This window comes from Gobio gobio (genome assembly GCF_949357685.1).
Source record: "Gobio gobio genome assembly, chromosome: 16".
Classification (NCBI taxonomy): Eukaryota; Metazoa; Chordata; class Actinopteri; order Cypriniformes; family Gobionidae; genus Gobio; species Gobio gobio.
Window position 1 is genome coordinate 38,565,980 of NC_137109.1, and position 576,716 is coordinate 39,142,695.

At 38.7% G+C, this 576,716-nt stretch overlaps 2 protein-coding genes across 5 annotated transcripts; one reads left to right on the forward strand and one right to left on the reverse strand.

The window, feature by feature from the left end:
* Positions 1–72,858: 72,858 nt before the first annotated feature.
* Positions 72,859–453,730, forward strand: lingo2 (leucine rich repeat and Ig domain containing 2). Of its 4 annotated transcripts, XM_079838709.1 has the most exons (6): positions 72,859–73,451; positions 147,291–147,355; positions 230,285–230,379; positions 304,558–304,636; positions 384,845–384,900; positions 450,846–453,730. In XM_079838709.1, exon 6 carries the CDS (start codon positions 450,858–450,860, stop codon positions 452,703–452,705), a length of 1,848 nt encoding a protein of 615 aa, XP_079694835.1. In that variant the 5' UTR covers positions 72,859–73,451; positions 147,291–147,355; positions 230,285–230,379; positions 304,558–304,636; positions 384,845–384,900; positions 450,846–450,857; the 3' UTR covers positions 452,706–453,730. The 4 variants fall into 4 exon arrangements, with proteins under 4 accessions (XP_079694835.1, XP_079694836.1, XP_079694833.1 ...); XM_079838710.1 differs by lacking the exon at positions 384,845–384,900; XM_079838707.1 differs by lacking the exons at positions 72,859–73,451; positions 147,291–147,355; positions 230,285–230,379; positions 304,558–304,636; positions 384,845–384,900 and adding an exon at positions 406,980–407,208.
* LOC307139506 (uncharacterized protein) lies at positions 428,920–444,304 on the reverse strand (the record flags this gene model as incomplete). Its single annotated transcript, XM_079838505.1, has 5 exons — positions 428,920–428,928; positions 443,528–443,706; positions 443,790–443,888; positions 443,978–444,072; positions 444,177–444,304. 5 exons carry the CDS (start codon positions 444,302–444,304, stop codon positions 428,920–428,922), a joined length of 510 nt encoding a protein of 169 aa, XP_079694631.1.
* Positions 453,731–576,716: the final 122,986 nt, after the last annotated feature.

Below are 576,716 nucleotides of genomic sequence, written 5' to 3' on the forward strand. Positions count from 1 at the left end.
TAGGCCTTAGAAAGCTCATTGAGTTTCTTTTCTGCTTCACCAAGAGAGTACGGAAGCCTCTGTGTGCATAAACATCTATCTAAAAAATGCATGTTAGAGACCTTGAACGCTCCCAATGAGGCCCACACATCGTCTTCCTCATATTAAATCACACTATCAGTCCATTCCCATAAACCCAGATGCATGGATATTAACCTGCTATATGAATACACATCTCCGCCATGTCAAAATATATTACGCCAACACAAAGCGAAAGTTAAAATGGATCTCAGCAAGCCTTTGTTTTGTGAAATTTATGAGTGCCATTATAAAAAAACATCAGCCTGCTAAGATAAGTTCTGATTGAACAGAAGAAAATAATGCTAGCGCGGTGGAATGAGCTCACGGAAACATGCATTTCATCTTGTGCCATGCAAATCAATGGGGCCCAGCAGGGACCTGTACGCAAGAGCCTTTATTCACTCTACCTGAACTTGCATCACAGCCACAAGTGAGCCAACTCCTTAATTCAGTGTGTTAGCCATGCTGGTGCATTTCAGCTAAAATTACTGTAGTTGTCCATTCCAAAAAATAAATAAATAAAATGTGTGCTTGTAGTCAGTTTCATTATGATATGTGAGTCAGAAGGGAGAAAGGAAGAATAACGGAGCACATTGTGCGAGGTGCATTCATCTGCGACACGTCACAGCCTTCCACAAAACAACTCTGCCTACACTGATTGAAACAGCGGCATCAATGTAATGCTAGGTTTTCACAGCAGCACAGATCGCAAACCGATGTCGAAAAGCATCAAGTTAACACGTGATCTAAACACTTACTATCACAACGCATTAGAGAGAGTGAGAAAACAGTTTTGTTGAGTATGTGTTTCTCAAGAGAATTTTTCTGACTGAAATGTAATTTGTTACTCAAGCTGAACCGTTTGTTCAAGGTGCGATCTTATTTGATATCTGGTACTGAGTGTTAAAATGGAAGAGGAACTGAAAACCGTATCGACTGAGGTTGATTAATTGGGTCAAAGTTTGTGCTATTGACTGAATTGGCTTATGCAGAGATGCAGAAAGTGATCACCAATGCGGTAGTATTATTTAATTATACCTGCCAAGAGGAATTATTGATCTTTAATTATTTCCTAGAGAGGAAGGTTCTAAGACACCCTCCGCAAAACAAAGTGATCATCATCATAATTAATATATGCCATCCAGATTAAACCAAAAATGCTGCTAGCTTAGAGCTTTATTGTGGCTCTGATATCCTCATTTCCTTTTCTTTTGGTCCCACTTTATATTAGATGGCCTTAACTACCATGTACTTACATCAAAAAATAAGTACAATATACTTATTGTGTTCATAATGTATGGAAAAACACTTTTGCTGATTTTGAGGTGGTATACGGGTAAGGTTATTGACAGGTGTGGTGGTACGGGTAAGTTTAAGGGTAGGGTTAGGTGTAAGGGAAGTGTCAACAGTGTAATTATAAATGTAACTACATACATTAATTGCAGATGTAAATGTATTAAAATGTAAAAGCATGTATGTACACAATAAGTACATTGTATCAAATGATTAATTAATTAAATGTTAGTACATAGTAGTTAAGGCCACCTAATATAAAGTGGGTCCTTTCTTTGATATATTTATATAATTTAGCTCATATTTGAAAGAAAATCCTTCTGTTCTTTTGTTCCATTTTACCCATTACATTAACCTTGAGAAATCTGAAGCACCTAGCTGACGCACCTTAAAGGGAAATAGATAAAGAGGAGCAAATGATTAAAACCTTTAGAGCAACATTACAATAATTGTTCCCATGGTCTCTTGAAAAAATAGATAAAAGGTTCAAATTTTAAATGTAAAATGCACAGTGATAATCTTTTCTCTTTCTGTTCTACATGGCTGTATCCTTCTGTCATGTGTGTGTGTGTGTGTGTGTGTGTGTGTGTGTGTGTGTGTGTGTGTGTTGGGGGGGGATTATTAAAGACAAACCCCAATTCCCATGAGTGTGCGTGCTCACCTCATATACCTTCTGCTGTACCTTCTCAAAAGGGTTGTAAAATGTAGGGCACAGATTCAGGCTCTGCTTGAAGAAACCGTTATATATTTCTACTGAGAATTGCTCCACAGAGGGGAGAGGAGGCTGAGGAGCAGCAAATGGAGGTTATACACCTTTTAGTGACATCCACTCTGTGGAATTTCAAAGGAATCGCCTGCGTGGCTATGTAACGCTGTTGCTGATCAGGAAAGGTCTGACGAAGCATATCTGAAAATTAGAGCAATCCACTTCTGTCAGCATAAACTGCAAACCTCAGTCAACTGTTTGAATAATTCCACTGCACATCTTTCTCACAGATTTTAACTTCCTCTTAGGAAAGGTCAGCCTGTGCTCCTCACTAGATAAAGAATTGTGAACCTGACTCCATATTCAAGACCCGTGATTCCTTATATCCACATTATTGCCTGATTGGAGGCAATAAGGCTAAGTAGAGTTAATCATTTATCTAAAAAATTGTTTTTGTGTGAGTATGTTTTTATATATATATATATATATATATATATATATATATATATATATATATATATATATATATATATATATATATATATATATATATATATATATATATATATATATATATATATATATATATATATATATATATATACACAATGAAAGTCAGATCCTTCTTCCTTGCCACAGTTGCCTTTGGCTTGCTTAGTAAGGGACACTTTGTATTCAGCAATATAACACTATCAGTTGAGAACTGAACTGAGCTGGATTTGACATCACTGTTTTCTCCAAAGCTGCTTTATAGCTGAATTGAACTCATTTCACAATTGATGAATTTACACAGTTATTGAATTGAACTGAATCAACGCTGAACAATGACACTATTGAATCCTGTTTGCATCATTGATCATTTTCCTATTTATTTGAAAAAATCTGTATTGTATAAAGCGTTATATAAATAAACGTGACTTGACTTAAAGGGGTCCTATAATGCTTTTTGAACTTTTGAACTTTTGTTGGTGTGTAGGCTAATGTTGCTGTTTGAGCATAAAAAAGATCTGCAAGGTTACGAAGCTCAAAGTTCACTCCAAAGGGAGATATTTTATTTGACAGAATTCACTTTCTGAGAACTACAACGAATGGCTCGTTTGGACTACAACGTGTTTTTTCTGGGCTTTGTGAAGTCATAATGTTATTAATTTAAACATTCCATGCCCACGGAAAACGCAACGAGGCCTGGTTGAGCTGCATTAGAGAAGACAGTGTTGTCGCTATGTCAAAGAGATGTCGTTTTTTCCACCTCGTTTCTAAAACTCATTTGTTTGACCTTCCTAAGGCAGATGAACTTAGAAGTGGTTAAAATTTATATTAAACACTATTCTTGAACATTATAACCCCAATGTTTATCTGTGTGCTGCACATTTTACGGAGAAGAGCTTCCAGAACCTAAGAGAGTACAATGCAGGCTACGCAAAAAAGCTTCTCCTGAAATGGAGCAGTTCCCACTTTGGCGGGACAATCTGTTGTTTGTGGATCACTGTTTGTATTTCTTATTATTTCTAGTTGTGTTTTATATTTACAGTTCCTATTATAAGTTTTATGTTGTTGCTACACTATTGTAAACAAAGGGCAAAGCTTTGCCTTTGCTCGCCTGCTAACATTAGTGTTGATATAACGTTTACTGTCACTTTTGTAAGGCTGTTACAAAACCATGGTTTTATGATTGATTACTGTTTATATTACCATAGTTTTCAGACAAATATCATGGTTAAATGGTGTTTAACATCATATCTAAAATGTATAAGAAAAAAAAAAACATACCACTCTGAAACTTCCTGTGAAATCTGTGCTTGCAAAGTCTGTGCATGAAATCTGTATCTGGACGATTCTCTTGTTTGTTAATATTCTTAAGTCTGACTGATTTGAATTGACGCTATCCTTAATATTTACATCTGAGAGGAGCTCGCAGTTATGGTAAGGGGTGTGACATTTCCCGAACACACGCTAAGTAGTGCCAATCACAACACACTGGGCTAGCTAATCAATCACAGCAAATTTCGTATTTCGGAAGGAAGGGCTTCATCGAAACCGGAACTAAACGACGCGTTCGGGACAGACTGGAGAGAGAGGTGCTGTAATTGTAATGTAAAAAAAATATGTGTTTTTGAACAACAAAGCATGAATATTCTAGTATACCCCAAAAACAAAATCAAGACTTCGTAAAAAAAAAAAGGTACAATGGGACTCCTTTAACTTCAAAAAGTCATACAGGTTTCAGATAACAGGAGGCTGAGTAAATGATGACTGAACTTAAATTTACGTGAGCTATTCCTTTAAATATAGCTTTTTCTGTATGTAACATTGCATCTTTGTACAAAATCTGATATGCAGCATTGTTTCAGAGCTGAACTCGCCGATGTAAAGCAGTCTATTCTCATTTATTGTGTGCAGTAGGGTTCTTGACTTTTCTACTTTTAAACGAGTTTGACTATTGATCTGCAAGCGAAATCCACTGCTGCTAAGTGCAAATTTACTTTTTTTTAAATCATGCCACAGAAGCAGGATACAAAATCACTTAGTAAATGAATATTTCCTCTTTTCTTTCATCTTCTTGTTGTGATCACATTAGAGGATATTTGAGGTGATGTATTGTAAATTTCTATTGTAGATACACCAGCTTTAGATTTTCTTCCTTCCTTCCAAAAGTTCATAGTGATTAAGTGATAACGTGAGAGGCTAAGACATGCTTGATAGTTTATAGTACTTTTGATCAAACTGTTTTCTAGTTGAATTGATCTAGCAGCTCATGTTTGGCAGCCTACAATGAATGCTTGTCCTTTACAACCCTTGTTCCTGTCTTGTCCTCTTTTGGAAGTGAAAAAAATTGGATGTTTTTAGCACCAGAAATGAAACTCTCTTGCTGAATGTACAGTAAAACTGAAGTCTCCCATGGAGTTTCACAGTGCTTTAGTGTGCACAGCACAACATCTTTCACTGGCAGACTGACCACACAATTGGTAAAGAAGAACAGCAGGAATATTGCAGAGGCAGGGTCAACAATAAACAAGTGTAACACAATACATTAATTTGCTTTCTCTGAATTTAACCTTTCAGTTGTTGTTTTTATGCATGTAATGCATGCATGTTTTAGACTATAATGTTTTATCTCAGCACCTTATTAAATGTGATTTATCATTAAAAATGATTGCTTCATTTGGCAACAGCTGACTGATTATTACTTCAATGACATTGCTGATACTTTCCATCTGGTCTGCCACAACCTGCAGGTAGAGTTTTACTAGTGTCCTTGAGTGAAAGTTTGAAGATCCAATGTATTGAGATACATTATAACATTACTTTCAGACATTGAGATGTTATTTCTGTACTTCAGAGAGGCACTTTAAAGGGATGTCCATATCATGTGATTTTTTTTTTTGGTGAATGTTGGGAGTGAAACAGGGAACATGTTGAGAGATCAAGCCTCTGTTGTTACTATTTTTATCTACATGTTTTTGTAGGTATGCAAGCAGCAGGTTTATTGGCAACATGTGGTACAGAGGAACTAGATGCGTTTAAGAGCCACTGGATTTAATAACAATATACAACCATTGCCTCGAGAGCATATGCAAGAGTGTATCTATCTTTGGCTTGTCCGTTTCGGAAATTTATGAGCCCATCTGCAGCCAGTAAACTTCTTTTGTAAAATAGGTCACATAACAGATGATACCATTTGTGAGAGAGACACACTTATCTTCCTCCTTCTGCCTAGAAGTCATCTATTCTACAGTAAGTTTGGATGTAAAATGTTCAATTATATATTTTTGTTTGCAATATTTTTTCTTCTCCTTTTATTGTCTCCTTTTTTTTTTTTTTTTTTTTTTTTCGTGATCGAGACAATGTCCAAAATCTCTACCGGTTGACAAATTTCTACCAGTTAATCGCGTCTTCCGGTATATCACCCACCCCAGTTTGATCGGTGGTCTAAATTTTTTTTTTACTGCTAAAATTGCTTCACTTCATTTACCAGTCTGGCAGTTCTACCTGGGGTCTGAAAAGGACAATACTTTTGCAACGTCTTTGTGGAGAGCAGAGAAATTGCAATGAAATTAACCCTACAGCAATGACAGCAAGAAACTGGGCTTTACATTATTTGGGAAATTACATTTTGAATATTAAATCAGTTAGGTCTGATTCTATTGCAGAATGGAATAAAGAATTATATATAATTATTATTATTTTTTTTTTCTGTCGAATTTTGTGTTACTTCCAATAAAAGTGTGGTTATTTTATTTTTTGGCTTGTACTATTTTTAATTCAGTATGATTAAAATTATTGAATTTTATAAAAAAGTCTAATAATAATAAAAGTATGCATAAAAAGCTCATTTAAAATATGCGTTTTTGGCTTCAGTTTTCGGCCTAGTGCATCCAGAATTTTCAGTTTCAGCCCAGAATTTTCATTTCGGTGCATTTTTTTCCTTCACAGTGGGGCACTTTTGTTCCTCCCTATAAAGCCCAAACTTAATGTCCAAATCAGCTAGATCACTCAGTATGCTGTTGCTAAACTGCAGGAGGTGCTCAATATTTTTTTTTTTTTAAACAGTTATACAAACTGCATTAAGCAGCAAAAGTGATACTGTTCCTTATGTGACTTTCTGTGCGCTTTGAGCTTCAGGTTCACTCCTAAATGGTTAAAAACACACCTAAATATGTCAAAAGGCTTCGCTTGGTGAGTATTCGCTTAAACACAGTCACTTATATCTTAAGTGAACATAAACAGTTGGGAAACAAGTCTCATGTGTAACAGTATATTGGATCCGTGCTTTTGGTCTTAAAGTGACAGCAGCCTAATTTACCTGCTGCCGCCTGTGATCAATGACTGCTGTGTGCTGTGTGTTAATCAAACAAGACAAAGAGAAAATCACTTACTGCTCGTTAGTAGATTTAGTAGGATTAATCTATTTTATACAGTGCTGTTTTACATGTGATTACTTGATAATGTTTTTTTTTTAAATGTATTATTTCACAAGCATGAATGCTATATTTGTTAAGCTCTTAGTTGTTCCTAATCAGCTGTAAGAAAGGGAATGGAATGTTGCTCATGTTGCTTGCCAATAAATAATTAGTTTTCAAGTCATGCTACTTGCCCCAAAAATCCTGATCGGAGCACCCTTACTCACCACTGAAGATACAAAGAAAAGATTAAATGGCACATAATGAATAGTATTTCAATTATTTAACGCATTTACAAATAGTCTTTTTATATTATTATTTTGAATATTTCTACATATGTATTTTCTAGCCACAAAAATTCAGACCTTGCTGTTATAGTGAAAAAAAATTTTTTTTTGCTTGTTTGCCACCCACCTGTGAAAGTCAGTCGCCAGTGACCTGTGATTGACTGCATGGAATAGAATAATACAGCACTTGTTCCAAAACGGCAAGAGGCTTAACTGCAAAATATGATCTGATGATATTTCTCAAGCTTTACACTGCAGTCGAAACACACTCAGTAAGACTAGTATGACCTTGACTGAGGGCTTAAAACATATTAGAGTGGCTATCTCCCTGGATATGAACACTAAATGCCAAGGGCAGGTTGAGACTTGAGCCAGGCGAATACTTGGGAATTTTAAAAGATCTTATGGACAGTAAATTTTATTCGGGTCACACGGACAGGGTTTGGTGACATTCAGAATTGAATTGGTGTAGCAAGCATATAATCAAATAACTGATTATTTTTTAATACATTTTAATTATTTAGACACACACACGACCATTCAAAAAGTTTGGAGACTTTTTGGAGACCAAGATTTTTTAATGTTTTTGAAAGTAGTCTCAAAAATGAAAATTAGCCCATAATTTACTCACCCTCAAGTCATCCTAGGTGTATATGACATTCTTCTTTCAGACGAATAAAATCTGAGTTATATTACAAAAGTCCAGGCTAATCCAAGTATTAGAATTGGATTCAAAGTTGCTCTGTTTTTGAAGTCCATAAAAAGTGCCTTTGCCCATCAAATAACTGCTCCACATGGCTCTGGGGTGTTAATAAAGGCCTTCTGAAGCGAATCGACGCGTTTGTGTAAGAAAATATCCATATTTAAAACTTTATCAAGTAAACTTTCAACCGACCGCCTTCCGTTCAAATTATGGAAAAATTGTTGAAAGTTCCCCTGCCGATCGAAAGACTAAGGCGACCAGGTACGCTCGTCATGACGTCACGTACACATCTTGAGTTTCACTTTCAACATTCAACACTTTTCCATGGAATGCGGTCGGTCGCAAGTTTACTCGATAAAGTTATAAATATGAATATTTTTCTTACACAAACGCGCCGATTCGCTTCAGAAGGTCTTATTAACACCCCGGAGCCGCGTGGAGCACGTTATTTGACGGACAGATGTACTTTTTATGGACTTCAAAAACAGAGCAACTATGAATCATTGTTCTAATGCTTGGATTAGCCTGGACTTTATAACTCCAATTTTATTCCTCTGAAAGAAGAATGTCACATAAACCTAGGATGACTTGGGGGTGAGTAAATTATGGGATAATTTTCATTTATGGGTGAACTAGCTACAAAAACTGCATTTATTTTATGATTTTTTTTTTATGGAAATATTATTAGAATAATTTTTTTTTTTTTTTTTATTGTAATACATTTTAAACTGTTATTTATTTTAGTGATGGCAACAGACTATTCAAGTAGCCAGTCTTCAGTGTCACAAATCATTCTAATATGCTGATTTTCTGCTCAATAATTATCATCATCAATGTTGAAAACTGTTGTGCTGCTTAATATTTTTGTGGAAACCTGATACATTTAAAGTGGTACTTTATAAATGTTTTTACTGTCAGTTTTGATCAATTTAACGCAATCTTGCTGAATAAAAGTTTGAATTCCTTTAGAACCCAAAAGGCTCGATTTGCCCTATATGGCACAGCAATCGATTAGAGAATTTGCATTGTTTTTAAGACCTTTTTTATCCACTACAGCAGATGCAGTGAGTACCTACATCTGTGCAACTGACAGCTTGGCTGTTAACGTCCTCTCCCACCAGCTACTGAGGAAACAATGGGGAATAAATAAAGCCTCAGTGGAGCTCTCACAAAACAAGATGAAACCTAAAAAGTAAATTTTGTGTTTGCTCTAGCTTATGCACTCTTAGAAGGAATGTGTTGAAAAATTACACAAATAATGTGTAACACTCCAATTTACACATTTTGTGTCAATATTAACTCAAAATGTGTAGAAAAAAATAACCTCTATTACACATATCAATGTGTAGTTTAAAATTAACACAACTTGGGAATTTACTCACAGCATTTAACACAATATGTGTAGACAGATTGCTAACACACTTCATGTGTCATTTTTATATGCGACCGTTATTTAAATGAGCTAACTGAACCAATAGGGACTAGGGGGGACTTTGACTGAATAGAATCCAGTCAGCCAGCCCATAATCTGTTAAGGACAGCGACCATTACGTTTTTACTTCTATATTGTTGAAAATAAGATATTTATCATATCATCATATCACTTCATTGAGTTAATCGGCTGATTACCCGTCGCGTCAAAACTGCTTCTGAACTTGAAAACGCTTCGGTTACCAGCGAGGGAGGATGTGATTCGCGCCGAATCGTGGCGGTGACTGCTAGCAAGATTCTTAAGGTAAGCTCTACCTGCAATCATATTTTTACTCATATTAATTACAAAAACAATTTTTTCTGCTGCTGTTATTTTAATACTGGTTTGAAAGCGCCGTCACGACGAAGTTTTGCGGGCAATAAACGTCCATTGTCAGCAGTGTATGTTATTAGCTGAAGCTAAACCAAGCAAACTCGTCACGTTGACTAATATAAAGCTTCTATGTTGGTCAACGCAGCGAATTTGCGTGGAAAACCTGATTCAAACTTCATGTTTTCCATTTTCACATGAAATTCCCGATACTGAAGATACCTTTAATGGATTTTGCACGTAAAATGTTGCCAAGCAATGGTAACGTCAGGTGTGACCGCGCCTTTAGACTGTGGATTGTAAGTTCAGTTAATGTTAGCCGATTTACACGAAATGTTACCTGTAATGGCGTATTAAAATAATGTACTTGGTTATGTCTAAAATAGTTGTAGTGGATTTGAAAGTTTGCTGAATGATAAAAAATAGTTATAAGTGCTTTGAAGCTAACTTAACTGGTGGAGTGCAGGCTAGGTAGGATGAGAAAATTTGCTAACTTATCAAATAAGTGACTTTTGCATTATGTCTAACATTATATTTATTACACAGCAAATATGAACCAATCAGAAGATGGAGCATTTTCTATGTTCAGTCTCACCAGATTGGATTTATTCAGGTAAGCATTGCAGTAAAAGTCACTAAATCATTCATTCATACCAAATCAAGCATTCCAAACAACTTTAGTTTTTATTTTTGTATTATTTTGATCTTTTATTAGGTAGAACAGTCCCTCCTGGCCAGGAAGATGCCTAATATCATTCCAGCATATCAGCGCACAGGTGGGTTAAGTTAACTACTGATGGGAAGAAAAAGATCATCACATGGTGATTTCTTGCATGTGTCTTACTGTGTATTTGTCTCAAACAGATATCCCTTCGCTCCTGACAAGCTGGAATTGCCTAAAACCTTGATTGCATTCTTGGCGTCTATGCATCACAGCATTTTTGGAGAAATAAGTATATGTAAGTATTAAAATTTGAGTCTTGCATAATTAAGTTTGCAGTTCAGCTGAAGTGTTTGAATATGCTGACAAAAGGTTGTTACTTACAAATATATATTCCAAATTATATTATGTTGTTGGAGATTAAAAACAATTTGACACTCATGTGTAACTTTTTCCTCTCTCTCTTTCTTGCTTCTATAGTGTTGGAACCGCTATCTGAGAAGACATGGGCACATTTATGTTTGTGGACACGCATGCATCCTGGGAACGTTCTGATGTCAGTCAAGTTCTGAACAGGAACCAATCTTTGGAGAAGTTAATTTATCCCCAAAGGTGGACAAGAACATTGTGTTGGCTTTTTACAGACTTTTTATTTTTATGATCACTTTTACTTCTATGCTGTGGAAAAGATGTACATAGTACAGACATTGATAATAATCAGAAATTATATTAGATTAGAATGATTTCTGAAGGACAATGCGTCACTGAAGACTGGAGTAATGATGCTAAAGATTCAGCTTTGATCACTGGAAAAAATTACACTTTACTATATATATTCATAGAAAAAACGGTTATTTTAAATTGTAATATTTCACAATATTGCTTTTATATTCCAAATTAATTCTTTGGTGAGACATTAAAATGCTTAATGTGTCATGTTACCCAATGAGATTGTGTAAAAACTGTTTTGTCCTGTGTTAGACATGTCCTTTTTGACTGCTTAATTCTATTGTTATATTCTGCATTGAATTTAACTGCTGATATTTCATTATAATATATATTTTTACAATAAAATTAACAACAAGTGACTTGAGATTCATAATTTTCAAATTCTAACGTTTTGTGTAGGATTTTAGGTACCTTTTTTAGTGTAGCCAAGGATAGCACAAAATATGATAGTTACACAAGTTTACACATCTTTGTGTTCAAATTCTCTGACACATTTACTGTGTTAAATTCATTAACACAGTGCTTGAGTTAACATTAACACAAAACTAGTGGTCCTGGAGCTCACCCACAGATGTGTTAAAATTTAACACGGGTTGTGTCATTTTTAACACATCCTTTCTAAGAGTGTGTGTATGACATTATCTCCAGATTGGACTTGTCTCTTAGCTTTAGTCTCAAACAGACTTGGACCAATCAAATTGGCATCCCCGATTCCAAGTGCCAGATTTCTAGAAAGTAACCTACCCTGCATGACTTTTAATGAGGAATATGTCAAGATGGTGTTTACAAAAAAACACAAAAACTAAAAAAAGATTAAATTGAGAGGAACGCTGTATAGTAATCTTCCTTTTCTACATGTGCAGAGATCCTCAGATTCAAAAGTTAACAAGGAGAAGGAAGTAATTTTAATTGCCCTCTGCCTCTATAAGAGCTTAAAAGACATAAGAGTTATTAGAATCATAATCATTTCTTAATGATGAAACACTGCTAGTGGGCCCAGTTGGAAACTAGACCTCTCTATTTGTTTAAATGACCAGTGGCTTGAAGGGAATTAATGCGGAGAGGCTCTTAAAATGTCAGTAACAAAAGAGCCTGCTCACAATCAATTTAAAGCTGAAGTGTCATTTTTTTTATGTAAAAATTCTTTCTCCTATGCCAGCTTAATAAGTAGAGACTCCCTAAAGTAAGACATTCGTAAGCCATTTGAGTCCGCTGAGTACTTTTATATTGCTATTTTTGTTTGAGCATCATGACCAGACCATCTTGACCACACAAGCCCACACCTATACATAGCAGTGTTTCCCCTAGGATTTTTTTCAGGGGGGGTGGTAGACCTCCCGAAACTACTAGTGTTGCGCAGCGGGAGTTTTACGGATGCGTGGTGTTATCATAGACGCGGCATGCAGTATAGACGGTAAGTTTGGTAAATAAATATAAACAACATTTATTTATACATCACACAACTATTTAAAACACAAAAGAGGTTGGCTTTGCTTGAGTTGTTTCTCCGGATTTTGTTGCTTTTAAGAAAGAAAAAAAAAAAACTTTTTGCCTGTTTAGGGTCGTCATCTTTCTCCATTCTTCTTCGACATTTTTACCACTAAAGTTACTACATGGAGCTGGCAAATCCGTTTTTTTTTTTTTTTTTTGTTATCTCAATATTCATATAGCCAATGAAAGACGATATTTTCCATCTTTCCGTATTTTCACTATTATATGGTAGGGGGCGCTATTACGCATCTCCTGGACGAGTACAGAATCTCCTGATCAAAACACAGACGAAGAAGCAGCAACGTGCGATATCATATGTAAGCAGATGCATATGTAAAATAACGCGATCATTAACATTAAACAGCATAAATCACAACTGCCTAATGTTATTGAATGAAATGTCAACCCAGCTTTATGCTCAAAATGTTGCTTTTTCATGAAACTTGCAACATTAAAAGTGTTGATTAAAAAAGAATGCATGAAGCAAGAATAAAACAGAGGGTCTGTTCTTTCTTTTGATATTTAGCATGTTTAGATATTGATACAAGATTCTATGGGCCATGAAACTTGTGAAAATGACCATGAATGCTAGCGGTGACTGGCAAATTTCAATCGACTATGTTTACGATGATACTCAACAAGACAGGCATTTTGATATAATTTTGTGTGAATATTCACGTGCTGTGAGACACGTGGCCATGCTGTGCTGTTGCTGCGCTTCGCGAGTAGCAATCTGAGAGACACACTTTCTCGTCTATGTGCACTTTTTTAAATTGGCAAGGCTTAAAAATGCGCAAATGATCAGTTTCCGTGAAGATGCAGCATTGGCCCGAGTGTCTTTCACACTGGCACTGGACCATCGGGCAATTCTTATTGTCCACCGTAATGACAAATCATTTTTGTCATTCATTACAGGGGGGGCGGGGGGGCGTTTTGGTAGGGGAAACACTGCATAGGATCCTGACAAAAAATGCTAATTTAAAAGAAAAATGTCAGACGGACTTAGAGGCTTTTGCATCTTCATATATATACAGGTATATATATACAGGTATATATATATATATATATATACACTGTAAAAAATTTCAAGTGCTTTCAACGAATTATTATTTAGTAACTAGTTCCACAGATTTTTTACGTTCACTCAATTTCATGCTACAAATTGTTACCTGAATTAATAATTTTTAAATGGCTCAAACTTGACTTCAACTTTAAAATGTATGTTTACTCAATTAGTTTTAAAGTTACTTGAATTAATTTTTTTTAGTTGGCTTAAACTTGACTTCAACATTAAAATGTACGTTTATTCAAATTGTTTCATAATTAATTCAACTAAAACGTTTTAATTAGGGGTTTAGTCATTTTTAAATTGTTTTAATCTTTACTAGAAATTGCTGTGGAACTAGTTACAAAATGTTATAGCGAGGGCAACAAAAACAATTGAAAACACATTGTATCATCTGCATTTATAACATTTATCATACAAACAATTCATTTTCATTACAACAACAAAATTCATCTCTAAACATTTACCAATATTTCATAAACTGAGAACAATAAATAAAATAGTAAAATGGTAGAATGTTAGTTTGATATTGCAATACATATTAAAAAAATGTTATAGCGAGGGCAACAAAAACAAATGAAAACACATTGTATCATCTGCATTTATAACATTTATCATACAAACAATTAATTTTCATTACAACAATTAAATTAATCTCTAAACATTTACTAATATTTCATGAACTGAGAACAATAAATAAAATATTAAATAATAAACTCTAGTAAAATGGTAGAAAGTTAGTTTGATATTGCAATACATTAAAAAACATGAAATAAAAAAAAAAAAACATGTCGACTATTTTATCAAAAGTAATCAAAAACAACATTAAACAAACAACTGAATATTATTTGGCATTATAACAATCCATAAACTTCCTATGCCTTCTAAACATGTTATAATTATAAATATTCGAATTATTTTTTTTACATCTGGAGCAATCTGGTTCTCAGTGACTGCACCCGAGCAGAACACTTCACAATCAAGGCCCAGAAAGACTTTCTGCACAGCTTCAAACAGGTACTTCCACTGTTTGGGATAGTCAATGTACTGGGCACACATCAATCCAAAAAGAACACCAAAGGCAGTCGGAATATCCGCCAGGTTGTTCAGGATCACTTTTTCCTCCACCACTACAGCCACATCCAACGCTGAATCTAGGCCTCCAGCTTCAATCACTGTCTCAAGGAGACCAATTTGCATCCCTCTGGTCAGTGTTTCAATATCATGGCCTCTCTGGTTTGAAGCATGTTAGATAAAAGAAATAGAAATACACAGGTTAACTCAAATGTAACTAGTTGTGGTCAAGTGTTCACAAGCACCTTGAAGAATCAGCAAAATGGTCATTTTACCCATATAAAATATAATATAAAATGCAGGTTTTTGTTTATTAAGCACTCTCGTGAATAAGGTACTTTACATAAATTATGCACCGCAGGAACCAGGGTCTAAATGAAGTTCCGGGTAAATATTTCCCCCTCCGAACGGCCCTGCTCCCGGGGTAGTAGGCTACTTTTTCAAAGCTAGGGAACTTTCGGTGGTGAGACTTGAGCCGCGTTTCCACCGAAATTACCCGGAACAATTTGTACCAGGAACATTTTTTACAGGAACTTTTCCCCCCCAGACCTGCTACTGTCTGCGTTTCCACTGCGGTCTAAAGTACCGGGAAGATTAAACAAATTAGTCCGGTGATGTAGGACTGCGCGCGGCTGCTGGTGGAAACGCGGCTTAAATAACGTTCGCTCTCATTGACATGGGACATATCGTTAACGTTACCTCATAAAACGCTGATAAATACGAAAACATTGAATATGTTCAACTTTGTACGTTTTACATAAAATAATTAACGTTAACGTTAGTTTTATATGAGCATTTATTCGGTGACGAGTGAACTTGACATAGACATCACTAAAATATCCCCATTTCCCTTGGATATATAACTTACAAAACACTTCTAACGTTAAATATCCACACAAATAACATTAAATATAGTTTACGCTTTTATCAACACATTATGTCTGCAATTGAATCATTACCACTTACCTGACGCGTGAACTGCACCCTCAAAATTGCTGCTGATATGCTGTCTCCTGGTGAAAGAAACCAGCGAACTGCGCGAAGTCCTTTGATCTGTAACAATCCTTCCGCGAAGTCAAACGAGCAATACAGATCCTTCCAAGAAGTCAAATGAGCTCTTGTACGTATTTATTCATTAAAATTAGGCAGATTAAATTAAAAAATTAACTACATATGTTAATTAACTATATATTTATATTAAATATGTATATAGAAGTGTAAAGTGTTATCCATCTTCTCATCATAATGCAGATAAGCCTACCATCATAAACAAAACATCAAAAATGCATCTAATTTCACAAATGTTGTTTTGATATATTATCAAATATTTCTAACAGCCCATTTCAACAGAACAAACAAAAATATATTTTCCATAGTAAAATATTGTGTTGGCCTTAATAGCCTACTTTTATAAAATATTGACTGGATTTGCGTTTTTTAGTCCAGTCAACATTTGCAATTCTAAATGTTAACTGGATTTGAAAATATCAATTAATTGAATGTTTTTCAAATATATTTCTGCAGACTTAATATAATATGTCTTCTTAACTAAGCACAAGAAAGAAAATTAGTTCAACATATATTTTTTTGCTCTTCCAACATTTTATTAATTGGCGTTTTTAGAGTGTATATATATATATATATATATATATATATATATATATATATATATATATATATATATATATATATATATATATATATATATATATATATATATATATATATATATATATTTATATATATATATATATATATAATATTTGTTCGTTTTAGGGGTGTAACCGTACACGTATTTGTACCAAACCGTTTCGGTATTGGGCTTTTCGGTCTTAGACTTGTTTTAAGCGTGGAACATACTTCAATCCGAGTTCCCACACGAATACATATTAAGTATTCAGTCCATTTTATCATGAAATTCAAACAATAAAGGCCGTTTTGACGTTCTTTAATATGGAGTGACTGATCATTGTAGGTGTGTCAGTTCAAGTGGCGGTGCGGAACATGAGTGAACGCGATCATCTCTTCCTAAAGAATAAACATGAATTCATATCTTAATGTATGTTGAGGATACTTTACAACTTACTGAAACATATCATATGTTGTGTAATCATTCAACCAGTGTTTCAACTGCGGAAAGACGTCAATAAAACAGCTTGTAAACAATGTCACGTAGCATATGTACCAAACACACACGCAGAGGTTAGCAGTAAGGAACACATCAAACTCAGTACATGCAGTAAAATATGTTATATAATATAATAAAACACTTACTTGTCAAGAGTGTTGGCCCCTCCATCCGAAACATCCTCTGCTAACAAGTCAATGGCTCAAAACATTGCTCCTATTCAGAAATGTGCTCCTCCAACACATCAGTCACGCCGAGTACATTGCTCAACAGCTTCTTCAAGTTAGAAGCTTGCTTTTCCCTGTTATATTTGGCATTTAACCCGGATAAAACCCCAGTGGACTCTCTCCAAGCGCACGTTGCGCACAGGTCTGCCACAGAGCGCATGAGTACTGTTGCCAACAGATTTTCAGGGGAAGTTGCTAAAGGGAGATTGAGTTGTTGCTAAAAGTTGCTAAATGACGTTGTGACATCATTGCGCTATGACGTCATTACGTAATCGCAAGGCAAAACTACGCCATTATGTAACACGTAGATATTATTTGAAATGCTAATTTAGATTTGTTTGTAAAATAAATTAAAGCAATGTGTTAGTTAATATGTACGGAGCCCCACACATGACGTGCAAGAAAAAAAAAGAAGTAAATCGTGCTCAAAATGTACTAATTTGTTCCCTCGATTTGCTAAATCGTCCACACGATTTACTCATTTGTTCCCTCGATTTATAAATCGTGTGCATGATTTAGCCTAATAGTTTTTTCCTGCATGTCATATGCAGGGCTCTGTAAATTTGCTACCTAAATGATCTTCCGGTTTTTATATTTCCACAGCGATCTTAAGGAATTATGAATGAACCGCTCTGCCTATTTAGCTAGCATGTACGTGTGTTGTTTGGATTAGAGTCACTTTCCAGAAGCTGCTAAAAGTAGCCAAATAAAAATAAAAAAATTGCTAAATGTTTTGCTAGGTGCTTTTAGAAAAAAAAGTTGATAAGGTAGTTTGAAAAGTTGCTAAATCTAGCGACAAAATTGCTAAGTTGGCAACACTGCGCATTAGGGAGTGACTGCTTACACACACACCTAAGCGTTACAAAGGTTGAATCCTCCCACTAAAAATACATATTAATCTTTTCAGAAGTTTCTTGGCTATCAGTTGAGTCAGTCATTCTCATAATATCGATCGATCAATTGGATCGATACACTGTCAATCAAAGATAGTGACGCGCTCCGGGCACTAGTATCCTCTCTGAGTGGTTCTCCCAGCCTGTAAACACCTCATAACATGCCCCAATTGGTTGAAATGAGGTGTCAGTCAAGAGTGCAGAGGTCAGCGGCCAATTTAACATCAATGAATCGGCAGTGTTTACCTTTTCTCTTAGCTTTTATATACATTGCATATTCTGCTTACAGAAGATTTGATTGCTGAGGTAACGTTAAGCGCCAGTCTGGCACGTTTTCAGATTGCATTTGGAAGCTAAACTATCACAGGAATTCATTGAAAAGTTGAAACACTCACTTTACTCTGCACCGCGCTCCGTTATGATTGTCCGTGCGACCGTCTGTGTCTTACATTCTGTGCGTGAGATCTCTCCCCTATGGGTGGGTTGATAACATGTGGAACAGCTCCATCTAGTGGCTGTAGTCTTTAGCCTCTGGCCAAAAAATACTCTGATGACGCAAAATGACGATATTTGCGTCATCAGAGGATTTCTTCCAGAAATAAAATGCATATTTCTCTAATCTCAGGGGGATATGAGGGGGGAAAGTACCATAATTTGAATATACTACCGGGTTTCTACTGATACAAAGCTTAATGCTAAATCATTGAAGTTACCCTTTAAGAAACTTTTAGTTATAATTGAATTAATTGACCATTTTTTTTCAGTAAACCACAATTTTGTAAAACTGCTTTAACAAACCTGTACCGAACCGTGACTTCAAAACCGAGGTACATACTGAACCGTCAGCTTTGTGTACGTAAATATCCATTTGTAATGAAAATATATTCAAAAGTGGGTTTAAGTCTATAGCAATTATAATTAGCCTTTATAATTTATAATTTAATCTATGTATGTCCCCAATGCTAAATGTAAAGAAGTGTGCGTGTTTATCTGTATTTGCAACATTCATATACTTCTGCAATCTGAATTAATATTAGTCTAATAGGACATTTTTTGTATTTTAAGAATTATTGAAAATCCATACAAAATACTGGTAAAGAAAATTATTTGTTTCCTTCAGTGTAAACAGCCTGTTATAGCTGCTCGAAAAACAAGCTCATCTTGATCTCAGCTTTGCCAGTATTAATGAACTTGTCAGGGTTGGGTGAAGGGATGAAGCGACTCAAGCGAGGACAGAAGAGGACTTTTTATTAGCTATAAAAATAAAACAAAAACAAACGAAAACTACCCCGAGGAGGAACACAGGATTGGCAGCAAGTATGACTTGACTTACTACAGGCAGGGAAGCACACGAGAGCAAACATTCAACCAGTAAACATACAACGATGATCTAGCCCAGGACTGCAAACACAAGGAGAATAAATAGGGAGCAAAAGCCGTTTCTCAATATGCATTCTTGTGAAACATCATCAGTTTCCATTCAAAGTTCACATCTAGCCAAGCACAGTTCAAATCTCCGGATGTGTTCTTCGCCGCTTTTATTGAGGATGCATCGAGAGGTGACTTGTGTGGACTTAATATCCAGGTATCCCAGAATGCATCTCGCACCAACCAGCAAGCGTCAATAGCAATGAGAAAACCTACGTAATTTAAAAAATACTACTGTAAATGTGTCACAAAATTTAGTTTTAAGAGTTTTCAGGCGAGAATGTAGTTGTTTAACTCTTTCCCGCCAGCGTTTAAAAAAAAAAAAAGTTTCCAGCCACCACCAAGGATTTTGATCATTTTCAAAAAAATGTAATGGCCCATAGAATATTTTGTTGTATGAATATCTGAACATGCAATATATCAAACGAAAGAAGAGACCCTCTGCTTTTAAACAACAACAAAAAAAGTGTTATTCTAGCTTCATGCATTCCTTTTTTCATCAACACTTAAATATGGGTAAGTTTCATTTAAAAAAAAGCAATTGTCAACTTTGGTGAAAATATCTTATTTCGTTTTGGAGCTATAGACATTTATATAAAAAAAACATGTAAAAAATGTCTGACACCTGAGTTTGATTGGATTTTACTACCCCTTACCAGTGTTGGGGAAAGTTACTTTGAAAAGTAACGCATTACAATATTGCGTTACTCCCTTAAAAAGTAACTAATTGAGTTACTTAGTAACTTTTTATGAAAAGTAATGCGTTATGTTACTTTTGCGTAACTTTTTCTCACCTGGGCTGAGCTTGTTTTTGTTTTGTTTTTATAACAAAAAAGTAATATTTTTGTAAAGACCTCTTCATACCAATTTCGTGAAAATTGGAGCAACAGCCAAGGAGGAGTTTGAAAAAGTAGGTTTTTTGGAAAATTCAAAATGGCGGGAAAATGTTCAAAACGGAAAATTATGTCATAGGGTGCAATCGAATTGCCATGAGCCAAGGAATCAAAGGAAAGAAGAATTTTGTTTTGTCCTCTATGAGTGTGCCAAATTTCACAACTTTTTACCATACGGTTCTATGGGCTGCCATAGACTCCCATGGCGGAAAAAGAAGAAGAATAGGAACGCTAACGGTTTTGATAGGTGCCTACTTTGGAACAGTCTTCCTAGCATTGTCCGGGAAGCAGACACTCTGTCAGTTTAAATCTAGACAAAAAACACATCTCTTTACTATGGCATACACATAGAACATTATCAATTTATATTATTTAAATCAGTTAATCGATTGTTAGGCTGCATTAATTAGGTCTGCTGGGACTGGGAACACTTCCCATAACACTCGATGTACCTGTTACATCATAAAAAGAATCTACGCTAATGTTAGTCTCTCTGTTTATCCCGAGGTATACTGTGGTCTGCCGGATCCAGATCAGATGGTAGACTTGCTCCTAGACATGACCACAACGCAGCCCTGAAGTGTCTACAGAGACCCTTCCCTTCCCCTCAGTACAGATAAAAATACATATGCACACATACATGGTCATACACACTTACCTATAGGCTGAACATGTAATGCTTGCGTACATGCCGTAACCGTTTTCACGGACTCGCCTTATTTGAGGTTCGCGCGGGGATGATGATGGTATAATTTCAAAACTATTTCAAACCTATTTCATGGTTTGGGTCCTTGGGCCACCAAGTGCTGTTTCCGTGCGGATGGGGTCTGAAACGCATTGGGGGTTTTCTGTTTTAGTTGAGGATGGTGTTGTTTAACCTGTTAGCCTGCACCCCCGCTTTTGATAATAGCATTGCATTATAAATATAATCTACAACCCCAAATCAGAAAAAGTTGGGACAGTATGGAAAACGCAAATAAAAAAAAGAAGTGATTTCTAAATTTACTTTGACTTGTATTTCATTGCAGACAATATGAACACAAAATATTTCATGTTTTGTCTGGTCAACTTCATGTCATTTGTAAATATGCATCCTTTCCTGTCATTCAGACCTGCAACACATTTAAAAAAAAGTTGGGACAGGAGCAATTTAGGGCTAGTAATGAGGTAAAATGGTTAAATAATGATGTGATTTGAAACAGATGATGTCAACAGGTGATTGTAATTATGATTTGGTACAAAAGCAGCATCCAAGAAAGGTCTAATCCTTTAGGAGCAAAGATGGGCCGAGGATCGCCAGTTTGCCAACAAATACGTGAGAAAATTATTGAAATGTTTAAAAACAATGTTCCTCAAAGAAAGATAGGAAGAGATTTGGATATTTCACATTCAACAGTGCATAACATAATTAAAAGATTCAAGGAATCTGGAGGAATTTCAGTGCGTAAAGGACGAGGGCTTAAGCCTAAGCTGAACAACCGTGATCTCCGATCCCTCAGGCGGCACTGCATCAAGAATCTTCATTCATCTATAAGCGATATCACCACATGGGCTCAGGACTACTTTGGCAAACCTTTGTCAAGTACCACAGTACGTAGTTACATCCACAAATGCCAGTTACAACTGTACTGTGCCAAAAGGAAGCCCTATGTTAACAGTGTCCAGAAGCGCCGTCGACTTCTCTGGGCTCGGAGGCATCTGAGATGGACCATCACACAGTGGAAACGTGTACTGTGGTCAGATGAATCAGTATTTCAGGTATTTTTTGGGAGGAATGGACGCCGTGTGCTCCGGACCAAAGAAGAAAAGGATCATCCAGACTGTTACCAGCAACAAGTCCAAAAGCCAGGGTCTGTCATGGTATGGGGTTGTGTCAGTGCCCTTGGCAAAGGTAACTTGCACTTCTGTGAAGGCACCATTAATGCTGAAAAGTACATAGAGATTTTGGAGCATAATATGCTGCCTTCAAGAAGACTTCATTTTCCAGGGACGTCCATGCATATTTCAACAAGACAATGCAAAACCACATTCTGCACACATTACAAAGTCCTGGCTGCGGAGGAAGAGGGTATGGGTACTTGACTGTCTCCAATAGAGAATGTGTGGCGCATTTTGAAGCGCAAAATGCGACAACGAAGACCCAGGAAGAATGGGACAAAATTACACCTGAAACACTTCATCACTTGGTGTCTTCAGTCCCTAAACGTTTTTTAAGTGTTGTGAAAAGGAATGGCAACATTACAAAGTGGTAAATGCTTTACTGTCCCAACTTTTTTTTAAATGTGTTGCAGGTCTGAATGACAGGAAATGATGCATATTTACAAATGACATGAAGTTGACCAGACAAAACATGAAATATTTTGTGTTCATATTGTCTGCAATGAAATACAAGTCAAAGTAAATTTAGAAATCACTTCTTTTTTTTTTTTTTGCGTTTTCCATACTGTCCCAACTTTTTCTGATTTGGGGTTGTATTATGAATACACCCAACATGGTATAAAGAACACAGACACACCATACATCAATTGTGTGTTTATTGTCTTCAAATGTCTCTATTTGCATCTTTAGCGATCTCAGGAAGCTTTTATAATGGACTTCTATTATGGCACATGGTATCTTCTTCATCTGTCTGTACCATATATGGACTACATGTGCACAGAGCGCCCTCCGGCTGCCAGTATGAACTGAAAACAACACATAAGAGTCTCAATCGCTCATGATTAGGCTACATCTGCGCATTTTGAGGAAGTATTGAATAAAAAATACTCCTGTTTAGAAATTTGACACAGACATATGAGAATCTATCAATATTTCTCCTCATCTGCACACTTTTGAACTAAAAGCCCTGAGGGATGTTGATTTGTCGTGAGTCTTCGTGACGGGAGTGACGGGAGTTTTTTATGAATGAGAGCAGGTGAGGCTCATATTACAATCAAAGGTACCGATGCGGTTTTCATTTTCATAATTCCTGACACATATTAACAAATTACTGTCACTATAAGACTTTGAGAATAAAACAGAGGTAAAAAAAAATGGAAGCTTGACTCTTAGATCTTTTAAATGATGTATAGTTTGTCACGGTAATTACTTACATCTGACAGTCATTTGAGCTAATTTAAACAAATAAAGCTTAAGGACGAATGCGCCCTCAATCCGGTTAAGAGGTTAAGTGGTGCCAAATTAAATAACTAATCAGTTTTTACAACGGAAATTAATCAATCAAAAACGTACTTTAGCTTTTCTTCTAAAACAAAGTAAATTTCCTGTTATCACTGTAAAGCTGCTTTGAAGCAATCTGTGTTGCGAAAAGCGCTATATAAATGAAGGTGACTTGACTTGATAGACTATTTACTCGTCCTCATGTTGTTCCAACCCCATATGGTTTTCTTTCTTTTGGGAAGCAAAAACTTAATCAGATTACTGGTAGAATACAAATAAAAAAAAAATCCATATATGGAGGAAGCATATTTAAGGCTGCAATAATGTTAACTTGAAGTTAGATAAGCTCCAATAAATAACAATAAATAAAATTACATTGGGAAAATATAAAAATAAGAACAAATAAAAACAAATATTTTAAATATAGCTGAATTGCACTGCAATAGTGGTATATGTAATAAGTAATATATGTTTTGAGCATTGGACTACACTAATCAGGTTATATGTGTTTGTGATTTTTGCATGCCTATGAGTACTTCTGTTGTTATTGCTCTCTAGTCTGTTTCTAATATGCGAGTCACAGTTTGTTCTTAAGAAAACAACAAAATGCGCAGTTCTGAAATGATCTATTTTTAAAAACTGACATTCATGAAGAATTTTTGCCTTGTTTTTCAGCGTTTTTCAGTTTACAGAGAATGGCAAGCATACTGTACACACTCTCACTAAAAATCTTTATATAAATTGGAACATATTGGAATTGGTGCCTCCTTATCAAGTCCCTAAAAATTCTAATTCATGTGATTATAGCAAATATACTGATAAGAGCCAAAGATTAAGTTGACTCTCGAATGTTCCGTCTGTGCTGCTCATAACTGTAGACGTGCCTTCAAACCCCTCTTCTCTGACCTTTCTTGTTGGTATTGAAAGACAGCTAACAAATAAAGATGCTCCCACACAAAGGTCATGTTTTTCTGCCTCTAAAGGACATCACAGAGACAGATCTGACAGTGGTCATAGACTGAGCGACTGGGGGCCACCGCTGGAATAAGAAAAGTCTTCTCTGATTGTGCTGCACCACTGGGTAAAGATAAACACATTTTGCTGCACTGCTTGGGCCTCACAAAGGACAAATGCATGAATGGATGAGAGCTGCCGTGATCACAATCAAGCAAATCGAGTATGGATTTTCAGCCTAATGGCCTTACAGCTCAAACTAACATTCGCTGATAAGTGGGAGTTGCCAACATGATCAAAAACACATATGCATCACAGTAAGTGTAGTGTGTATTTGACTTCCTGAGCTTGAACAAAAGAAAAACCTACTGTAAAACCAGACAGTCTCTCTGTGATTATGCTTTTAAGGACAGTGTTATTGAAATTAATTGGGCTTTATCTCTGCTTATTGGAGTCCACTTGGCAGACACCATTGGGTAGTTCTTCTGTGTGACAGACAGGAGCTTGACTCCAGGGGTTATTGAAGCCAATGGGGCTCTGACATTCTTTCTGGCTGGGCTTATCGCGTGTCCGAGGTTGAACAGAGTCAGGAACCTGTCTTGTCGGCTTTTATTATGAGCTCTCCCCAAATGCCTTCCGCTGTATGTATGTGTGAGTTTAGTGGCTTATTGAAAGAGACTTCCATCAGAACTTACTATATCAGTACCAAACACAATTTTTATTTATGAGCATTTGGATTTGGTTGTATATTCATCCCAAGTGTATACTTCCTCAGTTTGTTCTCATAAGCAGTTTGGAATCTATACAAATCCATTTTGTTGCGTTAACTGTGTCTGAATATGGGAAGACATGATGCTACATAATCCTTAAGGTTTTCAAATTTTATATGCAAAATTTAGAAATGTTTGGAAGGCTGCTCTTTCTTATAGTGAAAAAAGTGAATTGTGACTTTATACCTCACAATATTAGCCTGACAAGCCAGACCCACATCAAGACAGGGCTCAACCCAAGGGGGCGGGACAAACGGTTGTCTTTCAAATTCCCTCTGCACGCAATTGGATAGCGCTACAACCAACCAGAGAGCAACGTGAAGTGGAGCTAGTTGATGGATTAAACTTTCGCCATATCCGGTCGCCAAAACTCCGAACACGTCTTCAGTGCCGTTCTTTTCTTAAAAAAAAGCTTAACTCAAAGTCTTCCAGAGTCGCGGCCAAAGCCGTTTCGAAAGGCCGCTGTTCGCCAGCTTCTTTGTTTACGAGTAGCACGCGGAATCGCCGCAACTCTGCCGTGACGTGCCGTCATTATGTTAAGCCAGCCCACCGACTCTATACACGATGTGATTGGCCTGACCAGAGTTTGGTTTTTCCAGCTCGCATGTCTACCGAGAGTTGCTAGACTACACTCGCGGCAAATTAGATTTGCTGCCGCTAGGGTGTCACAATGTGACACTTTTTAAAAACTTTCTCACAGTGACCTTTTAAAAAAATACTCTGGGGATTTAATTAATTGTTACTTAAAATTTCTCCACATTTTTTTGCACATATTTGGCTGAATATTAATTAAATTCTGCATTAGTCTATCCACATTAAATAATGTTTCTCTCTCATTAACCATTTCAGTCACATATGACTCTTAATGATTCTATGGCTATCTCTTGACATATGCGAGATACTGACCATGAATTTTCTTGGCAATGATTTTTCCGGGGTAGGTTGCCAGATCTTTCCCCAACCCTCCCCATCACATAGCTTGGTACTCACACACACGCATTCACACCTACAGACCATTTTAGCATCTTCAATTCACCTACATGTTTTTGGATTGTGTGAAAAAAGAGATGCATTTTGTCTATATTATTATGCATTTTAAAAGTGTTGCTCTATAAAACCATATGATTACTTACGATCGATTTTTTTTATTTGAACCAAATATTATTGCCTTGTTATTATATATGTATTTTAAGTCATTTTTAAAGGCTATTGTTTGCTCGGGTCTATTTTTATTATCACAAAAAATATCAGATTACTCGATTAATCATCAAAATTATAGACTTGAATAGACGTAATCGATTACTCGATTACCAAAATATTTGTTAATGACAGCCTTAGTTACAATACATCAGAAGGTTCAAGATACCACCATTTTCTACAGACTTCTCTTAGATCGACTGTAGAGGCCCTTGTTGACATTAATTAACAATTACATAAAGTGATTAAAAAGATGCTTTCAAGGTCATTTTAATATGTAGGCCTTGTGTGGAAACTCAGCACCATTTTTACAAAAAAAGAAATTAATTATCCCATCTTTTTATAGAGTGAGAAAGAGATAGAGGAAAGAGAGAAAATAAAGTTTGGAGTGTGATCGAGAGGTAGGGAGTGTACTCTCTGTAGTGATGAATGATGAATTGCACGGCTCCTCTCTTTCTCTCATTACTTGCTGTTGCTCATAACCTTGTCAGACTGCATTGTGCTTTTTCATCTTTTATCATCTGGCTGCAAGTATTGAGTGTGGGGGAGAGAAATATTGTGTATGTATTCAAAAATAGGATGAGCAGAATTAAAGAAATCAGTAAAGAGTCTTTAATTTCTCCTGAAACGATTTAATTTTTCTCTCTGTCTCTCTCAAATTTATGTTTGCCTCTCTGTCCTGACAGACAGGAGGGAAAATTACTTATTATATGAACACAGTGAGCAACGAGTCCTCAGGGTTAATCAACCAATTAATCATCTCGCAGCCAGTGACAACAGTGACACAACTTCGGAAAAAGCGCAAGGGAAGAGCGACCACTTCTGATTGGCTGTCACAAATGATGCATTGTTGGTATGCCGGCTTAGGGGACCAAAGAGACACTTGTTTTCTTTGGCCTTTGATGTGAGTGTTGTTACTTCAATTGGGTCCAAAGCTTTAAATCTAAGTTCCAGAGGTCCAACGCTTCTCAACTCAGGTGGCACAATACAATTGGCTCACTGAGTGACCGCTTATTCGCCATGGCATCTTATGAAGTCTGTCGCTGCCACTCTGTAATTATAATTTGTTTAGGGACACGTCCTGGGAGTTACAAGCACACTGCTTAGCTCGTAAACTCAGGCCCTGAGCACCTAGCCGCGTCTGTTTGCTCCATAATAAAAAAGACAACATGGCTGCCTGAAGGTATCCAGCAGCCTCAGCCAAAATTAATCTTCGAAGGGTGATAAAAGGCTTTGCTTTGATAGTTTGTCAGGGGCGAGTGTCTCTGAACAGAGCACAGAACGGAGACTTTTGGGACGTAGCAGATTCCTCTGTTAAAGGGGTCATGACGGATATTTTTTTTTATTTATTTTTTTTATGTTCCTGCACAAAAGAAAAAAACCGAATATATATGCCGAAAAAATGTTTGCCCCTCTGTATGAAATTATACATTTTTAAGCAGCGCCTACTTTAGACCAGTAAAATTAATTGCAAATATCCATGTAAAACCATAATTTACAGGCAAAGCATTATTAAATAATTTACTTACAGTTTGCGAGGTAGCTGCTAGGGCTAGGTATTGAAACAAATTTCATGATTCGATTCGATGTGGATTCACAAGCTTGTGATTCGATTGGATTTCAATTTGATTCAATGTTGATTAATTGGGCACTGTCAGGCACAGTCAATGGCAAATCTCCTCAAGGGAAAAAAAAAAATCTCTGAAATTTGTCGATGTCTTGATCTGCATGCAGTCATATGGAAAAGCTTTGCCTGAGTGACATTACAGATCCCCCAATATCCAAATTAGCCATTTTTCAGCTTGGTTATTTATTAATTAATTTATTTAATAAATGAGGACGATGTTTTTAGCTTTGAAACTTGCAGGATGTTGGTTAAATTACCTGTTATATGTCAAAAGATCAAGGAAAATCTGGTTTCTCATGTCATGACCCTTTCAAAGTCATCATGAAACTGAAGTTGAGACAATCTGTTCTTCATTTTGAATTAGAAAAAATGTAGGGAAGGACTTGATTTTGTCTATTTGGAATTGATTGGATTGTTGTGGTTTGTTATTACTATGATCTCATGTAAGTGACAGGTTGTCCCGCCCTCACAGCAGTCATCATCACAGGGTTCGTACAGATACTGTAAAATTAAATTCCAGGACTTTCAAGGACTTTAAGCACTATTTTTTTGGTTTTCAAGCACTACAATCAGAGATCTCACTTATCAAACTATTTCTTTATTGTCTTTCAAAAAAGGTAAATAGAAAAATAAAAATAAGCACACAATAAGCACAATGACTAGTAACTTTGACTATTGAAATATACTATGACAAAGATTTCTTATTCAAACAGTTTTTTTTTCTATCATGAATATATGATTCCCCTGAAGAATGAAAGCTGTGTCATATACCTTCATATATATTTATATGAGCAATACCACGCTCATAGTCATGCAAAATGGCTCTATATCTATATCAGTTTGGCTGCAGCATTAATTTCACATGGAAATATTGTTTTATCAATAAAATTGAACACTGACAAACAGGATATAACAGGCAGATATGACTGCAGGCACAATTTATTCAAAAAGTACAAATATTCCAAGTGTTCCGAGGCCAAACGATTGAAACGATTGAAACAATTGGCCCCAAAAGCGATCAGCAGCGCCGAGTCTATATGCCGAAGATCATAAACACATTTCAAAAATTGCCGCCGGAAGAAACGTTACGTCAGATTTGATATGTTCTAGTAACCAATTGCATCATTATGTCAGTTTTGATTGTAAAATGCCATTGGCTCTCGTGTGTCTCGTGACCGATCACGTCATGCTCAAGAGTCATGTGTATCATTTGAATGAATATAACTGAGAGGAGTGTGTATGTTCACGGAGCGGCGGATTGGATCGTCATTTCAGCGATTAAAAAATTAAGATCAACTCTGTTCTTCACATAAAGATATCGTATGACTTGTTACGTCCCTGGTCTAGGTCAGGGAAGCAGCATAAAGAAAATGTTCTGGAGAAATCAGTTTAAACAATAATTTCGTTTTATTGTTTCTCTTTCTTTTTTTTTTTCGTTTAAGTTTCGTCACAACGGATAATTGAAGCAATTGTTCAGGGCCGGGCAAGGCCAACACAATAAACAAAACGGCCACTGACTAAACCCCAATTTGTTGCTAACTAAACCCTGTAAAAGAAAGAAAAAGAAAATACAGTGATCTTAACCTAACTTCCTGGCTAGCTCAACACAGGAGAAAAGATGTACACAAAATAAAAGGCACCCAACCCCTACCGCTTCAGTAATCCAGAAAAGTTATATATACAATATTTACAGAGGGATGGCAACACAACTGCCACGGGAAAGAAACAAAGAAAATAATAATAAACAAGTGAAAACAGTATGGACAAGGTAAAAGTCAAAATGAGAGGGCTTTAGAGAAGTAAATCAGAATTAGTGACAACCAGACACGATTTAGCTGATCACAAGCCAACAACAACAGTTACTCTCTCGATACTAGCTACAACGCCGCCAGCAATAACACTCTCCCCTCTGCCACGTCCACATCCCGGGCGTTCTTTCAAAGGATCGTTCCATTCCAGTCCACCAATCACTGGGTACGTCTCCACTACGTCCAATCAAGGCGGAGCTACCTGAGAGAGCGAGAGAGAGAAAGAGAGAGAGAGACGCGCACACGCACGTCTCTACAGACAGGGAGGGGAAGGAAAAACAACAATACGTCCCCTGACGTAACAGACTTCAGAAGACTTGGAATGCAAAATTTTTTTGGTCAGTTTTTGCAATAAATTCCTGTGACTGTACTTTTATTTGCCTGTTATGTGTTTTATATGGTTGAGAGTGGGTAGGTTTAGGGTAGGAGTGGAGTTAGTTGCTCCAAAATATAAAAGTAGCTCATAAATATTCATAAAATCATGTCTACTTTCTACTGTCATTGACTTACATAGGCATCACTTCCGTGGACCCATCACGGAATTTTCAGCGATTCCGTGAAACTGCAGGTCTTAAATTTCAAAAAGTCAAATTCAAGTACTTCAAGCTAAAAAAAATATTTAATGTTGACTTTAGGGTTCAGCCGCCGAAGCGACCCCTAATGGCCACATGAATAAACTGAGTCTGCTGTGTGGGAGGGAGCAAGATGGTGAAGGGTAAAATGAAATGGAGAAGTTTGTGGGCAGGCACGCCTAGACGAGAGGCAGCAGGCTTGCAGACACAAATCTGGCAGGGGATGTGAGGAAGGCAGGCCTCCTCTCCACCCGCACACCAGTCAGTGTGTGAACAGCAGCCAGGCGTTCTCTACACTGACACAGAGTGTCTGTGCCGCAGCTATGGTTTTATTTACAGATTTAGACCGTTAGTCACACAAGCACATTTCCAGTTATGTGTAAAAACAGCCTTGGTGCCACAAACAAGATCCCTTCATTCCTTCTTTCCTTCCTAGAAAGTCTACATGTGGAAAATTCTTGATCAATGATTTTGTAAGTGTTAAGTAATAATAACTTAATAGAGAGCAAATGGTGAAATATAATTTGAAAGCATTAATTTCCAGAGACATTATTAATCCGTTTTATTGTGTTCTGTTCTGTTTTGTTTGCTCTTTTATACTGCAACAGAAATGGAAAAAAAGTTAATTCGCTTGGTTATGCCACAGATTTAAAGTATAAAGATATACAAACATTTATGTGTTGATCAACTAATGTGTATTGTGGCTTGAGTCAAGGTTCAGTCCAGGTCCTCAAGTAACCCAGTACTGCATATATTGGGCATCACACCAATCTGAAAGGTGCTGAAAGTTTCACACGCAGTAAACAAAACAAAAAAAAAAGAAATGAATCAAGACATGTCCGGATTCAGTGTTTGCAAAACTTCTTGTCTACTGAGATGTCTTCATCTGGCTGGTTTTTGAAGGCAACATTGTATCCTTCACTGCCCATGATATCCCACAATTTTGTGTGTTTGGTTCAGTGGTTGCTGGGACGAATACAAATGCTGTTTTGAAGAAGTAGTTGAAAGTAAAATGCACATGTCTTTTTCAACCTATGACTCAATTTGTACTGAGAAATAAACGCTGTAGTGACTAAATAGTACCAACATTTTATTGTTGACTCTAATGAGAAATTACTCCTGATCTTCCTCATGTGTAAGTCACTTTAGAAAAGCATCTGCAAAATTAATACATGTAAATATTGGCTTGTTTATAACTAAAGCAAGTTTCAGTATCTTAAGGAACTGGCATTAGACTTCCAAGGCACTATAAAGACACATCTCATCTAATGATCTAGAACAAATTCAAGTGAGCTTTAGTCATAACCAAGCAACTATTAATTGCTTGGTTATGGTTAAAGCAACTTATTTGTGGCTATAATTTGAATTATAAGTCAATTAAAGTACAAATTATACATTGAGATACATTAACTGAAATGTATGCATTTGGCAGACGGTTTTATCTAAAGTGACTTAGACATTCAAGGTGTTTCATCATATTTTCATATATTGCATCCCCTGGGAACCAAAACCATGATCAGAACCATTATTAAGCAAATATCAAAAATTATGTTCTTGAATTGATTTACTCAGTCATTTTTATTATTTCCACCAACAGCTGAACTGCAAGCACAAGATAATTGAATATCAAAGGCAGCGTAGGATACATCAATGCTGCTTTTCAAAACGCACCAGATTAAATTACAAGACTGGATTAGACTTGACGTTTAGCAAATATTGGATTCGGACATGCTTTCATGCTTTGTCTAAACAGCTCTTAAGGCAGCATTTTCACTATTAGGATGCAGCCAGGAAGGTGTAGTTATAGCATCTACCAGCAGTACCGTCGCAAAGGCTGTGCCAAGTGTGTGACCGCACAGGGCCTCACGCCTCACCAGGGCCACGCGCAAAGTAAAGTGACAGCTGACCGCTTAAAATCATGTTTTTGTCCTTCAAAATACTATAATAGTTAAAAGACATAGCTAAAAATGTGTACCGTGATGCTGTATTATTCTGCTTGTTGAAAATGTAGCTATTATGCAGTAACTTTAAATATTTCTCTGCGTGAGACTGTGCGTGTGACAGTGATTCATGCCATACATTTAAGTCAGCGCGGCATCGCACGTCAAGTTCGTATAGAGAGATTTATTCAGTCCATTCAAATTCTGATTCTGGCCGCCTCTGAAATGGGTCAAATGCGGCAACTTTACACTGTAATTTATCCACATTTTAGGGGGAGGGATTACACAGCAGAGGAGGAGACAATCTAAACAAAAGAATGCAAATTGTATATGTAAAGAGTCCTGCCCCAGAGTCCAATCCTAATCCAATCAGCCTAACAATTACAGGGGCTCCAAGAGCCGTTAAAGGGGTACTTCAGCGCTGGGAAGATGAATGTGTATTTAAACTGGGTAATTTATGTAGTAGAAATGTGAATGTATTTTTGAATTTGGTGCCTTCTAGACTGAGAAAAGACAGCAAATATATTTTTGTCTCATGTGGATGAAAGACAACAACTCCCAGAATGCACTTGCTTCGCTGCCCTACGAGGCCACTCCATACTACCGTCGTTTTGATCTTCATAATAATACAATAATTTAATTCAGTTAGAGAATAAACACTACAATTAAAAACTGAACGTGTCTTTTCCCGTTGTGAGTGAGCCGAACGAAAGTCACGGCACAGACGCAGCAGGAGTCAGATTTCATTCATCACAAGAGCGAAGAGCTGAGCAGAGCTGAGGTAAGCGCGGCAGTCATTCTCGGTGTGTGTCCAGTCTGGCGCGTTTTCAGATCGCATATGGAAGCTAAACTTTCATAGGAATTCATTGAAAAGTTGAAACACTCACTTTGCTCCACACCGCTCCGTTATTAATGCCCGATCTGAGCGGACGTGCGCATTTACATTCTGTGAGTGAGATCCCTCCGCTGTTGGCGGGTTGATAACATGCAGAACTAGCTCCTTCTTCTGGCTGTAGTTTTTAGTCTCTGGCCAAAAAATCCTCAGATGACTCAAAATGACGATATTTGCGTCATCAGAGGATTTTTTCCAGAAATAAAATGCATAATTCTCTCGTCTCAGGGGGATATGAGGAGGGAAAGTACCATCATTTGAATATACTACCGGGTTTCTACTGATACAAAGCTTAATGCTAAATCGTTGAAGTAACCCTTTAAAGACAAAAGGTGAGAATCTCAGTAATCTGGCTCATATGACTTACAATGAAGAGAACAGGAACTGGCAGGCATATCTTGCTGGACACTTTGCATAACAGACTAGTGTCATCATCTTTACCTTAATTGCTAAATACAATGTACTTTAAACATATTCTTAAATTTGTAATCCTACAGCACAAAAGGTTTTCATTTAACACTATAAAGTTAAATAAGCATAGTACGCACCTTTCGGAGTGAGAGCAACGGTGCCGCAGAACGAGTGTAGCCTATATCTCAAGACGTTTTAAACGTTTTTACATCTGAAAACTGCAAAAATTGTCAGACATCCATTTAGCGCATGTTCACAGAGGAAAACTACTGAAAATCAGGGCTGGTTGTTTTGTCAATACTGTCTGTTTGTTTTACTGACTGAGAAATCTCTTCAGATGATTCAATGAGAGAGCAGTCCAAATCAATTCAAGTGGATGCAGGCCGTTTTTGCAAACGCGTTTTACCCATTCATAATTTAGAACATAATTTGAGCATCAAAATGTGCGCATTGTGCAGTTCAGTTACAAAGTTTAACTTCTTAAACCTATTGCTGTTAAATATTAAAAAAAAATGTCTTAAACATCCACATAAACAAAAATAATTTGCTACTATAGCAACAGTAGATCCCCGTTAATATACCCCCGGACCTCGCACATCACATTCGCACAGGGCCTCGCACCCCCCTTGTGATGGGCCTGTCTACCAGCAGGTGTTAACTAGAAAATCCTGACTCCCAAGCTCATTAAAAGTGGCAAAAGCCCAAAAGATATAATAATAATAATAATAAACATTAACAAATATTAATAAATTATATAAAACACAAATTGTTCACTAGATTATGTTTTAGCTAACATGAAGTAACAATGTTAACAAATGAGACCATTGTGACGTTACCAATAATCTTGATTGAGCTTTCACTCTGGTATAGTCTTATATAGTTGGCATGATTTTCAGTGTAATTCATTAACTATCATTCTCCCTGCTTCTCATGCAGAATGTGATTTAATTTCCAATCATTTACTTCCCACTCTAAACCATAGAAATACAAGTTCCTGGACAGATTACTCAATGACTGCTCTTCAAGGACACAATGGAAAACTAATTTTGACGACCGTACTCATAGCTCTGATAATGTTCTGTTTCTTTGTCTATTATTCAGTATGACCAGTCCCTCTTATGGAGGAGACATGAATACCTCATTCTAACCGAGACCCTTGAGTGGGTGCTGCCTCATATTTGCATTCAGTTTCTGTCCGGGGTCCGTTAGCATTCAAAACATGCATATTTAGCATTTCATTTTCACTCTATCATCACATCCCACTTAATATCACAATGCTTCTCCCACCTGCTGAGTCCATCACTGGTACAATGAGAAATTAATGAGACATTCCCAGTAAATGCTAGTTTGCAGCCCACGGCGAGTGTTGTCCTCCAGTGGTAGGAGATTCACACAACATGGAAGCCACCTTTATCATCAATGGGACGTTCCTTGTCAATAGCACTACTTCAAAGGCTAACCTTCTCTTTTCTACTCCACACGACTAACTTAGAGAGGGAACACGAATGGAGCCATGGGTAAATGAAAGTCATTACAGACTCCAGACAGCGAGTGCTATTCTAAAAAAATGTCAAAAGCATTTTGATTTTAGGCGGGTTACGACTCTGAAACTGCTGCATTACCTTCCATTGGCAACCAGGAATAGCATTAAACACACCGTAAAGTACACAGAAACAGAAAAAAGTGCTAACTTCAGGGGATTGTGTTTGAACAGAAAGACGGAAAAAGAGATATGTGCCATCAACCCTTGAGGTTTGCAATGGCAATGACCAGTGGGTGATCTAATTATAAGGTTCTGTGTGGGTGTGCTACACATAGTGTACGCATGTCCTGAACGGAAATAGCTGTATTGTCTGAATGCAGTCAGTGGCGTTACTTGTGAAAGAAAGGGATGCATTTGTGAAAAGGAAAATCTAATTTACGTAATTTTAACATCGGATTGACGAACAAATCCTGTTCCTCAGCGATCCTCCATTAGAAATGACAGTTGCATCTTAAGTAATTGACAAAGAATGATCTGTGAAGTCATGTCTTCCCAAGGAATAGTTAGAATTTTCGGCCCCACTTTATATTAGGTGGCCTTAACTACGATGTACTTACATCAAAAAAATAAGTACAATGAACTTACTGTGTTCAAATTGTATTGCAAAACACCTTTGGTGATATTGAGGTGGGATACAGGTAGGGTTAGGGACAGGTGTGGTGGTATGGGTAAGTTTAAGGGTAGGGTTAGGTGTAAGGGAAGTGTCAACTGTGTAATTACAAATGTAACTACAGAAATTAATTACAGATGTAATTACATGCAGGTATTTTTAAAAAAATGTAAGTACAATGTAAAAACATGTATGTACACAATAAGTGCATTGTATCAAATTATTAATTAAAATGTTAGTACATAGTAGTTAAGGCCACCTAATATAAAGTGGGTCCGAATTTTCTCAAAGGAACAGTATGTGGCTGAGAGTTTGCATGTGCGCGTATGTGTGAATATCTGAGCGTGTGATGCTTTGTAGTTAAAAAGCATTCTTGGCTGAAAAACACCCACTCGGCATCTCAGCGGAGGCTTATAATAACCTGCAATTCTGCGTCCTCTCAGCTGGCTCATCAGAATTCTGCTCCTCTTCAGGGAAGCTTTAGATATTCCATATTAACAACCTAGACAGCTACCATTTGCATTTTTTGTCATATACCTTCTTGTAATATAGAAAAATATCAAAGGAGGATCACTGTAATGTATTTATCTAATTGGTCCTTTAGCACTTAAGCTATTATTTTTGTGTATTGGATCAATTTAACTGGGACAAGCAACGTTATGGTAGATGAGAGGCAATTTAAAAAAGAGAAATTAATCAATGCACTTCCATTTGATCAAATAAATGAAGCCTCGTTAAACATCTTTTAAAGTCATTTAAACAAGTCTTAAATAATACAAACTTTTGACCAGGAGTGTATATCACCTTTTATGGGTGGAAGAACACCTCCAGAAATGTCATGAATATATAATGCCTCTTCCTGTCATTCCAGTTCAAATTTCAATTCAACTTCCTGTGCAGTGTGACCAATTCAAATTCAGCCAGTTTTTCCAGTTTTGAATTTTGCACAGCCCTTTTACATTATAATGTCAATAGTCTCATGAAGATCTCCAACTATACTCATAGCGCCAAAGGGGCCAGGCATCTTCACCTACGCCTCAGCCAATTAGAACTCTCATGGCGCTTAAGTCAGAGCACATAAAAATGAAGTTAATGCAGACTCCCTTTCAGCCTGCGCACCTTCACCTCACTCCATATTCAAGACATCGCTGTGCAAGTCTAATCCAAATCTGACTGTTGCTGAATGATCCATAGGCTTCCACCGCAAGCGGCTTGGCATGTCATTATAACAACGCTGTTACCTAGGAAGTCTCAATCGTTTGAATGCAAAATCATATATTACAGTCAAAAACCCCAGTGCATGTAACTGGTTAAACAAAAATGTGTCCTGCATGATTCCCCAATGAGAGATTAGTAGTACGACAGGTCAATTAACAAACATCTCACGTGATACTACATTCATCTCAAATAATAACTGTTTATTATCTTCAATCATTCAGTCACTCAGCTATTGTGCCTCTGTTTCAATAATAAAGGGGATGCCATTCATTATTGGATTTGACTATTCAGCTTGACACGCAGACAAAGGGATTCGTCAAGCCTTGCTATTATCAAATCTAACAAAAGCTCATTGGCCTGAACAGGCAGTCCATTTTCAGGTTATTATGGCAGCTATTAGCAGTATGGACACTAACAGTATCCTCTCTTTGTACCGTTTCATCAAAAACATTTGATCATTTAAAGAGCTTTCTACTTTCTCTTCCCTTTTTCTAAAACATTTCAGCAGTTTTTGTATTTCCAGGCACATGGATACTGTGTTCCTTTAACTTGTTGGGATAACACCAGGTGTTTTTTTAGGGTTTTTTTGTAGCAGTGAAAATAAGAGTAGGAAGTGTGATTTTTCACATGAAGTAAACACTGTACACAGTAGGGCTGTGTTCGATACATTGGTACAACACTGTATTGTCAAACTTGTACAATATTCAAAACAATCCAAATGTTGTACCGGAGGGGAGTGCCCAATGTTAACATGAAACCTACACCATTACCTATGTTGTTATGCAGTGCTACAGAGGCCCTTCATAATGAAGAAGTCAACTGCCTGCTAGGCCTGTAGTTAGCAATGGCTCGATATAGTCTGAAGTGTTTAAAAACAGCTGTTATACTAAATTCTGCTCAGGTGAAATTTTGTACAGACCTGTATCGTGATATATGACGTATTGTGGCCTCTATATCATAATACGTATCTTATTGTGACTTTGTTGCTGATACACAGCCCTAGTACACGGGGTGGAAAATGAACTTGTTTTGCCAACAGTCACAGTGGCTAGTGATGTGGGACTTGTAGCCTACGCTTAAATTTAGGAGGATTTTACACTGGCCACATTTTCTGCGGTCCAAGTGCAATTGTTCCCTTTGCGGCAAGTGCTCACCTGAGTCCCAGTTGCTTTCAAATTCACGCGAATCGTGGCACGGTTCCATTGCCCTGGGTCCGCATGACAGCTTTCACATTACCATTATCAAAATGTTACTTAAACAAGCATGTTGTTGCTACTAAGCATTTCGTGTCAGGCTAATCTAAGATATTTCACAGCTTGCTGGTGGATAAGGCAAAATCGGTCACTACAGAGCAAAAAAATTCATAAATAAATAAAAAAGACAAACGGGCTGCTGGTGGATGTTCATTTTCCACAGAACAGTGAACATATTGTAAATAATATGCCGGCTGTTGCATGTTTGCTTAATAATAGTGCTGGGCTGGTAATTTTAGCAGATTTTTCAAACTGATTTCTGATACTGTTGACAACACGTATCTTGTGTTTTGATCAAAAAACATTAAGGACATTATCATCATTAGCTTGCATAGCCGTTGGTCATGAAAGAATGAAATAATGCCGCTTTAATCCCAGCAAATGTTCATGATACATTAGCACATATTGGACTAAACTGCAAATAGGACTATTTCTGTGATCACAAGCTAATGCTGCTAGCCGTCCTTAATGCAAGGATTAGGAGAGGCTAAACCTATTATTAAGGCTAAACCTATTAGCTTTACACCTATCGTATGTTGTGCAGAAATTGCTTGTGCTTATTTCATATCTTCAATTACCACACAATATGAGCCGCAACTTAAAATACTTTTACTTTCTGTGTCCGTTTCTCAAGGCTCTGCTTATTTATTATCTTCCCTCCACTGCGCTGTATCTCTAGTTACGGCTTCGAATATAGGTGACATTAATTCTTCAGGGGCCGCTTGCCTTCATTTCTGTCTCTACATCAACAGGGAATTGCTAGGAAGCCACGGATTAGGGGCTGTTCACACCAAAACATGATGTTAAGATAAGCTGCTTTGCAGCAGCATGAAATGGAGGGTGTCCTTTTGTTGCTGGGCAACCGGAGGAAACAAGCTTTTTTTTTTCTTTCCCCTAGAATCTTGTGTGATCTTGTCCTATAATCTCCCACTAGTGATATTTTAATGAAAATCTTGACTGCAGAGTTCACTTGCAAAAGTACTTGCACTTGCAAAAGTTTAGCCTTGAGGTTGATTTTAATTTATTTTAATTCACATTTATTTGTATAGCGCTTTTCACAATACTTAACTTTTTTTTACTGTTCCCAGGAACCTCAGTGACATAAATATATTTTTGCAATTTATTTCTGATTTTCCTTTCAATATCTTTTAATTTGTTCCTCTGACCTAATTGAATCCCAGAAGGTAGATGTTATTGTAGCATTATTCTTCCATTTTACCACTTTCTTTACAATAGTTAGTTTTATTCTTGCTCTCTTGTATAGAACTTTTGATTCATTTATTTTTCTTATCTACTTTTTAAATACACATTGTAGATAATACAGTGAAACAAATAATTAAAAAAATGACTGCCTGGAGTTTGACATTTGAAGCTTCATTGAATTTGATTTCTGTTTTATATCTGCTTTTTCTGAGACGTCAAAAGAGTAATATACATGTTTTTCATAAAGGAGAGTTGTGTAGCTTATCAGCTTGTAAACAATTGCAGCCTTGAAGTCTCCCAGACCCCAAACAGAAAAAAAGGATTCACTGTTTTTTGGACACTTATTGAAAAAAGGCCATTATTTTTTAAACTAAATTGCACATGAGCCAAAGTCAGAATGAAAATGCACTTTATTTAAACATGACTGAATCCAGAGCACTTATTACTAAGCATCAAATTTAGGCATGAACAGCCAAAATTTAAAAGCATACTTCATGTGAAAGTGTTGTGTGTTGAATACTGAGTATTTCATGACTGTCCTTTTTTTTTTTTTTTTTTTACAAAAAGATCCATTAAAATGTAAAAAAAAGAAATTTGTGTATTCTTGTCTGTCCCAAAGTAGCAATTAAGACAAATATAGCCTATAAAGACCCACAAAATTACCCATTTTGGTTGGTTCTTACATCATGCTGTTATCCAGTTCTAGTCATCAATGAATATGTCATGCAATAGTACTTTACAGAACATTACACTTTTATTCAGTCATCTTGCATGTTTCTGCCAAAAAGAGTGGCACTGAAAGATGTTATAAATTGAGGCTATGTATTTAGCTAATGGCTTTTGATAGCATGGGGAGGAGTTTGTTTTTGTTTTTGGCTGACTGCTTTGACATCGCTGTTATCTGAAGTAATTTATTAGCTGTTCTGGATTTTGCTGCTGGCCACCAGATCCTCTCAATCAAAGTCATTTGAGGATGGATAGTTGAAAGTGTGATGGCTTGGCAGACTTTCCATCAGAGCTTTTCTCTCCAACTGAGCATTGATTAGAAATACTTAACACTCTCTGCTTGTCATTCTTGATATGTTTCTTTCCAAATTATTTGACAGTGAGGGCCAAAATACATGTTAAGACGTAGATCAGGCAAATCTAGTTTATTATCCATTAGCAAAAGAGAAGAAAAGAAGAGAGGAATCTTTTGAGATTCTACTGTTAGAGATGATATTCTATATTGATATCTAAAATGATATAGAATTTATATTGACTTCAATATTAAACTGATTGCAAAGGTTATTAGTTAAAGCATGTTTACCAATGCTTTGATTCCAGAAGACCAAGAAATACCACAGTATTATAAAATGTATAATCTTTAAATGGGGAAAGATCACCTTAAGATGTCATTACCTCACCCTTATGCTGTTTTAAATATTACTTTTTAAATTATACTTTCTTCTGTGGAACACAAAGTAAGATACAAAAATAAAATAAAAAATGTTTTTATATTAAAAGCCAATGGGGTCCAGTATAGTTTTGGACTCCATAGACTTTCATTCTGTTGACAAAAAAAGTTCTTGAAAATCTAATTTTGTTCTGCAGAAGAAAAAGTCATACAGGTTTGAAATGACACAAAGACGATGAAATGCTGGCAGTTTTTATTTTCTGGTAATCTTTCCCTTTAAATTTCCTTTTTTAACTGTGCCTCTCTGAGTCTGTACACAAGTCACTATCTCTTTAATTAATCCGTTCCACTGTGCTCTAGGCGTTATGACAAAAAGTTGCCAGTCAGAGAGATATGTTGTAAGCAAGGCCGACATAAATTGAAATGTTGCTCCTCTGACATTGTTATGATGATACAACTCTGTGGGAAATGGAGGGTGGATATGCCACTGCCCTTCTAGTGAATCTCTGATGTCTGATATCGGCCCGTGACTGATGTTATGCCACGAAAGTTTTGATAATCCTGGTAATAGCTAAAGACGGCCAATTAAGGCGACCCCAGTGCTGTTGCATTTACTGTATTTCCTGTAAGAAGTTTGCATAAATCATTCCCTAGTCAGTGAACATTAAATACAAAGCCAACTGGCATATGCATCGTTATATTAAATGTGAATGCTTTTGCTGAGTCAACATGTATATGGTTAATTATATAACAAATTTTCAGCAAAGCTAGTATGTAATATGGAGATGAGGCGAGTCAGCATTACAGAGCCAGCAATCTTGACAGAAGAGCGAGTCCGCTGCAGGTGAATCTGCTGACGTGCTATAGATAAGAGTAATGAAACGATTGCTGTCGGGTGGAGAGTTCATTGCTTCGATTTCCTGAAGCATATGAGGCGTGTGTTCCTTCGTATAATCATACAATATAACATACTGATCCACTACTTTTCCGTCACAGTATTAATATGTGTGTCAAATTAAGTAATATGTGTGGGTCTAGTTGGTCCTGCCAGCTGTTTAGACACAACATAAACCAATTTCATGCAGTAATTATTGAAAACGTTAGACTATATTGAAGGGTGCACACTTCTTACAATTGCTTGGATGTTTTACCACTGTTAACAATAATTGTGATTTTAAAGGTAAAAGACTAAAAATGCTACAGTGAAAAATAGTTAAATGGTTAACAAAAATTGTCTTTACTATATATGGTGAATAACTGTAATAGATCAAACCTTACATTTCAAGTAATTTTACAGTAAAATACATTTACAGTTTAAAATAATACAGTTTTTGGAAGTGAAAGAGAACAAGTCATTGTGTAATATACAGTGAGAAAACGTAAAGTTGACATTCCCAGAATTCCTTGCATGACACTTCACATTTTATGTATTTTCGCTAAAATAACTGTTTCTTCTTAGTTTTTGTTTTGTTTTTTCTAATCAGTGATGTACATTAGAGTTTTATGTTACATGTAATGTTGGTAAATTAATGTTTATTGCATTTTTTTTATTTCATGTGTGTTACCATGATGGTTTGTGTAAATGACACTGTGCACCTTCTATATATTAGTATTGTCCTTCTCAGCTTGTGGAAAAGCTGCTTATGATGAGCTTTGATTCTTCATGTGACTTTCATCACCACTGTGTCAGTATACCAAAGGTATAACAGATATTAGTACTTCATTAGGTTGGTAATTTAACATTAATTCTGTTAATGAAATACATTTTTACTGTAAGTTTAACCTAAATCTGTAAAACCTAAAATGTTGCTACTGTATTTTTTTACGGTAAATTTCTGGCATCTACTGCTGCCAGTTCTTACCCATAAATGTAACTGAATTTTTTTTTTTTTTTTTACAGTGTTAACAATCTTGCAGCTCTTGAGACAAGCGAGTGACTGATTACCAGTTTATTAAAAATGTAAATCTTATTTTCACATTTCTGGATTCTTTAAGAATAATTTTTTTTTTTTTTTTTCAAACAGAGATTACGTTTCTCCCACGATTCTGAATAGGCAACTAAACAAAATAGTATGTAATTTACTAGAGGTTCTGACAAAATTTATTTCTGAACTCTATTTAAAATGTTTAATTAATCGGAATGAATCATTTTTAAAAATAATTTTAAATTAATGATTCAATGCCTCATAAATACTTCACTTGTTAAATTACTGAAAAAAAAAATCAGCATTTTTGAACAAAACTCTTGAATGAATGATTCAATGACCAATACATGCTATTCAATGGCAATACATGCGCCACCTGGTGTTATAACATTCGATATTTGAAGTACCATTCCGTAGAAATCAAAGCTTTTATCCGAACTATAAACTTTATTTCAGTACTTCTGTGATAATTTGAATATTTGTAATGCAGAAATAATGATACAGTGTGGTTGAAAAGACTGCTTGTGAAGCTGTTTCATAACGGCTTTCTCTGGGTCAACCCATATATGAATGGTCTGGTGTGATTTTGTAAAAGGTTTAATAGACAGCTCTAATATAAACAGAATATATTCATTAGAGCCTGTATTTAGTTGTTCACGGACTGATACAGTTTCTACCTCTCTACTTTTATGCTACTGACATGTATAACGTCAGTGGTGCTTTAGTGAATCAACTGAACTGTTATTCCTACAAACAGTCTTTGTGGATTCAATTCAGCTATAATAATTTTGTATATTTGAAATCATAAGGCAGATGTAATCAACATATTTTATCAAACTTATTAAACATACAAAGGTTATGCCAGTCTTTTGCATCAATGACTAAGCAGGTTTGATTGCAAAACGAAGGTGAGTGAGAGAAAATCGGGGAGGAGACATCATACACATTCTCTGTTTTGTTCTCTCTTACATAAGAAACAATTTGCTATGCCTAATTACCCCCACTTGCATAAAGAGGGGGGAAATTTGCATAGCTGTCTGGTACCCTCCCATCACATGAGGATTTAGCCCAACTCCTTTTCTCGGGGTATTGTGAAGAGGTCTCCGGGGATGTTGAACAAGGCAGTCAGTTAACACCTGGATGCTGGATTTGATGTTTCAATCTGTGTTTTGTTACAGTACATTACAGCCAGCAGCTAAATTGACTGTATTTTCTCCCAAATAATTGAATCAGCTGTTTCAATGACTTTTACTAATGATTTGTGTTTATGACTGTATAAAAGTTTATATTAAGAAAGGTTAGGTTATTTTACCTGTCATGTAAACCTTTCACTCAACCGATACAAATATTCTAGGGTCCTGATTATTCTGATGGTTTATTTCATGTTAGCTGACTGTACATTGTACCACTGCTACTTCCTAAATAAATGAAAGCGATAGTTCACCCAAAAATGAAAATTACCCCATGATTTACTCACTCTCAAGCCATACTAGGTGTATAATTGTTCTTTCAGAATACACTCCAAATACAATTGAAGTTATATTAATAAATGTCCTGGCTCTTTCAAGCTTTATAATGAGAGTAAATGGCAGCCATAAATTTGAAGCCCAAAAAAGTGTATCCATCCATTATTAAAGTAATCCACACGGCTCTGGGGATTAATAAAGACCTTCTGAAGCGAATCGATGGGTTTTTGTAAGAAAAATATCCATATTTAACACGTTATAAAGTAAAATATCTAGCTTTCGGACCACCTTCCGTATTCCACTTATGAAAAAAGCGTAACTGGCACAACGATGATGTTGGATGTAGATTAAGAGCATAGACCATAAAAAAATATGGACGACTCGACTTCATTCGCGTCCGCTGAAGTTAGTGAAGTCTCCGGAGGTCCGAATATGGTGCTGACATCTTGCGCAGATTTGGGACCGAGGCTGCTCAGTAGTGATCTCGGGACCGGAGTCTGCGCAGTTGAGAGCAGGAAGTATAGCCGCGATATCAAAAGCCCGCCCACACTCTCACAGATGCAGAACGATTCATTATGTTTGTGTGAAATAAACAGTTAAGGTAGAAATTAAAGCTAAAGCTCCACTATCCTCCCGAAAATCCAGAAAAAAGTCTGTTGGTGCCTCAGTGACAACTTCACTCAGAGAAGCCGTCAATCTCAGCTGTCAATCATGACGTCACACCCCCCGTTTTATAGCGACAAATAACTAACTAAAACTAAACTTATTTAAAAAACGAACACTTGAAATGAAATCATTGTGATAAAAACTGCCTAAAATGACAGAAACCAACTTCGTGAAAAAATTATATGAAGTGTAATTTTATTGTTTAGTTTATTTCGCATCCATTTGAAAACACGGAGGGGCGGGGTTATGACCTATACTGGGACCAACCACCTGGGCACGAATGAGGTGCGTAGGCTTCAATTATTTACAGGAGTGCTGCAGGCTTCCGTAAGAGTTTTGAACAATGAGAGGCGTTACACTTTCTTCTTAAGTTGAATATGGAAGGCGGTCCACCCGAAGCTAGATATTTTACTTTATAAAGTTTATAAAGTTATTTCCGATTTTATTCGTCTGAAAGAAGAATGTCATATAAACCTAGGATGGCTTGAGGGTGAGTAGATTATGAGGCAATTTTCATTTTTGGGTGAACTATTCCTTTAATGGACATGAAATTAAAACGCTGACACAGTGTAGGTAATTGGCTGCCAGGAATTGTGATTTTGATCCAGCCTGTTGCATTTTCTGGGTTGATTTTTGACAAACCACCAAACAACCTGATATTAAAGGTTATTAATTTTAAATAATAATATTAATACTAAAATATATTAAAGCGGACCTATTATGCAAAAATCACTTTTACATGGTGTTTGAACATAAATGTGTGCCTGCAGTGTGTAAACAACCACCCTATAATGGTAAAAATCCACCCACTCCGTTTTTTAACCCCTATTAATAATAAGCATTGTCTCAGAATAAGCTGTTTGCAATTTCTATGCAATGTGACATCACATTGCACAGGCCCCGCCCATGACTGCTGACGGACTCCGCCCTATTTGCATAGACCCCGTCCTGAGTGAGCTGTACACCTGGCATGTTTATCTCCTCGCCAGAGCATTTAACAAGAAAATGTATTCTTATTAAAGTTACTAAAGTTATTCAGTCAAGAGCAATGAGTGATTTTCTGTTTTTCTTTTGTTGTTTGATTCATATTAACAGCATATTTACCAGTAGGTCCTGTATATTACGCTGCTTTCACTTTAATACTACACACATGCGATTTCTTTACTTGCTATTTACGTTCATAGACATAACCGACTGTGTTTATGTTTAACTTTGTGTGTTTTGATATAACCTTGTGTGTATTTGACAGTTTAAGCGCAATAAGACATGGAAGAGTACTTAGTTTAATACTCACAGGACACACCTTCTGACATCCAGCTTTCTGTGCATATGCTTCGGATGTGTGCACTCAGAAAAGCATATTTCAGAAAATTAGACTGATATGGCTTTAAAACGATGGCAGATAATAAACTTTCATGATGATGAAGAACTGCAATGTCATGTGAATGTGACCGTGATAGAGATGTTAATCAAAACCAAACAGATGTTTTAGTTTTTGGCAGAGTATCTGAGCACAAAAAGAGCATATTTTTCCTTCCACTCAAAAATGAGTGAAACTTCACAGACACATTTTCACCTGAGATATTATATCTAGTAAAAGAGACATAATAGGTCCACTTTAAGGATAGGGGCAGTTAATATGAAATAAAATCTATTCAGTATTAAGTACATTTTATTGGCAGGAGGTGAAATTTCACAAAGTGGTGCGATACAGTATATATGCTGCATTTGTAGAAGCATTTGTATGCTGCAAAAGAAGGTATAATGTGAAACTACAGAAGTTGTCCTGTTTCTACAATAATTTTATAGGAAAACAATGTAATACAAACCTTATTTATTTATTTTTTTATCACCATTTTATGTATTTATTTATTTTTTGAGTGTATATCAATATGAAGTCCTAGACCACTATCTAATTAGTACTTAATCAGTATGCAAACATGTACTTGTTGTCTATTTAAGAGATGTTTTAAAATGAAAAATTGTCTGAATGTCCAGGAAATGCACAGCACTTGATCGAAAGATTCAATCAGAGATGGAAATCTTGCTCAATTTTGACATTTCCAAACAAATCTACTCTGCGTTGATTGATGTTTTGCATTAGCTTTAATTGTGAGGCTCATGTCACATACATTAAGTCATTCCATTACCACAGCCGACATCAATCAAGTGGTGAGCTGCTTCGTGGATGCAGCCATGAAAAGTACTCATGTACATTTGCCTTCCAGAGAGATACATTGCCTGTCCAATTAACCTCTCTGGCACAACATGTGTATCATTCTCAGTGATGTTACTTTAAACTCATCTGAGAATCGTTGCTCAAGTACTCTCAGAATTCAACCATATTTTTTAGAAGGGAAACTCATGCACCATATAATGAAGCTTGTTACTTCTAATAGAAATATGTGAGGGAGTATTTTCCACAAAAAAAAAAAAAAAAGATTAGGCAATCAGAATTTGGTGACTGATATTATTCCATGCAAACTATTTATTATTTATTTAATCAATTTTTAATAAATAAAATACATCTTGTGTGTTTGTGATGCTGTAGAATGAATGAAATCCAGATTTCTAGTAATTCATTGCATAAATAAATATTTTAGCCAGAAAACTGTCATTTAGGCCGAGAGGATATCTCCCTCCCATTCTCCCCAGGGATATTATTTGCCATTGGTATTTTTTGCTTTGAAAAATGCCTTGGACAACCTTGTGACCAAATTACAATATGAAGATAATGACACTTAAATCCCTCCCTTCTTGCTTTTTAGAGATTCATTACTGTATGCAAATGACCACACACACAGGCAAGGTGTGCGGCGGCTTGATGGACTCCAGTTCTATTAGTCATTTCACTGGTTAATTATGATGAAATAAGGTCCACAGCCCAAGTTGAACAGTGGAGTCTTGGTCCCTCCTACTTGTTCACAGCATGACTGATTTTTTCACTCTCTTCAGCGATCACATCATAATTATCAGTTACAAAGAGTTAGATGGCATCTGTAACACAGACTGCGTTTTTGTCTGCAGCATTTAAGTGTCATAAGGGATATAGTGGAGAATTTGCTTAAATTAAATTCCGATATTAATTGCAACAAGTTTTGAGGATAAGATGATATTTGTAATGAGATTAATTTACATGAAGAGGTGTGATTTAATTTAAATACAATGAGGGCTTTTAGTGTCAGGCTTAAAATGCAGGTTTTTGAGCTGCAATGCTCCACGCAAAAGTAGTGCAACTCTTATATGAAATTGGCCCAGTGACCCTCGAGGCCTTTATCAGAATTGTGATACATTACGATTTGGGCCTCTGTCCCATTTTAAGTCTTTTGTGTCATTGCCTTGATACATTAGTCCAGTTGAATGTGCCAGCACAAATTACTTTAGGCCCTGAATGGGACATGTGCATGGAATGTGATAAATATTACAGCGCTAGCCGTAGTCAAGCCTGTGAGCGGATAGGGGGAAGAACGGGGAGTGGGTGGAATTCGCATTATATTGATTTAAAGATTAAGGCTTTATGTTTCCGTGGTGTGTAAGTGCCTTGGTCTGGTCATTTCACTGGGTTTATTGTAAGTGTCAGTTGAGTGTGTTCTTTCCCTACAGGTAACCTTTAAGATATTTTCTCCAGTTAATGGTTGTCATTTAGGTTCAGTGAAAGGTCAACATGATACAGATGATGACTTAATTTTGTTGACCTTTGAAAATGGTCAGATTTGGTCAGATATGTGTGTGTAAGGGGAGAGAGACCATGTTATAGCATTCCATGAATGCCAAGAGCTCTTTGAATGTGACAGGAGATTTATTGGAGTAATATCACTGGCCCATTAGCACCAGCACACCACGAAATAAATGGCCAGATCATTACTCCTAAAGTTTAAAAACTACAATAAATTGATGAATTAATGTAGGCCACAGGTTGCTAAACCACCAAAATTGTGTTCTAATCCCCTTTTATCCTCCAGTTGAAAAAAAAAATCCAAAATGACAAACTAGAACATCTACAATAGAAACTAATCTCTGCTGGAAATGAAATTAATATTCAGAACAGATATAGAGATATTCTGTATTTTTGAACCGTCTAAAGCTGTTTGACTGTAGGAACATTACAAAGTTCCTTTGAAAACACACTGACGAAATAAACCGTGAAATTGACTTGAGCAATATCATAATGCTTTGTGTTTTCAATAGAAAATGAATCGACTGTCAGGCGCTGTCAGATCCAACAAGATCCGCCTCTGACACTCCAGAGTGTAAAGCGCCACTTTCACACTCTATGATCAAGTTGTCTGACATTTGCCTGCATAAATCAAGTCTCTTTTCTTTGACTTCCTGTCACATACACTCATGTATTTGTCCCTTGTGTGTCATCCTGACCTTTTGTTTCCTGAAGGTGGGCGGCAAGAGTCATAACTATTACGTAGTGAGTTGTCACTCAGTATGTGTAGACGTGGGAATGAATGGCGCAGAGGTCTAACCCGTAAACATCCAGGATCTTATTATGGCAGATACGCATTAAGGGGATAATCGTTGAGTTGCTATAGTATTATAGTATTTTTTTTTTACCCAAAGCCATTCTGCTGTGGCACTCTGCAATCGGAAATGCCCATTGTGCTCGATAAATGAGCATCTGTATCCATGACAGTCATCAAAGCAACAAAAATAGGAAATTTTGAAAAAAAAAGACCATGATATGTCATTAGCTTAGTTCAATTTCCTGCCTATTCATAAGGTCTTCCTGTCTTCAAACAGATGAAAATGCTGTGTACTTATGTTTATTGCGTGTGTGTGTGTGTGTGTGTGTGTGTATATATTTATATATATATATATATATATATATATTAGTGGTGGGCATAGATTTTTTTTTTTTATCTAGATTAATCTCACTGAAATCTTGGAATTAATCTAGATTAAAATGGCTCATTTAAATTCTGCCGAAGGCATTCAGAATATGTGTGCTCGTAAGTGATCGTTTATCTTTTTGTAGTTTGAATAATAAATAATTTCTGTCCCTTTAAGACCTGATGCACGCATGGATCCCAAACACTGTTCCTGTGAGCTGGTTACGACTGTGTTTACGTTAAAACTCACCAAGATGGGCATTGAGACATTTTTGAGTGTATTTGCCCATTCATAAACTGGAAAAAGGAGCTAATTTTTGCACTTGTATGTCAGAGGCGGCTTTATTGCGGTATGTGTATGTGCGCTTCAGATGCGAGCGCAAAATCTGCGGGAATTAGTAGAATTAACGTTATGTGCAACCCCGCACGAAATTCAGACCGGTCACACCAATACTAACACGCTGTCATGAGGAAAAAATGTTCAGAGGATTAAACGGACTGAATGAGAGGAGGCGGGCTAAAATATCAAGGTGAAAATCATCATAGCTTGCGTAGTATAGACCCAGCTCCCAACCCAACTTTGAGAATAGATTAACGGCGATATTTTTTTTATCGCCCGATAAGAGTCTCACGTTAACGCAGCATGTTAACGCCGATGACGGCCCACCACTAATATAGATATATACACACACACACAAAATGGATGTGAAACGGTTTTGCAGTTGAATGAATGATTCAGTGATTCACTCACAATGATTTAATGATTGGGTGACCACCGATGTGTTGTCTGTGCTGACGAGCACATGATGGCCACTGAGGTCTGTGAGGAAGCTCTTTAGAGCAAGAAATACAGCAAACATCTCCAGGCGGTTGATGTGCCATTAGAGATGATGGTCCCTCCACAGACCCTTGAGTTGAGTGTCCATCTAGGATCGCTCCCCAGCCTGTGAGTTAGGCGTCTGTGATTAGCATCTTGCGATGACGAGAAATCCCCAACACGGGACCCTGGGATAGGAACCAAGGTTTCTTCCACATTACCAGGGCACGTAAGCACTGCCGCATAACCCTGATCATGCAAAAGGGTTGCCCCTCGGGGAAAACCCTTTGGTTTTGAGCCACTACTGCAGGGGTCTCATGTACAACAGTCCAAAAGGTATCACGTTGGATGCTGCTGCCATCAGAACCAATAGTATCTGAAACTTGACAGTGAGTAACTGGCCTAGCTTTATTCTCTTCACCACCGAAAGGATCTATGTGTGCCGGTGAAAGGTGTGCCTGCATCGACATTGAGTCCCAAACCAAGCCTAGAAAAGTGGTCCTCTGTAGTGGAGAAAGTACACTCTGTTTGGCCTTTAGCCATAACCCCAACTCTTTCATGTGGGCGAGAATGACATCTTGATGCCGAACCGCCAACTGATGCGACTGAGCTAGAATCAACCAATCGTCGATGTAGTTCATGATGCGAATACCCTTAAGGCGCAGAGGTGCCAGAGCTGCATCCATGCATTTTGTGAAAGTGTGGAGTGATAGTGCTAAGCCGAATGGAAAAACTCGATATTGGAATGCTGTGCCCCCAAAAGCAAACCTTAGGAACTTCCTGTGATATGGAAGGATGGATATTTGGAAGTATGCATCCTTGAGATCTATCATGACAAACCAGTCATCGGATCAGATGATCTGAAACACTCGAGGTGACAGAGTTGGCAGAATGGTCCCCTGAGGGCACAGAAGGGAGGCGGGCACCGTATAATGAGGTGTTGACCACTCCACTTTGCGGGGGACTGCCCTCATTGGCCTGACCCCTCGGGCATCAGGACCTTTTCCCCGAAGGAAATAATGACGGTCCTCAGATCCGTCTTACCCCTCGAAGGCTGCGGTTGAGCGTGCTTCCCCTGTCCCCAATCTCTCTGAGGGGGAGCACGGGAAGCTACATTTTGTTTTGGCATGGTGTGAGGAGCCAGCTTTGGATGTTTGGGGCTGCTCCTGCTCAGCAGCCCCGGAGATATGAGAGGTGCAGGGGAGGGGTTTTGCTTGGCTGCCACCTGGAACTTCTCGACGACTGAATTAATAGCGTCGCCGAAGAGGCCAGAAGGTGATAGGGGTGCATCCATGAGGAAGTTCTTATCTTTTTCCATAATATTACTCCTATTGAGCCAAAGATGCCTCTCAGTGGCCACCAAGGCTGCCATAGAGCGGCCAATAGATTTAGCCGTGTCCTTGGTTCGCAAACTAAGTCAGGGCAAATACCCCCACCCTCATCCATATCTCCTAACAACTCAGCCTAATAGGTCTGCAGCAGCAGCATGGTGTGAAGGCATGCTGCAGCCAGACCAGCAGATGAGTAAGCTTTACCCACTAGCGATGATGTAGCTCTGACTGGCTTAGTGGGTAATGCCGGGGCCTTTAGGGAAGATACCGACTATAGCTTGCGAGTGTTTCTTCTACTTTTGGCATCTCCCCATAACCGCACTCTTTATAATTTAATATAGAGGAATAGTTGGTTGTTTGTGCACTATATATTTCATACCGGTTACTCGACACCTCGGTGTGGAGATCAGGGAAAAATGGTAGGCCCCGGCGCTGAGGTTGTGACCATAATGACAGGAAGTGTTTGCCCAGTTTACTTTTAGAGCGAACGTCATATCTGCTGGCCAGTCAATGCTCAGCTTTTCAACTGCCCTGGTCACAACCTCAACCAGCTCCTCAAATGCATGAGACTGAGGTGGCGAGTCCTCAGTATCTCTTATTTTGTCACTGACAACCTCCAGTTCCTCAGAACTAGATAGTTGTAGTGACGGTGCCTCAATCAGGGCAGAAGAAACCGCAGTGTGTGCTTCCAAACCCTGAGAGAAGGTACTGGACCCCCTTTGGTTCCCCTTTTAGTGATTACTATAACCCCTTAATCTTGTCACATTTGATATATGAATTACTTGGACTATCATGTTAATTAGGAAGTTGTTCATGAAAACAATGTTTGTTTTTGGAGTGGAGGAGCTAGATAACAATTAGACATTCAACCTGAATTATCATAGTAACAGACATTGCTTTGACTTATTGAGGACAACATACCCTCAGGCAGTAGGCACAGCAGAATCCGCCATAGTCGATGCCTGTGTTGCATAACGTGAATACACTTGAATGTGGGGGTGCAACAAGATAGGGGTGTGATTATTTTGGGTAGGGGCGTGTTTGCTTTGATAAATTTAAATATCAACAGCATTTACCAGAAATTGCTAACTGCATCTTCAAGCAACAATTTATTGTGAACGCATATTGTTTGAATTTTGTGATAAAATTGACAGTTTGAAAGCTGAGACCATTTTATCAAAATAACACAACCAAATATTTTTGGTCTAAAATCAACAATTTATATGAGCATTTGTGTACAAAATGATAATGTTTAAATTTAACCTTAAAACGTCTGGGTTCAGAAACTTTCTGATTGTTTGAAGTTATGAACTGAAAGCTTTTTTTTTTTGTGGCAAACATCTCACATCTGTGGTGAATATCCTATGATCTATTGTATAAAGAATACAAATCTGAGAATACAAATTTGTTCAGTCAACAGTGATGTAACAGTGTGTGGAAAGGCTATTGTGATTGCAGGCAGGCCAATATGAGTTTTAGATGGCACCAACTGCTCAAATATCCTTCAAAGCTGCTCTTTGAACTTTCAGCACTATGGTGCATTGGCACCCAGAGACTGCAACTGTGTTTTGCTACCAAACCTTACAGACAACTGCTCAAAAAGACCCCCTTTGAATAAAACAATCTGCTTACCAGACATACATGGGAAAAGCTGAACTCCCCTGAGGAATTTCATTCAAATTTCTGATTCTGATTCTTAAGTAGACCTTCATTAGCTTGAGAATGAGATGAGAAGGAAATGGCATGCTTGCAAGATCGCCTTGGCATAGCAAAAATAACCATTTTAAATTACTCTTCAGAATGGCAGGATGACACACAGCTTAGTATGAGAAAGTAATTCAGAATGTAATTTTAACTCATGTTGCTCAGTCACTCAGTTCTTGTGAAGATCAATAAGCTATGAATGTTTATTTCTATTACCATCATGTCTATGCAAAGATCACCCATGCTTGTATTATAAAACCTAATTTGTTCTTACTTTCTTTTAGATTTAGAGGTCTTTGGGAGACGTTTGGCAGACCTTGTGCATCTAATGCAGTGTGCATGCCCCGGACATTGATTGACTATAAGATCTGGAGGGATGTGTACTGTAGGAAACTGATGGATTTTGCTGGCCATAGAATGGAAAATAACATTCTGAAGTTGTTACTTGTCATTGATGCCCTGCCGGCAGTCCTGGTTACTGGGGCTGGTTGCTGAACCCTCTACGGCTGCTCCATGGGTGGGCTCAGCGGTAGCATATGGTCAGCAGGCTGTCATACCCACACACAGGTTCATCTTTACGGCTCTGGCCTGTACATCCAAAAGCTTTTATATGCATCTCCTTAATTAGTCCTAAAAGATATAGCTGACCTGAGGGATATTTTCAGTTATTCATTATTTAATGGATATTTTTCTGTGCTTGTGAACAGACCGCTCTGTTCTATTCAGTTCATTAACACTTTATACATTGAGCAAAAATTGTCCTTCATCAATGTCTATGGCTCTTTTCCAAAACCTAGTGAGTTATCTTGCTGTGTCCTGGCCTCATAGGCAGCCGTATATTAAGACATTAAACACATATCTGAAATGGAACCTTATAAAATGGCCCATCTGACCGCTGTACAATACATGCTTTTATACCAATTCTAATATCAATATTATTGTGGAAATTTGTGCATATTCAAAACAAATGCAACCTTGGTTAGCAAATGAGAATTCTTAAAGGTGCCAGTAAGCAATTAATAAAAAAAATGCTGTTTAACAGTTGGTCGGACCGAGCACCACAACAAACGTGTAGATATTGGAGGAAAGAGCGTGAGCAAGAGGGAGATTTGAAGAAAGACTGTTGAAAGAGAGATTAGAGACAATACAAAAGAGAAAATCTCAGAGGAATATTACTGGAATAAGAAGGGTTATGATCAGGCAAGAGCTGTAGGAACCGTGCTAATATTAGAAAAGCTTTCCAGCGATAGAGAGACCTGGAAGAGGTTGCGTTGTTTTGGCTTCATACTTGAGTAACATTTGGTTTTGCGGTTTCACAGAACCAAGAAATGCAGTTGTTGTAATGTTAGCCATAGTTACAGGACAGTGTTGAGTGTCATTGTTTGTCTGAAGCTGTTGTGCTGCTGGTGACTAACAACCCACTCTTGCTTGTATTTACTTATGTATACTGTATGTTAATTTTTTGTGCGTCCTTGTTGTTTGTTCATCATCTTTGCTTTATTTTTCGTGAATAATTATTTGTGCTTCGCTTCTGCTATGATGAATAGACATCTACTCTTGCATTGTGTGTGTAACGCAATTGTAATTGAGTGTAGGTCAGCTAGTGATGCTAGACTAGAGAATGCAGTGTTTAGAGTGCTTGTTAGCGAGCTGGGCTCACATGCCGGCATTCGGGTTTTGAGCAAGGCATTTAGATAAGGGCTGTAAAGTGTTTGTGAATTTTGGAGGCGGAGCAATGAAGAGAGGTTTTTTTGGGTTTATTTGAAATATCAACAGTGTTCAAGAACAATTTTGGGAGATCACATACTGCACCTGTAAAAAAAATCATATTTTAGTTTTTTTTTTTGCTCACAAAAAGTGTTCTTGTGGCTTCATAACATCAAGGTAGAACCACTGTAGTCACATGGACTATTTTAATGATGCCTTTCCTACCTTTCTACCTTTCTTGGCCTTAAATGTGGTAATTACATTGCTGTCTATGGAGGGGTCAAAGAGCTCTCGGATTTCATCAGAAATATCTTAATTTGTGTCCCGAAGATGAACAAAGGTTTTACGGGTTTGGAACAACATGAGGGTGAGTAATTAATGACATAATTTTCATTTTTGGGTGAACTAACCCTTTAAAATCCTGTCTGTGTAAGCAGTTTTCTTTAAATAGTTAGTTTAACATAACTGAAGATGTTGTTACATTCATTAATGTATGCTGAATTGCATCAAAGGGGATTTGAATTGCTTAATTTTACTGTTTAAATGTAATTTATATTACACATATTCCAGCCAACATACCTAGTCATTTACACTGAGCTTACAGTACAGCCTTTTAGGGTAGTCCTGTCACCACTCTAGATTTAATTAGGACTAATGAGTCATATTATACTAATTAGATATGCTTAGACATGCTATAAGAATTCCTTTGTTGATCAATGGGCTAGTGAAGTCATTATAAGAACCTTGAGGCACAAGTGTCCAACATATTTTTTTAAAGGATACTTATGGGACTAATCAGTAGTTATAAATCTGTGATTAAAGTGTGATAAAGCCCGTCCAACAAATCAAAACATTACATTGAACCAACAGTGACCAGAACATGTTAGTCTCTAGCAGCTTCTCTGAGTTCCCTATATTTTTTTTAAGACCAGCTCTGTGTTTAAAGCGTCTATTTTTGTATTATCTTCTAATAAACATATAACTCAACCAATTGTGAATATTACAGTTAGAGTTATTTTCATCATCAGTTATTATGAGCATGTTACAATACAAGCATGATAAATACATGTTTTGTATTTCTTTACAAATGAAAGCTCAGGTTCACGTCTGTACCTCTCCTCCACCCACTTCACCTTTCTCAGGTCGACCTCAATTATTATATTTCTCGATGAAATTATTCCTTCAGGTAATCAAAACGATAATGCAATTTTATTGAGAGCTAAAAGCAGTAAATGGAGTGGAGAAAAAAAAACATTGGCCAATGTAAATGGCAAATGTGTATGTTTAACCTTTCAGTTAAGGTCAAAATTGTGATTGAAAGTTGAAGGGGATTTGTTTAGTTGTATTATATTAGATTTTTGTTGTAATGATTGCTGAAAGAAAGGGAGCAACTATGTTGGAAGAGTAACTTCCTCAGTGTTCATATTGGTTAGCATGCATTGTCATAATTTTATAAATTGTGACCCTGTCTGTGAAAACCCAGCTAAAGTCATTTTTTTGTCATTCGCTGTTTTATACATAAAATCATCCTACATAATGTAAAGAACATTCTGTGAAAATATAACCTTGATATCTTTAATATTGACTGAGTAAGATCATGTCAAAAGTTAGCTGAAATTCGGCCTCAGAAAATCATGATTTTGAGAAATTCCAATTTTAAAATCAAGCTTATTTTTGAAATTGTAAAACATTTTAACCATTATTATTCTGATAATGTGCCATATACCACATTAAAGCTAAGATTCTCCCATTTTCAGTGATATAGGACACATTTATGGGAAAATTCTTAGTTTTGTAAAACAAGTCTATTTATTATGATATGCATGTCCAAAAAGCGTGAAATATTGAAACGAATGGGGGCACCACAAGAGCTTGATTTACCAAGTCAGTTCACTCTAATGATTTGTAGGCTATACCTTTATTAGTAAAATGAAATCTCAGTAGAAAATGTCATTAATAGGCCTATATATATCCATTAATATATAAAACATCCATAGAAAATCTCACTGTGTAACATGTGGAGTAAATCCAGGACTAGGCCTAATGCCCTAACAAGTTAACAGGTCAGTCTCAAACTTTGTGCAGATAGTTAGTCATAACTGTGAATCTTCACTTGTCTCACAATTCGATTAGATTATGATTCAATAGGATTTTTTCATGGCTCATTTGTGCTTAACAACTCTTTAAGCCTACATAAAGCACGTCCTGCACTTTATGTTCTCATTCATGCATGTTCTATTCGTATGGGTTTACAAACCGAAACCAAAACATCAGACGCAAGAGCTTTGCTTCCGAAGGACACACGCAACTTTTTTATATTAATATATAATACGGGTTCTTTATTTAGCCTACAAAAAACAGTAGGCCTATATTAATTATTATTGATTAAACTATCAGCTGTTCTGTTCCTTGCACTTCGCTTGCCGCGGCCGCCCTGTCAGAGAGCGAATTCATAAACTCAGCGCCTCAGCATCCAAAAACCAAACTATTTAGACACTTAGCAGCCATTAAATGTCTTTAAAATAAGATGGACGTATAGGCAGAAGGTGGAGTTAGGAAACAAATAAACTGTTCCTGAAATGTCGGTAATGACACAAAGAAATCCACACAGAAATCGGAACCCGGCTTAAGTCGCCGTTTTCTTGCCTTTCCCGACACTGATCTGATCCTTGGTCGTGCGGATTGATATTATGGTCTGTTTGCACTTTGTAATTGTAAAAAATACGTTTCTGAACCGAATGATATAAGAAGCAGCAGTTGTTTCTGCGTCGAAAGTAAACATTAAATCAATATTTAAGAAGCCCACATCCGGTATTTTTTGGTGCAAAATAATAAAACGTAGCGTCAATAAAATCATTAATTTCAGTATTTATAATATTATAAATGAAAAATTGAGTACTGCATCTCAAAGCCCTTGGTAAAATCTATCATTTACAGCAATAAACACAAATTGCCTGTTTTGGTCATTTTTATGGCTATGACTACTTTGACGCTCGATATCTCCTAATTAGATTATGCGACTTTAGCCGGGGTTTCACAGACGGGGTCACAATTTAGGTATAAATAAAGGTATAACACAGCTAGCATTTAGAACAACAATGTTTGTGATGTCCTTGGTGTTAGGGGTGACAATTACCACAGTTCTACCAGAAAGACTTGGGAGGCCAGATGAAGTACAATAAAATAGCATGTTTATTAGCAGACCAGCAAGTATTATAATTAGAGGTTCTTTGGGGTATGCTCTATCCGTAGCTCTCGTCTCGAGGGTAACAGACTCTGCATTTCCTTCCTGAAGATGAAGGCAAGGGCGCAGCTGACCCCCTGGGAGGTATAGGCGGGGATCAACCTGGTGGTGGGGGTGAGGATGGAGGTAATGTTGGTGTCAGCATCTGCAAACTCAGACATGTGTGAATACCGATCTTTTATAGAATTAGGACATAATTGGTTGTGAAAGTGATAAGTGACGTAACATTGAATCTTCCTGGCAAAACTAAGCCTGTAGCACTCCGCCTCGATCGCCCCCAGGTGGTTGGTCCCAGTATAGCTCATAACACCCGCCCCTCCGTGTTTTCTAATGGACGCGAGTCAAACTAAACAATCAAATTACACTTCAAATAATTTTTTCTAAAAGTTGGTTTCTGTCATTGTAGTCAGTTTTTATCACGATGATTTAATTTCAAGTGTTCGTTTTTTAAAATACATTTAGATTTAGTTAGTTATTTGATGCTATAAATGATGCTATACTTCCTGCTCTCTACTGCGCAGACTCCGGTCCTGTAATCACTATTGCGCAGACTCGGTCCCAAGATGTCAGCGCCATATTCGGACCTCTGGAGGCTTCAGTTACTTCAGCGGAAGCCAATGAAGTTGTGTCGTCCATATTTTTTTATGGTCTATGGGCAGAACTTACACTAGAACTTAATTTATTTATGCCCTATTTGTTATGCATACACACATCTGCTTTAAAAGACATGTTTTGTGTCAATTTCAAATTAGCCGTGTCTCCTCAAAACAACACTAGAGTTCTTAAACTAACTCTGAGCTCACATACAAGGCCAACATATTCCACATAGGATCAGAAGCTCTCTTATGAGACTCGACATGAAGCACATCATACTTCTAGAAATAGCTTTGAACTGGTAATACATGTGACCACATTTGCATATTTAGGAGCGCAAACATATGCTGCTGCTGCTGCTAATAATAATAATAATAATATATTTAAGTCTCTCCCCTTGCAATCTGATCACAATCACAGGGGACACATTTTAGATTTTAGAAGTCTAAACGGTAATGTGCCTCGGCTGACCACTTCTGATCACTTGAGATGGAGGTTAATACCAGTTTTTCTGTGGAGCATGTGCACTACCCACTGTAACCCAACTCTGAGAAATCCTGTAATTGTTCAACAAACTAAGCAAGCAACTTGACTTTTTACACTTATTTATTTGACCTTATGTTTAGTGACACCAGGTCACTCAGCCATCATGTCCGTCCATCATGTGGGTTAGGAACCCACAGGTTACTACACTGTACAACACTGAAGACCGTGACAATGTCCTTGGTGTACTCTCACCTAAAGGATTATTAGGAACACCATACTAATACTGTGTTTGACCCCCTTTCGCCTTCAGAACTGCCTTAATTCCACGTGGCACTGATTCAACAAAGTGCTGAAAGCATTCTTTAGAAATGTTGGCCCATATTGATAGGATAGCATCATGCATTTGATGGAGATTTGTGGGATGCACATCCAGGGCACGAAGCTCCCGTTCCACCACATACCAAAGATGCATTATTGGGTTGAGATCTGGTGACTTTGGGGGCCATTTTAGTACAGTGAACTCATTGTCATGTTCAAGAAACCAATTTGAAATGATTCGAGCTTTGTGACATGGTGCATTATCCTGCTGGAAGTAGCCATCAGAGGATGGGTACATGGTGGTCATAAAGGGATGGACATGGTCAGTAACAATGCTCAGGTAGGCCGTGGCATTTAAATGATGCCCAATTGGCACCAAGGGGCCTAAAGTGTGCCAAGAAAACATCCCCCACACCATTACACCACCACCACCAGCCTGCACAGTGCTAACAAGGCATGATGGATCCATGTTCTCATTCTGTTTACGCCAAATTCTGACTCTACCATCCGAATGTCTCAATAGAAATCGAGACTCATCAGACCAGGCAACATTTTTCCAGTCTTCAACTGTCCAATTTTGGCGAGCTTGTGCAAATTGTAGCCTCTTTTTCCTATTTGTAGTGGAGATGAGTGGTACCCGGTGGGGTCTTCTGCTGTTGTAGCCCATCCGCCTCAAGGTTGTGCGTGTTGTGGCTTCACAAATGCTTTGTGCATACCTCGGTTGTAACGAGTGGTTATTTCAGTCAAAGTTGCTCTTCTATCAGCTTGAATCAGTTGGCCCATTCTCCTCTGACCTCTAGCATCAACAAGGCATTTTCGCCCACAGGACTGCCGCATACTGGATGTTTTTCCCTTTTCACACCATTCTTTGTAAACCCTAGAAATGGTTTTGCGTGAAAATCCCAGTAACTGAGCAGATTGTGAAATACCGGCCTGTCTGGCACCAACAACCATGCCACGCTCAAAATTGCTTAAATCACCTTTCTTTCCCATTCTGACATTCAGTTTGGAGTTCAGGAGATTGTCTTGACCAGGACCACACCCCTAAATGCCTTGAAGCAACTGCCATGTGATTGATTGATTAGATAATTGCATTAATGAGAAACTGAACAGGTGTTCCTAATAATCCTTTAGGTGAGTGTATAGTGGCACCTGGAAAATGGGATTCTGTACTGGTCGTGCCATGGTATCTGCTAGAAGGCTTAGCCTTGCTTATCTACAGGCTGCAATGCATACAGAGAACACAGTGTGAGTTGCACATTCTAGTCTTCTCACCTCACTTGCTCCTTTTAGAACTAGAACACTGCATGAAACAAGGTAGGGACACGACACCTGTAGTGCCATGTGACTGGATAAAAGGATTTAGTGATAATCTTAAACCCAGCTAGAGAGCAAATGCTAAATGAGAACTTTGAGTATGAAGAAATAAGTTATGATGAATGTGAATGTGCAAGAATATTTCCACCAACATTTCCTTTGGTTATTAAAGGAATAGTTCAAAGTAAGCAATGATTTCTGTTATAACCTAACCTAACCTAACCTATCCTAACCTAACCTGACATGATATGTAATATATTGTGTCCCTATAGTGTTCAAAATGTTGAGGTGGGTAAGTAAGTATAAAAAAGTCCTAAAAAAAGTATCAAAATTTCAATAAAAAAAAGAAATATATATATATATATATATATATATATATATATATATATATATATATATATATATATATATATATATATATATATATATATATATATATATATATATATATATATATATATATATAATTCTGCTTTGCCATCACAGGAATACATTGAATTGTAAAATATATTAAAATAGAAAAAACATTTAAATTATATTTCACAAGATTTCTGTTTTTACTGTCTTTTTAATTAAATGAAGGCACCCTTGGTGAGTATTAGAAAACTTTTTCACAAACTTTAACAAATCATAACTACTCCAAACTTTAGAATGGTACAGTATATTATTTTTGAAGCTTAGTGGTAAACATAAGAAAAGTGCAGAAGAAAGAAAACAAGATGGGGATGCGTATGTGATGAAAACACAACTTTTGGGTGAACTATTCCTTTAATGCTTGGTTAATAACTTTTTTAAAAGAAGGAGTCACTACTTCCTGGCCGATGCTTTGACATTACTTTTATCTGAAGTAATTTTTTGGCCTCTCTGCATCTTGCTCCTGGCCACCAGATCCTCTCAATCAAAGTAATTTGTGGATGGATGCTTAATGGCTTGGCACAGTTTGAGGTTTTCTCTCCTATTCAGCATTGATTAGAAATACTAAACTCTCTCTGCTTGCTCTTGTTGGAATGTTTTCTGTACTAAAATGTTTGATTGGAAGACTAAAACAACACTTGTGGATCAAGCCAAATCTGTCTTCTCCTCCATTATCAGCACAACATGAGGGGGGAAATCAGGCCTTTAATATTATTCTGTTAGAGATAAAGTCCTGTTGATGATGTTAATCATTAATATTGCACAGTTTAGCAGTTCATTATTAGTTCATACAGAAAAGAGTGTTTTAGTGGACTCAGAGAACAGAGTACAGTATGTGACAGACTCTCTTTTAATGATTGAGTCTAAGAACATATGTGTATACATGTGTATAATTCTCAAACACTATGTGCTTGACTGTAAAATTTCAGTATCACTTTGATTAATTTAGAATAAATTAGAACGGTTAAGATACATTGTAGTTCTTTTGGATTTGATGTTAATCAGCATGCCTAACCAGCACAAAATATGACTAGAACATAGTTATTTATTGTGCAATTGAGATTGTTGTTAGATCTTTGTGCTATGACATTGTGGGAATGGTTGGATTTCTGGTGAGTTATTAATGACTGGTGCCAGATGGCCAATAATTAAAACAGCGAACTTGGAGGGTTTGGTGATTATGTGCATTTTCCCATAGGACATGAAGAGTTTTAATACAAATCACCATGCTATGAAATATTGACACTTTGTTTTTAATTTTGACACTTGCTCATCTATAGAAGAAAACATATGCTAGTGGTCACATTATCACATTGAGTTTCCTCTTGCTCTTCTTATCTCTACTTAATTTGAGTTATTTTCAGTTAAGTAGACAACATTATAGCAGTACAGTACAACTTATTTGATCGTAATGAAATTGTAAGGAAATTCATATTATTGGTTTTCATCTGTATAAGTGCGTTTCTGTGAAAAGTACAACAGATCGTCTCGGTAACGACTGTAACCTTAGTTCCCTGAATAGGGAATGAGATGCTGCGTCACCGCTTTGGGAACGCCTCTGCGTGATTGCGTCGTGAAGCACGTATGTCATCAGTCCAATAGAGAGACGGAACGTCATAGGCGGGTGACGTCATAGACCCGGAAACTATAAAGCACACCGGCAAACACAAGCAGTCAGCTTCTGAAGAAGGCCTGAAACAAGGAGCTTGCGGGCATGCGAGGAGTATGGCAGGGTGACGCAGCGTCTCGTTCCCTATTCAGGGAACTAAGGTTACAGTTGTAACCGAGACATTCCCTTTCAAGGGAACTCGCGCTACGTCACCGCTTTGGGAACGAGAATACCCACGTCCCCATGCGAGTCTGGATGCCCGCCTGTGGCATGAGCTAAGAGGCGAGCACCCGAGACCCCGGAGTAGCGTTCACATCCAGTTTGTAGAATCTGATGAAAGTATGAGGCGAGGCCCACCCCGCCGCATCACAAACGTCCTGCAAGGAGGCCCCTGCTAAAATAGCTTGAGAGGCAGCAATACTCCTAGTGAAGTGGGACCGAACAGCTAAAGGGGAGGGCTGCCCGGCCGACACATAAGCAAGTGAGATAGCCTCGACCACCAACTTGCTCATTCTCTACTTTGAGACTGGACCCCCTCTCGAGGGAGGTCCGTGACAAACAAACAACTGATCAGTTTTCCTCCACAGGGCAGCTCTGTGGACATAGGCGTCTAGTGCGCGAACGGGACAAAGCAGATTAAATTTTTCCTGGTCTGACGTCGTAAAAGGAGGAGGACAGAAGGCCTGGAGAACAATAGGTCTCACAGGATTAGTGAGGACCTTAGGAATATACCCGGGCCTCGGAGAGAGAAAGGCCTTAGCCATACTCCAAGCACGAGGGTGCAACAGAGAGGGCTTGCTAGTCCCCTATTCTTTTAAGGGAAGATATAGCAAGAAGAAATATAGTTTTCAGAGTGAGAAACTTCTCAGAGACTTCCTTGAGCGGCTCGAAGGGAGCCTCGGAAAGGCCTTGAAGGACGATGGATAAGTCCCAGGCCGGCACCCAGGTCTCAGTCTCAAGGTTCCACGGAGGAAACGGGTTACTAGCGGGTGTCGCCCTAAAGAAACTCCACTCAAAGGAGTGTGGTAAGCTGCTATGGCCGCCACGTACACCTTTAGTGTGGAGGGGGCTAACCCAGCAGAGAATCTCTCCTGCAGGAACTCCAGCACCACGTTTGCTGGGCAGTTAACTGGAAACCCCGCAGGCGATCTCGACACCATAAGGTGAAGAGTCTCCACTTTAGGTAGTAAAGTTTCCTCGTAGAGGGAGTGTATAATGGTCTCAACAACCTCGGTTGAGAGACCCGAACTTATGAGCTGGGCCCCCTCAGAGGCCAAGCCCACAGTTTCCACAGCTCCGGGCGGGGGTGTACGAAGACTCCGCCCGCTTGAGAGAGAAGGTCCCTCCTGATCGGAATCTCCAGGGGAGAGCCGTCGAGGAGAGACACCAGGTCTGAGAACCATACCCGGCCCGGCCAGAACGGGGCTACTAGTAGAAGACGGGCCCCATCCCGACGCACTCTCTCTAGAACTCCCGGAAGCAGAGTAATCGGGGGAAAAGCATACAGGGGCAGCCTCGGCCACTCCTGTACCATCGCGTCCAGTCTGAGAGGAGCTGGAGGCGACAGGAATAACCACAGACGACAATGCGCATTCTCCTGAGTGGCGAACAGGTCCACTTGGGCCCTGCCAAACTTCTCCCAAAGGAGCTCCACCACCTCGGTGTGGAGTCTCCACTCCCCGGGCCTCGGCCTCTGCCTCGACAGGATGTCTGCTTCCACATTCTGGCTCCCTGGGATGTACATTGCCCTGACTGACAGCAATTTTCCCTGAGCCCAGAGGAGGATAAGGCGCACCAACTTGTATAAGCAACGAGACCTCAAACCCGATGGTTGATGTAGGAGACCACCAATTTGCTGACTGTGCGTACAAGCACATGATGGCCCCTGACATGTGGCAGGAAGTGTTTCAGGGCCTGAAACACCGCCAACATTTCCAGGCAATTTATGTGCCATGAACGCTTGTGTTCCTGCCACAGACCCTGGTGCCACTCATGGTCGCCCCCAAGCCCGTCAGGGAGGCATCCGTGGTCAGAGACGCACGCTGACACTGTGCCCCCAGGGACGGGCCTTGGGTCAGGAACCAAGGGTCCTTCCACATAACCATGGTGCGGAGACACCGCCACGTTGCCTTGATTATGCGGAAAGGGTTTCCCCTCGGGCAAAAGCCCCTGGTCTTGAGCCACCACTGTAACAGCCTCATGAACAGCAGGCCCGAAGGAATCACGTTGGACTCGGCTGCCATCAGACCTAACAGTCTCTGAAACTGTTTTACAGTGAGCGGCTGGTCTAGCTTCACCCCTTTCACGGCTGAGAGGATCGACCCTATGCGAGGCTCTGACAGACGGGCCTGCATAGAGACCGAATCCCAACTCACACCGAGATAAGTGATCTTTTGCACAGGAAAAAGAACACTCTTCTTGGAGTTGAGCCTCAGCCCCAACCTCCTCATGTGCGAGAGAACAACATCTCGATGCTGAACCGCGAGACACGCTGACTGCTCTAGTATCAGCCAGTCGTCGATGTAATTGAGTATGCGGATCCCCTGCATACCCAGAGGCGTCAGGACTTCTTGGACGCAGCCTTCCTCGCCACAATGATTGTCCTCAGATCAGCCCTGGGTTTAGAAGGCTGCGCTTGTGAGAGCCGCGCACCCGACGACCCTTTCTGAGGGGGTGTACGAGTGGCGACACTCACTTTTTGCTGCGCCCTATGGGAGGAGCTTGTACTCTGCGTCTGCTGCTCCCGCCCAGCAGCAGACAAGACCTGGGGCTTACGGGGAAGGAACTGCTTAAGCGCCGCCGCCTGTTTCTTTGCCTCCAGGAACCTGTCGGTAACAGTGGTGACGGCGTCACCGAACAGGCCTTCCGGAGACAGCGGCGCATCAAGCAAAAAGCTTTTGTCCCGTTCCTTTATCTCCGTATAAGCTCCTCACCCGCAGGGGAAGGAAGTAGCGAGTCCTCACCCCCTGCATTGATGCTACAGACATCAACCTCCTCGGAGGAAGATAGCTGTAACACCACGGCCGCTTCCCGGGTGGGAGAATCCGCAGAGTGCCGACTGCGCGTGCTGCTCACCCAGACAAACAACACACATCGCATGTCTATCCCCGCTCGTGATGTAGCGTGAGCAGGGAGGAACACATTGTCTGTAGTGCTGTTTGCTCGCCATAATCTCTCTTTTTTATATATGTGAGTGTGAGTGCAAACTTTAGAAAAAAAAAAAAGTCTGAACTCAGACACAACACAGAATGACAGGAACAATGACACAGAGCGCTTGTTGAAGGCAACAGAAGCTGACGGCGTGTGTTTGCCGGTGTGCTTTATAGTTTCCGGGTCTATGACGTCACCCGCCTATGACGTTCCGTCTCTCTATTGGACTGATAACATATGTGCTTCACGACACAATCACGCAGAGGCGTTCCCAAAGCGGTGACGCAGCGCGAGTTCGCTTGAAAGGGAACAATTATTTTTATTATTATTTATGTCTCTTCAATCCAGAAAATTAGTAATGTGGCATATGTATATATGTATTCATTTTACCTAATGTTGACTAATTGAACTTTATTGTTAAGAGTTACAATATACCTTTTTGACATTTCCGGGGTTCTCATAAGCAGAAGTCATTGTAGTTGGGTAAACATCTATAGTGTTGAATGGGAGACGACGGCAAATATAATTTTTGCATTCCTGTTTGCTCTAATAGCAAAAGAACAAATCTGTGATAGCGTTTTACCCGACTGGTAACACTTTATAATAACGTTTAGTTATAAGTCACTTATAAGTAATTAGTTAATGATTAACTAATCATTTTCAAAACATGACTATACGTTCATTAATGATTAATAAGTGTCATGCTAACAATTTAAAAATGTTTTGTTAATTCAGTTATAAGTCATATGTAAATTATTAATGGTGAACTAATCATTTACAAAACATGTCTATATTTTTGTATAACTTATTAATAAGCGGTATGCTAATGATTTACAAATGTGCTGTAAGTTATCTTAACAAAATTGTAAATCATGAAATAAATCAAAACAGATCAATAGTAAATGTATGAAGAGTTCCCTTTCAGTCGGTCACGTTCGGCGTACGTCAGAATGTGAACTGACGAATTGAGATATCACATGAGAGTACAAGTGTGTTCTAACCGGCCAATGAACAATGACGTGCAGAATTTGCATGCAGCACTCCGCCCCGCAGCGCGGGTATAAATAGGAAGTGCCAGCAAATGCTCGTGTCTCTGCGCTGATTCATCAGCTGTTGCGAGTTGCTGGGTGAGAGAGTGAGAGCGCGCTGTCTCCTGCAGCAGCGCAGCGGCTGTCCCTGTGTGCTTCAGCACATTTAAAAGAGCAAATTTTCCATCCTAAAAGAGCAAATTACGAGTAGACACTGTGTCTTTTTCAAGATGTCATTCCGCCCGTGCGTTTCTGGATGCAGTCGTTCCCTGTCGTCGACTGACAAGCGCTGTGTCACGTGTTTGGCCGTTCAGCACGTTGAAGCAACATTCGTGGATAGTTCATGTTCTCACTGCGGGAACATGACTATCTCAGTGTTACTGTCCAGGCTTGTTTACCTCTGTTCTCGAGGCCAAGCACCCACCCCTATGCCCCAATCTAGCGCTCCCTCTGGTTAAAACCGGGCGAGTGCTACTTCGGCAGATAGACCGGGGGACCTGAGGATTACGTTTAGGGCTTCCCCGTCGAGGCAACCTCTGCAGGCCCCTATTCCCTCCACACTGAACCCCGTGGTGTTGCCGGAACAGCATGGTGGTCCCTCTACTGAGCGACCAACCATCTCTTCCGGTGTACTGGCCGACGATCAGATGCCGATCGCGGCATCGGGAGATGACGACTCGGCTGCATTGCCTCCTTCTGGGAGAGTGCCATTGCCCGAGCCAGATCCCGAATTGGCAAAGATCCCTGGCTTTCCCAGGCCGCCAGGCGTGTTGGGCTCGGGCTTTAGTGGAACCCTCCACAGTGTCCCGTTTGGAAGATTGGTTTCTCAGGGCGGCCCACACTGGTTCTCAGTAACCGTGGCTTCTCCTCCACCTTCACCACCCTGGATGGCGGGGAGGCCAAGGGGTATGTGGGCATCTCGCCAGTTGAACGTGCCGTCGCGATGCAACTGTGTCCGGCGGCCACCAATTGGAGGGGTAGTCTGCGTCACCCATCCCGTGAAGTTCTCATCCAATCTAACGGACAAGGCTTACAGAGCATTTGGACAGGCCGCCGCTGCCTTCCATGCCATGGCGTTGCTGCAAGTCTACCAGGCCAAGAGCTGTGAACCGCCACTGACCTCGCCCTCCGTGTGACGAAGGTGACGGTGCGCTTGGTTAGTCAGGAGAGGGCCACACTTGTGGTCCAGGAGCGCCACCTATGGCTCAACCTGGCCGACATGAGGGAAACCGACAAGTATCGGTTCCTGGACTCCCCCGTGTCGCCGGTGGGCTTATTCGGCGGTGCTGTCAACAGTTTTCGGCCGCACAGAAGCAGACGGAGGCGATCTGGCACACCCTGCCCCAGCAATCTGCTGCTGCCTCCACCCAGCTGATGGCCACAGCTCCTCCGCCTGCTCGTTGCCGAGGGCGCCCACCCGCCTCGTCTTCCGCCCCTGCCAAGCTTGCAAAGCAGCAGCCGCCACCTAGCAGGCAGCAGGGAGCCGGGCGCGGACGCTGGCCCTGAGACGGGCAACCTGAAGAATTGGACGTCTGCTCTTCGGGAGACAGTGAAGGCATCGCTCCCTTCCCCGGAGGAGGGCCGGGTGGAGAATTTTCTGTTTCCTTTTGTTTCTGTTCCGCCTGGCTACCCGGAGTCCAGCGGTACCCATATTCTCACCAAAAGAGCAGTTTCCCATTCCTTCGGGTCCCAAGAGGGCGCGGCTGGCAACCTGCGACGCTATGCCTCGCCACCTCAGCCCCCTCTCATATCGGCAGTTGGCAGGCTGCACTAAACACGCCGTCTCTCACACCACCTGCCTCTATGTGGAACCAGGGTGCTCCCAGCACGCAGACCTCACTTCGGGCCGCACCCCCATCTGAATCGGGTCCTTGTGTTCCACCTCGCTGCCCCACTGGGGGTACCTCTTTTGTGCCATTGGTCCCACTGGTGCGGAGTTTGGAAGCCTGGCTAGCGCTTCCCAGCCCGTCCCGCTCGGCTGAGGCTATATATATATATATATATATATATATATAAATTCCACCAAATGTATCAATATATTTGTAAAATGGCATAGCTTTTTAAATATCGGAACGTACACGCTTAACGTCAGTCAATCAAGCATTAGACTATGTTATGATATTATGATAATCAAGCACTATTTAATGATTTACTGAACTTTAGTAATTAGAACTATAACTGTTGGTAACCATGTATGAATGCATATTTGTCATTCTTTGAAATTTGGACTGGTGGTGGTGAACTTTGGACTTGTTTTGGTGCTTAAGATATTGTTGGTGTTTCTGTAAAATAAATAGATAATAGTAATTATATTATATTATTAAAATATAATAATAACATTACTAATTCTACTACTAATAACAATATACAACACACTAAGGATTGATGAGCTGCTGGGTTCATGAATATTAATCACGTTGACAGCATTCGCTCAAACTGATTTGCTGAAATCAAAACAGGGACAGGAAAAGATGAGCGCTCTGCCCACTACTGGAAAAAAATGGCATATCTTCTGCTTGATCTTAAAAACTGAATAATTCCAAATGAACGCCGTTATTTTTACAGGAAAATACAACAAAGAATATTGTTAACATGTAAGACTCAATGGCGTGTGTGTGAGTGAGAGAGAGAGAGAAACGTACTCAGCAAAGCGACAGAGTTCTTCACACTAGAGTTTACGGTACGTAAGATGAACTGATTTGAAATCGTATAGATCGCTTGACGAGAGCGGAACTCTCAAGCGCTTATTCAGAGTGTTCAGCGAGTAAAAATATATTTATGCTTAACTTATTCTTAGCATCTAACACACACACTGGCAAGTAAAATCTGAGAATTTATTAGCCAATGGCTAATGATAGATATTATTTAATCGCCCAGAGTGACGATTTACTCGCATATGCAAGTGTTTTACTCGCATTGTAGAGGGTTGGGAGATATAAGCATTCAAAAAAATTTCAAATTATTCAGACAGTGTAAATATGCTTTCAGTTGAGGCAAATCAAGTCTGGTTTCACGTTAATTTCACGCGCATCGCTGCAGCACACACACACACACACACACAGTCTGCTCAGGTCCAGAGACGCGAGAGCAAGGGTATCATATGCGCAAGTCGGCGCAGGCCACAAAACATATCGGACCTGTTTGAATTTTGCACAGAATGCTTTATTTCAAAGTGACAGATTGGAGGAGGAGATGAGGAAACTGCGGCTTTACCGAGCTGAAATGCTGTAGTCCAGGGGTGGCGAACTCCAGTTGTCAAACTGTGATATAAACAAAATGCTATTGGCTGTTTTAAAAAAGGGGAGGGGCTGCCTGATATGTCCCGCACTGTCTTCCTGTTTTAGGGGAAATTACGTCAACACATTGATGCTGTGCGTTTCAAGGCACTTCAGTGGGCCTTTAAGTTGTCAGCTGGTCTGTGTTCAAAAGCACAAACATGCAGGGTGCTAAAATTATTTTTAAGAGTAATTTATTTGTTTTCAAGGGGATAAACATGAATAAATAACTTACTGTCAGGGGATTGCATTGGGTCATGATAAAACCTTTCACTCATCACCACAGACTTTCAGACTGTTCTGTGTGGGATCTGTGATAATGTGAACCAGTTTTACCTTCCACTGAGGCTCACATCAGGTGCTTCACAGCGGTTAAAGACTCCATGTGTGTCAGAGAAGACAGCGGTCAATACCCTCACCAGTCATCACTTACACTACAGTACACACAAGAATAAATAATTTGCAAATCTTTCTGCATTCCCTAATCAAAAGTGTAAACAATTCATCAAATGTTACACATCATTTGTAGATCTTTCTTACTTTTCTTGCATGTACATGTGTACAAGTCATTTACAACACCTTCTGCATCTCCTAATCTAAAGTGTAAACTATGCATCACTTTTATATATATGGTATAGCATACCACTTATTAATAATTTATGAATGTATTAACAAATAATTTATAAATGATTTATGACTGATTTATACCCCCGTGAATGTATAGTTACATTTTTTTATTATTAGATCACCATTAACTAATAATTTAGTGTCTTATAACTAAACATTATTATTATTTAAGTGACTTATAACTAAACATTATAAAATGTTACCGAAAAATATGTCAAATTTGCCATTACTTCCTCAGCCTTTGTATTACAAACACCCTCGCAGAAGAATTTTTGTAATTTACTGCCAAGGCAAAATATAGTTTAAAAAAATATAGACAAATATTTTGTGAAAAGGGTCTAATATACTTCAATCTAAAGGGTGTAATTTCTGTGCCAGTCCTACTGCCAGCATATTTTTCTCAAAATAATGACTGTTTTCAAACAAGTTTCCTGAACACTTACCCTCTCCCATTTGTTGGCCAAATAGATGGTCCCGCCCCCAAACTCGTGTCAATGACTTTATCAGGCTGTTTGGGATGCTGAAACGAACCAAGCAATTTTTTGATAGCTATAGTCAGTGCTCTCCTGGGAAATCAACCTACATATTAAGCTGGCTCCATTTAACACTGAAAAAAATGCATCTTTAATGCAAACACTAGTACAACAATGCAGCTAATCAGAAATACATGCTACCTACACCTCAAAATGTCAGCGTCTGCAGTTCATTAAAAGATGTTTCAAATAACTTAGTAGGTCAAATATGCCATATCCGTTCATTTTGTTTGTTTGTGTGTGTGTGTGTGCCAGTTAGGCCCAGCATGGCTCTTTCGCTTCATACCATTGTTCAGGCCAATCTTCTTTTTGTTTTTTATTAGTTCTGCCACTGCCTCTCATTCAGTATCCCCCGGAGGCTCTTCTCCGTGCATATGTGTGTTGAGGCGATAAGGGAATTGGCAATTTTGTTTCTGCCGCTAATTATATGATTCCACGGTTGCTGTTCGATGCGTATTGTCCTTGCTTCCTGGTAGCGCTCTGATCTGCTTGCTTCATCTGCTTCTATTTTCATCTACCTCCTCAATCACTCTTGACAGCTGGCCAACACTGAATGGTGACCCTTCCACCGGTGCTGCTAGAGTTGTCTCCTTGGAGGGGTAGGTGGTGTGCTTGCTCAGGAGATAGGAACAGCTATGAAGAGCTTTCCCTTCTTTATCACTCATTCCTTTTTTTGCCGTTATTTGCACATTCTCTTTTGCATATGGAGCCACTTTTTATTGCTACTTAAGGACAGTAGGAAGCAATCCTTTATCTTTGAAAACTCTGAACACAAATGCAGTAATTGTCAGACTCTCATGCAGCGAGAGAGTGAGGAAGAGGGAGGGAGAGATGGATGAATGGAGGGGGTGGAAAGAACTGCGAGAGGGAGGGCGAGCGTGTGTGTGCATATGTGCTAGCGTGTGAGAGAGAGAGAGAGCGCAATGTTCAATACTCCGAGCATCTAGACATTGTGCCGGGCGGGAGAAGAGACAATTAAATCCACAATTCAGAAAAAGAACTGACACATGGATTAAACACAGAAGGTTTGTGCTCCTTTCAGTCTCAATGCGGAGTGTGGATTGTGAGTGCAAGTCTGAAAGTTCTCTGGGATGCAAGCGCTTGTGGAGGATGAGCTAAGTGGAGCGGTACACGGCAGGATTCTTCGAGGTTGGAGCGCAGCTGCTGCCTCCAGCCACTGACGGGAGGACCTTGCGCACGAGGAGGAGAGCTGCCTCCGTTCCTGTCTCTCTCTCTCTCTCTTTTTCCTCTCTCAGTCTTGCAGAGATAGGCAGCATCCTCTTAACACTGAGAACTGAAGACGTTCAAGGAAAATCAAAAAGGAAAAGGACGGGATTATAAAAGCAGGGAGTAATAAAGGGAAATCTGAAGCAAGGACAAAAAAAAGAATTTGTCAGGAAGGCTCCTGTTTTTGTTGCGTTGCGAGGGCTAAACTGAAGAGATTTGGGTCGTGCATTGCTTTGCTTCAGCCAGCCTGTGGAGTATAGGATCACAAATAGCATTTCAAGGTAAGATGTTAGTCAAGTTCGATGTCTTGCATGTGCAACCAAGTGCAAGTCAGGTTTGAGAGAGATGAGATTACTGTTCCGCAACGACTGCTGAAGAGGAAATGAGGGGTAAATGTAAGTCAGAGTTGTTGTTTTTTGTGTGAATTATTTACATAAATCATTCAGTTAAATGAAAGTTGAAGGCTTTGTGAATGTTATTCAGAATGGTGCCGTGCATTTTAATTGGTGCTTAGGTCTAGCGTTAAAAACGTGATTTATTCATTTGCACCTTGGTGGATATTAATGGGGTGTTGGGGGACAAAGGGCATAATTACAGTGCGAGACAGTCCTCATTTTGACAGGATCCCCCATTCGTCGGAAATAGAGGTGAGGGGTTGGGAGGATGGGGTTAACGGCAGCTATATGTAATTTTAAGGGGAATATTTAAATCTACACCTTAAGATTCTCTCGCAACTTTTAGAGTTGCAACCAACTGATTGTTGTCATTTTTTTTCCCCCTTGCACCGGACGCAATTACTTTTGCTGTCACTTCTCCCACGAGTTCAGCCGCAGCTCCCTCGCACGAAGCAATTTGGTGGCCGTCTTCTGACCATGTTTAAGAAAGGAGGGGTGCAAAAATGCAAACATAGATTGAGGGCGTGATGGAGGGGGTTTGACAGCCTCATATCTGTGCTGCTGCGTTACGCAACTGAGGCCAGATGGAGAGAGGGCAGAATATAAAAAAAATTATTTTGATTTTTTTTCTTGCAAACTGAAGGACAGGCAGGTTTGGGCGTGAATGTCCCAGAGCTTCGTCGAGGAGCGTGTGTGCGCTCCCCTGGCGGTAGTGGACAAGTGGCCCCCCTCCTTTGTCGGATGAGCTGAAATATTTATGATCGCATGCACATCCTGTCTGCCCTGAAATATTTAAAATAATTGAATAATAAATAACCCTGGCTGTTGAAATTGGCCCCTCTGTTATCCTGTCCATAGTGATGATTCTGTCCACTCATGTTACCGGTACGCCCATGACTTTGCCTGCAGATAAAAAAGCGGTGTTAATGTGAGTTTACAGAGGAAGTATCTGAATGTGACAGAATGATTCTCATTATATCCATGTGAATATTGGAGCAGAGGAAGGCTTAGGTTTTCACAGTAATCTGAATGCTTCGGAAATGTGATGAACAATCTTGACAGTTATACATGACTGAATTCAATCGGATTGAGAGAGAAAAAGAAAAGCGAGATGGTGATGATGTCTGTGTGTTCTATGTCTTTGATGTTTTATTGAGAGCTAACTGGGCAGAGCCGCACAGTCCTTGGATCTGCTGGTTTGTGTTTGAAGAGGCAGCTCTGAATTTTAGACAGTTGCATTTCTTAGATTTTTTTTTTTGTACACTCACAATCATTGGCATGTAGAGCCTAGATTGGGAAATATAGAATTAACTTTTCCATATATTGCTTTTTCCATTCAAACAATCATTAATTGTGATTTTGCATGTATAAATAGAGTAATTGCTATGCGACAGCAGTAGCGTAGTCTGCCTGCCTGCTGTTATGAAACAGGCCTTCAAGGGTCTTGGATGGAAATGAGAATGCACCGGCAGATGTAGTCACAGAAAAAGCCTTTCGCTGCATTGCCAGGACCGCTTGTTCCCAGTGTATAGCCAGATGCATCAACACATGTGCCATTGTGAGGAGGTTTGCCACTGTGTGAAGCAGCCATGCCTGAAGGTGCTCTCATGGCCATCTCGATAACTTTGTATGTTAAATGTGCTGTTTGATGATGGAAAAGATTGGGTCAGGGGATGACAAATGTCCTGTGAACCTGAATGTAGTAGGCAAGGTCACTGCAATGCACTCCGAATGCACAAAGATGGTTTGATTGTGTGCTTAATTTTCTTTCAATATTATTTTAAGTCTATGTTGCTTCACTGTCTAGATACAGAGAATTACACTGATGAAAATGTTTTTTTTTTCAGTGCACTCATAAACAAGCTTTGACACTGACTGCCATTACAAACATGATGTCTTAATTGCACTCCTGAGAGACCAGATTTATTCTTCATGCAAGTACACAAACACAGCAAAAAGAAGCTAAATCCAGCCTAAGGTGGTTTGCTGGTCTTATCCTGTTTAAGCTGGTTTACCTGGTCTCCCTGCATCGCCAAACTGGTATTTAGCTGGTTGACAGGTCTGTCAGGTACCTAAAACCACTCTAAAACCACCAAAACAGACCATTTTATGCTGGTTTGATTTAATTTTGGCAGGATGGACAACACAATTCAAATTTCACATTTATTTTGTGCTAAAAACCTTAGTACTCGAGGGCTTTTCACACTTGAAGCAGTTAACACAGGGTCATTCTAAATCCTGGGTAAACAGAATCCTGGGTTATCTTTATTCATATTTCACACTGCTCACTCTATACCCAGGATTAACCCTTTCACACGTAAATTTTAAATATTCTGGCTAACCCCCCAGCGTGAGTTTTTCAAGGCGATCATTATTTAGAACTTTGTTTCCATGACCCTTTCACACGTAAATTAAAAATATTCTGGCTGACCCCCCAGCGTGAGTTTTTCAAGGCGATCATTATTTAGAACGTATCGCTTTGTTTCCATGGTGACACGTCATTGCTTTTCACATAACGCACCGCAGTCACAATAGTGTTTTTATTTAATTTGTCCTTCTTATTAAAAATATTGTTAAATGTGTGACTTATTGCATGAAATATCTGATATTCAAATATGGGCAAGTGGATGTGTTTTGTTGTTTAAACACCTTTACAACGATCGTGTTAGTTGAGCTATATGCACGATGGGCGCCCCCAGTTTAGTTTGCCGCAGTTCAGAGAATCGGATCTATTGGATTACAGCACGTGAATTCATCCACTTCTCCTGGAATACATGAAAGTAATTGGAGGGTGAACTGGGAGAAGAATAGAGAAAACTTTAAAGTTACTTGCACAATGTGTATCTGACCTGAATAAAACTTGTTGCCTAATTATAATAAAAAAGGATTATTATTGTCACTTCCATAGACATCAGTGTGTATTTTAAAAAATGCATGGTTTTGCTGGTACTTATGTATATTTAAATGTCTGAAACCTAAAATAAACATGTGGTTGAAAACACTGAATAGTTGTTGTATATGACAAGTGCTGAGTGTGTCTGCCCCTGGCTCAGTGCCAGCCAAAGCGCGAAAGCACGTTTGAATTTAGCAATTGTTAATCGTAATGCACTGAACGTTCTAATCACACTGGTGTGATCGTACTTGCAAAGGGTTAAAAGTTAGTCTTTGGTATTCATAAGCTGCTGTTTCTCACTGCACATTCCTAAACCCCTGGCTAGTCCTTATTTTCAAAAGCAGCAATAACCCTGCTCTGGAGGGCTAACTCCACATTTAAATTACAAGTGTGAAACTTTCCTTTATCCGGGGTTAAAAGCGATGTTTAGAACGATGATAACCCGGGGTTAAGCACAGTGTGAAAGAGTGGGGAATAGAGTTATCATCAAATGTCTGGGTCATTAAACCCAATGTTTTTGTTTTGTAAAATTAGTTTTACATGCTTACATTATAGTTTGTTGGATGTTTTAATTTAGGGCGATTAATAATGTATTCATAGTGTAATTTTGTTTTTTTGTTTCATAGGAATCAAACCATGTACAAATTGGACCAAAAGCTACAGAAACCAATTGCAATATCTAGAATGTATGTTTAAAATATGTATTTCAAGATTCTTTTCAAATGTGTTTTCAAATGTGCCATTAGTGGTTGACAGTAGGCGACACTATTGTATGCCTCTGAAAGCTGATCGACAGAAAAGGATGGAAATATTCGACCACCTAAGACGCATAGCCAAAATCCGTTGGTCTGACTTCATCTCAAATAAACAGGTCCGTGAACAGGTCTATGAATGTTGCGGACTAAAGGAACCCCTGACCTCAGTGCTTATGCAACGTAGCTGGAAATGTATTGGACATGTCTTACGTATGCAAAATAATCGCCTACCATTACAAACTTTTTCGTATGACAACGAAAAGATACTTTCACAAGGCTGCCAAATCCTTTATCATGGTACCCTTTGGATTGAGTAGAAAGAAATATGACAGAGAATGGCAAGAACATATTCAAACCTTGGCAAGGGACCGAGTACAATGGAGGTGCATTACACAGGATGCCGTCCAAACCCTGCAGGGGTGTAAAGGACGCTAAGCAAGTAAGCAAGTGGTTGACCTGAAATCAAAAACGAATCGTAGAAGCAGATATTTTTAGACAGCTATAGTGGCCATTGCGGCAACTCTGAGACGGCATTGTTACAAATTGCGTTGACACATTTCAGAATGCAACAATGTATGGTAGAATTTGCATAGTTGTTGCATTTTAAAAAGTTAAATCAAAGTTGTAATAAAACAAAGATGAGTGTGTTTTACAAGAAAATACGGTTTCACTTTATTTTGATGGTCCCTTTAACATATTCTGTTGACTATAAGTAATGTTGCATCAACATGTCTACTAACTCTCATTAGCGGTTTAGTAGAGTATTAGTAGACTGGTAGGGTTAGGGTTAGAATAAGTTGACATGTAGTTGCAAAGTTACTTATAGTCAGTAGAATGTCTGTTGGAGGACCATCACAATAAAGAGTTGGCAGATATTAAGTAGACAGTCTACTAATACTCTAATGAGAGCTAGTTGACATGTAGTTGCAAAGTTACTTGTAGTCAACAGAATGTTCAAAAGGGACCATCAAAATAAAGTGTTACCGAAAATACTGTTTCAGGTATTTTACTTCAGGTATTTACATTTTCTAGCGTTTTCTGAATGAACATTGTTTTGAAAAAATTTTTTTTTTGTGTTGTGCCTTTTTTGTTAAATGTTAAATGAAGACCAACGTTGTTAAATATACAAACCTTCAGTAGTACAAGAGCTCTTGCTACCTGAAAGGGATGATTCAGCCTTTGTAACTATATTTATAGGGAGTCCATTAAGAGAAGGAGAAAAAAAAAAAAATCAATGCTCATTGTTCTGTCAACATTTGTTTTCTGTATTTTGGAGACCATGACCTTTAGCGGAGTGACTCTACCTTCTCACAAGAGAGCTTGGATGATTCTGTCACAGGGCTTCAGATCTTTAGTGCACATCAGGGTGATGTTATTTTGGCATAGGCACCACAGAAACAGTCGTGCCTCCTCATTGCCGCCAGTCTAAATAACAGGAAAAAAAGCTCTAAATTTGGCACTGGCCCCATCTGCTATCTTTCAGTGTTGTTGATTTGATCTCTAAGGCAAGTGTTGACCATTGAATGACCGGAGAGATGTGTCGCACATAGACACATTTTAGCAGGGATCTGTCACTGGTGCTTCTCCTTTGATTGTTACACTTACATCCCTCTGCTTTCTGTCAACATAAACATATTTATCAATGTATTTATATAACACATCTGGATGGTATATACAGACAGATGGTGGCACTAATCCTCAAGGGTCCCTAAAGTCTGCTGGAAAACAAGCTGGCACTGTGCTCATGACGTTAGTAAAGTTCTGCCAAATTTTGCAAAGCGTTTAAAAATACTTTAGATGATCTTCTTAAGGACTTTCATGACATCCTGGCTAAACAGTGGTGAAACTGCATTCATTTCAGAATTTAAAATTTAAATGTGTGTATATAGAAATGTGTTAATATAGACTTTTTCTATTTTAAATATATGTAATGTATTTAATATTGCCAAATTTTGCTATTGCTCCAGTCTTCAGTGTCACGTGATCCTTCAAAAATCATTCGGATCATTTAGTGCTCAAGAAACATTTATTATTGTCATCAATATAGAAAACGACATAGGTCACTAGGTGGAAATATTTTCATAATGCCGCCCAAATGCATGCGCAAAGAAAAAAGGCGTGGCTTCAGATGTCGTATTTGTGTTGCCGCCGCCATGTCGTGAGACGCTGTGTGTTTCTATGCGGAACCAAAAGCACTTTATTTGGCCTTCCGAAAGTGGAAGCAAGTGGGAATCAGTGGTTAAGATTTATTTACAACACTGTTCCAGAACAGTAGGCTACAATCCAAATGTTCCCTGTTTGTGTGCAGCATATTTTGCGGAGGACAGTTTGCTGAACCTGGGAGAATACAAGGCAAGCTGTGCACAAAGGCTATTTCTAAAAAAATGGGGCAATTCCATATTCTTGCTTCTAAATCAGAGCCTGTAAGTATGTTGTCTCTATGTATCTATTGACTGTTCAAATGTGGAGTTTTGTGCAGTGTAGAGTAACGCATATTGTTTGGCGTTTTTACGATCAAAAGTGCAGAGATGGATGTATGTTTAACATAGTATCCTCTGTTCTCTGCTTATAACTTGTGGTGAAAATATGACAAACATAGACACTAGATTTTCTGTTTCACACTGGCCACTCAAGCAGAGCTGTGCTTTCACACTGGCGACGTTTGTCACGTGCAGCTGAACCGCGGCATGTGTAAACTGCAAATACATACAAGCTTAGCTCAAACTGATATGGCAAAACTGACAGCATTATTAGCTGTCCTTATAATTGCTTTGGAAGCTGAAACTTGTGATTATGTTAAGGGGCGTTACATTTCCGACACACTTGGTCAGCTGGCCTTTTCGGAAGGATGGGGCTTTGTAGGAATCGACACGTTTTAGAAAGACTGGGCCTAGAAGAACTACAATAAATATGTGAAAAAACATTTATTTTCCCTTACATTTAGTTTTTTCCATTTTATTTTATTTTTGGGATCGGGATTTGATATTTTATAATTTGTAAATTCAAAACATGGATGAAAAAAAATATATTGGTTGTATGATATCCCTTAGAAATAGTAATATTATTGTTGTTACTTTGTGAAGTACTTTTTAGAATAATATTTATACTAGAAATATCTTTCTGTCATAATTTCTTGAAAAATAAACCAAACCTTTGTTTTGTCGTGAAGATCTTTCAGTTTTAGTTTCAGTTTCATTTTGTATTTGACTGTAGTTTTTCTCAACTGAAAACTTGTGAAGTGGCTCTCAAAGCAGCTCTGGATATGAAGGTAATGTTCATCAGGGGCAGTTCTAGGATTTTCATTTTAGGGGGGCTTAGCCCCCAGTGAGGGTATTTTAGGGTCCAAATTGCGCTATTAACTAGTAGCTTACTAACATGCATATCCATAGGATGGCTGTTTATTAATACTTATAAAGCAATACTTATAAAGCTCCACCGAGAAAATGTTTATTTCTCTGATCTACATATCTGCATTTTAAGATGTTCTGAAGCCCCAAAAATTAGATAACAATAGCTTGAAAACCTTGTCACATGGGCAGTAGATTATTTTTCTTTCTTATCTCCACATCTCTCTTTTTCTCTGTTTTTATCTTGCCCAGTGTCTTCCCCTCCTAACGCTGAGCTTTGACTGATATAGTTTTTCCATTTTCGTCAGTGGAAAAAGTAAACATATGGTTTACATATTAACATACTGATATTTATATGTTTTATGAATACTTTTCTTAGACATGTTAATTTACTGTTTAATAAAGTTTTAAGTTATTAAATTAATTCACAATATAAACACATTCAGTACTAATCGTATGCCCAGTACAGGCTGAAATAGCTGAGCTTTTTGTAATTTACTGAAGGCTACAAATGGAATAATATTAATTTACAATATGTACACATTCATTATTAATTGTATGCCTAATCTGAAGAAAACGGCTTTGTTAATATTTCTTGTTTGTTAATTACATTATGAATCACATTACATGGGCCTATTGTCAATTCAAAATGGCGAAATTAGACAAAGTTTATTCATTGGCCTGAATATTTTTGTCTTTGTTTAACATTTCTGTCTTAGCTTACATTTCTCTCACTTGACGTCGAGTTGCGCAGCTAAAATTCGCGCTTAGCCTCAGCAGATTCTGTGTGAACATAAAGCCCGCCTACTCTGATTTGATTGGTTTTCTCAAATATTTTGACATTGACGGAGCGGTGACAGACCAATGAGGCTCAGATTAACCCAAACACCTCTGCTTTTGATGTGCGCTCTGCTCGGCACCACTGACTAAAAGACGGGACGAAGCCGAAGCCTCCCGCCAGTTTCATATGTTATATAGGTTAATCACATATTTTTTATACAGTATAGCTGAAGCCCGCCTAAAAAGGGTCTAGAACCGCCCCTGGCTTTCATGTCCTCATTTATTGAGATGGAAGATGCTGAAAACGCCTGTGACACCAAACTGTTCATTCACGCAGAGACACACAGAAATCACTTAGCAGTGACATGCACTGGCTCTTGTCACGTTTATTTTTGCTGTGTGATAGGCTGTAAGATTAATTCATTTGGAATAAAAATGTCCAGAGCTTATCATCATCAACGTAAATGTTATCGCAATCTTGATAACATTTATCGCCCAGCCCTAGTTCATGGTAATATTTTTACATTTTAATGTTTTATTATGCTAACCAATTCTGGTAAAGTGTTGGGTCTTCCCTCGATGTCTAAAATCTAAATCTAAAATTTGGATTCTAAAGCAAAACATTAAGAATTGCTGTTTTAAACTAAGCTAATGCATTGTGAATCATTTGTATCTCTCATGGATAAATTGCGCACTTCCCTTCTTTTTCGTTTCTGCATTTCTCTTTGTTAGACCTGCATTGCCTCATGCTGTGTAATGAAGACCTTAAGAAGTCAAAAAGTTTAAATTAAATGACACATACAGAGTCTGCCAAGTCTTCCAAGCGTTCCAAACTGAAACATGTTGCCCGTAGCAATGCTAACTTAAGAGGACATCTTCCATCCTGTTTCAGCCCCAGCCCTGTGATGTGAGGGGTGCTTAGGGGAACGGATGGTGTGGCATGACAGGGCTTCTCACAGCCTAAGAAGAGTGTAGAAAAGGGTGGAGGGCAATGTCAGCAGGTGCTCAGGGGAATGAATGGACGCCACTGGCTCTAGAGGGGTGGATTAGGACCGATGACCCCGACATCCATCTCGCCTTTGCAGTCAAACTGCCATGGAACTGGTGGAAGTGGGACACCTCGAGCTAAAGTGTACTGAGCTTTTGCGTCTGAATTGACACCAAGCATTAGCAAGGGTTCATATGGGTGACACACTGGAGAAGGATGCGAGGGTATTTTAGCTGTAGGTGAGGAGAGGAGGGGAGAGAATCTAAGGAGGTCAGCCTGCCTCAGGTTCTGCTGCATAGAGAGGGCTCTGGCCTTGTCTGACCTTCACCTAAGGTCCTTTGTCTTCTGTATCATTCTGAATCAATGTTTCAGAGTTTCTGTACTGTTAGGCGACACTACACTGAAAACAATGTGTCATTTATTTGAAGTGCGTTTTTACATTGCTCTAATTGGAAATCACAGTCTCAGTTTGAAACCTTTTTGTTCGTTTTTTTGGGGTTTGTCAAAAAGCAAATAACACTTACCATAGAAAAGAAAGAAACAATTTTGTTTAAATAATCATACTGTCAAGCTTTGTGCTTTGCAGAAATTATTGTTGGTGTTATTCATTTTTCTGTTTCATATTTTAAAGTTGTTTTTATTTATTTAGTAAGTAAACTAAATGTAACATTGACTAGCATAATGAAAATTCTATCAAAGCTAATTTAGCCTTTGTTCATGGTGAAAATGAGTTGTAAAAAGCAAACAATATTTTGATCTACATTTAAGTAACATTTTGGCGTATGTCTAAAAAGATTAAATGTAGGGTTATGAAGAAGAGGAGGCGCAGGTGTAGTTCAGTTCTTCCAAAAACAAACAAATAAATAAGTAAATAAATGCACAAATAGACTAAGATTGAAATATTGGAAGTTGATAGGTCTGATTTTTGGAGATTTTAAAAGCAGAAGCTTATTTGAAAGCACTTCATTTATAATTTGAGCTAAAGTCATTCTCAACATATTTACATTTTAAAGCTTTACGTAGTAATTGTACATTTTGACAAGTTTATACTTACTATTTTTGTCTTGTAGCTATACTGTTGAAAGGATAATTAAAATGTTGTCATCATTTACTCACCCTTATGCAGTTCCAAACCTATATCCATTTATTTCTTCTGCTTAACACAAGGATATTTTGAAGAATGTTGACAACCAAACAGTTTCTGTATTTTTTACCATACTATGGAAGTCAATGAGAACCAACATGCCACAGAAGAAAGTCATATAGGTTTGCAATGACTACATGCATTTTATTTTGGGGTGTACTATACATTTACAGATTGGCCTCATTCACTTCCATTGAAAGTATCTCACTGTAAACCAGATTATTCTTCCCCAAAATAAATGATTGTGGTAATCAATGTTATGCGATAAATGCTGTCCATTCGAACCTGGACTATTCCTTTAAAAATACACGTTTTGCTTTAACATAGGTCTTTTCATGCTCTAAATATCTAAACCCATTTCCAAGCAGATAATCAGAACATGGTTTGAGAACGCTATGTTGCACGGTTAGCGAGAATGCAAACAGACACGGCTGTCTACGCCTTCACTGGCTTGATAATTACATTTCTACCATACATTGATCCAGAGAGAGAGTCTCATGGCAGATGCACATTCATGATGCTTGTAACAAGGGCCCAAAATGCAATTAGTTGAAAATGGACCATAAAGCAGCACCCCTCCATGCTCAGATGTAATATTGGCTAATATGCCTAAACTCATCCAATTAACCAATCCATAATGATGTTGTTTGTGATAGTAGATGCATTTCATTAATAGGGAAGTAATTATTGACACTAATCATTTGAAACAAATGATGGCAATCGGGGTGCTGACACGGTCATTCTCCTGTTGGGCTGAAAGCATAGTACCATAGGCATGTGAAATTGACAAATTGAACACATTTTTGGCACAAGCATGAATATGATACAAAGTTCTTCCACATAAAATGCCTATTATTAAACATATCTTAAATTACATTAAATGTATTTTTTAATCATTATTATAAATATTTGTATAGCCTTTATCGCTTTACATAATTTAATCAATTATAAAAGACATATTTGTGAAAATAATACATTTTAAATGCAATAGGAAAATTGGACATTCAATGGAGTTACCTTACAGTTATCTTAGTTTGGATCACTTCTATTCAGTTACAGATAATTGTGTTTGAAGTACACCATTGAAGTTCTGAAGTTCCTTCAGATTTGCTCAAGAAACATTTCTTATTATTATCAATGTTGAAAACTGCTAAGCTACACGTTTTGCTGCTTAACATTTTTGTGGAAACAACCATTCAAACATGTGTGGTAAGATAAAAAAAATATTTATTTTTATTCATTAAGAATGCACTAAATTGATTAAAAGTGACAGTGAAGATATTTATAATGTAACAAAATATTTATATTTAATAAATGCTTTAATACATTTAGTAACATACATTTAATAAATGCAAATAAATGCTGTTCATTGAACTTTCTATTCATTAAAGAATCCTGAAAAATGTATCACAATTTCTACAAAAAAACATCAAGTATCACAACTGTTTTCAATATTGATAATAATAAATGTTTCTTGAGCAGCATATTAGAAGGATTTCTGAAGGATCATGTGATACTGAAGACTGGAGTAATGATGCTGAAAATTCAGCTTTGCCATCACAGGAATAAATTACATTTTTTAATATACATGTTATATTAAATAAATACAGCCTTGGTGAGTATTAGTCTTTCAAAAACATATACATTTAAAGGTACTGTATATCTATATATTATGTTATCATTAACATTATTTAAATATACTGTAGTAAAAAAATGTGGTCACCTCCAGTCATATTTTCTGTTCTCGTTTTTATGGATAATCTGCATTTGAACATGGAAAAACTTTGTTGAACAGAGCTCATGAGTATTACAATTCTTATTAGTAGCTAAAGGCATAATTAAATTTGCCAGAATATTTAATAATCAAACATGCAGGGGGCAAAGATGCGTACAACTTTATGAATGGTGGGCGTTTTAATTCTGTAGAAATCAGCCAAGCTTTCTGTAGAGCTCTGTGTGTGTAGATTCAGCGTGGGCTTGGTCAGTGGATTTGTTAGTATCAGCTGTTCTGGAGTAGTTTGATGAATGTTCTCGGTGAGCCTTTTATTTAGGTTATTGGCCGGCTTGTTCTTCGGAGGCCAGAAAAGTGCTGTATGTGTTCTATTAGGGCACAAGGCTCATCCATACACTTAATATTTTAAGCTGAGACATGGCATAGACCAATTGACTAGCCTGGGGATATTAAGTCTTACTCAGCAGAGAGGATAAAGCGAGGTTACAATTACTGGGTATTGGTGCTAATGCAATAAGGAAATAATGGAGTTTATACTGAACATGAAAACAACAGTTTTATTGGTTTGATGCCTCATAAAAATAGAGTCTAGCTTTTTAAATTTAATCAAACTCAATTGAATCTGTTCAATCAACAAGTCACTCCCTTATCTATTCAGTTATGCACAGCATAGAGTTCGCGTAGGCACTTCAGACGACATGCTCTGCTGAGAGATGTTTAACTAGGGACAAGAGTGGTGTGTTAAATCTGAAAAATGGCTTCTTGTTTAGAGAAAGCTTTCCTGAGGGAGGTCATGAAGATGTTATTCAAGCACCTTTCGAAACACTTAGGCTAATGTTTGCCAACCTTGGATTTGACTGCGTATTTGTTGTCATTCGTGCCAAAAGGCGTTTCAGATGTTTCAGTTTTGGATGAATGGACCAAAATTGAGGACTGGCAAACCCACATTAGTCCATACAGAACATACAAACCTGCAGAGATCCGTGGTATGGAACAGAGTACTGCATTATCAAAGTGCACTGGCTTTTCACGATAGAGCATTCTTGCTGTGTTTTAACTTGCTGGATTAGATGCGCTCTGGATGTTAATACCCCGTTTGAGAGGCTTGGGAACAAAGCCACAGCATCTAAATGATGACCTTTACCTCGGCTCGAACAAGCAGTGCTCCCATTATCAACATGTGTAATTTCTACCCTTGGATGTCAGCACAGCACGGAATTATAAATCAATGAAGGCTGCGCATTACAGAGGATCCCCATGCAGGTCCCTGGGTTTAGCCGAGGATAGAGTCATAGGCGGTGGGGGTCGGACGGAAGAGGATGTGGGGGAATGTGGCAGGGAAAGACTTCCTGGGGATGCCGCACAAAGCTGCGGTCCACCACTGGCAGGCATCCAGAGGGGAGCCAGGGGAGAAAGAGGCTCTTATCGAGCTCTTACAAAAAGAGAACAGCAATTTAGTGTGTTTATGGGCATAAGTGTGTGTGTGTGTGTGTGTGTGTGTTTCCAATCTGCTAAATTTTAATTATATATCAGTTTCTTGTCCTTCAAATTATCCCAACCAGCCATAGCTACTTTTTTTTTTTTTGGTTACACTTCATAATAACTGCACGCTATGAATCATTAATTAAGCATTATAATAATTCATCATTTTTAAAGCATTAATATACATTAATAAGCAGTTTATAAATAAAGCTATAAATGCTTTGTTCTTGATTTATAAGCATATATTTTATGTGTTTAAAAATTGTATTTTCAAACTTTATTAATGATCAATTAATCATTTCTAAATTAAATATTACATTATTTACAAACCAGCTATTTAGGAGTTGTCATACGATCATTTAGTATGTGTAAGTACATTATTAATAAACTATATAAATGTACATTTATACACATTATTATTTAGACATATAGTAATAGTTACTCAGTCTGTTAATAAATGCTTTATTAACATGTATTCCAACTGTAATTCATGATTAATTCAGGTAGTTATAAAACATTTAGTAGTTGTCAGTTAACTATTTTTTGAGCTCATCTAAATTGAGGAGTATTTATGCCTCGTAAAGCTTTTACAAAGAAGATTTAAAGGCTCAGTTATCTCCTAAACAGATAAAAGGAAACAAACACAACACAACAGAGTGATACAGAAAATAGAAATATTCATTTAAAAATGCAAAAAAATAAACTGTACAACTGTACCCTTTATAATGAAGAATAAACATCTGCTATGTCATAGATCATAAAAAAATCCTTTACACCTCCAGAAAACATAACTGTGCAGTAAAATGAAACTAAGTCTCAAGTGTACAGTTGTAGTTAATTTTTTTGCATCTGTCAACCACTGACAACTCATAAATAACTGGTTTGTAAATAATGTAAAAAACTTAATTTAGAAATTAAATTGATTATTAATTTATCTAAATTGATCATTAATAAAGTATAAAAAAATAAAATTATTAAATACAGTATTGATGTGCTTATAAATCAAGAATAAAGCATTTATAGCTGTATTTATAAAACTGCTTACTAAGGTGTATTAATGCTTTATAAATAATGAATTGACTATTTACTAATGCTAAACTAATGATTCATCGAATGAGTTATTATAAAGTGTTGCCCAACTTTCTACAAAGGCAGAGACATTGTCCCTTTAGGCGCCAGAGTTTTTTTCCTAAAACGTTCGATTTTGACATCTTAATTTCAAAAGGCTATATCTTAAAAGTGATAAAAGATAGAGACTTTCTGTAAATTAGAGAAATATTAAGGATGACCCAAAGTTTATGTAGGATTTTCCCATCGAATTAGCATATCATGACGTCATATGGTGGTGGTCACCTCGGATTATAGAATTTTCATGAAAAGTCGCATGTTTAAATGATAAAGTGCAGCACTTCTTTCCCCCCAAAATGTCCCTCACCTTCTGTATGCTATATTGCACAATACTGAATGCTCAGGTAAATAGTAAATAGTAAACAAACTGTGTAAATCTTTACTAATAAATGGTAGAAACAAACCGAATGCATGTAACGGTTGGCCTTTTGCTCTAGAGACTTTCCATTTACTACATACAGTAGGCACTCTGATTCCATGTATGGGGCACATGTATATTATTCATATGACACACAAACACAAGTAGACAAGACCTGTTTAGTTCAAAAGCTCACTCGCCACGGCAAGGCAGAGATCATGAGTGAGATGACGAGAGACAGATGCGCGCGCATGCGCGCCCGCCGAGTATGCACAGTTCGGACTACTGTCATTGTCATTGCGACTCCCCACCCTGCCTCCACGTTGCCCCCTAACTGTATTTGCAATACACGAGCCGCGGTTCAGCTGCGCGAGACAAACGCTGCCAGTGTGAATGCACAACGCGTGGCTCCCGCTCTCCATACGCACCACTCCTGCCCTGCCAACGCACTGCTTGGGCGTGCGGTGTGAAGCCGGCGTAACACGCCTGCTAACTTTGCGATGAACACTCCGACCCTGAGAAACACCACTGTGTTCCCACCATTGACATTGGGCAAAGGACCATCTACATTGGGCAAAGGACACACCGTTTGTGCTTGGTGTAGGGCTAAACTTTCACTTTCAGAATCATGTCATCTTCTGAAGGCAGATATTCCCCTTCAGAATTAGGGTCCGCGAATAGAAGACCCAACACTTAATTGCGGGTAAGCTTTATTGATGCCATTAGAAAATAATAATAATCTAATGCAAATACTCGCTGACGTTGACAATATTGCTCTGATAAAATGGCTCACTTGCACACTAGCTCCGCGTTTGTTCGCACTGATTCAATACGCTCTTGCTCGAAGATTTTGTATAGAAGCATGACGTTTTTTTGAGTCGGGGATGAAGTATGACATGTCTGACATCTAGTGGAGGGGAGGTCGAACGAAATTTGACACCCTATTTGACAAAATCGGCCGTTTTATTCAGTGCCGCATCTTGTTGAGTAAACTCGACCGTGGCGCCAAGAGGGTTAAGATAAATATGGATACTAATGGATAGGCATCTCCAATAATTATACGGTCAACCTCCTTGTTCCTAACAAATAGCAATGGATATTATGTCCCTTTTCCACCAGCATGAACCGGGTGCTAGTAGCCAAGAGCTAGTGCTATTGCCGGTTTGGAGTTGGTTTGACTGACGAGCCTTCATTATGTCAGTGTATCCGTTTCATCTTTCCCAGCAAAGCTAGCAGGAAAACACCAGGCTTGTTCGAGACGCATCTGTGCTGCACAGGCCGATTGGCGCATTACATCAAAGTACCGCAAGAGCGTTTTAAAAGCATGAGGAGTCATATGCTCACCAAACGCTCTCGCGGTACTTTGATGTCATACACAGATCAGTCTGCGCAGCCTAGATGCATCTCGAACAAGCCTTCCATCAACAATGACAGACGTTACATTACTATTGATGCACATGGCTTTGTGAACCTACATGGGCATCGGCTGCTTTAGGTGTCGAAAGACAAATAACTGATTTGAAACTTGGCTCTGGCTCTTAACCAGCACTCAAACTGTCTTGGTGGAAAAGGGGTATTAGAGAACCAAGAAACATCCATCTTATCATAAACACCTTGAAGGACATACAATAAAAGACATCTATTTAATCTGTATGCTATTTCTTGTGTATATAAACTACTACAGAAACGTTCAGCTATACCCTCTCTGCAAATGACAGCAGGAGAACATCTTAGACCAGGTGGTTCGACACTTCAAACAGGGCTGGATCTTAATGCATGTGGTGTTCAATCAAAGCTGCTCAAAGTTTAAAGTGAAGAACCATCAGATTTCCCCTTTTTTCCCCTCAGATTTCCCTCCATTGCTTGGAGCCAGATTTATCGAATTTGGTGATATTTGCAACTTTTAGTCTTGTGATCTCCAAACATCGCTATTGTTCAGCATTACAGGGTGAAGTATTCAAATATTTGCTTTAACCGAACCAGAAAAGCATGAATTGTATGTATTCAGATATATTTAGAAAGACTTAACGTGCTCAGTGAAATTTTGCAGGTGAAATTCATTCAGAGATTCGCAGGAAGGCCATTAAAATCCCCCACAGAGATTTCACTCATGTTCAAGTTGGTCACGCAAATTTGCTGGGTCTACCGACGGAAAGCTTACCAATATATCTTGCATTCTTCATTTGCCAGTGAAACTAGCTCAGCAGCTTACTAAATTAGGTTTGTTAGTCTCTTAGATAAATAGAAACCATAATTATTTGATAATCATTGCTTTTTACCTAAGTATTATCTTTTTCCTCTATTAAAATTGTGTTGTTTTCTTTTTTTTTGCCACAGCTTTTTACCTACCACCTTTTTTCTACCTTTCCACCAGAATTGTTTTCCATTTTAGAACCATTTAATGTACTCATGTACTTTTCAAAGGATATTTGCTAACACTTATTTTGGATATTTTAAGTGCAAAGTCTTTCTTGTCCTTGAATATTTATCTCACCAACTGCAGCCAAATTCTGAGTCACTCTGACTCATAGCATCAGTGCACATACTTACTGGCTGTGCTCCAGTACTGCAGACGCTGTGCAGAGCACGTTCCTTACTGTACCTGTAAGAACGGAGCTGATAATATCAAAATCTTTCACCTGGGATAGCAAAGTGCATTAAGCTGCATTTGGCAGCTGCTGGAATGCTCCTATACAGGTCCCAAAGGCACCTGTCACTGATTTATGTGACAATATGGCGCTATCAGTACATAGTGAAATATGACTAAATAAAGTGAGGCTCTATCCATCACTCTGAGAGGGTCCTGCATGTTGCATATTTGATGGAAATATATTGTCTTTAAATAGCATCCATTCCTCAGCAGGAATTAGCCCTGGCAATTCTCAGAAGATTATGAGGACTACCTCAGTTCTGGCAGTCATATTCCCACTGAGACTCCGCTGTCGGCCTTTCTCAATTCTGAAAATCCCTACCCACCAAAAAAAGCCCATAAATTATTCAGTCCTTCAATGTGCCCACCCTCAGATCAATGGGAACTCAAAAACCATCTACAAAGGCATTTGGCTTTAGGCCATATTTGATCACTTCCTAGCCACACTCTCTCTCTCTCCTTTTTGTCCCAGCCCAAGGAGACTTCATTATCTCCAACTGTTTGTATGCTATTGTTGAAAGAACAAGAGTGAGGCATTCGGAAAGTGGGGAAAAGGTGGAAAAATCTTTGATGAGACATGACTCTAGACAGATGTTGGTACAAGCTTGTTAGGAGGACAGGAGAGCTATAGAGAGGAATGAAAACAGAGAGAGAGCGCTTCGGATTAAGTATTCGTCTTCTCTGTGGGAGCTTCCTAGAAAGTCATGCATGACAATACGAGCAGCCTGCACCCTGATCATATTAGATGGGGCTTAAAAGATACAGTGAAGTGATCAAGCTTTTTTCCACTGCTGCATTTGGCACATTGACTGGAGGCATCACATCTGTTATGACTCACCTCACCACCAGGCTAGAATTAACTGGGTAAATCTCACAAAAACAAGGCCAGGTCACCCCTAACCGAAAAACAAAAGACATTTGAATGTGTATGAGGGAAAATAAAGTCTATTTATTGCACCTTTAAGATGCTGTCGTTCTGTTTCATTTTGCAGATTGAATGCAAGAATGTGTCCTTTGTGAATTAAATATACTTGAATTAAAGATACTATCTTGATATATAGATAGTATGTTATTGCAAGGATGTTGAGAATTTGTTGGTAAGATATTTTTCTATTGTCATCAAAGCAGTGCAAACACATTTGATTGTCCTAAAAACAGGGTCTATATTCAGTGAAATATTCATATTTCATATTTCTGTCATTTGATCTGAAATGTGATTGAGTGATGCTCTTGACATGTTCCGTGAAATTCACCCAAGTGTGAACTTTGATACTCTTTCTCCAGGCATAATTTGGGAGCTTTTAAGTTCTTAAAAGTCAGTTAGTCAGCATTCTCTGTAAGCCCAAAATATCATGTTTTGTATTCAGCTGCAGCATTTGAGATTGACTCAGAAATAAGAACCTTGCCACCCCACACTGTTCCCTTACAAGTGAAAAGTGGGGAAATATACGTTTCAGATGTCATTTGGGAAAACACGGTGCATTTTGGCCCTGGTAAGCTCAAGCTAACAGCAGGGCCGTTCTTCGCAGTGAAAGATTTCTGTTCTCCCTCACAGTCTTTGGCTTTTTCCTCATTCTTTGTAGCCCCAGATGGCCAGGGCACACACCCAAGACTCACCCAGGAAAAGAAGTCACATCCTCCTCTAACACTGCTGCTTTTTTAGAAGGTGCCAAGCAGACCTTCTCTCATTTGCCAAAGCGAGGAGGCGCTGCTGATTGTCATGGCCAAGTCCAACTGAGACTGGAATTGATGGGTGTGGTTGAAGGGCAAGATGGTGCAGCTAAATTTAGATAAAAAGATTCTCTGTCACCACATGCGGCAAAGAGACGAGTCAGCTAGAGTGTCTTTCTGCAGAATTAGCATAATTAGACAATGGATCTGGCAGAATCCTCATAAAGAAGGTGAATGTGTCATTATTTACTTTAAAGCTTTCAGATTTGTATGCAACATGCATTAGGCGTCGCCATTTAAGGTTATTTGCAACAAAATATTCAATTGAGATATTTAAATATTATACTTGTGGAAAGCTCGTCAACAAAGGTTCAGACTTTCAGTCCAAATCCAATTTTTGCACATATCCGATTGGAATCTGATCATAATTAGCAGCAAAAACAGCAAAACAATCACAAGAAATGCTAATTATTATTATTATTATTATTATTATTATTATTATATTTTTACAAATCCATTTTGAGCATTCATGTGTAACAATGGCCATCTTATCAATATTTGAGACAAATCGCATTTCTGGAAATCCGTTTCAGTCTGACTGCTCTATTCGGATTGTATGTGATTTATGTAATTTTCTCACATCACGTAAAACATAAACATCAGACGATGTTATAGGAAACATGCTTAAAGACGCTGCAGGAACACATGTTTTTAGCAAGTGCCAAATGAGCAGAAATTTACAATAGCCTTATTTACCTATAAACAGAGACATGTTTTCATATATATAAAATGTTACATCCAACAATCTGTGAATGGACAACTGATTGAAGTAGGATCTTTCAGATTAGTCCCAATGAGCAGTCACCCAGGGAGGTGAATTAGGAGGAAAAGAAGGCTATATTTGCTGCCTCATTAGGAGGGGAAGGAATGGGGCGTTCGCCATGGTTAATTGAAGCATCAGGCTCTTGGCACGTGTCTCTCCCCGTCTGTCATTCAGCAGGATTCGGATAAAAAAACCCTAGTGTTATCGATTGAGCTTCCATTGAAAAAGTCTGGCAGACTTTTAGCCTGACTTCAGTCAGGCCAAGAGAAATCACCTCCTCTGTCATGACAGGAAAGATTTATGACAGAAGCTTCATTTATCCCAACATTACTGTGAATGAATGCCCATGTTTTAGGCCAGCCTAGTTTTCCACAGCCCTGGCCCCAGGTTTTTTGTTTCTTGTTTGAAATGTGTTCTCCTTGGTTGGCAGTGGCCCAAGCACCACCAACATATGCTAAGGTCAGGTAACCTTGCACGTACCCATGTGATGGCGGAGGAAAGGGGAAAAAATGCTTTCATTAGCTGCGAACTAGGTCACTTCGAGAGCCGAGCTGAGATGGAGAGGAAGATATTGCTGGAAGAAGACAGGAGAATTCTTTGTGCAAAAACAGCATCATAATGACCTTTGTGTTTGTATCATCTTTTGGAAGAAAGTCATACAGGTTTGAAATGACTGAATGTTGATATTTGGTTAAAATATACATTTAACTATCAGAGACCCGAGTAAATGAAAATTAACGAATTCAGAAATTTTGCACATTGCATATGCATCGCAACATAAATTATGAAAAAACTACCCACAATCTTATTTGACCCTTCAGAATTTGACACATTCCAAAACATCTGATTTTAAATGTATTTAAAATAAAATTGTTAAAGCTCCCTTTAGACTGCTAACAACTCAAGAGATTTGTTAGATACTCCACTCCAAAAAGATTTTTGTGTTGAGTGTTTTTGAGAAGCCTATAGGCACAAATACCCTTGAAAAAATCATTGAAAATGATTGATTTAAAGGTCTGCTTAGACAAAAACAACAACAACAAAAGTTTGAGTAAATCTTTCTAAACTAATTTATCATGAAGCAAAATGGCTGAAATCAAAAAGAGTGGTGGATAATACTCAAAGCCTGTGTTCACACTGCACACAAATCCAATTTGGTTTAAAAATCAGATCTGTCGTACTGACTGACCGCACTCTCATTTTGCAAGAGGAAATCAGACCTATTTGCTCAGACAGTGTCAATATCTGGTGTGTCTAAATCTGTTGCTATAATAATGATGTAAGTGTCAGCAAGTGACTTTCTCATACAACCACTGAGAGCTGTCAGTGTGGAAATTTTGCCTCTACTCATGTCTATCATTTCTGCTGTTCTGATTCTGAGGCACATGACTGAGGAATTTTTTACCCATTTATGCATACTGCGTCCAAAACCACTGACACATTCACTTATTATTTACTACATAGTAAATGTCACCATGAGCTATGACTAAGCGAAAATGTGTGTCTTCAGATATTTTGCACACTTTGTATGGCATTGCATACACATCACAATTGAACCTGAATGATGAAAACAAACTACATGCAATCTGATTTGACCCAGATTTTAAATGCATTTCAATAGCAATATGATTGTTAAACCGAGATACTACACTTACAGAAATTAATTTATTTGTTGGTCTTTCTGATAAGTCACTTACACATTATTTGTATTGCATTCACTTGCATTCAATGCAGCCATTGTATTTGGAAATGTACTTTAGGCAATGCTTACTTTTCTGATACTTTTAGTGTATAAACAGTCTGGTAGTTTAAAGTTATAAACCAAAGTGGTTTGTCATTCTTTTTTGTGTAGGATACAGAAGAGGTGATCCATAATCACCAAACCTGTTCTGATATATTTGATCTGCGAGTGCTTCAGCTTAAATTGGAGAGTAACCTTGACTCACAGATATAGTGGAAGCCGTCAGGAGTGGATGTTCAACGCTTAGCTTTATCTGCGGCTAAGGCGCACACCTTAGAAGGTAGGCCATGCTGTCCACCGAATCCTGCTCCTTATCTCTCTTTCTGCAGATAAGACTTACGGTTACCCTGGCTCCCTCACAGGTATATATTCCTCAGATGGAGCTTTTATTGAACAAAGACATTCATTACAATAGAGAAACCAAAATCACATTTTTTTCAGGCTATCTTTGTGCTGCTGGGACCCTTTTGTTTTGCATCTTTTGTGCACAATAGGGCTGTAACAAGCCTACTGGAGTGTGCCGTTGGATGGGTGACCTTCTTGTTTTGTGCATATTTGCACAAAAGCGACATCAGCAACAAAAGCAATTGTTGTTGTTGTTGTTGTTACCATGTTTTCAGGGCAAAGTTATGTTTTAACAGTCTATAGAAGGTGCCATGAATAGCCATTGCTCAGCTAAAACAATACAATAGCCTTTCACAGAGCAAATGTGAGTGAAAGTGCACATATTGACAAAGAAAATTGATACTGTACTTGCATCCTGCAGTAAGTCACTTCAGCTTCTCTGGAGGATTTGGGGTTAAGTGCCTTACTCAAGGGCAGAATGTTACAACTGGCAAAACCGGATTAAAAATGGATCCCAGGGTTTTCAGAAATGAAAACAAGTCTCCCTTCCATCCATCCATCCATCCATCCATCCATCCATCCATCCATCCATCCATCCATCCATCCTTCCATCCATCCTTCCATCTATCTTCTTTTTGTCTGGCTGTCTGGTGCTCTATACCATTCTATTGTTCTCTACACTGTAAAAAAAAAATATATTGTTGGTTTAACTTATAAGTAAGTTACCTGGTTTCCTTAATGTTGAGTTCATTAAAATAAAATAAAAATTGAGTTAATACAATAGATATTGGTTTAATAAATATAAACTCAAAATATTATGTTATCTGAATCTCATTAATTATCCAAGTTAATTTGACAAAAGATAAAAAGTTGCGATATCAAATCAATATTTTTTTACAGTGTATATCTATTGGTTAGATATTAATTCATTTGAATTTCAATTCACTTTATTTTTAAATCAATTTAATTTGTAATTATACTGTTTGCTTGAATTCAAGTTCAGAAAATACATTTGAATTTGAAAAGGGTTGTCCATTCAATTCTGAATGGCACACAATTGTTCTGCTGTTCTTTTTGATAGAGTATATACTCTACAGTAGGAGCCAGAAGCACAGATGCAAAAGGCTGTCGAACACACAGTAGCAGTAAAATTTATTGTGGTATCTATATAAAAAACTCCACATTCTCATGGATGGATTGGGAAAAAGTGGCAAGTCCACATTAAATGCTAATGGCCTCATTCACTGTTGAAAAAATAACTGTGCCAGCATCTCTTCCCCATGTTTGAGGAGAACACTGGCACCTTGCCTGTCACAGGAAGACAAATAGACTCTCAGTACAGGAACAACATATCAGCCATCACACAGTCCTCTGACAGTGCTAGGTCACTAAGTGAACAGAAAGAGATTCGCTAAAGTGGGCAGCTGCCTCTTGCAGCATCCCAGCCAACTGTTTGGAACAGGTTTTTGCCCAGACCGGTGGACATTCAGCAAATCTGTTAACCACATGGGCTCATTACAGAAAGAATTACTGTCTCAGCCAGACAGGAGGTATCCTGCACATATAACAGCACAGTAAAGGTTAAAGTGATGTGAATAAATGCACATGCAAGCACACACACACACACACACACACACACACATAGATCCAGTATTTTTACACCAGTATGAAGCACTTGCAGTCAGAACACGGCCGTAAGCTTGTGTAGGCGTGTACTTGTAAATTTTATGACTCACTTGGGCAAATGACACTGTAATCTCCAGTCTCTAGTTTTGTACATTTTGTTCATCTAAATCCTGTAGTCTATTTATAACATCTACCTATTATTTTAATGTATGATTAACCAGTTAGCTTGGCGTTTTCTGTCAGGATTACAACCCCTGGCAAAATATTATGGAATCACCACTTAGAGGATGTTCATGAAACAAATCCACTTCATTTTTTTATTATAATGGCATGTCTTTGCCCAGATCAAGTAAAAGGGAAAATGTATATGGAATCACTCAATGATGAAAAAAAAAGGGAATCATCTTTTAATTTCCATTTTAAAACAAATACTGGGACAAGTCTAAAAATGTTAATTAGTCAGCAGTGTACTTACACTCCTTAACAGGTTGTTTGACAAAGAAAATATGGCCTCAACGAGATTTGTCAGTTGAAACAATGGAAAGACAAAAAAAAAAATTATGATTCCTTAATGAATGGATTTCAACATGGAATGTGGCCAAAGAAGTTGGTCGTTCCCTGCAGTCACCTTTGTCTACAATTTGGTGTAATATAAACTAAATGGGAAGGTTATAAAGGAAAACACATGGGCAGACCAAAGAAGACATCAAAGCATCAGGAAATCTCAAATCAATATGCCTTTAAAAATGGAAAATGCACAACAAAACAAATGGACAGAAACAGGGGCCAACGTTTTGACACAACTGTAAGAATCAACCTGGTCTCACAGAATTCCGTGAAATAAACACGGCCCCTTAACTCAAAATCTGTGGCAGTTGTTCATTTTCGGAATCGCCGAAAATTCTGTGATGGGTCCACGGAAGTGATGCCTATGTAAGTCAATGACAGTAAAAAGTAGACATGATTTTATAAATATGTATAGGCTACTTTTATATTTTGGAGCAACTAACGCCACTCCTACCCTAAACCTACCCACTCTCAACAATATAAAACACATAACAGACAAATAAAAGTACAGTCAAAAGTATTTATTGGAAAAACTGACCAAAAACAGTATAAAAGTATTACCTCATGTTGCATTCCAAGTCTTCTGAAGTCATACGATATCTTTATGTGAAGAACAGAGTTGATCTTAATGTTTTAATCGCTGAAATGATGATCCAATCCGCTGCTCCGTGAACACACACACTCCACTCAGTTCCCTTTCGAAAGGGAACTCTCGCTGCGTCTAGCTGACGCTATGGGGAACGCCCTCGGCGTGACTGGTGTCTGAAGCTACTATCGAATCACGGCAAAGTCTTTGACCGACGTCAGCCCATGACGTCATCATCGTGCGACCCGGAAGTATAAAAGGGCGCCGTGCCAACACATACACATCTTTCTCGTCTGAAGGGACTGTCTGTTTGAACTGCTATACGAGTTAAGGTAAAACAAATTCAATTATTAAATACACACGAGTGTGTATTTACTGCCTGGGATCAAGAGCATGCACAGTCAAGTTCATTTGAAGTTGTTTGTGTGTGAGTGTGAGCGGTTTTCAATCTGAGATCGCTCCACTCTAGTCTGGCTTTTTTCCTGAGGGAAGAGAGTTTGGCATCTGGGACTGGATGATGCTGTCCCGCTCAAGCTGAGGCTGAGCGTTGGCATACATCATGGGTTCTCAGATGCAGCTCGCCGATCGTCGCAACGATCTGGCGGTTAACGAGACTAAACAGCAAGTGCTCTTAGGGATGGCTGGTGAGAGTGGTATGAATCCTCTCAGCCACCTTGACCTTGTGTGCTGAGCTGATGAATGTTATGGAACGTACTGCAGGCAGGCTGCGGCTGCCATGTTGGTGCGTTAGAGGAGAGATCACTCGTGATAGATTGCACGATCGATTTCTCCTTGGCCATAAACCATCAGCTCAGATGAGCCTTCCATTCCTTCTTGATCTTCTTACAGAGATCGAGAGGGCATGGAAGAATCCATATTCGACCCAATGTTCATCAACATCAGCGTTTCAACTTCGCTGATGTCGAGGGAATAGGGGAATATGGATATGTGTTGAGGCTACCGACTGGCGAGGAAAGTTTGCGAACTTTTCTCGCATTTCGTGGGCATCAACACTGAAGAGCTCAAACTCTGCCTCTCTAAATCACGTTGTGCTTTAATGGCAGGGGCATACACGGTAGCAGGTCAGGCTGGTGCTGCTTTTCACACCATGGCGGTGTTTCAGGCGTACCAGGCGGACCTGCTGGAGGATCTCGACCAGGGGGCCGGGCTGTCCCCTGAGGCGGTTGCTGAGCTGCGCCGCACCACAGATCTTTTTCTCCGGGCCACCAAGCAGACTGCTGCTGCTATCGGCCGCTCTATGGCGGCTATGGTGGTCATGGAGAGGCATCTGTGGCTGAGCCTGGCTGATATAGGGGAGAAAGAGAAGGGCTTTCTCCTCGATTCGCCGGTTTCGCCTACTGAACTTTTCGGCACCTCCGTTGAGGCGGTGGTTGGAAAGTTCAGGGAGGCGAAGGCGCGCTCAGCGGCATTTAAGAGCATGCATGACGCTGAGATGCGCGCCCCCACCCAGGCAGGCGGGACCTGGTCCTTCACGGTCTGAGGACCGTAGGCAGGACCAGAGGGCTAGCGTCTCCTCTCGTGCACCCCCCCCCCCCCCCCCCTCCATGGAGGGGCGGGGCACAGAGGAGACGGGATTCCCGCGGGGGAAAAAGGATCTGAGGGAGGTGATCCAGGACAAACGCTCTCAAAGAGGGCGTTGGTGGTGGATCACTTCCCTTGAGGGCGGTTACATCCTAGCCCTCTCCTTTTTCCTTTTTAAATGTCTTTTTATGATTTTTTACCCAGGCGCTTCTTACATCAGGCCTGAGGCGGGCCCATGATAGTAGAACTATGTTCTGATGGCCCGCCCGGACTTGCTCAGTGAGAACGCCCCTTTCAGGCATTCAAGGGCAGTAGAACATGGTGGTGAGAACTGCACAATGAGTCTTCGCTCAGCATGCCGCAGATGAGAGTGGTAATTTTTGTGTGTTACACTAAAAATATGTATTTCTTACAGACCCCAGGTTCCTGTATAGAGTTGGGTATTCATCAGAGAGTCAAGTCAAGTCAACTTTATTTATATAGCGCTTTTAACAATGTAGATTGTTTCAAAGCAGCTTTACAGTGTTAAACAGGAAAATAATGCAGCATAATTTTATTCAGCTGTATAGCCATTCTGGAAAAATTTCAAGTATCATACAGTGACAGTGTGGGCTTTAGATCAATAATTTGATCAGTAATTTAGTTTAAATGGTTAATTTAGTTTATTATTTAGATGTATTTCGATGTTTAGTTGAAAAATTTAGTGTCCCCAACTGAGCACGCCAAGCCAGAGGCAACAGTGGCAAGGAAACCAAAACCCCATTAGGTGACCTAATGGAGAAAAATAAACCTTGGGAGAAACCAGGCTCAGTCGGGGTGCCAGTTCTCCTCTGGCCAATTAACAAACAGCGTATTATTATTATTATTCTGGCAGTTTTACAGCTCGGAGGTCATAATAGATCAGAATATTCGAGGGACCGGGGGCAACATGCTGGAGACGGGTTTATTGAGGATGATGTTGATTAAATAATTATTAAAGTGCAATATTCGAATGATCGGAGGCAACACGCAGGAGACGGGTTTATTGAGATGCCGTGTCGATGAGGCAGTTTCAGGGGGAGTCTAATCACGGTCTCCCAGACACTTCGGGGTCCTGTGTTGGTCTTCTCTGGGCGCAGGTCCACCATCTGATCTGGATACGGCCCGGATCCAGCTGACTGCAGTAAACCTCGGGATAAAACAGAGAGACTAACATTAGCGTAGATGCCATTCTTCTGATGATGTAACGAGTACATCAGGTGTTATGGGAAGTGTTCCCGGTTCCGGCTGACCTAGTTAATGCAGCCTAACAATCATTTCATTGAAAAAGTGTTTTATGTGTATGCCACAGTAAAGAGATGTGTTTTTAGTCTAGATTTAAACTGACAGAGTGTGTCTGCTTCCCGAACAATGTTAGGAAGACTGTTCCAGAGTTTAGGTGCTAAATAGGAAAAGGATCGACCGCCTGCAGTTGATTTGGATATTCTCGGTATGATCAACTGGCCAGAATTTTGAGACCGCAGTAGACGTGATGGAGTATAATATGTTAAGAGCTCGCTCAAGTATTGGGGAGCTAAACCATTTAGTGCTTTGTAAGTAATAAGTAAGATTTTAAAGAGAGAACTGTCTTTCCCCGGCTTAGTTAGGCTTAACACAGCACCAGTCTCTGGGCTGTGTATGTGAGCGTGTGTTGGCTTTCCCTGGTTGGTCAAGATGGCGCCAGATAGGCCACCGCGTATGGTTATCAGAAGATGGGCCTCCTCTCATTTTGAGAGTAGTGTTTAGGCCGCCGCTCTTTTCTTTGAAATGTTTGCGGATTACTAGGCGGTAGCACACTTTTCTGATAGAATGTAGTGTTTGTCTACCGCTTCGGGTTACTATGTGTCTTCGGTTCCCTAAGCCACTGCAGGTTGGATTAGTTTGTCTCTGTTACGACTGAGCGCTGAGGCGTCAGTTGGTATGTGGATGAAGGAGGCGCGTTGCTGAGGCACCGTCACCTTTGGTTGTGCACCACTTAGATCGGAGGCCTCCTCTCATTGAGAGTCGTTGGTTTAAATAGTAGTCAGTTTGTTTGTCTGGCAGTTATTTCTCGTTTTTGCGAAACTCGTACAGCTTGTAGGCTTTTACAAGCCTCCCTGGAACGGGTCCCCATAGTAATGGGTAGCTATCATGTGTTAGGCCTCAGCAGGCCTCCATGAAGACGAGCCGTAGGGTCTAATATTACTACAACCCACATTTTGCAAATATGTCTGTCCCAGTTAGCAGGAAGGATTGCACTGTTTTCAAGAGTACGGTGACAGTGGTAGGCCTTATCAGGCCTCTAGTAAGGCAGGTGCCAATGCTTAAGCATCAAGGTACTACTAGCCTAGCTGGCTATCAGGTTAAAAAGGGGTAAATATGCTCTCCTGAAGGTCGGCTGTCAATTGTAGGCCTCAGTAGGCCTCTTGAACAAGGCGCTTTTCAGTTGGAAGGCCTCAACCAGGCCTCACTGGAGGTATGTACCGATGTGCGCATCAGGACAGCTAGCCTGGAGGCTATCAGGTTGTAGGCCTCATCAGGCCTCCCCGAAGGCCCGCTGTTAGTTGTAAGGCCTTACTAGGCCTCCCTGAGGGTGAGCTCTCAGGTTGTGATCACAGGTTGTAGGTTGTAGGCCTCATCAGGCCTCCCTGAAGGCCTGCTGTTAATTCTAGGCCTTAATAGGCCTCCCTGACTTGAACAAGGTAGTAGGCCCCATCAGGCCTCCCTAAGGTGTTCCTGGGATACAGTCATCTGAAACAGTTAGCACGCATTGCAAACAGGTAGCAGGCCTCTCCAGGCCTCCCTAAAGGCTGGTTATCAGGTAGTAGGCCTCAATAGGCCTCCCTTGAGGGCGAGTTCCTTAAATCAGGATGCTCGAATAGCCTGCGTAGCTTGACTGTCGAGTAGTAGGCCTCATTAGGCCTTCCGGAGGGTGAGCTCCCAGATTGTGGTCACTCGAACAAGGTAGTAGGTCCCATCAGGCCTCCCTAAGTCGTTCCTGGGACCCAGTCATTTGAAACAGTTAGCACGAATTGCAAACAGGTAGCAGGCCTCTCCAGGCCTCCCTAAAGGCTGGTTATCAGGTAGTAGGCCTTAATAGGCCTCCCTTGAGGGCGAGTTCCTTAATCAGGATGCTCGAAAAGCCTGCGTAGCTTGACTGTCGAGTAGTAGGCCTCAATAGGCCTCCCGGAGGGTGAGCTCCCAGATTGTGGTCACTCGAACGAGGTAGTAGGCCCCATCAGGCCTCCCTAAGGCGTTCCTGGGACCCAGTCATTTGAAACAGTTAGCACGTATTGCAAACAGGTAGTAGGCCTCTCCAGGCCTCCCTAAAGGCTGGTTATCAGGTAGTAGGCCTTAATAGGCCTCCCTTGAGGACGGGTTCCTTAAACAGGATGCTCGACTAGCCTGCGTAGCTTGACTGTCAAGTAGTAGGCCTCCATCAGGCCTCCTTGAGAAAACAAGGGTAACCTCAGCAGGACCATGCTTCGCTGGCAGGTGGTAGGCCTCCCTAGGCCTCCCTGGAAGTGAGCTTGAACGCTCTGAAAATTGGCGGTATTGCTGTCAGGTAGTAGGCCTCACTAGGCCTCCCTGAGGACGGAGTCCCGAGCCAGGATGCTTGGGTTTCCAGCATGGCTTGCGGTTAGGTAGTAGGCCTCTATAGGCCTCCCTGGAATACCCGCTATCAAGTAGTAGGCCCACAGGGCCTCCTTGAAGGTGAAGTTCCTGAGCTAGGTACTTTGATTACCAGTTCTCTGTGAGAACTTGTGGTAGTTGGGCCTACAGCTGGAGGTTACTCGCCAGGCAGGCTCAGCTGCTCCCCTCAAAGAGGGTCGTCTATGAGTGCTCAGCCGCCTGAGCCTGGTCAGACGGTCGTAGGCCTCTTATGAGGCCTCCCTGTTAGATCAGTCATTAGGCCCTTTCGGCCTCCCTACTGCTTTGAAACACAAGCACCTGGTAGATCCTTGATTTGAGCAGGCAGACTCCCCTCGATAGCAAGGGTTGAAAAGCACTACGCTGAGTATTGCTCTCTTGGATAACCCGTCTCTGAGTTCCGGGCTAAGTAGGACTGCCAGTGTTTCAGTCCCTTAGCTTGGATGCCCCCTGGGCACCATCCAGAGGCTCTGTTTTGAACAGACAGGGTTGGCTAAACCGAAGTGTCCATAACACTTAGGGCACCAGGTCAGGCCTCCCTGGTGGCACTCGGGAGAACTGGTTTCCCGAGTAGTGACTGGCTGGGGTTCCTTCGGGTCCCCTAGCCACATTCCCTTAAAGGGACCCCTTCGGTGGAAGTTGTGGTCCCGGGCCTTCGAGCTGTCTGGATGGAACCCCACGCAGTGCGTTAGGGTTCCGTTTAGTTGCATAGCTTGGGCTATGACCGTAGGGAGTGCTGTCACTGTCAGCCCAGTGACCTGAGGGGGAATCGCTCAGGTTTTTCTATGTATTACTTGTGTTGACAGTTGTCACTGCCAATGGGCAGACACTCCCCTCAGCATGGCGGCGTTGGTATATCGTTCCCCATAGCGTCAGCTAGACGCAGCGAGAGTTCCCTTTCGAAAGGGAACGTCTAAGGTTACGTATGTAACCTCTGTTCCCTGAGAACAGGGAACGAGCGCTGCGTCGCGTTGCCATGCTTCAGGGCCTATCTGCCATACAGTCCCTTCAGACGAGAAGATGTGTATGTGTTGGCACGGCGCCCTTTTATACTTCCGGGTCGCACGATGATGACGTCATGGGCTGACGTCGGTCAAAGACTTTGCCGTGATTCGATAGTAGCTTCAGACACCAGTCACGCCGAGGGCGTTCCCCATAGCGTCAGCTAGACGCAGCGAGAGTTCCCTGTTCTCAGGGAACAGAGGTTACATACGTAACCTTAGACGTTATATTCATTCAAATGATACACCCGACTCTTGAGCATGACGCGATCGGTCACGAGACACACGAGAGCCAATGGCATTTTACAATCAAAGCTGACGTAATGACGCAATTGGTCATGAGACTTACAACAGCCAATGCTGGCAAAGCTGATGTAACATTTCTTCAGGCGGCAATTTTTGAAATGTGTTTATGATCTTCGGCGGATGGACTCGGCGCTGCTGATCGCTTTTGGGGATTTTCTTCACACAAATCAATCGTTTGGCCTCGGAACACTTGGAATATTTGTACTTTTTGAATAAACTGCCTGTTATATCCTGTTTTTTATAATACACAAATGGGTAGGTTTAGGGAAGGGATTGGGTTAGGTGTTCAAAACGTGTTTGCATACCGTTAATAAAACAAGAAAATAAATAAAATTATGCTGGCTGATTAAATCGAGAATCACACTCCATGTCATAATGGACTGCATTTATAATGGCAAAATCATAGTTTCAATCATAGTCCAATATATAGTTTCATCATGATGATAACAATGCCAAACGCATCTGTATACTGTCTTTGACTTACATAGGCATCACTTCCGTGGCACCATCACAGAATTTTCGGCGATAAGGGGCCGTGTTCATTTCACGGAATTCTGTGAGACCAGGTTGGTAAGAATCCAGCTGAATTAAATGGGATTTACATATAGGAAAGCCAAAATGAGTACTAACACTTAAACAGCAAGAAAAAAAGACAAGGTTACAGTGGGCTAAAGAGAAGCAATCATGTAGTGTGAATGATTGGATATAGTATATAATTTTATTATCACCATGCTGTTTTTTTTAAAGTTTTCTTTTGTGTATTTATGACTCATAGTTTCACCCTGTGTTTTTGATGTATAAGGCTTCAGGTTGCATCTGGTTCCCAAAATGTCAAAATAACAGCACTGCAATGTGAACATGCAAAGCTGTGGTTCAATCGTATTTTGATCTCGAGTTATTTTCTTGTGTGCTTTATTCTTCCCAAAGTCAGTTGATGCATCAATGCATTTGCTTGTAAAACACCAGAAGTGTCTGGAGATTTGTGCTGTCTCAAAGGAACACAACACCTAAGTACCCTCTGAGATGCAACTAATTACTCTCATTACATGCAAATAAGCATGACTGGAAAAACGCAACCTATTTTGGTGTGAGAATGAGCTGTTTTAATTGTGCACATACAGCTAGCTCATATTGTGACACTGCCCATCCAGTAAGGTCCAGAAGTCTTGTATGTGATGCAATGTCCCATCATCACCTTAGCAAGTAACTTTCCACCTGAGCAAATTAGACATACCGGGTGCTGTGCTAGTTGCAAGACAAGAATAGCATAATCACACCTGAGAAACAGCTTCTGTGCTGTATATAGACATTTTCTGTCTGACAGACATAACAAAACGTTGCATCACATCCCCCTACCAAATTTTTAATCCGTTGCAGTCACCGTCTGTTTATTTGTACTGTATTTTAGGGCGGGTACTGTTATGAAATGTCTTCAGCGGGAGTATAAGTGGCAAGATGGCTCCTTTTCAATAGCCAGCTGGATTCTTACATTTAACATGCAAAGCAGAACTAAAGAAGTTGCAACATGATCAGACATTAAGATATCTGCCGTTTAAACTGACACTTAACCAGCAAAGATTAAGAAAGTTTGTGAGCTTGACATGTAAGGAAACCATTATGGTTTGCAAACAAATTGGGGCACCTTAAAATGTAAGTGGCAGTTTCATACATTATTAAAATAGCTCTGAGAGGAATATATGGAGGACGGCTGCTTTTGCTTTCCTCTTTATGGCTTATTTTGTCTTTCGTGATGAAAAAAAGAAGTGTTTTTAATTGGTGAATGAATATAATCTCATCAGGATATGACTGAGCTCAACATAGCTTCCTCATTTGTAGCCATGCTACAGGCATACATGTTTAAAGAATGTAAAATTTGGTTTATTATTCAGCTTCTGGAGCAGTGTCCACACAGAAACAGCCGGAAACAATCCCTTTAAGAAATTATTTCCGTCCTAGGTTTGAAAAAAGCGGGCCTACCATGTATCTTGATGAAAGGTCCAGTGCAAGCAGGCACGGAACCTGTTATGGAGAGTGCTAAATAATTAGCCTATCATAATGAGGGCTTTAAGTACCAGGGGCCAGGAATGATAAATGAGGCCTTTTCATATTCCAGATAATTTAAATCCTTAGAGTGGATAGCTTTTATTGTGCCCTATAGTGAATAACTATGAGAGCGTGTTTTCTTTTTCTATCTGTCGTTTTTCAATTATTCTTTTTCTGTGGACCTGACTTGTCTCTCCTGTTCCTGAAGCCTGAATTTATATTAAAATTTAACTTTAAATAGGCCAGTAAAATCAATCGCAGTAGGATATGTTTCAGAGTAAATTCCTGTATAAGAATACCCCTGACCTCTCTCATAAAACATGGGTGCAACGAAACTGGGATTTCCACTTCTTTAATTTCCTTTTCTTTTTTTTTTTGTCTTGCCTCTAAAATGTTGCATTAAGAAGTCCTCTAAATCTCATGAATTTATAAGACAAAATTGACCCAGCAGAGTCATGTATAACCATTCCTCATTATTTTTCAGATGAAACTGTTCTGTCCATATCTCGTCCAATCTGCAGATGTCCGCTACATAATATATCATAATATTCATAATATGCTTGATGGGTGCTAATGAATTTTCATGAAGATATCATTGCAGTGTTTAAGAGTTGAAGGAATAGTTCACCAAAAACAATTAAAATTCATCCTCATGTCATTTCAACTTACTTTCCACAGAAAACAAAATAAGAAATGTGGACTGGTTGTTCTTTCCAGTTAAGTTGGGGAATGGATGAGTGGAGGAACCAAAAGCAACAATAAAGCAGTCCATATGTGCTATAATCCCTATCTTCTGAAGCGTTACACTCTTAAAAATAAAGGTAATTTGGCAGGGTGTATGGTTCCATGAAGAACCTTTAATATCCAAAGAACCTTTCCATTGCACAAATGGTTCTTTGTAGTGCAGAAAGCTTATTTAGACTATAAAATGGTTAGAAAAGAATGGTTCTTTAAAGAACCTTTCACAAAATGGTTCTTCAGGGAACCAAAAATGGTTCTTCTATGGCATCGCTGTGAAACCCCTTTTTGGTTCTTCCTGGCACCTTTATTTTTAAGGGTGTATAATAGTGTTGAATGAAATGGAAAACAAACTTTATCTCATTTTATTTAATTTAATATTTAAGTTGACAGTCACTGTTAACCATATTCACACCGGACCAAATTATTCAGACTGGTTTTGTGAATCAGATCAACTGATTCATTCAATATGGTTCTCATGAACATTTCTAGGCAAGCAAAGACTGCAAATGTATCGTATGGCTTAAATAGACTTTGGAATGAGGCGTATGAACGACTTTTATAATAATTTTTCAACATTCTTAAAACTCTGATGGGCAAAGTTTTATCCAATTTTATTGCATGTTAAATGCACCAGTATTTTTTAATGCATTTTATTAAGCTAAATAATATGGATTTGAAACATCAGGGTGAGTGAATAATGACGCAAGTATTTACTGTTGCATCTTTTTATTAAGTCTTCACTAATTAGGTGAAAGAACGTTTATAAACTTACGTTATGTCAACACATGTATTCTAAATCCATCATGTCTACACATTCTGCTGCTACAACCGCTCTAATTACAAGTATGATGGTTGTGATTTTCTCATGATAAACCTCTCTCATTGTAATATTGAGAATGAACTTAATGATGCATGTAGCAGATGGTCGGTTTTCACTCAGACTACGCACATTTATGCAAACGATCAGTGAAAATTACTTTACAAAGCCAGAGAAAACTCACCATATGGCTGTCCGACCACACCTGGTTAGAAATGTAGAAAGTTAAGAGACAAGTTTTTTTTTCCTTAGGAGTCCTGTAAGGATCTAATTGTGTGTGTGTGTGTGTGTGTGTGTGTGTGTGTGTGTGTGTGTGTGTGTGTGTGTGTGTGGGCATGTTTTCGTGAAATATCAGGACACAAATGTGTATAATGACATGGGTATGACATAGGTATTACAAAAAGAGGGTGAAATATGAGGACGTTCCCCATGTCCTCACTTTTCAAAATGCTTATAAATCACACAGAATTAGTTTTTTTTCACAGAAAGTGAACTGCACAGTCTCCTATGAGGGTTAGGTTTAGGGACAGGGGCAGTGTAAGGGGATAGAAAATACGGTTTGTACGGTATAAAAACCATTACGCCTATGGATTGTCCTCACATTTCACAAAAACAAACGTGTGTGTGTGTGTGTGTGAGTTTTTTAATCTCTTATAGATGCACATTTTTGAAGATTAAATGACTCAGCTCAGTGATCATTACTTGGGTCCTTGCGGACATGTTGTTAAAAATCACCAGCATGGTCCAAATGGCAAAAGGCAAGGAACAGCGCTTTTGATGACGCTGTTTTCAGTTAGTTTGTGTCTCGGCAGCGGTACATGGCCTTTCTAATGAGCGTCTGGCTTGGAGATGAGTGGAGCCCTCAAACCTGATTAGTTTCACTCAGCCGCTCAAATAATGCAATTGCTCGTGCAAGATTACCCCCTCGCTGCCTTGGATATCCAATCTCCGTGTCATGTCACATGCCCATTGAAAGGTTTATGATGCTCCCTACCATTTGGCAATGACAATAATTCATCATACCTTGTCCTAATGCTGTATTCATGAGACCAATGACATATGGAAATCCAGCGCATGTGCATACGGTTAACACCCGATTTAGAGGTTATTCGCCACCTTGCGCGACACTCCTATCTCTCGGGCTTGCAGTTTCACTGGTGATCTCCGACAAGGACATCTTTTGTGCTGTACCACATCAGATGTGCGTCCCTGAGGTTTCTTACCGACAAAGGTCTTCTGAATACCGCCTTTGTGCTGTGGCATGTAGAGCGTTGCTGGCATATGTGCTCTGAACGCTGCTGCAGTGTGTTGGAGCCCCAGGAGCCAGAACTTGAATTACAGTGGCTACTGTACAGGGACATTTTGGTTCCTGTGGTTGATAACATCTGGGCCTAAAAATATAAGACTTAATGGGGCATTTTGCAGGATTAGTTAATGTATGAAGACAAAATATGTGTTAATGGAAAGAATAGTTTGGTCAATTAGCACACATATTGATAATTACTCAGTATTTATGTTGGTTTCAAAGGGTTTTGAAAAACCATTTTCAAGTGAAAGTGTCCATTTAATGACTAAAAATGGTGTAGCCATCCAATAAAAAGTAATACATTTTCCATACACCTTACATGCGAGTGTATACATCTTCATTATTACACAAACTTTTAAAAATATATTTACAAGTGAGTCACCCCACATGGCATTTTACTGCCCGAACTAGCATGTCCTTGTCATAAAAGATCATATTATCTGAGACTTTTTAGAGACTTACTGACCCAATTGGACACACTCATGAGGGTCTGGTCTTGTCTTTGATATAATTTCCTGTTTTATTTTTTGCTGTGTGATGGTGGTTGGACCATATAACTAAATTTGTGGGCAAAAGTTTTTGTTTATTTATGATGCATGTTTTAAATATAGATTCGAAGACAATGGCAAACTACTTAAGTTTTTTTTTTTTGTGTTAGGGAATAATCAATTTTATGATCAATAATGAATTTTGGTAACATTTTATTTCAGGGTTCAAGCAACTAGTTGCTTATTAGCATGCATATTACTAGGATATTGGCTGTTTATTAGTATAGTATAAAGCATATATATATATATATATATATATATATATATATGTATGCCTTATTCTGCAACCTTATTCTACATCCCTTATACTTAAACGCTAGAAAAACTACCTTACTAACTATTAATAAGCAGTAAATTAGGAGTTTATTGAGGCAAAAGTCATAGTTAATAGTGAATGTGTGTTCCCCCACGCTACCTGAATTTTAATACAGAAATTCATGCACCTGCATTTTTGCAATGATGCATGATTAAATTGCTTTATTTTATTAATTTATTTATTTATTATTTTCCGTTGCATTATTTGCATGTATTTTTAAATAAATGAACAAGGCATAAAGAATGACCCAGTTACCAGTTTATAATGATAACTAATCAGGTAATCTCCAGCTCATTTCATTGAAGTCTTTGACAGTTCCTGGGGCTGAGAGTGGGTGCGAAGACATCAACCTTGTAAAAGGAAGAATAGGGAATGAGCTCAATCTTATAAACCACCTACTCCAAAGCAGCAAGGAGGAACAACAGCGGCGATCCAATTAGCTAGAAATCAGGGCAGCAGCTCAATAAGGGGCTTTGTGTAGGATTGCGGGCCTGTAACACAGAGTCACCCTAATGGGTCATTGAGAATGACTGATCACTTGATGCCTCATCTTTGGCAGGTGGAGCCTTACAGAGGACTTTTTATGGATTAGAGAGAGACCATCCATTCCTCTGTCCTCTCATCCCCTCCCGGAATGAATATTAAACCAGTCTGAGCTTTCCGACTTGTTTGTAGCTCCTCCTGCTTGGCCTCTATAGCTTCTCCGGACAGAGAGTTTATTTATATCGCCAGGAATGCCTAGCTAATCTCTCTCAGGACAGTGTCAGTAGAGGAAAAAAAGAGAGAAAAAATCAGAACACAGAACCAGATTTGCAGGTGTAATGTGTCCTAAAGCTGACTCACAGACACTCCAGGTCTCTATGAGAGGGGCTGAGAGAATAAGGGCAGCCATAGAGGCCAGGAAGAAATGAGAGAGTGGTTAGTAATGCCCTAGGAAATCAACATCTGTGTTCTTTTAGAGGTGAATCAGGGAACAGGGCCCAGAGTTGCAGGAGGGAGCCAACGTTGGCAGCCCAGACGGCTAACTAATACTGGTTTGCTTTTTATACCATCTGGTAATATGTATGCCAGTCAGGGAAAATTCACACTGGATCCATTGTTGGGGAGAAAAAAAGCATAATGTATTTTTCTTTCTTTTTTATGCAAAAACTAAAATCAGCATTTAGCAATCTGAAGTTTAGCAGTTTTAGCAATCTGAAGATTTAAAAAAATATAAAAAATATTTCTCCACAGTTTTTCAAAAAATAATGATCACAGTTTTTCAGTACTTTCAAAACAGCCCTCTTGAAAAAAAGAAGTAAAATTTAGATTACTTTAAAAAAGAGCACTTATTACAGGAATACTATACTTACAAGTGCAAATTGAATGAAAAAATTGCATGTTATAAATGATAACATAAAATAAATGAATACAAATTAAATAACATATTATAAAAATGTATTAATGCAATTAGACTTCTTTTTTCACAGGGGAGTTAACCATCTCGAGTCGGCGGTCGCGCCGGCGCGATCGGCTCCCTTTTTTTTTTATCAGTGCCAAAGAGACTCAAATAACTCTGTTGTTTTTTTATCATTCAGGCAAGTGTTATACATCATTATAATCTGTTAAGTTTGTACATACATGTTGCTCACATATTATGGTAGCCCAGTTTGTGCTGAATACAGTGTAATTACACTTTTGCCATTAATGTGTTTATAAGCAACTGTAAAAAACACAAATGTCAGAGCATGTCAAAACTTCTAAAGGGCCCCAAAAGAGCTCAGACTCCAGAGGGTTAAAGGTGCCAATTTCCAAGCTACATTCACAAAACCTCAGGCTCTTCTTTCACCTCAAAACAGTTCAATCTGTGCTCAAAACTGAACTATGTTGTCAAATCGTGCCCCGCGTCAATCAAAATTAAAAACACTACTGAACAGTCACTAAACACTACGTAGAAAAATAGAAAACACAATGCTCAGGACATGAAGCTGGAGAAATAAATGTTTATTGTTCACTGTAGGCTAAATGCATGTTGCAAAACAAAAAAAACCCTGTTCATTTAGCACTTGTACAAAAAGACAAAACAGAAATCTTATGCATTTGCCACTTGTGTACAGTAAGCCCATGTGAAAATAAAGTACAAAAATATACATGGAATACTTGGCCTACGAACAGTTAGACCAACCCTCCAATACAATACTACAATGTATTGGTACAGTGATGTACTGAAACATATATTTACTTACAGTATACTGTGGTACAGTATATAATATGTCATACAATAATTGCTGTCAACATTTACATACTGTACTATAATGTCAAAAAAAGGTAATTACCTGTTCTCTTCTCTAAATCTTCGGATTATGGTGGACACAGTGAATCAATCTACTGATGTTTGGTTGTACCCTTTGTCCAGCCTCCCTCATGCTCATACCATGGACAAGAACATGGTCAATTACAGTAGCTCTGATTTCATCAGGAATTACTGTTCTTTGTCTTCGCTGATCACCTCGACCACCTTGACCTCCTCTCACACGAATTCTTCCTCTCAGATTTCTATCCATTGTAGGGCCTCACAAACCAGTGCTCACTGAACTGGCTTACTGTATATGTTCCCTCACATCATTAGCCACAAGTGTGATCAATTTTGAGTTGTTGTGTTCAAGTGGTGACATCTGTGCTTTAATTGTGTTTGACTTTTGTCACCTGTGCTCACCATTTTGCAGCACGGGTGCATCACAATGAAAATGTGTTGGCAAGTTGTGTCTAAACAGGTGAAAAGTGCTTATGGTTTTGCCAAAAGAGTGATTGATTCAATCAGTGGGTTCAGGCAACTGAGCATTTGGTTCAGACAATAGGGTTTAGTGTTTTAGCAATTGAGAAAAACTGTAACTTGAAATTGTGGTGTTGACACTTAAATGGCAAAGTGCTTGTGATATAAGTCAATAAAAATGTCTGCTAAATGAATAAATGTTAAATGTAAATGCACATAACTTTTTAACATATGACATTACATTGACATCTGCTATGTCATTAATACACATGGTGCCGGAAGTGGCATGATTCAAATGAATGAATTTAATAGGAAAATATGAAGAAGTTGAGGAGTAGGACTGAGATGAGGTGATGTTGATAGATGGAGAGGTGAAGAGAAGAGTGGAGAAGGTACAATGATTAAGGGAGAGATATGAGATGTCTGAAGAAGAGAGGGAGAGAGTGAAAGTATAAGGCAATAAAAGAGTTGAGAGAAAAGCCAGAGGAGATTATATAATTGGAGGTGAGAACTCTAACTGGCAGTGTTATGAATCATGGTCTGTATATGAGAGAGGCTGGGCAGAGAGTTTAGCCTAATGTGAGCTAATCTACAGTGGCTTCAGTCTTTAAACAAAAAAAAGGAAAAGAGACAATGTCATTGGTCAGTGTGCCACAGTCAATGTCATTGCTCTGCTGTGCTGTTTTGTCTTAGGGCTGTACTATATGTGTGCCAAGTGTGGATTCAACATTTACATTGTCTGCTCACTCTAAAAGATATGTGCCTGGTTTCACAGACAGGGATTAGGCCTTAGTTTAATTAGGACATTTAAGTAGCTTTTATAAACATGCCTTAGGAAAACATTACTGATGTGCATCTTGAGACAAAACAATGGCACTGACATGTTTTAACATATTGTAACATATGTCAGTGCACGGTGCTTTCAGTTAAAACAGTTCAAACATGCATTTTAGTCCAAGACTTGGCTTAAACTTTGTCTGGGGATTGTTTGATGTGACAAATTCTCTCGGCTTGCAGAAATGAGGCTTTATTAATATGTGCATGTTTGTGTTTACTTTAAAGTTGCAATATTTTCCATATAGACAAACAGTAGTTTAAAGAAAATTATGGATGAAAATATCTTCATTTAAGTTTTTTAATTATGCAGTATGTCTGTGAAGGTTTGTAATCACCATTGAACACACATGCTAGTATTGTTGTTTAGTTTGGATGTTTAAAATATATACAGTTTATATGTCTAAAATATATCTATTTTATATCTTTCCCTTTCTCTCTTTCCTTATATTTCTTCTCATTGTAGAAACTGGTGTTAGCAAGTCGTACTGCTCTCTCTTTGTTAAATATTATGAGCTAGAGGTCCCTGAAGGAACAGCAGATGAGAATAGCTGAGATATTCTTTCATAGGGCTCTGGTATCCTCTTCTGGGCCCCTGACCTTGAGAGGATGGAGAGGTAGCAGAGTACTCTTCATTGCCTGGTTATTCTACACCTTGAGGGAATCAATAGACAGCAACTGGCATGGTGAACTCAAACATCAGCTGTCTTTGCTTATACTGCAGAGTACATGTGTGGGTTACATACTAAGAGAGTGACAGTTTGACAGTTGTTTGTATTCAACTGTCTGGACTCAAAATTGTCTTTTTCTTGGTTCTCGCTTATGATAATCCGAAAGTGCAAATTTGTCATATAAGCAGCCTGAAGAAGTAATAGCTTGCTTTACTGTAACAATCAATGTGAAACACTGTGGTTGGTCTAGCAACCAAGTGTTCTTGATTCGTATTGGAATTGTTGGGGGAATTCGAAAATAATGAGAACCAGAACCATTTAGTAGAGGCTAATCTTTTAACGTAATTCCTTAATGGTTATTTAATCACTAAGGTAGATCCAGAATAACAATCAGACCTCGCCACAACAGTTCCTGTAACAAGTACACTTATATAAAAACAAAACAAAATCAAGGTTACTGCAAGGCACTTATTATGGATTTGAAATTGGGCAAGTTTTAAAGCAGAAATGTGAAGCATAATACAAATCAAATTGAAATATAATAAATAATAATTAAATGTTTGGTCACATTTTAGATAGAGTCCAATTCTCACTTTTAACTTTTAACTACGACTTTTGCCTCAAACTCCTAATTACTATGGTTATGCATAATAAGGCATTAATATGTGCTTTATGAGTAGTTATAAACAGCCAATATACTAGTAATATGCATGTATTAACCAACTAGTTAACCCTTAAAGACAGAGACAGCTGCCCGCGGCTAAAAATAACTATATTTCTAAAATGTTTAATAACTTTTAAAATGCTAATCCAATTTCAGAATCCAAGCTTTCAGAAGTATTTCTCGCAATTGATCATTTATAGACTGTTTCTCAAAACCAAGTACGCAAACTTCAGACTTGCGTCCGTGTTAGTTCAGACTTGCCAAGTTCAACTCAGGAGAACGAACTCCAAAGGAAGTCTGGTAATTCTACAAACGGAACAGCAGCGTTCTTGATAGCGTCACTCAGCTTGCTCTGGCTACTCCAGTTATCTCTGTATGTATATTTAAGGCTACAATAAAACTAAATATATTATTAAAAAAAATCACTCTGCCTCTTTTCATTTTCATTGAAAAAAATCTTAAACATATTAATAGCCACACAAATGTAGTTCAGGCAATGCGTACATTGATTATCTTCACTGCATATATTTATAACACAACGAAATATAAAACACAACCCTGCCTCTTTTCATTTACATAAAAAAAAAAACATATTAATATGTGGTTCACACAATAAGTGTGCTTATATGATTATATTCACTGTAATAAAATTAAATATGACATAAAACACAACCCAGACTCTTTTTGTTAAATGTCAGTTTTAATGATCAAGGAAATAAATGAAACTTCCCTTTGCCCTCAGCCAAAACGAATAGCCAGGAAAAAAATTTTAGATTCATGAGACCAAAGATCGGCCATTAGATATACACAAGACGAACTATATCTCATGTTTAACCACTAAAGAGACATCAGAGTCAACGGCAAACGTCAGAAGGTCTATCCGAGGAAAGGCTGCTCTGCTCCACTGAGCGCCCGGTGGTCGACTGGATCTCACAACTCCGAAAACAGTACTTGGCTAGATGTGAACTTTGAATTGGAACAGTACTTGGGCAGTGACTGATGATTCACAAGTCCATGAGAACACAAGTACAGACAAGAATGCATATTAAGAAATGGGCAGAGTCCCCGTAGTGAGCATGGATGCGTCATCAAAATATGTAGCATTGATTCATCAATTAAACGCATTTGGGTTGTTCCCCTGATCCACACAGAAACAATTGTTGATCATTGGTCCCCAACCACCTATAGTATATTCTATAGTAGAATAATATTAAAATAAATGGCTATAACTTGCTGAGGGATTGTTACATGTAGGCAAAATTTCATCTGGAAGTCTAAAACAACTTTTTAATTTTAACTTTCTAAATGAAAAAATCCAAACTTCATGAAGTTCTGTTTGAGTTCACAGTAAAAACACCATATTTTTGCTGCCGTTTTCTTAAAATTCTATCAATTTAATCCATTCTCAGACAAAATAAATGTAAAATTGGGACTTCAAATTAGCTAGATGGAAACTTCAGCTTCTCTTGTTTAAAATGATATATTGCACTTGATGCACTTGCTAGAATGGGTGAGAAAAACAAAGAAAAGTAGAGGCAAGTCAGGCGACCCCAAAAATGTTCTAGGTCTGTAAGGGTTAATAGTAAGAAAGTGTTACCAAATCATTTTAGCTGTAATGCTGTCTAAATCTGTTTTTACAGTCGTTAGGTAGGTCTATACTGTTACGTTGTAAAGGCGAAGTTTTAAAATTGGATATAGTTTTACACCAACATTTTTTTTTTCCTATTTATTTAAATAAACTTTCATATTGTTTGTGTCTTGTTGCTGTACTATTGAGTATATATTTACGGATTGGCCTCAATCCCTCACTATAACCGGAAATAACTTAAGTAATGACATTATGCCACAAATGCTGTCGATTAAGAATACCTTGTAATGTACCTTGAACATTCCAAGTAAATCCTAATAAAGTCACCAGCTTGTGGTGTGTAATTTTATTTTATTTACCAGCACCAAATTTAGCACTTGGCAAGTGTTAATTGTTGACTCTTCTAGAGAGACATACTGACTCAACATATGCACAGTATGCATGGGATGTATGGGTACAGTTGCTGACAGTAAATTTAGAACATAATGTTTTCTTGGCAAAAGTGACAGGAACGGCCCATGTGTTTTAGCAGCGGGTTATTGGGTTCTGCCCCTGCAGTTCTGAAGAACCGTAAATAACAGGCAGCAGACGGCCATCGGGCAATGGGAAACTGGAGACAATGGGTTGGGGAAGAGGCTGAGAGTTTCAATAAGAAAGACAATTTTGCTGTCGCTAAGACAAAAAGAGGCGAGCGGCCATTTGTTGTTAGAGAACAGAGGGGGGATTGTGGAAGAATTGTAGCATGACATTGGGAGAACAAAAAAGGCAAATACTGCAGAAAGGAGATAAGCCGCAACTGTGGAAAAGGTGTGAAAGAAAATATTTTTAAAAATTAGATGCTTTTTTTATTCTCTAGGGGAAAGGAGCTTAGGGAAATATGTTCCCTATTTCCCTTGCTATTTCTGTGAAAGATCAACCGAGCTCTTCGTAAATGAGCGGCCAATGATGAGCATCAGATCACAATTAAATGAGCAAACTCAGCACAAAAAACATTGCAGTCCACAGCCTGTATAAGCCTTTGTTAAAAAAAAATGTATTGCGATAACCTGAAAGCTTGGACCTTATCCTGCTTTGTCTTCCCAAAATTAATCATCCTCTTTTCTCTTTCTATTTCGGCAGTAACCCATTCTCTGTGTTTTCTGGAGTAAACAAGACAAACCCGAATGTTCTTCTCAAATCCTTAAAAAAAATTAAGCTCAGTTGTCTCATTCAGGGAAGAGGAATAGTGCAAGGGTGGCTTGTCCTCCCTGTGGGGAGAAATTGAATTAGTATGTTTTGTACTGCCCTACACAAAGACCTCTGATTCAGCTCACAAGGGGTCTCTGGATAATTCAAAAGATCCAACCAGGTGTTTTAGACAGTAGCAGAGACATGTTCTTAGGGAGCCAGTATGTTTTGAAATTAGTCTGTGAATCTTTTCTTTCTAACTGACTCAGTCACATAATTCTCACATAAGCTGCACCCAAATGATTCATGGGAATGCTCAAGCAAGCAGTAATTGAAATAGCCTTTTGACTACGAATGAATAAACATTGATTATAAACGAGAATGTGAAGTACAATCTTAAAAAAAAACAAAAAAAATGTGTGAAGCATGCTGGCTCAGAACAGATTAACAAAAACATTTTGTTTGATGTCTTTACAAGGATCTAAGCTTGAAACATCCCTGGAAGATCTTAAAAGGATCAAAATATATTGGTTATTCATTTTATTCGCATGATAGATGTGCTACATTAAAGTGATATTTCACCCAAAAATCCAAATTCTGTCTTAATTTACTCACTCTCATGTCGTTCCAAACCTGTATGACCTTTTTAACTCTACAGAACACAAAAGATGATGTTTTGAAAGGTAATGAGATCCAAAAACATCTGCCCCTTTAATTTTTATGAAGAAAGAAAGTCATACAACTTTGGAACAAAATGAGGGTGAGTAAATGAAGACAACATTTTGGTTTTCGGGTGAACTATCTCTTTTAAAGTGAGCCATTGACAAGGGGTTTGTCTTTGATACAGGGCTGCTACCGCTGATTAGGGAGCCAACAATTCTGTGACTTCAAGCATAAGTTGGAAAGATGCAGAATTTAAGCAGTCTCTGATCCTTTTGTACAGGGTTGTGTGGTTTCTGTAAGGGAAACTAAAAATTAACCAGGTCTAACATAAACATCCTTCTAAACCCCTTGTTGAGAAGAATCTGTTAGCATTTATATACTGTACTTTGGTGCATTTATCAGTGCAATCTACACAATTAGCATAAGGAGTAAATTATATAGTATTTGTACAAGCATAGAGACACACATCATAATCTGAAGACCACGCCCACCGGGGGGGAAAACATTCAAAACGTCTCCATTGACTTTGCATTGCGGGAGGCTGCCTCCTTGTCATTTCGGACTTATAACAAAAAACTGAACAATGTATTAAAGCTGATATGTGACAAAGTGTACAGCAAACAAGCTAAACAAAACCCAGAAGCAAAAACCCAGACGTTTTGATAAGCTGTTGACCCAAAAAACGAGCGTTTAAGGACAAAAAAGTGGATTCAGGCCATTGAGACAGCACGCGACGGGTCATATTACACTGAGAACTACGGCGACTAGAGGGGAACGTAATCAGCGACAGTAAATATAATATATAAAATGGACATTTGGATATTTGACTTAACAGTGACAACATATTTACTGCACACAGACATATTGAGGCATACTGAGTGTCAGGATCCCAAAATTTACCCATTCTTCCTGCTGAAGCTTCACTTCGTATTGCCTGTATCCACTTTTATCTTCTTAAATGCTCATTGGGTCGACAGCTTATAAAAACTTATTTCTGTGTTTTTTAGCTTGTTTGCTGTACACCTTGTCACATATCAGCTTTTAGACATTGTTCTGTTTTTTGTTATAAGTCCGAAAAGACAATGAGGCAGCCTCACGCAATGCAAAGTCAATGGAGAGCGTTGGATTGTTTTCCCCCCCGGTGTGGGCGTGGCCTAAATACGCTCTGTCTCTATGAGATTAGTCAATAACAATGAACAAAATTAAAGTGGATAATTTTTGCTGTGATTCGTCTAAAGGAGCACAAGCATTTAGTCTTTCATTTATCTTTTTAATTTTTCTTGTTGACAAGAATATTTTTGCATTCTAGAGCTTAACATGCCAGGAAGCTTTATATAGTGAATAATTCTGTGGGGAAAAAAAGAAGATACAAAAATATATTTTGAAAAATGTTTCAGTGTTTTTTTGACCATACAATGAAGTCAGTTGGGTACACTGTTGTTTAAACCCCAACATTACATGAACATTAAAACGAATCAAGTGTTATCTGTGGATCCATGCACTCAAAAAAAAAAAAGGGTTCTATATGGCACCAAAAATGGTTCTTCGTCTTAATCATAGAGGAACCACTTTTGGTGCTATATGGCACCATATCTTAAAATGTATATGGTAGTGGTGCTATATAGCGTCTTAGTTAGCAGTGCTATATAGCACCTTAGTCAAAGAACCGGTGAAGAACCTCTGAAGAACCTCTGAAGAACCACTGAAGCACCAAAATTGGTGCTATATAGTACTTAAAAAGGTTCCCCTGTGATTACGAGCCAAGAACCATTTTTGGTGCCGTAAAGAACCTTTTTTTTTTAGAGTGTGGATTCAGGACATTTTGGTTGTATAGTATCACATATAGACTAAGTTCCACAAGGAAGATTATTTATTTTTCTATATGCAGAGTTTTAATTGTTGTCATAGTCTTTCAAAATAACTATTCTTTACATTTAGACAATATTTCCTCATATATTCATTCATTTTAAATTTGGAACGACGTGAGTATGAGTAAATTATATGTTCTTAAAATGCAATGGCATTGCATTATCTGCACAAAGTCATCATGTTTAAGCAATTACAATGCACAGTAATAAACCGTAATCAATTCATAGCTAATGTTGTAGCACAGACACATGCATGTTAGTGGACTGAACCTTAGTCAAAATGGCAGAAACCTTCCTGCGCTTTTTCGTTTGTCCTTCAGAAAGCTTTAAGACCCCATCATGCCATTGCACAGGATGAGGCTTTTATCTGGCAGGAATTGCAGTGGCACTCTGCAGAATCAGAGGAGCATGAATGTACATATGAAGTTGTGTGTGCAAGCTTATGAGGAACAGCAGGTAAGCAGCTGTAGAGCCGCTGAATTGTAACACTGGGCTCAAGCTCATGTTTAATTCAGGAACCCCTATAAGGGTACACAGGAGGGCCTAAGTGCACAAATGTATATCATCACTTGCATTTTGTTGCTTGTGCTCTGCTTGTTTTTGGGTCACTGACTAGAACAAGTCCAAACATGATAGCGGGGGCTGGAGTGTCATGCTATGATTGCAGGTGGCCAGCTAAAAATGCTGTTATTTTCCCTATGGGACAGGTGATAATGTTTTCTGTATAATGCAGAAATGTGGGTATGATTCACGGTAGCGCCTTGGGTTTAGCGCCTTATGGCACCGGTGAATTCCAGTGAGCCCTTTTGACGATGAATGAAGATCGGAAATAAGGATGATGGGTAGGAGAAAAGGCGAGTAGGAGAGAGAGCTGATGGCTTATCAGCTCACCTGTGTCTTATCAGCACCCCTTTTACAGCTTCCCGCATTTCATGCAGAACTCGTTGTGAGGCAAATCACATCTTTCCACTTTCCGGACGTGATTGGCATTCATGTTGCCTGTCTTCCTCTGCCTGGATTGGGTCTGGGAATGTGTAATCCTGAAACGTGAATGCCTCTGGGTAGAACAGATTAACCTATGACTGAGAGCCAAAACTATCAGGCTATGCTTCATTCCTAATTTCTTGAAGAATTAACATGCAAATATCTTATCCTTTGAAACAGAATGGGCCTAGAGTAAATAGGCATGTGTCACCACAGGACTGTGCCATATCGTGATTACTGATACAGGTTTTCTCAACTAATTTTACATATTATGTCAAACTAAGGTCAGCGGCATCCAAAATGCAGATTCAAAATTGACTGCATAGAAATATTGTAGGCCTATTTTTTATAGGGCTGGTCCGAATACCATTTTTTGAGCTTCGAAGCTTCGGTAGTAATCAACATCGAATTTTCGAAGCTTCGGTGGGAAGGGGCTGAACATATTCTTCTCTCTAATAAAAGCAGGAATCTCGAGAAGTGGCGCGCCTCACGCGGGCAGGGCTTATGCTCCGAGAACGGACATCCCAGTTTTGATATATTATAGTAGAAAAAATCATTTTGTTCAGTTAGAGAACTGATTAACTACAATTAAAAAACTGAACATGCCGTGAGAGCAGAGCGAGCGTCTCAGCACATCAGCAGCAGGAGTCAGATCTCATTTATTCAAAATAATTGTAAAAAAAAGAGTATTGTATTTCGCCAGATTTTATAGTGTAAACATTAGGGATGGCACGGTTCACAAAACCCACGGTTCGGTTTTTATCACGGTTTACGGTTCTTGTTGTTTTTTTCTTTTAATCATTAACACTCCAGAAATTTACTTCAGCATATCATATATAGCTTAATTATCCACAATTTAGGATACAGTATTAAAACAATTGTAACATCATGTAGAAGCTAACTGGCTGTCTCCGGCTTACACTGTCTACCAAGTCTGACACATTGGCGTAACATTTTTCATGCTAATCATGTCAATTTTGATCAGAACAATGCACTGTGACTTTAATTCAGCGTGAGCAGCTGACCTGATTAACATGAAAAATAACAAATTTCACCATGAAATCATGTAGTGAAGTTTTATCCTACCATTTTATCATATTACCGTGTCTCTCACAATCACCATATGACATCCAGTACTGTGAAATTTTTTGTTTCTGACAGAACACTGACAGAAGTTTTTGCCCAAACTTCAAAGGCCTGTTTAAATTATTAAAACTAGAAACATATTTGAATCCCAAATTTGAAAATCGAATACCAACCCATCGAACGAATATTGGAATATTCTGGTACAGCCCTAATTTTTTAACATTCAGGACATTTCAGTTTTAGACAAATACAAATAGACTCCACAAGTTCCACATTGAAGATCCAATGTATTAATATTATTATTTTAATTCTTTGTTTGTCAGTTTTTGTTCTTTCACTTTAAACAATATTTCCTTGCACATTCATTCATTTTAGCCAGTTTGTCAATTTGAATAATGTAATCTCATTCATTTGGAACAATTGCATTTTAGTTGATAAGAGCCAAATATTTTAATTAATTAATTTAATTTAAATTTAAACATGTCTCACTTATATTAAGAACACACACACACACACACACACACACACACACACTCAAGCGGGTCAATCCTCAACATTATGATTGGATTATTTAAAACAGTCATATTCTTTACATTTTGTTCACATAGGCTTTTGTCTCTCTGTGAGTCTCTTTGATTGTTTTGTGTACAGTCACTTTGTCAAAGATTGCAGTCGAACATTTTCCATCTTCAAATGGATTAAAAAATGGGGTGTATGGTGGAAAGTGATTATACAATAAACCACTCACGCACCAGGACAGAGTGGTGAAATTGGACATTGTCCTAAACCACAAGAAACCCTTTGCTTCAGATTGTTCCTGTGGAAAGAGGAAGATATTAGTTTTGCTATATTGTAAAGTTCCTTGACAGCACAGATGGTGATGCTGGATCATTGTTGACCATGTTTAGTCGCACTTAATAGAAACCATTAGTCATTAAAGAGTCAATTAGAGTGACTCTCATCTTTTTTTGAGACTCACCGCTTCTTCCTACTGCTCATTTCTTCTTGTAAACAATCTCCTCTTGCTCTTTCATCAACTTCTTGAATGCCTTCTGCTCCTCGTCCTACATTCTCTTTCTTTCCTATAATCTTTTTCTTTCCTTCCTCACTTCTCTTCATCACTTCCTCCTATTCCTTCTCCTCTCTCTCTCTCTATCTCTCCCACTCCACCTCTTCTCAGTCCTACACCTCTTCTTCTCCTCACTCTACCTCCAGGGTCCTCATTATTTCTTTGCTCTGAGTTTTCTCCAATTTTATACATGGCAGAGTCATGACAGTTGTGTGAACTTTTTTTGGGTTAAATTCCACTTTATTTTCTGTGAGTACTAACACTGCAGATGTGAATTTAATGACATTTGACAACATGCAACATGCATTTGGCTTAAAGGGATAGTCCCAGAAATGAAAATTCGGTCATCATTTATGCACCCCGCATGTCGAACCAAATCTAAGCTACCGTTCAAAAGTTTGGGGTCAGTAAGACTGTTTTTAATAAATTACTATGATTACTAGATTACTAATATTAAATAGTAACAAAGTATTTTATGCTCACAAACACTGAATTGATTTGATTAAAAATACAGTAAAAACTAAAATATTGTGAAATGCTATTGCAATTATTGAAGTAGCTGTTTTCTATTTTATTATACACTCACCTAAAGGATTATTAGGAACATCATACTAATACTGTGTTTGACCCCCTTTCGCCTTCAGAACTGCCTTAATTCTACGTGGCATTGATTCAACAAGGTGCTGAAAGCATTCTTTAGAAATGCTGGCCCAAATTGATAGGATAGCATCTTGCAGTTGATGGAGATTTGTGGGATGCACATCCAGGGCACGAAGCTCCCGTTCCACCACATCCCAAAGATGCTCTATTGGGTTGAGATCTGGTGACTGTGGGGGCCATTTTAGAACAATGAACTCATTGTCATGTTCAAGAAACCAATTTGAAATGATTTCTCGACATGGTGCATTATCCTGCTGGAAGTAGCCATCAGAGGATGGGTACATGGTGGTCATAAAGGGATGGGCATGGTCAGAAACAATGCTCAGGTAGGCCGTGGCATTTAAACGATGCCCAAATGGCACTAAGGGGCCTAAAGTGTGCCAAGAAAACATCCCCCAAACCATTACACCACCACCACCAGCCTGCACAGTGGTAACAAGGCATGATGGATCCATGTTCTCATTCTGTTTACGCCAAATTCTGACTCTACCATCCGAATGTCTCAACAGAAATCGAGACTCATCAGACCAGGCAACATTTTTCCAGTCTTCAACTATCCAATTTTGGTGAGCTTGTGCAAATTGTAGCCTCTTTTTCCTATGTGTAGTGGAGATGAGTGGTACCCGGTGGGGTCTTCTGCTGTTGTAGCCCATCCGCCTCAAGGTTGTGCGTGTTGTGGCTTCACAAATGCTTTGCTGCATACCTCGGTTGTAACGAGTGGTTATTTCAGTCAAAGTTGCTCTTCTATCAGCTTGAATCAGTCGGCCCATTCTCCTCTGACCTCTAGAATCAACAAGGCATTTTCGCCCACAGGACTGCCGCATACTGGATGTTTTTCCCTTTTCACACCATTCTTTGTAAACCCTAGAAATGGTTGTGCGTGAAAATCCCAGTAACTGAGCAGATTGTGAAATACTCAGACCAGCCCGTCTGGCACCAACAACCATCACTGCATGAAAAGTGGGATTTTCAACCCCGTAAACGCCTGTATACTCCCGGAAATCTCATATGCATATAAGGTTTGAGAAAGAAAGAATATGCATACAACAAAATATATTTTTTCATAGCAGCTTCAGTAACAAGTTCAAAACAAATTCTGCTGTAAACCGGCTCTAACAAGCCAATATAATGTCAATATTCAGCTCAAGTGACTTCAGTGTTGATATAGTTCAGTTGATTTCAGTTCAACTGTAAATTCTTCAGTTGTGCATATTTGTGTGTAGTTAGATATATGCAAAAACAACATTTTTGGAAGAGTTAAAATAGTTTTGTACAAAGTGTTGCTTTTGCAAGAGATGTCTGATGTTTTGTGTGTTTTGTGTGTAGAGTTACAAGAAATGGAGCCATATTTGCAGAAATTGTGTGTAAGCAATTAGATAAAACTGTAAATGAATCCAGTTTATTTTAGTTCAGGACTCATAGTCCAGGTGTTAGTAATCTGTGCTTAATCTTTGTTCCAGGCAACAATTTTTTAACTCACGATTAACTAGATTAAGGCCTACTCTTGGCATAATTTAAACCCTGTCCAGGAAACCACCTCTTGAAAATCTGCATTGATAATTCATAAAATGTGGTGTGAGCTCAATTTAAATGACAATTACAGAAAAACACAATCTGACTTAACTATTAACACACAAACTTGTACTTTTCACATTTATGATTAATAGCCATTTAAAAAATCATTCACAGTGCAGGGTGGAAAATTTTATTTTGGTATGTAAACTGTATGCTTTACTTGATTTATTTGTGTGCTTTGGTTCATTGTCTTGCTGTCTTCACTGCTGTCCTGTATTATTATTTTTTTTTTTACATAACATTGGTTATTGCTAATGACATATAGAGTAATTAATCTACACTGTGAGCCCGGACAAGTTGAATCTACTTAAAAAATTGGAGCAAACTGGTTGCCCTAAAAATTTAGTAATGTGAACTAAAACGAGTACATTTAACTTAAACTTTAAACTTATTTTAGTCAAAAAAATTCAGAACCTAGATAAAACTCCCCCTGCTGCTACTCTGATTTGCATTTGTGTAGCTCACAGCATGTTCATTTACATGATAAAGCCTCCCCTAGAATTAAGGGGAGGGGGGGTCATGGGGGGACAACTGCCAAGCAAGGCCCACGTCAATTTACGACAATTTACGGCAGTTTTCGGTGTTGCCTGCAAATTGCCGTGCACAGTCGTAAACCTGAAGTTTCACGGCAATCTACAGTGTCACATACTGACGAAAATCCCACTTTTCATGCAGTGCATGCCACGCTCAAAATTGCTTAAATCACCTTTCTTTCCCATTCTGACATTGAGTTTGGAGTTCAGGAGATTGTCTTGACCAGGACCACACTAGGGCTGCAACTAACGATTATTTTAATAATCGATTAATCTGTCGATTATTTCTTCGATTAATCGATGAATCGGATATAAAAAAAAACATTAATTTCCAATCCTTTATTCAAGAAAAGAACTGACAGTGCAAATTCACAGTGCAAAAAATCTTCAGAACATGCACAGGTTGCTACAATAAATCTATAAATCGTTTTTTTTTCTAACAAAATGTTAGAACTTGTTCTCTACACTACACTTAGACGCACACACTTAAAAACAAATTTAATGGGTTTAGTTAAATTGTAATGCATTAAGAATTTCTCTAAAATGTCCAAACCCATTATATACTCCTGGAGAAAACATCTACTGTATTAACCTATTAATATGAATGATATTAAATCCAGACACAGATTTAACTGCTGTGACATATTAAAAAGTATTATGTAACAGTTAAATAAAACTACTCCTCCTAAAGAAGAACACGTCTTATTTTCAATGAATGATATGCATTCTTTATAACAACTTGCATACAACATTCCTTATAGATTAAATATGGATTAAATAATTAATGTATAATAAATATGATGAATCCTTATTAAAACTAAAGAGGTGATTTTCTCTGTCTTTTGTTGTTTGATTAATATTAAGAGCACAAATGGAAGCAAACTGCTGTCACTTTAAGACCGAATGTTGACCGAAAATGACAATAGATATTAGTCATAGTTTTTGTCATTCAAAGCTGGTTTTGATTTTCGTCTCGTTTTTGTCTGTGAAAAATGTTGTTGATTAAAATACTGACAAATTATTTGTCAACGAAATTAACATAGCAACAGATTGAAAAATGAATGGGCCAAAAAAGGCAAATGAATAAAAACGTGTCTTTAGTCTTGCAAACTATACCACCCCAGCTTTACTACTGTTATTAACAAGCTAACGCTAACTTGTCATGCTTGTCAAGCTGGATAACGAGTAAACAAGCACCAGAAGAGCTACTGGAGGGACGTCACGCTCCTCACTTCGAAACGGAACAAAAGTGGGATTTTGTAGTGACTAATGCTGCCTTCACGTGCTATCGGAAATATGATGATTCCGACTTCTGAAGTCATGATTACGAGCGCATTGCATTCAAGTTTCAAAATGTGAGGGCGTTCATGTGCAATGTTTACCTAGGAAACTCGTATTTATGATAATTCCGAGAGCACGTGAAGGCAGCATTAACGTTCCCCAGCTGTTGAACTCCCTTCCTCCTCATCAAGGACTCCAAGATGTTTTCGTTTTAGGTGCTAAATCACCACCGTGGTGCTCCCATGCCATGTCGCGTCACTTTTGCTGCAATTAACACACTTTTTCGATGGCGCTTTTCGACTGGTATGCTTTTCAGTCTGCTTTTCCGCTGCGTGGTACGACGTGTACAGCTCGGCTCGCCCGCTTCCACTCTGCTTTGCGCTCAACCGTGCTTTCTTTATACTCAAACATCTCTGCGTCTTATTGACGGTCATAATAGTCGCGCGACACAACGAATCGATAATGAAATTCGTTGCCAACTCTTTTAATAATCGATTTTTATCGATTTTATCGATTCGTTGTTGCAGCCCTAGACCACACCCCTAAATGCATTGAAGCAACTGCCATGTGATTGGTTGATTAGATAATTGCATTAATGAGAAATTGAACAGGTGTTCCTAATAATCCTTTAGGTGAGTGTATTTTAAAATGTCATATATTCCTGTGATGGCAGCCATTACAGCAATACATTTTCAGCAGCCATTACACCAGAATTCAGTGTCACATGATTAGAGTTGGGAATCGAAAATCGATTACAATTCTCGAATCGGACACTCAAGGTCAGGAATCGGATACTTGTTAAAAGAAAGAAAGAAACAAAAATTCCATTTAGGAATTCATCTGCGCACATTTTAATGTGGTTTTAAACCAATCAAGCCCAAGAAGACATGAAAGAGAAGTCAAATCGGCATGTGTGCGCTGTTTTCTGTGCTGGGCACATTCAGTGCACACACAAAAAGCCGCCTCTCATTTAATTCTTGCTCTTAAACGAATAAATACATACAAAATAATGCCACAATATCCACAGTTGATTTTGTCTTAAGTGAGCGTAGACAGTTGCAAAAGAAAACATGTAGTGGTTAATTGGATCCATGCATTGGGCCTCATTTATGAAACACGAGCATAACAATTTTTTGTGTGAATCATTTGTAAAGCCGTTCTGACGTAAATTTTCAGATTTATAAAAAAAATTATATTTTCAAAATGTTAATTGGTAATAGAGAAATTTACACCTGCCTCCCTACCACATGTGAATGGCGCATACAATTTTTGAAAGTTCTGTGTTCTTTTAGGCAAACCGATGAGACTGCATTTTGATAATATTTCACAAGTTAGTTTGCCATGTCTTTTAAAAAAAATGTATAGCTGAGAGATTAAAACTGTTTAGCTTTGGGTAAAACACAGTGCTCGTCACTGTCACTTTTTATCCAGCCATCCAATCACTGTGGAGGAGGGGCGGGACAAATACCACACTGACCAACTAGCCTACTTGACAATGACTGTACAATGACTGAACAAAAATGGAGAAGTTAATATTGCTGGTTACTGCATTTTTATATTCAGTAATATTCTTAAAAAGGAGTTTGGCACATTACTGCCTGGCATACTCCATATAATCATAGCAACCAAACCATCTCACCACCAGTAGCTGGCCATTTTCAGAAGAGCGCCTGGCATTTTTAATTTTTTTTTTGCTGGCTAAAAATGCTTTGGCGGACCCATGTTAATTGAATATTTATTGTTAGGCATATGGCCAATAAGTCTCTTTAGCATGTATGCAATATACTGGAGCCAAACATGAGATGGGAGTCCAGAAGATTCCACAGCATTCCAGGACACATAATTTACGTTGTTTTATGAAACGGTAAGTTCTGTCATAACAACTCTCGAGTGTTTGACATGGTAACGGGTATGACAATGTTAATATATTTATTGCTGCTGCTGTAGGTTATTTCTGCTGCTGCTGCAGAGTAAGTAAGGGACTTGCCAATACATACACGGCAAGCTGCTGCTGTACAATAGAGCGTACATGAATTACCCGTAGCAGATCTATACAGGTGGAGCTGGGGAAGGTGGAGGGTTTCTGAAAGTGTGCTGCACTGTTAAGGCAAATGCTACCCGAATATTTGAAGGTTGAGCACACAAGCTCATTATGAATTGAAGCTTGTATTATTGTGAGAGAGAGTGAGTGACCGAGTGTATTACCTGCATTCAGATTTACCATATTCCTTAAGGTCAGTCCTACGTTCATTATACACAAAATCTGTTGAATGTCTACTGTGATATCTTGTCCTTTTAACATTAAAGGGGTTTCCTCGTGTCCTGACAGTGACAGCGCTCATTTGTCAGTTGCATCTATTTCCCGTGTTCACACAACAAGTTTTAGTCCTTTCAATATAAAAGTCTTCGCTATTGAGTGACTCATTAAGACTTTGCGACCATCTAATGCAATAATAATGTAACTTCTGTTACAGATCTATATAGAGAACATTTATATAGATCAGTAGTTTCTGTTCACGGTCAGGAACAATTTCTTTCTGGCGGAAGGAAGGCTTTTAGTGATTTTACTTCATGAAAGTTGCATTGATATTTTGGCATTTGTATTGTGTTGGTTTTCGGAAAGGTCCGTTTTACCTGCAAATTACTCAGAATTTACTCATATACTGTATGTACGAAAGTTTAATTAATGAGGCCCATTATGTGTTAAAGTGACAGCAGGCTAATAAACCAGTTGCCCTGTGTCATTAATCAAAGAACAAAATAAAACTTGACTGAATAACTTTTGAAACTTTAATAAGGATTAATCTATATTTAATTCATAAAAATAAAATGTGCAGTGCTATTTTACATTTGATTCCAATTTCTGAACTTTTGTTCAGTGAAAATATATATATTTTTATATATACTAATATTTTGGACCCCACTGATGTTGATCATAAGGACAAAAACATTCTTCCAAATATATTTTGTGTTCCAAAGGAATTTGGAGCAACATGAGGGTCCATCTTTTTCGACTGAGCTGTTTCTTTAACAGTTTTGAAAGAACCTTGGACTTGATAAATTTGCTGACCTTGGCTAGGAGAAATGTGCAAAATCGGTTGAGGAAAAACTATAAATGTGTATCTGTCACACTGAATCCAGAGAATCGTTGCTCTTAACACCCTGTGTTAAAACGAATGTAATTGTCGTGTATCGCATTTCGGTCTGTGGTTTCCAGAGGACAAACTGAAGTACGGGAGCAAAAGAAGCTAACCAAAGTAATTGAAACTGTGCAAAAAAAGGTGATGAACAGAAAATGTGAAACTTGAAGCTGTAATTTGTCCAAATGAGCTATCTGAGACTACAGTAAAAGCACTTAGCATTTGCAGGACGTGGGAGGTAATATGCATTTGTGTGTGTCTGTTAGGAAAGACTCTGTAAAAGTCGATTTTATTGCTCAAATAAATAAAAAAACGAAAAAAAAAAGCAGAGCAATCCAGTAGTGTTGACAGTGACTGCACATTAATGTGCTTATGCAGGCAGATTGTCTGGTTGCTGTGGGTGCATTTCATTCCAGGAAACAGCCCAGAAGCTTCCTTTCTGGCTCCACTTCCTCCACAGAAAAAAAAGAAAACAAAACAACTCAGGTTCTTTAATAATTCATTAATGCTCATCCGGTAAAAAATGCCTCATCAAACTCACACAAACATGAGCAATGTAAAGACACTCTGGATCGGATATTCTTAGCAATAAATTATTAATTAGCTTGACTATATCAAACAAGGATTGTATGACAAAAGAAAAATGGGCTCTGGATGAAATAGTTTCAGATCTGTGGATAATTGCGGCATGGCAGATTAATCCATATTGCATATAGGCTGGCTGTGTGTAAATATGGACTAGTGATATGCTAGTATGGTGTCTGTGCTCGAAAAAGATCATTGCGGGGTCTTCAGGATGATTCATGAGTTTGTTTCTTGTATTTTGTTGCTGTTGCAGTGATTTATTGCCTGTTTAAAACCCCATATCTTGTGATGCCATATCGAGACACAGCTTCGTCCTCTGCTTGACAGATTATGTCTGTGACGACCGCGCTTTCAGACACAGATGATGGCGTGTTGGTCCTTCGGAACTGTAGAAATTAAATGCTTATAGTGCTATTGCATGCAAATCATCACAACGGAAATACTGAGCTTTTATGAGTGTTTGTAGTGGACTTCTGTTCATTGTTAGCAGCTAATCTCTTGCCTTTACAAATACTTATTTGTAATTATTAGCCTGCTGCTAACTGAATAGTTGGGGTGGCTCTAGTCGGTTTTGTGTAGATTGTACTGATAAATGCTGAACATTTGGCTTATACCAATCTATGATGTTTTCTGCTCTCCTAGCGTTACCAGGCTGGTCTGATTTACTTGTTTTAGAGAGGTTTTTCTCTGTTTTAGCTAACTGATAAAACAGGGAGACCCTATGGAGTCTGGGCTGTTTTGGGGGCCTTTAGAAGTTTTGACATGCTCTGACATTTGTGTTTTTTCAGTTGCTTATAAACACATTGATGGCAAACGTGTAATTACACTGTATTCAGCACAAACTGGGCTACCATAATATCTGAGCAACATGTATGTACATGCTTGTATTTTTGAGAGAATAATGTTTATGCGTGTCTTTTTATTTGAATTAAAGGGGTGGGGAAACACTCAGTTTCAGTCAGTCTCATGTCAATCTTGAGTACCTATAGAGTAGTATTGCATCCTGCATATCTCCGAAAAGTCTTTATTTTTATTATAATTATAAAAGGAAGATGCGCTGTTCCGAGTCTTTCCGAAAAAAGCCGTGCGGCTGGGGGCGTATCGTGTGGGCGGAGCTAAAGAATGTCGAGCGCGCGCCGCTGTTTACTGTGTTGAGTGCGTCTGAAAGCTGCGTCATCCCTAAAAGCGTGAAAAAACTTTATTCAACATAAAAAATGGCTTTTAATCAGATACAGCCATACATCTATGATCCGGAATCAGACCCAGAGGCTGAAGTTGAACAGGAGCAGCAGCAAAAACGGCTAGAGCAGGACATCTCTATGTGGTATAAGTTACACTAACTATATAATATGCTTAGCGGCTTGTGTTATTTACACATTTATACTTTAATTATATCGTGTGTGTGTGTGTGTGTTTACGCGTGGTTTGTGTAGACATGATTTGTAGTAAGCGGACTGGTTTTGCGCGTCAGGCTAGTGTTTACATAGAAAGACATGGAATAGTAGCGCATTTGAATGAAGAAGCGCGCTTATTTAGTTCAACATATTTCCCCATTCTTTGTGTATTGTTGTTTGGAGTTCTTTTACAATACACAAACATACACATATAGTGGCCAGCTAAACAAATGTACACACTATACATCGCATGCTCCATTGATCAATACGTGGTCATGTTTGGGCTACTTGATGGGCATAGGCAAAAACAGACATTTAAAGCAGTCTTACTCACTGCCTGCGGTTCCAACGTTGGGACCTTTATCGTTGGGACCGCTCCATCCTTCAGTATTAGGCGATTTGAAAATCCGGAAAAGCAAATTCCATCCACTTTTGCCTTAACGCGGGGTTATTTGGCTACGAGCCAGCGCTTTGATGGGCGTAGCCTATTGCTTTCACGCGCTCTCTCTCTCTCTCTCTCTCGCGCCCGCGCTCTTCCGGTAGAATTGTCCGTACAGCCCATACAAGGAAATTCCGCCCTGTTGACGTCAAGCGGACCCATGATCGAAAAAAACTTTCCGAAACTTATGACTAACAGGAAGTACTAATTTTGGCAAAGAAATACTCCCATCAAACGTCCACCTTAGCTTTTGAAACTGTGTCCATGTTTAGCATGGGAATCCAAGTCTTTAACAGTGCAAAAAGATCAGCATGCATGAAACAGCATTTCACCCCCCCTTTAAGTCCTCAAAACACACAATAGATATGTGTCCACAAGACTTTTGACTAATGGGTGTTATTGCCTTGAGTTTTTGATTCAAACTGATGTGAGAATAATTGTGCCTGCTCATTCACATAACACAATATATTGATTTACATTTTGTAAGACATATTTTCTTTACAAAGGCAGTATGCGAGGAGGCGTGAACATTAATGAATAATGCTGGGTATCACAAATGAGAGAACAAAAAATGCATAATGAGCCACATAATGAGCTGCATAATAAATGAGCTTCAGGTATGTGACTGAGAGAGCAACAGGACAAAGGAAATATGTTTTGTTGTAGTTTATTTAGAATGTAGTCAACAAAGACACACTACAATGGCCTATTATATTTTAAATGATCAAAAGATTTGACTACACTGCAAAAAAGTATCTTCTTATTTAGTATTTGTTCTTGTGTCCAGTCCAAATATCAAAACATTCTTAAATCAAGATTCATTTACTAGATACTGTAAGTAAAATTTTCTGGGGGAAAAGTTTTTGCTTAAAACAAGCTAAATTATCTGCCAATGGGGTAAGAAAAGTAATCGTATTTCTGTTTGGGACAGAAACAAGACTTCAATCAGAAACAAGATTTTTCTTACCTCATTGGCATATAATTTAGCTTGTTTTAAGCAAAAACTCACTTCTTTTTTATTTCATTTTCAACAAAACAAGAAAAATATCTTTTGTAATTTTACTTATCTAGTAAATGCATCTTGATTTAAGAATTTTTAGATATTTAGACTAGCTTAGAAAACTAGACGCACCCTAGCGGTAGCAAATTTAATTTGCCGCGAGTGTAGTCTAGCAACTATCGGTAGACCTGCGAGCTGGAAAAAACAAATTCTGGTCAGGCCAATCACATCGTGTATAGAATCGGTGGGCGGGCTTAACATAATGACACGCACGTCACGGCAGAGTTGCGGCGGTTCCGCGTGCTACTCGTAAACAAAGAAGCTGGCAAACGGTGGTCTTTCAAATCGGCTTTGGCCGCGACTCTGGAAGACTTTGAGTTAAGCTTTTCTTTGAGAAAAGAACAAAGAACGGCACTGAAGTCACTCTTAAGAAAGGAAGATGTGTTCGGAGTTTTGCCGACCGGATACGGCAAAAGATTAATCCATCAACTAGCTCCACTTCACGTTGCTCTCTGGTTGGTTTTAGCACTATCCAATTGCGTGCAGAGGGAATTTGAAAGACAACCGTTTGTCCCGCCCCTCGGATTGAGTTCCCAGACCCAACATCTTGATGTGGGTCTGGCTTGTCAGGCTATATTTAGACTAGAAACAGGACAAAAATACTAAGAAGAGCATTTTTTGCAGTCTACTATTTTTAATGTTTTTGAAAGAAGTCTCATGCTAAAAAAACAGTAATATTGTGACACTGAACCCAATTCAGTATTCAGTAAATACAAATAAATGAATAATTGGTAATGATGAATGATATAAGTAAAATATATGGGATTTAAAACAACTTAATGCAATGCAATTATGATTTCAAAGAGTATAGGGTGAATTCAGGTTGATTGTTGATTTTGTAAATGATCAGATACACACAATACTCAAATATGATTTGCATGATCATGCAGCGCTGAGGCTATTGTCTGCTATATTTGATTATTATTAAATAAGAACCAAATATATTAAAAAGTTTGATTAAAATTAAGATACAATTTATACAAAATGAAATTAACTTTAAAGAAAGGCTTTCTACAAAACAAAACTTTATGAAGTCAAAATCATTTCTGACAAACTCCATGTCTTCTGATATATTGCACATCAAATTATGCATCCTTTTTTATTTGTGCTGTTCACTTTTCATTTTAATATGGCAAAATATATTATTTCATTGTTTAGGTACAGTATTGTGTTCATTAAAATTTTAGAGACAAGTGTTTCAAAGACTCATTTGCAAGATATTAGCATATTCAAACTCTTTTCCCCGACACTTTATACTGTTACCAGAAGATCAAAGATTGTGAGTGAAATTGAAATCTACAGTAGCTGTAGTGTTTTCCAATATCTTAAAAAATGCTATTGCTACTTTTCAGTTTCACTTATGATGCATTCATTGTCCTTTATTTGGGTCCATGACACGTTAAAGCTTGCACAGTGTGTTATGACAAGAGTGTTCTCAGCATTTTTCATAATCTGCTGTTTGCATGTTTGCAGATCATTAGTGACACTTCGGTCATCACCAGAATGATCTTAATGACTAAGCTCAGCGGTGATCCGCCAAACATACAGAGCGCATCAGGAGAATTAATAGAACGCTGTTCATATTTTCTTATTAACACTCACCAGTGACAGTATATTGCATATCTCATTATAATCTTGCCTGTCAAGCTTTAGTTAGACAGCAACTCGATTGCAGAGTATGTGAGTGAAATGAAGCGGAAGTGATTTCCACTTTCCACTTTAATCACTACACTACACTGCACTAGTACTACACTCACTATATATAAGTTTTGAGGTAAAAAAAAGAAGAAGAAAAAATTATTCAGAAAGAATGCATTAAATTGATCAGAAGTGACAGTAAAGACATTTATAATCTTACAAAATATTTTAAATAAATGTTGTTGAAATGTATTAATCCTTAAATAAATGTATCATGATTTATGCAAAAAAAAAAATATTAAGCAGGACACAACTGTTTTCCGCAGTGAAAATAATGAAAAAAATATTGAGCACCAAATAAGAATATTAGAATGTGACTCTGAAGACTGGAGTAATGGCTGCTAAAAATCTGCTTTGCCATTACAAAAATAGATAACATTTGTTTAATAAATAACAGTTATTTTAAATTGTAAAAATGTTTCAGAATATTTTTACTGGGGTTTGATCAAATAAAGGCAGCCTTGGTGAGCAAGAAAGACAATTCTTTAAAAATCTATTATATATATATATATATACATATATATATATATATATATATATATATATATATATATATATATATATATATATATATATATATATATATATATATATATATATATATATATATATATATATTGTATAAATGTTTGCAAGTGTTGCAGTTTCAGCCTGACGCAGTTATCATTTTCACGTCCAATGCCATGTTGTTTAAATAGCAAATGCACTCTCGCCCATCTGTTCACCGTGCTGATCCGAAAACAGCGTGTGTTGAAATAGCATTTTTTTTGTGTTATTTAAATGGTGCGTTAGTAATATGCGCCTAAAGGCGGGTGCAAAACGCGCGTACACTCTGCTTATAACACACAGAGGAATGCGCAGCAGCACAAACACTTTTTTAAATATTAAAAATAAAAGGATTCCTCTCTGAAGAAGCGTTCAGTCTTTCCGCTCGCAAATTCCGGCATATAAAAACTGCTTTTAAAGGGAATGGGAGATGAGACTCTGATTGTTTTTTTGCACGTTACGCCTGGCGTAAAACACATCCATGGCTCATTAAGAGACTGGTTTTTCTGTCGTTAAACTTGCAAAAGTGGATTCGGACACGCCCTAAGTGCACCTGCGCCATGCGATTCAGACCATGCACTCAGATCGTTAAAATAGGGCCCATAGACTTTCTGATCATATTTTATAAAATTCCATCTTTGTTCCATTTGGAGTGGTAATAGTCATTTAACACAGTGTTTAACGTGGTGAATTCTTTCGACGTGCATTGCATTGCGTGTTGATGTGTTGTCATGATGAGCGGTATGGGAGGGAGATCTAAAACCTGTTTCTGCACTTCAGTGCTCACATATTCCAATCCACTGGGGGAAAAAAGTGTTTGAAGAGAATGTAATGAATGAAAGTAAGAAAGACATGGCTAGATGAAGGGAATTTTGCATGGGTTTTATGTTGTCATATTCCTTCATAAGTAAAGATGTACTTAATTAGAATGACTGTACTTTATTCTACAAAGAAAAATGCCATGTACCTTCCAGAACTTCTGTTTTAGGAAAGTGCTGATAGGACTTGGATGAAAGCATCTGGCATACATTAATTTCTGTTCACTTTTTTTGACAATGTTTCTGTTCATTTGTCTGGAGATTTCTCCCACTTTGAGTGCCATCATAGGCTCTCAACCAGTGGATAGAGAGGAGAGAATAAAACACCTGGCAGAAGTGAAAGAGAACTGGGAGAATCATTTTAATTGCAAAAAAAAACAAAAAAACAAATGGTTTTCCTTGTCGGTCTGGTGCTTGCTGCATTAGCATGTAAAGTGAAAAGCCAATGAGTCCCATCTGAATTGGAGTCTCCTCCCCCAACCTGTCTCAATCATACCCACTTTAATTGCGTCAATGCTATTATTATCAGCGTTATTATTTTTCTGACAGTGATCGTGATCTCCCCTTTCCTGCTCTCGAGAGGATGCCAGAATGGGTTGTACTGCAGGTTCTGAATCACTTTACAGGTTTAGTGTGATAATATCACATTAAATTAGATGTTTGACACCAAAGTCGCACGTACAGTGACACAGAACTGATTAAGATGGATTTGAGTGGCATTGTTTTACTCTGAAATGGAGCATGCTTTTAATAACGGCACACTTAAGCAGACGGTAACACATTAGAGTTCTTTGACTTTATGTAATTGACAGTTTTGTTCGCAAAAAAGAAATAGTATGAGCATGCAGTTATATAAATCAGTGTTATATTTTAAAAAGTAGGTACTATTTCAGAACTGGAGATGTTGCTTACAAGAAGTATTATGTACAGAAGGAAAATAAATAAAAACATTTGATATTTTCCATCCATCTATTAGTTAGTACGTTAGATTGTTTATTTTAAAATAAAAGGTTTTGATAGCTATATTTTTAGTAAAGCTTCAATAATAGTTTTTTTTTATATATAAAAATGTCAGTTAAGACATTAAGAGGTTTGAAATTGCACAATTATGTTGCTTTTCTCCTGCCAAACAATGAAATATGTGCAAATATGACCAATGAGTTTGTTCTTCTAGCTAACTGCTACTTCCACAACGTTACCTCACCATAAATTACTAATGATGTTTGCTGGTATGAATTATGGAACATTACTGATTCCACCGGAGCTACTTAGTCTTCTTTTGTTACAGTTAAATCTTCATGCTTTTTTTCATGAAACAAAGACAACTCAAAATACAATGTTTTAAATTATTGCACTTCAAAATCTTGAACTCATTTTGTTCCAAAGCCATATGACTTTGTGAATAATGTGCCGGTCTCTCTTCTGAATCCGAAATTAATGTAAAAACACCAAAGTATCTGCAGTGTTCCTTGCAACTCGAATATTATATTGCATTTTTTCTTTTTGTGACAAACAGACTATAATTTAAATCTCCAGTTGGCCTTGATGGAATCAGTGGAATCATTGGTCATATTTGCACATATTATGTTTGGCAGGGGAAAACAACGTTGAACTTAAGAACCGGATCAGTACCATTTGTACACAAATCATTCAGACCAGTTTTGTGAACTAGATTAAAGGATTCATTGAAAAGATCGGATGCAAAAGAATGATTCATTCATGAATATGATATTTATTTCTCACATGAGTTCTCTTAAATCTTTTCCCCGCCATTGACGACATTTTCTGGCAATCCATGTTTTTACTGTTATACAGGAAGGGGTGCTAATATGTATCTTCTGAAATCTCCGGATCCAAAAACAAGTGAAGAAGAAGCAGAAACTAGTGGTAGAAGCATTGATTACACATATGTAAGCTAATGCGGTCATCAAATATTAAACAACATACACTCTAAAAAATGCTTGGTTAAAAACAACCCAAGTTGGGTTGAAAATGGACAAACCCAGCGATTGGGTTGTTTTTAACTAATATTTAACCCAACCGCTGGGTTAAAATAACCCATTAACTGGGTTAAAACAAACCAATTGCTGGGTTTGTCCATTTTCAACCCAACTTGGGTTGTTTTTAACCCAGCATTTTTTAGAGTGTATAAATCAAAACTGCTGAATGAAATGTCGACCCAGGACGAGCAAGCTTTGGGGGTGTTTTGAATCCGATCCAGATGTAGTCTTTGAACCAAACGTGATTTGAATAAGCTTTTAGTTCAAAAAGTAGCTTTAAAAAAATAAATAATAAAAAAATAGTTAATATACAACAACACATTTTGCTCTCTCTATAAAACCTATTCTTTCTTGGAACATTTGTTTTATACTATTTATGGGATTATTTTGTAGCTTATTTTATAATTTGCGTTTTGTGTTCCACAGAAGAAAGTAAGCCAGTTTTGGAGTGAATGATGACAGACTTTCATTTTTGGGTGAACTTTAATTCCTTTTATGTCCTAAAACCCACTGCAAAACATGTACTGTACCTTTCTAAACAGCCTCCACAGGCTCAGTTACACTCTTATTAGTTTTCTTCATCTTCTTCTTTGTACAAAAGTAGCCTGTGAAAGTATTGTGTATTGCTTTAAGCAACGTGTGTTTTACTACTGCTTTGTGCAATGTTCTCATCTACATGAAGAGGGGGAATAAAGCAAAAAGTAGATTAGGTATTTTTAAGTGGTGGGAAAGTCGGTGGTGATTTGCATTCAGTGGCCTATATTTCACACAAGCTAATATGTGTCAGCTACATCCGCTGGGAAAATATGACACTGTTTACTAAAGCACACAAGATGGTTTATTAGGAACTAGCAGACAACTCAATTAAAGTTCCCCTCTCACCATGTGAATTGAGGCCTCTGGTTTAAAGCGTTTATTCTGAAATTATTCCAGCAAACATTGAGGAGGGAATTCAGCAACAATGAATTGTGTCCATTGATAGTACTGTTTATTTGCTCACGCTGTTGTTTCAGCACCCAAGTCACTAAAAGAATTATGCAAATCAACAAGGGCACAAATTGCACAACTTGCACAAATGTCATTGGGGATGAGCGTGATGTATTAAATGTATTAAATGCTGTATTAAAATCTTGTTCTGCCAAAGCTCCCATTTTGATTGGCAGTGTTCTGTATTTGAGACCACAGCAGGTTCAGGTGCTCACTGAACCACAAGTGAGAAAAGAATGCAAGCGGAAGTGCATTGGCGTTAATGCTGATTTGATGGCTCCTGTTGTTTTTCAGACTAAGCCAATGACGCTCAATCACACGTCATCTTCATCAGCAGTCTGGTACGAATGGTGCATTGAGCACTGCTTTGATGTCGACTGCTCCCGAGGTTTAACTGGAAATTTGCATCCTGATTTGCGTCTCCGGAACTGATCGTTGGCAGTTGGTAGCGCTTAATGCTAATGCTATCTGTCTCCTCATGGTGCCTTGTGTTTACTTACTGCTGCTTCACCATAAGTGCCGTTCTCTAGCGAGCTGATCTGAGGCTTCGAGACAGCATGCGAGACTTTTATGAGGATAAATATCATAAATCATTCTGCTTTATAGCTCCAAAGACCTGAGGTGAAGAGCGTGCTGGGACACTGCCACTGTGTCCATCTCAGATTTCCCAGGCAAAGCTTGATAGAGTATTGACTTTTTCTGATTAGCAACTAAAGGGATGTGAGCAGGGTGACAAAAGCCAAACAGAGAATCAGGTTTATTTTTGGACCCTGTGGATACATGATTCTGTTTTGGAGACATGAAGTCTGGCTTCAGAGGGACACTGTGAAACATGACTATCTCTGGCAAGAGACAAAAGAGACAAATTCTAGCTTCAAGTTTCCCCTAGGTTTTTGTAAGGCTTTAAAAGCTTTGTAAATTTCCAAACTTCAAAATGTACTGAAATTTCCAAATTACACACTGTATATATATATACTGTATATATATATATATATATATATATATATATATATATATATATATATATATATATATATATATATATATATATATATATATATATATATATATATATATATATATATATATATATATATATATACACTCACCTAAAGGATTATTAGGAACACCTGTTCAATTTCTCATTAATGCAATTATCTAATCAACCAATCACATGGCAGTTGCTTCAATGTATTTAGGGGTGAGGTCCTAGTGAAGACAATCTCCTGAACTCCAAACTGAATGTCAGAATGGGAAAGAAAGGTGATTTAAGCAATTTTGAGCGTGGCATGGTTGTTGGTGCCAGACGGGCCGGTCTGAGTATTTCACAATCTGCTCAGTTACTGGGATTTTCACGCACAACCATTTCTAGGGTTTACAAAGAATGGTGTGAAAAGGGAAAAACATCCAGTATGCGGCAGTCCTGTGGGCGAAAATGCCTTGTTGATGCTAGAGGTCAGAGGAGAATGGGCCGACTGATTCAAGCTGATAGAAGAGCAACTTTGACTGAAATAACCACTCGTTACAACCGAGGTATGCAGCAAAGCATTTGTGAAGCCACAACACGCACAACCTTGAGGCGGATGGGCTACAACAGCAGAAGACCCCACCGGGTACCACTCATCTCCACTACAAATAGGAAAAAGAGGCTACAATTTGCACAAGCTCACCAAAATTGGACAGTTGAAGACTGGAAAAATGTTGCCTGGTCTGATCAGTCTCGATTTCTGTTGAGACATTCAGATGGTAGAGTCAGAATTTGGCGTAAACAGAATGAGAACATGGATCCATCATGCCTTGTTACCACTGTGCAGGCTGGTGGTGGTGGTGTAATGGTGTGGGGGATGTTTTCTTAGCAGACTTTAGGCCCCTTAGTGCCAATTGGGCATCGTTTAAATGCCAAAATTATCTGCCCGAGATTAAAAAAAAGTATCCTCACCACTACTGTTGCAGCTATTAAAATAGTATCAGTAATTATATTTCGTTTCATTTCGTTATTAAGTTAATTTTGAAAATTTTTTGGAGCATGTTTTGTTTTTTAAATTAAAGTTTTTGTTTTTTAAAGTGATGACCAAACGGCCACTGGTCAACAGTGAGTTAACCCAACACTTTAGCCTCTCAAATCAACACTTGACTTGTCTTGCCTATAATAAAACCCATTGATTTAAAACACTCCAAGCATATCACAATGTTAGTTTAAACGTTTACTATCACCACCACAGTAAAAAGGCATTTTTGACAAGCTGAGGCTGCTCGCAATCTAGACTAATAAACAAAATGAAAATTTAAAAAAACATGCAGTTTGTCTTACCTTACACCTCTCCGCAAAATTATTATACACAACCCGTTCTCACTCTCAAGGCGTCAAATTCCGACGCATGGTCAAGTGCTTTCCGCGTCACAATAAAGACGCTAAAGGTACCCCTAGGCATCACTATATCGACGCGCTGAGTGCTCCATTCATTTCAATGAGAGACCTTTGGCGTCAGACACAGACGCGTTGGGCATGGGAAAGTTATCATCATGATGATCATATATTGGGTTATGATTTTGCCATTATGACATGTTGGACTGTGATTCTCAATTTAATCAGCCAGCATCATTTTATTTACGCTATCTAGACACGTTTTAACATGTAACCCAACCCCATTCCATCCCTAAACCTACCCATTTGTGTGGTATAAAACGCAGATATAACAGGCAGAGTCGACTGCATGCACAATTTATTAAAAATATACAAATATTCCGAGGCCAAGCGATTGATTTGTGTGAAGGAAATCCCCAAAAGCGATCAGCGTCTCCATCCGCAGAAGATCACGAACACATTCAATTTCAAATATTGCCGCCCGTTATGTCAGTTTTCATAGTGAAATTGCATTGGCTCTCGTATGTCTCGTGACCAATTGCGTCATTACGTCAGCTTTGATTGTAAAATATAATTGGTTCTCGTGTGTCTTGTGACCAATTGCGTCATGCTAAAGAGGCGTGTGTATTATTTGAATGAGATATGAATGAGTGTGTTAACGGAGCGGCGGGAACATCATCTCAGCGATTAAAACCTTAAGATCAACTCTGTTCTTTACATAAAGACATCGTGTGACTTCAGAAGACTTGGAATGCAACATGAGTTAATACTTTTATACTGTTTTTGGTCAGTTTTTGCAATAAATATATGTGATTGTCCATGTACTTGCCTGTTATGTGTTTCTATATTGTTTAGGAGTGGGTAGGTTTAGGGTAAGAGTTGGGTTAGCTGCTCCAAAATATAAAAGTAACCTTTAAATATTAATAAAATCATGTATGCTTTTACAAATGCAAAGAAGAAAATGTGTCTTGATCTGACGCATTGGGTAAACAACTGAAATGAATGGAGCACTCAGCGCGTCAATGTAGTGACGCCTAGGGGTGACTTTAGCGTCTTTGTTGTGACGCGGAAGGCACTTGACCATGCTTCGAAATTTGACGCCTTGGGAGTGAGAATGGGTTGATATTCATCATATATATATATATATACAATATATAAATAAATAAATAAATAAATAAATAAATATATATATATATATATGACCTGGTGACCTCCGCTGCCTTTATTCACAAGGATATGAACAGAGGAGTTGAGAGAGTGGAATGGGCACATAAAATTTGCAAAGAGTTCAGTCCTGCAGGGTTGCTGTTCTAGTGAAGGTTGAATTGAGGGACTTGGGGAGCAACTGGACATATAGAGCAATCCCCTCACTAGAGAAAACCATCATTTCATTTATATGAAGCCTGGTTTAAGGGCATTACCATCTGTACACATGCAGCATATACCTAGCAGACAGATATGGACGAATACCTGTAAAAAAAATACTATATATATTTGCTTTCAGGGTGTGCAAGTTTCATAATCATAATTAGAATTTCTAACAATGTTGTATCAAAGTATAGAGAAAGGGTGGGCGAGATGTTATTCACTTGAACACAACTAACCTATTTTGGTGCCACTTAACTAAGATATAGTGGTTTCATTTGGTGTGTGTGTGTGTGTGTGGGTGGGTGGAAATAAGGAAAGGACAGAGGAGGCGAAAGAGAGAAATCACATATGGAATGAAGCCATTAATGACTTGCAACTGTGTACAGGTCGTGTAAACGAGAGAAAGACATGGCAACTAATATTACTGTACATAATGGCAAACTTTTTACTCCTGTTAACTGATAGCAGAAAAGCTTACATATACACTCAAGCACAGATATGGTTCATTAGTCTAATGTAGGTTTGGCTCCATACCAGTGTTTTCTGCTTCTGTACAGTAACTGCTATTATTATTTGCTATTGAGATTGTGATAAAGAACAGATGGTTCAGTACTGATTATGTGTGGGATGCAGGGTTATAGAAATACCAAGTTTTTAATATATTTAATAGCATATAAAACTGAACATAACATCATCATGTTGCATGTGCTTCAGCATATTGTCCAAATATACTCTCCATATATTACAGGACATAAACATTTTCATGATGAACACAATATTTTTTTTTATTTTTTATTTATTATATAGTATTTATATCTCAGGAATGAAACCAGAGATGTGCTGAATGAATCACTGTGTTTGAACGAATCACTTCAGTGAATTCAGTAACTCACGCATGGCATCTGAAATTGTGTACTTCCCTTCTATAAGCATGCACAGTTCTTATAAAAGAGTAGGCAGAAAGTACCTGGATCACCTTCTACTTCCAACGAGATGCTGGTGTGCATACACTGGACAATTTACTATCCCATGATGCAATGGGAGAGGATTTTTCAATGGCAGTGAAAGCGTCACGACTGACGCTGGTAGGTCACATGATAATGACAACATGGCGAATGTAGTACGTCTGGATTGTATTCATACTACACAAACTGATATACTTTTTTGGCGGTCATGAAGTAATTACTTATTTAAAATAAATAACTACTCAAGAGAGCAAGCGGTTTCAGACGCAGCCCATTAATCTGTATTATGAGTGAGTCATTGAATCATTCACTGAATAAATCCGTGATTTTGAATGATTCAGTTTAATGAATGAGTAAATGACCCATTAAGAGTTATTTTAGTTAATTATCGATGTAAACTGCAGAAAGAGTCAAAACATAATTATGTATGAACAGTCTTTATACAAAGTGCACTTTCTTTTTTCTGTTCCATAACCACTTTAAATCTGTAGTGCTGCAATATTATTTTTTTTTAATATTGCACAACAGTAGTCTCATCACTCAACATGCTCTCACAAACTTTGCCTCTGTTGCTGTCCTTCAACTTTCTATGCCCTCTCCCTTTTAACACTCTGAGGAACCTACTCACAAATTCCATGTGTTCAAATATCCAAATCTTTCCTATATTGCAGTCACTCACCAGCTTCAGACGGACTCAAAAGTGAAGATCTGTTCAGTGTCAAAAAGATTCCTCTGGAATGAAACACAAGGCATCACTCCCTTCTGTTTTTGGTGCACTTAACAAATGCTTTGTATAGAGCGAATAGTCTGCTTCTTTTTTCACTTCTACCTACAGCTTACTTTATTGGTTTATTTCAAATATAACAATGAGATCAAAGAGACATGCTTTTGTCTAGGTAGTGCATATAAAGAACACGCCTGCCATCCACTATCACTGAAAAGAAGCTCAATAGGCTGGATCTGTCAGATGCTTTAAACAGTTTACCTTTAATGAGAGAGGGGAATTTCATTTCTGATATATGCCTGTGGAACATGTACCTGGTGTAGCAATGTTGACAATATAAAACTAGGGCATATGCAGTGTGGAGATATTGTTTCTGGTTATTTTTATGTGAAATGGATTGCGGTGGCTGACAGGAAACTGTTCCTGCCAATAGTTGGCAAATAGAGTTGAGGCATTATTACAGAGGCTTTACAAATCCTTTAATCTACACTTAAAGATCCGCAGTTGCTACTGACATTATGAATATTTGAAACGATAAATGGTTATTTAATTTTTTTCTGAATGGAACATAGCGACTCATCTCTTCTGCATTATTGCATGATTTCTTCTATAAGATGTTTCTACCAATAGTTAATAGATGCCCATGAACAGAGAATTGTTCACCTGAGGAGGTAACCATAGCAACAGTGAGCTGCTTGAGTACTTTTTGTTCATTTGGGATCGTTATTAAAAAGAAAACATTGACAAAATAAATAAATGCTGTCATTATGTATGTCTTAATTATAGATTTTACTAGTTTATTACAAAACAGCTTTACTGTTTGATTCAAAATCTCGAAGCTAGTTTACCTTAGGCTAATTGTTTGGAGTCACTGATTGAATTCCATTGTTTAGTTTTATTGATCCCAAGTAAACACATGGACCATTTTTCACCCTGTAAGATGTACAGGGTATACAGGAATGCTGCAAGATATGGGAAGACTTCCTCTTTAATGCGGTTCATGGAAGATTTATTATTATATATTATTTTATATATTCTTCTTTTGTCCCTCTTATGGCACTTTTAAATAGAGTAGCAAATGTTTGTTTCCCCTCCTTTTTTCCCTATAACACTTTACTCTCCATTGTTCTCGCGCTCTGGTTCTGTGCTGAAATATTCCACGTCATAGTCTACGTCATCTAATAAGTGAAGCACAGCTCACCGAGCATCACTCTCCATCTTTGGCTTTACCACATTGAAGTGACAAGATTGTTAATAATGCATTTCCCCACTTCTAGTGCTAATGAAGTTCATTCTAACGCAGTTTATCTCTGAATGTTTTCCTCTTCTTTATTCTCTTTTTTCTGTTTTCTTGTAGGTCATGGACATTGCCTGTTCTCCTGCCTCTAGGCTGACCATGACAAACTGTTCTGTTTTAGTGTGGTAAGTTACCCTATTATGTCTATGGGAACTAAGGCTGATATGGCCTGTGGGGACAAGAGGTGAAATACATATTATTGGAGTGTCTTATTACTTTTTTATTTTATTTTGATTGCTACTGCTATCCATCCTGTGAAATAAAAGGATGACACACACTGGAATTAGGCTCTTTTTAGAATATAAGTAGGATTAGTTGGAGGGCGGATGTAACCGTACTCGACCCACTCAGAGCGGGATTCGAACCGGGGTCTCCAGTGTGGGAGGCACGCTTAAGCCCAAAGTATACTTCGGCCGTCCGTGTCTTCACACCGTCTGCATGACGTACTTTTCGTCATAAGGAGGGTTCGCGGATGTCCGCACACCCTGTCCGTGTGCAGCCCAATTTTTGAGACTGTGCGGAAAGTGCGCGTACAACAGTGCATGCACAATAAAGACAGAGGAGTCCACTAGGTGGCAATATGCACAGTACTGTGTGCAGTCATCGAAGAAGAGTGAGCAGAGTGAAAGATTCAAAAACAACTTACTTGAAACAGGAGGAGGAAAACACTTGGGGTTACTTGACTGTAACCCTGTTCCCTGATAAAGCGGAACGAGATGCTGCATAAGCTTATGCAAATGGGAATGTCTTTGACATAACCAGCTGTGAAAATAGTGTGAAAACACGTCAATGAAATTGACCCGGAGGTATTTATAGCCTCGGCCGGTGACGTCATAGGCGCACATGCTGCACGAGGCTATAAATAGATGAGCTTCAGCTGGAGCAAACCAGATCTTCTTTGTTTGAAGACCAGTCCTGAAGCATCATCAGCACGGCCTAGCAATGCAGCATCTCGTTCCGCTTTATCAGGGAACAGGGTTACAGTCAAGTAACCCCAAGTGTTCCCTTTCAAAAGCTACACTCAATGCTGCATAAGCTTATGCAAATGGGAACGAGAATACCCACGCCGCCGTGCTTGATGGTGCCTGGACCCCTTACGGTTGTGTAGGTGTGCACAAGAACGCAAGAAGCCTCAGGCATTAGCCTGTGATGTCGACTCAAGGACATGAGAGCCCAGAGTGGCATGAGCATCCAAGCTATAAAGTCTTAAGAATGTGTGCGGAGAGGACCAACCTGCCGCATCACAAACACTTTGTAAGGGAGCACCCCTTGCTAACGCAGTAGAAGAGGCGACTCCCCTGGTGGAGTGAGCCCTTAATCCTATAGGCGAAGCTTGACCGCGCACCTCATAGGCAAGAGCAGTAGCATCCCTGACCCAATGTGACATTGTTTGATGGTGGCAGAACCTCTGTTACGGCCCCCATGGCAAACAAACAGTTGCTCTGACTTACGCCACTGGCTAGTGCGGTGGACGTAGGCCTGAAGAGCATGGACTGGACACAGTCTATGAAGTTTCTCCTGATCCGGCGTTGTGAACGGCAGAGGGCAGAAGGTTTCAAGAGTGACAGGATGTACAGTCGATAAAGGAACCTTAGGCAGGTAATCAGGGCGGGGATGCAAAATCACTTTCACCAAACCTGGGGCAAAGTCTAAGCAGGATGGCGATATTGACAGAGCCTGCATGTCCCCAATTCTTTTCAGAGAAGTTATAGCCATAAGAAAAACCATCTTTAGAGTCAGAAGTTCGTCATACGCTGATTCTAGAGGTTCAAATGGGGTCTCAACCAGACCCTCGAGGGCTAAAACTAAGTCCCATGAAGGGATCTTGGCTCTTAATGGAGGCCACAACTGCCTGGCACAACAAAGTGAGCAGGCAGAAGATGCCTCCCAAGCGGCACCCCATCCACCAGGGCGTGGCAAGCCAAAAGAGCGGCCACATAAACCCTGAGAGTGGAGGGGCAAGCTAATGTTTCAAAGGGGGTCTCAACCAGACCCTCGAAGACTAAAGCTAAGTCCCATGAAGGGATCTTGGTTCTAACAGGTGGCCTCAACCGCCTACCCCACGAATGAAGCGAGCGAGTAGAGGATGTCTCCCGAGCGGCACCCCATCCACCAAGGCGTGGCAAGCCGAAAGAGCGGTCACATGAACCCTGAGAGTGGAGGGGCAGGTGCCTGATGACAACTTTTCTTGCAGAAAATCCAGAACTGAAGTTACCTGGCAGTTGACTGAATCTACATTGTGTCGTACACCACCTTTCAAAGACACCCTATTTATTAGCATAAACTTCCGAGTGGAGGAAGCTCTAGCACTTAGAATGGTCTCAATAACTGCAGGCGAAAGCCCCGTGTCCCTCAGTTGGTGCCCTTCAGGGGCCAAACATGAAGGTTCCACAGGTCGGGCCTGGAATGGAATATCGTGCCCTCTGCCTGAGACAGAAGGTCCCTCCTCGCCGGAATCGCCCAAGGCGAGCCGTTGAGGAGAGACACTATCTCCGAGAACCAAACCCTGTTCGACCAACGCAGCGCTATCGATAAGAAGCAAGACCCTTGTTGGCGAACCCCGGCTAGAACTCCCAGGAGCAGAGCGACTGGAAGGAGGGCATACAGACACATTTTGGGCCATGTATGAACCATCACATCCAGACCCAGCGGGGCTGGGTGACAGAGAGAAGCAGGGACATTGCGCTGTCTGAGAAGAGGCGAAGAGGTCCACTCCCTGTGGTCAGCTCTGTAAAATCTGATCCAGATCTGCTTGACTACTTCTGGGTGGAGTTTCCACCCCCCCATCTGTAACTCTGTCTGGACAGTAAATCTGCTCCCGCCCTTGAATGTACACTGCTCGAGTGACAGGAACTTGTTCTGAGCCCAGAGAAAAATCTGTCTCGCTATTCTGATAGCGTGAGCACAGACCCCCCTGGTGATTATATACAAGATATTTAGCTGTACTGTCCACCCGCACTAGGACATGACAGCCCCTCAATTGGGGGAGAAAGTATTTCAGGGCCAGAAATACAGCCGTCAACTCGAGGCAGTTGATGTGCCAACTGAGTTGATGACCCTCCCATTCCCGTTGGGCTGGACGACCACTTAAGGCCGCACCCCAGCCCGTCAGGGAAGCGTCCGTCGTTAGCAACTTGCGACGACAAGATACGCCTAGAGTGGGACCCAAGGCAAAAACCGGGGTCTGAACCACATAGTTAGTGTACGAAGCCACATGGCGCGCCACTTTATTTGCCTGAGGATTGGCCCTAAGTCCTCTGGCTTTGAGCCACAACTGAAACGGTCTTATGTGCAACAACCCAAAGGGAAACCCGTGGATGCTGATGCCATTAGACCTAACACTCTGGTGCTGATGATCAGTAAGATCTTGGTCTAGCCTGACTTTGCTCAGGGAATACTGAATGGTCTTGATTCAAGCGGGAAACCATTGTGCCCACCTTGTGACCAATGATTGTGCTAATTTTAGCAATCGCCTTTGTAATTCAAAATTTGAATGCCCCGGAATCCCAATGGAGCCGGTAATACATCCATACATTTTGTTTATGTGCGGTTACAAGGCTAGCCAAATGGAAGACCCGAAATTGGTAAGCTTTTGCCCCCAAGAGCGAACCTCAGGAACTTCCTGTGTTGTGGCAGACTTTATATGCGAATACATGCGTCCTTCGGATCAATCGTGCCGAATCCAATCACAATGTTGAATATGCGACACGACCGCCTTCACTGTAACATCTTGACCTTGAGTACTTTAACTGCTTCACGGTTTAAGACTCGAAGATCTGAGATTAGACACCCCCCCACCCTACTGGGGACCAGGAAGTAACTGCTGTCACTTGTGACAGTACGAACGCCAACTCCGCCTTCACGGAAGTGGAGACCACGCCGTTCAAACAAGGAGGATGACAAATAAATTAGTTTACAAATTTTTACTGTGCTTAACACCCATGCAGAAACGCCTGGCAGAAGTTCACACGCTGCCTGAGACTCTGAGAGTGACAATTTTAACACTTCCTGTTGAGGGGATGTTAGACGTTCTATGTCCTGGATGATAGCAGGATTTAAACACTGAACGTCTAACAATTCACTGGAAACCACTGCCCCCCCGAATCACCAGAGGCGGCGGGGATGGAGTAGTTTTGAGGATAACGGGGTGGGGCGAGCAAATGTTTGACACGCCCTGTCCCGTGGGGGCAGACTGGGCACCAGACCACCGGACTTCTTATATTGATGACAGTCCCGAAGTCTGCCCTGGGAGGTTGTTGAGGATGACGAGCCGGTCTCCAGTCTTTATGAGGGAGAGCGCGACTCGCCACACTCTGCTTATTACCCCCCTAAATCTTGAAGGACTGAAGAGAGGTTGTGTGGCTGATAGCCCCTCCCCTTGAGTGCATTGAGGAAGAAACTGAGTGAACACTTCATGTTTCTTCCACTCCTTTAAATCTGGCCACTACAGAGTTAACGGAGTCACCAAATGAACCACTCAAATCCTTCAGAAGGTCAGCCTGATATGCTTGCAAGACAGCCATAGTGTGCAGCGCAGCACCAGCCTGTCCCTTTATATTTATTATTCTTATATAAATCATATACAATATATATTCCATATAAAATAATATATTATATATATATATATATATATATATATATTCCATATAAAATAATATACAATATATAATTCATATATATATATGCTTTGCCCATGACAGCCGACGTTTATTTTCTACATGGCTTTATGGGGAGGTATGTCTCTTTAATGAAAATGCAGACCCAGGCGAGAGATAGCTCGTGAGCGTCTCCCACCTGGGGTATTCTCACATATCCACGCGATTTCGCACCCATGATAGTCGAAAATGTCGACGTCAAGGGTACAAAAACACGTGAAGTAAATGTTTTTTTTTTTTTCTAGACAGAAACCTCAAGCTCACTGCGTTCGGGGATCTCTCATTCACGGTACCAGACAAACTGCCCTGGCCACCGCGCCACCTCGATAAATTCCTCGAATGGATTCACCATCATGTGAGGAACGATCGCAGGCGGCTGCTCGAGGTCCGCGGACCCAGAGATTCATCATCATTCCCCGCGCGAGCCGAAGAAACGCCGGAGCGCGCTTCGGGATCACGCGGGGAAACATGCATTTGTTGAGCGAGCAAGCGAAAGGGACGGACCCGTCTCTTGCTCGTCAACAAACCCATTCGAGAGCTCCGAAAACTGGTGCGGACTGAAAGTAGCCCAGACGAGCATAAAGCATTCTAACTGTAAAGGCTTGCAATGCTCGCACTCGTCCGACTCAATGCAGAGACCGCATGCTCTTCCCCAAACACACACAGCAATACACGTGTGCATCCAGTTCTGTTATTTGAAAGAGAACATGGATATACAGCGTTTTACTCTGCTGACTTGTTTCCAACTGATCAGATTTAACTAGAACTCTTTCCACTTGTTTCTTTGTAACAGAGATGAGAAAGAGAGAGAAATCTGCACACTGCCATGTTGAAAACTAACTCCTAACAAAGATCTCGAGTTGAGTCTTGAAAGAGAGAGAGAAATTTTTTTTTTTTTTGTAACACACCATAACACAGAGTTGGTCTGAAAACAAAAAGACCTGGTTTGCTCAAGCTGAAGCTCATCTATTTATAGCCTCGTGCAGCAGGTGCGCCTATGACGTCACCGGCCGAGGCTATAAATACCTCCGGGTCAATTTCATTGACGTGTTTTCACACTATTTTCACAGCTGGTTATGTCAAAGACATTCCCATTTGCATAAGCTTATGCAGCATTGAGTGTAGCTTTTGAAAGGGAACACTAAGGCGAACTTTGTGAGCGTTTGTGCGTTGTTGTTTCTTCTGAACTATGTTGCAAAAATTGATCCACTACTTTTCTTCTTTGATCCTGCCGAGCAAATGTCCTGTTTATAACCCTCCGATGTCTGGCAGAGTATAAACAAATTGTACTGCGCATGTGTCAAACTTGGTCATCCGCACCCATCATTGAAGCATTCTTTGTAAGCTGTGCGGACACGACTGTGTCCGGACACCGAAATTAAAGGAGGCTAAAGACAACTCTATATAGCGTCAGTCACTAGAGCACTTATTGAGGCCAGGGAAGTGAGGTTAACACGCACAGCTCTTACTGGCCTATGTGCATTACACTCACCCCCCTAAACCTCACTCCCATCCGGGTCAATGGCACCAAATATAGCCGGTCCGAGTGGGATTCGAACCAGCGTGGGAGGCAGGTATGCTAACAAGGACGCTAGCGTACCTCTTGAGGCCAGGGGAGTGAGCCTACGTCCGTTACACTGAGATTGAACACTTTTTAAGAAAATGTGTCTCCTGTTTGGAAAATTAACAAGAGGACATACAAACTCTCAAGTTTTCTTAAAGTCATCATTCAAAATAATTAAATGTAGCACTTTATTTTAATAGTCCACTTTAGACATTACTAGCTATAAGTAACTTTCCAACAACATCTCAACTAGCAGTCATCAGAGTATTAGTAGATTATCTGCTTAGTATCTAACACTTTATTTTGATGCTCTCCCAACAGACATTCTACTAACTATAGGTAACTTTGCAAGTACATGCAAGTCAAGTCACCTTTGTTTAGATAGCGCTTTACAGATACAGATTGTTTCAAAGCATATTTACAGTGATAACGGGAAAATGATTCAATGATGCAAACAGAGTTCATTTCAGCTCTTAAAGGAAATAGTGTCATTGTTCAGCTGAGGCCAGTTCAGTGTTAATTCAGTTCTGTTGTAAATATCATCAATTATTGAATTGTAATGATGTTATTCTGCAGAAAACAGTAATGGCATCATCCAGCTCAGTTCAGTGGATTGGTAGCATTCAAATAATTTCATTCAGTTCCTTTTGCTTGATGTATGGAGACAAAGCTGATCATAGGTCAACTCTTTCTACTAGCCCTAGCCCTAACCCTAACATAACAGCCTACTAATACTGTAGTCTAATGAGAGTTAGTTGACATGTAGTTGCAAATTAATGAGAGCTAGTTGACATTTAGTTGCTTATATAAGTTACTAATAGTTGGTAAAATGTCTAGAGTGAATTCTCAAAACGCGTAACCCAATTAATATACACCCTATGTATTTTCTCAATGCACATTCCTGGTCTTATTATTGAGTGATTCATCATTTTGCATTTTTTCAATTATTTTTCCAATCCCATTATTTTTTTTATTGGTAATCATTTGCCAAAATGTGTTCATCTGAAACTATTTTCCTTTTCCTCTGATGCCACTTTTGGACTATTGGACCGTGTTAAACAAAAGCCAAATAGTTATTTAGGCATTTATTTTGCAAACTCACATTCCGTCTGGCTCAATGTTGTCTTTTTAAAAAAAAAATTATATTCAATCAGTTTCCAATTGATTAAAAACAATCTTTTTTCTTGATCTTCTTGTATCGCTTTGAAATAAAACCTCTAGAATTCACTTTGGTTGTTGTTGTCCTCATCTCCTTATACTATTACAAATTAAACAAAGTCATTTTTTGTGGCAATCTGACGTTTTTTTCGAAGTGTTCCGTAAAAACAGAGGTCGGCTGGTTATATAATTTGGTTGTGCAGAGCAATGCGACACTATTTTATTTTACAGAGATCTGAAATGCACTTCCGCTGTCTTATGAAGTCTATGACAAGCTGACAAAAAAAGCGTACAGGTCTGTTTATATATGTCATGTATTCTTTGTGTTAGCTCAAGACTCAAACTATATTGGACTCCATGACAAAGTAAGAAATTCTTCAATTTCTTTCTTACTTGTTTGCCTATGTCAATTTTTAAACGGTGTATTGTTTGCTAGTGTGATATGTTTTCTCTGAGTCTTTGTGAAAAAGACAAGCAGATGTGACTTCATGGACACACATACACATTCACACGCGCACACACACACACACACACACAATTAGACTTCAATAAGATATCAGATGAAAAATGCACAGACGTTTGCTCAAAGGCAAAACACAAATGAATTTCACTCTCACCGCCATCTCGCTCCTTATTTACGTCAGAAAATGAAGATGAATTATGCCACTGGGCCAAAGGTTATTTATTTAAGCGCAATAAAGCAAATGCGCATTCACAGCAACTCCAAATCACATTCTCTGTTCTCATCGGCCTTGGGCTCTCTCATGTTCCCAAACACAAGGGGTCATAAAATGACACAATGAGACAAGAACGCACATGTTTGTAATGCATCACACCGAGACAATGATTATCCACAGAATCTATGTTATCATTTCATACTGACACTTAATATTTCCGTGCCCCACCTCACAAGAAACATCTCCTGCCTGCCACCTGAGCTGTGTTTGGCTTCACTGAGCATGTTACATCATGTTCTGACATGCAGGGCTCGTAGGATTGATAGGAAAAACCTGAAGCTGATGGCTGACAGACATTGGAGAAAGTCAACCCTGAGACTAATCCAAGCCATTGTGCTTCGGCTGATAAGGAAAAATAGAGGAAATGCCGCTAGTGCTCTGTTAGGGAGGATGCTGGGATATCAGCTACGGTACTTGTGAACAAGGCCCCAACTGTAGCCCAGGATTATTTATTTATCGTTTTTTCCCACAAGAGAAGAAATGCTATACATGTATATAAATATAATTTATAATATATAATATTGTAAACTATATTTAAATATATTTGGATTTGGGTTTCACACACATTATCTGTCTCTTTTTCTCTGGAAATCTTTCGATTCCGGCGAGGACGATTCATTGCTATTGATAGTTCTTAGAATGCACACGTAGATGACTACGGAGACCAAAATCTGAGAGTCAGGTTATATGTATATACACTATATTTTCAAAAGTTCTGGGACGCCTGCCTTTGCATGCACAAGAACTTTAATGACATCCCATTCTTAGTCCATAGGGTTTAATATGAAGTTGGCCCACTCTTTGCATCTATAACAGCTTCAACTCTTCCGGAAAGGCTTTGCACAAGGTTTAGGAGTGTGTTTATGGGAATTTTTTACCATACTTATAGAAGCGCATTTATGAGGTCAGACACTGATATTGGACGAGAAGGTCTGGCACGCAGTCTTCGCTCTAATTCCCCCCAAAGTTGTTCTATCGGGTTGAGGCCAGTCAAGTTCCTCCACACCAAACTCACTCATGCATGTTCTTATTGACCTTGTTCAAAAGGTCTTGGTATGCTGAGGTATTAAGAGTTCCTTTCACTGGAACTAAGGGGCCAAGCCCAACCCCTGAAAAACAACCCCACACCATAATCCCCCCTCCACAAAACTTTACACTTGGCACAATGCAGTCAGGCAAGTACTGTTCTCCTGGCAACCGCCAAACCCAGATTGTCCATCAGATTGCCAGTGAATTCCAGATTCCTGTGGCGACGTGCTTTACACCACTGCATCTTACGCTTTGCATTGCACTGGTGATGTCAAGCTTGGATGCAGCTGCTCGGCCATGGAAACCCATTTCATGAAGCTCTCTACACACTGTTCTTGAGCTAATCTGAAGGCCATACAAAGTTTGGAGGTCTGTAGCTATTGACTCTGCAGAAAGTTTTGTGACTTCTGCGCACTGTGCGCCTCAGCATGCGCTGACCCCGCTCTGTGATTTTACGTGGTCTACCACTACATGGCTGACTTGCTGTTGTTCCCAATTGCTTCCACTTTGTTATAATACCAATAACAGTTGACCGGGGAATATTTACTAGTGAGGAAATTTCATGAATGGATTTATTGCACAGGTGGCAACCTATCACTTTACCACGCTTGAATTCACTGAGCTACCGAGAGCAACCCATTCTTTCACAAATGTTTGTAGAAGCAGTCTGCATGATTTTATACACCTTTGGCCATGGAAGTGACTGGAACATCTGAATTAAATGATTTGGAGGGGTGTCCCAATACTTTTGGCAATATAGTGTATATTGTCTATGTGTATTAAAACAATATTTTTGCAGGCCAGCAAGATTTAATATATTTTATTAAAAAAATGTATACACACTCACTGCCTATATATACACTCACATGATCCTTCAGAAATCATTCTAATATACAGATTTGGTGCTTAAGAAACATTACTTATTATTACCAATGCTGAAAACAGTTGTATATATATTTTTTTCAGGATTAATCTGTGAATAGAAAGTTCAAAAGTTCCTCACTTATCTGAAAAAAGCTTTTGTAAGATTATACACTACCATTCAAAAGTTTGTGGTAAGTTTTTTTTTTTTTTGGAAGTAAATTAATACTTTTATTCAGCAAGTATGCATTAAATTGATGGCAGTGAAGTGAGAGTAAAGACATTTATAATGATACACAAGTTTTCTATTCCTCAAACAATCCTTAATTTTTTTTCACATAACTGTTTTCAAGATTAATAATAAGAATAAATGTTTCTTGAGCAGCAAATCAGCATATTACAATGATTTCTGAAGGATCGTGTGACTGAAGTAATGATGCTGAAAATGCAGTTTTAACAAACCACAGGAATAAATTAATTTTATATAATTATACAATTAATAATATATAAATTAATAAGGCACAGCCTAAATATTAAAGTGGATGCATATTTGTGAATGTTTGTGTGCATATTATAAAGAGAAACATAAAACTGTATGTTTGTTCTGATATTAAACCTTTAAATGCCCCAAAATCCATGGTATTACCTGTTTTTTCAAATGTTTGTTGCTAGAATAATGCATTTGCTTATGCAGACTATGCAATGTGGCCTTAACTTATATAGTAATTGTTAAAAATGGATGCAAACCCTTCACCATAATACATTCACATTCTTTAATATCAGTGTCAGCACCTGTATTTTGGTCTGTTCTATTTAAATGTATTCACAGCTGGAACATTGTTTTAAACAAGAATGTTTTCTCTTATCCTCTTATTAACCAAGGGACGTAGACCATTACTAAAACTCAAGTGTTACTGTGTTTGCGTTAAAAGCTCTTAATCCCATATGCTGGTTTGTTCTCAAATTGACTGTTATTATTGTAAATTTCATCATAGATAATAAATTCATGCTGAGATAATCCCTCTTACAACGAGACACTAATCAGGTAGTTCAGCCTCCCTAATCAAATAGGGTTTTATTTTTCGCTCCTTGTACCAGCATCTATTTCACAGGGGAATACATGGATTTACCTATTATTATTATTATTATTATGTTCTCTACAAGCCCTATTGCGCCAACCCTGGCCCTTCAGGTTACCCACAATGCTCTGAGGCATCTTAAAGGGGAAGGACCAGGCTCTGATCAGATGCCATGAGGTCAACAGCATGTCACAGTGAAAATATCCCCCTGGCGTTTTATGTAATTCTCTCCAAGCGACTTTCCTTTGTGCTGACAGGGCAGGAGAGCTGGAGGAAAGCCTCTTAGCTTTTCACAGATCCACACAAACCCAGACAGATAATGTGTCTTTTTGGCGAGAAGCAACAAAAGGTCTTGGCACTTATTTATTATTTCATTCTACTGTCGGTCTACTCAACTCTTCATGCCTTATTTCATGGTGAGAAGACATCACTATTGTCCAGGATTTCTCAGACGATAAATAAGGACAGCGTTGCAAACTTTTGTGGTTGATGTCAGGACAAGTGGTCAAAAGTATTACAACTACTGTATGTCTGGAGAGATAAAGTATTGAAGAAAATATATTAATTTAATAAGTAATATGTATTTATTTAGCTAATAAGTATTAGCCCTTCTATTTATTTTTGTTATTGAGAATGTCAAAAAATAAAAGCCAGCAGGAAGGGTTTATGTTCTGTTTGATGAATACATATTTCTCCACACTGTATGCGATTATCATATTTCTACAGGCAGATAGCATAAATATATAGAATTCATTTTGCAGACTCTCATTAGCCGCAACTTAGATGGCTGTTGTTAACATGGATCTGTGTGAAGATTGGATACTGTGTACAATTTAATTCTTGTTTATCCTACTGTGCACATTTTCCTTTTTTTATAGTTCTAATTCACCCATATTGCAGACATTCTCTGCGTTAGCATGGACTACGTTTGTTTCATTGGTTTTTCATGCATTACCTATGTATAAGCAGATGATGAAAATCTTTTCAAACAAATCTGCTGGAGCTCTCCCCAGCAAAGCCATCTGTAGCGCCAAAAGTTATTTTTATCTTATCAGCCATTAACGCCACATGGAACCCATTTTTAAGTTGCTGTGAAATGATATCTGTCAGTGTTTTGGAGTCTCACTTTCCAATTTTGTTTTTTTGTTTTTTTGAGTGTGACCAGAGATCTGACTTTAGTGTGAATTCACACAGAACACATTTTTCATTCCAATGCGCTACTTGTTTTCCTATGTAAACATGCTAGACGGACGTGTATAACCGTTGAGCTTGCGTCTTTTGCAGCATCTCGCATGACACTAAAAACCTTAACTCGTTCGAGTTAAAATCACTTTAGTTTTTTTTGCCATTCCACTGCCCACATCTCACGTTTTGGCAAAGCAAAAACAAGTTCTGTGTGAATGATACTAATACTTTGTTTATTTATTTATATTATTTTGCCATATCTGATTTAATGTTTTTGTTATGTGAACAAGAAATCCTGTGTTCACAAATCGGATGCATCTCAGTTTGAATGGATTTTTATTTATTTTTTATTTGTATTTTTTATGCAATGCATTTGTCAAGTCAACCTTTATTTCTATAGTACATTTAAAGCTGACCCATAGGGCTTTACAGATCAAGCAAGACAAATAATAATAATTAACTATTAAATAAAAAACATAATAGTGCAAACAATAAATCAGAACACTTAAATACAACTTCAAATATTTTTTATCAGCTTTATTTGAAAGCCACAGAAAAAAACATGTTTTTAATGAATATTTTAAAATGGCTAGCGATGAAGATGACCATGGAAAGGAAGAATTATTCCATAATTTAGGATTATCACAGGACTATCACAGAAACGGCACGGTCACCCTAAAATCTATAACAGCAACGAGGATCCATCAAAAGTAGTCCTTCAATAGAAGAAGACCTGAGTGCTCTGGTTGGACAGTAAGAATGTGAAAGGTAACTTATATATTGGGGTGCGAGACCAAATAATGCCTTGTAAACAAAAATGAGAATTTTAAAATCAACTCTGAATTTCACCGGGAGCCAGTGTAGGGATGCTAAAGCTGGGGAAATGTGATCCTTCTTTCCTAACCCTGTTAACAGCCTGGCTGCTGCTTTTTGGACAAGCTGTAGACAGGATAACGCAGTTTAGGGCAGACCCATATACAATGAATTGCAATAGTCTAACCTTGATGAAATAAGTGAGTGGATCACAATTTCCAAGTCAGTATGAGAAATAAAATGCTTTATTTTAGCATTCGATCTCAGGTGGTAAAAATAATAAATAAACTACTCTCCTGACAATAGCACTGATCTGCTTATTGAAAAGTAGAGATGAGTCAAACTTCACTCCAAGATTCCTCACATGGGACCAGATTTACTAAACAGGGCGAATTAGCATGAGGGTTCAATTCCAAAAAAGCGCAGATGGGAGTGGAAAGTTCTGTTCGTGATCTTAATTAAAGAACACAGACACAGCTAGATCATTAGCGCAAATTAGCGTCTTGTTTAAGGCATGTTTTTTGGGGGGTGGTAAATGGCGCAAATACCAGTAAATTGACAAGCGCAAACCTTAGTAAATCACCTTGAATAATTTATTTAAATACTCTCCTCCCATAAATGTTGTGTCTAAAAGGGAAACTCTCTTCAAATGCATATGCAATAAGGCCAGCTGCAAAAATAACCCTGTCCACACCTAAGATCAAGACATTAGTTGCAATAGTAATGATGTAAGCATCAGCTGTAAGACATTTGTGATGTCATACAAAGTGTGAAATTGTCTGGTACTTTCTCAAAGCTATTTTTGTGCATTCTTTCATCATATGGAGAGCTATGTGGCATTTATTGTACAGCACCATGGCAATATGTCATGTTATACATGAACAGAGGAAATTTCATTTTTTTCACTCTTTCCACACTGATAGCGACACACTCAATTGTTGTATGAGAAAGTCTCTTGCCATTTTGCTGTTGCTTACATCATTACTATAACAAGTAATGTAGATAGTATACCCAGGATATTGACTACAATACGGGGAAGTAATGTCCTAATGGTTTAAAAGTCTGACTGGAAACCCGAAGGTTGTGGATTTGATTCTTAATACCGGCAGGAAATGAGGTGCCATTGAGCAAGGCTGCCCTCCACCGGTTGTGTGTCCGTCCATGCTTTGCAGTGTGTGTGATCATTACTTACTATTCCTATTGTGTGTGCACTAACATGGATGAGTTAAATGCAGAGGACAAATTCCAAGTGAGGGTTACCATACTTGGCCTGTCACTTTCACTTTTTCTTAAAGGATTAGTTCACTTTAAAATAAAAATTATTTAAAAAAAAATTCCTCACCCTCAAGCCATCCTAGTTGTACAGTGGGGAGAACAAGTATTTGATACACAGCCGATTTTGCAGGTTTGCACTTACAAAGCCTGTAGAAGTCTGTAATTTGTTTCATAGGTACTCTTCAACGGTAAGTGACGGAATCTAAAACAAAAATCCAGAAAATCACTGTATGATTTTTAAGTAGTTAATTTGCATTTTATTGCATGACATAAGTATTTGATACATTAGAACAGCAGAACTTAATATTTGGTACAGAAACCTTTGTTTGCAATTACAGATATTATATGTTTCCTGTAGTTCTTGACCAGGTTTGCACACACTGCAGCAGGAAATTTGGCCCACTCCTCCATACAGACTTTCTCCAGATCCTTCAGGTTTCGGGGCTGTTGCTGGGCAATACAGACTTTCAGCTCCCTCCAAAGATTTTCTATTGGGTTCAGGTCTGGAGACTGACTTGGCCACTCCAGGACCTTGAGATGCTTCTTACGGAGCCACTCCTTAGTTGCCCTGGCTGTGTGCTTCGGGTCGTTGTCATGCTGGAAGACCCAGCCACGACCCATCTTCAATGCTCTTACTGAGAGAAGGAGGTTGTTGGCCAAGATCTCGCGATACATGGCCCTATCCATCCTCCCCTCAATACGGTGCAGTCGTCCTGTCCCCTTTGCAGAAAAGCATCTCCAAAGAATGATCTTTCCACCTCCATGCTTCACGGTTGGGATGATGTTCTTGGGGTTGTACTCATCCTTCTTCTTCCTCCAAACACGGCGAGTGGAGTTTAGACCAAAAAGCTCTATTTTTGTCTCATCAGACCACATGACCTTCTCCCATTCCTCCTCTGGATCATCCAGATGGTCATTGGCAAACTTCAGACGGGCCTGGACATGTGCTGGCTTGAGCAGGGGGACCTTGCGGTCGCTGCAGGATTTTAATCCATGACGGCGTAGTGTGTTACTAATGGTTTTCTTTGAGACTATGGTCCCAGCTCTCTTCAGGTCATTGACCAGGTCCTGCCGTGTAGTTCTGGGCTGATCCCTCACCTTCCTCATGATCATCATTGATGCCCCAGGAGGTGAGATCTTGCATGGTGCCCCAGACTGAGGGAGATTGACCGTCATCTTGAACTTCTTCCATTTTCTAATAACTGCGCCAACAGTTGTTGCCTTCTCACCAAGCTGCTTGCCTATTGTCCTGTAGCCCATCCCAGCCTTGTGCAGGTCTACAATTCTATCCCTGATGTCCTTACACAGCTCTCTGGTCTTGGCCATTGTGGAGAGGTTGGAGTCTGTTTGATTGAGTGTGTGGACAGGTGTCGTTTATACAGGTAACGAGTTCAAACAGGTGCAGTTAATACAGGTAATGAGTGGTGAAGAGTTAAAGAAAAACAGGTCTGTGAGAGCCAGAATTCTTACTGGTTGGTAGGTGATCAAATACTTGTCATGCAATACAATGCAAATTAATTATTTAAAAATCATACAATGTGATTTTCTGGATTTTTGTTTTAGATTCCATCACTCACAGTTGAAGTGTACCTATGATAACAATTACAGACCTCTACATGCTTTGTAAGGAGGAAAACCTGCAAAATCAGCAGTGTATCAAATACTTGTTCTCCCTGTATATGACTTTCTTCTTTATGATGAACACAATCAGAGCTATATTAATAAATATCCTGTCTCTTCCAAGCTTTATAAGGGCAGTGAACTCTGTTTGAAGCTCAAAAAAGTGAAAATAAAGTAAAATATCTATCTTCCGCCAGACTGCCTTCCATATTCAGCGTAACTGACACGACGTATGACGTTGGACGTAGCATGAGCGTTTTGAACTGCGAGAGGCGTTACACTTTCTGCGTAAGTTGAATTGGGAAGGTGGTCTACCGGCAGCTAGCTATTTTACATTATAAAGTTTTAAATATGGATATTTTTCTGGAGCCATGTGAAGTACGTTTATGATGGATGGATGCACTTTTTTGAGCTTAAAACTCGTGGGCCCTTTTCACTGTCATTGTAAAGCTTTGAAGAGCCCGGATATTTGTTAATGAAGAAAAGAAGAAAGAAGAAAGTCATATACACCTAGGATGACTTGATGGTGAGTAAATCATGGGGTAATTTTGAAGAAGTGAAAAAGTGAAGTAATCCTTTAATGTCTGAACAAACAGATTAGATTTCATAATTTGCAAAATGACAGTTTGGACAGCCATTGCGATTACTAAGAATCTGCTATTGCTTCAGAAATCAAAAGCACTACAATTGTGTCTGCACTGATGGAATAACACGTTCATGATCTCAATTCCATGTTATTAAACATGTTAGACCCAAGTCTAGATGTTATGACAGGTCTGTTCAACGGAGAATAGCACATTGCCTTTAAAAAGCACTTAAATGAACTTAAGCAAGTAGAAGGCCTCCTAACACATTTAACTTGATGTGAAGGCATTAGGTTGCTTAAATGGCAAATCATATATTACACCATTTGCAAACAGAGAGAGAGGTAGATATAATAATACATTAGTATAGTATAGTATAGTATAGTATAGTATAGTATAGTATAGTATAGTATAGTATAGTATAGTATAGTATAGTATAGCAGTGTTTCTAATTTTATTCTAAAACCCCAAATCAAGAAAAGTTTGGACATTTTGTAATAAAATCAATAAATTAATAAATTAAAAATTAAAAAGTGATTTCTCTAATTCTAACGTATTGTAAGGTATGGCAAATAAATGATTTTCAAATTTTTCATTGACCAACTTAAGTGTATTTTAAATATAAACCGATTTTATACCACAACAGTTGGTACAGAGGCTAAATAAATGTGAAAAGCTTATAGAATATCCAAGTTAAACTCTTTTGAAACACTCGTAGGTAAATTGGTTAAAAGTGAGGGTATCAAGTTTAAATGTAAAATGAGCATCTCAGTCTTTGCAAGCAAAAGATGGGTCATAGCTCATCACTGCCAAATATCATGAGAGAACTGTCAAACAATTCAAAAATTACATTTCTAAATGCAAGTTTGCAAAGAATTTAGTTCTTTCACCTTCTGTCATACATAATATTTGAAAAGATTCAGGGAATCCAGAGAAACCTCTGTAGATGTAGGGCAAGGAAGGTAAACTCTGTTGAATGTGTATAACCTTTGCGCCCTCAGGCGGCATTGCATGAGAAACCGCCATGCTACTCTGTTAAAAACAGCCACCTGGGCTCAGGAGTTCTTTGGAAATCCATTGTCACTTGACAACGTCTGTTGCTGCATCAAGGAATGCCACTTGAATCTCTGTTACGCAAGGAGAAATTCATACATCAGTTCTATAAAGAGATGACACCAAAACCAAAACACAGTGGAAATGTGTGCTGTGGTCAGATGACTCAGCTTTTTGGGAAAAACAGACATCGAGTTTTCAGTCCCAAAGACGAAAGGGACCATCCAGACTTTCATCAGCTACTGGTACAAAAGCAAACATCTGCCATGGGATAGAGGTACATCAGTGCAAACGGCATGGGTGACTTGCATGTGTGTGAAGGTACCACTAGCTGTTTCCATCACCCTGTTTTTAATGGGTATTCTGAAGTATCGCATCAGAAACCAGTGATGGAAACAGCAAATTTTGCAAAAAAAAAAGCTTTTACACTCGCTTGAGGTGGTTTTTGACTTGTGCAAAAAAGAGTTCATGTGAATAATAGAAGATGGAAATGCATTTGCTGAATACATTCTGACGTAGCGAACATTAAACTCACGTGACTAGTCGGCTGTTTCCGCTGAAGGTGTTTTATTTACTGTTGGTTACAAAGTAGTCTCACATAGCCAGACCTTCAGACTGACAGCAGAAGGTCTGGACTCTTTCACAGCTTTCATTGATCAAGGAGCGCCCAAGATGACGTTTGACACGTAACGCAATCAATCACAGTTTATTTGGTTCCGCGTCATGTTTAGGGGCGTGAAAATGTAAAGTCGATGTCCCTGCAATAACAGACCGACGTGCGTCTATAAATTATTCATTCAAGAACATTGTACATAGTGCATGTTTAGCCAATGGTCCTTGGGTGTGACGTCTGAGGCTGATCCTAGTAATAAGGTTACTAATACCACCATCATCTGCTCAAACAACTTGATGGAAATGCACCTAATTCGCTTTTTTTTTCGAACTTTGAAAAGATTTGCTTCACGTTTGGATGGAAACCCAACTAGTGACGTGGGGACTGGGAAGCAAGACAATGCCAGGTCTCATTCAGCACATGCTTTGGTTTCTAGACACTCTACACTGTAGACTGGATGTGCGTGACTGGCCTGCCTGCAGTCAGATCTGTCTCTTATTGAAAATGTATGGCCCATCATGAAAAGGAGAATAAGACAACGATGACCACAGACTGTTGAACAACTGTCTTGTATCAGGTGAGATTGGGTAAAAAATCCACTTGCAAAAACTTCAACAATTTAGTTTCCTCAATTCCCAAACATTTGAAAAGGGTAATAAAACTGACACAGTGGTAATAAGTGTGTTGCAAAAGAATGAAAATCAACATTTGTTTATATTTAGAAAATACACTTAAAGGCACAATATGTAAGATTTTTGGATTCAAATATATATTAAAAAAACACTAGAACAATGTTATATATTTTGTTGACTTTTGTACTTACATTATCCCAAATGTTTCCAAGAATGTTTAAATCCAGAGAAATAAAAGAACTGCCTATCAATGACATCATACCCACGTTACCCTCGATTTTCATTTTGTAGAAAAAATGGAATCACCAAAGACGCTTTAATATACCGTGTTTTATTAGACAGGTGAGCAACTGTTTGGATACATTCATTGGCAGGAATCCAATCATTGTTTTATAGCTCATCACAGTTAGTCTTATTGTTTAAATCTCGTAAATCTTCATGATACAAGTACCATATTTTACCATGACTAATATCGATCTTACTGCAGTGTGCAACAAGTGTCTCATAGTAGCCACCGAGCAAACGCACAGAGTAACATTATAACATAACTTCGTCTGCGGCATAATAAAAGCTGAGAAATGCAGGCATCATCAAGCTACACCTTTGTTTTGAACAAGCGGTAACACTTTACAATAAGGTTTGTATATTAACTAACATGAACTAACCATGAGCAATACATGTATTACTGTATTTGTTCATCTTTGTTAACATTAGATAATAAAAATACAGCTGTTCATTGTTTGTTCATGTTAGTTCACAGTGCATTAACTAATGTCAACAAATACAACTTTTAATTGTAATAATGTATTAGTAAATGTTGAAATTAACATTAAAAAGATTAATAAACAAAACTGTAGAAGTATTGTTCATTGTTAGTTCATGTCACAAATGTTAACAAATGAAACCTTATTGTAAAGTGTTACCGAATAAGCGACCTATGACATATTATGGCTTTAAGTTGGTCAGTGAAAACTTTGTAAATCCTTTCTTTGTACATTTGTCTGTTAAATAAAGGTTAAAGAGAATTAACAAATCACAGATTTGTTGCATTAAAAAAATGGGGTTCTATTCTATTCTATTCTATTTTGAAATAAAATTTCTTCTTCTTCTTTTTGTACCATGTGTGGCGTTATGATTTGAGAATGAGTGAATGCCCAAGCAATGTTTGTATGCTCGCTAATTTGGCTGCTTCCACCCAGCTTGAGCAAATGCAATGTCTTTAATGTCCCCCCCCCCCAAAAAAAAAAAAACAATTGAATATATATATATATATATATATATATATATATATATATATATATATATATATATATATATATATATATATATATATATATATATATATATATATATATATATATATATAATAATGTTATCCCCCTTTTTCAAAGTAGATCAGACTATCTATTTTGTTGTCCTAACTAAACACAATTATATGGTTAAGTTGATTTTTAATATTTAGCATTGTTTTCATCTGCTCTCCTTCACTCTGAACAGACATTTGACTGACGTTTTGGTCAGGACCACCCAAAAAAAAAAGTAGGAGTGAGCCATTAATAATTAAAAAAATGATAAATAGAAAATATTTCTGATGCTGAAGAACCCAAAAACCGTTTTAAAACCAGACTGAGACAGGCTGTCAGAAACTGTTCAGCAGTGACACTGAATATTAGGATTATTTCTGCCTGTAGCTACAGGGTGACGATATGCCCTCACTTGAATGTTTTTGTTTGTTCTTTTGGGATGGGGTGAGGGTGAGCAGGTAACTGATGTTGGGGACACTCTTCTCTTGAAATAATCAGCTAGATGCACAGACATGTGTAAACATGTTCCGTCCCTGGGCAAGCCAGCGGTCTGTGAAAGAGTGTGTCATGATTTCGACACACTTGACTGGAGGGGTTGGAAATGTAAAGTGCATGAGAAACATGCAGGTGGCCTCTGGATGATTTCAATCACACTTTTCCAGTCACGATTTGCATTTGCTTTTCAATGAATGTTTGGAAGCATAATGAAAATGCAATTGAAATGTTGTAGTAGTAGTGAATATAGCTTTCCTGTAGCTCAAACAGTAGAGCATGGCGCTAGCAACGCCAAGGTCATGGGTTCGATTCCCAGGGAAAGTAAGAACTGACAAAATGTAAAATGTGTACCTTGAATGCAATGTAAGTCGCTTTGGATAAAAGCGTCTGCCAAATGCATAAATGTAATGTAAAGTAGTGGAAATTTGAATCCACAGTAGAAATGCCTGTCTGTTTGTTCATATGTGTGTGAAAAAACTAACATCTGGTCATGGAGTCAATATAAAGTGCATGCAACGTGGCCTATCTTGCGCTGTTAAGACCAACACTTTTGCCTCCTTAGCATTTAACCCTAAATAATTTAAATGAGTGGAAATCTGAGTGTCAGCAATTTCTCTCATTCTCTCTCTCTCTCTCTCTCTCTCTCTCTCTCTCTCACACAGTCTGTCAGCACTCTGGCACCTAATAACTCTCTCTCAGGTCCCTCACTCCTCCGATGCATTTGAGCCATTTCACTTCACACAATTAGAGTGCATTATCTGCAGTGCTTTCACCATGCATGTTTGAGGAAGCAATGACAGCCTCTGAGGAGTTTGGTAATGGAGATGGTGTGTATGCAGGCCTGCTTGCATCACATCACTAAACATGCAAGCCTTGGATGAGAGAGTAACAAGGGACTCATGAACCTTTTTCCCACTGTTAATTAAGTGCCAATGTACCGTCATACCATACATTTTAGAAACAAGCAGAAGCAACTGACACCTACACTGACACGACATTCTCCAAAGTGCATTATGTCACTTAATACCACAGTGAGCAATAGAAACAGTGAGCTACTTGGCTATTTAAGAACCATGGACAGCAGCCGAGAGCTTATTTCAGAACCATGGGCAGCAATTTTTCGGTCCATTCTGTGACTGTGAGAGTGCGAAGAGAACAAAAAAAGGTTTTGGTTTCTTAGGAAATTCTCTTAAGTCACGGCAACTCCCTCGGATTTCTATTTTGAGTTGCAATCAATCAAAGACACACGTGTAAACACCACAATGGGGAAAAAAGATAAGACAAATTACTGCTCAGAAACAGCTTTAGCAATCTTTATGCACTCTGGTACAAGCTGAGTCAATATATCTATATTTAGGCTGTTTAAACTGAAAAAAAAAACTCTCTTCACACCAGGCTTGTACCATTCAGAAGTCTATTGAGAAAGCCATTTGTATTAAATTAAAAGAGGTAATAACAAGATATAGGGCCCTATCATATACTCGGCACAATGCGGCGCCAGGAGCGACACAAGTGTTTTCTGCTTGTTTCAACCCGAAGCAGGTATCAGTTTCACGTCAAGCGCCACATTGTTTAAATAGCAAATGCATTTGCGCCCATTTGTGCGATAATATGACGCCCATGGTCATGCTGGTCTGAAAACTAGGTGTGTTCAGGCACATAAACTAAAACCTGGTTTAAAGTCATTATAGCACAGTATTTTTTGTGTTATATAAAGGGCACATTAGTAGCTAATATAGCTAGTAGCTATAGGTGGGTACACAACGTGCATACACTCTGCTTATTACACACACTGGGATGTGCAGCAGCACACAAACGTGCCAAATATTAAAAATAAAAGGATTACAATGTAAAAGATTATTATTGTGTACGTAAATATAAAAATGCCTACATGTCATAATGGATAGTCATTGCATGTATCCCCCAGTGAAAAATAAATATACTAAAATGTATTTGAAATTTACGCATTTGGCAGACGCTTTTATCCAAAGCGACTTACATTGCATTCGAGGTACACATTTTACATTTTGTCAATTCTTGCTTTCCCTGGGAATCAAACCCATGACCTTGGCGTTGCTAGCGCCATGCTCTACTGTTTGAGCTAATGTAAAGCTGTAAGGCTATAGGAAAATACATTTATTTTATGCTAAATACTACAAATACATTTATATTTGTGTACTTAATATAAATACCCTGCAATTCTACTTTTAGTATACTCAATTGGTATACTTAAAGTCTGCTAAATTGGAACAAGTCATTTTGTTCACTTTAGTTATCCATAAATAGTTCTGAGGTCTGACTAAAGATATACTGTATTTGATTGTGCCAAAGTGGAACTATTGCAAGCATACTTTAGGTGTACTTTAAATATCTTGTATTTAAATTATACTGTGATCATAATTTCCTTAGTTATAGTGAACACATGTTAGGCTTAATATTAAGAAATATGCATTGTGCAATAAAGAACTTCAAATAAAGTTTAATTATAATATTTATATCAGTAAGTCTCAAGCAATATGTCAGTAAATTTAGGTTTTATGAAATAAATGTAGGCCTATTTTAAATATATTTTGACATATTTTTTCTTACTAGGGCAGACTCTGCATCCATTGGCTCTGACACCTGGTCACGCACCTAACTCGGAAAGTCTTGAGAAAGTAACCAAAACTCATAATCACGAGTTGTGCCGATATTCATTTGCATTTTAACTCATAAATACATTCTTTCTGACATGACTTGAAAACACCATAACTGCCGAAGCTAAACATTGACCCCCATTGGCTTGCCCCAACATCTTACCATTGGTTTAACCAAAAGTTGACACGTCAGACCGCTATGCTTGATCTATGTTTCACGGCATAAAGCCAATGCCATACACTCACCAACAATCGGTTTTGCTGCACTTTTGCTAAATAACTCACTAGAGTGCAGTGTTGCAGATTTTGAGAATGATGAAATTACTTTTAAATGATGCTATGTCATTTTGTTTAGTTGGGGCTTTCTTTTTGTGCAAACCAATAGAAATGTGAGGTATGAACTGAAACATCTAGTTTGTTCTGCTAATAGGTGCTGTAAGGGCAGAATTTCCACAACTTTTGCTCACAGCGCAAATGTAACAATGAGCAATTTGCAAATACAATGATTTAATTTGTTAAATATTTAAGTAGCACTTCAGTAATGTATTTTTCTTGAATCCTCTGTTGAGCAGTTATGAATAAATGTACAATTCAATGAACTGTATTTGAGTTCTACTTGTTGAGCATAAAAACAGTATAGGCCTAAAAGTTTACAGGAAATGTGTTTTGAGTAAAAAAAAAAAAAAATTATAAGTATGACCTTTACCTTTTCAATACTTTGCCCACACTTTGAATGTCAGGTAGGATATTGTTTAATTCAATTCACATTTATTTCCAGCACTTTCCACAATTTTGCATGATTGCAAAACAGCTTTACATAAAAGTTATATGTAGGCTAATTATGAGAAAATTAAAGAAAACAACATATAGTCAGTTTGAAATGGTGAAAGAAAGTACCTGATCAGACGTTTTATTACTTTAGTTAGTTTTATACACTCCAATGCACCTGTACTAATGCACTTTTCTCATTAATGGTACTTTAATGGCCCTTTGCCTATGTATCCAGACCAGTCATCAAATTTTACACAAAAATCTAAAATGTTAAAATGTCAAATAAATTCAGAAACTGCATGAAAAGTAAATCATTTCAATTAATGCGTCACATTTAAATCCGCAGCGTAATGCGAGGATAGCTAACCAAATAATTTCATAGCGTTTTCCATCAGGAGCAGTTGTGCTGAACATTGGGAGTTGAAGCGCGCAGAGACAATAGGCAGAGAAATGTTACCGTTTTTATTCCATCCGCACGCACTGAAACACAAGCTGTTCTGCACGTTCACATTCTTCCACCAATGCACGGAACTGTCTGTGCTTTAGTGCATGCACAAGAATAAAACTAATGTTATATGCCGGTTTATGCATCATGTCAGGTAAAAGGGAAGCAAAACATTCTGTAGATGATATTTAATGTTGTGTCTGCTGGCTTTATTTCTCCAACAGCTCCAAGTTAACTGCACTTTTTGCACCGTTTTGCGTTTATTTTCACGCACCGCTATATAGAGACTTTTCTCTGCGATTCACAGTATTAAAATCCATTTTTCCTGTCATTGTCAAAAAATATGTGTGCTTATAGCAGTACTTGTAACAGTATGAAAGAACACAAAGTAACCCCAGTTTTGCGTAGGTGGCCCATATCTGCGTGGTGGCGTAAATGGTAAAGCGAGTGCACTTGTGTGGCAGCGCCCCGGGCTCGATTCTAGTCCTTACTGGTTCCTACAATTAATATACATATATATGTTGCCATTGTCTCACTGATGTTCACTGGATAAGCAAGTCAATGCTGCAAGGTGACTATACAATGTCAGCAAAAGGCAAATTCATTAGCTGTGCCATTATTTATAAAGATTACTTTATTGTAGCTTATTTGAAGTATACTAATAATGGTGCCATTAGCACACTTCAAGTTTACTTGGAATGCCATAGCAGTGTTTTAAAATCACTAAAAGTTTGTTATTAGTATAATATTAATGTATGTTCAACACTCTTACTGTGTAATTTAATTGCAATTGTAATGTTCATTTGAAGGTTACGCTGAGTGAATTCTGCATTTATACAAGAGTATATTTAAATTGTATTTAAGTATACTTGGAAAAGTTCCCATTTAGCACAAACAAGTATATTTAATACAACTTTAGTTGAACTTTAGCACTGCTTTTGTACAACTAAAATGCAGTTGTTCCAATTTAACTGACTTTAAGTATACCAATTTATAGTGTTTCACATATACATTTAGTTATACTAAAGTATATACGAATAAATTGTGCTTAGGTATAATTTTTTTTTTTTTCACAAGGGTCAGAATTACCTATTTGCAGTAATGACGAATTAAATTGGCTACTTATTTGACTAATCGTGGCAATACACACATGTATTTAACACATTCGTACGCACATTCGCAGATTGGTCATTTGCCAGCAGCCAATAAAAGCTTTTCTTTGATTAACAAGGAAGTTTTCTGCTCTGAAACTTACAAGATATTCTTATATTACCATGACCTTTTATATATCAAAAGCTCAAGGGAAAGTTGATTTCTCAATTCATTACCCCTTTAAATATATCACCTAAGAAGAGAAGTTATTGTCCATTTTGTTATTTTGTTGGACTAATGAAATGTCTCTTTGTAACTTTGAATTATAATTCAGTAAATTATTATTCCTACCATTACAATTCAAATTTTATGAACCCTTTCAGATATATAATTTATTTTACTTACATGGAGACAGTAATCTCAAAGCACACAGCTGCTCTGTGCTGTTACCATCCCAGAATGCATCATTCTAACAGCACTCTGACCACTCTATTACGTGTTTGTGACAGGAAAACTGCCCACAGCTTCTTCTGCCCACATCCTCTTTGAGTTATTGAAATTCAGCTGTGCAGAGATAAAAAGCTGCTAGTGGCTCTCTCCGTATTCTCCAGAGATATGTTTTTTTTTTTTTTCATTTGTGAAAGACTTGGATTTTTAATAACCTCCCACCCCTTCCTTTTTTATAGTCAAAGGCTGTGAGGATATCGCTAGCCCAAAGGTATTATTTTGGTTTCTCTCGTGAGTTAGAGGGCAAGACAGGCTGAAAGTTTTACTATTGTAATTGAACAGTAAATCTTGCTGGCTTTTTCTTTCCAGTGATATGATGAACAAAGTGTCAGCTGCAGGTCTGGGATATTACTCCAAGCCTGACCTGACATTTTTTCTCGGTTTTGTTTGTGTTCTCACAAAATAGCCATAATAATGTTAAACGTTATACCTTTGATCAATATGACTGTGGAGAAAACCAAAATCTAGTAATTTTTACAAAAAAACTGCTGGGGTTGCCAGAATAATTCCAGAAAAAAAAAAATGTAAACATATTTAAAAACAACCTGTAAATTGTGTCATTTAAAACTGTAATTTACAACAAAATTAAGTCCAACAGCTCTTTTCTGCTGAATCTGCAAGGTCATGCTTGCTACTTAAATCTGCTTTTTTACCTTTAACATATATAGACTACCTCCATAATAACACTAGTGGTAAAGAGAAAGCCACATGATTAATTAAAGTTAATCACAATTAGTTTTTTTTTTCCATAAGCATTAAAGGTGCACACATTGTCATGCATACAAATACACCATTGTGGTAACACAAATGGCACTAAACTAATGCATAACTGATAACAAAAAACTAAAATGAAACATAATTAAAATGAAAAACCATAACAGGGAATTCTTAAATTATTAGTTTACGGCTTTTCACTGTCAATTATAAGATGACTTGACCACAAACAGTACATTTAACGGTATTTTACTATAGAATGACATGAGATGAAAGGCATTTTTACAATCTTGTACAGTTAAAATAATCTTTTTTTTTTTTTACAGTGCAGATTGTTGCTTTAGCTTCACAACCCATTCTCACTCCCAAGGCGTCAAAATCTGAAGCATGGTCAAGTGCCTTCCGCGTCACATCGAAGACGCTAAAGTCACCCCTAGGCGTCACTATATTGACGCGCTGGGTGCTCCATTCATTTCAGTTGTTTACTCAATGCGTCAGATCAAGACGCATGTTATTCTTTGCATTTGTAAAAGCAGACATGATTTTATTCATATTTTATTCATATTTAAAGGTTACTTTTATATTTTGGAGCTGCTAACCCAACTCCCTACCCTAAACCTGCCCACTTATAAACAATATAAAACACGTAACAGGCAAATACAAGTACAGTCACATCTATTTATTGCAAAAACTGACCAAAAACAGTATAAAAGTATTAACCCATGTTGCATTCCAAGTCTTCTGAAGTCACACGATGTCTTTATGTAAAGAACAGAGTTGATCTTAAGGTTTTAATCGCTGAGATGATGATCCCGCCGCTCCGTTAACGCACTCATTCATATCTCATTCAAATAATACACACGCCTCTTTAGCATGACGCAATCGGTCACAAGACACACGAGAACCAATGATATTTTACAATCAAAGCTGACGTAATGACGCAATTGGTCACGAGACATACGAGAGCCAATGCAATTTCACTATGAAAACTGACATAACGGGCGGCAATATTTTAAATTGAATGTGTTCGTGATCTTCTGCAGATGGAGACGCTGATTGCTTTTGAGGATTTCCTTCACACAAATCAATCGCTTGGCCTTGGAATATTTGTACTTTTTGAATAAATTGTGCATGCAGTCGACTCTGCCTGTTATATCTGCGTTTTAAATACCACACAAATGGGTAGGTTTAGGGATGGAATGGGGTTGGGTTACATGTTAAAACGTGTCTAGATAGCGTAAATAAAATGATGTCGGCTGATTAAATTAAGAATCACAGTCCAAAGTGTCATAATGGCAAAATCATAACCCAATATATGATCATCATGACGATAACGTTCCCATGCCCAACGTGTCTGTGTTTGACGCCAAAAGTTTATCATTGAAATGAATGGAGCACTCAGCGCGTCAATATAGTGATGCCTAGGGGTGCCTTTAGCGTCTTTATTGTGACGCGGAAAGCACTTGACCATGCTTCAGACTTTGACGACTTGGGAGTGAGAACGGGTTGAGCTTCAGCACAAGGCCATTGTAAATTAAAAAAAAAAGAATAATTAGCTCTCATTATGGCCTGTGGTGGACATGCAGGATCATCTGTTCTCAGCCTATATGATGTCTGCATGACAGAATGGCAGTAGATAATTATTGGCTCCTGGCCTTCTCCAGATGTGAGCTGGTGTTGATTCACATTGCACGACTCCAGCTGCGTGGCTGGGAAAGGGTAGCATCCATATGGTCCTCTTCCTTCCCCGCCTGGATCAAGCTAGACGGACCGGGCAGATGGAATCACACACCGTCTGCCCACAGTCACATGTTATGTGTCTGCCATCGTTAATTGGGCATGGGTTGCTTCCTCCAGTTGAAATGCAAGGGCTTAGAGGTTGAGGTTTTTGCCACTGAATCAGTATCTAGAACATTAGACATGGGATGGAGAGGTGGCTGATAATCAGGGAAGAAGAATAAAAAGAGCAAGAGGAATAAAAGGGCAGCAAATGTTGTGTAACAACTTGTCTGACAGTTTGTGACATCAGAGAAATGTCATTTGTTCTTGGAGTAGGCAGCTGTGTCTCTCATAGGAGCAGATATCTCACATTCACAGTGGGCTAATCAATGTTGACAAGGCATTTCAAAACTGGAGCGGTGAGTGGGCCGCATGTTCTAAAGTGATCAAATTGGCATGCTCCAGCTGAGCTGTGCTGTTTGAAGATGGCCTTTGATGAAGACTGCAGCATTGAGCGCAGGACTCTTCTGGGGACTCATTCAGCCACTCTACCCTGGATAGATTTATTTTTCTTTCTTTCTTTCTCCCTCTCGCACCCCTGTGATCTATCAGGATAAATACTGTGTGCGGTTGGGCCCCAACCTATTCCAAAATAAAAGTTTCAATTCTCTTTCTCAGTAAAGTGCACTTCTTGTGCAGTTGGCTTTTTTGCAGGATAAAGAGCGAGGCTCTCCATTTTAAGTGTGAGACAGGTTTAATGCTGCCCCAGGCCCGGCTAAAGTGCTAGCAATAAGATTTAGACAGGCTGGGCTCCACTTGTAATCTGAGGCAAGAAAAACAGCTTTTCATCAAAGTGGATTTACAGTGCTTCCTGAGCTTAACGGAAAAAATCTGAGAAACCTGCTACAATGGAATAAGAAGCTTGTCACTCCAATTACTAAAGTACAAACAGGTGAGTGAAAATACTATACACTACTGGTTAAATTGATCAAAAGTGACAGTTTTGCTACAGTTTTTCAAAAGATTTCTTTTTCAAATAAATGCTGTTTCTATTAATCAAAAAACTGTATTATGGTTTTCACAAAAATATTTAGCAGCACAAGTCTTTTCAACATTGGTAATTATAAGAAATATTTCTGTCACACATCTTGGCGTGGTGTTGGTTGAAGACAGGACGAGGATGAAGAATTAAAGGGATAGTTCACCCAAAATGTTTAATTGTCCCATAATTGACTCACCCTCAAGCTATTCTAGGTGTATGTGACATTCTTCTTTCAGATGAATACAATCGGAGTTATATAAAAGAAATGTCCTGGTTAATCCAACCATTATAATGAATCATTGGGTTTGTGTAAGAAAAATATCCATATTTAAAACTTTATAAAGTAAAATGTCTAGCTTCCGGAGGACCGCCTTCCGTATTCAATGTACGAAGAAAGTGTAACACCTCTCGTAATTAAAAATGCTTATGCTACGCCAGTTATGCTTTTTTCGTACGTTGAATATGGAAGACGGTCCACCGGAAGCTAGATATTTTACTTTATAACGTGTTAAATATGGATACTTGTCTTACACAAACTCAAAGATTCACTTCAGAAGGCCTTTATTAACCCCCCAGAGCCGTGTGGATTACTTTTATAATGGATGGATACACTTTTTTTGGGCTTCAAATTTTGGGCTGTCATTTACAGCCATTATAAAGCCTAGAAGAATCAATGCATGATTTACTCAATGGCCTGAGTGTGAGTAAATCATGGGGTAATTTTTATTTAGGGGTGAACTATCCCTTTAACAATAGACGTTATTAAAAGTAAGAAAACCATAACCAAACTAAGATTACGCATTAACGAAACCCGACAAGGGAGCTGAAAACACAGGCAGAATAAACACTCAGGCAAACAAGGAAATTACACAGCTGTGATGATAATCAGCGTCCATAGAAACTAATGATTGGTGGGAAACTAAGACAAAGGAACACATGTGACTGAAGATAAACAAACTAGAGTCCAAAACACAACAGAACCGTGACAGTTTCTTGAGCACCAAATCATCATATTAGAATGATTTCTGAAGCATCATGAAAACTGGACTAATGATGCTGAAAATTCAGCTGTTCCATCACAGGTTTAAAGTATATTTTAAAATAGATACATAATTTTGAAAACAATTTTTAATATTCAAAATGTTAATGCTTTCACTATATTCAAATACATGCAACTTTGGTGAATATATGAGACCAAATATAGATGAAAACATTAAAACATTGTACTCACCCCAAACTTTTAAACAATATCCTGTTAAGCTGCACCCCCACTTTGGGGCTCACAGCTGAAAACGACCTACCTGAATTAAAACAATTATAGCTCCTGAGAACAGTGTGCCACAGGCACAATTAAGGTATCTTTGGAAAGAAGACACTTGGGACTCTACTAAAAAGCAATCAGAGTTGATAATTCTCAAACAGATAAAAAATTATAATAGTTGAAATGCCTCAAAATTTATTTGCACTACATAGAATGTTTTATTATTTCATGTAAAAAATATATGAAAATAGACCTGGAGGAATCCAGTTCAGTTATGGATTGAAAGCCACACGACTTATCAGTTTATAGTTCAAGTTTGAGGAAGATATAATGAAAAATGTGGTTCCTGCAAGCTTTTTTCCAAGACTATGTCTGTTCCATTTCTCCCTCCGCCTGCTTGAGGCACATCCCCAAAAATTACATCTCCCAACTAAAACATTTGCAGTTGCTGAACAATTTGCACTACATGCACAATTTAGACATCTTTAAAAAGAAGACACTTTAGAGTTTATTACCCAAACATTAAAGTAGAAAAAAACTTAGAAAGACAAACATAGAAGTTGAAGTGTCTTGAAGATGATTTGTGCTACAATGAAAACTGTATTATTTAATGTAAAAATATATGAAAATAAGCCTGGAGGAATCCAGTTAGTTAATGAATTGAAAGGCACAAGTCTCATCAGTTTATATTTAAAATTTGACAAAGATATCATGAAAAATTGGGTTCCTGCATGCTTTTTTCTAAGAATATGTCCAGGTGCCAAGAAACCTACAAGAGACTTGATAACCTAATGTTATGAAGTGTACTGCAAGCTGTTTTAGCCATCATAAATGATGCTTGAATGCTTTTTCAACTATAAAATAATAGGCAGAACCATAAGACTTTGTATAAGTGATTTATTTGTACAACAGAACTTATAAAAATATAATAAAAATGAAATATTAATAAAAAAAGAGCTAAACTTCTTTGCAACTGAAAATACAAGTAATATAAGTATAATAACTATAAATATAACTAGTAATATAAATAAAAATATAATATAAATATATAGCTATAAAAACACACAAATTGCAAATGTAAAAAAAAAACATTTTACTTTTACTGGCCGATTCAGGTCTACAACAGCAAGTGCAGATCTTGAAGAATCTGAAAGCTTTCTTCTCTTTTCTGCTGGTTGGCTGGTGCTTGGATGCCATAGCTCATCTGAAGACTCAACCTGATGCCTGTAGAATGGCAAGGAAAGGAATGAGAATTAGCACTGCCTGTAATATTTCTGTATAGTTTGCCCATTCAATCAACAATCACACTGTCATCATTCACTCTAATTACAGGCCATCCCATGAACAATGAAACTGATGGGCAGTCGGTTAGACAGCATTCATATTGATGGGCACCTATACATTCTCACACAGCCCAAGCATCAATCTAACGGCCGGCTATACAGTGAGCATTCATATTGACGGTGGCCCATACATTCGCACACAGTCCTAAAATCAATCTAATGGCCGGTGATACAGTGAGCATTCATATTGATGGCCAGACATAAAATCAACAATCACACAGATGGTCGGCCGTCCAGAACTTTTCTTTTTTCGTCAATTTGTTTTTTGTAGTACAGGGGAAAAAATGACATTTACAACAATTACATGTGTTATATATATATATATATATATATGTGTTTTATTTACACACACATGGGGAAAAATTATATATAATTAAAATTATAAATGTGTTCCTTCTAAATATGGTGTTTGTATACATTTTACAAGAAGATATCAAAAAGGCATGCATGCGGACCAGCTTACAGTAAGCAGAGTATTTAAGTCATTAAAAAAATTGAGTGTGAGTCTGAAAAGAAATAAGAAACGAATGTGGATAAAGACACACAGGTGAGGTGTACACCCTAAAGTCTTAAACCATTTATATTGAAAAACTTCAGTTTAATTACTGCTGTGCTTTTTTTTTTTTAACTCAAAATAGTGGCAAAATAACAACCTCAGGCCATGTCCGCCAAAGCGTTTTTAGCCAGATGAAATATGCTATGTGCTATGATATCGGATATCCGCTGAAATGTTACTAGTATCTGACTAGTATCTGATTTTGCAGATAGTTTGTTTCTGAATACAAAAATGTTCACACAATGTAACATACTTGCTCTGGCACTAGTTTTGGATAAAGAGATGTGCTTTGTGTTGATATCATTTGTTATCATTGTACAAGCAGAATGTGGCGGTTGATCGCAGTGTTGCCAGATTGGAAATGTCCAAGTATTGTACCAGAAGCTCAACATTATCGTACACGAGTCAAACATACAGAATACAGCTATTTATCTAGACCAACAACTTTTTTTTCTTTATCTTCCTCTTCACCTCTCCCCTGTCTTCACCTTCCTTTTCAGCATAAATTTACTATACTTTCTATACTATATCAACCTCAGCTTGAAAACAACTGACCTAAGCACCGCGGCAGTAATGTTAACTTGTGTGTACAGAGGTCAAAATGATCATACAAATATGATAATTATTGTAGGTCTAGCACCGGTTGGACGGTGTAGAATATGTCCCGCCCCTCCTCCACTGTGATTGGATGGCAATGATGAGCGCTGCGTTTTACCCAAAGTTGAACATTCTTCAACTCTCGGCAACCGTTGAAATAGATGCTCAGTGCCTCATCATGATGCTGCCATTTTACAAAAATGCAGCGCTCTCATCGAAATCAAATGGAAAAATACACTAGCCTCGGGAAAAAAATGCTTTGGTGGACACGGCTTTGGAGAATTTCTCTTTTTTTCAACCACTTTTAATTTTTGAGTAATACATTGAAGTTGGAACTCTGAAATCTCTAAAGGGGAAATAACTGAAACCAAGTTTTTTGTCAAGTTTAATGGATAGAAACATTTTAGAGTGTACATGGAAATGGCTGTTTTTCTTATTTTTATTTATTGTTATGTTCTTAGTAAGCCTGGTGCAGTAAAAATGAATTATTGACAGGCGTATTGTGAGCTCACAGTATGGTAAATGAAGACTAGAGTTGCTTACTGAAAGCATGTTATGCTATTCTTGTTTTAGAGACTGATCAATTGTATGTCTTTACTTCTATAGATTCCATATGTTTTGGTTTATACATATCGTTGTTGGTTTATTGATTATTTGTTCCATTTGACACGCAAGTCCCATGTGCACAGAATTGATGCAGATTGACTACTCTATGCTCTGGCAGATGCATTTCCCTTTCAAGGGAACTCCCGTTGCATCGAATGACGCTATGGGGAACGCTTGCGTGATGAAGTCATGAAGCACATGTGAAATCAGTCCAATAGTGTGAAGGAACGTCAGAGGCGGATGACGTCATGAACCAGGAAGTATAAAGCCTGTCAAAACAAAGCCGCGCTAGCTTCTGTTGTCTTCAGTAGCGCTTTGTGTGATCAGTGATTCAGTGTTTTTCTAGTTCAGTAAAATAACTTTAAACAACACTATGGTGGATAAGCAGCAGTTTAGAGTGTGTGTTCACCCTTGCCCTCGTTTCATTACGGGTGGGGACACACACATTCTTTGTGTTGCTTGTTTGGGAGAGGAGCATGCACGGTCAGCTCTCGAGCGCGCTGGCTGTGAGCACTGCGAGGTGCTTCCTTTACGGACACTCCGATCCCGCCTGGTGTTCTTTCGCGAGGACGTTCAGGCTCGCGTTCCTCAGGGCTCTGGTCCCGCTGCTGCTGAGGCACAGCGGCGATCACAGTCCTGGGGTTCGCAAATGGATGTATCAGCGAGGATAGAGACGGGCCCAGCCTTATCTCTTCCTTCACCTGATAGATCCAGTGCCTTCTCTCTGGGTTTGGAAGCACGCGCTGCGGTTTCTTCCGCCCCGATTGAGGCACCTCTGATGCAGCTTTCCAGTTCTGAGGATCTGGAAAGTGTTAGTGTCAGAGAAATAGAGGATTCGCCACCTCAGTCACAAGCATTTGAAGAGCTAGTTGAGGTTGTGACACGGGCGGTAGAGCGGTTAAACATTGATTGGCCCGTTGATTGGACGTTCGTCAAAACCATTTATATTGAAAAACTTCAGTTTAATTACTGCTGTGCTTTTTTTTTTTTAACTCAAAATAGTGGCAAAATAACAACCTCAGGCCATGTCCGCCAAAGCGTTTTTAGCCAGATGAAATATGCTATGTGCTATGATATCGGATATCCGCTGAAATGTTACTAGTATCTGACTAGTATCTGATTTTGCAGATAGTTTGTTTCTGAATACAAAAATGTTCACACAATGTAACATACTTGCTCTGGCACTAGTTTTGGATAAAGAGATGTGCTTTGTGTTGATATCATTTGTTATCATTGTACAAGCAGAATGTGGCGGTTGATCGCAGTGTTGCCAGATTGGAAATGTCCAAGTATTGTACCAGAAGCTCAACATTATCGTACACGAGTCAAACATACAGAATACAGCTATTTATCTAGACCAACAACTTTTTTTTCTTTATCTTCCTCTTCACCTCTCCCCTGTCTTCACCTTCCTTTTCAGCATAAATTTACTATACTTTCTATACTATATCAACCTCAGCTTGAAAACAACTGACCTAAGCACCGCGGCAGTAATGTTAACTTGTGTGTACAGAGGTCAAAATGATCATACAAATATGATAATTATTGTAGGTCTAGCACCGGTTGGACGGTGTAGAATATGTCCCGCCCCTCCTCCACTGTGATTGGATGGCTGGGTAAAAAGTGGCAATGATGAGCGCTGCGTTTTACCCAAAGTTGAACATTCTTCAACTCTCTGCAACCGTTGAAATAGATGCTCAGTGCCTCATCATGATGCTGCCATTTTACAAAAATGCAGCGCTCTCATCGAAATCAAATGGAAAAATACACTAGCCTCGGGAAAAAAATGCTTTGGTGGACACGGCTTTGGAGAATTTCTCTTTTTTTCAACCACTTTTAATTTTTGAGTAATACATTGAAGTTGGAACTCTGAAATGTCTAAAGGGGAAATAACTGAAACCAAGTTTTTTGTCAAGTTTAATGGATAGAAACATTTTAGAGTGTACATGGAAATGGCTGTTTTTCTTATTTTTATTTATTGTTATGTTCTTAGTAAGCCTGGTGCAGTAAAAATGAATTATTGACAGGCGTATTGTGAGCTCACAGTATGGTAAATGAAGACTAGAGTTGCTTACTGAAAGCATGTTATGCTATTCTTGTTTTAGAGACTGATCAATTGTATGTCTTTACTTCTATAGATTCCATATGTTTTGGTTTATACATATCGTTGTTGGTTTATTGATTATTTGTTCCATTTGACACGCAAGTCCCATGTGCACAGAATTGATGCAGATTGACTACTCTATGCTCTGGCAGATGCATTTCCCTTTCAAGGGAACTCCCGTTGCATCGAATGACGCTATGGGGAACGCTTGCGTGATGAAGTCATGAAGCACATGTGAAATCAGTCCAATAGTGTGAAGGAACGTCAGAGGCGGATGACGTCATGAACCAGGAAGTATAAAGCCTGTCAAAACAAAGCCGCGCTAGCTTCTGTTGTCTTCAGTAGCGCTTTGTGTGATCAGTGATTCAGTGTTTTTCTAGTTCAGTAAAATAACTTTAAACAACACTATGGTGGATAAGCAGCAGTTTAGAGTGTGTGTTCACCCTTGCCCTCGTTTCATTACGGGTGGGGACACACACATTCTTTGTGTTGCTTGTTTGGGAGAGGAGCATGCACGGTCAGCTCTCGAGCGCGCTGGCTGTGAGCACTGCGAGGTGCTTCCTTTACGGACACTCCGATCCCGCCTGGTGTTCTTTCGCGAGGACGTTCAGGCTCGCGTTCCTCAGGGCTCTGGTCCCGCTGCTGCTGAGGCACAGCGGCGATCACAGTCCTGGGGTTCGCAAATGGATGTATCAGCGAGGATAGAGACGGGCCCAGCCTTATCTCTTCCTTCACCTGATAGATCCAGTGCCTTCTCTCTGGGTTTGGAAGCACGCGCTGCGGTTTCTTCCGCCCCGATTGAGGCACCTCTGATGCAGCTTTCCAGTTCTGAGGATCTGGAAAGTGTTAGTGTCAGAGAAATAGAGGATTCGCCACCTCAGTCACAAGCATTTGAAGAGCTAGTTGAGGTTGTGACACGGGCGGTAGAGCGGTTAAACATTGATTGGCCCGTTGATTGGACGTTCGTTCAAAAAGCAAGTTAGACGAACGTTATCTGCCGACTCGATCACAACCTCAACGCCGGGGTCTGCCGTTTTTCCCTGATCTCCACACTGAGGTGTCGAGATCATGGGAGAAACCAGTTTCATATAGGGTGTATAGTGCACAAACATCAAACTATTCCACCATATTAAACTATAAAGAGCACGGTTATGGGGAGATGCCCAAAATAGAAGATAATTTAGCGAGCTATTTATCCCCTGATTCGGCATCTTCCCTAAAGGCCCCGGCATTACCCACTAAGCCAGTTCGCACAACATCTGCTCTAGTGTGTAAGGCTTATTCAGCTTCTGGTCAGGCTGCAGCATGCTTACACACCATGTCGCTGTTGCAGGCCTACAAGGCTCAATTATTGAGTGATATTGATGAGGGTGGGGGAATTGGGCCCAAAGTAGTGTGTGAGCTACGTCGGGCCACAGATTTGTCTCTTAGGGCTACCAAGGAGACGGCTAAATCAATCGGCCGCTCTATGGCAGCCTTGGTGGCTACTGAGAGACATCTCTGGTTAAATCTCAGTTCGATTAAGGAGAAAGATAAGAACTTTCTGATGGACGCGCCCGTGTCTCCTTCGGGCCTCTTCGGCAACACAGTTAATGCTGTTGTTGAGAGGTTCCAGGAGGCATCCAAACAGACGGTCGCGTTCCAGAAGCTCCTCCCCCGCCGCTCACATTTCACTGGGGCTGCCGATCACAGAGAGCAGCCCCAAACATCAAAATCCAGCTCTTCACACCGTGCCACTCAGAAACAGAGTGTGGCTTCCCGTGCTCCCCCTCAGAAAGATTGGGGACACGAGAAGCGCAATCTGCCGCAGCCTTCGAGGGGTAAGACGGATCTGCGGACCGTCATTACTTCCAAGAAGGCTGCGGGGAACAGGTCCTGACGCCCGAGGGGTCAGGATTATGGGGGCGTTCCTCCCCGAAGGGAAGCAGTGTACACCTCATTATGCGGTGCCTGTCTCCCTTCGGCGCCCTCTGGAGGTCGGTCTGCCAACCCTGCCACCTCTGGTGTTACAGGGCGCAGCGGTCTCCCACGAGTGTGTATCCCAGGGTCCACCCAGAAATGTAGTGGTCCTGGGCTGCATGCTCCCTCCAAGGAGGGTCCTAGAGCAGTCAGTTCAGGTGTTCCCTGCCGGTTCGCCGTTACAGGGCACCGTTCTGACAGTTCAACAAAAACCAGAAGCCATTCTCGAGAGGATGGTACCTCTAGAAAACTTCTTGGCAGCGTGGAAGCTACTGCCAAATGTTTCTCATTGGGTCCTGCACACTATAGGAAAAGGTTATCAAATACAGTTCGGGTCTCGCCCGCCCAGGTTTATGGGGGTCCTACCCACAGTGGTGGGCCCCGAGCAGGTTCTGGTAATGGAACAAGAAGTAAAAGCCCTGTTAGAGAAAGGGGCCATAGAATATGTACCTCACTCAGACAGGGAAGCCGGGTTTTACAGCCGGTACTTCATAGTTCCAAAGAAGGATGGGGGTCTGAGTCCCATTTTAGATCTTCGAGTGCTGAACGAGGCGGTCATGCAACTCAAGTTCAAGATGTTAACCTTGAGACAAATCGTGCCACAGATCAGGTCCGAGGACTGGTTTGTCACGATAGATCTCAAGGACGCATATTTCCACATTTCCATCCTTCCATATCACAGGAAGTTCCTGAGGTTTGCTTTCGGGGGGAAAGCATACCAATACAGAGTTCTTCCATTCGGTCTAGCACTTTCACCCCGCACTTTCACGAAATGCGTAGATGCAGCCCTGGCGCCTATGCGCCTACAGGGGATTCGTATTATGAATTACATCGACGATTGGTTGATTCTAGCTCATTCGCATCAGGTAGCGGTTCGGCATCGAGATGTCGTTCTCGCTCACATGAAGGAGTTGGGGTTACGGCTGAACGCCAAAAAGAGTGTGCTTTCTCCACTTCAGAGGACCACTTTTCTAGGCGTGGTATGGGATTCAGTGTCGATGCAGGCGCGCCTGTCACCGGCACGGATTGAGTCTATACTGTCAGCAGTAAAGAGAGTAAAACTAGGCCAGTCACTCACTATAAAACAGTTTCAAAGAATTCTGGGTCTGATGGCAGCAGCATCCAACGTGATACCTTTTGGACTGCTGTACATGAGACCCCTACAGTGGTGGCTCAGAACCAAAGGGTTTTCCCCGAGGGGCAACCCCTTTCGCATGATCAGGGTCACGCGGCGCTGCTTACGTGCCCTGGTTATGTGGAAGAAACCTTGGTTCCTGTCCCAGGGTCCTGTGTTGGGAGCTTCTGGTCGTCGCAAGATGCTAACGACAGATGCTTCTCTCACAGGCTGGGGAGCGGTCCTGGAGGGTCGCTCAACTCAGGGTCTGTGGGGAGACCACCATCTCTCGTGGCACATCAATCGCCTGGAGATGTTGGTGGTGTTTCTTGCCCTCAAGAATTTCCTCACAGACCTCAGGGGCCAGCATGTGCTGGTTCGTACGGACAACACATCGATGGTCGCCTATATAAATCACCAGGGGGGTCTGCGTTCACGTCCGCTATGCAAGTTGGCACGCCAGATCCTCCTGTGGTCTCAGGGGAAGTTCCTCTCCCTAGGAGCAGCTTATATCCCTGGGGCCCAGAATATAGGAGCAGACGTCCTGTCGAGGCAGGGGCTGAGGCCCGGGGAATGGAGGCTCCACCCCGAGGTGGTGGAGCAGATTTGGAGGGTCTTCGGCCGGGCTCAAGTGGATCTGTTTGCGTCTCGAGAGACGTCTCACTGTCCACTCTGGTTCTCCCTCACGCATCCAGCTCCGCTGGGGCTGGATGCTATTGTACAGGCGTGGCCGAGGCTGCGCCTGTATGCTTTTCCCCTGATCCATCTGCTCCCGGAAGTTCTGGAGATAGTTCGCAGGGACCAAGTGCGCCTTATTCTGATAGCCCCGCGTTGGCCGGGCAGGGTATGGTTTCCCAATGTAGTGTCGCTCCTCGACGGGCATCCACTCCAGTTGCCGGTCAGGAGGGACCTTCTGTCCCAAGTAGAGGGGTCAATATTCCACCCCCGTCCAGAACTATGGAATCTATGGGCGTGGCCTCTGAAGGGGCCCAGCTCATAAGGTCGGGTCTTTCAACCGAGGTTGTAGATACCATTCTTCACTCCAGAGCTCCATCCACGAGGAAGCTTTACGCTCTGAAATGGACAGTTTTCACTTCTTGGTGTAGTAGCCGTCACCAGGACCCAGTTAACTGCCCGGTTGGTACAGTGCTGGAGTTCCTGCAGGAACAGTTTAATGCAGGTCTATCCCCCTCCACATTGAAAGTGTATGTGGCGGCCATTGGTGCTTACCACACTCTTCTGGGTGGGTTATCTGTGGGTAAAGATCCATTGGTGTCTCGTTTCCTTCGTGGTACTTTGAGGCTGAGGCCTGTAGTTCGCACCAGGGTGCCGGCGTGGGACCTGGCTACGGTCCTCCAGGGCCTGTCCCAGGCTCCCTTTGAGCCGCTGGAAGAGGTTCAGGCTAAGTTTCTAACTATAAAAACTCTGTTCCTCCGTGCTATTTCATCTCTTAAGAGGATAGGAGATCTTCAGGCTCTTTCTGTTGCACCCTCATGCTTGGAGTTTGCACCTGGCATGGTCAAGACTTTCCTTCATCCTAGGCCAGGTTATATTCCTAAGGTCCCTACTAACGTAGCTAGATCTATTATTCTTCAGGCCTTCTGTCCTCCACCTTTCCTCAATCCGGACCAGGAGAAAAATAATTTGCTTTGCCCTGTGAGGGCTTTAGATGCGTATGTCCACAGAGCTGCCCTGTGGCGTAAAACAGAACAACTGTTCGTGTGCTTCGGGCCCCCCAACAAGGGGTCCCCAGCATCTAAGCAAAGAATGAGCAAGTGGGTGGTTGAGACTATCTCACTGGCTTATGAGTCGGTCGGACGGCCTTCTCCCTTGGCCGTCCGGTCCCACTCTACTAGGAGTATGGCGGCCTCTAAGGCTCTTATTTCAGGAGTGGCTCTGCAGGACGTTTGTGATGCGGCGGGTTGGTCCTCACCGCATACATTCGTCAGGTTCTACTCTTTGGACTTGGACTCTACACCAGGGTCTGGGGTTTTGTCGTCCTAGTGCTGCTTTTTCACACTGGACAGGCACGTCTCGCTATGGTGGCGTTGGTATTAACGTTCCCCATAGCGTCATTCGATGCAACGGGAGTTCCCTTGAAAGGGAACGCCTCGGTTACGACTGTAACCTCGGTTCCCTGAAGAGGGAACGAGCGTTGCATCGTCCTGCCATATCTCCTACATGCCTGTCAAAGCGACTACTTCAGACTTTCGAAGCTAGCGCGGCTTTGTTTTGGCAGGCTTTATACTTCCTGGTTCATGACGTCATCCGCCTCTGACGTTCCCTCACACTATTGGACTAATTTCCCATGTGCTTTATGACTTCATCACGCAAGCGTTCCCCATAGCGTCATTCGATGCAACGCTCGTTCCCTCTTCAGGGAACCGAGGTTACAGTCGTAACCGAGGCGTTATTGTTCGGCAGTTCAGCAGGAAAAACATTTCAAGGATCACCTAGTAAAGTGGTTCTCGCTCTCAACTGCTCTGAAAAAGAGAGGACTGAAGATAATGGCTGGGTTCTTCAGAGATGAATTCACTATCCAATTTGGCATGCGCTAATTCTGTGATTTGACAAATTATTGAAGCATGTCAATTACTGCAACCACTCAACCAAGCACAATAGATTCACATTTTTCTTCTGGCTTCATTGAATTAAATTACATAACTTTCAGTGGGCCTATCTTTGAAATTTAACATCAGAAAATAAATCAATGCCCTCTTGTTACAAAACAACGTACAATTTGAATGGTTTGTACTGTATGGAGTGTATATGAAAACCAGCATTCTCCATTAGCCCTCAATAGTTATTGACAGAGAAGTCTCATAGTGAGCGTCTGTGGTTGAGTGTGTTTGCCTTCTTTATGTATCTTCCTGTCAGCCCTCTCAGCATTTAGCCCGGGGGACCAGTGCATTCTTACGTCAGTCGGAAAACTGACAGCGAGAGAATGGCAGGTGCACCAGAGCAGAAAGACATGCATTAAATGTCTTATAAAAATGGTGACCATGAATGCTGAACTTTGCTAGTTAGCTGTTAGAAAAGAAGAGGGAAGAGGAGACAATGATTAGACAGATGGATAGATAGGCCAGAGTGATTTCCGAGCTGGATAATGTGTGATCACACCATAGTAGAATGTGTAAAAGTTCTCATGAACTCATGAAGCGAAGGCTGAAGCTAAAGTCTTTCTGAACGATTTCAATATGATCCAGTATTGACATAGTACACTTACAAGTTTACTAATAGTACACATTGATATTAGTTTACTTAATACATAAAGTATACTTAAAAATATACTTGAACATTACTTAAAAGAATTGACTCACAGGAGTGATTTGCATGTGAATCAGACTAGATAAGTCACTCTGTCTGTTTGTTTTTGTGATGAAACTCAATAGAAAGCTGTTTTCCAATCATTAGTTTAGTAATTGTGTATAGTATAGTAAATGTGCTTTTTGTTTTATTTCAAACATTTGTATGTTTTATAAAAATGTTAGTTATAGTAATTTTAGTACTTTAACTTAAGCAATTTAATTAGTTGCCAATGGCAACATTTCAAATGTTATCAATTTAAGTTTACATTTTGTATCTAATATTACTAATCTCTATATAATATTACTTTATTTTATTTTAATATTACTTTACAAAAAAAATATTTTGAATAGTTTTAAACAATAATAACTCTGTGACACACCGTCTTTTTTCCTTATCAAATTAATTTTGAACTACAAGCTCACATTCACAAACAAAAACAAATAATTTCGCCAAAGTGTAGTATCACAAACAAAACATTTGACAAGCATTATGTGAAACAATATGAAATTCGATGTACAAAACAAATTCACATTATGATGCCTTTCCTAATATTGTGTTGGTCTTCCTTTTTGCTGCCAAAACAGCCCTGACCCGTCAAGGACTCCACTAGACCCCTGAAGGTGTGCTGCGGTATCTGGCACCAAGATGTTTGCAGCATATGCTTTAAGTCCTGTAAGTTGTGAGGTGGGGCATCCATGGATCGGACTTGTTTGTTCAGCACATCCCACAGATGCTCGATTGGATTGAGATCTGGGGAATTTGGAGGCCAAGTCAACATTTCAAACTCGTTGTTGTGCTCCTCGAACCATTTTTGCTGCTGAAAGAGGCCACAGCCACCAGGGAATACCGTTTCCATGAAAGGGTGCACATAGTCTGCAACAATGCTTAGATAGGTGGTACATGTCAAAGTAACATCCACATGGATGGCAGGCCCCAAGGTTTCCAAAAATAACATTGCCCAAAGCATCACACTGCCTCCGCTGGCTTGCCTTCTTCCCATAGTGCATCCTAACTAGGTAAGCGACACACACGTACCCGGCCATCCACGTGATGTAAAAGAAAACATGATTCATCAGACCAGGCCACCTTTTTCCATTGCTCCGTGGTCCAGTTGTGATGCTTAAATGCCCACTGTTAGTGCTTTTGGCGGTGGACAGGGGTTAGCATGGGCACCCTGACTGGTCTGCGACTATACAGCCCCATACGCAACATTTTATATATATATCATCTGTACAGTTATACATACTCCATTTGTTTGAGTAGTTATATATGGTTATAGTTACATAGCATAATGTTCATCAAATACTATTGCTTCAAATCCGCTAAATCCCAGTCAGTCCATTCAAAAATACTGGTTCGTTGGCAGAAACCGCTAAACGCCACTTCCCTTTGCCAGTAAAAGCCTTTGCCTGTAAAAGTCCTCAGAAGAACCAATGGGAAGATGCGAAGCAAATCACTTGATTTCAAGATGACAGTGTGCGTATGAGCCGGCTTTCAAATGTCGAGCTGCAAGTTTTTATCATGTTTTTCCATCGTTACAGTGGCAATGATAGGATGCTGTAAAAATCTGACTGAAACAGACGTGGCATGCACGTGTATCACAGCTCCCCCCAATGTGTGGATCAGTTTCTTCATTGTTACATTTTGAATTCAGCTTTCATCATTTGAAATGTTTCCAGTTGCATCTTTAGTGATTTTGCTATCTTTACTATGTATTTTTGTCCAAAGAGGTGGACTTAGCTGGTTTTGCAGCAAAAGACAGTTACATTTCCTTAAATACCAATGAATTGACTAGTGATATTTTTTTTAATAATGCATTACAATAACTGACTAATAACCTTTTCATTGCCATTCATTTGAAATTACTGAACCTATAGGAGCCTGATTAAAAATGCTAATTTAGAAGTAAACATAAGTTAAACATATAAGAAAAAATATAGTACAGCCTGCATAACAGAGGATGCTTTGGTTTCAATCTGTTGTCCAGAGCCCATATTATCTCTAAGGATATAATTTCAAACAGGGCAGAAGAGAGTTTGATAGGCCTTGTGTAAGTATACATAAAGGGTGTAAGAAGCCAGGCTTTTGTTAGTGATCTTCTTGAGCTCCAGAGATAAGAGAGAATGGTAATGCTTAAAATCAATAAATAAATAACACAGAGTGTGCTTCTTGCACAGAAAGACAAAGAGTGAGGGAGAGGCTCATTTTAATGACTCTTCTAGCTCTCTCGATCTTAGATGCTGTCTTGAACTGCATTATTTATGAACAGGAGCACAACATCCAAATCAGGGCTTAAACCCATTTCTCCCTTCTTCCCCAGAGTCTGACACTGGTACCTTGGACAAGTAATTCAGAGAATGAAATATATCATTAAGGGTCATACTGATCCCCTTCCAATATTATTTATCTGTACATCACTCTCATAAAGAGGGAGTGTGCCTGTTAGGTCAGGGTTGGAGAGTGGGATCACAAGAGCTGTGCATACATTTCTCCAGGGAATTAAGAGATGAAGGTAGAGGCACTTCCTGATGGTATAATCCATCAAAAGAGAGTGAGTTGTCAGACAGATCACCTGATGGTGTCGTGGAGGTATAAAGCACAAAAAAGTGGTTTAGTCATTATGTTGTATTGATTTATTTGATAAAGCCTTTTATTATATATACCGTTTGTATGTTCTTCTCACAGATCAGTCTGGGTTAACACTCTTAAATTGCTTGCTAAATTGACCCTTTGCTAGGGGCTTTACAGAACATCCCAAAAGAATAAACTGAAGACTATATGTCAAAAGAGTGATTTATGTATGCACAGTATGTATGTTTGTATGTATGCAGGTATGTGTGTATGTTCTGTATATATGTGTATGTATGTAAATTGTGCTCACAAAATATATTGATAATGGACATTTTATTCATAGTTTTTGGATAATTTTCATGCAGCTGTTTAAAACTATCAGTTCCCATTCAGTCGGTCACGTTCGACGTACGTCGGACGTACCGACGAATTGGGATCACTTCTGGGAGCCCCTATCAGCTTCGAGCTATCTAGAACCGGCCAATGGACAATTGGCGTGCGAGATTTGCATCTCGCGCCCCGCCCCGCGCCGCGGGTATAAACAGGAAGCGAGAGCGAATGCACGCTGTCATTCACTTCGGAGCCACACAGGCATATGAAGACGACTCACTCATCTGTTATAGAAGAGTATTTTCGCTGCTACAGCAAGAGAACTAGACCGGAGAGGACCAGAGGAGGACGCGTGTTGGAGAAACGGCACCTTTCAGCGGGACCGCGCTGACTCATCCAGCTGCTGAGAGAGCAGAGAAAACTGCTGTTTTCACAGCAACAAATTTCTGTTGGTCTGGTTGGGCGTTTTCCCTGTTTGAGTACAGGCACGGGCTGCACAATCCCGTGCGCTGTCGCGTTTCCCCCTGAGTGCTTCAGCACAGAGCGTTTCCTCACAAAAAGAGTTCACGGGTGACGTGCCGTCCTTTTCAGGATGTCTTACCACCCGTGCGTTTCTGGATGCGGTCGTTCCCTGTCCCCTGCTGACGGTCACAATCGCTGTCTCACGTGTTTGGGCATACAGCACGCTGAGGCGGCGTTTGTGGATGGTTCATGTTCCCACTGCGGGAACATGACCATCTCGGAGTTAAGATCGAGACTCTCCTACCTCCGGGCTGGGGGAGTCCCCTTACCCATCCCACGAACCAGGGCTGCCCCTAACCCGGGCGGTCCTGCTTCTTTGGATGGCCAGGGTGATCTGAGGATCACGTTTAGGGCAAACCCGCCGAGTGAATCTCCGCAGGCCCCTATTCCCTCTGCTCCGCAGCCGGTAGAGCCTCCAGGAGAACCCGCTGGACCCTCCCACGGGAGACCAGTGGTGACTTTTGGAGCTCCAGCAGACGAACAGATGTCAATCGCTGCATCGGAGGGGGAGTTTCAGTCCTCGGGGGATGAAGGGTCAGTTGTACTGCCTCCCTCTGGGAGAGTGGCAACGGCTGCCCCGGACCCTGAGATGGCTGCTATGCTTTCCCGGGCCGCCGAAAGGGTTGGGCTCGAGTGGAACCCTCCACCGTGTCCCGAACCCTCTAGGTTGGACGATTGGTTCCTCGGGGTGGGTCGCGCTGGTTCTCAGCGTCCCGCCCCGACACCTTTCTTCCCGGAGGTGCATGAGGAGCTCACGAGGTCGTGGACGGCACCTTTTTCTGCCAGAAACCGGCCGAGTGACTCCTCCCCTCTCACTACCCTCGACGGCTTCAGGTCCACCAGGCCCAGGCACTCCTTGACATGCACGAGGGTAGGCCTGACCCAGAGCTCCTCCGGGAGCTCCGGACGGCGACGGACCTCGCCCTCCGGGCGATGAAAGTCACCGCCCGTTCCATCGGTCAGGCGATGTCCACGCTTGTGGTCCAGGAGCGTCATCTCTGGCTCAACCTGGCTGATATGAGGGAGGCCGATAAATATCGGTTCCTGGACTCCCCCATCTCGTCAGCTGGGTTGTTCGGCGACGCGGTCGAGAGCTTCGCCCAACAGTTCTCGGCCGCCCAGAAGCAGACGGAGGCGATCAAGCACATCCTGCCCCGGCGGCCCGCTGCTGCCTCCACCCCGCCGCCGGTGGCAGCGCCTCCGACTACTCGTCGCCGAGGACGTCCTCCCGCCGCCGCCTCCGCCCCCGCCAAGGCACCGCAGCAGCCTTCCACCAGCCGACGGCGTGGGGCCGGCCGTGGGAAGGATGTCCAGCCCGCTCAGGCCGCTGCCAAGCCAGGTGGCAAGCGTCGTCGCAAGCGACTCTGAGACGGGCCACCCAGAGATGGAGGAAACTGCTCTGAGGGAGATGGCTGCAGCACCACTCCTTCCCCCGGAGGAGGGCCGGGGGAAAATCTTTTGTTTGTCTGTTCCGCCGCTGGTCCCAGTGCCAGCGGCACCCAAAACATCAATAAAAGAGCAGTTTCCAATATCTCTGGGTGCCAAGAGAGCGCGCTTGGCGGTGGTCGATGCTCCCATGCCTCGCCACCCTCAAGTACCTCTCCCTTCGCCAGCAGGGGACGCCGGCTGTCGGGACGCACACAAGCGGCCTCCCCACACTCGCACGTCCCCTCCGCGGATGCAGGTAAGTGTTGCACAGCACACTCAGATCCCGCTACGGGCCGCTCCCATGCCGTCCGAGCCGGATCCCTGCGTTCCGCCTCGCTGCCCCGCTGCGGGTACGTCTGTGGTGCCGATGGTCCCCCTTGCTCGGAGTCTGGGAGCCTGGCTAGCGCTTCCCAGCCCGTCTCGGTGGCTCATCCGTACCATCAGACTCGGCTATGCAATTCAGTTCGCCCGGCGTCCCCCCAAGTTCAGGGGCGTTCACTTCACGACTGTAGTGGAGGCGAACGCCCCCGTGCTCAGGGCGGAGATCGTTGTCCTACTGGCGAAGGACGCGATAGAGCCGGTCCCTCAAGCCGATATGAGGTCCGGGTTCTACAGCCCGTACTTCATTGTACCCAAGAAAGGCGGCGGGTTACGACCGATCTTGGACCTGCGATTCCTGAACCGGTCCCTTCACAGGCTGCCGTTCACGATGTTAACGCAGAAGCGCATATTCAGGTGCATCAGTCCCCAAGATTGGTTTGCAGCGATCGACCTGAAGGACGCGTACTTTCATGTCTCGATTCTCCCTCGACACCGGCCCTTTCTGCGCTTCGCGTTCGAGGGACGGGCATATCAGTACCGCGTCTTACCCTTCGGCCTGTCCCTGTCGCCCCGCGTCTTTACGAAGGTTGCGGAGGCGGCCATTGCTCCCATGAGAGAGCATGGTGTTCGCATCCTCAACTACCTCGACGACTGGCTGATTCTTGCCCAGTCACGAGAGCAGTTGTGCGAACACAGGGACAAGGTGCTCAGTCACCTCAGCCAGTTGGGACTTCGGGTCAACTGGGAGAAGAGCAAACTCTGCCCCACGCAGAGGATCTCTTTTCTCGGTATGGAGATGGACTCGGTCGCCATGACTGCGCGCCTCACCGAGGAGCGCGTCCAGTCGGTGTTGAACTGCCTGAATTCATTCAAAGGCAGGACAGCGGTTCCACTGAAACATTTTCAGAGGCTCCTGGGGCATATGGCATCCGCAGCCGCAGTAACGCCGCTCGGATTGCTTCATATGAGACCGCTTCAACGCTGGCTACACGATCGAGTCCCGAGATGGGCGTGGCACAGCGGTTCCCTCCGCGTCCAAGTGACTCCGAGGTGCCGCCAAACCTTCGGCCCGTGGTCGGACCCTTTGTTTCTCCGGGCGGGAGTCCCCCTAGAACAAGTGTCCAGGCACTCCGTTGTCTCCACGGATGCCTCATCCACGGGTTGGGGTGCCACGTACAACGGGCTTGCAGCTTCGGGCCTGTGGACGGGGCCTCAGCTGCAATGGCATATCAATTGCCTCGAGTTGTTAGCAGTTCGTCTTGCACTCAGCCGCTTCAAAGTGCCGCTCAGAGGCAAGCACGTTCTGGTCCGGACGGACAACACTGCGGCCGTAGCGTACATCAACAAACAGGGTGGTCTACGCTCCCGTCGCATGTCGCAACTCGCCCGCCATCTCCTCTTATGGAGTCAGAAGCATCTGAGGTCGCTTCGTGCTGTTCACATTCCGGGCCTGCTCAATCGTGCGGCCGACGAGCTGTCACGTCAGCAGGAACTTCCGGGAGAATGGCGACTCCATCCCCAGGCGGTCCAGCTAATCTGGAGTCGTTTCGGGGCCGCACAGGTAGACCTGTTTGCCTCCCCAGAGACGACCCACTGTCAGTGGTTTTATTCCTTGACCGAGGGGACCCTCGGGTCGGATGCCCTGGCCCACAGCTGGCCCCGGGAAGAACGCAAGTATGCGTTTCCCCCAGTGAGCCTTCTTGCGCAGACACTGTGCAAAGTCAGGGAGGACGAGGAGCAGGTCCTGTTGGTTGCTCCGTATTGGCCCAACCGGACCTGGTTCCCGGAACTAGTGCTCCTTGCGACAGCACCTCCCCGGCCCATTCCTCTGAGACAGGACCTCCTGACTCAGAGACGGGGCACCCTGTGGCACCCGCGTCCAGACCTCTGGAAACTCCATGTCTGGTCCCTGGACGGGACGCGGAGGTTCTAGGTGACCTACCACAAGCGGTAGTGGACACCATCACTTCCGCTAGAGCCCCCTCTACGAGGCGCCTCTATGCGTTGAAGTGGAACCTGTTCGTCGATTGGTGCTCTTCCCGCCAAGAAGACCCCCGAAGATGTTCGATCGCTTCTGTGCTTACCTTTCTACAGGATGGGTTGGAGCGAAGGCTGTCTCCCTCCACCCTCAAGGTCTATGTCGCCGCTATCGCCGCTAATCATGAGTTCGTAGATGGAAAATCTCTAGGTAAGCACGATTTGATCGTCAGGTTCCTTAGGGGAGCGAGGAGATTAAATCCTCCTCGTCCTCCCTCTATACCCTCTTGGGACTTAGCTCTGGTGCTTACTGCACTACAGAGAGAACCCTTTGAGCCTCTGCAGTCAGCCGAGTTGAAAATCCTGTCGTTAAAGACTATACTCCTGATTGCGTTGGCCTCCATCAAGAGGGTAGGGGACCTGCAGGCATTTTCGGTCGACGAATCGTGCCTGGTGTTCGGGCCCGGTAACTCTCATGTGATTATGAGACCCCGGCCTGGATACGTGCCCAAGGTTCCCACTACTCCCTTCCGGGACCAAGTGGTGAGCCTGCAAGCGCTGCCTTCGGAGGAGGCAGACCCAGCCCTAGCTTTTCTCTGTCCCGTCCGTGCTCTCCGGACTTACGTGGACAGAACGCGAAGCTTCAGGACCTCAGAGCAGCTCTTCGTCTGTTACGGAGGACAGCAGAAGGGAAAGGCTGTCTCCAAGCAGAGGATGGCCCACTGGATAGTGGACGCCATCGTCTTGGCTTATCAGTCCCAAGACGTGCCCTGCCCGCTCGGCTTAAGAGCCCACTCTCTTGTTGCCTCTTCCTGGGCGCTGGCTCGTGGCGCCTCGCTGACAGATATTTGTAGAGCTGCGGGCTGGGCGACACCTAACACGTTCGCTAGATTCTATAGCCTCCGTGTAGAGCCGGTCTCTTCCTGTGTGCTCACTTCCCATAGTCAGTAACACCGAAGTACCCGTTCCAGTGTCGGCTTGCTGCGCCATTCCCTCCCCTATGGTAGACGGATGCGTGCGCTTATTCTGCTCCAGTCGAGTTCCCCGGAACGGCGAACCCTGTTGAGTCCTCCGCAACCCGCGGCAGTCGGACGTGGCGGAGCGTTCGACGCCAGGTCTAACACTCGTATGCATTGGTGGAACTTGTGTTAGGCTGGGTTCCGTATGTAGTGACCCCCACGGTGGTCCCATATGTGTATTCTTCCACGGTACGGCTCCCTACGGCGAGCCCGTGTCTTTCCCTCGGCAGAGCTCCTCTGCCGTCTCAGGTACGTGTTGTCTCCCTCCTAATTGGCCGGGGCCACCCCTGAGACTTCCGTATGTTGTGCTGCCCACGGCCAGCCCATACGTGTATTCTCCACATGTTAACTCCCTCTGGGCATGATGTGGCTTCCGCAGCTGCCTTCACAGGCACGCTTTCCCAGCGTTATCCAATACAGTCAGCTGAGTGGGTCTTGCGGAACAGCAGCTTTGACTCTCCCTGCGTGAACCTACCCGCCCGCATCAGATCGGGGTCTGTGGGGCTCATCGCTGGGCGCTGGAAGTGGTAGTAACTATGGCGTTTTCCATAGGGGATCCCAATTCGTCGGTACGTCCGACGTACGTCGAACGTGACCGACTGAATGGGAACGTCTCGGTTACGTATGGTAACCCTCGTTCCCTGAAGGAGGGAACGGAGACGTACGTCCCGTCGCCACAGTTGCTGTACCATCACTGCAGGTCGAGCCACTACGTGTGGCTCCTCAGTGAAAAACAGCGTGCATTCGCTCTCGCTTCCTGTTTATACCCGCGGCGCGGGGCGGGGCGCGAGATGCAAATCTCGCACGCCAATTGTCCATTGGCCGGTTCTAGATAGCTCGAAGCTGATAGGGGCTCCCAGAAGTGATCCCAATTCGTCGGTACGTCCGACGTACGTCTCCGTTCCCTCCTTCAGGGAACGAGGGTTACCATACGTAACCGAGACGATTCTAAACAGCTTGAGAAAAGGCAAATGAAAGCGAGCAAATGGTTTGACGGCAACATTAATAAGGTAGAATTGGTCAGTAATGTTTTTTAAGGTGGAGCACATATAGTCAAACAGTATTCCATTGGCTTTAACATACAAAGACACACACTGTACATCAGCTATATTCTTCATTTTAAAAGGGATAATGCACATTAATTGACATGAGCACTTAGATCCATCATGTGAATGCACAGGATTTAGTCACAGAGGCTCATTTTTATCTGTAGCCTATTTTTTTATTTTAGTAAACAAGTTTACACGTGTTGTAGCTGTTTGATGGCAGTGCTTTGTGATTGCCCTTGTTTTGTATTTGAAGTGTTTCCCCTCAAAAGCCCACACTCTCGATGTTCTGATGACCATGCCGATTCTGACATATGCCTCCATGGGTGAAATAAAGCGATTCCGAATCTTCTGATGTTCAGTAGATAGATTGTGATCGGCTGGATTGTGACCCGCCGCATACAAGAAGATGAGATGCTTTTATCTGTGACTGATCGCTGCCTCTCACAGTTTATTTATCCCACTCTCCTGTGTATCCCTCCCCATACACATTTAGACTAATCCACCTCTTCACCAAAGTATATTTATTTATTTCTGGGTAAAACATGAATCAAAATGAATTCATCCCTTAGTAGCATAACAATTCAGCTTGTCTCTTGTTTTGACATTGCCCACCCCCCACCTTTATTTCTCTCTCGCTCACTCTCTCTCCAGCCCTCCTCTCCAATCTCAACTCCCTTGCGCTCCTGTATATCAGTTTGTTGGGAAGGCAATAAAGAAATGTGACGGTGGAGGTTGTGCACTCAGTATTTGATTGACAGGGCAGTGTTTCAGGGGGAGTACAGGGAAATTATCTGAATATTCAACATGATAAACACTAATTCATCTCTTCATAACTACACCGGTCTGTGACAGTCTTGGATTACTGATAAAGAGTAGGAAAAAAAACGAAAAACCTAATTGTGTTTGAGTAAGAGTTAATTGCAAGCAAAGTGGAAAAATCCATTAAGGGGGGTTCTCTGTCTTTGACTAATTCAGAAAAGGTTAATATATATTTGCTCAGAATTTTCAAATGACTGAAGTCAGCCCAATAAAACATCCTCTTTAGCTATGACATTAATTAATGAGTACTTCACTCACCTTGTATAAATATAAGCATAAATGAATTTCAGTCTTTTACTTCAAGTATCGACTGAATGATTTTGGATGGAAAATAAAGACTCAATAAGGCCAGAGACATTGTGAGGAGGGGAAGCCAAGCCAGTCTCTTTGCGAGGAACAAAAGTCCCACTTTTCAATTAAGAGCGAACATTGCCTTAAAGGTCCTGTTCTTCGTGATCCCATTTTTCAAACTTTAGTTAGTGTGTAATGTTGCTGTTAGAGCATAAATAATACCTGTAAAATTATAAAGCTCAAAGTTCAATGCCAAGCGAGATATTTTATTTAACAGAAGTTCCCTTTCAAAGCCTACAGCGAACGGCCGGTTTGGACTACATCCCTGTACATCCTGCTTTAATGACGTCAGTAGAACAGTTTGTTGACTAACCTCCGCCCACAAGAATACGCAAAAGGGGGGCGTGGTCTTGTTGCTCTCCCACTTGGAGAAGAGGAAGTGTTGCGTTCGGTTGCGTTTGTAATGTGTTTGTCGCCATGTCGTTCAGACGCTGTTATTTTCATCCCGGAGTCAAATCACCTTTGTTTGGCCTTCAGGGACGCTGTACTTTGAGCGCATGCATCTCCCCGTTATGGTAAGCGGCGTGACCTTTCCGGGCAACGTGTGTAAGCTGCTGTCGAATCACAACACGGGAACCGCTGGCACAATCAGAACTCGTTACGTGTTTCTGAAGGAGGGACTTCATAGAACAGGGAAATCCTCAAGCTGTTTTTAGGATAGTGAAAACAGCGGTATAGAGATAAGTAAATTGTGTGAAAAATACTGTGTTTTTTTACACACGAAACATGAACACATGTTATATTGCACACTGTAAACACAATCAAAGCTTCAAAAAAACAGGAAAAACGGGACCTTTAACTGTAAATAATATAGATACTGTACATGTGTATTAATTAATTAATTTACTTATTCATTGGCCTAAGGCAAACTGTTTTGGAATTTTTTGTTACTGCTATTGCATTAAATGATCAAGCTTTATTAGCTGACTGAATTTGATTATGTGATGCAAGGACGTGTTGCGCAGTGTTTGCTTTGAAATTAGCAGTTGACGGTGCATTAAAAGAGCAATGGTTATCCAGAAATATATTGCAGTATATTGGAAAATATCATGTAATACATTAGGCGATATATTCCCATATATGGGATTTAATATTTATATTTTCCAATATATTGTAATATATTGAAAGCGGCAATCATTTGTATATTTTGCAATATACTGCAATATATTACATATATTGTATATATGTACCATCAATATATTAACAATATATTATAATATATTTCAAGTAATATATTGGTAAATATATTTTCCTTTCGTAAGGGAAATCTGGCCCCTAATGTTAAATTGAATCAATTCAGTAACAACATCAAAAAAATCCATCACATGCATTAATGTGTTAAATTTGACGACCATATTATAAACATATTAACCAACACGTGGTTCCACTGGCTGTTGCGGTTCAGTGTGCCACTCACGTAAATGGCTATAGAACTTGTAAATGTTTCAGACTGATTTATCTGTAACTATCAACTGGGCCACACACACACGTACTTGTTGACAGGAGAGGAAGTGAGGGGCAGCACCTTCGATTAACTCAGAAGGCACTGAGCACAGTGTTTTAAACAAGACATATGGTCATCTCAGTCAGCTGTGTGGCTGCCCGAACAGACAGCCATTCCTCCATGTCTCATTGGCTTTGGTATTGATGCGTCTAGCAGAGAAAACCTGGAAGGGAGGGGAGGGTGGTGTGATGCGGGAGAGATTCCTCCATGGGATATCCAGACACCACCAGTGACCTATCCAAACACAGACAGACATGTGTTGTATATACTATAGCAGAATATGACACATTGATTTCAGTAAGTGAAGGATTTTATACAAGGAATATTGCCATTTCTCCATTTTTATGCATTGAGGAAAAATAGCTTCTCTTTGGATTTTTTGTTTTTTGAGATGGATGTTCCAAGCTATTCAGTTGTTAACTTCTCATGTTAAGGGTGTCAAAATATGGCAAACGTGTTTGGATGTGTCTCCAGTCATGCATGTTGCAAATCCGTAGAGCCAAGTCTCTCAGACATGTAAAAAGATAAGATAAGAAAAATGTTTTGGTCAATTATTTGTTTTCTTCCTGGTTCAGTTGTTCAGAACATCATAATGTTCCAGTCATGTGGATTTTTGAAACATTTAAAGTGTGAAACATGCATCAGGAACATGTATAATTTGTCAAGGCAGCCTAGCCGTAGTTGACAGTGAAGATCACAGTGTTCATCTGTTTGATCCATTTATTCCACCACTGTTATGGATGAGAGAGCTGCAGTAATGAAATTGTCTCAGCGGCACTGCATATTACCCATAGTTCCCCAGGCCTTCGGGCATCGTCTTGTCGAAGCTAGACTGAAAAACATCACATTTAACACACACAATGTTTTGATAAGGTAATTAGGTAACTGTATAAAATAGCACTCGACTTTGCTTTAGTGGAAACACAACTGTCAGTTTGCTCTTTTAAACCCGATCTTCACTGTATTATTAACAGACAGGAGAGTCAGTCCAAGTACTGTGCTTGTTCTGAAACAACTTAAATGGCATTAAACGATTAAATGGCATAATGGTGTATAATGGCACAATAGTCAAATATGGGAAAGCATTATATCTCTGTTTTTCAAATGTCGTTCACTTCCTCACATTCAAATTATGTATAAATTGATGAATTGCTTCTTCAACCGTTCCTTCTCCTTATATGTCATAGAATGTAAACAAACATTCTTACATATATCATTCATGCGGAAGATTTAAATCGTTGTAGAAGATTTTATGTGAGTAATGACTTACATTTGGACTTCAGACGACTTGGAAAATAGTGCACTAGTTGTATAAGCTGTTTCTATAATTCATTATTGGAACTTGAATGGAACAATCTCCATCCTGTTATTCATCTCCTTTTTTGACAGTATGATAACAAAAATATCAGATTTTTTTTAACTATTCCATTACATGCAGTATAATATATATAATATATTTTATATTTATACATTTTTAAAATATCTAAAAATAAATCAATACCTGTTATCTATCTATCAGGGCTTGACAATAAGGACTGTCCGATGGCCCGGAGCCAGCGTGATAGACACTCTGGCCAGTGATGCAATCAGTTTGATTCTCGTGTGACGCAGCAACACTAGCTTAAGTGTACCCACGCGCTGCAAATATTCACACAAAATGATGTCTTGTTGAGTATCTTCGTAAACATTGTCAGTTATGTCTTTTAAATGAACATAAACATGAAATGTGCCAATCATCGCCAGCGTTTTTGGTCATTTTCACAAGTTTCATGGCCCACAGAATATTTTGTGTTTATAATATAGTTATATTTTTCATGAAGAAACATTTTGAGAAAAAAGCTGAGAAAATCGCATTATTGTCAAAGATTACATACAGATGGGATTCAGTAGGCCCTACGATGATCAAAACAGTAGATCGAGTCCATCAACTCCCCAAACGCTTCACAGTCCTATAGATCCTATATGGCCTATATGATCGCATTGTTTTTCATATGCATCTGATTATACGAGATCGCTCGTTTCTGCTTCTTCTTCGCCCCCAATTGATCAGGAGATTCTGTACTCCTTCAGGAGATGCGTAATAGCACTCCCTACCGTATAACAGGGAAAACACAGAAGGCTGGAAAATCTCCTCAATGGCAGGGAAGCGTTTTCTCATAAAAGACGAGATGACAAAAGACAGAAAAAAATCACTCACTGCTCTTGACTGAATAAATGTAATAAGCGTTAATATATATTTATACAGTGAAGATTATGATGTGATATTTCACTTTTTTTCCCCCTTTTTTTATTGTTTAATTTTCTACAGACATATAAAATGTATTACAACTGTTGCAAAATGAAACAGTGTCTGAAAAAAAAAACAGATTGAAAAGTAACAGAACAGGTCAAAAACAACATAGATCCCCCCACCCACTACCCACCACCCTACTCCTAAGGCCATCAGAAGGAAATAGATAATGAAAAAATTTTTAATAAAAAATAATAAAAAAAAAAAAAAAAAAAAAAAGATAAATAGATAGATAGATAAGTGTATACATTTTTAATAATAATAATAATAATAATAATTAAAAAGAAGAAGAAAAGTCTCTTCCCCACATAGCAGTCTAAACAGGCTGTCCTGACGTCACAGTAAGGTCCTCAATAGCAGCCAATACAGGGCTCCACGTATTATAAAATGATCTCAGTGACCCTTTGAGAGAATGCCTTATTTTTTCAAGGTGGATGCATTGCATAAACCTCCTTTATCCAGTCATCGTGCGATGGAGGCGAGGCATGCCTCCATTTAAAGAGGATGGCACGTCTGGCCAACAAAGTGGTAAAGGCAATGACGCGGTGTGCAGTGACCGGTATAACCGAGTTTGGAGAAAGTCCAAACAGAACAGTCAAAGAGTTAGGGGCAATGGTAGTATTAAGGGCATGTGAAAGAGTTCTGAAAATATCAGACCAATAGTCCGTTAGCATCGGACAAGACCAGAACATGTGAAGATGATCAGCTGGGGATTGTCTGCATCGGTTGCAGGCATCACTTCTGTTGGGAAACATTTTAGCCAATTTGGCATTAGTAAAATGGGCTCTGTGGAGCACTTTACATTGTATTAGGGCGTGTCTAGCACAAATAGACGAAGAATGAACTAAACCAAGTATGTTTTTCCACTGGTCATCAGAAATGTCAAAGCCCAAATCCAGCTTCCAGGTTTGCTTAAGGGAATCAATTGGAGATGGGGTTAGGGAGATTACCCTACCATAGATGGTAGATATCATCCGTTTTTGACCAGGGTCGAGGGAGAGGAATAAATCAAGTTCAGATTCGGGTGGGCGATTGGGGTAATGGGGAAACAACTTTTGAATAAAGTGCCTTACTTGGAAAAAACGAAACAGATGGCTATTAGGAAGATTTAATTTAGCTGATAAGGAAGAAAAAGAGGTGAACACGTGGTTTTCATACAAGTCATTCAGGGTAGAAAGGCCCTTAGCTGCACAAATATCGAAGACGCTGTCTGAGAGGGATGGGGGAAATAAATGATTATTTGAGATTGGCATATGAATTGAGGCTTTGTGTAGACCGAATTGTTTCCTGAATTGAAGCCAAATCTTAATAGTATTGATAACTATTGGGGGAAGCTGGGAGTAGATATTAGAAATTATAGAACGAGAGGAAGCTGTCTCTATCTGCACCCACGGTGGGCTAGAGGCACATCCTTTAAGGCCAACCCAGTAAAGTAATTTATTAATGTTACATGCCCAAAAGTAGTATCGAAAATTTGGAAGCGCTAAACCCCCTTCAGATTTGGGAAGCTGGAGAACTGATTTCCTGATGCGAGGTGGCTTATTATTCCAAAGGAATCCGTTCAATTGCTGATCTAAATTAGTGAAAAAAGATTTACTAATGCAGACTGGGACATGCTGAAAAAGGTACAAGAACTTTGGCAGGATAATCATTTTAATAAGATTTGCACGACCTATTACAGAAAGGGAAAGGGAACTCCACCTAGCAAAGTCTGACTTGCATTTGTCCAAAAGTGGCATAAAATTCTTAAAAAACAAGTCTTTAAGCGAACTAGTGATAAATATCCCCAGATATTTAAACCCATCCAAGGCCAATCTAAAGGGGAATGAAGAATGAGGAAGAGATTTAGCCAATTGGTTAACGAAAAATAACTCGCTTTTTTGGAAATTTAACTTGTACCCTGATAGACAGCCAAACTGATCCAGAATCGATAGTATAGGGGGGAGAGGAACTATGGGGTCAGAGACATACAGTAACAAATCGTCCTAATGCAAAGAACAGGTATTCCCACTCAACCCTGTCGAAAGCTTTCTCTGCATCCAATGAAACTATGACTTCAGGGGTATTGGATGAGGGAGAGAAAATAATGTTGAGTAATCTCCGAGTATTAAAGAAAGAATGTCTATCCAATGTAAAGCCTGTTTGATCTAACGGAATTATGAATGGCATTACATTTTGGAGGCGGAGAGAAAGAATTTTGGCAAGTATCTTAAAGTCTACGTTTAACAGAGAAATCGGTCTATAGTTACCGCAAGAAGTGGGATCCCTGTCTTTCTTTAACAGCAAAGATATAGAAGCCATATATAGAGTCGCTGGGAGTTGGCCTTCAAGAAAGGAATCATTGAACATCCTTACTAAAATTGGGGCTAATAAAGTAGAATACGCCTTGTAAAATTCAACTGTAAACCCATCAGGGTCTGGGGATTTCCCATTTTGCATTGATTTAATTGCTTCTTGGATTTCTAGGGAGGAAATGGGGCTGCCTAATTCTTTTGCCGTAGCTTCGTCAATTCTGGGGTATGTTAGTGAATCTAAGGGGTTAGGGATTGGTGCCGAAACTGAAGAGTACACAGAAGTATAGAGGTTAACATAAAAATTTAAAAAAACTCTATTGATTTCAGCCGGGTCTGTAGTAAGATTCCCACTAGGTGAAATAATTCTCTGAATTAATCTAGAGGCACTGGCTGCACGGGCCTGTTGGGCTAGAAGTCTACCTGCCTTATCACCATGTTCGAAAAAACGCTGTTTAGATTGTCGCAGTTGTCTCTCTACAACATGCGTCATCAAACTATCGAATTCTGATTGTAATAGAAGTCGTTTTTTGTAAAGGGCGGGAGAAGGAGAGAGGGCATATGTTTCATCAAGTTTGAAAATCGCGTCTAAAATGTCCTGCTTTTTGGCCCTTTCAGCCTTACGAAGGCACGAAGTGAAAGAAATAATCTGACCTTGAACAAAGGCTTTAAGGGCTTCCCATAGAAATCCACTTTTGACCTCAAGGGTGTCATGGAATTCAATGTAGTTACTAATTTGAGTGGCAACAAAATCCTTAAACTCATTATCGGCTAATAAATTAGAACTAAATTTCCATAGTGGTGGGGAGGCAACACTAAGAGGAAGATTAATATCAAGCGAGGTGGGGGCGTGATCTGAAATAACTATAGTGTGGTAGCCACTAGCAGTAACCAGATGCAGCAGTTTATTGTCAATCAAAAAAAAGTCAATCCGGGAAAAGGTATGGTGCGGAGGGGAAAAAAAGGAAAAAACTTTACTTTGGGGATTTTTAAACCTCCAGGGGTCTGAAATTCCAAAGTGAGATGAGCAGTTAAGCAATACTTTAGCAGAATTAGATAAATTAATTTGTTTAGAAGTCGACCTATCGAGACATATGTCTTGCACCAGATTAAAGTCGCCACCCATCAGTATGTGATGGTTGTCACTGTTTGGTATTTTAGCGAAGAGGTTGAAGAAAAATTGCTCATCGTCCCAATTAGGAGCATAGATAGAGACTAGGACTACTGGAAAATTCTGCAGCAGTCCCGATACTATGACATAACAGCCGTTAACATCTTCAATAATATGTGCTGGTTCAAACAATATATTCTTACTAATAATAATAGCAGCCCCTCTAGCTTTAGCAGAAAATTTAGAATGAAATACATGGCTCATCCAAGCCCTTTTGATGCGCTGGATTTCTGAAGTTTTAAGATGAGTTTCTTGTAGAAATATAATATCCCCTTTCAAATGTTGCAACTGCGTCATTACCTTACCAATCTTAACAGCCTTATTCATTCCTTTAGTATTCCATGAAGTCAGACGCACACCTTTACCCATCTTTGACGTATCAGTAGCCATCTAGAACGATACATAATACTGAAGTGACTTGGAACTGCACAGCCTTCTGTAGCAGGAAGAGAGAGGAAAAGGAAACCGTAAACAATGAATGAGAAGAAAAAGGAGAGAAACAAACAAAAAAATAATGACAATAAAAAAATTTAAAATTAAAAATTAAATAAAAAAAAAAAACATTTGTGGCCTCTTCAAGGACATCCCCCAAACTACAAACATTACCCGAGCAACACAGCTCAACGCTTTACAGCGATACAAGACTTACGGCGTCTCATTCCCACCACCTATAATCACTAACCCCTTTTTGTAATGGAATTTACAAGTGAACAGGGCAGAGCATAGCATAGTCCTGATGAAAGAGAGAAAGAAAATATACACATACATATATATATACATACACACACATATTTTCAGTCACATACTGTGGACACCCCTGTAACACAGTCTAACAGGCACCAGATAAACATGGTGTTAAGGAAGGTGCAAGTCAAATCCTTTAGGAGAAGGGTTGTAATTAGTCCAAACTGTGACTTACAAACCAAACAAAAATAGACGAAACAAAATAAGTACAGAAACCGTAAGTGCTGCTTAGAAGAAAAAATAAATTAATTTAAATTTACAAAATAAAAAAAAATTGTGTTATCCACTTATTAGTATGCATTGTACATCACGCATGACTGAGCCTAAGCTACTGTAGGCGTCACAGTTAAAAAACAAACCATTCTCACGAGCAATGGATGTGCAAAAATGAGTTGCAAAGTATGAGGAACAAAGTATGTAACGTTATAGTAGTAAGCACGGGAAGATGAGGGAGAAAATAGTTAGTAAAACTATAAGTATACAGCCATCACACTTTAGAACTAAAATGAACTAAGTGGTCATAATGGTGCACATAAAACAACGCCTCTATAATGCCGAACAGAAGGCATCTGTAGATCTATAATAAACAAAACAATAACACGATCAGCTGTAACAGCCAAGCGATATCCAACAGCCCGCCTAAGTCTGTACAGGAATCCAAGCCTTTAGCGATCGCTGCTTTTTGAGTCAACAGCCGATCTATCCATGAGTTACTGAACATTCGTCGTTACACGTTTAGACCTCAGCATCAGGACGTATAGATGAAATGTAATCCTTGGCTTCAGCGACCGATGCAAATCTTCTCCTAGCGCCGTCCTTCGTTACGATGGTGAGCCTGGCCGGGAAAAGCAGCGCTGGTTTTAGGCCAAGATTGTAAAGTTCAGACAGCACCTCTCTGTATTTAGAACGTTGTTCCAGCACCTCCGGAGCATAGTCTTCGTAAACAGCGATAGGTGTGCCGCGGTAGTGAAGCTTTCCTCTCCTCGCTCTGGCCTCACGGATGATCTTTTCCTTCTGTTGAAACTTATGGCAGCCGGATGATAACAGGCCTAGGCCTCTGCCCCGGCCTCGGTTTATCGGACAGTGACCGGTGAGCTCTATCGCATTCCGGCGGGGATTCGAGGACTCCATCCCCAAACACTTCCACGAGTAGCTCAGAGAAGAAGACAGATGGTCGGGGTCCTTCAATGGATTCAGGTAGTCCAATAATTCTTATATTATTTCGACGGCTGCGGGACTCGAGATCAACAACTTTGGCTAGCAATTTCGCGTTGCTCTCTGTAAGCATAGCACAGGTCGTTTCCAAGGCCTGTGTGCGCTCATCCTGTGAATTTGCATGTGTCTCGAGCGAAGCAATCTTCGAAGCGTGATCCGTCACGGTAGCTTGAATTTGGTCTAGCTTTACCTCGAGTGTAGAAACGGCGGCTTTAAAGTCCGTAGAAAGAGCGGCCCGGTGCTCCTCCAGAAGGTTAGCGATAGCTGGCATACTAACCTCTCTACCGTCATCTCCGCACACCTCGGCTTTCTGATCCTTTTTGCCTTGTTTCTATGATTTAGCTGCCATAATCCAAAACCAATATATATGTGGCAAAGAAGTTGTTCACTTGGTATTAAAATATGAATAAATAGTGGAGTTTTAAGGCGATTAGGGACGAAAAATATGCAGGAGCGAGACTTAACGCGTGTCTACGCCATTCTACCAAACCGGAAGTCCCCATATTTCACATTTGATTACTATTTCTGTACCTGAAAATCTAGTTTAGACCTACATGAAAAACCAGAAACGAACTGTTTGTTCTGTTGTATTTATTTGTGCTGTTGCTCGTAATTCTATTATTTGTTCTTATTTCATTACAGACTGTCTTTAAAGGGTAACTTCAGTGATTTAGCATTAAGCTTTGTATCGGTAGAAACCCCGTAGTATATTTGAAGTATGGTACTTTCCCCCCTCATATCCCCCTGAGACGAGAGAATTATGCATTTTATTTCTGAAAAAAATCCTCAGATGATGCAAATATCGTCATTTTGCGTCATCTGAGGATTTTTTGGCCAGAGGCTAAAAACTACAGCCAGTAGAAGGAGCTGTTCCGCATGTTTTCAACCTGCCCACAGGGGAGAGATCTCACGCACAGAATGTAAATTTGCTCGGCTCGGCCTCGGGCATTAATAACCGAGCGGTGCAGAGCAAAGTGTGAGTGTTTCAACTTTTCAATTAATTCCTATGAAAGTTTAGCTTCCCTATGCGATCAGAAAACGCACCAGACTGGACACGTGTTGAGAATGCTTACCTCAGCTCTGCTCAGCTCTTACTTCCCTCTCGCGCTGAATGAAATCTGACTCCTATCCTGTGACTTTTGTTTGGCTCACTCACACTTTATTGAAAAGACACGTTCAGTTTTTAATTGTAGTGTTTATTCTCTAACTGAACGAAATGATTGTATTACTATGAAGATCAAAATGACGGGATATCGAGTGGCCTCGTAGGGCAGCGAAGCAAGTGCATTCTGGGAGTTGTTGTCTTTCATCCACTTGAGACAAAAATACATTTTTATATCTTTTCTCAGACTAGAAGACACCGAATTCAAAAATAATTTCACATTTCCACTACATAAATAACACAGTTTAAATAAACATTCATCTTCCCTGCGCTGAGGTGCCCCTTTAACAATATTCAAAATGTATATGAGTTAGGCTTTTTGGAGTTAACCTTATTTATTAAGGTTAAATGGAACAAAAACAATAACTAGGCCTATTTTATTTTATTTATTTGGTGGGGCCAGTAAAAATCGGAACCACTGGCCTGACTGGGCCGGTAGAAAAAATCCTTTTATATATATATATACACTATGTACGTATAGCTAATGTACAGTATTTTTTTTGTTTTTCTAAAAACAGACTGAGAAAATTTTTAAATAGTACTTCATTATTTCACTGTACTGTACTGTATCACTTTTTACTAGAATATACTTTTTGCACAATGCTTAAGATATGCTTATGTAACTGGCTCGTTGTTTCATTATTAAAGAGCGAAATGTGTATGCGTCCATTCAGTGTGTGCATGTTCACTTATCTGCAAGCACAAGCATGCTGAAGTAATTAGTTTGATTCAGTCCTCATGGTCACTGAGTGTTTGACTGTTGAACTCAACTGGCGCAGTTGAAATGCCAAAGGTCGCCTCCCTTCTTTACGCATCCCTGATTACCACCAGCAATTACCTGCCAGGCTCTCCGTCTCTCTAACTTCTCTTCAATAAAAGTAAACATATCAGGGTCAAGGCAGGGTCAGCCTAGGTGTAAATTTTCCTTTTTTTCCACCAGAGTGCCATTTAATTCATCCATGCTGACTCTGTCCATAATTTAGAAATAATTAGCTCTTCTCGGTGCTCTGTATCTGCAGTTCTCCACCTCTTCACTCTCCCCAGATCAATCACACTAATTGCTTTTAGAGGGACTAATGCTATAAACTGGGATGCTCTTGTTTTAAACTCTATATGGGGCCCCAGAAGACTCTGTCAGCCTGAGCTCATTTGGATTCTGTGCGAGTCATCGGCAGCCATCATCGCTGCAAAAGGCCAGGTCAAAAGGTTGTGGCAGCAGAGAATACCTACAACTTAAAACAGGTCGCATCAGAGCCCAATTTGTGCCCAACAAGACAAGGTGCTTGCTGCTCTTACAAGGGCAAGGATGTGTTCTTTCATCCGAGATGAAGCTATGGCCATGAAAGGTCTAGAGGTGTAGGTCAGATAGTTTAGAACATATATATATATATGATGCTAGATCACAGTAGTTGATTATATAAATGTGGTATTTGGTTTTTAGCACTCTGCTGAGATGTTCAATATTCATATTCTGGATTTTTGTCATTTAAAGAATTTAATCTGGCTGTCTGCAACCGTTGTCAATCAGTGCAGTTATGTGCAAAAGCTCCCTTTTGTTGTATAAATGTTGCTTCAGATCCATATTCCTTTACAGTGTAAAGATGGCGAAAATATATATTAAAAATTGCGTATGTGCTATATTGCATATTAAGCATTTTATAATGGTTTTCTATGGGAGAAAATGTTGTGATGAACAATGTTGTGTTCATAACCTGATTTAATATGCTTGCCTATACAAAGTAGCCTTTAATACCTTTTTAACGTTAGCTTGTTGAGCGTTTTCCTCGTCTTTATAACGAGGACACATAAAGCGTCTTATAGGCAGAATAACGCTCGCGGTGCCGGTGTCTGTTTTGGCAGAATACTGCCATCTAGTGGCAGAAGGTTTTCTAAGACAGCTGTGTGTGTGGATTGTGCAAGGCCAAACCGGCGAAATGAAAGTCTCAAAATCCAAATGAATCAAATAGGATCGACTCACAAACGAGTCAATGAATGAATGCGCGTCACCAGATCCACAAATGCACATCTTACTTATTGCACGCACAAATCCTGACCTACATTAATACAAAATTGAAGTTTTGTATTCACAACTATGTCTCTATTTGCACAAATCGCTGCACATTCATGTAATTCTGTATTTTGCACACACAAGTTAAAAGGCATTTGTTTGTGGATAGTAAAACATGTCTGCAACATTTATCAAGTTCATGGATAAGTGTGTGTGAATGTATTAATCATTTTGAGTCTAAAATCATCCCATATATGTGGACTTTGGCTATTGAAAATATAAAATTTTAACTTCACTCAATTTAACAAAATGACTTCTTGTTCATTTTACTGAATGAGATTCAAAGATCAAGTGAGTAACAAGTCTTGAGCCCGGATCATTGAGTTTACATTTACATTTATCAGACACTTTTATCTTCATTTCACATAAGGAAATCATAAGCATTAAGAGCCACAATAATTGCAGTTCACAATGCCAATATTAAAGGGATATTTCATCCAAAAATGTAAATTCTGTCATCATTTACTCACCCTCAAGTTGTTCCAAACCTTTATACAAGAGAAAGAATCCGTGAATAAGTGAATGAATAATTCAGAGTTGTTTTGTGAACTGGAGCAGCTGACAAATTGCAAAGATTTGACTCTTTTTGACTCAAATGATTCATTCACAAATCAGACACTTTATATTCTCTCGCTATAACTCAGCGAACTCTGGATTTTCAGCAAATAACTGCTTTCTTTAACCAGACACAAGGCTACACTACAGTAATGGTTGTTGTGTAGGTTAAAACAACAACTTTAAGTCTAAATCATATCCTGATACCTCCAAGCCCAGTGGGAACCCTCATATTAAACATTAACGTAAAGATCTATGGGGGTGGTTTTCTGAAAAGCCACAATTCTGAACGTCAAAGCACAGCAGAGAGCGGGTGTACATCGCTGAAAGCACACAGACTGGCCTTGTGGCACTACATCCATGTTGTGTTCACCGTGTAAAATCCTTAAAACACTGAGATAAGCACACCATTTCTAGCCATCTTATATAGCCTGGTGGTGAGTTGCACATTCACAATGTTATTTTGAAGGCTCAGACCAGGTAAATGCAATAATTCTGAGAAACCAGCTTGTTGTACTATATTGAGGGGAATATCTGCATACTGTACATGCTAGTTTGTCTGTTAGCATTCCCTTTCATTGTAATGGCAGTTGCTTAGCTGGAAGTATACAGCCTGTTTTCAACCATGTTTGCTTATCATTTGCCCTCATTTATTTCACAAATATTTTTTTTGTTCCACAGAAGAATGAAACAGCATGAGGGTGAGTAAATGATGACAACATTTTGAACTAGCCCTTTGACTCTTCCCCCGCCAGCGTTTAAAAAAAAAAATGCCAGCCCCCACCAGGGATTTTGTAATGTAATGGCCCATGGAATATTTTGTTTTATGAATATCTGAGCAAGCAATATATCAAAAGAAAGAGCAGACCCTCTGCTTTTAAACAAGCAAAAAATAAAAAAAACCATGCATTCCTTTTTATCAACACTTAAATATGGGTAAGTTTCATAAAAAAATGCAAAAAATGGAACATGGAGTAGATCGAGTCCATCAACACCCCTAATGCTTGCTCAGTCCTATAGCTCGTTCTGGGTCGACATTTCATTCAGTAACATTTGGGAATTTTGATTTATATGATGTTGATCATGTTGTTTTACATATACATCTGCTTACATACGATCGCTTGTTTTTTTGCGTCTTCTTCACCTGTATTTTTATCAGGAGATTCTGTATTCATTCAGAAGATGCGTAATAGCGCTCCCTAGCATATAACAGTGAAAACATGGAAACCCCTGGAAATTCTGTGTCTGGCGGGGAAGCGTTTTCTCACAAATAACGGAAGATTCCGTGTTTGGCGGGGAAAGAGTTAAGGACAAAGAATAAGGGTCATATTTACTAACAGCTTGTGCCAGCGCAAACCCTCTTTTTGGCGTTACTACTGTAACTACTGTCAGGATTTACTAAAGACAAGCAGTAAAAAATTGGTGTGGACAGGGAAATTTTTGCAGCTGACCTTATTGCATATGTATTTGTAGGAGTTTCACTTTCATATGCAAAATGAATGGGAGGAGAGTATTTAAATAAATCACCCAAGGTGATTTACTAAGGTTTGCCCTAGACAATTTAGTGGTGTTTGCCCCATTATTTATCACTTTTTACACATGCAGAAATTTTTCACTCCCATCTGTGCTTTTTTGGATTTGCGCTCTCACGCTAATTTGCCCTGTTCAGTAAATCAGGCCCTTAATATATTAAAATAAAGGTGAGTGTTACTAATTCTACATTTGTTTACTGTTGATAAAAAATGCAATGTTATCTATCAGTTCTCTTCAGCTTCAGTTTACTTTTATTTCCACTTCGACTAAAACATAGCAGCCAGTTTAATGAGGAAAACTCCCTCGTGCAATTTACACCACCAATATATTTATAAATGTGTGTTTGTGTCATCTTTTGGTTGACAGATGTTTTCCATTTGTCAGAGGTGAAAATTAAATAAGAAACCAAATGTTATATTTTCACATTCTCTTGTTAATGATCACTGGGATGAAGAGATAATTTATGCATTTATTGGCAGGGAAAGAATTTCAAATTCAAAAGGTCAAATATGTACATAATTATTTTGATAATGATACACTCATTAATTGCAGATCTGAGAGGCTTGTTTTTCCATGTGTACTGCAGTGGTTTACCTTGTAAAAGGAGTGAAGTCTCTCTCTCTGAGACTTTTAGGCCAGTGAGATGGCTGTCATCTTTCTCAGCAGTGAGCCACTGCAGGGAAGCCTTTTAATGCCCATGCTATCTCTACACGGCCTGAACATGATGACCCCCGCTCCTATCTTGGGACAGTCAGTGGATTTTACGCTTAAAGTTTCTTCCCAGCCCGCTCTGACTTCACCCTCCTTGTGGTTTGCAGAGTTTAATTACCTTCCTCCGATTAAGAGTTTTCAGTCGAGTTTGGATCATTTGTCGGCTGTTGTGGTCTATCATGCCAGGTTGTCTGCTCAGACATTGTTTTTGGAAATCGGGTGCCATTATCTGTTGTCGCCCAGAGCCTGGCACAGGAGGAAGTTATTGTTATGGCTGTTGGCATTGCCAAGCAAACCATTCTGTCTAATCCTTGAAATTATATTGCAGACAGAAAAAGCTGAATTTTAAAAAGGAGTCCTACAATAGGGGCAACAAAATGTTCTGCAGCGAGAAATGGGAAAACTATCTGGGGACGCTCACATAAATTGTCCAGAAACCATTATTAAGACAATGGGAAGAAGAAGCAGTAATGTGCGCTGGAAGTTTACGGCATGAGCCATTGCATTCGCAAATAAGGAAAATTACATTTAACGTGTGCTAACAGCTCTAGCTCCGGTGCAAATTTGTTTCCCTTTCCGTTTCTCTCGCTCTTCCTGGCTTGTCATATGGAAATATGAATCCTACTCTAATGCATTTTTAAATAGATTCCAAACACTCCATAATGTGTCACTCAGTAGCTCTAGTCACTGTTTTTTAGTGTATGTCTGTATGGCACTCAGGGACTTCTGATCGTGGACTGAATTTGAGGGGAATCACAGTCACTTCTTGTTTTGTACTCTGTCCGTTTATTTAGCTTCATTTTGCGGCGATTATGTCGACATCAAAATGTCTGCGGTTGTCACATGAGGTCTGTTTTTTTTCCCCCTCGGGCTGAATAGTTTAATGAAAAATGACATGACGCATGCATGCAATAAACCTGGGCTGCGAAAACCCCGGTGAAGGAATAAAATGCATGCAGATGTCTAACTGCACTCTTCACGCTTCGTGTGACAGCGAGTAGAAGGCAGAACTTTCACTAAACAATGTAGTACTGCGATGCTCTCTCGGTGGCACAATATCGGAATGTACACAACATGCTTTGCCCTTTCAAGTTTCAGTAAATGCTCTGTTAATTGAAATCAATAAGGGGAGGAAAAAACCACCTGTGAAGGAGCAAATCGATGCATTTCTTCACTTTTATTATAAGAAGTGAGGCAGAGGCCATTAGGTTTCATTCACTAACCCTATTGATTGCTGGGCCCGTAATTTGTTTCGGGCCTAAAGTAAGCTTTTCACCCCATTAACTTCCACCATGGGTTCTGTGGACTGAGTGAAGCACAGCCTTAATCATCATTACCACCTGCCTGGTCATTTCTGCACACAGTCAGATAAAATCACTCTTATTATGGATTCCTCAGTTCTCTGCGTCTGCTTATGCCCACCATTTGCATAATTGTCTGATGGACAACGTTGCATGAGGCTGAAGGTGGAATTATGGGAGATAAAACAGAGGGAGAGTGAGGCTAAAGTGTTAGTACATGACTATTGGCTCAGGGAGTCTGTTGTCATGTCCACTGTCTGTCTTCCGTGGTTTAAGTAAGGAATATAACATGATTGGTTCTCTTGTGGAGTTCATTTATGTTGGTTAAAACAAAGGCTTCAAAGAAAGGTGGAGGTTTTAGACCCAACATTTTTTTTTTTTTCTGTGCCAAGTCAAACTACTTTGAATGTAAAAAAATAAGTTAATACTGAGGAACTTTCAATTTAGACAATATTGCCAGTTGCTTTCTCTATTTGCTCCAGTAGTGAAAATAGTTTCAATTGAACAAACAACAGGAATGTTGGACTAGGTGCACTTTCTCTTCTGAATTAATTAACATTTTATGAATCAGTTGACAAAATTATTCAGCATATACGTACAGTAGTGGCCAAAAGTGATGTGCAGCCTAGGAAAATTGACATCCTCACCCAAGAAATGATGTAAGCATATTTCATATAAATCATATAGTTGTGCTTGGAGTCAATTGCTGTATTTGTGATAAGGCAATTAAACATGCCAAATTGTGCAGACCAAATTTATTTTTCTTTCTTTTTTTTTGCCAGGCTGGCAGGTTTTTTATGCAATCTTTTTTTATATAGAAAAAAAAAAAAACTAGCATTTGGCCTTTTTTGCCAAATATTTTGTCAGTGTCAATATATTTCCTCTGAGAACTTCAACACTAATGTTGTCCTATGCCTTCTGCAACTGAAGCCAAAGGCTTTCCTTTGAATGTACAATAGATCTGTCCAGTTTATTTTCCAACTCGCCCCAAATGTGCCCGATGGGGTTGAGGTCCGAACTGCAGTCCTTCATTTTCAATGTTCCAGCAGATTCCTTCCATCGCAGGTAAATCTGGCAATAGTTAGAACAATGTTTCGGGTGATTTTACTCTTGGAAAATAAATCCAGGATGGCTATATAGTTATTCCATTTTATAATATAAGCATGCTTTTCTTTCAGGATAAAGTATGCACTAAATGCACATACTCAGTCAACATATACCTTCACGCAATAGATTCTTTAGAAAGATTCACAGATTTAAAGCGATCTTGGAGACTTCAAGATGGATCTCTTTGATGGGGCCTTTGAAAGAAATCAATGTCTCAGTCTGAACTCATCTGTCAACAGTCATTGATCTAACAATACGCATTGTATGTGATGAGAGGTGAAGATTCAATCAGCTGTTTAGCCACAGAGTGCCTGTCTGTCATGTTGTCAACACCGCAGTCAGATGCAAATGCTTCACCACCGGAGGAACATCCTTCTTTCCCTGCTTAGGTTAGAATGGCCATCCTCATCAGCCTGAGCAGTCTGTTTCTCGACGAAAGATTGTGGCCTCATTGAAAATCATGAAAACAAAATAAAATACAGCATAATTTGAGTGGAAATTCAAAGTATATCAAAGTATTGACAGCATCTACATAAAATGCATTTTTAACACCATTTACCTAATTTGACATTATAACGGGTTCAGTCTTTTCTCTGTGATTTTCTAATAAAAAACGAGATGTGTTAATAATTCAGTGCAACATTGAAGCAGTTTCAATTATGAAAATAACTTCACCTTTATTAGTCCCCTCTTTGTTATTTGCTTTTTAAAAGTCTTTCTTGAAACAGTTTAGCAAACAGCACAGGTGTTGTCATTTTCTAGTCATTACATTTCAAACATGCATGTACACACATCTCCTTCACATATCTTATCTGTTATAATTTTTAAACAATGTATGTCAACACTTTATTTTAAGGTGACGTAGTTACACGATACTACATACTTACTATAGTAATAACAATCAATTATGTAAGGAATAAGAGACGACGGGCCTTTAAATTGTTCAAACAATAATGCACACCCGAGGTGGTAATGCGGTCTCAACGTGAAGCGGAGTTATAATTGCATAATTGAACATAATTGTATACCTTAGAACGGTCGTTAGCCAATCAGATTCAAGCATTTAACTGTAGTATAATAGAATAGTATAAGTCAAGTCAACTTTATTTATATAGCGCTACAGTGTTAAACAGGAAACTAATGCAGCATAATTTTATTCAGCCGTCTAGCCATTCTGGAGAAAGCGGTTATGTCATCAGTTCATTTCAAGTATCATACAGTGGCAGTGTGGGCTTTAGATCAGTAATTTAGTTTATATGGTTAATTTAGTTAAATAATTAGATTTATTTGGATATTTAGTTGAAAAAATTTGAAAAACGTAGTGTAGTACATAAGCATAATTACAAGTAACCTACACCATACCCTAACTGTAACTCTAGAGTAAGTACATAATTAATGAATATTACTCAGTAGTTATTTGAGTTAATGCAACTTAAATTAAAATAAAATGTCACCTTAAAATAAAGTGTGACCCAATGTACTTATCTTTGTAAACTTGATCATTTTGAGTCGTGGCATGTCACATTATGTGGAGAATGAAAGCATGTTGAAGATTGTTTTAGATTAGAATCAGATATAAGACAAGAGCTGAAAGCAGTGCTTCCATCATCAACTTGAGAGAAATAGCTATCCACTGGATAAATGTAGGTTCTGATGTGACCATCTTCACAAACAAGTGGTACGACCTGTTAGTATTCCTAAACGGCTTTTCAGAGCTTAGCTTTAACAGTGCACTTTTCTCTGACCAAAAAAAAAGGGTGGGGAACTACAAATTAAGAGTCTTTAAAATGTCACTGTTTGTGTTTAGTTAAAGAAAGAAAGTCATACGGGTTTGGAATGAAATGACGATGAGTAAATAATGACAGAATCTACATTATGTTTAACCAGAATGTGTTATAATTGGAAATGTTCAGTTTCTGCTCACTGTAGACTGTGGGTCAATTCAGAGCTTACACTGCGATCAAAACATCTTATGAATTCAGGAAGTTTCCTCAGGTCAAACGAGTGTCCCCAATGTTAGACAACATTACGGCTTCATCTGGGAGAGAGATGGATCAGACAGAAAGGTCACATGTCAGAGAGCGAAATTAGGAGAGACAGAAAGAACAACATGATGTGGCAAATAAAACTTATTTATTTATTTTTTTTCAGCCATATAAAAATTATAAATAAATTGTTTGCATGCAGAGTTTGAAAACTATTTGAGTTGTAGTACTGCAGGCGTCTTTCCATAATATGACCAGGACAAGATGATGTAAAGAAAATAAAGATAGAACACTGAATAAATAAAATGATTATGTCAGTCCTTAAATTGGTCATGTCTCCGGCTCTTTGAAGGGACAATATTTAATAAGATTTTTCCAAAAATGTGATCTTCAAGAGTGCAGCGATGTTACATAGCAGGAGTTTCTGTTGCGTGACTCATTGTGTACCCATTTATAAAAGGCCATCTTTGGTCTTGAATCTCACCTTATATTCATAGATAGTTGTTTTTCTGTAGTGGAATTCTGCTCAAACCATGCAAAAATTGTTGCAGGTGGTTTCAAAGTGGACCTATTGTACTCGGTTATTTGTGATGATTACGTTTTATTTGTATCATTATAGCACCCATGGTATTGTATTAATCCGGGAGCGTTCATTATATGTCACACATAATGATGTGCAAATCTGATACTCAAGATAATTGGGCCAGCTGCTAAGCAGCAAAAGGCTACATCCCAAACAGACATAAAGAGGATTAAAGATTCAAGAAGCCCATCTTTACTAGCTTTATTTACATCTCCTGTAAGTTAATTATATTTGCATATTCATAGCTAAGCTCTAATATTTGGATTCTGCTTGTTGTCCATTTATTACCCAATCTTCATCTGCGCTCACTATGTGTGAGTACGTGTCTGTTCGGCTCTCTCTTTTAACTCAAGCTGAAGTGGACGGGCGTTTTGAAGGCCCTCAACTGACCCTGTGCATAGACACGATTTGGGGATCCAAAATCCCTGCAGAGGATTGTGACATTTGGAATTCAAACGTCTACGTTTGTAGCAGAATGCCTGTCTGATCCGGCTCTGTCTGACAGCGACAGGACTGGCTCTTCTGGGAATGTGTGAACTTTATCATTACCTGAGCTGCCTAATTACCACCAGAGCTTTCTAGTAGTAGATATTTGGTTGATAAAATATTAAAATATTTAGACTTTACAATAAGGTTGTATACGGTAACAGTAATTAATTAAATTGCTAACATCCAATTGCTAAGAAGTTTACAGCATTTGATAATACATTTTTCATAATTGTATTAATTAAAAACAATATATTATGAACAAACATAAATTAACCTTTAACAATATACACTGATCAGGCATAACATTATGACCGGTGAATTGAATAACATTGATTATCTCTTCATCACGGCACCTAGTGGGTGGGATATATTAGACAGCAAGTGAATATTTTGTCCTCAAAGTTGATGTGTTAGAAGCTGGAAAAATAGGCAAGCGTAAGGATTTCAGCGAGTTTGACAAGGGTCAAATTGTGATGTCTAGACTACTGGGTCAGAGCATCTCCAAAACAGCAGCTCTTGTGAGGTGTTCCTGGTCTGAAGTGGTCAATATCTATAAAAAGTGGTCCAAGGAAGGAACAGTGGGGAACCGGCGACAGGGTCATGGGCGGCCAAGGCTCATTGATGCACGTGGGGAGCGAAGGCTGACAGACGAGCTACTGCAGCTCAAATTGCTCAAGAAGTTACTGCTGGTACTGATAGAAAGGTGTCAGAACACACAGTGCATCACAGTTGCGTGTGGAGCTGCATAGCCGCAGACAGTCAGGGTGCCCATGCTGACCCCTGTCCACAGCTGAAAGCACCAACAGTGGGCACGTGAGCATCAGAACTGGACCACGGACCAATGGAAGAAGGTGGCCTGGTCTGATGAATCACATTTTCTTTTACATCACGTGGATGGCCGGGTGCGTGCGCGTCGCTTCCCTGGGGAACACATGGCACCAGGATGAACTATGGGAAGACGGCAAGCCGGCGGAGGTGGTGTGATGCTATGGGCAATGTTCTGCTGGGAAACCTTGGTTCCTGCCATCCATGCAGATGTTACTTTGACACGTACCACCTACCCAAGCATTGTTGCAGATTATGTAAACCCTTTCATGGAAACGGTATTCCCTGGTGGCTGTGGCCGTGGCTTCTTTCAGCAGGATAATCCTCCCTGCCACAAAGCAAAAATGGTTCAGGAATGGTTTGAGGAGCACCATAATGAGTTTGAGGTGTTGACTTGGCCTGCAAATTCCCCAGATTTCAATCCAATCGAGCATCTGTGGGATGTGCTGAACAAGAAAGTCCGATCCACGGAGCCCCCACCTCACAACTTACAGGGTTTAAAGGATATGCTGCTAACATCTTAATGCTAGATACCATAGCACATTTTCAGGGGTCTAGTGGAGTCCATGCCTCCATGGGTCAGGGCTGTTTTGGAAGCAAAAGGAAGACCAACACCTGTGTGCTGACCAAGTGACCAAGTGCTGCAAAAAGTTTGTTTGTAATACCCAATTCACTAAGAAATTTTAACAAATTAAACTTTATTGTTAAGTGTTAGCATTTACATTTATTTGTTATTTAAACAACAAATTATATATATATATATATATATATATATATATATATATATATATATATATATATATATATATATATATATATGTTGAATATAAGAAATTATTAAAATAAGGAGTGTTCCTGTCATTGGAACTTCAGCTTGACGGAGTATATTAAAAATGCAGTGCAAATGGTGCAAAAACACCCAGATGTGCATGACACAACGGCAGACATCCACCTGCACCGACACTTGCACCATGTTGCAGATGAAAAACAAGTACATGTGTTGTTTGAACGTCCCCTAAGTCTACCTCAAACACATTGTCAAACCCGATTGTAAAATGATTTATTTGGCTTGAAGGTCAGTCATAGGCTTATGTTAATCAAATGACAGCCCTAGATTATTGACACGATTCAAAGGACGCTGGGAATAAACAACTGTTGAACTGTTGCCAGTAAATAGAGTAATAGCATGTGTCAACATGTATAACATTCAGACACTGATGGATGCTGAATAATTCAAATAAAATGACTTGGCACAGTGATTATTCTGAGCGTCATAAGCCGCTGAGGCTCAGCCGGCAAGTAGGGAGATATTTCCCTCTGTAGATTTTAAATGCTTTTGCTGCTCATGAAGGCACTGGTATTTTCTATGGGACAAATGGCTTTCTGGGTTTATTCCTGTGCCTTAGTGGTAAAGAGCAGAAAACATTGTCTCCCAGGGCACAGCCTAGAACTGACCATCAAGGAGGACTTTTTCTGACCAGGACCATCCAAGCAGGATGTTTCAGCAAAACTTGTGCTCTGGTGACATACTGTACATTGTTCAGTGTGCATATGCGGTCATGTATTTTTTTTTTTTTTTTTTTGTGGTGTGAGCAAGGAATGCTGGATGAAATGTATTTACTTTTGAATTACTTTTGATTCTTTCTTTCTTTCTCTTTCTTTCTTTCTTTCTTTCTTTCTTTCTTTCTTTCTTTCTTTCTTTCTTTCTTTCTTTCTTTCTTTCTTTCTTTCTTTCTTTCTTTCTTTCTTTCTTTCTTTCTTTCTTTCTTCTTTCGTGACTATACTATACCTGTTTTGTTGAACTGTTAATTTGTTTATGTATGCGAGCGACTATGCGTACATCCTTGCATGTGTTTGATTTGTATGTGTATGAAAATGTGTGAATTATATACTATGTGCTAGAATAAAACTGTTAAAGACACAGCAATAGAGCTTGAGTTGACACCATAGTGCTGGTGTTGATCTGTGTTTGTGCAATCCACCATTGCAAACAGAATGAATACTAGTGAGGGGGAGTGGGTCCAAACAAGCAATGCCTGCTGGAACCGTCACAACGCTGCAGTTAGGGAGAGAGAGTTCAGCACAATGAAGCCGCCAGAAGCACATCAGTGTATGAACCACCAACAACATGCATATTCATTGGGATCTAAGCCAAGAATAGCAATTTTATTGTTGAGTGTAGTTTGAGAGGGGGAAAAAAATCAACAAAAAGGAACATAAAGCATAAACAATCAACTCCAGTGTGAAACAGCAGAAGTTAATGAGCAAACTTCATGCATCCATGGTGATAGGTGTTAGTAAAGTCCAACGCCGTACTGACACAAAGAGCCAGCAAAGCATAAACATTAACCTTTAACGTTATAGTAATGCAAATGTATTACTCTATTGCGGGGAAAATGGCTACAATACTTGTCTTGGGCAAGAGAACCTGCATTATTACAGAAAACACTGGGTCTCGCTCACTAATAAATGTATTATTGATGAGCGACCACGGGGCCAAGGTTAGTTATTTGCATAAAACATGGCCAAACCATATCCATATAAGGGCTTTCTAAATATCTATGGAATTTAGGATGAAATATCTGTCTAACATTTCAGACAGGACCACTTTGGCAAGTTACTTTGAGTTTATTGAAACACAAGTTATCTTTGGCGGTATGGTTCCTTATGGGGGTTTGTGTTCCATAATTAATAGAACATACAACAGATTTAGCATTAACTCGCCATGGAACAATCAGCTTAAGTGATTTACAGACGTCTTTGTGTCTTTAAAAGCGAAACAGTGGTAACGTGTAGACGTGCAATGAGTCCCGGGACGTCTATACTGTAGCTTGGCTATGAGGATGAGTGTCTCTCGGCAGCGAGAATGTTAGTGATTGGAAGAATTTGACAGCTGACCGTGCAGCACTATGCCTACGTGGCCTGACTGAACTAAAGCTGCCATGTGGCTACAGTGTAATTCACAATTGCATTAACCATGAAAATACTTTCCTCACAACAGGATTCAGATTCAGGATTCGCTTGATTTATAAGGCCACCCAGAGTATCTGATTTTTGCGAATGTGTGGTTGTAGTTGTACCTCTAATGGACATGTCTGCAGGCAAACAAGCCTTTTTGCTTATCTCTCTTGTTTACTAATAATTTGAACAAAAAAAACATTCATTTTGGAGAAGGAAAAAAAAAACACATCATGCAGAGTTAATTAACGTTTAATAAAGAATCTACCGCAACCTATTATCTAATTCAAGGCTTAACCACCAGGAAATGGGTCATTAGCTCCCTTTTTTTCTCTTTTTTTTTCTTTTTACACATATTCACTTATGTTTGTGTTTCAGATGAGCATATATCACTTAATTTACCTCAGCAAGCTTTCTAACACAAATGCTTCAGTTTTTATTTAGGGACCTTTTACTTATTTTAGTCTAATTAGTTTGTCTTATAATGTGCCACTTAGTGAAAAGCCATGTTTTTCGCAAAGCTAAAACAAAATCATTACAATTTACATCAAACAGGGGCTACACTGTAAATAAACACACAATATAGGTGTAATATTCTGCTTGCTTCAACTAAACACATATCTTGTATTGCTCTGTAAATGGAGTTAGGCTCTGCTTAAAGCTAACCACAGTGTTACTCTCAAGTTACTAATGCAGTTAAAACACAAAAAGGGTTCTGCAGACGATTCCATTAACTATCATGAAACTCTCTGCTGACTGCAGGTGTAGGCTTTCACCAACAACACTATAACAAAACAGCGTACAGATATAGTCTTGCAAAGCACTGGCAAATAATAACTGCTAACAGAGCTTTTCAATGTGAAACTAATCAAACAGAGGAGTGAATCGATTGTAATTGTGCCAAAAATCTGACACAATGTGTATAAGTGTTTATTTTTTAAAGTTCTCTAGGCAGACGAGTGGGTGGGTGTTTGCTTACTCATCTATTGCTTGGTAATGGAAACACAAAGGTGGCTAAGCTTTGATGGGATAAAAACCTAGAATTGTATTAGTGCTTAGCGCAAAAGTATAGCTGCGAGATGGAAAAATATGAAAGTGACTGAGAAGCTGAGAAAGGAAACAGACCCACAAAAACACATAATTATCAAACAAAATATCAAACGACATCTGAAAAAGCAAACTTTTTTAGCAAATCTTCCTTCATTCATTCAGTCAATGACCCTGGTTCGAATCCCACTCAGAGTGGGTCGAGTAAGTGATAGGACCAAAACTGATAGGAGCAGCGCTTCAAATGTCATTGTATGCAGAGCAATACAATGAAAAATTTCAGTTAAAATGCTTTTTGTACCAGCCTCCAACTTAAAACTTTTGAGATTTAGACGTCTTTATTTTTTTGGCCAAAGAGGCCCTTTTAATAATTTTCTTCTTTCTTTCTTTCTTTCTTCTTCTTTTCCTTCTACATCTTCCTCTTCTTTTTCTTCTCCCTTTTCCATTTTCTTCCTCTCTTCTCTTCTTTTGTAAAGTAGCTAAACACATTTGCTCCTTCGATAATGTCCGCTCCTGTGAGGATCCTCATTAGGTCTGTGCTCTAATTAATCCTCCTTGATTTGCATGTGGCTCGCTCTCTCTTTTGCACTCTCTCTACCAGCCCTGCAAATCCTCACATGGTGGATTACTCTTGCTTGTGGGTGGGAAATAAAAAAAGACAGGAATGTTCACAAGTCATTTACAAGAAGCACATTTCATCTCTAACGCCCACCTCAGGAACTTTAACACAGGAAATACCTTTTTATTATCTGTCCATACAGTGGGGCAAAAAAAAAAAAAAAATTGTCAGCCACCAATTGTGCAAGTTCTCCCACTTGAGAGAGGCCTGTAATTTTCATCATAGGTACACTTCAACTATGAGAGACAGAATAAGAAAAAAATCCAGAAAATTACATTGTCTGATTTTTAAAGAATTTATTTACAAATTATGGTGGAAAATAAGTAATTGGTGTAATAACAAAAGTTAATCTCAATACTTTGTTATATACCCTTTGTTGGCACACCCACAAGGTTTTTACACACTGTTGCTGGTAGTTTAATTCCTCCATGCAGATCTCCTCTAGAGCAGTGATGTTTTGGGGCTGTCGCTGGGCAACACGGATTTTCAACTCCCTCCAAAGATTTTCCATGGGGTTGAGATCTAGGCCACTCCAGGACCTTGAAATGCTTCTTACGAAGCCACTCCTTTCGTTGCCCGGGCAGTGTGTTTGGGATCATTGTCATGCTGAAAGACCCAGCCACGCTTCATCTTCAATGCCCTTGCTGATGGAGGGAGGTTTTTACTCAAAATCTCACGATACATGGCCCCATTCATTCTTTCCTTTACACGGATCAGTCGTCCTGCAGCCCCAAAGCATGATGTTTCCACCCCATGCTTCACAGTAGGTATGGTGTTCTTTGGATGCAACTCAGCATTCTTTCTCCTCGAAACCAAAATTTCTCTTTTGTTTTCATCTGACCATATGACTCCCTATCCTCGTCTGGATCATCCAAATACCCTCTAGCAAACTTCAGACGGGCCCGGACATGTACTGGCTTAAGCAGGGGGACACGTCTGGCACTGCAGGATTTGAGTCACTGGCAGCGTAGTACTGATGGTAGCCTTTGTTACTTTGGTCCCAGCTCTCTGCAGGTCATTCACTAGGTCCCCCCGTGTGGTTCTGAGATTTTTGCTCACCGTTCTTGTGATCATTTTGACCCCACGGGGTGAGCCCCAGACCGAGGGAGATTATCAGTGGTCTTGTATGTCTTCCATTTTCTAATAATTGCTCCCGCATTTGATTTCTTCACACCAAGCTGCTTACCTATTGCAGATTCAGTCTTCCCAGCCTGGTGCAGGTCTACAATTTTGTTTCTGGTGTCCTTTGACAGCTCTTTAGTCTTGGCCATAGTGGAGTTTGGAGTCTGACTGTTTGAGGTTGTGGACAGGTGTCTTTTATACTGATAACGAGTTCAAACAGGTGCCATTAATACAGGTAAGGAGTGGAGGACAGAGGAGCCTCTTAAAGAAGAAGTTACAGGTCTGTGAGAGCCAGAAATCTTGCTTTTTTGTAGGTGACCAAATACTTATTTTCCACCATAATTTGCAAATAAATTCTTTAAAAATCATGTGATTTTCTGGATTTTTTTTTCTTTCTCATTCTGTCTCTCATATTTGAAGTGTACCTATGATGAAAATAAATAAAAACACAACAGCAAAGACCTCTGTGACTGTCATATGGTTGATCCACAGAAGAAACAAGTATATTTAGGTTGGGTGGTTTTGAGTAGTGGGCTGAGAAGGCTATACTCTCCTGTGTGTAGAAGGCTTATGTGTCTCTTCTATGACTTATCCTATAGTGGTGGGCAGTCTTTTCTGTACTGAATCAATCTCAGGCATTCCCTGTCTGCCTCCAAAGCCCTCTAAAGGCCTTAAAGCCACTGAGAGCCCTGCACTGATGACCTGCTCACGGCTTCCAGATATGACCATCAGCTCCACAGCTACAATAAGAGACCCTCTCTCACTTCCTGCGGCCCCATCTCTCTATCTCCTGTGTATCCAGACATGATTTCATAAGAGTTTCTAGGTGTTGTGGGGTTGCAATGCACATATATCTTTATTTTTTCATGGACACTGAAACATACATATATTAACATTGACAGTATCTAAACCATTGTTTTATATATGAACAACTTTAGAGGTAATTTATATTGTTGAGAAGTGGTTAGGTTTAGGGTAGGTATACATAGGGCTAGATATTTAAATATACCTTTATAAAACAGTATTATGCTCACCAAAGATGCGTTTATTTGATCAAAAATACTGTGATATCGTTCATATGTTTTTAAATATTGTTTTAAAAAAATGTATTTGAATATATTTTAAAATAGTTAATTCCTGTTATCCACCATTACTTCTGTCTTCACATGATGCTTCAGAAATCATTCTAATATGCTGACTTGGTGCTCAAGAAACATTTCCTATTATTATCAATGTTTAAAATATTTGGTAACATTTTATTTTGATAGTCCACTTTAGACATTCTACTAACTATAAGTAACTTTGCAACTACATGTCAACTAACTGTCATTAGAGTATTTGTAAACTGTCTGATTAATATTTACTAAAACTTTATTTTGTTGGTCCCCCAACAGACATGACTATAAGTAACTTGGCAACTATAATTCAACTTTTTCTACTAACCCGAACCCTAACACCTAACCATAACCTTCCAGTCTACTGACAGTCAACTAATCCTCTAATGACAGTTAGTTGACATGTAGTTGCAAAGTTACTTATAGGTAGTAGAATGTTTAAAGTGGACTATCAAAATAAAGTGTAACCAAATATTTGTGCTGCTTAATATTTTTGTGGAAACCATTTTTTTTTTTTTCAGAAATTTTTCTCCAAATAAAAGTTCAAAAGTACAGTATTTATTTATACTGGTAAGGTGGGTGGATGTGAGTTGAACTTAAGCTGACTTTGTGGCTTCATCTCCAATCTTATTATAATGCGACCGGTTCCCATTCATTGCAATGGAAGTCGATCACTCTTAACAGTAGAATATGTAAATCCCAGCACTGGAGGAAACCATCAATCCTCCGTATTGAGTGAGAATGCTGGCATGCAATTGAATGGCTCTCTCATTGCAATATACTTTAATCTTCATAATCCTGGGGTTTGAGGAATACTCTAATCCATAAGCAAGTGTTGCCACATTTATTTTCAGTCCTCTGTTGGAAAATGGCACTCAATTGGAAGTAAGCGGTACGTATGATGGTGGTTTTTGATCGATAACCTCTACATCTAGCCACTGATTGAAATAGATATTTGCCATGGAGTTGTTTCTCTCCATAATGATTTCATTTCATATTCTTGCTTCAAACAGTTCTTCGCCCCCTGATGCATAAGGCAAACTGTGCATATAGCCCACCCAGCATAATCGTCCAAGATTGACGGTGTCGAAGGAAATGCTAAGTAGTTAGCTCTTGACAGGGAGATAACCTCATGGAAAACATTACATCTTATCCGTATTTCTCAGGAGAATTTCTACCTGCTGCCTTTATAAGGCCAATTTGTGGTAAACAGGCATGGTTTAGTGACTCTACCTCAGGGCCTTCCACATCGATACACTGGAAACAAATCTGCACTATATGACCCACCATAAAACATGACTGAAAATCCAGATAATCAGCTTCATCATCATTTAAACTTTTAAAACATCTCATTGCAAGGCCAATTAAACTAAACACTTTATTCTGGAAAGCATTTGCAGACCCCGGAGTCAAAATATTATGTTGGGCCAGGTGCCACTGTTTCTTTTATGACTAGATACATGCTGAATAAAACCCTTTTGTGGTTTAGGATCGCTTATTAACCCAACCCAGCCTAAGGCCGATGCAGAATCTCTTACAGATGGCATAGCAGTAGAGTTCAGTTGCTGAGCTGGAAGATGCGGCAGTTTAATGAAACAGCAGGAGAAGGATATAGTTTTCCCAGGAAAACCATTAGGCTACATAGTCAGTGTAGGTTTGAGGCAGTACATATGGTCAAATGTCTCATTGTCCAGGAGCTTCTCAAGTCAGCACACACCACAATATGTTCATCCATGACAGTCTAACGGGGCATCAGATGGATTTTTAGATGAAGCACATTTATCTGTTTGTTATTTTCAAGAACAGTAAGATAAATATCTGTCATTTATCTCATTTGCAGATCCTGCTGTGAATTCTGCTGCTGAAGCGGTCTTCTGCAAGCAAAAAAATAAAAGCATCCCATACATTGGCATCTTTATTCAGAGGGCCTGACAGGTAAGATGCATTGGAATTGTACCGAGAGATAGGTGAAACACAGGACTCAACTATAAAGATGGCCTAGTGGCAAGTGGCTGGCGTGAGAGCATTTCGGGCCAGTTGACAAAACTGTGACTTGCCCTTTTGGGGTTATTTGATCTTATACATTTATTTTTATGCCCAGCAAAGTTAAATGTTGTTGCACAATCTGCAGATTTATCCCCAAGATAATATCTAGCTGATGTGTACTTACATTGTAGCTAAATAAATTTTTAGTCTGTATACATTTTTTGTAAAGGAACAAATATTTTATCAATGAAAAATTAAAAAAACAAAAAAACATGTAATGGCAAGAAAATAAAAAAAATGTTTTAATTATTTAAATATAAGAAATTAAAAAATAAACAATAAAAAATATATACATGTTTATATATATATATATTTTTTTTAAATAAATCTAAAAATAGTGATGGTAGGGCAAGCAGAATTACTTTCCTGACCATGCTGACAGATGGCTAGAAAGCCAAGTAGATAGCTTTTTTGTGTGTGTTTTTTTGTGTTTATTTTTTTTTTTTTTTGTCCCGCAAATGTGACAAAGGGGTTGGGTTGGAATGCCTTTGCCTAACCTTCTTTTTCAAATGAAGTCTTGTTTCTCCTCTGTTCTCCTTCCTCCTGATCCGCTGTGTCAGTATGACATTTTCTCCCCAAAGGGCACATGTGAGATGAAATTACTCTGAGGTGTCAAATACGTCATCTCCGCATGTTTAAATGCCCAGTTTCAAATGCCAGCATCCACTAGTGGAGCATGGCGCAGCGTACATTCTGGCCACTTGCGGTTCCTGTCACGTTTATGGTTTGTGGTTCAGCGAGGAACATGCAGCAGAAATACTCCTCAAAATGATTGTGAACATGTAGGTAAGAGACAGTAGTTAATAAGTTGCAAGGGTTTTGTTTTCATGTTTTATTTCTCTCTCTCTCTTTTTGCTTGTTTTGTTTTGTTAATAAAAAAAACCCACATAAATTTAAAGAGGGAAAAACTCATTACCTCGAGGCATACTAAAATTAATAATTTGGTCGCTCTTTTCTTATATTTTTAGCATCTGATCCCTTCCTGAGCTTGTGCGCTCTCATCTGTTCCATCCTCCCATTTGTTTCCTAATGTAGTAGACGCTGAGAGCTCTCAAGCTCCTCTCTCATAGGCTCGTCAGAGGAGTGCCGGCACTCTAAATTTTGCTTCCTAATTCAGCCATGCTACAATTACACACATGTCTGAAAGATGAAACGTAGTTGGAGAAACCATGACTGGATGGAAAGTCACAGCATAAGTGTTTGTGTGTGTTTGTGTGTGTTTGTGTCCTTTTGATGTCCTTTTGAGTGTTAATGTCAGAATGTTAAAATGCTCTATATAAATTTAATTAAAGCTGATGTGTGTAATTGTTATGTTAAATGCTCTCTGACTCCAGTTGCATAAAACATTTTTAAGATTGGAATAACCTGACTACCCACTGACTAACTGCAAAAAAAGATTTTCTTCCTCAGTATGTTGTCTTGTTTTCCTGTACAAATAACTACTGTAAACATTCTTAATTCATTTACTCGAGAAGCAAAAATGACATACACTCAGAAAAAAAAAGGTACAAAGTGACCGCTTTTGTACCTTTTTTTCTGAGAGTGAAAAAGTGTGCATATTAGTCCCTCAAAGGTACATATTTGTTCCAAAAGTGTGCATATTAGTACCTAAATTATACATATTAGAACCTTTTTGAAGGGTACCATCCAGGGCCGGCCCAGCCACTAAGCGAACCTTGCAATTGCAAAGGGCCCCGTGGCCAGCAGAGGGCCCCCTAGAGTCATTGCTGAAAAAAAATCATACATCAAAAGTAACATAAAATAAATAAATAAAAAGAAAGAAAGAAATTGGCCTACAGCGCTCTTTATCAGGCATCATGATAAGCACAGTTGTTATTTATTTAGTTCTTTATTATGGCGAGTTCCCCGCTAATCTTGACCCCTGACTGACTGATGTCAGTCACATCATGTCACTCGTCACCTGTCAGTCAGTGACTCCGACGTCGACGATGTCTGACAACAAGAAACGAAAATATCTTTCTGGCCATGAAAAACGACAAAAGAAGAGGCTGGAAGAAGAAAAGAAGCAAGAAGATAAAGGTACGTAAACCTGTAGGCTTAATTTTCCGATACCTATGTATGTATGGATAATCTGCAGTCTAAATATAAGTTAGTCTCTCTCGCTCGCAGTATAGCGAGGCGGTTGTTATAGCAAATAAAAACCGCCTCGCAGCTCGCTATAGATTATCCCTCTTATTACATGGATACCTACCAAATCAATTAATAATTTGACACAAAATATTGATTTAAAAAGGAGTTTATTGATTTAAAAACGATTGTTGCTTCCGCTAAAGAAAATAGTCCGTTCCGCGTCCATAGCAACGCTCTGCTCAACGGTGTGTTATAGCTACTTCACAGCGGGCTGTTATCAAGACGTAACAGACCCGCATTCTACATTGGAATTCAACCAAGCCATGTAATAAATGCTAATAACATGCTGCATAAAATTGGTTTAGTATTATACCATTTGCTGTGATGTTAAAGCATTTAACAGAACAATACAACCCCAGTTTGGCTTCTTCACTAAAGGGCTAACATTAATTTACTCCTTATGTCCCCTTTCCAGGGGCACTATTAAAGTATATGCTGCCAGTTAGCAAAGCTCCAGCTGTTGGTGAATATAAAGGTACTGTAAAATGATAACCGTCTGCATTTTAAAAAATTAAGTCTAACTTTATATATAATTATTTTCTTTATTGCAGCTCCATCAACCACTTCTTTTCCTGGTTCACAACACAGTCATGTCACCCAAGAAGACACAAATACACAAGTTTGGATTTTAATAGTTCTATTGAAATGTTACCTAATTATTATTATTGTTACTTTTAATCTTGTTTGTGGTGTTTTAGATATTGTTAATTTTGTTTATTTGAAAAGTTAAACCATTTAAATGTTCTATTTATTATTTTATATAATAGTTTATTTAAATGTATTAAATATTATTCTATTTGCTCTATTTCATTTCAATTATATATAGGCTGTTGTTTGTGCCTCTTAAACTCTTGTGTCAATTAAAAATGTTTCTTTGATTGTCAGTGAAAATCACTTTATCAGTCTTTTTATTCAGCAAGTTCATCAGTGTGTTCATTGCACTGCACTGCCATTCAGCTCAGTGGTATCATAATTATACTGTTAGACATCAAACATGGAACTCAATTCAAGAACTCAAGGTCTTTTATTGTCATTCTGTACATGTTGCCACATAAGAACGAAATACGTACTCAGGACCAGCAGCGTCAAAAAGAAAATTAGCATACAGTATACATAGAATAATTAAAACATAATTTAATAGACTAAAAAATAAAATAAAAACATAGTAGATATAATGTGTACAGTATAGTTATAAGGTAGTCATTGCTTTTCTTTAGGCCTTACTTAAAACGGTCAAAGGGGCCTCCAACCAAATTTTGCTTAGGGCCCCCAAAGGTCTAGGGCCGGCTCTGGTACCATCCCAGTGACAGCTTTTGTACCTTTTTTTCTGAGAGTGTAGGATCAAACAAAGTCTTGTTTTCTGAAAAACAAAAACTATTAAAATGGAATGAATTTATGCTTAAAACAAGAAAAGATATCTGCCAGTGGGGTCAGAAAAACCTTGTTTTTCCTTTGAATTATGTTTATTTTTCTGACCCCGTTGGCATTTTTTCTTGTTTTAAGCAGAAACTCGGTTTTCGAAAACTGCTTCTCATGTAAATGTAAATCTTGATTTAAGAATGTTTGTACTGGAAAAGAAGACACAAATATTGAGAAGAAGTTCTTAAGACACATTAGAAATCATATGATATCATCAGTAATACTAATCTGACATTTAAAAACAGGGTTAAAAACAATTACTGCTCACTTTTACATTTAGCAGGCTACATCGTCACCCCTGCCAATTATGCATCTCAATTTTTCACTTTTTACACTTTTAACAGATGCCGAGGCCCAAAATAACTGGCCTCGTGCATTTGCATGACACGTTGCCTTTTAATTAATTAATTTATTTATTTTTCTCACCAATCAAATTGCTTTTTAAACCACACATGCACCACAGTGGCTAAGGAATAGTTGAGAAATATTACACCCTGTATGTTTTAATAGATCCAATATAGAGGCATGATTAAGCCATTAAAGACACATCTGCCATCCTAATTTCTTTTTAATTTGCAGAGGACTCGGCTGCATTCTGTGCTAGCTGATCTGATGGTTTAATTAAGTCATGTCCGTAAGAGTGATTACAGAATGAGAGTGGGAAGGCCTGACTGGTATGCAGCACATGGCCCAGAAAACACAGAGTCGCTGTGTGAGCTCTTGCAGTTTGACCGCCTCCACCTCCCCGTGCACCTAAAAGCTACTTTTACACTCGAGACAGCGTACCACACACCTGCAACTCCATTCAACACGGGTCCCGCAATCAGAATGCTTGTGTCGGGATAGCAGAGCACTTTTCGGACGTGATTATTCGCCATGCGTGCCGTGATGGCTCATATTTGTGCTGATTTTTACGCTTCACAAGGTGCGCGATTTTTCAATGGTTTTAGAAGAAATTGTCTAAATTCCACATCACAACACTGTAAAGATTGCGTTATTAAAGAGCAGATTCGCAGTCATTTGTGTGGCTCTGAAAGTGGTAAAAGGGGAAGATCAGGGATGAGTCTTGCTGAAAGACTCCAGCCTTATAGCTTTGTACCTTTGAAATCAAGGCTCTGTCTGTTAGGCTGACAGCTTTGCGAAACCTGCAGCTGATGGCTAGATTGAAGAACTTGTCCTTCAGATCTGAAGAGACGTTTCTGTAGGGCAAAATAGTGCAAAGAAAGGAAGCTGAAATCTTATTCAGCGTCAGAAGCTCTTTGAAAACCATGTCAACTTTACAGCACAATGAAAAAATCTCCGTCACAAAGGACAGCTCAGCAGCGCTGGCACGTGTGGCCTTGCTATTAGCTACCTGGTGTGAAGGTTATATGAAGGAATGATTAGTGCTGACTGACTGCTGAATAGAAGTGTGACAGTGTGTGCTCTGAAAACTTTACATTTCTTTGAATTGATTCTCTGTGGTTGTTGGTTTCATGTTCTATGATCGTCTGAGATGGTCAAATTGAAGTGGATGGAGCTAAACCCCCTCTTTTTTTCTTAAGAGTGTAACAACATAATCAAATATCAATGTGGGTGGTGGTCTTATGATACACTGTGTATACAAAATATAAAATGTTTGTTTATACTAAACACTACTATATATATTATTTATTAAAAACAGGCTTACATAAAAGAATAGGCTTATATATATATATATATATATATATATATATAATATTCCAGGACATATAATCATAATAGTGATAAGACTGATGATGTTTGTTCCAAAAATAATAATAATAATAATAATAATAATAATAATAATAATAATAATAATAATAATAATAATAATAATAATAATAATAATAATAATAATAATAATAATAATAAAACTTGTTTAAATGCATGAACCTAGTTTACTAGACATTAAAAAAAAAAAAAAAAAAGTGAAGAAAAAAAAAATGTTGTGTTAGTGGGGATTTTTTTAACGATTTCAGTGCAGGTTACTTTGTTACATCAGTAGGTGGGGGCAAAGGACTGTCTTTATGAGTGAGTCAGACAGTAGACAATTCAACTATTCCACTCAAAAAGGCTGCTTTATTCAGGAACAAACAATGTTATGGTTATCACTTTGTAATTGAAATTCCAAGAGTGAATCCCGCATTTACATGAGGATGTCATTCCCAAAACTTTGCGGCATGTATGTCCTCTTAGCAGCGTGAAAAACAAAAGTTTTATATAAATTCTGAATGGATTATATATAGCATAGAAAGCACACAAAAAGCTTCCTTTATAATCACTAAAAAGCTGTCACTCATTTTAGTTCATTGCGATCTCTAGCACCCCTGTAGAACTACTAATAATGAAAATGAGTAAGCCTATATGTTTCCAATTTATGAACGTAAGGAATACAAAAGCACTGACATGGAGTGGATCAATATATTAATAAGATCGAGAAAGAGAAAATTACCCCTCAAAAAAGTAATTAAGAAGCTTTGTCTTCCCGACTCCGAGCGGAGGTTTATTATTCTCCTTTTTTTTTCAGAACGGTGCCAAGCACGCAGTAAACAATGTCATGTGCTTAGTGGTCTTTATGTATGGGGCGTATGGGGCGTTTTACATTTTAGAATAGTTGTCATGTCTCATCAAAAACAAGCTTTAATCACATGAATGATTATAAATAATTAATTCACTGTGTGAATATAATCAGATTTGTCATTATTTTAACTAAAATAAAAACAGTATCTTAGGAATTCCCTAAAGTCTGTTTTTTTACATGGCTCATGCGTGGTTCCAAAACCCCCCTCAGCTTATAAATACTTTATATTATATGTTATAACTTTTATAACTATTTATTTATGTATTATGTATATAATATAAAACTGCAACATGTTTGTGTGTCTGTCTGTGGGGCTACATTAACATAATCACATTTCGAAGTAAATAAACTAAAACAATGAAGCAAATGCATTTTATGAGAGATGTAAATTAAAAGCCTTGACAAACACTGCAACATGTAAGTGATTACACTGTGCAATGTGGAAAGGCACAGTATAAATACAGATATCACAGACAAGAGTATGTATGCATGCAAGTATGAACGTTTGGAGAATACTTCTAAATCTGATTTGTCCGGAAGCACGGTGTTACATACAAACAATCACAAGACTTTCTCAGTAAAGATAGATGCTTTCAAATGGTGCTTGGACCTCCACAGTCAGTAAACAGCTTTCAGCTTTCAGCACCACGGACAGCTCCTATGGAGGAATGTGGCTCTTAGACTCTTCTGTGCTTTGGTTTGCTGACCTGTATGCACCTTACAGAGGGAGGCATAAACAAGCCTGAACTCTACATCTACTAAACAGTACACTTAACTTGTTTTTTAGTGCTAGTCGCAGTTGTTATTCAACTCAAATTTGACCTGGTTGCATGGTGCCTGTTGCTTTCAAGTTATATTAAGTTTTCAGTTGAAATCTGTCATATTCCCTGCATGATGTGTGCATAGTATTTAGATAAACCTCAATGAATCTCTCTCTTTCTCTCTCTCTCTCTCTCTCTCTCTCTCTCATTCTGATGTATGATGCACGACGCACAGTAAGATGCATCATCTTTCAACAAAATTTTCTTGTTTGTTTTTTTTCTCTGGTTGGTTGGTGTGTGTGTGTGTGTGTGCGGGCGTGCATGCCATGTGTGTTATGGCACACATAACTGATGATGATTGGTGGGTGGGAGACAAGGTTGGGGTTGATAGGTTGAGTTCACACACACACACGCATATGCACAGTCACACACACCAACGTCAACGACCAGGAGGAGTCAGAGCGATGGCAAGTCCAACGACTTCAAAGGTAGTTTTCGCAAACTAGAAGAAGTATAAGCACTACTTTTTTGAATTTGATAGTAGGTGTCTCTCACATTGTCCCACAAAGTGTTATAATAGTGTACATTAATGTTCAGTGTTTTATAATAATAATTTATTCTATTTAGTGTCCAATTCATTCATTTAACATATTTAATATTGGGGGCATCTAAGGTATTTGACATATTTTAACATTTAAAGAAGTAACACAGTAGTTACTTTCCCTGGTAATTAGTTACTTTTATAATGATGTAACAGTTACTAACTCAGTTACTATTTGTAAGAAGTACTGTAGCTTGTAACTAACTAACTAACTAATTACTTTTTTAAAGTAACATGCCCGACACTGGCAATGACACCACAAGTATGCAAAGAAACCCTGGATAAATTATGAGCAATGCAAAACATGAATCAAAATAACCCAGGATGCTGTTTATCTGGGGTTTAGAAAAGACCCAGGGTTAAATGGTTAGTTCACCCAAAAATTTGAACTATCATTAATTACTCATCCTCATGTCGTCCCAAACTCATAATACTTTTGTTTGTCTTCGGATAACAAATTAAGATCTTTTAATGAACTGAACTTAGTCATCATTAAAGTAATCCATGTAACTCCAGTGGTTAAACATTATATGAAGCAAAAAAGCCCATTCACACAAAGTATGTTTAACAGGCATGTGTCATTGCGCTATAGGTGCATGTGTTATTTTGTTTCCCTTACACACAAAGCACTTACATTTCTTCATCAAACTGAAGTTAAAGGGATAATTCACCCAAAAATGAAAATTCTGTCATTAATTCCTCACCCTCATGTCGTTTCAAACCTGTAAGACCTTCGTTCATCTTTAGAACACAGATGAAGATATTTTTGATGAAATCCGAGAGCTCTCTGACCCAGAACAAAAAAGAACAAAAATATGCAACCAGCTGCAAACATATACGGACGCACACACACACACACACACACACTTAACTTTGAGCAACAATAAATAGCTACACCAACTATACTTATAATATTCAAAGTGAACACAATTACTTTAGATCCCCCGGTGGTCTGTTATCTGTAAATGAGCTTCAACTTCACACTTAAGATGAAAACTGCAGATAACTTTCACTGAGAAAGACGTGTGTCACACTCTTGCCAACTACCAAAGTACTTCGCAGTTCGTGTGTGTGTGTGTGTGTGTGTGTGTGTCAGGTGTCAATTTAAAGGTGAAGTGTGTATTTTTTATGATATTAAAATACATTCCTAAAGTAATGTGGAGAGACAACTATCAGTATTTTTTCATGAATTTATTTTATTTTATTTAGTTTGCACCAAATAAAAAGAGACTTTTTAATAAAAGAACAGATGTATGTTTTCTGCTGCAGCAGTTATGTAACAGACCTGCATGATGAGATAATCTAGGGATAAGACTTCTTACTTGACTATAAATGCACCACCCCACTATGAAACAATCGCCCAACAGGGCAATTATTTGGCGACCTAAACTGAGGTTAGCCATTTCCATGGTTGCACGAGTCACTTACTATTTATGATAATGCATTTATTAGAATGGGTCATTTGCAAGGCAGAGACGTTGTGCCCACTGAGCTGGTTAATGTCCACATGACTCCCCACTCAGTACTAGGGACCCCTCATCCAGAGTAAATTACTATTTCACTTTTCATTTATATAGTCTAGCACACTGTGCTACCAAGTGCCCCATTCTGCTGATGAAAACTGCATAATGGCTGCAGCTATGGGAAAAGAAAAAAATAAACAAACAAATAAAAGAAAAACTGACTGATAGCTGATTGGGTTACGAAAGGGCCCAGGCGGTCAATGATCTCTAAAGGCAGTTCATTTGCTTCTATGAAGAGATAAGAATGTTGCAGTGTGTCATAGAGTGCATGTGTCATAAAGTATCGAGTCACAGAGAGCTGAAGTTCATGATGCTGTCGGCCTTGCTGACTGATGGGGTCATGTCACATCGTTTACCGGGGCGGACTTTACATCTCGACATTAAACCACAATTGGCTCAGTTAATCGGTGACATGCATATTTAATACTTCCATTTGCTAAAGGGGAAAATCTGTTCACTAATAAAGAGAGACAAAGATAGTCTGAAATGATGTACGTTACCATTTTTTGGTCCAGCAATTAGGATGAAAATATTTCCAAGAATTAAAACGATAATGTTGTTTTGTGTTGCTGGTTTTGACTGAGTGGTTGCACCGCAGGGCTGTTTTGCTCATGAACGTCTGAAAACATCAGCTCAATGTGTGGATTTTCATTGTTTAAATTTGCACAGTTCATTGGACCGGACTAGCCAGGAGTGTGAATGTTATAATTTGATAGATTCATCAGTGGCGCTTTCTTTTCATTTGGTCATTTGCTAAAAGGGTTTATGGGTTTTTCTGCATTCTGCTTTTAGGTTTGCCTTAAAATTCAAAATTACCACACAATATAATCTGGCATATACTTGAAATAAGTCATGTTTATTCACACGCATAATATCAAATATGAAGCTAGAATTATTTTTATTTATTTCATCATTTATGTCTGTTCTTTATTTTCACTGTGGATGCACTCTCCTTCTTTTATATTCACAGTGGAATTACATTGTCATGCCAGCATGCCATTTTTTATCTTTGACAAGTGTAAATTGAACAGGTAATTGTATATTTCTTTTTTTTGCCCTATGCTTTTAGTGTGTCTCATTTTTCAATGCCGCCAAGCTCTCTGTGTTTCCATTAGTAAGAACACAGTGCATTACAGGCCCCATTATCACATTCTAGGAAAGACTGGACCCGTGAGAACACTTCTCTTCTCTTCCTTTCTCTCTCTGTCTCATTCTCTCACTCTCTCTCTCTCACGCATTCACAAAGTCACATATCTATATTTAACAGTTAAAAATGAATTGCATTTCAAAAAAATACATTTTGCGGTTACACTTTATTTTGATAGTCCACTTTAGACAATCTACTAACTGTACAAACTACATTCAACTAACACAACTAACTGTTCCTTGAGGTTCACTTATAATGTTAATAAAGGGTTATTTTTGTACTATATATATATATATATATATATATATATATATATATATATATATATATATATATATATATATATACAGTGAGGAAAATAAGTATTTGAACAACCTGCTATTTTGCAAGTTCTACCACTTAGAAATCATGGAGGGGTCTGAAATTGTCATCGTAGGTGTATGTCCACTGTGAGAGGCATAATCTAAAAAAAAAAAAAATCAAGAAATCACAATGTATGATTTTTGAACTATTTATTTGTATGATACAGCTGCAAATAAGTTTTTCAACACCTGAGAAAATCAATGTAAATATTTGGTTCAGTAGCCTTTGTTTGCAATTACAGAGGTCAAACGTTTCCTGTAGTTTTTCACCAGGTTTGCACACGCTGCAGGAGGGATTTTGGCCCACTCCTCCACACAGATCTTCTCTAGATCAGTCAGGTTTCTGGCCTGTTGCTGAGAAACACGGAGTTTGAGCTCCCTCCAAAGATTCTCTATTGGGTTTAGGTCTGGAGACTGGCTAGGCCACGCCAGAACCTTGACATGCTTCTTACAGAGCCACTCCTTGGTTATCCTGCCTGTGTGCTTCAGGTCATTGTCATGTTGGAAGACCCAGCCTCGACCCATCTTCAATGCTCTAACTGAGGGAAGGAGGATGTTCCCCAAAATCTCGCAATACATGGCCCCGGTCATCCTCTCCTTAAAACAGTGCAGTCGCCCTGTCCCATGTGCAGAAAAACACCCCCAAAGCATGATTCTACCACCCCCATGCTTCACAGTAGGGATGGTGTTCTTGGGATGGTACTCATCATTCTTCTTCCTCCAAACACGTTTAGTGGAATTATGACCAAAAAGTTCTATTTTGGTCTCATCTGACCACATGACTTTCTCCCATGACTCCTCTGGATCATCCAAATGGTCATTGGCAAACTTAAGACGGGCCTGGACATGTGCTGGTTTAAGCAGGGGAACCTTCCGTGCCATGCATGATTTCAAACCATGACGTCTTAGTGTATTACCAACAGTAACCATGGAAACGGTGGTCCCAGCTCTTTTCAGGTCATTGACCAGCTCCTCCCATGTAGTTTTGGACTGATTTCTCACCTTTCTTAGGATCATTGAGACCCCACGAGGTGAGATCTTGCTTGGAGTCCCAGTCTGAGGGAGATTGACAGTCATGTTTAGCTTACTCCATTTTCTAATGATTGCTCCAACAGTGGACCTTTTTTCACCAAGCTGCTTGGCAATTTCCCCGTAGCCCTTTCCAGCCTTGTGGAGGTGTACAATTTTGTCTCTAGTGTATTTGGACAGCTCTTTGGTCTTGGCCATGTTATTAGTTGGATTCTTACTGATTGTATGGGGTGGACAGGTGTCTTAATGCAGCTAACGACCTCAAACAGGTGCATCTAATTTAGGATAATAAATGGAGTGGAGGTGGACATTTTAAAGGCAGACTAACAGGTCTTTGAGGGTCAGAATTCTAGCTGATAGACAGGTGTTCAAATACTTATTTGCAGCTGTATCATACAAATAAATAGTTCAAAAATCATATATTGTGATTTCTGGATTTTTTTTTTTTTAGATTATGTCTCTCACAGTGGAAATGCACTTACGATGACAATTTCAGACCCCTCCATGATTTCCAAGTGGGAGAACTTGCAAAATAGCAGGGTGTTCAAATACTTATTTTCCTCACTATATATATATATATATATATATATATATATATATATATATATATATATATGTCTCATCAATTGGGGGCATCGACAAATACCCATATCCGCCCACTCCCTCAACATTGGCGAAGTTAGCCTGCCGATGCCAATGGATGCTAGCTGAATATGGGTTTTTCCATGCCTTCTTGATCTCAGTATGAAGATCCGGAAAGAATGGAAGGCTCACATGTTATGTTCGGAAAGGTCTCTTCCCTAACACGCTTCCAAGGTAGCTGAAGGCTACCGGAACCGAGTTCCATCATTCCCCAACAGCTCTGCAAACGTGGGACAGGGAGGCTGTGAGGTTTCAGGTTGCTCACCATCTTCATCCTCATCAGCCATCTCCTGCTCTCCTGGACTAGCCAGTAGAGCACTCGCTGCTGGATCAGAGAATGTAAGTGACAACACATCCTCTTCCAGCAGCTCACTCTCGTCAGTGGCCGCAGGAGGTTTAAACCCTTCTCAAACTCTGCAGCAAGCTCCATCTGGGAACCCCATTATCTGAGTCTCTGCCTCAGCACTTCGCCCAAACAAAAAGCAAGTGAATGCTAGTGGGCAGGGCGATGATATAAAACTATTCAACGATGTCTTACTGCCATTTGCTATTGTGACATCACAGATCCCGCAATATCAAAATTTGGAGCTTGATTAAAGAAATGCTTTGTTTATAATGAGGAGTAATTTTAAGCTATGAATCTTGCAGGATGTTTTAAAGGAACAAAGACTTGTTATCTGTCAAAAAATCAAGGCAAATTTGATTTATCATGTCATGACCCCTTTAATGTAGATGCAACGTTACTTATCGAATGTCTAAAATGAACTATCAAAATAAAGTGTTACCCATTTTGCTTTTAATCCCATGCATACATTTGCACTACAGCATGTAGTATTTGGGCAGTGTTGGGTATAACTAGTTACTAAGTAATTATTTACTGTAATTTAATTACTTTTCCCTTGAAAAAATTAATTAAAGGATTGCTCAAATTTTTTATGTAATTTAATTACAGTAACTGTATGTAATTAAACTAAATGCTGTGTATAGACTGTAGAACAATTCTATATAATACAATAGTGAAATTACTATGAGACAATTTAAAGTCTAACTGTTTTTTAATGTGTCCTTCTCATTTTTGTAATACTTTGGTCAGTTAATAAGAATAATTTATTTATTATTATCATTTATTATTATTTGTTTTATATTATTTATTTGAATGAGTTAAAAGAGCTGTTTCATGTCTATCCTTGAATCACTTAACTAGTCGAGGTTGATATAGGATTTAGAAAGTAATTTTAAAGAGTAATTAAATACTTTTTGGAGACAGTAATTTGTGCAGTAATCTAATTACACTATTGAAGATGTAATTAGTAACTAGTAATTCATTACTTTTCTAGAGTAACTTACCCAAAACTGTATGCAAGTATGTTTTCTGCTAAGCTAATTGCTTCCATTGTTGGAACATATTTTAATGATGTATTTTAATACAAACAGGTAACAGATTGTTAGATATTTTGATTGAAAAGGCACACATTTTCTTTCATATTTAGAAGTGTTGATATATACACCTGACAACACACATGGCATAGTCTCAGCCTCAGACCTTATGTTGTTAGGCAAACGTCTGGCTACGCAAAACACATGGCATGATCTGTTACAGATAACTGACAAATAACATTTCTGTAAAACAAAGTGATGATGCTGATCACACTTTTTTTCACTGTATTATTTGCATGAGCACACGTTTGGAAATGTGACTAAAATGGTTTCTATTTCTAGCTTCATGCTTGTTAGCCCTGCCTAAAAGTGAATCTCATCTCATCTGGTTAGAGCATACTAAATATATAGCATATAAGAATGCTGGATAAAATAACATTTGTCAATTCTTTGTAAAAAAAAAAAATTAAAAAACAATTGTAAATTGGCCTAATCATTACTCTTAAGATTTATTAGATTTGAATCAGCACTAATTGGTTAAAAGCTGAAGTACTTTCCCCAAGTTGCTCGATTGAACTGGTGTTGCTGTGACCATTGAGTTTAATGGCTCAGTGTCTGCTAGTGAAAAACTGTGAGAGCAGATGGACTATTGAAACACTATTCACCCTCTGTTCCTCTCTTCACCCTGTTTTTTTTTTTTTTTTTACAGACGGTAAGGACTTATATCTAAAACCCTCCTGGTTGGTAACTCAATCCTTTGCTCTTATCTATCAGTGTGAGCTAAGATTTAGCACAGGGGTGGAGAATTAATTATTTTTTTTTCTGTATGGTTCACACACACACACACACACACACACACACACACACACACACACACACACACACACACACACACACACACACACACACACACACACACACACACACACACACACACACACACACACACACACACACACACACACACACACACACACACTCCTTCTAGGCAAGAAAATATAGACAGGCAAAGGTAAGATCACAGCAGAGATTGCCATTTAAAAGCATGTCTGATGATAGAAGAGGTGTTATTAATAGATGACCTCAGGGGAGAGGTTCTAGAATCCACCATTTAGAATTGAATTTAAAAAGCAGTTTGAATTAAAGTTACATTTCTGAATTTGAGTTTAGGTAACAAAAGGACACAGGATAGAATTTTAATTTCATGAGTTAGACACTTGTGGTCAAATATTGGATCAGAAAATATGTTAATGTTTTCGAAAATGTCTCTTATGCTAACCAAAATCATTTATTTGATCAAAAGTACAGTAAAAGAGCAATACTGTGAATATATTATTTAAATGTGTGTGTGTGTGTGTGTGTGTGTGTGTGTGTGTGTGTGTGTGTGTGTGTATATATATATATATATATATATATATATATACACATTTTTTTTATTTTTTTTATTGTGTATATATATAGAAAACAGTTGTGTTCCTTAAATATTTGTGTGAAATCCATTCAACATTTTATTTTTCTGTTGTTAAAGAAATATTTATTTGAAATATAAATATTTTCTAACACTATAAATGTCTTAACCATGACTATTTGTCAATTTGATGTCATTGCTGAATAAAATGTATTTATTTTAAAAGAAAAAACATTTTGACCCAAAACCTGTAAATGTAATTAAATCATCAAAATACAGTATTCTAATAGATTGAAATTGACTTCAACTCTGATATTTGTGTGACATGAAGTGAAAGTGGTGCATGCATGGATTTAGGAAAAAGCCTTTTTACACAATGCTGTTCAAAAATGTCTTGATTCAGAAGTATCCACCCCATTAATCCAAAACAGTTTTTAAGAAATATGATTTAGCTGACAGTATTTCCATAGTCTGGCCTTCACTGAACTGAGGAATGAATGCGGAAACATCCATTTAGTAGGCATCTCTCCTCTGATAAGAGCACAGGTGCCATAGCTTAGCAAGAGCTACTGCCTGTTAAGTAAGATTGAGGGCAGGTGCTTTGAGCCGAGATTGCTTTCGGGAACAGGGCGTTTTGTCTACTAAACAGCTGTCTGGATTTATTCCTTTCATATTCATGCATTTTTTATTAATGGGTAGCCAGGGAACACTTGGGTACTCCCGTAAAGTATTCTGGCTTGATGAATGCATATATGGATCCGGAAAAAAAAATCAGAGCGATACATCCAAATAACAGCCAGCAGGGTTAATGTCAGCTTATATGTCTCTCAGCTGCAAAACCTCCTTCGAATTTACTGTGGGAAGGAAGTCCCTTTGCAAAGGAATGGTCTGGTGAAATACTTTTTTCTTTTGTTGATGAAGGTGATTTATTGAATACCCATGCCAAAACATATTTTTTCTTCACTCACATACTGTAAAACTTGCAGTACCATAACACAGGCTTTAGTCACTTTTCCACCCTCGGGCCGAATGAGAACAGTTCTAAGAAAGGCAAGGAATGGTTTCAGTTATATTTCGACTCGAGCTTGGTTCGCCACGGCACGATTACAAACCATTCTTGGCCTGGAATTCTCAGCACGATTGGCTAACACTGTTAAACCGTACTGGTAGAATACGTGCAGTGACCTCGCCACTCAGGATTGGTCGTTTGTCTGTTGCCTGGCTAACAGTTTCTCTGTAGCTGGCCAAGTGTGCTATTTGAGTGCAAGTTAATAATACAATTAAAAGAAATATCTGATCACCTAGATATTGTATTACATTCCAAAGAGATCTATCAGCCCCACAGTGAAAAAATGAAACGACTGATCGGCACAGAATGGAACGGTTAAGCAATGAGAACAGTGGAAAAGTGAATTTTGTTTTACCACTATATTCAAATTTGTCAAGTAGGAATGACTTGTGGGTCTTACCAAATATGCCATGTTTATTGACGGAAAAACATTGCTCAAAGAATTGTTAATCTTAGAATTGACCTCTCGCACAAGGAGAGAAAAGGAGAAAGGGAGAGAGAGAAATGGAGAGCAGTAGGGAACAAGAAATGCCTGGTGAAGTAGTGTCCATTACTGAGAGTGAATGGTGATTCACTCCCCAGAGGTTGAAGGCTGAACGTCTGAGATTATACAGTGAGAGGAAAGTGTGTTGTGTTTGAAAGTTGGGTTCTAGGGAACAATAACCTGCTGATGTAGCAATCTTACCAAAATGACCAAACAAACCAAATAGTGAAGTAACTGGAGACAGTCTATTCGTCATAGCAACAAGACTTTTTGTGGCTCAAAATAACTTGGACAAACAACATAAACAAATTTAGGTCTACACTCTCAGAACAAATGTGTAGATTGTTTACACTCATCTTATTATTCTACTTCAGTGTAAGTGCAGTTGAGTTCTGTTGACAACTGTGCGTTGCTCAACATACACCACTTACTCTGTTGCTCTGATTGTTTGTAGGTCTATCCAGTGCAGAGACATTTTCTTTCCTGGTTCGGTTAAAACATGCCCCATAATGGAGCAGTATCAGACTCATATTCAGACTAGAATCTGAGTATGGTGACGTCAGGCTACCTTTTAGGGGTAAAAAAAAAAAAAGTACAAAGATGTACTTTATTTCAGAGAGTGTACAATCGAGTGTCATTTGGTGCTACATCAGCGTTACTCATCTATCATTTCCCTCTGATTTTATGAAAAACTTATGAACTTATGGGTAGTGATAGCTTTAGGGGTAGGGATATGGTTAGGCGTAATTTTTTGACAAGAATATTGTTTCAGGATTAACAAAATATGGATTAACTTTTTTAACCGGGTACGCTGGGTGCGCGTTTTGCGTTCGCTCTATACAGTGTCTTACTTTCATGACACATAGCAACACAGCTAAAGTTTTCCTAATATGTTTGACCTTTTATTGAATGTAGCCTACATTTACCCGTTGATGCCTTTACAAGACCTGTAAAAGCTGTTGAGTTGTGTTTGAGTTGAGTCAGACGCAACGTGCGAAAGGGACAAAATATGCTGTTTTTTTGTAAATCCGCTGCCACTAATGTGGCAGAAACTACATGCTTCACCTTTAAACGGTACAGTGCATCAGCTGAGATGATAAATAAGAAACACCAAGCCATGTCAATTTAAATGTATGCCAGAAATGGTTTTCTTTTACTAAGTAAAAAATCATCAATAGAAGTAGCATATTATAAATAAAATATAAGTAAAATATAATTAGAATAAATTTAAGTGTGTTAAAAATAATGGAAATTGATGATTTTAACAAACGCATAGCTCGATTAACAGCCTTGGATGCTTACAGTACGTCTAGCTTTAACAGTTTATGAGTTTTTGTTAACACTAGAACCGCCAAGGATCGCTGTATACCTAAAACCGCCAGCGGGTAAAATTTACCCATGCAGATTATTACTGTATTGATACGGCTAAAAAACTTAATATGTCACTGTATTATGCCACTGTCTTCACAAAGTAATGTATAGAGTCATGAAATGATTACTTTTAGTCATCAACTATGTTTTTGTCCTGTTGTTTTATGCTATTTTAAGCAGGCTACACTAATCACTTTTTGGTGACTATAGGCTAAACCAGCCTGCAATGACGACGAGAATTAGATGGAAATGAATACATATTTGGGTGGTGTAATATTATAATAAAATGTCATTGATCCCATATTAAGATAACCCATTTTATTTAAATGACTAAAATACCCTAAATAGACAATGAAGAGCGATAATAATTCACAGCACTGCATAAGATGAATGACAACTTACGATAAGGATAACATACGAATTCAAGTGCACAGTTTGACCTAATTAATTATTCATTTGTATAGTTATATCATTTATAATTTGAATAAGAGAACAACACCAATAAACTTGGGATAATCATGAAAATTGTTTTATTCATTCCATCATATCGGATTTTTTTTTGTCATGAAACGGCCAGACTTGAATAAATAGCAACACAGTAGCAAATAATACTCAATACACTGTTTACAGTAAGGCCACGCGTTGCTCAAACACAGCGCGAAAATAGAGGAATTATATAGGGGTAAATTTGACCCGCTGGCGTTTACAGGTATAAATGCCCCGTTTTTAAATCTGGTTTTATCTAAACAATTTTTAACAACAGGGTATTGTAAATAACACAGTTTTAGTCAAAGTCAGTGACTGGGAGAGTTGGATATTTTATTGGAAATCTGTTATGTACATTTGAAAAACAGCCATGGGTAAATTTTACATTTCCTTTTATGGAGAAAACTAAATACTATGAACATTTTCAGTTGATTTAGTCTGTACCAAATACAATGTGATTTTCGTTGATCGAGATCTGACAGTAACAGCACATTTTTCCTCTTGGACGAGAGATCCGCTCACAGCTTTCCCTGCGCATTAAATCTCCTCATATGTCAGCAAACCAATGAGAACGCGGGACAATGATGACGATACATAACAACAGAGTGTAAACACCAAATCTGCTGTGGATCCGCTTACCCGGAACTCTCAGTGACTGGCAGATTTTAATAAAATTACCGTTGTTTGTCAAATAAATAAATGACGGACAGTTACATACGTATTGGCAAAAAAAAAAAAGTACATTTTATGGTATATCTCAAACAAGGGAATTTATAGTGTTAATGTTGATTAGCGACTTGGGCATGCAAAGCATTCACAGCTTATATGGACTGCATGCCACTGGTATATAAATACATATATATATATAATCCAGATCATCCCAATCAAATCATGGACAGATGAGTTCCTTTCTATAGCTTGTTTGTGTTTGAAGTTTGTTTCCCTTTTTTTTTTGAAGCACCAGACTTTTCCTTGCAGATTGTTTGCATGCGTGTTAGTCCATGGGCTTGTTTGGATGGCAGTGTATGTGCTCTGCTGCCTGTATACATTTTTGGCTAGATTAGCTGGCTACTTCCTGCTTGCAGTGCAATGCTGAGGGGAGCATCTCAAGCCCAGTGGCACACTCGGCGACGCGGCTGTTAAATGACATTTGTTGTGATTTTTTTTTTTTCTTCCTGCTGTACAGACCTCCCACTCGATCTCTGATATTTGCCTCTTTGTGGTCCGTTCGACTTCTCACTGTGCCATATTGTGGTTAGATACCCTATGTTGTGCTGACAAAAATACATTTTTCTCTCTCGCTCGCTCTCTTTATCAATCCCTCTTCCTCCCTTTTAGCCCCCCACTGGTTTGTGAAAGGTCAGCTTTCTACCGCTTGAAAAATCTGGATCTTGATGAAAACAACCTACAATAATCCATGGTTTTAAACAGATAATGTAATTTCTTTTTGCTTGTTAATGCTTTCTGCATTAAGGGAGCTAAACTCACTTTCTCACTGTGAGCTAAAATCAAGAGAAAGAGAGACTCCATCGTGGACTTCATTGTCTATTGTACATTTTTCAGGCAGCTCCAGCCAGATGCACAGAGGTATAAATGTCAAGGATTTCCATGTAAACACCACTGCAGGGCCCTCAGGGGCCTTCCTGTCTTTCTTCTTTCACATTCTCTTTTCTTATTTCTTCTCATAAATTGTTTGTGCAGAAACTGTATAATTTAAGTGCAGTCACTATTACCGATCTTATAATCCAGTGCTCTGTCCTGCCCTGGGGATGGAGAGAAGGTAAGTGATGTCCATCCATCACATTGAGAAACGGTAGAGGTCAAAGAGAGACGTTCGCCATTTCTCATATTTTAGTGCTGCCACAGCTTGCACTTTGGCAAGAACATTTTTATCTATAAAATGCCAATCAAAAGGATGTATGTATTTGCTGTTTGACAGCTTGTTATCAGGTGGCTTTGGCAGGGACAGGAAAGAAAGAAGGATAAATGTTTCAATACCAAGCTGCTACAGGGCAACATATATACACACAACAACAAAGTAAAATGAAATATATATATATATATATATATATATATATATATATATATATATAGGACAAAAGTATTGGTATGTTTCAATCAGACCCATTGCCACAGGCGTATGTTTAAAATCACCTAGCCATGCAGTCTGCATTTACAAACATTTTTGAAAAAGGGTCATTCTGAAGAGCTCAGTAATTTATGGCATTGTACTATAAGTTCAACTGTGTTTAGGAAGGGCAGCTACTCGACCACAAAGTGGAAGACCACGTTAAGTCACAGAGTGGGGTCACCAAGTGATGAGGTCACATGGTGCATGAAAGTCGCTTTTCTGTTTGACAGTCTGCTGGGCGATTCTGAGTTTGGCGGATGCCAGGAAAACGTTACCTGCCTGACTGCATTGTGCCAACTGTAATGTTTGGTGGAGGAGGGTAATGGTATGGAACTGTTTTTCAGGGGTTGGGCTAGGCTCTTTTCCTCCAGTGAAGGTAATTCTTAATGCTTCAGCATACTAAGACATTTTGGACAATGCTATGCTTCCAACTTTGTGGGAACAGTTTGGGTATTTTTTTAAATATATTTTTCTGTTACTTTGTTGATTGACATCTTGCACAAAGCTGTTAGAATACCCTTATTATTTACCACAGATAGTCAGCTCTTCCATTGACAACAACAGATGGTGTGGCAGATGCCTGTGTATGTTTACATTAAGATTAAGAATGGCGCCTTCTAAGATTACCTTGAGATTACTTTGTATTATGACACTTAAATGCCTTGATGACACATATTTCAATGAAAATTAGATGTCAGAGTAATGCATCAGGTGCTTGTAAACAGAAATATGATATAAACACCCAGGCAGGGGTGTTGGGGGTCCTCGTTCAGGGGGTCCTCGCATGATGTCTTGAGCCACGCTGGTATATAGTAACTGTTAATGTCCAAACTACTTCACATTTATTGCTGTCTCATGGAGGAGAATGGGGTGGGGGTGAGTGGGGTTGGTTGTAACAAACATGGTTTAAAACTTTCCACACATGCCAGCATGACGAAACTTAGTGTATTTACTAGTTTACATCAATAAAAAAACATTTATTTATTATACATTTTTCATCTCTGTTTTTGTGTTTATTTAAAACTAGACAAATCTGATATTATTTTAATCTTATATCTGTTATTTAACTGTTGATATAGTACTTTAATGCTGATCTAACCAGCAGAAGACACAAGCCGGGTTTAAATCCTAGTTACGCAGGCGGGGCATGTTAAAGCACTGCGTTACAATATGCACCTATTAGAACTATGCTTATATTTTCTATAATTTTATGAATTCTATTGAGAAACCATGAGAAAAAAGGTTAATAAAGACTGAGAGTCCGTGTTCAGAAGTTATTAATTATTATTATGTTTTTAACGCTGATTACCTGTGTTTTGTGGTGTGTTTGCCGTCAACAATTTTTTTTTTATTAATTCAAAAATGCCATTATTTTATATTAAAAAGTTGATAATTATATTGACACAATATTTATGTTTGTCTTTTTTAAACATTTTAAGCTGTCATATCTTCACATCTTGCCCTCACATGTTACAATGTACGCCACCTATTTGTCACATTTCACTTGCATTCTTTCGGGTTAAATCAAGAAAAAAGTATACACTGTATTAATGAAACAAAACCACATAATTGTACTAGACATGCGTGAAATTAATGTGGGGGGGGGAATAAATACTCTGAAGTTGATTTACACAAACTGAGAAAGTCAAAAAGTGTTAGGTTGTGCCCCGCTCTCCCCTATATGTATAGTAAAGATGTATAGTAATGTTTAGCAATAAGCCTAAAATATTACTCTAAACTGTAACATTATTATTTATTTATTTTTTCATTCTACTTATCCTATTTATTTACTGTACCACAGTGCAGAAATTCTAGTGAAAATATATTGTGCTTGTGCTATACATATGGCATACTTATTTAGTCCAAGCAGAGGAGTACACAATCCTGTGTTTCTGGGCTGGCAGGAACCGGCGAACGTTCAACAAACTTTAATCTCTTAAAATAAACAAATACAAAACAAAAGTAAAGCGCCAGCTCCTCACGGACGTCTGCCACATATAAACATAATAAAAACACAACATAATTGTCCCAAGACTGGTCCTCTCTCTTCATTCAACTCACTTCACTCCTCCTTTTATTCATCTGGAGCTCCTCTGTGACACACTCACACTCTGTGATGGTGCGCAGGTGACACATGTTTACAATCACTCCGTTCCCACAGCCCTCGGCCCCACCCTGCTTGCCACATATATATTTCTACTTTTATACGTATAGGAAAATTCACTTATATGCAGTCTTGTATGCTCATACTGTAATTGAAAGTGGCCTGTAACTGTCCATGGACCTTTAAACAGATGGTATCTGCTGTAGTTGTATCTGACACAGAGTTAAAACAGCAGATGAATCAGCTCAAGCAGACACAGTCTAAAGCCTGGAGCAACACAGCTCTAAACTGACCATGCAAGACATCTCGCCACAGTACCATAGGCTGAGAGTTTGTAGAGTGTGTGTAAAGGAATAAAGTGGGGTGTGGAGAAACAGAAAGAAACTAAAAGAGAGAGAGAGATGAAATGATTAACAATCTCCTGGACAAATGGCTTACCAAAAGACAAGTATTGTCATATAAGCATGCCTTCCCAGGAATCAACCACGTATTCAGATATTGGTGTCATTTTATTATGATGTATAGATCACAATGGATAAAGTGCAGGGGATCCCCAGACCATTTTTCTCAGATATGTAATTTATCATCTACAATACACTTTAAAATGTTATGTTAAAATTGATATACAATATCTAGGTGTTTCAATGTTTTTTTTTTCTTCTTTCTGCTTTTTAACAGATGATCATGTGGTTTCATGAATCTAGGCGTTCTCTAAACTGCCATGTTACAAACAAAAACCACAATAGCTCAAAAAAAGAGCCATTATTCATCTTTACATAATATGTCATTTATCAGGAGCAAAAAAAATTTGCATCAGCTGGAATCTACAACACAACAGGGATACATGTTGTGATGTGTCTATTAATCACTTGATGCTGATGATGAATGGCCTGTTGTAAATTCAGGTATGGCTATTTAAAAGCACACATCTCTCAACTACTAAGATGAATCTTTACAAGCAAACAATTCACAGTCCATTTTCCCATTAGAGAAGCAGAGGATGTCACGGTTGCGTTCAGTCAGTGCAGATCTATCCATCTATCCATCTATCCGTCCATCCGTCCGCCTGTCCGTCACAATTAGCCGTATGTTTTATTTCCCATGTGAAACGGATGCGTTTAGATCTGGTCTCCCCAGGTAAATCCAAGGACAAGAGTTTAACTATGAAAATGTCATGCAGATGTTAGCATCAAATAAAGTAAGAAGTGTGATGAATAAACTTTTAGTTGTATCTTGCAAAAGTACACATTATCAAGACAATGATTTATTGATGGGGCAATCTGCTGCAATTTCTATAATTTATATTTATTGTAGATTTTCTTTTTCATCTAGCTACCCCCTTAAAAATTCCCCTTTTTTCTTCCTTTCTTTGGTTCTTTTCTTTTTTAATGGATATGCAAAAAAGTTTTGGCTGCGTTTCCCTAAAGCATTATAAGCCTACCACTAGGGGTGTGACGAGATTTCTCATCGAGGTGAAAAGCTGTCTCGCGTCATATTGTCATGGCGGAGTGTGAGGGTGAAGTTAGGATAGAATATGCCACGCCAACATTCACAGTACGCCTCCACTGTCGTTTGCTTTTTATAGAAATAAAAACAATTTAATTCCAGTGGATAACGGTCGCTTCAATTCCATCTGCTTATCCAACACGAGCTGTTCGAGCCATACATAGTGCGCAGCACTGATCACGTGACGAGAAGACTGACAGGACCATGATCAGACAAATTTCTTATCTTGTAAAATGTACATTCAGCACCACCATTCACAGTGTACGCACAATCGCAAAAGTGAAAGTGAGCGAGCATTCAAACGCGATTTCAATACGTTACCGCTGTTTGAAAGCGACTCCCTGAGGCATGCAAATATCTCCCAATATGAAAACTATCTTTAGGCTGGGCTGTGTAGTTAACCATATCTTAGCTCAGTATCATGCTTGAAGAAAAAAATCGGTCTCTATTTGCACTTTGAATATTGAGATAGTACTTTGATTATGGTTGCACTTAATGTTTGCACTTAATATCTATGATCAATTTGTGGAAAGGAGTTCAGTTAGGAGGTCAAAAGTAGTAGAAGCTCATAAATCATGTACAGTTCTGAGGTCTGAAGAGACAATCATACAGGAAGAAGCCAGTCAGTTGTGTTTGTGGCAAAACCTTTTACAGTGCTCAAGTATTGTGGTCTTTTACAGCATATGATAATTAATATTCAGAAAGTAGAACTGAAATGACATTCATTACAAGTTGATTAGTTAAAACCAACCTGGTCTCACAGAATTCTGTGAAATGAACACGGCCCCTTAACTCAAAATCTGTGGCAGTTTCACGGAATCGCCGAAAATTCCGTAATGGGTCCGCGGAAGTGATGCCTGTGTAAGTCAATGACAGTAAAAAGTAGACATGATTTTATGAATATTTATAGGCTACTTTTATATTTTGGAGCAACTAACTCCACTCCTACCCTAAACCTACCCACTCTCAACAATATAAAACACATAACAGTCAAATAAAAGTATAGTCACAGGTATTTATTGCAAAAGCTGACCAAAAACAGTATAAAATTATTAACTCATGTTGCATTCCAAGCCATCTGAAGTCATACGATATCTTTATGTGAAGAAAAGAGTTGATCTTAGTGTTTTAATCGCTGAAATGATGATCCAATCCGCTGCTCCGTGAACACACACGTCATATTCATTCAAATGATACACCGACTCTTGAGCATGACGCGATCGGTCACGAGACACATGAGAGCCAATGGCATTTTACAATCAAAACTGACGTTGGTCACGAGACATACGACAGCCAATGCTGTCAAAGCTGACGTAACGTTTTTCCGGCTGCAATTTTTGAAATGTTTTTATGATCCTCAGTTGGCCTCGGTACACTTGTAATATTTGTACTTTTTGAATAAATCGTGCCTGCAGTCGTATCTGCCTGTTATATCCTGTTTTTTTATAATACACAAATGGGTAGGTTTAGGGAAAGGATTGGGTTACGTGTTCAAAACGTGTTTGAATACCGTAAACAAAAAAATAAAATTAATGTCAATGTCAATAAAATGATGCTGGCTGATTAAATAGAGAATCACAATCCATGCCATAATGGCAAAATCATAGTTTCAATCATAGTCCAATATATAGTTTCATCATGACGATAACCATGCCCAACGCGTCTGCATACTGTCATTGATTTACATAGGCATCACTTCCGTGGACCCATCACAGAATTTGTCAGCGATTCCATGAAACTGACACAGATTTTGAGTTAAGAGCCCGTGTTCATTTCATGTTATTCTGTGAGACCAGGTTGGTTAAAATGTTTCAAAATGCACCAGCAGACTATTTTTCTAGTCATGCATTTCATCATTGAGGATTTCTTAAAAATACTATGTAAAAAATCTTGTCTCGTCTCGTTCTCGGGAACCCAATCTCGTGTCTCGTCTTGTGTCTCATCACACCCCTACCTGCCACCAATGGTCTATACGATCAACTTAGCTCACAATGCTTTTAAGCAATGCAGCCCATTACCCTCTCAAACTTTTTGAAAACACTTTTGAGAGACTTACTTTACTTTTTTGAACATTCATCGAGCACTCCAGTCTCAAGAGGAGGAAGGGTCAATTGTTTCTACAGCCTTGACAACAACAACAGCATTAATAACTGCAGGATTGTTTATAGTGCATCTGTTACATAACCCTTATAAAGTCATAAAAACAATTCATCAGTGCTGACAGGACTTCTCTGGAATTCCCCTCTAGGGCATGAAGCGATGGCTGCGATCCTGCCGTAATGAGACCCCCCCCCCCCCCCCCCCCCAACCCAAACCCAAACCCCAGCACTCCCAGTTAAGCTGTGCCTTTGTGTGCACTGGTTACACAGACATTCATTATATGTTGGAGCCGATGCAACATCCAATGTGCACCGCTGCAAGCGCCTCTAACAATGCCTTCTGATTGCAGTGATTCACTCTCCAAATTAGTGACATTTCTCTTAATGTGTGCCTTGCTTCCAGCAACAAAAGCCCGTTTCACATTCCCATCCTCATGGCACTTTATGTAAAATGACTGCGCCTACGCAAGCATTGCAACTGAGGATTCTGATCATCATAGTCAACCCGGATGACAAAAAAAGCAAAAATAAATGGAGAGTATGACAGAAGGGCAGTAAATGAGATGAGAGGAACAAAAAATAGGCAACAGATCCACGTGATGCAACAGACACAAATTCTAATGAATATGAAATGGAACAGTTTTTGTGCTGGCTAAATCTGTTTGCTATGCTTTATAGACCGGGGGATGTATATGCAGGGTTCTGATACAGATAGGCTGAACCGTGAGAAGCTGCATGGAGAAACTAAAGCGCTTCAGTAAGCTGCTTGACACCTCTCATTATCCACATGGCACACTTGCCAGGGAGGGGATCCGGGGCACCTTACATCATAGTGTGTGAGTCTGTCCTTTCTGCTATGATTCCCTCTTCAGCTATAGGAACACAGTAAATGGGAGAAAATCAAATGCATGCAAGAAAATCAATTCCTTTCAATACAGCATTTGTTTAAACTTGTTCAAATCAGCACCTAGTACACACAAGCAATATTAGTACACTGATTTAGGGAATTCATCCCAAGTTGGTTTCAAGTAGAGTGTATTTCATTTTCAAACAGTTCCACAGTTGCGTGTATTCAGAGAAACGTGTAGCACTTCAAAATATTTTTGCAAAACGTATGTAACCATGGCTCCCTGAGAAGGGGAACGAGACACTGTGTCCGAAGACACTTTGGGGAAGTCACTTTGGCGACAGCCTCTGATGTCACTCTAGTGTGACCGTGAGTTAGAAACGGTACCTGGAGTACACGTCATCAGCACTCTTGTCTGAAGGAGACATGACCAGGTATGCCCAAAGCATGGCAGCGAGAAACAGTGTCTCATTCCCCTTCTCAGGGAACCATGGTTCACGTGTACCCTGAGACGTTCCCTTTCAAATGGGAACTCGCACTTCGTCTGAATACATTTTGGGGAACGAGTACCCACTCCGCCATGCTGAGGGAATAACTGCCTAATAGCTATGACATGCACAAAGTGAGATGAGTGGTCCAGTGGGTTAAACCATGGAACTGATACACAGAAGGTTGCTGGTTTGATCCCATCGTTCAGCACCAGTGTGTCCTTGAGCAAGGCACTTTACTCCATGTTGCTCCAGGGGGATTGTCCCTGTAATTTGGGCACTGTAAGTCGCTTTGGATAAAAGTGTCTGCCAAATGCATAAATAAAAAAAACCCAAATAAAACAAAGAGGGTTCAAAAGACTTAAATGCCAGGGACAGATCCCACACTCAGGTCAAACACGGGACTGTCAGTGAGACCATTCCCAAAGGCCACAACCTAGACTCATGCCCTAAGCAAGGAGAACCATAACCGGGGTGAGTAAACAACGTCTTGAGAAAAGGTAAAGGCGCAAACTGTGCTTTTTCATCAAAAAGCAATCTGCGCATTCAGCTCCAATAATTTGAAATGTGGCAGCAAATTTTAGAATGATTTCTGAAGGATCATGTGACACTGAAGACTGGAGTAATGATGCTGAAAATTCAGCTTTGCGTCAATCAGGGCCATCGCCAGAACAAACAAAATTTATTTTTTGCATGTAAATTTGCATTTACTTTTCATTTGGGGCACTTTTTTAATGATCTGAGACCAAAACAACAATTAGGCTATAACTAAAATAGACCACGTTCTATATTTAAGTCTTGTTTTGTTCAATTATTCAAATAAAATACTTCACCATATGATCTCAACTATTTTATTTTATTTATAACTATTATTTTATCTTAATATTTCCACATTTAAGTAGTATATTCTTCGTATTGTTCGTCACCATAGACCGTAAAAATACGGACGAAGCAACTTCATTGGCTTCCGCTGACGAGAGTTGAAGCTTTCGGAGGCCCGCACACAGCGCTGACATCTTGCACAGATTTGGGACAGAGTCTGCGCAGTAGTGATCTATATAGCATCAAATAACTAACTAAAACTAAACATTTAAAAAACTAACACTTGAAACGAAATCATCGTGATAAAAACTGCCTAAAATGACAGAAACCATTTTTAGGAAAATTATTTGAAGTGTAATTTAATTGTTTAGTTTATCTCATGTCCATTAGAAAACACGGAGAGGTGGGGTTTATGAGCTATACTGAGAAGGGCCACCGGGGGGGCGATCGAGGTGCACAGGCTTCAGTTTCTGAAAGTAGTGCTACAGGCTTGTTCGTCACATACACAACACAGTGCCATCTAGTGGCTTTCTTGAGTAACAGGCACAATCAATGTATATCATTAAGTCCAACCTAATGACTCTACACTTCATAAACATGAGTCACAAAAGCTCCTTGTTTCCACCTACAACACAACAATAATACAAGCAATGCATACCATACTGCAATAACAATTTAGCAATGTAGCAAGCAGTGTATTCACAATTGATTAAAATAGTTGAAGGCGGCGAGTCTCCGAGTGAAATCTCCGAAGCTTTGGCCCAATCACAGCCGCAGCGATGGTGATCACGTCACTAGTAGTAGGCCTATTCATAATTACACCCGCTGCTCAGTCTGCCCTGTGAACCTGTGTCTCATTAGACTATTTCTCCATTCCTACCGTCTCATTAGCTCCAGAGTCATCTCCACACACGTTGTTGTTGTTGTTGGTCAAAGTCGTCTTTGTCAATGACAAATCTTTAAACTACTTTCTTATTTCCATAGCTTTGCTGAATGAAACCGCCAAAATCGTATGCAATGTACAGCTGCGCAAAGGAATTACTTATAAACAATACTGTATGCTTAACTATATGAATTGTATGATTTATATATATATAACTTAATTAAGCTACACACAAACTGCATATTGTAATTTGTTGGTCCCCATGATGGAATTATGCTTTTTGGAAATGTAAAAATGCTGAATATTTTCTGTGATTTGTAGGGTTATGGGATGAACACAAAGTTTGCATGTCCAAGTCTATGGAAAGTCCCCATAAAACATGGAAACCCAACAAAATTCCCTCTCCCTCACGTTGCTTAATGTATGGTTTACTATGTACCACTGACAGGGAATTCATCCAAAGGTTTTTTTAAGTAGACTGTATTTCAATTTTAATTTTGCTGCTCTTTGGGGGCATTTTTGCGGACGACTGCAGAAAGGATTCATGTGCATCTCCATTCATCTCCCACGCATAAACCTGTCTCTCTGCAGCTATCTACCTTCTAGTATTCCTGGTTCCCTTCACTGCTCAGTACTGCTGTGCTAATGCTCGGCAGAAATAGCCAGTTTTAAAGGCCCCAACAGAATGCAACCTGGCAGGAATTTCATCCTCCTAGCAAGATCTGCAAGACTGGATACTGCTTTTGTTTCCAAGCTGGAGCTGTCTGATGTTTTTTATGGCCAGTCCAACTTGAAGTTGGTTTCCCCACAAAGTTTTGATCACCCCCTCATATTAGGACTTACCCAATGATGTGTGACGGTCAAAGTTGCAGATTAACCAAATGCTGTTTTAACATGTAAATGTGCCAGTCTACACCACATGGGGCTGAAAAACACAGCCTACTGGACGTGAGTCTGTCATATTTACGGGGGTTGCCCACAAACATACCGCATGACTTTGGGTAACCTTCACTAACCCTTTGGTGAGGTGGGAAATATTACAAAAAAATAGATTGAGAACACAGTCTGGCAGTGCCTACTCTCTGGCTTATTATAAAAATGGGCAGGCTCAAATAAGATGACTGTGACAAAGGCGTTTGGACTGCCAAGAGACTGTCTGGCAGGCATGAGTAGATCTGAGTTTCTGGACCGTGTGCCGAGAGTCTCTCCCTAGGAAAACGTAATCCGAAGGTCCCCTGAGGTTGTGCTGGAGGTGAAAATGTCTCCAAACACCCAATTACACTTGCTATAGCCACCGGAATCACTGTCTCAGGTCAGATACTACATGGAAAAATCAGTTTAATTTCATTGTGTGCATACTATTCTCGAAAATATGAACGGTTTAGTAAAATTGTACATTAATAGCATTAACATTCATTCAGTATAATACAATATTCTTGTTACAGTGTTACATGGTTGATATTGCTCTGAAGTGTTCCTTATGTGTTTTCTGAATAATATGCGTATCATGCAATTAAACTGAATTTTGACATTGAATAATATAAATATCCAATAGTTTGAATTTAAGATTTATGGTCCCAAAAGCAATTAAGCACCTCTAACGCTGTTTATGTAATTATATCCAGCATCAGAGACAAAAGCTACTGTGCAGAAACAATCCATCAGTGCACTAGAGTGATCGAGAAAATAGAGAGAGAGAGAGAGAGTGATGAGTTTTGACATTGAACAGTATCAATGCACCACATTTAACTTCTAAACACTCTTTGCCAAATTTACTGAGCAATTTGCCTGGATTTTCAGTGCGCTAATGTGATACAATCTGCCCACCAAATGAGTGGAGTGTTTACTGCGCTGGCAGAAAAATTCAAGTGCAGATTTTTGTGCCTAATGTACAGGGGAAATGCCAGAAAACATCTCTGTCCATCAAGTTAATGCTAATGTAGTGTCATTGCTAAGTGCCATGTTCCCACTTCTATAAAAACGACCCGGTACGGCAGGTGTTAATGTTGAAGCACTATGCATTAAAGTACCATAAAGACAATGATCCTGATGTTTCAAATGTGAATGGTAATGAGTAGGGGAAGAAACTATAAACATAAACTATAAACATGACATAAATCTAAATATTTTTTTTAGATGCATTTTAAGATAGCATAAATTTTAGATAGCATACAACTATACTCATTTGGTTTCGACAGAACACGGCAAAAATAGTAAGAATTGTATGCTATTCAGATATAGTGTAAACAGTGTAGCTTATATCCATTAACATTCTAGAGTAAAAGCATTTGATTGAAAGGCAGGACTTTTCTTACAGCTGCCATATTGATTGTTTTGATTTTTCCCATTGATTTTTCTAGAAGTGGGCTGTCTCCATCTTCTTACTGTCTCTGCTCAGACGTCTTTCCGATTCACATGTTGTGTCCTCGGACAGATCCTGAAGAAATATATTAAACACCAAAGACATGTTTATAACATTTCATTCGTCCTTACTTTCTTTTATGTTTCAAATTTTTCAGTAGGGTATCCAGACATACTGTAAACTTTGTGCAGCTTTTACATTTCCAGAGGCTGCCCGAATCAATGTGCACTCCTTAATATGCTTTGTATCCACTTGAGAATATCTAGCCTAGTGTTCTGTCTCCTCAGCTACACTCTAGCTTCTTCTTACACTCCTCCTCACCCTTCTTTATTTCCGAGGACAACACACAGAGTGAGTGCAAAACATCAGTAAATATTGTGTTTTCCAGATAGCATTATACTGAACACTGTGGAGGCCGAATCGATAGTAAGATGACAGACAGACAGACATAGATAGATATTGTTGCTGTATGTGGCTGAGATGAATTCATTCTTGAATGTTCTATGTGTCCTTGCTTTAGGCTGGTGTACAGTGGTTCAGAGAAGTAGGCGCACAAGCAGAAAGCAAGGCAGTTTTGGGCTTTATTTAAAAAACAGAAAAATGGGGTCACCATCCAAGGTTCTTTAGGCCTTGTCTGATCTGTGTACTTAATTACTGTCTTTCCATTCATTAATTATTTATTTGTTGGACCGGAACTACTTAACCTCTGTGCACTCCTGCAGAAAGTCCTTTAGGCCACTAAGAAAAGATGAAGATTTACACACTTTTTTATGCAGCTTCACATAGGCACCATTTTAAAAGTGTAAAAAAAAAAAAAAGATTACCAGCTGGATCTTTGGTTTGGTATTAGCTCCAACTGGTAATCGTTAATATTACCCTCAAATGTTTTTTTTAAAGCATTTTCATTTAAATCTGTCTGCCCTTGATGTTGTTTTCTATTCAGCCTCAGAGTGATAAAGTTTGTCATGTAACACACATCAGCCACACTTCATTGGGCAAATACAGCTTTACTGGAAGACCTTGAGTGATGTCTCTTTGTTATGCCTCCTATTGGAACACTTTCATGGTCAGACTTTCTAAGTGTTTCCATGGCAATGCAGACATTGGCTTGACTGATCACCTCAGCAGGCAGGGTTTGTTTTTGTTTTTTGTTTTTTATCATTAGGGCCCGAACACAGATGGTGTGAGGACCCTATTGTAATTGCTCAGCCTATTCTTCTTCTCCAAAATTAATCGCATTTCTGAGGGCCTAAACATGCTCTAAAACTCATTAAACTTTACACACGCGTCAGAAGTGGTGAAAATGTACGTCTGATATGGGTTTCAGAATTCAAAATGGCTTGTTAGCGCCACCTACAACATTTCAACGAAGTGCCCCTTCCGCAACGTTTCACGTACAGGTATGAAATTCGCTAGCCGCATTTAACAGCCCAATACCAACAAAAAAGTCTCCTGGTATGAAAACTGAAAACCAACAGGAACTCAGAAAACTTGAATTTTCTTTGCAAAATTGTTGCAAATTTAGCCATTTCCAGATGTTGTACTTCAACAAACTCCCAGAGATTTAATCAGATCAACATCATATTTGCACAGTATAATCTAAAGGCCTTTGCGATGTTAAATGAAGACATCTACATGGCAGTGTTCCGTTAGTCATAGCACCACCTGCTGGCAGCAGGAAATGGCATGCTTTACACTGTAATGCACTCCCATAAATATATTCAAATATGCCATCAAGTGCAAAACATGCTAGAAACATGTTAAATCATGCAACACAGCTAAATGCTAATGTGTGTGATTTACGCCATTAAACAGGAAGTTGTTGTAACTCAGGCATACAATGTCCAATCTGCCCTAAATTTCACATGTTTGATAAAAGTCCTGACCTGAAGACATCTACATGGCAATGTCCAGTTATAGTCAAAGCACCACCTGCTGGCAGCAGGAAGTGTAGCACATCAAAATGACTGTTATTTTTCTCCAAATTATACATGCTTAAATGCATGTCGCCCACTATTCGCTATTTTCCTAAAGCCACCTGGTGGTGGTGGTGGTCCCAGGTGCAAGGGCCCTTTCATCGCTGCTTGCAGCTTTAATAATAATTGTGACTGATTGGAAAAAAATTGAAATTAATGAAAATGGGAAGTGGAATAGTATTACTGATTTTATAGAATTACAATTTCCTTGAAATAAGTTAAGTTAAAATATATTTTATATGTAGAAGTGAACTACCTTACTATTTCTTGTCTTAAACTTGTACGTAAGCGTACTTTGTAGATACACCAAGTTACACTCTTATGGCACTATTATACACCTGGTGCAATGTGGCGCCAGGCGCGACACAAGTGTTTTTTATTAGTTTCACCCCGACGCAGTTATCATTTTCACATCCTGCGCCACATCATGGCATCCATGGGCATGCTGGTCTGAAAATTAGGTGTGTTCCGCCATTGATCAACTAAAGCCTGGTCTAAAGTCAATGGCGCAATATTTTTGTTATTTAAAGAGCGCATTAGTAATATGTGCCTGTAGGCGGGTGCACAACGCGCATACACTCTGCTTATTACACACACAGGGACGTGCAGCAGCACACAAACATTTTTAAATATTAAAAATAAATGGATTCCTCTCAGGAGAAGAGTTCAGTTTTTCCGCTTGCAAATTCTGCCATGTAAATAGCGAATCCGCCATGGCACGAGGGCTACTGGCTTTTAAAGGGAATGGGAGAGGAGACTCTTATTGGTTTATTGCACATTACGCCCAAAACACATAGAGAATAGGGACAACCCTTTTAGACCCGGCGCCAACCACTTTTCCGGTCGTGAAACTAGCAAAAGGGGTTAACAGGAAGTTGTTGTAACTCAGGCATACAATGTCCAATCTGCCCTAAATTTCACATGTTTGATAAAAGTCCTGACCTTTATCGCACATGCCCTAAGTGCACTTGCGCCGTGCGCTTTAGACCATGCACTCAAATCGTGCTGTCACCAACCTGCTAAAATAGGGCCCTTAATCTTGTTTAAACTCATTTAAGATTGGTGATTAAGCTGAAAATAAGCTGATAAAATCTTTGTGGACTTTTTGCATAATACTAACTCCCTTCTTTGTATCTGAATCAAAAAAGGACAAGCCACAAGCTTAGATTTGTGTATGCCTGAGAGAGAAAAAAACACTCATCAAACAGAATAATGAAGCAGCCCTGGAAAAATTGGGGTCATATGCAATGGGCTTTAATTTCGAAAATAAAACAGCTGTGTGACTGGTATATTATGAAAACCCAAAATGGGATGAATGTGTATCTGGGAGGGGGATGTGTATGTTATTAATTTCTATGTGATTATTTAGGTAATGTAAAAGTAATTGCAGCAGCTACTCTTTGAGAGATCTAGAAATGTCATTCACTGCTTTGAGGAAAAATATTTTAAGTGACTCACTATGTGCGTGACACGGTGCCACAGCAAAAACAGCAAATGAGATAAAGTCCTCCATTTGTTCTCTATTTGTTTGCAATTGAGGCACTTGATTTGTCAGTCAAACCATTTTATTTATTTTTCTTTGTTCTTTCAGCTGAGTTGCCTATGTAGAGCATTCCAAATCATTAATTTGCGAGGTTGCAGGATGGTTAGGATGCTATGTGAGGCGATCCACTGTGTTTTGAAACAGAACTAGAGTAATCTGTTCAAAAAATGACTACAGCATCAAAGAGAGCCAGTAATACAACTTTGGACTTCAGGCTAAAATAAATACTTTTTTCATAAGACACATTTTAAAATGGAGGAATGCAACTGCCAAATTGATGTCTAAGAGGTGGATCAATCCAATTCCAAGGCTGTGATGGATCAAATGAGCGAGTGCAGTATACAGGATAAAGTTTACAATGAGAACTGCAGCCTTCATTTTTGGGGTTGGCAAGACTTTTAAAATATTTTTAGAAAGAAGTCTCTTATGCTCGCTGCATTTATTTGATCAAAAATACTGAAAACACAGGGATTTTGTGAAATATTACAATTTAAAACAAATGTTTTCTGAATTTTCAGCAGCCGTTCAGTGTCACATGATCCTTCAGAAATCCTTCTAATATGCTGATTTGATGTTCATATAATGTCTTATCATCAATGTTTAAGACTTTTGTACTGTTTAATATATTAGTGCAAACCATAAATCGTTTTACAACGATAAGCGACCCATTTTCACTCCAAAGGCATCAAAATCTGAAGCATGGTCAAGTGCCTTCCGCGTCAAAATGAAGACGCTAAAGGTACCTCTAGGCGTCACTAAATCGACGCACAGGGGTACATCATTGATTTCAATGAGAAACAGTCATACACAGACACGTTGGGCATGGGAATGTTGTCGTCATGATGAAATGATATATTGGGTTTTGATGTTGCCATTATGACATGTTGGAGTGTGATTCTCAATTTAATCAGCCAGCATACTTTTATTTATTTTTTTTATTTACGCTATTTAGACATGTTTGAACATATAACCCAACCCCATCCCATCCCTAAACCTGCCCAATTGTGTATTATATGATATAAAGCACAGGATATAACAGGCAGATACGACTGCAGGCACAATTTATTCAAAAAGCACAAATATTACAAGTGTTCCGAGGCCAAACGATTGATTTGTGTGAAGAAAATCCCCAAAAGCGATCAGCATCTCCACCCGCCGAAGATCATGCACAGATTAAAATACCTGTGACTATACTTTTATTTCCCTGTTACGTGTTTTATATTGTTTAGAAGTGGGTAGGTTAGGGTAGGAGTTGGGTTAGTTGCTCAAAAATATAAAAGTAGCCTATAAATATTCATAAAATCATGTCTGCTTTTACAAATGCAAAGAATGAAATGCGTCTTGATCTGACTAATTGGGCAAACAGATGAAATCAATGATGTACCCCTGTGCGTTGATATAGTGACGCCTAGAGGTACCTTTAGCGTCTTCATTTTTAAGGCACTTGACCATGCTTCAGATTTTGACGCGTTTGGAATGAGAATAGGTTCGATAAAGCACAGTATTTATTTGAAACAGAAACATTATAAATGTTTCTTTCCTGTCACTTTTGATCAATTGAATGAATCCTTGATGAACAAAAGTATGATTAAAAATAATAATAAAACTATCCCCAACGTTTGAACAACAGTTAGACTACACAGTATATTATTAAGTGTATATCCCTACAATCAGGCATGCTGTGTATAAAAATTTAAAAACAAAACATCTTGTTTCTCTCTAACCCTATGGGCAGCACAGTATGTTTTGGAACAGAGTGTCTGTCTCTGTGCCTCTATGGAAGTGTTAGCAGCTTCGTGGTTAAATATATCTCTGGATTGTCAGACACTGACCAAGGCTGTTGCTAAGCTTATTGATTCATTAAGTAGCTTGAGGCAAGCCTGAGTAACAGCTCCTTAAAGAAAATGCGGAGGATCAGTGCTTAGCGGTGCTTTGTTAACCCGTGTTAAACAAGCTTAACTCTAAGGCCCATCACTCTGTTTGGATCTTATAAAGGAACAGCCTGCTCCTTTCACTGTTTCTCTCTGTTAAGAGAAAAGACGGAAAAGGCAGGCCGAAGCTCTTTACACATACACACACACACGCGCACGCACATGCACACTTCCTCAACTCTCTTCAAAGCAGCTCCAATTAGAATAGAAGGTTATAGGTCAACATCTATTTGTGGTAATTGCATGTGTTTGCATAGCTGATGAGAGGAAATTTCAAAAGGTGAAGCTCTCTTTTAATGCCGCAAATGGTGAAGTAGCAAACAGGCCTCTCAACCATTACAAATTATTGGGAGGAAATGGAGATTATTTGCCTACAACAATATCAATCACTTGTGTAGTGATGAAACCAGCCGTAGTTTAGTGTAATGGATGAGTGTCAGGCCAGTGAGTCATAATTTCCATTTATAATTATATGGTGCATACAACCAAATATAATGACAACTTATGTGTACTGACACACTTATATAAGTCTTTGCATGTTGCTTATTGGGTTCCATGTGGTTGTGTGTGCTAACAGAAGGATTCCTAGATGCCCTGGGTCTGCTAAATGAAATTAAAACATTTGCCACATTTGCCATATTTAAATGGAAGTTTTCCAGATGTTAAGTCACAGATGTGCTAACATTCACTCAGCCACATGGGGTTTTGCCTGACAGACCTTTGCATGTTAAATGTGAGTGAGTTTGTCACTCTTACAGCTGCACAAACTAATAAGCTAAGCTATGTAATTGACTGGCAATTTATATATGACCTCCATATGTGCATACATATAGGGATAATTTTTTTATTAAATAGAGAATTTGTACTGTATGTTAGCTTTAGTAGCCTACAGTAATGGGCAGGAGCATTTTGTGGAAAGGTTTATGACATGTCACTCCAAATATATTAAGTGGGATAAAAAAAGAGATTCAAGCAGATGCATAGCAGTGAACATTCATTACAGCTTTTATGCCTGAAATAGTGTGTCTCAGTGTCATTTGGACATGGTCCCTACGTGACTATTGCTGAGGTATCCACTGAGTTGAATGTGGCATTGATAAAAAAAAATATTGTCGGATTTTTGACAAATTGCCTGTGATGTTTCATATTTGTAAGTTGTTTTTGACAACAGTGTCTGTCAAATGAATAAGATTATTAAAAGTTTTTTTTTTTTGCTTTTGAAAATGCTGTCAAAAATACAAATATATATATTTGTATTTTTGACCGCATTTTCAAAAGCAAAACAAATATTCATTTTTTTTATTTATTCTTATTCATTTGACAGACACTGTTATCAAAAACAACTTACAAATAGGAAACATCACAGGCAATTTGTCAGAAATCCGACAATATTTTTTTTTATCAATGTCACATTCAACCCAGTGGATACCTCAGCAATAGTCAAGTAGGGACCATGTCCAAATGACACTGAGAGCTACATATTTCAGGCATAAAAGCTATGTAATATATATTAAAATGTAATGTCCTGATGGCAAAGCTGAATTTAAAACATCATTCCTTATAACTTCAGTGTCACATGATCCTTCAGAAATCATTCTAATATACTGATTTGGTGCTCAAGAAAACAATATCGCTCAAGAATATCAATATCATTGTTGAAAACAGTTTCATTTTCGTGTCATGTTTACATCAGTTGTAAAATATAATGAAAATTATTTAGTTTAGAATTTTTTTTTTTTTTTAAAGGAACTGGTGCATGATTCCCAGACTTATTGTTAACAGAGAGGTATATTATTGTGGTTCTATTGCACATTCAGACCATTGGCTTTATAAGCAAATATATGCAGAGACTCTTGTACTTCTCTTCCATCTGTGAGAAAAATCACTGGTCCCCCCAGACCACGGCACAAATCAGTCAAACATCCAGTCCTGTCAAGCTTCGATTAAAGCAACTCTCATCAAGTGTGAAACACTCAATCGAGAGCTTATCTCAAACCACAAGTGCACTGCACTTCTGAGGTTCATGGGGGTTTTTTAACAGCATTGCAGAACGAAAAAGTGTGAAGAATTCAAGGAAGTGTAGCGAAATAACATCCTAGCAACTAAACAAGCAATATTAGCAACTCTCACTAATGGTACACCTCTCAAGGACACTCTCATTAGGGAGAAATTAAGCCACGCACAGCCCATTAACATGGAAGCAATCAGTCTGGATTGATGAGCAGCCAAACATGTATGTTAAAAGATCTGTCACCAACCTGTCATGTGGTGGGGGAAGGGACAACCGCTAAAGCACTAACCAAAATAACAACAGAACATATACTAACTTCCCTTTATTTATTGTGCTTGGACATAGGCCTACCACGCATCATTTTTTTTTATTGAGAAGCCTCAGCTACAGTAACAAATTCCACGTTGAAGGCAGAGGATGCAACCTGAGTGCCATATGACTCAGCAGCTCTACAGTTTTTGAGGGTTGATACTAGCCTGGACCCCAGGAGAGCGTTCAAATGGGAGAATTGAGAAGCTGAGAGGGGTGGATGATGTTCAAAACCTGAGCGCAGATTAAACACTTTCATCTCAGACCAACAATCAGTGCAGCCCTTAGTCAAGAGCAACGCAGGGTGCCTCAGGTTTTTTAAGGTGTTTCCTTACCACTGAAGATTTTTACAGTGCTATTATTTGAGATTGTGGAAAATCCAATTTTGGTCACTGAAAACAGAGTAAAAAGCTGCATATTCTATAAATATTGGTCTTTGAACATATCCAAGCAAAGTTAAATAATTCAGAATTTAACTTTTAATCATGATATTAAAAATATATGAGGCATTGTGCATAACAGGGCAGATCTTTTGGGGGGCCTCTGTTTATTCACAAGCGTAAACCATGCACTTGGGAGATTTTCTGTGCAAATACCATTAATATTCAGGGGAAATATGGTAAATATGTTTTTGAGTACATAGACTTGCATCTGCGTATGTGAAGTAATGATGAGCGACATGCTGTTATATAAAGGGAAACGTCAAATATTGTTTTATTATTTTATGCTTTTTATGCTAGTGCTTGCTCGACTACTTCTTTTTACTTGTCAGCAAATTATCAAGAAAAGTATACTATATGGTCATTGGGGCATATGGTAATTGTTTGTTTTGTGTTATTGTTGTTTTCTCTCCTGAGCCTGTTTAGTTTAGTTTAGTTTAGTTTTGTTTAGTTTTGACAGCCCTGACCCGTCGAGGCATGGACTCTACTAGACCCCTGAAGGTGTGCTGTGGTATCTGGCACCAAGATGTTAGCAGCAGATCCTTTAAGTCCTGTAAGTTGCAATGCCTAGATGGACCCAAGGTTTCCCATGCAGAACATTGCCCAAAGCATGACACTGCCTCCGCCAGCTTGCCTTCTTCCCATAGTGCGTCCTGGTGCCATGTGTTCCCCAGGTAAGCGACGCACACACACCCGGCCATCCATGTGATGTAAAAGAAAACGTCATTCATCAGACCAGGCCACCTTCTTCCATTGCTCCGTTGTCCAGTTCTGATGCTCACTTGCCCACTGTTGGTGCTTTAAACAGTGGACAGGGGTCAGCATGGGCACCCTGACTGTCTGCGGCTATGCAGCTCCACGCGCAACTGCGCTGCACTGTGTGTTCTGACACCTACCAGCATTAACTTCTTGAGCAATTTGAGCTACAATAGCTCGTCTGTTTGATTGGACCACACGGGCCAGCCTTCGCTTCCCACATGCATCAATGAGCCTTGGCCGCCCATGACCGTCGCGGGTTCACCACTGTTCCTTCCTTGGATCACTTTTGATAGATACTGACCACTGCAGACCAGGAACACCCCACATGAGCTGCAGTTTTGGAGATGCCCTGACCCAGTCGTCTAGCCATCACAATTTGGCCCTTGGTGTGTGTGTTTCATGCATTAATTGAAATATGTTAGGCCTACTGTTTTGTGTGTCACAGGACCATATTGAAGTTATTTGATGCTGAAGTGATGAGTGATGAAAAAAGCAAAACATTGAAACTTTGATGATGCTCCCTTTCATTTTTAAAATGCAGTCCTGCCTAATACACATGATTTATTTCTCTTACTTGACTCACAGCAAAAAGACAAGATGCTGCACCTGAATTTTACCAAGATCAAACCACTTAAAGGCTAATCAAAATCAACCTTCCTGAATCAGGATAAATTAACATGAGCAAGTGTTAATGCAATCTAACGTTTGAAAAAAAAATGGAGAAAAAAACCCCACCCATGTAATTGGTCAATTACATCAAGTCAGCACTTCCTCTCGTTTTTAGCAATGCAGTAAAAGGGCCTGCATAGCATTAAAAATCTAATTTCATAGAATACTGCCCTGTTGAATGAACTACCTAAAATAGTGAAAATGTGGAATTAAATCAAATTGCCATTTACTCATTTGAATGATATATTTGTGCATCTGAGTTCATTCAGTACTACATCAAATGTTTTGAGTCTGTTAGTGAAAATTCTTCTATTTTGCTTTATTTAACAAATTCAATATTTATTTATAAAATCATTAATTTACTTTTCATGGCTATGAATTTAGCTGCCTAAGCTGATTTGCCTCTAATACTGTATTTGGCTAGCCTGGATGCCAGCCAAACTTAGCCCCGCCCACAAAATTTTTACTCGGGCAGTTCGGTCTGGACTTGATCCGTAGAGGAGTAATTATGCCCGAACAGAAACTGTTCAGACCAATGAAATTGTCAGGGCGGGCTTTAGACGATGATGGACAGATGATAAACAGTAACGTAATCATCCACGTCATCAAAGGCGCTTGGGTTGAATTTGTTCTAATCCTAAACGGAGAACTTGTTCGTATATGCATTCACCTTTACTATTTCTCTCAAAAATGATGATTGTGTTGGTAAGTACCAAGGTTATTATAGTTTTGCATTTTTAAATTAGTTTTTATTTTATTATCGTTTTCGATTTTGCAACAAATTTCAGTTTAGTTTTAGTTCGTTTTAGAAATTATTTAGCTAGTTTTAGTTTAGTTTTTATTTTGTAAACACATTTCTATTTAGTTTTTATATATTTCGTTTCAGTTTTAGTTTTAGTAATTATAGTTTAGCAGAGTTACCAGAACGCAGTGTAGAGACCAAATCAAGATTTTTAACTTCAGCAAAGTTTAATGTTTGCTCCGATTAGAGTTTACTCTTATGCAGACATCTTAATAATATAAATAATATAATGTAATAAAGATTGTTTTATTTAAAGGATTAGTTCACTTTCAAATAAACTTTTGCTATAATTTACTCACCCCCTTGTCATCAAAAATATCCATGTCTTTCTGTCTTCAGTCGAAAAGAAATTAAGATTTTTGATGAAAAGATTTCAGTATATTTCTCCATATAATGGAAGTCAATAGACCCCATATGGTTCAAGGTCCAAATGAGAGGTTTAGTACAGCTTCAAAAGGGCTTTAAACCACATCAAACGGTACCAGACGATCAATAAGGGTCTTATCTAGCGAAACGATCGGTCAATAAAAAAAAAAAAATGTAAATAAAGTTTAAGTTTTATAAGCACAAATGCTCGCCGTGCTCTGTTCAGTGATGCGCGCTCGTGACGTCTTGAAAACACAATTACGTTGAAAAGGCTAGATGCTAGACGCAGCGGAAGTACCGAGTCAGTGTTTACAAATGAGCGGAAGGAGGACCGTATCCACATATTCAAATGTCTTTGTGCCTGCGTAGCGCAACCTTTTCAACGTAATTGCGTTTTACGTGACGTCACGAGCGCGCAACACTGAACAGAGCACGGCGAGCATTTGTGCTTATAAAACTTAAACTTTATTTATTTTAAAAAAAACTGATTGTTTCGCTAGATAAGACCCTTATTGATCGTCTGGTACCGTTTGATGTGGTTTAAAGCCCTTTTGAAGCTGTACAGAACCTCTCATTTGGACCTTGAACCGTATGGGGTCTATTGACTTCCGTTATATGGAGAAAAATCCTGAAATCTTTTCATCAAAAATCTTCATTTCTTTTCGACTGAGGACAGAAAGACATGATATCTTGGGTGACAAGGGGGTGAGTAAATTATAAGCAAAAGTTTATTTGAAAGTGAACTAATCCTTTAATGCCATGTCAGCAGATAAGGCTATATTCATGGCAAAAATTAAATTTCAAAAATACAAATATCATATAAATACAATAAAACCAAGCAAACAAACACGTCATATACAAGATTTTTTTAAATCAACTTAAGATTAAAAAAATCTAAAACCTTTTCATGCATAATCTTACTAAATAAGTTCTTAAGTGAAATAACTTGATAAAAGAGCATTCTTGTTTTAACCCAGGACAGTCCAACAAAATATGTTTAACAGAGAGGGGAATACACAAAACATGCATAAAGTTGGGTCTTTACCTTTAAGCAAAAAAGCTTGAGTCAAACTATGACCTATCCGACAAAAATGGTCTGAGATTGAACAAAGAACCAACACCAGATGAAATATTGTTAAATAATTAAAAGCATTGTATTTGTAAACATGCATTGTAAACATGTGTGTGTGTGTGTGTGTGTGTGTGTGTGTGTGTGTGTGTGTGTGTGTGTGTGTGTGTGTGTGTGTGTGTGTGTGTGTGTGCAAGTGTGTGTCTGTCTGTCTGTGTGTGTGTCCTGGTATTCCCTACTTTGTGGGGAAATGTCTCCACACGGATGATAACATTATTAGTAGTAAATGATTTGTAAAAACAATGATAACACCATTGAGCCTGTCAATATTATGCGAACATGAAATCTCAAACACACAGTAGCACTTGCTACTATAGTTTCTGTTGCACCTGCGTCTCTCGTCGGCGCGTATGTAACAGCGTTCTAAAAGCAGTGAGTTTAAGTTCAACGTGCTCTCGTTACCTTGTGTCATTTCCCATTTCACTGCCACGAACGCATTCTTTGTGAACAGCTGTTGAACGGGACTGGCGATGTGTGTTCACTGCACGCGTTGCGTCTCAGGACAGCGGTTTAATCTCCTCAACCACTTCACGCGCTGTAGCTCCACAGACACACCCTCAACCGCTACAGGTCAGATTCTCCGCCACAGTAAAGAGAGCTTATTAAATACGAAAACTAATATTTATTTTTGCTAATTATTATTTTATTTCAGTTAGTTTTTCAGTAAGAGTTGTTAGTTTCGTTTAGTTTTAGTTTTTCATTTATTATGATTTTTAAATTTTATTTCAGTTCATGTCTTAGTTTCAGTTTTCGTTTACGAAAATAACCTTTGTAAGTACTCTGTGTATCCTTAAATTATTTTTTTTACAACACCAGCAAAGATCGTTTACACTCATCTTTTTCTTCTAACGTTAGGCTACTTATTCCTGCGTGCGTGCAGACAGAGTTTTTACAACAAAACGCGCCCAATTGCTAACGTTACTCAAAACTAGACAAAAACAAGCCCAATAGCTTTCCGGGGGGGTTCTCCGGGGAAAAAAGGCATTTGGGGGGTAAAATATGTGTTATTTTGGCAGGGCTGCCTGCTAAAATTCAGATTCCTGGGTCTGTATATCACATATTTGGGGTCGCTTCAACCCACGGACATGGCAACACAGTGCAGTTGAGTTCTGTTGACATTTGACAACTAACGTTATGTGTCGCTCCGCTGCTCTGATTGGTTGTAGGTCTATCCAATTGAGATCTTTCCTGGTTCGGTTGAAACACGCCCCATAATGACAGCCCAACTGAGCAGTATCAGACTCATATTCTGACTAGAATTGAGTATGACGACGTCAGGCTAGTATCTGGCAGTCTACAAACCACAAACCCACAGATAAAGTTGTCATCTTGTGGTTTTGGACATGTACCATCCACAATCACATGCAGTCCCCCCTCTAAAGGGACCTCTTCCATGTCCTTTCTACAAGCAGAGGTCTCCTTAGAGGTGGGATGTTTACTATGTTTACTACTCATCACTGTTCCTCATGGAAATGGCTAAACTAGGCTTTATTTCTTTCTTTTCTTCTTCTCTTGCGTCTCTTGTGGATTCCGTTTGCTCCTGACATCTGCTGAAGATTATTTTATGGCTTTTGTAATGCACCGGTGCATTACAATTAAAATAGCTGCATATTCTAAATTAAGAAATAGACTTCATCATTCTTCTAGTTTTTACATTGAATTTACATCATACTTAGAGTAAATCCTTTACATAAATTGCGTCTGTGCGAAATACTATGGCATACAGAAGAAACAGGTGATAGTAAAACGAACCATCGCGGAACGGTGATTTTAGCAATTTGCACACATTATGATGCTTCATGAGAACCGCGTTGATGTTGCAGTAAAGCAATGAGCAGCAGCGTGTCTCAAGTGAGTGATGGCTAATCGCCAAGCAGTAATGAATGCATGACAAACTAAGTGTGTTTAGTTCAGGAAAACTGCATTGCACCGTTATAAGATGCATTCCTGTCCAAGCTAACACGCACAACTTAATTGGCTCAGTTCATCACAGGCCCGGGCCTAATTGGGTGACAGGTCAAAAGATGGATGGTCGAGATAAAAAATAAAAAAACCTGTGCTGGGAGTGTTGAAATGGTGGGTGGGAGTTATGAAACGTAGGAGACTGTCACTGCTGTGTGTGTGGTTTGCCACAATCCATCTCTTACCGAGTGCTGAAGTCGCTCTTTTCTCATTTTCAATCTAGACTATATTTACATCCTATAGATGGGCCACTTTGTTTTTCACACATAAAAAAACGCTGAAGTGCTAATAAATACATTAATTTAGCTTGGGGGAGGTGTTTGGTTTAGGTTATCTAGGCAGAGCTGTTAATTGCGTCCTGCACCACCATAATTTCACTTCCTATGTCTTTGTCTGGCAAGCACAGTTCTGCTCATAAATTTACCCACTCCGGTAACACTTTATAATAACTGCACGCTATGAATCATTAGTTAAGCATTAGTAATTAGTTAATTCATCATTTATAAAGCAGTAATAGACATTAGTAAGCAGCTTATAAATAGTTATAAATGCTTTATTCTTGATATTTTATATTTATAAGCATATCTATAATGTGTTTAATAATTTTATTTTCATACTTTATTTATGATAAATGTATCATTTCTAAATTAAGTATTACATTATTTACAAACCATGCAGATATTTAGGAGTTGTCATAAGATCATTTGGAAGGTGTAAGTAAATGATTAACTAATCTTATTATTTATACATATTGTAATAGTTACTCAGTGTTAATAAATGCTTTATTAACATGTATTTCTACTGTAATTCATGATTAATTCAGATAGTTATAAAACATTTAGTAGTAGTTAGTTAAGTATTTTTGTGAGCTCATCTAAAGTTAAGACTATTTATGCCTCATAAAGTGTTAACAAAGGAGATTTAAAGGATCAGTTATTCATTTTGTTGCTTATTTTTTATTCATATTCACTTGCTTTCTTTTTTTGTTCTTTTTTGTTCATGTTGTTGATTGTTTAGTTCCTTTTTTTAATTGTATGTGATATTGCAGATGTTTATTTTCCAATGTACAGTTGTGCAGTTTCATTTGTTTATTCTTAAGATAAATATTTACGTTCTAACTGAGCCTTTAAATCTTCTTTGTAAAAGTGTTACAAGACATACATCGTCCTCACTTTAGATGAGCTCACAAAAATAGTTAACTGACAACTACTAAATGTTTTGTAACTACCTGAATTAATCATGAATTACATTAGGAATACATGTAAATAAAGCCTTTATTAACACTGAGTAACTATTACTATATGTCTAAATTGTATAAAATTGAACCAATTCAAAGGTTTACATACCCTTGAATCTGTTGTTACGTTACAGAGTTGGAGTGATAGTGTATTTAGAGTGTATTTTAGCCGTCTGGACGTCCACTCCACTATTCTCTTCTCCCAGTTCTCCCAGTGAAAAATTGACTTTGTGTTGCCAACTCATGCCATGTGTGTTCCATATCAAGTAAACATTGACTATGTCGTTTTGTGTACCAGACCGCTAGTCTTCCTGCTTACTGTTCTGAGACCCATGTCAGGAGGAGGGTGCCTGTTGATTCCCCCCACCCACATTTTTCTCCTGTTTTGCGTTTAGCCATGAGGTAAGATTATGTTGATTATTTCATAAGTAAGAGGTTAATCTAGTTAGTCTACTTTTGTATATTGTTTTCCCCCTCCTGAAGCTTTTCGTTGGTCTCCTTGTCAAGTTATTTTTAAATAAAATCTTCCTTTACTTGTATCCCCAGAATACTTATGGACATGGAGTCCCTTGTCTGTCCTGAGCAGTTGAACTGCCACTGTTCTTCAAACAAATCATCCAGGTCCTCCACATTCTTTGATTTTCCCGCATCTTCTCCATATTTGAACCCTTTCCAATGATGACTATGATTTTGAGATCCATCTAGGGACAATTGACGGCTTCATACACAACTATTAAAAATAGTGAAAACATTCACTAATGCTCAGGAATATTACTCTTTATAAGCCTTACCAAAAGACAAATACAATTTACCCCGATCATCCAGTTCATCCCCCCTCTTTTATTAAAATTATGATTTTTCATATTTAAACTTGTGATTAGAACTGTACACTTGCTGATTGCATGTTCGTTTATTATTAAATATTTCTGCAAATTTGATCATATTTCACTAAAAGCGTGGTGCTGTCCTCTCAATTTAAGAAATTTGTATTTATTTTAGAAGGATTCCACATATTTTTCCAGAGCATTGACGTAAAAAATAACGTTCTGCAAATTCCTGGGCCTAGTTATAGGTTTCTATGCAAGTTTTCTTTTCTTTTTTTCTGCGGTGACTGTGCTGTAGAATGTAACCAGTGTCTAAAAGCAGAAAAAGTAAAGGTTTTTGCTGTTCATAAACACTCATGTTGCAAGTGCAGATGTTGTGAGGAAGTGTTAAATCTACCACCCACTCACCGGCTGCTGTTTAACCGCACGTGTGTATTTCAGCCCTTCGCTCTTATTTTCTCTCTTTTATGTGTTGGCTCACATAGAATTCACTGTTGTTTTTCTCAGGCATTGAGATCTCACATAGTGTAATTTATTTGCATTGTACTCTCAACTGTGACTGAGGGTTACTTCACTCTAGATTAGGGCTGCAAAATGTGAGATATTCAAATATTCTGACAAATGTGTCAATTGGTATTTAAAATTGCATTCCCAGCAAACAGACGATCAGGCAGCAACACACACTAACAAAGTAACTGTGAACTAACTGTGAACGGACAAGGAGTGACTGAAAAGGAAGAGCTAATATAGGAACACAAACAAGGTAACAAGCAACACAGCCGAACAGAATTAACTCATAATGACGTGACCATGGTAACCAAGGGGTGGCGGGAATTACAAACAAAGGAAGGCCTGTGACGTGTAAACAAACTGAATGTCCATGATAACTGAAACTGAAAAGAATTTACTGATATTACGCCCCCTTCGAGAAGGCGTGGCCTCACGCCGTAGAGGGAAGATAGAGGCGGCTAGGGAGGAGGACGAGGACGTTGCAAGGTGCAGGTACAAGGGGCAGGCTGACAGACAGAGGACGATGACCAGGGTGGGACAGACGGAGGTGGCATCCATTGTGGTAATGCGGGTAGGAGTGGCCAAGTGGAATTGACCCAGAGCTCAGCCCTGCCTAATGCCTAAGGCAGAGTTGACGGCAATGGGAGCCAGTATGGTGATGGATTCAGGGGGAGAACCGATGGCAACAGAGCCTTGGGAGGTGGAGCCCACTGCGCAGATGGAAGTCCGAGATGGTGATGGCGCGCCGATGACTTGGGCGACAGCGACAGAGCCACAGCAATGACCCCCTGAGGCGGAGGTGGAGATCCGGAGAGCAGAGGATGAGCTGGTGCGACCGAGGGTGGAGCCTGAAGGAGGACTGAGCTTGCCAAAGCAGAAGGGGTGGAGGGCAGGAGAGTAGTGGCTGGCCCACAGGTCTGAAGCTGAGGTGTGGCGATGTCCGACCCAGGTAGAGCCGACGGTCCAAGGAAGCCCGACGAGTCTGAATGCTTGATGGTCGACGCTGGAGTCGAGGGAGGAAGGAGCGTAGGCGCAGGAGCCAGGTTGACACAATACGGAGCGCGACATGGCTGGAGGTGGCGTCACGGCCTCGTATTGCCCAGGAGGAGTAGGCTCCCAGCAGGTCCACGGTAAAACCTCACCTCTGAGGAGGAGGATGAGGTGACAAGCTTGGCGGATGTCTGGAAATGAAGAGTGGAACAAAATCCCCAAAAAAACTGAGTGTCATTGTTGGCAGTTATTAGAGGTGGTGGGAGAGGGAGGCTGGGTGGGGATAACAAAGACTGAATGGACAAGGAGTAACTGAAATGGAAGAACTTATATAGGAACACAAACAAGGTCACGAGCAACACCGCTGAACAGAATGAACTCATGATGAAGTGATCATGGTAACCAAGGAGTGGCGGGAATTACAAACACACTGAAGGCTTGTTCAACTTCATACAGCGCTGCACAGACCGATCAGCGGCTGACTTGTAACAGTGCATTCCGGTTAGACATTTTGTCCGACTTGAGACTGCGCACACCACGTGACTGTGACGTATGCCATCAAAGTGGAGCGAGTGCGATTCGAGAGCACGCGGCTGGTTCATTCTGCGCAGCTTCTCCAGAGCGACCGCACGAGCGCTGATGACGACACAGCTGTTCCACGGTTGGCCAGATTCACCGCATGACAATGATCATGTGTTTTGTGTTTATTCGGACAACTTAAGTTCCACTAATGCTCACAAATCTGTATTTTATAAAAGTAAAACCTCTTTTCATGTAGTCTTCATTGATAGTATAGGCTTATGTTGAACTTTATTATTGTACAAACACACACTGTATTAAGCAGTGCATAAAGTACTACATGACAATGTCTCTGAAACATGTGAATTATATTGCATTTATTTTACTTCAGCTGTTAATATTTTTGTTTAATATGTAATACTTATTTCAGGATTCTTTGATAAATAGAAATTTCAACATTTATTTAATTTCTTAAAGCATTTATTAAATAGAAATCTTTAGTAACATTATACATGTCTTTACTTTTACTTAATGAATAAAAGTATACATTGTTTTCTTATTTTTAATTTAACCACAAATGTTTGAAGGGTATCATTGCTTCCACACGCACACACATAGTTAAAATTCACTTTGAAGTTTTCAGTTCGTAATATATAATAATTTAATAAGTTAAATCACTGCTTTTTTTTTGTTAAGTAATTGCATTAAGCCATATTACGATTTGTTTTACTTGGATTATTGTTGTAGCCCTATTCTAGACAAATCTCTTTTACGAACAACTCCCCCTCTATTCTGTAAATGTCCTTTTCTTTCTCATCTCATTCCTTTGTTTCTCTGGTGATGCCATTGACCTTGTTTAGATCTTCACAGAGCAGGAGGCTAAAGGGCTTTGAAAGGAGGCCCGCCGAACACAAATGTGCTGTTTTATTTGTTGAATCTAACTAGAATCTTTAGTTACTGAAGTAATTGTTAAAGTGCATGCACTTTCTTGTAAGCTGCTTTACTCAGCTTACAAGTCTTTGCCAAGAAAAGGACTGTAGAGATTCAGGCCAGTTCAGCCCTTCTTCCTAATTCCATCAAAGTCTCTAAAATGTAGCTTAATCTACTCTACACTACAGCAAAAAATAGCTACTATTTTACGGACCATTGGACACTTGTTTTGTGGTTTCTGTTTTGTGGTACTTTGGAGGGTGGAGGGGGGTGGCAAGTATTTGCTGAGTGTATTCATGAGAAATATTGTGTGCTATTTTGGAATTGCCTATTAACTTCGAGAACAATTTCAATGAATGAATGATGATCCGCAAGGGAGATGCCTAACACAAGAACAATCCGAGCATCCAAAAGTCCAGAATTCAGAGTTCAAATGTTTTACAGCAACATTTGGAACCATAAAAAAAGAAAAGGCGTGCAACAACCGTCAACATTAACCTGAACTACAAATTTGGCATAAAAATTTGCTCTGTTTTTAAGCAGTCCCATCGGTGAGTCATGCACACACGCACGTACCGCACACTCACCGGCTGGCCCTAGGCAGGTGACCTATTTTCCAGCAGCCGGTGGAGGGAGAGGGAAGAGAGATGGTCCTTCTATGGTCGGCCCATTCATGGCTGGCTCAGAATTGTGGATTAATTACCCCGTGTGGGAACCAGAGCCGGCTCTGTAAGCGAGACACTTCAGCCTCCGTTGGCATCAATAATGCATTTTTCTGTCTCTCCATTTAATTTGCACACGAGCCACCAGCTCTCGTCACCAACTCTTTTAAGGCCGCCGAAAGCAGGGACATCCGATCTGAAGAGAGAGAGCCATGATATACACTATACCCCGACGTACACACACGCATATACTCTCCCTCTTGACCCCCCCGCTCCCTCCTTTTCCACTACCGGCTGACAAATTGATTCTTTCTTAATGTGCTCCTGCTGCGAATGCATTAGGAAAAGAAAAAGGGAAAACTGAATGAGGCGAGAGGTGATCATTCGAGTAAGGAGACGGAGTCCAGATCCTGCTAACGGAAACGAACAAGCTGGATCAGAACTGTTGTTAATTCCCTAATTTCTTTCTAACTGCACTGCAGAGAAACTTGTGCAAAACGATGAGAGAAGCTCGCCATATCTAACGGATTCAAATGCTAGTGCTTGCCAGTGATTGACCAGCCATGATTGACCTGTTAGGAGGTGAGGAACAGGATAAACTGCATGGATACAACAGAGGTGGGTCATCTGATACAGCCAGGTCTGTCTGGGTCACTGCATTTAGAAAAGAGGAAGTGATGCAGTGAACGTATAGCTGATGAGTTTGTGGTTTTGTCTGTCTGCCAATTGCGTAATCATGTTGTTCTTGTAGAAAATGCATGTTTAAAGAGATTGGCTGAGGCACAGGTCAATGATGTCTGGAGAGATATCCCTAACTTTAGTCCATTGTGTTATGTAAAATTAATAGCGGAGATGAATTAATAATTCCTGTGATGAATGGATCCACTAAGTGTGTTCAGTCATTGCCTTAGAGGCATGGCTGATGGTGATGTATGAGGAATAGTGCATGTGTGTAATTGCAGCATGTTCATGTCACTGTATTGTATAAAGTATTTTTACAGGATTAAGTGTGTGGAATTTCATCTTCTGTGCTGGCAGGTTCTCTAATGACCATATGAATGTAGAGCGAGGTGTAGCGCACTCATTATGCATTTCAAGGCAACTTTGTGACTATTTTATAAAGAGTATGGTAGCTCTAAAAAATAGGAAATTTTTGACGCTGTTGATGTGTACTACTTAGACACTGGTAAAATGCAAATGGTCATTTAAAATAAAAAAATTGTTGAATTTAATCAATTCAATCAAGTTTTTTAGTTATATCAGTTCAAATATATTGAGTAGATTCCAGTATATTCGAGTCTGTTATTTTAAATAAATAGAAAAGACCTGTTTGTGTTTGGCATTCAGTTATGTTGTACAATTATTTGCAGTTAGCACAGCACAAGTAGGAAGATACTTGTTACTGCAATGCTATTACTTAGGGAACAAAGCATCATGCATTATATATCAACCTAACTGCTCTTCAGCACAATGGTAACCACATAAACACTTTAACATAACAGAAATTCTTTTAAATTTCAAACATTACTGAACTTTATACATTAACAGGTCTTTCCTTTCACTCAAAGTAACACTAATTTCAACATTTACTCTCCTAAACCAGCCATATTATTAACCCTCTATGGCATGACTTTTTATTTTTTGGGGAAAAAAATATTTCACCCCATTTTTTGGGAGCTTGGGGGTCCCAGATAATATATCCATCATAAAAAGTGTCGCCCCCCCACCCCTGAACCAGATATTGGTTTGTTGCCTCAGGGCAACACTGTGCCATAAGGGTACTAAAACTCCAAGGTTTTCTACATAGATTTTCAATAGGGAAAACAAGCAATATGTGCATTAGATAAAATTATATTTTGAAAAACATAAAACAATACAAAAACACTACTACTAATTACAACTAACACCTCATGTATTATATTCATACACCAATTAGGCATAACATTATGACCATTGACAGGTGAAGTGAATAACACTGATGATCTCTTCATCACGGCTCCTGTTAGTGGGTGGGATATATTAGGCAGCAAGTGAACATTTTGTCCCCAAAGTTGATGTGTTAGAAGCAGGAAAAATGGGCAAGCGTAAGGATTTGAGCGAGTTTGACAAGGGCCAGATTGTGACGGCTAGAGACTGGGTCAGAGCATCTCGAAAATTGCAACTCTTGTGGGGTGTTCCCGGTCTGCAGTGGCAAGTATCTATCAAAAGTGCTCCAAGGAAGGAACAGTGGTGAACCGGCCACAGGGTCATGGGCGGCTAAGACTCATTGAGACCCGTCAGGGTGCCCATGCTGACCCCTGTCCACCGCCCAAAGCACCAACAGTGGCACGTGAGCATCAGAACTGGACCACTGAGCAATGGAAGAAGGTGGCCTGGTCTGATGAATCACATTTTCTTTTACATCACGTGGATGGCCGGGTGCGTGTGCGTCGCTTACCTGGGGAACACATGGCACCAGGATGCACTATGGGAAGAAGGTGTGGCGGCGGAGGCAGTGATGCTTTGGGCAATGTTCTGCTGGGGAACCTTGGGTCCTCCATCCATGTGGATGTAACTTTGATATGCACCACCTACCTTAACATTGTTGCAGTACATGTACACCCTTTCATGGAAACAGTGTTCCATGGTGGCTGTGGCCTCTTTAACTCTTTCACACTTCCACAAAGCACAAATAATTCAGGAATGGTTTGAGGAGCACGAGTTTGAGGTGTTGACTTGGCCTCCAAATTCCCCATATCTCAATCCAATCGAGCATCTGTGGGATGTGCTGAACAAACAAGTCTAATCCATGGAGGCCCCACCTCACAACTTACAGGACTTAAAGAATCTGCTGCTAACATCTTGGTGCCAGATACCACAGCACACCTTCAGGGGTCTAGTGGAGTCCATGCCTCGATGGCTCAGGGCTGTTTTGGCAGCAAAAGGGGGACCAACACAATATTAGGTCATAATGTTATGCCTGATCGGTGTTAATAATAATAATAAAAAACATAAATGATACTCATAATGCACATTCTTTGAGTTTTCTGAACGTGTAAAAACAAACTTCCCAGGAAGACTTGAATGCACCATATGGTCCTAACCCTATGATATTTCCTGAACAAAAGTGGTCTAACTGCATAGTGTTGCCCTGAGGCAACAAACAAAAAAAAAACAGTTTTAGTATATATATAAAAACAAAATAAATATTTAAACAATCAAACATACTTTTTTACATGCTGATGCACATGCATATATTTTTTTTAATAAATGTATTTCAATTTAAACATGTTAAAAAGTGATATTTATCCAACCAATTAATGGCACTGTGTCCCATGTGGCTTTGCTTCATGAAAGGACTGCTCCACCCCCAAACAGAAAGTCACACCCACTTCGGCCCATCATTTCATTGAACAGACATGTCAGGTGATATTATGTATTTAAAAAAAATATTAAAAAAAGTTAAAGGGGCGGTGTGACGTCCAAAAAGGTGGTTTGTTGCCTGAGGGCAACACTATGCCATAGAGGGTTAACTGAGACTTTATATTTCCAATGTAAAATCTTTACAAGGCATAAATAGTCCTCACTTTAGATGAGTTCACAAAAATAGTTTACTGACAACTACTAAATGTTTTATAACCACCTGAATTAATCATGAATTACAGTAGAAATACATGTTAAAAAAAGCATTTATTAACACACTGAGTATTACTATATGTCTAAAAAATAAGATGTATAAATGCACATTTAAATAGTTTATTAATCCTTTACTTACACTTTCTAAGGGTGTGTTCACACTTGAAGTTCGGTTTGTTTGGTTCGTTTGTTCCGGACCAAAAAACAAAACATATAGTCCTGGTCCGCTTAGCGTTCACACTGGTTTTTTAACAGCGAACCTAAAGTTACCAAACCAAAGGCATAGGGATACGTCTTTTATGACGAATATTTTGCGACGGAGCTTGCTTACCGAACGTTCAAAACAATGCTGTGTGCTGGATTAAAAGCGATCATTTTATGCGTGTATATATGGTTTTATTTTTACCAGCTGAGAACTCACGAAGAGCTCATAAAATGTTTAAAACATTCAAAACAGCACCAGGATTTCCTCCGTTGTATGCAGAAACGAAGATCTGCATATATTGATGAGGCACCTCCTTGATGCTCCACGTTTGCCCTCTACTCATTTTGGATACACCGATTTTTCCATGTCGTCAAATCAGCTGACTTGTAGCGTCGCATCTTGTGACAGCACGTCCTCTTTTTGGTTCGTTTACATGTTTTTGGTCCGTGTTGCGTTCATATATCAATATAACCGCTCCAGAGTTCGTTTGGAAGGGTGCCGAGACACATCTTTTTAGCGGTCTCGGTCCGCTTGTTTGGTGCGCACCAGGGTTCATATGGCAGCATTCACATGTTCAAATGAACCGCACTAACCGAGCAATCACACCAGGGTTCGTTTTAACCCTTTCATGCATGGTGTCCACATTTGGGGACAGTTAATTTAACTCCATTTAGGGTTCATTCATCTTGGTAATTCTCTCCAAACCACTTGAGGGCAGTGTCAGTAGATTGACAGCAATATTTTAACAATGGCTACTGTCTTGTAACCCAAATATTCATTGCTTGATGACATCATTAATCCAAGATGGCTGACAGCGATAGCCATGTGGCTATCTGTGAAAAACTTTTACATAAGGAGGTCAATTGAGCTAAAAAAAAATATTAGTATGTACAGTAAAGTATGATGAATATGTTAGTATTTAAAAAATTAAAATTTAGAGTAAAATGTCGTTTTTATTCACACCAAGCCTGTAGTGCTTCAGTCAGAAATTGAAGCTTTCGTGCCTCGATCGCCCCCCGGTGGCCGGTCCCAGTATAGCTCCTAAACCCCGCCTCTCCATGTATTAGAATGGGCGCGAGACACACTAAACAATTTAATTACACTTCAAATAATTGTTTCCTAAAGATGGTTTCTGTCATTTTAGGCAGTTTTTATTACAATAATTTCATTTCAAGTGTTCGTTTTTTAAATAAGTTTAGTTTTAGTGAGTTATTTGATGCTATAAAAACGAGGGGTGTGACGTCATGATTGACAGCTGAGATTGACGGCTTCTCTGAATGAACTTGTCACTGAGGCACTAACAGACTTTTTTTCTGGATTTTTGGGAGGAGATTGGAGCTTTAGCTTTAATTTCTACACTTCCATAACTGTTTATTTCACACCAACATAATGAATTGTTCTGCATCTGCGAGAGTGTGGGCGGGCTTTTGATAATCGCGCCTCTATTTCCTGTTCTCTACTGCGCAACTCCGGTCCCGAGATCGCTACTGCGCAGACTCGGTCCCAAGATGTCAGCGCCGTGAGCGGGCCTATGAAAGCTTCAACTTTGGTCAGCGGAAGTCAATGAAGTCGCGTCGTCCATATTTTTTTACGGTCTATGATTCACACCAAAAACTAACTGTCCACGTATGTGGACGTCATGCAACAGTGGAGTCAGATTGCATAAAGTCTGATTTTTGTACCCTGCTAGTATATCTGTTCTGTTTTTGCAAATATGCTTTGAATTGTCTTATATTGTAATAAAACAGACATTTAACAAATATATCAACATAAATAACCATTAAAAGTGACATATTATGGCATTAAATGGCAAATTTACACATACATACCAAGACAAATTTGCATTTTGCCTACCAAACAGGGACAGCACAGGTCAAGCACTCAGTTCAGAATAACAGAGAATATCCGAGAGGACAGTGTGTGTGACAGTGACCGCACTGATAAGGAGTGTGTGCCAGCAAAGCCCAGCCCATATTGCTATTAGGTTTCCACATATATGTAACTAGCATTATAGTTCCTACACTCTGTGTTTTATCGTTGTTATATTGTAATATTAATGTTTTAAATATCTGAGCTGTTATGCATAGCATAAAATGACATAAAAAAGCACAATATTCCATATTGTCATCTGTGGCTTTTTGTTCCATTTTACGCCTTTGTTGCATGGTGTCCACATACGTGGACAGTTAAATAATTTTTAAATAAAACTGAATTTTGTAAAAATTAAAATGGATTTCAATTTTAGCATCATATTACAGTAATAAAAAGAATTTAAAAAAATCTAGATAATGTTTTCCATAATGCATGCATGAAAGGGTTAATCGAACCAAACAAGACAAGTGTGAACACACCCTAAATGATCTGATGAACCACTGACAACTCCTAAATAACTGGTTTGTAAATAATGCAATACTTAATTTAGAAATACTAAATTGATCATTTATAAAGTATGAAAATACAATTGTATGGCATCCTTCTGTCTCTAGAGACAATGGAGTCTGCACCTGAGTATTTATTTAATTGTGGGGCAGCAGCGCCGGCTGTGGCTGAATAAGCCGATGCGGGAGTTGCAGCTCCTGCCGAAAATACAATTATTAAACACATTATAGATATGCTTATACATCAAGAATAAACCATTTATAGCTGTATTTATAAACTGTCTATTAATGTATTTTAATGCTTTATAAATGATTAATTAACTATTTGCTAATGCTTAACTAATGCTTCATAGCGTGTAGTTATTATAAAGTGTTACACAAAAAAAAATTCCAACACAAATTTATTAAGTAAACTTCTGATTTACATATATATTTAAGGATTTAACACAAGGAAATTAAGTTATAGGACAAATTGACAAATTGTATAGCAATTATATTGCTTTAGCTTGTTTTAATTGAGTAATCTGAACAAGCAGCAAATCCTTTTGTTAATATTAATCCTTTACAGTTACTACTGTTATAAAATACTTTAATTAGTGGAGCGCGGGGCACAACCTAATGCGGGGTTAGTTGTAACACGCATGTTTTAACCCTTTCCACACATGCCAGGATGACGAAACTTAGTGTATTTACTAGTTGCCATATCAACATTATTCAAAGAAAAATTCGTGCCAAAATTAAAAAAACTCTGGAAGATATTACTGAACATTTATTTAACCATAACAAAAGAAAATTTCTTACTTAAGTTTAGTTTTCATCTCTGTTTTTTTGTGTTTATTTAAAATAAGACAAATCTGATATTATTTTAATCTTATATCTGTTATTTAACAGTTGAGATCGTTCTTTAATGCTGATCTAACAGCAGAAGACACGAGCCACAATTTAAATCCCAGTTGTGCAGGTGGGGTGCATTGTAACACTGCGTTACAATGAGCCCCTATTAGAAATATGCCATTGTATTCTATACTTTTATGAACGGGGCATGTTGTCACATTTCACTTCCATTCTTTCGGGGTAAATCAAAAAAAAAGTATACACTGTATTAATGAAACAAAACCACATAATTGTACTAGACATGTGACATCCAACAACAGATATTTCAGCAAAATGAATATTTTAGCACTGAATTTTAATTGTCTCCCTATCTACCGTGTTCCACCTGTTTGACATACGTGTCTGAAAAGTCTGAAGTTTAACGCAGACTGTCAGGACGAGTTTTCATACAAAATGTAAATACCCACATGAATTTGTAACATTTACAGATGAGCGTATAACCGTAAAATGAAAGTTCTGCGCTGAGGAAACATCACACATTAAACAGCACACACATCTGTCAAAGCACCTGACAGGGCAAGCCGCATTAATATTACGCCTATGCATTAGCTTGAAGCTTAAAATAAAGAATTCTCATGTTTTGGGTGGCTTGGATCACATACCTTTCCCGCAACAGCTCACTCTGTAGATGCATTTTAACCATAGAAATGCGTTATTCAGTGCTGTATTTTGAGTTTTCCGTGCACGGTGTTCAGAAGCAACTAATCAATGACATTCGTTGGCGATGATTTTCATAGGTATGGATTTTACCTATTAGTTGTTGCAGCCCTACTTGTGTGCCTGAGAAATGGCTACGAGACCATATTGTGTCCCATTTGACATTGTAGGACATGCAAGGGCTTAGAGCAGCATTTGGAACAGGGCCTAATTTTTGAGCTACCTGCATTACCAAACAAACCCGTATAACTTTTTCACATCTGTGGAACACAAAAGAAGATATTTAAAAATATATATTATTAGACCCAATTGGCTGGCATTGAATGGACAGACAGAGGACAATTTCAAACTGTTCTTCTTTGTGTGTGTGGAAACTATCACTTTAAGTAGCTAAACTTATTGTTGTTGTTTTGCTTTCTTCTGAAAGTTAAAGTACAAAGTTTTCTCACTTTTTATGTAGTCACATGTGAAAACCAATGCGTCAGATGTAGGAAATAATAGCACTCACTGCCACTCAGTGGTTCTACCTGACTAATCCACTGGCCATCTGGCTTTTATTTAATAGAGAGGGACGCTTTCAGTTTTCTGGCCAAGAGAGACCGAGCCTATCGATCTGCACTCGCACTCATCGAAAAAACAATCAGACCTCATCAGGAGCTTCACGTATATGTGCTATTATGACATCATCAACCTGTGCCCAGGAGATCTACACCAATTAACCGCCAGCCGACTCCTCTCTGAGCTGTGAACAAACAAGCCCAGCTTTGTACAGTGATAAGGCAATTTACCCAGAACACAGTGCTCTGTTTTTTAGGCACCACAGTTGATTCTAATCTTTTATCATCCTCACTCTTGCCAATATCCGAGGTACCTGCTTAAAATTAATTGCTTATTAAATCAACATTAACCTTTTGACCCCATTTGCTGCCAAACCTGAATGGCTATACTGGAGCTGAAAACAATTACACAAACTTTTTATTTTGTACTTTCTTTCTTTCTATTCCTATTGACAGGGCAATTATAACACAGCATTAAACGTAATGCTGCATGTGTTTTTCTCTTAGAAGTAGGTAGAAGAAGTAATAAAAAGAATTATCATTATTATCATTATCATCATTTAAATAATCATTAACTCTAGTTCTCTCACAAGGAACAACTTTCTTGGTACCTTGAGCACTGACTTTTTTCTGTCATCAACTTTTTTTATTTTAATCTGATGGCTTCTCCCGTGGCCTTGTGGGATAGTAAAGTGTCTGAAAGATGTGTACACCGAAAGCTGTAGGTCATCTGGGTTGTTTGGCCCTAATGTTTAATGAATGCTGCTTTTTTTGATTGACTGGTTTTGGTGTGCTATAGTAAGGAAGGGATGCAGGGTTAGATATATTACTGCTTTCACTTGTAGCTCATCTAATTTATGAAAGTGTGTGTGTTTGTATGCGTGTGTCTGTGTCACTGATGATGTTAATTGACCAACAGGTCAGGGCAGTAATGAGAATCTAATCAGGGGGAACAGCCATTTTTAATCCACTAATCTATGCTAAGCCTCCCCATCAACTACATGCTTTAAATCCGTTTATCAACACACTAACGTGTCAACTTTCCAGACTAATGCATGCTAAAACAAGTACTGTATGAACAAGATTAATTTGTCTCTCTTTCTTTATTTTTTCAACAATACAAGAAGTCTTTCTGAACTGATGCAAGTGTGTTGTGCCATCTATGTGAGGGATGCTGGGTAGCATGATACACCTGACATACTGGGAGTTAAATAAGCTTTAAAATGCTGGACAGGACGCCATGCTCATCAAACCTGAAACTCAATGGGAACAAAGGGAAAAATCTTTATTGACAGACTGCAAGTCTCAGCAAACATCAGGCACAGAAAGGTCTTATTTATATGCTTTTCAGCTGTCCAAAATTAACCGATTCTGAAAGCTATTATAAATGTATCTTTTTTAACCCTTTGTGAGAGGAAAGCAAGCTCAAGGCTAGTAGTAGAGTATGTTTGAACATACAAATGATATGTTAAACTGTCTATGTTAGTCATTATTTTCCCCGATGAAAAACAGCTTAAACCAGTTTAAGGTGATTTGCTGGTCTAGTTGGTCTCTCAGCCTGGTGTTTAGCAGGTCAGCCAGTTTATATCCCATGCCTGACCAGCTGAAACCAAAATCCCTCTTAAACCTGTGGCCAAAACTTCTCTGAAAACTTTAGAGCAGACCGGCCTTACCAACTTGGGCATGCTGGGAGACCAGAAAACCACTTTAGGCTGTATTAGGCCCCGGTCAGACAGAACATGTTTTTCAGGTTTGAAAACGTGAGACGCACCGCACTGCTTTTTTTTTTGTGGTTGACGTTATTTAATTTAGAAAAGAGCAGTGCGCTGTGTTTTTTGCTAGGCAATCCCGACTCGGCTGTCCTGTCAGTCTAATCATGGCCCGCCTCTCCATTCATTTAATTGGACAATGAAAAAAATAAAATGCGAATGACGAGTTGATTATTATATATTTTTTTCAACTTCAGGCGCTTCTACAAAAATACAAGGGTCAGAGCAGAACAGCGCACAAAACACTCACTGCTAATAGAAAACAATTTTTAAAAGGCGCCTTTCACTGCAAAAAAAAAATTGTTCTGTCTGAAACAGGGCCTTAAGCTGGTTTTTCGAGAGCTGGATCGTTGGTAAATTTAATCTCAGTCATTGAGATATGTGTTGCTCGTGGTGTATTCATCATTGATCATGCTGAATCATGGCCTCTTGTTTCTGTGCACCAGAGCATGCTGTGCATTATCACTGGCATTGACCTCTGAGAGAGATCTGATACGTTCAAGATTGGAAAGTTAATATGTCCGTGTAACCCCACACCTTTGGACCTATGAATGGGACCCACACAGCGGGCCACTGAATGGGAGGCGTAGGGGTGCAAGTAGGTCTCTGATGTGCTTTTCCCATATTTTATTAGTGACCTTTCTGAATCACAATCATTTTGGGGTCATGTCATCTCCTACGTCCTTTGAAGCTGGATATGTAGTGTCAACCAGAGCTTAGTTCTAAATGTCAACAAAGTATTCAAGCTGAAATGACTCTCATCTGATGATTTCAGCCATTTGTTTATTGCAATGAGGTTTTCCACACTGGATGCAGGTTATGGCTTTTAATGCACTTTCTGCATTCAGTACTTTTGGCTTATATAAATGCCACTCGTGTTTTACATCAATGGTTGTATTAGTGAATTAACACCTGCTCTTATTCATGTTTATGCAATGTAAATATACGCATATAATAGAGTGAGAAAGGCCTCATGTTGCTTCTATCTATCTATCTATCTATCTATCTATCTATCTATCTATCTATCTATCTATCTATCTATCTATCTATCTATCTATCTATCTATCTATCTATCTATCTATCTATCTATCTATCTATCTATCTATCTATCTATCTATCTATCTATCTATCTATCTATCTATCTATCTATCTATCTATCTATCTATCTATCTATCTATCTATCTATCTATCTATCCATCTATCCATCCATCCACAAATCTTGCATCCTTAGTGACAAACTTTAGCAAGCAAGATCCAGATGAAATGGCTGTCTAAAGTGTGTGATTTTAGCTTGAATGCTTTGTTGACATTTATCTCTAGTGCTCAATGAGATTGCATAACCTTCTTAGCAAGTAGATGACATGAATCCCAAACTATTTTAAATCAGAAACAAAAGTATGAAACATAAACCACCTTGAACATAGTCCCGCGTAGCCAGAACTTCAGACTGACGGCAGAAGGTCTGGACTCTATCGCAGCTTTCATTGGTCAAGGACCACCCAAGAGGACATTTGACTGATATGTAACGTAACAAAATCACAGTTTGTTTGTTCCACGTCATGTTTAGGGGTGTGAAAATGTCAAGTCGATGTCCCTGCAATAACAGACCAGCATGCATCTATAAATTATTCATTCAAGAACAATGGACATGGAGGCGCGAACCTCACATACTTTTGAAAATCCAGCGTTTAGTCAAACCTGGTTAGTTGTAAACACGGCCGCGTTCTTCTTCAATGAGGGAGTTTGGCGGCACAGCATTTGTTTTTAGGTGGACCGTTAAAGAACACAACACACTCATCATGTAGAATCAGATGACGACTTCGAAACGTTCGCAAAGACCCGTCCCCTTTGGTTACTGTTGCTATGTCCGACAAGCCTTGGCGTTCTCACACTACACACGTTCTCACGTAGAGAAAATACATTGCGGAGCAAAGAGGATACTGACAACACGCAGACAGGAGAGGGAAAGTTACTTTTGATATGAAACAAAGTCTCAACTTTAAAATGTCTTTTTTAAGAAATGTAAACCACAAATAGCGTTTTGTGGCTCTTTAATGTGTCTTGATCGCTGTAGCGCCTCAGTTAAAGCTGCTCGTGAACCGATCATCTTTTCCTTCTAGTTCATTGATAAGCATCAAATTAACATGAATGAACACTAAAAGAAAAATTGTTTCAACTGCGGAAAGACGTCAGTAAACACCATCTTTCAAGTTCAAGTCCACCGACGTTAATCTACTAACTCTCGTGACTGCTTTGTCGGACAAACCGGCAGATTCAGCGATGTGATTGGTCAGATCGCCTGTCAATCAAACTCGCGGCGAAGGGTGAATTGTCCGTGGGCATCACGTCTGAGGCTAAGACTACCTTGAACCATACTTTGACTACAAATGCCTATGAATAGGAATGCTATTATGATGGTGATAAAAGGGTGATAAAAACAATGAACACTGACAGACTTATATTGCTCTCAAATCTAGCTGCATTTATTATCACCTAATATTTAATCAAATGTGCTGCCATAGTGAGATTTTGAAAAGAATCACAAATGCGTTCTGACTGTATCCATCTTTCACAGAAATTGAGGTTTGTAATGAGCAGGAAATTAAACTCAAATGGCAGTATAGTCACGTACACACAATGTTACAGTCGCAGCGTGATGGGTGGAGATTTCGAGGGTGAAAGTGACAAAAAGTGACTGATCTAATTTTGTTCTCCATCGACGGTGTAGTTTTTTCGATCTGTTTTTCCCTCTGCATCAACTCACACGTTGAGTATCAGAATATCAGCATTCACCGATGTAAGCAGAGTTGCAGTGGTGTGAGATTGATCTTTGGAGGACCTTTAATCCCGGGCTTGATTGCACTGTGCATCGACAAGGCGAGTGGAATGGCGGAAATCAGTGCTGGATTTCCCACCGACACCCAGTGTATGTCCTGATTATGCAAATGGAATGCCAATCAGCTTCAGTTCTCTGACTAGTGCACAGTAAACAGGTCACTTTGTTCGGAAGCCTCCCTCTATCTAACAATGATAGGGGCTGTGAAGGTTTTTATTTGTTGTTAATATGTTTTGCAGGTCCAATAATAACTTGTTTGAGACAGTATTTATTTATATTTATCATGAGGAGTATAACAAACCACACACTTTTTTCTCTCTCAAGAAATATTTGGTTGGAATTGTTCTAAGATGTTCCTAAAAAAAAAAGATGTCAATAGCGTGGTGCTGTAGTTTCTAAACTGTACGTTAACTCACGTCACAACACCACAAACCTGTTGTCTTAAAGCTGTTTAAAAGCCTCACATCCATCTGGAGTTCCATGTATTTTTCAATAGAAATCCCCCCTCATCAAAGACAAGAAGAATACACTCACCAATTTCCTTCTAAACATAGAAAGACATCCCATTCTTCTTGAACATCTGACATGACGTCTTGTCAAAGTGACTCATAGCACTCAACCAAAGCTCATGGCAAATACTGAGATGTACATCTCCAATAAATTCATCGTGTCAGTTTTCCTTTGCTCCGCTGTATTTTTCCATAAATTCATTTCTGAAGTAGTTTGGTGTCCTGCTCCGGATATTCAGTCAGGTGTGAGGCTAATATAATAAGGAGGACTGACTGTGAGGCTTAACATGCTAAATAAACAAATCCCTTTCAAGTGCCCATTGTGAGAAGATATTAAAACTGTTGTTCAGGGTACAGATTAACATGAACTAAATGAAGTGTGGGTATTGATTGTCATTTTACTGACCGCTGTTTACTCTGAGCCCTGCATTTCCTTATCAGCTTCAACAACCCATTGTGCTCTAAGAATGAGTGAGATGAATATGAAAAAGTTGCATGTTAGAAGGGCCAGAGCAACCATTATTACTAAATAAACATTATTAGATTAAATTGCTTGTACTGTTTTTTTTTTTCTTTTTTTAAGCATATGTTGCATTCATTTTCAGTTTTAATTGGTTTATTAGTGGATGTTATCTAGCCCAGAGCAATGAGCAGTGAGTGTCTCTTTTTTTCTATATAATGTTGTTTGCTTAATATTCCTTGATTATCATGTTTACGTAATCTAAAGCCCTCTGGTGTGTGAATTTAGTAAATACTGTTCCTTTTTATTTTTAATTTTTTTTACCAATATTGGTGATTAAAGCATGCGTAATTGATTCTGGACTTCATTTGACATCCCTGTACTCTCGTACTCCCCTGTCACCTAATTAATATTCATGAGCCAAGCCTATATAATGCCTTATATTGTCTCACTACTTTTCAGTTTGTGCCTTTATCACTTTTAGCAACCAGTAAACCGATTGATTATTATGCAGGCTATGAAACGTCAATACTCATTCAGTTAAAATTAGTCATGGATTATTATTGTTGTTAAGCATAGTTTGGGTTAATATTTTGATTTCAGAATTTATCCAGCCAAAAGCATTTTCTATGCTTTTTTTATGTTAATGTTGTTTGATTAGCATGCCTTTATTGCCATGTTTGCATGTGTATGTAATCTAAGGGGCATCTGGTGTGTGAAATTAGTAAATACCATGTGCTCCCTTTTATTCTACCTCCAACTGTGGGGATTAAAACTGTATAACTGATTCCTAACATCTTTATTATTGCTGTAAGTGCCAACGTACCTGTCTTTAGGGGTGAATGTCATATCGCCTAATTAATATTTATCAGCTAACCGTATATATGGATATTATGAGGGACCTTTTCAATCATCCTACGCCTCTGCGTGTTAGTACAGGTTAAACAAGCAAAGTAAATAAAATATGCACACAAGGAGACAGAGAGCAAACCTGGAATAAATGTGAGAGTAGTTAAGTGCAAATGTGAGCGTCCTTTAGCGCGCCTTTGAAGGGCACAGGAAGTATTAACTTACCAGTGTGAACGTGGAGCGCTTTTATGGATGATTGTTGGTGTTGAATATATTTGACATTTTAGTATCAGGTGATGTTTGAGGAGGAGGCGTAAAGAGAGAGGTGAAAATATGCATGCAAAGAGCAAGGGCACTCTATAAACAAGGTCGCGTTTGCATTGCAAGAAAGCTTTCAAAAGCGTTCTGAATATGCTATAGTCATTTGCTATTCCTGTAATTCTTGTCAAGGCTTGGCATCTTGCCTTTGTTTGTCTTTTGCTATGATTTATGTCAAAACCAGTCTCGCCTTTCACATCATAGCATGCTTATAATTAGTGAAACTCTGCCTATATAGGTTGGAAAAAAGCACTGTTGCAATTATACAATTATTGAAATGTTTGTTTTACCTCACGCTCATTTCCTTATTTAACCAGGTTTAAAAACTCAAAAGTGACCTGTCCAAAAGGGCAGCAACAAGTAACATAAATATGCATACAAAGTTGCATGCAAAGAAACATTGTGGGTATCTAAAGCTGGACAGGGAATCAAGTTTCACAGAGGGGGACTTTGTTTAATAGTCTCCATTGTGCTGAATAAGCCTCAATTCAGAAAGCTGAGGCTATTCTCTTAGCAATGTCATGGCTACCGGCCGTGATTTTCGGCCAGGCTATTTTATGCTTGCCTAAGCAGTATGTGCGCTCATTTAGTTTGTCTCCCCTACGGTAGAGATGCATCTCAATCTTTGATGAGCTCTCTAGAGTATGGGCAGTTACATTTCGCCTGTACGTTTTTTTTTTGTTGTCAATTTTTACCCTAAAAGCCATTAAAGAGAAACATTCTTAATGTTCTCGGGTTTTAACATAACAACACTATCATGAATGTTGAATATAGCTGATATGACTTTCAACTCAACTAAAAATGCTTCTTTTTTTATTTTTGTATTTATGAACGAACTATAGATGTGCCTGGAAGGAGGGAGCTGTTTTTTGTTTGCCACCAGCTTGCAGTAATATATTTTTTTTCTCTTCAAGAAACTGATTTCAAGATTCTCACTGTTATTGAGGCTGTGATATATTTTCATTGGATTTTATTATGCCTGTAAGTTTATTTATCCAAGCACAATTTCACCCTCACAATACCAGCGTGTCCTGAACTGCCTCAGCCATAACAGATGCTCCAGAATTGAATATAGATTCAAGTGAGCAAGACAGGTTGCCTGATGAATCTCAATTTGCTGGTGACCATATTTCATGGCTGCCTTGGTCTCACGAGTGAGGGAGAGAGAAAGGGGAAGAGGAAAGCAATACTTGCTAAGCTGCCATTCTGTGAAGAGGTGAAGTGATCCCAGTCGGAATAGGACACACATTCAAATGAGGCTGACTAAGAATCAAATGGTGCCACAGAGTAGATCAGTAGAGTAGAGGGGTTTTTATCTATTGGGGTTAGTGTACTGATAGTAAGAGAATCGATAACCGCTGCCTCTCTCAAACTATCTATTGAAGGCATATTTTATAAAAGAGTATTTGTCTTGTTTTCCAGTAAGAATATCTAAACATCCTTTAAAACATCAAATAACCTGAGCAGCAAAACGTATTGTTTTAAGCATAAACCTCTGTAGTAAGTATGGTTAATGCTTGTATGCTTAAAAGAAGTGCAACAATACTTTTTATCTTATTATTAGTATTGTTTTGCATCAGGGTCACATGGATGCTGAAATATTTCTCAGCATTTTTTTTTTTTTTTTAATTCGTTTTAAGCAGATGATCAGTCAGTGATATGACTTGATTGGACTGACCATATATATATATAAATATATATATATATATATATATATATATATATATATATATATATATATATATATATATATATATATATATATATATATATATATATATATATATATATATATATATATAATATATACATTTTTATATATCTACAACAATGCATTTACAGTGCATTTATATCAATACTTTGTGTTTGCTTTTAAAATCCACTTGATTAAAAAATGATAAAAGAAAATTTTTTAGTTTTTTCAGGTAATTTTATTTTGATTTAGAGATGTTTACATACACTGATCAGCCATAACATAATGACCACTGACAGGTGAAGTGAATAACACTGATATCTCTTCATCACGGCACCTGTTAGTGGGTAGAATATAAGCAGCAAGTAAACGTTTCGTCCTCAAAGTTGATGTGTTAGAAGCAGGAAAAATGGGCAAGCGTAAGGATTCGAGCGAGTTTGACAAGGGCCAAATTGTGATGGCTAGACGACTGGGTCAGAGCATCTCCAAAACTGCAGCTCTTGTGGGGTGTTCCCCCAGTGGTCTGCAGTGGTCAGCATCTATCAGAAGTGGTACAAGGAAGGAATAGTGAGGAACCAGTGACAGGGTCAGGGGCGGCAGCAGGTTTACATGCATCAAAGGTAGAAAAAAATTATTTTCTCATAATATACATTGCACATCACCACAATGTTCAACGATTCTCAAACGACTCGACGGATTACTCAGTCTCTCTAAATCCCTCCTTTCCACAAGCCTGCTCTGCTCTGATAGGTCAGACGGCCAAGTCTGTTGTGATTGGTCTACCCATACAGCGCGTATTTTAAAAACAAATGCCCATTACATACACTGTAAAAAAAATTCAGGTCTCCAATTTTTCAGTTGGCCAAATTGAATTTCTGTGAATTGATGCAATTTAATTCACAGAAATTAAATTTGGCCAACTAAAAAATGTAGATGTGATCAGTCGCTAGAACATTTTCAATTGGATACCTGAATTTTTTTTACAGTGTTACTGATTTTCAGCTCCTTTCAGGAGGCTTTGAACAAGGCCGAAACAAGTGATAGAAGATTGCTCTCGCAAATGTAAAATAACGGAAACATCAAACATTAAACAGCATGTAAATCAAAACTGCCTAATGTTACCAAATTAAATGTAGAACCCATCCAAGCTTTGGGAGTGTTGATGGACTCAATCTACTCCATCTATGTTTTGACCATCGTTCTATCTGTTCTCTGTAGACTTTTGTTTAAAATGTTGCCTTTCTTTATGAAACTTACTCACATTCAAGTGTTGATAAAAAAGTTAGCATGAAGCTAGAATATGATATTTTTTTTAATTAGTTAAAGTATAGTTAAAGGTATGTTATAAGTGTAATAAGTGTAAAAAATTGATATCTACAATTGAATATAGTAGTATAATGAAAGTGCAAATATAGTATAAATGGTAAGCTATAAGTATAATGTTATGTTCACTTAAAGAAAACTTACAAGTATACTTGCAGTATAAACTACTAAACGAGTAGTATACTGAGAGTACACTTCAGTGTACTTTAATAAACAAAAAAATGTACTACATATATTAAAATAGTAAACTACTAGTATACGTATAAGCTACAGATGCAGTACAAATGAGAAACCTAGTTGTGCACTTAAAGTTTACTACTGTTACACTTATAGTACACTTAAACGTACACTTTTATATACAAAAAGTGGGCCAATTTAGTCCCAAGCAGTATTGAAATAGTACACTTACAAGTTTACTACTAGTACACATTAATATTAGTATACTTACTACATAAAATATACTTGAACATTACTTAAGTATACATCATAAAATGAACTTGAAGTATACTACTTTTTCGTAAGGGTCGATGGGTCATTGGCTGTTTTGGCAGCAAAAGGGGGACCAACAGAGTAGTAGGAAGGTGGTCATAATGTTATGCCTGATCGGTGTATATATTGACAGCATTCTATTTTGTTATATTTTATGTGTTGAAAGGCCGGTTATACTAAACGGAGTAATCTTTACACATGTTCTACATTTTAAGCACTGAGAAGGTTACATTGATCATAAGACTACAAGGTGCAGTGCAAGAGAAAGATTTTCAGCATTAAGGTTTTTAAAATCAATGTTGAATATAACAAACTACTGTTAAAGTAACTCTAGTATTGATTTGAAAAGAAAAGGACCTTAAAAGCCAATTTAGGATAACTTAATCAATAACCACAGAATCAATAACAGAGAGGTTTTTAATGGCAGACCAGCATGTTCTACATATCTTAGAGTTTTGCACTAATAACATCAATAATGTTCTCAAGATAAATCTCAGTTAAGGGCAAGTAAAATTAAAAAAAAAAAATTGTTAAATTGCTTTCTACTGCTCTTTTACATGAACAATTCAAACTGTCGTTACTGGACATAAACATGGAGGCCATTGATTTACTTCCATTATGTGATCTTATTGAATCTATTGAAACAGCGCAGCCACTAAGTAGTGCTCCATGCTATTTTTTATTTTTATTTTTTTTACATTATAGTCGTTTCAGCTCAGTCTTCAGGTCTGCAAATAGAGCAGTAAGCCTGTGCAGACAATTTGCAAATTGTCTTCATGCTCATATATGAATGTTAAATGGGAGGATGGAGACAGGGGTCACAATGCTGATATGCCTCTGTGTGGGGATTCTACCGTAATTAGCCCAAAGCAAAGAGATTAATGCTCTGTCCCTCTGCCCATGGGTTAAACTCTTCCTTAACAAGCTCATTAAGTTCATGTAATGATCTCTCTAACATGCTGTGCTAAGACAGGAAACAGTCCTGACACCTCAATGAATGGCATGGATTGAGTCTCTTATGCTTACCAAGGGTGCATTTATTGAATCGAATGTATAGAATTAATGCAACTCTGCTTGTAGAATTGTAAGTGTAGTTTATTCTTGTGATGGCAGATTTTTATCAATTTATTGCATCTTTGCTGAATAAAAGTATTAATTCATTGTAATACTATATATTCATAAGTAAATTATGGGAGATTGATGTGAAAACCTTTTTCAATTTCTCAGTGAATCGGTCTCTTCTTTTCTAAAATATTGCTTCTGTATTTGTTGTTTATTTGTGATTGCATTCATTTGATGAGTGCTCTTAATGCATTCAGTTTGTTTTTACTTGGATTGCACTGCACAGTGCCACTGGGGCCGAGGGAGGAGGCAGTTCTTTCAGAGATAATGAGAACAGACACTGTACATGTGTCTGTGTGCATTGCCACTTCTCATTTACCCAACGTGAACATGGCAAAAGAGCAGAGACAAAGGAGAGACACGGGGAGAGAAAAAGACATTGAACAGAGAGAGAGAGAGAGAGAGAGAGAGAGAGAGAGAGAAAGGCGGGGGGGGTGGTAGGTTGAGAGAGACTCTTTAAGAACCAGCACCACATCCTCTTGTGTCACTGTTTGAATTTTTGGGATTTAACAATTAAATCACAAAACGTATTGCCAGATTCTGGGAAGGTGAATTCTTCAAACAGTCTCAACCTATCAGTCTATAAAGTCTTCATGTATTTTACAACATTTCAACTTGGGATTCGTATTAAGAGGGGATCATTTTTTAGGATTCTTTACCTAACTTAAGTCTCTGAGATCCTGACACCTTGCACTTCCGGAGACTCCAGGTAGACTCATTTTTCCCTGTCGCCCCAAAGCTAAAATATGCTAGGGAAAGTTGGTTGAACTCCTCCATAATCCAGACCCGCTTAGGAGCACCATGACACTAACTCTTTATGCAGGCTGTGAGATATCCCCTCTGTGCTACCACAAGCTACTTCAAAACAGTCTACTGACACACGTTATCCCCACACGGATCAAACTTGACCCATGCTAATAAGCCACTCTAATGGATTCGGGTTTAACTCAGGAGGGGAGAAATGCCACATTATAGAGCACAGTTAATGTAGTGTTAAATCGATGTTCTGTTTCACTCTTTCTAGTTGTTAACTCTTTGTTTGGAGGTGCAGCAGATGCGTTCATCTGTGTTAGTCTCCTGGAGGCTCTTGGGAGCATCAATCCACTGCTCCCATCCCCTGCCACCCCCGGCACCTACTGGAATCCCTGTTGGTATCATGGCACTCAATCTATTTAATTGCCACAATGATGGGATTAATTGGTGTGTTGTTATCCATTACAACAGGCCCCAGGTTGATGCACAGCAAAGGGCAAATCAAGCATGAACTGAAGACTAATCAAGCACATGAGATTGAAAAGGATTTAGCAAGATGTCCATGTGGGCAGAATAATTGAATGAGATAGATATCACTGTGGCCGCTGGTCAATGAGAGGATATACCAGTGTTTGATAAATACCAGCATACCGGCCTTTGTTCTTTTCTCTGTTACATGTTCTGTATACTTTGTTCAAAAGTTTGAGATTGGTACGATTTTTTTTAATGTTGTTGTTATACATTTCAAACAGTTAGCTCTCAATATGAACATTTTTATCACAGTAGAAAAAAAAAAAGTGAAACATAAATCTTCAGAGAATCTATTGGTGCATTTTTTTTAATGCTTTTCAATACCATTTTGACAAGCTGAAAGCATTTAAGAAAAGAACAATCTGGAACTAGCAAGGATAAAGACTTCAGTTATTAGTTATCAAAAGCTAAGCAGTTTGAGAAAATAACTATAAACCATATGTCTCTGATGGATAAAGACTAAAGTTGGACATTCTGACCAGGCATCTTACATGTAAAGCACGTCATTCTCTTCTTTAAAGAGGAAGCCATTTTATGCCACAGCGTCTGAGAGAACAATGACAGGCTGATTGCCCCAATGTGTTATCCATGGCGGCGGCTTTGGGAAACTATACCGCTGATGATTAAGGAAGGGGTTGAAATAGATTTTATTTGCTGTCCTCCTCCTATGGTCCTTTCATTGAACACATACAGCCAGTATGTTTAGGGGAATAAGAGAGGGAAGGCACACATTGTCATTTCACCTTGCACAGGTTGAGCTGCCCTACTTTTCTGTGTGGATTGTAACACCCACAGGCATGAATCAATATCAAGGGGCTTTTCAGCTTGTGCTTTTGAAATGTTATGCTTTCATATGGCAGCAAAACTTGCTTCATTATGTTTGAACAAAACAAGATTATTGCTCAATACTTTATGTGGAAGATAAACAATGTGGCCTTGTAAAACAATATTTTGGAGAGTGTAAGTAAAAGAATCATTTGACCTAGGTTGCATACTTTCTTAGCAAGCCCTTGATATTCTACAGCCGTCTTGATCTTAGGCACCGGGCATAGCAACAAGATCTGGAGGATAAATGGTCAAACAGGAGGACAGCTATTGTCCTTGAACTGCTTAATGGGCTACTAATAGCACTGAGTGTCAGGACTGATTTTACAAAAGAGTCCAGAAACAAACTTTCTACTCCTTTTTTCCCCTTTTCTTCTTCTACAGAGTTGTCTTCTACATATTCCCCAGCTTTCATTAGCAATTCAAGACCTTGTGTTTGCATAATCACCTTGCCTCTGTCTACCGCCAGGCCTGTATGGAGAGGCTCATTAGTGTCTTTTCAGACAGTAAAAGAAAGAGAGAAATATTGTCAGAATAAAATGATTTCCACAAGGCAGAGAGGAGAAGCGCGGATGGACTGGGATATAGATATTCCGAATCCTTGCTGTGAGATTCCGGGGTTTTAAATAACAAGAACAATGTCCTGTGTCATAGAACAGCATCCTGTGTAGTCCATAAGAGCATAGAGGAAGCGAGAAAAAGGTAAAGCCTCTTTTTTCATGTGGGGCTTTGTACATATTACATGATATTGATTGCGCAAAAGTTTCATTGTGGCTTGGCCCAGACTTTGCTAGAAGCGCCTGTGAAACTCGAGCTCTAGATATTACGGGTAAAGCCGTGAAACACAGAGCTTGCAGACAACACTCGCAGTAATAACATACTGTGTTGGTTTTCACATCCATAAGGGTGTTCCGTTTGCTTGTGTTCTGGGCTTTTTCAAACTATTGATTGTATGTATGTGTTGTCTGCTTCCTAATTACACCTTGTTTTTTTTTCTTCTCTCTCTCCCTCCATTTCATCTCTGATCTTTATTTAATTCATTTATTTTGTGCTTTCTTGCAGATTTAAAAGACAACCCCTAACGAGAAGCCTCTTTACTAGAACAAAAACATGGCCAAGGGGAAGATCTCTTCTCCATGTGGTGAGCACCTTCCTGATATTTCTTGATGCTTTATGGTGAAACATGGTGGCACGGCGTATTGTTTAGTTCAGAAAAATGAGATAAATATGCTAAATGTATTCTGAAAACATCAATCTGCAACAACAAACAAACTAATCAATCTATATTTAACCACATTTCCATTTCAGTAAGCTTTTAAGGTCTCCGCAGACGGCTGTTCAAAGATGTATAGTCACCGTCTAACCCCTTCACACACATGCATAAATATACAGACATACACATACTCATTACTGTATGACACAGAGTTGATATAGATTTATTTACCCAAATGCCTCCAAAAGTCGAGGAAAGCAGGGGGTTGATTGAGCAGCAGCATAATAATCCTCGTACAGTGGAAGCAAGGAATCATGCATCAAAGTGCTTGCCATCTGTAGGAGGGCTTGAGTCCCTCAAGATGCATTAGGACTCTGTAATGGGTTTGGCAAGGTGCTGCAATAATGGACGGATTCTAGGAACAAAGTTATTGATTATCACACATCCAGGGGTGCGCAAAATACAGAATTGATGAATCACCTCTCTTTCAGTTCATAAGTGTCAATCTGATTTGAACTCACCACACCACACAAGTTGAATTAGAATTTGCATGTAAGAACTTAAAGGGGACTCTGTTAAAGAGACGGGCCTATCAACTCTGCAGCGGATATTAATATCCGAACACTACTGTACAACAGCTAGGTAACTTATATCGGCAGTTTAACCCTCTGCTGCTCTTTGGTCATTTCTGACCGGAAAATGTTCTGTTTTGAAATTTTTTAAATCACTGCTTCATCGGAATGATATGAAACTTGGTGACTTTTCTAGCATTAGGTATGTAAACACACACAAAAATTGGGGTCATGATTCGAGCATGCTAATTGGTCATAAAATTTAAAAAAGTAGCGTTCATTGTCTTCGGTCATAAATGACCGACCATAGGAAATTAATGGGAAATCGGCAAAAACACAAACATTCTCAGAATATTTGTGTGTACAATCTACAAATCGGCCATGATGCTGAAAAAAAGTACACAGCAGTAAAGGGGTGACACTCTAAAACATCAAGAGTGTGATATTGACACATCCACTCACACACACACACTTATACACACACACACACCAATGAAAAACTGAACCTATGAACCACATTTGGAATTTTTTTAAATCACAGCTTCATCACAATAATATGAAACTTGGTGACTTTTCTAGCATTAGGTATGTAAAACACAAAAAAAATTAGGGCATGATTCAAGCATGCTAAGTGCTCTTCAGTCAAAAATGACACCGTAGGAAATGAATGGGAAATCTGCAAAAACACAAATTCACAGAAAAAATCTATATTTCTAACAAAAAAAAAAATCTAAAACTTTATAATAAATAGTCTTTGAGATTTTTTAAATATATATTCAAATCCATCAAAAAAATAATTAAATGTGTTCAAAACAGAACTAGGGAATTTTCAAGCCTCCTGTAGTCAATTCATCAGGTGAATATTTTTTTTATTATTATCGCAATATACAGTATGGCAGTTTGTGTGTAGCAATTGAGTATTTCTTAGAGATTTTCATGCTTTCGGCATGGATGTTCTTTCAAATCAGGGAGTATAGTCGGGAAAAGTGTTGGGGGAACTTTTTTTGTTCTCTCTCTCATTTCCCTGCGGTGGCAGCTACGCCCTTGTTGTTGATCCATGAAAATCAGCAGTAGTCTCATATGATTCCTGAACGCTACATGAACTTTCAAAGTGCATTGTTATCTCTTTGGATTTAAGAAAACAATGGCTGAAAATGTGGTCATCTCTAGACAGCGTTCTACTACACCGCTTTTCTCTGTCATTGTGCCACTATGAATCCCAAGTGTTTTGAGCACGGTCTGGTTAGTTTTCACTTTCTCTTATTGCTTGAAACTGTTCAGCACTCAGCCTGCAGGGTAAAAGTGCATTGCTGTGATTCACATTGTTTGGTTCCACATCCATGTGACCTTCCTGTGTGTTTTGATTAGTGATATTCATATTAAGTTTCTCCTTTGTGTTGCTTTTGTTTTGTATCATATTCTGTAATAGGTGGGGTCATGAAAGGACAAGTGCAGTGGCCAGGCATGAATTTATTAGCTGTAGTACAGTAGAGGTCAGACAGCAGAGCTTGTGGAATTGTATACTGTACATATAAGAATGAAGTGGTTTTCTATTTGTCAGGGGTAAAAAAAAAAATTGATAGAGTGTATAACCATACGAACATATACCCATAAATATCTATTGAAGACCCCTGGTGAAAATCAAGTTTTTAATGTTGTTTATATGTCTATGTGGTGTTTTTTAATATGCTTTAAGACAAACCATGTGCAAATTCATGTCACCATTGCTGAGTATTTTCTCCTTAAAACTGCATTGAACCAAAGACAGTCTCATAAACACAGTTTGAAAACGCAGTTGTATGTCACAAATATGTTGCAACCGACATGCGGGTGGGCTTTATAATATCATCATTACTATATTTTTCTGTTGATGTGAAAAATCGGGTACATTTAGCAATATAGCGGGTGAATTATGTATATGATGTATATTAGGATGTTATGATGAAATATGCCTTTCTCCACTGATGTTCTAATTTGTTCAAAGCATTTTAAGGATATAGATTTTTAGAAGACAACTGTCTGACTCTGAGATGGCGAATGGGAACATGATTGAGTAACATTAACAACACATTATTAGTTAAGCAAAAGACTAATCATATTAATTAACATTATGCGTCCGACATTGTAGAGAGCGATACATAAAATGCATTAACATTCTGATACATCGACTTGTAGATGAGCCTGTATAATTGACTCTTCCATTTCTTCTGAATCAGTTTCTGGTTCAAACATATATGGGTGAATTAAACCAGTATTGTAAAGTAAAGTTGACCGAGTGGATCAGGTATTCTGAGCTTGTGGTGCGATTGCGTGGAGGCGGGGCTAATTTGCATATTCATGAATCCGCGGATACTAAATGAAGCAAGGGTGTAGAGTTACATTCAAGCTATTTTAAGCCATGAAGAATTCACAAGAAAAAAAAACATTTAAATATGTAATTTTGGTGATTCAAGATGAGTTTTAAGGGACACCATTATTGACTACAGGCAGACTTTAAAAAATGTATTTTTCTTACTCTCTCAGTTCCGCTATTCTTCACCCTGCAGAAGCCCTTCTTGTCTGCGCATCTGCAAATTTGTGGCCCTTGTTCTTATAATGGTATGCACTTGTGCCTGCTTCTTTCTGATGCAATATTTAATGTGTCTTTTTTAGGGGACATATTGAGTTGTGTATGGAATATTTGTAGCTGTGCGTCATATTCACTGCACATCTATCCTATTCACAATCTACAGTCTCATCTTGCTGCTGAGTTACAGTAGGTTGCATCATAGGCACTTCTGAAGGAACGTTGACCAAGTGCCTTTATCTTTTTCTCTTTCTTTCTTTCTTTCTTTCTTTCTTTCTTTCTTTCTTTCATACAAATATAAAAAGTAGTAATACAATAAAAACAATAATAAAATATTACAATTTAAAATAACTGTTTTAATATATTTTAAAATGTAATTTATTCCTGTGATGACAAAGCTGAATTTTCAGTCTCATTACTTCAGTCTTGAGTGTGACATGATCCTTCAGAAATCATTCTAATATGCTGGTTTGCTGCTCAAGAAACATTTTGTATCATTATCAATATTAATAAAAGCTGTGCTGCTTAATATTTTTTGTGGAAACCATAATACCTATTTTTCAGTATCATTTGATGAATAGAACGTTCAAAAGAAATTACATTTTTTTATGTAACATTATAAATGCCTTTACTGTCACTTTTGATCTTTCTTTCTTTCACTGTCTTTTTCTCTCTGCGTCAAGCTTCTGCAATTACTCAGTGTAATGGTGCAGGGCCAGTTCATTTGGGACTGTGCAGTGTCCAAGTAAAAGTCTCAGCACAAAGACTTGATATGGTCTCTTCCTGACACAGCAGTTCTCTCTTGTGCATTGATTCCTATAGCATTTGACGATTATTGGATATTAACTGTCATGCTTCCCCAACTGTCTTTAATTAGAAGAATTCAGTATTGTGACAGAACCAGAAATATTAGGATTCAGCTGTTTCATAGCCAACCATAGCCATATTATGTCTAATATTAACATTAAAGTATGATTTGTAGAGTTTTAGAGTTGCATCTCTTGTTTGTTCATGCAACAGACATCTATATTCCCTCTCTGAATCAGCAGCTTTATGATTTATATAATTTATATAATATATACAGTATATATATATATATATATATATATATATATATATATATATATATATATATATATATATATATATATATATATAAACAAACATGTCCTCCAACCAATACACCTATTTAAGTCATTTGTCACTTCCCTGAAATACGACCCATAGGAGCGTTTACTAAAGTTGTGCACCTATCGACAACAGGACACTTTCATTTTAATGCTTTGTTTCCTTTTATTTGCGTCATATTTAGGGTTTTGCGTAGCTCATTTGATAGAGCATTGCAAAATACAACATCATGTAATCATGTGATCATGCAATCATGTCGATCCCAGGGAACACATGTGCTCATAAAGTGCACTATAAATCACTGGGTAGGTTTAGGGGTGTGGTGGAGGTAGTTGTTCATAAAAAAATATTTTTGCTAAATTGAAATATGACAAATTGTGATTAAAAAGTCCACACATTGCATTTAAATGAACACGCATTTTGATCGGTAACAACAGTCATACGTCATTTCATGACGACTGATGTAACACGACACTGTCATTATTTTTACGCCAGCTAGAGGGCGCTTGACTGTAAAACGTAAATAAAGGTTGTAATAAGGTGCTTGAAAAATGACCTATAGAGTCGTTTTTTGGAAGACAGTCTGAAATATGTAACGGTTGGGTTGTGCACAGGAACAGGCTGAAGACTCAGAAGATCCATATATAAGCTTAAACTTTAATAATGGCACTTAGGAACAAACTAAAAGGCAGGGAAACACAATCCAACATTACCAGGAAACATAACAGTGACTAGACAAAGACTCAGTGAACAAGAGGAACTTAAAAAGGAGACAGAAACAAGATAATTAACTAAACACAGCTGAACAAAACTTAACTAACAAGGGTATCCAAGGAAACAGACAAATAGCGGGAAACTAAGACAAAGGAACACATGACAGAATCAAAACACAACTGAAAGCTAAACTAAACAGACAGACATGTGACAATATATATATATATATATATATATATATATATATATATATATATATATATATATATATATATATATATATATATATATATATATATATATATATATATATATATATATATATATACACACTCCCCTAAAGAATTATTAGGAACACCTGTTCAATTTCTCATTAATGCAATTATCTAATCAACCAATCACATGGCAGTTGCTTCAATGCATTTAGGGGTGTGGTCCTGGTCAAGACAATCTCCTGAACTCCACACTCAATGTCAGAATGGGAAAGAAAGGTGATTTAAGCAGACGGGCCGGTCTGAGTATTTCACAGTCTGCTCAGTTACTGGGATTTTCACGCACAACCATTTCTAGGGTTTACAAAAAATCGTGTGAAAAGGGAAAAACATCCAGTATGCAGCAGTCCTGTGGGCGAAAATGCCTTGTTGATGCTAGAGGTCAGAGGAGAATGGGCCGACTGATTCAAGCTGATAGAAGAGCAACTTTGACTGAAATAACCACTCGTTACAACCGAGGTATGCAGCAAAGCATTTGTGAAGCCACAACACGCACAACCTTGAGGCGGATGGGCTACAACAGCAGGGTACCACTCATCTCCACTACACATAGGGAAAAGAGGCTACAATTTGCACGAGCTCACCAAAATTGGACAGTTGAAGACTGGAAAAATGTTGCCTGGTCTGATGAGTCTCGATTTCTGTTGAGACATTCAGATGGTAGAGTCAGAATTTGGCGTAAACAGAATAAGAAGATGGATCCATCATGCCTTGTTACCACTGTGCAGGCTGGTGGTGGTGGTGTAATGGTGTGGGGGATGTTTTCTTGGCACACTTTAGGCCCCTTAGTGCCAATTGGGCATTGTTTAAATGCCATGGCCTACCTGAGCATTGTTTCTGACCATGTCCATCCCTTTATGACCACCATGTACCCATCCTCTGATGGCTACTTCCAGCAGGATAATGCACAATGTCACAAAGCTCGAATCATTTCAAATTGGTTTCTTGAACATGACAATGAGTTCACTGTACTAAAATGGCCCCCACAGTCACCAGATCTCAACCCAATAGAGCATCTTTGGGATGTGGTGGAACGGGAGCTTCATGTCCTGGATGTGCATCCCACAAATCTCCATCAACTGCAAGATGCTATCCTATCAGTATGGGCCAACATTTCTAAAGAATGCTTTCAGCACCTTGTTGAATCAATGCCACATAGAATTATGGCAGTTCTGAAGGCGAAAGGGGGTCAAACACAGTATTAGTATGGTGTTCCAAATAATCCTTTAGGTGTGTGTGTATATATATATATATATAATCATAAAGCTGCTGATTCAGAGAGGGAATATAGATGTCTGTGTGAGTATATTTGTGTCCACCTTCAAATCATTAGCATAAACAAACAACAGAGATGCAACTCTAAATACCACAGCCATTTGTCAGAGTTAACACATTTCAGCTTCCGTTACTGTCCAATTCACAGAGCAGAGGGAAACAGAGGCAGTTTCAAATGGCAATTAAACACACTGAGCTAAAACTATGTGTGTCTGGTCGGAGCAAAATGTCCTGCTTTGAACAGGAAATAATGAGCCTCAAATATGCATTATTCCCTTTGGCAATGGTGCGACTTAGATTTCAAATCAATATTTTCCATGGAGTACATCGCACTTAGTTTTACATCTTGCACTCTTGTCTTTCTCTTGAAGATCAAAGATGGGCTCATGCTAAATATCACATCACCTCAATGCAATGCAAAGACACCCTATTCACCTCTGCATACAAATTACTGAAATATTCAGCTGCTCTTGTACGGGAAGATCAGAGATCCGCTTTTGTTTCAGAGCGAGGGCAAAATGGCTTTCATTGCTATTGCTATCATGTTTATTAGCGCTTACCATAAGTGCAAAGGAAGAGGAAGAATCTTTCTACTTTGACTAATGATGCACATCTAAACAATTAGAATAGCATTTGGACAAACGGTATGGTTTATTAAAAAAAAAAACTAATTCAGTTCAGCACAGAACTTGTGTAAAACATAGTTTTCATCAGCTTGAAAGTGAAAAAAAACCCAAATATGTTTCTCAAAGACAATTCTCCAAGAATTGGTTTACTTGACTATCAGACTAAGCCAGCATCATTCTCCCAGTCTGAGCAATTTTTTGAAATGCCTGTCAAAACATTGATGTGGTTTGGAGTGAGATGATGAAATCTTTAAAATGTTCCTGTAAGATGTTTAACTTAAAGACAGGCCCCTCTTGTGATCTCATTTGTAACAGGAGAAAGACAAGAGCAGGTTCTGGATGACATTAGCTAGGTAAATTCCACATGGTAGAAGACCTTGATATGCCATACTTAGAGCCAGATTTACTAACAGCTTGCACCAGCGCATACCCTCTGTTGGTGTTAGAAAACTACTGTCAGGATTTACTAAAGACATGCAGTGAAAAAATGTTTCTTTTCTTTTTCTGCTGTCCTTATTGCATATGCATTTGTAGGAGTTTCCCTTTCAGACGCAAAATTTATGGGAGAAGGGTATTAAATGAATCACACAAGGTGATTTACTAAGATTTGCGCTAGTCAATTTACTGGTATTTGCAGCATTATTTAATGCCAAAAAAAGCATGTCTTAAACCAGACGCTAATTTGCGCTGCTCTTTGTAGATTGCGTTGGTCATTATGGAAATGATCCGGCTGTGTTCTTTAATTTGTGTGCCATCAGTAGATCACACGCTGAACTTTCCACTCCCATCTGCACTTTTTTGGAATTGCGCTCTCATGCTAATTTGCCCTGTTTAGAAAAGCTGGCCCTAAATCTTCCTTAAAAATTATCTGGTAATTACACAGCTATATACAAATAAAAACGCAGCTCACAAGCAAGGTCTGTTTCTCAAGGAAATGCATAAATGTAAGAAGGACTAAGCCAGTAAGGGTAAAATATGAGTCATAAAACACAGGTTTTTTTTATTATTTTTTTGTCAGTATTTTGTGTATTTGGTGTATTATACTGTCATATCACTCTCATAAGGAAATATTATTTTGCACTGCAATCTTTGTTGTAGCTTATTCTGGCAAAGAAGTTCATTTTTATGTGCTGTTTATAGTGGCGGCATAATCTGTAAAGCTTGTATTGTAAGAACAAACTAATAATGGGGGGGGGTGAGTTAGGAAGATTCTAAGGGCCCACGTACTTTTGGGGCCCCCGAAGATTGTTTTTATTAGTAGTAACAGTACTAGCAGTAATGTAATATAAATTATAAATGTATAATCTACCAAAGAGTTACAAATATAACAAAATTATGGTTTATTTCTGCATTTCCGGCAAAATACAGCAAAACGCTCCACTCATGAACCACTCACGCTCACGGGTAAATATTTGCTCAAATCCCACTCCGACATGAAATGTATCTGTACTGGAGGCTACTATACTTGTTGTAGCCATTTAGAAAAGGTATATAGATTTATATTTATGTAAATATATCATAATGTTACCATAATGTTTTTTTGTATGCCTATGTTATCAATCTGTCAATCTATGTTGATTATGAAAAATGAACGGCATGAGAGAGAAAGGACACATCTTAAGATACGCAATGCCAGGAGACATGGAGTGGGTCGGACATGATTGTGACCACTTCATTAAGTTTTGTTTTGTAGAAAGCCTTTCTTGAAAGTAAATTTAGCTTTGTATAAATTGTATCTCAATTTTAATCAATATTTCATCAGCCAATTGGGGCATTCAACGTCATATTCTTTCATAGGGCCCAAAATTGCTAGAGGCGACAGACTGAACACACATTCAAAAGTTTAGGGTCTTTTTTTTTTCTTTTTTTTAATTCAGAAATGAATGATGCATCAAATTGATCAAAAGTGACAGTAAAGACGTCCAGATCATTAAAAAAAAATTTTTTTTTGAACTCTCTGTTTTTTCAAGAATCATGAATAAAATTGTATCAGTTTCCAGAAAAATATTAAGCAGCGCAACAATTTTAAATAGCATCTTATTGAGATGCATCTTCTTCACCAAATCAGCAAATTAGAATGATTTTTGAATGTGACACTGAGGACTGAAATAATAAATTACATCAGCTTTGTCATCACAGGAATAAACTACATTTTAAAAGTAGTAATTTTGAATAGTAGTAATATTTCTGTGTTTTTAACTGTATTTATGATTAAATAAATCCAGCCTCAGAGAGTATGTGACTCAAAAACATTAAAATAAATAAACAATTGGTAACACTTTACAATACGGGTGCACTAATATGCATTAATTCATGCTTAACTAATGCACAGATAATCAAGAGTTAATGAATGACTCATGAAGAACTAAACCATTGTATTAATGATTACTACATCAGCAACTAATGAACATTCTATATGCTTAATAGATTAAGTAATATATGAATTGCTATTATGCATATTAAATATGACACCATGTATTAATTCCCTATTAACATATTATATTAACTAATAATGTAAATGAATGTGTTAATTACCACAATGGTCAAAGCCATGCATTTCAACTTCCAGTTGTCTGCTTTAATTAATCATTAGCTAATGATTTGCAAAGGTATCATTATGTTATGACGTTACTTGTCAGGGCACATGACTATTAACTAATTGTTAAGTAATATGTCATTGTGGTTATGGCTTTTGAATTAATTTTGAATTAGTTAACAGTCATGTGCCTCAACAAGTAAAGTCATAACATAATGATACCTTTGCAAATCCTTAGCTAATGATCAGTTAACTCATGATTATCTGTGCATTAGTTAAGCATGAATTAATGCATATTCGTGCACCCGTATTGTAAAGTTTTGCCATATTTATTTATGATTTATTCTATTTTCTACCATTTTGCTTCAATCATTCATATGATAATCCGAAGATTGCCACGACTAGTGCGTATGTCAGCAGATGTTTTGGTGTTGCAGGATAAAAAATGCTATAGGGACTTTTCCCTTATGAACCTGGAACGGGGAGATTTAGTTTGAATGAGCATGTAAGAGCCGTTATTAAGTTGTTAGCGCAAGTGCAGGGGTGAAAATTAAGTGAGAATATTTGGAATAGATTCAAGACCTCTGAGGATATTAGGAGGAGTGTACTATAGTGCTGCTATCGTAAAACCGCAGCATGTCAACCACATGTCTCAGCACCAGTCAACAGCCCAGTCAGTGTGAGGCTTTTGTTGCAATTTAATTAGACCAGATGAGTCTTGTTCAGCCAAGGCTCACTCACAGGGGACAGACAAAATGTCATCCACGATCTTGCACGCTTTTAATTAAAAGAAATGTGAGCTGTATTGGTGTGCGACGGCGACTTGTTTTTGTTTACCGTGTCGTTGTCAGCAGTTAATTGCTATTAAAGGAGTGCATATGACTAAACAGACGAGGTTTGCTCTAATTCTTTGTCCAGTCTGAAATGGATGACATTGGATTTGGCATTTTTGCTCCATGATGCAGTTTTAACAGAGCCATGGAAATTAATTTACTGATTGCATGATTATGCTTCTACCACAACAGTTACTGCTGCTTTAATGACCAGAGGTGGTGTGATCTTTTTAGGTAGCTGCCATGAAATCGGAGAGAAAATACCCGATGAACAAAGCAAATATGGACATAAAAATCTCCACATCAATATCCACAGCCATTTAAAAGAACATGAGTTATGTGCAGGCAACTAGACAACTAGTCTCTGATGCAATTAAGCTAACGAAACATTGCAATAGTCATTTTTCGATGACGTAGCATTGTCGCAATTTGTAATTTAACATTTATGTTTTCTGAACAACATATTTTAACTTTTAAATTGAAGTTTACATTTCAAGTAAAAGCTACTTCAGTCAGACCAGTTGTGGGAATTTACTAAAAATAAATCACGCCCATGATCTCACCGATTTATTTTCGGTCTGCTTTCTTCATTATTTTAAGTGCCTGATTCCCTTAGTGAAAAAAATAAATGAAATTATACACATTTATTTTTTAAATAAACAAATACATTAATTTAGAGTACCAAAAGTGCAAATAGCGATGCTATTTACACAAGGCGCAAATAGTGATAGATGCTATTTACACCCAGTGTACATAGCAATTAGATTCTATTAACTCTAAGTGAAAATTGTATATTTTCTTAGCGATAGATATTTACACAAAGTGTAAATAGCAACTAGACTAGCTATTTCACTATTTACTAAGTGAAGTAGCATACTAAGTGAAAATAGTGATATATTCTATTTACACCATGTAAAAGTAGTAGTTCTTTGCAATTTGTGTGAATAGTAATTAGATGTTATTTATACTTTATTTTGTCAGATACATACTATTTGCACCTCATTAACAGGATGCAATAATAACATAGAGTGTAAATGATTATATTTATTAAAATTTTTAAATGGATGCCGCCTTAATGGGACAATAAAAGCCCTCCTTACACCAACCCCTACCCAATAAATACTTTTATTATTATTAAACATTTTGTTAGGCTTTTAATTTCCACTTTTAGATATTTTCCTTATTTTTATTGAAAGTAAATGCCTTTCCTATGTGATATGTGATGGGAAAAGAGAGAAGAGCAAGCTCGGCAAAAGGCGGATTCGAACACAGGTCGATCGCGTCAAAACCTTTTTCCACAAGCCTTACATTCTACAGACTCTGCCACTGAAGATGTTGAAATAATTGTGTCCTTTTTTTAGTATTGTTTGGCCCAACCAGGCATTGTTAGGCGGAGCTAGTGCAAATAGCACTTGCCAACAAGGCACGCTATATACTTGCACTTGGTGTAAATAGACACTCCGTAAAAGGCATATATTTTCAAATACATTTATTTTTCACTAGGTGAGTTATGCAAATCAGTGCAAACAATGCCACAAAATCGCTTCTCTGGCATTCGATCATTCATCGAGCAACTAAAGCTTATGTCTAATCAATATCTCTGTTCAAGAAAATCCTATCTTTTCACCATTTGTGGCAGCCAAATAACATGTTTTGAATTATTTTAGCATGATCTTAAGTATCTTAATTTAAACAGAAATGTGGCGCCTTTGCATTGAAAGAACTTGCCAATTTACCAATTTTTTTTTAATTTGAGAATAATTGTTTGGTTCAGCACTATTTCACATTTAGTAAATTTGCCCTCCAGTCCTACAGTTTTGAACATTTGATACCGATATAGAGTTAGCAGGAGCTGTTTAAATATGTCTGTTCTTCTTTCATTTCCCCTCCTCACTGCTTTGCTTTTTTACTGTAAGCTGTGGTAGTTTGACCCAAGAGGGGAGCTCTAACCTACTTAGAGTGTCCTGTTCTCCTGCTGCTTTTCTCCTGCTCTTTTTCCCCTTCTTTTGTTTGTTCACTGGAAATATGAGGATCCTAATTAAGCTGTGCCAGATAGCAGCTAGAGCAAGAGAGGCTCCTGTTTGGCCAACTGTGAGTGGCTCTCCGCAAGCTTGGAATTAATGTTTAATTTATTTCTTGTTTATGATTTATTGATGCAGTGCTGCATGTGTGCGTGTGAGTGTCTGCGTTGTGTGTTGGAAGAAGAGACAGCTTTGTGTTGGATGGAACTAGGTCATTTTTATACTGTGCTTGTGTAATGCATTATCAGTGCAGGCAAACATGCTCTTAAAGTTGATTGTGCCCAGAACTACTTACAGGACATAAGGATCATGGATTATTTTTGCAGTGTTTGTTCAGTTCAATTTCAATGAAAACAACAATACAGATGCGCGCGCACACACACACACACACACACTAGAAAAATCTTTCTTTACTCATATTGTTCCAAGCTGATGTTATTTTTTAAGTGGAATTATTATATAATTAAATATGTATGTATTTTTATATTATATTTATTATATTATATTATATTATATTATATTATATTATATTATATTATATTATATTTATATTATATTATATTATATTATATTATATTATATTATATTATATTATATTATATTATATTATATTATATTATATTATATTATATTTATTATATTATATTATATTATATTATATATTATATATTATATTATATTATATTATATTATATTATATTATATTATATTATATTATATTATATTATATTATATTATATTTATTATATTATATTATATTATATTATATATTATATATTATATTATATTATATTATATTATATTATATTATATTATATTATATTATATTATATTATATTATATTATATTATATTATATTATATTATATATTATATTATATTATATTATATTATATTTATTTATTATATCAATTATACTAATTGTTTAAATTGTTTAAAAAAAAATAATAATAATTTGCACCAATAAGTTGGATGTTTCATTTTTTATTGGGAATATTATATATATTTTAAAAAGCTATTAACAACTGTTAGGCCTATATTATGTTATATTAATTATATTTATTATATAATATGATATTATAATAATTATATTATGTTATATTATATTATAATGTTGTGTTATGTTATATTATATTAATTATAGTATGTTATATTATATTATATTATAATGTTATGTTATATATTACATTATATTACATTATATTATATTACAAATATATATATGTATTATATTATTTTAATTGTTTAAAAAAAATAACTTTTTTTGTTGTTGCACCAATCAGTTGGATGTTTTGTGTTTTATTGGGAAAACTAAAATATATATATATATATATATATATATATATATATATATATATATATATATATATATATATATATATATATATATATATATATATATATATATATATATATATATATATATATATATATATATATATATAATAATAATGATAATAAGAATAATAATAATACTAATAAAAATAAAGTTAAAATCTTTGTGTTATTTACAACAGTTAGGACTAAATTATATTATTAATTATATTATATATGATGCAATATTTTTATAAAACTAAAAAAAATTGGTGAAAATTTTAAGCATTAGCATTATTTTAAGAGTTATAAATTTGCGTATAGGTTTAATTTTGTTGTAGCATCAATTTCGTATATTTACCCGTCCCTATGTATCACATTAAAATGATGTGTAATTGGATTTCATGTTAGTTGGACAGGCCCTTTTTTTCTAAGTAGGCTGTTCTTTTGCATAAAAGGCTAAAATATGCCGATAGTCAAATGTCTGGCTTGCGAGACTACATGCATGAATGCATGGCACGTTAGCACACTGGCGAACAGAGGTGAATAAGAAGCACCACACACACACACACACGTGAACTGCATTTAAATGGTGTGTAATTGTGAGCTGACCGCATGCATGTGCATGAAGGCTTACAAGTCAACTCGGGTTATCCGGGTTTGAAGGGTAATACACAATAGATCTGCACAAAATCGTTCTCTCTCTCTCCAGTTGTGCAGACAATAGGAAGCTAAGTAGTAGCACAGGTGGCTTATACCTCTTCACATGGGAAAATGCAGATCCAAAGCTCTCTGGTGGCAGCTTGAGTCACAGTGGGAGAGCATCTCTCAGTTTCTTTCAGTCGCACCCTTTTAGCACACCGTCAGCCACTTCAAACATGACGGAATACTCTGTAGCATGCACAGCCTACCATGAGACCAGCTTTAAGTCCCTGCAAAACAGGCAGGATCACTGGGTGTGACTGTGAGTCTGCTGACTGACTGAACAGATGGGGGCCGAAAAGGCAGATAAATACATATTTCATTGAATGTTACAGTGTGTGATGTAATGTTGGAAATCGTAGAAGGGAGAGGGAAACTTTGAGGTCATATTTTAATTACTGATCTAGAGAATAACTCATGGGAGGCACTAGGGGTGAGCCTCCCAAAATGTTAAATTGCTGAGTTGAGTCAAAATTGTTGTCTTTACCAATAAGTTTTCATGCATAATAAATTGAATAGCAACAACAACAATAACAACAACCACATAATAATAATAATTATAATAATAAATGGTCATGTTTCCCACCATACATGAAGTACATGTTTGGTGGGACGTTTTTAGTTTTAGCACATACATTTCAGCATTCATTGTAAAGTGTCATTTTTTCAATATTTTATTAAAATATGTACTCATACGCATTCACAGAGGTCTGGGCTAAACCCAGAATAATCACTGACCCTAGAACCACCCCTGGATTCATGGGAGAGTATGCTAATGCTAAGTGCACACACATGCTAAGGTCAGAAAATCACACCTACTCGGCGCTGTGGGAGGCTTGGGTTTGACCTCTTGAAGTCTGCAGTGCAGGGGATGGTGTAGTTTAGAGGCTTGAGGTGGACTGTGGCTAACACCCTGTGCCGCTGGAGAGGAGGTGGAGGAAGAGTGCAGAGGTCTTTCATGAGGTCATGTGTTTCATACTTTAAAGATTTTTTTTGTCTTTTGATACAAGGATGGCTAAATTACAGATGTATAATCTTAAAACAGCATTTTTTAAATGAATATATATATATATATATATATATATATATGACCACCATTTGCCTCATGCAGTGCAACACATCTCCTTCGCAAAGAGTTGATCAGGTGGTGGATTGTGGCCTGTGGAATTTTGGTCCACTCCTCTTCAGTGGCTGTGCGAAGTTGTTGGATATTGGCAGGAACTGGAACACGCTGTCGTCTACACCGATCCAGAGCATCCCAAACATGCTTAATGGGTGACATGTCCGGTGAGTATGCTGGCCACGCAAGAACTGGGATGTTTTCAGCTTCCAGGAATTGTGTACAGATCCTTGCAACATGGGGCCGTGCATTATCATGCTGCAACATGAGGTGATGGTCGTGGATGAATGTCACAACAATGGGCCTCAGAATCTCGTCATGGTATCTCTGTGCATTCAAAATGCCATCAATAAAATGCACCTGTGTTCGTTGTCCATAACATACGCCATGGGCCACTCGATCCACAACGTTGACATCAGCAAACCGCTCACCCACACAACGCCATGCACGCTGTCTGCCACCTGCCCTGTACAGTGAAAACCGGGATTCATCCATGAAGAGAACACCTCTCCAAAGTGCCAGACAACATCATTTGTGAGCATTTGCCTACTCAAGTCGGTTACAACGACAAACTGCAGTCAGTTCGAGACCCCGATGAGGATGACAAGCATGGAGATGAGCTTCCCTGAGATGGTTTCTGACAGTTTGTGCAGAAATTCTTTGGTTATGCAAACCAATTGTTGCTGCAGCTGTCCGGGTGGCCAACCCGATCTCACAGCAATTCATAGATATTTTATGAGGTGGCTAATTTGTACGAATTTGTAAGTTTTTTGCTAAATCGTACGTATTTGAAGAGTTGCCAAATTTGTATGAATTCGTACGAATTACCTACCTCAAACCCTGCCCCTAATCCTACACGTTACTGGGGTTTAGACAAAACATACAAATTCGTACGAGTGAGGTCATACAAATTAGTGCGAATTAGCCACCTCATAAAATTCGTACAAATTGGTCATCAGATAGCATTGGGGTGGCTGGTAACAGACAATCTTGGAGGTGAAGATGCTGGATGTGGAGGTCCTGGGCTGGTGTGGTTACACGTGGTCTGCGGTTGTGAGGCCGTTTGGATGTACTGCCAAATTCTCTGAAACGCCATTGGAGACGGCTTATGGTAGAGAAATGAACATTCAATTCACAGTCAACAGCTCTGGTGGACATTCCTGCAGTCAGCATGCCAATTGCACGCTCCCTCAAAACTTGTGACATCTGTGGCATTGTGCTGTGTGATAAAACTGCACATTTTAGAGTGGCCTTTTATTGTGGCCAGCCTAAGGCACAACCGTGCAAGAATCATGCTGTCTAATCAGCATCTTGATAAACCACACCTGTGAGGTGCATGGATTATCTCAGCAAAGGAGAAGTGCTCACTAACACAGATTTAGACAGATTTGTGAACAATATTTGAGAGAAATAGGCCTTTTGTGTACATAGAAAAAGTCATAGATCTTTGATTTTAGCTCATGAAAAATGGGGGCAAAACCAAAAATTTTGCGTTTATAACAATCCCCCCCGGCTCTTAATGCATCGTGTTTCCCTCTGGAGCATCAGTGAATGTTTCAACCTTTTTTAGAAGTTGTGTTTGAGTCCATCAATTGTCCTCAGTGTGAAAAGATGTATCTTAAAATCATACAGTCATTGCTGGAGAGGGTTCAAATATGAAAAAGATGCTGGAAAACTGAAGAATGTGCAGGACCTGGAGGATTTTTCCTGAAGAACATTGAGCAGTTTAACTGCTCAGGACAAACAAGGGACTCATGAACAACCATCACAAAAAAAAAAAAATGCAGTGCATCATCCAGGTAACCACACACAGCACTGAGAATCAATGGTTCATAAATTCAGATTTTTTTTTTGTCTTGTGGACTATATGTAAACATTATTCATGTGAAATATCTTATTCAGGACAGTATTAAATAAAATAATAACATGCATTTTCTATGATCTCTTTTATTTAGTTAAAATTGTTCCCATTTTTACAGATTCTGCATGCGGTTCACGTACTTTTTCTTGCCACTGTGTATATAGTTTAGATAAAATATTTATACATTATATGCCAAAATTCACCCTGTGAATAGACTTCTGAGTTATTATATTTTCTAGGTCTATTCACTTTGTGAATTGTATTTGATTGATTGATTGATTGATTGATTGATTGATTGATTGATTGATTGATTGATTGATTGATTGATTGATTGATTGATTGATTGATTGATTGATTGATTGATTGATTGATTGACAGTACTGTTATAAATTAGAAGTGCAGTACAATATTGGGAAACCCTAGGGAATATGACCATTTAACTCTCTCTGTTTGTAAGGGTGCTCCCCCCAACCCCTCTCCTCTGTAGTGCTAAGCCAGCATGATGAAAAGCAAACTGGTAAGCGCCAGATCTGACCCACAAAGATAAACGTGAATATAGGGCCGGGTACGGCTGCCGCAACTCACTCGGGGGTGAAGCCCATCTGAACAATGCTTCACAGCTGATGGCCCTCAGTCCTTGGTGTAAACAGAAACAAATGTGGCATTTGGAAAATAGGCTGTAAATAAGAAACTAAAGCATGCTGGGTATGTGTGATTGAGGAGGGAGAGAATTGCCCATTTGTCAGTTTGGATAAGGTTAGTGTTTAAATAGCCCGGCTACAATAATCGGATGCAGCAGGGGAGGGTGCCCTGCCAACTGTGGCTAAAAAGTGTGGCTCATCATAGTAGTAGATCCGGACTGCAGAGTGTCCTGACAAAGAATGACAGTGACATAGTAAATGAGTTCAAAGGGTGATGTTAGAGCTTAGTCAGACTTATTTATGTTTTGTTCTGTCTTGAAGGAATCCGATGTACCACTGAAGTATTTATTGTTTAAATGGTTGTGGTTTTGTCTTTACGCCTTGATGCCATCGGATCTCACATGAATGCGTTTTACTGTTGCTTTGACTGTGTGGCATGAAGTCATTGCACTCTGTGTCTGACAGAATGTTAGCTAATTAAGTACCCAACACTGTGTAGAAGCTGGAAGAGGGAAAACCACATTGTTCCACCATCGAGGCAACTTGTTCATCCTTATTGTATTATAATGTACAGTATATGTACCTCTGATCAGTTTTCGTTACTTTTTTAAAATTAATATTCTTGAAATTGAATCATGATTTCGTAATTTATATTCAATAATTTTAGCCAGACTTACTCTTATAAAATGGGATCTAAACCTATTCAAAGAAAATACAATTTTAGTAGCCTGACAAGCCAGACCCACATCAAGATGTTCGGTCTGGGAACACGTTTGATACAGTATTTATTAATCTTTGTTAATTTTAGTTAAAAAAAAAAAAGTTGTTTATTGTTTGTTCATGTTAGTTCACAGTAGATTAACTAATGTTAACATACACAACTTTTGATTTTTAATAATAGTATTAGTAAATGTTGAAATTAGCATTAACTAAGATTAATAAATGCTGTTGTAAAAGTGCTAATTTTTTAAAGAATATAAGCATTTTAAAACAGGAAAAAATTACAACATTTAAACCTGTGCCTCGTGCTTTGTGAAACATTTCGTTTAATGCACATTGCACACTGATATTTCAGTTGTTTTTTGAGGGTGTACTTGTTTGACTTAATTATGTGGAACAACACATCTGACCTCCAGCTCTCTCGTTCCGAACAGATTTATAATGTTCACCAAAAGTACATGCAGCACTTTGCATTTGTCTGCCTCTTATTCACTGAAGACTTGCTAAATCAATATTTCGCTGCCTGAAAGTGCCTGCAGGGTCAACATTTGTTCTCCCAAAAATTTGAGATTAAAGATCAACTGTTTATTTCTATGAATGTTGGTGCTTTACTTCTGTTTATTTTTTATTTTATTTCACTTCATTCTCTTTATTCCAAGAGATCAGGCCTTTTGGACTGTTTTGAAATTCAAATTGACAAACATGACACACAACTTTTTTCTGGAGTTTGTTACTTATTTTTACTTTTTGTAGACTGTGACATCCACTATCTGTGGAATTATGCCCATGATGGCCTAAGCTATAATTATGGAGTCTACAACAAAGCTGATGGTAGTTTTTTATTTATTGTGATGGGGAGCCATCAGACAAATGTGTAACCTTGAGGCAGAGTGCTTATAAATCCCAGCACTTAGACAAGTAAAAACATCCCAAAGGTTGAAACCTTCATGGCGCTGATATACCATAAATGGCTTTCCCTCACATAGGGAACTAAATCTGACATGAACAAAGCACTACTTTATCTTCAGCTTAGATTTGTATGGAGCAGGACACGCCAGCGATCCACACTTAATCTTCTCTTTACCTTGGAAATCTAGAGTATCAGCAATTTCTCTGCCCGACAGGCAAGTGGAGGAGAATTGGTTATGACTCCTCTGTTATGAGCGCCATTCATTTCAAAAGTGACAGTGCGAGCATAAAAGCACACACACAAATAATCATATGCTCTATTTAATTGTAAAGAGGTATATTTACAGGTACAGGGGTTGGGACAATAAAACTGAAACCACAATTTTTAGACCACAATAATTTATTAGTATGGTGTGGTAGGGCCTCCTTTTTGGCGAATACAGCATCAATTCGTCTTGGGAATGACAGATACAGTTCCTTCAAAGTGGCCAGAGGGATTTTGAGCCATTCCTCTTGGAGAACAGTGGCCTGGTCACCATGTGATGTTAGTGGAGAAAACGTTTTTTATTTTTATTTTTACTTGCTCCTCAAAAATACCCCAAAATTGGCTCAAAATCATTTAGATCTGGTGACTGTGCAGGCCATGGGATTTGTTCAACTTCACTTTCATGTTCATCAAACCATTCTGTCACAGGTCTTGCCCGACCATGAATAATGATTCTGCAGTGAGTTAGGCAGCTGTGGTTTTATGTGTTTTGGATACAACCTGAGGTAGTACCTGTACATCCCTGTCAGACAGCTTCCACTGGCATCGACAGTTACTCCAGTTAGATGTGGTTTGTCCTATGTTATAATATGCCGACATTACCCTGGATACCACAGCTCTCGAAACAACACAAAGACTTGCTGTCCTTGTCAGAAATGAGCCAGCGTGACGTGCACCAACAATTTGTCTTCTTTAAAACTCTGATATGTCTCCCATTATGTTGTGTGGATTGCAATAGTTTATGTACAGCTGTGCTGTCGCTCTGATAATTCCAACTCTATATTGGCCAGGGTTTCAGTTTCATTGTCCAACCCCTGTACATGAAGTGACTGGACAGAATTGGATTGACATTTACCTCAGACATGTTAACCCACAGTTAACATATTCCTCTTTCTTAACAGACACAGCAGAATATTTTGTCTTTTGGTTTCCCCAGTGATTGGTCACACAGCAGTAGAAAATGTTTGTCCGACCTAATTAGACTGCTAAATAGGGCTCTGTGCATACATATTTCAGTTATTTTACATTGACAGCTACATTCTATAACCCAAGTGGGTCTCTTTTCAGATCAAGTTCGGTTGAAATGTGCTGTATATATGGAACCAATCAACCTCTAGTTGCCCATTGCGTCATTGGCGCACACATGCCAGTCAGACGCTGATTTTAAAGCTTTCAACCTCTCTCAGGTTATGAAAAAAAGACCAGAAAAAAGGGATTGTGCAGTTAACTCCTGTTAAGTGTTTGGGATAAATTGCATATCTGAGAGACGGAAATCAGTGGGAGATGCCTGAAATAGTTTGGAATTAAATTGACATCTGTAAATATATAATTCAAAGCCTTGATGTTTACAATTGATATATGTTGCTATGGTTGCAGGTATTTGTAATGGGAGGGGATTTGAGAGTCACATCTGTTAGTATATCCAGATATCAATCCCAAACACTGACTGGGTGAATATAGTCAATGATTAAGCACTAGATCCTTGACCCTTGATAAGCTAGTTATCAGCTTCAGCTTTAACATATAAAACTAAACAACGGCATAAAAAAATTTTAGAAATGAAAAAAAAAAATTGGACGGACAGATTTATGGATGTCAATTCCAGTTATGAATGTCAATCCCAAATAGTTAATTCACTTCGTGAATGTAGCCATTGATTGAGCACTTGTTCTTTCACTCTTGATAACCTAGTAATCACATTTAGCTTGAACACATAAATCCAACACATTCTAAAATAAGTTATTATTAGCTATAGTGCTGAAATATTTGTTGTATATAAGTGCGTTGATGCCTCAGAACTCTTCAGAATATAAAATAGTCGTGTCTGTTGAAATCAGTGTTGCCTTCATCAAAAGTGTTCTAACTGCATGTTAAAAATCCCAAAAGGTTCTCCACAAAGTGTTTCTTCCAAGCCTATATATTAAAAATTGAGGAGCCGAATTGCCATATAAAAGCTTATGAACATTATATATTTATATAGTACTATGTGGGTATATATGCACAATATAATAATACCTCAGTAACATCAGTTCATCTTTGTCAGCAGCTATACACCTCCGTAAACAGAAAAAGGGGAAATATGAAAGCCCACTGGGTGCATCCACCACACAGGAAACTTTAATGAGAGCCTGTGGCGGCAGCTTTATAGACCGGCGTGCTTCCTGACGTCCTCTTTCGAAACAAAACAGCACGGGGTCATAAAGCTCTCCTTCTCGCAACATACTATTGCCTCTTCTCATTGTGTTCTCATTGTCACTGAATTGTCTGTGATGTCTCTTGCCTTAGAGATATTTGTGACTAGATGTCATTTCCATCCAGGCATGAGCGTATGGAAATGAAGAGTGCGAACCGAAACAGTGTCAACACACATATGTGTTTGAAAAGCAACTAGAACAGCAACCGCTCTGATCCACATGAAAAAATCCAGAATTTTTGTTCGCTGATAGAAGATGGTTTCCCTAAGGATTTGTTTATTGCTCAGAGGTTGCTCTTTGAGAATTAATGCAGTTCTCAGTTAACTTTGTCCCAGATGTTTCTGATAAAGTTCAAAAGGAGAAATATAAATAGACACCTGAGACAATTGTTGACATCCAGTAAGATTATAGAGCTATAAAATGAATGTGAATGGCGTAGTTCAGATAATTTAGTCTTGGATCTCTACTGCTTAGGGAAAAGGCTTCTTTCTATGGTTTTAAGCAGAGGACATAATCTTTCTGAGAACCAGAGTCTGATTACTTGGTCTTAATAGGTTTACCTTTAAAAGAATCTTTCTAATGTCAATGATTTAAAAAAAATTATCAATACATATACAAACTGATCTGCTATATTTAAGATGATTACACCCTAATCTACCAGTGTAGAGCTGATCCAGCAGTGTAGAGCAATCAAAACAGCTTGTTAATATAAATCTGGACCAGATGCCCGTTTTCTTATAATAAGTGTTGGATTATAAACTAACCAGGGTTGCATGGCACCAAAATGATTTTTTTTTTAAAAATATGTTGGCTGTTCTTTACTATGAAAAACAAATGGTTTACTGTTGAACGATGGAAAGTTGCCCTCCTTTGGCTTTTCTCTGTCCAAATGGTGTGATTAATTACCCTGTCAGTCACAGCGTCTTAACCACTGACAGTAAGTCCCACCCGCACTCCAAAGTTGTCAGTCAGTTGGTGGCTCAGTCCCTATGCTATACTGCACGTTCTGGAAGCCTGATAACTCGTTAATGTCATGGAGGCTGAGGAAAAGGCCCACATTGGCAAAACGCTTCCTCCATTTCCCTGTGGCGACCTTATCTTTCAACTCGTCTCTCAGCTTGTTTTAATTAGATTAAAAAGTTCCTGGGCCCTGGGGGGCAGCAGTGGAGTTGGCGGTAGCTACGTGCTCCAGAGCCGCAATAGCATTGTGATGTTCAAAAGCCTGCCAATGCTTCTCCTGCCCATAGAGGCAGAGCTAGAGGAAAACCTCCCCTGATGGGCAACTGCAGGTCTGTAATACAACACAACCACTTAAAGAGAGAGTTCACTCAAAAGTAGTTGAATGGGCAAAAGAGTTAACATTCCCCAATTATGGTATTTTAAAGGTCCATCATTTTGTTTTGGAACTGGTCTCCTATAGGTTTACATGCATCCAAGGTCAAAAAACACTTAACTCTTTCCCCACTTTCCCCACATTTTTTTTTTAAGTTGCCAGACACCACCAGCATTTTTTTTTTTATAATTTTCACAAAATGTTCATGGCCCCCAGAATATTTTGTAGTATGGATTTCTGAACATGCAATGTATCAATAAAAAGAGCAGAGACTTTGCTTTTAAACAATTCTAGCCTAAAGCATTCTTTTTTTAGCAACACTTGAACGCGGGTGAGTTTCATTTAAAAAGCAACATTTTTGTCAAATACTAAATCCAGATCAGATTCAGAACGATTCTCAAAGTAGATCGAGTCCATGAACACCTCTAAAGCTTGCTCAGTCCGTTAGCTCGCCCTGTGTCGACATTTCATTCAGTAACATTTTGTAGTTTTTATTTATATGCTGTTTAATGACAATGAACGTGTTATTTTACAAATGCATGTGCTTACATATTGCTTGTTTCTGCTTCTTCTTTACATGTTTTTTTAAACAGGAGATTCGGTACTCTTTTAGAAGATGTGATAGCGCCCCCTAGTGTATAACAGTGAAAACACGGAAAGCTGGAAATTTCTGTCAATGGCAGGAAAAGCTAAATAATATATATTGCTGCATCACCTCTTTTCTCACAGTGTCTGAAGTGGTTCAATAAAGGATTCAATCTCTCTAAACCCCTCCTTTCCAAGAGCATACTCTGCCCTTTTTGGTCAGAGAACCCTGTGTGTTGTGATTGGTCTACCGCTTACGGCACGTGTCAGAAATTAAACTCCCATTAACAACAGGCTTCCTCAGCACTTGTACATGTATAATGGTGTCAGGTTTATTGTATCAATTAGAGCCAGAGTCCTATGTGTCACATGTTTAGTCTGTTTTGGTTATGTTTTCATCCTGTCACGTGGTCCTTTGTCTTAGGCCCAATCCCAATTCCCTAGGCATAGGGGTGAAAATATTCCCCTAAGAAATGGGACACCACTACTACACCATTACACGTCATCATACCCCTTTCAAAATCAGGCGCGAGCACTTTAACAAATTACTCACTCCCAGCATTGTTTTGCGCTGTATTTGGACTTAATAAAACGGTGCTTGTTTGATACAGAACATACAAGACTGATTAAGCCGCTTTTCCATCGGGCCAAACTGTTTGTTAACCGCTCCATTCCGCGACGATCCGAGCCGGCCAGAACGGATATAGTTTTGTTTTCTACTGTGGTGCTGCGATAACAGAGCCCATTGCAATGTAATACAAACGAGTCCGTTGTTGCCTTGGTAACGCAAGAGTTTACGGTTTACAGACGATACATGATGTAAATATTGACTGCGTTATGAAGGATGACCAGATATTTCTTTGAACTGTATTATTAATTTGTGTTTACAACATTTGAGCGTTTAGCAAGTTACGGTGAAACTGGCAGCCAGGCAACACATAAGTGATCGATCCCGAGTGGCAACATCACGCATTCTAACAGCTGCAGCATGGTAGTCTGTGTATGCAGTGAAATTCCTCATACCCCTTCGTTCGAAGTGTGGTCCTGAAAAATCTTTGTTTGAAGTGCTATATGGGCCTTCCCCTTACCCCTACCACTCCAGCCAAAAGATAATTGAGACACCCCTACCCCTTCACATGAACGCGCAAAATGAAGGGGTAGGGGAAAGTGAAGGGCTAAGGGGTAGAAAGGGTATTGGGCCTTAGTTTCCCGCCACTTGTTTATCACCATAGTTACCCTCGTTAGTTATGTTCGGTTCAGCTGTGTTTAGTTAATCATCATCTGTATCTGTATTTTGGGGCAGGTTAAGGTAGATGTTGTTCACGGGCAGCCAGTGAAGCAACACGATCACATGAGAATGCGTATCAATAGTACAAGTGTGCAATGTCGTGGAATGTGTACGCCAAAATGAGTTTTGGTGTGCATATGCTACGCAGTTTTTTGCGTGCATATGATACGCACTTTACAGTCCCTCCAGAAAAACGCGATTATGCGATCGCGTGATTTAACGCATAATCAGCCAAAGTCCGCATATTCATGCGGGGGCCGCATTTTTTCAAATACGCCGCACTTTCGCCGCATAAATTGCCTATTTCCGCGTGCAAAATATGCGGGGCTATCATGATTTCATAATCCCCGCATTTTCGTTGCAAAAAAAGTCATATATATTAGCAGAAAGTTGAAAAATTTTCGTTTACTTCACACAAGAGCCGCCATTTCCGCCTATTGCCATGGGAACGTTTTGAAGTGACGTGATTACCCGACGCGAACGTCATCGAAAAGCTTCAAACCCCGTGGAGAAACCATAGATACCGGTGAAACCATGATGAAGCACAAACTCCCATTGGCCAACAAAAATAACAGCAAAAGAGCAAAGCAGTTTCCCTGTGTGCTGACTGATTTCAAAACACAGCTTTGAAGCGTTATGAATCAATGAGTCGATTCAGCGGTTTGAAGCGTTATGAATCAATGAGTTGATTCAGCGGTTTGAAGCGTTATGAATCAATGAGTCGATTCAGCGGGTTGGATCGCCAAAGTCACGTATTTCAGCAGTTTGACACGCGATCCGATTCATGAATCGACTCTGATTCATAGCATCATGATGCTGTGTTTTGAAATCATCACTATATAAGTCGTTATTTAGTTTTTTTTGCACACAATAACTATTATCGTCGCTTCATAAAGTTATTGTAGAACCACTGTAGTGAGATGGACTTTGTAACGACGTCTTTAGTAGGCTACCTTTTATGGGTCTTGAGAGTGTACATTGTGCCAATGGAGGCCTTTCTGAGCCATCGGAATTCAACTAAAATATCTTAATTTGTGTCCAGCAACATAAAGGGAAGTCATTAATGACAGAATTTTCATTTTTAGGTGAACTAACCCTTTAAGAGATTGCACTGTGCATTGGAAGCACTCAAATGTCTGTTTTGTATAGCGACATCTGTAAAACAGGAAGTTATTTATTAATTTTTTCAGAAGTTGTAGCATATTCCTTTTGTAAAGCTACAGAACTTGATTGACTAAATGTTTTGTAAATTTGAGCCATTATTAAGGTCTTCAATAAAACAAGATGAGAACTTAAATATTCCAGCACTTTCTGTGATGTAGTGCTTTTTTTCTCTCTCATCCAACCGCAGTTTTTGCAAGTTCCCGCAATTTTATCGCATAAAATTGCATAAATATCCCGCATTTTTCATCGCATTTTTTAAGAAAACGTGCCGCATAATCAAGGATTTTTGCCCGCAACAATCACAAAAAAAAGCCGCATTTTTCTGGAAGGACTGACTTTATGGTGTGTATATGACACGCTCTTGGGTAGGATGGGGGTGGGGGGTTTGTGCGTATAATATGCCATAAAGTGTGTACCATATGCACGCCAAAACTCATTTTGCCATATACATTCCACGACAATGCACACTTGTATTATTTATACGCATTTTCGTGTGATCAGGCTCAGTGAAGACCATAGGTTGGCATTATGCAAATTTGTTACAAATTGATGTAGGTTTGTGCACCAAGTAAGACTGAAATTACTAGTGACTCGTTTCAGGTAGTTCAGAATGAGTTCTTTCTTTTGGGAGACAATAACTCATTTATTGTGCACTTTGATCTTTTAAACTTTGCAGACCTTTTACATTCACAAAAAGCTACAACACTCCATCAAAGGTACTATCCAAAAAAGCATAATAGTGGTACTTTTTGTGCGACATTGTTCATAATATCATGTTTATCTGTAGAATAAAAAAGGTTTGTAAATACATGTGGATGAGTGTGACAGAATTTTCATTTTTGGGTGAATAATACCATAGAGAAGGTAAACCTGAATTTATAAAGACATTGATACAAAATCGCTCAGCTTATAAAGCTAATTTCATTGAAATGATGTATTATAAAAAGCATGTAATCAAAGTCTCCCCACATTAAAGTGCTCAGATTGTATTTTGTGTGACTTGGCGCTCTCTCAAATGGCAGTCAGGGTGATGCCTGCAGCGCTATAGCATTGCTCTATCAGTTTTGTAAAAACTGGCTTTCACTGGCGTCTATTTTTCCAATTAAAGCACTGCAGACTGTACCCTAGAGGAGAGCGATGCCGATGTGGATACTGCTCACTTACGTCTTTATTTCTGTATATATGTGTACGTTTTCAGAAAATAGGTCTGTTTGCATATGTGTGTGCGCAGTGAGAGGCATCTGTCACTACAGATCGACCACAGATCACAGAGTCTCCACTTGGAACTCAACCAGATGGAAAAATGAAGATGCAGCCACTTCTGATACCTCAAGGGTGTGTGTGTGTGTGTGTGTGTGTGTGTGTGTGTGTGTGTGTGTGTGTGTGTGTGTGTGTGTGTGTGTGTGTGTGTGTGTGTGTGTGTGTGTGTGTATGTGTGTGTGTGTGTGTGTAAAGTACATCATTAACAACCAACAGACTGCCCTCTAGAGTCAGTATCTGAAACATAATGGGTGGAGAAATATGTAGCAGCAAATCATACGCAGAGACCAGACAGATTTTTTAGCACTGTGTGAATTATTTTGTTTTTTTCTTCCTTTTTTTACATACCTCTGAGTATCAGCCCAGTGTGTGTTGTTAACACCACAGCCATCTGGTGAGACACACAATCCCAACACGATAATAACCCCCCTACAAAGCTAAACTAGTCTTTATACATTTTCATATCATATGATTGTAAAATGTATAAAACCCCTGTCCTCGTTTTATCAGATGGCAAATATATATTTTGTTTCTTGTGTCAAAGTATTTGTGGTTTGAAAGTATTAAGAGGTGTGCAGAGACTGACCTTAGAAAGAAATGAGTTTTATAATTCAAGAAAAAAAAAACATTTTAGTGTACAGTAAAAGCACTTGCTGTACACAGTACATAGATGAACAGTGATTATATTACGTTCAATTTTCTGTTCAGTTACTGGAAAAGCACAAGCACAATTTACTGTTATTCCTCTCTCCGGCGCTGTTACTTTAGAAAGCGAGCTGTCCTTTTAGAGAAAATATTCAAGGCCAGATCTCTTGTTGAAATGCACCCATGCATCTCTCTGTGAATGTGATAATTTAACATGTTCATTGATTTTCAATGCACGGCTCAATTTATAATTTAAAATTATAATAATTCACAGCCTTTTGCTACAAGCATGACTTTGCCTGAATAGATAGGCAATTTAAAGCTTGGCTTTTCATCTCCAGTGTTATACTAATACTTGGTTTGTCGCAGTGCAAAAGACTCTCTGACACGGTTGTGGAGTCCAGAAATTATCCTTTTATTTTTTTTTCTAACGGTTTCAAGGTAATCTAATCTCTAATAATAATTGTATTAATGATTTATAATTTTATTATGCAATCAGTCATCACCTTAGGAGTCCAAATTGTGGTCCTATAATAGTGCTTGTGACTCGTTAAACCTGAGGCACTTGCGTTGTATGCTTCAATAAGATAAAAATTTTCACATTTCATGCTTCCCTGGTTTTTGCCATTGGACCTTAGGCAACGATCAAGTAATGACCTGACTAAATGGCCTCATAAACAAACATTTGCTGTTGTTTAGCATTTAGAAAATCTATCATTTGAAGAAAGAACAATTATGCTGTATTCTTCCATAATGCTTTTTAACCTTCAGCATGAAGCCTTTGTGTATGGTCTTTCTCTGTATCCAATTCTTTAATTCAATCTGTTCTTTGTCGGTCGTTCTAAATCTTCTAAGGCTGTAGGAAGCTTAAATAAGCAGTAAAGAGGCCAGGATTTTTTTTGAACATATAGGCCTAAATCACACCATTATTCCGGCAATGTGAATGGCATCATTAAAAGCCCTCACAATCGCTCACAGGCTATTGAAAAAACCCAAAGCGAAGAGTCCTTACGGGCTCTGAATGGAATCTAAAAAGTATATTAATGTGGAAGTTTATGATTCATGTCTGGATAACGTACCTGAAGTTTCTCCCCTGAGGTACCAGCGGATCGCAGAGATGGAAGCAGCAGACAGTGCGGAGTGATAGAAAGCGGTGACAAAGCAATTTTGGATTTTATTTATCTTACCTCTCACGCTGCCCCCGGTGGTTATTTGTTACAGTCTTGGGAACAAAGTTGTGCCGTTTGAATGGAGAGATTACGAAGAGGAGAAACTGTTGGTGAACTTAAAACGTCTTCGTCCATATTGCACTTTCCTAAAAGTAAACGTCTGCTTTTAAACAGCCGAGATACAGAACGAAAAGCTGTGAACACCTGCCTCCATTTGCATTTTCAACATCTGCGTGACTTATTTAAAGGTACTTTTGGAACTGGATTAGCCAATGTTATGGGAAATCACATCATAATTGACGCATTTAAAATGACAGCCCATCTGTGGGCTCTGCGAGCAACATGGTCAATGAGCAGCAGTGCTTGAAAAATCATTTTATCGGATTGTCAGCTGTGTGTATCCGTTAATGAACGGATTCAAGCAATGAAGCCTCAGAGAACATTCATTATTATGTGAATGTGGATGAAGGGAAATACACAGAAAACAGCTTCACACACAGACTTCAGGTGTAAGAAAACCCCCTTGTTCTAATCATTTTAACCACTGATGCATTGTTGTCATGTCATTACTGACAATTATGATAGATTATGTAGCAAGGAAGAGAGCAAACTACTGGATTTGATAATTATTTGTAATTATTTGTAGGGAATGATGTAGTCATCCTACTTGAATTTTTTTCATATTTCAGATATGCTTAAGTTTAAGGGTTTGTTTACTTCTCATGAGACCGGACTGAGTTTGTCAGGTCAAAATATTGGAGTCAGTAGGATATTTTTGTATTTGTTTTGAAATACTAATGTAATAATTGTAATACTTTTTCAGCTGGGAAACATTAAACTTTCAGTGACAATAAAATGTATAATGTGACAAAATATTTCTATTTCAAAAATTCAATTTTGCCATCACAGGAATAAATTACATTTTAAAATGTATTACGACAAAAACGGTTACTTTACATTGTATTATGTGACCCTGGACCACAAAACCAGTCATAAGGGTACATTTTTTAAAATTGAGATTTATACACCATAAATAAGCTTTTTGTTGATGTAAGGTTTGTTAGGATAGAACAATATTTGGCAGAGATCCGAAAATCTGAGGGTGCAAAAAAATCTAAATATTGAGAAAATCACCTTTAAAGTTGTCCTTAGCAATGCATATTACTAATAATAATAAATGTTTGATATATTTACCGTAGGAAATCTAAAAAATATCTTCATGGAACATGGATGTTCTTTACTTAATATCCTAATGATTTTTGGCATAAAAGAAAAATTTGTAATTTTGACCCAAACAATGTATTGTTGGCTATTGCCACAAATATACCTGTGAGTCTTATGACTGGTTATGTAGTCTATGGTCACATATTATTTCAAATTTACTGTTTATTTTTGATCAAAAAAATGCAGCCTTGGTGAGCTTACAGACTTCTTTCAAAAACCCCATGCTTTAGGCATTAAGTTGATATAGACAATCAGAACTGTTTATGTGTATTAAATTTAAATGATGTCTAAGAAATAATCAGCATTTATTGCTTTTAGATTCCAGATTTATTGGTCTAGGCACATTTTTTGCTATTTTTACTGTTCGCACTGACTACCCTTTCTATTATTTAAATTCATTCCCTCTTCCTAAGTGGGCGGTTCTTGGCCAGAATAGGCTGCATTGTGGACCAGTGTCTGGCTACGCGAGATTAGAAGATGTCTGGCTTTATTTCAGAACAACATAAGACCGTTAAGGCCTATTGATGCAAGTGTCGCTTCAAAGCAGCATGACATATCAGCATTAAGATGCAGAGAACATCCTCTGTGATGTGATTTACGACACTTAACCTTTATTACCCTTAGCATGACGAAGCAGGATGTTTGTTCCCTTTCATAAGTATCTCTCATGGTTGGGTCAGTCTGTGACTGATGTATTTTGCTATAAATGCTCTCTCTCTTTTCCTTGTAGTGGAGACAAGATGGCGGAGTGTTTGTCAGGGTGCAATTGCTTTGCTTTCTTCTAAAAGCAGTGCTGCAGAGACTTGTTATGAGGGCAGGGTTGGATGAGTCAGACATAGAGAGTTGAGAAAAGAGGGGATATAGTGAGTACAAGAGAAATGAAGCCCACTGAAGTCCAGTTTGATCTCGTCAGCTCTACTCAGGGGTGTACCTGGTGTGTGAGTTTGTGTGTCTATCGTAGATTATTTCAACCGCTGCTGCTTTGTGTGTGTCTGTGTGTGTGTGTGTGTGTGTGATTGGGAAAGTGGCAAAAAAAAGAGAGAGAGCATGAGTGTGTAAAAGACGGAGAGAGAGACCATTGCACCCCAGGATATTCCATTTTTTATCTTGACATTTCCCTCCCTGACTCATCTGAACTCTCTACAGTGCTTTCTGCTTTACCATATATTTCTGTCTTGAGGTCTAATCACAATTTCAGGAAATAACAGAAGACGGAAAATTATATCACACATTTAAAAATCCATGAATTTCCCTACATTTTTATTTAAATTAAAGCAGAATCACTTTTCCCATTGCTCCGTGAGATACATTTGTTAAAGCTATCTGTATCTTTTTCTTAGCAGCACATTAAGTAAAGAACCCTATCATTTTCACAAACCATTTTTCACAGTATGGGTTCTTCTGGTTGGTAAATGTTTCTTTGGAGTTTTGTGTTTCATAATAGGTTCTTCAGGTTTGTGAACGTTTTGATACCACAGATTTTTTTTTTTTTTTTAGAGTGCCACTTTCTTAGAGGGATGGTTGTAAATTCTGTCATTAATTACTCACCCTCAAGTCATTCCAAACCTGTAAGACCTTCGTTTTTCTTTGGAACACAAATGAAGATATTTTCTTATTAAATCCGAGAGCTCTCTGACCTCTCCTACATTAAATTGCTACCTCTAGAGAACAATTTAATTAACACTTTCAAGGCCCTGAAAGGTAGTAAAAACATTGTTAAAATAGTCCATGTGACTCCAGTGGTTCAACTTTAATTTTAAGAAGAACCGAGAATACTTTTTGTGTGAAAAAATCTAACATAAATAACAACTTTATTCAACAATTTGTCGGTCTCCTATGCAGTTTCCGTTGTAAACAGTGGAGCGCTTTCAAGTTCTACGGCCGCCGATGCTGTTCACGTGAGCACCACAATGCATGCGTATTGCACTGTATTTACAACGGAAACTGCGTAGGAACGAAGGTCTTACGGGTTTGGAATGACATGAGGGTGAGTAATTAATGAGAGAATTTACATTTTTGGGTGAACCATCCCTTTAAGAGTACTGGACCCACTTTATATCATGTGGCTTTAAAGGGTTAGTTCACCCAAAAATGAAAATTCTGTCATTAATTACTTACCCTTATGTCGTTCGACACCCGTAAGACCTCCGTTCATCTTCGGAACACAAATGAAGATATTTTAGCTGAAATCCGATGGCTCGGAAAGGCCTCCATTGGCACAATGCACAGTACACTCTCAAGACCTATAAAAGGTACTAAAGACATCATTACAAAGTCCATCTCACTACAGTGCAGGTTCTACAATAACTTTATAAAGCGGCGAGAATAGTTTTTGTGCGCAAAAAAACCTAAATAACGACTTATACAGTGATGACCGATTTCAAAACAATGCATCATGAAGCTCCGAAGCGTTATGAATCAGCGAGTCGAATCATGATTCGGATCGCGTGTCAAACTGCTGAAATACGTGACTTCGGCGATCCAAACCGCTGAATCGACTCACTGATTCATAATGCTTCGAAGCTTCATGATGCATTGTTTTGAAATCGGTCATCACTATATAAGTCGTTATTTAGGTTTTTTTTGCGCACAAAAACTATTCTCGCCGCTTTATAAAGTTATCGTAGAACCTGCACTGTAGTGAGATGGATTGTAATGACGTCTTTAGTACCTTTTATAGGTCTTGAGAGTGTAAAGTGCATTGTGCCAATGGAGGCCTTTCTGAGCCATCGGATTTCAGCTAAAATATCTTCATTTGTGTCCCTAAGATGAACGGAGGTCTTATGGGTGTCGAACGACATGAGGGTAAGTAATTAATGACAGAATTTTCATTTTTGGGTGAACTAACCCTTTAATTACTATGTACTAACATTTAAAATAATAATTTGATACAATGCACTTATTGTGTACATACATGTTTTTACATTGTACTTTGAAAAATTACCTGCATGTAATTACATCTGTTATTAATTACTGTGGTTACATTTGTAATTACACTGTTGACACTTCTCTTACACCTAACCCTACCGTTAAACTTACCAATACCACCACACCTGTCCCTAACTTTACCCGTATCCCACCTCAATATCAGCAAAAGTGTTTTGCAATACAACACAATAAGTACATTGTACTTATTTTTTCATGTAAGTACATCGTAGTTAAGGCAACCTAATATAAAGTGGGGCCAGAGTACTGAATAATGTAACTGAATAATTGTATTATTATTATTATTACATTTTCTTCTGTGATAATCTGTTTCTAACCAGACCCAGATCCACCAAAGAAGTCAACATCAAACAATCTAGAAAACTAGAAAGACTCATTTTAACCCCCAGAATTACACGATTTGGTGGATTTTTTCAGTCATATGGTCATAGTCATTTTTTTTGTAATACATTGTTAGAAACTGCAAATGTCTACTTGTATTTGTATACACTCACAATAACAACAAAACGTTATGCTTTCGTTAAATAAAGAAAACAAACAGGGTGCGCTTTCGGCCATCTCAGTCTCTGTGAACTTTCTGAAACGCTTCACAAAAATGAACCAAAACTCAGAAAATACTTGCCACACAGACATGAGAGATATGTCTTTAGAAAGCATTTTAAATGAAGTCATATCGAAAGCAAATATTCCCTAATTATGTAATCCGTATGAAAGCAATGAGAGGTACAATCTTCCCAGTCCGACCTCATTATTTTTCTGGAAAATCCAATTTTCTTTTTCTACTCACCATTAATACTGTTAGATATATAAACCTGAAAAATAACACAAATACATAGCTGTCAGTAGAGTAAAATAATGGAATAATTGCATGATTATTGTTTGATATGATTATTATTATTATCTTTCCATTTTTACAGTATTTCTCTCTTAACTTTTCTGTGGACCCCATGGCGACAGTGTGGAAAAACCCTTTTCTGGAATAAAACATTTCTAAAAATGTTCTTCTATGATGACCGGCATTTGTGGTTATAACTGGAACTTTTATAGATACAAAAACAATAATGAGTGATAAGTAAAGGATTGAATTAGAGCCAGCAGTAACTGCAGAGCTTCAGTCTTACAGGTCAAAGGCAAAAGGACATCATTTCAGACTGTCATACCTCATCTTTCTCTACTGTCAGACATAGACACGGTGTTCTGGCCAGAGGGAGAAAGTGAGAGACAATTATTTCATGGAGAGAAAGACAGATGATAGAGCAATGGCAGTCTGATGAAAGAGTCTGTGAGTGGGTCTTTCTGTCTGTGTGTGTGAATATGTGTGTGTTTTATTTTCTCAACGTAAAGCTTTTACAATGCAATATTCGGAATAAATCTCTAACACCATTATTATCCTAGATGGGAGGTGTTTCTGTTGAAGCAATTAATTTTCTGAAGAGCTTTTTGTGAATTTCACAATCACAGAGACCAGCAGTATTATCAACAGCGTCATTACGTTCACAGCTGTTAAGTCCAAGGCCGCAGTGTTGTGTGAGAAAGATGGATGAAGCCATATTAGTCGTGTTGCCACAATTTTGGTTTAGTTAAATTAAAAACTCAATGTGGCATGTATTGCGTGATGGGTGCATTGTTTCACAGGCTAACCTTACATGCTTCAGTTTAGAGAGAGAAAATATATAAAAGAGGCACATAATCTTGATCAGAATAGGGACATGAGAAGTGCTGCTGTTTCGAAAATTAAATGAAATGTTTCAGCATTAAATGCATATTCAAATGAAAAAATAAAAAATGATATCATCTTTTACCCACACTCATGTCATTCGTTACTTTTTTTGCGAATCATGAAAAAGATATTTTGAAAAATGCCATTGAAAATCTATTGGTTCCAAGGATAATACTTCAGACGATTTTTTTTAACTTTCTGTATACAATCCATCATCCATTCATGTATCATTATTTGATTAATTACACTGTAAAAAAAATTCAGGTCTCCAATTGAACATTTTCTAGTGAGCGATCACATCTAAATTTTTCAGTTGGCCAAATTGAATTTCTGTGAATTAATACTATTTAATTCAATTAAAATTCAAGAAATTCAATTTGGCCAACTGAAAAATTTAGATGTGTTCGCTCACTAGAAAATGTTCAATTGGAGACCTGATTTTTTTTTTTACAGTGTACTGCTACCATGGTCAATAGAGAGTCAAACACAAGCAAGATGTTGGACCATTTCTTCCACTATTTCTATGAGGTCAACTAGCAAGCACTTTGAAATCGGGATCTTTTGTTCTGTTTTCTGCCACCGGGAAGTGAGGCTGGTATATCCAACATGTGATTAGGTGCTCTTTGGGATATCTTAGTGTCATGCAGTGCCATTAGAGACACGCTTTACCTCACGTTTGACGTGGTTAATGTTTAAGAAGTGGCGGAGGTTTTTACTTAGTGTCACAGCTTGAGCTCCAGAGGTTAGGGCAGGTCATTGTGTGTCAACGCCTCAGAGAGCCTTCAATATTTCAACAGTTCTTCTTTTTTTTCTACTTTCTCTCCCTTTCTTGGTTTCTCGCACTTTGTTATTCATGTTTTTTTTCCTTTTTTTTTTCTACCCTTTGCTACTGGAAGAGATGTTGGAGTTAATGTGCAGATGGCATTATAGGCTTACAAGTGAGAGAACATTGTGCAGCCAGAGAACTCAGTGCCATTTTGTTTCCGACCTGTTTCTTTGAATGTCTGTTCCACTAAATATTGCCCACCGTGATAATGAAACGAACAGCCTAGTTTCAAATATGCAATTCCTGTCACTTACCTGATCTATAATTTACCATATGAGTTCAAAATGCTGGTGTTTGCATGAGGGATAATGCTTGAGCTAGAGGTAAAAATAAGCTTTAGGGGCACAATGTGGATCAATCCAGGATCAATACAGTTGATTGAGCTTAAACAATCTATTTATTTATATGCATTACATGCATGAATACATACATACATACACACTCTCAAAAAATAAGAGTATAAAATTTTACCTTTTAAGGTACATGTGGCAGTCACTGGGGTGGTACCCTTAAGGGTACATTTTTGTCAGGGGTAGGCAAGTTCGGTCCTAGAGAGCTGATTTGAACAGATTGTGTGTTTTGTTAACACTGAAACAAAAAATACAAACTCACATAAAAAGCCAAGAGTCAAACTGCTCAACTGAAGAAAACACTTTTTCAATAAAACTTTTTCAATAAAACATCAACATCTAAACCTCTCAATATGAGCTTAATTCTCTAGATGTCTCTCAGGGTTGGAGCCAAACTCTACAGGACAGCGACTCACTGGGACCGCACTTGCCTTCCCCTGCTCTAAGTAGAGGAAAACAATGGTATAATTGTACGCTAAGGACCAATTGTGTACCTTTAAAGGTACAGTTATACGTTTTATTCCTCAAGGAACAAAATTGTACCTCCACTGTACCTTTTTTCTGAGAGTGCAGTACATATCTTACATATTTTTTAAACAAATATTATTATTAATAATACTATTTAATAAGCAACTAGTCAAAAATATTACATGTGGTAATTGACATGATGAGCGTCACCTGTACTGAACCTGGTATTAAACAATGTAACTCTTGACCTCTTGCACTCAACTATCCATATCAGCTTCATCAGCCTCCTTAAGGCTGAAAGCCTATAATGCTACAACCATTGCAGAATTGATCAAGCCACTTAACTCCAGGCTGTTTGCTCTGTTGCCCAAGTTATTTTGGATAAAATCATCTGCAAAATGGAGAATAACAACTAACCTGAGCACAAATATACCTTTCTATTTTTTTCCTCATTCAAGGTCTGCTGAAATGAAGATTAGAGTATACGTTATTTTGTGGTATCCACCTTCAGAGTTAAACATTTCTATAGGGAACATTTCCAACTGCTGTACCTTCTTACCACAAGCTTGCGTGCGGTAATCATTCCCGTTTGTTTATATGCAAATGCATGCAGTGGGATGCAAACAGCCTCTAGCTGAAGAGTGAACATCACAGGGAGTCACATGGCTATTTTTAAAGGATGATGTCCTCGGGGTCTGTGGTCTGTACTAATTTATGATGTCCTTGTTTTGTGTAATCTTAATGCAGTGGATTGTTGGTAGTTTTATGTACAGCAGGAGAGCTCCAGGATTAAGGCCAAAGAGATGACGGTAGGGGGTCAAAATGCGGGCCTTTTCATGCACGTATATGTTGACCATATCATAACATTCTGTCAGCCAACTGCATCCAGACGCCACATGCCTGCTGTGAGCCAATTAAAAGCAAAAAGGCTTTCCATTGGTCCAGTTAGTGCTATAATTTCCCATTGAGTCCCATCTGCACATATCTTATAGCGGACAAACCCACTCAAAGACCACCCTAAAATATTAGTGCTAATACGTTAGGGCGCTCTGATCCTCTCTCAGCTGGTGATATTCACTTTCTACTGAGACAATTTATATTCAAAATATATTGAGGCTCAGAGTTAATAAAGAAAAGCAAACAATGGCAATAAGCTCTTTTTTACACAAGCTTCTTAGCATCCTGTAGGGCTAGAAAACATGGCATAAATCACCATGTATGGACAGTTCTGTGTACAAACAGTCATCAAAGAGTCTAGTTGCTTAATTATATTTGTATGTTGTGCAAATAAGCCAGCATATTTTAGAAATGACAGGTTGTTCAATAAAACGGCCTTTCTCTTGAAAGTAAGATTAATTACTTGCTTTATTTGGTTGTCAGTGAATAATTCTGCTAGCAGCCATTGTGTTTGCTGTTCAACTTCCAGTTATGAGAGCCAATGAGTCTGGGCCACCCATGTGAGCGTTAAGGTGGAGCACCACCCACAAATATTGATGTTATGGCGATATTGAGCCCTATCATACACCCGGTGCAATGCGATGGCAGATGCGACACAAGTGCTAATTTCAGCCCAACGCAGTTATCATTTTCACGTCAAGTCCTACAATGTTTAAATAGCAAATGCACCCATGCCAATCTTATCGTCCATGGGCGTGCTGGTCTGAAAACGAGGTGTGTTCCGGCACATTATTGGCACGTTGCTATTTTGAGTCAATAGCACAGTATTTTTTGTTATTTATAGGGCGTGTTAGTAATATAATTAATTTGTTACATGTATATAGCGCTTTTTTAGGCACTCAAAGCGCTTTACATAGAAGGGGGGAATCTCCTTAACCACCACCAATGTGCAGCATCCACATGGATAATGCGACGGCAGCCATATTGCGCATATATATATATATATGGGGATGATTAGGAAGCCATGATGGACAGGGGGCCAATCGGCAAATTTGGCCAAAATTTTGCCCCTACTCTTTTTCGAAAGACATCCTGGGATTTTTAATGACCACAGAGGGTCAGGACCTTGGTTTAACGTCTCATCCGAAGAACGGTGCTTGTTACAGTATAGTGTCCCCATCACTATACTGGGGCGTTAGGACCCACACAGACCACAGGGTGAGCACCCCCTGCTGGCCTCACTAACACCTCTACCAGCAGCAACCTAGTTTTCCCAGTTGGTCTCCCATTCAGGCACTGACCAGGCTTGGGCTACAGGGTGATATGGCTGCTGGTATGCGTCTATAGGCAGGTGCACAACGCGCGTACACTCTGCTTATAACACACACACTGGCGAGTAAAATCAGAGAATTTATTAGCCAATGGCTAATTATAGATATTAATTATTCGCCCAGAGGGACGATTTACTCGCATATGCAAGTGTTTTACTCGCATTGTAGAGGGTTGCGCTCACAAATTCAGCCAAGTAAATATCGAATCCGCCATGGTGCATGCGCAACTGGCTTTTAAAGGGATTGGGAGATGAGACTCTGATTGGTTTATTGCACGTTATGCCCCAAGTGGAAACACTTTATTTTGATGGTCCCTTTTGAACATTAGGTTGACTATAAGTACTCTGCAACTACATCATGTCAACTGACTGTCATTAGAGTGTTAGTAGACTGTCTGCTTAATAACTGCTAACTCTTTATTGTGATGGTCCTAATGACTATAAGGAACTTTGTATCTTCATGTCAACACTTATTTATAGTCAACAGTGTTAAAGGAGCCATCAAAATAAAGTGAAACCAATTTATATATATATATATTAGGGCTGGGCAAATTAACGATTAAACGCTGGCGATGAATTTTTTCAGCTTAACGCATTAAAAATATTTAACGCAAATAACGCAGCGTCCGTTTTTATATCCATTTTTGCTTAGTGTTACATGATCACCACGCTCCTATTCATGTAAATGCTTCCAAGCGCGACAAGACACAAGAGAGCGCGCTGTATGCCAGTGTCCTGTCTGTGTCTGTGTGTGTGGATGCGTCTCATGTCAGCTAATCAAGGGACACTGACACACACACACACACACACACACACACACACACACACAAACACAGTCGATGCATAGATAGACTCGCGTCAGTTTCCTGCTCACATCGAGTTCTCTTTTGCTCTTGAACAAACAATAACACAGAGGATTTTGAGTATTCTCATATTAGGAGTCTTAAATTAGTTAAATAACGTCTTAAATGAACTTAAAGAGTTGTGAGGAAATGAGATGCGCGGGACAGCGTGTGAGATCCGCGGCTGTTCTTAAAGTGACAGTAGCGCTGATGATGCCTGTCATTAATGTTCATCAAAGAACAACGGGAACAGATAAAATTGTAGCTTTAATGATGATTCATCTATATTTCATTTATTATTTATGCAGTTAAGGAAGGTTTGATAACTATTACATTTCTGTATATATATATATATATATATATATATATATATATATATATATATATATATATATATATATATATAACAGGGAAGGCCATGGGTAAATATAACATTTATTATTTTGGGTTTATGTAAAGATTGTTTTAAGTTCAATTAAATTAAAAGTTGTTTTTTAAAGCCTAATAAATTTTGAAATTGGGAGCTTTCAGTTATACTGTAATGTAACGTCATTAATGTTTCATAGAGACTTTAGTATCAGTGATACTGGCCTTCATTCATAAAAAGATGACAATACAACACATATTTAAAATATACTGTCTTTAAATTGTTTATACATTAATTTGGAGAGTAACTGAAATTATTACAATATCAAAATATAAAAAACTTAAAATATTAATAACTTGCGATTAATCGCGATTAATTACAGAAAAAAATGTGATTAATTTGTTGTTGTTTTTTAATCGATGCCCAGCACTAATATATATATATATATATATATATATATATATATATATATATATATATATATATATATATATATATATATAATTGGGTTTAGGTTAACGGTCACTACAAAAACTACAAAAAAAAAAAGGTTCTATATTGCACCAAAAATGGTTCTTGGCTCGTAATCATAGGGGAACCTTTTTTAGTGCTATATAGCACCAATTTTGGTGCTTCAGTGGTGCTTCAGTGGTGCTTCAGCGGTTCTTCAGAGGTTCTTCAGCGGTTCTTCAGAGGTTCTTCACCGGTTCTTTGACTAAGGTGCTATATAGCACCTCTGAAGAACCGCTGAAGAACCACTGAAGCACCAAAATTGGTGCTATATAGCACTAAAAAAGGTTCCCCTATGATTACGAGCCTTTTTTTTTTAGAGTGTATAAGTAAACATAGTGGGATACAGTTAGTCTACAATTTTAGCTTGTAAAGTCTATTCTTAAAGCATCATTATATGACCTGTCATGACAATCAGTGCACATTATGATTCCTGTGTAAAAACATTTACATCACCAACATATATGTGCCATTTGGAAGCAGCTTCTATTAAGACGTCCTCCTCTACCGCACTGTCAGCACTGATGAGAGCCACTAAGACAACAAACCACAAAGTTTTAGTGGTATGTATGCTTTTGAGAAAATCAATAATAGCCAGGAAAGAAAAATCCTCATAATCCATGTTTCTTTTAGAAGTTAAAGTGTTGTGGTTTAAACTCGTTAAGCTTTCCCATCCGGCCTGGCCTTTTATGTGACTATGTCTCTTTGTGTTATCAAAGCAAAGCGCACTGAAGCACACAAATCTGGTTCGTCTGGTGTTCTCCCTTTTGATTTAAAGGAAAAGTAAAACAGCATTGTTCTCTGTCACCTCATCATAGACATCTGCAAATTACACAGTGATGCTATAAAAGGGGGGGGGGGGGGGGGGGGTTCAGCGTACCGTACTGTAATTCTAAGAAGATAATATCTGTTCTGCTTTGCCTCAAATGACTGTAATTTCAGTCCAACCAGCAATCTCATCTGGCCTCTGACAGTGATAAAAAAGACCTTGCTTAAATTACATGGATGTGTATGTGTGTATGCATATACTGTTTACTGTATGCAAGTATTTGGACATTATTGAAGGTTTAAGTGAAACTTACAAATGTTTGCATTTCATTGAATTAAATAAAACATGTAAAACTAAATGACATCTGGAAACTATTCTCAGAACCAACTTTTTTCTGAGCCACAGTCTTTCATCCATCCATCCATCCATCCATCCATCCATCCATGTTCTCAAGGTGATTTTCAAGGTGAAGCAGTTTTAGTTCGCACAGGTGACCTAGCAGAGTAACTGGTAATTCATCATATGTTCTACAATGTTTGACTTGAAAATGTCGAATACTTTTTTTGTTCTCGTTTTGAACAATATATTTATTGTTATTTTGAAACTAAACAAACTTTTTTTTATGTTTTGACTGAAAAGTGTGTTTGTGCTATATATATATATTTTTTTTTTTTTAAATGCCAATTTTTTATATAATGCAAATATATCTATAATTTTGTAATTGTTGCTCAAGTGTGTAAGTAAATAAATACACTAATGTTCAAAGGCTTGTGGTTGGTAACATTTTTGTAATGTTTTTGAAAGTCTTTTAAGTTCACCAAGGCTGCATTAATTTTCATTACAAAAGTAAAATTTTAAAATATTACAATTAGAATTTCTTTTGTTAAAATGTAATTTATTTCTCTCTAATTTGCTGATTTGGCGCTCAAGAAACATTTTAGTGCTGTTAACGTGAAAACCATGATAGTTTTTATAAATGATTTGTTGAATAGAAAGTTCACAAGGAGAGCATTTGCTTGAAATAGATTTTTTTTTGTAACAATGTTCAAGTTTTTACTGTCACCTGTGATCAATTTAATGTATCCTTGCTGAATAGAATAGAATTTCTTTTTTTAATAAATAAATAAAACCTATTGAACAATAGTGTATATTATTATTGCAGGAAAAAAAGATTGACTCAAACAATCTCAGATCCAAATCTCTTATAGATTAGCTGATCATAAAGAAAACATGAAGTCAATCTCAGCAGAACCTGAGGGTAAAATATGTCCACTTGTCCACATTAAATTTTGATGCAATTTTGAGAGGTTCCAAATCGAACATCGCAATACATTCTTAGCACAAGGAGTTTTGAGCATGCATGCTTTGCCGTGGACACATCAACAGGCAATAAACATCTTGAATCTTGAAAGTTGAAACATCAAGGAGATGTAGTGTAGTGAGATGGCATGGCTCTCTTTTCCTTTAAGAAAGCTGAATCAAACGGACTCATTTATCAACAGGGCTGTCCCTCTGTTCCATCAGTTTACGGTGTACCCCATTAGTCCTGGCTTTCCTCCTCCCCTTGTCCTGCTCAGGTGAAAGACTCAGTAAATTGTCAGCTGCCATCCCTTCACGCTAGAGCTAGATGAAGTAGAAGGGGACAGCTCTGTTGTCTTTAAAATTGCTATCGATTAGGCCGTTTGAATCCATAGCCTGGGAGGTTAAGAGACCCATGTCTGGTTGAATGTGCCCGGAAGACACTCAATGGATAAAAATTAAACAGGAATCAGGTTTCTATTTATGTTGGAAAGAAATCTTCTCTAAAGGAATCTATGCTTTTCTCTATTATGTCTTTGGAGAGTCCCCACAAAAATAGTAAACCAGACAAGAGTGTGTGTGTGTGTGTGTGTGTGTGTGTGTGTGTGTGTGTGTGTGTGTGTGTGTGTGTGTGTGTGTGTGTGTGTGTGTGTGTGTGTGTGTGTGTGTGTGTGTGTGTGTGTGTGTGTGTGTGTGTGTGTGTGTGTGTGTGTGTGTGTGTGTGCGTGTGTGCGCGTGCGTGCGTGCGTGTGTAAAGGTTTAACCAACATTGCGGGGTCCAAATGTCCCTCAACATTGCAGACTCCAAAATAATAAAACAAAATTGTCTAGACCCTTTTTGCAATTGATATCTGACATCTGTGTTTCTTTCTTTTCAATATCACATAAAAAAAGGCTTTGGAACTTTTTTCACTCGGAAATTACTTGTAAATTAAAAAATAATAATTACAAGCAAACGACAAATAACACATAGAATTAATCATGGACTTTTAAATAGTATTTTCTTGTAAAACAAAAATCACTTGTTGTTGTTGTTGTTCTTGTTGCTTTTCCCGTTTACCTGACGTCAATGTCGTCTCTCTCTCCTAAACAACTGTGATGGCGGTTCCTTTTCATATTCACAGTTCCTTAAATTACTAGATAAGTTTGAAGGTTTGAAGTTTGAAGTGGTTTTAAAAGCTTGAAGTTTGAACCTTCTATGGCTATGCAGTCTGATACAGATTTGTGGAAGAGAGACAGCAGAGGAGAGAAACAGAAAGCAAGAGGAGTTCTTCATTTTGAATCGGTGATCACTGCCTTTCAAGATGTGTTTAATAATAGCTAGGAAATACTGAAAGACCTAGATGTGTCTGAGTGTAAAAAGGAGGAAAGAGGTGCAGAATGCAGAGTCTCTGTCGGTTTCAAGACAGCACATTAAAACTGTTTTGAAGATTCATAAACAGTTTTATCAGCTGGGTCCCTAGCAGAATTTCTATCAAATACAATTTTAGTGATGCATTTTAAAGTCTGATATGTGTTATGTTTGTGAAGTGACTCCTAAACATGAAATAGAATTAGATTTTTCTGTCAAATTACTGAGGATTTGCCATCGTGAGGGCTTATAAATCAGGCGTGTTTAACAAACAAATCCTCCCTCTCGGATTCAGATTGTGTTCTTGACAGCTGATATCTGCAGTGCTCCAAGAGAGAAGTTAACAATTCACAACTCACCTTACTGAATCAAAGCCAGTGAAAAAAAAATGGGGAAAAAATGTAGAAACTGTCATCTGTAGCACCTTTGTGTGCTTACCGCTATTGTTTATGACTTTACACTGCCTTTAAACGGAAGCTGAAAATAAGTACATTCTCCAATTTCCCAGTTTTCCTGGCTGCATGCCATGAATAAAAAACATGATTGGATCAAATGTGGTGTAAGTGCTGGAGTCTGCTGAGTTGTGGATATGCTACAGCTTTGTTCACACTGCACAAATCCAGTTTTACTGTCCATAGTGTCGTTTTGGAAATTACACAGTGCCAGTATCTAAAAGTCAATATCTACATTGGTTGCAGTAGTAATGATGACCACACCAGCATGATGCTTAAATAAAATTCTCATGTAGCATTACAGAGTATCTGTAAGTGAAGAAAAATGTCACTGTGCTCATCCGAGAACATCAGTGATTTTACACAATTATGTAAAAGAGACAAATCACCCTCTAGTCCATGACTGGTTGCCCACTGAGAGAAGCAGGGTTGAGCCTGGTCAGTACCTGGATGGGAGACCTCCTGGGAAAACTAGGTTGCTACTGAAAGAGGTGTTAGTGAGGCCAGCAGGGGGCGCTCACCCTGTCAGTGTGGGTCCTAATGCCCCAGTACAGTGACGAGGACACTACTGCCTTCAAAACCGAGGTCCTGACTCTCTGTGGTCATTAAAAATCCCATGGCACTTCTCATTAAGAGTCGTGGTGAAACCCCAGTGTCCTGGCCGAATTCCCAATTGGCCTATATCAATCATGCCCTCCTAATAATCCCCATCCACTGAGTTGCCTCTATCACTCTATCTCCTGTAGCTGGTGTGTGGTGAGAACACTGGTGCCGTTGCATCATCCAGGTGGATGCTGTACAGTGGTGGTGGTTGAGGAAAGACTCCTGACATGATTGTAAAGTGCTTTGGGTGTAGTACATAAAGCGCCCCTATAAATACCTCATTCATTCATGAATGTACTTTGCCACATACAGAATGTCACATTTGCTGTCGATACAATATTGTGCACTTTGTATGATAAATATATGTACCAAATTAAGAAAAAAAACGTGATCAGGAATCACACCAATCAGGCATAACATTATGACCGGTGAAGTGAATTGCACTGATTATCTCTTCATCACAGCACCTGTTAGTGGGTGGGATATATTAGGCAGCAAGTGAGCATATTGTCCCCAAAGTTGATGTGTTAGAAGCAGGACAAATGGGCAAGCATAAGGATTTGAGCGAGTTTGACAAGGGCCAAATTGTGATGGCTAGACGACTGGGTCAGAGCATCTCCAAAACTGCAGCTCTTGTGGGGTGTTCCCCCAGTGGTCTGCAGTGGTCAGTATCTATCAAAAGTGGTCTAAGGAAGGAACAGTGGTGAACCGGCGAAAGGGTCATGGGCGGCCAAGGCTCATTGATGCATGTGGGGAGCGAAGGCCGGCCCGTGTGGTCCAATCAAACAGACGAGCTACTGCAGCTAAAATTGTTCAAGAAGTTAATGCTGGTTCTGATAGAAAGATGTCAGAATACACAGTGCATCGCAGTTTGTTGCGTATGGTGCTGCACAGCCACAGACCAGTCAGGGTGCCCATGCTGACCCCTGTCCACCGCCGATTGGCCTCCAAATCCACCAGAACTCAATCCAATCAAGCGTCTGTGGGATGTGCTAAACAAACAAGTCCAATCCATGGAGGCCCCACCTTGCAACTTACAGGACTTAAAGGATCTGCTGCTAATCTTGGTGTGGTTTGGGTTTGCAAATATTACATTTTAAATGTTTTTTGCTATTCAGACTACAACATACAATCACATTTTGGTGTGGTTTGGATTTGTAAACAAATTTTTATGAGAGCAAATGCAACCCTTATTTCTCTCTCTCTCTCTCTCTCTCTCTCTCTCTCTCTCTCTCTCTCTCTCTCTCTCTCTCTCTCTCTCTCTCTCTTTATTACTCCAATAATAAGTTTACAATATTTGTTAGCAGTCGTCTTTTACTAGCTGTAGCTTGGAAAGAGGCATGCTAGAGCAGTAATTAATCATGCTCTGTGGTGGCTGAGCTTGATGGCTGTGAGATTGACTAAACTGCAAATAGTGTTAATGACAAGAGCTCACCAGCGTCACATTCCCTTCGCATAGATCCTTATCAAAAGCATTCCTTTTGAGCATAGAGTGGAGTTCCCTGGTTCCAAATGTTTCACTTCATCAGAGCACCATGAGCTCATTACCTACAGCCAATTTACCTCTCAGTACTCCTCAGGCTAGAGAGGGACACTCTGCGACACTGGCCCATGGGAGCTTATCACTTCCTCTTTTCTTGCTGAGCACCCTGTGAGAAATAGCATTAACCGCTTCAAAATGCTCCAGGCAATTAGGCCATGTTAGGACTGCCAGCAACAAAAAAACTATATATATTTTTTTGCATATCCACATTTTATCCAGATGGGTTGAGCAAAAAACAACAACCATAAAATCAGATGTATTTATTTATTTATTTATTCATTGTTCAAATTCAAACCACCAATGGAGGTGGTTTGAAATGCGATTCCAATCAGATTTTTACAGATGCGTCTCAGTCTGGACACTCTGACTGGTCAAATCGGATTTTGTCTTTTGCGTCACCCTTAACGCAATGACGCAATTCATGCTGTGGTTGCCTGCAGTCTGAACATAGCCTGATTGTCTGTCTGTCTCTTTTTTTTTTCTTTTTTTCTCATTAGTTTTTTTTAGTTCAACATGACCTTCAGAACTTCTTTAAAAGGAACTATGTAGTGGTCAATGCTTCATTAACTTGATCAGTTTTTTTTTTTTTTATTCAAAGAAACAGCAAAATAAAGATAACCATACACACACACACACACACTACACACTACACACTTCACACACACACACACACACACACACACACACACACACACACACACACACACACACACACACACACACACACACACACACACACACACACACACACACACACACACACACACACACACACACACAAACACTCTATTTTGTGCCTAATTATTCAATTAGCTGACCTGTATTTAGCTCTCTGTACTATAGATGGCTCTGTCACTTTGCACACACCTGGAACAGCAAAGAGCATTAATATTGATAAAGATAAGAAATACTTTTTTGTGTCTCTATAGATATGATTAAGATTGATCTACAGTGCAACATTTGTTGTCGCCTTTGCTTAAAAAATCTCAGCAAATCTCATTATTTGCAACTCACTATTTCTATGAAGGTATCAGGCTATATGGTAGCTTTGAAGTTTGTGACCAAATTTATGTGTGGTGAAAATGGACTTTAAGGTGATGCATTGCATGTCCACACGCAGTAACACTATCAAGGATGCCTGAGTCTAAATGAAGACAAAATGTCTAATTTTATAAATGCTGCTTCAGTGAAATGTGTCCATGGTAGAGAGAAAAAACAAGCACAGAATTGATGATAGTTGAAGAGTGAAGAGGAAAACGGCTGAGCTGTTTCTTACTCAGCCTACACAAATTGTTTACTTGATCCAGGGCCAAAACAAAACAGGCAAGTTTACTTCGGTGATGGCAATCATGGCTGAATGTGATCGGTTTGCTTTTCCCAGTTGTACAAAAGATCGAGGTTAGGATCTCTCTTGTTTTTGACAATGGACTGTAATAGCCAACATACATTTATTTGGTGTGATGCATCCATAGCGCTGACAGATGTGGTGAATTCGCTGCAACTACCTCTAATACTCACGAAACGATGATTTCAATAAGTCAAGTATGACTCTAATGGCTCTTCCTGGGAATGAAATGAAAAGGCCATGCTCTCTTGAGAGTGACTTCTCCCTTAGTGGATCAGACAGGAAAAAAAGAATGGACAGTTTGACAGTTTGGCTGAGAACCAGAACATTTCAAAGGTTTTCAGGCTGAACGCAACGAGCCAAATCTCATTCATAAGAGTAATTAGTAGTTTTCAGTCACGTGACCAGCGCAGTTTCCTGGAGGGCCAAACATCCATAGAACGGCGGCACTGGCGGCACTGTTTGTTTTAAGCCACACATATTTAGATCCCCTCTCATTAGAATGGAACAAATATCTGAACAAAATGCATGTGTTGGGCACTTGTGATCCATATACAACACCTGCTGCAGTATTTCAATCACTAAAAACAGCGGGACATTCTAAAAAGCCTATGATGTGAAAAACACCTAAAGTGCTATAATGTACTAAAACAGTGATATTAAAAGATCAAATTCAGTACACACCATATTGATGATGCATACTCCATGCAAGCATATGAGCCAGAATATGAACACAATGTGCTAAATGGTTGTTTTAGTGTTGTATTTATATTCCGGGTTCATCTGCTTGCAGTCTATAGTATGCATCATTAATAAGGTGTATATGTATATATGTATGAATTTGGTCTCTAATATCATTATCTTACTAGCTTGAGTCTTAATACAAACCTAGTAAAAAAGATTGCCGGGCAATGGAGGAAAGCCTTGTTTTGCCCTCCAGGTGGACGTTCCTATAAGGATGTGACGTAACGTGAAAACTACTGTATAAATTGGCTTTATTAAGCAGCTGTTGAATAAGGACGAGCCATCGCAACAGTGAGGCTCCTCGCAGCCCAAGAGACTGTCTTTCTGAGTTTGAGTTGGAAGTTTATTTGCCATTTTCACAGCCAGTACAAGTGCATAGGAATTCCATACAGGAGTATTGCACAGTTTGCAGTTCACTTTGACCTGAGACGAAATGTAATATGAATAAGAAAAAATGCAGTAAAAGTCTCTGTATGACAGATACATGGACAGATTATAACATAAAATAACCTTAGCAAGTCTCAATATGACAGAGATAAAAACCTTGTTGTCTTACAGAGGTGAGGTAGACATATTTTTTCCTGTCTTTCGCCATCAGTCTTATTCTTGCTGAAAAAAAAAACTGTGATAAAAACATGCTTTATGTGTAAGGTTACTGTCTGGTCTACAATATCTCAGGTTATATGTTGAGTATTTATGCCTGAGCAGAGACTGCGCTAGATGGTATGTGTCCTTGAGGATGTTCTCTGCTTTTTTTCCTGCAATGTTGTGTGTATAAAGTGTTCATGGAAGGGAGGTCAGATCCTATGATCCTCTTTGTAGTCTATATAACCTTCCTTTTCTTCCTTTCTGCCTGGGTGGTACTTCCAAACCAGAAAGCGATGCCATACGTCAGGATGCTCACCATGAGTCCTCCGTACACCTGGGAGAGGGGGCGGCGGCAGAGTCCAACCTTCCTTATCAGCCTGATAAAAAAATAAAGCCGCTGGTGGGCCTTCTTCACTGTGGCAACAGTGTTTTTGGGCCAGGTTAGGTCTAATGGCACATGCAGGCCTAGAAACGTATGACTATCAGCCCTCTCCACCTCAGTCCCCTTGATGATGAAAGTTGCAGAGGGTATGATTTCCTCCTGGAGCCCATGACTATTTCCATGTAACCCAGACTCATCCCCTCCTTTAATAAGGCCCAGAATAGTTGTATTGTTTGCGTACTTAAAGGGTTAGTTCACCCAAAAATGAAAATTCTGTCATTAATTACTCACCCTTATGTCGTTCGAGACCCGTAAGACCTCCGTTCATATTCGGAACACAAATGAAGATATTTTTGTTGAAAGCTGATGGCTGAGAAAGGCTTCAGTTAGGCCTCCATTGGCATTCAGTACACTTATACTCCCAAGACCGATAAAAGGCACTTAAAATGTCATTACAAAGTCCATCTCACCACAGTGACTCTACAATAATCTTACGATGCGACGACAATAGTTTTTGTGCGCAAAAAAAAATCAAAATAACACCTTTATCCAGCTTGTTATTGCCTTCCGCGTGTGCCTCCACGACGCATGCGCGAGAATATGACGTAGCGCCGGGGCTCGGGATTCCATGAAATGCACACTCTAACCCCATTTTGAGCACTACGCCGAGACCTAAAGCACGATCAATGTAGAATTCAACAGCTGAGATACGCGCGTCTTCCTCTGATTGTAAACAAATCACTTCTGGGTCATCTGTCCGAACGCCGGATCTGCGTCATATTCTCGCGCATGCGTCGTGGAGGCACACACGGAAGGCAGTAACAAGCTGGATAAAGGTGTTATTTTGATTTTTTTTGCGCACAAAAACTATTGTCGTCGCATCGTAAGATTATTGTAGAGTCACTGTGGTGAGATGGACTTTGTAACGATGTTTTGAGTGCCTTTTATCCGTCTTGGGAGTATAAGTGTACTGAATGCCAATGGAGGCCTTTCTCAGCATCAGCTTTCAACAAAAATATCTTCATTTGTGTTCCGAATATGAACGGAGGTCTTACGGGTCTCGAACGACGTGAGGGTGAGTAATTAATGACAGAATTTTCATTTTTGGGTGAACTAACCCTTTAATGATGGCAGTGTTGTCCTGGGTGGAGACACAGTTGTACACAGGGTGTAGAGTTTGAGGCTGAGACAACAGCTCAGCAGAGCAGATGGGAGTTGGGACCCTGAGGTCTTTCAGCTTCCCAATTAGCTTTCCTGGTCAGATGGTATTGAAGGCAGAACTATAATCCAGGAATAGCATCCTTATGTTCCAGTGCAGTCCAGATGTTAAAGTGTATAATGTAAAGCTATGGCCATCTATGGACAGCTAAGGCACCGTCCACTGATCTGTTGGGGCGGTAGGCAAATTGTTCTTTTGTTTAATTGTGTGACTTGTGGTGCAGTTGAAACTCAAGGTCCTAATTCATGATCTTTCACTTTTGAGTTTATCATGCAAAGAATGTTATGGCAAGGGTCGCACCTTTTATGTTAGAAAGGGCAGCTTCAAAATTGTATCTTAATTTTGGGATCACTGGATTGATTGAAATGTAAATAATAAGAATAATAATAACGTGAAATGACGCTGGTTTGTCTTTATCTTATATATCTCATGAATTCAGTGTCACACTCTAAACAAGTCCATGCATTATTCAAATGTTCCAAAGGTTCCAAGACTTGGAGAACCAACTTGAATTTAAATTATGCAGAAGAATGTGATTACTCTTTACATAATTTGCACTCCCCAGACAGAAAACATCCATATTTAATATTGAGCCAAAGATAACCTTTTTGTTTTTGTTTGAAAGAAACTTGGCGCTCATGAAGAATGCATGGTGTGCAGATATTGACTCAATTTTCAGTGTTTGCATTCGATTACCTTGTTCACACTCTGTTTCCAGGGTATCTACTAAACCAGTTCTGTGCAGTCGTAATTGTTTCAGACTAGTTTATTGGGGAATGCTAAGGTAAAAGCGGAGAGGCCAAAAAAACAACCCTGGCTATGGAAGAAAATTAATGACAAATGTGTTTGAAACAAAAAAGCTTGCTGAATTGCACTAATTGGAAAAAAAGCTTGTATTTTAATGCACTGTTTTATTAGGGCTTGCATTTCTATGACTTAGATCCATTACATTACATTTACGTGTATGCATTAGGCAGATGCTTTTATCCAAAGCAACATTTTTAGTTCTTGCATTTCTTGGGAACTCGTCATTGCTTTGCTAGTGGCACAATCTGGATGACACAATCACTGATGGAAATATCAGTGTATAGAATAATCAGAATAAACCAAACTAAGATGTTACCTATTCACACACCATAAGGAACAAGAACAAGAAGAACAGGGTGCTTAATTTCACTTTTCTTAAAACAAACCATAATTCCATGCAAAGTATATATAATACCCTTAGTCTCTGTGGTAAGGATAAAAACATCTGCTAAATGAAACATTTGTCAAATCTGTAAAAACCTTTCTCATTTGTTAACACAGTTCTATGGAAAATGGAATATAATGCACAATAAAATAAACACCCTCAAATTGTTAAATGTAATTCCACAGTTTTTTAACCCCCAAAATATATATGTATATAATTATTTAAAGCACTAATTTAGGCTATGTGAGAGTTGTGAAGCTTAATTAGTGCCATTAGCATTAGCAGCTAGGAATTAGCAGGAACATTGCTAATTCTGGACTGAGCTGGCTAGAGGGTTTGTTTCGTCTGTGATTACTCATCTCTTTATGCAGATGTTGCTTTACTGTTGCATCACAGCCGCATATAAAACTCTCTGCAAGGGTGCTGGACAATCCTGGTCTTATATTGCAGCTAATGATTCCATTTATTGTCAGACACATGCATGCACATACTGTAACTGCTACTGAAATATGCAGTTAAAATCAGAGTTCTGAACCGGTTCAATAAATGAAAACAAAACGAAATCGGACACTAAAAACATTTTAACAGGAACATAAACATGAAAATGAAATCATGTTTAATCTTTCTGAAGAGAAATGCTTATTTGAATTTACCATTAACTGGTCAATAATGTTATTTTATCGTTCTATGTAATATTTTAATTTGGCAACCAACCAATCATGAATTCAAATAGTACGGCCTATGCAAATGTGACATTGACGCATCCAATGTCAGTGAAATGCCTGCGCTCAATTCAAGTCATCATAGGAAAATACACATATTGCCAAGAGTATTGGTATCTTCCAAATCATTGAATTCAGGTGTTCCAATCACTTCCATCACAAAAGGTGTATAAAATAGAGCACCCGGGCATGCAGACTGCTTCCAAACAGTGAAAGAATGGGTTGCTCTCAGGAGGAGCTCAGTCAATTCAAGCGTGGTACAGTGATAGGTTGCCACCTGCACTTTAAAAAATGCTGGGTCAAAAACAACCCAAGTTGGGTTGAAAATGGACTAACCCAGCAATTGCGTTGTTTTAACCCAGTGAATTGGTTGTTTTAACCCAGTGAATGGGTCATTTTAACCCAGCTGTTGGGTTAAATGTTTGCTTAAAACAACCCAATCGCTGGGTTAAAACAACCTAATTGCTTTTAGAATTTGTGCTCCATTCGTGAAATGTCCTCACTAGTAAATATTCCACGGTCAACTGTTAGTGGTATTATAACAAAGTGGAAGCAATTGGGAACAACAGCAAGTCAGCCACAAAGTGATAGGCCCCGCAAAATCAGAGAGCGGGGTCAGCGCATGCTGAGGCGCACAGTGCGCAGAAGTTGCCAACTTTCAATAGCTACAAAACTCCAAACTTCGTATGGCCTTCCGATTAGCTCAAGAACAGTTCGTAGAGAGCTTCATGGAATGGGTTTCCATGGCCGAGCAGCTGCATCCAAACCTTGGAGTGAACCGACTGATTTCTTTGTTCTTTTTTCCCGTTTTTAAGCCTTGCAAATGTAGAAGACTGTACCTACCAGGACATTGGTACTTTAATTTCTTTTTTGCTTTGTTTATGTGAGTGAGTGTGTGTGCGCGTGGGTGTGTGTTCGTGTGCGTGTGTGTGTCGGTATCGTAGACAGCATGGACTGATGCATTTCTTGCCTCAGGAAGTACTGGGTTCAATATGCATCAGGAATCTATAATGATCTTGCACCCATTTTAGGATTTCTGGTTTAAAGTCAGTGAGCACTTGCTCAAACCAAAGACATAAAGTGCAAAGCACCTTATTCATACTCGGATCTCTTTTTTCCTGTTCTTGTTCCTCCACTGTCTTAAAATACAATTTTTTAAAGGCAGCGGCTATTTACACTAAGTGAGCAATAGATGCTATTTACAGTATGATTTTTTTAACAGTATTATATTTTTACAGTATACCTAGAAAGATGTCTCAGCTAATATTTATTTATATTATTCATATACTATTATTTATTAATATTTTGAATTAACTTTTATTTTCAGTTTTCATTTTAATTTTGGTTTAAGTTTTTGTCATTTTGTTTTGTGCCTTTGCCATTGAGGTCGAGGTGAGGTTGCAAATAGAAACCACCCACCGCTCACCCCTCTCTTTTGAAGCACATAGAGAAGCTACGATGGCTGACACAGGACAAAAATGTCATCGTCTGAGACAGCAGAGAGTAGCTACCTCTCTGTAGAGAAGTTTGTCCATTTAGGGCTACTGTAGAAACATGGCAGCGCAAAATGGCGACTTTACTGTAAGGAGAACCGCGGTGTATGTACATAGAAATGGCTCATTCTAAGGCAATAAAAACATAACGGTTCATTATGTAAGGTCTTTATACACCACTGAAAACATAGTTATGCTAAGTAATGTTTAAACTAAAAGGTAAAAAGAAAAACAAATCTCCCAATGCAGCGAGAACTTAGAAGAGAGGGTGGTAGAAATCAAAATCCTACAGCAGAATGACTCTTCACGCTTCAGCATAAAAGGCACTTGAGCTGTATTTTGTGTGACTTTTGTGTGTGTGAGAGAGTGTGAGTGTGTGTGTGTGTGTGCGGAGCAAAATAATTGAACCAGTAAATGCTCTTTCAAAAATAACACAGCCCCGGTCGGGTCATCTCTGCTTGAGATAGCAGTCAAAAAAAGGGGGGCAACAGAGGAATAACAAAAACAAGAGAGATAAAGAGGCAAAAGCAGACATGGTGGGAGGACAGACAAATAGGGTGACAGGCAGGCAGTTAGGAGGAGGAACATGAAAGGGAGTAATGTCACACTGCTATGTTAATCCCAGAGATGCTAAAACACTCAGGGGGAATTCATTAAGAATTTATTGTGCCTAGTACTGATATAATTGTATTTATTTATTGTGCATGTGCTGGCTGTGTTGTTTTAGAATCACTAAAGGAATTATGCAAACCAGTTAACAGCACTAACACGTCTGCCCAAATATCTACAATAATCCTAATATGCATAGAAATATGGCATGTGCACTATGCAAATAACAGTGTATTACATTCGAATTCAAACTGTGCCGCATATTCCGGCCCAGACAGCACATGTTAAGTGGACTGTTAGTGGTTCAGGCTGAATACTGGAATTTACCATAATATTTTCAAGTGACCCTGCAGAGAACTGAGGTACAACATCAGCCAAAGGTAATTTATTTTTCTGGGACTTTCTAATTGAATTTTAATGTTTTGCTTCATTATGAGCAGTAGGTCTCGTTGTTAAGGACAAAACTGTCAGCTCCACTAAAAAACAGATCAATACTGTTTGTCTGAACTTACTGATTGATGATGAGTCATGAACTTGATTAAAAGTTTGTTTCATCAACTTTTTATCTACGTCTTCTAATTAAAGAAACTTTTTCATGTCTCAAATAAAATGTAATCTTCTACAAATGCGAAAATATTTCTGTCAGTGATGCAATGACTTTTTTCAAGCAATAACAAATGGTTGTGAGTGTAATATTGCATGTACAGACAACAATTCAGTGACTATTTCTGCAGGTTGCATTGCTAACGGGCAAGTGACTGAGTGAATCATTGGATCATTTGTTCAAAAACCCAGATTCATTGAATCAAGTGTTTGTATTTCTGAACGAGTCAAAGAATCATTCAATGAACTGAATTGTTCCTTCAAGTGACTGCCTTAAAGGGTTAGTTTACTTTAAAATGAAAATGATGGATGGATGCACTTTTTTGATCTTCAAACTCATGGATTATTATCACTGCCATTATAAAGCTTGGAAGAGAAAGGATATTTATTAATATAACTCTGATCGTGTTAATCAGAAAGAAGAAAGTCATGTACACCTAGGATGGCTTAAGGGTGAGTAAATCATGGGGTAATTTTCCTTTTAAACTGAACTAATCCTTTAAATCCCTCATTTATTTAAACGATTCATTCAAAAATATTGGTTAATTCAGGAACAAAACACAACTGTGTGTAACTTGAATACTGGCATATGCTTTTGGTTTTGTTTGAAACTATTTTTGTTGGCAGAGCAAAAACAGACAGAGCAAATGGCAATATTCTCTAAAATGTATGTAAATGAATACCTTCTCTTATGAGAACTTCTCATTTATTGAACTGGTGCATAAAGCAACCATATTTCCAAATATCAGCACATGTGTGATTACCTGCAGACTTGGCCTGCATCGAAAAGATGATAGTATGTTTTAGACACAATGCTGCCTGTTATTTTGTGTTTTTGCTCTAAGAATCGTCCTAAAAGCAGCCAGAATACAATCAACTGCTGCACGTTGACAAGCAACACACTGACAGGAACGCCGTGGTCACAGACAAGCAGAGTGAAGCGATATGAACAGTGAAGCGTTCTAGGGCTGTAATATAAAACATCCACACTTTCTGAACTCCACTTGTTCAATCAAATTTAAGAAGCCAAACTGACTCTAATTAATGTTATCTATCACAAGTTGTTTATTCAGCTATGATTCACTGCACAAACTAACTGAGAGCTAAAACAGTTTAAAGTCTCTTTTTGTTGACCTTATTAAATTGATTTTGACTTTGCCCCGTCTATAAATGTGTTGGTCTATTAAGAAGTTAAGAAGAAAACTCTCATTATTAGCTTTCACGCGAGTGTGGGTGGCACAAATGCAACCGTGGCAGCTGTCCAGGAGAAAACCAGCAATCAGTCTTTATGCCAGAAAATTCGTATAATATTGGCAAGTGATCATAATCAGCTGCAGTGTATGCTCTAAATACTATCAAGTGCCCGTGTGTGGGTGAGGTGATGAAGAGAAATGTATGAGAACATTTTCTCAGAAGCGTATACAAGCATTTGACTGTCAATTTAACTAAGAAAACGTCACACGAACAAAGCAGATCCTGTTTAATTCAGATCAGCTCACATCCGTGCAGTGTTTAAAAGTAGTCCTGCTTCATTACAGCATATTTCTCTTATTTATATTCCGTACTTCACCGAGCGCTGAATACATCCTGCCTATCACTAATAAATCAGCCATTGTTTCCTAGAGAGGGGATTAGACATGTATCAGAGGCTTATCGTTACAGATTTGTTTACCGGAACACTCCGGCAGCCTGACACTGGCTGATTTGAGCGTTCGGGGACCATGCCCAATCTTAGCAAATGATCTCTAAACTCACGATTCAAATCGGCTTCTGATTTTGAAAGCAAAACAGCGTCCTGCATGCCTGAGCGTGTATATGTGTAATCTTCAGAGCTAATCCTCTTGATAGGGACAAAATGTGTGTCTGTTACTTCACTGTCTGTAACGTTAATGAAGAGCAGTTAGAGCCAGAAGAGTTTCTGAAATTGGGTTTTAATGAGTGTTTCCACGAAATATATTCAAATGTTTGATTTAATTGCCTACCTTTTCATGACGGGGATGTGTTGAGTTTTTGTAAACAATTAAAAGTCTGGCATATCATTAGAAATCAGTGCAGATCTGGGTCTTGGCAGCATGCGTCAAAGTCATGCTAAACTTGGATCGGTACATTTCTGGAAGTCTGGCCTGCCTGGAGGGCCTCTCAAGGGTGTGTTCACACGCTTGGAAAAGCATTTCGCTTCACACTCTCGCTGTCAGCATTTGTGAAATGTGTTTTGTGAGTGATGCACTCATCAAAATTAATAGTGTACACTTGTGCATGGGCATATGAGAAAAAGGAGAAAGAGGTCACAGATTTTAAAGTCACAATCAGGCCAATGTGGAATCTGAGGCCAGCAGATTTCTATTGTTCTAGTCAAACATCTGTGTCATCCGCAAAAGTTCCACATTGAATAGATGACCCAAAATACATGAAGGGGATGAAAAAATTGTTTTCTTCAAAGAAAGGCATTTTGTTTTTTCCCTCTTTCCCCGCCATTGACGGAAATTTCTGTCATTTGTGAGAAAGTGCTTCCCCACCATTGACGGGATTTTCCGGCTTTCCGTGTTTTCACGGTTGTAAGCTAGGGAGTGCTATGATATCTTCTGAAAGAGTGCTGAATCTCCCGTTTAAAAAAAACGTGAAGAAGAAGCAGAAACAAGCATAGCATATGTAACATAATGCATTCAATTAAACAGCATATAAATCAAAACTGCCTAATGTTACTGAATGAAATGTCGACCCAGGAAGAGCTATAGGACTGTGCAAGCTTTGGACTCAATCTACTTCCTCTATGTTTTGATCATTGTTCTGAATCCGATCTGGATGTACTCTTTGACAAAAACGTGATTTTTCCAGCTTTCTGCTCATAATGTCCCTTACCCAAGTTCAAAAAAATGAAATAGAATGCACAAAGCAGTTGGTTTTTTGTTTAAAAGCAATGGCTCAATTCTTTTGATATATTACATGCACATATTTTCATACAACTAAATATTCTGGGGGCCATGACGTTTTTGTGAAAATGATCTAAAAATATGGCGGAGAAAGAGTTCATCTTTATTTTCTGTATAATAAAATTATTTTATTATACACAGATTTTCACTTTATCCCCCTACTTCTCACATATGTATATACTGTATATTAGAGTTTTTCATTCTTCAAGGTCACATGATCCTTAGAAGAAACATTTCTCATTATTATAAATATTGAAAACAGTTGTGGTGTGATGAATAGAAGGTTAGAGAGAATAGAAAGAATTGAAAATGTTTTTGAAATGCAGAATTTGAAAATGAGGGAAAAAAAGACTGACCCCACTTTTGAATGGCAGTGTGTGGCATATAAATAAATCCTGAATAAATAAGTATAACTAATGCACATTTATGTCAGAAATTGTAATTTTCTGGAAACTTATCATGTGATACATGTTTTCATGAAGAAGAAAATGACAATGGAAATGGGACAAAATCCTACAATACATTAACTTAAATTATTTATTATAAAAAATGTGAAACTAATAGGTCACAAACAAGAAACCAAGGAGTTAAACAACACCCTATATTGGGTCAATCTGACCCAATGTATAGTGTTAACTATATTGGCCCTGAACATATCATCACGTTTAAATCCATTCTGGAAAATTTCACAGGTTTTTCAAAAGAAGTCTCCAGATTTCGCCTGGGTGTGCATGGTGGCCATAACCTGACAAAACTGGGGATCATGTTAAAAGTACATTTTTGGAAAGAGCAGAGCAGATCATTCGGTCAGTGTCACCTCACACAGAGAAACAGAATGGCTGATATGAAATGAGTGTGCCAAGCCATTTCAAAGTGTTCTTCATGAGTATAGTGGGAGACGATACCTGTGAGAAAGCATTATTTCCTCTCAGCTCAGAAACTGATTGGCTGAGTGAACATTTGATGATGGAACCACAACCATCACAGTCACTAAGAGGGAGGGGGGGAAAGATTGTCCAAAGTCATAAGAAATTGTCATATCACAAAATGCCAGTCTACTGTGTAATTTAAAAAAACATGAATACAATTAATAAGTAAACAAACACATGAATAGATTTTTATAAATAAGAAAATTATTAATAACAAAGAAATAGAAAATAATCAAGATAATTAAAATAATTAAATAAATAAAATAAAAACAAAATACCTCTAAACTAGTGTAACGGACTTTAGTAACAAACAAAAGTAAGGTAATCAAAAGTCTTCAGTCTTAACATGCCCTAACTCAACTACATTAACTATCCAAAATACAAATCCTACAGGGGGTCGTGGTCACTTCGAACCACAGGGTACCCGCGGGGTCTTAAAAAGTCTAAAAAGTCTTACATTTCAAAATCAAAATTTTAAGGCCTTAAAAAGTCTTAAATTCGATGAAATATTGAGTTCTTGGTCTTAAATAATTTTAAACAGGTCTTAATTTTCAGAGGTCCATGTAACGCCACCTCTATTGTTTATTAAAATGCTCCCGCAGCGCTTTAGTGTGTGTGTGTGTGTTTATTTCGGGGTGTTGTAGTTCTTTCTTTCGCTAGTCCAACTATAGTTCGCTGTATTACAACTACAAATGAGACCAACATGCATCATATATTGCAGCCAATCAGCTTTTGTGTTATTTGCGCGAGCCGCGAGTCTCTTTTGGATTGGACCACAGACACATAAAACGGATTTTATTCTTTAGCTAACAGTTCTCCAGTTCTTCCAGCTCCGCGATCGTGAGATCGAAGGCGAATCTTTCTCACCTGCTATCTTGCATAATGACCAAATAAAAGTCTGATATGCCTGATTGCACTAAAAAAGGTTAATAAAAACAATGTAAACCACGAACTCAATTCGCTACTGACACACGGACTGGTGTCAGACTGGCTGCGGATTCTGTGCACGCGTTTGACTTGGTGAAACCTGTAGATACCCTTTGACAGGTGTGAAGGAGAGAAAAAGAGGAAAATATGAAGGCAGACCCAGAGGAACGTAACAGCTGCTCCTTTGAGGATCTCAGGACTCGAAAACTTGGCTTTGGATTTGGTCTTGAAATCACAATAATATACCAATTAGACTGAATTAGTGGATAATTTTTAGATTTAAACTGGAGTAAAACCAGCAACTGACCCATTACCCCAGCCCGCAAAATTAGTCGGATCTAAATAGTCTCTGAGTATATGAGATGCCCAAATAAATAATTGGCAGTCTAAAAAGTTTATAATTTTTGGCCTTTATGTGCCCATAAAGTGTCAGACGCAAGCATTCCCACCCACACACATCTTTAACGGCTGCCTGGTCTCCATGTGAGAGCGAGGTATGGTTGTTTCCGTTCTGTCAGTGATGCGAGAAACGTGCCTCTTCAAGTAAAAATCAGTAATTAACAGCAACCTGCTCGTGTGCCACAGAAGGACCAGCGTCCTTGAGATGTCTGTGCCGTGTGTGCGAAGAAAGAGGGGAGGAAGGAGATGCTTATTAGCCGTTTCATTAGCGTGCTGCTAGCTTGCTCCCAGATGTTTCAGCTGTGATTAAGACCTGATCCATCCCGCAGAGCCTTTTTCAGCTGAATATTACTCACACTACCCAACCTTTATGAATCCACATGCAGCAATATGCGTATCTTTTACACTGTGCATAGTATAGTTTGATGTCACTTTACCAAAACAAAATCATACTCGAAGGCGAAGTCTGCAATTTATGTTTCACTTGCATCACCAGACATTATGATTGATTTCAAACACGAATACTCACCCCATTTGCCATTGGTCAGTCAAACATATCAAAATTCACGCCATTGGTTGAGGCAGTGTTGAGTTAATCAAAGAAAGACGGACAGAGGGGGGAAATGAAATCACATGTTGTCCAGAATACTGGACTTTTTGTGTTCATGTTCCAGTGAGAAAGATTTTCTAGATATGGGAATTTGTATAGGCTTTAGACATTGCAAATAAGAATCCATTGGCTTTTTATTAATATCTTCAATTAATTTTATAGTGCATATTCATGTGCACTGAATATGCTTTCTAGGACACATCCACAAAGTGCACCATAGTTGAACATATGCAGAACCAAATTATCTCAAGATATAGTTATGTTAATATCTCAATAAATGTTAAATACCGAATCAGGTCAAGAATTTTGTGAATCACCATGTGATGTGTAATTCTTTAGACATACTGTAGGCCCAAAATATGAATTACTGGAAATGAGCTGTATTTTCTTCTTAGTTAGATCCTCACAGTGCTCACTTTAGCTAAACCGAGTCTATGTTGTAGACTGAAACCATGAAGGCTACTTTACCATGTCTAGTAAGAACATTAGACATGAACATTTCCCCCTACTTTTCTGAATTAATTTTTTATCATCATACTCAATTTTACCTCACAAATTCAAGAAAATCTAATTGAAATTGGACATGTTCTTCTGTACTTTCATGAAAAACAGAAAGAACAACACATCTGTTGTCCTTTTTCTTTGTTTACTTAGTGACAGAGACAGCATTAAAGAGATGCAGAATCACAGGAGGAAAATAAAAAAAGCCAAATGAATCATTTTATTCTAAACCGTAGAAAACAGGCCTGTCTTGGGGCTGTTTGTGCAGCAGAGAGGTTAGTCACAGCTGATGTGAAGTGGGAGCTCCCTGGGATGTTTATTTGATCACTTCTTCATTTCTGTTATTTGTTTATTGTTTGAGTACCTACTGAGATACCCCAAGCACTCTGAACATTCCTTCTCATCAGGCAAAACTCAGCAGTTTAACAGAAATGTATAATTAATCAGGCATTTTAGGTTTGTTTTTGTTTTCCTTTATTCTCGCTGTCTTTGATCCAAAAAACATATCCAAACAACAATGGCTCAGTCAATAGCATACATTTAGGATGTGACAATGTGTTGTTATGAACATTGGTAGACAGTATTTGGGAAATATGTTTGAATTTTTTTGGTCACACTTTAGATTAGGGTCCAATTCTCACTTTTAACTAACTAACTTTTGCCTCCAAAACAACGGTAGTTGTTAAGTTTAGCTATTGGGTATAGGATGTAGAATATGGTCATGCAGAATAAAGCATTAATATGTGCTTTATAAGTTCTAATAAACAGACAATGGGCCCTATCTTGCACCCAGCGCAATTGACTTTGTACACCGACGCATGTGTCATTCCTATTTTGCACCCGCGCAAAGCGCGCTTTTCCCTCCACAGAAGCACGTCGCTAAACTAGTGAATGAACTTGCGCTCCCTGGGCGGTTCAGCGCAAAAAAGGAGGCGTGTTCCGGCGCAAACAATCCCTGGTGCTATTTTGCTGTTCCATTAAACAATTGCGCCACTGACCAGAAAAAACCTAGTCTAAAGTCAGTGGCGCGCTGCGCGTTGTTCATTATGCTATTTTAAGGGCGCATGCTTGACCATAATGTATAGCGTGCACAACGCGCATACACTTTGCTCATTTAATCTACACAGATGCAACAGTTATTTTTGCAAATCATAAATTGTTACACTAAAAAAATATTAACACATGAGATGACGGAAATCATTGTGGTGTGCCACGAAGATGTGAAAAAATAGGCATAAATCTAGCTTACAAATTATTCAGGCTAATTGTAATAATTAAGGATAAGACCTGTTTGCCCAATATAGTGGCAAGACATATATGTATATAAGGACATCTGACAAATTGGTTTGTCCGTCAAGAACCAGGAAAAAAAATCGACTGAAAAACTGAAAAAAACTGAAAGACTGAAAAAAAAAGACTGTGAAATCACTTTTACCATAATGTACAACATTACAACTTCACTTCTCTGTCTTTCACTGCTCTTACAAGAACATCAGTCTCCTCGGCTGTGAACCGCTCCTGGCGTGCGCCTGGTAAATACGCCATAATAATAGCAATCCATAATGGAACTTGCGCACCTGCTTTTAAAGGAAATGTTGGATGACGCTCTGATTGGTTTATTCACGTTACGCCCAAACCACACCTATGAATAATGAAGCTACTTCAGACCAACCCATTTTAGATTTGCGCCGGGCGCAAGAGCCATTTATCCCGTCGGGAAAATAGCAACAGCGCCGAGACCCGCCCACAAAGTTACTTGCGCTTCGCGCTTTGACACTTGCGTTTCAGATCGTTAGAATAGGGCCCAATATCCTATCCTGCATGCTAATAAGCAAATGGTTACCTTTTGTTTTTGTTTTTGTTTTTGTTTTGTTTTTGCAATTCTAATGCTGCTGACACATAACTTACACACTTTTAACATAACTTTTTAAAAGTAATTCAAATACGCTTTGATCCTATTCAACCTTTTAAAGGGATTGTTCACCCAAAATGAAAATTGTCCAAATTTAACATTCCTAAAAAGAATCATAAAAAAAAAAAACTACTGTATGAAAAGTTTCTTGAGAACCAAATCAGCATATTATAATGTTTTTTGAAGGATCATGTGAAACTGGAGAAATGGCGGATAAAAAAAAAAATATTTAAAAGAAATTATTTTATTAACTCTTTAAGTCTTTCTATTTTTACTGCATTTTTGATCAAATAAAATGCAGTCTCTCTGAGCATACATTAAAAAAACGTACTAACCCCAAACCTTTTAATGGTAACATACAACATTTCTAATGCCCTGTCCCAAATGGCACACTTCATATACACTTCCGGTCTTGTGGACTTACAATAGCTGCTGCGCGTGCATGTCCGTTAAGTCGACGAGACCGTAGGGTGTCCCATTTGTAATTTTTGGTCTCAGAAGGGTGCTTGCGAGCACCCCCCTTTGCGGTCGATATGCGCCCTTGATGCGCACTTCTGCCGAGCCCGCGCTGGTGCGGGACTCGTAGGAAGACCGCAAGGGTTTAGCGTGCCATTTGGGACAGGGCCTTACTCCATGTTTGTGCTAGTTTACTCAACATTTAATAATTTCCAGCTTATTTTTTGCAAATAGGTAAAAATATAAGAAGGTTCACAAACCATCCAAATATGTGCAGTATTTCACAGTAACCCAGGGGCGCCGCTAGCAATTTTGGGCCCTATGAAAGAATATGATGTTGGGCCCCTTACTGCACCAACCTAGCTATCCAAAATCTTTGTCTGCAATTTAATAATACTGACCAATTAATCTCTGCTCGCTCAACCCAGAATGCCCCAATTGGTTGATGAAACATTGATTAAAGGTCCTGTTCTTCGTGATCCCATTTTTCAAACTTTAGTTAGTGTGTAATGTTGCTGTTAGAGCATATATAATACCTGTAAAATTATAAAGCTCAAAGTTCAATGCCAAGCGAGATATTTTATTTAACAGAAGTTCCCTTTCAAAGCCTACAGCGAACGGCCGGTTTGGACTACATCCCTGTACATCCTGCTTTAATGACGTCAGTAGAACAGTTTGTTGACTAACCTCCGCCCACAAGAATACGCAAAAAAGGGGGCGTGGTCTTGTTGCTCCCTCGTGGAGAAGAGGAAGTGTTGCGTTCGGTTCGGTTCGGTTCGGTTGCGTTTGTCGCCATGTCGTTCAGACGCTGTTATTTTCATCCCGGAGTCAAATCACCTTGGTTTGGCCTTCAGGGGCTGTACTTTGAGCGCATGCATCTCCACGTTATGGTAAGAGGCGTGACCTTTCCAGGCAACGTGCGCTGGCACAATCAGAACTCGTTACGTATTTCTGAAGGAGGGACTTCATAGAACAGGGAAATCTTTCAAGCCGTTTTGAGGACAGTGAAAACAGCAGTATACAGATAGTAGTAAAGTAAATTGTGTGAAAAATACTATGTTTTTTTACACATGAAACATGAACACATGTTATATTAAACAATGTAAACACAAACAAAGCTTCAAAAAAACTCGAAAAACGGGACCTTTAAAATTAAGATACAATTTATACAAAACAAAACTTAATGAAGTGGTCACAATCATGTCTGGCATTGCACATCTTATGATGTGTCCTTTCTCACTCATGCTGTTCACTTTTCGTAATCAACAGATTGGCAACATAGCATAAAAAATAGCATTATAATATTTAAACATAAATATAAAACTAAATACCTAAATTATAGTAGCCTACAGTACAGAAAGTGGGAGTGGGATTTGAGCAAATGTTGTTTTACCCGTGAGCGTGAGCGGTTCATGAGTGGAGCGTTTTGCTGGATTTTGCCGGAAATGCCGGAAATGCAGAAACAAGCCATCTTTTTTTTTTTATATATTTGTAACTCTTTGGTAGATTATACATTTATAATTTCTATTACATTACTAGTACTGTTACTACTAATAAAACCAATCTCTGGGGGCCCCAAAAGTGTGTGGGCCCTTAGAATTGTCCTAACTTTCCCCCCCTTAGCGGCGCCCCTGCAGTAACCACTGCAACTCTGATTCCTTGAACCCAAAAACCCAGAGTGAGGTTCTTACCTCCAGCTGTGGCTGTGCATCTGAGTATGGCTACTGAATGATTTATGGTGGGAAAGCAGCATAATGCTGTCATTTTTCACTGTCCCCCATCAGCCATTTAGGAAATGCACAGTGGGCTTGAAGAGGCATCCTGTTGTAAAATGTGATCTGAACCACCTATATTTTTAATGATTGTGAGTAAATCCACATGTGATTTATGGGGTCCCACCGGCTATGAGCAGGTTGGCAGGCAGGGGAAAAGTCTTGTGCTCCAACCCGTCACTTACTGTATCTGGGAACTCTCTCTACTGAGAGAACGTATGCATATACAGTAAGTGCTGTATTGCTGTGGGGAACGAATAATAGATGAGGGGGTCAATGTGTCTCTCCTACATGAGAACTCAAGCAAGCGTTGGGTAAATAATTTGTGCAGAAACCCCTCTCTGTTTCACTCTAAACCACTTTAACCAGAAGTTAAATCTTTTCTAACACATTTGCACTAGGGTTTCTGTGACTGGTATACATCACTGTCATAATGTACAAGTACAACCTCTATGTCTGTCCCTATTAAAAGCTATAATGATGTGTCTTTCATTTCCATTTTGATGCATCTTTGATCAAAATAGTTTTTTCACAAACACTTCAGATATTTTTTTTTTCTTTTTTTTATGCGTTTAAAAGAAGTCTCTTGTGCTCATCTGTATGGAAAATGCTGTAAAAACAGTAACATTGTCAAATATTATTACAATTTAAAAACAGCTGTTTTCTATTTTTATATATTTTAATATATTAAAAAGCTGAATTTTCAGCATCATTACTCCAGTCTTCAGTGTCACATGATCCTTTAAAAATCATGCTTTGTTTTTGCAGCTTAATATTTTTGTGGAAACTGCACTACCATTCAAAAGTTTGGGGCAAGTAAGAAAAAAGAAACAAGAAACTACAATCTTATTCAACAAGGACACATTAATGTTACAAAAGATTTCTATTTCAAAAAAATGCTGTTCCTTCAAACGTTCTATTCATCAAAGAATCCTGAAAAAATTATCACAGTTTCCACAAAATATTAAACAGCAAAAAAAGTTTTCAACATTGATAAGAACAATTATTAATAATTGAGACCCAATACTAATTGATAAGTATAGTAGAATGATTTCTGATGGATCATGTGATGCGGAAAATTCAGTTTGACATCACAGGAATAAATTACATTTTAAAATATATGAAATTATAAAAGTTATTTAAAACTGTAATAAAATTGACTGTATGAAATAACAGTGTATTTATACAGCAGTTTTTTTTCAAAGCCGAGACCAGATACTCCCAGTATTTCACTGCTGCATTACATTGTTAGGTTCTGGACTAAGTGACAAAGGTTAAGCTGTAACTCTGTGAAGAGTCATAGAGAGAAAAATGGGGGCCGGGGTGGTACCTAAGCAGTATCCGTACAGTTGCCATAGTGACTGGTGATTCCACTCCTCCATCCATCACCTGGTAGCAGCAGGCGAGCCACAAATAAGGAGCCACTCACTCCCATAATTCCACTGCACTACCTGACAGGCCGGAGATTTCCAATCTGCCTCAGGGGCAGGGGAACAAATCCATTCCCCTACTGTCAGCCCATCCAGACAGAAAGAGGGAGGGAGTTGGAGACAGCGTACTGCATTTTGCCCCATAACTACTAGCTCAAAGGAGTGTGCACAGTATCAGAGGAGAAGGGGAGGGACTCCTCCAGTCTTTCAGTGCGAGTCATGCTACTTGCAAAGGCCAGCCAAAGAGCAAAAAGCTTTCGACCGCCGAGTGCAGTTCAGGATAAAAAGTTCACACAGTCTACCTTAAAGGGATAGTTCACCAAAAAATCTAAATTGACATAGACGCTCTTATGTTGTTGTTCACACTGTATGATTTTCTTTCTTTTGTCAAACACAAACACAATGAAAGTAAATGATGCCCAGGGTTCAGCAAGAGCCAAAAATGATAACTGACTACAAAAACAACTTCAATTGCAGCCTTTAGAACACTTGACATACAGTGTATGACTCAAAATAACTACTTTTTTGTTTGTTTTTTTACTTTTAGATACTTTTACTTTTTTAGAGTTTTTGTTACACAGTAAAAAAAATTCAGGTCTCCAATTGAAAAATTTCTAGTGACTGATCACATCTAAATTTTTTAGTTGGCCAAATTGAATTTCTGTGAATAAAATTGAATCAACTGGCCAACTGAAAAATTTAGATGTGACCAGTCACTAGAAAATGTTGTAGGCCAGAACTACACTTTTTACAGTGTAGGGTTAGAGCTTGAAGCTCCTGGTCACCAGCTTTGTGTTTAGCCGAACAAAGAAATTCATACAGGTTTGGAACAACTCGAGCGTGACTAAACGATGAGAGAATTTTTATTTTCGGGTGAACTATCCCTTTAAATCTCATAAACTTCTCGTTTTGAGTTTCCATGAAAGAAAATTATACCACATGTTGGTTGGCAAATGATTTCTGAATTGTTTTACTTTGGGTTGGACATGAATTTAACCCTTTAAAAAAAATTTACCCATACAAATGAAAATGATGCATGCAGTCGCAACATAGTCCACTGAAACTCTATTAAAGATCAATGGCAAAGTCTTTTTTGTTTTCACTTCCTTGAAAGATCCGTGAAAACGGTCGCTCTAAAGCAATTGCTAACAATGAGTAGAAAGCATTATTATACTCCTGTCACTCAAAACACATTTTTGCCAGTAAATGGACCAGGTATTCTCCCATGTGGCATAATTGAAACGCATTTGCATGCAGAACAATTGTTCTGTTCTAGTGTCGCGCCAGCCAGGGGGTTTTAAGTGCTTCAATATAGAAAACATAAAGACATTTCCTGTTTGATACCAGCAATTTATATTCTAACATGCTGTATTTAATTACTTACTTCCAATTTAATTAATTTACTTTTTCTCTCCTTTTCTCTCTCTCTCCCTCTTCTGATTGGGCGACAATGTTGGCCACAAAAGGTAAGTTTATGCAGAAAAGATTTTTGGTATTCATTTTTAATCAGCAAAAATGTACAATAATCCTTACATCTTTTGAGATGCAGACAGATACATTTTATGATAATACTGTGATAAGAAAAATCATTTCAACGGTTCCAATTAATATTTTGACATATTTGCTGTCCAGGATGTGCAAATATCTGTCTAAGACGTGGCATTGCTTAGATTTCAGCTTATGTAAATGACTCTGCAGACTTGACTCTGAATGGGATGGTGAAAGTGAATGTGTGTGTGTGTTCGTGTGCTGTGTTGGACTGAAAGGATGATGGCATTTCAATCTCCTCAACCTTCATGAAAAGATATTCGTCCTTCGTCTTTTTTTCTCTCTGCACTCTCTCTCTCTTCTCTTTTTGCGGTCTGATTGGCAGCTCTGGTACATAGAGTTGGGTCTGGTCTTTCAGTTGCCATGGAAACTGCCCTCTTCTCTGACTGCAACCACGCTTGTGGACCGCATCTCTGGCAACTCTGATACTCACTGCATATAAAGATTAATAAATAAACTGACTGAGAGAGAGACTGACTGTGGGTGGGAAGGTGTTTGATGGTGCACAAGTCTAAAAGCAGTAAGATGCTCCCAATTCAAATGCTCCAAATATACTTAAAACGGATGGTTTGCTCAAAAGTGAAAATTACGATAATTTACTCCCCCCATGTTGTTCCAAACCCCTTTAGTTCTTCAGTGAAACTTAAAAGTCGAATTAGGGTCTTTTCCATACAGTTGCAATGAATGGAATCCAGCTTTAAAGTGGTCTTGAACCGAGAATTGAAATGTTATTTGATCTTTTGATAGTTAAGAGGTCTTTATTCTATAAAAAAGATATCCTGTAAGTTTCAAAACTCAAAACATCCTTGCTATTCCAAAAACAGCTTTTATTGAAACCAAGACCAGAAAACGACAGGATCTGAAAAGTGTGGAATTATGATGTAATAGTGTGGCTAAAGACTACCATAAACGCTACATCACACGTCTTTGGTGCTGCCCACTGGCGTGTTAGTGGCATGAGAACGTGAAAAGATTGACACAGTATCAATAACATTACCTTCCAAAGGATCCTAATGCTAGGAAAGTGTTTTTTAAAATTATTATTAGTATTAGTATTATTATTAATAATAACAGTAATAACTATGACACCACAAACATCAGTGATTTATTATATAATTATTCAAGTTCAGACAGATTTTCTTTGTCTCAAAAACATTCAATACTTTTTATACATCAGTAAATCAAGGCAGTGACTAAACGATAACTTCACATTGTTTCTCTTAGTAGCATGAAAATAATCTGTTATTTAAATTATGATTAAATAATAATCAACACGTTCTCACACCCAGCTTGTCTCATATTGATGCTTGGTCAGGACCCTTCTGCGACACTTTTTAACGCACAGGGTACCCCTTTAGCGTAATTTTTCGGTGTGCAGGGTACTCCATTGATTTCACAACTGTACATTGTGTTTGCATTGTTATTTATGGTAAACGCATTCGTGAGAGTTCAGAAACCGCGTTGCAATAATGAGATCACTGCATTCACACAGTCAACAGACTGTCTGTCATCTGTTCAATGCGTATTGCTGACAGGCCCGGACTGGCCATCGGAAATAATTTGTTTTTTTTATATAATTTTATATTATTGCCTTTAATTCATTTTGATAATTTTCGAATTCAGAATTCAATAAAATTATTATCAATAATAATAAAAAATCATGAATCTGTTAGTCTGGACCTGACTGGCAAGGCTACGATTCGACTTTACGCCTCAGCCATCAGAAGCCAGTTAAAGAGAAATGCGAGCAGCACCCGATCGTGGAGCAGAGAGGGAAAGGGCAAAGAAAAAGAAAGCACTCCAAGAATAAGTAGCAAAATGTTGCAAAATTACTAACCTGTTCAAGGCTTCAAATCCAGGTCAGTTTCATCTGTAAATACTGTGCTTTGTTCTTCGTTAAAATATTACTATCGCCCCTATTACTATCATCACTCAAAATACTGTATGCTAAAGGAGATTAATATTATTTAGTGTAAAGTTGCATTAGTAATTTAGCAGAAAAATATTCACATTTATATTATAGGTGCTGGGAGCAGGGAGACAGGAGCGATAGTGCAGACATCAACAAATAAATAATGCAAAATCATTTTATTAGGATTTTTCTAAATATATACTGTCATACTGTAGTTTATATTGAATACATTTTGACATTTAGACAATTTAGAAAATTGAGAACATTTTCTGAGGTCAGAAAAAGTGACAGGTGAAGAAGAGAAAGGTACGAGAAAAATACATTTTATGTGTATAAATTAAGGAAAGTAAAAGGGAAGTGAGGGTACCGTTGAAGAGAAAGCCTTTAATTATTTAGGGAAAAAATAGGGTTGTCCATGTTTCTAAATTTTATTTGAGTGCATAGGATGGCCTGGATGGGTGTAGGATTTCCCAGCCTGAAATTGTGAAACTTGAGGTCTACTTAAAGCAGACATGTCGCCACAAATGTGAATTCCCTGTCTGGTTGCAAGCAAAGATCAGCGCCAGCACATTTGGAAAGATCATAAGCCACCATTGGCAGATAGCCTGATCATGTAATATGCACTGCTACTTTCCATTCATCGACTTCCAAATGACCATGCAAAATCTATATGAGGTTAAAATCCATTACACGGCATTACGTGTCAATGCTCTCGAATTTTGATAAGGTTAAAAATGTCACATAATTTAGATAAGCCGAAATACAATGGAGCTACACAGAGAGCTTCGGTTTTGAGGTTCTAAAGGACCCAGAATGTCAGTTAAGGTCTCATCTGATGAATATGCAAGTCTTTGAGACTATGAACTAAATATAATATGAATGTTATAAGTTTTTTATAGATTTCTCAATGTTAAGTGGTCTCTTAATTTTTTTTCTGAGCAATATATGTATATATATATATATACACTCTAAAAAAAAGGTTCTATATGGCATCAAAAATGGTTCTTGGCTCGTAATCATAGGGAACCTTTTTTAGTGCTGTATAGCACCAATTTTGGTGCTTCAGTGGTGCTTCAGTGGTTCTTCAGCGGTTCTTCAGAGGTTCTTCACCGGTTCTTTGACTAAGGCTCTATATAGCACCTCTGAAGAACCGCTGAAGAACCACTGAAGCACCAAAATTGGTGCTATATAGCACTAAAAAAGGTTCCCATATGATTATGAGCTAAGAACCATTTTTGGTGCCATATAGAACCTTTTTTTTTTTTTGAGTGTATATATATATATATATATATATATATATATATATATATATATATATATATATATATATATATATATATATATATATATATATATATATATATATATGGAGGCTTCTGTCATAAAAACATGAGACAAATGCTTCTTCAATAATACTTCAAAAATACTTAAAATGTAAAAATATAGGGAATACAGCAAAGCTTTAGTGATCTAAAGGGAAGCTACACCAAACATCTAAAGGCATAGTCAAGCAGAAATTAAAATTGTGTCCTTAGCTTACACTCATGTCATTTGAAATCTGTTTGATTTTCTTTCTTCTGTGGAAAACAAAACATTTTAAATAATACATTGGTCGCTCTTTTCTATGCAGTTACTTTTAATGTGGACTGGAGCTTTCAAGTAAAAAAAAAAAAAAAAAGATGGGAATAACGTTACCCTTTTGTGTTACACAAAAAGGTTGTTCCTTTAAAGTTTAGGGTCGGAAAGATTTTTTTTATGTTTTTGAAAGAAGTCTCATGTTATTGTGCTCTTAATTTGAGAACAAATACAGAAAATTGTAAAATATTACAATTTGAAAGAACGATTTTGTATTTATGTAATTTATTGAACTAATGGCAAATCAGTGTCACATGACTCTTCAGAAATCATTCTAATATACTGATTGGTGCTCAAGAAACATTTCTTATTATTATTAATGTTGAGGCAGTTATACTGCTTAGTATTTTTGTTGATGCCTTTTTCAGGATTCTTTGAGTAGAAAGTTTAAAAGCACAGCATTTATTTGAAATAGAAAATTCTGCTAAACACTGACTAAATGTCTTTACTGTCAAGGTTTTTATCAATTTAATGCATCCTTGCTGAATAAAAATATAAATTTCATAAAAAAATACACAGAAAATACACAGGATTTATTTTCTTAACCACACTCTGAGGCAAGTCTGTGCAAAATAAAGTGAGTCAGTGCAAGGCGAAGGCTTCATCGCTCCGTGTCAAGGGGTTTAGTGTATCACAATGTCCCACCACTGGCCTTACTTGCTCCTCGACTTGAGCTTCTCAAAAACTTATTTTACTGAGAGCGGAGAAGCAGAAGAAAGGAGCAGAGGGATTTAAAGAGTGAGCATTTGAGAGAGAGTGTAAGTGAAAGGCTCAGACGCCCTATCGAGGCCCAGTAGAGTGGCCTTTGACTGTTAAAAGAACATACACGCTTAAACTGTGTGCTGCACGGGGGGAGAACGAGGAAGTCAAGAGATAGGAAAGGGAAACCTCTCTGTCCCACATTTGATTTTCCATGGCATGTTTTTTTTATAAGCTCTCCTCTCCTTTCTCCTCCCCAGCGTCCCAAGATACACTAGCATGCTGTCACAATTACAGGTTTAAAGTCAGCAGTATCTAGCAGGAAACCAAAGCTGTGGCATCATAGCTTTCACCAGGCACTCTGATCTACAGTGACACCTAGCACACCAGTGGTTTTACTTTACTACAGCATCATAAAGACTGTCTGAAGAGTCTTATACCCGGTATGATTTGGGACTGTCCCAGACGAAAGATGACCAAACGTGGTGATTTCTGTGCTCATGGCACCTAAACGGGGGTCCTACGTCGTACAATAAGAGAGTTTCAAAGGCCATCGTCACAGTCTTGCAACCAAAGATACCTTCCTGCGATCCTTTCTGACAGTGTCATCTCACACTGCTATGACCTACGTCTACTGACTAGCCAATAACAATGCAATTTGAAATATCATATTGATCAACGCGACATGGCGATAAAATGTAAAACGACTTACCTCAAGCTCCATTTGCATGCCAAGTTGGCCTCTTTTCCCTAGCCATCACTCCATCCATATTCTTTCGCTTCCGCCTCTTTTTTTCAGCGCACATAAAAACCCCAATTGCCAAAGTGCGACTTGCTCTATTTGTTTACCACTAGCACATGCTGATGTTTTATTCTTCTATAATGACTTGCATCGTAGCCTACGATTCAATAGGTGTCATCATCGTACAGTCTACATACATTTCGTACCCAAGTTTAATAGATCCATGTCATATACAGTCTTCAAGACTCAGTAGGGTACACGGTAGGGTAAAACGGGGTTAAAGGCACACCTTAAGAAAAAATTAGCTTTTCACTATTCCCATAGTGTATGATTGCAGAAAAAATATATATGGTTGTATATGGAGCAACAGGTTTTGTGTGAAAATAAATCATAAAAGTGGTTTATTTTGTTCAATGAGGTGGCAAGGTAGGCCTTTTACCACACACATGGGGTAGGCTCACCAGAGTGTGGCAAAAAGCACACATTATTTATACAAATGCTTTAGCTAAAATGATATGTTTCAAATAATGTCTAAGTTATTGCTTGTTCAAAATCACTTTAGCAAAGTTTTCTCTTAATTTTGATAAATAAAATTCTCATTTTTGTTCAATAAATATACTGTCGTCGGTTAATATAAAAAAATATATTTTAAAGATACATAAACAAAATAATTTTAAAAAGTAAAGATTCTGAAAACATTGAATGTGATCCTATAATAATTTAATATAGATTTACAGTAGTAACATTTAATCATATAGTATATGATATGATTAATATCATATTTTTACCCCAAATACCACTATTCTTCCATTATTGAAAAACTGTTGCGTTAATTACATTGAACAAAACTGAAAATCACTAAGATCTCAAAATATATTTATATATCATTTATAAAGTGATTCTCATAAAAAAAATAATAAAAAAAAAACATAAAATATTAGATCAACTTTGTGTTGCTGCCCGCAATCGCGTCAAAGATCAGCCAAATTTCCATGTTGAAAAGCGGATGTTTCGGAAAGTGCTGCGGCAAGTTTTTGCCATAGTGGTTTAGAGAAAAATAAAATCAAAGGAGACTTTTACCCCGTGGCGCCTTTAGCCTTAATTGTTGTACCCTACCAAAACTCTTATCCTAAATGTATTATTATGTCTTTGCCTATCCTAACTCTGCACGATTATATGATTTGTTGCTACTTTTTGGGGGTTGCATTTAGCATATTTTTTACTGCAAACATTTTTGGTTGTGACCTCAAACGACTGCTATAATGAAATAAGTGAACATCATTTATTTATTTTATTTATTTATTTTTTATTGTATTTTTTTTAGCATGTTTGATGTTGCTGGTTAAAAGGCCACATACAACGCTAACGTAACTTGAAAGGGGATATCTAATCACCTCTTCAGAGAGAAAAGTCCTAAAAACATCCAAGTGTCCGATGTGCAGAGTGTTTTATCTTTACACAACGTCTGTTAATGCAGAGCATTGTGCTTTACATGTGTGTGTGTGCGTATGTGTGCTTTGCTTTGAAGGGTAAGGATCAAACTCTGACTGCAGAGGAGGCATAGTCTGTGCCCCATTAATGTTTCATTAACGCAGACTAGTGTGTGTGTGTGTGTGTGTGTGTGTGTGTGTGTGTGTGTGTGTGTGTGTGTGTGTGTGTGTGTGTGTGTGTGTGTGTGTGTGTGTGTGTGTGTGTGTGTGTGTGTGTGTGTGTGTGTGTGTGTGTGTGTGTGTGTGTGTGTGTGTGTGTGTGTGTGTGTGTGTGTGTGTGTGTGCGTGTGTGTGTGTGTGTGTGTGTGTGTGTGTGTGTTTGTTTGGGCAATATGAGAGAGGAGAGAATTGAAAGAGAGAATGTGCAAAGCTAGTGGAGACTTCAAGGATGCAAAGAAAGAATAAAAGTCCCTCTAGAGAATGAGAGGGTGAAAAAAGGGTCCACTGAGGGAGAGGCCAAGAAGAGGGAGGAGAAATTACAAGTGAGAGAGAAGAGCAGAGTAAGTAAAAGAAAAGATGTGTGTGGGAGTGCGGGAAGACGTGATGATTGGCAAGAAACCTGACAATAGAGGAAGGTGAGGGGAGAGCAAGAGAGAACATTTCTCGCTCCATAAATATCAGCACACATCATTGTTTTCAAATGTGCACATTGAGATAATGTACAATAGATTTGAGACAAACGTGATGCCACAGGGAGGCTCCTATTGGATAGAAATAAATCCTGGGTACAAACAACACAATCAATTTCAAATTAAAGGGATAGTTCACCCAAAAATGAAAATTATCTTATTATTTTCTCAGCTTCGTATCATTCCAAACCAGTATGACTTCTTTCCTTCTTCCACTGAGCACAAATAGTACATTTCTGGCCATTGTTTTCAATATAATGAAATTGGGCTATCAAGCTCCAAAATGGTAAAAAAAAAAAAAATCCAATAAAAGTGTCATAAGAGTGGTGCAAAATGACTTATTTATATGTATATATGTGGTTAAATTGGGCCGGTTCTGAGCCCGGCACATAGGCTTATGCTGGCATTCTCATTCTAACTAATTCAAGCAATGATTCAAAAGTGTTGCCTTTTATGGCATTAATGGACAAAACAGCGCAAGCGCATAAACATAGTGTGAAAGTGAATTACAGCAGCGTGACTGCGTGTGAGCACAGTGACAAAGCTTACATATAAAATATAAACCTGCAGAAAGAACAAACCCCAAACTCGATCACAAAAAAATATGATTGTGCACACACATTAGCACATCACGAGGATAAATAACAGCTGTGAGTCCTGATAGGTCTCACATGCGATAACGTTATGATAACCCTCGTTCCCTGAAGGAGGGAACGGAGACGTATGTTGGACGTCGAACTTGACCGACTCAAAGGGAACTGATCACAAGCACGAGTTCTGTTCTGTAGACCTAAACACACACACGCTGAAATCTTTACACGCACGAGTCAGTTTTGACAGGGGGTGGTGTCCAAACCTGTGTGCTAACCATTGTTATTGGTTGTTGGCCTTCTCTGAAACTCTTATTTTGAGTGTCTGCTTGTATTACATTAAAAAAATACATTAAGATTATTTGTGCATTGGAGCAGCTGGTTTCCACTAAGGCAAACATTCTTAGTTTTTTATAAATGAACTTGAAAAACCATGAATAATAATGTAATCACTCCTGAGAAACAAAGACCTGCATAATAATGAGCTGCATAATAAATGAGCTTTTGGTAGGCCTACTAGATTTTAGGTTTACTAGATAAGTACAGTAACAGAAAAAAAAAAATAGTTTTCTGGGGGGAAAATCTAAATGTTTTTTACTTAAAGTTTTTACTTAAAGCAAGCTAAATTATCTGCCAAAAAAAGAAACAAGATTTCAATCAAAAATGTTTTTGAAAGAAGAAAAAAAAAAAGTAATTTTGTGACACTGAACTCAATTCAATATTCAATAAATACAAATAACTGAATAATTGGTAATGATGAATGTTATAAGTAAAATATTTGGGATTTAAAACAACATAATGCAATGCAATTATGATTTCAAATAGTATCTGGTGACGTTAGGTTGATTGGGACACTTTTTCCCAGTCTTTTTAACTGTACACAAAAAAAAAAGAAACTTAACAGAATATAATGGTGTATAACACTTGTATGAATGATAAAAAACGTTATTTGAGTCTCTTCGGCAATGATAAGAAAAAAGAGAGCCGATCGCGCCGGCGCGACCACCGACTCGAGGGGGTTAACTTTTAAAGACACCATGCCAGATGCATGCCAGACATGGTTAATAAAGAGTTAATTTGCAAAAAAATGATAAACGCCTTGTAAAAAGACTCCACATAGCACATTCTGAACCCTAAACACGTTTTGTCACAAAAGCCAGTATTATCCACTGTCAAAGCATCGCTTTTTCTGTGTTTTACAGCAGAAACCGACAAGCAAACTTGCTGTTTGTGAACACAAGCCGATAAGTCTGTTCTTAACGTGCAGTATTCCAGTCAGGTGACAAGGATGCTAGACACTTAGAAAAGACATGCTAGCTGAGGGGAGTTCGTCAAAGCTGTGGTCAAGGATTTATAATTTCGACTCCTGCAACTTTTGTGACATGCTGAACGCTTGGTTGTCCTTATGCGTTGCGTTTGTGTGTGTGTGTGTGTGTGAGCATACTTGCATGTGTATGTGTGTGCCCATCTGTTAGTATGTGTGCGCATTTGTGTATACACGTGTTTTAAATGCATTTAAATGTGCACTATGTAAAACTTTTTGAGTGAAATATCCAAAAACCACTAGGCCAGTGTTATATATTTTGTTCCGTTTGATTACTTACAATATCCCAAATGTTTCCAACAATTTGTAAATAGTGAAAAATTGCTATTTTAACCAAGGAACCGCGACATGTGAGGGAGTCGCTTGTCAATTTTGTCATATCTGCGTCCCTCTGTTTTATTTTGCAGAAACGCTTTACTCTCACTGCAGTGTGAACAAGTGTCATAGCAGCCGCCGAGAGAACGCACAGAGTAACGTCATAACATAATTTTCAACACACTCAGATGTATCTAATATGATAAACAGAGCTGCGTTACCTCATACTCATGACCGGAAAACCGGAAGTGGCACCGGCGACTGTGTCTGCTCTGCTTCATACTACAGTAACGTTAATATTCATACCCATGAACATGATTTCTGCCTGAGTCCTATGCCGATTATTTTCCACCGGCTGTGATGTGAAGACCACATGTCCCAATATTCTGCACTCAAACGTGGCGTCATCAAACTACGCCTTTGTTTTGAACAGGCGACCTCTAGTGGATAGAAAAGTTACATAGTGCACCTTTAAGCAATTACATGGTTTTGTTGGACATGAAAACAATTATCTGCTTTTGCTAGAAAATAAACAAACAAACATTTTAATCAATAAAAAACATACTTTCGATTAACTTTAAATTTGTACATTACTATATTTTTTATACAGTGAAAATATACTGGGTGAAAATAACTCAATTGCAGTTTAATTGATATTACTTGATTTATGAAAATCAAGAAAACTGAACTCTTCTGCTGTCCATTTAAAATGAAGATACAATTGTATTTACCTTTTGAAGAAAATAAATATTTATGATTGCTATAAAGGCACATTTATACTGGTGTGGAATTAATTTAAAAAAAGAAGCATACAAACAGCACATTCTCATATAACCTGACACCAGCTCATAAGCACACGCAGCACAAGAATTATTCCATTTATGCATTATTTCTAACATGTCTTAAATAATATGAAAGTTTTGTTCTGTCTAGTATTTCTGCATTCCAGTATTATAATTTCTACAAAAATATTACATGATTTACTTATTACAGTGTTTACTTGGTCATGGGCCATTGAAACCACAGAGCACCCACATAACAAATCCCAATTTGGGTAAATGAATAATTGCATGGTTAAGAACAACCAGTATATTATTTAGAACTGTTCACGTTACACTGAGGAAAAATAGCATACAGGTTTGGAACAACATGAAAGAGTGTAAATGATGACAGACTTTTCTTCTTTCTTTCTTTTTTTCAGGGCAATATTTGTCCCTGCAGGTTTGAGATCAAAGTTCTCATTCTGTTTTCCTCTGTGTTTTCCTTTTTGTCTCCAAAGGTTACCAAACCCTTAAGAGCCAGAGTGGGTAGGTGTAAATAATTGCAACTGAGCAGGTGTGTATGCCTATAGAGGTGTGAAAAAGACTTCCACCTGATCTTGTTCGTCTTTTATATTTCATTTTCACTCAGCTGGCAAAAAAACGTGCAGGGGATGGAAGGGGGTCTGGACCCCTGCTAGAGAATTTGTGAAAGTCAGGCACAAGAGGAAATTGAAACTGATGGCAAGATGTCATGCCTTTCATGAATGGCATAATATTGTTTGAGAGATGAAATCCTATGACATATGATGTCATATGTCTTTTGTGCCAAACCCTGAGTCACAAACTCCATCCATACATACTGCACTCCGCCAAAATATGAGGGAAGCACTACACTATGTATTTATATTTACAGATGTTCATACTGCAGCTCTAGCACTACTGTCATATTTTGAAGGTATTTAACACAACATTGATCAGCTTTTTGACATGATGAACTTCTGCTAGAGACTGCAAACAGTCTGTCGTAGTCCTCAGACTCCAACAGATCATTTGAATATATCTATATTCCATTTTGAACTAAAATAAGCTGACTTCTACTGATCTTTTTTTTTTTTTAAATCAAAAGCCGTCAAGATACACATTAAAATGACATTAGATTAGGGCTAAGTGCCACAGTTAACATTCCAGGCTTTGAGTCCCCACATAAAAGAAAACAAATACCCGGGAATGTTGTTTTGATGAATATTTTTATATACATTTCAGGTTGGGGTGAGTGAAATGACATGAATTGTCTTGTGTTTCATTATTATTTTACCAATAGGCCTATTTTAGCTAAATAGCACATGATAGGTGTCTGTTTAATGGCAGGTTCCAACTTAAGCTTATGGTGTGAAAAATGCCTCCTATTGGTCAATGTGGTTACTTTTTCCTGCGTAATAATAGTGAAAGTGTTAAATAGTTGTCTGTTTGTTTATTTGTTATTGATTTTTTTTTTGAATGCAAGATTTTGAAGGTGTCCCCAGAATGTGTCTGTGAACTTTCAGCTCAAAATACCACACAGATAATTTATTACACCCTGTTGTAAATGGCCATTTTTGAGTGGAAGGAAAAACATGCTGTTTTCGTGCATACTATATCTTTAAATGCAAATGAGCTGCTGCTTCCCATCCCGCTTTCCAGAAGAGGGTGGAGCCTTTACAGCTCAGATACTCTGCCAAAGACTAAAATATCTCTTTGGTTTTGATTATCATCTCTATGGTGGTCACGCTCATGTGACAACTGAGGTTCTGTTTATTATCTGCATGCGTTTTAAAGCCATATCAGTCTAAACTTCTGATATATGGTTTTCTGAGCTCACACATCCAAAGCACGCGCACAGAAAGCTGGATGTCACGACTCTTTCACGTCTTATGGCACTTAAACTGTCAAATGCACACAAGGTTATGTCAAAAACACAAAGTTCACATAAACACAGTCGGTTATGTCTATGAATGTAAACAAGTAAAGATATTACATTTGTATATTTGTATATTGAAAGCAGCATAACATACAATACACCTACCTACTGCTAAATATGCTGTTAATATGAATCAAACAAGAAAACAGAAAATCACTCAATGCTCTTGACTGAATAATTTAAGTAGCTTTAATAAGAATACATTTGTTACTTGAATGCTGCTGTTACAGTTTTTCTCAGTCGCTTTGGCTCAATTCTCGAATGAGACTTTTTTTCTCATAACTAAATTCAGATCTCTGAACAATTAGTTTCTTGTTAGCATCTGATTAGAATTTCTTATTGATTTCAGCAAATCGCATTTGTTTTGTTACGTGTGCAAAAGAGTTAGTACAATTGTCTACAATTTGCACAATGACTAAATGCACATGGCTTGTTGATTCTCAGTGAAACTGTCAAACTTTTCACAACTTCTATAAATATTGAATACATTTTGAATAATAGGTCCCCTTTAAGGGCCGTGCAACATCAAGACGATGGTCTGCTGTCAGGCCATGGCTGAGTCTCTGTCAGGGTTAGTTTTTGCAGTGTGTTCCACACGTCGGCTCTAGTCGAGCTCACATCAGTGGCAGTTTGTCCAATTCCGCATGTTGAATTAAGTCGGGCTCAGACTACAGGAGTTTTTCAATCGTAACCGATTGTGAAATCTGGTCGCATCATGCACATAAGGAGAATCTTCACAGATTGTCATCTTTCAAATCTCAAAACTGCTCACAATACAACATTTCAAAATCGTGGTGCATCAAACACTACAAGATATTCTTAAGATTATCATGCCAGATTTAGCACCTCACGTGATCTCACAGGGAAGCGGATGTAAACAAAATGGATACTGTGTCATGGCAACCTGCTGTATCAATAAAGAGAAAAAAACAGTTGTGTCGTTGCACATTTCGATCAGCCTCCATCTCCACTGTCTGGAACCGTACAGCTGCTTGTAGACTTGTCTCTCATTGGCTATTGTGGAAGTACTGGCGTACATAGTCATATTCATCCTCAATCCTAAATATCAAAATGTTTGATATTGTCAGGGCGGCCCCGATGTGTCCGCGAGCAGATATATAGATGTTTAAGATTTGATAAACGCCTCACATTACTAGATTACTAGTGCATTTTTTGGTAACACTTTACAATACAGGTGCACTAATATGCATTAAATAATGCTTAACTAAAGCACAGATAATCATGAGTTAATGTATGATTTATGAAGAACTAAAACATTTATTAATGATTTCTGCATCAACAACTAATAGAATGTTCATATGATTAATAGATTAAATAATATATGAATTGCTATTAATTAAATATGACATCATGTATTAATTCCCTAATAACATTTAATACTAACTAATAATGTAAATTCATATATTAATTACCACAATGGTCAAAGCCATGCATTTCAACTTCCAGTTGTCTGCTTTAATGAATCATTAGCTAATGATTTGCAAAGGTATAATTATGTTATGACTTTACTTGTTGAGGCACATGACTATTAAATAATTGTTAAGTAATATGTCATTTTGGTTATGGCTTTTGAATTAATTTTGAATTCGTTAACAGTCATATGCCTCAACAAGTAAAGTCATAACATAATGATATATTTGCATATCATTAGTAATGATTAAATAAAGCAGACAACTGGAAGTTGAAATGTATGGCTTCGACCATTGTGGTAATTAAGTTACACCATAGTTAATATAACATATTATTAGGGAATTAATACATTATGACACATTTAACTAATAACAATGTATTGATTACTTATTCAAATAATTATATAGAATCTTCATTAGTTGCTGATGCAGTAATCATTAATGGTTTAGTTCTTCATGAGACATATATAAACTCATGATTATCTGTGCATTAGGTAAGCATGAATTAATGCATATTGCACCCGTATTGTAAAGTGTTACCTAATTTTTTTTTTAGCGAATGTAAATCAGGCATAAATCGGCCTGAAACAACTGTAGTCTATGCCTGGCTTCAGTCGTTGAGAGAGATTGCTCTGATTAGCTGTTTCAGTGAACAGGTCAGTGTACGAGATAAAAAGCCAAAGTGGTGAATGCGAGCAAAGAAGTCTAGACTTAATGCAATCTTACCTGAGCATTCCAGTACGCCGATATTTTCATGAGCCATCTGGAATGAAGAAAGTGATCAACGTGATTAATATTCAAATGGTAAGCAAGTGCTGTGCTTACCCGTAAACTATACATTTCCTGTAAAGGATCAAAAAAGTGTCCATAGAATCAATAAAATATTTAAGAGCCCCTTTAAAAAGAAAACAGCTGATGTTATTTTCGACTAGCATGCAGTAAGACAGCTAATCATGTCAAAAGCAATCTGATCACTGCAACAGAAAAAAAGAAATACTGAAGGTGTGCAATCTTCTTCCATCCTTAAAGTAGACACATTACCGCAGGGTCTCCAGGAACACAAGAAACGAAGATGCGTCAGAAATTACCCTCTATGCACATGGAAACAGCCTGCAAGCACCTGTTCACCTTGTCAGCACAGTTCAAAATGTTGGGAGAGACATGTTTTGGATGATTTTTAGTAGTTGGATAATCATATTAATAATGCATATGAGAATAAGATAGGAGACATGTCTAGACTACGGCTGAGATAGCATGTTACATCACAAAGTGAAGGTCTGCTGAATATTCATCGGCATATGCATGACATTTCAACCAACCAGAGTACTGTTGTTGTTTTGAAAGTGAATGGAGCTTTATTGGAGCTTTGAAGCTGATGTCTCAGGTCCTGAGAATCAGAATCTCCGCCCATTACCAAACTTAATTTCCCAGAAGTCACGCTCACAAACGTAGCAGAACATTCTATATGTACCCTCTCTAATCATCAAACACAGCTGCCCTATAGACTCTGCAGTATAGTCCATGCGCATTTAATGGATTTATGGGCTTGAGAGGGAGACTACACAATTGGTTCTGCAGTACAGTGCATGTGTGGTATGAATTAATATTATAATTTATAGGTGAGATAGAGTGTGTATGAAAGAGAGAACAACTCTTCTGAATTTGTTCTTTTCAATAAATCGGACGAACGGGGTCTAAATCTTCAAGGTCACAAGTTATTGGTTTAATTTGAATCCATAGGAGTGCTTTCAGTCAAACTGACTCACTCACTCACCACTGTAATCCCTGTTGGTATTTCTGCTGATTTATTTCACAATATACTTGGAATACTTGGATTGATCAATTGAGGCATTCAGCGGTCAGATATTAGCTTCATTGTCCTGCTGTATAATAGTGATGGCTGCTTTTGAAACACTGCTTCATGAAGCTTCGGAACATTTACCAATCTTTAATTTCAAATCAGTGGTTCAGAGCATTTATCAAACTCGTTGAGTCACAAGATTTCCCTGATGTTTCGAACCTTGGTTTAACTGATGATTCATTGCTAAGTGGCATTGATCTGTCTAATGGTTTCTCGGGTCAGTTTAGTATTAGTATACATGAAAATTGTTTTTAAATAATTTCAACTCAAGCCTTCTCCGGGGTCCTGATCACCCTGTTGGGGTCTATTTCGCGATAATGAACGACTGGCTGTGTAATATGCCTTACATATCAAAGCATTCAGCATGATCTAGGATTAGATTTTATTGCAAGCGTACATTATTAAACTCCTTCTAAATAGTAACAAAATAAAGATAATAATAATAATGAAGTTGAGCAGAAGTGAGGAAAATCAGAGGCGAGAAGGTGATATAATAGATTTAATTGACTTTGGGAGAGATACTTAAGTTCAATCTAGACTGGAGGAAACAAGCGAGCTGTGTCAGGAAATTACAAATTAGGTTGACAATGAGCATTTGCTCATCATTTAAATAATGGATTGTTCATGCGTTCATGGTTATGCATGTGTTTTTTGTAAAATGTCTGCAAGGTTTATATGAGGGAGAGATACTGTAATATACTGAACACAAGACTATATTTTGATTCAGCATTTCTATCACTTTGTCCACTCGGTGCAACCTAAATATATATTTATAAATAAATAAATACATTTTTCATCATCTTCTATTTTATGCCAAACTAGCATTTTCAAAGTATTGTGAGTGATAATAGCCCTGGGCTTTAGAATTGTTACAGTACAGTGTTTCAGGGTTTTCACAAGGCTACTTCTAAAAGTAGAACAGTGTAAGCTGTGTCAGGGTGAAAAAGAAAAAGCAGCTTTAAAACTTTTACAACTAATATTGAGCTGTGTGGGTGTGCGTATATGTGTATGAGGCAAGGATAGAGGTAGAATGACAGGTCAGCAGTCTTTAGCCTCCAGAAAGCCTCGGGTGTTTTGCAGTCCTGTTTCTTACTGTTTTGGGAAATGCAAGCAGCTATAAAAATGGGCAAAACTGGTGCCATCAACTTGCCCATTAGGCATAAACAGGCGTTGGATTGGGTTGTTCGTTTGTGTATGTATGTGTGAGGCGGATGTTCTCAAACTTACCTGAAGATGATCTCCTGTTTTCATTGCAATCATCAGGTCTTTAAAAGCAGGAACCAGGGCAATAGGAATAATATGGGACACATTATGAACCTTATCTGCCTGGCTCATGAATATTAATTAGGTGAAATAATGTGCCCCCAGTGGTTCTAACTGATTTACTGAAGTACATGGATGCTAGCTATATTTTGTAAGACTTAAGGCTATGGTCGTCTACAAAAAAAAAATTTGTTCACACCACAGCCAGTTAAAAGTTCCTGTTATAATGGTTGTTTATCCCTAACAGCAACCATTTGTGATCCAAAATAATAAGAATAATAATAATAATAATGTCAACAATATTTCAACAGTTAGTCCATAAAATTATTTATTTTAATACTGATGTAATGAGGTCACAGGTGTATGTATACTTTGTAAGTGTACAAACAGTTTAATAAGAAGATACTTTATAAAGACAGTACATTACGCGTATACAGACAGGAGCCATCTTGGAAAACAGTCTCGACAAGTCGAGCCACGAACGCTGTGCTAAGTGATGAACTGTGACTTAGAATCTCATATGGTCCGTTGTTTCCGGAAGAAAGCACTGAACACAACAGAGAAAATAAATAAATAAAATAATTAAAAAAAAAACTGAATGCAACAGTGACTAGTGCTTCCAAAGGATACACACTAAAGAGACGGCGGATTATTCAACTGTGGCTCGACTTGTCGAGACTGTTTTTCCAAGATGGCTCCTGTCTGTATACGTGTAATGTACTGTCTTTATAAAGTATCTTCTTATTAAACTGTTTGTACACTTACAACATTCTCAATGCTTCGGTTTGCATATAGGGACCCTCATTATGCTACCATGTTAGTGTGAGGCTATTTTGAGCCTTTTTAGTGGTATTAACTAGTGATTTAATTTTACTTATTATATGCCCCATATACTAGCATTATAAGCTAATCTGTTTTTAGAGATAAAATTCTTTACATTCGAATTTCATGAAAACGCATCCCAGAGAAAGATCTACTCAGTAACCATGTGTTAATTACCCCTAGGTTCATTTTTCACCAGAGTTTTGTCCTTTAAGACAATGTTTACAATTAATATTAGCAGTTGTTTTGCTTTTTTCTGAAAAAATAAGATTAATATATATTTATTTATCACAAAATCTGAATGTCCTGCACCAAAGGCACCCATGTTGGGTTTAGGACAGGCTGACTAATTGAAAACAGAAACAGAAAACTTGAAACAAATCGTTTGACCAGCATACTCCAGACCAGGCCATGAGACCAGACCAGGCCATGAGAAATAATAAAAGGATTTGGTGAAAAAAGCTTTCTTATGCGCAAAACAAGACACTGAAGTGTATGTAACTCATGGGTTACATTGCCTGTTTTAGGGTTAAGCTTCCGGACCTGTTGCTATGACAGTCCAGGATGAGTGTCGAAGAACCAAACAATCCAAGATCATGCCAAATCGTCAACAACTCAACAACTCAGTCACGTTTCTTTGTCTGTGTTTTCCGCCTCTCATCTCTATACCCATGGACACTAATCTTCCACCGCAGCTGCACATCATTTAGTTTGTTACCTCTGTGTATTTAGTTCCTTTGTGTTCAGTCTTTAGTAGTCGGTTATTGTTTGTGTGTGCACACGCTGTTACTTTGATACCGTCATCATCATCCATGCGAAACGTAACTCTTTTATATAAATTTTTGGTTATTTTTTCCCCATTTTTCCCAGACTGCTTTCCCCCTTAATTTTTTTTTTGATATACACTACTTTTTGCTATAAGACTCTGTGCAATGGAGAATGTGCATCTCGGCTGTCAATCATTCCATTTAAAATGTGTGGTAGCTTTTGCAGTGTCATCATGTCATTCTCCAAGCCAGAAATACAGTAAAATAGACAATGATTACCATCTGTTCCAGCTAGAATGGACTGACAAGTGATTGTTCATACCAAATGCAACTAGTTCTCAACCAATGTGCTTGCAACAAAACTATATAGTGAAGGTGTGCTATGTCAGTGTATAGCTCCACTTGCCATCAATCTGATTTACAGTATTCTTTCTGTTATGGACAAAGCACTTTCTTTGCAAAAAAACATGTTTTTTGCCAATAACTATAACAAAAGTTTAACAATATATTATCTGAGTTTCTCACTAGATGGATATGTTTAGTAGCTTTTTCAGTTTGACCTTCATGCCCTCGAGAATTGTTTCATTTGGCTCATTTGTTGATAGTTTAGTTTATTTATCAGATGAAATGAGTTGCAGTATTAATTTTAAGCTTCATTATACTCATAGGCTACAGTTGACCTCTTTTTGTCAGCTGTTCCATCTGAGGGTTGCCGCTTCATAAACTTAACTTTATGCGTTTCCACTTTAACGAATGATGCAGTTTATCCATTCAAAGTGTTATTAGAGAAGGTCTAAATGCACTATTATCTGCAAAACTTCAGTGGCATGTTTCTAGTCTTTCATGGCTGAATATGTTGTATGATTGGATGCAAAGTGTAACTGTTCATAAATCTTGTCTATAATGTTGGAGTTCAAATGCAAACTGCCTGGACTAATTTGTGTGTTTACACTACTGAAGGGGATACTGTAGGAAAAGGAGTTGCAAAAACATTGATTGAGCCGAGAGAGGCTGTTTCATCAGCGCTGAAAGAGAAATCAATGATTCATAATGATGAAAGACTGTAAAGTGTGCCATTACTAAAAACTGGTGATACATTTTTGTGCACTTTTGATTCAAAACTGTACTTGAAAGCAGTTCTCAACTGATTTAGTTTCACAACCCATATTACATTGGACGGTGTCAAGTGGTGATGTAACGTTTTGTCGTAATTGCTTAGAATCTAGGAAATCTATAAAGCATATTAATATGAATGACATTTTCTACTTCCTTTTCAACTTTATCACACTTAAATGCATGTCTGGGTTAAAAATAATTGGATAAAAATTAAATGCATATTGTTTATAAAACTAGTTGTCCTGTCAATAAAATGTATTCCTTTATTAGTAACACTTTATAATAACTACACGCAAGCATTAGTTTAGAATTAGTAAATAGTTAATTCATCATTTTAATATACATTAATAGGCAGTTTATAAATACAGCTATAAATGCATTATTCTTGATTTATAAGCATATCTATAATGTGTTTAATAACTGTATTTTCATACTTTATAAATGATCAATTAATCATTTCTAAATTAAGTATTACATTATTTACAAACCGGTTATTTAGGAGTTAGTGGTTCATTTGATAATTTAGAAAGTGTAAGTAAAGGATTAATAAACTATTTAAATGCACATTTATACATCTTATTATTTAGACATATAGTAATAGTTGCTTAGTGTGTTAATAAATGCTTTATTAACATGTATTCCTACTGTAATTCATGATTAAATCAGGTAGTTATAAAACATTTAGTAGTTGTCAGTTAACTATTTTGTTTTGCTGACTATTTATGCCTCGTAAAGCTTTTACAAAGCAGGGGCCTGTTTCAGAAAGGAGGTTAAGTGAAAACTCTGAGTAGGTTAACCCTGGAATAAGGGAAACTCTGGGTTTTCTGTTTCAGAATGGGAGGTATGTCAAACCCGAGAAAGCAGGGTAAGCCAAGCCCGTTTCTGAAAGAGAGGTAACTTATACTCAGAGTCAGTTACCAGGGTAACTTACTCTGTGAACCTAACCTGGTCAGAAGCAGGTTTTCTTTGGTAAACCCAGAGTTTCTTTTTTTCTCCTCCCCCTTTTTAAAGCACCAGCAGTGTTTAAATACTTTATTCATTCATTCAAACGCCACAAATGCTTTTCTTACTGAGTATTTTGGTCGTATTTCAAGTATAAATATAAAAAAAATTATAAATTTAATCTAAATCTAAAGTAAGCAAAGTTTACTTAAAACAAATTAAATTATCTGCCACTTGACAAAAATACAAAGTAAGAAAAGCATTCTTTGCAGGAACATTCATTGCTCATATTTTCATCATGAGGACACTGTCAAAGTGACAAACATGGCATGTCCTTTTATACAGGATCCTGACGTTCACTTGATAATCCTCTAGAAGTAACCTAATAATTAGAATTTCCTTTAGGATTTCCAGTGGTTGGACGCATTTATGACACTCATATATACCCATCATCACACTTTCTGAAAACGGATTATTGTATGGAATGGAAGGATGCTGCCAGATGGTAGTACACTATATATGCCATAACCACCACCACAGCTGTTAAATACATTTATTTACATTTTTATAGTCATCTTTATTTCCTACAAATACTTTATTCTTTTTTCCTGTTGGGTGTTAATATTCTTCCTCCATCTCCTCTTCATCTGTCAGTGGTGCTGGTGTTTGGCTGGCCTGAGTAGAAGTCAAATGTTAATGTCATTACCCTGATTAATAAATGTAACAGGTGGGATCAGAGAACATTTCATTATGTGAAAAAAGCATAGACCCTTTTCACATTTCTGGGTTTCCGAAGCTGAAGTCGTCATAGTTGGGTTAACTCTTATAGCGGTGAATGAGAGAATACATTAAATATATATATTTTTGTGTCTCCATTTGCTCAAATAGCAAAAGAAAAACTCCACAATAGTGATTTCACAACTTTCAAAAATATGGAAAAATTAAAGTAAGATTGATAACTGCAGTGAAAAGAGAGAATGATGTTAATTTTAACTATCACTCCCATAGACACTGTATTAGAAACACTCTCACAGCAGCGGTAACTTGATTTTTGTAATTTGATGCAAAAGTAATATTATACAAAGTATTAGTGTTATAAATGTACATACATACAAAAAAAATACAAAAAACGTTGCAGGATTTACGATCTTGATGACTTTTAAAACACGTCATCACAGTCTCTGAAAAGGGTCTATGTGGGAAAAGCTGCTGCACATTGGACACTGAATGATATTTATTTAATATGTCAAATGTTTGTAAAGTCATTAAACCTACACTCATGAACATTTTATGCTTAAAGCTTTTCCTGATTGAATTATGTTTTTGTTTTGTTTTTTTGTTTTTTAGCTGCTGCCACATTCTTTGTTTGCCTTTTGGATACCATGACAATTAAACTTAATTAAAATAATGAAGAATTAAACTTGTGTATTGACCCGGAAGTATGCAAACGTCTTTTTGTTGGGTGCTGTTGCCATGGTGAATCGTAATTTCGGAGCTCCATTGATCGTGGCTTTTCATAGTTGGAGTGCATGAGCTTAACTCAGAGTCAGTCTACTCAGAGTTGATTGAACTACCTCAATTCAGCTGTTCTGAAACCCAAAACTCAGAGTTTCCCATCTCAGAGTAAGTCAACTCAGAGTTCAGGTTTAAACTCAGAGTTGGTTGAACCTCCTTTCTGAAACAGGCCCCAGATGTAAAGGCTTGTTTTATTTTTATATGTTCTGTTTTCTTCAGTCTAAGTGTTATGTGTTTTTGTGACTTTATTAGCTTTAATTCATTTTTAGTACTTTTAGGACTTAAAAGTTTTTCATCTAATATTTATATTTTACTTTTATTTCAATTATGGAAATTTATTTTTAATAGTTTTAATTACCAATAATAACATTGATAAAGTCTACATGAATGCATAAAAGAATGTGGGGGGAAATTTCATCCACACAGTGCATTTTGGGGTTAAAAGTTGATCTGCATATTTGTTGTGCTATCTTTTTGCATTTGCATGATTATATGGCTAGTTGCATTATCATCACTGTCTTTTCCCTGCTCTGCACAACTCTATATGAACAGACCTGCGGCCCACCAGTCGAGAAGCGCCGCTATAGAATAACCATGTGCGCGAAGACAGGAACACCCGAGCTACATTTATCGTATCTGAAACATATTGTCAGATCCTATTGCCTCTTATTCACATTCAAACGATATTGCACCACCAAGTGATCCGAACACGGAGCTGGAAGTCATCAGATTAATGGTGAGACTGCAGAAGGGACACAGACAGCATGTCTGCCTAACTCTAGATTCATTCCATTAGTGTGCCTCCACACTGTGGTCCCGCTCTAGTACATTTCCTCTCCTCTCACATCACCTCTGTTCAATTTAACGCTGTGTTGCTGCTAGCACTCCAAGCAGGGCCTGCCAGTGCCGTATCACAGCTGCTTTTCCATTTGACAGAACACACACACATACACACCCGCCCAAGGAAGGCTGCCTGCTGCAATTAGCTGGGATTTAACAAACCCTGCAGACGATCCTCACTTCTCATATAGGGACGCCAGCCATGGGCGCTTGACCGATTGCACTGGGCGATAGGGCGGCGCGGGACGGGCTGGCAGAAGCAACCAGAGCATTGAAGATCAATCCAAAAGCCCTGGATCTTTCTAGCCAGGGAGGGAGCATAACCAATGCTCATTTTTAGTGTATCTACGGCTCCCCGCTTGTTTATAGTAATCCCCAAGGCTCTGTCCATACCTCACTGGATTAAAGGCTTGGTTGTTTGGGCGCGAGAGAGATAGAGAGGTCTGGAGAAGATTGCTGCTATCAGCCTCAGCGTGCTGCTACTGTACACAGCAGTAGACGTGCGGTCAGTCCCTGTTCTATAAGCTCAGTAAACAGAGACTTTGTGCTTAAAACCCGGGTCAGACTGTTGCCGGAGGCTTCAGACGTCTTTTGCTGTCTGAGTCAGTTAGCAAGGTGACTCCCTTAATAATGCTGGCACCTATAAGTGTATGAGTTCATTTTCATAACCAGGTTGGAATTAATAAGTCATTATTAATAGAGATGTCAATGTAACATTAATTTAGTGCGTTTAATTATAAAAAAAAATTGTGCGATAAAACAATTAATGCAATTAATCATGCTTCGTGACCCATACATAAATTATAAGGAATATAAGGATACTTATTGCTATAAGGAATTTTCCCACCATCAGAGGAGTAAAACTTCTCAGTGATGATCTCAGTGGTTATTGTAGATAATTGTAGATGCATGCTGTTTGATTCTAACACATACTGTACTGTTCTGTTTAATCAGTGAGATTAAATGCCATCATATTTATTTAACACATTTTACATTATGACAGTTTCATTCTGTTCTGTGTGTTTTTTGTTTGTTTATTTTTTCGGTTAATTAAGTGCATCATCCGGGTAATAAAAGTGGACCTTTTCTATTTGGAATATAGAACACACTATTTATACTACAAAGCAGCATAGTGCATAAGTATGCAAATTAGGACGCACCTTAAAGGGTTAGTTCACCCAAAAAAGAAAATTCTGTCATTAATTACTTACCCCCACAAATGCGCCGGGCTGAAACTAGCAAAAAAGGCGTTGCATTGCACCATGATGTATGATAGGGCCCAAAGTCTTTTTGTTTCCATTTGCCACAGTAATATATTTTATTATTATTATGTTAATTTATGGGCTTTTATTAGTAAATACTAAGATACGTGATTTTTAATTCATTCAAATGTATCAGTTGAAAGCTCTAATAAATTATATTAAAGAGCACCTATCATGGAATTTTGAAATTTACCTTTCATGTAGTGTGTAACATAGATCTAAGTGAACAAAAACATCCTGCATAGTTTGAAATATGACAGTGCACCGTATATATAGTTATTTTCTTTCAAAAGTAAGAGTCGACTCTGAGTCATTTTTAAGAATCGTTAGAAGACCAAAGCTTTTTCTCTGACTAGATGACGTCAACTTGTCAAGTTATTTGAATACGATACGCCCACTTATTGCGCTCCAAGACGCCAGTGAAAACTAGAAAACATCATGGCCACGAGACGCTGTGTTCTGAAGTGCCACTCAAAAGCAAACTTTTTTCATCTGCCCAAGGATGAGCATTTGAAGACAAAGTGGCTTGAAGACAAACCATACATCGACGCGATTGAGTGTTTATTAATCGTCAAATGTATGTTTCGCGATCTCAGGAAGCTTTTATTATGGACTTCTATTATGGCACACGGTTCTTCTTCGTCTGTCTGTACATGGACTACATGTGCACAGAGCGCCCTCCGGCTGCCAGTATGAATTGAAAACAACACATAAGAGACTCAATCGCTCATGATTAGGCTATCTGCGCATTTTGAGGAAGTATTAAATAAAAAATACTCCTCTGTTTAGAAATTTGACACAGACATATGAGAATCTATCAATATGTCTCCTCATCTGCACACTTTTGAACTAAAAGCCCTGAGGGATGTTGATTTGTCGCGAGTCTTCGTGAGGAGAATAGAGGAGTTATTTTATGAATGAGATCAGCTGAGGCTCATATTACAATCAAACGGTACAGACGCGGTTTTCATATTCATAACTCCTGACACATATTAACAAATTACTGTCATTATAAGACTTTGATGGGCGTTCCGTTTCCGAGAATATCTGCACAGACTATACCAATCACAACTGACTGGGTCATCGGACCAATCACCGCAGATTAGCGTCACGTAAAGGCGGGGTTTTGAAAAGTGAATCACTAAAGGAATCATTTGAGAATCGCTGTCAAAACAGGTAAAAATTAATGCATATTATAAGAAAACTAAAGTCTTTTTTGTCATTGCATGCATGCAAAACTGTTGTTGGGGACTTCTAAAACAATATTTGGAACATTTTAGATGCCATGATAGGTGCTCTTTAATAATAATCAGCTTGGAATAGAGCTATCAATCAAACAATCTTATTTCTAAATGACAACGATTCCGCTGTGTCTGTTACACCTGTGTCACATCGCAAGCGTTAGCAGAGCGTGAGCTGCATGTAATTTGTCGCTGCCCCTGTTAATGAATGAGAGAGTCAGCCGTCACGCTTCCGATGTAAATGCTGTCACGAGTGAGCATTTTTCACGCGGTGCATTGTGGAATTTACGTGTTGAGAGAGGCAGTGAGTGTCAGGTTGGGCAGTTCTTTATGTCGACAGGAGGTGGCAATAAGTGAGTGTTTAAAAAAAATGTCATTGAATCATTCATTTTAAAGATTTATTCACAAATGCTGATTCATCCAATAACGAAACAAGTCTTTGTGAATGAGACATTGACTCCATTCAAATTATTTTGTATTAATCATTTTGTTCAAATTAATATATTTAAAATAGACTATGACATTTTGTCAGAACAGAACTGTCACGTCAAACATAAAGGAAAACTGGTGCGAGGACTCAAGTGCAGTGAAAAGAGGATTTATTAACAAAAACAAACATAAATACAAAACAAAAACCCACGAGGGGGCAAAACACATAATAAAACATAAAATAACACAAAAAACATACCACAAGAAATCACGGGGGGAAACGGGAGACGTAGACATAACAAGGATCTGACAAAGACTGACAAACACAAGGGGTATATAAAGGGGAGAATTCAAGCAAGGCAAAGGGGGCACAGGTGGGGCAAATTAAACCAATAATCAGATAACAAGGGGGAGGGATCAAACAATGACAGAGGCACATGGCCACACTAACAAAACCCACATGTGCACACAAGACAGGACAGGCATGTGACATAACCCCCTCTCTACGGAGCGGCTACCAGACGCTCCATCAGCCGAGGGCGGGGCAAGAAAGACAGACCAGGGAGGGACGGGAGGGACAGACCAGGGAGGGACGGGAGGGACAGACCAGGGAGGGACGAAGAGGGACAGACCAGGGCGGCACGGGAGTGACGGACCAGGGCGGCACGGGAGGGACGGACCAGGGCGGCACGGGAGGGACGGACCAGGGCGGCACGGGAGGGACGGACCAGGGCGGCACGGGAGGGACGGACCAGGGCGGCACGGGAGGGACGGACCAGGGCGGCACGGGAGGGACGGACCAGGGCGGCACGGGAGGGACGGACCAGAGCGGGACGGGAGGGACAGACCAGGGCGGGACGGGAGGGACAGACCAGGGCGGGACGGGAGGGACAGACCAGGGCGGGACGGGAGGGACAGACCAGGGCGGGACGGGAGGGACAGACCAGGGCGGGACGGGAGGGACAGACCAGGGCGGGACGGGAGGGACAGACCAGGGCGGGACGGGAGGGACAGACCAGGGCGGGACGGGAGGGACAGACCAGGGCGGGACGGGAGGGACAGACCAGGGCGGGACGGGAGGGACAGACCAGGGCGGGACGGGAGGGACAGACCTGGGCGGGACGGGAGGGACAGACCTGGGCGGGACGGGAGGGACAGACCTGGGCGGGACGGGAGGGACAGACCTGGGCGGGACGGGAGGGACAGACCTGGGCGGGACGGGAAGGACAGAAAAGGGTGAAACAGAAAAGGAAGGAGAAAACAAGGGAGAGACGGGGATCACAAAAAATTCAGGCGGCCGGGGGGGCCGGGGTGACCAGCAGAGTTCAGGCGGCCTGCAGAGTTCAGGCGGCCGGGACGGCCGGGGTGGCCAGCAGAGTTCAGGCGGCCAGCAGAGTTCAGGTGGCCAGCAGAGTTCAGGCGGCCAGCAGAGTTCAGGCGGCCTGCAGAGTTCAGGCGGCCGGGACGGCCAGGGTGGCCAGCAGAGTTCAGGCGGCCAGCAGAGTTCAGGCGGCGCAGGAAGAGCAGGGCGCTGGGGCGGCGCGGGGAGAGCAGGGCGCCGGGGCGGCGCGGGAAGAGCAGGGCGCCGGGGCGGCGCGGGAAGAGCAGGGCGCCGGGGCGGCGCGGGAAGAGCAGGGCGCCGGGGCGGCGCGGGAAGAGCAAGGAGCCGGGGCGGTGCGGGGCGCCCGAGCGGTGCGGGGCGCCTGATCGGCACCTCCGGCACAGCAGAGTCCGCCGTCCCTGATACCACCGGCACGGGGACCACCGGCACAGGGATCACCGGCACAGGGACCACCGGAACCCGATCCACCGGCACAGGGACCACCGGCACACGATCCACCGGAACAGGGACCACCGGAACAGGGACCACCGGAACAGGGACCACCGGAACAGTCACGGAGCGTGCTTTCCCTCTCCTCCTCCGCTTACGGACCCCAGGGACAGGATCCACCGGAATGGGGACCACCGGAGCGTGGACCACTGGAAGTGGGTCCACCGGAGCTGAGACCACTGGAGTGGAGGCCACCGGAGCAGGGACCACCGGCACAGGGACCACCGGCACAGGAACCACCGGAGCAGGGACCACCGGCACAGGGACCACCGGCACAGGGACCACCGGAACACGATCCACCGGCACCACCGGCACAGGGACCACCGGCACAGGGACCACCGGAACACGATTCACCGGAACACGACCCACCGGCACAGGGACCACCGGCACAGGGACCACCGGCACAGGGACCACCGGAACAGGGACCCCCGGAACACGATCCACCGGAACAGGGGCCACCGGAACACGATCCACCGGACTCGGGACCTCCATAGCAGTCACGGATGGTACCCTCCTTCTCCTCCTCCGCTTAGAGACCACCGGAAATGGAATCACCGGAGCCGTGACTACCGGTACTGGGGTCACAGGAGCAGGGACCATCGGAACTGGGACCACTGGAGCTGGCCGAGGATGTTCGGACTCTTTCAGATGTTGCACGAAGTCCCAGAATCCCAGCTTTCCCAGCCTCTCCATCACTCCCGGACAAAGTGGCATGTCCAAACAAAGGTTAAAAGTCTCCTTACACTCTGCCTCGTTGAGCATAAAGTGGCCCACCTCGCTCAAAAACTGACATGCGAACTGTCCTGCATCCGTCCCCTGTTGACGGATGTACCTGGAGTTAACGTGACGCATCACCAGTAGGCGTCTAGAAAACTCCATAGAGAAGTATGGGGTTTATACAGGAAAATCAAAACAAAACAAAAACAACTCCTGCTGAGTCCTCTAGTTGGTCAGATCCTTCTGTCACGTCAAACATAAAGGAAAACTGGTGCGAGGACTCAAGTGCAGTGAAAAGAGGATTTATTAACAAAAACAAACATAAATACAAAACAAAAACCCACGAGGGGGCAAAACACATAATAAAACATAAAATAACACAAAAAACATACCACAAGAAATCACGGGGGGAAACGGGAGACGTAGACATAACAAGGATCTGACAAAGACTGACAAACACAAGGGGTATATAAAGGGGAGAATTCAAGCAAGGCAAAGGGGGCACAGGTGGGGCAAATTAAACCAATAATCAGATAACAAGGGGGAGGGATCAAACAATGACAGAGGCACATGGCCACACTAACAAAACCCACATGTGCACACAAGACAGGACAGGCATGTGACAAGAACAGTTTGCATGTTTTTTTTGTTTGTTTAGTTGTCCAACGTTTTTTGTTTCTTCAGAATTGTGGGTGAATCGAGATTTTACACACACACACACACACACACACACACAAAACATGATTCTCAATTTATCCAGAATCGTACAGCTCTAGCTTAGAAAGTTGTATAGACCTACATTACTTCTGATTAAGGGAGAAAGGGAAGTCTGTCAGACACATCCACACTTTATCTCAAGTTCATTGCTGTATATACAGTTTGGCATGTGACCACAGTAAAAAGCTGCATTTATCGCAGTTTCTTCTAAAGAGCTTCTAATCAGCCTAATGTTATCAGCCTACTCTCTAACCTAAGCATCCACACACACACACACACACACATACACTCACGGCTCTGATAAATGTATCACCAAAGCAAAATGCTGCTACTAGCACAAACATATCTGGCCCATTTATCTTCTCCTACATAGTTCATACGGAAACATGAGCGTGTTTCAAATGCATCCTCTTCATTCGGAATTCAAGCTGACAACACCACACTGCGAAGAAGAAGAAGCTGGGGAACGAATAAAAGGGGAAATTGAAGTCTTAAGCAAAAAAGAAGGGCCTTTGTGCATATGTTAATGTATTTTTCTGCAACAGAACCTTGCTCATTTAAAAGACAGTGTGAGTTAGAGTATTTACCACATGCACACTCGATACACAAACACAGCCTCACCCCTCTGATGGGGAGAGAGAGGTTTGTTTGCGTAGATCCTTGCATACAGTAAACGTGATTATTCTCGAGGGGTTGCCCCCCTGCTAATGCAATATCCAGCCCCGCTCCTGACTGTTGTTCCGCTCTGTGTGCATGTCACAGAAACAGCATCTCAGCAAACGCATACACACTTGAACGCCAACACGACCTCAAGAAATGAACAATGTTTAAGGTTTTATTGTCACACTTAGGGTGATTTATATAACATAGCATTTCCACTCCGCGGGGTTTCTGTTCACAGCAAAAAATAATCTGTTAACCTTAACAATATGCCCTGATGTCAGATTTAACAATAGGTGACGTAAAAACATTTATGTGCTGTCTGAATTAGATTAAGTGCAGACTTAAATACATGCCATTTAGGTGGTGATTATTCATACTATTGCAACGCAGATGGCTCTGTGTGTGTATGTGTTGGCATTGAAAATGTGTGGGCGTGTGTAAATATATGCAACGGGAGACAGTATGAGTGTTTGATTGTGTCGGTATGTTCAAAGGCAAGACTGTAATTATGCATAAATTTGTCTCTCTGAGTAGGTGTGTACTAAAAGTCAACAAATCTCAAACAAACTGCTGTGTGCATAAGAGCTTGTTTGTTTGTCTGTACATATATTTTGAAAAAACCCTGTTAAATTTACAGCAACAAACAGGCATTTGTTGGTACCAGACATCACTGTAAAAATACGGTGACAATATATGTTTTAGGCATTACAGTACTAGATTTTGGTGTCTGTGTATTTTACAGTCCATAACTGTATTTATGAATAACTGATATAGCATTTTATACCAACCAATTGTATTACTCACTGTATTACTATACTAATATATACTCTCTCTCTCTCTCTCTCTCTCTCTATATATATATATATATATATATATATATATATATATATATATATATATATATATATATATATATATATATATATATATATATATATATATATATATATATATATATATATAATTTTTTTATATATATTTACAAAATTCTACTTTGTACTCAAAAATACTGTATATTGATAAGCATTATGATTATTTTGCTTAAATTAACATAAAAAGCATACTTTCATCATGAAATTACAGGAGGAATCCTGTTAAATTTACAGGAACAAACAGGCATTTGCGGTTGCTAGAAATCACTGCAAAAAATATGGAGACTATATGATATATTGTTTTAAACATTGCAGGGTTATATTTTGGTGTTTGTGTATTTTACAGTCCATAACTATATGTATAATTAACTGATATAACATTGGTATAGCAACCAACCATCTTTATTTACTATAGACTCTTTTGAACTTAAAAGAATATTTAAGCTTGAATTGTGTCTGTGTATTTCCATAACTGTATTAACTGTATATATTATTATTTTAAGTAACTGATATATCATATCAACCAACCAACTTTATTTACAAAAGTATGTTTACTTTAAACTTACATTATAAGATCCATGAATGTATTAAATCATGTAGTAATTTATGTTTTACATAAAAAAGATCATTTCTATTGTAATTACAGTGAAATATTGAATCATAAAATCATAAATTAGTAGGTCATTAACTATTTTGATACGAAGTAGTATGCATGCGTTGTCTTGTCAAATATTGTCTTGTCAAAATGTTTCAGTAAAACCTTTTTGTTTAGTATTACAGTAAAATTACATGTATTATCCTGTGAAATCTAATAACATTTTTCAACATTTTTTGGTAAGAAAACCAGTTAACAGGATTTTAATGTTACATTTTATCATTGCATTTCCATGTATTTAACACTATCTAAAAGGGTGTGGGTGTGTGTGCGTGGGGGGGGGGCAAGTTTTTGTGAAATATCAGGACACAAATGTGTATAATGACATGGGTATGACATAGGTATTACAAAAAAAGGGTGGAATATGAGGACTTTACCCATGTCCTCACTTTTCAAAATGCTTATAAATCATAGAGAATGAGGTTTTTTTCACAGAAAGTAAACTGCGCAGTCTCCTGTGATGGGTAGGTTTAGGGGCAGGGGCAGTGTAGGGGGATAGAAAATACGGTTTGTACGGTATAAAAACCAATACGCCTATGGAATGTCCCCACATTTCACAAAAACCACCCTGTGTGTGTGTGTGTGTGTGTGTGTGTGTGTGTGTGTGTGTGTGTGTGTGTGTGTGTGTGTGTGTGTGTGTGTGTGTGTGTGTGTGTGTGTGTGTGTGTGTGTGTGTGTGTGTGTGTGTGTGTGTGTGTGTGTGTGTGAGAGAGTGTGTGTGAGCGTTCTCCACGGGCCTTTTGCTCTTGGCCCGCTGGCAACCCTTACACCTGTAAAATCAATGAGAAGCAGGCCGCCGAATTTAGGTCTTCGCTTGTCCTCCCCTTCACCCTCCTCTGCAAGGTTAAATCTGCTTGGATCACAACTCAACACCACCTGTCAATCACACCCCAAGCTCTCGCCATCCCCTGACTGGCGCTGCTGTTTTCAGGGGGCAATAACTCATGCTCACTTCATAGCTGGCCTTGGTTGACTCTGAAATTGTTTTATTCTTTCTTGCATTGTTGAGACTGCCTCAGTGTATTATAAAAGCATAGCGCTTGTTGGTTGGCCTAGATGGTGAGATAATGGTCTCTTAATAGTAGTAACAGTATTTTAGTGTTTCATTAACAAGGATTACATGCTTTACAAAACAAAACAATTGAGATAAATCAGCCAAAACAACACACTAGTAATCAAGTACCAAAGCAACATCCATTCAGATGGGGATGTTGCTGTTTAAAGCCATAACAACCTCCTCCCATGCACAGCAGTGAAGTCAAAATCTGGGTGGAATCGGAAGTACTATCGTCACAGTTATCGCTTGAAATCTGTCATCCCCTTTTTAGTAATGTGTGTGGGATTTTGCATTCATTTTTGTGAAGATTTCCGTCATGCTGCATTTGCAACAATTTAATCTGTTTGTAACCGCTCGCATGCATTCATTTATGCAAATGTTCGTATGCATGCATGCAATTATATATCTCTCTCATCCATGCTCTCTTTCATTATGTGTCACCATCATTAGCGCTGTGTGCTTTGAGACGCCTGTCCCTGGGGCGGTGCACAATAGTGTTTACTTCACCACTTTACTGCAGTATACAGTGTTCAGTGGGTCTGGCTTGATTGAACCCTGTGGACCTATTAGGGCCTTTAATCAGAAGCGGAGCCAGGCCCAGCCCCCCGGGCTTCATTACACATTACAGGTACAAACTCTCGCTTTAACTAACTAACTAACTAACTAACAAAACCTGCTGAAGCTGCAATCAAACACACAGAACACGTTAGCTGCATGCTGTCACATAGGCAGGCTTTTGGAGGTGGAGACAAGGTCATCTCTGTCGAGGAAATGCTAGGACCTGTATAAGCAGAGATCGGCCATTGTGATGTCGTTGATGCTTTAGACAGGGCATGAGAAATTTCTAGCTCATGGAGGGCGACAGTCATAAAGATGGAGCACAGGAGGCTAACGTATAGGAGCTTCTGATATGTCACCCGATTTGGTAAGATACCATTACTTTCGTTCTAGATGTGCTGTGGCCAGAGCGTCTCTGGGTTTTATTGTGATTTTGTGCTTTTTAAAACATTTTCTGTTTGTCTTCACTCTTTTCCATTCTCTTTCAATTCTAATTTTAAGCCCAGTTTAACATAGTCCATTGCACTAAATCTTTTAGAGCTAATTAAAAGTTTCTTTCTCACATAACGGTGTAGGGGAAAGAGATTTCAAAGTTGTTAGCAGACGTTCCGAAGAACTTTTCTGTTGACTGATTTTTCTCTTCTGCCGTGTATAATGTAATGTGACATGGAAGGATGAGAACCAAGGATATGTAGAAGGAGCTCCTCAAAGCAAGTATGCGGAGTCAAATCTGACCCTGGAGACTAAGTGGCAGTTGTCTGTTGGCATTAGCATTGTGGACAGCGTGTTTGAGCACGTCACAATGTCACAGAGCTCTCACCTCCTGACAGGCAAGGATGTGCTCGCAGGAAGTGTGAGATATTGATGGGGCGCTGATATTTTTAGCTCTTTCATTAGAGCTCAGCAGAGATATCAGCCATCAATAGGATAGCATCGTTACGCTCTGAACGTGAGATCTTAATTCAGACATGCATGTCCTTGAAAGGAATTCATCTTTTGTGAATGACATTCTGGGATGTTCAGTTTGAGATTTGATTTATGTTGTGAGTTCAAAGTGTGGTAGTTTTTTTTTTTCTTCATTTTTTAAAGTAATAAATCATTATATTTCTAAAATAAATAAAAACATACCACTGATAGTATGTACATGAAACTGTACTTTTATTTGATCAAATAACTTATCAAATAACTCCGCACTGCTGAAGAAAAAAAAAAACAGTACATCTTTGTTGTCCAGCACATTGTTTGCTAATCCATCCATCTATCCAATGCGGACGAGCTAAGACCTGGTATAAGATGCTGTTTTCAGCAGGGCTGTTCAAAATGTTTCTCTGGTAAATCGATCGTTGCTCTTGCTCGTTCGGTTCCTGGTATGGTGGCAGTATAACGGTATCCAGTAGTTTTGGATTCAGTTTGAAGAAGCATACTTTTGCATTAGCAAACACTGTGATAAATGAACACTCTGCAGGGTTCCATGTCTATCCAATTTCTTTATTTGACAATCCCTCCAGGTGGAGTTTAGAAAACCAAGTGTTATTGGCTCGTCTATTACGTTGTAAGGGCTAATAAGGCTACAAAGCTACACCTACAAAGTGCTGAGGTGCAGAGAAAAGTGGAACATGATTCATCTTGTTTGGAAGGCAAGGCCTTATTAGGACTGGTGAGAATGTGGATGGAAGCTTTTGGGGGGAGGCTTCACTAGGCTTTCCCATTCAGCTTCCCTGTAATTGCTTTTGGCTACACCTTGAGAATTTGATGAGTAGAGACGGGACTTTGTTTGAGTGACTGCACATGGTGTCCAGGCTGCTTTAGAAAAAGCAAAACAAAGCATATCTATCTATCATCTATCTAATGCATATTATTTTTTCATTTTATATATGTGTGTGTATATATTAGGGATGCAACAATACAGTTCAATACATACCTCGGTTTTTAACCACGGTTTTCGGTTCGGTTCGGTTCTGATGGCTTGTCACATCAGTTTTTTGCTATTCTATTCTTAGGCGACAGGAACAGCAAAATATATATGTTTTATTGCAATACTCTTTCTTTATTTTACTTAAACGAATTGAAAAAACTTACTTAAACTTAAAACTTAAAAAAAAAAAAACATGTACACATTCCTAGTGTATTGTACAATATAAAATAAATATATATAAAGATTTACACTGGCAGCTCAGAGCCGTACAGCAGCATTTAAGTATAAAATTGAACGAATAAATGTAAAAATAAAACACTACATAGACTTCACTATAAATTATACCTTGATTCTTATTAAAGCTACTGTATTAAAGTTCTTCAGTCAAGAGCTGTGAGTGATTTTCTATTTTCTCTTTGTATTTTGTTGTTGTATTAACATTAAAGGGATAGTTCATTCAAAAATGAAAATTCTGTCATCGAGAAATGAAAACAGGTTTGGAACAATATTAGAGTGAGTAAATAATGACATAATTTTAGAGGTGAACTGTCCCTTTAAGGACAGCGTGTTCACTAGGCTGCGCTGCTGTCAATTTAAGACCTGCGTGCATCTAATATATGAACAGACACGCCGATTTTACTTTCACTTTAGACATAACCGACTGTGTTTATGTTAACCTTGTGTGTATTTGACAGTATTAGCGCAGTAAGACGACTACTTAGTCCAGTAATCACGTGTTTGACAGGCGTTTAGTGCGCGCTCCGAAAAGCATGTTAAAACCGTGCAAGCGAATGAAACCGGCAAGGCTTTAAAACACATGCAAATAATGAACTTTCGTGATTGTGAATAACTATAGTGTTCCGTGAGTATAACTCTACCACTAACGTGATGTGAATGTATGTCGCGTTGTTCAGTATTGGGATGGAGGCAAATGACAGAATTTTTAGAAAAATAATTAATGCAATATTGTGTGATGAGGTAATGCAAAACCGAAAAAAACGCAATTCACAAGCGCGTATTGAACCGTGAATGCCGTACCGAATGGTTCAATATTATATTGAGAATTGTGGCATCCCTAGTATATATATATATATATATATATATATATGAGCAATATCACACAAGTAGCAGTGCAATATGGCTGTATATCAGCACGGCCGTAGGCACGAGGCCGTAATCACACCGTGCTCATATACAGCCCTATCGCACAGCTATGAGTGTGATATTGCATTTATACAACAGTTCAACGGCACAAGGGAGTAAATAAACAAGAAACAACAATGGAGTGTCTTTAAAACCCATCTTTTGTGCAGAACTACTTCCTTCCGCCACGTATTCAAATGTCAAGTTGACAGTTTGACAGTTGAGCCCAAGCCTCAGTTACTAATTCTAAAACGTCACTTTAGAACTAGAAACGAAGGAACCTTGAGTCGCTTCATTGAAGCTTATTGTATGTAGAGTATTATGAGAGAGGTATCAACTAAATGAGTGCAATACATTATTAAATAACAATAATATTTAAAGAACAACAAAAGCCATTATAAAAGACAATTGGAAATTAACACATACAAGTAATTCAGTCAAATGTGCGAAAGCAGTGCTCTAGTAGGCCATACAAGACTTAAGATAAACAGCCTAACGTTAAATATAAAGCTATTAAACTTAATTTTTCCCTTAACTCAAATCCGTTTGCTCTCTGTGTGTGATTTATTATCTGTCTGTCTAATGGTTGGTTGTAAGCTACATCTGAAGTAATGAAATGTACATTACGGGAGTTAAAGCATCACAAAAATACAATATGGCAAGTCCGTTACCAATTATTTGTATTGTATGACAAGAATGGTATAACATTTTATGTATGCCTTTTTAAGTTATAATAAGGAGGTATTTCCATGCATATTTTGGTGCAAAAATCTTTTGATGCATAAAAGTGGGCTGTATATTTTGGAAAAGTAATACAAGCTGTATTTTAGGCTGACAAAGAAAGGGCACATTATCTTTTCATTTTCTCTCTTTTCTGGATGTGCATTTGCAAATTTGGGCCATTTCTCTCTCAATTATCAGCTTTTCCACTGTATTTGTGTGGCTTCCAAGTGCTCTGGTTCAGTGTGACACTCTAATCGACCCATTCAACAAAATAAAATTAGAAGAATAAGAAGATTTTGACCTAGGACACTCCCCTAATGAATTTGAAGGCTTTGAAAGGTCCAAAAGGCTTAACAAGAGAGTGACATTGAGAGGGAAAATAGTGGCTACACAGACAATGTTAAAGGGATCCTGGAGTCATTACATGGCTATTAGAGTGCATTAAGGCTTTGAGTGTAATAGAAACTCCTGCTGTTTGTCTCTGGTGGATGGAATAATTTCCGGAACCTTCCCCGTCCCAAAATGTACCTCAATTTCTCCCTGTTAACAATAGGGGACAGAACTTCAGCTATGCCTCTCATTCTTGACAAGCTATTACCATAAGTTTCCGCACACACTCCATCTTTGTAAAATGGAAGGCTTCAAAGTAATGCTCTCCCCAGGACCGTGGAATCCCCTTACACACATGCTTTGTTAAGACTGAGGATGTGCTGCATGCTTCACACTCCTCACAATATAATCATGTGATTCCACATATTTTTCTCTTTCCCTTTCACTATCTTTTCTCTGTTCTCTCTCTCTCTTCAGAATTTCAGTCCATTTCTGTAATCCTATCTGCAACAAGACATGCCTTAGTCTTTTTACTTTAGAATGGGGTTGATAGTCGAGGAGGATCTCAATATTTCAAAGCCATTTGTATACAGTAAGTGTGCACATATGCTTTTGTACAATTAGATACAACGTAAAAACCTTGTACAAATTTAGAGATTGATGGAAATTTTGCAAAGGTAGTGGTCCAGGTGACCAAGGTCAATATTCAGACACAATGCCATAGGCGTTTTTCACTATATGACGAGAACATTTGTATCTGATTAAGACCTTTTAAGAGCTCATTTGTATAAATGAAATCCAAATTGGACTAATAAAATCATTTGCACTCTTAGTGCTTTGATTCTAATGAAATGCATATACACTAAGTATGGAATATAAGTGAGAATATAGAGTATATAAACAGCATCAGTGTTGGAGTGTGACATTAACACATTCCACTCATTTAATGATTTGTGTATGTATATGCTGTCACAGTGATTCCAACTTCTCATTAGAAATCAGACAGAACGAAATGAAACCATTATAATGTCAAATTAGGTAAATGTGTTAATTGCATTAAATACATGTCATAACATTTATTTGATCTCACAATGCAATATATAAATCTCACATTTGTAAACCTTGTAGGGATTCTTTCACTATATTGACAAGCATATTTATATGTTTTGGCATGTATATAGGATTATGTACAAATACTAATGAGATCTTGTTTGATAGCCACATAAAGGAAAGGAAAAAGGATAACGAGGCTGAATTTAGGATAGGTCCCTGTCCTGTTATGCAAGCAAAATGCACATAGGGTCTGTCAAGTGAGGGGATGTTTGAAGTTCCTCACTTTTACACGATGGCTTGGATATGTTAATAGGGCTCTTGGGACTCTTGTGATATACAGTATGTCCAATTTACTACTGTGAGAAAGAGATAGTAGTCTTCCTTTACATTGAAGCTCTATTTTAGCTTCATTGTGCGGATAAAGGTCAGTCGGTCCTCTGTTTCTCACACACTCTCAGTCTTGGCAGCGGTTTTGTTGATGAGAAATTCGTAGCTCCATCTTTTCCCAGGTGTGTTCTGCACACACTCTAGTGTGGGCCCACTGCCTGGCAGGGGTCCATGATGTGGTCCTCTTCTGAACTTCAAGCGACTTATTAAATTCTCTGCCAGTGCCAACTTCATTTCTGCGCTTTGAAATGGTTCAGTTCCCATCACCTGCTTGGATATACCATAGTGCCGGTGAGCACACTGCACAGATTGTTGAAAATCGTTCTCTCTTGCTGCTATTCGCTGAGCTTTTCAATTCAGATGAAAGTGAGATGGGTCTACAGATAGCTCTGTGTGGAGGAGAGACCTATTCCAACCTGATGAGCAGTAAATGTGAACCAGGTTTGGAGTCTTAAGAGACCGAAACATATTTAAGAAAGGCACTTTTCTGTGCTGCATTTATAAACCTGTACAGAATATTTTTTCAGGGGCCAATGGTTTAACTCTTGCCGTTGACCGCCTCATTGTGCCCAGCATTCTTTCTTATTTATTATCTATCTATCTATCTATCTATCTATCTATCTATCTATCTATCTATCTATCTATCTATCTATCTATCTATCTATCTATCTATCCATCCATCCATCCATCCATCCATCCATCCATCCATCCATCCATCCATCCATCCATCCATCCATCCATCCATCCATCCATCCATCCATCCATCCATCCATCCATCCATCCATCCATCCATCCATCCATCCATCCATCCATCCATCCATCCATGTGTCAACACACACTGTGATTTTTTTATTTGGGGCCAAGCACCGAAGGTGCGAAGGAACCTATTGAAATTGTTAGTGTTCTTATTATTCTTCTTCCTTCTTCTTCTTCTTCCGCCATGGGAGTCTATGGCAGCCCATAGAACCGAAACTTGCGGTAAAGTTATGAAATTTGGCACACAGATAGAGGATAGTCCCAACTGTAACTATAGCAAATTTTGAGTCTCTAAATTAATCCCTCTAGCGCCACCACCTGTCTAAAGTTGTACTCATGTTTATGCTAATAACTTTTGAACCCTAAGGGCTAGAAACAAATTAACTCCGTCATTAAAAATGTTCCCGCCATTTGTAACTAACTGAAAAACCTACTTTTGCAAACTCCTAGGCAGTTGCTCTTATTTTCATGAAAATTGAAACAGAACATCTTTAGAAAATGTGACAAAAAGTTATGGAATTCAAGTTGATTCGTCCAATCGTTTTCGATAAATGCGCAAACAAATTTTTATGTAGCGGTTGCAAAAATACACTTAAGGCTATATCAAACTTGGTACATGTCATCACAAGTATGACCTGAGGCAACATGCAGCGTTTTGGCACAGCGCCACCTACTGGTCCGGAGATACGAAAAATTGCTATTTTTGCTTATAACTTCTGAACCGTTTGTCCAAAAATCATAGTGGTCTCGTTAGATTCAGGATGGCATGCCAAGTCGTGTGATATCCAATTTTACCATATCGGCCATTTTGGCTGTCTGCCATTTTGATTTTTTTGCTAAAATGCTGTATTTTATGAACTCATGAACATATTGTTACGAAACTCGGTATGGGTCATGCCCTGAAGGAGCCTGAGAAGTTTCGAAACAGCTCACCCTAGTGGAGAATTTTTTTGGGTGTCATTGACTTATTTTCATGGGACTAACTTTTTTTGTCTCCTGAATCCTTGCCGAGTCCAACGATATCAGACTTGCCAGGTTTCGGCGTATGGTTTGTGCAGCGTGGTAATTTAGTATTTTAAAAACGTTAGCTGATATCTCTGAAACCGCTAGTCCGATCGAGGCGAAACCAGCATCAGAGGTTCGGAAACATATGTCGATAGACATTGACTGCTGCCCAAATGTCAAAATATTGATAGTAAGGGGTAGTAAAATCCAGTCAAAGTCAGGTGTCAGGTGTTTTTTCATAAAAATGTCTATAACTCCAAAACGAAATTAGATATTTTCACCAAAATTGACACACACATGTATGGGCTCACTCCGAAGACACATAAAAAAATGGTAGGATTGAGCCTCTTGGTGGCGCTATAATTAAACAAAATATGACATTGGCTCTATACAACTCAACGTTTTAATATTTTAATGTTTTTTCTTAAAATTGTCTTCAAATGTCTTAACTCATTTTTTCAGTTGGTCTGCTGCTAGCTTCCTTGTTTGCTTCTGTTGCGCTTGGCTCCAGTATTGCTGCTTGCAGCTATATTTATTATTAATCTGGTTCTGGTGTTATATCTTAGAAAGGAGATGTTGATCTATCTATATAGATCAAAAAAAAAAAAACATAGTTCCTACAATCCTCAATGTAAAGTGAAACAGACAATGACTAATACTGGCCAAATGCTCTGTTAATATGACTATAGACATGAAAATATTTTCTTTATTCCAACGGTGAAGTGAAATAATTGTTGATTTTTGTCTAAAAAATGCATTAAAGTCAGAGCCATGCCACAGCAAAAGCATAGAGTATGTAGTAGTAGTAGTAGTAGTAGTAGTAGTAGTAGTAGTAGTAGTAGTAGTAGTAGTAGCAGCAGTAGTAGTCACTGAAAAAAAAAACGTTTTAAATTTTTGCATGCAGATTGTTAAAGTAAATTTCACATATGGAATTAAGTAAACTCTACTTAACTATGTTAAAGAAAATAAGTAATTTTAACTTGGCCAACAATAGGTTGAGTAATTTCTACTTAGTTGACGTTTCCTTTGCAATACTTTTTACTTAAGCAATATAACACTGAATTAAACCACAATTTTAAAGTTTATGATTTACTTAGAAACATCAAAGTAAATAAAACAATAGATATTGTGAAGATACTATATCTACATAATAGAAGTAACGTGGCACCTGAACACAGAGACCTTAATACTTAGTACACAATACACAATGACATTTGATAGACTGTTTTTGAGTATTAATATATTAATTATTCAAGCCCCAGTGGATGCGGTGAACAGCAGGATCAGAAAGTAGTAGCCTAGTAGTAGTAGTAGTAGTAGTTGTAGTAGTAGTAGTAGTTGTAGTAGTAGTAGTAATGATGCTTTAAAATGTGGACCAGGACAATGATGCAGCTGAAGCATACAATATTAATTACATAAATAAATACATTTGGTTATTTATAGGATGGATGGATGGATGGATGGATGGATGGATGGATGGATGGATGGATGGATGGATGGATGGATGGATGGATGGATGGATGGATGGATGGATGGATGGATGGATGGATGGATGGATGGATGGATGGATGGATGGATGGATGGATGGATGGATGGATGGATGGATTTATTTATTTATTTACACTATATATTTATATATATATATATATATATATATATATATATATATATATATATATATATATATATATATATATATATATATATATATATATATATATATATATATATATATATATATATATATATATATATATATATATATATATGTGTTTGTTTGTTTGCTTGTTTGTTTGTTTGTTTGTTTGTACATGGGCTTCTTCTTTTTTTTTGTTTGTTTTTCATTTCAGTTTGAAGTTTGAATCTACTGTTGACAATTACTTTATTTAATATTTTACAAAGCATCCTCAGCACAGCACAACACCTCTGTTGCCCTTAAAAGTAGAATGCTAATTAAACATAAGTACGGGTTGGGCTGTGGGATATCACTAACTCTATGCGTACCAGCCATCTGGACTGTAATTAGACCACTGGACCTTAAGGTCCTTTAATAAAGCAATTTGAGAGTCTCTGTTGGGAAGTGACCAGCCCTGATCACACCTGAAGAGAGTCCTTCAGTTTCAAGTTCAACACTTAAGGTAGAATTGTTAATGAATTGACGATTTGAGCTGGCTAGATCCTAAATGGACAAAGTAAAGCTCCTAAGTAGCTAAGAAATGAGGAAAATGTGTTATTTGGACTCTGTAAATCACTATTCTTGAGTTAAAACAGGGGTGAAACTACACAGTTTCCACAAACAAGGGCCCCCAAGGCAACCGTTGTCCTCTGTGAATTGGTTTTTATGGCTGTGTATCCTGTAGCAGTGAGGGTCCCAAACCGGGCAATTATGAGTTTCATACTGACAGGAGTACTTTCTGACAATGGCAGAGAATTTGGAAAAGAAAACCCATAGACATTCAATTGTGTCATTTGAACTTATTTTGACAGGCTGTGACATGAACGACTGTCATTATAAGCATGCTGATGAGCTTGCTGCATTGTAAGAGTTTGAATTTAGCTCGTACTTGGAAAGACAGTTTCCTAAATGAGGGTCGGTAAGGGATATATTTCTGTCTGAATCCAGGAGTAGCTAAAAATGGGAATCATTTGGAGGATAAAGTGGATTGACAGTAAAACAATGCATTTAAGGGTTATGGAAAAGTTTATCTCCCCAACATTTACAAGCTGTGGCTCTGTGACAAGAAATGTGGTGGTAAAGACGCAATGGATGAAGGTAGATGGTGAAGAGCGGCACAAATCTCTCCCTCACTTATCTCATTGTGTTGTCTTTATCCATCTTGTCTGTCAATGTGATCCATTTCATTTAAAAATCCATGGCTTTCCTTGTTGCAAGCTGAAAGTTGTCATTTAGTTCACTCCTGAGAAGAGCATACCCTATCAGGTCCATCTAATTGAGCCAGTGCAGGAGTCAATAAGTAAAGTAGGCATGGCCAGAAAAGGAAAGAGAAATCGCTAATGTGCCATGGGTAATGACTGAGATAGAAGGCTTGTTAACTGGCTTGTTTGCTGGAAAACCCATTCTTCCACCTTATCTTTCAGCCACAGACCCAACACCCACCTAGGTTCTTCACATGTGCACCAATATATTTGACTGTTTGAGACTCTAAATCTCAGCATGTAACCCTCTTAACAAAGCAACCCACCAGCTGAGGGTTAAACATGTTTCTTTCTGATATGTAGAGTTGAAAGATGGATGCAGAGTGGCTTCTCCACTGTGATCAAGACTGCTGAAACTTTGTTCGCTCATTATTCACTGTGGGTTAAAATGCGGCATTAAAACATTCTCAAGAGGGCTGGAGAATTCATATTTCCATGGTGCATAGCAGAGAATGTGAAGTATACAAGGACACCGACTATGAACAGATTTATGATTCGTGACGTACAGAAGAAAGCGCACTTAATTCTTGACCTATTTGTGCTGTTGCTGTGCTGTCTCTCTAAATGCTCACAATCACTTCTCTAATTTTCATACTTCCTGTTGTTTTGCCAAATATTGAATTTTCTCTCCTTCACTCACTCTCTCACATAAAATATACAGAGATGTGAATGCGCTTAAGAACCCAGAGGCATGCATAAGAATTAGGCCAACAAAAATAAAAATATTTGAGGATAATTTCTGAGTAAGAACAGTGCAGAGACATAAAAAGAGCAATAGGGAACACAGATTATCACAAAAACCGAGAGATAACATCTTCAGATGGAAAAATGTCACTGTTTTATAATGACACAAAATCATGTTATGCGCATATAGAGCCACTATGTTACCATTTTGGCCAGTTTAAAGGAATGAGCTTGGGGCATATGTTGTAATTGTGTATGCTTAGAGCTTGCCTATTAGAGTTGAGATAGGTGAAAGCTAACTAAATGACTCCGCTAAGTATGGGTGGATACCATTACAATAAATGGCATCCTAAAGGGATAGTTCAACCAAAACGAACAAACAAAAATATAATTTATTCTTCCTGTCATTCCTAACCTTTATGCATTGTAGAATACAATGGGGATTAATGTTGTTTCGGACCCAATTGATGTTCATTGTATGGGTAAAAACTATTCAGAATTTCTTATTTTGTGTGAATACATGACAAATTTGAATGGATTATGCATTTAATAACTTCTGAAATCATCAAATGTTCTCTTGCAAGACGAGTACTGCCATGTTTGGGTTTAGATGTTCTTCTATATTACTTAGAATTTCTCTTCATCCAAGTGACCTTTCATTATTAATGCTGTATGGTGCTGTAGAAAGATTGAACAAGATCAGTTAAATATCACAGTCGTCTTTACTGCAATATATATATAGAGAGAGAGAGAGAGAGAGAGAGAGAGAGAGAGAGAGAGAGAGAGAGAGAGAGAGAGAGAGAGAGAGAGAGAGAGAGAGAGAGAGAGAGAGAGAGAGAGAGATGAAAAAGGTGATTCGTGGAAGGGGTGTTTCCCCTCCAATATATACTATGCCACTGGATAATGTCCAGGTTTTGGACTATTACAGGAACACACAAAAATGAAAATTCTGTCAACATGTCACCCTCATTTGCTTGTCCATACAATGGAAGTCAATGGAAACTGTTTTTGTTGTTTGTTTGTTGGTTGGTTGGTTGGTTGGTCAGTTGGTTGGTTCCACAAAAGAAAGAAAAGCATACAGGTTTGAGACAACATGAGGGTGTGTAAATGAAGTAACTTTTATTTTAGGTTGACTATCCTTTTAAAGCATGGTAATAATGTGGCTTTGTTCTCCTAGTCTATTGCTTTAGATACCATTTCCAGTCATAATCATAGGCACACTGGTTGTCATGGTGCATTAACTTGGGAATATTGCCATATTGATCAAACAGTTACAAAGACAAGGATCAGCAATCTGGAAATTCAGCCCATAATCTCCCTTTCACATATGTTTTCATTTCAGTCTCCAAACTGTGGTATAATCAATAACTAATCAATCTCCTGGACAGCAAATAGGACCCGGTTCCCTTGAGAGACTCTTCCTTGCCACCTAATAAGATAGAGACATAAAATATGGAAAAGAATTGGAGGAGCTCATGCATTCAGCCTCTGATGGGTTCATTAACTCATTGCTTATAAAGTAGCAGAGAGAATTAGCCATGTGTGGTCCATCTTAAGGGTTATCAGGCTCCCATGGGACCAGGGGTCATTCAGTCTTATCAATAAGGCACTTTTCAAAAAGAGTGGTTGTTTTTAATCTACTTGTTTTTTGTTTTTTTAAAGACACAAGGGAGTAATGACCATATTGTGAGAACACTGATTTTTAACGGGTTTGTGGCACAGGAACATGTGATCGTAGAGCTGCATTACTGAACATGGTTATATGCCATTCAGAACTGATTTACCAATGCCTTTTAAATTCCAATTTTATTTAATTCCAAATTCCAGTTTAATTTAATACATGAATTTTAAATTGAATTTGAATGGAGGTAGCAATCAGAATGCAGAAGTGCAGTTTGAAGTTGAATGTAAGGAAGTGGGATTTAAATTAATTAAAATTAATTTAAATAAAAAGACAGTTTGTTTCAAAGTTTTAGGGGGAAAGCATTGAAGGTTTATAGGCCAGATAGATAGATTTACTGATTCAAATTACAATAATAAATTGTAAAAAATAATAATAATAATAGTAATAATAATAATAATAATAATAATAATATATATATATATATATATATATATATATATATATATATATATATATATATATATATATATATATATATATATATATATATATATATATATATATATATATATATATATATATATATATATATATATTAAAATTCCAATTAATATATAAAGACAGATGTCTTTAATAACAGTAAATAACATTGTATTCTATATTGTTGATGTTTATTGTTGTTTTTATATCCTTCCTCTAATGTTTTGGAAATATGTTAAGTCTGTCATGCGAATAAAGTCATTTGAATTCAATTCTTTAATTCAGAATTTTGCAGTAGCTCAGTAATACTGTATGTCTGCCATGGACACATTATTTTCGAACACTGTGTTACTGAAAACAGCATTAATATTGCAGCTTTTCACAGCCATGCTGAACACTCAGCAGAGTGTTTCTCTGCACTACTGTGGCGATATTGGGCAAGTTCCTTGTCAATAAAGTGCCAACAGATGGCAGATAAAAAGCAAGCCTGTGTGCTTACCACACCAGCACTGGATTTGTTGTGACAGGTACAGGTTTTCCTTCACATGCTGTACTAAAGCTACTGGCCGTAATATATTGACTTATTGCAGAGTACTTTTGTGACCCAAAAAATTAAACTTTGTCGACACTTCACTTACTTACCCTTAAGTTGTTCCAAACTTGTATGACTTTTTTTATGCTGTTGTTGAACACAAAAGAAGATATTTTAAAGAATGTCAGTATAACCAGACATTTGACTGTAGTCATTGACTTCCATATTAGGAAAAAAATATACTATGCAAGTCAATGGCAACCGTCGACTGTCTGGTTATCTTCAAAATATGTGTGCAATATGATGGCAAAATAAGTCACAATATTAAAACATTTTTTGAAAAATTTAATTAAAGTTTTCTGAAGGTTCCAAATCAAAATCTCCTAGTGTCCATACCTTAAAATCTCTGGTAATAACACCAAATTTGACACACATCACGTCAAAACCAAATATCTATAGGAAAAATATATATTCAACTGATGATACCACAATTGACCTATTGGTAAGCCCTGCCCCCCTTAGTTACTGTTGCTAACTCGGGCAAACAAACAGAGTTGCTAATAGTCTTACAATGACAGCTGTCAGTGTGAAAACCTTATCCCAAGTTGTTTTTGGACACAGAATGTAGCGGACCCTGTCTGAATGATGGCCAAACTTTACTGATGGTTTATGAAGTTTATTACATCGTAAGATTTTAAGTGCGCATTAACGTCTCATTCACAAACTCTCTCTCCGTTGCATTATCATTAACATACACAGCAAATTATACAAAAACACTCATACAACTAACGTTACTAACAGTAAATAAACATATACAGACCTTTTCAGCGGTGCTAATAAACTGTAAACGTTAGAAACAACTCCGATAAACTGCGAGTACTTTCACTACCTGTAGACTATAATACCCATCAAAATAGGAGTCCTCCTTAGTAAGACAGATAATGTAGACCTTAAACATATCTAAACTCACAGAAATATAAAAAACATATACAAAAATTCTGTGGCACAGAAGGATCACCTCTCGTCGAGGAGCATTCAAGTGGGACTTAAATATATAAAAGATTTTAAAATAAATGTGGGAGATTAATTTGGAAGCTAGGATTTACAGATCACAATGCAAACGGGAGAAGCCTCATGTTATGGTCGTCACGATTGCTACACTGTACATCAACACTGGTCATGTACCGCAGGGTAAGATTAAATTAATGTACATTTAACCAGTTTAATATGGAGAGGTACTGAAATGCAGACCTTCGTTTATGTGTTTTTGACCTACACTGTTAACGTTACATGACATGAGAACAGTTCGTTATTTCAGTTTGTATGTTAGCAGGGAATCACTAACTTTAATCGTAACTTAATGAGAGTGTGACCACCAGAAAATCTTCTCAGGATACCTGGAATCAGTATTACAGTACCTCAGGCATATCGTTTTGCCATTTTTGTAGCATAAACAGCATCAAACCACTGAGAGCTTTGGATTTTCCAATGCATCTCTATGGCGCTGAAACCTAAAGATGTCAGAGTTCCGGTCCCAGCGCAACTAATACTCAACTGCCATTGGCTCATCTGCGTTCGAGGGGAGGGGCTTACCGATAGATCAATTGTATGATTACCGTAAAACTTCAAATAATAGCCGAGTCCCAAATAGACGCCTGTCTCGTTTAAACGCCTGGTGCGACAACAGGTTTGGGTAAATAAAGGCCTGTCTCAAATAGACGCCGGGTCTGTTTTTTAGTATCGGGCTGTATTTGATCTTCTCAAACCCGTCAGATCATCTGTTCAATGTTTTGATTAGATTTCACGTGACAGACGGAACCGTTCATGAACGACTCATCACTATCAGCATAACAAAGAGGTTAAAGAACTTTCAGTCTTCAGTTTTTCTTAATTCTATCAATACCACCATGGAGAAAAGTATAATTTGACATTTAAGCTGACAGTTGTCAAATTTCAAGCGTGGGTAAAGCTGGATACGGAGCGGCTGAAAAATTCCTTTAATGCTTGCGCGCAGACGTGCGCGTGTGTTTGTGTGTGCGAGGGAGAAGGAGGATATATATTTCATTAACTTCGGGATGTTATCCTTAGGTATGTGGCCTGACAGTAGCTTCTGATGGAAGCGAGGATCACCTTATCCATTGTTTCCAAGAGGGAGAGCCGTGCGCATCTGGGCGGAGCTGTTAGTGCGAGCAAGGCAGGCAGAGTTAGCGGAGGCTGGAGAGGGAGAAGTGGAGGAAATCGACGAGGAGGAGGAATTCGCCCATGAACTTGTAATTGAGAATCGCGGGGATGATTATCGTGATGAATATAGTAATTTTCTATCACATGATTGCAGTTGTTTTACAGGGTAGCCTTCATTCTTTCTTTTTGATGTGTTTCGGGCAACAAGTTCATACGCTCAATGGATTTTAGCGGTAACTTATATTGTTCTGCCCATTGCTGTCACATCGTTTCGTTTTTTGTGCTGCCAATAATCTAAGACATTTCTTACATTAAAAGATTTGTTAAACACATTCGAATTAATTATAAATAAAACGTAATATAATGTGGTAACCTCCTACCGTCATGCTTGAACATCTCAACACTAAATAGGGCTCGGGCGCTGCGTTGCATTCTGGGACGTGGCGGCCATGTTGATGGCCTCGCGAATGTAAACATACAGCAAATCGAACGAGGAGAAGCAGAGTTGGGAGAAAGAAAAACTATGTTAAAATCCCGAAAAGGATGTGGAATTTACCGGGATACGTTAAATAGGGAAGCCAGGGACCGGTATATGGACAAAATTGGAACTATTAACGGTTTGGATTCATATGAAATTTGCAGTTCACAAATGGATGGGTTCAGCAGCTGCAGATCATGAAGCCTATGTAACGTTAACCTTTTACCTTGAAGCATTCTGCATCGTTCTGTGTTCTCAGGTTGCACTACTTGCAAATAAACACTGAAAAATATCTGATTGTGTGACACTTCTTGCTTTTGCACATTATACGGTTATTGCGATGGTGTGACACTTCTTTCTTTTGCACATTATACGGTTATTGCGATTGTGTGACACTTCTTTCTTTTGCACATTATACGGTTATTGCGATTGCGTGACACTTCTTGCTTTTGCACATTATACTGATTTAAGTATATTTATTGTGAAGATTGTGGGTATGGATGCAACAGACACTTATGGCTGTATTTAATGCACATTTATTTCAGCACAACGCTAGGGCTCATGTTTGTCAGAGTAAGTTACAACATACAGACACAATCTTATAGAGGAATGTCATGTCTTCGTCCTTGCTTGGCAAAACCATGTGAATCGTTACTTTATCTGACAAAATAGTGTACTTGATGCGGACGGTTCCAATCACCCTTTACACGTGAATTCGGAGGTGGGCATTTTTTCTTGTACTCCCCACATCTCTTGCATCCAGCTGATAGCGTCCTTTTGTGAAAGCCGACGACTCTTTTTTACCTCGGATACTTGGTCTCCGTGGTTGCGCCTCCAAGCAGGAAAGCGGTGGAAAGTTAATCCATTTTCGACGCCAAATTAATCAAATTAAGACACACGACTGAGAGGGAGTACGTCTATAAACAGTGCGTAGTAGTCCGAGTAGAAGTAAAGGAGGCCATCAACATGGCCGCCACGCCAAGTAATGACGTCAGACGCCCGAGCCCTATTAAAGGCCTGTCTCTTATAGACGCCTGTTTCAAATACAAGCCGGTGCAGTTCGGTGATTTGGGTAAATAGAAGCCCGGGCTATTATTTGAAGTTTTACGGTAACATTAATGAAACAGACCATATTAAGACCTACTGTACCACACAAATCAAAACTGTTACACATCAGATGTTTTTTCCCCAACAGTTAATCAAACGTTCAAGACATAACTGAGAATGTGTGCGTGAATACTTGCAATGACAGATATTTTGAAAGACTATAATTCTGTGTATATGTATATCGGGATTGCGCACTGTCTGAGACGTCTTTGTGTGTACGCGTCGGATCTGTCAGTCAGCGTGAGTAAGATCGTTTTCATGGACAAAGGAAAGGTACTCCTCTCAGAAAACGCACAAATAAACATACTTTTAGATGTTTGCCTGTGGCTCGAAATTATCCCGTGCGCATTCCGACTCCTTTTGCCAGCACGGATCACATATATATTCTTTAGTGTTCAACAGAAGAAAGAAACTCATACAGTTTTGGAACAACTTTAGGGTGAGTAAATAATGACCATTTTTTGGGTAAACTATCCCTTTAAGTGATGACAGACACGACGAATGAAAACAAACTACTGTGACAGCCCTTATTATACCGCATGATTCGGAACTAGAGTTCATCCAAGTTGATTATCTCAGTAACCCTCATTAGAAAAAATACAGTAATCTATCTGCTGTTACATATCAACCACAAATTTATGCAGAGCAATCACATGAGACATCATTAGAGAATAGGACGATTCATCTGTCATTGTCATCTCAGCACAGAAATCCGATTTTACAATCATGTGCCTGTTTCACTTCCATTTGACAAAGAACAAACTCTCCAAAAACCATAACAGATCAAAATATTATATCATAGGCCTGGTTTTGCTGCCGTTATCCAAACTGTAGAGGTGTCCTCATGATAATACATAAAACCTGATTATTTACTCCACACAGGTATCTAGGATTACTGTTACAATTAATATATATTATTCATGGATCATTAAAAAGCAGCTGTCTCATGGATGTGATGGACTATAATTGAAGACATTTAACTTATTTATTTATTTATTTTACCTTAATGGCTCTCGAATGAAATGCTAATCTCTCTATAAGTGATTGATATGCAGAGAGAGAGTGTCTCTAATGCCAGCAACATGCATAAAAAAGATGAACAAGACACTCACGCACTTCAGCCTGACATCCTGAATATAAGAAGGCCATTGACTCCTAATGCTTAGAGGCTCACCGCAAATACATCTAAGATTTGAAACATTCTTTCAGATCAATTAGGTGTTTAAGTGGTATTGACTAAAGGGTAAAGGTCATGTTTTTGTTGACTATTCTGTCTGTTTGGGTTGAAAGAGGGAGGGAGAGAAGGCAAGCGAGAGGGTAAGCGGGAGGGAGTGGGGAGGAGAGAAAAGAAGAGAAGTCTTAGCAGATGTGTTTGAGCTGGATTCCAACTGGGATTAGTGAGAGCTTGTCAAAGGCACTGCTCGGGCAGGATGAAGAGACGGAAAAGCTGGTACGCTGCTTCTTTCATTTGATTATGAGCTTTGAAAATTTGCACTTATACCAGTGATAATGGCTCTGGATGGGATTGGATATCTCTAACTGGCTGTTTCTCATTTTAGTCTTGAGGAAAGGGTGTGTGTGCGGGAGAGAGATGGAACAAGTGCTTTGTTTTCATGGTACAACCTTGAGAGATGTTGCTTTGAAACAACATTAATGTCTGATGCTCTAGTTTCATTATTTTTGCATTTCATTCCTTTGGAAATTGAACTGCATACCCTACAAGATGGGGGGATGGGGGAGGGGGGCTTTTTACGACAGGCTGCATTATCAGAAACTAACTTTCCAAAATCTAACTGCACTCAAATCAGGTCTCTACTATTTTGTTCAGGGACGTAGGGAGGTTGTCAGTTTCTTGTGCTTTCACCCCTGCTGGTTAAAGTAAGTGTGGTGATCATACACCCCTGAAATATTCCAAATATAGTCTAGCCCACATTTATGACTAAACCTCTTCAGCAAGTGAGTGTGCGCACACTGACCTCACAATACACACTTCAACTTCCCACATGGCCCCAGCCTTACCAAGACCACACGGGCTATACACACACTTGCAGTTGCTTCCTGCTGACACTCCAAATGTATTCACGCTGAGAACAGAAGGCATCTGTTTCCTCTTAGTTTTTTTAGATTTTCTCAAGTATTGGATATGCCGGCTGGCTTTGTTACTGTCTGTAATTACCAACAGCTTTTATGCTACCTTCGGGAAATATAAGCATAACCACTCATGCTATAGCATTAGACAAGGATTCTGGTTTTCCTTTCACCTGTATCTTTATTTTTAGATGTTTTTAGGACAGTAACACTTTTGGCATTTTCCTGATCCAATAATCTAGTGCTTAACCTCAGAAGCAGATTTATTTTCTACTCGTATTCTTTTGTACGATTCTTTTGTACTTGTATTGCCGCCCTGTTGACAAAAGTTGGGATATTGGGATATAGTTGATTTTATATATAAAATTAATTAAATATATGTATAAAATTAGAAAATTATAACTACACCAGAATAGAATTGGACAGTGTTGAAAATGTAGCCCAAATTAAATTGTTTGGGAACAACAGTTGGACGCAGATAATTTTTTTCTTATATATTATATGTTTTTGTATTAACAGTTGTGCATGTATATATGAATATAATATCAGCAGATTATGACACTGTTGTATGATTTAACATTTTTGATAAAACAAGGGGCCAGGCATTTGATTATGCATAAAATATATAATAGTTCTCACAATAAAAACACAGGATTTGTACCTCTACTGCTTTAGTAGAACTCATAAGAGCACAACAGTGTACCTCATTAGTGGAAAGTGCTTTCCTTTACTTCCTGTATCTTGAAAATGTATTTCTCAAGAAGCACTAAGAAAGTCACAATGTTCATAAGAGGCCCTCCACTCCAAATTGTACTATCACAATGCATTTAAGAAATTGGATGGAAGGAGAATTGTGTGGCACATGTGTTGGCGGACCAGGCTTTGCCCAGCGTTCAAGTGTTGACTATTAGCTTTAAGAGGTTAGTTGTGTGTTGTTTGCACTCTGCATCTTTCTATCTCTCACTCCCTCTGCCAGTTCAGCTGCTGCTGTGTGTTTATCCTTTTTTTTAAAGCATTTTACGTAACACATTAACTTGATGAATTATATTAACTTGAGCAACCGTGAGGAAAATACACTTATGGCTTCATCATTTTGAGTGGTGGTCGACCGGCATCCTGAAGTCATTAATTCTCATTGTTTAGGACTTCCAATAAAGACAAATGTGTTCACTTTGCCTCCGACTCTCACAGCAGGGCTTTTTGTACAAAGAGAAGTTATACTGTAGGGAGCTACACCTATTGAAAGAAAGATCTGCCCTGAGCACAAATGTAAGTTCAATAGTCTCCCCACTTGAAATTGGGTGTTAGAACCCACATAAAAGTTGAATTAGTTCTTTGTTTAGATTTAGGTTGCAGATTTCTGGCTCTATACTGAACCAGAACTAAGACAATTCTGTTCATCTTCTGTTTTACACTGGTTTCTTTACATTGAGCTGTTTTCAGTTCAAATGTAACTGACAGAGGTGTTATTGTATTTGAGGGCACTCTATTCCTTTAACCCCTAGGAGTCTGAGCTGTTTTGGGGCCCTTTAGAAGTTTTGACATGCTCTGACATTTGTGTTTTTTTTTCAGTTGCTTATAAACACATTAATGGCAAAAGTGTAATTACACTGTATTCAGCACAAACTGGGCTACCATAATATGAGAGCAACATGTATGTACATGTTTGTATTTTTGAGAGAAAAATATTTATGCATGGTTTTTGAGAAAACAAAAAAAAATTGTTTTAAAATTAAGGCCTCAAAACACACAATAGATACGTGTCCACAAGACTTTTGACTCCAGGGTGTATTTGCCTAGAGTTATTTGAGTCTCTTTGGCACTGATAAGAAAAAAAGAGAGCAGACTGCGCCGGCGCGACCCCCGACTCGAGAGGGTTACCCTTTAGGGCTCATCAAGCACATTTTTGTTGGTCCTAGACAGTGTCCTCAAAGTCTCACAATGACTTATGGAATCAAAATATTGGATTTATAGATTATAGAGTACAAATATGTACCTCAAGGCTCTATTTTGAAATTTTTTCGTGGTAAAAATGTACAACGATGTCCTTTTAAGGGTACTGCCCCAGCGAAAAGCTGTTGTATCCCTAAAGGTACAATTTTGAACCTTTTTCTCTGTGTGTACGAACTATTCTTTAAAAGGATTATTAGTTCTGGCATGAAACTCTAGATGGCGCAGGCTGATAGGTCTTTAACTCATGTGGTAGCGATCACGTCATTATCATAGCACAGCTGATTGGTTGCTGTTGCATCAGCGGCCAATGAGCTGCGGCTCAACATTCAAACAAATACCAGTAGTGTTGCAGTCTGCAGCACGCTTTCAGAAACCCTCCACCTTCCCCAGCTCCACCTGTATAGATCTGCTACAGGGGGTAATTCATATATGTTACATGTGCAGCAGCAGCATGTCTTACATGCTCACAGCAATGTCTGTGAATGTATTAGCAGTAGCAGCGTAGCAGATCTATTATGCCAAGACCAAATACATTTAGCATTGCCATATTCATTACCATGCCAATGTCTATTACCATACCAATCTCCCGAAAGTTGAAAGAATTTAGAAAACATACCTGTATGCTTAAAATAATGAACAAGTTAAACTAATTTCACTGAAGAAAAAAGCAGTTATTATTCACATTAAGCTGTTTTGCAGGCCTCACTGAACCTGATAGCAAAGAGAGAAAGAGCATGAGAGATAGCAGTTGAGTTTCACTCTTGGCGGCACTCCTAACAGAGGGTTATCGGTGAGGGGAACAAGAGAAGCGTCTCTCTCCATCTATTTCTTTATCACTAATTAACGCAGGGCGTTCTTTCTGATGAGCTCAGTGTGAAGCGTATGGTTGGCCGCTGCATAATTAGTGGGGTTTTCAGATTCTGCCTTTGATTCTCGCAGTCAGAGATGTTGATCCCACCTCACTTTCTCAGCGGGGGCGGGCGATTGTGCTGCCGCAGCAATTGGAGCCCATCACATGGGGTGCTGAAAAACTGTAAATTGCTCTTCAGGGCTTTTTGTTACCCGGCATGAAATTCACCTCTCAAAACAGATAAATAAATCAAACTCCAGGTCAGAGACAGTTTTTCAAAAGCAGAGTCATCAAAAATGATACCATTTACCATCCCATCAGTTCTGTCCCAAGAAATTAATACATGTTTTAAAACTTGAGGTTTTTATTGCGCTTATACTGACATGCTTTACATAATAGTTTTTGTTTTAAATATATATATATATATATATATATATATATATATATATATATATATATATATATATATATATATATACATTTTGGATTTTTTTATGTTTCTAAAAGAAGCACATGCTCACCATGGCTGCATTTATTTTACAAAAAAGTTTAAAAGTTCAGCATTTATTTGAAACAGAAATCTTTTGTAATATTCTAAATGTTTTTAAGTCACCTTAAAGCATTTTAATGTATTCTTGCTGAATAAAAGTATTAATTTCTTTCAAAAAAATTTTTTTATTTTGTGCTTTAATAAAGAAAGTCTCAGTAATATAGATACATATTATATATTTGTGTTTCCAAAAGCATTTCACCACCTATGAAAGCATCCAGCTGTTAGTAATGTACAATCCCAGTGAAATTGATTGTTTTGCTTAAAATATCTTGGATTAAAGGACATACCCTTTGCCATGTCAATCACACTGGATTAAATAGTTGTGTGTTTAGGAATCGATGGGCTTGGTATTTGTATTTTCAATTTATGTGCAGAAGTGCTTGTGATTGGATTATGTATAGAAACTCGCTTTTTAATTCTGAATCAATAGTTGGAGAAATGGATTTATTTTGGTCAAGGGGCCACTGGGGTTTCCTGTCCACTTCCATGAACCACTGGATGTGGTGTTTAACAGCCTTCTGGTGAGTTTCTCAAAGGCTAACATTATTGAACCAACGACAACAGTGGCTAATAGATTAACATCATGAAATCCTTATACTGCAAACCAACTGTATTCTTTCTCAGCCCAGAAGATGACATTTTGATAAAGATCTGTGGTGTTCTCCTTACAGATGAGCTTGGAGATACTTTTGAGGGATTCTTCTTTGACTCCTCATTACCATTGAATGTGATGGTATCACACAAGCCCACTAAAACACTAAGGGCTAGATGTTCACCCTTCCTCTGTTTTAACCTGTGAGTTAATTACATATTTCCTTCAGGGTAGCATCGTTAGAAGATATGAGATTCATTAAAATGAAGTAATGATTTAATAATGTTAACAATTATACTGATGTGAACTTACTGCTGGGACAGGGCTGGTAAACGAAGACATCCATGCCAATGCTCAATGTGTTTACTGGAATATTTTATCTTTGTTCTGAAATCCATACAGTACGTGTTCACATAGCGTTGCACTTATTAGAGTAAGCATATAACTAACAAGCTACAATCACAAGGATGGAAATCTCGCCTTTGTTGGAACGTGGTGTGTTTTGAAAAACACTAAAAGTGTGAATAGGAAAAAAAAACAATTGCTATTTTTAGGATGTACTTCTAACACAGCTGTTTCCACAACAGGAAAATGTATGCTCTGGATTAGCAAAGTCTTAGCAAACCACTGCGTAAAAAGTCATATGGAATATATAAAAATATAAAAAATTCCACTAAGCATAGTCACAAAATGATGATACAATAAATGCTTTAATTATGAAAAGGATGTTTTAAACTATAAAACTTGCAGGATGTTTTAATGGTGCAAAGACCTTTTATATGTCAAAAGATCAAGGCAAATTGGATTTCAGAATTTGATATAACCCCTTTAAGCTATAAAACTGTTCAAATCATCTTTTTTACAGTCGTATAAGGATTTTATGGTGTTGCCATTGCAACAAACTTGCAAAATGACATATAACTTTTAACACAGAAAATGTTAGTCAGTGTTTTTTTATACAAAATATACTATTCCACCCATTTTAACATTTACAGATTGCCCCTTTCACGTTGACCTTAAGTTCCTCACTGTATGAGAGACAAGTGGAAACACAATTTTAATGCTTAATGAGTTTAACTTGTACTAAATCCAGAATATTCCTTTAAATGCAAACTGAGACGTGTCGTTCAAATGCTAATATGGGAGTGACCATGTCCATGCATGCAACCGTTTCACACATGCCGTACCTCATTCTTTCCACATGATTATATTTAATTTTGTGTAATTATTCCAGAGTTTACACAAATTTTTATCCCATAATCCATTCACCTTATTCACTTTTTGGCTGTTTGGAGAGATAGTATAACTATAAGGGCCTTTTTTCTTAATCGTGAAGTTAACAAAATATATCTCCAGTTTGCACAGAGCCTTTGCCAGGTGTGGTCATCACATTAGGTGGTCCACATCAGAAGGACCAAGATAGTCTCTGAGTCGAGATATAGCACATCCTGACTTAAAATGACATTTGTTGCTTGATTGCACAGGAGTCCAGTTTGTTATCTAAAGCCTAAAACTGCCAGGGCAAAAGACCGGAAAATGCTGGAGAGCCCATGTAAGCGTATTAGACTCGGTTCTAGTCTGGTTGACAGAGCCAGGGAGGACCATTCACACAGTTTAAGCCGATCACAGCCCGGTCGGGACAAAATACATGTTCCAGGCATTTAAATGCTATCTTTCTCTCCCTATCTGTTTTACAGGCATGCATACTCATGTCAGCAGATAAGAGTGAATGAAATGATGGCAAGTAAAATACATCATGAAATATTGAAAATAACTATTATCTATAAAATGGTCAAGGTATTTCACTGACCACATTTAGTTTACACTGATTATGTCATGCCTGGCCTTATTTACTTTCTTTATACACATTCCTGATTTTATTGTGAGCGATTCATTTTTACCCCCTCAAACTTTCATCAAAATGACTTTTCAACCTCTCCTCTAATCTTAAACTAGCCCAAGTTGGTTTTCTGGTCAGACCCTGGTCTCCAAGCCTGGTCAAGCTGGTCTGCTGGTTTGTTTTAGAGGGGTTTTAAGCACATTTCAGACTGGGAGAACAGCTATATATATATCGAAACCTAACTGCTTTGCTGGTCTTAGCTAGTTTAAGATTGGTTTGAGCTGGTGTATATGGGATACTGAATAATTAGAACTTTCCACAATGTAATCTATACCCAATGGATGAATTCAAGTGCGATCCTACTTTTTTAAAATTATTAAATGAAGTCTAAATTTATAGCATTACAACACAAGGCACACATTTGGAATGCTTTAATGAGCCGATCCAAACCACCTCAGATCTGAAAATGTGTTAATGTCATGAGGCATGAGTCATGTACAAATATGTTGCATGGATTTGACAAAAGTCCAATTAATTCCATAAATAACGCTCCCAAATAGTGAATCAATATGGTATTGAATAGCTAACAAAGAAGCAACTACATTTTCTTAATTACACAGCTTGGGAAAATAACCAATAAGATCAGCTAATGAAAGGTTAACTTGGGTACAAATATTTCATTAAATATGAAGTAGTGAAGGGTCTTTGGATGTTTAAAATACGTGTTAATATACACTGGTCTGTCAGTATCATTGTGTGTATGTGCATGTTAGTGAAAGTTAATTTTGTTACCTAATAAGACTCTTGATACAAACACTTGTCATGTTTGCGTTTCTTCACTGTGAGCACCGTGGGCCTGTTTCAATAAGGAGGTTCAACCAACCAACTTGAACTCGGAGTTGACTTACCCTGAGATGGGAAACTCTTGAGTTTTTGGTTTCAGAACAGATGAATTTAGTTAGTTCAATCAACTCTGTTTGACTCTGAGTTAAGCACGTGCACTACGACTATGAAAAGCCATGATCAATGGAGCTCCGAAATCACCATGGCAACAGCACCCGACAAAAAAACATCCGCATTCGTAGGTTTATTTCTTGACCACTGTTATAATAATAGAGGTGAAAACTGGCAGATCAGTAAGTTCTTGAACTAATGTTCATTTTCATGGTATCTCACCGGCAAAAAGAAATAATGTGGCAGCAGCTAGAAGTATAAAAATATAATTCAGTCAGGTAAAATGGTCACACTTTAGATTACGGTCCAATTCTCACTATTAACTAACTATTAACTACGTCTTTTGCCTCAATTAACCCATAATTACTGCTTATTAATAGTAAGGTAGTTGTTAAGTTTAGGTATTGGGTATGATTAAGGATGTAGAATATGGTCATGCAGAATAAGGCATTAATATGTGTTTTATAAGTACTAATAAACAGCCAATATCCTAGTAGGCATGCTAATAAACAACTAGTTAATAGTGAGAATTGTACACTAAACTAAAATGTTACCGGTAAATCTTTAAGCATAAAAGGAGTAAGGTTACATGACTTTACAAACATTTGACGTATTAAAAAAAATATAATTCAGTGTCTATTTCAATGTGCAGCAGCTTTTTCCACATAGTCTAGTGCTCTTTTCTCATAATTAAACTACATTTATTAATTAGGGTAATGAAATTAACGTTTGACTTCTACTCAGCCAACAGCAAGAAGGCAGAGGAAAAAGAATAACTGTTGCTTTTGTATATGTAGGAATGAAACCTGGTGCACGTGCAAGAGGAGACCATACATTAAAGGGTTAGTTCACCCAAAAATGAAAATTATGTCATTAATTACTTACCCTCATGTCGTTCGACACCCGTCATTTTATTTGTTCATCCTTGGAACACAAATTAAGATATTTTTGTTGAAATCCGATGGCTCCGAAAGGCCTCCATTGGCAGCAATGTATTTTGCACTCACAAGACACATAAAAGGTACTAAAGACGTTGTTACAAAGTCCATCTCACTACAGTGGTTCTACAATAATTTTATGAAGCATCGAGAATAGTTTTTGTGCGCAAAAAAAATCTAATTAGCGACTTTATTCAACTTTATTCTGGGCCTCAGACGTGAACTCATGAAGCACCACGACGCATGCACGAGAGTAGAGCCGGCGTTCTGACACATGACCCGGAAGCGAGGAGCTTTGTTTAAAAGCAGAGGAAGACGCACCGTATCTAAGCAATTCTACATTGATTGTGCTTTAGGTCTTGGCGTAGTGCTCAAAATGGTACATTTCATGGATACCCGAACTGTGCTCGACGTCATATTCTTGCGCATGCGTCATGGTGCTTTGTGAGGTCACGTCAGAGGCCCTGAATAAAGTTGCTATTTAGATTTTTTATTTGCGCACAAAAACTATTCTCATCGCTTCATATAATTATTGTAGAACCACTGTATTGAGATGGACAACGTCTTTAGTACCTTTTATGGGTCTTGTGAGTGCAAATTACATTGCTGCCAATGGAGGCCTTTCTGAGCCATCGGATTTCAACAAAAATATCTTAATTTGTGTTCCGAAGATGAACAAAGGTCTTACAGGTGTCGAACGACATGAGGCTAAGTAATTAGTAATCATTTTTGGTTGAACTAACCCTTTAAGGTTGCGGCCGGAGATTTCAAATGTGACTTGCTCTTTGCAGATGCGTGGCATTTCATGTCGTATAATGAGAGTGCGTATACATGTTATACAACTCGACCAGTCTGTGTTTTGTGCCTGTGGGGTGTCTGCACCTCTTTCTCTCTGTTTAAATTTAGTGTGCCCATGGCACGCCAGATGATGCGCTGTGTCTATGCACTTTTCACAACCTGTTTCACAATCTGTCTGCTTCACTAACACACACCCACACACTAACACACTATTCATCTTTAAGCTTTGGATATATTTGTTTTTACATTTTCTACTTGAATATCACATTGTTTTATCTTTGCCAAATGCATAGGAACAATAAAAATTAAAGCTGCGAGCAGCGATGACGGGCCCAAGCCGGTGGCACCGCCACGCCGGTGGCATCAGCTTAACTGTGCACGGCAGGCAATATGCATTTAAACAGGAGAATATTTTAGAATCGCTCGAATGTGCCAAATTTACCGCAGCAACTGGTGCCACTATCACCACAAGCCACACCCATGATGTAATTTAAATTTAGATTAATTTTAATATCATAGGATAAAATAGATAAAAGTTATATTTTCCTGCTCAAAATTTTGTAAGTCCAGAAGGCCAGTATTTAATTCAAGGTGTTTGTAGTTCTTTTTTACTTATTCACACTAAAGTAGGGATGAAACGGTATGGAAATTTAACATCACGATTATAGTGACCCAAATTATCACGGTTATCAATATTATCACGGTTTTGTTCAAACAAGATGAAAGTGTTCAAAAAGAACAGATGCACACACTTAAAACATTTCAACAAGTTTTATATTTGAAATTAAACAAACAACAAATAACTAAAGCAGCTCTAAGCACTTTTTTAAGCTAGATTCTGTGGAATTTCTTTACTTAATGGCCGTCGTCAATAGCAACGCATAACGCATAAATAATAATAATTTGTCGTAAATATAATCTCTAATATTATCTCTGTAAATATATTCTCAAGAAATATTCTCATCAGTGTTCAGCTATGATGCATTTAAATCTAGCATATTTTGTGTTAGAGCCCAAACAGTATCCTAGAGAAATAATGCATATCCATATTTCCATATGATTTGACAGTTTATTTTATTAAATATCAAAATGTGTGCATCATACCTGACACCTAGATGATCACTTTACAGTCAGTTTTATGACTGTCATTCTCTTTAAATGCTAGTGAAGTTTGGTAACGTTATACACGTTTCAATGTTGTATGTAACTTTGCAGACGGTCCCTAACTTCGCCAGCGTTATGCCAGTCATATCAGATGCGCTGTGGTTCTGCTGTGTTTTTTTAAACCATTTTACCTAAATCACCAAAATAATAAATGTTATATTTACCCATGGCCTTCCCTGTTATACAGAAATGTAATAGTTATCAAACCTTCCTTAACTGCATAAATAATAAATGAAATATAGATGAATCATCATTAAAGCTACAATTTTCTCTGTTGCCGTTGTTCTTTGATGAACATTAATGACAGGCATCATCAGTGCTCCTGTCACTTTAAGAACAGCCGCGGATCTCACGCGCTGTCCCGCGTATCTCATTTCCTCACAACTCTTTAAGTTCATTTAAGACGTTATTTAACTAATTTAAGACTCGAATATGAGAATACTCACAATCCTCTGTGTTATGGTTTGTTCAAGAGCAAAAGAGAACTCGATGTGAGCAGGAAACTGACGCGAGTCTATCTATGCGTCGAGTGTGTGTGTGTGTGTGTGTGTCAGTGTCCCTTGATTAGCTGACATGAGACGCATCCACACAGATAGGACACTGACACACACACACACACACACACACACACACACACACACACACACACACACACACACACACACAGCATACCGCAGCATAGCCATACAGTTTAAGTTCACCCACACTTTATATTAATAAAAAGGTTTACAGTGCAAATACTGTTGTTGCATATACTGTGCATAAAATTTGAAAACATTTGCAAAAAACACCACTGTATCATTAATTTTTTTTTTTAAACCTTTAAGTAACCATTTTTTAAACATCTATAAACATTACTTTTACATAGATAGACGGACCAGATATTCCTAACACTTTGGGAATACTTAAGGGTTACTAGTTGTTTTGTAAACTGTCTATAAACATTATCTGGATGGTTATTATAAAGTTGCAACCGATGACTATAATACCTTGTTAAATAGTTAATAAACAGTACCAGTAAAACGTGGGCAGTACCAGTAAAACATGTAAACAGTACCAGTCAAACATGTGGGTTGTCCTGATACTGTACTTCAAAATGTAATAGTGTAAAAATTGCCACAGAATAAAGTAATTGTTCAAGATCTATTGGTAACTCATAAAAATAATGTCATATTTGCATAAACTGTCACTACCGTATATATCCCGACACTAGCACGTTAAGATAAGCTATGAAAAAAATCATGTTCCTCTGCCTCTTTCTGGTTAAATAATGTTTATAATAATTGTTAATATAGCAAGCTATATTAACTATTCCAGGTTATTTATGCATAGCATAAATAATAGTTAGTAGAGCATGCTATGCCACTTTCATCAAAACCTATTACAAAGCTATAGCAATCTCATGTCATTCCGTCTGTTCGAAAAAAAAGTTGCACTAACTGTTCGTTACAAGCAGCATTTGCCGTCAGGCAGGTAACGATAGCTAACATAAACATATTTTTGCTAGCCTACCTGCTGCAAACTTACACTTTTTTTGTACAAGACAAGTAGAGCTATTTTATCCAGTGTAATTTATCACATACCACTATCTTGTTTTTTCTTATCCTCCTCTTCCTTTCTGTTTTTTCTTTTCTGGCTTCCTGAAGCATAAAATTCCGCTTAAAATCCGAAGATTTTGTATTTTGCCGCAGCAGAGATCGCGTGGTTGGCTGGCTGCTGTCAGCGACTTCTGAGAGGGGCCCCTTAAGGGGGATCCCGATAACAGTGTCATTGCACTTTACTGCATTGACTATCAATGGGGCGCTCACACAGTTTGTCGTTTCATTTTATTCTTAACCTGTCGCTGTCTTGGGGCCCCAGGCCAGCTCGGGGCCCCAAGCAATTGCTTGGTTTGCCTGCCTTGTCGCGACGGGCCTGCACACACACACACACACACACACACACACACACACACACACACACACACACACACACACACACACACACACACACACACACACACACACACACACACACACACACACACACACACACACACACACACACACACACACACACAGAAAGAGAGTTTAAAAAATAACACAACACTGCCACCCTTTAGTGGTTAATAAAACATTGTTTTAGTATGTTTTTAAACACACACACATACACGTTGTAATACCAGTGTAATACCCATGTCATTATACAAATTTGTGTCCTCATAAATCACATAAACGAGAGAGAGAAACAAGTTTTTTTTTTATCCTGCTTCAAAACTAATACAATGCTGCCATCTTGTGTTCATTGAGGGGAGAGCAGCACAGACAGATACAGAATTGATTATTTAAAAAAATATTTAAAATAAATATATATATTCATCTGAAAAATAGTATAGTCATTTTAAATTAATCTAAGTTCAATTACCAAACATACAATCTTAATTTAATTTAAATCAAAATATTATTTTACAAGATATGAGACAATTTCTGTTCCACTTTTTTTGTCCTTATTTAATCCCTCGCCATGGCAACACCGTTTGAGATATCCAATATTCGTTCGCATTTTAGCATCTTCCGTATCTTTGTTTCATGTTGACCGAGTTTGGTGGAGATTGAATAAATCGCCTACGAGGAGAACGTAAAAACTCAGACCCTGAATTACATAAATATTCACCTTAAAACCAAAATATCTGACTTCCTGTTGGTCGGAGCTAATGACTGTAAATTAGAAAGTTGTCCGGCTCGAAGAGAACAATATATGTACCGAGTTTGGTGACTGAAGATAAAACTAACCCCCCCACTTTTGTCAAAAGGTGGCGCTAGAGAGGCCCTCATCCCCGCCCATTTCTGATGCTTTGCCAATGTGTACTGACTGACATCTCTGATGTGTGTGTTGAGTTTCAAGCAGTTTCAAGCAATTTCAAGCATGCTAAGAGCCTCAAAACAGCCAAAAGATTATTAAACTTTGACACGTTGCCATGGCAACAGTATTTGAAATTTCAGGAATCCATTTCATACGTCTCTATCTGTCATGTTTTCACATTATACTGATGAAGTTTGAAGTAAATGGGGTGAAAATAAGATGGTGATTCAAAGCATTTTTGAAAGTGACACACTTCCTGCTGCCAGTTGGTGGCGCTATAACTTTGACTCACAAAAGTCATATCCATGTGATCGGCCTCTTACAACGAACACACAGCTGAAGTTTCATCCAAATCAGTCAATGTTTGCTGACGTTATAACACACTTCCTGTTTCCCTTTTCTCGCCATAAATTCGTTGCTTCGCCACGGCCAAACCATTTGAGATATCAAAAATCCGCTCGCAATTTAGCATCCTGGATATGTTCACTTCATGCTGACCGAGTTTGGCAATGATCGAAACAATGGCCTCGGAGGAGTATATTAAATTCCAGAGCATGGGTTTTCCGAACAACCCATTATAGCTCACTTCCTGTTGGGCTGACGCATAACTATGAGCACGAAAGTTGTTTGGCCCGATGAGGTCTATATGTGTACCGAGTTTCATACATGTACGTGCAAGTGTGTTTGATACATGGACCAAGTTTCTAAGTGTGTTCTAGGGGGCGCTGTCGAGTCCCCCTGCCACGCCCGGGTACCAGCTTCAGCCCGGCTCTGATGGCCGCGCATTCCGACGCCTGTGCGAAGTTTCAAGAGTTTTCGAGCATGTTAAGTGCCCCAAAAGTACCCGAGAAGTCGAAAAAAAAAATAAAAAAAAAAAAAAAAAAAAAACAAAGAATAATCTGAGGAAGAACAATAGGGCTCTGCGCCCTTTCAGGGCTTGGGCCCTAAATATGTAATGTGTGTTTAGGTCATTAAACTATTTAGTTCATTACGCATTGACACATATTCATTTGTACTGTTCACTGAAGGATGCAGTGAGTTTTGTCTTGTAATGTTACTTAATTTAGATGATATATTGTCTTCATTTATTGTATTGTAATTGCCTGTGTAGAATTTACAGTGCAGGCGACAAATAGCCAGGAAAAAGTAGGATCTAGCTCTGATAAAATTTTCAAATTGCATTATAAGTTCATTTCAAATAATGTCTAAATTTACAAATGAACACAGTAATAATGAATGCCACTATTTTATTGAATCTTTTATTTATTACTTATGTCCATGTTTGTTACTGAATCACCATATTATGCAAACCTGCCCTCTAGAGGTCAAACAAGTTCTTACCATATACAATGTAAGTGCAGAAGTTAATATGAGTGCAACAATAAAATGCTTACAAACAGCCATCCCACATTCAAATGTGACTGTGAAACTGCATATTTACATAAACAATCAAACAAACACATTCACACTTAGTCACACTGCAGGACATTTATGAAAGTGTCTCCACATGCATCATATGTGAGTGCTTGTTTTTGCTGATGCACACAGGCAGACACCACTGTGACTTGACTGGCAGTGAGATATTTCACACAATGCCGAGTATGCAGAGCCCCCCAAAAAAAAAACGTTCCCAAACAAGAGTAATCACACTGCCAGGGCTTCTAAAGTCAACATGAAATGTCGTTCACAAAACATTTTTATTAATCTGATGTATTTTCAGTTCAAACAGGATATTCAGTGAGAAATATTTGAGGGTGGGGTTTGATTTTTTTTCCAACAGGTGTTTGTTACCACAATAGACCCAGGTAGATGGAGAGGAGGGGTAAAATAAAATGTAAGGCGAGAAGTAAAGTTGTTTCAAGAATATTTTGAAGTTCAATAGAAGTTCTGCCAAGTTGCCTTTAAAATAAAGGCCTTTATGGAGGTCTGGGAATAATTTCCCAGAAAAGAGTCCAACATCACAACCCATTCTCACTCCCAAGGCGTCAAAATCCGAAGCATGGTCAAGTGTCTTCCGCGTCACAATGAAGGGTGCTCCGTTAATTTCAGTTGTTTACCCAATGCGTCAGATCAAGATGGATTTTATTCTTTGCATTTGTAAAAGCAGACATAATGTTTTATTAAGGTTTAAAGGCTACTTTTATATTTTGGAGCAACTAACCCAACTCCTACCCTAAACCTACCCACTTCTAAACAATATAAAACACGTAACAGGCAAATACAAGTACAGTCACAGGTATTTATTGCAAAAACTGACCAAAAACAGTATAAAACTAACTCATGTTGCATTCCAAGTCTTCTGAAGTCATACGATGTCTTCATGTAAAGAACAGAGTTGAAGAACTTAATGTTTTAAGTCAAGTCAAGTCAAGTCAACTTTATTTATATAGCGCTTTTAACAATGTAGATTGTTTCAAAGCAGCTTTACAGTGTTAAACAGGAAAATAATGCAGCATAATTTTATTCAGCTGTATAGCCATTCTGGAAAAATTTCAAGTATCATACAGTGACAGTGTGGGCTTTAGATCAATAATTTGATCAGTAATTTAGTTTAAATGGTTAATTTAGTTTATTATTTAGATGTATTTCGATGTTTAGTTGAAAAATTTAGTGTCCCCAACTGAGCACGCCAAGCCAGAGGCAACAGTGGCAAGGAAACCAAAACCCCATTAGGTGACCTAATGGAGAAAAATAAACCTTGGGAGAAACCAGGCTCAGTCGGGGTGCCAGTTCTCCTCTGGTCAATTAACAAACAGCGTATTATTATTATTATTCAGGCAGTTTTACAGCTCGGAGGTCATAATAGATCAGAATATTCGAGGGACCGGGGGCAACATGCTGGAGACGGGTTTATTGAGGATGATGTTGATTAAATAATTATTAAAGTGCAATATTCGAATGATCGGAGGCAACACGCAGGAGACGGGTTTATTGAGATGCCGTGTCGATGAGGCAGTTTCAGGGGGAGTCTAATCACGGTCTCCCAGACACTTCGGGGTCCTGTGTTGGTCTTCTCTGGGCGCAGGTCCACCATCTGATCTGGATACGGCCCGGATCCGGCTGACTGCAGTAAACCTCGGGATAAAACAGAGAGACTAACATTAGCGTAGATGCCATTCTTCTGATGATGTAACGAGTACATCAGGTGTTATGGGAAGTGTTCCCGGTTCCGGCTGACCTAGTTAATGCAGCCTAACAATCATTTCATTGAAAAAGTGTTTTATGTGTATGCCACAGTAAAGAGATGTGTTTTTAGTCTAGATTTAAACTGACAGAGTGTGTCTGCTTCCCGAACAATGTTAGGAAGACTGTTCCAGAGTTTAGGTGCTAAATAGGAAAACGATCGACCGCCTGCAGTTGATTTGGATATTCTCGGTATGATCAACTGGCCAGAATTTTGAGACCGCAGTAGACGTGATGGAGTATAATATGTTAAGAGCTCGCTCAAGTATTGGGGAGCTAAACCATTTAGTGCTTTGTAAGTAATAAGTAAGATTTTAAAATTTATGCGATATTTAATAGGCAGCCAGTGCAGTGTTGACAGAACTGGGCTAATATGGTCATACTTCCTGGTTCTAGTAAGAACTCGAGCTGCTGCGTTTTGGACCAGCTGGAGTTTATTTATTAAGCGAGCAGGGCAACCACCCAGTAGAGCATTACAATAATCTAACCTTGAGGTCATGAACGCATGAACTAACTGTTCAGCATTTTGCATTGAGAGCATGTGCCGTAATTTAGATATATTTTTAAGATGGTAGAAAGCAGTTTTACAGATGCTAGAAACGTGGCTTTCAAACGAAAGATTGGTATCAAAGAGCACACCCAGGTTCCTCACTGACGACGAGGACTTGACAGAACAGCCATCAAGTGTTAGACAGTATTCTAGGTTACTACTTGTGGAGCTTTTTTGTCCAATACTTAAAAATTCAGTTTTTTCTGAATTGAGTTGCAGGAAATTACCAGTCATCCAATGTTTTATATCAGCTATGCATTCCGTTAATCTTGTGAATTGGTAAGTTTCTTTAGGGCGTGAAGAAATATAGAGCTGAGTATCGTCAGCATAACAATGAAAACTAACGCCATGCTTCCTAATGATATCTCCCAGTGGTAGCATGTACAGGGTGAAGAGTAGCGGTCCTAGCACTGAGCCTTGCGGTACTCCACTGCATGAAAAGTGGGATTTTCGACCCCATAAACGCCTGTATACTCCTGGAAATCTCCCTAATTTTCGGCAGCTTTCGACAATTTAGAGGCAGCGAACGTCGCGTTCGTCTGTGCCACAAATTGTCGTAAACGAACCATGACGTAGGTGGAGAGCCCCCCCCCCCGCTGAGAGACCGCGCGGAGGTGCGACGCCTCTAATTTGCATATGAATAGCAGCGAAACCAGAGAGTCAACGGCCAGACTTGAATTTACTCACTCACTATTGGCTGAAGCCACTACATTTAAAAAAGAAAAATCCCTCGTGATTGGTTGGCAGATCACTGCAAACCAATCATTATTGGTCCCCCTGGCTCATTATAAATGTAAACCCCAATAATAATAATAATAAATATATAATTTATGTTGTAATAATTTGTTTCATATTAATGTTATTGTGCTATGAAGTATTCATACCATCAAGGAATATATGGGGAAATTATACGGACCGTGCCGTTTATTCAAACAAGGGGCTTCATTTATAAGCATACAGCTGTTCATTCAAAGAAAGGGCTTCATTTATAAAACACAGCGGTTTACTCAAAGAAAGAGCTTTATTGTTAAACACACAACTATGTACAGTGCAGCAGTAATGTCTCGTAATGTAAAGTTCGTCGAGCTCCAGGCTGCGAGAGCGCGGTGGCCGCACAATCCATCCAGACACCCCGTCAACAAAGCCGTCTTCCTCGTCAAACATGAGTTCAATGGCCGCGGACTTCCAAACGTCCACCTCATCCAGCACACTCTTGCTTCCAGCAACTGTAATACAATCCATAAAGACAATAAGCAACCTGAAAAATACTCACATTGACAAAAAACGGATCTAATATAATAAATCTTACCCTTTTTCTTCTTGATCGACTCCGAGCTAAACTTCGCAGTTTCAGGTTGTTTGTATCTGAAGCTCCGGCGTGTCGATTCATAATACGTCTTACAGGCAGCTGGAAAACAATTACATGAGACTGGTATTAATAAAAACAGTCACGGTAAAATTAAACAAGGAATGAGAAACACATTAGAAGTTACTTACACACAATTTCGTCGTGATCAGCGGTTAAATCTGGACTCGCGGAAATCTCTCCAAGCAGATAAGAGCTCACGGCTTCGTTATGAGGCGAGGATAGTCTGTGTAAACAAAATGTGCAGTTTTAAGCTCGGATCTATTAACGCATCCATTTCCTTATACAGCTGAATAAAAGCATATTCTTTAAATCGTAACGTTACATTACCCATGCTGTGGTTCATAGCGGCTGCAGTTTGCCTCAGAGTTATGAAGACGAAGACAGCCTCCTGAAAATGAGTCCAAAAAGTTCGTCGCGTCCATGCAGAGATTGAGTTGAAGACGGTGTCCTGTCATTGTTGATCACGAAAAAGGAAAGCAGCCAAAAACATAAAACAAATAGTTTAAAGCTCGTCTTCTACGCGTCATGGCCATGACCTCGACCTCGCACCTCATTGGACTAGGGCTCTGATATGGAACGCGCCCGGGGCCAAATCTCTTTATACGAAACGCGTGACTTATGATCGTTTCAACCTTCAACACGCCCTGTTTTCCGCTTCACGCACAGTTTTAACATGTTAAGAAGACACATTTGAACGTGTTTCTTAACGCACACATTCTGTACATGTCGAAGCGTAATATTTTTTTTTTAAAGCAGACTTACCTTTAGATGTAGCCTAGGCTACATACATATTAATATAATATATTAATTAATTGCTTAACTGACTACTGTGCTAGAGTAAAGTAGCCTAATGTTACAATGTATATTAAGTAAATGCTTAATATTATACAATTATTATAATTTATCTATATGGGTTATTGTTTGTTTTTTAAAGTTAGGCTATATATAATTTCTAAAAGTATAGGCTAATTTACACAGCACATATTTATAACTGAAAACACACACAACTTTATTCACTTTCACATAATAATGTTTTTGTAATTTGGTGTTTAGTTTGTTGTATAGTTTGTTTATACTGTTCTGTCTCTGTTTTGTTTCCAGGAACATCTGATGAGTGCTATAATAAAATGACTTCATTATATTTAAAATATGTTTTGATATTCATTTTATTTATATTATTGATATTTTATATACCCATAAACGTGTCTTTAGGAAGCCATAAGTTATAGAGACAAGAATAACTTTTGCCATTTAAATGCCACATTCATTTACTGAGGACCCATACAGCCAATGATCATGTGTGAAAACACTTATACATAAATTGATCACTTAGAAATCAAAACTAAGGTTTGAGAAAGAAAGAATATGCATACAACAAAATATATTGTTTCATAGCAGCTTCAGTAACAAGTTCAAAACAAATTCTGCTGTAAACCGGCTCTAACAAGCCAATATAGTGTCAATATTCAGCTCAAGTGACTTCAGTGTTGATTCAGTTCAGTTGATTTCAGTTCAACTGTAAATTCCATGTTAATCTTGAGTACCTATAGAGTAGTGTTGCATCCGTAATATCTCTGTAGAGTCTTTAGTTTGATCATATTTATAACGCTGTACCGATTCTTTTCGAAAACACCCGAGCTCATGCAGGCGTGCAGAGCAAAAGAGTCACGGACACACACACACACACACACACACACACACACACACACACACACACACACACACACACACACACACACACACACACACACACACACACACACACACACACACACACACACACACACACACACACACACACACACACACACACACACACACACACACACACACTACATCATGACATTATCCCTGGATAACTTTCGATTCACTATAAATGCCACCCAGTTGTGCATTGTGTAGTTAGATATATGCAAAAACAACATTTTTGGAAATAGTTAAAATAGTTTTGCACAAAGTGTTGCTTTTGCAAGAGATGTCTGATGTTTTGTGTGTAGAGTTACAAGAAATGGAGCCATATTTTCAGAAATTGTGTGTAAGCAATTAGATAAAACTGTAAATGAATCCAGTTTATTTTAGTTCAGGACTCATAGTCCAGGTGTTAGTAATCTGTGCTTAATCTTTGTTCCAGGCAACAATTTTTTAACTCGCGATTTACTAGATTAAGGCCTACTCTTGGCATCATTTAAACCAGGAAACCACCTATTGAAAATCTGCATTGATAATTCATAAAATGTGGTGTGAGCTCAATTTAAATGACAATTACAGAAAAACACAATCTGACTTAACTATAAACACACAAACTTGTACTTTTCACATTTATGATTAATAGCCATTTAAAAAATCATTCACAGTGCAGGGTGGAAAAATTAATGTTGGTATGTAAACTGTATGCTTTACTTGATTTATTTGTGTGCTTTGGTTCATTGTCTTGTTGCATCACATAACCTCTCTAAAGGTTGAAGACATGAACTGCTGTCCTGTATTTTTTTATTTTTTTTACATAACATTGGTTATCGCTAATGACATACAGAGTAATTAATCTACACTGTGAGCCCGGACAAGTTGAATCTACTTAAAAAATTGGAGCAAACTGGTTGCCCTAAAAATTTAGTAATGTGTACTAAAACGAGTACATTTTACTTAAATTTAAGATAACATTTTAACTTAAACTTTAAACTTGTTTTAGTCAAAAAAATTCAGAACCTAGATAAAACTCCCCCTGCTGCTACTCTGATTTGCATTTGTGTAGCTCACAGCATCTTCATTTACATGATAAAGCCTCCCCTAGAATTAAGGGGAGGGGGGGTCATGGGGGGACAACTGCCAAGCAAGGCCCACGTCAATTTACCACAATTTACGGCAGTTTTCGGTGTTGCCTGCAAATTGCCGTGCACAGTCGTAAACCTGAAGTTTCACGGCAATCTACAGTGTCACATACTGACGAAAATCCCACTTTTCATGCAGTGTCCATACTGAACTTGCGATCGGTGTGACATATCTTCATTTACTACTACAAACTGATAACGGTCGCATAGGTATGATTTAAACCATGATAATGCAATTCCACTAATACCTACATAATTTTCGAGTCTATTCAAAAGAATGTTGTGGTCGATAGTATCAAATGCAGCGCTAAGATCGAGTAACACTAATAGAGAGATACAGCCACGATCGGATGATAAGAGCAAATCATTTGTAACTCTGACGAGAGCAGTCTCAGTGCTATGATACGGTCTAAATCCTGACTGGAAATCCTCACAGATACCATTTCTTTCTAAAAAGGAACATAATTGTGAAGACACTGCCTTTTCAAGTATTTTTGACAGAAAGGGTAGATTTGAGATTGGTCTATAATTGACTAAATCTGTAGGATCAAGTTGCGTTTTTTTAATAAGTGGTTTAATAATTGCCAACTTAAAAGTTTTCGGTACATATCCTAATGACAAAGATGAATTAATGATATTAAGAAGAGGATCTATGACCTCTGGTAGCATCTCTTTTAATAGCCTAGTTGGTATAGGGTCGAGCATACATGTTGTCGATTTTGATGATTTAACGAGTTTAGCCAATTCTTCTTCTCCTATAGCAGTGAATGAGTGTAATTTTTCCTCAGTGACACTACAATGCTCTGTCTGATGTGATGCTGTATTAGACGGCTGCATGGTTAAAAAATTTTTCCTAATATTATCAATCTTACATGTGAAGAAGTTCATAAAGTCATTACTGCTGTGCTGTTTACAATCATCAGAAGTTGAAGCTTTATTTTTGGTTAATTTAGCCACTGTATCGAATAAATACCTTGGGTTGTGTTTGTTTTCTTCCAAGAGAGTTGAGAAATAAGCAGATCTAGCAGTTTTTACAGCCTTTCTGTATGTGATCATGTGCTCTTTCCACGAATTACGAAATACCTCTAATTTTGTTTTCTTCCAGCTGCGCTCCATTTTTCTGGCTGCTGTTTTAAGGGCCCGGGTGTGCTCGTTGTACCACGGCGTTGGACTATTTTCTTTAATCTTCTTTAAGCGCAGAGGAGCAACTGTGTCTAAAGTACTGCAAAAGAGAGAGTCAATAGTTTCTGTTGCAACATCGAGTTCTTCTATACTATCTGGGATGCTGAGCAGATGATACTGATGAGGGAGATTATTTAAAAAGCAATCTTTAGTAGCGGCAGTGATTGTCCTGCCATTTTTAAAGCGAGGGGGCGGCTTTGCAACCTTAGCTAAATTAAGTATACATGATACTAAGTAATGATCTGAGATGTCATCGCTCTGCTGCAGAATTTCAACGGTATCAACATTTATTCCATGTGACAATATTAGGTCTAAAGTATGATTATGGCGATGAGTGGCTCCTGACACGTGTTGCCTAACTCCAATAGAGTTTAGTGTGTCTTTAAATGCTAATCCCAATACGTCTTTTCCGTTGTCAACATGGATATTAAAATCACCAACAATTAGTACTTTATCTACGGCCAGTACTAACTCTGATAGAAAATCAGCAAATTCTTTGATAAAGTCTGTATTATGCCCAGGTGGCCTGTATACAGTAGCTAACACAAAGGTTGAACGGGTTTTATCATGTACACTACACAGCGTTACATAAAGCACCAAAACTTCGAAGGAATTATATTTGAAACTAGACTTCTGAGTAATACTGAAGATATTATTATAAATTACAGCAACCCCTCCCCCTTTACCTTTCAGACGCGGCTCATGTTTATAACTATAATCTTGGGGGGTGGACTCATTTAAGGTAATGTAGTCGTCAGGTTTTAGCCAGGTTTCTGTCAAACAGAGCACATCTAGATTATTATCTGTAATAATATCATTAACAATAAGCGCTTTTGGGGAAAGGGATCTAATATTCAGCAACCCAAGCTTTATCAATTTTTCATCTGTATTATATATTTTGTTTATTTGTTGGACGTCAATTAAATTTTTACTGTTGAATGGTTTTGATGTTTTTTTGTATTTACTAATTCGGGGAACAGACACAGTCTCTATATGATAATATCTAGGTGAAAGAGTCTCTATGTGCTGGGATTTATCTGACTCCGGTAACGTGAGACAGCTAGCAGACGGTCGGTTTAGCCAGTTTGTCTGCTTCCTGACCTGGGCCCTAGTGAGTCAAGGTTTAGCTCTAAGACTATGTGCCAGATTACTAGAGAGAAGAGCGGCACCACCCCAAGAGGGATGGATGCCATCCTTCTTCAACAGGTCAGGTCTGCCCCAAAAACTTTTCCAATTGTCTATGAACCCTATGTTATTTTGCAGACACCACTTAGACAACCAGCCATTGAGTGATGATAGTCTGCTAACTATCTCATCACTCCTTTTTACCGGGAGCGGTCCAGAACAAAAAAAAAAAAAAAAATCATTTTAATCACTGAGATTATTAAAGATAATTTTACCGCTCTGTGAACGCACTCACTCATATTTCATTCAAATAATACACATGACTCTTTAGCATGACGCAATTGGTCACAAGACACATGAGAGCCAATAACATTTTACAATCAAAGCTGACGTAATGACGCAACTGGTCACAAGACATACGAGAGCCAATGCAATTTCACTATGAAAACTGACAAAACGGGCTGCAATTTTTTTAATTTAATGTGTTCATGATCTTCGGTGGATGGATACTCTGATCGCTTTTGGGGATTTCCTTCACACAAATCATTCGCTTGGCCTCGGAACACTTGGAATATTTGTACTTTTTGAATAAATTGTGCATGCAGTCGTATCTGCCTGTTATATCTGTGTTTTATATCATATAACACACAAATGGGTAGGTTTAGGGATGGGACGGGATGGGGTTGGGTTACATGTTAAAACGTGTCTAAATAGCGTAAATAAAAAAAATGTAAATAAAATTATGCTGGCTGATTAAATTGAGAGTCACACTCCAACATGTCATAATGGCAAAATCATAACCCAATATATTCATGACGATAACGTGATCATGACGGTAACGATGATCGTGATCATCATGACGATAACATCAAAGGTTCCTCATTGAAATGAATGGAACACCCAGCGCATCGATATAATGACGCCTAGGGGTACCTTTAGCATCTTTATTGTGACGCGGAAGGCACTTGACCATGCTTCGGATTTTGACGCCTTGGGAGTGAGACAGGGTTGAACATCAAGGATATAAGTTTACAAGAAACGGCACAGAACAAGAAGTTAGTTATGTTTTATTGTCATCTGGCTACTGTGATTAGCCTCAGATGCAGTAGGCTACTCTTTAGGAGGTGATCACACCAAAATAAACACACATAACAGAGTGTAGAAACCAAGTTTGACAAGTTTGTCTTGTGTCTGTATACTGTATATATATTTGTTTAAATTTATATACAGGAGATTGTGTCAGTCATCCAATAAGCAAGTTGTTTTCCTGTAGACCTAACAAACTAAATCTTTCAAACACAAAACTAATTTAGTCTGCTGTCCACTTTGAAAATAAGACCTTTAGTTAATAATAAGTTATTTGTGTAGTATATAATCTTTGTTCTATAAGTAGTGCTCTATGAATGTTTATAATTTATGATTTAATGAAAAAACTGCAAAACCACAAAGAAATGTAATGGTGAGAAAGTACAAATCTTCAAAAGTACTGAACTGACTGAGAAAGAAAAACAGCAGGACACCCATAGGGCTGTGAATTCATGTGCACACAATAAAGAATCAATTCATGCACATACAATCCCACAAGCAAGAACTGAGGCAGTTTTCTATTTGTGCATGCATGCACCAATCTTCAGTTAGTTCTCTGTGCACTACAAACAAATTAATATCAAGTCCATTGAGTGGTGTCTCCTGCTGTTCTTGGTGAATCCATGTTGTGCATTTAATGTTACAAGATACTAACCAGTATAGGTCAATATTTTGTTGGTTAACTAACCAGTTTATCCATTTTTTAATTATATGTAATATAATGTCAAGACATATTTGTTCATTTACTAACCTTTCATCTCTCTTTTTCTTTCAGAGCCATGACAGTATGGTGGACTGTTTAAATCGAGTCATGCTGCACACAGCCGTGTCTTGCTGGCAGCCTTTGCTGGGGCTGGCCTTGGTGGCCGTGTTTGTGGACTCCACCCTGGCCTGCCCCTCTCGCTGCGAGTGCTCTGCCCAGAGCCGCTCCGTTATCTGTCACCGCAAGCGTTACAACGCCATCCCTGATGGAGTCCCAATCGAGACACGAATCCTTGATCTCAGCAAGAATCGCATTCAGGCTGTCAACCCTGATGACTTTGCTGCCTATCCACACATAGAAGAACTGGACCTGAGTGGAAACATCATTGCCTACGTCGAGCCCGGAGCCTTTAACTCACTCTACAGCCTCCACTCACTAAGTTTAAAGAGCAACCGCATCAAGCTTCTTTCTCTAGGCGTCTTCACCGGTCTCTCTAACCTGACGAACCTGGATATCAGTGACAACAAAGTTGTCATTCTGGTGGACTATATGTTCCAGGACCTACGCAACCTTAGGTCATTAGAAGTTGGAGACAATGAGCTGGTTTACATCTCACATCGGGCCTTTAATGGACTGTTGTCACTGGAGAGCCTGACGCTGGAGCGCTGTAACTTGACAGTGGTGCCCACAGATGCCCTGTCCCACCTACACAACCTGGTGAGACTGCATATGCGCTACCTCAGTATCAGCACTCTCCACCCCTACTCCTTCAAGAAGCTATTTCAACTCCGACACCTAGAGATCGACAACTGGCCATCACTGGATGTGTTCCCCTCTAATTCTCTGCATGGCCTAAACCTCACCACGCTTTCTGTTACCAACACCAACCTGTCAGTTTTCCCCTACCAGGCTCTTCGCCACTTGCCATACCTCACGCACCTTAACCTCTCCTACAGTCGTATCCGAACAGTGGAAGGTGGCCTGCTTCAGGACCTGGTGCGATTGCGTGAGCTGAGGTTGGCCGGATCTCAATTGGTGTCCATTGAACCCTACGCTTTCCAGGGTATACGCTGGCTCCGCTCGCTAAATGTCTCCCACAACCGTCTTGATACCCTGGAGAGGGGTGTATTTCATGCTCCTGAGTCTCTAGAGGTGCTGTTGATCAATGACAACCCTCTGGTGTGCGACTGCCGACTCATGTGGTTGCTGCAAAGGCGCCATTCCATTTCTTTTGGTGACACCCAGCCTGAGTGTAGCACTCTGGAGGGCATCCCCGGACGCCCCTTCAAGGAGTTCAAAGAGACCCTGCTGTCCTACTACGTGACCTGCACCAAGCCGAAGATCCGTGAAAATCGGACTCAGATGGTTTCGGTGGAGGAGGGACAGTCAGCCCGTTTACACTGCAATGCAGAGGGGACCCCGCGGCCCACTATTTCCTGGGTCACCCCACGCCGGAGACACCTGACCAACAGGAGCCACGGCAGGGTGACGGTCCACAACAACGGCTCATTGGATATCAAGGCAGCGGAGGTTCAGGATGATGGTGTGTATATGTGTGTGGCCTCTAACACAGCGGGCAATGACACTCTTATGGTATCCCTGGCAGTGAAAAGTCTGGGCTCGCTGTATGCCAACAGGACCCAGCATTACACGGATACAAGCAATGCCACTGCCAACGGTACCAACCTCCCTAATGTGACCTTTGGCCTTGACCTAAAGACTATCTTAGTTTCTACAGCCATGGGCTGTTTCACATTCCTAGGAGTGGTTCTCTTCTGCTTCCTGCTCCTGTTTGTGTGGAGTCGAGGAAAAGGCAAACATAAAAACAACATTGATATTGAGTACGTGCCACGCTCAAAGTCAAATGGGACCTCCGCTGAGGAAGCGGACCAGGGTGCTGGGCCGCGGCGCTTTAACATGAAAATGATTTAAACATTTAAAATAATACCAGTCTGGATTTACACAGATCATTGTTTGAGAAATGGTACCTGGAACAGGACTTGATCAGATCGATGCCAGGCAACTCAACAGTCCCTAAGATTCAATCCAGGTTTTGGTTCAGCCTGGACTTCACTGGATACGCAAGGGGAATAATATGTGTCAATAATGAACCATTTTCAATTTGTATGAAACCCTCTTGGTAAGAGGGGATGTTCACCAACACTCCAACACAGATTGTGTACAGAAACAATTTGTAAAATTCAAGTATTACTCTTATTTGCTGAGGCTCGCACATGCTTTCTCACTGCGACCAACAGATGATCGGGAATCTGTTATCTCCCTCATTATCCTGCATATATGTACGTAATGCTCAGTTATGTATGTGTATGTTAACATGTATAAACACTTTCTTTTATTGCATTGTTCACAAAATGCAATGACCGCCAAAATTCACATTTCCCATGATTCAAAGGAACTATTGTATGACCAAGCCATCGTCTCGCTACTCAAACTGTTTGAGGATGAAGGACAAAGGGCTTTTGCGGGTGTGAAATGTTACTCAGAGGAACGTGTATGCCGTTTGTCTACCCCAAGTTATTCTCCTGATATGAAGAATATTATATTTGTTTATAATCTGGAAAAAAGAAGAGAGATTATTTATTAACAAACGCCTTTCAAACTCAATAATACAAGGTGAAGATTTTCAAATGGTTTAAATTCATGATTTTTTTTCTTTGATTTTGCTGTAAGTATACACATTAATTAACACATGCCATTTTTAGTTGTGCTCTTGTCCATTTCCGTGACTCTAACCCCTTATCTGGTACAAAAACAAAATGTCTCCATTTCAAGTCAAGCTACCATTATTATGTTTTTTTGTTTTTCTTTCCTTCCCTAGTAAGAAATTTAACTTTGTTGTGGTAGTTTCTCATTTTGTTGTTGAATCATTTAGATTGTAAACAGTTCAAAGTAAAAGAAAAAAATACATGTATGTGGAATAAAGAATATTGATTTGTATTCTGATGTTGTATTTAGATGAATCTAATTGTGTATTATTGATTTAAATTGATGTTATTGTACACTGCTAAGTACAGTGTTTCTTTGGATATGGTATATTTTATATACATTGAAAGACAATTTAATTGCATATAATTTAAGTGGTTTGCATTTAACTCTGCTGTCCAAACATTGTTAGGCAAGCTGAGGTTGAGATAAAGAAACTGGTTGAACCATAGGAAATATAAGGATAAGATGAGAACTAATGCTGTTGAAGATACTTTGCATGTTTTATCTCCACAGCAGGAAGCACGTTATCTATAGAATAATCTCTAGAAAAAGCTGTTAACCCTGTGACATGAGGGAAATGAGTAGGCAAGATACATCCATCATGCCACATCCATCCTACATCCATCATGCCGATGAACAATGTGTTGAGAAACACACTAGGCATGAAAATCACAGTGGATGAAAGCTCTAATTATACAAATTGACAAGGGAGATTTAGTTTTTATTGCTTCCTAATTGTTAGTTAAAACTTTTTGTCCCCCTTTCCCCCCTAGTCCTTCTCTAAAGAAAGTGAGAACACAAACATATGAAGTTACGAGAACAAGTAGTGTCTTGGTGTTCATAAGGCTGTGCACTTACCATAAAGCCACCCGCCAAAACAGATTTCCCACTGCTGCCAAGGGAGACCTAATTTGAGACCCTAGTCTTTTTTGTAACTGTATTGATTTCCCAAAAGGCACTATGGGATTACTGGCCAACATTAGGAATATTCTAATTTCTCTAATCTCAATCAAACCCAAAGGACCATATGCAAAAACTGTTTCATTGGCCCTTTTCGCTCCTTTTGGTCTGTGTTATTGCCGTCCCCCCGGACAGAAAGAAGGACACTCACACTATTGCCTGAGAAAACGGAAATTAGGTTGACCACGGTTAATGGGTCAGATGCTGCCATTTTCAACTCAAGGGGATTAGAAAATCTACTCCACAAAAACACGCACACAACAGCACTCACAGACATTAAATTAATCATCCCTGACCTAATAAGTCCCTACAAAGTCCTTTCTTAAACTCTATACGAACTTTAAAACTTAAAATTTTATGCATTGCTAAATATTATGGTTTTATGTTCAGCATGGCAAATCCCCCGAAAACATCCCGCCTGCTTTATTCTTTGTGCCTGCTGTCACAGTATGTCTTATCTTTTGTAATAATGTCAGCATACTGATTGTCTCAATATTTCTGATGCCAATTTGCAGGTCTGTTGAACTTTTAAAGTGATTCCGACTTCCAGACAACTAGATATTCTGCCCTTTTGAATCTTGAGAACGCATACATTTTTTTAAGCTCCATCTTTCATCAGATATTTGCAAAATTTGGTACATACCATCTTAAAACTAGACTGGTCAAAAGTTTTTTGAAATACCAAACCATTCATCTCCCACTGTAATATGCAAAGCGGTCTATAGTGTCAGCAAGCAATGGACACTGTAGAATACAGGATTCTCTTGAATAATTTATAAGTTTGTGTCACGGTGTGACTTTTTCCTGGGGCGGAACCATAGTGGCAGAGATTTGTTCCGCCCGGATCAAACACCACTACTTCCGGGTTCCCGTCCCAGCGCCAAAATCATAGAAAATCGGCGGCAGGTGCTCAAATGAACAGCGCGATCTCCGGATTGGGTGAAGGGGAGGCAGGAGGAGTATAAAGAGGGCTTCCAGAATTCAGTTGGGAGTCGGTCGTGGCAGCGGTCGTGCACGGCCGCGGCTGTTGGTTCCGGGTCGGGCTCGGGCTGGGCTCGGGCTGGGCTCGGGCTGGGCTCGGGCTGGGCTCGGGCTGGGCTCGGGCTGGGCGTGGTGGTGGCCGCTTCCAGCCGTTGCGGCGAGAGGATCTGGGCATCTGGGCAAACAAAGGATAACACGAGGTGGATATTGTGGACTGAGCGATCAAAGATCTGGAGAGATATAAAGAGAAGAAAAGAGACGAGGCTGAGTATAATACAGACTGAGTTTTGCATTGTGATTCAAGTGTCAAGTGTGTGTCCGATTTTGAGAAGTTACATGCAGGACAGTTGCCGGAAGTGCTAATGAGCAAATCCCTTCGGGAGAGAGAGCACAGCGGTCAGGACGCGAGCCAGACACTGGAAGAGAGAACAAGACGAGCACACGGGTTGATTAATGTGTGAGTACACTGAGAAACGTATACAGTAACAACTTCATTGGAAGTTTATCATCTGTGAGCCTTGTGACGTTGAAACTAGGAAAACGAGTGGTCCCACCGCGGAGAGTGAGCGTGGAAGATCCAGAGACGGCGGACAGTGAAAGCTGCCGGGGTGGTGTAGCAGCAACGTCCTTCTCGTTGGTTCTTAGCTATACCAGCGCTTCAGCGATCCCCCCCCGAGATAAACGACGCGGGAAAAGTGGTCTCTGGACCTTAAGTACACCTGGTTAGTGTGTAGAGTGCCGTGGGTGAGTCAGCATCTTGACTTTGAGAGTGTACACTTGGAATCTGCTGTGTGTGTGCGTGTCGTCCCAGAGACCATTATCCAGGCTGACCCACTCTCTGGGGAAGGTACGATCCCGAAGCTGGCGGAGTAACTAGCCCTAACCATTCACGCTGTGAACCTCACCCTACTCTCTGTCTCTACGGTGGTAGTACAACCGAAGCCATCTAGAGAAGCGCCCGATCCAGTACCACCGCCGTGGTCAAGCCCCTGAGCCACCGCTATCACGGAGCCTGGAACAAGGAGAGAGAAACTGATGAACCGTGTCTACGGAGTCTGAGAGTGATATCCTTTGAGCGAAGTTAGACTTACCTGTATGCCAAACAAAAGTCCCAGTATTGACCCAGATCCAGCGGATGCCCCGGAGGTACCGACTTTTATGACGCCGGCCCCTTGATCCATTCTGAAAGGAAGCCGTCGGAGCACGCCTGAGAGAGAGAGGTACCCCTGTCGCCCCGTTCCCCTGTACTTACCCGTTCTACCCCTGTGTTCAGGAGAAGGAGCAAGCCGTGGCGTAAATCCCCCGAAAGGTCCGCCCTGGGAAAAAGAAAGAAAGAGACAAGTGAGCACATAGCAGGACATGGAAGCCAAACATTGAGAAAAAGGACGAAACGACTTATCTGAGGTTCTCCTGTGGAAAGAGCCGGCGTGCTCTGAGGCGGTGTCCTCACTCTCCAGTCCTCTTGGATTGTAGCCCCCCCCCCCAAGTAACAAGTACAAGTAAATTAATAAAGACTTGTAATTTTAAGCTTTACTCCAGTGTCCTCGTGTGTCTGGTCGTCTGGGGTATCACTGGGAACCTCCCCGAGGTGAAAAATAAGGGAGGAACGGGACTCACGCGGTCCGCTCCGACCTGTGACATTTGCATGGTTTCAATATTTGCCTGTTTTATTTACACTCTTTTAATGCTGTCTTTGTTGTCTTGAGTTCATTTTGTACTCAAAATGATCAGTTTGGGGCTCAAAAATTGTTGTAGCTGATTGTTACTTTTGTCACGTTTTAACATGCTATCAACTATAAAGTTGAGTAGGCTGTTTGACATATGCCTCAAAAGTCAAAATTTAGCATAAATTAAATGAAATACCATCGCATCAGATTTGTAAGAAGAAATTAAAGGGATAGTTCACCCAAAAATGAAAATAAGCCCATAATTGACCCTCGAGTCATCCTAGGTGTATATGACATTCTTCTTTCAGACGAATAAAATCTGAGGTATATTACAAAAGTCCAGGCTAATCCAAGAATTTGAATTGGATTCATAGTTGCTCTGTTTTTGAAGTCCATAAAAAGTGCATCTGCCCATCAAATAACGTGCTCCACGCAGCTCCAGAGTGTTATTAAAGGCCTTCTGAAGCGAATTGACGCGTTTGTGTAAGAAAATATTCATATTTAAAACTTTATCAAGTAGAGTTCCAGCCGATGGATTTCCTTGGAAAAGTGTTGAATGTTGACAGTGAAACTCAAGATGCGTACGTGACGTCAGGACGAGCGTACCTGGTCGCGTTAGTCTTTCGATCGGCAGGGGAACTTTCAACAATTTTTCCATAAATTGAACAGGGAAGGCGTCGGCCGAAAGTTTACTTGATAAAGTTTTAAATATGGATATTTTTCTTACACAAGCGCATCGATTCGCTTCAGAAGGCCCTTATTAATACCCCAGAGCCATGTGGAGCAGTTATTTGATGGGCAGATGCACTTTTTATGGACTTCAAAAACAGAGCAACTATGAATCCAATTCTAATGCTTGGATTAGCCTGGACTTCTGTAATATACCTCAGATTTTATTCGTCTGAAAGAAGAATGTCATATACACCTAGGATGACGTGAGGGTGAGTAAATGATGGGCTAATTTTCATTTTTGGGTGAACTATTCCTTTAATACTTCGATTTATTCACTTAGAAAATTGTGCTGGTGTGCGGTGGGCGTTCTGGCGCAATATGGCTGCAGTGAACATCCAGGTGGATGCTGCACAGTGGCGGTGGTCACAAAAAGATTCCACACCTAATTCTGATTAATTGATTGAAAAGTATATTTTGTATCTTCTGTTGGTTTTAAACAATTTGGCTCTTTGTTTAAAAAAAGCACATACATCATCTTCTTCATTAGAGAGCAAATTTAATTAGAGAAACCCTGTAGGGCTGTGACTGAGGTACTGTGAAATATCTTGCTGGGTGTCATTCAGAAACACATTCTGCATGACTGAGTTGTATTTATGAGGTCTATAACTGTGTTCCAAAAGACCTCTGGGGCACCACTGACAATCTGAAGATAACTGAATTATGATTTGTTTATGCATGATGCTTAATATAAGGATTCGGTGTGAATCAGGTGAATGAAGATTTCATGTAATTCCTGTGATAAATCCATGGAATGCATGGAGCTGCGAAAGAGGATGTTTTATAATGTACAGTTCATGAAACAAATACTGCAGTCATTGTGTTGAGTAGTAGAGTTTGAAGAGGTGAAAACATTTTCCATTGTTCATTGTTTGATAGTCCACAGCTCTAAACAATGAACAGATGACTCTTATAAGCAGGTTATTTTTAGTCCGTCAAAAACAAAACATAAAGCACAGCCAGCGTAGTCCATTTTCCCAAACGATTGACTCTCATAATCCGGTTCGTTTCAGTGAAATAACATAGTACAGCGAAACCATGTTTGTCCAACTCCAGAATGGATAAACTATCGGCTGATTCTGTTTAGTGATCTAAAGACATTAAGCGCAACTACTGTAATTTTGATTGCCTAACATTTTTTTTGTTTGTTTTTAGACTTTTAAGTGAATCAAAACCAGACCTAAATTACCAGTATTGATAATGACTTCCTAATGAAGGCTGTTTATATGGCAACGTGTATAGTCGAAGATTACTTTACATGGACACTTTTTCCTTCGAACAAATTAATTCCCATTGATGAATCTGAACGTAGTGTTTACATGAATGCTAAATAAAGTGATCGGGTTGATGTGCGCATTTATATGTCACAAGCTTCTGATCGGATTTAATCTTTTGACATGCACACACTCCATGAATTAACAGAGTTTCCCGTTGTTGTTGTTGTTTTCATTGATTTAAAAAGCAGACCTCATATTTTTCTATTTCAGGTCCTAATTAGACAACGCCAGGCATATGAACCTACTATGGTGTGCTGCTTATATTTATCAAACAGTAAAAATGCCCATTCCCGCACCCAAAACAAGGCGTCTAAGGAATGGATAAGCATCCGAAACAAGGACTGGTGGGACGTTGTCCTGCTCCACTTCAATGAGTGGAAAGAGAATTTCAGAATGACAGGACAATCATTTATGACACTTTATTCAACAGGAAGAACAGCTTGTTCGTTCTGCACGTCCTTCAATCTGATCAAGTGTTTATATGTCCTCCCGATCGGAATACAAAAGGAATAAACCACCCCTTACAATCTGAATGAAATTTTAAGATCTGGCCAATTCATTCCGATTGACATGGTTATGTGACATTTCTGTTCCGAGTGTGCTACTAGCCTGGTTACGATCGGATTATTAGGGTCCATGTAAACACAGCTATTGTTATGGCTATTAAATTGCATTTATGATAAAAATATGTATTAATTATCTTATTTGACAACAGAATTTCATTTTAATTACAAGAAATCAGGAAATGGAACCATAAGGAATCGGAACTGTTAAAGGAGCTGTATGTAGGACTGTGGCCAAAACTGGTACTGCAATCACTTTCAAATGACTATAGAGCGGTGTATCCCCTCTCCCCCTCCCCCTGACTCGAGGTTGCCAGCTAGGCTGCAGGATGCAGCAGGAACGTAGGCTGCTACACGGAGCTTTCAATGGCAAGTGACGAGTCGTACACAGTACGTTTTTTTTCTTTCTGTTAATTATGTTTATGCTTCAAGAGCGATGTTTTGTGAAGTAATTATGAATCGCAAAAATTGACTAATGGCGATTAGCCAAATATAATCGTAAATATGAACGCTCGTATGTGACAGTACATTCCCACATGAAAAAATACTATAGTAAAATTACAGCAAAGCTAAATAACATTAGCAATGGTCATACAGGTCAACTTGCAGCATGTTTTGTCCACTATATATGCGAAGAACGAATGAGGAATCATTTTTACTGAGGTAACGTTAGGCTACTGTCTCAAATACGTTTACACAGTGCTAATAGGCGTGCTAATGTTGTTTTCCTCAGCGTCCCAGCATAATGACAGAGAAACGGGCTCTGATAATGCATTACTAATGTTAGCAATGACGACTCGCCGTTTTTATTTACCAAACAATTCCTTAACGTTACCTTTTCAATTCAATGACCCACCTCCTCCATCTGCGCTAACCTAACATTACTTTGCACGAACATGCATAACTTTGTTCGACTGTCATGAATATTTGAAATGTCCATTTACATTAAGTACAAGTTAGCCAAACATAGATGAACCTTACCTGTCCAGGAGAAAATTAGCAACGTTGGCATCAGTCTTCAAATTATTCTCCGTTTTCAGCCGTCTCTATCTTTCAAAGGCATCTCAAATCCTTGTTTTATTTCGGACACTGTCACAACGTTTTTCTGATTCATAACGAGGTCGTTTAGGTTTCGTAAAGTTAGACATTGTTTATCCAAAAAGTTTGTAGCTGCAGCTGTGGTAACTAGAGCAGAGCTGGCAACCCGAATGCAGAAACACTACTGACTTCGTGATTGGTAGACAGGTGGAGGGTGGCGCTTCAGGCCAAAACACAACATGTCAACATCAACATCAGTTGAGGGCTGCAACTTCACTTTTAAAATGACAATATCTTGGCCGGACAACCGTTGTCAGTGATATAAATAGTTGAAATTAACATGATTTCTTAATGTCTAGTGACATATCAGGGCCATTTTATGATTAATTGAAATACATTTCTTACATACAGTTCCTTTAAGAATTCCCATCCCTTCATTCCCATCAAATCATCTTTCGGATTTTTTCACCTCTCCCTAGAGAGATAAGCGCTCCATATGAGAGATTTATTAAGTCTAGTCACTTGATCAGGCAGAAATCTGTTTCCTCAAAATCCATTTTTGTGAAAACCTACTTAGGAGACTCCCAAAACTGCCATCAGGTTTTCTACTAAACAAACCTAGGTAAAATAAAAGTTGTGCTATGTTTAACTTGATAAAAGTTACAGCAAAACTTGTAACCTGCTTTATTCTGTTTTGAGGAAAGTGGGTCGCCTCAGTGAAAGAGAAGTGTCAACAGTGACTGTTATCCAATCTTCAATCTGCTATTATCAACAAAAGCACAATACCCACATCAATCATACCACTGCCAGACATTCCTCTCCAATTACTTTCTCTTCAAGGGCATTGTCTTTTTAAGCCCGATTCTGAGAGATCTGATTACATTCTTATCAAATGATCTGACAATTGATTTAGATGCTCAGATATTGCAAGAGCGGGGTTAAAAGGAATGATATTGACTGAGGAGATTCTCGGCTGTGGATGGAAAAACAACAAAAAGCAAGATGTCAACGGATGTACTGAGGCATATGAGGAAGGGCGCTGGGGGTTGATGCGTGTGACAAGAAAAGGAGGACGGTCACACATCAAACTCCATGCCAATTTGGTCGGAGCCACAATTCTGCATTTCAATCTGTGTGAAACACTTTCGTCCAGCTGTAATATAAAATGGCAATTTGCCTGTTGTGCCACTCAAATGTCAGATCTGAAATGCAATTTTACGGCAATTCATGCTAAGGGGGCCATTTTGAAAAGATACTACTTATTGCTTTTATTCAAACCAACACAACTTTCCAAAGGAGTAAAGTTCTGAATGTGCACATGAACTCACTTGTATATTTCACAGGCACATTCACGCTGCTGATAGCTGATTGGATGGTTCGGGTCATGTGATGCAGTTCCAACGTGTTTATTCAATCTGTCTTTATTTGGACATGTCAGAAGGAGTAATCGCACCACTGAGAACTCAAACCAAGCAACACAAATTGCTCTACAACTTGTTACACACGCGTGCCTGTCAGCCTTCAAGGTCTCCAAAGACAATTCAATTCAACCAGACATGCGAATTTGCTGTTATTTAAATAAAAGAGAAACAGAGAATGTGTTTTTCAGTGGCACGTATTTCCTCACTCCCAGTTCTGGAATTTTCTCAATTTTTCCCCTGCACCACGCACAGAAAAGTGTGCATCAGTCACATTAAGATTCAAACAAGAACCTCTTTCCGGTTTTATAGTAAAAGCATTTTCCCCCCACTCTGTCGCAATGGCTAAGTGCAGACTTGAGGGCCCAGGAAATCTGATGCGCCTTGATAACTTGTAGCAACACGTTCTACAACCAATACACTCTAATCTAATCCAAGGCAAAGAGGCAGGGATGTACCTCACCGCCTCACAAGTTTACTGCACTGATTATGTTAGGAGTTCGGCTATCAGCGCATAATTCTATTTCGTTTCACATAAATCCTCATTCAAATAATGAACAGCAAATGCATTGTGCAGTATGGTGTGCTATTGGACAGTGATCTATTGTATGGTGAAGCATGTCTTTTTTAAAAAGACAAATACTTGTGCTATAATAAAGTAAGTGTGGAAGGTGACAGTTAAGGTAATTTCTTAAGTGCAGGGCTTTTATACACTAAATGAATGGCTACTAGAAGTGAAACAGATGGTTTATGGTCCAATGAATAGCTTTTTTGTTTGTTTTTTATGTGAGACAAATTATCAAATTATGGTTTCAACTGGTGGGTTGAAAACAAAAAAACAAAAATCACAGAGAAACTAAATGCAAATAATAAAATGCAACTAACCATATAATTGTTCGTAGTTAGAGATAATAATCGGCTTATCTTTTAAAAGGTCAAATAAAACGCTTCTGATATTTTCCTATTCAGAGTATGTCAGGTTCATAAATGTGCATAGCCTTTCAACATTAATATTTCCAAGAATAATTCAGTAACACTTTATGATAAGTAGGGCTGGGAAAATTAACGCGTTAACGCGGGCGATTAATTTTTTCAGCTTAACGCATTAAAAATATTTAACGCAAATAACGCAGCGTCCGTTTTTATATCCATTTTTGCCTAGCGTTACATGATCACGCTCTTATACATGTAAATACTTCCAAGCGCGACAAGACACAAGAGAATGTGCTGTATGTCAATGTGCTGTGTGTGTGTGTGTGTGTGTGTGTGTGTGTGTGTCAATGTTCTGTCTGTGTGGCTGCGTCTCATGTCAGCTAATCGAGGGACACTCTGACACACACACACACTCGACGCACAGACAGACTCGCGTCAGACTCCTGCTCACATCGAGTTCTCTGTTGCTCATGAACAAACAATAACAACAACACAGAGAATTTTGAGTATTCTCATATTAGGAGTCTTAAATTAGTTAAATAACGTCTTAAATTAACTTAAAGAGTTGTGAGGAAATGAGATGCGCGGGACAGCGCGTGAGATCCGCGTCATGTTCCTCAAGCCTTGTTTATACTTTTGCCTGCAGCTCCGCAGCGCGAGCCTCTGCTGACTGCGCGCGCTCCTCCCCAAACGGACGAGTCGTTTATTCTTGACGCGCTCGCCGTTGTGCTATTCTTTGAAACGACAGAGGGCGACTCGGAGTAATTGTTTCATAAACCATCAGGAAAAAGCGTTGAGAAGAAGTGGATATTTATTTTAGTACCCTTCACCAAAAACCACACTACAAAAGGATTGTGTAAAACTCAGTAAACCTTGATATTACTTGAATATATGCACACATGTATACAACTAAATTAACGATCTCTTAAATATTTCCTAATTTCACTAAACATTTTCATTTAGTTTTGTGATTTTTTTTAATTAAACATGGATTGTTATTTAAAAGGTCTTATTTCTGCTTTTGTAGACTCATTTTGTAAATATAAGCACCTAATTTGTATGTGCAAACTGGGTGCCGGTGTGATGAGATGTCATGCTCAGCTAGATTTGCATAGAACTCGTTCATCTTCGGATGCGGAGTCGCGCGTGCTGTTACAAAAAATGCACAGCACACCGCCAGGCGAAATGGGGTCTTGCGCACCCAACGCGCACGACCGCCCACTCCGCGTTGACGTAATTTTTGCCGCACGCACCCTACGCGTCGAGTATAAACAAGGCTTCAGCGGCCGTTCTTAAAGTGACAGGAGCACTGATGATGCCTGTCATTAATGTCAATCAAAGAACAACGGGAACAGAGAAAATTGTAGCTTTAATGATGATTAATCTATATTTAATTTATTATTTATGCAGTTAAGGAAGGTGTTTGATAACGAGTACATTTCTGTATATGTCTAACAGGGAAGGCCACAGGTAAAAATAACATTTATTATAATGGGTTTATGTAAAGATTGTTTTGAGTTCACTAAAAGTTGTTTTTTTAAAGCCTAATAAATGTTGAGATTGGTATCTTTCAGTTATACTGTAATGTAACGTCATTAATGGTTTCATAGAGACATTATATCAGTGATACTGGCCTTCATTCATAAAAAGATGCCATTACAACACATATTTAAAGTATACTGTCTTTAAATTGTTTCTACATTAATTTGGAGAGTAACTGAAATTATTACAATATCAAAATATTAAAAATTTTAAATATTAAAAACTTGCGATTAATCGCGATTAAATTTGATTAATTAGTGTTTTTTTTATTCCCAGCACTAATAATAAGGTAATTAGATAACATTCGTTAACTACACTGTAAAAACGAATAAGTTGGCAAAACTCCAAAAATTTAAATCAAAATATTTAAATTAAGAAATTCAAAGTTTAAGTAAGCACAACTAGCAGATTTTTATTTTGTACTCGTGTATTTTAATTGCCCTTAACTTGAAATATTTACGTAAGCTAACTCAAAACTCATATATCACTTAAAATTATCATGTAGAATCAACTTTAATATGTTTATGTACTTCTACAGCATTTGTTAATCTTCAAATGCAAAATGAAATGTTGTATTTGTTAACATTAGTTCCTACACTGAACTAACATGAACAAACAATGAGCAGTTGTATTTTTACTAACTAATAACAAAGATTAATAAATATTGTATCAACTGTATTGCTCATTGTTAGTAAATGTTAGTTAATACATTAACTAATGTTAACAAATGAGACCTTGTTGTAAAGTGTTACCAATAATTCCAATCATATTCTGAATAATAATTTATGAGTATAATTTATAAATATGATTTGTATTTATTTTTGTACAATATTAATAATATTAATACGTTCAATATTACAAAACATTTTGTTCACTTTTGTATCAAAAAATGTGGTAATTGGGTCTTGATGTCCAATATAAAATCTGGACCCTGAAGCAAGACCAACTGAGAACAAATATAATACAAAATAACAAATCAGCTAAAACTACTCAGCCTTTGAGAACCAACTGGGACATTTCCAATCCTTTCACTTAAAAAATATTATTCTAAAATCATTGGCGACATTGGATATTTGCACGCTTAAATTCTCACACCTGTTCCATGACCTGCAGCGAGAAGAGTGCTTACCGCTCTTTACATGAAGGAAATCCATTTCAAAGGCAGCATCTGTCACAGGAAGACCGAGATTTTAGTGTGTGAGGTAACGTAGATGAGGAGGAGAGCGATGCCACAGAGAACACAATCCCTACAACATCAATAAGAATATATAAGAAATGTAGCTCAATGTTTTAGTAGTCTAGGTCAGAAGTGTATGAACTAAACATTGTAGATGTGATTAAAGAGAAGTTTAGACAGCTAAAAGACAAAGAATCCTGTTGTTTTAACTGAGATAAAAAAAAATTAAAAACAAAATATAACCTGTAATATCTGTAATAAAGCCAATCTTCCAAATGTGTTTGTACAAGTTAACATTTCATTTGAAGTCAGTAAAGCTTTTATGTATTCATATTGAGAGGTCCCTGAAATGGGGAATGTTTTTTTTTAAAAAGCTATCCAGGTGTATACAGTTAATAAACAGGCAAAAAAGCACTATGTTTACTGAGTCCAACATATGTGGTGTGAATGAAAGCTGATGCATGATGCACTCAGATGAGATTTTCGTGAGAAAAAATATGACACCTCAAAACCCAAAATATCTACTGACTAAGACACTTAACCCAGAGGAAAATGAAAGCCACTTTAGTATGTGAAGCCATTCAATGGTTCCACTGCAAAATTCTGTTAATGCATCTTTTATTGACTTCAACCAGTCCAAAAAAAAACAGACGTGTAAAAAAAATAATAATCCCATCAATAATGTTTGTGGCGAATCAGCGGCTCTTTGTTCTCCTTGTTTCCGTGTCTCGCTTCTTTTTCATGTTCATTGCTGACTATAGATGGAAGAAGAACGCCTGCAGGGCACATATTAGTAATTCATAAACACGGGAACTAAATTTGACACTCAGTTTTCTAATAGAAGGAGGACAGGGGCTGCTTATGTAACTGGGTTAAATAAGACCCAGCATGTACAACTGGTTGGGTGGATATAGGGAGATTTCTATGGATGTCTAGACCATCTTGAGTGCAGCTGCAGGCATTCTTCTCACATACGTATATATAATGTATGTGTATACGCCGAACAGGCATAACATTATGACCACTACCTGTGAAGTGAATAACACTGATATCTCTTCATCACGGCACCTGTTTGGTGGGATTTATTAGGCAGCAAGTGAACATTTTGTCCTCAAAGTTGATGTGTTAAAAGCAGGACAAATGGGCAAGAGTCTATCAAAAAGTGGTCCAAGGAAGGAGCAGTGTTGAACCGGCGACAGTGTCATGGGCGGCCAGGCTCATGTGGTCTGATCAAACAAACGTGCTACTGTAGCTCAAATTGTTCAAGAAGTTAATGCTGGTTCTGATAGAAAGGTGTCAGAATACAGTGTTTCACAGTTTTGGGCTGCATAGCCGCAGACCAGTCAGGGTGCCCATGCTGTGTGGGCACAACAGTGGGCACGTGGGCACAGCGTCCTGCCATGTGGATGTTACTTTGACACGTACCACCTACCTAATCATTGTTGCAGACCATGTACCCTTTCATGGAAAAAAAAGGTTGAAACATTCACTGATGCTCCAGAAGGAAACACGATGCATTAAGAGCTGGGGGTGAAAACTATTGAGCAGGATGAAGATGTCCAAATGTTTCTTATTTTGTTTAAATATCTTGTTTTTTTGTTTTTTTACTGCCCTTCAGAAGCAACAGATGATACTTGCATGCTTCCCAGAAGACAAATTGAATACAATTTACCTCGATCTTCAAATTCAATAAGTTTTCACCACCCAGCTCTTGATGCATCGTGTTTCCTTTACCTTTTTTAGTAGTTGTGTTTGAGTCCCTCAATTATCCTCAGTTTGAAAAGATGGATCTCAAAATCATACAGTCCCTGCTGGAGAGGGTTCAACAATGCAAAAGATGCTGGAAAACTGAAGAATGTGCAGGAGCTGGAGGATTTTTCTGAAGAACGTTGGGCAGTTTAACTGCTCAAGACAAACAAGGGACTCATGAACAACCATCACAAAACAAAACAAAAACAGCCGTGGATCATCCAGGTAACAACACACAGTATTGAGAATTAATGGTTCATAAACTTTTGAACAGGGTTATTTTAATTAATTCAGCTTTTTTTTCTTGTGGACTATATGTAAAAATGTTTTATGTAAAATATCTTATTCAGGACAGTACTAAATAAAAAATAATATGCTTTTTGTATGATGTCTTTTTAGTTAAAATTATCGACATTTTCACAGATTCTGCAAGCGGTTCACATACTTTTTCTTGCCACTATATATATATATATATATATATTTAAAAAAACACCATATATATGAAATATTTTAGTGAATGATCTAGTGACTCGCTTATAAAGACAGTTACTTGATTCATGAAATACTGTTTTGATTCATTAACTCGCTTATAAAAGCGTTCACTTGTCGCCACCTACTAGTGAAATAATGTAACTTGCAGAAAAAGTCTGAAAAATGTCCACCACCACTAATACAAAGACTAACAGAACAAATTCTATAAACGTCAGAGAAAAGACCCACCAATTTTGTATCAACAAACTTAAGTTATTGCAGCAGTCATAATTTCAGAGATCTTCCACTTGACAAGATTCACAAGTGGTCACAGGAGACGCATTTGCGATGCATGTGTGCAACTGTGATGACCCAAGATGGATGTTAACACCAGATGTAAACAGGGCCTGCAGGTGAAGGAAATTGACGCTGACATCTCTAAAATATGCATATGTGCAGATCTAAGCAGATCCCACAGGTACCATTAACACAGTACAAAGTCATGTAAAACTACAATTTGGTGGTGCTAATTTAAAGCTAGCAACATCAAGAATGACAGAAATCTATTTTTGGAAATGTATGGAAACATGCATCCGTTTACATAGAGGCAAAAATTAGATTACAAGTGTAAGCTCATAAATGTTGTTGTCTGTTCACATGTTGTTCATGAATATTTTATAGTAAGATCTTCAGTAATATGCATCAGAAGTAGTTTTAGCATGTCACTAAGCATATTTAAAATGCTCCAACGTTCAGAGAGAGCAATATGCTTGTATATCAAGAAACTACAAGCAAGTGCATATAACACGTCATGCAAAAACATATTAGAAATATAAATGTATCAGAATATTTTCTTTTAAATCCATGAAATAGATTCATTAAATCAATGCAATGTTGCACGTTGCTTTGACATTCAGCTTTTTCTGTGACACTGCATCTGGGTAAGCTTCCATGAAATGAAATGCAATTGCTTTTGAATGCACACATAACAATGAGGCATTCAGCCATTAAAAAATTATTTTTTGCATTTGTTAATTCAGTGTCTATATATTTCAATTATATGCTTGGTTACAATGTTGGTCAAAAACCCAAGTGAAAAAAAAAAATTAATGCGTGCAATCCCAATCTTTTAGCTCAACCACAATGTTGTAAGACCATTTAATGCTGAATATATATATATATATATATATATATATATATATATATATATATATATATATATATATATATATATATATATATATATATATATATATATATATATATATATATATATATATATATATATATATATATATATATAGCATGTTCCTGTCAAATAGCAGTGATATGAATAAAACAAGTCTAAACAATAAAACAAGAAAAGCATCTAACATGGATGGTCTGGCGTGAAAACGTCCTTGGTGTTCCACTTACAGGTCAGCGATGGGAGCAATTAAGCACCATGCAGTTCAATTTGCGGGCTTTGCATCACTTATGAAGATCCAGCCCAAAGGGTCAAGTGCCCTAGAGGTAGGGAGAAATGAGAAAGAAAGTATAGGCCAATGCATAAGTAATGAGAAAGCCAAAGCAGCCAGTTAATGTGGAGACTGAGGCAGACTGGTCTAGAAAAAGAAATAAGAAATAATATACAGTGAGGAAGATCTCACACATAGATACAGGACTAAGTAGCCATGTAAACGTGCACTTTAGAGCATGTGATTCAAGTGTTGCAGTTTGTGGAGCTTAATTCATACTAGACTGTTACTAACACATTCTCACTCCCAAATCGTCACATGTTGACGCTTGGTCAGGATCCCTCTGTGTCACTTTTTAACGCACATGGTACCCATTTAGCATAATTTTTTGATGTACAGGGTACTCCATCGCTTTCAATCACAAATCTTTGGTGTCATACATAGACAATGTTATCGTCATGATGAAATTAAATATGGGATTATGATTTTGCCATCATGTTGGAGTGTGATTCTCAATTTAATCAGCCAGGATGATTTTATTTACATTTATTTGATTTTTCTTTTCTTTTTTTCATTTAAGATATTTAGACACCATTGAACACGTACCCCAACCCCACCACTAAACCCAACCCATTTGTGTATTGTATATGATATAAAACGGCTCGGGTTATGTATATAACCCTTGTTCCCTGAGAAAGGGAACGAGCACTGCATCGGAACGACGAATTTGGGGACACTCCCTAAGCAACAGCGTGTCTGAAGTATGAATGAAATCAAGCCAATCCTGATTGCTGTTTTGTCATGACGTAACTATGACGGCATACCCGGAAGATACATAAAGGGGAGCCCGTGCATAGTAATGGCAGTTATCGCGATGAAGCATGCGCTCCAAGCCTGCCGAGGTGTGGCGACGAGATGCAGTGCTCGTTCCCTTTCTCAGGGAACAAGGGTTATATACATAACCCGAGCCGTTCCCTTTCGAGGGAACTCACACTGCATCGGAACGACGAATTTGGGGAACGAGTACCCACTAGGCCAGACCGAAGGTAGCATCAGTCCTAGTGTGAAGCTGGAGACCAGACACAGCTAGGACTGGAGTACCCTAGCACCGGGCGTCGCAGGGAGGTGCAGACTATAGAATCTAATAAAAGTGTGAGGAGTAGCCCATCCGGCCGCTTCGCAAATGTCCTGCAAAGAGACCCCAGAAAGGAGGGCCACCGAGGAGGTGCCACCCATGCCCCTGGTGGAATGCGCCCTCACGGCCATAGGTGAAGGCAGATTGCGCACCTGATAGGCCGTGGCTATTGCCTGGACAATCCAGTTACTGATAGTCTGGGTTGACGCAGGTAGCCCCTTCTAAGATGAACCAAAACACACTAATAGCTGCTCAGATTTCCTCCACTGTGCAGACTTCTCCACATATATTTTAAGGGCTCTGACCGGGCAGAGTAGGTGAAGTCTCCCTTCTTCCGCCGTCACGTGAGGCTGAGGATGAAATGCCTGAAGAACCAAAGGCCTGACCACGCTAGATGGCACCTTGGGCATATAACCGGTCCTAGGGTGTAAGATGGCCTTCACTTCGCCAGGGGCAAACTCCAGGCAAGTCTGCGTAGGCGCCAAGGCCTGAAGGTCCCCCACCCTCCTCAGAGAAGTGATGGCTAAGAGAAAGGCCATCTTAAGGGTCAAGCTCTTTGGGTCTGCTGACTCTAGCGGCTCGAAGGGGGCCTCAGCCAATCCTTCGAGAACCACTGCCAGATCCCATGTTGGGACTCTGGAACGAGCCACAGGCCTCATCCTCCGAGCCCCACGGAGGAACCGTACAACCAACTGGTGCCTACCCAAAGGCCCATCACCCAACGGTGTGTGGAAAGCCCCAATGGCAGCCACGTACACCTTGAGTGTGGACGGGGTAAGCCCTGCAGAGAAACGATCTTGGAGGAACTCCAGCACTGAAGCCACTGGGCAGTTAACTGGGTCCACCTCACGCTCTCTACACCAAGTGGAAAATACATTCCACTTGAGGCTGTACAGTCTCCTTGTAGACGGAGCCCTGGAACTGAGTAAGGTCTCAACCACAACCGCCGGCAGACCAGCCTCTAGGTATCCAGAGGTTCCATATCTCTGGCCGGGGGTGAAATATTGTGCCCCCTGCCTGAGACAGGAGATCCCTCCTCAGAGGAATCTCCCACGGCTGACCTGCTAGCAGAGCTATGATGTCTGAGAACCAAACTCGAGTCGGCCAACATGACGCGCCACTAGAAGCAGGTTGGCGCCCTGTCGACGGACCCGCTCCAGGACTCCCGGAAGCAGAGCGATCGGGGGAAATGCGTACAGACGTAGCCTCGGCCACGTCTGCACCATGGCATCCAGCCCCAGTAGGGCCGGATGCGTGAGAGAAAACCACAGTGGAAAGTGGGTCGTCTCTCCACTTCCACTGGGCCAAACCTCTCGCACATGGCCTCCACCACCTCTGGGTGGAGTCGCCACTCCCCGGGCCTCAGCCCCTGCCTCGACAGGATGTCTGCTCCCTGATTTTGGACCCCCGGGACATACATTGCCCTGATGGACAACAGTTTCCCTTGGGCCCACAGGAGGATCTGATGCGCCAGTCTGCATAGAGGGCGCGACCTCAGACCCCCCTGCCGGTTGAGGTACGCTACGACAGACGTATTGTCTGTCCGTACCAGGACATGGTGACCGCCGAGGTCCGGGAGAAAGCTCCTGAGAGCCTTGTAGACCGCCATCATCTCCAGGCAGTTTATGTGCCAGGAGGAATGACGGCCCTCGCAAAGCGGCCGTCCATGACCGCGCCCCAACCAGTGAGGGAGGCGTCTGTTGAAACGGATTTCTGGCAACAGGACGCTCCCAACACTGGCCCCTGGGACAGAAACCAAGGTTCTTTCCATATGGCTAGGGAACGAAGGCATACGCGCGTAACCCTGATCATACGGAATGGGTTCCCTCTGGGGGAAAACCCCTTGGTCTTCAGCCACCACTGTAGGGGTCTCATGTGCAGCAGGCCAAAATGTATTACGTTGGACGCTGCTGCCATGTGACCCAGCACCCTTTGGAAGTGCCTGACAGTGATGCTGTGGTCTAGCCTTAATCCTGAGACCATCGCCCGCGTGGTCTCGACTCGCGCGGAGCTAGTTGCGCCCGCATCGTTGTCGAATCCCACACGACTCCCAGGAACGTCGTTCTCTGGGACGGCGTCAACACACTCTTCTTGGTGTTGAGTCTCAGCCCCAAGCACTTTATGTGGGCCAGAACGACATCTCGATGCCGAACTGCCATATCGTACGACTGGGCCAGAATGAGCCAATCGTCGATATAATTCAGTACACGGATGCCCTGGAGTCTCATTGGAGCCAGAGCTGCATCCATGCACTTCGTGAACGTGCGTGGGGAAAGAGCTAGACCAAAGGGAAGCACTCGATATTGGTACGCCTCACCCCCGAAAGCGAACCTCAAGAGCTTCCTGTGACACGGAAGGATGGATATATGGAAGTATGCGTCCTTCAGATCTATCGTGACGAACCAGTCCTCGGACCGGATCTGACTCACGATGGTGGGAATGGTGAGCATTTTGAACCTGAACCTCCTCAGAGATCGATTCAAATACCTCAGATCTAGAATAGGACGCAACCCTCCATCCTTCTTTGGAACTATGAAGTACCGGCTGTAGAACCCAGACTCCCTCTCTGGTGGGGGAACATACTCTATGGCCCCCTTTACCAGCAAGGATTTTACTTCTTGTTCCATTACCCGAACCCACTCTGGTTCCACTACAGTCCATATCACTCCACAGAATTTTGGTGGAGGATGACTGAACTGCAGTCTGTAACCCTTTACTACAGTACGCAGGACCCACGTAGAAATACTCGGAAGGCGTTTCCATGCGGCGAGATAATCTACTAAGGGAACCAGCCTCTCGAGGCTGGCCTCGGGTGTCAACCGAGCCTCGTTCCCAACCCCCTGAACCCCCCTGAACCCCCCTGGAACCTGTCGACGACGGTGTTAACGGCATCACCGAACAGGCCAGAAGGCGAGATCGGGGAGTCTAGGAGGAAGGTTTTATCCTTCTCCTTCATCCCCGATAAATTCAGCCATAAGTGTCTCTCCACAGTCACCATAGACTTCTTTTATTTTTTTTATTTTTTTATCAAACACGGCCAGCCGAGAGCGAAAGAGCCTGAGTGTGAGCCGCTCACAATAATCACAGGCGGCTCCCTCGAGAGCCGGATGCACACACTGCTTAAAGTTCCTCTTGAGCGGGTGGGTGAAGTGGCGACTCATATGGTGCTTCACCACCCGCTTCGATGTCCACCTCATCTGGTTCCCCGGAACCAGAGAGGATGAACACCGCTCGCCCCCAGGACATTAGAATAGTCCAATACAGGGGGATTGGAAACGCGCGCTGAATACGGCTTTTTCCAGGACTTGCACAATTCATTGTGCAGGTCTGGGAAAAAAGGCAAGCCCCGGTGAGGTGTTTGAGCCCGGCGTGAGAGGAATCGGTCATCCAGCCTGCTTGGTGGCTGGATTTCCTCATTTTCCTGTGGCCAATCAATTCTTAATTTGGCCACCGCACGGGTCAAAACCTCAACCAACTTTTTTAGAGAGGGACCCTTACCCTCGTCTAACTCTTTTAGGAGGTCGGCCTGGTAGGCTTGCAAAATAGATAGTGTATGCAAAGAACTACCAGCCCGCCCAGCTGCCATATAGGCTCTGCCCACCAAGGCTGAGGTGTCCCTGCAGGACTTGGTGGGCAGTACTGGGGCTTTCAGCGACGATGCCGATTCGGGAGAAAGATAGCCCGCGAGAGCATCTTCCACCCGCGGCATCGTCCCGTATCCAGCCTCACGCCGTACAACAATAAATAGACAGACAGATTTCACACAGAGCGCTATGCTGAAGAGCGATAACTGCCATTACTATGCACGGGCTCCCTTTTATGTATCTTCCGGGTATGCCGTCATAGTTACGTCATGACGCAACACCAATCAGGATTGACTTGATTTCATTCATACTTCAGACACACTGTTGCTTAGGGAGTGTCCCCAAATTCGTCGTTACGATGCAGTGTGAGTTCCCTCGAAAGGGAACACAGGATATAACCGGTAGATACAACTACAGGCAAAATGTATTCAAAAAGTACAAATATTCCAAGTGTTCCACGGTCAAATTATTGATTTATGTGAAGAAAAGACCTAAAAGCGAAATGGCATTGGCTCTTGTGTGTCTCGTGACAGATTGCGTCATGCTAAAGACTATCTTTTGAATCAGATATGACTGCATGTATCCAAGGAATGGGATAATTTTCAGAGATTAAAACATTAAGAACAACTCAGTTCTTCACATATAGATATTGTATGGCTTCAGAAGATTTAGGAATTCAACATGAGTTATAATACTTTTAGACTGTTTTTTGGTCTGTTGAGAAGGGGGTTTAGGGTAGGAGTGGGGTTAGTTGCTCCAAAATATAAAAGTATAAATATTTATAAAATCATGTCTACTTTTACAAATGCTAAGAATTATGCGTCTTGAACTGACCCATAAGGCAAAAAACTGAAAGCAGTGGCACTAAAGGGGTATCCTGTACGTTAAAAAGTGACGCTGAGGAGTCCTGACCAAGCGTCAGTATGTGACAATTAGTGTTGTTTTCGTCAACGAAAAATTATGTCTAAATATCGTCGTCAACGAACCTTTATCACGTGACGAAAACGAGACGAGATGCAAAGACACAGAGAAAGGGACCGATGGCCGGCCTGCCGCGGTTTGTAAGGGAGAAAAAGAAGAAACAACATTTGGAAAAACTTTCATTACATAGAAGTGGGAAAGAAAACGGAATGTGTTGTGGGAAAAGTTCGGGAGAAATGTGGTCACAAAATCACGGGAAAAAACACCACGAACCTTAAGAGACATCTCAATGTTTTTATTTATTTTATTTAAATTTATGTGTGTGTACTTCTAACGTGTTTGGTTGGTAAAATAAATATGTTGTGTATTCAAATCAGAGTGTCTTCCGTGTCTGGAATGGATGTATTCTTGAGTTTATAAGGTAACAATAATATCATAAAATAAGCTTGTTTGAAATGGGTTTGGCTAAAAGAAAATGTTGGTTTTGTCTAAACTACTAGGTACTTATACTATATTGACTGGGTTAAATAGAATTACATCACTAAAAAGAGACTAAAATACAATTTTCACTACACGAACTAGACGAAAATAGTAATGGATAATTCTGACTAAAATAAGACTAAAACTTGACTAGACTAAAAAGATTACGAACGTGACTAAAACTAATAAAAACTAAAATGACAGCTTGACACAAAGACTAGACTAAAACTAATATTAAAACAGGCCGCCAAAAACAACACTAGTGACAATTTAAGTGTGTGAATGTGTTTTTCTAGAGAAGGAGGACCAGGTTTTTTATATTTAACAGCTTTTAAAAATGTATTTTTCCTTTTTCTGGCCATGTGTCCTATGCCATAGATATACATAATAAAGGCTAGATGTCTTACGGTGGAGTCTCTAACGTCATCACTGGCGGCCATCTTGTCACAGGCAAGCTTTCTGGCGGGCTCTGTGGTACCTGATGTAAGGTGAGTGATCTGCACGAACACAAATGCTTTTATCTCGCTGAAATCTTGACGAATTTACAAATGGTTTGGTTTCTTACAAACTTTATTAGCGTGGCTATAATTATGGATGCTTGAACAAATTATGAATAATTATTTATAAGTATGCAGTGTCATAACTACATCGCTGACGTTTATAACAAACCAAACTGTTTGAAAATCGGTAGAAAATTTAGCAAGTTATGGTTAATTAAAAAGTACATGCACCATTAAAACACAATGTTACTAGTGAGCGAGCTGACTGTGACAAGATGGCGACCTCCATTGGCCAGCAGCGCGGACGAGACATCTAGCCTTTATTAAGTATATCTATGTCCTATGCTACATCAAGGGGTCAATGTTTATCTGGTTGGCGTGATCCAGTTAGCCCCTGCTGGTAGATTTCATAACCACACCATTCTGGTGGCAAGATGGGAATGCTAACAGATTTTTTCTTGAATAGACCGGTGGGTGTGTCTCATTCACCACTCAATCAGAGTGCCAAATTACTGCAATTACTGCCAGCTCAATTGGTGTTGAGACAAGGGCTGTGTCCAAAAGCTTAGGCAGCTGCCTTGTTGCCTCGCTGCCCTATCAGGCAATGACTTTGCTGGCACCGTTTGAGCATGAAGGTACCTGACGAAACTGACTTTGGACAGGCTTCTGGGGAAGTATAACAGTTTAATGATCTACATCAAAATGGAGAGAGCTTTGGTAAGGGGGAGCTTTGGTGAATATGTAATTACTACAATAGTAATTTCTTGCTACAAAAAAGTAAGTCAAATATGTATATTTACACACAAGCTGACCACCAACTATGTTTTTTAACTGTCACGGGATGGAACGCCCTGGATTGTGGGATATCAAAGCTTTGTGTAACTCAAAAGCAAGTTAAAGCTTATTTTTTTTCTTTTGTGAGTGAGCATTGATTATAGCTGGGTTAAAGACTAATCTCAAAGAATCAAAGGTTGCTGCCTGTGCATGAATTTATGAATTCAATATTTCAATAAGTTAATTAGTTTGACTCCTTTGAAGTACTTTAAAAGAAGTTAGGAGTTGGTTTAAAAAATGGCTTTATTCTGGGAAGACACTGAATCTGAGGCTTTGAGTTTAAAGCAAAGTTTTATATGATTTAATTCTGCATAAGGCAGACAAGTACAACACAAAGAATATCTGGTTTGAAGTTCTTTTTTTCTTCATGTGATGTGTGTTAAATGAATGGGATGAGATGGATAGTGTTTTATGTGACCATTCAAGTTACATGAAGTGGTTTTATTGCAGTGGGGAGTAAAACTTCGGGTCTATAATTAAAGCTAAGGTCACAGGTTTTATGAGTTGAAGTGAAATTCAGACTGAAGACATCAATTAAATAGATCTTTAAAGACTCTCGTTCTGCCAAGGTCACCGAGATGGCGGTCTTGATAGATCTGACACAATGTTCCTTTTTGTGTAACCCTCATAAATGGCTATTAGTTTGATTCCCCACTGTGTTTTAGGGTCTACATGTTTAACAGTATTTTAAGGGCATATAGTTTAGCAATTTATTTGCAACCCACAGTAACAATTTGAATACATTATTTAATACCATATAAAATGCTAGTTTCTACACAGTATGTGTTCTGGTTTATGCTAACTAGGCACTAATTGCTGACATAAGGACACAATCAACTCATTAAAAGTATAAATAACCTTTCCATTAACCACTTCAGCTCTGCAGCATATTTAGAATTTTTTAGAGAATTAGGCATATCTGAATTTAAAAGAGCGCCCTACCCACATACATTGGAGTAAATGGATACAAATTGTCTCAATTTTAACACAGTGGTGGAATATTGCATATTATATTGCATTTATTCACAATTTTATAATAAACATAGATAAAAAGTCATATTTTGATGTATTTTTTAATTAATTTGTTATTTGAAAATCTATAATTTTTAATCTGTTTGGTCTATAACCCTTCAGAAAGTTTCTGTGGATTCCACTAAGTGTCAGTAAACAGGAAAAAATAATTTTCTTGATATCTCCTTCCAAAAAAAAGTTATTGAGATTAATCTGTGCAAACTATCTAATAACTCCTACTCATCTCCATTGATTTTCCATAGCTGCTGGGAAATCGAAGAGAAGGCTCCGCCTCCTCAACTTTGTAAAGGGAGATCTCGGGCTCTGATTGGTCTAGAAGCATGATCTACATGTCTATAGAGAGCTGAGATACTCAGCTTTTTTGTCGTATGACGCAATACATGATGACGTCATCAAAAATCGCGGCTAACAAAGACGATCCTAACCATAGATATCCATAATAAAGGCTAGATGTCTTACGACGGAGTCTCTAACGTCATCACCGGCGGCCATCTTGTCACAGGCAGTGCTCTGTGGCTCCTGATGATCTGCATGAACACAAATACTCTTATCTCACTGAAATCTTTTATGAATCTAATATAAAATTATGAATAATTTTTCATAAGTATTCAGTGTCATAACTACATCTCTGACGTTTATAACAAACCAAACAGTTTGAAAATCGGTAGAAAATTGAGCAAGTTATGGTGATTTAAAAAGTGCAAGCACCATGAAAACAATGTTGCGAGTGAGCGAGCTGCCTGTGACAAGATGGCCGCCAGGTGCAGACGTCGACCTCCATTGGCCAGCAGCGCGGACGAGACATCTAGCCTTTATTATGGATATCTATGATCCTAACTAAGGGTAATAAATGTAAAAATTAAAAATTAAAATAAAAACTAAGGGTAATAAGAATATTTGTCTGCATCACATGTTTTGATCTGGACATCGGTGACATATTAAAGTGTCATTTGGCCATGCATGCTCACAGACAAATGAAAATGGTCTCATTTTTAAGAAAACAACCTAAGGAACGAGCTGATATAGCTTTGAGGCTATTAGGTTCAAAACGCGTTAGTGACCCGAACAGGAATATGACTCATGTGTTTGCTTGTTCAAAGGAGTCATTTGCATCTTCATGATTCTTTTAATAATAACGTTACTGTAATGTGTTGGATCGGTGAAATAAACTGCACAGTGATATTCTTGAGGTAAGAGCTTTCATTTGATATATGACTTGTCAATTTTTGGTGAGATTGTGTGATATAATTATGAAATTTAATATTATTCATATGATTTTCTCAAGGGGGGGTCATTGCGGGGGGGTAAAATTCAAACCTTATTATCTTTTTATATGTATTATAAATGTAAAAGTGATTGGGTTGTCAAGAAAGCTGAGGTTCTAATCTTTCAAACGATACCATATATGTCTAGTTTTGTGCTGTACAACTTATAGATTTTTTCAAATGATTATGATGATGCAATATTGGACCTGCGGGTGGGTCGGTGAGGGGGTGCAGAGCTGAAGTGGTTTTAAGAGTTAAGTTCAACTAAGCGGCCGCATTTACACAACACCTTTTTCAACTAAATATGGAAAAATGGGTTTTGGCCGTTAATGTACACAACATAAGGTTGTAATCATGTCTTAGACTTTGGGGGGACCAAAGTTTGTTTTGTTTTGTTTTTTTTTTTGGGGGGGGGGGGGGTGCATTGGGGGGGGGGGGGGGGTATAAGGAAATAAAGAAAAAGAAATAAGAATGGTAAAAGATCCAGTTCTATTGTAGTTATGAAGTAAACTATTTGCAAATAATAATCTAAATATGCACACATTCACTCTTATTTTCGTCTGCCTAATATGTAAAAATGCTAAATGTTTCTTGTCACGTCAAATTCAGTTATGATTTACTTAAATAATGGCATATTTTATATTCAAAAAGGGGAAATTTCATTAAAAAAAATTAAATTAAGCCCCGTTTCCACCGAAATTACCCGGAACAATTTGTACCAGGAACTTTTTTTACAGGAACTTTTTTTCCCCCAGACCTGCTACTGTCTGCGTGTCCACTGCGGTCTAAAGTATCGTGAAGTTTAGGCAAATTAGTCCAGAGACGTGGGACTGCGCGCGGCTGTTCCTCCCAGTCAGCGACGGACAGTAATAATTTTTGTGCGATACTGTCTGCAACAATAACAAGTATGGAGATGCAAGCAGCGCTGCTTTTGCTAGTTATGTATTGGTTTACTAAAGTTGTAATTAACAAAACGGCGGAAAAGAGACGAGCACTAAAGCGTATTCTGAAAGCTCGTAAAGCTAGATTTAAAATAAGGCAACGTATGTTATTATCAGCCATTACGGACATTGACCGTGAGATTGCTAAGACAAAGTGAGCCATCGGACAGAAAGAGATATTTTCTGAACGCAGAACGAACCTCGCAAGACTTTTAAAAATGCCAATCAGCATGTTCAGCACCCAAGTCCCACCCTCGAAAGTTCCTGAACTTTGAAAAAGTACTACCTCGTGAGCAGGGCCGTTTGGAGGGGGAAATATTTACCCGGAACTTCATTTAGACCCTGGTTCCTGCAGTCGAAACACGCCGAGTACCACCCCAAAATTCCTAGTTCCTGGGGAAAGTTGCTGCGGTGGAAACGCGGCTGTAGTTTGCATCACTGATTTTGCAGACAGTTTGGTTGCTGAATATTTTTATCGTAAAACAGTTACACTTCTTACATCTTATGATGCACTCTTTCCCTGCTATAAGAGGTCGATCACACGAAAATGCGTATAAAAAATACGAGGTATGCAGTTTTTCGCGTGCATATGATACACACTTTATGGCGTATTATACGCACGAACCCCACCCCCATCCTACCCAAGAGCATGTCAAATACATGCTAGAAAGTGCGTATCATATGCATGCGAAAAACTGCGGATCATATGCACACCAAAACTCATTTTGGCATATACATTCCATGACATTGCACACTCGTACTATTGATACCCATTCTCATGTGATCGTGTTGGCTATAACTAAAGTGTCACATTGGAGTTCACACTAACGGTAAGCCCCACCTTCTTTGATTTGATTGGCCATCTCATTCATTCTGACATTGACGAGCAATGTTAAACCGCTGAGGCAGACAACAGAGCGGTGTGTAATGGAGTACAGCAGAGCAGCATCAATATTTTCAAATATTTAGGGGGACAATTTGGCCATTTCTAATTATTTGGGGGATTTGTCCCCTTCAATGTCTATGGTGGTTACGGCCCTGTGACAACAGTGTTTTGGGGGCCTGAAAATGCAAACTTTTGAAAACGATACCATTATCGTCTAACTGTAAAGTCATGTCATGTGCATGCGTATTACATATTCAGCCTACAGGTGCATAGTGTTTTTTTTACAAAGTGACCTCGCCAGCTGCTGGCATAAATACAGCGTTTTTAGTTGTTTTTGCAGATCCGTGCGAACAGGGATCATTTTGTATTGTCGTCTTTATGTGAAAAACACAAAGGATTTTTTTTCCTGCTTTTGTTTCATCGTTGTCATGTAAAAGTACCCTCAGTCAATAATGCATTACTGACAGTCTAACTTGGTGCCAAAGCTGACAAGCCTCACATGTGAGTTAGCAAAGGATGTCTGAGGGTTGCCACAGAAACCAAGGTCCTTTGAATCAAAACGGTGTTCACTCCGTTCGTGGGAAGCGGTTAAGCCGAACCATACTCCAAACCCAAACCTCAGGTGCAATGGAAGATGGCTAAAGAATTGGTCGAGATGGTGAGGAAATACATAGTCTTTTATGTCTTCCAGGCTTACTCTCAAAGTAGCACAATGATAGTGATGATAGGCTTGCAAAGTTCAGATATTCATCTATGATAACAAAAGCAAATGTTTTTCATTCTGGAAAAAGCATGAAGAGAATAACAGAAGCTGTCTTCATGGGAATACTGAACAGCATGTTGTGGTTGATAAATGTCTTGTTGTTAAAGAAAGAGATGGCGCACAGTCAGATCGGCAGGAAGTCAAAGTGGATTACTCTTGCCGCATGCATTTACACTTCTCCATGTGGAATTGGAGAGTGCCTGCCTTTCAGTAGAAACGCAACATTAGGAGAATGACAGAGAAAGCAATTACTATTGTACAGAACAACCAGATCACTGCTGTTCAGCTGTGTAAATTGCTGCTTTTTTTAAAAGTTAACATGTCTTCACAGCTTCGAAATATGTCTCTTGGCAGGGCTATCTATTTGACCAACCAACAGAACTAAGGGAGACTTCAGAAAAGCGAATGAAAACACATGTATTATGTTTAATACACTCTAAAAAAGTAATTCAGGGGACCTGTTACCACAACTTAAATAACTGCATAGTTGCATTATTATTGTTTTGATTGAACATTTTAAGTTGAAAACATTATTTTGTAGAGTTCTGTTGACATAATAATGTTAATAATTACATCAACTTAATTTTGTTTGTAATTTCAACTCAAATTTATGCGTTAATTGGCTTTCTTTAAAAAAAAATAATAGGCTGTAAGGAATTGTCTTGATAACTTTGGAAAGTAGGCAGTGGACTTCTCAGCAAGACCTGTTAGTTTTTAATGCTGTTATGTTTGACATTTTAAAGAGTTTCTGTAATGTTGAAGTTTTTATGTAATATCTTATTTTGTTCATTAAATATACATGTTAAATAAGTTATGTTAGCATGTGCTATGATAGCTGTTGATTTTAACCAAAATATAAGATTACTTGGTTCCAGGGCAAACTGTTGCGTTATTTTATTTAAATTTTTCTTTGTTGAGCCAACACATAATTTTTTCGAGTGTATAACATTTCTAATGTGTATATATATATATATATATATATATATATATATATATATATATATATATATATATATATATATATATATATATATATATATATATATTTACATGGATGACAATAAGATCTATAACTTGTGTTTACAAAATAAATGGGAATTTTAATTTCCTGCCGACTTTAAATAAATGCAAAATCTGTGGTAACACTTTAGTTTAGGGTCCAATTCTCACTATTAACTAGTTGCTTATTAACATGCATATTACTAGGATATTGGCTGTTTATTGGTACTTATAAAGCACATATTAATGCACATATTAATGCCTTATTCTGCCTTATTCTACATCCTTAATCATACCCAATACCTAAACTTAACAACTACCTTGCTAACTATTAATAAGCAGGAGTGTATTTAAGCAAAAGTCACAGTTAATAGTTAAAGTGTGACCAACTTCAGAATACTGTTCCATCATTACTGAACAACACAGGAACAAATGAGTAATGCAGTATTAACACTAAACTCTGATTAAAGAATTAGTAAGTAATAGCGCTTAGTCAAATGTGGTAGTTCACTATTTGCTAATCTATAACTATTTTTTCATACCTCCTAGATGACTACTATTAGAACTACTATGTACAGGTTCATTTTATGTAATTTTACCAAAAAACAAAAAAAAACTATGATAGCACTCATGTAAAATTGATGTCCTTATTTCTGAAACTCATTTCTCTTTCTCCATCAAGGAGCTTTTTGTTGTCCATTACAGCTCAGATTGAAGACAGAATGACATTGTACAAAGGCAGGAAAGACTTGACCATGTTCAAACACAGTCTTTATTAAAATGGCCTATATATAACGGCCTATATATTTGACATAGAGCTGTAGTGAGAGACCTTGGTTTGACTCTGGTTTCACACTCCCCCCAAACCCCCCTAGCCCCCACCTCTCCCCCTCTCCCCCACTCTCTCTCTCTCTCTCTCTCTCTCTCTCTCTCTCTCTCTATCTATCTATCTATCTCTCTCTACTGCTAGAAAAAAACTGAAATAATCCCTCAACAATATATATATATATATATATATATATTTTTTTTTTTTATTTTTATTTTTTTTTTTGTACCTTTAACATTTATTGCATTTTGCAGACACTTTTATGCAAAGCAACTTACAAGAGAGGAAGTTTTAACACAAGACATTTATCATGCAAAAGCCAAAAGGATTAGCAAAACTGCAATACTGAATATGGTTATTGATTATGGATTTAGTGATTGATTGTATCCACTTGTGGTGAACACTAAATAGACACTGTAGATGAGTAAGTGTAGACAGCCGTGTGATAATATATTAATTTATTTGAGGAAGTCAGAAGTCTGAGATTCATTCCAAATAAAAAGCATACACTGAATTCAACAAAAGGCTGTCCTCATTTATAATAAAGAATAATTTAAGGAATGTCTTCATCAGAGTCAAATATAATAAGCATGAATAAGCATTCTCTGTAAAGATTACAATTGTGCAACACGTTCACGTTCACGTCAACGTCACATATAGATGCTTGGACAGCATTGGGCATGGAATGCTATCGTCATGATGAAATTATATATTGGGTTATGATTTTGCCATTATGACCTGTTGGAGTGTGATTCTCAATTGAATCAGCCAGCATACTTTTATTTACATTTATTATATTTACGCTATTTAGACACGTTTGAACATGTTACCCAACCCCATCCCATCCTTAAACCTACCCATTTGTGTGGTATATGCTATAAATCACAGATATAACAGGCAGATATGACTGCAGGCACAATTTATTCAAAAAGTACAAATATTCCAAGTGTTCCGAGGCCAAGCGAGTGATTTGTGTAAAGCAAATCCTCAAAAGCGGTCAGCGTCTCCATCTGCCAAAGATCAAGAACACATTCAAAAATTACCGCCCGCAGAAACGTTACGTCAGCTTTGATAGTGAAATTGCATTGGCTTTCGTGTGTCTCGTGACCGATCGCGTCATGTTAAAGACTCTGGTGTATCTTTTGGATAAGATATGACTTTGTGCGTGCATTCACGGAGGGGAGGGATCATCATTTCAGCAATTAAAACATTAAGATCAACTCTGTTCTTCACAAAGAGATATCGTATGACTTCAAAAGACTTGGAATGCAACATGAGTTAATACTTTTATACTGTTTTTGGTCAGTTTTTGCAATAAATACCTGTGACTGTACTTTCTTTGCCAGTTATGTGTTTTATATTGTTGAGAAGTGGGTAGGCTTAGGGTAGGAGTTGGGTTATTTGCTACAAAATATAAAAGTAGCCTATAAATATTCATAAAATCATGTCTACTTTTACAAATGCAAAGAATGAAATGCATCTTGATCTGATGCATTAGGCAAACAACTGAAATCAATGGAGTACCATGCGCGTCGGAAAATGATGCTAAAGGGGTGCCCTGTGTGTTAAAAAGTGACCCTGAGGGGTCCTGACCAAGCGTCAATATGTGACGAGTTGGGAGTGAGAACGTGTTGATTTATGAGAAGTCATCATGATACAGCAGAATTAAAACAGTATAAGGAACAAAGTATAGATTTGTATTGCCGCCTCAAGATACAAAGTCTACTTGCCCAATAACAACATTTCCCATGATCCTCGGTCTGCATTAGTCTATAATTAGGCGAAATATTGACATGCGAATCACAGAGCAGCAAGTTGACTAATGGCTTCCTGTCTGTGTTTCCTCTCCGCATGGAGGGAAGCGTGCAAAACCACACAGGCCCATGGCTGTCTTCACTATGTTATTGCACGGCATGCAATGCAATCTAATCTGCTGCTGCAGGCCTACTAACCTGCCTGCTAAATAATAAACACCACTGGACAGCAGCCTGCAAGGCCACGTAAAATCCAGGTATTGCTTTCTGTGTTTATTGCTCTATCTGTTCATTATCTGCGTTCTCCTCCGGCACTAAGGATGCTGTTAAATTGTTTTCTTCATTTTGTTTATATTTTCCATATTTTTTTTATTTCATCTTTCCAAATATGATTTTTTTTTATCTCCTTCAGTTTATCTCTCTTTAATATAAAGTTTGCTGGAAAACTTAGGGACAGATTTACTAAACAGGGAAAATTAGAGTGAGTGCAATTCCAAAAAAGCGCCGATGGGAGAGGAAAGTTCTGCCAGTGATCTACTGACGACGCGCAAATTAAAGAACACAGATGCAGCCGGATCATTTCCATAATGATCAACACAATCTAGAGCAGCGCAAATAAGCGTCTGGTTTAAGACATGCTTTTTTTGGGAAGTAAGTAATGGAGCAAATACCAGTAAACTGACAAACGCAGCAAAGCAATAAGCCCCAAGAACCGTGGTTTACAGTGAATTTATAACAGCTAAGGGCCGTTTACTAGGAACAACGCGGAGCAGGTCTTATTGATTTTATAAAACAGTTACTTCACTGATATAAATATATGTATCAACTTTCACTAAAAGCCTTCCGTCCGTCGAAAAAAAAAAAATTCCCTGACCGTGAACAGCAACCACTGATCTATATAAATGTCCTCTACAGTATAAAGATCAGCAACAGAGGTAACATTATTACGGCATTAGATGGCGGCAAAGTTATTGAATGACTTTTATATTGAAAGGACTAAAACTTGTGTTAATACGGGAACAAGACGCAACTGACAAATGAGCGCTGTCACTGGCTGCATCCGAAAACCTAGGCAGCTGACTTGTTGCCTCGCTGCCTTATTAGGCAATGACTTGTAAGACGATGTACCCTATGAAACTGATTTCGGACAGACTTCTGAGGCAGAGTAGCAGTTTAATGATCTACAGCTAAATAAAGCAAGCTTCGGTGAGAACTAAACAAATATTGAATTACTACAGTAGTAAATTCTCGCTAGAAACATTGGTCAAAAACATTTACACACAAACTGACCAGCAACCGCAAATTTCAGACGCCATCTTTCTTTTTCCAGCTCAACTGTCACCGAATAGAACGCATAGGATTGTGGGATATCAAAGGCTGCGAAGGATACATCTTTGCTGCCTTCAAAAATCCATCAGATAAAGGTATCTCAGGATACAGGAAGTGAAGCTAACATTGGATTCGGACGGGCCTTGATGCCTTCCTAGCTTGAAATTTGTCCTCCGAAGGCAGCATTTTCCAGTTTTCGGACACAGCCACTGTCAGGATACGGGAGAACACCTTTACTGTTAAATGGCCAAGATATCGCAGTGGACATTCAACAGATTTTCTATTATGAACATAGGACTGACCTTAAAAATGAAAAATGAAAATGTATGTCATTAATGACACACCCTCATGTCGTTCCACACCTTAATCCCAACTCAGCTGTCACGTTAACATGTGACCTTTTTGATTACTCATCACATGCATCTGGGGAGCGATGCTTTATGACTCCTTAAGAGATGTGGCCTGAAATGACTCTTTTCATCTTAACTCCTCATTCGTAGGCGTCAGCTGTTCATGACAGTGGTGCTGGGTTTGAAAAGAATTACACTTAGAAGTTCAGACGCAATCAAACGTCAGCTCATACTAATAAGCCGTCAGAGAGCCGTGATCAGTGCTTGATTTCTGACGAATATCAGAAGCCCTGGTAGGTTTGCTCCAGGCATGTACTTGGCACTTTCCTCCCTGGCCAGGAGACGATCACTCTTCATGTGAAGTGAATGGCACTCACATCCAGCTCTCTGTGTGATTCACAGAGGTAGCACAATATGACAGGCCTTGTGAGAACTTAGAGAAAGAAAAAAAAAGAGAAAAGGGTCAGGGGCGAGAAAAGAGAGCTTGTTCTGTGCTAGCGACATGAAAAAAAAAAGCCTTGAATGGAAACTTAATGAGCACTGCTTTCTCTTTTTTGCTTCTTTATGCGTTTCTTTTAAAAGAGCTGGACTGAGAGGAAAGAGAAGCAATGGCTATGCAACATCCCAAAGCCCCTCAACTAGTCACATGTGTCGTCCACAACGGTGAAAGCAGACAGAGAGGGTTATGGCCTAATTTCAACTTCTATATCGATTCTATCACACCCCCATGAGACTGCTGAGGGTCGTCTGTCATGCATCAGGGAGAAAATGACCTTTTGGCAGTCAGGAAAGAAAAGAGATGTGCAATGACGCTTTGGTCCCTTTGCAGTTCATCCTGCAAGTTGATCCTCAAGTGCATCAAGACTCGCCAACCATCTTTATTTAATGCTTTTTGCTGAGACACAGTCGCCATATTTTTGTGTGATACTTCAAAACTATAGCCAATGTTCCCTTTTTTTGGTTGATAAAGGGCAGAACACAGTTGTGCAGAGTAAATAAAACTACATGTTAGGCATTCATAATAAGCGTTTTCCTCGCAACCAAAAAAGTACATTCATTAACTCTTTCCCTGTCAAACATGACATTTTCCGGGTTTGTTAAATGTATTACTTGTTGTGTACACATTTAACACTTTATGGTGATTAATCCCACTCATCCAGTGTATTTATTTAATGTTTATTTAATGTAAATATTGAAAATACTTATTTTTCAAAATGGTAATGCAGATGGAATTTAAAACAAACCAACAGATATTTTTCGAAAAACCAACAGCAAAAAAGTAAAGACAATGCAAAGTGTTGTTTTATCAAACTAATTCTTTATTAACGAGCAAGCCCCTTTACATCATGGAAGGTTAAATTGTAAAATAAATGATGAAGGCACAATATAGGCATTTATGTCATCAGAATTATATTGAAGCTGCTTATCAAAAGGTGTGTAATACTTGAAGACCTGCATGTCGGTGAATATAAGTCCTGTGTCAGTGAAGTGGGTTCAGTATCATCAACTTTGCAACAGAACAGCAGTGCTTGAGTCAACACATCATTCAGCAGATGAAAAACAGTTGCAGGATATGTGTGGATCAGTTGTGTCCAGTTGCTAACAGTACAGTTCAGTGCATAGTTGTTGTTTCACAGAGCAGGAAAAGCTGTGCAGATCCAACGCTCTCGAAAAAAATTGAATGCTGTTTCCCTAGACAACACAAAACCAGACCAATTAAAATTAATACTATATGTATTTTAAAAATACAGCAAGTTTAGGCTTCCAAAGCCTAGAAAGATACAAAGGAAATCAGAAGTGATCTATGTGACTCCAGTGGTTTCACCTCAGTTTTATGAAGCAAGTGCTATATTTGCTCAAAAAAAAAAAACTTTATTTACAAAATATGAATCTTCATTGTCTTTCACACAATTTGCTCTCGCATCAACAACATGAGTTTTTTCTCATGTAGGAAATTAATATTTTATAAATAAAGTGGTAAGTGTTTTTTTTTTGTTTTGTTTTTTTGCAAACACAGATTTAATGATGTACCTTTATACCTTTCTGGGGTTTGAAAGTGGTAGTTGCTTGGACTGTCAATGGAGGGACAGAAAGCTCTCAGATTTCATAAAAAATATCTTAATTTATGTTCTGAAGATGACAGAAAGTCTTAAATGTCTGGATCGACACGAGGGTGGGTAATCAATGACAGAATTTCCATTTTTTGGTTGAGCTAACCCTTTAAAACTGCAGTCCGTAAGTTTTACCTCTTTGTGGCCATCTCTTTTTGAACCCTTAAATGTAAAGACTCTAATGTCATTTTAAACTTGCTGGATTACAAACCACCGTCAAAATGACAAGTTTAATTACGTTCCAGCTGTAGTAAGAAGAGGCTACAAATGATCCGCCACCTGTTGCATCCACACACAGGTGACGTAATGACGCAAAGACAGAATTATTTTATGGTGTTCTTCAGACTTATCCCTTAATAAAATATGAACAAATACATACAGTGAACTACTGTATTTATCACAGTATTTGTATTTTCTAACATGCATTTGACAGTAATATTATTTATTTTTCTTAAGCGAAAAAGAACTTCAAATGCAGCCACAAATCTAACACTGCAAACTGAAAAATATATTTTAGTTTTACAATATAACTGTATAAAAAAAACAGTGCAACAAATAAATGTAGGAATATAAAAAAGTATATATGAATCGGAAAATAATCTCTTTACAACCATCTAGGCATAATTATTATTAGTAGTAGAGACGTATTATTATTACATAGAGACGTAGCTAAATCTACTGTAGGCTACAACAGTAGCCTAATATATTCAGAAAATTTCTTCACGTTAAACCAAACTTTTATTTTGACGGGTTGCCGTGAACACGTTTGAGTGTCTGTACTAATTATATGACACAGTAAAGTCTCATGAAGTGACGGTTTATGCGTTCGTGTCCTCATATGGTGACCATAGAATGTAAAAACGCACTTAGAGGTAGAGAAACACACACGTGTGTGTGCACGCGGGCGCCCGCCATCCACACAGAGACGAAATACTGCTAAACAGCGGACATACAGTTAACGCTTTTTCATTTCTCTAAACAGTGGTTGCTTGTGGCAACACAGCACAACTTCCTGTGTTTGCAATGCATTCTGAGCAGCGAAGAAGAACCGCGCAGTGGTTAGGCAAAGCTAGCGGTCATAACTAGGTCTTGTTTAAGAAAACGGTGTCGGATCGGTACATGGGTTCAAGTACTTGCCGATACCGATGCCAGAATTTGTTGTGGTATCGGTGATATTTCCGATACTAGTATTGGAATCGGAACAACTCTAATGCTCAGATATTCATACAACAGAATATTCTATGGGCCATTACATTTTTGTGAAAATTATCGAAAACCCTGGCGGTGGCTGGCAACTTTTCTTTTTTTTAAACGCTGGCGGGGAAAGAGTTAATACTGTAATTACATAAACTTTGATCATTTTAGAAGCACATTCACTTATTTCTGTGGAACTATCAGCACCTTATTTCTTTGTGTGAAATTGTACTTTATTCACATTTAGGTTAAAATGACTATAATAGTGGAGTAGAGGTAATATTTTGATAGTAACAGGAAAGTGAGGTGATAATCAAATACACTCAGCGGGGGTCTACTTGTCAAAAAAGTTATCTAATACCCCATTTCTGTAATACCAATCATTTTGTTAAACGAAAGCAGTGGATAAAAGACCTGTAAAAGAACAGGGGGGAAATGAGAATGGCAATAAAGAGATGACCTTTCAGAGAGCCGACGTAATTTGTGATCTTCAATCCTGAGTGTATGTTCTGCCATTTTGAGACTCATGTGGTGTATCTTACCATTGGGGCCTTTATGTCTTCAGAAAGTATTGTGTTTGCAGTCACCATCACTTTCTTTATTGACAGGCAAAATGAAGCAAAGCCACAAATTCGTGTACAAAAGGAACCATTGATTCCAGCAATAGAGACATTGTGGCAAGAAAAGTGTCAAATACAGTGGATAAGAGTGGCTTTGTCATTAAACAGCAACCAAAAAAAATAGCAAGAGAGGAAAGTACTGAACTAGTTCTCTGAAAATAGATCCTATTAAGGATGAGGTGAACCAATCTATGCGGAAAAGTGAAACTGTTCAAACTCACCCTATCCAAGAATGTCTAACTAATAGGATCTCGGCAAACTGCTTTGCTAGAACAGTTTGTCTCCAAGGACACACAGTCGCCTTTGAAATCCAACTGAATAGACACTGAAGAGGTAAAGACGGCCTCAGAGACTGTTAAACAGTTAAGTTCAGGCTGGACAGGTTTTGTTTCAAAGCTAGTACATGGTTCTTTATTGGCATCTATTGTTCAATGAAGAACCTTTAACATTGCACAAAAGGTTCTTTATAGTGGATAAAGGTTCTATATATTCTTGAAATTGTCCTCAAAGTGATTCTTGTACACTGTAAAAAAATCCAACTCACAAAAATTTAGACTAATGATTATGTTTTAGTTCACTGGACAATTAAATGCAAAAAAGTTGGCTTAACCAGTGAAAAGAAGTTGGTTCAACAATCGTGAATGACTACACAATTATTATTTTCTTATAATCGAGCAGCCGACAGCGTCTGATTGTGTTTTCTCTTACTTTTCTTGCCATAGCAAACTCAGTTACAGCAGCCAGAGAAACACTAACATTAAAAATTCGTCAAACTGCCCAACAAAAGAAATCACTGATCAGTGAACATAAAAAAAATATATATATAAAAACTCAATCAGCTGAACAAAAGATCTTCAAGCAGCACTAGGTAGGTTTTGCTCTCGGGGTCCCCCTACAGTTGGGAAACAGTATTGTCCTCTACTACTGTCGTAAACTCTGTCATTCTACATCAGGGGATGCATCGCACGTTCATTTGTTGACATGACAACTATGATAGTTCACATGCAAATGTTCTGCTTGCATCGCGTGTGAAATGTCTTCATCCCAGGTACAGTGGCATATGTTTCAGCATGTCATATGAATATAATTTCATGGGTTTTATTTTTTTTAAAACGCCAAATGATGTTTACAAGCCAGCGTCATTATAGTAGCCAAGTCTATTGGTTCCCGTTTTACAGAATCTATGATACTTCAATTCAATGTTTGAGTGGTAGGTAATAACCATATATCGTCAATATTATAATATCAAGCTACCATAGATGTATCTGCAAATTTGAAAAATCGATTTGCATTATTCAAGACAAATAAACAAATATCACAGACATGTTAGGTATCCTAAAATATGATTTTGTACGTCTTATGTATTTACTTGCAAGTATGTAGCCCCTCCTCCTTCAGCTCACGCCAACGAGCAAACGCTGGCCAAATGTTGATCCTCGTCCTGCCTTTAATCCGATCACCTTCTCATTTCCTCTTTTTGATTTCCTCCGACAAAACCTTTGCTTTCTTATTTTTCTGTGCTGCTTCGGCCATGACTATAACATTCGGCAAACAAATGATAGTTGGGCTATCACGTCCGAATTTAAGGAAGTGGGGGTGGTGGTGGAAGTGACGTACACTGTTAGACATTTCTGTAATTTGTACAGTTATTTACTATATATCACCCAGTATAATACTGTAAATTCTCTTTACAGTAAATAACTGTAATTCCTGTTGCATCATGGGTATTTTCTATGACGTCAAAGACCAAATACAGTGATTTCCTGAATTTTTAAAAAATAAAGTATGATGCTGTATTTACCACAACGGCCTATTTGGCACAATTGGGATCGACAGGATTTGCTTTAGATTTATATTAGGAACCATCAGTGCAGCGTTGAAAGTTTTACCCGAGGAGAGAGCTCACGGTTCCAGAGAACATATGAGCTGTGTCCGGACACCCTGCGAAGATTTTTCATCCCCCGTGAGAACGGCAAACAAGCAAGGTAAGTGTGATTTGTACTAGCCGCGGTTGTCTGCACCCCAATTTTAGCTTGTCAGCATTGGTGCTAATAACTGAGGTAAACCTAACGTTTTATGAATTTATTGAATTAGATTAGGAACCGGTGCAGCGTTGTAAGTTTTGCCCGAGGAGAGAGCTCACTGTCCGGACAACATACTTTACATAACGTTAGGTTATCATTTTCTTAAACTTTGCTGCTAACAACTGAGGCAAACCTAACGTTTTATTTAAAAAAAAAAGGAGTTTATTGAATTAGATTAGGAACCAGTGCAGCCAGCGTCGTGTGTAACGTTACTGCCCGAGGAGAGAGCTCACAGTCCGGACAACATACTTTACATAACGTTAGGTTATCATTTTCTTAAACTTTGCTGCTAACAACTGAGGCAAACCTAACGTTTTATTTAAAAAAAAATGAGTTTATTGAATTAGATTAGGAACCAGTGCAGCCAGCGTCGTGTAACGTTACTGCCCGAGGAGAGAGCTCACAGTCCGGAAAACATACTTTACATAACGTTAGGTTATCATTTGCATCAGCTTTGGTACTAAAACTGAGGTAACATAAACCTAACGTTTTATTTTTAAAAAGACTTAACGTTAGTGAGTTTATAGAATTAACTTTATAAATACAATGAAGATTTTGTTTATCGAGCATATTAAGCGTACATTAGGACGACGTTAGTTAGTAAATTAGCGTTGGCCACTAGTTGCAAAAATAATGTCGTTAACAAGCAAAGTTTACATTTGGATTGACATTATTTATTTTACATTTTAGATAAGAATACCAGGAGCCGGCCTGTGCTGTGCGACACTGGAACTCGGTAAGTAACGTTACTCTTTGTTTCTCCACATATTACTGATAATTCAAAGTTTTTCTTGTATGTTTTAGTCGGGTCTGTTTAACAGAATCACAAAATTATTTAGTTTTTCCACCTCTTTTTAGCTGTAACTAGCCAAGTACCATGTTTTTTTTTCCATAAATTATATTATACTAAAATAATCCAGGACTGACGGATTCTAATTTTATTTTCTGGAATTTAAGCAGTCCTGGACAATTTTTGGATGATTTTGGCAGATGAAATATAATTTATGAAAAAAAACATGGCAAAACTTTAGAATAATGTTGCTCAAGTGCAAACCTGAATACATTTCTGAACACAAAAGAAGATGAAGAATGTTTGTAACCTAACAGATTGAGGCACCATTCACTTCTATAGTAATTTTTTCCTACTATGGAAGTGAATGGTGCCTCAAAATTGTCTGGTTACAAACATTCTTTAAAAGGTTTAGAACAACAGGGCGAGTAAATGACAGAATTTACTTCTTTTTTTTTTGGTGAACTATCTGTTTAATGACGGACCATTATTCTAAAGTGTTTCCAAAAACATTTAAAGCAAAGGCACTAAGGGTGATGAAATTTAAAATATCTTTATTCTCTTAATTTTCTCTTGCTTTAAGTTTTTTTCGTGAGGAAAAACCCAGAGGAGGGAACAAGATGCACCACCAAAACCGGAGTGAGTCGGAAGACCGGGGAAGTTGTGAACAGGAAGACAACTGTAATCAACAACAGAGTGTCATCCTTCCTTCGCCACCTAATGGAGTTTGAATGGAAAAACTTGGACTAGGTGAGACACTTTTTTAATAGGATATGTAATGTACACAGACACTTACGCTGCATTCACACAGGGCGTCATGCCTGTTAGAAATGTTGTCTGACTTGAGACAGTGCCGACGCCACGTGACAGTGACGTATGGCATCAAAGTACCGCGAGAGCGATTCGAGAGCAGCCGCTAATACAGCCGGTGCAGTTTCTCCAGAGCGACTGCACGGACTTTGATGATGACACAGCTGTTGCACGATTGGCCAGATTCTCCGCATGACAGCGATCACATGTGTTTCGTGTTTATTCTAAAACCTTCAGTTCCTCTAATGCGCACAAATCTGTTTTTTATAACAGTTAAACCTCTTTTCATGTAGTTGCGACATTATATTGTCATGTTTATCAAAATAAAACAGATGAAAAATGTAGACCCCCACTTCATTGATAGTTTAGGCTTGTATGTTAACTGTGAACACACGCTGTATTAAGCAGTGCATAAAGTATTACATGACAAAAAATGTCTCTGAAACATCTGTGTATTGACAAATATTGCATTTATTTCACTTCAGCTGATAAAGTGTGCAAACACAGCGAGAGCGTCACTGCGGGAAGCAGAAAGTGTTTGACTTCACGTCGCCGTTTGCAGCTCCTCCCCGCCTGCACGCGGCTACTCTCGCCGATTGGTTGCATCCGGCCACAGCTGATGTCCAACACACCTTTCAACTTCTGCCGCTTGCAACGTGAGTAAAGCGACGCGCGGGATGGAACCGACAATTCAGTTCAGCAACGCATGACGTCACCCATTCAAAGTAAATGAGAAGCGTTAACGCCGGCGCCCCGTATGAATGCAGCATTAAGTTTGAGGATACCTTACTAAAGCTAATGCAGTATACATGTAATCCATCCTGCAATAAAAGGTTACATTGTTGTTTTTGATTAAATAGTTTGTGAAATCATGTTGAGGTGATTCAGTAATATTACTTTTTTGGAGCATGTAGTTTGTGCTGCTGCTACTATTATGTACTGACAGTTTTCTTTAGTTTTTTACTCAATATCAATTTTGTTAAGCTAAATAACAGAGACACCTCTCTAATATGCAATCAGGTTCAGCTACAAAGTACATTCTTCAAAATATTCATAACATTGAATCACCAGCTAAAACAAAAACTGAACATTTCATTTCACATCTTCATGAAGGCATTGCAGGACTGGATTAGACTAGACAGCATACGTTGAGCTAGGTGTACCTCAAAGTGTTAACTGTCTATAAAATAGTATTTTACCATTATGATGAATTGTAATGGGATTATTATTCTTTATTAAATTCCAACAGTGTAAAAAGTTTGTGTATACTCAAATTGTATGACTAACTTCATATCATTCTTATCTAGAGGGACTTCTTGCCATAATGGAGCAGAATCCTGGTTCCTGTTTGAAATCATCCAATGTGGAAGATGACACAGATCGGTACAGACATGAAACTTGTGTTTGTGTTGTAATAACTTGTTTCAGAATTAATTTGCTCTTTGTTTATATTTTATTCATGTATATGTGTATTTTGCACCAAAGTTACAGTATTCTTCAACCAACTATTTACAGTATTCTACCAACTATTTTCTGCAGAGTTTTTAAAATTGTAGCTCAAACAGTGTGTGGCACTAGCAAGGTCATGGGTTCAATTCCCAGGGAAAGCAAGAACTGACAAAATGTAAAATGTGTATCTTGAATGCAATGCAAGTCGTCTGCCAAATGCATAAATGTAAATTAAATGTAAAATAAGTGATATTGAATGCACTCTGATTACTTTTATACATGATTTTCTGAAAAGATTTGATTCGAGGATGTTTTAAAGTGAACTTTTTCCACACATTTACATGTTTAAGTTAAAGCACTTAAAATGTTTTAAATAAAGAATTATATATTTCATAATAATTGTCTGTTTGGTTTACTTCTGTAGGATAGATTAATGTATAAGAATTAATGTAATTCAGTAAGTATTAATGATTGAATAGGATTAGGATTAATGCACTGTTAACCAAGGTTTACAGTAACAGTACTGTTTTACAAAATTACAGTAACATGTAGTTACTGTAAACTGAAATGCGGTTATTGTACTGTAAATCTCAAATACAGTAACTTACTGGCAACAGTGTTGCCAGTAAGTTACTGTAAAATCTCTTATAAATGTCTAACAGTGTATATGCGGTAAAGCGGTCGAATTTTTTAGTTCTTTTTGTTCTCGGGTTACTACCCGAAACCCGAAGTTTAATAGTGCGATTAAAAACGATACAGACCCCGTCAGGCTATGGCAGACGTGTCATTCAACCTATTGTAAGTCAATGTATCATCACAAGAGTCTTGAAAATATATTATAAAGGTTGAAAAGTTACCTAGTGCTGCTTTAAATTGGGAGACATGTGACCTTACTCAGTTAAGTGAACTACTTTGTTTAAAAGTTGAATAAACTCAAAAGCAAGTTGCCTTACCATTTTAAGTTGTCTTTTCTTTTTTTACAGTGTAAGAACCAAAAATGGTTCTTCTATAGCATTTTTTAAACTTTATTTTTGAGAGTGTAGGATTCAAAATAAAATGTACACTTAAGAAAAATGGTTCTAAACAGTACCAAACTAGGGTTGTACATTTGATTGAGTAAAAACAATTATGTTTATGAAGGCCAAAATTAGCAAAAATGAACAGTATGTGAGCCCTTTACTGTGTTAAAAATAAAAAGTGATATAAAGTCATGGAATAGCTTTAATGTTTTTGTGATTGGATATGTTTAGGCATAAAGTAATAATTAAAAAAAAAATCTAACAATTTGGATCATAAATTCAATATCTCTGTTAAAATGTACTACCAACGGTGATTAAATCTAATAATCACTCATATAACATCAAACCGTCAAATTATTACTATTGTTATATTGTTCTCAAATAGTTAATGTTGACAGCATTAGCATTGCGTGACTATGTGTATTTAGTGTTTATTAGCATTACCTGTAGATTTAAATTTCCATACAGTCTAATCTTTTGCTTTTGACTACGGGTGAATCTCCAGTTGTCACTGATGACATCATTTGGGCCTTTCTGAATTACAATCCGCCATCAAAATGATAAGTTTAATCACTCCAGCTGCTGAGAAAAGGCTATAAATGATCCACTGAATAACATGCTCCTCACGTGTGTTACTACTACTACTAGCTGGACTTTTGCTTTATGTATACAGACATGACGAAATGACGCAAAGACATGCTTGAATTTCCCTTTGGAGTCCTGGAACTCAGGAATAAACATGAGAACTTATACAGAACCAAAACTATTTACATTTTTCCAAAAAAAGTCCAGGCGTTTTTGGCCTCTTTGGATTTTGGATATTTACTGGTGCCAAGCCTCAAAACAGTTCCTATCAGGAACTTCTACTCAAACTTTCTCCTCAAACTTTTTCCTCAAACTTTCTCCACAAAACTACTCAAAACTGCAGCGCGTCTCTCTCTCTCTCTCCTCAACACTAGCCACCAACGTGGATGACGGATCAGTCTGTCATTGGTCAAACCCTCATCCAAAATGGCAGCTAGCATCGAGCTAGCGGCAAAAATGACGGAAAATGTATAAATTATGGACATCAAGTGGATAAATCTTGGATGTAAGCGTTTTGATTTATTGCTGAACAACTCCAAAAAGATACACATGTTCCAGGCTGGATAGAAAACCTTCTGTAAAGGCTATAAAGACACCAAAGACACCCCAGTGATGGCTAGGTTGTTAGCTTTCTGCTGAAAAAAAACGGTAAGAAAATCGATAAAAGTTTCATGAAATAATATAAATATTTATCGGAGGTGCCGTGTGATGTCGTGGGCGATGCCGTCGGGCTCTGAGGGTTAAGAAAGAAATCATTTACCAGTTGAGAATGTGTTGACAGTCTGTGTAGTTGTATAGCTGAGCTCCAGAAAACCAGTAATGAGGTGGCTTTAACAGTTACAGATTTGAAAAACAAAAAGGCGGGAAAAAAGAACCCTAAACTCTAACACAAAGAACCATTTCAGCATGTAAAGGGTTCTTCGGGATGATACAGGTCTATATAGAACTTTTAATACGTGTAAAGAACCATTTTGATAATATATTTTGTCATAAAAAACATTGACTTAAGAACACGAAATAGAAGCATTTTCAAAGCCAAGTTTGTTAGGGTCATTGTGCCACTATGATGAAAAGATCAATGACACACCAATTCAGCTTGACCACAAAAATTCCATAATGTCTACAAGTTAAACTGTCCAATGACAGGTTAGCTTGCGTGTGTGATTCAAATAACTACCATGAAATTATATGAGATTGCGATCTGTATAGCATGACTACTAGCCTAGAGCTTGAGTTAAGCTACGTGCTGGCTGTCTTTCTGACGTCTTAATGGACCAATTATCGTAGCTATGGAGTAGATCAATGGAAGTTCTGTCAGCCCAGGCTGCTGACACAATGGGAGGTGGGAAGGTGTCACAAGATGCTCTGAAACCCCTTTGAAGGCAAGCATTGCTGGTTTTGCCTGAAAGACAGTCAGTCTGAGGAGTGGCATGTGTGACTAAAACCTGTTCAAAGTGGCGATGGCGCTCCATTGTTCAGTCAAGAGAACATCTCTTTCAGACGGTGTCCATTAAAGGTGGGCTCTTATTGCAGTTACTGAGGTGTAACGAGGTATTCACACTGTTAGCGACAAAGCGTATGGCCATGTAATACAACAAAGTTGAAACTCATATATAATATAGATATAATTAAAACATTTCTGGCAAAATAGGGGTTACATTTAAAGACAAAATATTTGCAAGCTTAAGTGAATGAAGTGAAGAGTGAAGAGTGCTGTGTATTTTAGTTTGGATCTAGTTGTTCGATGCCCCCAGCCAGCATCTTCCCCAGTGTGGTGAAGTTCCTGAACTGTGTTGGATTAGAGCATCATATGGAAGTATGGTTCTCCAAATCACGAGGAGAGAACTCAGGGAGCTAATCCAAATTGACTCACAGCTGTTCAGATTCTATCACCACTGTTGATTGGAGTTCTGATGACATGCCAGCTTTACACTGATGGGAAGTGAGGTTGGCTGACTCAGTGGAGGGAAAATTCTTTGGAATTTGGGTTTGGATCTATCTTCTCCCAGAGAAAACGGAGACTTATCATTGTTGGCTGGTCCAAGAGGAACCTAAAAGTATACAAAAGGCAATTTTAGCCAATATTTATTTACTAACTTTGCTCAAATCCATTCAATCTGTTTTACACGTTTACATCAATTGGTGTAGAACACCATTTGAAGTGACTAAGCCTTTTTTAAATAAATTAAGATTTTTATTCAGCAAGGATGCATTGAATTGATCAAAAGCAACAGTAAAGATATTTATAATTTAATTTATTTCTATTTCAAATAAATGGTTTGACATTTCGTTTTGACATTTCTATAAAAAAAAAAAAATAATAAAAAAAAAAAATATATATATATATATATATATATATATATATATATATATATATATATATATATATATATATATATATATATATATATATATATATATACTGTATATATATATATATATATATATATATATATATATATATATATATATATATATATATATATATATATATATATATACTGTATATGGATGGAAAGTTCTGGAGAGCCAGTTCATATCATTATGTGTGCCCTTTTTGTACTGTCAAGCACCAAGAAGTAAAAAAAAAAAAAAAGGGGCAAAAAAGGGAAAATGAACACTGACATAATTAGTAATGTAAGGACATTCCTCTCTTTACAGCTTGGGGCGACAACTGACTCGCTGTTTTACTCCAACACTCAGTGACACTTTTTCATCCTGTTCCTCTCTTTGTAGTCCTCCCAGAGATTGAGTTAATTGCTGTTGCGTATTGCTCCGTTCCTCTCTAGCACTGACAATTAGTTTTTTTTGTTTTTTTGTTATCTTTGTTGAAATTCTTTGAATGCTGAATGCTGCAATATGACTCATTACACACATTTGTGATAAACGCCATGGATTAGTCTGTGGTCTTAATTGAGGAAACTATTAGATGTTCTTGCTTGACAAATATTCAATTTATCTAGTAGTCAAATAGCTTTTTTCTCAATTTTATTTATTGCCCTTTTGATTTAATCTGACAGGAAAGTGAAAGGCTCACCATGATAACAACAGATAACCACAACCTCACTGGTTACACAATTAGTTTATGTTCTCTTCATTAGATATGCTAGATTGTGAAGGTCAGCATGGAGTGTCTTGTACTTGTGGAAGTAACTCCCAGAGCAGCCGTCACATTACAGGACCTTCTTGTCAGAGCCAAATCTGGTTCTCTGCTGTAATTCTATGGTTTTATGCTTCCATGCTTTCACATGTATTGCATTACCCGGCAAATTATAGGTAGTACAAGGAACACGCTGTTCAGTTTTTCTTTAACCCTTCCTATAAAACGGTGTTAAGTCCTCAGATATCTTAGCTGATTGCCCAAGACCAGTTGGGAGGGAATCCGATTAGATGCCTGACCGCATGCTCGAAACCTGATCCGATCGCAGCAGGATGTCGATTATAATTGTTTTGAATTCCAGGTAGCACAGCTCTCTAAAGAGAACTCAGGCTGGATTACTGCCTCATCCTCAAAGTCAAAAACCAAAAGCTCAGAGAGCCAACAGAGCGCTTGATTAGGAGAGCTAAGGAGCCCGAGGGAGGCCTTCTTCTCCCGCTGACCCCTTGGATGTGTCATTGCTGATTAATCTACAAAACGTTTGACAGGCCGCCCTTCTTTCATCGGACAAATGCTGTGAGCTCTATGCTGCGCCTTGCTCCCCCACCCACCCCCAGATCTCTAGTGAATGTTTCAGTCATGCTGATGTGAACGTGCGTAGAGTTCTCTTAAAGCGGTTGTGCTGCAAACTGTGAAGTTTGATGTGTTTTACTTGTGTTATGAATCGGCTACTGTTACATGTATGAGCATTAAATGTCTTCATGCAGTTCCATACAGCACTTTTTAAAATGCAATAACTGTTTGTGGAATAAAACAAACATTGCTTGATTTTTCAATAGAACTTTTTTTCCCTCAGACCTGTTGCTGTCTAAAGTACAGTGAAGATTAGTCCGGTGATGTAATACTATGTGCCATTTCGACAAAATGCTTAATAAAGCCTGGACCTCGTTGTCTGCCCATCGGTCGTATTTTTTAAACTTCATTATTAACTTGAATAGCAGCATGCACTGCAACAGACTTTTAAAAATGGTGGTTGAAATAAAATCCTGCGTGGAGTTAGCCAATCAGAATGCTGCATGAACTCAACCAATGCATGGTTCAACCAACCATGTTCAACGCTCAAGTCCCACCACCGAAAGTCCCTTTTAAAAAGCACTACCTCACAAGCAGGGATGTTTAGAGGGGGGAACTTCATTTAGTACCATACCAAAGTCCTTGGTTCCAGGGGAAAGTTCCTGCACTCTCAAAAAAAGAGTACAAAATTGTACCTTTTAAGGTAAAAATGGCCGTCACTGGGTTGGTACCCTTAAGGGTACATTTTTGTACCTCTAAGTCAGGGGTAGGCAAGTTCGGTCCTAGATAGCTGATGTCCTGCAGAGTTTAGCTCCAACCCTACTAAGCTACCACAGTATAAAACTCATGGCTCCCAGTATGCATTGCAGCATTAAGTATGTCACCATTGTTGAGATTCATATGCTTATTTTTGATATCTGTGTGCGTCTAAACTTTTTTCTCCCTAGAATGTATTTAAAAATCAAAATTCAGAATGCCTGATCTGTGGCAAGAAAGTATTGTTGGTGAATATTATTTATTCATATTTTTAATCAGTGATGAGTTTAGTCAAACATTTTTCTTCATGACAATTTTTGTGTATGGCTTCTATTGATTTGAACATATTATGTGTTTTGTTAACACTGTCACAAAAACCACAAACTCGCATAAAAAGCCAAGAGTCAAACTGCTCAACTAAATGAAACACTGATCACCATAATTTTTTCCCATAAAACCAACACCTAAACCTCTGTTAATTCTCAATAAGAGCTTCTATAGATGTCTTTCAGGGTTGAAGCCAAACTCTGCAGAACAGCGACTAGGACCAAACTTGCCTGCCAATGGTTTAATTGTACTATAGGGACCAATTGTGTACCTTTTAAAAGGTACAGTTAAGGTCCTTTCACACTGGACACGATTTTGACGCGCAAATAATTTGCGCGATGGTTTTATCTTTGGATCAGCTGTTTGTGTAATGAGAGCTTCCACACCGAACGCGAATGTGCTGCGGCGAAAAAACTATGTTTATTTTTTTCGTTTCGATGTCGATTTTTTTTTTTAACACTCGCAGCGACAGAAAAGGCTTAAACCAATCACATACAAGGAAACAAAGGTGACGAAATGTCCAGTTGATGTCATTAGCCATTCAATCAACATTAACCTTTGCCAGGTATGGCATTTCTCACGAGATTACAGCTGTAGTTGTGTTTACTGTGTTTAGGCTACTCACTATAGGTGACTCAACTGGAAACACAGCAGCTCCTGATCGAGCCGTTCCTGAAGAGAGTGTGTGTGTGTGTGTGTGTGTGTGTGTGTGTGTGTGTGTGTGTGTGTGTGTGTGTGTGTGTGTGTGTGTGTGTGTGTGTGTGTGTGTGTGTGTGTGTGTGTGTGTGTGTGTGTGTGTGTGTGTGTGTGTGTGTGTGTGTGTGTGTGTCGTCAGATGTGCTGCTACCGTCTCTGTCTGGAGGAGCTCCGCAAATTGTCCCACGGACATTGTAAAGTAAGTGCGTAACCGGCCATGATAAAGTTTTAGCTCCTGTACAAGATTAGCATACTCCCCTTCAGACTCTCTGTTCTTTAAGACTGGGTGCACCAAAAACCTTCTTCTCTGTCTTTTAAAAAAAATTAAAAGCTCGTCTCCACTGAATGATTACATGTTCGTGTTTCTCAGCTGTCGGCGCGAATGTTTTGGAATGTTGGAGTTCTGAAACGTCGCAAACTCACGTCGCAAACTCGCGTCGCGGCAGGTGTGAATGGTTTTGACGCGAACTATTCGCACACGAAATATTCGCTTTTTCCACTTCGCTTTTTCGTTACGCGTCCGGTGTGAAAGGGCCTTTATACGTTTTGTTCCCCAAGGAACAAAATTGTACCTCCACTGTACCTTTTTTTCTGAGAGTGTGCGTTGGAAACGCGGCTTTATATACATTTGACACAATGCTTTTGAATTTGAATAGCCTATTGTAAAATAGCTTTTATACAACAGTTCGCTAAACATGAAGTTAATATTGAGTAACTTACATTTTAGACTAAATATTTGCAGTTAGTTTGAACATTTTTGCTCTGCCAATGAAAATATTTTGAAATGAAGTCAAAGCAGAATGAACTGTTGTGCATCTCTGAGCAACATACAGTAGTGTCTTTGCTGAATGAATCAATGTCTTGAATGGTTGAATATCTATTTTAATATCTCATTCATAAAGTCACTTGGTTCGTTCTTGAATTGATCAGCGATTTTGAACAAATCTGTTGATTTCTGTGATTCAAATGACTCACTCATAAATACAGTCAACTTATTTAGTTCCTGAATGAATGCTTCAATGGCTCATGGATAAAGAGCGTCACTTGTTTCATTCTTGAAATGTTCAGACTTTTTTAACAAATCGGTTGAATTTTTTTAGTTTTGTGGTTAAAATGACTCACTCTTAAAGAGAGCCAAGTTGTTTCATTCCTGAATAAATCAGTTTATTTTGAACGAAACTGTTGAAGGAATCACTCAAACAGACAGTCACTAGTTTAGTTTCTGAATGAATCCTGAAATAATTTAAACTAGCCTACTCACTCAGGTATTTGTCACTCATGTTACTTTCATAACTGTAACCTGCAGAAAGTGCTACTGCTAAAAGAGTTTGTCTGAAAGAAACGCAAACAAGCAGAGTGATGCCAAAAATGGAGTGTCTATTCACACAGAGCTCGCTCTTATCTCTTTATCTCCACAGCTTAAGCTAATGCATATGTTTTTGCAATATGGCAGCCATTTTTAGCTGGCCACTATTTGGTCAACCAGCCACCATGTTCTAAGAAACAGCATAGAAAGCTAAAACACAGCAACCATCTTAAACTGATTTTTTTTCAGTTGGGTAGCTCACCTTTAACAGCTTATTAGAAATGACAGTTGTCCTTGATTAGCTTTATAGTTGCCCTATAAAGTGTGCCTTAAGATTTGATTTCGGCAGACCATCTCTGAGCTAGTACAATAACCCTATTGCCGCAGAGAAAATTCAAAACGCAAGGAGATAATCAAGACGACAGTCCTGAACCCTCAGGTATTACTTCCCCTTGTCGCTGAGAGATTAAACCATATAGCATTACGACCTTATCTAAAGCTGCTGTTTCAAATTAAAGAGTAAAGACGGCAAGTTGCCTTATCATCGAACGGTTCATGGAGATCAGTGCAGCCTTGTGCATTGAAAGAACATGTATATCAGTATTCGTTTGAATGCTTTAGAATGTGTATGTAGTTGTGACAGTTCAAAATGCAGTCTACTGTCTGTTAGAACACAGATAAGAAACAACTTCTCATTTAAGAGGAAGGTGTTCTCTACTGTGGTGGAAAAAATTATATTTTTAAGGTCTGTTCAACTAGTGTAGGAGGAAAAATAAAAATAAAGGCACATTTACATTCCCTGGTAATTACAGCTGTAATTTTGAAGGTGTTTAACGGGCATTTAATTGAAAAGTGAGTGAAGAAACACTTGAAAACAGGTGAAATCTCAAGCAGACAACATTTAACAGTTTTCACTACTATAGACAGTGTCCTCCTATCTGACGGCTGAGATAGATGTACAGTTTGTCATTTCGAGGTGAAAACAGACATACCAACACATTCATGCGAGACCTGTCTGCCCTAAATGTCCCGTCAGGCTGTGACTGGCATACTGAGCAGTAAATTCATCCCTCATAAGTCATTTTCGAACAAGGGTCACTGGGATAACGGAACTGCCTAGATGGGTCAGCAGGACTGATTAGGAAAACCCTCCCACCCCCCCATTCAATAACATGCTTCAAGATGGAGAACACTGAGGTATAATTATTATTGCTCATAATGCAGTAGATGAGACAACCCCACAGTGTGCACGCACACACACTGCGAAATCTGTTTCTCATATCCTATGTTATTGTCTTATAGAAATATTAATTCAAAAGTCAGACAAAACCGCACTGCAAGGACCAATTATCTTTGCAGCACCTTAGAAACAGAAATAACTGAAGGTCATCCTGTTTGTGGATAGCAGAGTGAATCCTATTACAAAACACTAGTGACTTGATGCGAACCACATTGCCACCCATTTCAATTCATTATAATCATATAAATTTTTTTCAATTAAAATTGTTTTTATTCAAAATATATACGCAAAGGGTAATACTTTATAATAACTACACGCTATGAAGCATTAGTTAAGCATTAGTTAATAGTTAATAAATCATTTATAAAGCATTAATAGACATTAATAGGCAGTTTATAAATACAGGATGGCAGGAACCAAGGTTTCCCAGCAGAACACTGCCCAAAGCATCACACTGCCTCCACCGGCTTGCCTTCTACCCATAGTGTATACTGGTGCCATGTGTTCCCCAGGTAAGCAATGCACATGCACACGGCCATCCACATGATGTAAAAGAAAACATGATTCATCAGACCAGGCCACCTTCTTCCATTCCTCCGTGGTCCAGTTCTGATGCTCACGTGCCCAATGTTGGCGCTTTCGGCGGAGGACAAGGATCAGCATGGGCACCCTGACTGGTCTGTGGCTATGCAGCCCCATAAGCAAAAAACTTTGATACAATGTGTATACTGACACCTTTCTATTAGAACCAGTATTAATTTAATCAATTTGAGCTACAGTAGCTCTTCTGTTTGATTGGACCACATGGGCCAGCCTTCGCTCCCCCACGTGCATTGATGAGCCTGGGCTACCCATGACCCTGTCGCTGGTTCACCACTGTTCCTTCCTTGGACCACTGACACAGATACTGACCACTGCAGACCGGGAACACCCCACAAGAGCTGCAGTGTTGGAGATGCTCAGACCCAATCATCTTGCTGTCACAATTTGGCCCTAGTCAAACTTACTCAAATCCTTACTCTTACCCAACTTTGAGGACAAAATTTTCACTTGTTGCCTAATATACCCCACCCACTAGCAGGTGCCGTAGTGAAGAAATAATAATTACTGTTATTCACTTCATCTGTCATAATGTTATGCCTGATCGGTGTATTGCAATGATGCATTAAACTGTCAAAAGAGACAAAAAAATCTTGCCAACCCCAAAACTTTGAACGGTATTTGAAATATATTTTGGCAAGAAAAAATTTATTTTTGCCATATGGGATTGGGATATAACTATTTACTGTACATATACTGTAGGTCACTGCTAATCTGATGATCAGGTGGCCCCGTGTTTGAACCTACTTCATCATTGCTGAATCTTTCCTCCCTGCATGACACAGACACCTCCAGTTTATTCGTCTTTTTGTTAGGGGTAATCCCATTGTGTATTTCTTCACTCCCTGTGTGAAGGCGCCTCACTTCAATTTCAAACAATGTTAATCACCCAAAGGCCTGCAGTGATAGGAGCTGACAGGGCCAATTTAATCTTTAACTAACTGACTAAAAGTAACTCCAACGTTCGTATTGTTTAGTATCAACTTGATGGACATAAAAACTAAAACAAGTCAGGGAAATTACTCAGGGATAAACTGAAATACAGTAAAATTCAAACACATGAGAGCATCAAACCCATCACATGAATGTCAATCAGAGCATCGCGCCAAGTTGCTCAACTTACTGTTTTTAATGCTACGAGAAAGCTGATGATACCTGGACTAAATGATGCAGAAAATGGCTGTCATGTCAAACAAAAAAAGCATTTGTCATGTAGACAGAGATCATGAGCAGTTGCAATTTACACTCTAAAGTAATCATGATGCCACAATCAGCTAATTTCCTTCACAGCATCTCATTCCACACAGACTCAACAAAGATCGTCTGGCACAATCCTCCTAATGAGGTTGTGTTGGTATGTTTACCTTGATGCCAGAACTGTGACAGCAGTCAGACACACACTCACGCCTTGAACATCTAATATGAGTGCTGACAATAAATGACTCTTGGTGTGTGGCTCTGGAAAACTTACACTGGTTACAGCTTCAGTCACATAGGCTAACATTGCAAAGGCACAAAACAAACAATACAGTACAACAACACCAACAAAACATTCTCCACGGTCTCTTCAACCTCAGTCAGAACATTCATTGAATATGCAGCTTAGTATGGAAGTCTCTGAACCTTTTGAAGTCTTCTAACAAATGAGTCACTGACTCGTAAGTACTCAAATTGATGTCTGAGAAACAGATGTCCTTTTCAGACTAAATTCTCAATGCCACCCAACAAGCCTGTGGACCAAATGTGATTTTTCTTTCTTGGAATAAAAGACTTCTTTTGATCATTTTCTCTCTCTGTACAGGTTTTATGACCAATTTCCCCCCTTGCTCAGTCTCTCTCTCTCTCTCTCTCTCTCTCTCTCTCTCTCTCTCTCTCTCTCTCTCTCTCTCTCTCTCTCTCTCTCTCTTTCTCTGCAGCTAGAACTTTTGCTTTGATATGACTTCATAATTGGATTATGGTTTCCACAAGGAACACTCGACAAATTACATTTCCATATTTTCATAAGGATGCTTGAGCCCAGTGAAAATCCGAAGATAAAAGGTTTTGTGAGAGGTCAGAAAACAAACGGGAAGGTGAACAAATAACCTAAAAGGGGAAAGGAGGTATAATGCAGGTGTAATGATGCATACATTTTTTTTTCACGACCAATTCATACTTATTTGTACGAGGTGGCTAATTCATACGAATTTGTACGACCTCATTCATACAATTTGTCTACACTGCAGTGATGGGTAGGTTTTAGGAGCGGGGTTAGGGGGTAGGTCATTCGTGCGAAATCATAACATTTATCAACTCGTCATATACGTACGATTTAGCAAAAATCGTACAAATTCATATGAGTGAGGTCGTACAAATTTGTACGAATTAACCACCTCGTAAAATACGTACGAATTGCCATGAGATCTCAAGTTTGATGATCTCGAGTTCCATTTTGTTTTACCATTGACTGAAGTACAGGTGAGCCACCAATTATTGTATTACTCGACTGAAAGTTCATCTAGGTACATACAATTCTGACATGACATGAAATATATAAAAATAATAATAATAATATATTTAAACAGAAATCTACAAAAATACAGAGAAATATAATATTACAATTTAAAATATGTGACCCGTCACGGAAACCAGTGACACAAGTCGGCAGCACAACTTTCGAGCAAAATGGGAAAGAAGCGGTTTTTTTTTCAAAATTGGGGATTTTTGCTTTTTTGCAGAATCTGTTAGTTGAGATCACGAAGAAGCCTCTCCGTGTTTGAGATAGCAGTATTGGTATATTTAAAAGCATACACTTTGAGGTTGAAATCGGCTTGTTTTTCGGAGATTCTAGCATGCAGTAGAGGCGTGTTTCTTTTGTTATTGCCCCCGCCCTCCAAGGGAAGCGTGGCTCAGTGTTGCCAAGTCCGCGGTTGGGCTTCTTCAACACTGTTGCCGCGGGCTGTCCGCGGGTTGAAGCGACCCCAATTATGTGATATTTAGCCCCAGGAATGTGAATTTTAGTAGGCAACCATGCCAAAAAAACACATATTTTACCCCCCAAATGAGATTTTTACCGGAGAAGCCCCCCTGAAACGCGATTGGGCTTGTTTTGGGCTAGTTTTGAGTAGCAATTGTGTGGGTTTTGTTGTGAAAACCTGGCAACCCTGGTGGCTGGCCGCGCACAGATCTCTGCTGCAGTGCTAAAGCAATAACGAGCAGCTGATACAAAGTGCAAACCTCCCAGATGATAGAAAGTCTGAAGCAGTAAAGAAGCAACAAGATCATCTTTCCCTTGTGCAGAAAGAGAGGGCGGTGTACAACGACATGACTGAAAATAAACATACATACAGGTCCTTAAAAGTGTTTGAATTTATTTTGTGCAAGAAGTTTTCTGGTAGAAATTCCATATTATTCTCTCCGGTCCGATAATGTGTTATTTCACCAACACTTTGTGGACTATGCTTGATTTACGTTTGTTACTTACATTTACGCGTTACGTTAAGTAAGAGATACTTTGTATTGTACGTTGCCATGATGTTCACGCACGCACAAAACTACTACGGTACCTCAGCGTTTCACAGACACACCGTGAAATATTGCAAAAATAGACTGGTTACATGAGCCTAAGCTCTTTTCAATAAAATCCATGCAAAAGTTAATATCAGATCATTTTAGAATACAGTATAGGATGTACCGAATATTCTTCAGTTTTATATAAAAAGATAAAACTCACATATTTCAGCCTCTAAATCATTTTTATAAAAATCAAAAAAGATAAATTACTGACATTTACAATGCACATTATCCTTTATTATTAATAGTATGTGGTCCTTACAGGGGGAGCTTTACAGGGGGTATGGCTTATCTAAATGAGACGTAAATGAGCCCTATTGTCACTCCCAGCAGGTGAGAACAGGTGAGAATCTTTAGACGCCATTTTCTCACTTTTAAGCTGTTTTGAGTGCCTACCTTCAAATGGTCACAACTTCTCCAAATATTATTAGATTTCCATGTGTTAAACAACGTTGGAAAGCTTGGAAACTACACTTTCAGAATCTGTGAATAACTCAAAATGCCCCAGAACCGACTTGTGTCCCTACTTTCCGTGATTGGTCACATATGTTAAAATGTTAAAATGTACTTTTTTCCCGCATGTGATGCAATGCTAAATTTTCAGCATCATTACTCCAGCCTTTAGTGGCACATTATCTTTCAGAAATCATTCTAATATGTTGATTTGTTGCTAAAAAAATATCTTATTATTATCAATGTTGAAAACAGTATTTACAAAAAAATCTTACTGACCCCAAATATTTTATTTTAAGAGTATATGATGTCGTCGCCTTCCTCTGTCATCCTTTGTTCGTCAACCAATCATTTTACCTGATTGTGGATTCAAATATTCATACATGATGCCTTAAAGGATTAGTTCACCAAAAAATGAATATTATGTCATTAATTACGCACCCTCATGTCTTTCCAAACCCGTAAGACTTTCGTTCATCTTCGAAACACAAAGATATTTTTGATGAAATCCGAGAGTTCTCTGAACCCTCCATAGACAGCAATTTAATTACCACTTTCAAGGCCCAGAAAGGTAGTAAAGACATCGTTAAAATAGTCCATATGACTCCGGCGGTTCAACCTTAAAGGTCCCGTTTTTCGTGTTTTTTTGAAGCTTTGATTGTGTTTACAGTGTGCAATATAACATGTGTTCATGTTTCATGTGTAAAAAAACACAGTATTTTTCACACAATTTACTTATCTGTATACTGCTGTTTTCACTGTCCTCAAAACGTTCTGAGAATTTCCTCGTTCTATGAAGTCCCTCCTTCAGAAATACGTAACGAGTTCTGATTGTGCCAGCGGTTCCCGTGTTGTGATTCGACAGCAGCTTAGGGCATGCAGAGCGCACGTTACCGGAAAGGTCACGCCTCTCACCATAACGGGGAGATGAACGCGCTCAAACTACAGCCCCTGAAGGCCAAACAAAGGTGATTTGACTCCGGGATGAAAATAACAGCGTCTGAACGACATGGCGACAAACGCAACCGAACCAAACCGAACGCAACACTTCCTCTTCTCCACGAGGGAGCAAAAAGACCACGCCCCCTTTTTCGCATATTCTTGTGGGCGGAGGTTAGTCGACAAACTGTTCTACTAACGTAATTAAAGCAGGATATACAGGGATGTAGTCCAAACCGGCCGTTCGCTGTGGGCTTTGAAAGGGAACTTCTGTTAAATAAAATATCTGGCTTGACATTGAACTTTGAGCTTTATAATTTTACAGGTATTATTTATGCTCTAACAGCAACATTGTACACTAACTAAAGTTTGAAAAATGGGATCACGAAGAACAGGACCTTTAATTTTATGAAGTGACGAGAATAGTTTTTGTGCACAAAAACAAACAGAAATAACAATTTCTTCTCATTTGTGTCATCCTCGTACGCAGTTTACATTGTAAATACATTGTAAATACAATTCCCTACTTTGAAACGCCGGCTCACCTTTGGCCAACTCCTGCGTCATCATCACGCGCATACATAGTGGTGATCACGTAAACAGCATCGGCCAATGGTGAGCCGTAGTTCTGACATAGAACTCAACGACATAGAATGAATTAAAATGCTTCAACATGCACGAATTACAATAAAATCAGACTTCACTGTCGGCACTCCCACTCGTGTGTTGAGAGAATGCACGTTTAAGTTACGTTCTTCCAGTGGCCCTAATCCATGAACGGATTTTTCAAAAATGTCACAAAGCACAATAGGCAAGGCAAGTTTATTTATATAGCACATTTCATACACAATGGTAATTCAAAGTGCTTTACATAGAAAAGGTATTAAAAAATTGTTAAAATAATCACAACATATGCAAAAGAAAATAAAAATACCATGCATAAGAAATAAAAATCCAGAATCACTACATTAGGGGCACCCCTGTCTGGTATGGGAGAGATTGAAAGTCAGGTTTGTTATTTTACACTACAACTTTTTGGCGGTGTCTAGAATCATTTCCCCCTCAGAGGTGGCAACCCTAGCTGCAACATGCACCTCACCCCGTTTAATAAATGAACTTTACCGGGGAAGGTAATATTAAGCATCGCCCGCCTCATCACCTCTCTTACACGAGAGTGCCCTTATACGGCACTGGCATATAACGACTTCCCTAGACCACCAGCCTCTTTCAGCCTTTAATGCTCTCTCAGAGGTTGGTTTCTCACACTTCACGTCTGAGTGTGCCTATCACTCACCCTTCTACAAAAACAAGCCAGATAGCCCTAACCACAGAAAATAAGATCAAGAGCAATCAGTCGGACGTACAGTGACACGGTGCTCATTCTTAACAAGGTTACGTTAAAATAGTTATAAAAAGAATTAAAAGAATAAGAAGGTGATACATATATAAGATAAAGCAATCAGTCGGACAGTGCTCATTCAGTAAATGCACAGCTAAAACAGATGTGTTTTGAGTCTGGATTTGAATGCGGCTACTGTTTGAGCACATCTTATCTGTTCAGGAAGCTGGTTCCAGCTGCGACTGGCATAATAGCTAAAGGCAGACTCTCCTGCTTTTAGTGAACCATGTCCATTGGTATTTCTAACTGACTTGATCCTAATGATCTGAGTGATCTGTTTATATTCAGTGAGCATATCTGAAATGTATTGAGGTCCTAGGCCATTCAGTGATTTATAAACAAGTAACAGTAGCCTACTTTAAAATCAATTCTGAATGTAACTGTGAGTGAGCCAGTGTAAAGACCTGAGGACTGGTATCAGTGACAAAGAGACTCAAAAAACGGTAAATTTTTATCATTCAGGCAAGTGTTATACATCATTATAATTGTTGGAAAGGCTGGACTTAGTGCACCTGTCAATCCCCGCCAGGACGCAGCCGAATGAAGAGAGAGAGAGACCGGGAGAAATAACTTAAATTTGTTTTCTATATGTGCGTCTATGACTGACTGTTTGTATCTGTTTTGATCATTAGACAATCCTTGTTAATCATAGTGCTTGATTTCGAGTCAATTTGGTATTTTACCGCTGTTATTGAGTTAGTCAGAATTTCAGTCAGTCAGTAGAGAACGCTGACGCGTTTGGTGCATTCACGCGCTGTGTGTTTACACTTCTAATATCGCAGTTTGGGATATCTTAAACCAGTTCTTATATGTTTATTCATGTGACTATGCTGCCATGCGGATAATTATTTATGTCACATTTAGGGGAGGACTGTATAGGGTGCTGTGTGATTATTCATGGCCTGTATACGGACAGTTTCGGTTTTACGTGCTGATTATGTTTACATAAATGATGACAGCGCCATATTGCAGTGTATTGTTCCACTGAAAGTCAAGACTTTACACTGTAGTTATGTATACAATAACATTGTATAGTGTAATGTGATGTACAGTGTGGTTTATTTTGATATAACAGTCAAGTCATGTTATGCTGATTATGCACCTTATGTACCTCAGTATGAGCATCTGCAGTGTTCAATAAACCTACTGACTTGATCCACTCCTGTCCTGATCGACACACCAAGAGGATGACTAGAGACATTATAACCACCTTAGAATACAATCCTAGTTCAATAATATTTTATGTTTCTACTTTTATTTGTGTAGCCTACACTCACAATAAAAACAAAATGTTGTGCTTTTTGCAAAATAAAGAAAACAAACATGATGCTTGATCTGCAGCCTCTCTGTCAGTGAAATCTAATCTGATTCTCTTCAGAAACTGTAACTTTGTGAATACTTGTCACAAACATGAGACATGTCTAAAGAAACGTTGAGGTGTCAGGTTTTTTTTTAAATAATGTAAATCAAATCAAAAACAAATATTTTCTGTTTATGTGATCTGTTTGAAAAGAGAGAGATGTCAATCATTCAAGAGCTTCTTCATTTGAGATTCAAATACTGGCTATCCATGTGAGCAGAGTCAACGTCCATATCCACTCGAATAAACACATAAAAACCTACTTTACATCGTTTTGAGACAAGGTAAGGAATAATCCTGGAATAATTTACCTCAGAAGAAAAGCTGTTTATTTCTAAGAGCAATGGATCCAGCCAATGATTGTGAGGTAAGTTTATTCTGTTAGTTTCTGTAAAGTGAATATTAAACCGCAAAGCAGGATCGTTTAAATATGAATTTTATTTCTGCTCAAATTCTATATGTTTTTTGTACAATAGGCTACTTGTTGTAACCCTTAAAATGTATTTTGTTTCATATTGATGTTTAAATATTATAGCCTTATGTTATTTTTTTATTTAATCTATGTTGATTATGAAAAGTGAACAGCATGAGTAATGGCAGAGCACTAAAGTCAACTAGTCGACTAGTCTGTTCAAACCCTAGTTTGGTCTTGGCGGAATAGATTTACTACACTGCTGTTATTGTTATTGCTGCTGCTGCTGCAGAGCGGATCCACAGCAGCTTTGGTGCCTACGCTCTGTTGTTATGTATCGTCATCATTGTCCCGCGTTCTCATTGGTTTGCTGCCATATGGGAGATTTAATGCGCAGGGTATGTGAGCGAATTGCTCGCCCAAGAGGAAAAATGTGCTGTTATTGTCAGATTTCGATCAACGAGAATCGCATTGTATTTGATACAAAACTAAGAGAAAAAAAGTATCTTATTGTTTTAACAAAAACTTATAAACTTGACTGTTATATCTAAATAAACCACACTGTACATCACATTACACTATACAATGTTATTGTATACACCCTATAAACTTAGACCTATGTAAGCAGAGTTACTGTAACTATCCGAGGCTGTTTTATTATTAGTCTATACATTTGTTAAAGTCATCAATTTACATATTTTTTTAAAGAATACTCATTTTTATTATACTTACATTTATTCTAATGATATTTTACTTATATTTTATTTATAATAGGCGACTAATGTTTATTATATTATGCTTATTTTTAATTCTTAATAAAACACTTCATACATTTAAATTGATGCTTGCCATGGTGTTTCTTATTTGTTGTCTCTAATTTAAATGAAAGCCAATGCATTGTACCGTTTAAAGGTGAATCATGTAGTTTCTGCGATATTAGTGCCACCTAGCGGAATTACAAAAATACAGCATCTTTTGCAAACGGCCCTTTCGTGGGTTGCGTCTGACACAACTCAAACACGACTCAACAGCTTTTACGGGTGCTTGAGAAGGCATCAACAGGTAAATTTTGGCTACTTTCAATAAATGGTCAAATATATTAGGAAACATTTAGCTGTGTTGCTATGTATCATGAGAGTAAGCAACTGAGCAGCTCTGTACAGACTCTATAGAGCGAACGCCCTTATTATAAACCCCTCCAAGGTGCATCGAGTGCATTTTTGACATAATGCGCCAGCATACCCGGTTAATAAAGTCAGTGTTCACCATTGCAATATAGCATACATAATTTACCCGTAGAAGATCTATATAGGTGGAGCTTGGGAAGGTGGAGGGTTTCTGAACATGCGTTGCAACTGCTACAGCAAATGCTGTGCCCTATATAGAATGATTTGATTGCAAGCAGATTGAGTTAAGGACCTATCAGCCTGCGCCATCTAGTTTCAGGACAGAAATTTGTATTCACTATCTCACCTCTTTCTCTCCTACTCCACTTCGCAAAGTTTAACTCATTTTAATTTCACATCCATTGCTTCAACGGTTTGAGTCCACAATAATAACTGACTTCTCCTGATGAGACTTATTAAAGCTTAGCACAATACCTGTTCACTTCCACTGCGTATCCAGTCTATCAGCATTGAGATGCAGCATGTTACTCAAGTGAGGCTTGGCGTAAATGATTATTAATTAATAGGCTTTCCTGTTGCTGTTGTTGTTGTTGTTATCACATCGTCTGTAGAATCAATCTACAGAAGGCAGGGACAAACAGGCAAGGAAAAGCACCTACAGAGCAAAATAATGATTTTTATACAAGGGCAGACTGCATGCTCTTCAGACTTTGTGAATTTGGCAGTGCCCATGTTCTATAACTAATGAATCACATCATGTGATGTGACACTCGCTTTGGGAGAACAATACAGATGGGGAGGGAAGAGGTGTTTTCACAAGCTTTATCAGCTGGTGAGTTTCAACGATGATTGGAGCGGGAGTTGGAGAGATGAGTCAGGTGTAAGTGAGATAAACGTAAATACTGGCGCAAATACTTTCTGGCGCCATTAGTTACGTGTTTGACCTATCTGATCAGGCTTATGTGGCCATCTGCAACACACTTTGTGACTACGAGAGTGTCCCTGATGAATTAGAGAATGCCTTATGCCATGTTTTAAAGGTCATGTCTTTGTGTTAACAGTGGCGGTGTCAATATAATAGGCAGACGCCTCAGGTGGCAGCATTCTCTTGTATGGCACCCGCTTTTCTCTCACTCATACGCACCAGTTTCATGCCACTGCGCTCACACGCCCGCCCACCTGCTTCCCTCAATGAAATTGAATTGTGACCTAGTGGGAACACTATTGTAACCACACTTTCCCCCCATGCAGTTCCCTGCGCTGTAGAGCTCACCTCTCACTTAAGCCAGTATCTGTCAGCAACAGAGGTTAGCCATCTACCCCTGAAAAAGTAAAGACCAAATTAATAAAATCACAAAATAAAATGCACCCTGGCTAATATGCATGAACTGATATACATTTGTGTTTTATTTTATTTAGTTTTCTCTGAGATTGAAACCTGAGTTTTATAGCTCTCATTAGCAAAAATCACACCTTTGTATTAAAGGCATAATATGTAAGTTTCTTTGGATTAAAACATTTTTTGTATATTTTGTTGACTTGTGTACTTACAATATCCCAAATGTTTTTATGTGTTTTATTAGGTGAACAACTGTTTGGATGCATTCATTGACAGAAAACAAATTGTTATATAGCTCAACACAGTTAGTCTTATTGTTTAAATATCGCTGTCTTGTTTTACCATTGTAGTGGCAGCCAGTATCCGCTGAGAGGCTAAGTAGTGGGAATAAATCCATGACGTGTTTCGATACAAACTAAGGAGGTTTTAATTACAATATTGAAATAAACAGCCACAGATTGAATGAAGACAGTAAAGTAGAAAACGTAAATTAAAAAAATTTAAAATTAAACAATACGAAACGGTCCACAGAAAGTGAGCATCCCAGCTACTCACCCCCTTACTCCATGCTATCCACAACAGGTAATATGCACCTACACACTAAGAGGCGTAACAAAACTGGAAGTGAAAATTTCAAAATAAAAGACATCAGACCATACCTGGCACCTACAACCATGCCTAATATTGATCTAGCTTACTGCAGTGTGCAACACGTGTCAAGTAGCCACAGAGCGAACGCACAGAGTATGGTTAGAACATACACTCACCTAAAGGATTATTAGGAACACCATACTAAAGCCACGTTTCCACCGCAGGAACTTTCCCCAGGAACTAGGAACTTTGGGCTGGTACTCGGTGTGTTTCGACCGCAGGAAACAGGGTCTAAATGAAGTTCCGGGTAAATATTTCCCCCTCCAAACGGCCCTGTTCCCGGGGTAGTACTTTTTCAAAGTTCGGGAACTTTCGGGGGTGGGACTTGGGCACTGAACATGCTCATTGGTTGAACTCACGCTGCATTCTATTTCAACCGGCATTTTTAAAAGTCTTTTGCGAGGTTCGTTCGTTCTGTATTCAGTAAATATCAGTCTTGCTCTTTCTGTCTGATGGCACGCGTTCGTCTCAGCAATCTCACGGTCAATGTCCGTAATAGCTGATAATAACAAACGTTGTCTTATTTTAAATCTAGCTTTACGAGCTTTCAGAATACGCTTTAGTATCAGTGCTTGTCTCTTTTCCGCCGTTTTGTTAATGACCTCTTTATTAAAACAATACATAACTACCAAAAGCAGCACTGCTTGCATCTTCTCCACTTGTTATTGTTGCAGACAGTATTGCGCAAAAAAGATTCCTGTCCGTCTCTGACTGGGAGGAACAGTTGCGCGCAGTCCCACGTCTCTGGGCTAATAGCCTAATCTACCCGGTACTTTAGACCGCAGTGGAAACGCAGACAGTAGCAGATCTGGGGGGAAAAAATTCCTGTAAAAAAAGTTCCTAGTACAAATTGTTCTGGGTAATTTCGGTGGAAACGCGGCTTAATACTGTGTTTGATCCACTTTCGCCTTCGGAACTGCCTTAATTCTACATGGCATTGATTCAACAAGGTGCTGAAAGCATTCTTTAGAAATGTTGGCCAATATTGATAGGATAGCATCTTGCAGTTGATGGAGATTTGTGGGATGCACATCCAGGGCACGAAGCTCCTGTTCCACCACATCCCAAAGATGCTCTATTGGGTTGAGATTTGGTGACTCTGGGGGCCATTTTAGGACAGTGAACTCATTGTCATGTTCAAGAAACCAATTTGAAATGATTCGAGCTTTGTGACATGGTGCATTATCCTGCTGGAAGTAGCCATCAGAGGATGGGTACATGGTGGTCATAAAGGGATGGACATGGTCAGAAACAATGCTCAGGTAGGCCGTGGCATTTAAACGATGCCCAATTGGCACTAAGGGGCCTAAAATGTGCCAAGAAAACATCCCCCACACCATTGCACCATCACCAGCAGCCTGCACAGTGGTAACAAGGCATGATGGATCCATGTTCTCATTCTGTTTACGCCAAATTCTGACTCTACCATCTGAATGTCTCAACAGAAATCGAGATTCATCAGACCAGGCAACATTTTTCCAGTCTTCAACTGTCCAATTTTGGTGAGCTTGTGCAAATTGTAGCCTGTATTCCTATTTGTAGTGGAGATGAGTGGTACCCGGTGGGGTCTTCTGCTGTTGTAGCCCATCCGCCTCAAGGTTGTGCGTGTTGTGGCTTCACAAATGCTTTGCTGCATACCTCGGTTGTAACGAGTGGTTATTTCAGTCAAAGTTGCTCTTCTATCAGCTTGAATCAGTTGGCCCATTCTCCTCTGACCTCTAGCATCAACTATACCTTTGATCGTTATACCTTTGTGAGTAATGTCTATAGAAATAAAAACGAACCGGATTGGTGCTTGCAACACGGAGCTGTTACAGTTAATGCCCAGAGCTCCCACTCAGCTAACACGGCATATATATAAAGAGTGTCTTTGTGCCTCTTAACAGACACAACATGCAATTAAAATGTCTGTCCAACATGAACAGGGCCCTTACATGACAACGAGATGCGTTTAGCAACTTAGCCATTGTTTAAACTCACTGAAATAGTGTTTTAGACGGCAAGCTGTAGTCTAGCGCTGAAGTCCCGTGGGAACTCAGTTGTAGCCAGTAAAAATGTAAATAGTCCTATCATCACTCTTCACACACACGACGCTCCTCCCCCCTGGACTATTTACATTTTACCGGCTACAACTGAGTTCCCACGGGACTTCAGCGCGAGACTACAGCTTGCCGTCTAAAACACTATTTCGGTGAGTTTAAACAATAGCTAAGTTGCTAAACGCATCTCGTTGTCATGTAAAGGCCCTGTTCATGTTGGACAGACATTTTAATTGCATTTTGTGTCTGTAAAGAGGCACAAAGACACTCTTTATGTATATGCCCCCATATCTGCCGTGTTAGCTGAGTGGGAGCTCTGGGCATTAACTGTAACAGCTCCGTGTTGCAAGCACCAATCCCTTTTTTTATTTTTTATATAGACAGTACTCACAAAGGTATAACGATCAAGATTAACTTAAAAATTCACCGGAGTTCTCCTTGAAGTAATCACACGTAACTTTAACAAAGTTCATGTTCAGGGAAGCAGAATATGAATGTAACTTTAATCATATAACCATAATAAAAACAGCAACGTAAAATGTCCCAGGCTCTCGGCACCGCCCTGCTTCACACCAAATTAACATTAATAAAACTTTAATAAGAGTCCCATCAGATTGCTTTCAATCGGCTGTGAAGGTGAAGACGACAATTCCCATGATTCCATGCTCATTCACGCTGTCGTCAAGCTACATTTTGAATAAGCGACATCTAGCAGCGAAATTGAAATAATGTCCCTTTAAAAAGCTGTGTGGTGTTGTTGACATTTATATTGTATTTTTTTTATTTTTTACCTTAAGTCAGATTTGACTTAGGGCAACCTGTGTGTCATGACCGCTACTGCTCTTGAGACAAAGACAGCATCTATAATCCAGAATCCAAATAGATGCATCTGTAACACGCATCAGCTAGGAATGACAGAGAGAAAAACTTGAAGCATGAGACCATCAGTGTTTACCGTTAAGCTCCTGATTGGTTCAAGCACTTGTTGCCTGGTAACCAAAACTCCCTTTTGAAAGATATTCTATCCTGACTGAAATATCACCAAGTCACACTTGCCAAGGTCTGACAAACATGCAATTTATTGTCTAAGACTAGAAAACAGGGGGGGGGGGGTGTATTGAGAAAAAGTAAATGAGACGGTTCGTATATGAAAATCTAACATAGACTTCTTCCATAGCTGAGTCCATTAAACATTCAGATGTTTGTGAGTAACACAATAACCACGTAACCGATGCCATGAAAGGGTATACAGATAGCTAATGAACTTTGTTATGTAACTGACAGAGACATATCAACTCATTTAGCCCATCTAGTCTACCATGTCTAGGGATAGATCACAATGGCATAACAGCAGACCACTAGAGGAAAAGAAGATGAGAGATGAATCACATTAAAACTAAATCTTGAAGTCTCAAAAAGGAGACATTAATGATATATAATTAAAACAATAACCAACTTCAATAAAATCCCTGTGAAATGTTTCATTAAAAATGCATAAGTAAACTATGTACTGCCAACCATTTTTATTAGAATCACGTTTGAAGTCACTAAGTGGACCCACTACAAACAGAAACAAGAATATATCTTGACAACTGCTAAATAATGATTACAGCGCATTATTTCCATTTTGAATAAACCCTTGAACTGAAACTGAAAATGCTTAATTAAAAGACACTTGATTTCTTTAATAAACAATATGGCACTTTTTGTAAAACACAGTAAAATTCTTTATTCCTGATCAAATGAAAAGCAAGACAATTTCAAGACTTTTTGACATTGCAAAGCTACACCAATTAGGCATAACATTATGCTCACCTTCCTTATATTTTGTTGGTCCCCTTTTTGCTTCCAAAACAGCCCTGACCCATCGAGGCATGGACTCCACCAGACCCCTGAAGGTGTTTGTTCAGCACATCCCACGGATGCTCGATTGGATTGAGAGCTGGGGAATTTGTAGGCCAAGTAAACACCTCAAACTTGTTGTGCTCCTCAAACCATTCCTGAACCATTTTTGCTTTGTGGCAGGGAGGATTATCCAGCTGAAAGAGTCCACAGACACCAGGGAATACAGTTTTCATGAAAGGGTGTACATGGGTCAGAATGGGCTATGCAGCCCCATAAGCAACAAACTGCGATGCACTGGGTATTCTGACACCTTTATATCAGAACCAGCAGTAACTTCTTGAGCAATTTGAGCTACAGTAGCTCGTCTGTTTGATTGGACTACACTCCCCACGTGCATCAATGAGCCTTGGCCGACCATGACCCCGTCGCAGGTTCACCACTGTTCCTTCCTTGGATCACTTTTGATAGATACTGACCACTGTGAACTTGGAACACCCCACAAGAGCTGCAGTTTTGGAGATGCTCTGACCCAGTCGTTTAGCCATCACAATTTGGCCCTTGTCAAACTCGCTCAAATCCTTACGCTTGCCCCTTTTTCCTGCTTATAACACGTCAACTTTGAGGACAAAATGTTCACTTGCTGCCTAATATATTCTACCCACTAACAGGTGCCGTGATGAAGAGATAATCAGTGTTATTCACTTTACCTACCAGTGGACATTATATTATGCCTGATCGGTGTATAGTAAATAAAAATGTCCACATTAGAGAGAGATACCACTGACATTAATCAGAAACAGTTTCAGAAACAAAATTATTTAATTGCTGGTTTAATTACAAGAAATCAGTGAGCCGTAAAAATTCACGCTTAAATATATTTTTGTCAGCGTTATTGTGAATTTTGCATTTATTTTCAGTTTAGAGCATTGCTCTTGTGCATTAGTTGTCAATGGCAGGAAGAAAGGAGACTGCATTATTGTTTTTAAGTGACTCATTTAAAAGAAAAGTCATCCAGCACCCTGGTTGTAAGCCTTAGGCTGGCCACACACTTGAAGATTTTAAACACGTTTTGAACCCTGGGGGAGTGGCCTGATTTGAGGCTTGTCGCAAATTACTTTTTGTCCAAAAATTCCTCAATTGTGTGGTGTCATTACGATTATTTTACTGCTCCCAAACATGTTTGATATTTATGACTCGGGCTGCCTCTGACGTGAAACCCACAAAAGCCAATGAGCGCAAACAATCTTCACCAACCAGATGTTGCATGCTTCTATAGCTGACACTTGTCAGCCACAAACATGCCACGAAAACGGAGTATAGAGAAAGAAGATCACCCATATTGGGTTTTTTTTCTCCTTTGTTTAACAAAACTCAAGCCAGGAGAACCAGCTGACGATGTCGACTGTCCTCCATTTGTTTTTCTTCTCGTTGAGATCTCGGCTGTTTCTCAATATGCGATCTTGCGTCTTTGTGTTCTCGTACTACGTCATCATCAACCGTCGAAGTTCAATTCCAATCCTCAAGAATGCAAGTACAGAGGATGCATAATAGTACCTGGATGTGTTCTTGATATCAAGGACGCATGAAAGAGAATCGAACCGTCAAAAACACTGCAATATTTTTATTGGCATTATAAAAATAATCTTAACACTGACAAAGCATAGGTAACATGAAATGTGCATACTCATTTTCACAAATACACACGGTACAATAAAATGAAATGAAATAATATGAAAATCAATGTCTATAATAATATGAAAGAAATAGTTTAATAGATTGTGATATTTGTTATGTTATGTTGTATTTATTGTGCATTAGCCATTAGGCCCTAAATAAAATAAGCTGGGATGGTCAGTTGAGTAACAAGATCGCAGCACATCTCAAATCTCAAAAAGATGCATTCTGTGTATTTGCGTCCTACCGAGTTCGTTCTTTCAAGGTCGCCTGGCAAGACCGTTCTCCACAAGAATGCAAGTCCGTTCTTTGCGTTCTTGGAACTGAGAAACAGTCCTTGTCTCACTGTGGAAATGTTACTAATCGACAGGTGTGTCTTCAAATCTTCTACTATGTGCATTCAAAAGATTATAACGCTAAAAATCAGTTGAAACTGCCCTTGTGTCTGTGGTCACCCAGTTTTAAAATTGGTTAAGATTTGAAAAACGTCTAGTGTGTCCCAGGCCTTAAGCAGCCTTAGATCTACAACCCGGTAGCTCCATTAATTGGATTTGTCTGCCGCTAGGTGGCTTTTTGTTCTGTTTTGTGCGTGTCTTGTTGAGTTGAGTAACAGGTGCTGTGGATTACCTGTGATCAACTGACTGATAAGAAGACGCTTCTTTTCCAGTGTGGTGATTTGGGCTTGAGCTTGGGACCTGTCCTCCACCAGAAGTTCTTTTTGTGTTATTTGATTGATTTAATCTGTGTGGCCTCCATGTTAATGTTACACTGTTCTGAGCCAAGCAGATTTTAACACTAGAAAACACACCGTTGCACTATTAATTTAATATCTTACCAGATAACATTTGTGGGCCAGTTTACAGAATAAAAAGATACGTTTAAAAAATGTGAGACTCTAAATTGAGTATTGTAAAAATGTAAAGCTATTTTGACAACAAACAAAAAAGTCATGTCAATGTTACAAACAAACCAAAAGCTTCACTGAAAAACTTTGACACATGAGAAATTATCATTAACATAAATCATTTGAATCTCTAAGACTATGAGACTCATAATTGCAAATGCATTTACAGAAGGTACTGAAGGTATATGAGACATTTCATGCTTGTAGGAAAATGTTAATTTTATTTTCTTATATGTGAAATGTCACCAACTAGAAAATGCTTAGTATGTACTATCTTGCAAGGCCAATGAAAAAGGATTTAAATATGGGGAAGAATATTTAAATTTCAAAATTTAACACAAGACAATCTGCTCTGAAATATGGCATTGGCAGTTTAGCCAAGGCGCTCGCATTTTCCATTTTGCGCTTGATTACCCTTTATTTTACTATCTGTGCTAACGCTGTGCTAGCACTGGAAAATGTAGCGCAGCAGAAACAATACTTTTCTCAGCCACATTAGTGCTTATGATACTGTGTAGGACTTCAATTACAGGGATAGTTCACCCAAAAATTAAAACGCTGTCATCATACTGTATACAGACCCTCATGTTCTTCCAAACCTGTATGAATTTCTTTCTTCTGCTAAACAAAAAAAAAAGATTTAAAGAATAAGGGTAACCAAGCAGTTCACTTCCATTATATAGAAAAACAATACTATGGAAGTCAATGACCCATCAACCCATTAACTGTCTGGTTACCGACATTCTTCAAAATATCTTCTTTTGTGTTCAGCAAAATAAAGACATTACTAGAAATTCATGTTTTGAACGACTTGAGGGTGAGTAAATGATGGCAATCCATTTAAGAAATTAACTATTAAGATTAATTTGACTCTATGGCATTATCTTGATTCCGATTGATTCATTGCTACATTCTGCAGTCAAATATTTGTCTACAACCATTAAAGTGGTTCCCAACTGGTTTTGCCATGGGACCCACATTTTGACAAAGCAATTTGTCAAAATGTGCAATGGGAATTTGAACAAAGCTCATTTATTTCTCAAAAATGGTAGGCATACACATAAGAACCATCCCACTTTACTTAGCTACACATACATTGTAAAAAAATATCACTAACACGGATGAATAAACAGTATTAGACCTATAAGGTAACAAACTAGTTTTTGTTAATACAATAAAGTAAGTTGGTATAAGCCACCACAGTCATAAAAAATATTGGGTTGTGGAAACTAATTACAGTACCATGGTAAATACACAATATTGTTAATGAAACATATGGACACTGATCCTGGTGAATAGAATGAACATTAACTGCCTGCGAATCCTTCCCAGCTAACACACAACATACACTCTAAAAAATGGTGCTATATGGCACTAAAAGTGGTTCTTGGCTCGTAATCATAGGGGAACATCTTTAAGTGCTGTATTGCACCAATCTTGGTGCTTCAGTGGTTCTTCAGTGGTTCTTTGGCTGAGGTATATTTGAGCTATTTAGCACCGCTACCATATACAGAACATGTTAAGATATCGTGCTATATAGCACCAAAAGTGGTTCCCCTATGATTACGACCAAGAACCACTTTTAGTGCCATATAGCACCATTTTTTAAGAGTGTACCAGTTATGTAATTAAAGAACACTTTTCGATAATTCTATGACTTAATGGAAAAGTAGCACAGTGAAAGTCTTTGGAGATAAGTCGGCAGCTTTCATGCACGTCTCTCAAAATAAAAGTCTTGCATCAGGGAAAAAAAAATTGTATTAAGGTTTTTTGTTGTTGTATCTTTGACACACCATCACCCACTCAAAACCCACCAATTTAGACAGGCTAGCAACTTTTGAGTTTAGCTTAGAGTGAGAATTTAAAAAGAACCTTGCATCACAATATGATTGTCAAAACATTTGGTAACTAAACAGAATTTTATTAAGTTTAGTGACAACATGTTACAATGTTAACATGGTACAGTGATTGGTAGTGCTTGACACAAATTTCACGATTTCAATTCAGTTCTTGCGATTTGATTCCGATCTTGATTCAATATTGATTTATTTGGATAAACATCAGGTACAGTAGCTATGTACCTATGTTAATTTTTTTTTCAAGAAAAAAAATCTCTCACTTAATGCTGTAAACATACAGAGAACGTTGTCAGCTGGTATTATTATTAGAAGTTAAAATTAAATTAACTATAATGTGGTTTTTATTATAATAAGAACATTATAATATTTAATGGTATAAGTAAAAATACATTAAATACGTAATACAGTGCACATATTTAGCAAAATACTCCTCTCTTTAGCTAATGCTAGCCAACTAACATGCTACGGTCATTAAATTATTTTCCTGAGGTACATGTACCATTACGTGATATTGTTCTCCAGCTGTTTTATTGACCTCTTTCCGCTGTTGAAAAACACTGATTGATCGATTACGTATGAGGCATATACATTTCGGTGAGTCACACTGTATTTTTCAACATGCCTTTTAATGTTCATTCGTGTTTATTTACTTTTAACCAGTAGTAAAGAGTAAGAGATGATCGGTTCTTGTGTCACTTGAACTGAGGCACTACAGCGATCTGTCACAATGCCAAACGCCAAAATTGTATTTATTGTTTGAAATTCATAATAAAATTGACAGAATTTGAGAGCTGAGAATTTGAGAATTTGTTTCATATAAAAAGTAACCTGCTCTGTCTTGTCTGTTGGTGTCAGTGTCCTCTTTGCTTCACAATTTTCTCTGCATGAGAAAATGGATGTGTGGCGTGACGGTAACAGTGTGTGAAAAGTGTCAATTGCGCGAGTCTCACGCTAAATGCGTGAGAGTTGGCAGCCCTGACAGTTTAGAAAACATATTAACAAGGGATTTCCAACAAAACTGATAGTTTTATGTCTGGTCATTTTATGTCTGGTCATTTGATAAGAAGTCTTCTAAGTGTGATAATGTACAGTGATAACATGTTGTAATGCAGCTGACTATTAGCCCATACTTAGAACATCCAGACAGAATAAGTAGTCTAAAAGGAAAACAAAAGCAGTATAGCACAAAGTGCACACAAGGTAAGGCAGAGTGATGGCAAATCCCTGCTTGGTGTATCTGTGTTGGGAGTGTATATAAACTGACAACTCAAAGTGGTATAGTATTATTTAAATATTGAGTCACCTTCAGTACTGCCCTGAATATAATGCCTTTTGAAAGCTGAGCGACAGTTACAGGTGCATGATAATGCAGTATAATACAGCTGAATGATCAAAGCAGAGGAAGAGGAAGCCAACCCCTCAGACACTCCACATCTAGCTACTGATTAGAGCAAAAGAAAACACAGCATCACAGAAAATACATGCTGGGTGTTCATATTAAAACTGTTGACGTCTGAGTTCTAAAATTAGTAGATCAAATGACTATTTAGAGCAATCCTCTTCAACTGGAGGCCTGCAGGGCATTATTTTTATAAGATGCCACTTAAATTGCATGCGCACATACATCCTGCTTCTACCAGTGTGGGCTGTCAGGGCCATCAGGGCCTTCTCTGCTGACCCTGTCAAAATATATATATTTTTCATAATTAAATTAATGTGTGTCTAAATTCAATTACTCTCTATTTTAGTACATTACAATTATATTTCCAGAAAGAATGTGGTTATTTTTTGTGAGGCTGAGCTGTATTTTCATCATCTAAACCATAGACAACGCTGACATCTTGGGACCGAGTGTGCGCAGTAGTGATCTCGGGACCGGAGTTGCGCAGTAGAGAGCAGGAAGTAGAGGCGCGATTATCAAAAGCCTGCCCACACTCTCACAGATGCAGAACAATTCATTATGATGGTGTGAAATAAACAGTTATGGAAACACTTGAAATGAAATCATCGTGAAAAAAACTGCCTAAAATGACAGAAACCATCTTTAAGAAACAATTATTTGAAGGGTAATTTAATTGTTTAGTGTGTCTCGCGTCCATTCTAATACATGGAGGGGCGGGGGTTAGGAGCTATACTGGGTCCGCGGAGGCTTCAGTTTCTGAGGGGAGTGCTGCAGGCTTGATCTTAACGCATCACAGCTCTGTGGACCCATAGATATCCATAATAAAGGCTAGATGTCTCATCCACGCTGCTGGCCAATGGAGGTCGATGTCCGCATCTGGCGGCCATCTTGTCACAGTCAGCTCGCTCACTCGTAACATTGTGTTTTAATGGTGCACATACTTTTTAAATAACCATAACTTGCTCCATTTTCTACCAATTTTCAAACTGTTTGGTTTGTTATAAACGTCAGAGATGTAGTTATGACACTGAATACTTATGCATAGTTATTCATAATTTGTTCAAGCATCCAGAATTAAAGCCACGTTAATAACGTTCGTAAGAAACCAAACCCTTTGTAAATCTGTCAAGTTTTCAGCGAGATAAGAGCATTTGTGTTCGTGCAGATCACTCACCTTACATCAGGTACCACAGAGCCCACCAGAAAGCTTGCCTGTGACGAGATGGCCGCCGGTGATGCCGGTAGAGACTCCACTGTAAGACATCTAGCCTTTATTATGGATATCTATGCGTGGACCAGCACAAGTAGAATAGCAAGCCTTCAGTTGAAGCTGCCATTTTCCATTGGATCATAACTTTGACTGACGTGGGTCATCAGCCAATCAGATTTTGATGTGTAGTGATACAACGCCCCAAAGGCCCAGCGATGAACTGGCACTACCCCCCGCAGATGTCATCCGCCATTTGAACTTTTAGCGGGTTGTGAACAATCTATGTGAAATAAGCTATGGCCGCTGCGGATGACCGGCTGCGCGAGCTTTGTGTGCATCCTGATGTCAAAGCGATAACGTTAGCTGACAAGCTATCTGTCTCTCTTTTGATGTTCTTGTTGTTCAGTGTTTTTGTTTGTTTGTTTAAGAGTATTTATGTCAGTGAGTTGATTTTGATTCATTTCACCAGTTTCCTAAATGGTGACACGTGAGTGTATTGGTATCAATAAATAGTTAAATTGCCTTTTTGTCTCGCGTATCCTTTTATGTTGCTTGCCCCCTTCCCAACGAGCACTTTGAAAGCGGTGTTCGTAACAGTAGTGCATATACACTCACCTAAAGGATTATTAGGAACACCTGTTCCATTTCTCATTAATGCAATTATCTAATCAACCAATCACTTGACAGTTGCTTCAATGCATTTAGAGGTGTGGTCCTGGTCAAGACAATCTCCTGAATTCCAAACTGAATGTCAGAATGGGAAAGAAAGATGATTTAGGCAATTTTGAGCATGGCATGGTTGACGGGCCGGTCTGAGTATTTCACAATCTGCTCAGTTACTGGGATTTTCACGGACAACCATTTCTAGGGTTTACAAAGAATGGTGTGAAAATGGAAAAACATCCAGTATGCGGCAGTCCTGTGGGCGAAAATGCCTATTTGATGCTAGAGGTCAGAGGAGAATGGGCCGACTGATTCAAGCTGATAGAAGAGCAACTTTGACTGAAATAACCACTCGTTACAACCTAGGTATGCAGCAAAGCATTTGTGAAGCCACAACACGCACAACCTTGAGGCGGATGGGCTACAACAGCAGAAGACCCCACCGGGTACCACTCATCTCCACTACACATAGGAATACAGGCTACAATTTGCACAAGCTCACCAAAATTGGACGGTTGAAGACTGGAAAAATGTTGCCTGGTCTGATGAGTCTCGATTTTTGTTGAGACATTCAGATGGTAGAGTCAGAATTTGGCGTAAACGGAATGAGAACATGGATCCATCATGCCTTGTTACCACTGTGCAGGCTGGTGGTGGTGGTGTAATGGTGTGGGGGATGTTTTCTTGGCACATTTTAGGCCCCTTAGTTCCAATTGGGCATCGTTTAAATGCCACAGCCTACCTGAGCATTGTTTCTGACCATGTCCATCCCTTTATGACCACCATGTACCCATCCTCTGATGGCTACTTCCAGCAGGATAATGCACCATGTCACAAAGCTCGAATCATTTCAAATTAGTTTCTTGAACATGACAATGAGTTCACTGTACTAAAATGGCCCCCACAGTCACCAGATCTCAACCCAATAGAGCATCTTTGGGATGTGGTGGAACGGGAGCTTCGTGCCCTGGATGTGCATCCCACAAATCTCCATCAACTGCAAGATGCTATCCTATCAATATGGGCCAACATTTCTAAAGAATGCTTTCAGCACCTTTTTGAATCAATGCCACGTAGAATTAAGGCAGTTCTGAAGGCGAAAGGGGGTCAAACACAGTATTAGTATGGTGTTCCTAATAATCCTTTAGGTGAGTGTAGTGCATGATTGTATTGTACATGTATCGGTGTGTATGTGTGTGTGTGTGTATGGTGTTGTTATGGCAGCGGCGTGGGGTGTGTTGATCGTTAGTGAAACCCCACGGTACGCCACTGGTTTCTACATACAGTTGATAGTCAGCATTCCCATGCCTGAACATCATCAAATCAAGTGCATTCTTCCTTTGACATTGATTGTATTTGAGAATTTCACTGACTACATTTGTGTCCAAGTTCACAACAAAAATATATTTTTTTAAGGTAAGTTCACAAGTTCACATATTTAATTCTTTGCATTTACAAAAGTAAACATGATTTTATAAATATGTATAGGCTACTTTAATATTTTGGAGCAACTAACCCCAATCCGACCCTAAACCTACCCCAAAATATAAAATGGGAACTGTTAACAGGCAAGTACAGTCACAGGTATTTATTGCAAAAACTGACCAAAAACAGTACTAATGTTGAATTCCAAGGCTTCTGAAGTCATACGATACCTTTATGTAAAGAACAGAGTTGATCTTAATGTTTTAATTGCTGAAACACTCACATATCTCATTTCAAATGATACACCCGACTCTTTAGCATGACACAATCGGTCACGAGACACACGAGAGCAATGCCATTTTATAATTAAAGCTGACGTAATGAAGCAAATTGGTCACAAGACATACAAGAGCCAATGCAATTTCTCTATCAAAACTGACGTAACATTTTTTCTGCTGCCATTTTTGAATGTGTGCATGAACTTCGGCGGATGGAGAGGCTGATTGTTTTGGGGATTTTCTTTTGACGATTTTCACAAATCAATCGTTTGGCCTCGGAACACTTGGAATATTTGTACTTTTTGAATAAATTGTGCATGCAGTCCTTTCTGCCTGTTATATCTGTGTTTTATATCATATAATACACAAATGGGTAGGTTTAGGGATGGGGTTGGGTTACGTGGTCTAAATAGCGTAAATAAAATAAATAAATAAATGTAAATAAAATTATGCTGACTGATTAAATTGAGAATCACACTCCATAATGGCAAAATCATAATCCAATATATAATTTAATCATGACAATAACATTCCCATTCCCAGTGCATCTGTGTGTAACGCCAAAGGTTTCTCATTGAAATCAATGGAGTACCCCGCACGTGGAAAAATGATGCTAAAGGAGTGCCCTGCATTAAAAAGTGATGCAGAAGGGTGCTGTAGCTCTGTATATTTATATGGCGTTATCTGGTGTAGTTGATTTACGGATTTATGGATGTCATAACAAATGTCAGTAGACTAGGAAGATTTTGAAATCAGCGATCTTTCTTTCATGCTGTGGAAATACAAACCGGAAAACGGAACCCATCGAGTGCAATGGACAGTACATTACATGCCAATGTTTTTTTTTTTTAAATTCTTCCTCTGTTCTCACAATTTAAAAATAACAATAGACTTAAAAAACTAAAATGCTAAATTCTTTATTGATTGTAAAACAGGTTAAAAAACTTTTTCTTGATAAAACACATTTTATCAGTGTATCAAATGTAACAAATACTTAGGACATAAATAAATTTGAATTTGCCATGTTTAAACATTTCATGAATTTGAACAAGATAATTGAATACTTTGAAGGTTTCAGAGCATATATTTGAGTACTAAAGTAGCCTGCGAAATGCGACAGAGAAGAACAAACAAGCATTGCACATAGTGCTTATTTATGCATAAATATTTTGTTTGTCAGTGGGAAAGTGAGAAAAAGCAAGCAAGAAATATGCAAGGAGGCATAAATAAATAATAAAGATGTTAGCACCACTCAAATTCTCAGTGCTAAGCTGGAACTCAAAAGAAAGTAGTTGAATAGTCTGATTTCACAGCGTGTTAGGGGTTAGTTCGGGTTCAACCTTATCGGTCCAACAATGGGCAGGTAGATAAAAACAAGTCTGAGGTAAGCCAGAGTCTGGACACATAATTTAGCGGTTGGGTGAGTCATTGTAGCCATGGTATCAAACATATCCTATCATCAGCGAGGAAGACAGCCATATGACTGCATGCCATAGAGAGCCCCATCCTGCAAGGGAGTGCAGACTGATGTTAGTCATGCACGTCATGTCAAACTCCATGTAATTGCATGACTTACAAGCTGACAGGGTATCCTAGGGCTTGCGTTAAACTGGTATTTAAAGGTCAGATGTTCTAACCTCAAGCTGTAAGCATTAAGCCCATTTACTAACCTGAGCAATGAATTTTGAGTCATCTGCATAAATATCAATAATTGTGGGCTATTTATTGCTTGGACATACAGTTCAGCTTTCAACGCTATTCAGCTTTAGCTCACTGTCACTTTAAGAGACATTTTATTTGCTTTCTTTTCCTGCCGTGCTGGAGAGAAATGACAATAAACTGACTAGCAAAGGGTGAGTCAACAAAACAATTCAATATTTCCCTGGCCAGCTTCATTCAGAATGTATGGGGAATTAAAGTTTGATTATCTGTCATATATTTTCATATAGTTTCTGGTCATTTTATCATCTTGCAAGGTTTCAAAATCAGGTGCAAAGTGCAATTGTTACTTAAACGGACTATTCTTGGTGTAGCAATGTAGTCCTGCTGATTCAATAATAATTTTGACTTCAATAAGAGCAGTTAATCTAGATTTTTATTAGCAGTGTTTTTAGAGAGTATCAAAGCTTTGGGTATAATTATTATTCCTCATGTTTAAACATTTCATATTAATGAATTTAAATAGGATAATTGGATACTTTGAAGGTTTAAGGGACTATATTTAAGTACTAAAGTGGCCTGCAAATGCGACAGAGAAGAACAAACAAGCATTCTCACAGCACACCACTAGGAAGTCTGTCTTTTTATTTATAAATGTTTTGTTTGTCAGTGGGAAAATGCGAAAAAAGAAAGCAAGAAAGAGACAGAGAGGGATAAATAAAGGACATAATAGTGACTCATTCACTGCAACCCAGACGTGGTGTCTGAAGGGAGTAAGGGAGGAGAGGCTGAAGGGTCGTCGCGGTAATTACATGACGGCTCTGCGAATGGGGGGGAATTTCACCTCTCCAATCATCTGCTATTATCCTGCATTCCTGCAGGCCTGAATGCCCATGCCTAGCTCCCATTGAGGCACCTGTCTCTTCTCCTTCACTCCAGCATTACCCACCATCACTGCACCGCATGGAGGAACGCCCCACCGGCATTGTTCCTCCAGTGTTCTCTTTTCAATTGTAATGCGAGAACTTGGGGTCAGTGATTGAACTTTATCATTAAAGGATAGGAATATTACAGATAGATTTGATGGGCGTACCGCAACTTTGAATAAGCCTCACTCCCATTTACAATCCTGCAGTGACAGCTTCTAAAACAATCCTCTGCCACATAATTGGGTTTGTGGGCTAGAGCCATGTTTGTTATCCTAAGAAAGGTTTCATGAGCCTCAGACTGTATTACTGAGTGAAGGGAATAGTTAAAAGAACGAATAAAAAAAATCATTATTTTACAGTATGCCATTATAAACTTGTATGCTATTCTTTTTTTAATGGAACACACAAGGAAGATTTTTGGAAAAACCTTGCTCTTTTCCAAATAAACTCTACAATATATAGAATTATATATTATAATTATATTTTTCAAAACATATAATAAATGACAAAACCACATAACAAAATGACACAAATTCTAAATAATATTAATAAGTATAATAAGTACCTTAGAAAAAAAAATAAGAAAAAAAAACTCATGAGGGGAAATAGTTCATTATGACAGAATTATGCGACAAAATGTTGGTATATAAACCATTTTCACACAATATATAAAAATGGTTATTAAAATGGTAGATAATAGATCATTTAAAATGGTTTTTGTTATATTTCAGTTTTTCTTTAGATTATTGTAGATTTAAATAATTCATATTTTTATGATGGACTTTCATGTTTTAAGTGTGAAATACATAAATGGTTTTTGTAGCATGATAAAAGGTTTCCAAGACTGACCTTTATTTAAATAAAAATAAATAAATAAATAAAAAATAAAATAAAATAAAATACAATTATTTTATCTTTCATATGTTCCACAGACAAAAATAACAACATGCACATTTGGAACAGCATTTTTAAATAATGACAATTACATTTTTAGATTAAAATGTCTTTAACCTGTTAAACTGCAACCCCACTTTGGGGCTCACAGCTGAAAACGACCTACCTGAATTAAAACAATTATAGCTCCTGAGAACAGTGTGCTACAGGCACAATTAAGGTATCTTTGGAAAGAAGACACTTGGGACTCTACTAAAAAGCAATCAGAGTTGATAATTCTCAAACAGATAAAAAATTATAATAGTTGAAATGCCTCAAAAATTATTTGCACTACACAGAATGTTGTATTATTTCATGTAAAAATATATGAAAATAGACCTGGAGGAATCCAGTTCAGTTATGGATTGAAAGCCACACGACTTATCAGTTTATATTTCAAGTTTGAGGAAGATATAATGAAAAATGTGGTTCCTGCAAGCTTTTTTCCAAGACTATGTCTGTTCCATTTCTCCCTCCGCCTGCTTGAGGCACATCCCCAGAAATGACATCTCCCAACTAAAACAATTGCAGTTGCTAAACAATTTGCACTACATGCACAATTTAGACATCTTTAAAAAGAAGACACTTTACAGTTTATTACCCAAACATTAAAGTAGAAAAAAACTTAGAAAGACAAACAGTTATAGAAGTTGAAGTGTCTTGAAGATGATTTGTGCTACAATGAACACTTTATTATTTGATGTAAAAATATATGAAAATAAGCCTGGATGAATCCAGTTAGTTAATGAATTGAAAGGCAAAAGTCTCATCAGTTTATATTTAAAATTTGACGAAGATATCATGAAAAATGGGGTTCCTGCATGCTTTTTTCTAAGAATATGTCCAGGTGCCAAGAAACCTACAGGAGACTTGATAACCTAATGTTATGAAGTGTACTGCAAGCTGTTTTAGCCATCATATATGATGCTTGAATGCTTTTTCAACTATAAAATAATAGGCAGAACCATAAGACTTTGTATTAGTGATTTATTTGTACAACAGAACTTATAAAAATATAATAAAAATGAAATATTAATAAAAAAGAGCTAAACTTCTTTGCAACTGAAAATACAACAAGTAATATAAGTATAATAACTATAAATATAACTAGTAATATAAATAACAATATAATATAAATATATAGCTATAAAAACACACACAATTTGCAAATGTAAAAAAAAAAAACATTTACTGGCCTTTTACTGGCGGATTCAGGTCTACAACAGCAAGTGCAGATCTTGAAGAATCTGAAAGCTTTCTTCTCTTTTCTGCTGGTTGGCTGGTGCTTGGATGCCATAGCTCATCTGAAGACTCAACCTGATGCCTGTAGAATGGCAAGGAAAGGAAAGAGAATTAGCACTGCATGTCCTATTTCTGTATAGTTTGCCCATTCAATCAACAATCACACTGTCATCATTCACTCTAATTACAGGCCATCCCATGAACAATGAAACTGATGGGCAGTCGGTTAGACAGCATTCATATTGACGGCCACCTATACATTCTCACACAGCCCAAGCATCAATCTAACGGCCGGCTATACAGTGAGCATTCATATTGACGGCGGCCCATACATTCTCACACAGTCCTACAATCAATATAATGGCCGGTGATACAGTGAGCATTCAACAATCACACAGATGGTCGGCCGTCCAGAACTTTTCTTTTTTCGTCAATTCGTTTTTTGTAGCATAGGGGAAAAAATGCATTTTATATATTATATATATATATATTTTTTTTTTTCTGTGTGTGCTAGAAAAAATGCTAAATATCAGTATATATATAATCTATACTGGTATATTGTAATTTTTCTAGCACACAGGAAAAACATAAAATAAATACAGTCTCTAATATATATATATATATATATATATATATATATAAACAATTACATGTGTTATATATATATATGTTTTATTTACACACACATGGGGAAAAATTATTTATACTTTTTCCCCATGTGTGCTAGAAAAAATGCTAAATATCAGTATATATATAATCTATACTGGTATATTGTAATTTTTCTAGCACACAGGAAAAACATAAAATAAATACAGTCTCTATATATATATATATATATATATATATATATATATATATATATATATATATATATATATATATATATATATATATATAAACAATTACATGTGTTATATATATATATGTTTTATTTACACACACATGGGGAAAAATTATTTATACTTTTTCCCCATGTGTGCTAGGAAAAATGCAAAATATCAGCATATGTATAATGCATACTGGTATATTGCATTTTTTCTAGCACACAGAAACAATAAAATAAATACATTCTCACACACATTCTCAATATACATAAACAACTACACATCAACTCACCGGTATATTATTGGATCAACTTCTCTGTCAACAAGCACCGTCATCGCTGTCTTGACTCTCCTCAATGTTTCCCGCATCGCTGCTTCGAGTGAGCTCAAATAAAGCATCTTCAGCACAATACAAACTTCTTTTGACGATCCATTGGATAATAAATTCCGTCCAGTTAGTAAGATTAGCAAACAGTTACTACAAAGAGACCGTCTGTACTAGCCCGTTAGCTTTAGCTGTCAGATGCCGGGGAGGGGGGTGTGTGTGTGTGTGTCACAGTCACACAGACTTGTCTCAGCCTCTCGTGGGAGAGCGCGCCACATTCAAATGAATAAATATTCACGCCCATGTGACAAATACAACCATGAGAGGTCTCGTTGGAATCGTGTGTTCATTGGCTACATTTTCTGTCAGTCATGACGATTCAATGCTTTTATTGGCTCCAGATAAACAGACAATATCATTGGATGAGCACATCATGACATCAGCCAAAACGAGTGCAATGGTTGGATATTTTTGACTATATCGCGGCTATCTTTGCATGTTTTTGAGTGGGGTTAGTTGTAGAATGTTCGTAACATTCTAAGCTTTAAACCCATGCCACTTTATGCTACCGGGAGACGGTTTTTGGTGCATTATTTTATTGCATAACAGTCTAGTATGATACTCCGCTCCGCAGAAATGCGATGTAAACAAAGGATTAACCATCAATATTACACCATTATCGTTTCGTTGGATTAAAAATGCTCTATGGGATGTTATTCAGTGGACCCTCACCTTTCCATTCATTCTGGAATTGTTTGCAGTGGATGCGTGTGTGGCTCGTAATTAGGACACAAAAGGTATGTGCTCTGTTTTTATTTATAAAATCGTTGATGTGTATTGCTTACATTGATGCAAAAATACAGCCGTTATAAGCTTTTCACTGAAAAACAGTGGTCTGTCCTCAATGCTTGAGGTTTAGACCTTTAGAATGATATATAGTTTGTCAAGATTAATGATGTTTTTTTACGTTAAATCTATTAACAAACATTACACTCGTGCTAAAAATAGCGCTTCAACCCGTGCACGCGCTCATGAACTTTAAGGAGTTGTTAAAGGTCTTACTGCTGTATCAATTTGAATGTGTCCGGGCAGTTAATCATAACCGTCTCACAGGGGAATTCAATACTGCTGTGGATTTGGTGTAGCTGGGTGATGGTTGTGTGATTGGTCGGGCTGTTTGAGAATGGATAGCAGAGCCGCTGGAAGGTAAAACCCCCGGGACACCTCCTGCTGAACAAGTCTCAATACCCGACCTCGCAGAAACAATAAAATATCCAATGTGACAACAACTGTTCCTAAGTGTATTTCATTTCCTTGCTTTCTCTCTTTATTGGTCCTTTGTAAAGTAAGTTTGTGACTGCTCGAAACGTACAATCAAAAGTATATTGCCTGTTTCCCCAGGTAATTTATTGAATGTGTGTGTTGTCGGAAGGTTATGTCTGTTCAAGAAAAAGGGATCTATAGCTGAGTTGGATTGAGACACTGTAAGAGTGATGGAGAGGAAAGGTAAGAAGCTAACATCAAATTATCATATAATCACACTTCAATGAAATGCGGGCTACGTGACTGCACTATAAACGGTTAGTCTTCAGTAGACAACGGCTTTGTATTTCAGACACCTCATCTGCGGGCGTCTCTCTTAAATGGTGGCCATAAAGGCTGCTTAAAGAAGAACAGGCTATGCATAATAAAATTCAAGAACAGTTTCAAGCACCTCTCTGGAGATCCAAGTCACTAAATAATTAAGCAAGCTCTTGGAAGTTCTGCGTTAATATTGAGCAATAAATGAATTTAAGGATGTTGGGAGGTGGCGAGACAGATGCATGGCTGAAGGTGAGAGCAGCGTTCATGACGGAACATCTCCTGGATCGATCAAAACTGCAATTAGAAATGAGTTACAGCAGCTTCTGTATGCAACAGCCTTAGCAGCACAGATGGAGTTGTGAAAATCCTGTCAGGACTTTATGTAGCACACTCAGATTTATTTGATTGTTTTTAAATCAGTATGCATCTTTAAATATGTTAAGACATTATTTCCTGAAATCACAGTTATTATTATTACACAAAAAATGTTTACGATTATGCCAACAGAGCTCTAACTCCAATAGTCCTCTGAACAGCAATAAAAATAGAGTGGGAGCATAAATTCAATTTCAATTTGATGTACTTTTGTCTGTTTGATTCATTGCCACCAAGAAAATAAACACCAAAGAGCCCCAGCTGTTTGCTTTTGTTTTAAACACTGGTTTGATAATTGGAGCCTCCCACACCAAGTTTTTGTTTTCAGTAGTCGGTTTGATATGCCAAGTTAATTTAGGTATTTTAAGCTTGTCATTACAAATATTGTTGGAAACAGTTACAAACTAACAGCTAAACTAACACACTGTCTATGAATATTAACACATGAACTAATACTAATTGGGGTTACAGGTCATTCATAGGTGCACTAAATCATTTTATATGGTCTGACATGAAAAGGATATTTAAAGGAACACACAACTATTTTTCCAACTCCCCTAGAATTAAACAGTTGAGTTTTACCATTTTTGAATCCATTCAGCCGATCTCCATGTCTGGAGGTAGCACTTTTAGCATAGCTTAGCATAGATCATTGAATCTGATTGGACCGTTAACATCGACAAAGAGTTTCGATATTTTTCCTGACTCTTCTGTAGTTATATTGTGTACTGCAACCCATTCTCACTCCCAAGGCGTCAAAATCCGAAGCATGGTCAAGTGCCTTCCGCGCCACAACGAAGATGCTAAAGGCACCCCGAGGGCATCACTATATCGACGCGCTGGGTGCTCCATTCATTTCAGTTGTTTCCCCAATGCATCAGATCAAGACGCATTTTATTCTTTGCATTTGTAAAAGCAGACATGATTTTATTAATATTTAAAGGTTACTTTTATATTTTGGAGCAGCTAACCCAACTCCTTCCCTAAACCTACCCACTTCTAAGCAATATAAAACACGTAACAGGCAAGTACAGTCACAGGTATTTATTGCAAAAACTGACAAAAAAACAGTATAAAAGTATTATCTCATGTTGCATTCCAAGTCTTCTGAAGTCACCCGATGTCTTTATGTAAAGAATAAAGTTGATCTTAATGTTTTAATCATTGAAATGATGATCCCGCCACTCCGTGAACGCACTCATTGAAATAATACACTCGACTCTTTAGCATGACGCAATCGGTCACAAAACACACGAGAGCCAATGACATTTTACAATCAAAGCTGACGTAATGACGCAATTGGTCACGAGACATACGAGAGCCAATGCAATTTCACTAAGAAAACTGACGTAACGGGCGGCAATATTTGTAATTTAATGTGTGCATGATCTTCTGCTAATGGAGACGCTGATCGCTTTTGGGGATTTCCTTCACACAAATCAATCGCTTGGCCTCGGAACACTTGGAATATTTGTACTTTTTGAATAAATTGTGCATGCAGTCGTATCTGCCTGTTATATCTGTGTTTTATATCATATAACACACAAATGGGTAGGTTTAGGGATGGAATGGGGTTGGGTTACATGTTAAAACGTGTCTAGATAGCGTAAATAAAATTAAGCTGGCTGATTAAATTGAGAATCACACTCCAACATGTCATAATGGCAAAATCATAACCCAATATATGATCATCATGACTACAACGTTCCCATGCCCAGCGCGTCTGTGTATGACGCCAAAGGTTTCTCATTTAAATGATAAATGAATGGAGCACTCAGCACGCCAATATAGTGACGCCTAGGGGTACCTTTAGCGTCTTTATTGTGACACAGAAAGCACTTGACCATGCTTCGGATTTTGACGCCTTGGGAGTGAGAACGGGTTGTGTACTAAGACCGATGGAAAATGAAAAGATTAGATTTTCTAGACCGATATGGCTAGGATCTATACTCTCATTTCTGTGTAATAATCAAGGAACTTTGCTGCCGTACCATGGGTGCAGTGGCGCAATGATATTATGCAGTGCCTGAAAATAGTCCCCAGCTAGGTCCCCATGTGAGTGAGTCAAGGTCATTGCAGACCTTAGCAGTGCCCGAATTCATGTACACAATATTCTGGTTCACAACCTAGAAAGCTTGGGATTTGATTAAGAAGCAACCAATGTTTCTGAAAGAATCGGTCGAATGAGTGAATCATTGGACCGTATTTTAACGATCAGGGGTGTGTTTCCCAAAAGCAACGTTAGCCAACTATGATCGCAAGTTCCGTCGTTATCAACATAGTTCAACCAGTCTGTGTTTCCCAAAATCATAGTTCCAACGAACATTCGGCAAACAGTATCGTAAACTTGTATGGTTGCAACGACAGCTCTTGACCTGTGGTTAGAAGCAGAGTACCTTGTTTGCATGACATGTGGACTTAATAAATCCTTATCTTGAGCAAAATAAGCAAGCTGACATTTAGTACAATCTATATCTTTTATTTCGAATACATATAAATATAATTTATGTCTAAAAGGTCCCATGGCATGAAATTTTCATTTTATGAGGTTTTTCAACATTAATATGAGTTCCCCTAGCCTGAATATTGTCCCCAAGTGACTAGAAATTTTGATCGGTGTAAACCGAGTTCTGGCTGTCTTTCTCTGCCTTTGAGAAAATGAGACCTCAGACGAGCTTATCTTGAATTTTCCTGTTATGACGTCATAACAGGAATGGTTACCTCCCTTTCCTCCACCCAGAGAATTTGGCACGCCCATGCGAGCGCCATATTTGTTTGTCCTCGAGAGATCATGGCTTGAGAACGAGTTGAATGCTGGCAGTTTCTCAGTGTTTGGATGTACAAATGAAAACAGAAGTCTTTTTTCAGTTCCTTCTGATCTGTGATCAGTGATTTCTGATGTGTAGCTAATTATTCAAGTTCACACAGAACTTTATTATTCGTACTGCAGCTTCTCTCTCTCCCGACAGAACGGTGTTTTCTATCTTGTGAGTCAGTGTTTTTGTACGTCCTCGTCACGTCTATCTGTTCTAAAATGTGCAAACAGTCGTGAGTTTCTGCTCAACATCAGCAGAGCCACATCTTTAGAAATAAACCTCACGCACGCCGAAGCTCGGGCTGCAATGACCGGTCGGCCTTCAACATCACCGACCCCCAGTACTGCATCTCGCCCACAGTGGAGACGCCATGAGCACTGAACACCAGAACGGCCAGTCATAGGAACAGTTTCTTTTCTCAGGCCCCCACTTGCAATAAACATGTGCAATGCAATAGCCTGACAAGCCAGACCCACATCAAGATGTTGGGTCTGGGAACTCACCATTGACAGGGCTCAATCCGAGGGGCGGGATAAACGGTTGTCTTTCAAATTCCCTCTGCACGCAATTAGATAGGGCTACAACCAACCAGAGCAACGTGAAGCGGAGCTAGTTGATAGATTAAACTTTCGCCGTATCCGGTTGGCAAAACTCTGAACACATATTCCTTTCTTAAGAATGACTTCAGTGCAGTTCTTTGTAGTTTCTTTGGAGTTAAGAAAAGCTTAACTCCAAGTCTTCCAGAATCGCGGCCAAACCGATTCGAAAGGCCGCCGTTCACCAGCTTCTTTGTTTACAAGTAGCACACGGAACCTCCGCAATTCTGCCATCATTATGTTAAGCCCGCCCACCAACTCTATACACGATGTGATTGGCCTGACCAGAGTTTGGTTTTTCAAGCTTGCAAGTCTATGGAGAGTTGCTAGACTACCCTGGCTGCACAATTTCATTTGCTTACGCTAGGGTGCGTCTAGATTTCTAGGCTAGCAATGCACAACACTATTTATATATTTATTAACACCATACTCATACTTCTTATTGACATTTCCTTGCATTTGTACACACATACCGTCTTGGTTACGTATGTAACCTCTGTTCCCTGAGAACAGGGAATGAGACGCTATGGGGAACGCCTCTGCGTGACAGGTGTCTGAAGCTACTATCGAATCACGGCAAGTGTGCTGGAACAAGTCTGAAAAGTCAGCTGAAAAAGATTGCATATTTTGTTGAATGTCTGTGATTCTCTAGTGTTGTTCATGGGCTTGCTTCTCTTGTTCAGTGTATTTAGGGTTTAGAGCTCCACCTAGTGGCGAGTTTGAATTCTGCAATTTCCTGTATTTACATGAATCAGGAACTAGTGAGTGCTCCATGCGGGCAGCGGTAAAGATGGCTCTCTTAAATCGCCAAATATCACTGTAATCTTAAACTTTGCAACAGCATCGCTTGTAAGTATTTGTTGATATACATTGATGTGCATAATGTTTTTATATAATTGCGAATTGTTTCAGTTAAAAGGAGTTATTAATCATTTTCCATATAGGACATTAGCGTCATACCGTAATCATTATTTACATTACAAAATATCATGTTCATTTGCAAGTATAACAAAATACTAGATTAATGTGGATGTTGATATGCTGTAATTGTTCATTTCTGGATGTTATTATTGAAATATCTTTATTTGTAGTTTCACTCCATACCCAAGACCATTAAACCTGTGGGCAATCAAACTTGTTGTCTTCAGAGTCGTGTGAGGGAAGGGAATTTATCTGACTGTTAAAACAGAAACTATGTTGAGGACAGTACAGCAAGTCTTTGACCGACGTCAGCCCATGACGTCATAATCGTGCAACCCGGAAGTATATAGGGGCGCCGTGCCTACACAAACACATCTTCTCGTCTGAAGGGACTGTATGGCAGACAAGCCCCGAGGCATGGCATGCGACGCAGCGTCTCGTTCCCTGTTCTCAGGGAACAGAGGTTACATACGTAACCAAGACGTTCCCTTTCGAAAGGGAACTCGCGCTGTGTCGGAATGACGCTACGGGGAATGATATACCAACGCCACCATGTTGAGGGGAGTGTCTGTCCACTGGCAGGGACAACTGTCAGCACAAGTAAATTCAATTTAAAAAACCTGAGCACTCCCCCTCAGGTCACACTGAGCTGTCTAACTCCACGTGTCTTTGGATCAAAGACTTCCTGACAGGACGCACACAGAGGGTCAGAGCAGGCTCCCACATTTCCACAGCTCTTAGTCTCAGCACCGGCTCCCCCCAGGGCTGTGTGTTGAGCCCCCTGCTCTATACCCTCTATACATATGACAGCACACCTTTCCACTCCAGCAACACCTTTGTCAAATTTGCAGACGACACCACAGTAGTGGGCTCATCTCAGGGGCTGATGAGTCGGCCTACCGGGATGATGTGAAGCGACTGTCAGTGTGGTGCAGAGACAACATCCTGCTCCTGAACATATCAAAGACAAAGGAGTTAGTCATTGATTTCAGGAGGAAAAAAACAGACATTCAATCCATATTCATTGGCGAAGACGGTGTGGAGAGGGTCACAGATTTCCGTTTTCTGGGAGTTCATATTGAGAAGGAGCTGACCTGGGGCATGAACACCGCAGAATTGGTGAAGAAGGCACAGCAGAGACTCTACTTTCTGAGGGTCCTTAGGAAGAACAACATCGCCCAGAGTCTGCTGGTATCGTTCTACCACTCCACCATAGAGAGCATTCTCACTTACTGCCTTTGCGTGTGGTTTTCTAGCTGCACTGCAGCGTATAAAAAACAGCTTCAGAGGGTCATCAGGACTGCAGAGGAAATCATCGGGTGCCCTCTCCCAACCTTGGAGGACCTACACAGTTCCCGCTGCCTCAAGAGAGCTTACAGCATCATAAAGGACACATCTCATCCAGGTCACTCTCTTTTCAATCTGCTACCATCAGGCAGACGGTACAGATCAATTAGAACCAGGACGAACCAACTCAAAAACTATTTTATCCAATAGCAGTGCAAGCTCTAAATTCCACCTTACAAATGTTACATTACCAATGTGTACACAGGTATGCAATCAAATGTCTGCACATATCTGTCATATTTGCACGGATTACTTTTGTTTAATTGTACAGTTTCTTATGTGTATGCACTTTCAAAATGAGACAAAATTTTGTTGTACAGCTGTACAATGACAGTAAAGTTTTCTATTCTATTCTATTCTATTCTAAAGGCCTATGGATCGGTCTAACGGGGAGGCCTCACGAGAGGCCTGCGACCGTCTGACTGGACTCAGGCAGCTGTGTACTCATAGACGACCCTCAGTGAGGGGAGCACCTGAACCTGCCTGGCGGGTAACCCCCAGCTGTAGGCCAAGCTACCAAAGGTTCTCTCAGAGAACTGGTAACAGGGAAGTGCCTACACTTGGGAACTTCGCCCTCAAGGAGGCCCATGGGCCTCGAGAGGCCTACTACCTGACAGCAGGTGGTGAGGCCTACCACCAGCAAGCGGTAAATGCTAAACCCCAAGCAGCTGAGATCACCCCTAGGGAGACCCAGTGCTGACCTACTGTCTGATAGCAGTTCATGCTAGCTGACCAAGTGACCACAATCTGGGCGCTCACCCTCAGGGAGGCCTAATAAGGCCTTCCACCTGATACCCTGCTAGGCCGCATACCCGGACGCCATACGTCGGTGCTCGCCTCCAGAGAGGCCTGGCTAAGGCCTTCCAACTGACAGCAGGCCTTCCAACTGACAGCAGGCCTTCAGGGAGGCCTGATGAGGCCTACAACCTAATAGCCAGCAGGCTAGCTGTCTGGATGTGGATAAACATTGGTACTTGCCTTCAGAGAAGCCTGGTGAGGCCTCCTACCTGATAGCAAGGCTTCAGGGAGGCCTGATGAGGCCTAACACCCGATAGCCTGCTAGGCTAAATACCCCGATGCCACACATCGGCACTTACCTTCAGGGAGGCCTGGTGAGGCCTACCACCTAACAGCCTGCCAGGCTATTTAACCAGATGCCAACATCGGTACTTACCTTCAGGAAGGCCTGGTGAGGCCTTCCAACTGATAGCACGCCTTTAGGGAGGCGGCGTGTAGAGCGAAGACTCACCACACAGTTCTCATATGACTGTGGTGTTCTACCGCCCTTGCATGCCTGAAAGGGGCACTCTCACTGATCAAGCCAAGGCGGGCCGCCCCAGGCCTGATGTAAGAAGCGCCTGGAGAAACGCTCTATGAAGAAAACTATGAGGGACCCTTCTTCCTACGGGAGTCCCGCCTCTTTTGCGACCTACTCCTATGAGGGGGCGCACGAAAGGCAATACTGGCACTCTGGCCCTGTCTCCAGCCCTCGGGCCATGAGGGACCAGGCCCTCCCGCCTGCCTGGGCGTGGATCCGGATCTCAGCGATACGCAGGTAAAATGCTGCCGAACGCGCCTTCGCCTCTCCAAACTTTTATTGAAAAGTTTACAAGGCAAAACCGGCGAATCGTGGAGAAAGCTCTTTCTTTCTCCACAATATCCGCCGAGTTCGACCACAGATGTCTCTCCGAGGCCCCCATCGCTGCCAACGATCAACCGATCGCGGCAGCTGCTTTGCTTGGTGGCACGGAGAGCTAGACCTGTGGTGCAGCGCAGTTTGACCACCGCATCAGGGGTTGAAAACCTACCCCTGATCGAGATCCCCAGCAGATCTGTCTGGTACGCCTGAAACACCGCCATGGTGTGAGAAAGCAGGACCATGCCTGACCTGCTGCCGTGTATGCCCTGCCATTAAAGCACAACGTGATTTTGAAAAGTATATGGCAGAGTTTGAGCTCTCAGTGTTGATGCCCAACCAAATGCGCGAATGTTCGCAAACGTTCCTCGTCAATTGGTAGCATCAACACATATCCATGTTCCCCTATCCCCTCGACATGAATATTGGGCCGAATATGGATTCTTCCATGCCCTCTCGATCTCTGTAAGAAGATCAGAAAGGAATGGAAGGCTCATCTGAGCCGATGGTTTATGGCCAAGGAGAAATCGATCGTGCAATCTATCACGAGCGATCTCTCCTCTAACGCACCAACATGCTCTTGATCCCAGGCAGTAAATACACACTCATGTGTATTAAATAATGAATTTGTATTACCTTAACTCGTATAGCACTTCAAACAGACAGTCCCTGAAGACGAGAAAGATGTGTTTGTGTTGGCACGGCGCCCCTATATACTTCCGGGTCGCACGATGATAACGTCATGGGCTGACGTATAAGACTTGCCGTGATTCGATAGTAGCTTCAGACCCCTGTCACGCCGAAGTGTTCCCCGTAGCGTCATTCCGACGCAGCGCGAGTTCCCTTTTGAAAGGGAACTGTACATAGATATCCCGTTCATTGTCTATTTTTGTATATTGTGTATATATTTTTTATATATATTTTTTGTATGTTGTTATTTCCTATTTACTCGAATGTGCAAACATACCTAGCAATAAAGCTCTTTCTGATTCTTTCAGTGTCTATTTATAATATATCCCTCACTTATTTCTCACCTTCTCTCCTGATTACCAACACAGTGGGAATAAGAAAAAACACTTGATTGATCGGCTCTTAGGACCGTGTTCAGTCAGTGTGACTATTCAAACTAAGCATAGCACATTACAACTTTCGGTTTAAAGAGAACAAGCTCTAATCTCCATGTTTCTATGAGCCCTGCATTCAGTCTTTCTGTCAGCCTGTCCCTCTCCATTCAGCTCAGAGGGGGACGATTGGTTGGAATTGTAAGGCTAAATAAAAGCCATGTTTGGGCTTTGCAGGGGCGCTTTCGGAGGCAAAACACTATTTGAGGCTGGCATTTCTGTCAAGCACAACAGGGATTAGGTTTTAGGGAGCGAGCTGATCCGACCACCAGGAGAGGAGTGAGAAGCTGCCTGTGTTTACGAGAGGCTGATTTGGGCTGCAGAAGCTGATATGGAACAGTAGTCACAGATGCTTAAATGCAAGACGTGGAAACCGAAGGGGGAACCATCAGAATAATCACTTGCAGAAATATTACACAACTACAGCAGGCAGGAAATGGGCAGAGGATCATAGCTGGAATTTTCAGTGGGTAGATGATTTTCATTGAATGCTGGAATAATATTCTACACCTGTTAATTAGATGGATCCATGTGAAGATTTGCATAAAGACTGCGATTCATTTAACTCCTTAATGGTTATCTGATGGGACCTGTGATGGGTTCGAACTGGATTGAATGGAGGTGTTAGAAGCTCTTGCAGGCAGTATGTTACACAGGCAGGTGGTAGTTTCACAAGCAATTTCTACATTTCATGAACTTCACTGGCCTCTATAATCAAGACATGGGTGAACAGAATATTCACACTGTGTTGCTCTGTGTGACGTCAGTTTTGACGCATGTATGTTTCATTCGTCAGAATCCTGTTCAAAAGCATTGATCTTGACCTTGTATAGAACAATTTCTCTATGCGCTTGGCTTAGTATTTAGTCTATTTATACATGCAATCCAAGTTCTCAAGCATATTCTTACAAACATGAATGATATAAAAATATACAGTCAACACTCTGTTACTTTTACCCAACAGAATTTTGAATTGTACTTTCACTACAAACGTGGAATTTAGAGCCATATTCTCTTTATCAGACATGAAAAATACTGAGACCTTTGAGCCAACCATGTAGCAAAGCTTAAAAGCTTTAAAGCATATTTAATTGAGTTTGAGAGATTTCATGTGTAGCAAAATTGGCATGTTCCAGCCAAACCTTAAAGGGGGGGGAGAAACACTTTCAGTCAATCTCATGTCAATCTTGAGTGCCTATAGAGTAGTATTGCATCCTTCATATCTCCAAAAAGTCTTTAGTTGTATTATATTTATAAAAGAAAGATACGCTGTACAGAGTCTTTCCGGAAAAAAACGAGCGGCTGGAGGCGTATAGTGTGGGCGGAGCTAGAGTTTCACGAGCGTGCAAAGATTGCGTTGAGAGCTGAAAGCTGTGACATCCTTAAACGTGGAAAAAACATTATCCTAAATAAACCATGGAGATCAATCGGATTTAGCCATACATATATGATCCAGAATCAGATCTAGAGGCTGAAATTGAACAGGAGAGTCAACAATGACTACAGCAGGACGTCTCAATGGTATGTACTGTAAAATGTATATAACGTTACCTGCTTATAGCGGCTTGTCATGCGCAAGTTTTGCAGCATTTGTGTGTGTTTACTCATGGTTTATGAGGACATCATTTATGGACTATTGTATGCAATTTAATGTTAGCACTAGCAAGCAGAACAGTTTTGCAAGTCAGACTAGTGCGTTTTTACATAGAAAAACAATGGAATAGTAGCGCATTTGAATGAACGAGTCGATAGCTAACAACACAAAGACATTTGAAGCAGTTTTACTCACCGCCCGCTTCCAACCTTAATCGCTGGAACGGCTCCATCTTTCAGCATTAGACGAGCTACAAATCCGGAGTTGAACTGGGCCTTGTTTATAAAACGATCGTCGCCGAAATGCAGGGGTCCCATTAACGCTGGGTTCTTTGGAAGCTGTACAGGGTTGTCTTAGGTTGTCCCGGACAATCAAAAACACACATATTTGGTGACATTGTTGATTTCGTGACGTCCTGTGACTGCAGCGCAGCCAGCTTCCCGAAAGCCGAGCACAGCGCTATAATGGGCGTGCATTTGCTCTCTCGGTCTAGTCGCACGTGCGCACCCTTCTGGGAGAAGAGCCCGTACAGCCCGTACAAGGACAATCCACCCTAGCTTACGTCAGATGGACCCCCCCCTTTAAAGAGCTATCCTGGGACGTTATTGCAAAAATATGATATAAAACAAATATATATATATATATATATATTAGGGGTGGCACGGTACATGAAAAAAAAACGAACCGTTCGGTTCGCTTGTCTCGGTTCGGAGCGTGTGCGTCGCACGGTTTCGACGCATGCGCAATGTATCCTCGTGCCCATATGTTACCTCAGACAGTGGCGGGTGTCCTTTTCGCGCGAAATAAGAGGTGTGTGTGTGGACATACAGTAAAATAAAATAAAGTGGAGTGCTGCAGGTCATGTCACGTGTAGAAATGCAAGTGGGATAGATAAGGAAGGCTGCCCAGAGTTGGAGGATGTGCCAGTGACTTATAGCAATCAGGGCAGATGCAGTGCATAAGGAGAGCGGGAGCCACGCGACCCCTGTCTCGCGCAGCTGAACCGTGGCTCGTGTATTGCAAATACAGACAAATATTGTCCATTCTGTCACATTTTCCAGTGTTCTCCTCCAACCCCTGTCTGTCTCATGCTTTGATTTATGATGGGCAGCATATATCTGCTGCAAATGCGATCGTGTTCCCCTCTGTCTCATACACACATGCATATAACATGTTGTATAGAAGTAGTTCACATGATAAATGTAACATTTAAAAGTTAAGATATGCTTCTAGTTTTAAAGGGTTAGTTCACCCAAAAATGAAAATTCTGTCATTAATTACTTACCCTCATGTCGTTCGACACCCGTCAGACCTCCGTTCATCTTCGGAACAGAAATTAAGATATTTTAGTTGAAATCTGATGCCTCTGAAAGTCCTCCATTGGCTCAATGGCACTCTACACTCTCAAGACCCTTAAAAGGTACTAAAGACGTCGTTACAAAGTCCATCTCACTACAGTGGTTCTAAAATAACTTTATGAATCGGCGACAATAGTTTTTGTGCGCAAAAAAACCCTAAATAACGACTTACATAGTGATGACGATTTCAAAACAAAGCATCATGAAGCTTCGAAGCGTTATGAATCACTGAGTCGATTCAGCGGTTTGAATCGTCAAATTTCAGCAGTTTGGCGGTTTGACACGCGATCCGAATCATCATTCGGCTCAGTGATTCATAACCCTTCGAAGCTTCATGATGCTTTGTTTTGAAATCGTCATCACTATGTAAGTCGTTATTTAGGGGTTTTTTTGCGCACAAAAACTATTGTCGCCGATTCATAAAGTTATTTTAGAACCACTGTAGTGAGATTTGTAACGACGTCTTTAGTACCTTTTAAGGGTCTTGAGAGTGTAGAATGCCATTGAGCCAATGGAGGACTTTCAGAGGCATCAGATTTCAACTAAAATATCTTAATTTCTGTTCCGAAGATGAACGGAGGTCTGACGGGTGTCGAACGACATGAGGGTAAGTGATTAATGACAGAATTTTCATTTTTGGGTGAACTAACCCTTTAATAATTTAAATATGCCTTTGAAGTTTGGGCGAAAACTTCTGGCAGTGTTGTGTTTTCGTGTATTTTTTTTCTTTTCTTTTCACAGCGTATATGGTGATTTGTGAAACACACGGAACACTTAATTGTGAAATTTGTTAATCAGGTCAGCTGAAAGCCACAGTGCATTGTTCTGATCAAAATTGACATGATTAACATGAAAAATGTTACGCCAATGTGTCGGACTCGGTAGACAGCCAGTTAGGAAACAACTTCTACATGATATAACAATTGTGGATGATTAAGCTATATATCATATGCTGAAGTAAATGTCTGGAGTGGTAACGATAAAAAAACAACAACAACAAGAACCGTACAGAACCGAGATACGAACCGAACCGTGGGTTTTGTGAACCGTGGGTTTTGTGAACCGTGCCACCCCTAATATATATAGATTTAATTTAACAAGTACAATTTAATTAAATTGTTTAAATATATATATATATATATATATATATATATATATATATATTAATGAAAAGTTGTGTCCCCCAACTTTATGTCTGTGGGGTTACAGTAATTGATGTCGCCCATTTAAGAAAAGGTGGAATTGTTTGGAGTATTGCCTGTGTGTAAAGGTCATTGCAAGTTGTGGTTGATCTAAGCCAAGGGGTGAATATTGAGTTGATTGTCAGTTATTTAATTTTCATACATTTTTCTAAATTTCTGACAATTTCAAGTGTTGAACTTGTTACACTGTTACAGTTTGTTACACTGATAACTTACATAATTTTATATATTTTAATCAAAATTTTGATAAATACAGTAATTAATATTTCTAAAATGTCCCCAGACATTGACACCATCATGATGTCTGTGATTTCAATCTGATCAATTTGTCTGTGGTGTTACTGTCTGTGTTTCCGTCTTTCACTGTAACACCACAGACTCCATAGTAACTCCACAGACAATATACACCCAGAAATGTTTTGTTTTTAATCAAAATCATAGAATTGGCTTTAGGACATTCATAATCATATAATTGCAGCGGGAATCTCTTTCTCTTAAGTGAGAACGAGAAGGATAAAGCTTAAGGTATTACCTTTTTTACTGGACCATGTTGCTAACATTCTTAGAAGAACAATGGACTACCATAATATCATGGTTTAAAAGTACCATATTATTACCATTACTGTACAGCCTCAATTTTACTATGGCATTTTTTTAAGTGCTACCATCTAAATGCCAATGTATGTGAATGCCAGTACTATGGTATTAATCAAAGTACCATAATATTACATTCTCATAACTTCATAGTACTGGGTAAAAGTGAGTGTAAACGAATACATTTGAAAGGAGATACTTAAGTAAGCGTTTCACACAAATTCTTGTTGGCCTCCCACTGCCACTGTGTTTACTCTTCGCTTCCCTGGACATCGAGAGCTGCTCGATCTTTGAAATTCCTCAAAGTCTCTGACCAGATCTGGTCCTGAAAATACTTCTTGAACAAAAGGCATGACAAGCACCCAGCCTGAACTCTGTCTCACCCCCTCAACTCTTCCTTTCACCGGTACGCCTTGAGTGTAGAGAGAGATGTATAATAGGTGCACAAGTGAATAGCTCTTTGACCCCGCTGTGCCGCTGACAGTCGGTGCGTGTGTCTGTTTGTCTGAGTATGTGTGCGCTGAACTACGGCTGCTCTCAGACTCTGTCATACAACAAGCCCACGCATTCCCTGCCCCTTTGCTGCATTTTAAATAAAGGGCATCTGGAGAGAGCAGTGACCTGTCAAAACCTCAACAAAGCCACACATGGATGCGACAAACTGCACAAGCCAACACTGCCCCCACCAGGTGTCTGAATGCACTGCGTCTGCGAGTAATCCTGAAATCTTTCAATATAAAAGATTCTGTTTTGCTGCAGGCAGTAGATTATCAGCTCTATGCTATGAAGGCGTACAATCTGTAAGTGGTAGGATAAAAGGATGAGGAGTGTATTAGCTCAGTGTCGGTACACCAATATGTCACAGGAGTGTGTAAAGAGCGTGATGGAATTGTGATAGACTAGGAAGCAAATGCTGAAAATACAAAGTAATATCATTTCACACAAACTACAATTGAACACCACGGGGGTATTCGAATCACTTTTGGCCCACTGAACAATATAATATTACAAGTTTAAATATTTTCTTTTCCGTAGGGAAGGACCAGGCGACACACACTAGAATGTCCCCCAGACCAGCTGTTTGGCTCGAATGCGAATTAGACGAGTTAGAGAAGAGTATTCCTCTGACTCCCGTTTAGGGACACTCAGCCTGAATATACACTATGTCAACCTCGTGAATTTAAAGTAACCTGTGGGCAGAGCCCTTTTGGATAATAAATCACATTCTGGGCAGGTGCCAAACCAAATACCCATGCCAACTAGCAACTGAGCAATTCTGAGCGAACAGGCAGGATTTCCTGAAATCTTTCTTCAGATAGAGGTCTAAAGGAAGGTTTGGTAGGAGCTTGTTCATCTAATCCTGTTTATCACGACACGTGCTTGCAAAATTACCAGTCTAATCGTTTTTATTTTGTCTTACTATCAATTTATGAAGGACATTTTTTAACATTTAGTTTATGCTCCCGTTCCCTTGCCAAAACTAGCCCCCAGCCACTCTCTCCATGCTCCTTTACTTCCTGCTTTCCTTTCCCAGGCTTTTGACAGCTTTGTCTTTGATGCTGCTGCACCACATGGTTTCACATGCCTCGGTTTCCCCTGAACAGTTAGACAGACTGCTGAGACAGAAACAAGAATAGAGAGAAAGAGAAAAAGGAGGACAGAAGAAGGGAAAAAGAGACAATGCCAAACTGCAAGTTGACTAAGTCCAAGTCTTGGAATTGCTGTACTGCTTGTAGACCTTTAATTGGATCTATAAATGGAGATTGGTCATGACTTTTTATCTTGGTTGGCTAAACAGTGAGACAGATAATTATACTGATTCTATCAAGCTACATCTGAGGAATAGATGGTGATTTTGCATTAGGAATTACTGAATGACCAGCACTATAAATATTTTTTCATAATTCCTGAGGCAATCAAACAAGAAACTGAAAATGCCTTAAAATGAATCAATGTGATGTGAATTTGCATTAGATTCAAAAGCATTAGATAGTATCTGCTTTGGCAACGTAGACTGCCCCGCATGAATTACAATGAGATCTTGGCAAGCCATGTGTTGCTCACGCATTAAAGGGATAGTTCACCCAGAAATTATAATACTGTCATTATTTACTCACCTTCATGTAGTTCCAAACCTGTATGCATTTTTTCCCCCTGTGGAACATAAAAGGGTGATTTTGAATGAACTTTGCACAAATTTTCCATACAACAAAAGTCTGTAGACACTATGGGCCCTATCTTGCACCCAGCGCAATTGACTTTGTACACCGACACATGTGTCATTCCTATTTTGCACCCGCGCAAAGCGCGCTTTTCCCTCCACAGAAGCACGTCGCTAAACTAGTGAATGAACTTGCGCTCCCTGGGCGGTTCAGCGCAAAAAAGGAGGCGTGTTCCGGCGCAAACAATCCCTGGTGCTATTTTGCTGTTCCATTAAACAATTGCGCCACTGACCAGAAAAAACCTAGTCTAAAGTCAGTGGCGCGTTGCGCGTTGTTCATTATGCTATTTTAAGGGCGCATGCTTGACCATAATGTATAGCGTGCACAACGCGCATACACTTTGCTCATGTAATCTACACAGATGCAACAGTTATTTTTGCAAATCATAAATTGTTACACTAAAAAAATATTAACACATGAGATGACGGAAATCATTGTGGTGTGCCACGAAGATGTGAAAAAATAGGCATAAATCTAGCTTACAAATGATTCAGGCTAATTGTAATAATTAAGGATAAGACCTGTTTGCCCAATAGTGGCAAGACATATATGTATATAAGGACATCTGACAAATTGGTTTGTCCGTCAAGAACCAGGAAAAAAAATCGACTGAAAAACTGAAAAAACTGAAAGACTGAAAAAAAAAAGACTGTGAAATCACCTTTACCATAATGTACAACATTACAACTTCACTTCTCTGTCTTTCACTGCTCTTAAAAGAACATCAGTCTCCTCGGCTGTGAACCGCTCCTGGCGTGCGCCTGGTAAATACGCCATAATAATAGCAATCCATAATGGAACTTGCGCACCTGCTTTTAAAGGGAATGTTGGATGACGCTCGGATTGGTTTATTCACGTTACGCCCAAACCACACCTATGAATAATGAAGCTACTTCAGACCAACCCATTTTAGATTTGCGCCGGGCGCAAGAGCCATTTATCCCGCCGGGAAAATAGCAACAGCGCCGAGACCCGCCCACAAAGTTACTTGCGCTTCACGCTTTGACACTTGCGTTTCAGATCGTTAAAATAGGGCCCTATGTCTGAGGGTATGTTTACACGACACCGTTTTCAACTGAAAATTAAAAACTTTTTATGCATTTTGGCCATTCATTTACACAACAACTGCCTTTTGGGGGCCTGAAAACACAAGCTTTTGAAAACGGGTTTCAAAGTGCAAGAAAACGATAACTCAACAAAAACGTGAATTTGTGAAAACGGTGATGTCATGCATGTAATTATATGTTCACGCATGTGTATTACTGCTTTTAGTACATCATTATCATACCCTATGTTCACGCATGTGTATTACTGCTTTTAGTACATCATTATCATACCCTAAGTTTAGTTTGCTGCATATAATGACATCAACACTTTTTGCAGGGTGTTGAAATTTAATCAGAATTCACACAATTGAATTGCCTGCAAATTAATGAACAGAATGGAGACTGAGAAGTCAGACTTGCAGCTTAGATATACCTTCTTACAATGTTTACTATCATATTTAATAATATTTTGACTGTATATTTTTAACACAAAATGTTTCTCCCTCCCAGGTATTTTTGGGAGACTCGATATGAACCAAATCAGTCTTGATGGACAGCTTGCAACAATGCTTTTTGTGAAATGACAGCTTGAAGAGGAGATGATAGGTGTGCAATCATAACTTCTGTCATCAGATTGAGAAGCCAAAGGTGTTCTGACACGTAAAACAAGACATAAATGCTATGAGACAAACAAGAAGACAAACAAAACAACCTCTGTGATCCAGAACACTCTTGAGGACATGCTTGGAAAGATGCTCCTCCTCATATTTTACCAGCAGGCAGAGAGAAAAAAAAATCCCTCTGAAATGCTTATTATCTCAGAGTCTTCAGCCAAAGAAGAGATTGCAAATGTGTACAACCCATAAAAAAGAATGGTCACCAATTCTGAAGGTCTCCATGGTGAACAGTTCAAATCTAAGACAGGATTCCTGATTTGACCCAAATGAAGCGACTCTTTGAGTTGCATGAACTGCGCTCTCCCTCCGCAAACATATTCTGAATAATAATCATGCAACGAGTATCATCAGCAATCAGCAAAGACATCAGAGAGGAGCAGGCTGCTTTCCAGGTTCGATGCTGCATAGGCCAGTTTTTTGCACTCAAGATCAATCACCGAGCAATGCCCAGAGTAGCTAAAATGATACATGCTGTACATTTCAATGATTTCCAACAAGCCTCGATAGCATCCACCATGACAGTCCCTAGATGACTGGAAATTTCTATCGAATTGGTGCCATTGGAAATCAACAGCTTTGAGGTCAAATCGGGAGATTGTCAAGGATACACTGTTTGTTTGCACTCTATCAGAAGAGCAGACCGACTCAGGGTGGATTTATGTCGGCATTCACAGACGTTGCAAATGTGATTCTCCACATCCAACAGGACTAGCGTGCACACTCCACCGTCCTGAGTGTTTTCAAATGTGCCAGTCAGCCAGCACATGCAGAAGAGCATCTGAAGGGCAGTGGATAAGGCGACTATACCTCTCTATCATTGCGAGAGGAAATTGGATGGCAGGGTGTGAGATGAGGCATTTTCCAGCCCAATTGCAACTCGCGGCTGCAAGGGCAGTGTGTCAGTGGCAGCAGGTAATCCTGCTTGGCCCTTCCTGCAGCATCAGGTATTATTCAAGGCTCTGGGGGAGCAGTCATTACCACAGTGCTAATGTCCTTCCTCTACTCTCTGGCAGCCAGCACCGAACATTAACATGCTCAGGGTTAGGCCTTTTTGTTGCTTTCCATTTCTTCTTCTCTGTCTTTAAGCCTGCAGTTACTCTTTACTTCATTTAGTTTACATTTTCAGGTAGATGTAACAGAAGATGTAATAGTAGACATGTCTTTAAAAGCAGTTTGGCTGCTTTTTGATAAAAAAAAAATGTTTCACTCAACTTAACCTAATTTTTCGCAGCTAGAAACAAAACAAAGGCGTAGCTTGAGAATCTTGGGGGAGTTGTCGTCTTCACTTCACAGCCGGTGGGACTCAGGCAGAAATCATGTTCATGGATGAGATTATTAACGTTACTGTAGTATGAAGCAGAGCAGGGCAGAGTGCTGTGGGAGCTGAAAGAGGCCGCTGGTGCGATTACTAATGAGAGACGAGCGTGACACGCGGCTCGACAGCAGCAGAACTTTTATTTTGCCACCGCTTCCACTTCTTCCAGTCAAGCGTATGTGGGGTAACGCAGCGCTGTTTGTGTTTTATCATATTAGATATATTTGAGTGTGATAAAAATGAAGTTGTAACGTTGTTGTGCTTGTTGCGCACTGCAGTGAGCTAGATCGATATATATTAGAATAATCATATTCAAGAGTTTACACGTACATGAAATCAAATTGAGTAATTTATGCGTATTTGGCATGCTCTCCCAGGGAGGGCTCTGAGCTCGGAATTTGGCCCGAAACCCAGAGTACTTGTAGAGACTACTTCTACAAACATTTGTAAAAGAATGGGTTGCTCTCAGGAGCTCAGTGAATTCAAGCGCGGTACTGTGATAGGTTGCCACCTGTGCAATAAGTCCATTCGTGAAGGCGCACGAATGCTGAGGCGCACAGTGCGCAGAAGTCACCAACTTTCTGCAGAGTCAATAGCTACAGACCTCCAAACTTTGTTTGGCCTTCAGATTAGATTCATGGAATGTGTTTCCATTGCCAAGCAGCTGCATCCAAGCCTTACATCACCAGTGCAATGCAAAGATGCAGATGCAGTGGTCCACCACTGGACTCTAGAGCAGTGGAGACGAGTTTTCTGGAGTGACGAATCACGCTTCTCTGCCTGACAATCCAATGGACAAGTCTGATTTTGGCGGTTTCCAGGAGAACAGTACTTGCCTGGCTGCATTGTGACAAGTGTAAATTTAGGTGGAGGGGGATTATGGTGTGGGTTTGTTTGGGCTTGGCCCTTAGTTCCAGTGAAACAAACTCTTAATGCTTCAGCATAACAAGACGTTGGTTTGGAGCAATTTCATGCTCCCAACTTTGTGGGAACAGTTTGGGGATGGCCTCTTCCTGTTTCAACATGAGCAAGCAAGGTCCATAAAGACATGGATGAGCGAGTTTGGTGTGGAGGAACTTGCCTGGCCTGCACAGAGTCCTGACCTCAACCCAATAGATTACCTTTTGGATGAATTAGAGTGGAGACTGCGAGCCAGGGCTTCTCGTCCAACATCAGTGCCTGACTTCACAAATGCGCTTATAGAAGAATGGTCAACAATTCCCATAAACACACTCCTAAACCTTGTGTTAAGCCTTCCCAGAAGAGTTGACGCTGTTATAGCTGCAAAGGGTGGGCCAACTTCATATTAAACCCTACGGATTAAGAATGGGATGTCATTAAAGTTCATGTGCATGTAAAGGTAGGCGCCCAAAAATGTTGGCAATATAGTGGATACCGGCTTCCTCTTGCGCTGATTGGTTGATTACCTGAATGTGCTCCTCCTGAACTTTGTTAGATAAAACTTAATTTAATAAATGCTGGATGGCTTGTATTGCTAAATGGCATGCAATTAATTTGAAAACATATTGTATGATGGAGAAAATGTTGTATTAGTGTACAATAATTAGTCTTCTGTGAAATGTCTCCAAACAGTTGTTCCCTAGTCTAATGAAACATATTAAAGCATCTTTGGTGTTTCCATGGTTTCTACAAAATAAAACAGAAAATCAAGGTTATGGCGGGTATGATCTCATTGATAGACAACTTTTTCAAGGTACAGCTATAGTATAAATGCACGCACATTCCATACAATTTCTATTTGGGGGCATAAGGGTTAGTTCACCCAAACATATAAATTCAGTCATGATTTACTCGCCTTCACACTGTTCAATCCCTGTATTTTTCTTTGTTTTGTTTTTCTGAACACAAAAGGTGAATTTGGTCAAGTCCTACTGGTTTCTTCATACAATATCAGTCCAGACTTATATGACATTATTTTCTGATGATGCTTTTGAAACTTATGAAAGTTTGTATGAACAGAAACCAGAAGAACAACCTTGACCAAAATCACATCCTCAATGTATTTTGGTCTTTTTCTAGAAGCTCTCGCTGGCTCTGGGCTCACTGAGGATGAAGAGACCACAGCAACATCTGGGCCAGATGAGGCAATAAGGGCCGGTGGAGTGATGGAGGGTCTCATCCAAGGCACTAAACCATTTCCAGGATCCTCAGTGCTCACACCCGTCTGCAGACATTTTAGATCCTACAAAAATGCCAAAACACAATACAAAAGCAGTTATTTTAACAGCACAATGTTGTTTGATTTCTGTATTAGAAGAAACAAAATGATCTTACTTTATATTTTTGTTTCAGGTTTTCTCCTTTTTTTCCCCACACATACCACCATGTCTTGTAGGCCCTGCTCCACCACAAAAGCTCTGGCTGCTTGGAGTTTAAAATAAACTCCAAGTTAAGATTTAAATAGATGTTTTATGCATTTCTGTAGTATACTCACTCAAAGCCTTCGATGACAGCATTCTGCTTCGTGAGCTGCTCTCTGCCGGATAAACGCACACATGTGTTCATCCGTCCCTGTAACATCCAGACAACATTCACCTTACCTCTGAGATTTATGTGCTCAAACACACAGGTGTTCATCTGTCCCTGTAACATCCAGACAACATTCACCTTACCTCTGAGATTTATGTGCTCAATATTACATTTAAATGTTGAGGTAGTTGCTGTTGCTGATGTGTTAATCCACTTTTTATCCTACACAAATGTTCCTTAATTTAACAACAGTACTAATGGACAAATAAAATGGATAACTTATGTATAGTTACTTTATGTAGATTTGTTTATTTACATTACTGACATTATTATAATATAAGCAGTGTTGAACAGTGAACTCTACATTATAGCACATATACATCATTCTGATCAGATGTCTATTTCATGCTGTGATGTGCTCATTTGCAAAACGTATCGAAAATGTTCCTGTCAGATGTTACATAAAACATTTAGTAAGCATCTTTAAGATGTATTGGTTTATGTAAATCCACTTTGGAGATGTACGTTAGCTGTTAGCTATACTTAAAACGTGTTTTTACAGCACAATCACAAGTATACTATACTGTTGTCTTTACACCTTCAATAATTCAACAGTTTACTCTACAGTAGCTCATTAAATGCAGTTTTAACACAAAGGAACTGTGATTTTGGTTTGTAATACTTACATTTGAAAACACCCGTCACACGTCACTTTTCTCTGCTATTCTTTCTTTTTAATGACCTGACGTCCTTTCCTGTGGCCTCATGGGAAGGCAGGGATAGAAAAGTATCCGACGATGAGTGCTTCACAATTTGGGCAGAAGCAGTAGGCCATCCGGGGATTTCTCACCTACTCTTTTATGATTACTGAGGTTTCGGACATACTACTTCTTTCACATACTGTTTTCACCAGTAGGCAATTAGGCATTTTCGAACGCAACATTAGTAAAAGCACGTACGAATCTCGTTAGAAATAGTCCAAAACGCCTACTCTTATCTGAATACTAAGGATTCGGACATACTATTCGCTTGCCTACTGCTTTTTACATACTATATAGTAGGAAAGTATGCGGTTTTGAACGCAGCTGCAGTTGTTTACGAATAGGTCATTGAATCTTTGATTCAACCGATTCATTCAAAACGCTGAATCATTCAGTAACACACTGTTGCTGCGAGATGCGTTATGGTTCTGCTGTGATCTTTGTTTGGAACTATTTTTGCTGCTGAAATAGAACAAAAGAAATGTAAGTGACTAAGGCCGCGTGTCCACAATGGCGTTTTTAGCTGACTGAAAATTATAGGCGCTCTGCTGAAAATGCCTCGCTGTGGCGAAATCTAATCCTGTTTATATGAAATAAGATGCTCCCGAGCAGGTTTGAGCTTATGGACCAGTTGGCTGTTGACAGTTGCTGCATGTGACAAAAACTCCAGGATGAGCTTTGAAGAACCTAATGATCCTGGATTATGTCAAATCATCATCATTGGAATACAGCTAAATGAGTAATCCATGTACGAAGAATGGACCCCAGGCTTCAGAGCTCTCAAAGTCAAGACTACCTCCAAATTTAAGCTGAAACGGTAAAAAAACTAGTAGAAAAAAATTCTAAAATCTGTAAAGTCAAACTTGTAACCCTATAAAGCCTAACATATGAAATAACAGCCAGAAAAATAACTCAATTTGTTTAAAATGTAAGTTTATTGAAGCTTTAGACTAAATATTTAGAAAAATCTAGGTGAAGTGAATAATACTGATCATCTCTTCATCACTGCACCTGTTAGTGGGTGGGGTATATTTGGCAGTAAGTAAACATTTTGTCCTCAAAGATGATGTGCTAGAAGCAGGAAAAATTGGCAAGCATAAGGATTTGAGTTTGACAAGGGCCAAATTGTGAAGGCTAGGCGACTGGGTCAAAGCATCTCCAAAACTGCAGCTCTTGTGGGGTGTTCCTGGTCTGGAGTGGTCAGTATCTATCAGGGAACAGTGGTGAACCGGCAACAAGGTCATGGGCGGCCAAGGCTCATTGATGCACGTGGGGAGCGAAGGCTGGCCTGTATGGTCTGATCAACCGGACGAGCTGTAGCTTAAAATGCTCAAGAAGTTATTGCTTGTTCTGATAGAAAGGTGTCAGAATTCACACTGCATCACAGTTTGTTGCGTATGAGGCTGCATAGTGGCATACCAGTTAGGGTGCCCATGCTGACCTCCACTGCCGAAAGCACCAACAGTGGGCATGTGAGCATCAGAACTTGACCACAGAGCAATGGAAGAAGGTGGCCTGGTCTGATGAATCACGTTTTCTTTTACATCATGTGGATGGCCAGGTGTGTGTGCGCCGCTTACCTGGGGAACACATGGCACCAGGATGCACTATGGGAAGAAAGCAAGCTGGCGGAGGCGGTGTGATGCTTTGGACAATATTCTGCTGGGAAACTTTGGGTCCTGCCATCCATGTAGATGTAACTTTGACATGTACCATCTTCCTAAGCATTGTTGCAGACCATGTACACCCTTTCAGGAAAACAGTATTCCCTGGTGGCCGTGGCCTCTTTCAGCAGGATAATGCTCCGTGCCACAAAGCAAAAATAGTTTTGAAAATGATTTTGAGGAGCACAACAACGAGTTTGAGGTGTTTACCTGGCCTCCAAATTCCCCAAGATCTCAGTCCAATCGAGGATCTATGGGATGTGCTGAACAAATCAGTTTAAAAAAAGTCAAATCCATGGAGGCCTCGCAACTTACAGGACTTAAAGGATCTGCTGCTAACATCTTGGTGCCAGATACCAGCACACCTTCAGGGGTCTAGTGGAGTCCATGCCCCGACGGGTCGGGCTGTTTTGGCAGAAAAAGGGGGGCCAACACAATATTAGGATTGGTATATGATAAAAAAAATTATAATTATTATTAAACGTATTATAGATATAGAATAAAGAATAAAGCATTTATAGCTGTAATTTTAAACTGCTTATTAATGTCTATTAATGCTTTATGAATGATGAATTAACTGTTTACTAATGCTTAGCTAATGCTTTATAGCTTGCAGTTATTATAAAGTGTTACCCATTTTGTTTTCAGCAAAGTTTTGATTATGTTCATAAATTAGTGGCCTTACACACGCCACTGCCTACAGTCACACATACTGTAGCATGAGTCCCACACAAGACCACATGCAGCAGGAGCTGAATGTAACAAGCATTTCCACTACAAGACAACTGTCATAGCTTTATCTGACATGTCACTCCTGCTCTGTTCAGGCAGACAGGTGGGTCTTATAAGACAGAGGTCAAATCTGACACAGACAGACAGTCAAGTGAGCATCAATGATGTCTGGGAGAAGCCCTGGGAGAACCTTTTTTTTTGTCCTCAACCAGTATGGTGGTAACACTTTATAATAACATTAAATTTTAAGTCACTGATGAGGATTCAGTGTATTGGGCTACTGGAGTCTGAAGGTCTGAAGAGTTTTGCACAGGTCTGGATGGTGGGACAAGAGTTTCTTCCACTTCAGTGTAGGACAATCCACTTATCCACAGGACATCCTCGATGTAGCGCTGTAGGGAGCAAGTGGTATCTGAAGCGACCGGAATCAGTTGGACAAGATGGTTATACAATCGGCTCCAAAATACTTTCTTTAAACGGCCCTCCTTTCAAGGCACCATGTTGGCAAGTTCTAAAAATACCTCCACATATTCCAAAAATCAGATAACCATCTTGGGAAAGGGATTTGAGCAGATTTGCTGGATCGAAAGAGATGTTAATGGTCTGGTCTTCTGTCACACACAGAAGAGGACAGACGAGGTAAGTAAGATAACCAGTCTTTATTGTAGGAGTGCAGAGTGATAAGAGCAGGAATGCAGCACAGGGAAGTCAAATGTCAGTAGATGGTAGTAGGTGACTTAGCTGGTTGGTAACATGGTGTTCTCTGTGCAGGTGAAGGACTGGTGCAGGATGCTGGAGAAACGGGTGAACAGATGATCTTGGCAGGCACATATGAATGGACACGGGCAGACAGAAGACGGATCAGGTAGGTTCTCAGGTGAGCCTTATGGTGCGTTCACACCGGACGCGAATGACGCGAATACATTGCACTATTCACACGTAGTTGGACGCTTGAACATTTTGAGTTTACTCGCTTCATTCGCGAGTGACATTCACTTCACAGACGCGAATTTGCGTCATGGGAGGGGCTTCTGCCAGGCGGTTCGTCTCGTTGAGAAATGGCTGACATGGCTGTGTTTATGCGTCTTTTTTGTAAAATACTACTGTTAATGTGTGACAAAACATAGTTTTAAGACTTTTTCAGGCGATAATGTAGTTGTTTAAAGCTCAAATCTGTGTTTTATTTATAAAAAGAGTGCCTATTTGAACATTTTATCTGCCGTTTTCGGAGTTGTGAGATCCAGGCGATCAGCGGCACTCCGCGCTCCTTAACCCCGGCGAGAGCAGCCTTTCCTCGGCTAGTTCTTCAGACATTTGACACTGCCTCTGATGTCTCGAGCTATAATTCGTCTTGTGTATATGTAACGGGCGATCTTTGATCTCATGGATCTATAATTTGTTCCCTGGCAAATAGTTTAGGCTGAGGGCAAAGTGAAGTTTCATTACTTTTTTATTTTTAGGCTATTTAATTTCTTAACCCGCACCGGTTCGTGGACGGGGGGGTTGACGGAAGTGGGGGGGTGTGTACTTTTATTTACTTTTGTTTTATACAAAATATTCAATCAACTATCACAAACTATGCATCATTTGAAAGCTAAAACACTCAAGATTCATGTTCTGAACTTGTTTTTGCAATAAATACACCAGAGAGGAAAGGGTTAAATGAAACCCTAAAGGACCAGCCATGTAAACATTAGAAAAATATCAGCGTTACTCATCTTTCATCTCCTGTCGTTCAGATCAGATCGGACGAATCCAATAAACACCCGCATACATCTCTGTGTAAGAGTCCACTCTTCAAAATGCATCCCACTTTTTAATCCAAAACAACGAAAAAATAGGGAAAAAACTAAAAATCCTCCGTTGTTTGCAAGAGAGTTTTGAGTTAGCGTGATCAATCATGTCCATTTTCAATGAAATATCGATTCTATTCCGTGTCTGGCAAACTCCCCCTGCTAGAATGGCTTCTCCCACGTATTTTAAACCCTCCCCCGTCTCTCTCCTTCAATCAGAGACTCTTCTGGGATGCATCATATAGAGGAAGTGCCTTACAGGCTTGGTGAGCTGTCAATCATTGCGCCCATGGTTTTCGTTGGATAAAGGCACTCGGTGCCCAGCCAATGCCTTTCCAACAAAGGTTTGATTGATGGACTTAGTAACCAATCAAAAGGCATTATCTTGCGCAGTTTGCGTAAGTAGGCTTTGGTGAATACAGTTTGCGCGCTGGCTGCACGTTCTCCATGGCGCAACTCCAGTGGAGCGCGCTGTCTCTCACTGACGCTTCCCATCAGCTAAATGAGTTTTTTACACTTTGTAATCTCTGTAAATAGTTGCTTTAGTTTTTCAGTAACTGTTTATCCATTATAATTAGTAGTATATTGCAGTTTATTGCAGATTTATTTGAATGAAAAACTACTCTTTACAATAGCAAATGTTCTGAAATAAATGGCCTTTTTGAAATGACGCCTAGACTTTTCTTGACATAAAAGCTCACAGAAGCTACATTACTGAGAGAATCATCCTCATATTTGAATCATGACATGATTAGACATTCAGTTTTATATTTAAGTTATTTTCAGGCTCTTAACATTAAATTATAATATTTTTTTCCCTAAGTGAATACAAAAAACAAAAAACGTGAGTCACTTACATGTATATTTACATGTATATTACTCTGTTCCCATATTACTTTGAGTTATTATGACTCTTGGGTAGCAATATTTCAAGTGTCTAGTTTAAAATAAGACCAGGTTTATGAATATAGACCATAGGGTTTAAGAGCTGCAGACATTTTCATTTGGGTATATCGTTTTCAAAAAATTCCACAAAAATGGGGCGCTTGTTAAGAGGTTAACTTTACGTTGCCGTTGTTGCCTACTAGCACTACAAGCACTTTGAATGTTTGACTAAATTGTTTGCTTTATTTCATGTATAGCTTTTTATACCTTTTACTTATACTTTTGTATTATTGATCATACATAAACTTGCCAAAAAAATCACACATAAATGAGCATTTAACAAAAAGAGACTGAGTTGTGTTTCATGTCATTTAATTTTATTACAGTGATAATCATATGCACACTTGTCTGAACCAGATATTAATATATGATTAATATAAACCAGATCTTCTCCTCATTGTTGTCACTACTAGAGCAAGCTCCTGATTGGTTAACTCGGCGCGAATATCCGCCAAAGTTCTGATTTTTCAACTCGCGCGAATCACGCGTCAAACGCTCAATTCGCTCCGTGTCATTCGCCAGAATTACGTCATTTGCGCCGCCCCATTCACACGAATCGCTCCGCAGAAAGTCTATTCGTGTCTTTGCATTGACTTAACGTGTAAATAACTCATTCGAAACGCTTCATTCGCGTCCGGTGTGAACGCACCATTACAGGTAGGTTCTCTGGAGAGTAATACAGGTAGGTCATGTGTGCTTGTCATAGACGTATAATGATGGAGTATAGAGCAGTGGTGAATCTTGCAAGAGAGAGCAACACACTTGAAGACACACAAGAGATATTAACATAAATGGATATTAAAATGGAATAGGAGAAAGTATTGTGACATAACATTTCTCTCACTCAAATACCAAACGTCGACTCTTTAACAAAAATGGCTGACTGCATCACTTATGTTCAATACGCTCTCTCACAACATTGCTGCAGAGGATATTTGAAGTAGGACACCACCGGCTGGCTCGACAGATTTGCTTTTAATTCATCTTAGTCTCAGTTAAGTGGGAGAAATGTATGTCCTGTATACTTCACACAGTCCTGTGACGACATCCACATCTCCATTGTGATAAATTATGCCTGCATCCTTTAATGCCTTCTTGTGCTTTTATTTATTTATTTTACTTCAGGAGGCAAAATGTGTGCACCCTACCTGCACATTCCTCATGGTGAGCTGCATTAGCATAAATCCATTATGCAAGCAAGGTGGTGTGGCTGGGAGTGCATCATAAGAGAGGAGCCCTATTTATCTATTTATAGCATGTACCTGGCATCTGTTCGACCAGCCTGATCGCTGTCTGCCAATTAACTCAGTAGTGAAGTTCGACTGCAGTTGCGGTAGAGTACAGAGGGCATCCTACAAGGTAAAAGTGAGTTCTGTACTGCTTGAAGTGCTAATGACAAGTGCCTTCACAGTGATTACTGATGTAGCCTACATACTAGCAGATATCCTCTGTACGGAAATGGGAGATCCTGGTCACCATCTTTCATGGCATGGGAGAGAGCAGCGTGAATCTTTATCAGTTTATGGTGGCATTATAGGGTGAGTAAATGATGACATAATTGTTTACCCTTAGTAAACAACATCACTGAAAAAAGTTGATGTTAAACCAATTTTCACTCAGAAATTGCTCGCAAACAATCACGAGCAAGTAACATTGAATTAAAAAAGAAAATTTGAAGTTGAAAGACTGAAATAATATTTTCTTGTAAAACATTCTCCTGTCAAATCAATTAATCGCATCCAAAATAAAAATGTGTGTCTACATAATATACATGTGTGTGTACTGTGTATAATCATTATATATATATATATATATATATATATATATATATATATATATATATATATATATATATATATATATATATATATATATATATATATATATATATATATATATAAGAACATTCTTAAATATAGACATGTATGTGTGTGTGTTCAAAGATATAATAATTATAATGACAATGGCACACAGAAACAATATCATTGGCATCACTTTTTTTTTTTTTTTTTTTTTTTTTTTTTTTTTTGCAGATAAATGATAAAAACATTGACAAACCAGTCAGAATCCATCCTGCTTTAAAGTGCTCAATTATTTAAAGTGACAGATGACAAATCTGCAGCCCGCACAGAATAAACAGATTGATATCGTCCGCTGGTGTGGACTGGATGCTAATATAGTTATCATTAACTTTATAGTTATCGTTCTTGGTGTGAACAGACCTTGATGCTACCTCTGTGAACTGTGTGTTTTGGTAAACCATAAGGGGAAACAAATCCTAGTTATCACAGTCACCCATTCACTTCTGTAGGAAAATGAAGAGAAATGGCAATAGATTTGGCTATTTTTGTTTTTAAATCTTTTTTTGCCTTTTATAGTAGTTTTTTATTCTTCTTTTATCTAAATGTCTATGTCTGCAGTAGATGTTATTTTGCCTGTATTATTACAGGTAAAATAAATAAAAAGTCGGATTTTCCCTTTCATATTTTCAACAATGAATCTCGTTGATACAATTAACAGAGAGACGCACTCAAGTCAAACAAATATGGGTGCGGGAAATGCTAAACACGTGTGCTGGGGAAACAACTACGTAAATGAGGTTGATTAACCCACAAATCTGAGAATATGAAGCTAATCTCTGGCTAATACTGGCCAGCCAGTAAACTGGCAGACAAACCATGGTGGAGGAAAATTGAAATCAGCTACACTAATGACTCTTAGTTGCTGTGTACGTTTCAGCACATTCATTCGTTATTAAATCGATTGTCACAGTTAACAGGAGGTTGCTAGGCACTACTGTTGTGCTTTCCTTCACTGCTCATTTGAAACACTGGTCATTAAACACAGCCAATTATGCAGAAATAATGAATGCTCATTTTAGAGTCAATAACTGATGCTATATTCACTTGTCAAGTTTAGTTACTGTCATCTAGAAGTTCTTTCATGTACGACAGTCATTATATCATTTTTGTTCATAACATTTGGCTAAACAAAAAAACATGCTATAGTTAAAAAATATTTTATGATGATGTATGCTTTATAAATGTTTTCAAATTTAGCAATTGAAAAGTAATGCCAAAATTTGCCATGATTATGTCACACTTTCATTGTATTTGGTTTTAATTTTCCCACCACTAGTTTGTGACCATAGTATGGCTTCATGGTATGTTCATTATCAATGTGTATTTAATTCCCTCATATATATATATATATATATATATATATATATATACTGGTGTGATGTGTACTGAAGGTGTTTTAAAAACTCATTTGTGTGTGTTTTTGGACAAACATAAAAATAAATCTCTTTCAGTGCTGATGAGATGAATTTTACCATTACAAAAGAAATTCATAAAAATGTATGTGTATATATATATATATATATATATATATATATATATATATATATATATATATATATATATATATATATATATATATATATATATATATATATATATATATATATATATATATATATATATATATATATATATATATATATATATATATATATATATACTGAAATTGTAATGGAGTCAAATAAGTAAGTGACGGGGTAGATATATTGTGTTTAATACACCTTTCCAAAAATTAAAAGACTCCTATTTCATAGAATAACTCCTATGAATTTTTTGAGGAAAGTAGAATGGCAAAATGTGTTCCCTCCAGGGTATACTTGGCTTCCTCAACTGGTGACATTGGGAAGCTGGGCCTGGTACACTCATTACATGCAGCAGAGTTGTGTGCTCCACAACCTATTGAATATCCTTCTTTGCAATTTCAGGGGCGTCAGACAAGCTTGCCTGCATAAAGCAGAAGCAGCCTTTGACTGACGTTATCTGAGGCGAACACTGTTCCGCACTCTGCAGACTGCTATTGAATTCCAACACAGCTCGGTACTCCTTGCCATTTCGTCTGGTCTGATGATGTATAGCCAGTGTTGTGGTGACATTTGTAATCATGAGCAAACAAACAATATCTCAAGTAATTGCGTTTGGTGAGTTGTGGAAATTTTGTACTTGTATGCCCAGAGGCACAGTGGCCAGCTTATGACTATTTGCATAAAAGTGAGTGGTGCGGTCTGTTTCGGTTAGGTTTCTCCATGCTCAGAGTGGCGAACAAGAGAGAACCGATGTCTATCTGCATGATGGATTACTCTGTGTTCGTGTGGTTGAGCTACAGGTGCTTTTTGAGTGAAAGATCAGATAGGCACTTTGGCCGTCTAAGTAATAGGAAGTCTGGTTGAATTTGTAAAGTTTTTAGAAGTGCCCAGTGGTGGAAGGGAGAGGTCAGATGTGTCTTAGTGCAAGACTGGTTTTACATTGGACACCCTAAGTGGCGACTCAAAATTGTTTGGTGTACAAAAGTAAAAAACCCATAACCCTTTCGCACGTATGATCACACCGGTGTGATTAGAATGGCCAGTGCATCACGTGATCAACTGCTAATTTCAAATGTGCTTTCGCGCATTGGAAGACGCATTCAGTGCTTGTCATATACAACAACTATTCAGTGTTTTAACCGCATAATGTTTATTTTAGGTTTCAGACATTTAAATACACTTAAGTACCAGCAAAACAATACATTTAGAGTTTGTAAAATACACACTGATGTCTATGGAAGCGGCAATAATAATCCTTTCATTATAATTTGACAACAAGATTTATTCATATCAGATACACATTCTGTAAGTAACTTTAAAGTTTACTCTATTCTTCTCAAGTCCACTTATTTTCACGTATTCCAGGAGAAGTGGATGAATTCATGTGTTGAAATCCAATAGATCTCTGAACTGCGGTATTCTTTGAACTAGAGTACAATTATACCATTGTGTTCCTCTACTTTGAGATACAAACATGTACCCTTTTTCTTGAGAGAGAGAGTGTATAGCTCAACTAATGCGATCGTTGTAAAGGTGTTTTTTTTTTTAAAAACACATCCTTGCCCATATTTGACACTAGGAATATCAGATAATTCATGCTATAGGTAACACATTTGTGAATATTTTTTAATAAAAAGGAAAAATTTAATGAAAGCAGATCATCAGTCATGCAGCACTTTTGTGACCATAGATATGTATACATAGATTCCCCGTTAGCGACTGTTTCTATGGGCCGCTATACGTTAGCCGTCCGCCATTTTCGAACGGTCAAAGCTGGTCGTGAACGCGCTTTGTGAATATTCAAATGTTGCCTTTGCGTCTGCAACCGTAGTTATACACAAGCATGTATGAAATGAATATTTATACACCAATAGACTGAAGCAGAGTTAGGATTTCTGCATATGCTAAAAATATTGGTTAAAGATCTTTACATTTTCTTAATCTCATTAATGTTGACCACCAGAAAACCCTACAGACACATTGCTCAGCTTTCAATGAACAGTGAACTCATTATAAACAAGTTCATTGGAAAGAAATCATAAACCATCAACCAATCAGCCATCAAAGTAAATAAATTATAAAAAAAATAGTAATAAATTAGCTAGTAATGTGTTTAATGAACATCAATATAGCCTATTTATTCAACCCATGTGTTAAGTAATCATCATAGGTATTCTCTTAAAGCTTAATTATAGCTTAAATAGTATAGTATAATTATATAATTATTAAATAGTATAATTATAGCTTTATAGTATAGCTTAAATTCTCAAAAATCATCATAAAATTATCAACATCACATACCTGAATTTAAACCATTTTTAAGAACAGGGAAAATTATCAATTATGAGTCAAACTGATAAATTATTATACATTTATTTAAAATATGAAGACACAAACCAACACATTGTCACCTGTGAAAGGTGATCCAATTTCTTCGGGAATTTAAATTGTGCTGGGCTTTGCAGAGGCTGTTGTTTTTTATGCGAGTGATGATTGACAGCATCTGAAGTGTTGACGTGTTTTGACCGTTCTAAAATGGCGGCGCGTCAACATGCCCGGAGAGGTCGAATGGGGAATCTACGTATACATATCTATGATTGTGACTGTGGTGTGTCACGTGACAAGCAATGACGCAACACCATGGAAACAATAAAGCGGTGCGTTCTAAATAACGGTCGCCTTGAAAAACTCACGCTGGGGGGTCAGACAGAATATTTTAAAATTACGTGTGAAGGGATCCTTGATTATGATTTAACTTTTTTAACTTTAGTTAGTGTGTAATGTTGCTGTTTGAGCATAAACAACATCCGCAAAGTTACAACGCTCAAAGTTTAATGCAAAGGGAGATATTTACTTTTACAGAAATCACTGTTTAAGGACTACAACAAACGGCTGGTAGGGACTACAACAAGCTTCTTCCCGGGTTAGTGACATCACAAAGCCTAAAATTTACTTAAACCCCGCCCCCGGAAACACACAACAAAGGGGGTGAGGCCATGTTAGGCTGCTTTAGAGAAGAGGGAGAGTTGTTGTAGTAGAGCACATTTGGGAGTCTGCTCAAGCGGTCGCATTCGTCTTTTCACGTTTATTGTTATAACCGTTTTTAAACTATACTTCTATCTTCATGAAGTGCATATTCTCTGACTCTGTAGGCATCCTACAACAGTTCCCACACAAGCGATTTATAGATTTATAGATTTATAGATTATGACAGAACATGCTAATCAAACTCTAAAAAATGCTGGGTTAAAAACAACCCAAGTTGGGTTGAAAATGGACAAACCCAGCAATTGGGTTATTTTAACCCAGGAAATGGGTGGTTTTATCCCAGCGGTTGGGTTAAATGTTTGCATAAAACAACCCAATCTTTGAGTTAAAACAACCCAATTGCTGGGTTAGTGCATTTTCAACCCAACTTGGGTTGTTTTAACCCAGAGTTTTTTTAGAGTGACAATTACTTGAAGATAGTTAACGCCACGTTAGCTACATAAATTAATCAACGAAACATCCTGTTGCATTCAACATGTTGTCACTTCTTCTTGAGTCTCTCCATCATTGTCCGACTCCGGATTGAACATAAAAGGCTGAACAGTTTCTGACATTCTCAGCGCGTGTCTGCATGAGGTAATCGGAGATATTAACATGAGCTCTTGAAGCTCCGCCCTCTTCCTGAAAGGGAAGCAGCTCATTTGCATTTAAAGGGACACTCTCAAAAACTATAAAAAATGTTTTTATATATTTTTCTTAATATTTTTGTGGAAACCATGATGAAAATTCAAAAGAACAGCATTTATTTGAAATCTTTTATAACATTATAAATGGCTTTTCTGTCACTTTTAATCAATCCATTATCCAGCATGTCCTTGCTAAATAAAAGTATTTATTTATTTGACAAATCTTACTGACCCCAGACTTTTGAGGTCTTTTCACAATAAATAATGTTCCAAAGTAGTTTTACAGTTAATGTGACATTGAAGCTGGACAAGAAAAATTAACAATTTAAGTCTGTTTTTATTACCTTGTAATGTTGTGTTTGATTAAACGAACAGCCTTTGACAATCTAGATAAAGCATCAAAAAAGGTGACGCATCTTTTACTGCCTATTAAAATGATATAGTACTACCCTACACACACAATTATATTGTTAGTTGCATGTTATTATTTCCATTTGGCATTGTTTTTTCCTGCTGTCTGGGACCCTATTAGAAAAAAACCTCTGGCCCATTTTGGGTCACAACCCACCAGTTGAGAAACTATTCTAAAAGATTGCAAACGGCCCTCAGGTGCCCTTGCATTAATTCCAGACACAGGAAATGCTTCATGAATGTCTAAACTAATAAATAAACAATGTCAACCGATGCCGTTTTACTTGATACTCCATCCCTTACATTCGTTTGCATAATTTAGTTGCATGATTGTGATGTGCTTGCTGGAGGCTCAACTTCTATACATCCACATCAATATTATACTGTTTAGCTTCATTTTTTAAACGAAATCCACACAACTATAGAACAACAGAATAAGTATCCAGCGTGTAATGTGGCATTCTGTTCCCTGATGCCACCAAACATTCTGTTTGTAATTAAAGTCTAAATGGATGGCACTGCGGAACAACAAAGTCCTCATTTAAATCCTAACTAATGACATTGCAGTTAAGTGGACTCAGAGCCCCAGAGGTATCACAACAGAAAAAAAAAAATCATTTTAAAAACGCAAATACTTCTGATGCTCTTTTTCTGGTGCTCGCTATTGAAATGCTTCTTATCTTCCGCTGTGGTTATAAGTGCATACGGGGAACGTCAGACACATTTTGGAGACAAAGCACAGCAGGTGCATCTGCAGGGCTATGCAAATCGTTCCACAATGTGAAGAAGAAAGGATCAAGGAAGCTCAAGAGTGAGTTTACACATACAATGATGGTGGAAAATATGTGCATTTGCTGTCGAGCTATGGGCACTAAGCAGGCATTCTTTTGAGAATCTAATTACAGAGACACTTAATGGCTTTAGGTTAAAAGTAAACATCTGATTCTGTCTGAATTTTTGGGGTGTTGGGCATTTTATTACACACAATGCTTCTCTCAGTAGCCTACTAACTACAAAAAATGAAAATGAGGCTGACGTGGTTTTGAAGGGGAGGGATTTTAACTTGGACTCCATTTTGTTTTTGTCTCTCTCATAGTCTATAATTCATGAGTGTAATAAATAATTTATTATCTAGGTGGTCTGAAAATGTTTGTTTCAGCAGGGGCCAAACATTGATCCTTGGTATTGATCGTGCACCAAGGTGTCAAATTCAATAGGGGGGAATTCAGGCAGATGTCAGCTGGATTTTACTCTCTGAACAGAAATCTATCATGCATTTAAAGTTATTGTTGTTGTTTTAGACATTTACAATCTGTTTAGCTCAATCACACAGCCTAATTTTGCTGCCAAAACTATATTAAATTTTCCTGTTACGCAAGATCTTATGATTACCTTATTGTGCTGTCCAGGCTTTTTAGAGCTGGTTTGGTGGTTGTCTAGCTGCTTGACGAATTTTTCAGTAAAAAAACTGGTTTAATTTCAACATTTCAACTAGCATTGTTTTTCTTCTGATTTTTTTCTGTCCAATGGTAGCCAGCTAGATAAGAAGCATGGGGGGTATTCCAGAAAGCAAGGTTAACTTACCATCATATAACCTTAACTCCCTATTGATTAACCCAAAGCTTGCTTACTCAAGGTATGCTGGTTCCAAAAACGTGTCTGGGAGAAAGTTCAGCCGACCCACAGTATGTTCCTGGTTAACACACAAGACATTCTCAACAGAGCAACGAATCGATGATTCACCATGGAAACAGAAAAAGCATGCTATTCTACTTCCTCTTCATATTTTGTTTAAAGGGATCCCCTGGTGTTAAAGGACAACTCCGGTGAAAAATGAACCTAGGGGTAATTAACACATGGTTACCGAGTAGATCGTTCTCTGGGATGCGTTTTCATGAAAATCGAATGCAAAGAGTTTTATCTCTAAAAACAGATTAGCTTATACTAGCGTTAAATGGGGCACTTTAAATAAGTAAAATTAAATCGCTAGTTAATACCACTAACAAGGCTCAAAATATCCTCACACTAACACGGTAGCATAATGAGGGTCCCTACATGCAAACCGAAGCATTTAGCACTTTGTAAGTGTACAAACAGTTTAATAAGAAGATACTTTATAAAGACAGTACATTACGTGTATACAGACAGGAGCCATCTTGGAAAAACAGTCTCGAAAAGTCGAGCCACGAACGCTGTGCTAAGTGAGCTGGTCGATAGGAATTATCGTAGTTTAGCACAGCGATAAGCTAATCTGTTTTTAGAGATAAAACTCTTTACATTCGATTTTCTTGAAAACGCATCCCAGAGAACGATCTACTCGGTAACCATGTGTTAATTACCCCTTGGTTAATTTTTCACCGGAGTTGTCCTTTAAGACTTGTATGGCTTAATATAACATAAATGATGTCTCTTACTGAAATATGTAGTAGAAAACCCATGAAAGATCTACGTTATTTTAAAAAGCCATTACATATTTGGACAATGGGCGGCGCCATTTTGTTTGCCTTCTATGTCGCTGAGACCATTTTGCGCGTGAAACTATCGTGAACCCAGACTTCATTCGCCTCAATTGAAAATGTCGATGACGTAGAATGGTTGCACTCTGCAATCAACTTAGCTGTTTTTACCACAACACAACTCGAAAAATGTTTCAGAGTTTAAAAAAAAAACAATGAATTGCTTTGTAATTGCATCTAAAACACACTCAAACACACGTGCACACAAACTCACACACACAAAAAGATCGGCACGCACACACATCTGACAGACTGCTCTGTCTCAATCGAGATATGTTGGGGGCTGCTCTCGTCAGTCTCCACGACAGGGCCGGATCCGAAATCGCCCCTTAAAACCTCAATCACTATTCCCTACGTTAGTCCACTAATACAGTTCACTTGATGAGTGAATGAAAACGAGTGAGTTAATTCGGACAGCCGTTGCGTGTACATCGGCTATACACTCGGTATTGAGGTGCAACCTGGGATTGAATGAGTGCACTCAATAACGTCCACTGTGGTTTCGGACACCACTACAAATGGCTGTCCCCTCAAATAATGCCCTATTTGAGAGTATAGGGGGCAATTTCGGATTAAGCCAGGGAGATCTCCTCTGCCGAATCTGAACCAGGTGACAAGTCAACCCTCATGTATAACATTACAGCTGATTGAGCGTGTGTGTGCGTGCGCCGATCTGTTGGTGTGTGTGTGTGTGTGTGCACGTGTGTTTGAGAGTATTTTAAATGCAGTTACAACGCAATTAATTGGTTTTGTTTAAAGGCCCACTGAAGTGCCCTGGAACACGCAGCATTATTCAATGCGTTGACGTAATTTCCCCTGAAACGGCTGCAGCTGTTAGCAGCTCCTCACCTTTTTTGAAACAGCCAATAGCATTTCGTTATTACCACAGTTTAACTAGAGCCTTTCTGTTTTTTTAAAGCCAGATTCCTCCGAGTCTAACCGTTTATCATCATAATCTCCTCCATATCTCTTTGAAATACAGCATTCTGTGCAGCATTTAAATGGGTCTGACATGTTTTGTTGTCTGCGCCGACTCGCGCATATGATCCGCGCTGCGCTCTTGTGTCTGTAGTCAACGGCTCTGGTCTAGACTATGTGTGTGCGCTGCTGCCGTGCGCGTGAAACTATTGTGAACCCAGACTTCATTCGCCTCAATTGAAAACATATTTACACTGTCTGA